A 576716-nucleotide genomic window follows, 5' to 3' on the forward strand; every position below is an offset into this window, starting at 1 on the left:
AAAGCGGCATCTAGGCTGAAACAGGCAGCCTTGCTAATCAGCTATTTCAGAGGAAGCAGCCTGTGCAAAATCCAAGAGGCGAGAGGGAGAGCATGAAGCAGTCCTGGAACTAAAAGTAGTTCTGTGCAACAGAAGTAAAAAGTCCCAGTGAAAGAGGGAACCAGGATAAAGGTAGAGAGGCCAAGAGGAATAGATCACAAAGGACCGAAGGAAGTTGGACTTTATTTTATCCCAAGGACAATACGTGATCATTGAAAGGTTTTATGCAAGGGAGTGAGTGAAATGATCTGGCTGCATTTTGGAAAGATCACTTTGGCTTCTGCGTAGAGAAGGGGATGTGCAGGAGTGAGAATGGAGGCCGTGAGAGGCGGCCTTGGCTCTGGACACTGGTGGCCCGAACCAAGGGAATGAAAGGAGGGAGGCAGAATTTGATAGATATTTAGGAGGTAAAAACCAGTAAGCCTTAGCGATTGATAGGATGTAAGGGGACAGGGATGAGGAGAATTGATGTGGATAACTGGGTGAATGGTGGTACCAGCCTTTCACAAACATACAGAAAACTGCAGGTGGAACAGTTTGGAGGTGATTGTGAGAACATTAAGCCTGGTGTGGCCATGCTGCAGCTGATGTCCCTTGGCAGTGTCTAAGCGGGGATGTCGTGTAGTCAGTTGGATTTGTATATAACCAGGATCTGCTAAGCTATATTGCCTTTGAAGTTTAAATGGAAATGACTGAAATCTCATCCCACAGGTAGCGAGAGCTTCACTTCCTTCCCAAATTCTTCACAGATTCTTGAGGGAGAGATTAATGTTTTCCCTCTTTGCCTGTAAACGTCAATTCTGGCGTCTGTTGAAGTAGCTGAGTTGATGGAGCATCTCCTCGTTCTCGTTTTTGCCACATCACCCCAGCTGTTGAATTCAGTTTCTTTCCCTTAATTTTCACAAAAGCCAAGCCAAAAACACAGTCACACAAGGCTATTGTGTATGCAGCAGGGTTGACTCATAATGGGTGGACATGAAAGACGTTTGAGTGGCAGCAATGAAGTACAATTTATAAATGAGCAACCATCATACCTGTTCTTGAGGAGCCATTTCTGCCAGCCTAGGCTCCGGCCTCCTCCTGAATTGCTTTGCTCTCTTTCCTTGACTGTTCCCCTCCTAGCAACAGGAACAAAACAAAACAAAGCAAAGCAAAGCAAAACCTCCCACTGTATGATGCAATTAATTTCTTTATAGTTCCTTAGTTCCTTTGCTCAAACCGTCTTTGCATATCAAAAGATTCATTAATGCACTCTGATAGCAATGGCATATTTCTTGTGGGTAGAGATATATAGATTCTGGGAGGAGTATAGACAGTTATTTTGCCAGTGATGTGAACGATGCCTCCTAGAAAGGAAATGGCCGCAGCTAGTTTTGATTTTAAGTATCCATTTGTTTCCCTTCATTGCATATGAGTTTGGCCCTTGAGAAAGGACTAGAGATAGAGGTTTGGCAGTCAGCAGCAGAAAGTTTTTACTTGAAGCAGTATGAATGTATGTGATCACCTAAAGACAATGTATAAAGTGAGAAGAGAAGGCAGCCTACGATGGAAACCTGGTGTCCACTGTTATTTAAGATTTAAATTTTAAGGAAACCACAGAAGTAAAGGAGTCCTCAAAGGGGATTGAGAAGGAGGAAAGAGAAGCAGGAGAAAAAGCAGGAGAGTGTGTTGTCATGTAGGAAGGCACTTGTTAGAAAGGAGGGGGAATTTGGACTGTGTATCTTTGTAACCTAGTGTCTGCCAGAATGCCTGGAGCATAAGTGCTCAATGAATCCTAGTTAATTAAAATGGGCTACTTTACCAACCTTTCTACTCTCTTAGAGTTGACTCAGCAGCTATTCTAGTTCTTTTCTGTATATTTCAAGTTTCCAGTGCACCCCTGTGGTCCCTGCTCTCATCACATGACTTAGCTTGAGGTCCTCTAACTAGTGTTCCCTCAAGTTCTTTTCCCTCCTGCTTATGGCTTACATTTGTCTCTACAAGCGCCCTCTCTACTTCAAAATTTCTTTGTCTCTCTCTTCATTTGCTTGTGTCTTGGAGAAAAACATGTTTTTCTTTTGGCAAGGCTCATTATACTGTATACTGATCCTTTTCTTCAAGGGAGCTCTAATCTGTAATTTTGAGAAGCTCTAATGGGCAGCTCACCCTGATTAAGAAAAGTTATGAACTCCATTATTAATAAAGAGTGTTCATTTTTTTGTTTCGTTTTTTGAGATGGAGTCTCACTCTGTCGCCCAGGCTGGAGTGCAATGGCACGATCTCGGATCACTGCAACCTCCACCTCCCAGGTTCACACGATTCTCCTGCCTCAGCCTTCCAAGTAGCTGGGACTACAGGTGTGTGCCACCAAGCCCAGCTTATTTTTGTATTTTTAGTAGAGACGGGAGGTTTCACCATGTTGGCCAGGATGGTCTCGAACTCCTGACCTCATGATTTGTCCGCCTCGGCCTCCCAAAGTGCTGGGATTACAGGCGTGAGCCATCACACCTGGCCTAACAGTGTCTTTTAAAACATTGCCTCCAGGGTAGTGGTGCTGGGGTGGGGAGAGAAAAATGAAAAGGGCTCATGGTGGTGAAAAAGTTGAGAACTTCTATTCCATCTAAGGTCTTCACTCTCTTTCAACTTGAAACTTCTGGACAGGAGACTATACTTGGAGTTCCAATTCTTCATAACTCTCTTGTACTAAACCCCTTATAATGTAACTTCCTCTGTTAGTAAAACTGCTCCCCATTGGATGTGACTTGCCAAGTCAAGGCATTTTTCCGCAGACCAAATCTGATTTGCAGTGTTTAGTACTCTCAGCCACTTCCTCCCTTCCTTTGATTCACTGATACTCAATTCACAGGTTTCTCATCCTTTTTCTGCTGTGGAAACCAGTCATTCTCTCATGTCCTTTCTAGCTACTGTTAACTGTTTTTTGAACTCCAGTCCTGTGTTTACACCTGCCTGCTGAACATCTAAATCTGAACAGCTATTTTAAAGTCCATATCTCAACATAAAATCATACTTGATTGGATCCATGTTTTAAAAATGGCTATAGAAGACATTATTGAATACATTTGAATGTGGATTAAATATGATATTAGGGGATAATTGTTAATTTTTAGGTGTGATAATGGTATTATAGCTTTGTAAGAAAACACCCTTACTCTTAGAAGACAGGCTGAATTATTGAGGATTAAAGTGTCATGATGTGTGCAACTTACTTTTAAATAGATTAGAAAAATACACACACACACACACACACACAAACATATTGGGACCTAATGCAAATATAACAAAACATTAAAAATTATTGAATCTAGATGGCTCCTGTAAAGCGTTGTTTATTGTCTCATTATGGACTTCTTTTATATGTCTGAAAAATTTAGTCATAAATAGTTGGCCTGGGCAAAATGTTTATCATCTCCCCATCAATCTCAAACCAGCTCCTCCTGCTGATTTCCCTATATCTGGGAACGGCACCATGGTCCGCAGTATACTGAACACCTATGTAGTACACTGGACACCTAAAGGCTCCTTTTCTGGGACCCACCTCTTTCCTAGCCCACCACATGGCTTGCAATGACATCCTGTGTTGAGTGGCCAGAAGCACATGCCTAATCTTTACCAATGCATCCACTCTCTTAGATTTTTACATTTGAAACTCAGAAGATCACCTAATGGCTGAAGGTATGAGATACAAAACTTAGGAACACTGGTTGCCAGGATTTTCGTTATATGAAGAAAGAGAGTTTGTAGCAAAAGAAGACTGAAGCAGAGGAGCTGAGAAGGCCAGAGAGGGAATGAAGAGAGGGGTCTACTGACATCTTTAATGGTGTCCTTTCTGTGGGCTGCAAAAATAGTTTTAGGTGAGAAAATACAATTTCCATAGGTGCTGAGGTTTCTGGTCAGTTCAGAGAAACTTCTGCTAAATAAAGGATAATCTCAATTCTTATTTTTTCATATTTAATTTTGTAAATATTTTAGGCCAAATTTTTGGTATTCAAATTAGCTTCTTGCTGAAAATGTAGTTGACTTATGTAACTGTGTATATATAAAATATTTGTACATCTGAACAAGTACAGCTTCTATTTCAGCGAGAGACATCCAACTTCTTTATGTGCATATGAACTGTGTGTGCACCACAAATAAATCAAAGTTCATTTTTGCTTCCTTGGTTTCTTCTTAAATTAGTAAAAACAATATTTTTACAGTAATACTGTGCTCCACCTATATTCTGTATTTGTATTGCTACTTCTAAAGCAAATATTTTATCTTCAATGTTGAAATAAGTGTTGAAATTAATTGAATTTGTCATAAAATTCACAATAAAGTCAGATGTTTTTCCATCATTAACTTCCAAAGCTTTACATTGACTCCACGATTTGGATGAAAGAAATCAAATAATTTTTAGTTATGCTGTTTGAAACATCTAACGACCCAGATTCATCTAGCATCTTTTAATTCTTTGAGAAGTTCTCCTGCTAATGGAACCAACACATTAACAGCTGTACCTTTACTTTCCTCAAAGCACTAGAAAATTAGGAACGAAAAATAAGTTACAATTGAGAACACTCTAATGATCTAAATGAAAATCGTGCTTTAAAGACCGATATGTAAACTTACTTTCTGCAGCTACATGTCTTCTTTGAGCAGAGCCTTCTTAAAATACCCACTAACTTTTGAGGTAGATAGTAATGCATCTCAGCTGATTTGTGTCTTCTGGTTGTCAGGTGGGCATTGATGTCACTTTGTCTCCCATGGTGGAGTGTAAATGTCAGTAAGCATTTTGCTGCATATTTCCCACTGATCCTCAATTTTCTGGAAAATGAAAATTTGGTACTTAATTTTTCATCAAATATAAAAATTCTATTTTTTTTAGTGTATTATTTCCCCAAGGGGTTATTGTGAAATAAAAAGAAACACTGTCAAATAATAAAATAAATAATTGTGCATTTACATCACCTAGTACAGGACAGATCCACCATATCAAGAGTGATCAGATAACTTTCCGTATGTTCTATGGCAAGGCTGCTGTCTCTGCTTCCCACACATATTTTATGTACACCTGCCATATGCTGCTTTGAGCAACTTACAGGTCAAGACTTGGACCACAGCACAACCGGGTTGCTACATACAATGGCCACCTAGATATACAGAAATAAATAGTTCCACTATACCACTTGAAACTGGCGGCAGTAGCTGTCTTTAGCACCTCATGTCAGAGAGCACTTCGTTTTAGCAGTAAGTGTGCTGCAGGATTTCCTTGAAAGGGAAGTATTAGTCATGGATCAGCAGAGATGATCATCTTTTAGATTTAACAATGTGTTAAAGTGAGAATGCTGTGCTCTGCACACATATTCCTCTCACAGACTACCAGAGGAAAACACAGCAGAAGCTGGTTCATAGAGGGTACCAAACGCATCCTAATTTATTTTAATGCAACTATTAATAATAACATGTATTTATTATTATTATATTTGTTCACTAAAAGAAATCACCAAGACAAAGGCTAAACTCTAGGACAATAGATATATACCAGTATTATCCTGGGCAACTGGCATGTATAATTACTGTATGTTTAGCTCGACTTAGGAAAACTCACATATTACTTGCATCCTGCTTTGCCATGTTTCTAATTCAGTTTTCTTCCTCCACAACTTCACAAGACTGAGATCCTTGAGAGAATCGATTGTATTTTGTTCCTGTTTGGGGTTCCCACAGCCTCTGATATCGAGGTCTTAGTAAACAAGACTGTCTAGTCTTCTCTTTGGAAAAGTCAGCAGAGCTTGGGCTTACCTCTACTACTTTCTAGATGTGTGATCTTGGCAATTTACTCAGTTTTCTCATCTGAAAATATGGATCAAGATGCTTATAAGTGAGTTGGATTGTAGTCTACCAAGCATCATCCCCAACCTTCTCTAAAATTTCTCTGTCTCACACAGGAGAAATCTGGAGGAACATTTCACAGAATCTTTTTCCAGCGTGACTCTGTGTTAAATCTTCCAGTGGGTGGGACTTGTCTGAGTTTTGCAAGGCAAAGGAGAAAAGAAAGTTGGTTCATCTGCAGCATCTTTCCTTGGCTTGACCCCAAAAGTTCCTCTGGAAACTACCCCACTGAAGTGCTTCAGGAGCTGAGATCATCACAGTGACCTTCCTGGGATCTCCGTCTTTTGAATTTATGAAAAGCAGCCTTCCTAACTTTCATTCCCCTAGCATTTACAAAGGTTGAGAAGCTTCTGATTCTCTGTATTCAAACTTTCCATTTGAAATAAAGAGTGGCTCTGTTTTCCTGACAAGCTATATCCGATCCCTGGGGTTATTGTAAGGGTAATAAAGTTACATGCTACTTGTAAAGCACTAACCACAGAACCTCACAGGTGCCCAGTAGATGCTCAATCAACAGTAGCTCACCTTGTTATTATAATCAGTAAAATGTATTAATTTATGTATCTTTGTACCTTAGACTATTTTCTCCGCTCAGAAACCTCTGAAGCGTGGTCATAGGTGGGAGGACTGCATATATTCTGTCCATGTTTCCACCTGCCCCATCACTGACAATTGTTGGTTCATACCTCTCTTTCTTGACTTCTGAACCAAGCATAGTAGGAACTTTATAAGGATTAGACCTGAACTTTAATTTAGAAGAGAAAAGCAGGGGGATGAGGAGAGGAAAGTCTAGGGTATTCTCCCTGGTGAAGAACTGATATAGAGAGTCAGCCAGCTAGGAAAAAATGACTGTACCTTCTCCTGATGCTAACATCTACCTAATTCTTAAATACTGCTTCAGACCAATTTGTGATGATGCCTCCCTGTTATCAAAGGAGAGTTGGTGGCACTTCCTCTCCTTAGTCTTATATGCACATGCTATGATTTGAGTGTTTGTCTTTTCCAAAAGTCATGTTGAAAGTTAATCCGCAATGTGGCAGTATTGAGAATTGGGGTCTTTAATAGGTGATTGGGTCATGAGGGCTCTGCTCTCATAAATGGATTAATTCATTCATAGAGTGATGGGTAAATAGATTAATGGGTTATCATGGGAGGGGAACTGGTGACTTTATAAGAAGAGGAAGAGAGACTTGAGCTGGGACACTCAGGCCCCTCACCATGTGATGCCCTCCACCACCTTGGGACTCTGCAGAGAGTCCCCACCAGCGAGAAGGCCCTCACCAAATGCAGCCCCTTGAATTGGACTTATTCCCCTCCATAACTGAAAGAAACAAATTCATTTTCTTTATAAATTACTCAGTTTTATGTATTCTGTTGTAAGCAACAGAAATCAAACTAAGACAACACAATTTGCAACTGAAACATTCTGATCTCCCCCACCAATATGGATGTTGATAAAATAAAGAGAAAACAGAATTGTATTTGCTCTAAATTCTCATATCCTCCCTACTCTCTCTCCCATTCCCAAATCTCCTCTTGGAACTACAGAGAGCCCCCAACTTAAAATCAACTTAAGATTTGTCTACTTCATGATGATGTGAAAGTGATACACATTTAGTAGAAACTGTACTTAGAAGTTGAAATTTTTCTTGGGCTAGTGGCATACTGTGTGATGCTCTCTGATAATGCTGGAAGCAGCAGCAAGCCACAGCTTCCAGTCAGCTATGTAATCATGAAGATGAACAACTGATACTCTACAGTGGACTGTGTTGCCAGATGCTTTTGCCCAACTATAGGATAATGTAAGTGTTCTGAGTTCCTTAAGGTAGGCTAGGCTAAGCTATCATGTTTGGTATATTAGGCATATTAAATGCATTTTCCACTGATAATATTTTCAACTTATGTTTATGGAGACATAGTCTGAAAGTCAAGGAAGATCTGTATAACTCTTCTCTTCATCTTTTGAGTATACACTAAGGGAACTGTAAAGATTCAGAGATTTGGCCTCTTTTGGCTTGCTTTTCTGTTAGACAAATCATTCAAGACAGTTTCTCTTGCAAGATACCCCAGGTATATGCCAGTATCTATTAGGTGGTGGCACATAATAGTGGAAATAGCACTGATATAGGAAAGAAGAGATCTGAGTTCGCAACCTAGCTATGATATCACACTGAGTAGGATAAATATAAACTCTAAATATCCTAATGTCAGATCCTAAGGTCAGATTTTTGCCTTTCAGTGGAAGGGACATTTGATCTGAGTTATGAAAGACAAGATGGAGCCTGCTATGTGAAGATCAGAGGGCAGAGACGTTGAGGCAGAGGGTCAAGCCAGGGCACTGTTGGTGAGGTGGGAATGGACTTGGCATATGTGAAATACAGGAAAGGTGAATGTGGCTGAAGGGGAGGAGGTAAGGAATAAAGTTATACAAAAGAGTTAGGAGGAAATTAGGACTCAGGTCACAGAGGGCCCTGCTGGCTGAGGGAAGTTGGAATTGTGTTCTAAGTATAGTAGGAAGATTTGTGAAGGATTGAAGCAGCGGAGTGACATAAATGGAATTCACATTGAGAAAGTTCCTGCTGGCTGCTTTGTAGAAAATGGAGATGAACAGGGGAGACAGAGAAGAGGCCTGGGAGATGGGGGGAGATCCAGGACTGTAGCCGAGGAAGCCACAAAAGGGGTTTCAAAAACAAAGGTGTTACTAACTATGTTGAAAAATGGTGAAAGGTAGAATAAAATGAGAATCAGAAACTGGCATTGGACTTGGCAATGTGGGATCACTTATTGCCCTGAAAGTGGTCTCAGTGGAGAGGTGGGGGCAGAAACATGATTGGAGTGGGCTGAGGAAAGAAGATTCTGCTACTAAAGGAAGCAGAGAAATGGGGTCGTGGTTTTTGAGGAGCGATTTGGGATGCGGAGATGGTGGGTGTGTGCCATAATGTGGATGCAGGGCTAGGGTTAGGTTTGGATGAGGGTTAGAAAGCTAACCCAAGTCAGAAAGAGGATCCTGTGGGGAAGCTGTACGACCTGAACCTGACATCACAAAATGGGACTAGCCGTAGTTGATAGATTTCAGCCCCAACTGATGCTGCTAGGATTGCCAATCATATTTCCTATTAGCTCGGAAAGTGTGCTTAGGCTTTCTCCTGCAAATGTACGCAAAATAATTATAATTAGAAACATCTGGGAAAATGTCAATGTCTGAATGCAAATGCTTCCAAGCTCATCATTCCTGCGAGGTTACCTCTTCCCGTGGCCAGTTTTTATCTGAGGTAATGTACGTGTTACTTAAGAATTCCTGAGCTTATCTTAAACCTGGATGGTTTTCTATTTGGCTCATGGTTTTGAAGCTTATCCCTATGAAATTGGAATTACCTGGCACGTCTCAAAATGAAAGTGAGCTTACTAGAAAGCTGCATAATTCTTTCTATAGGAAATATAAAGTATCAAAGGCATTCTGGTTTGCTTGGGTACAGTGTAAAAAGGGCAGTTCCATTTTTTAGCCAATTGTTTGTCTAGCATTTCATAAACATTTGCTGAGTGCATGCCACATGCAGGACCCTGGAGACTGTGCCAGTGAATTGGGCTGCTGGATATTTTCTTTCAAGGATTTTTTTTTTTTTGGTTTATTTGGAGAGATTACTCATTATTATTATTGTTATTTCTATGCTAGGCATTCTGCTGAATATTTATGTGATCTCATTGGATCTTTATCAGCAAAGTGGATTCTCTTAGTATCTCACTTCGCAGATGAGAAAACTAAGGCTCAGAGAGCTAAAATAACTTGCCCCCAAACACACAATTAGGGAGTAGCTGGGTCAGGATTTGACAATCTAAAGCAGCAGCATCTGACTGAACTTTCTGTAACGATGGAAATGTTTTATATCTGAACTTTCCAATATAGTAGTCATCAGCCACATGTGACTATTGAATAGTAGAAATGTTGCTAGTGAGACAGAGGAACTGAATTGTAAATGTTAATTACATTAATTTAGATTCAAATAACTCCATGTGGCTAGTGGCTATCATTATAGACATTGCAGCTCCAGAGTCTGAGTGCTTTCCACTATACCATGAAGGGTCACTATAAGAATTATATGATGAGGATGGCTATCCCTTCTTTGTTCCCCAGCTTTGGGTGAACTAGCATGCTCTAGTCCACCCATATGATGTTGAATGTAAGCTCCAGACCTCAGCACACATAGCAACCAAGGGAAATGATGAACAGCATTGCCTAACAAAGTATACAACTCAGCTAAGAAGGCTGAGACTCTTGTTGTTCTGGGGACTTCTTTTATTGTTTTTTTGGTCTTGACCTGATAACTTTGAATTAGCTCTAGTCAGGAAAACTAATTTACTCTAGGTGTCTCGAGTAACAAAAGTTTAATACAGGGAATTGATTTCACAGATGTTGGAGTTCCCAAAGAAGTAGGATGCTAGAGCCAAAGCTATTGTATACTGCTGAAGCCATTTCAACAGTAACCTCAAATAGTAGTGAAATCTGTTCTTTCCTCCTCTTACCTTCTCATCTCCTACCAGTTCCTCTTACGAACAGAACCAACAGGGAAGCAGCTGGCATGTGAGTCTGGAAAATGCGGCGTGTGGAGTCCCAGCCCCAGATTCACAGAACAGAGTGTAGAAAGTGGGCTTGAGGCTGAGAGAAAATGGGTAAGTAACCAGTATAGTTATAAAACAGCTTGACAGGTCAGAATAATCCTTCATAATTATTCTTTAATATCTACTGAAAGCAGGAAGACCTTCAGTTCTCTGTAATTAGCAGGATAAGACAAGTATCATTTGGGGTCTGTGGCTTATCATGCACTGGGAATCTGTATGTCCAACACATTTTGCTGAGGTCTTTGAAACTGACATTTGTCAAGGGACAGCTTCAAGCATGGGTTTCCCAGATGGCCCGGTATCTTAAGAGGGTAAACTCCTTTAAAGTCCAGTAGGAACGTTAATGCCATTTGAATAAGCCAATGCCTCAAGACTTTTTTTTTGTTCCCACTTACTCCCCCACCCCTTGTGGCATAGTTAGCATACAGAAACTGCATATAGTTAATGTATACAACGGTGAGTTTGGATATATGAATGCACTCATGGTTAAAAGAGTGAATGAGTAATTCCTGTTCATTCTTTGAACCACTTAAAAGTGCTAGAAGCCTGTCTCATAACTTGAGGCATTATTTCAACTGACATACTCTCAGAACATATGAAGGCAGTTTTTTTTCTTTGTTCTCAGTTGCCAAAAACATTTGAGAAGAAGCAGTAAAAGACATTTAAACTCAGGGTGCAGTGTATATGTGGGTATGCCTGTTCAGGGTAAGGTATTCTATACGTGTCTGTACCTTGTGTGATATGGGCTACATATGAGCTACAAGATTCTCTATGTGTTCTCAAACAATGGAAATAGGGATTGAACAGGACCATCTAAGCTAGAAGTAACATTTTCTCTCTCCATGAATTGGACCTCAGTTGAACTTACAGTGAAAAGCTTAAAATGGACCAATAAGACCCTCCACCCTTTACTAAAAGGTCTGGAAAAGTGGACAATAGAACTTTTAAAAATACATGTATCTTTAAAAAATATGTATATTTAAATCATACTACAAGATGATGTTTGGATATTGGACAATGGAAATTAATTGTCTGCAAGAAAGCTTGGAGCTTTGAAAAATCATAGAATCATTTTATATTTCAGTGGTGATTTGTCTTTCCAAACCCGAGAGTTTTCTGAACCTCTTCTATTAGGAGAGGTAGAGATAAAAAGCAGAGCACTGTACTGAACTAGCTACCATTTATGGAGACACAACCATGTGCCGAGCACTGTGTGAAGTCCTAAATATAGACCATGTATAATTAACAACTCCGCAAGATAAAAACATTAACCGTTTGTAAAGATGAGGAACTTTCCTTGGGGACTTTCCTCAGACACAGGGGAGTACTCACTGAATAACCCAGCAGTTCAGAGTTCTGGACCCTTGCTACCTAAAGGATGGTCCCTGATCAGCAGCATCGGTCTCACCTGAGAGCTTGTCATTTACAGACTCTCTAGTCCCGCCCTCCACCTACTGAATCAGAATCTGCATTTTAACAAGATCCCCGAGTGATTCATAAGCACATGAAACTTTGAGAACATGGCTCTAGAGCAGGGGTCAGCAATCTTTTTTTCTGTAAAGGGCCAGATAACAAGTATTTAAGGCTTTGCAGGCCATATAGTCTCTGTCAGAACTACTTAGCTCTGCCCTTGCAGCAGGAAAGCAGCCACAGACAATGTGTAAATGAATGAGTGCAGCTGTGTTCCAATAAAACTTTATTACAAAAACAGGTGGTGTTGGGCTGTGTATTGCCTGTGGGCTGTGGTTGGCAGCACTCTGTACTACGTGGTCCACATTCTATCTTTTCCTTCCATATTAGATTGGGACTGTTCTCTTCAGCACAGTCTTTGACACATGAGTGTCTTGCTGGTAGATTGCTTTGCAGTGCGAATCAGAAGCCCTATTCATTGAAAATTCAAACAAAAGAAAGAATATGTGTGCTGGAGCAAGGCTGATCTTTTAACACAGAAGGCCGCACAGTGTCTGGCTTCCATTCAGGGCCATCTGTCACTTGTGCAAGCATAGAAACATGCTTAGTTAGGCCACTGAGAGTGGATTCAGTTCTCAGAGCTGGATTCGCAGTGAGTGACCAAATTCATATGTGTAAAATGTTTTAATACATTTCATTGATGTGTAAAAACCAGAATGAGTAGTTATTAATGTCCACAGAAATAATTTTTACAGGGATGAGAATATACACTGGGGTGACCAACATGTCACTTGTGCCTATTGCGTTGGGTGGGGGGGACGTTTATAGATGAAGTAGACTGCTAAAGAGGTCCATGAATGATGCAAAGAAAGTTAAAAAGCACTGTCATAGATATGCTGACATGAAAATCCAAATAGTAATTTAAATCCAATTTATCACTTTAAAATGAGAACTGTTAATGTTGTGCAAAACAACATTTTTCCTCTGAGAAAATATATAGAACCTCAGAAGTTATAATCAAATAACCTCTGCTTATTTCCATGGCATTGTAAACAAGCCCTCTCCTATTCATTTTGTCAGTTAATGCAGCACATTTTTTGCCTCTGGGGAAAGATGACAGACTAAAATTGTAAGGTTTGTTCTTGCCAAGTTTAAAAGGAAGAAACTGAGGCTAACACAAGAAGATCCAATATGAAGGGTTTATTCAGGCTCCCGGGCGAGGTTCCACAGTCCGACAGGAGGGGCCAAAGAAGTCGCACGGACTCTTCGCGGACATGTGGTTTTATAAGGAGTGAAGGAGCTCGATTGGTTGTGGGAGAGCAGGAGTACTATTGGATAAGGTTACAAGCCTTTGTTTGCATACAGGACTTGGCTGCTATTGGTTAGAATTACTCAGCTGCTATTGGCTAGAAAGACTCGGCTGCTATTGGCTAGAAAGACTTGGCTGCTATTGGCTAGAAAGACTTGGCTACTATTGGCTAGAATCACAAGACCCAGCTTGCATACTGGGTTCTTTAAGGGAAAGCCAGGCTGTGTGAGAAAGGGAGAAGGGAACATGCCCGAGCATGTCCGAGCTTTCAGACAAAGAGGGGTGGGGTGTGCGTCTGATCTCCCGGTGAGGCAACCAGCCTTACAAGAATGAAGAAGTCAATTCTTTGCTTTTGACTTTCAAAAGCCTTGCCCTCGGAAAGGTGATGAGTGGGAAGGAAGAAGCAGAGCAATAATCGTGAATTTTAAATTTGGCTCTGATGAGAGCACAATCTTTTTGTTTCAACTAAGGGCTATTTAGACTAAGGGAAAGGAAGTCTGTGGGAAGTCAGAGAGCTTACATTTTGGTGGGGCCCTTGAGTAAGTGACCTTGCCTTTGCTTCCTTAGGTCGAGCCCCAGAGATCGAGGAGCACAATGATAATTTTAAACAGTTTTAGAAATTTGGGAGGAGAGGGGGCCTGTGCTTCCTCCTTTCTTTTCCCTAATAGAGTCTAGTGAAGCAGTGGGACCCCAAGATAGAAATGTTTGAATGGTGAGGTTAGTGGGTGGGCTCAATAAAGCCTCATAGAATATCCTGAATTGCAAAGGAGTGGAGGAGCAGAATATTCCTTGTGTACCTGAGAGCTACACAGACATAGCATAGATAAATGGTAAACTTGAAGAGACGCTGTGGTCAGGACAAGTGTGATGTGGCAGTGACCTGTGTAGACTGAGGACCACTCAGTGGATGTGAATAAGGAGAATTGAGACCCAGAACAAGACTCTGAACCTATCACACTAATGTCTTCTCACTAAGCAACTCAGGAGAAAGGGAGGAGATCAAGGTTGAATTCCTCCCACCTGGGACTCAAAATAGAAATTAAAGCCACGGAAAAACAAAGGGAACTATTTTTATGTTACTTCTGAGTTTGTGAACAGGAATTCACACTTGCCACCTTGTCATCAGACTCAGTGTACCCTAAGTCTGTAGAACCACGTATTATCTTCCAATAAGCCGATGATTCATAACCCTGGCTACACATTTGATTCACCTGGGGAGCTTTTACATTGCTGATGCCCAGGTCATTTCTCAAATCAATTAAGTCAGAATCTTTATGGTCAGGCATCTGTAGTTTTTCAAGTTTCTCAGGTGATTCCAATGTACATTCAAAGGTGAGGATGGCAGATACAGGCTGGTTTCCTTGAAAAGCAAAACCATAATCAGAAGGTTACATAACCTGGCGAATGCATTATATGAATGGAATGTATGATACTTTAAATATAAACTGGTTTAATCCATTCATTTTCATTACAAGGATGGCCTTGAAGATGGAGTTAGAAACCCTTATCCTATGATAGGTTTAGAATGATGCTACCAACATCTGCCTCTGCTACTATTAAACATCTTCTTCTTCTCTAGGTAATCAAACCCCCTGCTGGTGGACACATTTTTTTCTTTAGTCACATTAATGGGTTCCATCTGGTTATTGTCCAGTCTTACAAGCTTGGGAGACACTCTGTGTTTTAAAGGTGATTGTATACCCCTGCTCTGATTCATTATATCTTGATTTTAAAGCTTAATTCACAGAGGCTAACCTTATTTTTCCCACTTCCAAATTCACCTGGGATGTTTATTACAGCCCCACCCCATTTCAGTCCTGACTACAGTGACATCACAAACCACCTCTTCAGAAAAGCCATAATAATAGTATCACCAAAAGGACATCTATCACTGTTTTAAAAGGAGATTTCCAACAATAACTTCTTTCAAAACAGTGTTCAAAGATTATGGCACACATTCTCTTGCTGTGTAGGACAGCAAAGATGGAAAAATAGCTTGCGAGCATGACCGTGTAATCTTATGTCAAATCACATGGAGCAATGCTCTTAAATACCAAGCTCATGAATTTGCTAAGAAAGCATTATTGAACATCTATTGTCTTTCAAAGATTGCACTAGTAAAAGCAAAATAAGAAAACCAGTCCCTGGCTGACGAATGACTGGATCTCACCTATGACTTGTCTGGATGCTATCATTATTTCAATATGTGCATCTCCTGGCAAAATGCCTGCATTTTGGAAGAGATAATGATGGCTTTTGATGATAATATAAGGTTCCTCACACCGATGCATGCACACACAGTAATACACATATTACCATTCTTTTTGGCCAAGTCTGGCTTATGACAACACTGATAAAGCCTTAGGTGATGCTTCATTACTTGGCAAACAGATAACTGAGTTAGACAATTTTTGCTTGCTATCCATTCATGGGAGGGTAGAAATGTGTATTTTTCCCTTTCAGAATATTAGTCCTCAAATATACTGTGATTTTTTTCTTGCCCTTAATCCACACAATAGGCAGTGTGATTTTAAAGTCATTGTCTTTCTTCTATTTGAAAGTTTTAATGCCTTCTCACTGCCCTTAGAATAAAATCTAAGTTTTAAAACATGACTTGTAACTCCCCTCACCCAACCCTTGCAGAAAGCTTTCTTTAATTTTCTACCCCACTCCTACATTCACTGGGTTAGATATTCTTTCTGGGTTATCCATTTATAGCACATACCACATTTTAATACAGTTGCTTATTAAATTGGCCATCTTCCCAGTAGACCATAGGATCAAGTTGAGATATTGACAATCTTATCCAAGGAACCTATCCCATACTTGCACATAGTAGATGCTCAATAAATGTTTGTTGAATACATGAATGAATGCCTATTTTCTCCTGTTTGTCTTCTCCACTAGACTATAAGTTCCTGGAGGATAGGGGTTGTATCTTTTTCATCTTCAGATGTTTGATGTCTATCACAGTGTCTAGTACAAAACAGGAGTTCAGTATCTGTTAAATAGGTAAACACGTACTGTTCTTACCTTGTAGAATGCTTTTCTGTTCCCATGATCCTCTTTCTTTCTCTGTCTATAGAATGTCTGCTCCTCAAGCCCCTGCTCAATTATCATATCTGCTGTGTAACTTACCCTGACACCCACAGGCAAAGCCAAGTCAGTTACTGTCACTTCCTGTCTGCACAATTATAGCGCTCCAGCCAGGGTGTGTGACCTGCACAGTTACCCAGGGCCCTGTGCTTTGAAGAGCCTCTCACTTTGTTTACTGCTCTGCTGCCACAGTCTTAGAAAATTCACAAGGGTTTTTGGATAAGGGACCTCGCATTTTCATTTTGCCCTGGGCTCTGCAAATTATGTAGCCAATCCTGGTTCTAGCACAGTGCATGGCAAATGATTGTTAAATTGTCCACAGTTTTTCCCCATCCAGAAAAGGAACCATAACAATGTTTCTGTTGAGAGTCCTTTACATGATTTCAACGCATTTATCAAAGTCTTACTACATTCCTAGATCTTTCTTGATTCAGACTTTACATTCCATTCACTGAAACCACAAAGGAAATGTTCTCATTCTTGAAGAACAAACCCTTCTCCAATTTGCATTCATTTAATGATCGTATGGAAAATAGAAATATGGCGGGTGCAGTGGCTCACGCCTGTAATCCCAGCACTTTGGGAGGTCGAGGTGAGCAGATCACGATGTCAGCAGTTCGAGACCAGCCTGGCCAACATGGTGAAACCCCATCACAAAAATTAGCACCTGTAATCCCAGCTATTCAGGAGGCTGAGGCAGGAGAATCATTTGAACCCAGCAGCTGGAGGTTGCAGTGAGCTGAGATTGTGCATTGCACTCCAACCTGGGTGACAGGGCGAGACTCCGTCTCAAAAACAAAGAAAACCAGAAAGTACTTCATAGTTTATCTTCAAGAGAGCAGCTTTCATTTGCTGAGATACTCATGTGAGAAACGAAGGCCAGATGATCTAATAGCATATTGCAAGAAAGTGTATTTTACCATACTCTATTCTTCACACACTCAGTAGAAGTGTAGGACTTGGCTTCCAGGAATGACAGAAAAGTATTCACTTTGATAACGTCTCTAAACAGGGGGTTGTCAAGACAGTGCTTCTCACCTGAAATAGAAAAGCATGTTGTGAAACAAATTAATGCCCTCTCAACCTGATTTCATATAGAGATATGATTTAATACTTCTGCTCGATAATTCTATTCATTGGTTGTGACTTGTGCTGAATTTTGTTTCTAGCAATATGTAGAACTCCTCAAGGTTGGTTGCAAGAGTCAAGCAGCTCCCATTCTCAGAACTGGATGAAGTTGACAGAGTATATAGTCCAACGTTTGATTAGGAACAGCTTGAGTTTAATATATCACAGTATTTCCATTGACTTGTTTAAAGTAGTATTGGTTCAATGGCTGTATTTTTTCATTTGTTCTCAAAGACTTAGCAAGGAATGGATGGGCATTGCAATAGGAAAGCTGAAGTTTTGCAATGAGCTATGGTCATATAGCTAACTAGTATCACAGATATCAGGACCATGTTATCATCATCATCATGATTGTATGAATCACATACATTGTTTGGGGTTTAACCGTTTCCAAAGTGCTTTAGAATGCACTGCCTGTCTCTGTTATTGCTGAGAGAGTATTAGCTTTCTAGAGATGATGTGTTATTTTCTTCTCACATCCACTTACCGGAGATGTTTCTTTGCAAAATTAAAAGGTAACCTGAAAGAGTTAGAAAAACTTGGAACCTGGGATTGTAAATTAGTTCAACCACTGGGGAAAGCAGTATGGCAGTTCCTCAAAGAGCTAAAAAAACCCTACTATTGGGATTCAGCAATCCCATGACTGAGTATATACCCAAAGGAATATAAATCATTCTACCATTAAGACACATGCACACAAACGTTCATTGCAGCACTATCCACAATAGCAAAGACATGGAATCAACATAAATGCCCATCAGTGACAGACTGGATAAAGAAAATGTGGTATATATACACCATGGACTACTATGCAGCCATAAAAAAGAAGATCATGTATTTCACAAAACATGAATGGAGCTGGAGGTTGTTATCTTTAGCAAACTAAGGAGGGAGCAGAAAACCAGATACTGCATGTTCTCGCATAAGTGGGCACTAAATTATAAGAACTTATGAACACAAAGAAGAAAACAACAGACACTGGGGTCTACTTGAGGCAGGAGGATGGAAGGAAGGGAGGAGGGAGAGGTGCAGAAAAGATAACTATGGGATACTGGGCTTAATACCTAGGCTGATGTGATAATCTGTACAACAAACCTTCATGACACGTGTTTACCCATGAAACAAACCTCCATGACACGTGTTTACCTATGAAACCTTCACACGTACCCCTAAACCTAAAATAAAAGTGAAAAAAAGAAAAAGGAAAAATTTGGAAACTCAGACTATGAACACTGTAAGAAATAGTAGCAAATCACTTTAGAAGGAACGCTCAAGAAAGTCATTTGCGCTTTACGCCTAGGGACAAGCGGGAGTTGCCACAGGTGTCCTCCAGGAATTTTCCCCATCACCCACAAGCACTGATAGGTGGCTCTTGTGGGTTCTAGATCTCTCGGGGCTGTCTGAAGGAATGGCCAGCTTAACTCGCTGAACTGCTCTTTATGCAGACTCCCTGAGAAAACAGTAAAAACGTGTCTGTGTTGGGGGTTGGGGGGGTGAAAGCCTTGCTAATTGCTGGTTGCAAACAAATGTGCTGTAAGTTGTCTAAGGACTGTGTGAAGCAGCCCGCTAACAAAATGATTTCTTTCATTACAAAAAGGATGACAGGTTATTTAAACTAGTGACCTGTCAAGTATTTGTTTATAGTCCATTAAGTATTCAACTGAGTGAGTAAGTAAAAGCTGCTGAGGAAATGCCAGTCAGAAATTAAGACAAAGCAAACCTAAAATCATCCTGGTACATCGACTTTAGATGTTAGGTTTCACATTTTCCATTTTACAGGAAAGCAAGCTAAAATACCAGTGTTCAATACCAGACCCCTAGCAATCCTTGAGAGCAAGCAAATGAAAAATCTTAGAACATTTCAATGAAACCTCTAATTCAACTAGAATTAATGTTGATAAGGATAGCATTTTTTTTTTTTATCCCTGTTAGATTCCAAGTTCTGCGGAGGCAGGGACTGTGTCTTGCTCATCTTGAAACACAAGGCCTGACAGAAAATAGAAATGTAGGCAATGCTTCCTGACTGAATATACCATTTAGAGGGAGACTGGAGTGGTGGGAGCAGCATGCTTGGTGTGATGAGTCAGAGAGTAGTTAAGTCTTGACCAGAGCCTGACAACTTGAGACAGTTAGAAAAGTTGCTTAGCCTCTCAACATGACATCTGTTGCCCTGAGAAACATTGTCACCTGTGTTGTGAAGCACGTTTTCTGCTGGGGAAGGGCACTGCTAAGGTATTGTATTCTCCCGTGTATTCTCTCTCCCAAGTCATAGCATGCAATTTGATGGATATACTTAGGCAGGGACTACTGGATAGACCCCGCTTTTTGCTTTAGGGTCCTGCAGAAAGAGGAAAAGTTTTTTTTCTGTATTCCATTCCCACCACCCTCCACTACTAGAACCGAGCCACTAAGCCCAGATCTATGAAGAAGACCTGCTGCTACTTCATTTGCCACCACGTGGGACTGATGCAGGAGTAGACCCTAATGTTCAGGAGTTCCTACTCAATAATTAGTTCTTGAATCACTGCTAATTGGAAGGCTAGAAGTATCTGGACTACAAGTTGATAGAGAAGATATTTTTCATCAATTGAGTGGTTATTAGCTTGTTAATTATTCTACTTCCTGAAAGTATCTCAGCTCCATCCCACATCCCAACCTTCTTTCAACCTTCTAGTCAAAGCCATCATCCTCTTATGCCTGGATACTGTAATAGCTTCTGCAGTGAGCCCTCTGTTTCTCCATTTGCTCCTCTTCTGTATGTCATCCATCCAGTAGCCAAGGGACCCTTTAACAACTTGTCATGTTACTTCCCTTCTCAAAACTCTGCAATGGCTCCTGGTCTTCCTTAGTGTTCCTAAAAGCTGAAATTTCTCAAAAACTCTGTCTCAGGGGTGTCCAATCTTTTGGCTTCCCTGGGCCACATTGGAAGAAGAAGAATTGTCTTGGGCCACACATAAAATACACTAACACTAATGGTAGCTGATGAGCTAAAAAAAAATCTCATAATGTTTTAAGAAAGCTTACAAATTTGTGTTGGGCCACATTCAAAGCTGTCCTGGAGCACGTATGGCTCACTGGACAAACTTGATCGACATAGTTAGCCTGCAGTCACTTTTTCTACTATTCTGCTTCATCTCAATGGGCTGATTCTCAGTTCTTTCTTCATGACAACCTCTGTCCTGCTTCAAGGGTTTTGTGGGTTACATCTTTTGGAGAAGCTCATTTCCCATTGGTTTTTACTTATCTTTCAGGCCAGTTTACTTGTCCATACCTTGATCCATGCAATTTCTCTTTCATAGCATTCTGTTGGCTTTCTTCATGACACGTACTACAGTTGGTCATTCTGTATCGTGATTTACGTGTTGTTGAACTCCCTCACCATAATATAAGCCCCACAGTGGCAGATATAATGCATGTTCTTGCTTATTATTGTATCCTTAGAACCTTATAAAATGTCTGGTGCATAGTATGTGCTCAGTAAATATAACCAATTACCTTCTACTCAATGCGAAGCACAAATAATGTACTTCTGAAGTCCCTATGCCATTTACAGTCAATGTGAATATTCCATGTAGTGTTTTTTTTATTTTCTATGAACCATTATTAAACGTACTATTGTACATTTCAATCAGTGGTGTCCTTGAAGAAAAAAGGAACTGTGGCATGCAAAGCCACCTTAAAGTGATTGAATGATTCATAGGTCAGCAGAACTTGAGTGCAGCCTGATAGTAGCAAATCAAAAGAAAAAATATAGTCTGCTAGAAACACATCGAAGGAAAGAATGTATTCTTATAGGGACTGTTGGGGTTGTTAGCTCTAGAAGCTTAGCAAAGATGTCCTAGTGATAGCCATAGTTATTACTCATTGTAAATTAATACAATGGATTCTGGTTTAGTAGCTGTGGTTTTGCTTAATGTGGATTTGGCCTTGAGAAATGAATCCATTCCATTTCAGGTGGGCTTATGAAACGTGAAATCAGATTTCAGAGTCTACAAAATTGAAGCCCAGACATTTCATTACTCCAGCAATTCATCAAGATATTGTTACTCTGATAGGATTTTTCATAGAGTACTCATTCTAGAACTTTGAAATTTCAATGTATGGAATACCTTCAATCCTTCGACTTTAACTGAGGCTCCTACTGAGTTTCAAATTTATGGCAAACAATCAGTAGGGTACAGAGAAATGCTAAACGAGACTTACAAGAGTTTCAAGAAAAAAAAATCTCCCTCAAAATGGAAAATAATTAGTGGAAATTATTCCACATTGCAGTGCAAAATATATGATTATACTCAGTTCATATTACTACAAATCAGGTTACTCTATGATAAATAAAATATACTAATTTTCCTTCATTCACTCTCCCATATTGAGCTGCATGTTATGCTATTAAATATCTTTGATCTTCTTGACTTAATAGGCAGTTCTTTTCTTGTATCATTTTCTTACTTACTTTTGTTCATCATGAAATTTGTTTAGCAACTCAAAAGATCTCTCCTTCCCTCCTCCCTTTTTCTCCCTTCTTTTCCTGTTTTCTCTTCTTCCTTTCTTTATCCTGAGCTGAGCTTACAAGTAAACAGTCTAAACAGGCACTTATAATGTGTTAGAAAAATGTCAGCAGGTCCCCTCTACTCCCAAAGGAAATATCTGACCCTTCAAAGCAGAACAATGTGATGTGGCCATTGGATGCTCTAGAAATTTGGTACCTTGTATTATATTTCTCCTTTACTATACAAGAATAAAAGGTTTTATTTTCAACTCAAGAAAAATACAGTTTTCTGACCTTTGTCAGGAAAAACTGTTAAAGTAAAAGAAGGCGATTTGTTTGGAAACTTTGGCAAAGATGGCTAGCTGTGAGTTTCAGTTATCTATTGCTGCATGTCAAGCTACCACAAAATGTGGCAGCTTAGCACAACAACCATTTTATATTTTGTCATGACTGTATTGATTGAGCTGAATGTGGGGATTCTCCTGTTGGACTTGCTTGGGATCCCTCACACAGCTGCAGTCAGAAGATGACTGAGGCTAAAACATACAAGATGTCTTCACTTACATAGTCTAGCCCCTTAGTTGGAAAGGCTGGGGTTGACTGGGGTGATGGGACAACACACATCCCATCTCCATGTGACCCTTTTACATGGTCACATCATTGGTGTTGCTGGACTTCTCACATGGTGGGACGGCATATTCAAGAGCACAAAAGCAGAAACCTTTATTCCAGAACAGACCTTGGGTCACTTCTGCTGAATTTCATTGATTAAAGTCAGTTAGAAAGAAACTCAGATTTAATGTGGGAGGGGGATACCCAAAGGCATGCATACTATGAGGCATGGCTCATTTAGAGCCAACTCTGGAGACCAACCGTCACACATGGCAACACAATTTGTATCTTGTTAGGTGTTGTTAGCCAGTCAGAAACTATGCTTTCCAGACTCCATCACTTCTAGTTGAGGCCATTCACTAATCTTTGCAATGGAATTGGAGTGAAAATTATGTATATCACTTTGATGCCAAGGCTTTTATGAAATGGTTGTACCTATTCTTTTTTAAAGCTTTTGAGGTATAATTGATACATAAAAAGTACATATATTTAATATATGCATTTTGACGAGTTTGCAAATGTCTATACACCAGTGATACCATTACCACAATTAATGGCATTAAATATAACCGTTATCACCAAAAATTCCTTGTGTTATTATTTTTGTGGTAGCAACACTTAACATGAGACCTATCACCTTTACATATGAGCCAGTCATAGAAGGACAAATACTGCACGATTCCACTTACATGAAGTATCTAAAATAGTCAAAATCATAGCAATGAAGAATAGAATGGTGGTTGCTCAGACCTGGGGGTGGGGAAGGAGAAAATGGAAAAGAGTTGCTCATAGGTATATAAGTTTCCATTACGCTAGAGGAATAAGTTCAAGACATCTGTTATATAACACAGGACTTATAGTGAATAATATGGTATCATGCAGTTTAAAATGTTAAGTAGGTGCATCATTTTTATTCTCCTTACATTTTCATTGGCTGGATACAAATGGTAAGGTTCTTGAAGATGACAAACCCCAAGCTGGAAGGAGCCAAGGTACTTGCATCATTGCGTGGATGAAAGCTGCCTATAGAAAACATACACCCCTTTGCACAGAAAGACACAGACTTAAGTTTTATTAAGCTCCTGAAATTTTGGAGTACACATGCTACCACAGCCTAGTAATTTTTTGACCTAATATAGAAATGTGGTATTTGATAAAAGGCTAATTGGTTCTGATTGTTACGCTTAAGTATATTAGATATCAAAATTCTCATGCCTACTTTGTGGTGACTCTAAAATACATATCATAAAAGTTTAACTATTTAAGTCATAGAGGGAATGCCACAGATGCCTCTGTTGGCTAAATAAATTTCTCATTCATAGTCATAACCAACTATTATTTCCCTTTTATTTGGAGTAAATGTTTGTACTAAACTTGCTGTCAGTACACTGCGAACTCATATGAAAAGCACTAAAAAGTTGTATAAAGGATGTTAGACACTGTAGGTATACTCTATGATAGAGCTTTTTATTGGAGTAAATTATTATCACAAACATGAAAGTTTATGGGAAATTAATCATTGATCAAAATTTGAGCATAAACGTTTCATCGCAGAATTATTTTGCATATATAAAAAGTTGAGAAGAAATGATGATGGGCATATGAACATGGCAATAGGAAAACACAGTAGCAATCAAAATAGCTAGTGTCAAAACAGCCACAGCACAATAGCAGAGTCAAATCATCACGTACCTACCATAGTGCCTGGTATTCCTAGTATCAAAGTCTCAGCTTTGGGAGGGGTCCAAAATGTCATGTAGTTAACATTAGGTTTTTTTGTTGTTCTTGTTAAAACCATAACAAATTAGATTGGGAAAAACGTAATTCAAGATCCAATAGAGTGAACGATGAGCTGGCTCACATGTGACACCTGGGAGTAAAGTTTCTGCAGATGTGTTAAACTCTCTTGATTTTGAGGAACAAAAAAGTACTCGAGATCCTTCAAGTAACTGGTATGCGACGTAAGAATATACAATAGGAGTAATCTCAGTGAAACCACAGACAGTTGTCACTCAGTATCCGGGGAAGTGGCTCCAAGGACTGGGTTTTCTTGTCACACTCCCTTAGCTGAAACTGTTCACAGATCTTCACTTCAGAACTCTGTCATTAACTGGACTCTGATACTTTGCTTCTTTTTTCGTAAACCAGAAGAGAGTGACCAGTCGCACACCCCAAACTCTGTCTCTGCCTATACATTCAGCCTTCTCTTCTGGTGCTATGGATGACTTAACTAAAGCCCAATCCTTCGCTTTTTCAGTCAACCTCATCCCTTCTTGCCTACTCAGAAACGGCATCCCAGCAATTTTCCCTTTCTTCCACCATCAACTTTTTCCCTGTTAACTGGATCATTCCTGTGTGCATAGAAACATGATGCCATTTCCTCATTCTTAAAAACAAACGAAACCAAACAAACAAAAAAACCCACCCTGGCCCCACATCCACTTCCAGCTGCTGTCCCATTTCTTTCTTTGCTTTCTTTTGTAAGAAAACTCCTTGAAAAAGTTGCCCATGTCAACTGTCTTCATTTTCTCTCTTCACATGTCCTCTTGAACCCACTCAAATCAGTGTTTCATCCTCACCGCTCTACTAATACAGTTATTGTCAAGGTCAATGAACTCATTGTTGAATTCAATGGTCAATTATCATTATTTACTATACTTGACCTATGTGTAGTATTTGATACAGTTGATCATTCCTTCCTTTTTGAAATATCTCAACCTGAATTTCAGAACCTGTCCTCTCCTGATTTTCCTTCTACCTTACTGACTCCTCCTTCATTTTCTCTGCTGATTCCTCTACGTCTACTACTTTTAAATATTTGTCTACCCCTGGACTTAGTCCTCAGATCTTATCCCTGTCTATATTTATTCATTCTCGACTCACACAGTTCCATGGTTTAGAATACCATCTATACGTTGATGTTTTTCAAATTTGTATCTCTAGCCCAGACTTCTTCTCTAACACCCGACTCATAACTAGTGGCATTCTTAGCATCTCCACATAAATAGCTAACAGACACCTTGAACTTAATACATTTGAAACAAATATATCTCTCCCTCAAATGTGACCAATCTGTAGCATTCTCTAAGTCAGAAAGCGGCAAGTCCATTATTCTAGTTACAGAGGCAAGAGTTTTTCTCTATCCTTTTTTCTCTCACATCCCACTTTCAGTACGTCAGCAAATCCTGCTGGCTGTACTGCCAATTATAACCAAAACTCAACCACTTCTTTCTACTTCTGCTATTCCCACCCTGGTCCAAGCTCCCACTACCTTCTTTCAGGATTAGTATAATAGGCGCCTAACTTGTTTCTCTTTTTCTATCCTTAACCTCTGCAATCTAATCTCAATATAGTATCCACAGTAATCCTTTTGAATGTTAAGTCACATCATGTCAATCTCCTTCAATCAGCAGGTGGCAAAGCCAGCCAGGCCCCGATGTCCTTTCCTTCAGGGCAATGAGTTTTTGTAGGCCCTGAGTGGGCCCTAAGGTGCCATCTTGGAGTTAGGGACTAGAGTAAAATACCTAGAAGTCTACCTGCTATTCTATTGTACTGTGGCTGACCTGGCACTCAAACCACAAAACCGAGTCCTTCCCATTCTTCCTTCCCTTTTCCAAAGGCAGAGAATCCTCACCCCATAGCCACCATCACCACAAGCCTCGGGGAGTACTGCCAGTCTACCTCTAATGTTCACTTGAAGCCCAACCTATCTTAAGTCAGCTTGTGGTGAATGCTGTCTGGCCTCAGACTAACCTTTCAGATTAGGTGGGCTCCCCTCCGGCCCAGGGCAGGTTCAGAAATGCTATCCAAGAATCATGTCCTAGAATCAGGGGTCCAAAGATCCTGCTTGGTGCTCTACTCCCCAGCTTCTCTGCTGGTACCTGAAGTCAGCCAGTCTCAGAGGCTGACACAAGGCCCTCAATGTCGTATCTAAAAATCACTGCCAATTATTCAGGGTCCAAGGACTCTTTAGTTAGCAGGTGATGAATGCTGCCGAGACTGGGTCCTTTCCTTCAAGGCAGTGGGTTCCCTCCTGGCCTAGGGTCATCTGGGTCATCTGGCACTTGTCAGAGTCGCCAGGTCCCCATTCCAGGCCCTAGCAATGTCATCTGGGAGCTAGGGCCTGGAATGGGGACTTGGCGACTCTGACAAGTACCATATCCTGTTGCGACGCAGCTGTTATCCATGATGAAAGACAAATTCCTCCCAACTTTCCCTAGCCTCTCCTCAAGAAGAAGGAAAGGGCTTCTTTTAGAGCCCCATGGCAGCATGGGGACAGAGGAGGGCTGATGCCAGCACTCTCTTAGCCATTCTGACTGGTGTCCCAGGAGGTCACATGATCCCCTAGTCCACTGTCTCTGGACCCAGTTTAGCATTAGGACCCACCTAAGCATTGCAGTCATTGTGGTCTAGATGGCCTTTCAACTTTACTTAGAGACACAAAGCACTTTAGCACTTGGTGGCGTTTTGTGGGAACTCAGTGTCAGACTGCTGGGACCAGCAATTCCTCTCTGGCTAGGGCTGGTTTAAATGCTCCCTCCATGGGTGGGCATCAACTGAGTTTGGCCCTGTTCTCTTTTCTGCTCTAAAAGGACAACACTGACTTCAATGCCTCACAATTGCTATGCTCTCCCTTCCCCAGTGCCTGGAGATGCTCTCAGCACCAAGTGGCTACTGCCACAGGGTTGGGGAGGGGTGGCATGGGTGATTGAAGACTGTTTATTTATTTCTATCTCTTCAGTGCCTCCTTCCGTGATACATGGTTAAAACCAGGTAGTATAAGGGCTTACTTGATTTTTGGTTCTTATGAAGGTGCTTTTCTGTGTAGTTGGTAAATCGGTGTCTTGGTGGGGAAGACGGTGCATTGAATAGTGGAGGCTTCTATTCTGCTATCTTGCTGTGCTTCTCCTCTTAAGTTTTTCTTTCATAGGGATCTTGTCCATGTGAAGACTAAAGTAAGCTGTGACTATGTGCAGGAGAGCAGACAGCATGAGAAAATGTATTATTCTATTGATTTAAAGAGAACTATCCTTGACATTTTAGTGGGCAAGTACATCAAAACATAAATATAATTATTTTGAAAGCACATATTGTTATCAGTGTTGGGACATCTAAACTTTCTGCTATTGTAGTGTGTCCTTGTAGGTTTTTCTCAACTATGAACACTTTATAACCATGAGTCATGGCTGGAACAGAAAGTGCCTTTTTAGTCTCAAGATGGAGCTGAACTTAAAATGGTGTCACCCTGGTTCTGCTAAGCTCCTGTTTCCCTAACAGATATTTTACTGAGGATGTCTAAGTAGCATGTTAATCAATTCCATATCACATCATGGCAGACACTGTTGGTTGCCTTTCCAAGGGTTATTTTCTCTATGTACTTTTTTCTTCACTGACTACACCCAATGCATCAAGGGGCTTTTATCTCCCAAGCATTGAGGACACAGAGCAATTAAAATCACTCCATATTCCGAGAACCCAGGCATGGCCTGAGGTGTTCCGTGACCTCTGCCCTGCAAGGCTTTTCTCCTCCTTGCCAGCTCCCATCTGCAAAGACCCTCCCGGATCTTATGAGCAGAGGTCACCTCCCTCCTTAGAGATCTTTGCATAAGCCCTCTTTACAAGACCCTTGTGCAGTCTCCATGTTGAGAAGGCATTCGTGGGACCAGAGCAGTATTGCCTGCTTTGCAACCACCCTGCGGTGTTCCCCGGTGTTTACTGCGCTCCCGGATGGTCTTTACCTTAGGCCTCCTGTTGCTGCTTGATTTCTAATTAACTGCACCAATAATAAAGTTTAGTTTGGTGCATAAACTTCAGTGTACTCTGAGCCAAGCAAGCTTATAATTATTTAGCTAGAACGAACATAGGTTTCCCCCTGGCCATCTTGACCCACACATAGGCCATAGGCTGGGGCACAGATTTCATGATGAAAATGTCAAAAGCAATTGCAACAAAAGCAAAAAATTCACAAATCGGATCTAATTGAACTACAGAGTTTCTGAACAGCAAAAGAAACTATCATCAGAGTAAACAGACAAGCTACAAAATATGAGAAAATTTTTGCAATCTGTCCATCTAACAAAGGTCTAATATTGAGTCTACAAGGAACTTAAATTTACAAACAAAAGCCAACACCCCATTAAAAATGGGCAAAGGGCATGAACAGATACTTCTCAAAAGAAGACATACATGCAGCCACCAAATATGAAAAAAAAGCTCAACATCAGTGATCATTAGATAAATGCAAATCAAAACCACAATGAGATACCACTCACACCAGTTGCAATGGATATTTTTTAAAAGTCAAAAAACAACAGATGCTGGCATGGTTGTGGAGATAAAGAAACACTTTTACACTGTTGGTGGGAGTGTAAATTAGTTCACCTATTGTGGAAGACAGTGCAGTGATTCCTCAAAGACCTAGAGACACAAATACCATTTGACCCAGCAATAAATAATTCTTTTATAAAGATACATGCAAACATATATTCATTGCAGCACTATTTACAATAACAAAGACATGGAATCAACCTAAATGTCCATCAATGGTAGACTGAATAAAGAAAATGTGGTACATATACATCATGGAATACTATGCAGCCATAAAAAGGAATGAGATCACGTCCTTTGCAGGGACATGGGTTGAGTTGGAAGACATTATCCTATGCAAACTAACACAGGAACAGAAAATCAGACACCACATGTCCTCACTTACTTATAAGTGGGAGCTAAATGATGAGAACACGTGAACACTTGGGGAAAAACAACACACACTGGGGCCTGTTGGAGGGGGGCAGTGGAGTGAGGAAGAGCATCAGGAAGAATAGCTAATGTATGCTGGGCTTAATACCTAGGTGATGGGTTGATAGGTGCAGCAAACCACCATGGCACACATTTACCTATGGAACAAACCTGCATACCCTGCACATGTACTCCTGAACTTAAAAGTTGAAGAAAAAAAATAATAAATTAGTAAAAAAAGGAAAAATTTTGGACAGATTTCCAGATAGCTCTGTTAAATGATAATTGCAAGCTGTAGATGAGTATTTTTGATGTAATATTATCTTTATAAAACAATCATCAAAAGAAAAATGCCTGTATATGAGATGTATACATAGGTATATGCCTGTACAGAAATTATGAATTTATGGAAAAATATAAATGATTGAATCCCAGGCGAACAAAGAGGCTTATCTTCATGTAAGGACAGGTGGGGCTGGGAATTGTATGGCATGAGTGGGGAAAAAGGGGAAGTAGAGAGCCAAGTTATCTAAAAATTGTCATAATAATGGAAATACATTTTATCTGCATTCTACCTGTCTGGAAGGTATCAGATTTGGAATTCTCAAATTTTAATTTCCATTTTGCCCTAGCAACAGCCAACTAATAATAGGACCTTACAGACTGCGTTAACATTGGATGATAACTCAAAATATAGCCTTCTGATTGGAAGACATTGACCATATATTGGGTTCTTACTCCCATAACAAAGGGCTATAAATAGAAACTAGGACTATAGTTAAGCATATTAGAGAAAAGTATGTGGTGTGTGTAAATTATGTTCTTTAAATATACTGGAAATTTTATAAATCAAAATTACTTATTCAGCAGACTAGATAACTAATGAACAATAGTTTTCTACAGGTTCTGAAATTTTACTTTACTAGGATTCATCTCTTTGACTAGCTCTGCATGTTAAATATTAAGGAATGAAAGAAAAAATAACATTTAATAGCTTGTGCCAAGTCTTTTCTAGTAGCAGTTCCCAGGAGTAGCTTAGGGCATCAGTCTTCATAAGCCACCCCTCAAAATGACCACATATATAAATATATGATCCAAGTCAGTATATTGTTTTTTACTACGCAAATAGAGCCTTCAGACATGTCCCTAACCCACTTTCCAAATGCTACCCCTATGCTCCTCGCAGAGATTCCAGAGCCTGTCAACAGTACTTTGAGTTACTATTTAATTTATTCATCACATCGGCTTTATAAACCTGGGTAGCAGTCCCATTTTACAGATAAAAGAAGTAGAAACTCAGAGAGGTCACATAGGACTCAAATTCAGGTCCCTTCCTGCAAAGTCAGAGTTTTCTCCAACTACTGTTTATTAGTAACGCTTGGCATTATTACTCGCAAACAATAGAGGCCACTTCTGGATGATTTATGTAGAAGAAGGTTTTAATATAAGAGAGTTAGCTAGCTTACAGAATCGCCAGGAATACTGGAAGAATCAGTCCCAGGACCATGCGACCTTAAGCATTGCTCAAATCAGACCAAAGAGTGGACTAAATAGGGACACTGCTTTACTGAATGCCATAGTTTGGATCAGTGATAATGGATCACTGGATGTCAGATCCTCTCACTAGCACTGCTGTCTCTGCTATCCCCAAAACTGGATCATGCTGCAGTTACCACTGGTTCCTACTCACATTAGTTCTCCCCTTGAATCACTCCTACATCAAAGTCACAGCACCTGTCTGGTAAAGTCTTGGCTTAAACTAGGCGTTTTAAAGCTTCACTATGCAATGGAATCACTTGTGAACACTCCCCGCCCCGCCATACACGAGATCCACCCCAGAGACTATTCTGTCTCAATTGGTCTAAACTGGGTGGCGGGGCGGGGGGGTGTCAAGGAATACTAGTTTTTAAGAGCTCCACAGGTGACTCTAATGTACACGCAAGGTAAAGAACCGTGGGTCCTAAGGCCAGTGTTTGGTTGCCAGGCTTCTTTGATTATGAAAATCACCTGGGTACTTACCAAGGTAAATGTTTCCGAGCCCAATTTTATAGCCACTAAGTCAGAATCTCCATGAGGTGGACCTGTGTAGCTATTAACAAGAGCCTCAGGTGATTCTTATCATTAGGGAATTTAGGAACGTACTTACGTACTTACGTACATACGTACTTACGTAGGACGTACGCCCTCACTCAGTAGAAATGGAGGCCGGCAAAGCGAGCGTCTGGCGTTTTCAAGCTTCCTAGAGAAGAGGTAGCCCCTGCTTCCCCACAAGACTCATGAGGTAGGATTTTCCTGTACATTGGAAAAGGGTTTATGTTCTGGGATGCTAGAAACAATGACCAAAGCATATAACTTTCTTACATAGTTTGCTATGGACCACATTTCTTTACATAAATTGTGGACTTTTTTCCCGAAAGCTTTATGACTAAAACGTTAACTTTCCGTGTGATAGGTTAGCATACATTCTTTCTAGGAAAACCATATTAATGCTGCTGCTTTAATCATTGTCTCTTCACATGTAAGAAAAAGGAGAGGGTGCTCCGACCTGAACTGATGATTTGAGAGACGATGGATGAGCTCTTTGATGCTCGCCATTTGAATCTGTTTCCACAGCTCTAAAATAGCATTACTTGTCTCTACCTAATTTACATACCTACTGAGAAAATTAAAACAGTACATGACTAAAATAATAGTAATTATTACCCTTTGTAACTTACTAAGTTATAGATACTAGGTTATTTACATTCATCTGGTTCTGATCCCATTTTGGTAGAAATTGAACCAGAATGTAGCCCTTAAGGAAGATAACATAGCTGTGATAAAGGCTTGAATATTGCTAGGGTAATGAGCATAAAATAGACTCTGGTTGCTTCCTCATTATTGCGGTGTTTGGATTACAAGTGATATTTAAGAATTAAAATACCTCAGAGTATGGCATTCTTTCAAGATATTTTCTTTGAGGATCTGATACCTTTCTTTTCTCGGAGTTTATTTTTCTTACACTTTCAGAAATAGCTTTTCTACAGATTTGTCTGTATCTCCCCAACAGAGTGTATTAATTCCTTACATAAAGTGTAAGCCAATGTAAAACATCCCAATTTCTACATTTAAGTATCAATGACCATTCACCCCATTGCCAATTAACTTTATTTTATGCTGACATACAGGAATAAAGACCCGCTCCCATACAATCCTTGTACAATCACTGCATAAACCTTAGAGTGATGAAGATAGCCCTAAGCACATCATGATCACAAGAATTACTCAAACTAAAAGTTTTGTAACAGTGATAAGATACGCTACTCAACTTTATCACCAGGGAAGAAAACAGTGATTCATATCACAACGTCAAATGCTCAAAGCTGTATATTCAAAGTCAGTGAGTTTATCATAATGACATTCATTTTAAAAGTGTTCTCACTTAGTAACTTTTATAGCAGATCACTCATCATAAGATGTTGTCTGGGGACCCTGATAAAGTTGCCAGACAAAAAGATTTGATTGATAATACACTTCATTCATACCATCTGTGTAAAAGGAAGGGCCAACTCTCGTATACACTAATTAACAAAAACTCTTCTTTGAGGGGAAGAGTGTGGTCTTTTGGGGTTCAAAATGTTGTTTAATGGAATTGTGATGTCTTGACCTCCAGATGGAACAGAACCCTGTCTCATAATCAAATATTTCTGCACACCTACGACTAAGCACCCGGAGTCATTAGGACAACTGATGGTACCATTAGCTGGTTGATTAGTCAGCTGAGGGTACAGTCGCACATTTGGCCGCTCAGGTGCCAGGGATGAAGCAAATGGGGATGACTATTACTATTGCTACTAAATTGAAGTGATGGGAAGAGAGGAGGCATGATGTGGTTTTTAGTCTGAATGTTTGCCTGGGAATGTTGATGGCATTGATGCCTAGGGTCAAAGGGCTCTTGCAATCACTTGGTAGTAGACGCCTTAAGAAGTGCATGGTAGATTTTCTTCTAGGGATCTGCTGTTGCCCGCCCACCTGGCTTCATTGACCACTGTCCAGAAGAGATGCTATCACGCTTCTGTTCAGCTTTTTGAAAATGACTGAATTTAGATGACAGTCTGTTTCCAGCACTTCATTTTTATTGGTAATTTACAAAATGATTATGTATAGATAGAGAATTAGCTTAATGCCATTAAAATACCTTTGAGCTAGAGCAGGGTCAACACTTTTTCTATCTGGAGAAAAAAACTTTCTAGCTGTGTGTCCTTTGACAGTTTAGCACATGGTTTGAACCTGTTTCCACGTCTGTAAAATGGCAACACCTGCCTTTACCTATTTTACATATCTACTGAGAAAATAAGAGAAAACATGAGTAAAATAATAGTAATGACTATTTATTGAGCACTTAGTTATAGATTTTAGGTTATTTACACTCATCTAGTTGCAGCCTCATCCTGTAAGAAAGGTTCCATTTGATATATCTATTGCCAGTACTAATCAAATTTATAAATCTTTCTTGAATACTTGCTATGCACCAGTGTTGTGCTAATTGTTTCATATGAATTATCTCACTTAATCCTCAACTTCATCTTACAAATATTGGGGTCAGAGAATATCACTATTTAGATGAAGCATATGCCTTCAGGAAGTAGATGCAGCATGGATTAAGACTACTAGGCAAATCTAGATATTTTAATTTTTGATTTCTTATTCAAAAAGGGCATTTTCTCTTGAAGTTTACTTACAATAGAAGTGTGCTTTTACCTCCGTCTCCAGCATTGAGCATGCCCCAATCTCTTTCTCACCTCATTATATTCATTGGCTTGCTGATTCTAATTTCTTGGAAATTTCCTAGAACATAGACCGTCTTCAGGTGTGCCTGAAAAATCTGGCCGCTAGGGATTTGAGGCACCAATGCACTAGTAATGTTAATACTTTCAAGCTCTGACTGAACAGTTGGCAAGTCAGGACTTGAGGCAAAGGCAGGACCTGTGGACTGGAGTCAATTCTTGGTTTGAGTACAGTTACTAGACACGCTGTTAAGTTTTCTGTCTCTCCAGTGCATCCAGCATTTTCTCAGTCTCGGTCTGTGTATGAGGGCTAGTCTCAGGGGTAAAGATCAAAATGATTTAAACTAGGAATGCAGCACCGCTTCCTCTGCCCCTTTTCCTTCAGCATCTCTTCAGGGTACCATATGCCTCTAAATTCACTCATTGATTGATGTAGTAAACATTTATTGAACACCTCTAATGGAATGAGCCAGATACTGAGCTATACCTGTAGGATATAGTGATGAAGAAATTGAGAGATGCTGACCTGAAAGTGCCATAGTTCAGTGGAAGTGACAGAGAAAAAATGAGTGAAATAACTATGAATTGTCAAAAGTGCTATAGGAGTTAACAAGCAGCTTAGCTCCACAAGGAAGATTGGAGGGGCTGGATGAATTAGAGTTATTATGGAAAGCCTCTCTACAGAGGCAACATTTATCCTGAGAGTCCCAGGACAGAAGGAGTTAGCCAGACTAAGAAAAGTGGAATACTCTTCCAAGCATCAGGAATAGTATAAAGATTTTGAGGCAAGAAAGATACTGGAATTTTTGTGGAATAGCAACAATGCTAAGTGTAACTGGAATACAGTGGACAAAGGAAAGACTGGTAGGAGATGTGACTGGGCAGATAGAAGGGGGTCATGGATTTTCCTCTCATCATAATGGGGAGCCTTTGGCAACCATGGAACAGAGTAGTGACTGATCTGATTCGATTTAAAAATAATCACTCTGGATGCTAAACTTAAGAATGAAGAGTAGGGGCTAGGATGGGGTCAGAGAGACATAGGATGTAATTTAGGTGAGGATGGTGGTGAATTGGGCTAGAGGAGTGGAGGGAAGGAGAGGCAAGTAGAATCGACATTTTTTGGAAACCAAAATGACATTTAATGCCATTAAAATATCTTTGAGCTAGAGCAGGGTCAACACTTTTTCTATCTGGAGAAAAAAAACTTTCTAGCTGTGTGTCCTTTGACAATTTAGCACATGGTTTGAACCTGTTTCCACGTCTGTAAAATGGCAACACCTGCCTTTATGTGTTGAATTTAGTGTTGAATTTGGTGGTGAGAGCAAGAGAGCAGGAAGGAATATGGAGTTTGAAGAGACATCTCAACCTCTAGAAATCTCTGCAGGAAGAGAGCCAGTGAAGGTGAAAGCAAAGCGGTAACTGAGATAAAAGGAAAATCAGGAGTGTGCTTCACTATGTCAAGTATATCTGAGAGGCAGCACATGAGACTAGCGCAGCGAAGTATCCACTGGGTTAATCCCTACGGATGTCATCAGTGATCATTGGTAGCCTGCATGTCATTAGTGTGCACAAAAGACAGATTGGAGTGGATTCAATCAAGAATGGGAGAATAATTGGCGACAGTATAGACAAATATGTTGGTGAGTTTAGCTGTAAAAGGGAGATGAGAAATAAATTGTAATATAGGAGAAAAATGTGTAATCATGAGAGTATTTTTCCTTAAATTGAGGGATGCTAATGCCAAAAAGAGACACAATTAGGGAAGAAGTGAAGGCCTTGAAGCCCATGAGTTGTATCGGACCCAGAACTCCAGGGGAAGATTGTCTTAGGGAAGAGTAGGAGCAGGTCCCTCACAGTAATTACAGATAAACAAATGAAAAACATGTAAATGTAGGTAGGTTTGCAGGCTTGACTGCAGGGACATGGAGTTCAAAGCCAGTTCTACCTGCTTAGCTCATTCCCTCAACATACTTTTGAGTACCAAACTATACGCAAGGTATTATCCTAGGCTCTGGCAATACAGTGGGGTGAGGAAAACAGACCAAGAATCCCTGTCCCTGTGGAACTGAACTTCTAGTTAGTCTACTTTTCATTCTTCATTTCTGTATATGAAATGTTGAGATGCATATGACTTTTATAATTATAAAAGAAAAAGATTTTTACAAATACTGCCTCCTGACCAGAAATGTTATAGGAAATAGACTGTAGTGTGTATCACAATGATATATAATCAATTGGTTTTCTTCTGGTATTTTCCCTCCTTGCCCTTCCCCTCATTTGAATAACTAGACCTGCACTGTCCTATAAGGTAGCCACAAGCCATAGATGATGATTGAGCGTTTGAAATGTGGCTAGTTCAAATTGAGATGTGCCGCAAGTGTAAAAATACCACTAGAAATCAAAGCCTTAGTAGTAAAAAAGTTAAATAGCTTCTTAATTTTTATACTGCTTATATATGGAAATATTTGGAATATATCTGAATGAAGTTATTTAAGTTAATTTCACTTTTTTCCTTTTTAAAATGTGACTGTAAGAAAGTTGATAATTTTCATAGTAGCTTGCATTAGGTTTCTGTAAGACCATACTATGCTGATTGCCTCTTCCATCTGGCCCACTGATGACCTAATCTGCTATTCTTGCACACTCAGTTCTAACAGCAGTGGCCTCTTTGCTGTTCCTGTCTTATGGGCTTTGAATTTACTGTTCACTGGGCCTGGAATGCACTTCCCACAGATAGTCACACAGAACACTCTCTCCTTTCCTTCTGGTTTTTCTTGAAATGCTAGTTTCATAGTGAAGCCTTCCAGCTAATTCAAAATTAAAAAATTGCAACCTTCTTTTCCATTCTCTCCCGTTTGATTTTTTTTGTATAATATCCATCTGCAACTGAAACTCTAGGTATTTTGTGTAGCTGGGTGCATATTATCTCTTTGTTCCCATGAGATGAAAGGATTCTTTCTGTCTTAGTCATTGCTGGAATGAACTGCTTGGGATGTAGTAATCTCTTAACAAATACTGAATTAAGTAATCAGTTGCCTCAGATGAGTGATTTCACATGGTGTGGACCTCATAAACAAGGAGGCTCACTAGTTCGGGTTTCCAGAAGTCTCAGGGGAACTAAAGATTGCTGGTGCAAACAGAATGGGAGAGATGCCTATAAAGCTAGCAGGAGCTTCCATTATGACAAAGGGAAATGGAAGTCCCTACGGAACTTAGATATTACAGAGGTGAATGGTAGATCTATGAGTTAACTGAGATTCAACTTCTATCAACTGGGAAGAAGGAAGTTTCAAAGTAGAAATCAACTTGAATTACGGAAAAGTTAAGTGATATTTCTCTTAAATCAGAGGTGTGGCTGAGATTTACATGCCAAGGAAAATGTTAGACATGTAATTTTCAGGTTTCCTGTGCCATTCAAAGCAGAGAATAAGAGATCATGTTGTGGTTCAATTAGCTTTCCTTATTGCTTCAGTCTTCACCCAAGACCAATGTTTTACATATGATCTGTAATAAAATTTGCATATTCAGGAAGATTTTCCAATACTCAATTTGTAAGACAACCAGACTGTATTTTTTTGACTGTCTCTACACCTACCTCTGTATTCATATTTTTATTTAGAAAGTAACTTCATGTGACTGATGTAACTTCAAAGATGAAATCTTAGAATGTGAGATGCAGACCATTCAAAAAACAATTGTATTCTGAGAAAGTGCTAAAATGATGAATGTCAGTGTATTCAGTGAATGAATATGATAATTACATGACTTCTAGTTTTATGCAGGTTACCTACTAGGTGCCTAACCTCCACTCCATTTCTACTCACATTACCTCACCCCATCTCTGAGACTGAAGCCTTCCTGCATTCATTCCTCATCCTCCATTCACACCTGGGATGGAAGGAGGCCAGAAGGAGAAGCAAGGTGATAAGGTGAAAATAGGTTTCACACTTAGTAATTCTTTAAGCTGAAAGTTTATTGGTTTGTCCTAGGCATCAAAATAGATATATTAAAGCAGAAGACCAAAAAAAAAATCTGGTTCAAAACAACTACATCCACATACCATGTGCCTTTTCCATAGTTTGCTCAAACTGCTGCCTACGTGGTCTTGACAGTGCAAGCCATGTCTCTTAAGTTCAGTTGTTACAATTTTATAGCAAACGTCACTGTTTTCCCCCTGACTTAGAAGATTAAAAAAATAAAAATTTTAATAAGCATTGTGTAGGTCCAAGATTTCTTGTTTTTCTAGTTTTAGAATTGAAACAGATTATTTTTCTGGAAACTGATAAATGTTGGATTGTGCTGTTGGTCTATTTACATGTGCACCCAGAAACGATATAGAAGAGAGTCTGGGAAGATTATTTTACTTAGTGTTAAAGAATTCATTTCTTTTTCAGTGTAAGTAGACAAACAACAGGAGTGGCTTTGATGGCTTTCCAGTTGGTCTAAGATTAGACAGATGTTCAATATTCAGTTCAGATTCGCATGTTTTAAGGTCAAATATTGGCTGCTAAAAGATTTAGACATGAAAAAAGTGTTTACCAAAAACTCACTTCATTTTCAAGAAATTAGGTGAGAAATGAACTTAACACAATAGTGGCACCTTGATCTAATCTGCGTGTTTTTTGTTACTATGGAATATAAATTGCTGCTCTTCAATTAAGTCAGTTACACAGAAAGCAAAAACACTTTCGTAACTCAGATGTATTACAAATATTTCGGGATATATACATTATCTGAAAATGGGATAAACTTTGAAGGAAGGTATCTACTAAAATGACACATTGAGCCTTTCAATGAAAGTGTCTTAGTTGATTTAGTCTTAGATCTGATTAGAAGGTAGCTAAAGTAGGAAAGTAAGTTACTCATGTAAAAATGAAAATGATTCAGTTCTTTGACTTGATATACCTTTACATATTGCATCTTAATTTGTATAAAATAGCCCTGGCAATCTTGAATAGCAGTATTGAATAGCAATTTCCATTGACTTTCCTGGTGAGGTGGGTGAGAGCTGTTGCCTCTTGGTATAAACTCTGAATATTTGTGTCATGGTCTGTTTTTATGTCACAAATCATCCTCACTAGTGATTTTTAAAATGCATCCCTTTAAAAATGTGATACCCCGCAGGTATTTATATTCCCCAAACAACAATATCTTTAAAAGAGAATGCATAACATTTACAGCCAGCCAACTGATCCTCTGTATGCTATACAAAGCTAACAATTTCTTTTAAATTTATAAGCTCATGGGAATACCCTGGTTGCTATATAAAACTGACTAGAAACACTTGTTTAAGCTTAAGACACGATGCTAATTGACATGAGTGTGCATAGTACACTGCGTAGAGGTTTCTCATGCAAAGCACTTGCATCCTCTGTCAGGAAAACTGGCTTTCCCCTCCTACTTTGGCTAGCAAATTCCTATTTATTCTTTATAACTCTATATGTAACTTCTGAGAAGCCCGCCATTGGAAAAACGTTGAAAAAATTTGAAGACATAAATAAGTGGAGAGAGATACCATGTTTATGGATTGAAAGAGTTAATACTGTCAAAATGTTCATGCTTCCCAAAACAATCAACAAATTCAACGAAATACTAACAAAATTCCAATGAGATTTTTCACAGAAATAGACAAAAAGCCTAAAATTCATATGAGACCACAAAAGACTCTAAATACCCCAACAATCTTGAGCAAAAAGAACAAAGCTGGAGGCACCACACTACCTGATCTCAGAATTTATTACAAAGCTATAGAAATCAATAAAGCATAGTACTGGCACAGAAGCAGACATATAGACCAATGGAATGGACCAGAGAAGCCAGAAATTCATGTACTAATGGTCAACTGATATTTGACAAAGTGCCAAAAACACAGTGGGGAATGACAATCTTTTGCGTAAACGGTGCTAGGAAAGGTAGAGTTTGACCTGAAGCATGAAATTGGGCTGGGGGTGGCAGCTCACACCTGTAATCCCAACACTTTAGGAAGCTGAGACGGACAGATCATCTGAGGTCAGGAGTTCGAGACCAGCCTGGGCAACATGGTGAAATGTTGTCTTTACTAAAAATATAAAAATTAGCCAGGCATGGTGGTACACACCTGTAATCCCAGCTACTTGGGAGGCTGAGGTAGTAGCATCGCTTGAACCTGGGAGGTGAAGGTTGCAGTGATCCAAGATGGCACCACTGCACACCAGCCAGGGTGACAGAGTGAGACTCCATTTCTGGAAAAAAAAAAAAAATGAAATTGGACCCTTACCTCATACCATGTGTTTAAAAAAAAAAAAAAAAAAAAAATTCAAAGTGAAAGACTGAAACATAAGCCTGGAAATGGTAAAGTGAAGAGACAAAACCATAGGTGAAAAATAACATAATATTGGTCTCAGCAAAGATATTTTTAATATGACCCCAAAAGCACAGACAACAAAAGCAAAAATAAAGGGGATTCCATCAAACTAAAAAGCTATGCACAGCAAAGGAAACAGTCAACAGAGTAAAGAGGCTACCTATGGGATAGAAGAAAATATTTGAAAACCATGTATCTGATAAAGGGTTAATATCCTTTAGTATATAAGGGACTCTATTCAATTGCATTGAAAGCAAATAATCTAAAAAGTGAGCAAAGGCCCTGAATAGGCATTTCTCAAAAGAAGACATACAAATTGCCAACATGTATATAAAAATTTTTTCAATATTAGGGAAATGTTCATAAAACCATAATGACACCTGTTAGGGTGGTTATCAGAAAACAAGAGATAACAGGTGTTGTTGAGGATATGGAGAAAGGAAACACTTGCATACTGTTGATGGGTACGTAAGTTAGTGTAGGCATTATGAAAATAAGCAGAAATATTGTTTCAAAAACAATAACTAGAACTTCCATACTATTCAGCAATCCTATTCCTGGATATACATCTAAAGAACATAAAATTAATGTTGAAGAAATATCTATACTCCTATGTTTATTACAACGTTATAGTAGTTACAGAAGCAACCTAAGTGTCCATCAATGATGGAATGAATAAAGAAAATGTGATGTATACACACACAATAGGATAGTATTCAGCCTTAAAAAAAAAGAAATCCTGCTGTTTTCGACAAGATGGATGAACCTGGAGGGCATTATATTAAGTGAAATAAGCTAGGTACTGTAAAACAAAAATCACATGACCTCGCTTATGTGGAATCTGAAACAGTTACAGAAGCAAAGAGTATAATGGTGGTTATCAGGGAATGGAGGGAGAAAAAGGAATGGAAAGATGTTAGTCAAGGGGTACAAAATTTCAGTTAGATATAATAAGTTCAGGAGATCTATTGTGTAACGTGACTGGTTAATGTATTACATAATTGAAAATTGTCAAGAGTAGATTTTAAGCGTTCTTGCTATGAATATGATAAATAGGTGAGGTAATAGACATGTTAATTAGATTAGTGTAACCATTCCACAATGTAAATACATGTCAAAATGTTATATAACATAAATATATATAATCTTTGTCAATTTAATAAAAAACAAAAGACTTGCTTTTATGTATTGTATCTTCTAGTTATTAGCTGTATGAAATTGGGGAAATAACTTGAGTTTATTCATTTATAAAATGTTATTAGTTAACCATTTTTATTACAGGTTTCATAGAAAACTGAAATCTAGAAATCAAAGGAATCTTTTAAATGTTATATAGTCAGATAGATGAAAAGAGGTACAGTCAGGTCTCAAGGCCAATGTGCCTTATTCTACCTTTTGTTCCATTTCCAGCACTTCAGTAATTCTCAGTAGTTTCGAGTTGTGAAGACAACAAAGAAGAAAGTATATCTTCATAAAAATTTACAACTCTGATAAATAAGGCTATTTTTGTGAATCCTGTCTGCTCATCGGTAGAAATGCTGAGAGCATCACACTTAGCGTTTTAGATAGTGATTTCGTTTTGTGCCCTGTACAGTCAGAAGATGAAGTTTGGTGTCCTTGCTGTGACTTTGTTAGGTTTTTGAGATAATGGGAAAGTTTCTCTGGGTTTGGTTTTTCTTCTTTTCTTGCCTTTAAAATGAAGATGATAATATTTCTCCCAGTAGATTATAGTGAGAATGAAAGAATTTATGTAAGTTGTAAATTGCTGGGCGTATATAAGATAGTGATATCGTAACTATTAACAGATGTCAAGTCAATCAGCAAACTGTCACATATGATTTTAAGGGAGTAGCACCACTCAAAATCAACAGAATAAAAGATACTGTATTTTAGTTTTCGCAATTGTTTATATAGCTAAAATAGTTTACTAGGTTGTACTTTAAATATTTTGAATAAAGTAATTCTCACAAGTATCTGAAAGATAAAGGTATCTTGTTTCCCAACTCTCAACCCATGATGTAACCACAGTCAACTGAGTAGCCTTCGTAGTTAACAGACACAGCAGGAAGTAAGGATTTATGTTTTGGGCAGACCATAGGCATAAGAATCTGAGGCCCACACACTGATCTTTTCTGAGAGTGGCTGCAAGTGGTAGTGAAAAGTTAGCCTTCAAGCCAAGAGTGTCAAAAGGATGTAGTGAGAGTGAACTAAGCATCACTTTGCTGGTTTCCTATAGTTGTTATAACAAATTACTACAAATTTGTGGGCTTAAAACACAATTTATTATATTTCTGGAGGCCAGAAGTCCAAGGTGAGTTTCACTGGGTTAAAAACAAGGTGTCTACAGGGCCACACTCCAACTGATAACTATGCGATAATCTGTTTTCTTTATTTTTTTTAAGTTCTGGAAGTTGCCTGCAGTTTTTGGCCCATGCCTTGCATCACACTAACAGCTTGCTTCTGTAGTCATATCTCCTACTACCTCTTCTGTGGTCAAATTTCCCCTCTGCCTCTCTCTTGTAAGGACATTTCTGACTACATTTAGGGTCTACTTGAATAATTCGGGATAATGTCACCACCGCAAGGTTAATAATTACATATGCAATGTCTCTTTGTCATATAAGGTCACATTTACAGATTCAGGGATCTGGATGTGGATGGCTTTGGAGGCCATTATTCACCCTTCCACAATCTCTAACCCTATCTGCAGTTTCCCTCTCCAATAGAGATTCATCTGGTCAAACCTAGTTATCCTTCTCTAATCTGCTGCTTATCGAAATCTAAAGATCAATTCTTGCCTCATCAGGTTCTGAGCACATCCATGAAGATTACTCACTTACCTCGCTACTTATAGGCCTTTAAATTTAATATGGAATCCTAGGGTTAGCTTTAGCCATTTTTAAAGTTTCTTCTAGTTAAGTTTTCAGTTACCATTGTTTGGTTCTGGACTTCTCTTAGTGGTTAAGAGAAAAGTTGAGTGGGAGTGAATTAGACTTCCGGCTTCTGATTTAGGAGATCTAAGGAAACCTAGTGAGGAGTCACGTGAAATATGGAGTCTAAGTCTTCTACCATGAGTTCTGAGTTTTCTTCATCAACTACATTTCACAACATCAAGGGTAGGAAAGTCTCACTGTTCAATACAGTCAAAAGGAAAATAATTTTTACAGGATCTGAGGTTCGTGGAGGTATAATCATACTATATAGTACTTTTATAGCCCATAGTGCTCTCATAGGTATGTATTTCATTCAATCCTTGAATGATTCTGTGAGGGTGATGGAATTACCATACTCTTTTTATAAGTTCAGACTTGATAAGCTCTGAATATCTACTAAGTGGCAGACCTTGAACTTGAACTAGATTTCTGGTTCCTGATCCACTGTGCTGTTGTACTACTTTAGAGCTATCTGAGACCTTGGGGGTTAGTCCTACTCCTACCTGAGTATTTGAATCTTTTCTCTGGCATTGTTTAAATCTGTGAAAGCAGATTTAAAATACCTTTTACTCTGTTTTGCTTATATTCTCTCATGAAATATCTCGGTAATTAGAGCAAGAGATGTGAGTGTGTATGTATGTGTACGAGGTAACTTGAATTATCTAGATAACTTTATCCATTGTGTGTGGTAAGAAATAAAACTTCTATAAGACCTGTTGATTGACTGGTGTTAATAATTTGAGAAGCTACAGATGGAAAAAATGAATGTGGTTCTTATTTTTGACCATTTATTAACCCTAGTTTGTTCTTCCCAAATTTGTGATAAAGATCTGTTAGTGACTTTGGGGGAAAATGAGAAATGATTAAAGGAGAAATATTCACTGTAATACTTACATATGTTCTAGGGAGAAACCACAAACTGGAAACTTGAATGTAAAGATAGAGAATACTTTCTTGTAGCAGTGTCCCACTTTAAAAATTGATATTTGTAGAATCATAAATTATATAGCTGAAGGAGCCTTTATAATAATCTAGTCCCTACTTCTTATTTAATTCAAGAGGAATCTATGGTTAGGATGTCCACATGGTAGTTAATGGTAAAAGTGGGATAAGAAAACAGATGCAAAAATAAAAGAATTATTTTAAGTGTAATTTACAATACAGGAGGATTGCCAATTTATAACTTGAAAATCATTTTAAGAGAATGTATTTTCAAGAGGCCATTAATCAGATGTTCAAGTTCTAATTCATCAAGAGAACTGTTGCTCATGAATTTGAGAGAAAAATATCAGATTTTCTGATTCTTTATAATAAGAACAGTTAGTAGGGACAGAGATGCAGTCAATAAGCAGTCTTCATAATTGAGTCTTAGGCTTCTTAATTTGTCAACAACAATAAAGAGTGCAATTAGAAAGTAACTCGGGGAATAATAATAGTTGTGCCTTTAATGAAGACTGAGACCCCTTTATAAACACTCTAATTAGTTTTGTGTTATCTTTTCTGAGCCCCAGAAGATTATCGGCTATATTATATCTGAACATTATTGATGGCTCTCTCATATATAGAGCAATTGGGAAAGATTGCTAAAAAAAAAAAATAAAGACTGGCAAGATAAAAATAGAGTTAATTGAGAACAGAAGAATCATTGTCATTGTCTAAAAGAGTGATAGTGGAATCTAGCATGTAATCTACTATTTTTCATCATGTCATTTTGTGATCTCATACCAGATTAGTCAATGGAAGATTTCATCCCCCATAATGGGTTTAATGTTCTTCATGACCAGAATCACTGCAGAAGGTTAGATTAAGGCAAATAAGTTTCTAAAAGATTCAAATATTATTGAACAAATTAATGATGTATATTTCATATCATGCATTTGGCCCGTTATTCTGCTTCAGTTTTATATAAACAACTACATCATTACTACAATGCATTTTACAGAAAAGGGAAAGCTGTGATTTAATTAACAAGGTCACTTGATGAAGATTCAGAAATTCAGAGGTGAGGCAAATTGCCCAAGGGAAGTTGAAGGTCCACGTCTTCCCATGCGATATATTTTAGTTTTCTTTAGTTGCTGAATGTCACTTCAAACCAAATACATACTTTTGGCTTCAAATTGAATTATAAATTCTATTAAATATCAAATACTTTGCTCCTAAACACAGATTCACAATGAAATTTATATTACAATGTGCAATATAGCTGCAAATTTCTGAATTTAAATAAGGATCCACAGTCATGGTACATTAGATACCTAGGGATATTGTGCTTTATAACATTTGTGCTTGAAGGATGCCATATTATTAAGGAGCAATCTTCATGGCTTTCAGAAGGTTATTTTTCAGATTTATGAATCAAATAAAAAAGGACTGACAAAACCTTTTCCTTCAATTGAATGCCAATCTAAAAGAAAATATTTTTAGTGAATTGACATGTAGAGTTTTAATGGAAGTAGATTTTCCCAACACCAATCACTCCCTTGGGGTTGCAATGTTAAAAACAATTCAACGATTCAAGCGAATCAATACTGAGGTCCAAAGTGTTGGTTGTTGAAGATATGAATTACCAGAGTCAGGGAGTACTATTTGAATAAATTACCAGAGTCAGGGAATACTATTTGAATAACTTTAGCCCCAGAGCAAAAATGCACAACCAAAATAAACTGCATCTGATCATTTGGAAATCTTTCACTTAGCTACAAACTAAGGGCAATTTTTTGGCAGGTAGACTGTGGACTGAGAAAAGGAAGCAGGGATGGAGGTACATATATATATCTCCTTGTCTTTGAGGGTTCCTAGATTCCATGGGAGAAAATTTCTCAAAACTCCTTAGAGGTTTTTCTTAAAATGTCACCTTGCTCTATAAATTAAATCTGCTCAATGTATCCTTACACTGCAGAACACACTACTTAACAGTTCTCCTGATGGGGGTGAAAATCAGTCAGTTTTAATTGCTTGAGAGGGATATTGGACCCAAGTCAGAGAGCCTAGGTGTTTTGGAAGCGAATTTTTGGTTTTTTTCAAAACAGATTATTCAGAAGTTTTCTTTAGGTTTTAAATATTTATATTCAATTTGTTAAAGTTATAAATTCTCAAACCTAGTTTTCCCTTTGCTTTTGAGTTCTGCATACAAATATTATTATTCTGTTTAAAAATCTAATAGATTTTAACAATCCTTCAATGACTTTTAAATAATGTATGGTCCCATTTGCCAACTTAAACACCTTCAAATATCTTAAACTGCATTTATATATTTAATATATGGTCCTCATTTTTCTTTCTTGAGTCTTTTAATTATCTAATAAACAAAGCCTCCAGAGTATTAAATAATTATTAAAATAAATTGAATTTAGATACATAGTGAACCAAAAATTCTCTTAGATATTCTAAGTGTTAAAGAATGTGGTAAAATTCCACTTAATACAATCAGTTATTTCGTTCCTCATTTTAAATTGGAGTTACGAGGATGTCACTCTGAAAGGCCAAATTCTCTTAAAATTGCAAATATATAGATACCAAACAAGTACAAAAATATAATTATAGATCAAGTCTCTGAAGCCTATATTTTATTTTTAATAATGTCAATGTTTATTTTAGAATCAGGTTACATGTGCCAGTTTGTTACATGGCTGCATTGCATGATGCTGAAGTTCAAGGTATGATGCATCCCATTACACAGGTAGGAAGCATAGTGCCTTAGTAGTTTCTAAACCTTTGACCATCTCCCTTCCCTATCTTGTAGTCCTCAGTTTCTCTTGTAGCCATCTTCATGTCCATTAGTAGCCAATGTTTAGTTGTCACTTATAAGTGAGAGCATGCAGTAGGTTTCTATTCCTCAGTTAATTTGCTTAGGATAATGACCTCCAGCTGCATCCATGTTGCTGCAAAGGACATAATTTCATTCTTTTTTTTATGGCTGTGTAGCATTCCATGGTGTTCTTAATTCTAAATCTTCCCATACTTAAAAAATCTCTACTCACTAAAGAAAATAGTCATCATTCCAAATTCCTGTGGTTACTTACAGCAGAGATGTTGGCTAGGTTTGAGACCTGGAGCTTGAGGTCTCATTTTGTGCCCTTTTTGTACAGTCACTGTATCTCAGATGACTATGTTAAAAGGGAATGAGTTTCCTATCAAATTATCAAATTTGCTTCTCAGGGAGGTTCACCAATGCTCTTCCAAGTTGACCACTTATAATTCTATGTTTAAGATGTGCTGCACTGTTTACAATAGCAAAGACCTGGAACCAACCCAAATGCCCATCGATGATAGACTGGACAGGGAAAATGTGGCACATATAAATACTATGCAGCCATAAAAAACGATGAGTTCATGTCCTTTGTAGGGACATGGATGAACCTGGAAACCATCATTCTCAGCAAACTGACACAAGAACAGAAAATCAAACACCACATGTTCTCACTCATAGGCGGGTGTTGAACAATGAGAACACATGGACACAGGGAGGGGAGTACTACACACTGAGGTCTGTTGGGGGGAAATAGGGGAGGGGACAGCGGGGGGTGGGGAGTTGGGGAGGGATAGCATGGGGAGAAATGCCAGATATAGGTGATGGAGAGGAAGGCAGCAAATCACACTGCCATGTGTGTACCTATGCAACAATCTTGCATGTTCTTCACATGTACCCGAAAACCTAAAATGCAAAAAAAACAAAAAAAAAAAACAAAAAACGATGTGCTGCAGTGCTTAGTGCCCCAGAATGGACTATGGAGCCAGATTGCCTAGGTTCAAATCTTGGCTCTATCACTTATTAGTTGTGTGACCTTGGAAAAGGAGCTTAAATTCTCTGTGCTTCAATTTTCTAATCTGTAAAATGTGGATAATACCAGAAACTACATCATAAGTTTTTAATGAGAATTAAATGCATTAATATAAGTAAAACCCTTTGAATAGTTTGTGCTATATAGATGTTAACTTGCTATCATGTATTTTCCTTTAAACTCTAAAGATCTTCGGGCCGGGCGCGGTGGCTCACGCCTGTAATCCCAGCACTTTGGGAGGCCGAGGCGGGTGGATCACGAGGTCAAAACATCGAGACCATCCCGGTCAACATGGTGAAACCCCGTCTCTACTAAAAATACAAAAAATTAGCTGGGCACGGTGGCGCGTGCCTGTAATCCCAGCTACTCAGGAGGCTGAGGCAGGAGAATTGTCTGAACCCAGGAGGCGGAGGTTGCGGTGAGCCGAGATCGCGCCATTGCGCTCCAGCCTGGGTAACAAGAGCGAAACTCCGTTTAAAAAAAAAAAAAAAATCTTCAATTAGTGTACGTAAATATCTTTTTAATTTAGAAATCTTTGAACTTAATGGACTTTTGTAGTCATTCATATTTATACAGCATACAATTTCCTTAAATGTTAAAATTTTATCTAATTTCATGTATATATATGCCTTTGAATTTGGCCCTGATATCACAGCTTGTCATTCTACTGACTTGTTTTAGATTCAACTTGGTTCAATTAAAAAATAACTTGAGTTACTTAATCTCTCTGTCTTAATTTCCCTATCAGAAAAATGGCTATAATAATCCCTAACATACTCTGTCTCATTCAATAAATATTGAATATTTATTGAGTACTCACTATGTCCTAGGCACTATTCTAAGTTCTTTGAATACATTATTGAACAAAGCAGACAAATGTCCTTGCCTTCTTGTAGTTTATATTCTAGCAAGGATGGGGGTGGCAGGGAACAAGTGGTGGGGAGAGAATACATAATGAGTCAGCTATACATTAGGAAATGATGAGTGCTAATGAAAAAACACAGCTGGTTAAGGGGAGTCAAATTTGCAGGTAGGGTTTTGGATGCCGTTGTAATACTGCCCAGGGTGATTGGTGTAGGCCTTTGGGGAATGTAAGATTTGAGGAAAGACTTGAAGGAGGTGAGAGAGTAAGCCCAGGGATATCTTGTGAAGAGGATTTCAGAGAGAGAGTCAGCTTCTGCTTCAACAACAGCTCTGATGAACACAAATACTTGTTATGTGTTTATATTACATGGCTAATAGCCACTCCCACAATTTTTTTCAGAGGCTTCCTCTCTTTGGATTTAATTATAAGTATTTAATGATTTGCAATTAATTGTAAGTATTTAAACTTATCAGAGGCTGGTAAATATATTCCATTATCGTACGGCAAGATTAGGGAGTGTGAAGAAAGAATGAACGTAACAGGTCTGATTGTTCACTCCTTGGATGTCTCCAGTATCCTTTATTTTTGAAGAATCCTCGGAAGTGTAATCCTCAGAATGTTCTTTATATCTTTGATGCATTGATTATTTTGTTGTATATACCTGGAGAAATAAACCATACCAGAGCAGCTTGTCATGATTGTTTTGCACAAGTATCAAGGTTGATGCTGTGCACCTGGTTTCATTGTTGAACTGAGTTTCAGTTGCCGTGGCCGATTGCTGGCAAGATGTCTTTATGTGACCAAACCTCTGTAAGAGCCTCAGGCCCTGAGGCTCAGATGGGTTTCCCTTGGCAAAGTCATTCCACATTTGTCTCTGTAGTGTTCTGCCAGAGGAAAAGCCTGTCTTGTGTGGCCTTGGATAAGGAAGGACATCAGAAGGCTGTGCTGGACTTCTCTGGACTCCTTCAATGTGTATCTTTTGCTGCTTTTACTCCATATCTTTTGCTGTAATCTTAGCCATGAGTATAACCTGCTATTAAGTTGTGATTTCTTCTAGTGAATCAGTGAGCTTCAGGAGGTTTAAAACATCTGATGTAAGAAGATAATTCATAACTGTTGCCACAAACAGCTAGAAAAAAAGGCTTAAAAGCAGGAACGTACATTACACAATCAAGGATTGGCAAGGAAGCCACTGTTTATGGAGTAAAGAGCATGAGAGAGAGAGGAATAGAAGATGAGGTCAAGGCCTAATGGCAGTACAGATCAAGGAGGGTTTCATGGGTGAGACAGGGAGCCATTGGAGGGTTTCGAGCAAGGGAGTGACATATTATCACTTAAGTTTTAAGAGGATCACTGGGAGTGCTGTGTTGAGAATGGGCAGCAGGAGGGCAAGAGTAGAGGCAGTGAAACCTACTCAGAGGCTACTGCAGTAATCCAGTGGGGAGATGGTCGTGATCTGAGCCAGGCAGCAGCAGTGGAGGGGGTAAGAAGTCATCACAGTTTGAATATTTTGAAGATGATTTTTGTGAATCATGTGGAAAAAGGTACATGTGAAAATTTGTCAGGTGTAAGGCACCATATATAGGTTCATTATTAATTAAATTTAGAATATTGTTTTGGCTAGAGGGATGAATAGGGCCTCAGAATCCTGAGGAAAAAGGGAAGCTCCTATTACCCAGGCTGCAGAAGGGGCTTCTCAGCCATTGAAGAAGTGACACAAAAATCTTTTTTGATGAAAACCCCAAGAAACGTGGTTGGATAGTGCCGGTGCCTCTGATAGTCTCTGAGGTCAGGCCTAGTCTCCAGCCCAGGCATACCATCATGGAGTAAAAGTCCTTTCTATTACCACTTTCAAAGCGTACCTGGTATGATTTTTTACATTTTCCTAAGACTATGTCTGTGTACAGGGATAGTATTTTTTCTGCCTTTACTCACTGGCAGGCATGTGGCCAGTATGGTCTCAGAGTATGGATGTTCTCTATCAGCTCATATCACTAAAAACACATACAGGTATCAAATGTATTCTGAAACCTGCTTCTGGGTTGAAGTCATCAGTAAAGGTTTTGCCTATGTCCCAGTTTCTGGCTTCCTGGTGCCGCTCTTGTGTCCCTTTTCTCTTTCCCCAGTTTCCCAAACCGACTGTCTACCACCACACATAGCAATGCTTGGGAAGATGTGATTTCCTTTTGTGCCCAGAGATTATACTGCTAACTCAAAAGCAAAGAAATTTGGACTGAATTATCTCTGTTGCTTCTGTTCTAAAAATGTCACTTCCTCTTTGCCTAATGTGTGTAGGAAATAGGTAGCTTTATTTCTATGTAACAGATGCAAGAGCAACTCAGGCAAAGCAGTCAACCCCAGGTGAGAATGCATTTTGAGGTACTTAGAATTGCCACAATTAGAAAGCTAAATCCCTGATGGAAGACCCAGAGCTAATTATACCACAAAGTTAGGAAATTGATTTAACAAAGAGAATTTGTGATATTATCCCTGTTGACAATTGGATTAAAGGATTTTCCCAGTTCTGTGGTTTACAGGGCGTTTTTCTACAAATCATTAGCAAAAGGTGTCAGACAAACTCTTTTGTTTTACACCTTGAAAGTAAGCCACAGATTCTTTAGAGGATCTGAGTGAAGTGCACCAGAGCGAGCAAATGTATTTTGAAAGCTGCATGGCTGACAAGTTGCTTTGCTATCTGACCCATGAGACAGTGGCTGACTAGCTGGATAAGCCAGGTTGCATAATGATATGCTGCTACTCATGCTGCTCCAAAGGTAGTGTATATTTCTCTGAAAAATGTCATTTACTACACTTAGGAAGCTTCTCATTTTGAACTACAAAAATGAACATTTTTGTTTGATGCAGAGTAGCATTACCAAAGCCTTTATGATATAAAGGGGCCTGTTAAGGAAGGAAGAAGCCTTTGAGATCTATCACCTGTCAAATGTAAAGTATGACAGAGGGAGGAGGGAGAGGAAAGGAGGGAATAAAATAATTTTCAATTATTTATTTAGGACTATAGTGTCAAAGTGAACTAGACTTGGATTCTAACCATAGCAGTGCTACTGAGAACAAGCCATGTGACTTTAAGAAAAGCACTGAACTTGGTATTTCACTTCATTAAAGTATTGATTTTTTGTTTTTTAGATTTTTTAATTTTCCCATAGGTTATTGAGGTTCAGGCAGTGTTTGGTTATATGAGTAAGTTATTTAGTGGTGATTTGTGAGATTTTGGTGCACCCATCACCGGAGCAGTATATATTGCAACCTATTTATAGTCTGTTATTCTTCATCCCCCTCCCACACTTCCCCCTAAGTCCCCAAACTCCATTGTATCATTCTTACATGTTTGGATCCTCATAGCTTAGCTCCCACATAATGGTGAGAACATATGATGTTTGGTTTTCCATTACTGAGTTACATCACTTGGAATAATAGATGCCAATCTCATCCAGGTCGCTGCAAATGCTGTTAATTCATGCCTTTTTAATGGCTGTGTAGTATTCCATCATATATACCACAGTTTCTTTATCCACTCATTGATTGATGGGCATTTGGGTTGGTTTCATGATTTTGCAATTGTGAATTGTGCTGCTATTAATATGCACATGCAAGTATCTTTTTTGTATAATGCCTTCTTTTCCTCTGGGTACTCAGTAGTGGGATTGCTGGACAAATGATAGTTGTACTTTTAGTTCTTTAAGAAATCTCCACACTGTTTTCCATAGTGACTTTACTAGTTTACATTCCCATCAGCAGTGTAGAAGTGTTCCCTGATCACCGTATCCACGCTAACATCTACTGTTTTATGATTTTTTTAATTATGGCCATTCTTGCAGGAGTAAAGTGGTATTGCATTGTGGTTTTGATTTGCATTTCCCTCATCATTAGTGATGTTGGGCATTTTTTCATGTTTGTTGGCCATTTGTGTTTCTTCTGAGAATTGTCAATTAGCCCACTTTTTGATGGGATTGTTTTGTTTTGTTTTGTTTTGTTTTGCTAGTTTGAGTTCCTTGTAGATACTTGGTATTAGTCATTTGTCAGACGTATAGACTGTGAAGATTTTCTCCTTTTCTATGGATTGTCTGTTTACTCTGCTGACTTTTCCTCTCGCTGTGCAAAGCTCTTTAGTTTAAGTCCCAGCTATTTATCTTTGTTTTTGTTGCATTTGTTTTTGGGTTCTTGGTCATGAAATCCTTGCCTAAGTCAATGTCTAGAAGAGTTTTCCAATGTTATCTTCTAGAACTTTTATAGTTTCAGTCTTAGATTTAAGTTCTTAATCCATCTTGAGTTGATTTTTGTATAAGGTGAGAGATGAGGATCCAGTTTTATTCTCTTACATGTGGCTAGCCAATTATCCCAGCACCACTTGTTGAAAAGACCGTCCTTTCCCCATTTTATGTATTTGTTTACTTTGTCGAAGATCAGTTGGCTGTAAGTATTTGGGTTTATTTCTTGATTCTCTGTTCTGTTCCATTAGTCTATGTGCCTATTTTTATACCAGTACCATGCTGTTTTGGTTAATATGGCCTTAAAATATAATTTGAAATCAGGTAGTGTGATGCCTCGAGATTTGTTCTTTTTGCTTAGCCTTGCTTTGGTTGTGTGGGCTCTTTTTTGGTTCCATGTGAATTTTATATATTTTTTTCTAATTGTGTGAAGAATGATGGTGGTATTTTGATGGGGATTGCGTTGAATTTGTAGACTGCTTTTGGCAGTATGGTCATTTTCACAATATTGATTCTACCCATCCATGAGTGTGGGATGTGTTTCCATTTGTTTGTGTTATCTGTGATTTCTTTCAGCAGTGTTTGTAGTTTTCCTTGTAGAGGTCATTCACTTCCTTCGTTAGGTATATTGCTAAGTATTTTATTTTGTTGTAGCTATTGTAAAAGGGGTTGAGTTCTTGATTTGATTCTCCACTTGGTCACTATCTGTGTATACAGGAGCTACTGATGTGTGTACATTAATCTTGTATCTGGAAACTTTGCTGAATTCTTATATCAGTTATGGGAGCTGTCTGGAGAAGTCCTTACATTTAAGGTAAACTATTGTATCGTCAACAAACAGTGACAGTTTGACTTCCTCTTTATCAGTTTGGATGCCATTTATTTCTTTCTCTTGTCTGATTGCTCTGGCTGGAACTTCCAGTACTGTGTTGAACAGGAGTGGTGAGAGTGGGCATCCTTGTCTTGTTCCAGTTCTCAGAGGAAATGTTTTCAACTTTTCCGCATTCAGTATTATGTTGACTGTGGGTTTGTCATAGATGGCTTTTACTACATTAAGGTATGCCCCTTGTATGTTGATTTTGCTGAGACTTTTAATAATATAGGGACGCTGGATTTTGTCAAATGTCTTCTCTGCATCTATTGAAATGATCATGTGATTTTTGTTTTTAATTCTGTTTATGTGGTGTATCACTTTTATTGACTTGTGTATGTTAAACCATTCCTGCATCTCTGGTATGAAACCCACTTGATCATGGTGGATTATCTTTTTGATATGTTGTTCGATTCGGTTAGCTAGTATTTTGTTAAGGACTTTAGCATCTATTTTCTAGAGGGATATTGGTCCATAATCTTCCTTTTTGGTTATGTCCTTTTCTGGTTTTGATACTAGGGTGATGCTGGCTTCACAGAATGAATAGGGGAGGGTTCCCTCTTTGTCTTATGGAATAGTGTCAATAGGAAGGGTACCAATTCTTTGAATGTTTGGTGGAATTCTGCTGTGAATCTGTCTGGTCGTGGACATTTTTTTTGGTAATTTTTAAATCACCATTTCAATCTGGCTACTTGTTTTTGGTCTGTTCAGGGTATCTACTTCTTTCTGATTTAAACTAGGATGGTTATATTTTTCCAGGAATTTATCCATGTCTTCTAGGTTTTCTAGTTTAAGTTCATGAAGGTGTTCATAGTAGCCTTGAATGATATTTTGTATTTCTGTGGTGTCAGTTGTAATATCTCCTATTTCATTTCTTATTGAGGTTATTTGGATTTTTTAATCTTCTCTTGGTTAATCTTGCTAATGGTTTATCAATTATTTATCTTTTCAAAGAACCAGCTTTTTGTTTCATTTGCCTTTTGTATTTTTTGTTTCAATTTCATTTAATTCTGCTCTGATCTTGGTTAGTTCCTTTCTTCTGCTGGGTTTCGGTTTGGTTTGTTCCTGTTTCTCTAGTTCCTTGATGTGTGACCTTAGAATGTCAGTTTGTGCTCTTTCAGTCTTTTTGATGTAGGCATTTAGGACTATGAACTTTCCTCTTAGCATCGCCTTTTCTGTATCCCAGAGGTTTTGAAAGGTTGTGTCACTTTCAGGCATGGCCTGAAAGCTGCAGTTCCTGTTTCAATGGGGAAAGTATATTGCCTGGGGTGGTTTTGAGAACAGTCTGGAACTTAGCTTGCTGTTCCTAGCAGAAAACTGTGTGTGAGATCTTCCTTGCCATGTGTGTGGGAGCTGGGTGAGATTTACTGTTGCCTGTTATTCCTGATGCCATGCTTGAACCCTTTTGTTCAGCAGAGGCAGTTATAATCTTCTCTGGAGCATTACCCCAGTGGCCAGAGAACTGCCCCCCAACTCCCACAGGGGCCACTGCTTGCCCCACACATGGAGAGTCAGAGCACAGACCTGCCTGACCCAGCACCCCCCGTCCCAACTTTGCCCCTCCACCTGCCCACCCTCGTAGCTTAACACAAAGAACAGAAGCTTTTTGGAGCCTTATGGCCCTGCCCATAGCCTGAGAAACCAGAGTGCTACCTCTGTTTAACACAGGGCAAGCACACATCCCACTGCTACTACTGCAGTTGATGCACTTTTGTAACTGTCACCACCTGGCTGGAGGCTAAATAACACAGTACATTACAGCATCTCTAAGTAGAATAACACTATACCCCGGGAGGAGAAAACTTACGCGTGATCTTAGCTATCGCCATTGCCTGTACTACCCTGGCTAAAAAGGAGGTCCCGAGTCTGTCCATGTGACCAGTTTCCTACTATACTATAACCAGCATTACAGAGAGCCAACACACTAAGGTTATTTATAACCAAGTATTCTCACAGTTTACATCACTCTCCTGCCACCCCCATCAGAGCTGGTGTGGGTACCTGCTGTTAGAATAGTTGAGGACAGGTCACATCTTTGGATCCCTTGCAGACATACTCGAGCATCAGCACTGCCTGGAGTGTGGCAGCTTCAGTGAGCAACTAGACCCAGGGGAACAGCAGCATTCACAGTAGTCTGGCTCTCAGGGACCTCCTACTCCTAGAGTAAGTGGGAGTATATGACATCAAAGTAACACCCTGTGGGACAAAAGAACCTGGATGGCAGGCTGTGAGTCTCAGATATTTCCACTAGGGGGCAGTTTCTTTCAGCAGAGGCACAGTTTCAGTGCTGGGATCGGCAGGGAAAATTTGCAACTTTACCCCAACAGTCAGGCAGCCCTGGTGCCCATGCAGGTTCCAGGAGGAAGAGATTTCTTTTCCCTCTTAGCTATCACTGCAGACACAGCTGGTGCTTTTTCCATGAGAGTTCAACATGGGTGGACCTATAGAAAGCCTGTCTGGAACATTTCATGGTGACTGCATCCCCATAGGAAGAGTACCCTTCAGGTGCAGGCCTGCATGTGGGGTAGTCACAATTGCTGCCTACTTTGAACATCAACATTTCTGCAGATGAAAAATGTACCTGTCTGATCTGAATAACCAGACCACTAGGTCAGGAGATTGTCTAGGAGGTGGATCACTTTCTTGCTGACCTGGCAGAGGAGCTGGGGTGGTTCCTACCCTTTCCCTTGATAAGACCTCAGTGTGTTTCACTGCGAGCTCCCACAGCCACCCTATCAAGACTGGGACCTCTGCCCATCACTGGGCACTGCATTTACCCACCTGTTTTAGCTACAGCTGGTTTTTACCTGTGGACACCTCCCCTGTTGGACTGAAGCCTGAACTACTCAACCCAGTAAATAAAATACTGGGGAAAAAATAAATAAGTACATACCACAGGGGAATGAGAGAAGCTTCAAGAGACCAAGAGACCCCTGCTATTCCAACACTATAGGGAATAGTGAACTTGCTCACACACTGAGCACATGTTTCTACAAGCAGCATCCGAGAAAGCATATAAAGACTCTCTATAGCCAAGGAACTTATACAGAGTCTTTGCCCCTGAAAGCATCAAGCGCCGAATTAGGCTATGATAAGCTATAAACATTAAAGACACATCGGTAAGGGAGGAAAATAAATTTAAAAAACATTCTCAAATCAAAAAGAAATTCAAGAATAATTAGAAGAATGAGATAATTAGATTAACAATTAGATATTGTTATTAGATAATATATAATTAGATAATTAAAATAATTATTCAAATGAGAAGGAACCAGAAAAATAACTAATATGGCAAAGCAGGGTTCTGTAACACTAGAGATCACACTAGCCCTCCAGCAATGAGTCCAGATCAAGATAAAACCCTTGGAATAACAGATAAAGAATTCAAAGGGTATACTAGAGAAAGATAAAAATCAATATAAAGAAAATTAAAAAGGAACAATTCAGTATATGAGCAAAAAATTTCTAAAGAGATGGCTATCTTAAACAATCAGAACTTCTAAAAATAAAAGACACAGTTGGGGAATTACAAAATGCAGTGAAAAGTTTCAACAATAGACTAGAACAAATAGAAGAAATTTCAGAATTCAAAGACAAGACTTTGTGTAAACTTTCTTGAGATTCTTTTTTTCACTTTTAAGTTCAGGGGTACATGTGCTGGTTTGTTACACAGGTAGACTTGTGTGATGGGTGTTTTTAGAGATTATTTCTTCATCCAGGTATTAAGCCTAGTATTCATTAGCTATGTTTACTGACCACCTCCTTCGTCCCACCTTCTTCCCTCTGATAGGCCCCAGTGTGTGTTCTCCTGTGTCCATGTGTTCTCTTACTTTAGCGCTAAGTTACAAGTGAGACCATATAGTATTTGGTCTTCTGTTACTACATGAGTTCGCTAAGGATAATGGACTCCAGCTCCATTCATGTTCCTGCAAAGGGCATAATCTCATTCGTTTTTATAGCTGCATAGTATTCTCTGGTGTATATGTATCACATTTTCATTATCAGGTCTATCATTGATGGGCATTTGGGTTGATTCTATGTTTTTGCTATTGTGACTAGTGATACAACAAACATACATGTGTATGTGTCTTCATCATATAACAACTTATATTCCTTTGGGTGTAAACACAGTAATGGGATTGCTGGTTTAAATGGTATTTCTGTCTTTAGGTCTTTGAGGAATAGTCACATTGTCTTCTACAATGATTGAACTAATTTACACTCCTACAAACAGTGTATTAGCATTCCTTACTCTCCACAACCTCACCAGCATCTGTTATTTTTTGACTTTTAAAAAATAGCCATTCTGATTGGTGTGAGATGGTATCTCATTGTGGTTTTGATTTGCATTTCTCCAATGATCAGTGATGTTGACCTTTTCTTCATACGATTGTTGCCCACATGTATGAAAGACAAGAGTTCTGAATTAACTGAATCAGATGAAAATAAGAAAGAATCAAAAGAAATAAGAAAAGTCATCAAGAAATATGAGATTATGTAAAATGGGCAAACTTAAGAGTAGTTGGTGTTCCTGAGGAAGAAGAGAAAGCAAAAAGTTTGGAAAACTTATTTGAGGAAATAATTGAGAAAAACTTCCCTGGCCTTGCTAGAGATTTAGATGTCCAAATAAAAGAAAATCAAAGAAACTCACCGCAAAAACGTCAACACCAAGTCATATAGTCAGCAGACTATCTAAAGTTTACATGAAGAAAAGAATTCTAAGAGCAGTGAGACAAAAACTTCAGGCAGCTGCTAAAGGAAAACATATCATGCTAACAGCAACTTTTCAGCAGAAACCTTACAAGCCAGAAAGGTTAGGGGTCCTATCTTTAGCTTCCTTCAACAGAATAACTCTCAGCCAAGAATTTGGAACCTGAGAAAACTAAGTTTCATAAGTGAAGGAGAAAAAGTCATTTTCAGACAAAAAAAAAAGCTAAAGGAATTAGTTACTATCAGAATCCTTTCCTTACACCTTATAAAAAAATCAACTCCACATGGATTAAAGATTTAAACGTAAGACCTAACACCATAAAAACCCTAGAAGAAAACCTAGGCAAAACCATTCAGGACATAGGCATGGGCAAGGACTTCGTGACTAAAACACCAAAAGCAATGGCAACAAAAGCCAAAATAGACAAATGAGATCTAATTAAGCTAAGGAGCTTCTGCACAGCAAAAGAAACTGTCATTAGTGTGAAGCAATGAATGGGAAAAAACAGAAACCAACAGAAAGGGAAAAAATTTTTGCAATCTACCCATCTGACAAAGGGCTGATATCCAGAATCTAGAAAAACTTAAATTTATAGGCAAAAAACAACCCCATAAAAAAGTGGGCAAAGGATATGAACAGACACTTTTCAAAAGAAGACATTTGTATGACCAAAAAACATATGAAAAAAGCTCATTATTACTGGTCATTAGAGAAATGCAAATCAAAACCACATTGAGATACCATCTCAGGCCAGTTAGAATGGCGATTGTTAAAAAATCTGGAGACAACAGATGCTGGAGAGGATGTGGAGAAATAGGCACGCTTTTACACTGTTGGTGGGAGTGTAAATTAGTTCAACCATTGTGGAAGACTGTGTGGTGATTCCTCAAGGATCTAGAAATAGAAATACCATTTGAACCAGCAATCCCATTACTGTATATATAGCCAAAGGATTATAAATCATTCTATTATAAAGACATATGTGCATGTTTGTTTATTGTGGCACTGTTGACAATAGAAAAGACTTGGAACCAACCCAAATGCCATCAGTGTTAGACTGAATAAAGAAAATGTGTTACATATACACCATGGAATACTATGCAGCCATAAAAAGGATGAGTTCATGTCCTTTGCAGGAACATGGATGAAGCTGGAAACCATCATTCTCAGTAAACTGACACAAGAACAGAAAACCAAACACCACATGTTCTCACTCATAAGTAGGTGTTGAACAATGAGAACACATGGACACTGGGAGGGGAACATCGCACACTAGGGCCTGTTGCGGGCTGAGGGGCTAGGGAAGGAATAGCATTAGGAGAAATACCTAATGTAGATGATGGGGCGATGGATGCAGCAAACCACCATGGCGTGTGTATACCTATGTAACAAACTTGTGCATTCTGCACATGTACCCCAGAACTTAAAGTATAATAAAAAAATTAAAGAAATGCTAAAAAAAAGTTCTAAATCCTGAAATAAAAGTCTGATATGCACCAAAATAAAACCTCTTGAAAGAAAGAAACTCACAGGCCTACAAACAATGACTCAATGAGTAAAGTAATATATCTAGGTAACAACATGATTAATGGAAGAATACCTCACATTTCATTATTAACATTGAATGTTACTGGCCTAAATGCTCCACTTAAAAGATTCAGATGGGAAGAGTAGACATCATAAACAAAATATCTGTTATATTCTTACATATACACCTAGCATGTAAGAATCCATATAAACTCATGGTGAAGGGGTAGAAAAAGATATCCACACAAATGCAAATCAAATACAAGCAGGAGTAGCTATTCTTAGATTAAACAGATTTTAAACGACAGTAAAAAAAAGACAAAGAAGGTCATTATGTAATGATGAAGGATAAATCCAATGTGAAGATTCTACAATCATAAGTGTCTGCACATGTAACACTAGAACTGCTGAATTCATAAAACAATTGCTACTTGACCTAAGAAATGAGATAGACATCAACACAGTGATGGTGGGGGACTTCAATACTGACAGCACTAGAGAGATCATTGAGACAGAAAGTCAACAAAAAACAATGGACTTAAACTACACTCTAGAACAAATGGACCTAATAGACATTTATAGAACATTCTACCCAAGAGCTACAGAATATACATTGTTCTTATCAGTACATGGAACGTTCTCCAGAATAGACCATATGCCTGGGGCCAAAGTGTAGAGCTCACACTCCTGAAGGAAGGGACGCAGGACTAGCAGCTTTCACCCCAAACTGACTGAAGAGTCCTTGTATCGTAAGTAAACACAGATGGTAGCCAGGCAGAACTTGCCAAGAGCAAGGAGCAGTGGTGGCCATGGGATGAGACTCCTCTGCTTGAGGAAACGGGACAGTAGAGTTTGAAGGGCTTTGTCTTGTGGCTTGGATGCCAGCTTAGCTGCAGTACAATAGAGCACCAGGTAAATTCCTAAGGTTCCTAACTCCAGGCTGTGGTTCCCAGGACACAAGTCTGGCTGGATTTGCCACCTGCTGATTGTAGAGCCATTGGGCCTTAAACAAACAAACATAGGCAGTAGGCAGGCAGTGGTCACTGTGGGCCTTGGGCAAGAGCCAGTGCCCTGGGGTTTGGGTCTTACTCAGTGCAGTCACAGTAGTAGTGGCCACAAGGGTGGTTGTGCCACTGCTCCCCCAGCATCAGGCTGCTCAGCTTGCACGCGCGCGCGCGCGCGCACACACACACACACACACACACACACACAGACTCTGTTTGTTAGGGGAAAAGTAAAGGAGGAGAAAAGAGTGTTTGACTAGTAATCCAGATAATTCTCCCTGATCTTACCTAAGACGACAAAAGCACTACCTCTGTGCATCTGCAAGAGCCGAAGTGTTACTAAGCTCGAGGTGCCCCGTGATGTGCATGTGGTTACAGTCACCGAAGACTTAGATCTCAACACCCGACAGCACGAATAGCGGCAGTGACCAAAGTCTTAGATGGCAACATTCAAGTCCCTTTGAATATCTGAAAAACTTTCCCAAGAAGAATGAATACAGAGAAACCCACACTATTCTATAGGTTTATAAGTCTAGGAAATCTCAACTAAGTATTCTGCTCAGGGTATTACAAGGGTAAAATTAAGGTGGTGACTGGCCTGAACCACTTTGACCATCTTTAGCTTCTCATGTGAGGAAAATCAACTTCTAAGCTTTTTCGGGTTGTCTGAAGAATTCAGTTCTTGCTTGTGGTTTCCATGTGATTCCCTTCATATTCCAGAGAGCAACAATGGGTTAAGTCCTTCTCAGGCCTTAAATCTTTTTCTACATTCCTTTTCTGCTGCATCTTTCTACCTCATATTCTGCTTTTAATGGCTTATGATATTACATTTGGCCCACATGGATAATTCAGGAAAATCTCCCTATCTTGTGTTCATGTGCAAAGTTCCTTTAGCCATGTAATGCAACATATCTGAAGGCATGACACCAGAGGATGAATTCATGGGGGCCAGATTTCAGCTTATCATATATAAAGAGGAACCTGTGAATTGGATAATTTACCAGCCATTCTAGCCTCTTGATAACTTTCCTTATACTGCAGAGGCTGGAACCTCTCTTGCAGCTGCGGCTCTGGATGTGATTTATATTATGCTGATCAGATGTACTCACAGACTTGAACTTGGAACTTAGGTAAAAAGGAGGAAGGCAGCATGTGAAGCATCCACTTTGGCTGGTGAGAATTGAAGCTGATGCTGGCACAGTTCTGGGACCAACAGCTATAGTAGTGACTTCTTCATTTAGCAGGCAGCTGTAATAGAAACGAATTGACACACCAGACTGTCCTTGATTGCTTTTCAGATACAGAAAATATCTACTAAATGTCTTTATAAGGACATCATAATTTTTAAAAGTCACCGTATGTAATGGAGATAGTACTATTCCCATTTTGACAACTGAAGAAATGGAGATCAGTTGTTAAGGGGACTTGCCCATGGTCATATTCAAGTTTAAAGATCTCGCCATTGTATGACAGCCCCCTCCTCTTCTCCCTTTCCTCCTCCTCTTCTTCTACACAAATTAGAATCATTGTTTCTACACTTATAGCTTATTTCCATATTATGAATTCTGACCTTGACATTATATGTAATACAGCTGTTTTCAAACAACTTTCTCATCCAGCTTTATTTGATGTCAGGAGACTTTACTGGGGACTCATGGGGATTAAGGATTAGGGAGAAGGGAGATGAGAATACCCTCAAGGAAATGCCCAGTGATGCACTGAACTTGCAATTTCTAGTTTCAATGTGTACTGGAGAGAGTCTCACCTTTTAACTCCTTGCCTACACAGAGTGGAGCGACCTCCCAGTCACCATGTTAGTTCAGAAAGACTGTTCCAGAAGCACAAAAAGAACCTGGGTTCCATAGACATGGCTGCACCTGCTGCCACAGAGATAAACAAGATGGTCTGGCAGGTCAGCCAGAAGAGACAAAAAGCTGGGCTGTCACATTTGTACTATGACAGATGTCTGCATTCATATAATGTGAGAGTGAATATTTGGGCCTGGAAGGGGCAGAGAAATGCCACATTTTAAATTTTTTGATGCAAAGGATATTGCAATATTGTCAAGTAAAAGTTGTCATTTGTGAAAATACAGAATTGCTTCTTTTGGGAAAATAAAACGTGAGTAAGGAAAGGAGCTGTGAGTCTAATCCTGGGAAAGGTAAAAGCAGCCTCAGGAGGAATCCACCTGATTAAATTGGGATGGGGCTTGGGGCCTGGGTGCAGGAGAAGTAAGGAGGAGGCTTGGTCCTAGACCTAGAATGGAAATTCTTGGAAGCAGAGCCAATGTCTTTCTTATTCACAACTACGTTCATAAGGATTAGAAAAGTGCCTGCCATGTTGTAGGCACTTAATATGTATTTGTAAATTGCTACTATAAATAGTTACTGGAACCAGACTGTATAAAGCAAGTGTTGGCAAACTATAACCATTTGCCAAATCTGGCCCATACCTATTTTGGTAAATAAAATTTTACTGACACACAGTCATGCTTCTTTGTCTCTATATTGTCTTCGGCTGTTGTTGCCCTGAAATGGCAGAGCTGAGTAGTTGTGGCAGAGACTTTATGGTTCCAAAGTTGAAAATATTTTTTATCTGGCTCTTTAAAGGATAAGTTTTCTTCCATTTTTTTAAATAGATACAGGGTGTAAAAGTGCAGTTTTGTTACATGGATATATTGCAGAGTGGTAAAGTCTGGGCTTTTGATGTAACATAACCCAAATAGTATACATTCTACTCATCCCTTACCCCTCCACTTTCCCACCTTTTAGACTCTCCAATGTCCATTATTCAACTCTTATATCCACATGTATACATTTAGCTCTCACTTACAAGTGAGAACATGCAGCATTTAACTTTGTTTCTGAGTTATTTCACTTATGATAATGGCCTACAGTTCCATCTATATTACTGCAAAAGAAAAAAACACGACTTCATTCTGTTTTATGGCTGAGTATTCTATAGTGTATATATATCACATATTTTTTCAGGCCTTTGTTAATGGACACTTAGGTTGATTACATTACTTTGCTATTGTGAATAGTACAGCAATGGGCATATCAGTGCAGGTATCTTTTTTATAGAATTATTATTTTTTTCTTCTGGTAGATACTCAGTAATGGGATTGCTGTATTGAATGGTAGTGCTCTTTTTAGTTCTCTGACAAATCTCCATACTGTTTTCCATAGAGGTTGTACTAATTTACATTCCCACCAACACCGTATAAGCATTCCCTTTTCTCTTTATCCTTGCCAATATCTGTTGATTTTTGACTTTTTAGTATTAGCCGTACTGACTTATGTAAGATAGCATCTCATTGTGGTTTTAATTTGCATTTCTCTGATGATTAATGATGTTGAGCATTTTTTATTTATATGTTTGTTTGCCAATTGTATATCTTCTTTCGAAAAATGTCTGTTTATGTCTTTTGCCCACTTTCTAATGAGGTTGTCATTTTCTTGTTGAGTTGCTTGAATTCCTTATAGATTCTGAATATTAGTCTTTTGTCAGATCCATATTAATAGTTTGCAAATACTTCTTCCTATTCTGTATGTTCTTTGTTGATGCTGTTGATAGTTTCTTTTGCTGTGCAGAAGCTTTTTAGTTTAATTCCCATTTGTCTAATTTTGTTTTTGTTGTTTGTGGTTTTGAGGTCTTAATCATAAATTCTTTGCCTAGGCCAATGTCCAGAATAATTTTTCCTAGGTTTTGTTTTAGGATTTTTATAATTTTAGGTCTTATATTTAAGTCTTTAATCTATCTTGAGTTAATTTATGTATATGGTGAGAAAAAGGGATCTAGTTTCATTGTTTGCATATGGCTACTCAATTTTTCAGCATCATTTTCCAAATAGGATGTTCTCTCTCAAGTGTTTATTTTTGTCCACCTTTTCAAAGATCATTTCGTTGTGGATAGCTGGCTTTATTTCTGGGTTCTTCACTCTGTTCCATTGATCTATGTGTCTATTTTTATACCAGTACTATGCTTTTTTTTTTGTTGTTACTATAGTCTTATAGTATAATTTGAAATCAAGTAATGCCTCCAGCTTTGTTCAGGTGATGCCTCCAGCTTTGTTCTCTTTGCTTAGGAATGCTTTGACTTTTAGGTTCTTTTTTGTTGCATATAAACATCAAAATTGTTTTTTCTAATTCTTTTAAAAAGGATGTTTGTAGTTTCAAAAATATTACATTGTTTTCATGCTTAGAACTTCCTTGAGCATTTCTCGTAGGGGCCGTTTAGTGGTGAAAAAATCCCTTAGCATTTCCTTATCTGGGAAAGACTATTTCTTCATTTATGAAGCTTAGTTTAACAGGATACAAAATTTGTTGTTGGCAGGTTTTTTCTTTAAGAAATTTAAAAATGGAATCCAAAAAATCTTATTATTTGTAAGGTTTCTGGTGAGCAGTCCATGGTTTGTCTGCTGGGACTCCTTCTATAGTTGATTTGATGCTTTCCTCTTGCTAATTTTAGCATTTTTTTTCCCTTCATGTTGACTTTAGATAATAACTATATGTCTTGGTGAAGTTTGTCTTGCAATATATCCTGTTGGAGTTTTCTATTCCTCTCATATCTAGATGCTCGGGATATTCGGATGAGATGAACACTGTTGTCTATCTCTGGGCTGCAGTGTAGCTGAGTGCCAGGAACAACAACTGTCCCACGGCTTACTGCCGAAATATCTTCTGCACAGAATCTCCTCCCTTAGTCCAAAACACACAGTTCTTCTACTCTTCACCTCAGGTACAATGCTGCTCTGTGCAGAGGAGGAGGAAGCCCACCTTTTGTGTAAACCCAGGCCTTGCTGGAACACTCCTATTGGGGAAGCAGCTGCCCCTAATATCCCTAGAATGGCCATCCTTCAGTGTGCCTGTCAGACTCCCCTGGGTGCTGCTATGGCTGTTCTCACAGCAGTAGGTAGGTGACGAGGAGAAATTCCACTCTCCGCAGTCATGCCCAAGCATCAAGGCCAACACACTACCAGTATCTCCACTGGAGGCAGTGTAGTCACCCTCAGCCCACGTGTGGGGAGCTCTTGTATATAGGAAATCATGCACTCTGTTTTCTTTTGTCTCAAGGGACACAAAACTAAGTGGAGCTCTCTTGGGGTGCTGCACTCTCTCATTCCCTAGGAGCAGCACTCTGAGGGCTAGTCCACTAGGAACCCTGCAGCTCCACTGGGTCCAGCCAGCCCTGTGTGACTGCTGCAATCTGAGCAGGTGCCAAGGAATGTCTGTAGGGGCTCCAGTGATGTGGAGACACAAGGGCAAGATTCCCTTTGCAAGACACAGTCCTCCAGTGGGTACACTTCTAGTAGGGTACCCGCTACTACCACTTGGTATATGAGTGAGAGCAAGTAACCTAGTACAAGCTGGTAGTTTGGTGTATTGGCCTCAAGAAGTTCCCAAATTGCTGCACATATGAGCGTTTGGGTTCACAAGATCAGAGAAGCTGTCTCACAGTTGAGATACCAGCAGCCTTCTGCAGGTGCAGGGGCAGTAAAAAAACACTCTCAGCTAGCCTTTTGAGCTACTACCATGTCCCTCTCTGACTGAGTTCTGACAGCCCCTTGGTTCCTTCTTTTTCTGTGCCCTGACTACTTCCCAAGAGTTTTCTACTAGGCTCAAGCGCTCTCCACTTGAGTCCATTTGAGTTACGATTATTCACCTGCAAATTTGATTCTTATTTCTGAGAACAACTGCTATCTGACATCTCTAGTCAGCTATTTTCTATGCATGCTCTGTTACAGGAAACGTTTCCTGTCCCTTTACACCAGGGTGTAAAGCATTATTCAAAGAAGCTACCTCAAAGCAGATGGAGAAAGACTCCTTTTCTCTGACTCCACATCACCCTTCAGCTATCAGTATGTTCCTTTGCTCCCATTTAAAGAAAAATTTTTGAAAAAGTTTTCTATACTGTGTCCAATTCCTTTCCTCACATTTTCTTTTGAATTTAATCCACTTAAATTTTTACCTTCATTGAAATTGCTCTTACCAACATAACAGTGTTGTGAATTTAAGGTAAAATTTTCAGGCCTCATATTACTCGATTTAGCAGCAGTGTCTGACAAGATGGGGCACACTTGAAATATTCTTTTGGTTTTGGCTTCTACATCGCCACATTTCTTCTTGCTTTGCTGGTGGCTTCTGCTCAGCATCCTTTGCTGATCTCTTTTCTTATCTTCCTGGCCTCTTAATACTGGGTGCTCCAGGTTCAGATCTGGTCCTCTTATCTACCTAAATTTCCTTGGTGATTCCATCTAGTTTCACAACATTAATTAACATCTATATATTCATAACTTCCAAATTTCTGTCTCTAGCCTGGATCTCTCCTCTGATTCATACAACCAGTTTGGCATCTTTATTTGGACATCTCCAAACAGAACCTGTTCAAACAGAAAACCTGATAATCCCTCCTCAAACCTGCTACCCCCAAAGTCTTCTGCATTTCTGTTCATGTAAGCTCCATTTTTCCAGGTGCTCAGGCCAAAACCCTTTGAATGATTTTGACTCCTCTTGTTCACACTTCACATTCAATGCATATGCAAATTCTGTTGACTCTACTTTATCTAAACACCACCCACTTCTTAACATCTCTTTTGCTAAAGTGGTAGTCCAAGTGATGTGGTTTGAATGTGTCTCCCAAAGTTTATGTGTTGGAAATTTAATCCCTAATGCAAAAATATTGAGAGGTGGGACCTTTAAGAGTTAAGTCATGAGAGTTTTGTTTTAATGAATGGGTTAATGCCATTATATCAGGAGTGAACGGGTTATTGTCAGAGTGGGTTTGTTATAAAAGTAAGTTTGGTTCCCTCTTGTTCCCCTTCACTCTTTCTTGCCCGTAAGATGCCTTTCACCATGTGAGAATGTGGCAAGTAGACCCTCATCAGATGTGAGCCGCTTAATCTTGGACTTCCTAGCCTCCAGAACTGTGAACCAAATAAATTTCTTTTCTTTATAAATTACCTAGTCTGGGGTATTCTAACAGTATTCAACAAACTAAGATCCCAAGCCATTGCCATCTCCTGCTTGAATTAATAAAATAGCTTTTGATTCATCTGAGCTTTTCGCCTTCATCTCCCTTATCTATTCACAAGAATTAGAATATTCCTGTTTGTATGTAATTTAGATCACATAACTCCCCTATCTGCAACTTTTCAATGGTCCCATCTAACAGAATAAAAGCAAAATTCCTTTAAATGGCCTACATGAACCTATGTGCTCTGGCCCTATTATCTCTCTGTCCTTATATGCCACCACTTTGTCAGGCATGAAAATGTGCTCTTAAGATCTCTTGCTGCAGAGAGAAGCATTGACTGACAGCTTCCGCTGCTGTGGTCAGAAATATATCACTAAATTCATGACAAGGCCATGCTTCCCATGGGCTTCTCTCAGTCAATGACTAAGCATGGCCAGGATACTTAATATAGGACAATTCATAGAATACTCAGGATTCCTCTGATGGAAGGCTTTAGCTCATGGAGTCCCCATTATCCTGTTCAGAACTTTTCTAGCACTGTGCTGCAATCTGAGACTCTTCATATGCAAACCTCTTTCAGAGGAATCAGACATGGATTATGGTCTGAGACTTTACCTCTTCTGAATCCCCTTTCTTTGCCCTCACAAGTCTTTTTCCCATTAAATAAGCTATAAGCATCTTTCAAAACTTTGTAAAGTTATGACGTATTTTTTCATGTTCTTGAAGACATTGACTCTAATTAGATATTTAACAGCTATTTCTCATAATGTGGGCAGTGAGTCCCAGAATTTGTTTTTTACACTGCAGCACATTAGCTATACTAAGTCAAAGTTATAAAGAGTTCATATTAGGGCAAGAAATACCCCTACCATTTGACAGGTAACTCCATTAGATGAATGTTTCTAAAATACAAAATGGTTGCTTTAGCTTGTATATTTTTGTGAAACCTCTAATGAGCAGAACCTCAATTTAGCAATATAAGGTTGAAGAATTACTGTGTTTATAACTGCAAGTGAAATGTCAGTGTTGAAACAGATGTCAAATTTTATTCAATTTTCTAAATTAAAATACATAAATTTGACTCTTTTGAAACTTTAAAGAATTGTTTAATTAAAAACAACCACTGAGGAATACGAAATTTTATCAAATGACGTCATTAAACATCTAAGACTATTTGAAGATGTTTGAAAAAAATGTTTTCTATTGAGAAATAAAGATTATTAACGGACTGAGGACCCACTTGTTGACTTTCTCCTGGGAAAACATTTTGTTATTAAAGACTTTGAATGATTGTTACATGTTATTAGTGAGTCAAGGCACTGATAGGTTTGGTGTCTGGTAAGGGCCTGCTCTCTGGCTCTATATGGTGTCCTTTCCCTGTGTGTTCACATGGTAGAAGGGACAAGGGAGTTCTCTGAGGTTTTCTTTCATAAGGGCATTAATCCCGTTCATGACGACTCTAGTCTCAGGATCTAATCACCTTCCAAATATCACAACTCCTAATAATATCACTTTGAGGTTAGAATTTCGACACACGAAATTTGGGAGACACAGATACCTATACCGTCATGCCAGTCTTGCTTCTAAAGCAGGTTATTGTGAAGACAGACATTGGAAAAGGTAACTGCAATCATGTCAATTGGCTATTTGACATTTTCTAGGAATATTAACCATGCTGAAGAATTCAGACTTGTTACATTTTGCAGAATAAGCTTTGGAGGAATACGTATGAGCAAACATGGGGACTAAAATACATTCCTTGCTATCCCTTCCTCCATACTCTCTCCTCAGCAGTGGCTCGTGGCCTAAACGTGAAGTGTTCATTATATTTGTTCATAGTACATTACTTTCAGCTCTCCTATTTTTCACCTGTAACTATCCACTATGTATTCTCGTCACTTCTATTAAAAAGTACCAAAGTGAAGGTGTCAAAAACGCTACAATGCCCTTAAAGTAACTGGACTTTTTGCTCTGAATTGGGAACATAAGAGACATATTAAATGGAACATGCCAAAATGCTAAGGCAGCATGAGGGAGACCATCTGTCTCAATATTTTTCTAGTTAATTTTAAGTGAGCAAAAGATTAAAAATATGTTTTCCTAGTCCTGGCATCTTCACAGAGGAAATCTATTAAAGCAGGAGCTTTGCCATTTGCCATTCCCTTATCTGTCTCCCTGAGTTACCAGAATTTAAATGAAGTGATGAGGCATCTAGGAAGGGGGGTTGGTTTGGAGGAGGGAGAGTGCTAAAAAGTGATATGGTTCTTTGCTGACTGTATTAGTTTCCTATTGCTGCTGTAACAAATTACCACAAACACAGTGGCTTAACCAACACAAATTTATACTACAATTCTGTAGGGTAGAAATATAAAATGGGTCTTACTGGGCTAAATTTAAGGTATCCACAGTGCTATCTATTTTTTAAAGGATCTAGTCTTTAAGTTCTCTGGCAGATTAAAAAATAATTGTTTCCTTACCTTTTGCAGCTTCTAAAAATACCCCCACATTCTTCAGCTTGTGGTTTCTTCCTCCATCTTCAAAGCCATCAATGTTGCATCTGTCTGACAGAAAGGACATTAAGTCCTGTTACATAATGGGTAACAAGTAAAACCAGAATACAATTTGTTAGATGAAATTTAACTATAGTGCTAATCTCTTACAATTTATTAAGCTTAGCACAACTTAAATTTCACAGTCCCATTTCAAAAGTGAATGGCTGGTTCAGTATTCATTTTTTTAGCTTATTTTTTATTTTAGTATTTTTTGGGAAACGAGTGGTTTTTGGTTACATGGAGAAGTTCTTTAGTGGTAATTTCTGAGATTTTGATGCATGTATCACCTGAGCAGTGTACACTGTACCTAAAGTATATTTTATCCCTCACCCCCATCCTACCCTTCCTCATGAGTCCTCAAAGTTCATTATATCATTCTTGTGCCTTTGCATCTTCATAGCTTAGCACCCACTTATATGTGAGAACATATGATATTTGATTTTCCATTCCTGAGTTACTTCACTTAGAGTAATGGTCTCCAGCTCCATCCAGGTTGCTGCTAATGCCATTATTTTGTTCCTTTTTATGGCTGAGTAGTATTCCATGGTGTATACATACCATATTTTCTTTATCCACTCGTTGGTTCATGGGCATTTAGACTGGTTTCATATTTTTGCAATTGTGAATTATACTATGATAAACATATGTCTGCAAGTGTCTTTTTCATATAATGACTTCTTTACTCTGGGTAGATACCAAGTGGGATTGCTAGATCAAATGGTAGATCTACTTTTTGTTCTTTAAGAAATCTCTACACTGTTTTCCATAGTGGTTGTGCTGGTTTACATTCCCACCAGCAGTGTTAGAGTGCTACCTTTTCAACAAATCCACATCAGTATCTACTGTTTTCTTATTTTTTAATTATGGCCATTCTTGCCATAAAATAATGGCATCAGCAGTAACCTGGATGGAGTTGTAGACCATTGGGTTAATTCAAAACCTTGTTTTTGAGCTCTTAAGTTCTTTCTTCTCTTTATTCTAGTCTATTCTTGAAACTTTCCACTGCATTTTGTATTTCTCTAAGTGTTTCTTTCATTTCCAGAAGTTGTGATTGTTTCTCTCTATAATAGCGATTTTTCTAAGAATTTTCAATCCATATTTGGTATTGTTTTTTAAACTTATTTAACTTGTTTTTTTTTAAAAAACCTTTCTCTGGTATCTCCTTGAATAGCTTAATAATCAACCTTCTGATTTCTTCATTTGGCTATTCAGGGGTTTCTTCTTGTTGTGGATCCAGTGTTGGGTGGCTGGTGTGATCTTTGGGGGATGTTATAGAACCCTGTTTTGTCATATTAGAATTAGTTTTCTAGCTCCTTCTCATCAGAGCAGACTATTTCAGTGTAGAGGTCTGAAACTCAAGGCTTTCTGTTCAGATTCTCTTATCCCACAGGGTGATCCCTTGATGTGCTGCTCTCCTCCTTTTCCTAGAGATGGGGCTTCCTGAGAGCCAGACTGCAGTGATCGTTATTGTTCTTCTGGGTCTGGCCACCCAACGGAGCTACCAGGCTCTGGGCTTGTGCTGGGAAATGTCTGCAAAGAGTCCTGTGATCTGATCCATCTTTAGGTCTTCTAGCCCTGGATACCAGCACCTGCTTTGGTGGAGGCAGCAGGGAAGTGAAGTAGAACTATGTGAGAGACCTTAGTTGTAGATATGTTTAGTGTGCTGGCTTTCTTGAATGCTGGTTACACTAGCAGTGAAGTTGTCGTGTGGACATACTGAGGACCTCTGGTTAGCCAGGATGTTGTAGGCAGTGGAATTAGCTGTTGTCTCTCCTTCTTGGAATCAGGAATATTTTGTCATGAGATGGTGTAATGGACTGAGTTTGTTCGCAGCAGAAGGTGGCACTTTCAAGAGAGCACCAGCTGTAGTAGTAGTAGGGGTTCTATGCTTGTCCTAAGTTGGCCAGAGTAAGTATTCTGGTTTCTCAGGCAATGGGTGGGACCATAAAGCTCTCCCAAGAGTTTCTATCTTTTGTCATTGGCTACCAGGGTGGGTAGAAAAATACCATCATGTAGGAGCAGGGTTAGGCAGGTCTGGGCTCAACCTCTCCTTGACGGGGCTTGCTGTGTGGTCTCTGTGAGGGTTGGGGGTGGTTCTCAGACCAGTGGGGTTATGTTCCAGAGGGGACCTCTGCTGTGTCATATAGTTTGCCAGGGAAGTGGGGGCTAGCTGAGAGTCCTCATCCAGCTCCCAGGCAGTTGACAAGGCCCTCCCACAGTGCTCCCCTACCCTCAGTTTGCATCAGGCCATGAGCTGCCCACTGAGAAAGCAAGCATAACTTCACTCCTCCCTGTCTGCCCACTCCTTGGGCTGTGGCTCCTGTCCTCCTGTACTGGAATCTGCAGCAGTTCCCACTCATCCCTGGGACTCCACTCAAGAATTCATGCCCAGTCCAAAACACTACCAACTTCAGTTGGAAACTTCCTTCACCCTGCTACCCCTCGCCAGTTTTGCTGGGTACCCTCCCTGAGGGCCCCTGTGAGATACAGTCAGGGATGGCTTTCATAAGCTAGAGCTGGACACTGGGAGTGTCTGCAAGGCACCTTCCACTGCTACTTCTACTTTTATGTTTTGCACCACTCCCTCAGTCCATTTCAGCTCTTGGTAAGGTTAAATCCTCTTGTGATCTGGATTTTCAGATTCCTCAGTGAGGGTGTATGTTCAGAGGCAAGTTTTCCTTCTCTCACACTTTGGGAAATTATAATTTTTAGCCTGTCCTGCAGAATTTGCAGCAGCATGCTGCTTCTTTCAAAGGATATGTGAATTTTTTCGGTATTCCTGGTGTGTTCCTGTGATGGATTTTGGAGCAAAAGATCACAGTGTGAGTCTCCACATGCTGTTTTGTCTGTCCAAGTGGGAGCTGCACGTTAGCCCTGTTTCCTATCCGCCATCTGCATTTATTTTTAAGAAGAACATTTTCCCCCTCAACTTGTTTACCTCTATAAGATTGATGGTTACTTATGTGTTAAGTCAAATATGCAATTGGTGAGTAGGCAAAACTTCTTTGTTATGACACAAGGAACATATGTTTATTACATAAATTTTCGGAAAATATAAGCAAAAGGAAAATAATAAAAGTCATCTGCAATCTCACAATGGAAAGTGAATCACTGGTAACATTTTGGTACCTGTTCTTCCAGCATTTTCTCTATGCAAATATACAGAAAATAGAATATATATAGTATTTTAAAACGTGTTCAAATCTCTTAAACACCTGGAGATTGTTTCACGTCATGCCATTATATATTTCTTGCATTTTAAACTAATGACTAGGTAGTATTCCATTATTTGAATGTGCTAAAATGTAACTATTTTCTCAGTGACAGGCATTTACATTTCTTTGCATTTTTCCCTATTAAAAACAATTCTGTGTTGTGCAAATATCTTATTATTTTCATAAAGGTAAACTTCTAAAAGAGGAAGCCCCAAGGTGAAAGATCATAAATGGTTTAAAGACTGTTAATGCATCTTGCCAACCTTTTGTGGTGTAACACCTAAAATTAGGGACTGATAAAATATGGTGCCTTGACATCTGGTAAAATCGGGAGGGCTTCAGGTGGCCTAACTGAAAATTCCCTTCCCTGCTCTCCTTCTCCAGATAAGGTTCCCCCCAAACAATTCCTCTTATTACCAGGAACAAGTGCAGTTCCTGCTTATCCCTGAATAAGTAGTTCCAGTTCTTTTCCAGCCTACAGCTGGCAAACAAGACAATCACACACTCCCACAAGAACCAGGCACATTTCACTCTTTAGATACTATAAATCCTGCCTCCCACATTGACTACATGTTCACTGTCTTCAGAAGTGCAACCCCTGTTTGGCCCCGCATGGTGTGTAGTATCTTCCTCCACTGGATTGTGACTGACAAATTGCTATTGATGTCACCTGTGCAGTATCAGGTATCACATGTTTGGCCATCTCCATAACCCTAGGGTATGGATCCCTCCCTCATCAATGAGGTGAAGAACAGGCAATTAAAACACTTACCTTCAGAAAAATTAAAACCACTTTATGGTGGTTGTTCTAAAGCATTTGGAATCATGAATCCTACACAAATCTTATGAAAATTCAGAATTCTAATTCCAAAAAAATGAGCTGGTGTTCAAACATACACATTTTGCATGCAATTTCAGATTATTTAAGGGATCCTCTGAAGCACCCAGAATGACTGATGAATTTGTGAATTTTTGTTAAAAAAATATTTTTACTGGCTCAATTTTAAAATGCATCATTTTGGTTCCCTTGCTATGTAAAATGTGCTTCCAGTACCTTACATTTCAAGACATTTTTATAACAATGTTACTACATATATTACCATATAGATGGATTCAATGTTAAATATGTGAGCAGAACAAATGTCTTGCAGATTCTGTTATACACTAAAATAAAAAAAAAGAGTGGTTTGTTTGTTTTGTTTTGGTTTTTTTTTTCGGAAAACAGCACTGGGAAAAAGAGGGCTAAATGTGCTACAATTTCTTATGTCTGCTTCACATCGGGCCCCATGCAAGGCACTGTATGAGTAATGGCTCCTTTAATCTTGCAAGGTTATGAGAATGATGAATGTAGACTGCTGCCACACAGTAGGTGTTCCATTAATTGAGAAGCAATGAGGTACAGTAGAATTTGGATTTTGACAATAGAATGACCTGAACTTGAGTCTCAATTAATCTACAGCATAATCTTAGTTTACTTAACCTCTCTGTAAAAATTAAAAACAATAATACTTACCTTGTATGATTTATGGGTATTAATAGTGAATGCTGATATATATGTATATATTCATATTTATTTATTTTACCTTTAGTATCTAGCACTGCTATACATCACTAAATATTTAATATTACCACTTCTATTTGCAGAAGTGGAAACAAGTCTAGAGAGAGAATTTTCCAGAATGTCACACAGACAGTAATTTATCATGGTCATAGACTTGATATCAGGGTCTGAGTCAAGAGAAAGATAATCGTAAACAGATTATAATTAGATTAATTTTCAGAATGTGTATGGTTTTCTGAAATTTCTATCAGCATACAAACATCTGTCAAAAAATAAAAGCTCAGGGCTAGGGAATAAGAATACATTTTCAAATTTTTTAATGTTTATGTATGTTTAAAGGGTACAAGTGCAGATTGCTTACACAAATATATTGCATAGTGGTAAAGTCTGGGGCTTTAGTGTAGCCATCACCTAAATGGTGAACATACCTAATAGGTGATTTTTCAACCCTTACTCCCTCCGTTTTAAGTATCTAATGTCTATTATTCCATTCTGTATATTCATGTATACCCATTGTTTAGCTCTTACTTATAAGTGAGAACATGTGATATTTGACTTTCTGAGTTACCTCACTTAAGATAATGGCCTCCAGTTCCATCCATTTTGCTGCAAAAGACGTGATTTCATTGTTTCATAACTGAATAGTGTTCCATTGTGTATATACCATATTTTCTTTCTTTAATCCTCCATTGATAAGTTTTTTTCCATGAATTTTCCATTGTGAATAGTGCTATGATAAACATCAGAGTGCAGGTATCTTTTTGGTATAATAATTCCTTTTCTTTGGGTTAGATACTCAGTAGTGGGATTCCTGGATCAAATGGTAGTGCTGTTTTTAGTTCTTTCAGAAATCTCCATACTGTTCTCAATAGAGGTTATAGTAATTTACATTCCTGCCAACAGTCTATAAGTGTTCCCATTTCTCCACATACTCACCAACATCTGTTGTTTTTTGACTTTTTAATAATAGCCCTACTGATGTTGTAGGATGATACCTCATTTTGGTTTTAATTTGAATTTCTCTGATGATTTGTGATATTGAGCATGTTTTCATACATGTGTTGGCTATTTGCATGCCTTATTTTGAAAAAATGTTATTTTCATCCTTTGCCCACTTTTTAATGGGACTGTTTGCTTTTTTGATACTGTTGAATTGTTTGAATTTATTGTAGATTCTGGATATTAGCCATTTGTCAGATGCAATATTTGCAAACATTTGTAGGTTCTGTATTAGCTGTGATTTTTTCATTGTTGTTGTTCTTCTTGCTGTGCAGAAGCTTTTTAGTAAATAAATAAATCCCATTTGTCTATTTTTGGTTTCATTATTTTTGTTTTTGATGACTTGGTTATTTATTCTTTTCCTAAGCCAATGTCTGGAAGAATTTTTCCTAAATTTTCTTCTAGTATTTTTCTAGTTTGAGATTTTACATTTAGGTCTTCATCTTGAGTTAATTCTCATACATGGTGAGAGGTATGGATCCAGTTTCATTTTTTACATTTTATTGCACAATTTATTAAATAAGATACACTTCCTCAGCATATATTTTTGTTTACTTTGTTGAAGATCACTTGGTTGTGTGTACGTGGCTTTATTTCTGGGTTCTCTATTCTGTTCCATTGATGTATGTGTCTATTTTTATACCAGTACCATGTTGTTTTGGTTACTATAGATAGAATTGTATGATAATTTGAAGTCAGGTAATGTTATGTCTCTAGCTTTGTTCTTTCTGCTTAGGACTGCTTTGCTATTAAGTCTCTGTTTTGGTTTCATAAGACCTTTAGGATGGTTTTTTTCTAATTCTGTAAAAAATGACATTGGTTATTTGATAAGAATTTCACTGAATCTGTGGATTTTCTTGGTCAGTGTGGTCATGTTAATGATGTTAATTCTTCCCTTCCAAGTGCATAGGATGTTTTCCCATTTGTACATGTAATCTATGATTGCTTTTTATCAGTGTTTCATAGTTCTCTCTATGCAGAAAGCGTATTAGGCCATACTTGCATTGCTATAAAGAAGTACTGACACTGGGTAATTTATAAAGAAAAGAGGTTTGACTCACGGTTCTGCAGGTTTTATAGGAAGCATGGTGCTGGCATCTGCTTATCTTCTAGGGAAGCCTCAGGAAGCTTACAATCATGGTGGAAGTCAAAGGGGGAGCAGAAACAAGAGAGTGGAAGGGAGGTGCCACACATTTTTAAATCTCACAAAAACTCACTATTATGAAGACAGAACCAAACCATGAGGGGTTTGCCCCATGACCCAAACACCTCCCACCAGTTCCCACCTCCTGCATTAGGAAGTACAATTCAACATGAGATTTGGGAGGGGACAAATGTCCAAACTCTATCATTCTGCACTTGGCCCATCCCAAATCTCACGTCCTTCTCACATTGCAAAATGCAATTATACCTTCTTAACAGTCCCCCAAAATCTTAACTCATTCCACCATTACCTCAAAAGTCCAAAGTCTGATCTCAGACAAGGCAAATCCCTTACACCTATGAAACTAAAAAAAAAAAAAAAAAATTATTTTCAAGACACAGTGGGTGAATAGGCATCGGATAAACATTGCTGTTCCAAAGTGGAAAACTGGCCAAAAGAAAGGGGCTGCAGGCCTCATGCACATTTGAAATGAAGCAGGGAAGTTATTAAATCTTAAAGTTCAAAAATAATCTACTTTGACTCCATGTCCCACATCCAGGGCACACTGGTGCAAGGGGTGGACTCCCAGGACCTTGGGCAACTCTGCCCTTGTTGCTTTGCAGGTTTCAGCCCCTGAGGCAGCTTTCAAGGCCTGGAGTTGACTGACTGTGGCTTTTCCATGCTGAGGGTGCAAGTTGACAGGGTGCATACAATTCTGGAATATGGAAGGCAGTGGATCCCTTCTCATAGCTCTACTCGGCAGTGCCCCATTGGGGACTCTGGGTGGGAGCGCCAACCCCACATTTCCCATTGGCACTGACATAGTAAGAATTCTCTGTGGGGGCTCTACCACCAGGCTTCTGCTTGAGCATCCAGAATTTTCCATAGTTTCTGAAATCTAGGCAGAGGCTGCCAAGTGTTCAGTCTGACATTCTGTGCACCTAAAGGCTTAACACCATGTGGAAGCTGCCAAGACTTATGCTTGCTTTCTCGAAAGTAGCAACCTGAGCTTTATCTGGGCCCCTCCGTGCCGCAGTTGGGATGCTGGGAGCACTTTCTCAAGGCTATTTAGAGCACCAGGGCCTTGGGCCTGTGATGGAAGGGGCTTCCAGGAGGGACTCTAAAAAGCCTTCAAAGCCTTTTCTCCATTGTCTTTGATATTAGCAGTTAGCTCTGTTTCATGTATGCAAATATCTCCAGAAAGCGGTGGCTCTACGGCTTGCTTGAATTCCTCTCCCAAATAGCTTTTCTTTCTTTGCTATGTGGCCAGGCTGCAAATTTTCCAAATTTTTACACTCTGCTTCCTGTTTAAGTATAAGTTCCAACTTTAATTCCTTTGCTCCTGCATCTGAACACAGGCTGTTAGAAGTAAAATCTTGAACACTTTGCTGCTCAGATATTTCTTCTGCCAGATACCCTACGGGTCAACACTCTCAAGCTCAAACTTCCACAGCCCGCTAAGGCATGAACAGAATGTAGCCAAACTCTTTGCTAAAGCATAACATACCTGACCTGTACTCCAGTTCCCACTAAGTTTCTTATTTCGATCTGAGATCTCAGCAGCCTGGACTGCACTGTCCATATCACTATCAGCGTTTTGGTCACATCCATTTAACCAGTCTATAAGAAGTTTCAAACTTTCCCTTATCTTCCTGTCTTCTGAGCCCCTCAAACTCTTACAACCTTTGCTTGTTACCCAGTTCCAAAGCTGCCTCCACATTTTCAGTTACCTTTATCGCAATGCCACAGTCCTCACTACCAATTTTCTGTGTTAGACCATTCTTGTGTTGCTATAAAGAAATACCTAAATCTAGGTAATTTAGAAAGAAAAGAGGTTTAATTGGCTCATGGTTCTGCAGGCTTTAAAGGATGCATGATGCTGGTATCTCATTGGCTTCAAGGAGGCCTCTAGTCATGGCGGAATGTGAAGGGGAAGTAGGCTTGTCACATGCTGAAAGCAGGAGAAGGATGGGGGAGGTACCACACAGTTTTAAAAGATTATGTCTTAAGAGAACTGGCTCACTATTAAGACAAGCACCAACCATAAGGAATTTTCCCCATGACTCAAATACCTTCCACCAGGCCCCGCCTCCAGTACTGGGGATTACAATTCAGCATTGAGATTTGGGCTGGGAAAAATATCCAAACTATATCAGAAGGGATATCACGTTTGACAAAAAATAGAGGATCCGCTATAGCTGTAACAGTTTAAGAATGCTCAGGGAGCAGAGGCTCACTGGGAAATCATTTAGAAAATCTAAGTTGATGATTCATTCTCTGAGCTTCTGCCATGGTATTATCCCTTAGTGGGTTCCTCTGGAGTGATACAACTGCATGCTTAAGGGTATCTGCTATATTTCAGACCCTGAGATTTTGCATACATTTTCTAATTTAAGCCCTACATCTAAAGAGGTGTACTTATGTCCATTTCATATGTTGAAATTGAAAGTCTGAGAGGTTACAGTCACTTACTAGGAAGTAGCAGAGGCTGGAATGCAATCAACGACTGGCTGACTACTCTTACCTAAATTAGCTGAGGAATGAAATTACTACAATTATATATTAATAACTATTACAGTGACCAAGTATTGAGTGTTTACTGTGTGCCAGGCACTCTGCCTAAGATATTTCATTTAATCCCCACCAGACAGAAGACATAGATAATGCTGTTACCCCTATAATGAAGCAGGAACAGAGGTTCAAAAGAGGCAAAGTGACTTAGGACCACACAGGGAGTTGAGCTAGTTTTCATGCTTTCATTTCTTATACCAATAATTAAGTATGGATTTGAGCTCGAATTATTTGAGCTCGAATAGGAAGAAAATTTATCACACAATAATATCAAAAATAGTTTTCTATTGTACCAGTGATCTTATTTAAAGCAATGTAACTTTCATATCCTACCTGAGGTAAATGTATGTAATAAATAAAATTAAGGACAATTTACTATCTTAATCATTTTTGCTAGAAAGTGTTATAGAAATAACTGGCTATAAACATTTTGGTTAATTTTTATCTTTTAGAATGTATATTTTATGTTACATGTAAAATAAGATATGTATTTCCTATATGATTTATTGACACACAAAAAATATGGGATAGAATGATTTAAATTTTCCAAGAATTTCTTCTAATGGGAGTACAAATCACAGATTGTCAGAGATGAAGAGATGAGTAAACTTAGGCTCATGGAGTGATGTTTACTCTAATCCTTTTTTGTAGATACAACTCACTTTTTTTTCTCTGCACAAGGTAAGGTATTACCTAGATATGGCTTCTCCAGCTTTTTTCTTTCTTCCACAAATAATGAGCTTGTAGGCATCAGGGCAGAAGATTCCGGGTGAGAAAGATTCAAGAGTTCTAGCATTGGTGAGTGAATCCACCCTGTTTGTGGAGCTTGCATGATGCTCAGTTTGGAAAGTTAAAATTGGAATGCTTTTTACTGCAAACAAGAGTTATAAATATTGTTTCAAATAATAGGTTGTAAGATTTACAATAAAGACCTCTAACAGTTATAAATTGAAAATACTTTGTGCAATCTGAAATATCTCTTCTCCAAAAGAATCAAATGTTATATGGCAAATCAAGTAGTTTGTCACTTTTGCTGCCCTGCATAAATTCAGCTGGTGAGTTCTATGATACCTTTTTGGTCTCTTGGATGAATGAATCATGAAGATGGTGAATTCATGGGTAACGAATGCTGAGTCTCTTTCTGATGCATGCTTACATAAAATTAGCCCACCTCTTTTGAATTTGAGACTTTTTGGCTGAGGTTGAACAGAACTGGGTAATTTATGGTAAAGTTGGACATTTGCCCTCACTTTTGGTAAACCAGTCTTTTTGCAACAGTCACATACCAAGAGATGTCCCTGACATCTTCAGCAGCAGAAAGCCTGAAAAACAAGGTAACTATTTATTGATGAGTGGAAAATGAGGCTGGGTATTTATATAGCTAAATAGTTTGTGAGCATTTACAAAGCAACCTATAGATTCAGTGCAATCAAAATACCACTGTCATTTTCCAGAGTTAGAAAAAGCAATTCTAAAATTTATACAGTACCAAAAAAGAGCCTGAATAGGCAAAACAACCCTAAGCAAAAAGAACAAAGCTGGAAACCTCACGTTACGTGACCTCAAGTTATACTACGAGGCTGCAGTCATGAAAATATCATCCTACTGGTTCTAAAACTATTGGTTCTAAACATGGTACTAAAAATAGATACATAGATCAATGTGATAGAATAGAGAGTCCAGAAACAAAGCTACATATCTATAGCCAACTGATCTTTGACAAAACCAACAAAAACATACACTGGGAAAAGAATCCCCTTTTCAATAAGTGGTGCTGAGAATATTGGATAGCTATAATACAGAAGAATGAAACTGGATCCTTCTTTCTCACTGTATACAAAAATCAACTGATGATGGGTCAAAGACTTAAATGTAAGACCTGAAACTATAAAAAATACTAGGGGAAAACCTAGGGAAAAACTCTTCCGGAATTGATCTAGGCAAATAATTTATGACTGAGACTTCAAAAACAAACACAATGAAAACAAAAATAGACAAGTGGGACTAACTTAAACTAAAAAGCTTCTGCACATCAAAAGAAATAATCAACAGACTGAACAGACAGCCAGCAATATGGGAGAACATATTTTCAATCTGACAGGGGACTGATATCCAGAATGTACAAGAAACCCAGACTCAACAACAACAACAAATAACCCCATTAAAAAGTGGGCAAAGGACATGAACCAGACATTTTTCAAAACAAGACATGTAAATGGCCAACAAGCATACGAAAAAAAGATTCAACATCACTAATTGTCAAGGAAGCGTAAATTAAAAAAGCAATGAGATATCATCTAACACCAGTCATAATGTCTCTTATTAAAAAGACAACATGTAATACATGTTGGCAATAATTCAGAGAAAAGAGAATGCTTATATACTGTTGGTGGACATGTAAATTAGTACAGCCTTTATGGGAAACAGTATGGAGATTTCTCAAATAACAAAAAAATAGCACTGCCATTTGATCCAGCAATATCACCCAAGGGAAAAGAATTCATAATATCAAAAAGAAGATACCTGCACTTGTGTGTTTATCACAGTAGTATTCACAATAGCAAGACATGGAATCAATGTAAGTGCTCATAGAAAGATGACTGGGTAAACAAAATGTGACATATATATATGCAGTGAAATAATTGCCATAAAACAGAATGAAATTCTGTCTTTTTCAGCAACAGAGGACTGGATAAAGAATATGTGATATATACACACCACAGAATAATATTCACCATAAAACAGAATGAAGTCATGTCTTGTGCAGCAACATGAATGGAACTGGAGGCCATTATCTTAAGTGAAATAACTCAAAAAGTCAAATATCACATGTTCTCTTTTATGCATCTGAGCTAAATAATGTGTACACATGGATATACCGTGTGGAATAATAGACGATGAAGACTTGGAAGGGTGGGAGGGTGGAAAGGGAGTGAGGGATGAGATATCACTTAACAGATAAAATGTTTAGTATTTGGCTGATGGTTACACTAAAAACCCAGACTTCACCACCATGTTACGTGGATATGTTTCCAAGTAACAAAATTGCACTTGTATCCAATAAATGTATAAAAGAAAAAAAAATACATAATATGTGAGCATTTAAAACACTTTATCTTGAGCAATGAAGTAGGAAACTATTCAAGCTTGTGCATTGCACCCATCAGTCATCTGCCCCAGGTCTAGTCTCCTTTGCTTATTAAGTTCCTGACCCAACAGGTAGCCAGTAAAAAAGCCTCAGCCAAGATAAAAGGTTAGTTAAGCTAGTTTTACTTTCATATTGAAACTTGACCCTATATTGTATTCTTTTCTAGACTATTCTTTGAGCTGCCATGTAAATATAACTAAGATATTCCCCAAACATATGGCTCCTGCTCAAGAGTTTCATTGCTAATGATTTCCTTATTACCTAGCTATGGTTTGTAACAATTTGAACAAATTAGAAGGCAATTTTTTTTCAAAATAAATAAATTTTAAATTAAAATGAATATATGCTTATTATCAAAACTTTGGAAATACAAATATATACAAATGACATAGATAATAGATAATTTTATAACCTTGAAAAACTGTTACGATGCTGGTGCATTTTCATGCAGTCTTTTACGTGTGTGTGTGTGTGTGTGTGTGTGTGTGTGTACATTCTTCACACATTTGGGATAATAATCCATATACAGTATTATCACTCTTTTTCACCTAACTTTGTAACATATGTATTTCATTGTGTCATAAATGAGCACACTATAATTATTTCCCTGTTACTGAACATTTATGTTGTTTCTAATCTTTCATTATTAATATATATGTTGCATAGAAATTATAATTATCGATTTGTCTAATCATTGTTCTGTCTCTGATTGCTTTGAGATAGAGTCCTAGAGTTGTAATTATTGAATCAAAAGGTACAGTGATTTTTAAAATAAGTGCTTTGGATAAATATCACTGAAATATCAGCCAGAAATCCTGCTGTTGTGATTTGTACACCCACCAGCAGTATATGAATGTAATTATTTCTTTGCCCCCCTAATTACCATATAGCAGCACTATCTACTTGAAATATAATGGAAGCGACATCTATAATGTAAAATGACATTAACCATAAATAAAAAAGTCAAAAGAAATAGATGAATTAATTTTATGTAGTATTGGTTTTAACGCAATATATGTAAAATGTTATCCTTTCAACATTTAATCTATATAAAATTATTAATGAGCTATTTTATTTTCTTTACTAAGTTTGGAGATTCTGGTGTATATTTTATACTTTACAACGCATCTGAGTGTGGACTAGCTACATTTTAAGTGGCTAGTAATTTTTGATAGCACAGCCGTAAAGTATTTCATTAAAAAATTATTACAAACTTGATAAGTGGAAAAATGGCATTTCTACTTGATTTAAATTGCAGTTCCAATTACTAACAAAGCTGAATATTTCCTCACATGTTGTATCTTGGAGAATGTAAATGAATCTCATTTTGCATGAGCTATCAGTCTTTAGGATGTTAACACTTTTATGTATAGTCCTAGAAAACATTCTTCTTTTCTGATAGTTTTCCCAGTTTTTAATACTAAATTTTAAAGTTTCTATGTAACTGAATTCATGTTATGTTTCTTTGTGATGGCTTCATTGCTCATATGTTTAGGAAGCCCTTTCCCATTTAAAGACAGCTAAATATTTACTTTTAATATTTTTAGGTTTTTTTCAAGCTTAACTCTTTTACCCATCCAGATTTTATTTTGGCTTATGTCGTAAGGATAAAAATGTTTTGTTTGTTCCAAAATAGCTAATTTCCACAGTACTATTTATTAATTCATCTCTTCCTCTTTTATTTGAGATAATTCCTTCACAATGTGTTAAGATTATGCATATATTCATGCCCATTCCAGGTTTTTTCAATATTTTCCCTTGAATTTTAAATTTCTATTATTAATCTGCTATTTTAATGACTATAGCTTTACATAGAGGACTATTGAATAGGAAAGTGAAGAGTCAATATTTGTTGGTTTCAATGAAGTCAAGCAATTGTTATGGTGGGGATTTTTGAGCAAATTGAAAAGTTAACTTCTCTACATTAGCAATACACAAAAGCAATACATTTTAAAAAGTTATGCTATTAGGCTTTAAATCAAGGATAAATGACTCTTAAATATACATATTTACTGTATACATTTTCTACCTCTGAACTCTGTGAAAATGTCCTAAGTTTCAGCACATATTCCCATTAAACCTTTTCTGATTAGAAGTTTCCCAATATTCCTTTGGCCTGCACCTCTGCCTGTACATCCCCTTCCTTGAGCTCCTGAGTTTGCAGTTTCTCTGGAACCGCTGATGTCTTTTCATTTCACTGACTATGTCCTTTATTTATTCGAAGGCGGTTTTTTCCTGCTACAGCAGTCATCAGCGCTTCCTGGGCCTTCTCAAAACCTGAATCAATTTAACTCAATTCGAAAGGGATAATGTGGCAGTGGTATATATCCACCCACCCTGTATTTCTCTGCTCAGCAAATGGGCCTGATCAGATGATAGAAAATTATGGCTGCTGGTCTACATTTAGCTTATCAAATCCATCCTGTCTCTGCTCCTTGGCTACTCTCTGCCCCTTTGCTTCTCCCTTTCTTCTCTGCTCCCCCTCACGACCTCTGCCTGAGCTCCTGAACAATTCTGTCACCACAAGATGGGATTACCAAATCCTTTGGCTTCTGTTAAGGCAATCAAGCAATCTACTGCTGACAATTTTTTTTTTCATAAGTATAAAGTCTTTTTAAATTTAAATGATTTTGAACAGTTATACAGCAATCTTTTTTACAGTGGCCTTGTTGAATTCTACTTTTTCTCAGCTCTGGGACTCATATGTGACAGTTGGTTCCACTCACTGAGTAGTTTATCTTGGAAAAATGTACCCTATGCCAACTTGGTACAAGAGGTAGTGAATTCAAAAAGTCACATTAATTGAAAATAATCCACGTGAATATACATAGAAACATATTATACAATAGCTTCTTGCTAGGTTTGCATTGACATTTTGTGAGAAAACTGTTTTATAAAAGAAGCATGATTTTGTTGCATATTTATTGTAATTCCTTACATAGGTTTAGCATTTTCTTGACCATCTATTCTATTGAACAAGGATCTATAATGGTCTAGGAGTTTAATTGGGCAGTGGGAGATACATTATTTTGGAAAAGGTGTGTAATCTGGGAGATTTTATCACTGCCATCCAAAAGTATTATCTCTGCTTGAGTGTGAATACACATGTCTACAAGCCCGCAAAGAATCCAAATCTAAAACTAAGGGTGAGGTGATATTTTGGCATATTTGTAACAAAACACTAACACTTTCTTCACTTTTTAAAAATTACTCTGTTAATTTGCTAAATACTAAAATTGGTGCGACATAGTACACATTTGATTTAAAACAACTAGTCTTGACCTTTCCAACCCGAATGGTACCTGTGGAAGACAGTGTGGCGATTCCTCAAGGACCTAGAAATAGAAATTCCATTTGACCCAGCAATCCCATTACTGGGTATATATCCAAAGGATTATAAATCGTTCTACTATAAGGACACATGCACACGAATGTTCATTGCAGCACAGTTTACAATAGCAAAGACCTGGAACCAACCCAAATGCCCATCAATGATAGGCTGGACAGGGAAAATGTGGCACATATACACCATGGAATATTATGCAGCCATCAAAAACAATGAGTTCGCGTCCTTTGTAGGGACATGGATGAACCTGGAAACCATCATTCTCAGCAAACTGACACAAGAACACAAAATCAAACACCACATGTTCTCACTCATAGGCAGGTGTTGAACACTGAGAACACATGGACACAGAGAGGGGAGCACTACACACTGGGGTCTGTTGGGGGGAAATAGGGGAGGGGACAGTGAGGGGTGGGGAGTGGGGGAGAGAGATCATGGGGAGAAATGCCAGATATAGATAGGTGAAGGGGGGGAAGGCAGCAAATCACACTGCTACGTATGCACCTATGCAACAGTCTCGCACGTTCTTCACATGTACCCCAAAACCTAAATGCAATAAAAAAATAAATTAAAAAATAAAACTTAAACCAGTGATTGGTTGCAAGGTTGGCATATCTATGCTTTTTACACCAAGTTCCTAGCATCAGACTCCCTTAGGTCTTTAGTAGAACTGGATGTTAAATACTGCATCAAGGCAACTTGAGAATAAGAAAATACCTTTTACTGTAGCCCACAGTACAGGCAGGAAATAAATTACAGCATCCTCTATATTCTCCATGCAAAGGAAACATCATTTTTCATTTTATACATCATTTACACCATGATGTAGTGATTCCACTAGCCTATAAAAATAACAAATGAGATAGAACTACTCCTTTGCTAGTTCTAAATGTTCTGTGGTGTTTTCAACAGTGTGTAAAGGTAGATATGTTGCTGTACATTTTATTTCCTCTATCCTATATTTAAAGCAAAGTCACACTTGTAAGAAGAATATGTTAGAAACACACTTTTTGTTGTAAATAAAGGTCCTTGCATTGGGAGAACTGAAGAAATACTTTAAATGTGGAAAAGTTACATATCGTATGAGGGAGAGTTCAGGGACTTCCTTCAAACTATATTAGTAAAAGTATGGATGATTAATTAAATTGGTACATTTCAAACTATTTAGTTTGATTAACCCTCAAAAATTAGGAGTATGTGTCAGTAATTTTAGCCAGAGCCAGTAATTTATATTATTAAATTTTGCTTAAAAATAATTGGTATTATCTAAGATACTTTAGTGAAATTTTCTAAGTCATAATTACGCTGTGGCATTAAACTTGATTATTCAGGGCCATGTGAGCTTCCACTTGCTTAAACAATCTCATTCATCATTTTCCCCATTGTTTTTTAGTATGTAAGACACTCTCATGTCTCTCTCTCTCTCTCACATGCGCACACTCTCTCTATATATAGAGATATATATATTTAGATATAATATATAGATATATATTTAGATATATATATTTAGATATAATATATAAATATATTTAGAAATATATATATAAATATAGATATATATTTCTCTATACATATATATAGAGAGAAGAGAAATATATAAATATATATATGAAGAATATTACTTGGAGGTTATTCCAATTTTTGTGCATATAGAGCTATCTATATGAGCTACCTATAGTATCTTAGTCTGCTTTTTGAACCAGTTCCCCTATTGATGAACATTTAGGTTATTTTGAGTCTTTGTTATTACTATATTTATTGAATAGCCATATACAATCTCTTTGTATATGTATGTGACTATATCTGTGGGAAAAGTGCCAAGCAGTGGAACTGATGGGTCATATGGTTGGTGGCATTTTTAATATTTATAAATATTGCCAAATTCCTCCTGTAAAAGCTCTAGCAATTTGCATTCATACCAACAATTTTTGAGACTCTTTCCCTCACTCTGTACAACATTGACAGAACTGAGGATACACCTCAAATATGGATAAATTCCATGTTGTATGAGAGAATTCAGGGCATTCATTCAAATTATATTAGTAAAAATATGAATGATTAATTAAGTTGGTAAATTTCAAAGTATTTAAGCTTTCGATCTTTGCTAATTCAATAGGAAAACATAGTATTTAGTAGTTATTATTTTACCTGTCTTTCATAATGTATGAGGCTCAATATTTTTCTTCTATATGTTTAAAATCTTTTAGTATTTCCTAGTCTATGAATTGTCTGTTTGTGTTAGGCCATTCTTGAATTGCTATAAAGAAATACCTGAAACTGAATAATTCATGAAGAAAATGGCTCAAAATTTTGCAGGCTTTATAGGAAGCATGATGTCAACATCTCCTTGGCTTCTGGAAAGGCCTCAGGGAGCTTACAATTATGGTGGAAGGCTAAGAGGGAGCAGAAACATGAAACAGAAAAAAGTAGGAGCGAGAGAGAGAGAATGACAGGGTATGTGTCACATACTTTTAAATGACCAGATCTCACAAGAACATAACTATCATGAAGGCAGCACCAAGCCATGACGGATCCAACCCCATGATCTAAACACCTCCTGCCAGGCCCCACCTCCAGCAACGGGGATTGCAATTCAACATGAAATCTGAGTGGGACAAATATACAAACTGTTTCACTCAGCCCTTGGCTCCTTCCAAATCTCATGCCATTCTCACATTTCAAAATACATTGATGCCTAACAGTCCCTCAAAGTCTTAGCTTATTCCAGCATTAACTCAAAAGTCCAAAGTCTCATCTGAGACAAGGCAAATCTATTCAACCTATGAGCTTGTGTAATCAAAAACAAGTTAGTTGCTTCAAAGAGACAATGGGGGTATAGACACTGGCTAAACATTCCCATTTCGAAAGGAAAAAATTGGCCTAAAGTAAGGGTCTATGGCCCCATGCAAGTTCAAAACCCAGCATGGCAGTCATTAAATCTTAAAGCTCCAAAATCATTTCCTTTGACTCCATGTCCCACATCCAGGGTACACTGGTCTAAGGGGTGGGCTCAGAAGGCCTTGTACTCCATCTATATGACTTTGCAGGGTTCAACCCCCAAGGTTGCTGTCACTGATACTGAGTCCCTGTGGCTTTTCCATGCACAGGGTGTGACTGCCAGTGGATCTACCGTTCTCAAGTCTGGAAGGCAGTGGCCTCCTTCTCAGAGCTTCAATAGGCAGGTGCCCCAGTGGGTAATCTGTGGGTGCTCCAACCTCACATTTCTTTTTATTAGTGTGCTAGTAGAGGTTTCCTGGTGGGGGGTCCCCCCCACAGCAGGCTTATGCCTGGGAACCCAGGCTTTTTCATCTTCTGAAATCTAGGTAGAAGGTGCCAAGCCTCATTCACTCTTGTGCTCTGTACACCTGAAGCCTTAATACCGTGTGGAAGCTGCTAACGCTTATGGTGGCTCATGCGCTCTGGAGCAGTTGCATGAGCAATATCTGTGGCCCTTTGAGTCAAGGCTGGAACAGCTGGGAGCTGGAAAGCAGTGTCCCAAGGCTGCACAGGGCAGTGGGGCCCTGGATCTGTCCCACAAAACTACTATTCCCTCCCAGGCCTCTGGGCCTCCTACCAGGCCCCACCTCCAGCACTGGGGACTACAATTCAACATGAGATTTGAGTGGAGACACATATCCAAATTCTATCACTGTTTACATCCTATACTCATTTTTGTATTAAAATCGTTTTTATTCATAGGGATACTTTATGTAATAAAATAGTTAGAACTCTTGTCATCTCTGTTAAAACTTTTAAAACATGTTTGCCATTTGAGTTTTACTGAGTTCATTTTATAATTTTTATGTAGCTATTGTAAAATTTCATATAGTCAAAGTATATCTTAGAGCTTCTGAATTTTGTGTCATGCTTAGAGTTAACTACAGGATTACAAAATAAGTGTTCCTCCACCTTTTCTTCTAATCCTTTCATGGTTTTATTTTATTTAAATTTGTGGTCCATCTGAATTTTTAAAATGCGAGTTGTTAGGCCTTCATTTATTGATTCAACAAACTTTTACTGAGTCTGTACCCAAGTATTGAAAACTGTCATATTCTAAAGAGTAATATCTGGTCACTCATGAACACGTTACAAGGTAGCCAAAACTGATCCTTTGGCAGTTAGCAATTTATCCACTTCCACCTACCTTTCATGTAAGAGATCTGTCAAAGTTTCACCCACTGAGGATTAACTCCTCCCTGTTTCCATGGACCAGCAGCATCAACATCACCTGGGAGCTTGTTGGAAATGCAGACTGTCAGGTCCCACCTCAGACATACTGAGTCTGCATTTTAATAAGATCCCCAGGTAATACTTAAGTACATTAAAATCTGGGTAGCATTGAGCTAGACATGAAGAAAGCATCTTTTGTCTTCTAGCCCCTTCCTATAAATTAAAATATATAGGGTCAATGAAAGGAAAAGGTGAGAACACCTCCTGGTTATTAGGTGGATAGAGTATTTTCAAGATCAGTGATTTTTCTGTTCCTTTGTTCAGTTTTCCCAAAGTATGACTTCCGTCCTAGACAGTTTTCAATCAGTTCAAATTATTGCTATCATTTTAAAATTACTTCTATTTATTAAGCAATTTTCATATGGATTCTAATTATGTCATACAACAATTTTTTTTGAAGCAGATACTATTATTTCCACTTTATAGAAAAGGAAACCTGAAATTAAGAGAGTTTAGGCAACTTTCCTAAGGCCACACAGCCTAAGTGGTAGACTATCCAGATTTCCATCTGGGACTGTGTGAGAGTCCATTCCTCAACCAGAAAAATCACAAAACGCTGGTTACTGTAGGTGGAATTTGGGAAAGGAAAGGGTGGGATTAAAATCGTAGAGCAGGAATGGGAACTTTTGACTGAACAGAGAAGTTTACTTGGGTATCCAATGGTTAAGATAAGTAGACAGGCAGTTACTAAATATTGTGGTTAGCAACCCATTGTGCTTGTGTTTTTTTAACCATTAAAGATACTTTACAGTTGTTTATGACAGTGTTATGTACAGAATTGGATTTTGTTTTCAAAGCTTTCCTTTTGCTCCTCTGTATGAGGTCAGAAACTGTTTTAATGTCAATTAGGCTTTGTTTTATACAAGTGAGCATGATGATTAACACATTCCCATCCTGAAACAATTTCCCCTGTTAAGAGAAAGGTAGGGAACATGATTTGAACCAACCAACATAGTTTCTATACCGGGATTATCTGGTTTTGTGTGACATTTAGAGACTCACATGGTATCAATGAGGGAAGATATCTTAGAGGTAGAAATTTTAACCTTACATTTTACTGATGAGGCTCTGAGGCCCAGAAGTGAGTAGGACTACGTCATGGTAACACAGACATCTAGCTCTTCCTGTTTGAATTGCAGTTAAGCGTATAGCTGTCTTACTCCTTGATAGACTGTGAGCATTGAGAATAAGGAGTAAGTTCTACTCATCTTTATATTCTTGTGACACCTTGTGTATGGGCTAGCATGCAGTAGGCACTCAATAAATATTTGTTGAATACATATAGTTAAATACATGCTTGGTAGAGATGAATTTTATAGGTCACTAAAATCTGATGTTAAAGTAGTGTAATAATTTTTGTTTAAGTCAATTTAATCTCTATTTGAATACCCTCTCAGCTTCTAAAGAAAAGAAAAACCATAATCTTGCCCTTCAAAGTCAATTTTGTAACCTCACGATTTTACAGCTGATTTGGAATGAATATGCAGTCAATTTAGCATTCTTCTCTCCACCTTCTCTACAGAATAGCACTTAGGTCTGTTGTGCTCACTTAAGTGTATCTGACACCTCTTATGCATCCCTTCAGATCCTATTGCTATTTCAGCTACTACTGAGGTGAACCATTTGGCACTTGCTTCACAGGTACAGCCCAATAGCATTTCTTGCCTTATTGATGCTGAAGTGTGGGACGTCTGAGAAATTACTCAGTCCATGCATACACAGCAGGGAAATGGGGATGAATTAATGCCCAATGGGACAGAACTTTGACTCATGGGGCATGAAGGATAGTTGTTAAGTGCTTCCCCTTTCTTTTCCTCTGGAAGGTGCATTTCATGTTTTTAATTGTACCTCTGTACTATTTATTTTATTTTTCCGTAAGTTATTGGGGCACAGGTGGTATTTGGTTACATAGCTAAGTTTTTTAGTGGTGATTTGTGAGATTTTGGTACACCCATCACCTGTGTATGCACTGCACCATATTTGTACTCTTATCTCTTCCCCCACTCCCACTCTTCCCCCCAAGTTCCCAAAGTCCATTGTATCATTCATAACGTCTTTGCATCCTCATAGCTTATTTCCCACATATCAGTGAGAAAATAAGATGTTTGGTTTTCCATTCCTGAGATACATCACTTAGAATAATAGACTCCAATCTCATCCAGATCACTGCAAATACTGTTAATTCATTCCTTTTTATGGCTGTGTAGTATTCCATTGTATGTATATATGTGTGTGTGTGTGTGTGTGTGTGTGTATATCTATCTATCTATCTATCTATCTCACAGTTCTTTATCCACTCATTGATTGATGGTTGGTTCTACGATTTTGCAATTGCAAATTGTGCTGCTATAAACATGTGTATGAAAGTATCTTTCTTGAATAATGACTTCTTTTCCTCTGGGTAGATAACCAGTAGTGGGATTACTGGATCAAACAGTAGTTCTACTTTTAGTTCTTTAGGTAATCTGCACGCTGTTTTCCATAGTGGCTGTACTAGGTTACATTTCCACCAGCAGTATAGAAGTGTTCCTTATTCACTGCATCTACATCAGCATCTACAGTTCTGTGATTTTGTGATTATGGCCATTCTTGCAGGAGGAAGGTGGTATCGCATTGTGATTTTGATTTGCATTTCCCTGATAATTAGTGATGTTGGGCATTTTTTCATATGTTTGTTGGGCATTTATATACCTTCTTTTGAGAGTTGACCTTCTTTTGAGAGTTGACGATTCATGTCCTTAGCCTACTTTTTGATGGGATTTTTTTTTCTTACTGATTTGAGTTCATCGTAGATGCTGGATACTAGTCCTTTGTCAGATGTATAGATTGTAAAGATTTTCTCCCACTCTGTGGGTTGTCTGTTTACTCTGTGGACTGTTGCTTTTTGCCATGCAGAAGCTCTTTAGTTTAATTAAGTCCTGTTTATGTTTGTTTTTATTGCATTTGTTTTGGGTTCTTGGTCATGAAATTCTTGCCTAAGCCAACGTCTAGAAGGGTTTTTCTGATGTTATTTTCTAGAATTTTTATAGTTTCAGGTCTTAGGTAGTCCTTAATCCATCTTGAGTTGATTTTTGTATAAGATAAGAGATGAGAATCCAGTTTCATTCTCTTACATGTGACTAGCCAATTATCCTAGCACCATTTGTTGAAAGGGTATCCTTTCCCCACTATATGTTTTCATTTGCTTTGTCGAAGATCGGTTGGCTGTAAGTATTTGGGTTTATTTATTGGTTCTCTATTCTGTTCCATTTGCCTGTGTGCCTATATTTATACTAGTACCACACTATTTTGGTGACTGTGGCCTTAAAGTACAGTTTGAAGTCACAGGTAGTGTGATTTGTTCTTTGTGCTTAGTCTTGCTTTGACTATATGGACTCTTTGTTGGTTCTATATGAATTTTAGAATTCTTTTTTCTAATTCTGTGAAGAATGATGGTGGTATTCTGGTAGGGATTGAGTTGAATTTGTAGATTGCTTTTGACAGTATGGTTATTTTCACAACATTGGTTCTACGCATCCATGAGCGTGGGATGTGATTCCACTTGTTTGTGTCATCTATGATTTATTTCAGCAGTGTTTTGTAGTTTTCCTTGTAGTGGTCTTTCACTTCCTTTGTTAGGTATATTCCCAAGCATTTTATTTTTACAGCTATTGTAAAAGGGGTTGAGTTCTTGATTTGATTTTCTGCTTGGTCACTGTTGGTGTAAAGAGCTACTGATTTGTGTACATTAATCTTGTATCTGGGAAACTTTGCTGAATTCTTTTATCAATTATGGGAGCTTTCTGGAGAAGTCCTTACATTTAAGGTGAACTATCATATCGTCAACAAACAGTGACAGTTTGACATCCTCTTTACCATTTTGGATGCCGTTTATTTCTTTCTCTTATCTGATTGCTCTGGCTGGGACTTCCAGTGCTATGTTGAAGAGGAGTGGTGAGAGTGGGCATCTTACCTTGTTCCAGTTCTCAGAGGAAATGCTTTCAACTTTTCCTCATTCAGTATTATGTTGGCTGTGGGTTTGTCCTAGATGGCTTTTATTACATTAAGATATGCCCCTTGTATGTTGATTTTGCTGAGAGTTTTAATCATATAGGGTTGCTGGATTTTGTCAGTTGTCTTCTCAGCATCTATTGAGATAATCATGTGATTTTGTTTATGTGGTGTATCACAATTACTGTGTTTGTTAAACCATTCCTTTATCCCTGGTATGAAACCACTTGATCATGGTGGATTATCTTTTTGATATGTTACTGGATTCGGTTGGCTGGTGTTTTTTTGAGGATTTTGGCATTTATGTTCATCAAGAATATTGGTATGTAGTTTTCTTTTTTGGTTATGTCCTTTTCCTAGTTTTGGTAGTAGGGTGATGATGACTTCATAGAATGAATAAAGAGGATTCCCTCTTTCTGTGTCTTGTGGAATACTGTCAAAAGGATTGGTACCAATTCTTCTTTGAATGTCTGGTAGAATTCTGCTGTGAATCCATCTGGTCCTGGACATTTTTTGTTAGTAATTTTAAAATTACCATTTCAATCTCATTGCTTGTTTTTGGTCTGTTCAGGATATCTAATTATTCCTGATTTAAGCTAGGTGGGTTGTATTTTTCCAGGAATTTATCTGTCTCTTCTAGGATTTCTAGTTTATATGTTAAAGGTGTTCATAATAGCCTTGAATGATCTTTTGTATTTCAGCGGTATCAGTTGTAGTATCTCCTGTTTTGTTTCTCAGTGAGGTTATTTGTATTTTCTCTTTTCTTGGTTAATCTTGCCAATTGTCTATAAATTTTATTTATCTTTTCAAAGAACCAGCTTTTTGTTTCACTTATCTTTTGTTATTTTTTTGTTTCAATTTCATTTATTTCTGCTCTGATCTTGGTTATTTCCTTTCTTTTGTTGGGTTTGGGTTTGGTTTGTTCTTGTTTCTCTAGTTCTTTGAGGTGTGACCTTGAACTGTCTGTTTGTGCTCTTTCAGACATTTTGATGTAAGTGTTTAGGGCTATGATCTTTTCTCCAAGCACCACTTTTGCTGTATCCCAGAGGTTTTGATAGGCTGTGTCATTATTGTCATTCAGTTCAAAGAATTTTTAAATTTCCATCTTGATTTTGTTTTTGACCCAATGCTCATCTAGGAGCAAGTTATTTAATTTACAAGTATTTGTATGATTTTGAAGGCTCCTTTTGGAGTTGATTTCCAGTGTTACTCCAATGTGGTCTCAGACAGTGCTTGATAGAATTTCAATTTTCTGAAATGCATTGAGGCTCATTTTATATCCTAACATATGGTCCATCTTGGAGAAAGTTCCATGTGCTATTGAATAGAATGTGTATTCTGCAGTTGTTGGATGAAATGTTTTGTACATCTGTTAAGTCCATTAGTTCCAAGGTATAGTTTAAATCCACTGTTTCTTTGTTGACTTTCAGTCTTGATGACCTGTCTAGTGCTGACAGTGGAGCATTGAAGTCCCCCACTACTATTTTGTTGGTATCTATCTCATTTCCTAGGTCTATTAGCAATTGTTTTATAAATTTGGAGCTCCAGTATTAGGTGCATATATGTTTAGGATTGTGATATTTTCCTGTTTGACAAGGTATTTTACCATTATATACTGTCTCCCCTTGTCTCCTTTAATGTTGCTTTAAAGTTTGGTTTGTCTGATACAAGACTAGCTACCCCTGTTCCCTTTTGGTGTACATTTGCATGAAATGTCTTTTTCTACCCCTTTACTCTAAGTTTTTGTGGGTCTTTATGCATTAGGTGGTCTCCTGAAGGCAGCAGTTGGTTGGCGAGTTCTTACCCATTCTGTGGTTCCGGGTCTTTTAAATGGAGTATTTAGGCCATCATTGCTTTCATCATGCTCTTTGTTGTTGCCTGGGTACTTTCATTTTTTTTTTAACTTGTATTTTTGTTTTATAGGTCCTGTGTGATTTATGCTTTAAAGAGGTTCTGTTTTGATGTGTTTCCAGGATTTGTTTCAAGATTTAGAGTTCCTTTTAGCAGTTCTTGTAGTGGTGGTTTGGGAATGGCAAATTCTCTCAGCATTTGTTTGTCAGGAAATGACTATATTTCTCCTTCATATATGATGCTTAGTTTCTCTGATACAAAATTCTTGGCTGATAATTGTTTTGCTTAAGGAGGCTGAAGATTGGTCCACAATCCCTTCTAGCTTGTAGGGTTTCTGCTGAGAAATCTGCTGTTAATCTGATAGGTTTTCCTTTATAGATTACCTGGTGCTTCTGTCTCAAAGCTCTTAAGATTCTTTCTTTTGTCTTACCTTTGGATAACCTGATGACAGTGTGCCTAGGTGATGATCTTTTTGTGATGAATTTTCCAGGTGTTCTTTGTGCTTCTTGTATTTGGCTCTCTAGTCTCTTGCAAGGCTGGGGAAGTTTTTCTCAGTTATTCCTCCAAATATATTTTCCTGGCTTTTAGAATTCTCCTCTTCCTCAAGTACACTGATTATTCTTAGGTTTGGTCATTTAACATAATCCCAGACTTTTTGGAGGCTTTGTTCATATTTTCTTATTCTTTTCTCTTTGTCTTTGTTGGATTGTGTTAATTAGAAAACCTTGTCTTTGAGCTCTGAATTTCTTTCTTCTACTTGTTCAATTCTATTGCTGAGACTTTACAGAGCATTTTGCATTTCTAAAAGTGTGTCCAAAGGTTCTTGATTTTTTCATTGTTTTTTTCTTTAAGCTATTTATTTCCATAAATATTTCTCCCTTCACTTATTGTATCTTTTTTTAAAAATTTTCTTGAATTGGGCTTCACCTTTCTCTGGTTCCTCTCTGATTAGCTTAATAACTAACCTCCTGAATTCTTTTTCAGGTAAATCAGGAATTTCTTCTTGGTTTGGATCTACTTGGTTTGGATATTTTTGGGGGTGAAGAGCCTTGTTTTGTCATATTAGCAGGGTGGGTTTTCCGGTTCCTTCTCATTTGGGTAGGCTCTGTCAGAGGGAAGGTCTAGGGCTGAAGGCTGTTATTCAGATTCTTCTGTCCCACAGGGTGTTCCCTTGCTGTAGTACTCTCCCCATTTTCCTATGAATGTGGCTTCCCCTGAGCTGAACTGCACTGATAGTTGTCTCTCTTCTGGATCAAGCCACCCAGTGAGTCTACCTGGCTCCGGGCTGGCACTGGGAATTGTCTGTACAGAGTCCTGTGATATGAACTGTTTATGGGTCTCTTAGGTGTTGATATCAGCACCTGTTCCTGTGGAGATGGCAGAGTGCATTAGCTTTGGTGGTTTACTGCTCTATTTTTGTGCTGATTGGCCTCCTGCTAGTAGGTGACACTTTCCAGAAAGGATCAGCTATAGTAGGGCAGAGAGGTACCAGCAGTGGGCAGGGCCATAGAACTCCCAAGATTATGAGCCCTTTGTCTTCCATTACCAGGGTGGATAGGGAAAGACCATCAGGAGGCTATGGCTGAGTATTTGGGATGTCTTCTGGGTCCTGTAGGAGCATTCTTCCTTCAGAGGGTCTGTGGGTCCTCTCAGGATTGCTCTGGAAGGTGCATTTCATGTAGCCTCTCAGACACTCCATGAAAGTAAGCAGCTACTTGCCTTCTGTAGTGGCCAAGTCAATAATATATTCTTATTTTGGCTCTGCTCCTTTCCCTGCTTCATTCCCCTGTCCCTCATCATTGATCCCTGGGATATCACCTCCCTGGAAAAACTTTACATTGGGCTTTTCCTCCAGGGAGCATGGGTTAAGACTAATAGTGGGGTGAATATCAGGCTCTGAGATGGTATCTGCCTATGCTGCTCTGTCCTTAAATGTCCTTATTCTTGTCTTGTTTTTAGTCATCACCTCTCTATGTTGCTACCTGCTGAAATATTTCATTGCCATCTAGCCCCAACCTTCATGTTCCAGAGGTACCTGCTGAAAATGGCCTTTAATCTAAGTTCTGAGACCATTTCTAATCCATGACTCTGGGCTGCAGGGGAGGTATTGAACTGTTTCCCACACACCATGGGGATCCATGGTGATTCTGTGAGGCCCATCTGCCTGGGGGACCCATGAATACATCTTGCTTATCCTTTCCAAAGCCATGATGGCTTAGCGTATCTCTCTGAGGCTTTCTGTCTCCCAGAGCTACAGCTAGAGGAGGTGGGATATGGGGTCTTTTTAATGTTGATTCCAAAATCTATCTGGACGTTCCATCATCTTCTGCTTTGGAATTGTTCTATAAGACCTCTCCAGTGTACATCTTGCATTTTTCATGGCCTGTGTTATATAAAAATAATAGCATCCTTGAAAGCACACTGGTTGTTTGTTTTTTAACAAGGGCATTGACTTACAGTTTTGTCAACTGGCCTGTGAGCTGAACTACCAGTTCAATTTTTGTTGTAGATTATCCCATTACGAGGGAAGATGATCGATTAACCAGACCTTGTTGCACCCAAGGATAGAGCACTTACTTTACTAGATGCAGAAACCCTCCACAACCAGATATTGTGAGAACTCATTCTCTATCATGAGAGTAGCAAAAGGGAAATCTGCTCCCTTGATCCAATCACCTCCCACCAGGCCCCTCCCCTGACAGGTGGAGATTACAATTCAACATGAAATTTAGGTGGGGACACAGAGCCAAATCATGTCATTCTGCCCCTGGACGCTTCCAAATCTCATGTCCTTCTTAAATTTCAAAACACAATCATGCCTTCCCAACAGCCCCCAAAGTTTTAACTCATTCCAGCATTAACTCAAGATTCCAAGTCCAAAGTTTCATCTAAGATATGGCAAGTGTCTTCCACCAGTGAGACTGTAAAATCAAAAACAAAATAGTTACTTCCAAGATACAATGCGGGTGTATAGGCTTTTGGTAAATATACCCATTCTGAAAGGGATAAATCAACCAAAACAAAGAGGCTACAGGCTCCATGCAAGTCTGAAACCCAGCAGGGCATTCATTAAATCTTAAAACTAAAAAATAATCTCCTTTGACTCCATGTCTCCCATCCAGGTTACACTGATACAAAGGGTAGGCTCCCAAGGCCTTGGGCAGCTCTGCCCCTGTGGCTCTGCAGGGCTCAGCTCCTGTGACTGCTATCAAGGGCTGTTGTTGAGTGCCCACAGCTTTTCCAGGTACACAGTGCAAGCCATCGGTGGATCTACCATTCTGGTGTCTTGGAAGATGGTGGCCTTCTTCTCACAGCTCCACTAGACAGTGCCCCAGTGGAGACTCTGTGTGGGGGCTCCAACCCCACATTTCCCCTCTGCACTGCCCTGCCCTAGTACAGGTTCTCTGTAAGAACTATGCCCTTGCAGAAAATTTCTGCCTGGGCATGTAGACATTTCCATACATCCTCTGAAATTTAGACAGAGGTTCCCAAACCTCAGTTCTTCTTTGCACCCACAGGCTTAACACCACGTGGAAGCCACCAAGGCTTACAGTTTGCGTTCTCTGAAGTCATGGTCTGAGCTGTACCTTGGCCCCTTTTAGCCCCTGCTGAAGCTGGAGCAGTGTGATGAAGGGTACAATGTCCTGAGGCAGCACAGAGCAGCAGGGCCCTAGGCCTGGCCCAGAAAACCATTCTTTCCTCTTAGCCCTCTAGGCTTGTTATGGGAGGGGCTGCCAAGAAGGTCTCTGAAATGTCTTTAAGGCATTTCCCCACTGCCTGGGCTTTCAATATTTGACTTCTCTTTATTTATGCAAATTTCTGCGGTCTATTTGAATTCCTCCCAAGAGAATGGGTTTTTATTTTCTACCACATAGTCAGGCTGCAAATTTTCTAAACTTTTCCTTTTAAATATGTTCTAGTTTCACATAATCTCTTTGCTCATGCATATGAGCATACACTGTTAAAAGAAGCCAGGCCACATGTTGAATGCTTTGCTGCTTAGAAATTTCTTCTGCCACTTATTTTAAATCATCTCTTTCAAGTTCAAACTTTCACAGATGTCTTCTTAACTCTTCGGCGCTACAAGATACCTCCAACCTCTTCGTTAATGCATAACGAAAGTAAGCTTCATTCCAGTTTCCAGTAAGTTCCTCATCTCCATCTGAGACCACTTCAGCTTGGACTTAATTGTCCATATCAGTATCAGCATTTTGGTCACAACAACTTAACAGATCTCTAGGAAGTTCCAAACTTTCCTACATCTTCCTGTCTTCTTCAGAGCCCTCCAACTTTTGACAATTGACAAACCATTTTCCAAAGAGGCTGGATAATTTTGCATTCTCACCAGCAATGTATGAGGGTACCAGTTTCCCCACATCCTTAACAAGGTACCATCCTTACGTTTCATACTATTTCAAGTTACTATAAAGAGCTCACACTGAAGGATTTAAATGTTATATTCTAAAACATTGAGAATGGAGTATCTACATAAATTATTTGGTATTCTTCTGTATGGGAGATTTTTCTCTTTGCCCTAATGATTTACTTATTCAGTCTTTCATGTGCATCAGTATAAGTACATTACTATTTATACTTTGCGTTATAATAGAATGTTATTTTATATATTTTTGCTCAAAATTTTCCAGCTTTGGCAACTGGGAGCTGTTTCAATGATCTCTTGTGTACCTCTGAATTACTCCTATTAATGTGGGTATTTTTTAAAGTGAGCACTTCTTTACTTCTTGACACTACAAGATGCTTCCAGCTCATCCTAGCATGCTCTTGCCCCATCCTAAAATTCATTATCATACAGAATATCTCCAAGGAACCTAGTTCCTTTTTATCAGAGAATGGTATTAGAAATGAAGATCTGTGTGCTAGGTGTGTTCATTGCTACTGAGGTGTCATTGCTTTTGGGTCCTCTCAGCTTACAAAGCAAGGAAATACATGTGTATATACTACTCATGTATATACATATCTATGAATATTTCTGTATGTAACCATCTGTATCTATGTAAAGCTAAACATGAGTTCTCATAGTAATACATCCAACTTTAATCCATGACACATGCATCATTCCAGGCTACCCCTTTTGCTTATTTTATAAACTCCCACCCCAATGGTAAGAAATCTGGCCCCCACTATCCACCATCCATTTACTTAATTGTTCAATTCCCATATACATGTAGAATAGTACCAGAATTGTTACTCCATGCCCCTGTACTCATGTGGGAAACATTTTTATCAGTTAGAATACATGTGTAGTTCCTTTGGCCTTTAGTATTACTCATTTTCAAACTCATTTAGGTCAGTACTTTTTCCCTATCCCATTCATCAAAGTTGTTTCATACATTTGCAATACAATTAGATTATCTTGTTATAGTCCATATTTTCTGGGATCCCCCTATGTTCTAAATCATTTTTAAAATTCCATTAGTTAAGGTTCACTCTGTGCTGTAAAGGTCTGTGGGTTTTGGCAAATGTCTACTGTCATGTATCCACCATTACAGTATCACAAATAATTTCACTGCTCTAGAAAATTCCTTGTGCTCCATCTATCTCATTCTCCTCCCTCCCCCAACCCATACCACTTCTGGAAACTCCTGATTTTTCTTGCTGTCTTTATAGTTTTGCTTTGCCCATAATGTTATATATTGCAATTATGCAGTATGTAGCCTTTTCAGATGGACTATTTCACTAACCGGATACATTTAAAGTTCATGCATGCCTTTTTGTGGCTTGTCAGCTCATTTTTAATTGCTGAATAACATTCTTTTGGATGTATGTAATAGTTTATCCATTTATCTATTCTTATTTTCAATTTCATTTATTTGTACTATAATTTTTATTTTCTTCCACTTCCTTAAACTTGTTCTTATTTTACCATTCCTGTTGATTCTGCTTGCTTATCCCCCCTTCCTGTTTATTGTTTTCTTAAACATTTTAACAATTTTTACATATACAGTACTGTAGTATTAACAATATGTAACTTGTATAATACATCTCTAGAACTTTTACATCTTGCAAAACAAATTCTATAATGGAGACTCTAATGGAAGCTCTTTCAATTGAATTCTTTTCCACTTTCCCTTAGTCCCTGGAAACCACCATTTTACTACCTGTTCTAAGAGTTTGACTACTGTAAATACCTGTAACTGAAATTATGTAGTCTTTATTTTTTGTGACTGTATAATGCATTATACTGTATTAGTATAATGCATTTAGTATAATTATACTAAATGCATTATACTATGCATTATGCAATGAGTATAATGCATTATAATGCATTTGTGAATGTATAATGCATTATACTAATTGCATTTAGTATAATGTCCTCAAGGTTCACCAATTTTGTTATGTATAACAGTATTTCCTTCTTTTTTAAGTATGAATAATATTCCATTGTATGCATGTGCCACATTTTCTGTATGCATTCATATATGAGTGGATACTTGGGTTGCTTCTGCCTCTTGGCTATTGTGAATATGAATATAATAAGTATAATGAATATGGGTGGGCAAATATCTCCTTAAGATCCTGTTTTCAATTATTTTGGGTGTATTTCCAGATGTGAGATTTATAGATCATATGGATGTACGTTAAAAATATTTTTTAAGGAATCTTCATAGTATTTTCCATAGGGGCTCTACTATTTTACATTCCCACCAACAGTGTACAAGGGTTCCAATTTCTTCACATCGTGTTGAACACTTGCTATTTTTTTCAGTCAAAAGATGAATGATTTAATTATAGTATCTCCAAAAGGAGCAAAAATCATTATGTTAATCTATATGAACAACTATGGAATAGTTTGTGACCCATATATACAGATTGTCTCTTTGTCATGACTAGACATTGCTTTTCTCATTAAAGAGACTGAGTCTTGATTGCTTTAGTAAAATATATTGTCAACCTAAAGAGACAGTTTTGACTAGGAAATCTTACAGGGTAAACACAGTCCCTCTTTGTGACTAGTAGATATTTTCTCTTTATCCATATCAGCTTCTACTTTCTGCCTTCTTTTTACTGAGCTCAGTGTGGGGGTTGGTTAGGATGTTCTATTTTAATTTTTTTTTATTATACTTTACGTTCTGGGGTACATGTGCAGCTCATGCAGGATTGTCCAAAGTAGCACAAAAATGAGATTGAAAGGACGAAACAGTACAGGTTTTTAATGAAATGCAGTATCTCCCTCCCTCAAACGTCTCTATTTTGAGACATAATTTCTAGAAATAACCATTTTTAACCATTATGCTTTTAAATTCTGGGTATTACCTACTTCTATACTTCTAGGAATTTTACAGTTTTAAGTCTTAAATTTAGGTCTTTAAGCTATTTTGTGTTAATTTTTGTATAGAGTATAAGCTAAGGGTCCAAATTCATTCTTTTGCATGTATATAGCCAATTTTCCTAACATAATTTGTTGAAAAGACCATCCTTTCCTCACTGTGTGCCCTTGGCATCCCTATCAATTATCATGTGACCGTACATAGAAGAATTTCTTTTTGGGCTGTCTTCTATTTTTTTGGACTATATGTCTGTTTTATACCAGTACCATACCGGTTTTATTACTATAGAATTTTAATATATTTTTTAATCATCCTGCTTCCTGTTTATTCTTAAGAACCAAATTTCCCCAAGTAATATTTATAATCGAGACATTTGTTTCAGTTTTGTTCTGTTACCTACAGTGCCACTGTTGCTTGGAGTAAGATAAATGGCATGTTACCGGCAGTAATCCTATCTTTTGGGCAATGTTATTTTGAAAAACAGTGAGATGAGGTTGATGTTATCAGTTGACAGATTTTTAATTCATGCCCAGATTTGTAACAAAATGTCTTCACATCTACTCGTAATTTTTCATAATCTACTCCTGGTTCTTTGAAGCCACGAGGATATTTTGTGCTTTAAATAAAAAGTCTTGTCACTTATGGTATGCATCAAAATCGTTCTGAGGCTCAGGAGCATACTTATGCTTCCTTATGGATAATACTTTGAAAGAGTTCCTGTTTGTTAGTGGGGGTTCTCTACTGTTCTCATGCAAACAGAAGTTTTACCAAAGAGTTTATTTGCATATGGAAATTTTTCTGTGTCTTGATTATCCTCAAAGGCATTCTGCACAGGAGTCATCTTTGCCCTCTCACAGTCAGTTCTTTGAATTGATGCAGCTGAAATTGTGGATAAATTTAGAAAATTTCCATGGTCCTAACAATCACATGCAAGCTTTTTATTGTGATTTAAACAAAGGCAAAATATCATGTGCAAAAACAAACAAAATATAGCTAGTCAGGCATTGTTGTTTCTAAACATGTGCTTCAACCTCCAAAACTAAAAATACTTATTTGATTTATAAACCTATGGTGAAACATCATTGCTGATTTTAAAGAATTGAAGCCTAGGTTGCTGAATTATGTATGTTTTACATTAGCGTTTGAATTAAGATTTCTAAAACAAATCCAAACTGAATCATAAATTAGTTTCTTATTATGTATAATGTGCACGGTTTGGGATACAAAACTGCTTGACATTAAAGCTGTGTGTAAGAGTGATTTTCATTTCTTAATTTTCCAGTTTAATAGAGATGTGTTGAAAATATTAATCTATCATGTCTCCTCCTTCTCTGTGTCAAAATCATGTTACCAGTAACCACTATTACCATTATAGCACCTGAGAAAGGTGGAGGGGAACTGTTCCTCCAGCTATTAGTCTGTTTTCACCCCACTAATCAAGACATACCCGAGACTGGGTAATTTTTAAAGGAAAGAAGTTTTATTGACTCAAGTTGAGCATGACTGGGGAGGCCTCACAATCATGGTGAAAAGTGAAGGAAGAGCAAAGTCATGTCTTAAATGACTGCAGGCAAGAGAACATGTGCAGGGGAACTGCCCTTTATAAAACCATCAACTCTTGTGAGAAGTATTCACTATCAAGACAATAGCATAGGAAAACCTGGCCCCATGATTCAGTTGCCTCCTACCATGTCCCTACCACAATACGGGGGGATTATGGGAGCTACAATTCAAGATGAGATTTGGGTGGGGACACAGCCAAACCATATAATTCTTCCCCCGGCCCCTCCTAAATCTCATGTCTTCACATTTCACAGCCAATCATGCATTCCAACAGTCTCCCAAAGTCTTAACTCATTTCAGCATTAACTCAAAAGTCCACAGTCCAAAATCTCATCTGAGACAAGGCAAGTCCCTTCCACCTATGAGCCTGTAAAATCAAAAGCAAGTTAATCACTTCCTAGATACAATGAGAGTACAGGCATTGGGTAAATACACCCATTCTAAACAGGAGAAATTGGCCAAAATGGAAGGGCTGCAGGCCCCATGCAAGTCTAAAATCCAATGGAGCAGTCAAATCTTGAAGCTCGAAAATGATCTCCTTTGACTCTGTGTCTCACATCCAGGTCACACTGATGCAAGAGGTGAGTTCACATCATCTTGGGCAGCTCTGCCCCTGTGGCTTTGCAGGGTACAGCCCCTCTTCCTGGCTGCTTTCATGGGCTGGTATTGTCTGCAGCATTTTCAGGCTCACCGTACAAGCTCTTGGTGGATCTGTCATTCTAGCATCTGGAGGATGGTGGCCCTTTTTTCACACCTCCGCTAGGCAGTGCCCCAGTGGGGACACTGTGTGGGTGCTCCCACCCCACCTTTCCCTTCTGCACTGCCCTAGGAGAGGTTCTGCATGAGAGCACTGTCCCTAAAGCGCACCTCTACCTGGACATACAGGTGTTTCCATACACGCTCTGAAATCTAGGTGGAGGTTCCCAAACCTTAATTCTTGACTTCTTTGCATCCATAGTCTCAACACCACATGGAAGCTGCCAAGACTTAGGGCTGTACACTGAGCTGTACACTGGCCCCTTCACAACTGGAGCAGCCGGGATGCAGGGCACCAAGTCCCAAGGCTGCACACAGCAAGGAGGGCCCTGGGTCCAGCCCATGAAACCACTTTTTCTTCCTATCCCTCTGGGCCTGTGATGGGAGGGGCTGCTTTCATGACCTCTGACATGCTCTGGAGACATTTTCTCCATTGTCTTTGTGCTTAATATTTGGCTCCTCATTACTTATTTGGATTTCTGCAGCTGGCTTGAATTTCTTCCCAGAAAATGGGTTTTTCCTTTCTATCACATTGTCAGGCTGCAAATTTTCCAAAAGTTTATGCTCTGCTTCCTCTTTAACACTTCGCCACTTAGAAATTTTTCCCTCAGATATCCTAAATAATCTCTCTCAAGTTCAAAGTTCCACAGATTTCTAGGGCAAGTGCAAAAGCCACCAGTCTTTTTACATAGCAGGAGTGATCGTTATTCTAGTTCCCAAAAAGTTCATCTCCATCTGAGACCACATCTGCCTGGACCTTATTGTATATATCACTACAATCATTTTGGTCAAAGTCATTCAACAAGTCTCTATGAAGTTCCAAACTTTCCCACATTTTTCTATCTTTTGAGCCCTCCAAACTGTTTCAACCTCTGCCTGTTACCCAGTTCCAAAGTCGCTTCCACATTTTTGGGTATCTTTACAGCAGCAGCCCACTTTACCAGTAGCAATTTATTGTATTAGTCCATTCTCATGCTGCTAATAAAAACATGCCCGAGACTGAGGAATTTATAAGGGAAAGAGGTTTAATCGATTCACAGTTGAGCATGGCTGGGGAGGCCTCACAATCATGGAGGAAGGCAAAGGAAGAACAAAGGCACGTCTTACATAGTGACAGGCAAGAGAGCATGTACAGGGGGAATGTGCTTTTTAAAACCATCAGATCTCATGATATGTATTCACAAACATGAGAAAAGCAATGAAAATACATGGCCCTATGATTCAATTACCTCCCACCAGGTCCCTCCAACCTATGGGGATTATGGGAGCTAGAATTCAAGATGAGATTTGGGTGGGGACACAGCCAAACCATATCACCCCATTATATCACCTAGCCATTACACCACTTACAAAGGAAAATGGTTAGCAAGGTAGAAAAATTAGAAAGTCCACAGTGTAATGGAACGTTGTCATGTTTTTTGCAGCCCAGCATCTAAATCCTTTTCCTGTGTTTGGAGCAGTGCTTACTGTATGAGTTTTCTTTTCACTAGAGAATCTTGAAAATGCCAGATACTTGCTTCCCCAGCCTATTTTGCGGTTAAGTCTATCTAGTCAGAAACCCCTATCCCAGGCCTTACATGGAAAATGAATGATACAAAGAAAAGACTGTGAAAAATCCATTCTGGCAAGCATAGAATTGGTGTGCTAGCAGCCACATCTGTTGTCCGGCACCAGTGATGTCTAGATCCAGAAGTGGTGGCAGTAATGTCTTACAGTACTTCTGTGGTGTAGCTATGATGCCTCTCTGCATGGTTCTTGAGCTCTTCTGGAATCTGCGAGCTAACCAGTTTTCAGCAATACGTTTATTTTATGTTTAAATTAGGTAAAACTGGTTCCTGTTGCTTCTAGTTCAGACCCCTAAGAGACACACTTACCCCTCCCACTCTCTTGTGAATTGTGAAAAACACAAGCGATCAGAGGTATGGGAATCAGATGGGGAGACACCTGGGGGTTTCATATTCGTGTCTTCAGCCTGGGGTTGAGAAAAACTAAACAAAAAAATGGTTTGCTCTGCTTCTCAAATGTTGGTGGACTTACAAGTTACTCTGCTAGCCACATGGAGCTGCCACATCAGCATAAAATGAGTAGCATAGCGTGGTTAGGCAGAGAGAGGGCCTAAGATGAGGTCTTAAGTGTTTCCCAGTCTTCCATGTCACAGAGAAAGCATGCAGAGGTCCTCACATGTCCTGAGTAAGAATGTGAACTATAACTGATAGTACTTGATGGTCAACTTATGAGGGGGAACATATTGTTACTGACAACAAGTTCTTTTTTTTTTTTTTTTTTTTATTGCATTTTAGGTTTTGGGGTACATGTGAATAACATGCAAGGTTGTTGCACAGGTGCACACGTGGCAGTATGATTTGCTGCCTCCCTCCCCTTCACCTATATCTGGCATTTCTCCCCATGCTATCCCTCCCCAACTCCCCACCCCCCCCACTATCCCCCCTCCCCCCCAACAGACCCCCGTGTATAGTGCTCCCCTCCCTGTGTCCATGTGTTCTCCTTGTTCAACACCCGCCTATGAGTGAGAACATGTGGTGTTTGATTTTGTGTTCTTGTGTCAGTTTGCTGAGAATGATGGTTTCCAGGTTCATCCATGTCCCTACGAAGGATGTGAACTCCTCCTTTTTAATGGCTGCATAATATTCCATGGTGTATATGTGCCACATTTTTCCTGTCCAGTCTATCATCGATGGGCATTTGGGCTGGTTCCAGGTCTTTGCTATTGTAAACTGTGCTGCAATGAACATTCGTGTGCATGTGTCCTTATAGTAGAACGATTTATAATCCTTTGGATATATGCCCAGTAATGGGATTGCTGGGTCAAATGGAATTTCTATTTCTAGGTCCTTGAGGAATCGCCACACTGTTTTCCACAGTGGTTGAACTAATTTACACTCCCACCAACAGTGTAAAAGTGTTCCTATTTCTCCACATCCTCTCCAGCATCTGTTTTCTCCAGATTTTTTAATGATCGCCATTCTAACTGGCGTGAGATGGTATCTCAATGTAGTTTTGATTTGCATTTCTCTGATGACCAGTGATGAGCATTTTTTCATATGTTTGTTGGCCTCATGTATGTCTTCTTTTGTAAAGTATCTGTTCATATCCTTCGCCCATTTTTGAATGGGCTTGTTTGTTTTTTTCTTGTAAATCTTTTTTAGTTCATTGTAAATTCTGGATATCAGCCCTTTGTCAGACGGGTAGGCTGCAAAAATTTTTTCCCATTCTGTTGGTTGCCGATTCACTCTATTGACTGTTTCTTTTGCCGTGCAAAAGCTGTGGAGTTTGATTAGGTCCCATTTGTCTATTTTGGCTTTTGTTGCCGATGCTTTTGGTGTTTTGGTCATAAAGTCCTTGCCTACGCCTATGTCCTGAATGGTTTTGCCTAGGTTTCCTTCTAGTGTTTTTATGGTGTTACGTCTTATGTTTAAGTCTTTAATCCATCTGGAGTCAATTTTAGTGTAAGGTGTCAGGAAGGGGTCCAGTTTCTGCTTTTTGCATATGGCTAGCCAGTTTTCCCAACACCACTTATTGAACATGGAATCCTTTCCCCATTGATTGTTTTTTTCAGGTTTGTCAAAGATCAGGTGGTTGTAGATATGTTGTGTCGCCTCCGACGCCTCTGTTCTGTTCCATTGGTCTATATCTCTATTTTGGTACCAGTACCATGCTGTTTTGATTACTGTAGCCTTGTAGTAGAGTTTGATGTCTGGTAGTGTGATGCCTCCCGCTTTGTTCTTTTTGCTTAGAATTGACTTGGCTATGCGGGCTCTCTTTTGGTTCCATATGAAGTTTAAGGTGGTTTTTTCCAGTTCTGTGAGGAAGGTCATTGGTAGCTTGATGGGGATAGCGTTGAATCTGTAAATTACTTTGGGCAGTATGGCCATTTTCACGATATTAATTCTTCCTAACCATGAACATGGAATGTTTCTCCATCTGTTTGTGTCCTCTCTTATTTCGTTGAGCAGTGATTTGTAGTTCTCCTTGAAGAGGTCCTTTACGTTCCTTGTTAGTTGTATTCCTAGGTATTTTATTCTCTTTGTAGCAATTGTGAATGGCAGTTCGTTCTTGATTTGGCTCTCTTTAAGTCTGTTATTGGTGTATAGGAATGCTTGTGATTTTTGCACATTGATTTTGTATCCTGAGACTTTGCTGAAGTTGCTTATCAGTTTCAGGAGATTTTGGGCTGAGGCGATAGGGTCTTCTAGATATACAATCATGTCGTCTGCAAATAGAGACAATTTGACTTCCTCCTTTCCTAATCGAATACCCTTTATTTCTTTTTCTTGCCTGATTGCTCTGGCTAGAACTTCCAGTACTATATTGAATAGGAGTGGTGAGAGAGGGCATCCTTGTCTAGTGCCAGATTTCAAAGGGAATGCTTCCAGTTTTTGCCCATTCAGTATGATATTGGCTGTCAGTTTGTCATAAATAGCTTTTATTATTTTGAGATACGTTCCGTCGATACCTAGTTTATTGAGGGTTTTTAGCATAAAGGGCTGTTGAATTTTGTCGAAGGCCTTCTCTGCATCAATTGAGATAATCATGTGGTTTTTGTTTTTGGTTCTGTTTATGTGGTGAATTACATTTATAGACTTGCGTATATTGAACCAGCCTTGCATCCCCGGGATGAATCCTACTTGATCATGGTGGATAAGCTTTTTGATGTGCTGTTGTAGTCGGCTTGCCAGTATTTTATTGAAGATTTTTGCATCTATGTTCATCATGGATATTGGCCTGTAGTTTTCTTTTCTTGTTGAGTCTCTGCCGGGTTTTGGTATTAGGATGATGTTGGTCTCATAAAATGATTTGGGAAGGATTCCCTCTTTTTGGATTATTTGGAATAATTTCAGTAGGAATGGTACCAGTTCCTCTTTGTATGTCTGGTAGAATTCGGCTGTGAAACCATCTGGGCCTGGGCTTTTTTTGGGTGGTAGGCTCTTAATTGCTGCCTCGACTTCAGACCTTGTTATTGGTCTATTCAGGGTTTCGACTTCTTCCTGGTTTAGGCATGGGAGGAGACTACTGTCCAAGAATTTATCCATTTCTTCCAGGTTTTCTAATTTATGTGCATAGAGTTGTTTGTAATAATCTCTGATGATGGTTTGAATTTCTGTGGCATCTGTGGTGATATCCCCTTTATCATTTTTTATTGCATCTATTTGGTTATTCTCTCTTTTCTTTTTTATTAGTTTGGCTAGTGGTCTGTCTATTTTGTTGATCTTTTCAAAAAACCAGCTCCTGGATTTATTGATTTTTTGTAGGGTTTTTCGTGTCTCTATCTCCTTCATTTCTGCTTTGATCTTAGTTATTTCTTGTCTTCTGCTAGGTTTTGAGTTTTTTTGATCTTGCTCCTCTAGCTCTTTCAATTTTGATGATAGGGTGTCAATTTTAGTTCTCTCATTTCTTCTCATGTGGGCACTTATTGCTATATATTTTCCTCTAGAGACTGCTTTAAATGCTGACAACAAGTTCTTAAGCTCTCATGTAATAAAAATTGACACAAGGTTGAGCAGATTTCCCAGACAAGGCTTTTATTAGGGGCTCATGTTTGAACACAAGGGTGGCAGCACAACAGAGTTTTCTGGCAGATTCCAAGAAGAGAGTCAGGAGGGTAATTTTAAAGGGGCTAAAGTGGGTAAGGAGTGACATTTAAGCACGTAGAAGTAGGGAACTTCTGGCACCTGTGCAGTTCGATAACATGCTTCTTCATTTGTTGCATGTCTTATTAGCATATTAAATATTAAATGTCCACCTCTGCATGTGACTGTTTAGTATTACAATGAAACTATGGTGGAAGTTCAGTTGTTCTTCTGGTCTTGTGCACAAGTGGGAGTTAGGGTTAAACCCCCTTGAATAAGATTTATGGTGGGAGCTGCTTATATTAGTTTCCTCAAGGTCCTGCAATCAGTGGTAGGCATCTTGATTAAGATTTACAGTACAAGGTCTAGATGGTCTCTTTGGGGTCCCTGCTGGCCATGCTCACCACCAACTTGCAATAGAGGTCCTTGGTGGGATGCAGGGGTCAAGTCCCATCCCTGATCTGTCTCCACAACAATAGAATAAAGTGATCTTACAGTTGAGGACTGCAGGACAGACTGAATGGGCATGGGATGCAGTAAGAGATGCAGCTAAATCTCAGGGTAGCAAGCTATACTGATGAGAACTAACGTGAGCCCAAGTTCACAGGGAGGACCATTTGGCCTGTCTGAGCCGAGAGATGACAGGTCATCAGTTCCTAGCTGTAGACCAGATATATGAATGATGACAAGGACAAGGGACAATTACCACTCCCACCAAATTTGCCAATGAAAAGTCAGGGATATATAGTCATTATGGCATGGAAAATAATATTGTCTCTCTTTTTTTTTTAGTATGGAATAGATATTCCTTCTATGGTGTTGGGGGAAAACCTAGAACTCTGATTATTTTTGTCAAGCTCATTTTGGATAGGATAAAATGGGTACATTGGTTATTTTGAGTCCCCCGATGGTTCATTTGTCACATGAACTTCCTGTGCGCTGAAATGCGGTTTACAGGTACTGAGATGTGCGCTGAAATGCGGTTTGCAGGTACTGAGATGTGCGCTGAAATGCGGTTTGCAGGTACTGAGATGTGCGCTGAAATGCGGTTTGCAGGTACTGAGATGTGCGCTGAAATGCGGTTTGCAGGTACTGAGATGTGCGCTGAAATGCGGTTTGCAGGTACTGAGATGTGCGCTGAAATGCGGTTTGCAGGTACTGAGATGTGCGCTGAAATGCGGTTTACAGGTACTGAGATACTTTTCCAAAGAACTTGTTTTTCTTCTGCCTCTGCATTACATGAAGGTTTCTTAGAAATATAATGTGTCATTAGTCTGTGTTTACATTTTTTATTCTTATAAATTGTTGAACTTGTTAAATATATTAAAATTTACTGCGTTTAAACATAGAACCAAAAAGTAAATTGCCTAGCGTCTACATGATACTCTCAGTTACCAGTGTTCAATACAAGAAATGAGCACTTTTCCTTCTCACTGTGACCAGACCACATGGCCTGTTTCTAGTATTGAAATCCTATGTGGCATCTAGATCCTCTGGCCACATTGACTAAGCAACCAAAACATGAACCATCCATATTCAGAGTAACAATCAAAATTACTTGTTCATCACATTTTGGTGGACATGATATATCTATTGAGAATGCTCACTAACTCATACTGTCTAGTTTTCTTGAGACATCACCAATTTCCGTAGGCATTTAGAGACATGGTTAATTCTTACAACTAAAGTAGCTGAGGCAGACAGGGATGCAAAGGAATTTGCCTGAAGTAGTGGTGGAGTTAGAATTTATTAATAATTCAGTTGCTTGCTCTTAGTGAATCTGTTTTTTATGAAGATAGTATCCATCATCACTTTAATTCATGCCCGTGGGATTAAGTAGTCTACCTATGTAATTAGTGGGGCTATTATCATGCTGCAGTTCAGAAATGACATTTTATCACCAAGGACCTGGCATAAGGTATTTGGTTCAGTTGATTATATATTTTGAAAGCCCCTTTGCTGTACCATCATCTATTTGAAATGAGATTCTGCACTTTTCCCAGAGGACCAAAATATATCAATGTGTGTATTCATGTCATATATATTGTTTCAGTTACCATTGTCCAGGAACAAAGCTATTTAGTCAACTTGATAGCTCTCAGGTAGTAATAAAAATGAATTTTTCATAGATTAACATTTTAAACACTCACTATTAAGAAAAACATAATCAAACTGACTGGATTCTTCTACACGAATAAACATGAATTTTCTGTAAGATGAAGGTGCATGAAAGAGTGACATCATCTTGACAAATGAATTGGTACTGTCAGCCATAATTAAAACTTTGTCAGAAGTTGTACAAGAACAATCTAGAATTAGCATCACCTTAGTTTTTGAAGTATGGTTAATTTCAATATTATAGGGCATTGTATTCTTCTTTTTATACCTTTGTTATAGTTATGAGAAAATGAAAATTCATAATGCTTTAAGTTCCATTTTACAATAGTTAAATTTATATAGTACATCACTTTTTAATTTTTTCATATTTGTAATGACTCATATTCAACAGGAATTGTGCTAAGTATTGCAAATATGACCTTGGATGCATTCAAAGTACATACCTACACAGATGACTAAATGCTATCGCTGCAAAGTTGATTTGTCTGCTACCTCAGGTTGTCATCATTTGTAAGACACAGGCAAAAGACACCTTTGAAAATAATCTGTGGAAAAAAATGGAATGTAACTCAAAAAAGGCAGAAAATGCAGATGAGGCTATGAATGAAGAAGAACTCATGGTGTAATACATAAAGTAAAATCTCACACACTTTATTTCCTTCATGAAAATTTTTTATGAAGTAAAACAATCATATTCAGTCATTCTTGTGGGCTCAATAGTGTCCCCTTCCCAACTTCTTTTCTCTTGAAAGTCAGGGTCTTACTCTGCTGCTCAGGCTGGAGTGCAACAGTGTGATACTGTGTCACCACAACCTGAGCCTCCTGGGCTCAGGTGGTCCTCCCACCTCAGCCTCCCAAGTAGCTGTGATTACAGGTGCACACCACCACAACCAGCTAATTTATTTTTTGTATTTTTACTAGAGATGGGTTCTGCCATGTTATCCAGGCTGATCTTGAAGTCCTAGGCTCAAGAGGTCTGCCTGCCTTGGCCTCCCAAAGTGCTGGGATTACAGATGTGAGCCACTATGCCTAGCCCCCTCCCCAAATTCATACATTGAAGTCCTAACCCCCGGCAACTCAGAATGTGACTGAATTTGGAGATAGCATCTTTAAACAGGTGATTAAGGTAAAGTTAGGTCATTAGAGTGTGCCCCAATCCAAAGTGACTGTTAATTCATATAAAACAAGGAGCATGACCATGTGAATACACAAGGAGAATGTAACCATCTGTAAGACAGAGATAGAGAGGCCTTGAAAAAAACCAATACTGCCAACACCCTGGTCTGGGCCTTCTAGAATTGTGAGAAAATAAATTCAGTTTGGGCCAAATAATCTGTGCTACTTGCTATGACAGGCCTAGCAAACTATTGTAATCACATATACAAAGAGTTGTCATTTATGTATGCCTGACTGCATTGAATCACATTACTAATGGTGTACGGCATGGCAGCTGCTAAATTTGGTACAAAATTTAAAAGAGAGCTTGGTGTTTCTAAGAATTCTTGAATAATGTATCATAGATCCTTGGTATGCGTTATTTTGCTGTTCCGGAGTATGAAAGGGCAGAAGCAAGGAAAAAGCTAGTTGTTCTCTCAACTGTGCTTCTCTAGTACCTGTGTGGACAAAGTCATCAGCGTCTGCTGTGTGGCCTGGGGAGATGGGCTGTGCTAAGTTAGGCCACATCTGTTCTTGTTCCATGTAACTTGTTTGCTTTTATCAATTTTCATATTTCTGATAAAGTCAGTGGTGGAATTAATAGTGCATGTGCCTGTGTGTGTTTCATATCAGTAGTTTCCAACCTAAATTCTATATTAAGTAAATCATCCATTAGCTATTTGGTAAAATATAAATGTTTCAGAAATTCTTGGTCGCTAAAGCTTTTACCTCACACATAACCTTTCTCAACTGAAACTTTTCTTAACTATTAGAGGCTGTTCTCCATGAAAGGAGAGAAAAAAATCGAGAAGAAAATATGAAATAGAGAAAACAGGGGACACTAGCAAGGGGTAAAGAAAATCCTAGAAGGATGGTGAACAGATCCTCACAATTACAACTGTGTTCTAGATATAACCAGTCCAGATTATAGTAATGTGACTCATGATATGATGCCACCATTGTACCTTCTTTAACCTGAGGATAGAGTGCCCGGGTGAGCCCAGCCCAAATTCTTATCTGTCCTTGGCTTGTTTATTGTCTGGTGAACTTCCTATTCTACTCTCTAGATCCTTCTGCCTGTTCAGCCTATGACCCAATTTCATCTCATGGAGGTGTTCTTTCTCTCCAGGAGAAACTTAGAAACAAAAACTATAGAACAACCTACTTCGCTGATTGCAGCCCTGCCAGACGTCCCAAGTATAGTGAGCCTTTTGTTTTCCAGGTCTCATAACCTTGCTCCTTGTTTGAAAGGGCGCTTGTTAACTCTCAATGAAGTCAAAGTTACATTTTATGGAGCTTACCTTTTCTTGAATTTCTTCATCTAACAACGGCAGCATTGCCTACACTTGGTTTTTCAAAACAACGTATGAGTGGAGGTAGGAAGATACGATAGAAGAGGAGCTAACAGATCTTTTAAAGTATTGGTAGGGGCCTGTTTTCTTCATCTGGGTGTGGGTGCTTGAGAGTTTATTTTATTAGTGTTATTAGTTCGAGTACATTTTATTAGTATTCTTTAAACTGGGAGTCAGCAAACTTTTGGTAAAGGGTCAGATAGCAAATACTAGCAGCTTTGCAGTCTATAAGGGCCCTGTCACAACTAAACCCTACCACGTGGCACAAAAGCAGCTATAAGTACTGTGGACTACTTTTTGGGATTGTTTTCAAATAAAACTTTATTTAAAAGACTAGGCTAAAATCAGGCTAGATTTGGCCCATGAGTTGCAATTTGCAGGCCCTTCCAAATTGCACATACTTGTTTTTTATATATTCTTATAAATGTGTGATCCATTTTAAAAACTATGTAAACCAGCAAAGAACCTCTGCCAGAAAGACCAAGATGCCAATATTCATTGCACAGTAAATTATAAAATGCTTTTTTGGCCCCGTTCTTTTTCTACATGCTTCTGTCCTCTCTTTCCTTCCTTTCTATCTTCATGATTTCAGACCTATGCCCTATTATAGGATGGACATTGAATTGGAAATCAGAAAAACCAGATTCTACGCCACATCTCTACCACTGACTAGTAAATAGTTAAGTGAAAATGCCTTTCCTTCTTCAGGCCTCAGTTTCTCCCCAGGTAAAATGAGTTAGGCCAAGTGGTTTCAGAGGCCATTTATAACCCAAATAGTCTGTTATTTCAAATGTCTTACTATGATTCACTTTCAGATATTGACTCACACACTTCTTTCTTGACTTCCCCCAAAAAAGAGAGTAGTTCAAGTTACACATGAACACTGTCTTGGAATATTTCCATCTAAGTTTTCTAGCTTAGAGGATTCATATGCCAATCAGCATTTTAGTATTATTAGTTTGAGTACATTTGATCATTCAAACAAGTAATAATACTGTAAAACATGTAAAAACCTGAAACTTTACTTACTTTTTTGTCATTCGAAACCTGAGTAATTATTATTTATATATAATTAACATTAACTGTTATTAACAAGTAAGAATACTGTAAAACATGTAGAAATGTACTGAAACATCTCAATACTCTGGTTTGTCATGAAGCCAGTACTTTTTAATTGCACAAATGAACACTTGAGTAAATAATAGTTAGTAATTGTACTGTCTTCAGTGAAGAATTATAAAAGCTATCGAGTCTGTCATAATACTGTAAAGGTTTTGGTTGCAGGATAAATGAAAGGCTTTTCAAGTAATCTATTATGGAAATAAAATTTTTAGGTGTTCATATATCTTGTGGTGCATATATTTTCACAAAGGTTGTTAACTGTCAAATACAATTTTATTTTGATAGGCTTGGGTTTACAGATGAGTTTTAGAAATGAGAAAATAAAGCCTATAGTTCATTGGTAGAGAGCTGGACCTAACCCAGGGAAGAGTGAGTGGTCCTTGATAATGACTCATCTCTAAAGATGAAGACATGCTGACCAGGCTATGTGGGCGATGGCATGGAGGCTACACATTTAAAATAAAATGTAGAACACTCTTATTTAAGGGAGCAATGATAATTAAGTTTTTCTTCTAATAAATGAAAATCAAAATATATCAAATGAGAAGATCAACTGTAATCTGGTTTCTATGCTTTTTACCCTGAGTGATTATCTCCATAAGGAAAATCCTGATGTATTCATTTCCTTGCATATGCTTCAATTGACTTCCCTTTCTCGGTTCCAACAAATATACAGAAAATGTTGATTCACATTACACTTTAAGTAGTACTTATGGGAGCAACACTAGGAAAGTTAAGGTATTTTCAGAAAAGAAAAGCAGTTCATCCCAGTGAGCTGGATTTTCTTTATGAGTTGCCTAGGGAGATTGCACATATTATGCCCTTTTACTTCCTGTTTGCTCACTGTCCCTCTATGGTCTTCCAACAAGCCTGGAAAAGAACCTTGCACATGATAGGTGCTAGATGAAGATTCACTGACCTGAATCTTCATAAGATAGGCCTTCTTTCTTCAGAGAAGCATCGCCTCAACTCGACTGACAGTCATGAAACAAGTTAAAAAAGTGCATGCCTTCCTAGGTCAGGATTTAATTCTAACCTCTATTCGAGCCTGGCTATTCAATTTTATTCGAATGATTATAAAGCTCCAACTCTATGTCAGGAATGAGGAGAAAGTAAGTGAAGCCCCAGGTTTTGAAGTTGTAAGAGAAGTATTTCCATTCTATTTTATTCTATTCCAATATTCCAAGTATTCTCCCAGATACTGCATTCTCTTCTCCAGAAGCAGACACAGTCAACAATTTCTTGTGTATCTTCCAAGAGAATTATTTGTTCATATATCCTTTTACCTATTTTGCTATTGAATCACTGATATTTTCCTACAGATTTAAAGTTTATATTCATATATTAGACTTACTGAATTATCGAATGTATAATGTAAGACATTGTGGTAGGTACTGATTGTTGATTATTCTTCAAAATGACATCAAAAAATGATGCTTTCTTTTCTCTTTATTTATGAATTTTGTGAATCTCAGAATTGGTACAAGCCTTACCAAGGTGATCCTACAAATAGTAATAGGACAGGGGTGAAATATAAGTCTTTTGCTCCAAACTCAATATTTTTCTATCATACCACACTGCTGTAAAAACCCCTATTGCTAGATGTAATTTAAAAGCAGCCCTTATATTTGGCTATTCACCTACTCTCAGACTTGGGAATTCTCTGCAAATATTTACCAGTATTAACCCTCCTCATTTCTCAGCCATTCCTGTTTAAATAGCAAGAAGACCTATACTCTCTGTCCCTCAATCAGACCTGAGACTCGCGATCCAGAGGACGAGGTAGGCAATAGGCTTTTCTTACTTTGGAACGAGTTACTTATTTTCTCTAAGTTTTGGTTTTTTAAAAAATTTCTATAATCTGTTTAACAAAATCACCACTATCACATGGGTACTGTGTATGTTGACACTCCTAGTTTCTATATATAAATCTGGTTTGACTGCTGACTCTACCTAAATGTAGGCCTCACCTCTCCTCATTTGTTTATTGATTGATTCATTCACTGAACATTTATTAAGCATTTACTTTATGTCAGGCAGTGGTGTGAAGGATTCAGCTGTGAACGAGACCGACACAGCTTTTGCCGTTACAGACGTACAGCCTACAGAGGTAGATAGGCGTGAATCAAGCAATTTCAATGACATATGACAGCTGTTGTGATAGGGCAGGAGATGATGCTTGGGACTAGTCTGGGGGTCCAGAAAGACTACTTAGAAGAAGTGATCTGTAAGTTAGTGGAGAAGTTGAGGACGAATGGAAGTTACTAGACAAAAGGGGTAGAAAGTGGCGTCAGGTTAAACATGGTACTTGATATATATGTAGAACTGTGAATGGTGACAAATAACTGCCATCTTCAGCTCTTTCTTCCCCACTTCTTTAGCCCCAAATTTAGCAAAGCACAGCAGCCAAACATTCTTTTCAGCCATGGAACCTTAAGTCATTCAAGCCTATCAATCCCTGATATTGTACTTGACCACAGGATAAAGTGTGAAGATCAGTGACTGCAGGAAGGAGGTCCTTCCCTTACTGAGAAAGGCTAACCTTTATCTACATCCATTTAGAGTTTTACACAACTTATATTCACTATATTCTTGTATATTGTTAAAGCCCTCCACATCTCTTGGATGTTTAAAGGCTTTGCAACCAGTTTGAAGACAATCGTAGACAGGCTGGAGATGTGGGCTAACAGTTGAACCATCTGCTAAAAATGGTACCTTTCTCCTGAAATATTTGATGTGTGTGAATGTGGATAGTGTAGATAAGATGTTAATAACTCTTTTGATCTCTCTTCTTTGAGTCAGCATTCATTTATTGTAACCTTCATACTTCTGTTTGCTTTTCCTTTCTTTTATTTCCTACTCAAATTTTATCTATGCCCCTAGAAGCAAAAGAGACTAATGATGACTACAAGGGTAGCCTAGTCAGCAACCAGTATCTTGTCTTGTTAGTGATTTTCCAGAAGCTTAAAACAGCACTCTATGTGTTCTGGGAGCTGACAATGGGTTTTTTTTAAAAAAAATAATAAATTGTTTCTGAAATTTTTAAGTAGTCTTGAAAAACATCTTTGTTGGTTAAACTGTTAGCTAGGCTTCCTAGATAATTGGTGTGTGTTTTTTCCTTCCGTTGTTTTGTCAGTTGAGTACTTTTCATCTGTAGCTTAGTGAGCCTGTGGTGCCTTCATTATGTAGGTCACCCTTCGCACAAAAAGGAATTCATGATTCTCTGTCCCCTTTGGCTTTATTCTCAGTAGTTGTGCATTCGTTCTCTTATTCAGTTGTTCATCAAATATTTTTTGGCTCTGTGGAGGTACTGGGAGGATCCAAGAAGACAAAGACATAGTCCTGTGCCTAAAGGAGTCAAAGGAAAAGACACACAGAAACTTAGAACTCATGAGGCAGTGTGATAAATGTGATTATACACAACAGTGATGCGTATAAATTGCTGTGCAAGTACAGTTGAGGGATAGTCTTTCAAGAAAGTCCCTACAGGGGATGAGAGGGTTTGACTCACATTCATTAAGTCACATTGTCTAAGATTTTAAAATAATTCGTGACTGACGGTTGCAGCTCATCTAGAAAGAATATGACCTTTGAGAATTGAAATTATACTTTTATGGATCCTGTACCCTAAATTCATAGTCATAAGAAATGTTACAAAACAGTGATTTTCGACTCAGATCCACCAGCAAAATCTCAGTAACTGAGGCACCCTCTCCCTACCTCCTTACTTTCCTTCTCATTCATGAAGTGCCTGAGTGTAACCTGCATCCACAGCTTCTCTACTGTTTTGGATAGATTTAGCATCATTTGAGTAATTTCGGGTTTTATCTTTGTTATTTACTTTCTCCTAACTTTTTGGTTCATTTTGTTTTTCTACTTTGTTAACTGAATACTTAGTTCATTTTTATATATAGTACTTCTTTAATAATAAAATGTTTTACCTCTGTACATTTTCCTGAATACAGCTTTAGTTAGAATCCTGTATGTTTTCATATGAGGTATTTTAATTTGTGTTAAATTATAGAAAATACATAACTTCAGTTTTTTTCCTTAAATTTGGTGTTTATCAGAGTGCTCCTTAATTTCTAAGTGGTGAAGTTATGGGGCAATCTTTGAGCTGTTAACTTCTATTTTATTTTTATTGGACTGTTGTCAGACATGTGAAACACATTATATTTAAATGTATCATGTGAAGTACATATTTACATATGTAAATTTATTATGTGTTTTTTTTTAATTTAAGAGTCTAATTAGGTTTCTTGTGGCCAGATATATGATCAATTTTTATTAATATTCCAATAAAATATGTTGGCATTTGTAGGGTACAAAGGTGTGTCTCTGAGTGTGTGTGTGTCTGTATGTGTGTGTATTTGTTATATTGAGTGTGTAAATTATACTATTCAAATACTCTGTGGGTTTTGTGGCATGACCTATTAATCCACCAATGATCCAACATTTCTTTTTGTTTTCTGTGTCTTTATAGAAGGTTTTGCTTAATGTATTCATGTAATGTTATACTGTTTGTTTCATAATGATTTAGACTTGTTTCATTAATCTTTGTAGGTTGCAGCTTTTACCATCACAAAATTTCTCTGTCCCTTTTAATATTTTATTTTTAAATTAATATGTATATTATTTTTCATTTGCATTTGCCTGATACAACTTAATACATCCTTTTATTTATTTTATTTCTCTTTCAAATATTAAGTTTTTGAGGTAATTGGAAGAGAGTTTGGCTAGATACTCACCTAACCTGGCTTCTCTTTCTTGGGTCAGCAGCTAAATAACATTTTCCAGTACTCTTGCATCAAGATGGGGCCATGGGACTGATTTAATCAATAAAATGTTGAATAGAAGTGATGTGTATCACTTAAGTCTTATCCCTAAAAGGTCCCCCATGATCTTCTGTGTTCCCTTTCTCTGTCTTTGCTCATGGGCTGACTAAACTAAGGCAGACTTAAGGCTGAAGAGAGCATAAGGCTTGTATGGAAAGCTTCTAGCAGAACAGTCAATTGGATTGTGGCATGAATGAATTCTTTTGTTATAGTTCTTAATGTACCTTAATATGGGAAAAGTATTCAATGTTCCAAATTCAAAAGACACACAAATATATACAATGAAGTATAATTTAGCCTTCCCCTCTGGTCTCCCAGATACTGCGTTCCCTTCAGCAGAGGCAGACACGGTCAACAATTTCATGTGTATCTTCCAAGAGAATTGCCTGTTCATATCGATGTTTCTATTTTGTTATTGAAACACTGACAGTTTCCTATTGATTTGAAGTTTGTACTTACGTATTAATGATACTAGGGCTTTGGTGGTATAGGTACCTAATATTTTTCTGTTTATTTGTCTTTAAGTGATTTTCTTAAATGCAGAAAGTTTTGATTTATATCTAGTTGAATTTGTCAATCTTTTTTAAATTGAAGCTCACTTTTTATAATAGCTTGCTTATTTGTATCTATATTTATCTATTGTATCAATTTTAAATAGAATAGGCTCCCTCTTCCCCAAGTCATTTACTTTTCCACTTCCTCATTTCCATCAATACCTTTAAAAACTCATTTACTTTCCCATTCCTGAACACCCTACAGCTCCCCACACTTTTACCCTGTATCTCCTGGGTTTTTCTGAGATGGTTTGGAATTTGAGTTTCAGATGCTATATATTTTCAATTAGAAAATGTCTGTTCTGTTTTAAGAATCCTTACAAAACCCTTTTATTAGTTTCCAGTGTTGTTATCCTAATTGGTTTATATATAATTATAAATATGGTACAATTCACTGTTCAGTGCTGTTTCTTGTACTTGATTCAGGAGAGTTTTGTTTCGATTTTTTATTTGACTGAAGTACTTCTTTGAGTGAGCTCTTAAGAAACTGCTTTTGAGTACTTACAAGTCTTAAAATACCTTTTGTTTGTTATTTCCTGTAAGTGAGACCTTGGGCAATACAGGAGTCTAAGATCACAATTCATGTTTCCCAGTAAATTGTAGATGTTGCCGCACTTTATTCTAGCTTCTAATATTGCTCGGAGGATACTTGACGTTAGTTATCTTCTCCTAACAACAACAACAACAAAAAGTCTTTATTGCCGCTTTCAAGAGTATTTTTCTTCTTTGGAGTTCAAAAATTGTATCACGATAGATCCAACTACAGTCAGCCCTCTGCATGCGTGGGTTCCACACTGGCAGGTTTAACCAACCTTGGATCAAAAACACTTAAAAAAATAACCAATACAAATAACACTATAATGATAAAAATAATATAAATTTAAAAATAGTATAACAAGTATTTATATAGGATTTATATTGTATGAGGTATTGTAAAAAATCTAGTGATGACTTATATAGGATGGCTGGGTGTGATGGCTTAGGCCTCTAATCCCAGCACTTTGGAAAGCTGAGGTGGGTGGATCACTTGAGGTCAGGAATTCAAGACCAGCCTGGCCAACGTGGTCTATTAAAAATACAGAAAAATAGCCAGGTGTGGTGGTGCATGCCTGTAAATCCCAGCCGCTCAAAAGGCTGAGGCAGGAGAATCTCTTGAACTTGGGAGGCGGAGGTTGAAATGAGATGAGAATTGCACCACTGCACTCCAGCCTGGATGACAGAGCAAGACTCTGTCTCAAAAACAAAAAGAAACAAATAAAAATAAAATATACGGGAGGAGGTGCATAGGCAATATGCAAATACTATGCCATTTTATATAAAGAATTTGAGCATCCTCAGATTTGGTATTCATGTGATGGTCCTAGAACTAATCCCCAGGATGTTAAGGGATGATTATATGTCATTATTTTATTAAATCTGCCTATGCCTTAGCAAACTCTTAGCATCTCAACATTGAAGTCATTCTTTAGCTCAAGAAAGTTGTTGCTACTATATCATTGATAATTTACTTCTATTTCTTCCTTTTTTTTTTTTCATGAAGCTCCTACTAATCATATCTCAGGTTCTTTGGATCTTTCCTCAGTGTCTTGTTTTACTCATTAGACTTTTTTTGCTGTGTGCTGTTAGATTTTTCATCTTTTTATCTTCCAAAAAACCAATATAATCTTTCTGAAATGTCAGGTTTTATTGTACAAGACAAAAGTTCAATAGCTTTATTGAGGCATAATTAATATGCAAAAAGTTGTACATATTTACTGTATGCACTCTCATAAGTTGGGACACATCCATATGCCCATGACACCATCACCACAGTCAAAGAGTGAAGTGATGTATATATATACCCATCACCACTCGATGTTTCCTTATGCCCTCCTTTTTTGTGATAAAAACACTTAACATGTGATCTACCCTCAATGAAATTTTTAAGTGCACAATGCAGTGTTGCTAAAGATACATACTATGTTTTATACCAGATATCTAGAACGTACTCACCTTGTATAACCAAACCTTTATACCCATATTAAAAATAACTCCCCACTTTCCCCTCTCCCTAGCCCCTGGCAACTGCCAATCTATCGACTGTGTTTCTATGAGTTTGACTATTTTAGATACTCTACATAAGTGAGATTATATAGTATTTTTCCTTGTGTGCCTGACTTATTTCTCTTAGCATAATGTCCCGCAGGTTCATTCATATCGTTACAAATAGCAAGATTCTCTTATTTTTTAAGGTTAAACAAATTTCCATTGTATGTTTATACCACATTTCCTTATCTGTTTGTCCACTGATGAATATTTAGGGTTGTTTCCATGTCTTGGGTATAACAAGTAATGCTGCAATTAACATGGGAGTGCAGTTAGCTCTTTGACATTCTGTTTTCAAGTATTTTCAGTAATAGCCCAGGAGGGGTATTGCTGGATCATCTGGTAGTTCTATTTTTAATCTTTTTGGGAATCTCCATACTTTGTTCCACAGAGGCTCTACCATTTCATTTTCTTACAGTGTACAGGAATTTCAATTTCTCCACATCCTCTCCAACACTTGTTATCTTTTGGTTTTTTGATAATAGCCATTCTAACAAGTATAGGGTGATATCTCATTGTGGTTTTGATTTGCATCTCTCTGATGACTGATGATATTGAGTACCTTTTCATATAACCATTTGCCATTTGTATGTCTTCTTTATAGAAATTGCTTTTTAAATCATCTGCCCGGTTTTTTAGTTACTTGCTGTTTTTGCTATTGAGTTTAAGAGTTTCTTATATATCTTAGATATTAACCTCTTATCAAGTATATGGTTTGCAAATATTTTCTCCTATCACCTAGGTTGCCTTTATATTTTGTGATCATTTCCTTTGCTGTACAGAAGCTTTTCAGTTTGATGTTGTCTCACCTGTCTATGTTTTGTTTTTGTTGATGTACTTGTGGTGATCATATCCAGGAAATCATCTCCTAGACCAAACTCATTAAGCTTTTCTGCTATGTGGTGTTCTAGACACTTTACAGTTTCAGGTCTTATACTTAAATTTTTAATTCATTTCAAGTTGATTTTTGTGTGTGGTATAAGGTAATGTATTAGGGTTTTCTAAAGGAACAGTACTAGTAGGACACATGTATATATGAAGGGGAGTTTATTAGGAGTATTGACTCACATGATCACAAGTTAAAGTCCCACAATAGGCCATCTGCAAGTGAGAGGGGTAAGGAAGCCTGTCCAAGTCCCAAAACCTCAAAAGTAGGAAAGCCCACAGTGCAGCCTTCAGTCTGTGGCTGAAGGCCCAAGAGCACCTGGCAAATCACTGGTGTAAGTACAAAAATCCAAAAGCTGAAGAACTTGGAGTCTCTTGTTCGAGGGCAGGAAGCATCCAACAGAGGAGAAAGATGAAGGCTGGAAGACTCAGCAAGTCTCCTCATTGCACTTTCTTCTGCCTGCTTTATTCTAGCCATGCTGGCAGCTGATGGGATGGTGCCCACCCAGATTGAGGGTGGGTCTGCCTCTTTCAGTTCACTGACTTAAATGTTAATCTCCTTTGGCAACACCTCACAGACACACCCAGAAACAACACTTTGCATCCTTCAACCCAATCAAGTTGACACTTAATATTAACCGTCACAGATAAAGATCAAATTGCATTATTTTGCATGTTGACGTCTAGTTCTGTCAGCACATTTTTTTGAAGAAACTATCCCATTGTAAATTCTTGGCAACCTGTTGAAGATAATTTAATCATACATTCATGGGTTTACTTATGGGCTCTCTAGTCTGTTTCATTGGTCTACATGTCTGTCTTTATGCTAGTACTATACTGTTTTAATTACTGCAGCTTTTTAATATATTTTGAAATCAGGAAGCATGATGCCTCCAGCTTTGTTCTTTTTGGTCAAGATCATTTTGGCTATTCGGGGTTTATTATGCTTCTACATGAATTGTAGAACTGTTTTCTATTTCCATAAAAAAGAATCCCAGTAGGATTTTGCTAGAAATTGTATTCAGCCTGCTGTTATTGACAGGAATAGGTGGCCTCTCCTAGAACTGCACACAGATGATCCCTTCCCTGCAGTAAGTAAATCCACTAGGTGAATTAAACTTCACCCTACCTTCATTGCTCAATCTCCTGGGCAACTGTATTTTGTGTCCCATACTCCACTGGAGAGACATGCCTGTTAATCAAGTTTTATGTTCTAGTCAACTAACCTCACAGCTATAAAGCCAATAAAGTTCTACTGCTAATGCTTTTTTTCTAACAGGCTTGATATCTCAGATATTATCATGGATATTTTCTTGGCATCAACATGTATGTTAGGGTTACTTTTAGTTATTGAGTTGGTCCTATGAAGAGCCACCAGGAAGAGAGTATCAAGAACCTGAACTCAGGATGCCCTCTTCCCCAAATATCTCTCTTCTGTACTTTCATTTTCAACAGCCATCTGTCTGAAAGAGGGAGGAAAGAGAGTAAGGTTGTAGATCCAATGCTCTGCAGTGTCTGTCCCCTCGTCAGTCCACAGGCACTGCTGCCTTATGCTCTCATGGTCTCAGTTCTTATGTTATTATGAGTGACATTTTTTGGAATTATTTTTTATTGCAATCCACCATCCCAAGAGGCTTGGCACAATATCCCAGGAGTCCTCAGTGACCCAACACCTTGTGGTACTCAAAATCATCTCTTTTCTCTGATTTCCACTAACCTCCCAATAGTGTGCTTGTTCTAGCTTGGGACCTCATTCTCTGATACACACATTGTTACTTGGAAGAATGAGGGGGATGTTCTTATTCTTGGAATGCTTGGGAGACAACTCTTTGCCCTTAATCTAGTCAATCAAGATCTCTTTAATGTGCCTATGTGTCTATCAGGTTTAAAGAAATTATGATTGGCATATCCTTCTGGACCTCTGGATGTACCCAAATTCAGAGTGAATACTTTGCTTAGGTCCTTGCTTTGGGGGGATTTGCAGGGTTTGTTTGTGCCTTTTGATTTTTTCATGCAAGGCATTATACCAGTTACAAGTGCTGTACTACCACCTTGCAGCCACACTGCCCTTTGCCTACTTCAAAGCTGTATGAGTTTTGTCTTTTGATACTAACACTTCGAGTAAACCTGCCCCTTTTCTGTATATATTCTTGCATCTTTTTTTTAGTTAGCTAAATGCAAATTTGAAGGATATGTTTTTGGAATTTTGCACATATCTTCATGGTGACTACTGTTTTATTATACATTTCTTAAGAGCACAAAACTTACTGTGTCTTTTACACCTCCTCAAAACTTAGTATACTACAATGAATTGTTCGAGAAAGGGAACGAAAGCAATTTAAATAACAGCACCATGCTCTCTTCCCACTACCAAAAGCTAAGTCACTTTTTTTCCTAGAAAGATTTACCAGGGGATACATATATAAAAATATTTCACCTTCTATTCATTTATCTATACATATATAAAAAAACTACGTATGCCCTCAGATACACCTTTAGGAATTAGAATTAGTTATATATGTGGGTGGTGAAGAAAAAGACAGTGTAGACACAGACACACACACACACACACACACGGAGAGGGAGAGAGGGAGAAAGAGATAATAGCAAATTTGGGCCTAGATTTTGGGAATCACTTTTAATATCCCAAAGTTGTGTTTCTCAAGAGGCTTTTTGAAATGAAGTCTAGGGTAGTCAACAGAAGACAAGCTGAAAGAAGCCCTAGATTTAATGCTTTGCTCACGGGATTGGTATTTGAATGCTCAGTCTCATCCCTCCTTCATTCATTCTGTTTAACTTGAAATCATTGTGAACATAGAGATTGCTCAAAGATTTGGTAGTAAGAATTCATTACCTGAATTTCAACATTCTATTTTATGGGAAACATTTTAGTCCTGAGAACTCATGACTTTTTTGTGGCACATAGGGTAAAAGCAAATACTGAGGATCTTGAGCAAAAATGTAACACTTTGAATGATGTCATACTGATTTGAACCTGCCTTCTGATGGGAGCCACAATTACCATATAACTAGGAAACTATTAATTATAAATTGTATTTAAAATTATATGGGCTGAAATAGTCTTAGAAGCAAAATAATTTATCTTAATGAGGGGTGCCATGGGAGTAGCCCTACAACCATCTGACTGTAGCATAGCTTGACTATACTATCTGATAACGTTCTGCCACGTAAGAAAATGAAACCTCAATACCACCACCACCAAACCCTTTCATCTGTAAGAATGAAAAATCATGTTACGGTAGAAAGCTTCTCAGTCCGGAGTTACTGTTTTTCTCTAAATGATTTTGGGGAAATACCATCTGGAAATTAAATTTAGAAACCATTCGATTACTATGGTATTTACGAAAATTTGAAATAATAAAAAATCCAATTATTTGAAAACATTTCGTTTAAGCTAACAAGCTATTTTTTGCACAGGACTCACTGTCTGGAAATAGTTCTCCTTTGGGTATCTATTTCATAATTAAAGTATAAGGAGGCCTTTTTTGGAATGTTTGTTATGGAGATTGGCAGACAACAAACTAGCTGTTCAAACATTTTTTTGAAGAATCAAATCTCAGTTTTGTAAATGTGTTTTGAGGTTGCTTGTATCTGGTTCACTCACTTGGAGACATGCACAATTATTTTAACAAATTAAGCATTAAAGTCATTTTATGAGTGCTGTAGTAATTGCTCACAATCAGTGTTTCTCAAAACATACTTCATAATAATGATTTGAGTCTTACCTTTGAAACCATAAAAATGTAACATGTTCCTTCTTGGGAGTAGAAGCAAAGATGAATAATTCATTGATATGCTTTTATTTTAAAATCTTTTTTTCCCCTGCATTGTGTTGTAATGGTTATAGTGTAGAAGTCAAGAATCCCTTTCCTTGAGAAGAAGTAATACGTTCAGCAGTGTTTGTGGCTCATGAAAGCTGAATTGGCACAAATATTCCTGCCCTATTAAAGAAAAAGGCTCATGATACTTTCCTTTCCAATTCAAGTTTCCAGATGAACGCTTTTGGAGAGCACAGACCCCCTTGTTTCTCTGCTGCCTTCATTTCATTGACTTGCACATGCCAGGTGTGCCATAAATATTTGTTGAATGAGTGTTAACTCCACTACTAGTCTTTGGCTGTCCACTTTGTGCCAGGCACAGCACTAAATATTTTACTTGCATTATCTTATTTACTGTTTGTATTTGTATCACTCTCCTTTCACAGATGAGCAAATTGAGACATGGTTAAGTGACTTGCCTGATGCCACAAAGCTAGGAGGTAGATGAGAGTCAAACCAATGTCTTGCTGACCCCATAGTCTGTGATCACTAAGGTATACTGCTTTCCCAAATGAATGTATGAATGAATCAATGGATTCATTTATCACTGCATTATTTTGAAGCTTCTTGATTACCACTGCCTGGAACATTTAGCCACATATTCAAGTCTCTCTGAACGGATACCAGGATGAAAAAACTGGACAGTTAGAGTTTTGTATTCTGACAAACTACCTTAGAATGCAGTCTTCATTTGAATGCTTTGCATTTTATTGTGGAGTTGGCCTTGAGGAGACTTTCTGAGGAGATACAGGCCTGCAAGGGTGAGAGCAGCAGTGTTTGAAGAACCAGTATTCAAAAGCTTTACCCTCTCAGATGTTGTTCAGGAACTGGCAAGTTTTAGAGATTTGCCCTCATCTACTTAGCTGCTTTTCTGTATGAAAAGACAACATACTTCAGCTGCTGTGAAAATCATTTGGATTATATTGAAGGTCTTAGTTCCTGTTAAAGTATTTTCTGATACTTCTCTGGAAAGTAGCTGTTGGCTGAATCTATTGATTTACTGAGCTCTGAAGCCGATGCCCAGTTCCTGGACTTAGAAATGTCAGAAGACATTGACCCCAGGAATATCCACTTTAACAGATGTAATTATGTTTAGGATTTATTCATGGGCTGCCCTGAATATTTCAAGTAACCTGCTCTGCTGATGCATCAGCCTGACCAGTTGATCAGGTAAACATATTGCTTATTTAACATCACAAAAATTCAGGCTGTAATAAATAAATGTCCCATGGTGAAAAAAAAAATCATGGAAACGTTCATAAGCCCTCTCATCATTTTCTTGTAGACTCGAAATTTGTGCTGCTTTCTCTGTTTTGATGTCAGTTAATAGTCATCCCATTCTTCTAGGTGCCCTAGTGCTAAGCTGAGATGTTTTATTGTTTCTCATGCCCACTTGTCCTCTGGATCAAAGCTCCAAGGTCAGATTGATTTTGCATGCACGGTATCACTAACATTTATTACTTTCCACCTTCACTGGTCTAGACCACCATAATTGCTCCTCTGGACTACTACAAAAGCCTTCTAATGGGACTCTTGTTAAGCTTGTAGCTATTTTTAAAGCCTATTATTCATAGTGAGGCATGATCTGATCTTTCTAAAATAAAAATTGGATATTGTTGCTGCTCCACTTAAAGGACTTCAGTGCCTTCCTATTGTACAGAGGATGGAGTGAAAACGAATACTGTGACATTTCAAGTATCCATAGTCTGGCTCTAATTCACCTGTGGGGTTTTGTTTCCTGATTCTGTTTCTCCCACACTCTGCACTCAAGCAGTAGGTGAGGTGGGCAGTGCAACAATTTTGGAGTTATAAAACCTGCCTGATTTTGAACCTGAGCTATTTATCATTATTACCATTTATCAAGCCTATGATTTTTAGTGAGTTACCTAATGTTCCTTAGCCTCTCTGTTCTCATCTGTTAACAGTGGATAAAGAGTATACTGCAAAGTTTTTTGGGATGATTCAGTGAGATAGTGTATGCATATAAAGATAGTAATATCTCATGTATACAGTTGACCCTTGAGCTATGTGAAGGTTAGGAGTGCTGACTTCATGCACAATTGAAAATCTATTTATAACTTTTGACACCCCCACAACTTAGCTGTTAATAGCATTCTGTTGACTGGAAGCCTTACCAATGACATATCAGTCCAGTAATACTTATTTATGTGTTATATGTATTATATACTGTATTCTTATAAAGTAAACTAGAGAAAAAATGTTAAGAAAACTATGAGAAGAAAAAACCATATTTACTACTCATTAAGTGAAACTGGACCACCATAAAATTCTTAATCCTTATCATCTTCACATTGAATAGATGAAGAAGGAGGAGGAGTTGGTCTTGCTGTCTCAGGGATAGTAAAGGTAGAAGAAAATCCATATGTAAGTGGATTTGTGCAGTTCAAACACACATTGTTCAAGGGCCAACTGTATTTCAGTGTGATCCTATTCTGCCTCATGTAGTAAGTATTGTAATTTTTATTTTCTCCATGTTGTAAGTGCTATAGCAGCCATGGTTATGTCCTGTATATTTCATATAACATTTAATGATCTCTGACACACGACTGTTATTTAAAAGTGTGAAATGAAGTTGATTTGAAATAAACTGACAGCTTAGTAATTTAATATCTGTTATTGACTTTCTGAATAACAAAGTATGAGTTATTCAGTGGAATGTTTATGTGTATATATAAATGCCAAATGTTTTGCTCATTAACCAAAATATAATAAATAGACAATTTCTCCACTCTCCCTGATATCAAGCACCCATAATTCTGGCCATGATTTTGAGATCTAGTGGCTTACTGTTTGAAAAATTAGTCCATTCTGAGAATACAATAATAACAAATACCACCATTTCTCTCCCAGTGCAAATTAATTACTCTCTGCAGGTGTACCTCCATTTATGCAATAAACTAATTTCAGCATAGTCTGCAAATATTTATAGAATGGTTCATAATTTAAATGCTGAGGGCCTGCTGGAAATATTTTTTGTAAAGTTAATACAGTTTTGTAAAACTAATTTATATATTTTGAGTGGGGGATTTGGAGTCATTTATACCATGTTTGTTTCTCTTAAAGCAGGGCATCATTTCTATGTGTCTAAAGCACTTAGCTTTGTGTCTTGGGTGTTCTCACCCACACTGATAAGAGATAAGAAAGAATTAGTGATTATATTAGACCTGGGAAAATAGGTCAAAGAGAGAGCACCTGAGCTTGCTACTTAGCCATGTGCAAAGCCCACATTAACTCTTGTCTGATGAATACTCTGGGACTGGGTGTCTCATTGAAAAGTGATGACTGAATTCTACCACATGTTGAAGCTTGCATTTAGAAATCTGCCCATCATGTACCTTTATTTAATGGTGGCAAGTGGAAACAATTAAATCCTGTCTCTGGTCATTATTTAATATTTAACATTCAGAAGAGCAACATCCTTTTCCAGTGCCACTTCAGGAAAAGTACAGAAGTTAATCAGGTCTAACAAAATGAACCACACAGTAACTCCTAAGTGATTAAATATAAGCAGTATTTAGCTCATGAAATCAATTAATTTTCAGAGCCCATAGTATTTTGGCCTTATAGTATATTTTATATAACAAGTGGGCCTTATAAACAAATCAATGAAAAAAAAGTCACTTGCGGGAGGATCTAAGATGGCTGAATAGGAACAGCTCTGTAGTGCAGTTGCCAGCGAGAACAGCACAGAGGGTGAGTGAACACCACATTTCCAAACAAGTTTTCACTGCCCACAGACGAGGAGATTCGGCCCCGAAAAGGGCCACTAGTTTTTAGTGCCGCAGTTTCAGCTGGTGCCGGGTCGATGCACAGAAACTCACACAAGTCTGGGTGGCTGTTTCAACTGGCGCCTGGAACACCTGGGAGACAGAGCTGCCCATTCAACTGAAAGGGAGGGGGCAGAGACAGGGAGCTAGGCAATCTGGCTCGGTGGGTACCACCCCCACAAAACAAGCAATCTGAAACGCTCTGGATTGAGAGTTTCGCAGCAAGCACAGCTGGACGCAGAACGGTCCATCTCAGTGAGGGGATGGGTGACCAGCACTACCGAGGCAGTCTGCCACTACCGAAGCTGTTCACACGGCAGCTGGGCAGAGCCTGTGGCAGCTCAGCAACGCCTCTACTGGCAGACTGTGACTAGACTACTCCGTGCTAGGTAGGGCATCTTTGAAAAAAGGCAGCAACATGACAGGAACTTATAAATAAATCTGACCTTCCTAGGACAGAGCACTTGGGAAAAGAGGTGGTTATGAGTTCAGCTGCAGCAGACTTAAACGTACCTACCCAGCAGTTCTGCATGGAACAACAGAGCTCCGAGCACAGCACCTGAGCTCCTATAAGGGACAGACTGTCTCCTCAAGCAACTCCATGACCCCCGTATACCCTAAGAGATGCCTCATAAAGGAGAGCTCAGGCCGACATCTGGTGGGTACCCTTCTGGGACAAGGATAGCAGAGGAAGAAACCAGCAGCAACCCTTACTGTTCTGCAGCCCCCACGGGCGATCCCCAGGTAAGTGAAGTCTGGAGTGGATTTCCAGCAGTCCCGCAGCAGAGGGGTCTGACTGGTAGAAGGAAAACTAAGAAATAGAAATAAATAGCTTCAACATCAACATAAAGGACATCCACTCAGAGACCCCATCCGAAAGTCACCAACTACAAAGAACACAGAAAAAGAAAGCTACTAAGATGGTAAGAAACCAGTGCAGAAAGGATGAAAACACCAAAAATCAGAACACCTCTCCACCTCCAAGGGATCACAACTCTTCACCAACTAGGGATCAAAGATGGATGGAGAATGAATCAGATGAATTGACAGAAACAGACTTCAGAAGGTGGGTAATAACAAACTTCTCAGAGATAAAAGAACATGTGCTAAACCAATGCAAAGAAACTAAGAACCTAGAAAAAAGTTTAGATGAGATGCTAACTAGAATAAACAGCTTGGAGAAGAATATAAACGACTTGATGGAGCTGAAAAACACAGCGTGAGAACTTTGTGAAGCATGCACAAGTTTCAGTAGCCGAATCGACCAAGCAGAAGAAAGGATATCAAGGATTGAAGATCAACTCAATGAAATAAAACAAGAAGGCAAGAATAGAGAAAAAAGAGTGAAAAGAAATGAACAAAGCGTCCGAGAAATACGGGATTATGTGAAAAGACCTAATCTACGTTTGATAGGTATACCTGAATGTGACAGAGAGAATGAATCCAAGCTGGAAAACACTCTTCAGGATGTTATCCAGGAGAATTTCCCCAACCTAGCAAGGCAGGCCAACATTCAAGTCCAGGAAATACAGAGAACACCACAAAGATACTCCTCAAGAAGAGCAAGCCCAAGGCACATAATCGTCAGATTCACCAGGGTTGAAATGAAGGAAAAATGCGAAGGGCAGCCAGAGGGAAAGGTCGGGTTACCCACAAAGGGAAGCACATCAAACTCACAGTATATCTCTCAGCAGAAAACCTACAAGCCAGAAGAGAGCGGGGCCAATATTCAACATCCTTAAAGAAAAGAACTTTCAACCTAGAAATTCATATCCAGCCAAACTATGCTTCATGAGCAAAGGAGAAAGAAAATCCTTATGGACAAGCAATTGCTGAGAGATTTTGTCACCACCAGGCCTGCCTTACAAGAGAATCACTAAACAAGGAAAGGAACAACCAGTACCAGACAATCCAAAAACGTACCAAATGTTAAAGACCATTGACACAATGAAGAAAATGTGTCAACTGATGGGCAAAACAACCAGCTAGCATCAAAATAGCAGGACCAAATTAACACATAACAATATTAACCTTAAATGTAAATGGGCTAAATGCCCCAATAAAAAGACACACACTGGCAAATTGGATAAAAAGTCAAGACCCATTGGTGTGCTGTACTCAGGAAAGCCATCTCACATGCAGGGACACAGATAGGCTCAAAATAAAGGGATGGAGGAAGATTTATCAAGCAAATGGAGAACAAAAAGAACAAGAGTTGCAATCCTAGTCTGATAAAATGGACTTTAAAACAATAAAGATCAAAAGAGACAAAGAAGGGCATTACATAATGGTAAAAGGACCAATGCATCAAGAAGAGCTAATGATCCTAAATATATACATACCCAATACAGGAGTACCCAGGTACATAAAGCAAGTTCTTCACGACCTACAAAAAGGATTAGACTCCCACACAGTAATAGTGGGAGACCTTAACACTTCAGTTAATATTAGACAGATCAATGAGACAGAAAATTAACAAGGATATCCAGGACTTGAACTCAGATCTGGACCAAGTGGACCTAATAGACACCTACCCACCTAATAGAACTCTCCACCCCAAATCCACAGAATATACATTCTTCTCAGCACCACAATGCACCTACTCTAAAATTGACCACATAATTGGCAGTAAATCACTCCTCAGCAAAGGCAAAAGAACGGAAATCATAACAGTCTCTCAGACCACAGTACAATCAAATTAGAACTCAGAATTAAGAAACTAACTCAGAACCACACAACTTTATGGAAACTGAACAACTGGCTCCTGAATGTCAACTGGATAAACAATGGAATGAAGGCAGAAATAATGATGTTCTTTGAAACCAATGAGAATGAAGACACAATGTACCAGAATCTCTGGGACACACTTAAAGCAGTGTGTAGAGGGGAATTTATAGCAATAAATGTCCACGTGAGAAGCAAGGAAAGATCTAAAATCAACACCCTATCGTCAAAATTGAATGAGCTGGAGGAGCAACATCAAAAAAAAACTCAAAAGCTAGCAAGAGACGAGAAATAACTAAGATCAGAGCAGAACTGAAAGAGATAGAGACACAAAAAATCCTTCAAAAAATCAATCCAGGAGGTAGTTTTTTGAAAAGATCAACAAAATAGACTGCTAGCCAGATTAATAAAAAAGAAAAGGGAGAAGAATCAAAGAGATGCAATAAAAAACGGTAAAGGGGATATCACCACTGACTCCACAGAAATACAAACTACCATCAGATTACTACAAACAACCCTGTGCACATAAACCAGTAAACCTGGAAGAAATGGATAAATTCCTGGGTACTTGCACCCTCCCCAAGCCAAAACCAGGAAGAAGTTGAAACCTTAAACAGGCCAATAACAAGGTCTGAAGTTGAGGCAGCAATTAATAGCCTACCAACCAAAAAAAGTCCAGGTCCAGACAGGTTCACAGCTGAATTCTACCAGACGTACAAAGAGGAGCTGGTACCATTCCTTCTGAAACTATTCCAAACAACACAAAAAGAGGGAATCCTTCCCAAATCATTTTATGAGACCAACATCATTCTGATACCAAAACCCAGCAGAGACTCAACAAAAAAAAAGAAAACTTCAGGCCAATATCCATGATGAACATAGATGCAAAAATGTTCAATAAAATACCGGCAAATGGATTGCAACAGCACATCAAAAAGCTTATCCATCACGATCAAGTAGGCTTCATCCCAGGGATGCAAGGCTGGTTCAACATACGCACGTCTATAAACGTAATCCACCACATAAACAGAACCAAAGACAAAACCACATGATTATCTCAATAGATGCAGAGAAGGCCTTCAACAAAATTTAGCAGCCCTTTATGCTAAAAAATTCTCAATAAACTAGGTATCGATGGAACGTATCTCAAAATAATAAAAGCTATTTATGACAAATCTACAGCCAGTATCATACTGAACAAGCAAAAACTGTAAGCATTCCCTTTGAAATCCAGCACTAGACAAGGATTCCCTCTCTCATCCCTCCTATTCAATATAGGATTGGAAGTTCCAGCCAGAGAAATCAGGCAAGAAAAAAAAAAATAAATAAAGGGTATTCAATTAGGAAAAGAGGAAGTCAAATTGTCTCTATTTGCAGATGACATGATTGTATATTTAGAAGACCCTATCATCTCAGCCCCAAATCTCCTTAAACTGATAAGCAACTTCAGCAAAGTCTTAGATACAAAATCAATGTACAGAAATGACAAGCATTTCTATACAGCAATAACAGACTAACAGAGAGCCAAATCATGAGCACACTCCCATTCTCAATTGCTATAAAGAGAATAAAATACCTAGGAATACAACTAACAAAGGATGTAAAGGACCTCTTCAAGGAGAACTACAAACCACCGCTCAACAAAATAAGACAGGACACAAACAGATGGAGAAACATTCCCTGCTCCTGGTTAGGAAGATTCAACATTGTGAAAATGGCCATACTGCCCAAAGGAATTTATAGATTCAATGCTATCCCTATCAAGCTACCTATGACCCTCTTCTCAGAACTGGAAAAAAACACCTTGAACTTCACATGGAACCAAAAGAGAGCCCACATAGCCAAGACAATCCTAAGCAAAAAGAACAAAGCTGGAGACATCACACTACCTGATTTCAAACCATACTACAAAGCTACAGTAATCAAAACAGCATGGTACTGATACCAAAACAGAGATATAGACCAATGGAACAGAACAGAGGCCCTGGAGGCAGCGCCACATATCTACAACCATCTGATCTTTGAGAAACCTGACAAAAACAAGCAATGGGGAAAGGATTCCCTGTTTAATAAATGGTGTTGGGAAAACTGGCGAGCAGTGTGCAGAAAGCAGAAATTGGACACCTTCCTGACACCTTACACTAAAATTAACTCCAGATGGATTAAAGACTTAAACATAAGACCTAACACCATATAAACCCTAGAAGAAAACCTAAGCAAAACCATTCAGGACATAGACATAGGCAAGGACTCATGACTAAAACACCAAAAGCATTGGCAACAAAAGCCAAAATAGACAAATGGGACCTAATTAAACTCCAGAGCTTCTGTACAGCAAAAGAAACAATCATTAGAGTGAACCAGCCACCAACAGAATGGGGAAAAAAAAATTTTGCAATCTAGCCATGTGACAAAGGGCTAATATCCAGAATCTACTAAGAACTAAAACAGATTTACAAGAATAAAACAAACCCATCCAAAGTAGAAGGATATGAACAGACGCTTTTCAAAAGAAGATATATATGAGACCAAGAAACATATGAAAAAATGCTCATCATCACTGATTATTAGAGAAATGCAAATCAAAACCATATTGAGATAACACGTCATGCCAGTTAGAATGGCAATAATTAAAAAATCTGGAGACAACAAATGCTGGAGAGGATGCGGAGAAATAGGAACACTTTTACACTGTTGATAGGAGTGTAAACTAGTTCAACCATTGTGGAAGACAGTGTGACACTTCACGTATCTAGAAACAGAAATACCATTTGACCCAGCAATCCCATTACTGGGTATATACCCAAAGGATTATAAATCATTCTGTTATAAAGACACATGCACAGATATATTCATAGCAGCACTGTTTACAATAGCAAAGACCTGGAACCAATCCCAATGCCCATCGACGATAGACTGGACAAGGAAAGTGTGGCACATATACACCATGGAATGCTATGCAGCCAAAAAAACGATGAGTTTGTGTCCTTTGTAGGGACATGGATGATGTGGAAACCATCATTCTCAGCAAACTGACACAAGAACAGAAAATCGAACACCGCATGTTCTCACTTACAGGTGAGTGTTGAACAATGAGAACACATGGACACAGGGGAGCATCACACACTGGGGTCTGTTGAGGGGGGCCAAGAGAGGGACAGCAGGGGGAGGTGGTGAGGTTGGGGAGGGAAAACGTGGGGAGAAACACCAGATGTAGGTGACGGTGGGGATGAAGGCAGAAAACCACATTGCCATGTATGTACCTATGCAACAATCCTGCATGATCAGCACATGTATCCCAGAACCTAAAGTACAATTTTAAAAAGTACAAATATTTGGAAAGAAAATTAACAATACAACAATAAAAATACAAATTTTTAAAACCAGAGGAAAAAAAGACACTTGGTGAATTTTACCCATTATGGGAAACAAAAATGGAAGTGATAGATTTGCTACCTTTTAAATCACATAGATAATTTAAAATGTCAGTATTAGATACTTGTAGCTATTTTCATCATAGCTGCCAGTGACAAAGCATAGTATTTGGTTTAATGCCAACATTTCTGTCTCATCATGTGATTCAATTTGCTCTGTAGGTACAACCTTATCTCTGCCATTTCCCCACCCTGTATTTTATGCTCTAAAAATAGGCTTTTTTGGTGTTTAAGTTTTATGCCCTGCTTTCTTCTCTGTCTGGAAGTTCCTTCCAAACTCATTCACTTGGGTAACTTACTTTTAAATGTTAACATCACTGTCTCTCTGGAGCCTTCCAAGGATGCTCCTCCATGGTGTCCCATATTACCCTGTACTTAATATCTCTCACTCTAGTTACTACATTATATTATAATTCTTTGCTTATATATGTAGCAGTGGACATTTCAGATTTATTCACTCTGAGTTATATTTTGAGCCTCCCTTTCCTATGAATGACAGCAATAATTTTAGTCACTTCATATGCAGTACTCTTTCTCCAATTCTTGAAGATTGTTCTTGAGTTCTTGGGCATTATTATCATTATGGGAGGATTGAAGCTAGTTCTTGATCATCACTTAGCTCTGTAGTATCTGCTAGGTGATACTGTGTCCACACTGGTTTGCAAGCTGTGGGTCCATGCAGGGCATTGCTTTCTCTGACTTTGTTCCCAAATGAAACACTCTGCTGGGCCTACTCAAGCTCTGGCACTTGTATGTCCCTCTCAAGCTTCAAAAAAGCCCATTTTTCTCATTGGAGAACTGTAGCAGTTCCTTAAAACCATCTTCTACTTACTGTGATTAAATTGGTCATCTAGGAAATTACTATATTGCTCTTCACACTAGATTGGACAGGGAGGCCCTAGCGACTCTTGCTGCTTTTCAAGGTCGTTCCCAGGAAAGGGGCAAAGTTTCCTTCTGCTCTTAAAGCCACATATTAAGCTCTCACTGAGCTATTATTTTATCCTTTACTCCACTTCCTTTAAGACACAATGAGGATTTATCTTTTCAAAATCTCAGCCAAAACAGTAATTAGACTGTGAAGGTGGTAGAAGTTGGGACTGACTTTTTCTATAGTTTTTCTATTGAAATTCTGAGTCCAAGTTGTGGTTTCTTTGTCTTTTTTGTGATCTCTTCCCTGAGACAGTGAGTGTTACATGTCTAATGGCACTGATATTTATGGTAGTAAAGTGGTAAGAAATGCCAAAACAATTGTTAATATCTGTAAATGTGATCCTATCACATATGTTTGCCTCCCTCACTAATTTGTGATTTCCTCAAAGGGAAGAAATGTATTGCTAGCACCTAGCATTATGTTGACCACATGTTAGGTACATGGTATATGAATAGACTGATACATTTAAGGAAAAATATATAATTCTGTCCATTCACTTGTTTACTTGAGTGTAACAAATATTTTTGAAAATCTCTTATATGCTAGACCCTATACTATACACTACAGATAAGTGGGTTAATCAGTATAGAGGCATAGGAAATTATCTTTCCTTCCCCGTCTAAAGGGAATTTATAGAGTCAAATTTGATAATTTGACTCTATAAAACAAACTACCTATTCAGGCCTTTTGCCCATTTTTAAATATGATTATTTGATTTTTGTGCTATTGAGTTGTTTGAATTATTTACATATTCTGGATATCAACTCTTTGCCAGATACATAGTTTGCAAATACTTTCTCCCATTCCATAAGGTGTATCTTCACTTTATGGATTGTTTCTTTTGCTGGGAAGAATTTTTTAAATTTAATATGATCCTGTTTGTTTTTTGCTGTGACGCCTGTGTTTCTCAGGTCTTTTTCTAAAAATTCTTGCCTAGTCCTATTTCATAAAGTGTTTCCCCTATTTTTTCTTCTAGTAGTTTCATAGTTTCAGGTCTTACATTTAAGTATTTAGTCCATTTAGAGTTGATTTTTGTGTGTGGTGAGAGATAGGCGTCTAGTTTGATTCTTCTGCATATGTCTAGCCAGTTATTCCAGCACCATTTATTGAAGAGAATGTCCTTTCCTCAGCATATGTTCTTGGCACCTTTGTCAAAAGTCAGTTGGTTTCACATTAATGAATTTATTTCTGGGTTCTTCATTAAGTTCCATTGATCTATCTGTATGTCTGTTCTTAAGCCAGCACTATGCTGTTTTGGTTGCTATAGCTTTGTAGTCTTTTTCCACTTTGTTCTTTTCGCTGAAGATCATTTTAGAATCAGGGTCATTTGCCTTTCAAAAGAATTTTAGGATTGTTTTTTCTATTTTCATTAAGACTTTCATTGGTATTTTGATAGAGATTTCATCCTGTCATTTGTGACAATATGAATGAGCCTAGAGGACATTATGTTAAGAGGATAACAATGTACTGTATATTTCAATATAGTTATATGAGAAAATTTTGAATATTGTCACCACAAAGAAATATATAAATTGGTAGATACGGTAATTACCGTATTTGATCATTATACAATGTATACGTGCACTGAGACATCACAGTGCATGCCATAAATCTGTACAATTCTGCATCAGTTATAAATAAAACACTGACAATAGATCAACATAAAAAAGCACACAGATTTATTTATATGTACATAGACACAGAAGTCTTACAAATTTGAGACTCAAAGGCCAGATGACTGAATTTTTATATTATCCTGAGGTTGTAGAAAGAATAGAGACTTGGGGTTTCTTGGGAGGAGGGAAGGGACATTCTTGTAGGAGAATGAGAGGAGGAAAAGATGGTAAGAAAAGACCATCTTGTTATATAGATTAAAATCTCTCAGATAATCTCAAAGCTCAGGAAGAATATATAGTAGGATGTGATGAGAGTTCTTTGTAAGATGTTGAAAAGGGTCAGACTTTCAGCCTCTTTTTCTGTTAGCTAATAATTCTCATATGAGGCAGATAAGGGGGTCTCAGAAAGGCTGTTTGTATCTGCTATTTACCTCACTAACGTTGCTTTTCTCCAGAGATGAAAATTTCCCCCACAAAAGGACACCTTTTCAAAGCTTTTTGTGACTTGTTATGTCCTCTGAATGGCCATCTCAAAATAAGCCAAAGTATATTTTGGGGTGGCATATTTGGTTTTCATCTTAAGTCGGGCACAGTCCCTGGCCTCAGGGAACACACAAGCAAGTAAGTTTCAGATTATTTAAGGTCAAAACATGTCAAAGATGTATAATACTAATGAAGTAATTAAAGAATATTTATAAGCTTAGAAGTGAGAGAGAAATTCTTAAGCGTTAAAAGTGAAACTTCTGCCAGATTAAATTTAACAGAGTTTAATTGAGCAAAGAACGATTTGTAAATCAGGCAGCCTCCCAAGCCAGAGTAGGCTTAGACGCTCCAGGGCAGCCACATGGTGGAAGATGATTTATGGACAGAAGAAGGAAAGCAAGTACAATAAATGGAAGTGAGGTACAGAAGAAGGTGGATTGGTTATAGCTCAGCATTTGCCTTATTTGAACACAGTTTGAACATTTGGCCACATTTGATTGGCCAGAACTCAGTGACTGACACAAGAATAGCCTACAGTCTGTTTACACTTCCATTTAGGTTATAGTTCATGATGTACAGACATTTAGGCTGGACTTAAGGAGGCAGCTTTAGACTAATCTTGATTTAACATAAGACTGAAAATCTAGAAACCATGAAGAAAAAATATAAATATATTTGATTACATAAATATTTAAAACTATTTGTGCTTAAGTAATAAAAAAAATCCTATAGACAAAGAGATAAAGGATCCAGTAAAAAAAAAAAAAAAAAAAAAAAATGGGTCCCAAATGTGAAATGTCAATTCAGGGAAGAGAGAATATATATTGACAACAAATAGATTAAACGATTTTCAAATAATCAGTGCAATGCTGTTTCATAAAACAATGAAAAAACATTTTTTCCTCACATAACAAAATAGAGTGACAGCATCAATCCTGAGAAGGCTGTGAGGCGTAGGCACTACTCATACATTGCTGGTGCGAGGGTGAATTGCTATCTTTAGTAGAAAAATAACCTGGCAATGTCTATTAAAATTTAAGATATGCATATCCTTTGTTTTTTTCTGGGAATATAATCTACAAAAATGAAAGTTCCGGCATGTGCAAGGATGTATATTGCAATTGAAAACAAAAACAAAAACTTCCCAAGCAGGTGAATAGTTGAATAAATTGCAGTACATCCTTGCTAGGGTACAATGGAGCTATTACAACAATGCGTTGTTTATATAGAGCTGGGGGTGGGGGAGGTGGGGAAGCTCATTTATTTTTCCCAGTACTTCTCTATGCTGTTTGACTTGTTGTAATGAGCACTTATTTTTTGTAATTAAAAATCCAATAAAGTGAAAAACAATTTTTAAAATTCAGCAATTATATCACAACATATTACATGTTATGAAAGCAGTCAATTGGATGCTGCAAGAAATCCTAGGAGGAGACGCCTAACCCAATTGTAATGCATTGAGATTTTTGGGGGTATATTACTTCTGTGTTTACTCCAGAAGTTTGAGTGGTAGCCAGCTAGAAGGATGAAGCACAGGAAACATGTATAGGGGCTGAGAAGAGACAGAGCTAGCCATCAAGTGTTTATAATGCATAGTAGTGAGAACTTGATGACTGATTAGATATGGAAAACTAAAGAGAAGGGGAAGATTCCATGATGATGTCTGAGTTTCTGGCTTGAGCAGTTGGATGACATGAACTGAAAGAAAGTGATTTTGGGGCAGTGTGTTCAGTTTTGGGCAATGCTTGCAGGGACCAGTTGGGATGACACTTGGATTTCCAGAGGTTTACTTGCTTGAACTGAGAACATGGCGTCTAACAATGTTATGACCCTTGGGCCTGCCTCTTGCTGACTAGGTACCTATGTGGGTCAGCCATGAAATCTGGCTTGCCCAATACTTCCTGTTCAAGCAACAGCAGATGAGCTCTGGAACCCAAGGTCCCTTGGCTACCCGGGGGCTGGACTCAGAGCCAGATCCAGGTTTTGTGGGAATCTTACACAATTTTGAAGTCTCTTCTTAGTAATAAGATGACAAAATGAGAAATGGCCATGTGTACTGATATGGAATGAGAGGATAAATCATACAAAATTGTGTATTTAAAAAAGAGATAAATTAAAAATAAAACAAAATATTTTTATTATAGAACTACCTAATTTTTAATTTTAATCAATTAACCTCTAGAAAACACTTCCCTAATTTTTTGGCTGAACACGATTTCACTGATTTTATAATATGATCATCCATAGAGAGAATAAATCTAGATGACCTTAGGTTTAGCACTGAGTTTTTAGATACAACACCAAGAACACTATTAAAGTAAAAAAAAAAAAAACAAAGTGAGACTTTATTAAAATAAAAACTTTTGTTCTGCAAAATACACTGGTAATAGAATATACTTACAGACTGGAGAAATATTTGCAGAACACATATTAGATAAAGGACTTGTATGCAAAACATACATGAAACTCTTAAAATAACAGAAAATAAAACAACTGAATTTAAAAGTGGGTAAGAGATATAAACAGGAACCTCACCAAGGAAGACATACAGATGGCAAGTAAGCATATATAAGAAGATGCTCAAGTTCGTGTGTCACTGGGGAATTGCACATTAAAATCAAATGATACTACTACATCTATTAAAATGACGGAAATTTAAAATACTGACAATACCAAATGCTGGAAAGTATGTAGAGGAATAGAAACTTTCATTCATTGATGGCAGGAATGCAACAAAGGTACAGTCACTTTGGAAGACAGCTTGGCAGAGAATGGAATATTATTCAGTGATAAAAACAAATGTGCTATCACGCAACAAAGCAACATAGAGGAAATTTCAAATCCTTATTGTTCAGTAAAAGAAGCCAATTTGAAAAGCTTACAATGCCGGCTGTGTAATACTCTGGTAAAAGTGAAACCCATGGAGAGAGTAAAACTATTAATCGTTGCCAGGGGTTAGGACTCCAACAGAAGAGGAACCAACAGGTGAAGCACAAGAGGTTTTTAGAGCACTAAACCTGTTCTATATGATACTATAATGATGGAGACATGAAATTATGGATTCGTCAAAACTCATAGAATACATAAAACAGAGGGAACCATAAATCTAAACTACGGGCTTTAGTTGATAGTAATGTATCAGTATTGGCTCAGCAATTGTAACAAGTGTACCGTACCAATGCAAGATGTCAATTCATAGGGAAACTGAAGGCGGGCGGGGGGTAAAGAGAGAATATGAGAACTCCTCGTACTATTTGTTCAACTTTTATGTAAACCTAAAACTGCTCTAAAAATAGTATTATTTAAAAATAAGTCTGTCTTTTCTTTTTTTTCTTTTTTTTTTTTTTTTGAGACGGAGTGTTGCTCTTGTTACCCAGGCTGGAGTGCAATGGCGCGATCTCGGCTCACCGTGACCTCTGCCTCCTGGGTTCAGGCAATTCTCCTGCCTCAGCCTCCTGAGTAGCTGGGATTACAGGCACGTACCACCATGCCCAGCTAATTTTTTGTATTTTTAGTAGAAACGGGGTTTCACCATGTTGACCAGGATGGTCTCGATCTCTTGACCTCGTGATCCACCCGCCTCGGCCTCCCAAAGTGCTGGCATTACAAGGCGTGAGCCACCGCGCCCGGCCCCAAGTCTGTCTTTTCTCTATCATGGTTGATGCTATTGATAATTGGATGTATACAACACGAATCTTCACAGACACCGCAGTTTGTAGTCCTGCCATGAAGTACTTCTGATAAATCCATAACATCAACATGAAAAAGGAATTTTTGGCACATTTACCATTGAATTATCCCAAGAAGAGACATCTTCTGTGTTGACAGGGCAAATACAAGAAGCACGGCCTTCCCTTATAAGTGTATTCTAGATACAATTTTTACTTAATTCCTTTCTGAAGACAAGCAATGTCTAAGCAGATATTTGTAACAGAAATCCATCTGTGATCTCCCATTAGCTTTATCTTCTGAGTGGTAGGATAGCATCCACCTGCCAAAAAATCAGGGTCAAGGCCTGGGGATAAACTGTAGCATGAAAAAAAAGGTGACACAGACCATTGCCAATGGGCTGTCGGTGAGGGATGAACAACTGACCAGAGCTGAAGAGTAGAGACCAAAACAGAAGTATAGCTTATAAAGTTGTCAATTTGGGAATGAAGTGTATGTGGAACAGAGAAAAATTACTCAATATGTCTATCTGAGAGATCAGAGGTTCTCCCTGGGAAAGGCCCTGGGACCAAAGCTTTCATGTCAATAGCAGACACTTGAAAACTCAGGCATTGGCTTATGTGAAGGTCTTGTATGTTAGTCTGATGAGCAGCAAACACTTTGCACCTCAGACTTCATTCACTTTCTCACTACATCTCTCAGTCTTTGTTTAACTTCTCTGCATCTCTGTACCTCCCACATTTCAGCTGTATCCAGCTCTGGCATCTCTAGTTCAAAATTGTTATTTTCCCTTGTCAGAAATCTCATAGACTCTAAGGATTGGAAAGTTTGCCATTAGGTCATTAACTTCTCCAGAAGCCTTGAACAGTGTCTGAAATATTCTCCATACCTATCTTTCCTGGAAAATCTTTGGTAAAAGGAGTTGACGATATACCACATGGCAGCTCTTACCACAAGGGGACAGTTTTGTTTGTTCTTTTCAGTTTTTTTAATTTGCATAAATGCATAGGGTACATACAAGTGTAATTTTGTTACGTGGATAGATTGTATAGTGGCAAAGTCCAGGGTTTTAGGATATCCATCACTCAAACAACATAGTCACTAAGTAATTTATCATCATCCACCCTACTCCCTCCTTTGCACTCTTCCTAGTCTCCATTGTCATTCCACGTTCTATGTCCATTTATATACACTGTTTAGCTCCCACTTTTAAATAAGAACATGTGGCATTTGTTTTTCTGTGTCTGAGTTATTCAAGATAATGGTCTCCAGCTCCATCCATGTTGCTGCAAAATATATGATTTCATTCTTTTTTATGGCTGAGTAGTATTCCATTGTGTACATATACCACAGTTTCTTTATCCAATTATCCATTGATGGACTTTTATGTTGATTCCACATCTTGACTGTTGTGAATAGTGCAGTGATATCCATACAAGTGCAGGTGTCCTGTTGATGTAATGATCTCCTTTGCTTTGGGTAGATACTTAGTAGTGGAATTGCTGCATCAAATGGTAGTTCTGGTTTTACTTCTTTGAGAAATCTCCATACTGTTAGCAAACGGTTTTGTTTTTTTTTTTTTTTGAGACAGAGTCTCACTCCATCACCAGGCACCAGGCTGGAGTGCAGTAGCATGACCTCGGCTCACTGCAACCTCCGCCTCCCGGGTTCAAGCAATTCTCCTGCCTCAGCCTCCTGAGTAGCTGAGACTACAGGTGTGCGCCACCATGCCCAGCTAATTTTTTTTTGTATTTTTAGTAGAGACAGGGTTTCACCATGTTGGCCAGGATGGTCTCGATCTCTTGACCTCATGATCCGCCCACCTCGGCCTCCCAAAAGGAAACAGTTTTAAGTGGGCTAAGACTTCCTTGTTCAAGACTGAGTCTATCTCCTGGGGACTTTTTGAAGTCTTCAGTATTTGTTGAATGAAGCCATTCAGAATAACGTGCAGACTAAGTTTGTTCCTTCTCTCACATGACAGCCCTTCAGATCTGAAGACAGTGATCATTTCCCTCTGAGTCTGCTCACTTTCAGGTCTAAACACTCAAAGGCTTTTAAACTGCTTTTTATATGTCTGTCATCCCTTCACCCCCTGAGTGACTGACTGCTCTCTAGGCAAGTCTCCTTAAAGAGTTCTGCTCAGAAGTGAGCCCACTTCTTAGTTGTACAGAGTAGGGTGGAGCTATCCATCTCTAGTTCTGAGCACTGTACATTTATTAATGCAGTCCAAGTTCAAATTAGTCCTTTTGGCATTCACACAGCATCCTTCACTCCTACTGAATGTGCAGATGACTAAAATTCACCACTTTGTAAGTGCTGTAGCTAAGTTGCATCACCATCTCCCATCCTTATGTATTTGATATTTTACACTTTATGCTTCACGATTAAAACATGGACTCTATATAACTGCTTGGTGAGACCTTTGGGAACCCTGACTCTATCATTTGCTGTCATTCCTTAATACCATCTCTGAGTATGATGTGCAGGCCATTTATGTCTTTTTTTTTTTGAAAAAGTATGAAATAGGTAGTGCATAGGGCAGAGCTGCTATGACTGCAATCTTTGAGCATTACACTTTTAGTACAGCTCTTTAGCCAGGTAGAGCACCATCTGACCAAACCAATAAGGCAATATTTATGGAATGTCTACCAGGTATCTGCTAAGAACAAGTCTTTTATTAGTCAATTCTTGCCACAGCCTTATAAACTAGGTTTTATTTATTTTTAATTTTGATTTTTATTTTTTTGAGACAGAATCTCACTCTGTCACCCAGGCTGCAGTGTGGTGTGTCGATCTTGGCTCACTGCAACCTCTGCCTTCCTAGTTCAAGCAATTCTCCTGCCTCAGCTTCCTGAGTAGCTGGGACTACAGGTGTGTGCCACCACGCCCAGCTGAAAGCAGGTGTTATTATCATCTTTTTCAGATGAGAAAACTGAGTATTAAAAAGAGAAAATATCTGTTCAAAGACACACAGCTAGTGAGTGGTGGATCCAAGATTCAGCTAAGGTGTGTCTGACACCAATGCCCATGCTCTCAACCACCGTACTGTGCCATCCTCATCTCCTGAAAAGCCAGGCTCCCCAAATACAAATTTAAATCACGTATGATATATTCAGTGCAGGAAAAAAATCAACACGTCTAAGACAGGAGAATGTCTGATGTGTTTGAGATAACACAAGAAGACCAGCGTAGCTAGAACTGAGTTGAAGGATAGTGGGTAGAAGATGTATGTAGAGTGGGAATTGAGGGCCAGATTATGTCAGGATTTTGACTTGTACTCTGAAAGTAGGAGCTATGGGAAGGTTTTGAGGAGAGGAATAACATGACCTGGCTTATGTATTTTTATATATATGTATATATTTATGTATCTATATATACACATACATATATGGCTTATGTGTATCTACACATGCACACATATATATACACACATACACGTGTATATATACAGATATATGTGTACGTCAACACAATAAGAAACATAGTTTCTGTTTTGAGAAACACCAACATCTCTACACAATAACACTGTATATACATATATGTGTGTGCGTGTGTGTATGTGTGTATGTACGTTAAACTTGGTTGCTGTGCTGCAAGTAGAGTGTGTAAGGCAAGGACAAAGTGCTGGGGGAGCTCTATGGAAAAGGTTCAGGGGATGGGAACTGAAGGGAGGGTCACAGAACAAGTTAAATCCAAAGGGAATATATTATAATATAATTAGAAACATGGCTTAATTTGTATCTATGGGAGATTGCAATTAAGCCTATTTTATCATCACCTGATTAGCTTTAGTTTACAAAGGATTTCAGCTTGTTTTCCTGGTCCTAGAGCATTTTTTCCCTTTGTCACTAGATGGCACTTGTACATACCTATCATTTCAAGAACATTTACAAGAGCATTTACACTAGATGGTGCTCAGGCAACTCCCCTTTAAGGCTGACTTGCTCCAGTATTTGTTGACACAGAAGACTAGCTACCTCTTATGCACAAAAATCTCTGAGAAATTCATCAGTACCCAGTGCTGGTAAAGCAATCAGTTTTATTATGACTACTTTTCTGTGAAGTGTTGAATCATACATGCCCAATGTAATGATTCTGTGCCAAATTCATAATTCAACTTAGATCCAAAAGGGGCTCTAGTTTATCTTATTCTGATGCTTGCTGGCTGGTTGAGGAGGAACACCCACCCTTGGTCTGCCTTTTGCCTTTGAGGTTGGAGATCCATGTATAATCTGCAGTGCAAGGTAGCTTGTTTTGCCTTAGACTAGTTGTGTGATCTTAGGTCAGTTATTTGTTTCTATATAGTTAAAAGTGTCCTTGATGAAATGTCTTTTAAATCCAGGAAACTGTACCATGATCTTCTTGCTTCAACTAACATTCATCTTTGTTTCAAGAGATCATCATTCCTTTAAAAAAAAAAAAAAAAAAAAAAAGGCCTCTGGCATTCTCTTTTTCATGCTCAGTTCTAACTTCATTAGCTTTCTCTAGATGAGATATATAACCTTAACTATTCCTAGAGATAGGAATGTATTTTCTTTTCACAGTTTATTTTCCAAAGTTAAACCTACCACAAGATTTTATACCCGGTCTAGAAGGCTATATATATATTTTATTCTTTTAGCACTCGAGTCTTACCCATATTCGCTCTGGAGTTTTTATTTATTGTTATTTAAAAATATTTAATTGACTAATAAAGATTGTATATATTCAAAGTGTACAAAGTGATAATTTGATAAATGTGTAAACTGTGCCTCCTTGGACTTGAAATATTTGAGCCTCACTATCCTCATCTATAAAAGTGAAAGAATACTTATAAATTACTGGCAGCTGCAGTCTGCTAATTGCCATCCAGTCAGAGTATGTGCTAATGACAGGTTCCTTCCCTCCCCTTCAGACCTGGCTATAAAACAACAGTTGCTCCAGAAGCACTTAATCTTTTGTGGCCAAGAAACTTAGTATCAGTTTTGAGTAACACCAACATCTCTAACCACACATCAGCACTGTAGAAATACACACCCCTCTTCTTAGAGGAGAGCTATGCAATTTTAATCTTACACTTAAAGAGTTTCCAAAGCATATTCATTTCTCTTATCTCATTTGATTCTCTCCCAGATTCAGAGCAGAATGAGGCATACAGCTGTTACAATTTGTATTGTGCAGGTGAAGTATGTGAGGTTTGTAAAGGTTAAAGGCCTAGCTCATCGTCATAAAGTTACCAAGTAGTAGAGCAGGTGTGTAAGCCCAGGTCTGTGAGTACAGTGCCACTGGGGACCAACTTGGCTAATGATGGCTATTTGAATTAACTGGGTAAGTTGTCACTCTGAAGCTATTAAATCTTAAAACAACATGAAACTTTAAGTGTCAAGGTCCATACTTAGAATGAATGCAGCACTTGACAGTACCAATAACTAAGGTATTTGTGGTTAAAAAAATGGGGTTTTGTTTATTTTTAATTTTTGTACAGTATCCCTCACCTGTTAGATAGTCTCAGCATGGGGAAAAAACATTTGTGGGTATTGTCATCATAGATGCCCATGCTGTATAGGAAACACACAAAAATGATTGGCTGTATGTGAACCACATCTGTTTGTACCCTGGGGACCTATGGAAGAGCACAGAGATGCCCAGGATTCCACATTATAATGCAAATATGCATCAAAAAATACAACAGTAAGTTGGTGGCAAAATATTCTGGGTAAATCACTTCACCTCTGGTTTAGCTCTGAATCCAGCATTTGGGCAAGGACTATCTTTCACTACCAATAGGCATTGTTCTTCTTGAACATAGATTTTGGGGATAACCCCTGTTGTGAGGGGCAGTATATGTGTTTTGGATAGCTGCTACCAGGTCATGCTCAGGTTTAGAGCCAGCTTACTGGTACTCTTCCTGGCATGACCTACCCATGACTTGGTTTTTCATTTACTGGGATCCAGTTGTGTATTCTGACACATGCCCTTTAAAATGTGTATATAATCAGCGAAATTGAGAATCACAACAAAAACACAACCTCAGTTAAAGCCATCACAGATCTGGATGGCGCTCTGCCTTCATGTTTACTTGTCTCGTCCTGAGAAAAAAATTTTAATGTCAGCTACAGGGTCCTGTGGACCTGGGCCCCTACCATTTAACTATGACCCACCGTCTTAGTCTGCTACAACTGCCATAATAAAGTACCACAGACTGGATGACCTAAACAAAGGAAATCTACTTTTTACAGTTCTGAAGTGTGGGTAGTCCAAGATTAGGGTGCCGACCTATTTGATTCCTGGTGAGGGTTCTTTTCCTGGCTTGTGGATGGCCCCCTTCTTTCAGTGTCCTCACATGGCAGAGAGAGGGAGGGAAGAAGGAAGGGATGGAGAACAGGGAAGAGAGTGAACACTCTGGTGTCTCTTATTATAAGGGCACTAATCCCATCATAAGGCACCCCTCAGCCTCATGATCTCATCCAAACCCAATTACTTCCCAAAGACCCCACTTCCAAATAACATCTCACTGGAGATTAGAGCTTCAACATATTAACTTGGGGGTGGGCACAATTAAGTTCATAGCACTGATATACCTCTTTTTTCTCACTCTGTCTGCTCTAGCCACACTGAAATTATTTTAATTCCTCAAACAGTAGTGCTTTTTCATGACCTCAGGCTTCAGGGCCTTTACACATGCTAACCTCTTTGCCTGAAATCTAACTCAATCTTTCCCTCCCTGCTGCAAATTTTCACCCATCTAATTTCTGTTTATTGTTTAGATCTCAACTCAAGTTCATCTCCTCAAAGAAGCTTTCCTTAAACCTGAGATTAGGTGACAGTGCTTGTTATATATTCCCAAATCCCCCTGTATGCCCCATCACATAAAACTCATGACAATTGAGATTGTTTGTTCAATGTCTATCTCCTAGGCTAGACATTGAGTTCAGTGATGTCAGGAATCTCTCTGGTTTACCATGGCATTTCCAATGCGTAACTCAAGGTGGGCATTTCAATGTTGATCGAGTGAATAAATGAATGAATTACAGGAAGCTTTGGTGATAGAAAATCAAGGTTGCTTTGTTTGGGCTCAAAAATCTTCTTTAAGATAAGCCCCCTCTGGAGCTGGCAGTGTCCATTTTTAATGTGCCACTGGGCGCCTCATGAACTAGCATAAGGAATGCAGCTGATTTTTAACACACGAATCAAAATGCACACATACAACTCTCTGCTATTTCCTCTATATAGTCTCTTTGAGAAGATGCCTTTAGATGTGGGGGTACATTATTGTCTTTTCAGTGAATGTTTTATTTGAAAATTGTTAAAAGGTACATAGGAACATTCAATTCATTCATTGATTCATTCAACAAATTTATTTTTTTTCTCAGATAAGGGGTGACTAGAAAACAATGGGGCTGACTTTCTCGTGTGACTCATAAACTGACTCACAAAGCAATTCCCAAAGTTACATCTTGAATGAGTATTATGAAAATATTATTTTGCTTGTTTTCAAAATTACTGTACAACCTAGGCTTTTTAACTTACTTTTGTGAAAGAGCCAAAGATCTATGGAAATATTATGTCTATCACTCAAGTATCTCATTCTTTGGGTTTTGTTTTTCACAAAAGATGTGCCAGATCCTAGAACCATACCTGACCATAGGCAGGAGATAGCTAAGGAGCAAATAAGACCTCAGCAATAAGGCTTGTTTGCTGTCATCCGGTCCTGACCTGTGGCATTGATTGTCTGTTTTTATTCACTTTAAGGACCACGCCATGCCTCAGTTCCTAGGATTTCTTCCTGGTATCTGCAGGTGGGTAAATCATGGTGTATGTTTCACCCTATCTAGACCCCATTAGTGTGTCCCATTTGTTTAAATCTGTTTAATTCATGTTTGTTGAGCCAATGACAAGTTTTTTTGCTGAACACTGAGATAAAGGAGATTAAGAATATATAGAAAAACAACAGGGAAGTTACAGCTAATAGGAAAGCTAGATAGTCTCTTTAAAAATTAGCATAAACTATTGTGCATGGTGCAATGACCTATGTATGTACAAGATTCAAAGGAGGGAGGATACAGAAAACATTTATTTCCCCTAAGGACTTCATACCACAATGCATGCATGTGCTATAAAACAATGTGACAGGGATCAGTGGTAGGCAGAATGCCACATCGTTCTGAACTGGAGAGAAAAATTTCCTGAGGCCTGCCATAACAACTTAGGGTGACAGCTTTCTCTCTATAGTTCATGATGGTGTTCAGGGACTGTATTAGTTTTCTATTGCTGCAGTAAAAAATTACCACAAAATTAGTGCCTTAAGACAATCCAAGTTTATCTTACAGTTTTGGAGGTTAGAAGTCTAAAATCAAGGTATCGGTCGGTAGAGCTGCATTCCTTCTGAATGCCTCAGGAGGGAGTTGATTTCCTTGCTCCTTTCAGCTTCTGGAGTTCTCTTGCATTCCATGGCTCATGATCCCTTCCTCACATCACTCCTACCTCTTCCTTTGTCATCACATCTTCTAGTACTATGACCTTTCTGCCTCCCTTTTATAAGAACTCTTGTGATTATGTTAGGTGTCCACAGAAAATCTAGGATAATCTCTTCATCTCATGGTCCTTAACTTAATTACATCTGGAAAGTCCCTCTTGTCTCCTAAGGTAATATCCAGGTTCTGGGGATTACAATGTGGATGTCTTTGGGGTCCATTATTCTGCCCACCTCATGGACCAAGGCGATGGGACAACTATGGGCACATATAGGAACAATTAAAAAGAATTTGGTGGTATGCCAGTCTTGGTTCAACTCAACCAAGTGAATCAAAATCATTGGCAATGACTCTCCTAAATGTTTTCTCTTATTTTTGATTTGACTTCAAAATTTTCTCCTCCTTTGAAACGTATGTAGTAAGACCATACATCCACTTGTTGGTATCATCTACCCACACCCTAATCACCACCATCCCTACTCCCATTAACTTAAGACTGTAGTACTTGGTTTGCTCCATTTCTCCTATTTCCGTTATCATTTTTTGCTGACATGACCTGTTCAACAGTTTGGCCTTCATTTTGGGTGACCTTCTTATTGTCACTGATCATTTTTCTCTAACTTAAATAAGCCATGCTGTTCTTTGTTTACAGTTCTGAAATCCCAGTTTTATGCATTTCGCCTTCCAATCACTCCCTCTTACCCATTTTGCTCACTTACTACAGTACTTGGAGTGTTGCATTCAATTTACCCTTTCTGTTTATTCAACTTCTCCATTCTAACCACAAGCTTATCATTGTCCGTCACATTTTATAATCCATCTTTATATTCATTCATTCATTTAAAAATATTAGTTGAATAGCTGCTATTTGTTAGTCTGAGATATAGTGATGAGGAAGATAAAGGTCTTGAAAATGAAGGGCATTTTAGTTAAACTACAATCATTTTTATATAATTGCCCTTAGTTCCCTGGTATAACCGCTGAAATTTAGATTTCAAACACCCTTTTCTTATTGAGGCCTTCAGTCTATTAAGTCCACCACTTTCTCACTATTGCTACCCTGTTTTCTTCAAGTTCATCTCTTTGCTCCTTAAACCTCCCATTTCAACTACTCTTAACTGATGACAATACCTCTTACTTCATTGGAAAAAAGAGAAGCAATAAAAAAGTCTCCATCTTTCTGCTACCATGTTTCCAAATCTTCCTGCATCTCTGCCTATAGTTACTTTATATTCAGTACAGGGAAGTAACTGTTCTGATTCTTACTCAAAAGTGAATTCTTTTTCTTATGCCCTGGATCTACTCTTTGTCTGTCTACTAAGAACATCCCTATATCAGTTTTTCCTTTCCTATTAACTTGTATCATAACTTTCTCTTTATTGCAATATCAGCATACAAACATACTCCAGAATTTTCTGTCTGAAACAAAAACCCGCCCAGATATGATTACATATCCCCTTATAGCTACTGCTTCATTTTGAGGCTCTACTTCACATCACAATGTCTTAATGTAGCCTTCTGAATCAAACTAAAAAGTTTCTTCACAGAAAAAGAAACAATCAACCAAATGAAAAGGCAACTGACAAAATGAAAGAAAGTATGTGCAAACATAGATCTGATACAGGGTTAATATCCAAAATACAGATGGTCTCCAATTTATAATGGTTCCAATTAAGATTATTGTGACTTTATGCTGGATTTATAAAGGCATTAAATTCATTTTGACTTAAGATTTTTTATTTATGATTGGTTTATCCAGATATAATCCTATTATAAGTCGAGGACCATCTATATATAAGGAGCTCCTACTCCTCAACAGACAAAAAAAATTAAGCAAATTAAGAAATAGGCAAAATAATTGAATAGACATTTCTGCAAAGACATGCAAATGGCAAAGCATATGAAAAGGAGCTCTATGTCATTAATCATCAGAGAAATGCAAAATAAAAACAATGAGATGTTACTGCACACCTGTTGGGATGAAAGAGAAGGTAAGTGTTAGGGTGTGATGAGAAGAAAACCATGTGCACAATTGGAGGAAGTGTAAATTGGTGCAGCCACTCGAGAAAACAGTGTGGAGGTTCCTTAAAAATTAAAAATAGAACTACTATATAATCAAGCATTCTACTTCTTTCACGATTCCTTTATCTGAGGTATGTATCTAAAATATGTTCACATATCTATAGATACATAATTCTTTAAATGAAGCAATGCCACATTAGTATTGTTTAGTATACTTTGATGAAATAAGTTACCCTGTTTCCATTCTTTAAAAAGAATTTCTTTGTATATCTTATTTGCTTGTATATCACCATATTTTATTTAACATCATAGAACCTAGGAAAATTTTACAACTTTTCAAGTATTTGGCTGTTAAACGTATAACAATCTGTCTTTAAGTAGAGATCACTTACTCTAAAATGAATTCTAAGTAGTTTTAATAGCATATGTCTTGTAATTTAAATGAGCCTCTTAAAGAAATGCATGTGTGGTAAATAGCCATACTTGGACTTGACATATCTTGGGACATCAAATCTCATGCTTGCAGAATCTTAGATTCTGAGAGCAGCATAAGGGATGGGCTAGTCCAATTTTCTTATTTTATACTCACAGGAAAAGATAATTAGATAGAATACAGGGGTAGAGGCCCTATACATCCAATTAGTGCCAGCGTCAGAATAAAAAGTCAGGCTCTCCTGGCTGAAGTGGAGTTTGGAGTCACGGGAAGCTCTTAACCTTTGAATTTAGATAGGCATGTATTACCAGTTTTATGATCTTGAGTAAACCCCTCAACCTATTTGAGCATCATTTTTCTCAGCTCTGAATAGGAGATTAATTAATTAATTCTAGTATTTTAATGTCCCAGGCATAGCAAGAACAGAAGAGTGGCTTTAAGATCTAAAACTGTGGGGGTTTCTGGTGTTTTTTATTGATATATCATAGTGGTACATATGTGGGGAAGCATGTAATGTCCTTATACATGTATATAATATATAATGATCAAATAATGGGAATTTGATATCCATCAACTAAAATATTCATATTTTCTTTGTGTTGGGAACATGATAATTTTTTCTAGATATACAATAAATTATGAACTGCAATTTCCCTGCTGTGTTATTGAATAATAGAACTTATTTCTTCTAGCATAGTTTATTTTTATACTCATTAAATAAGTCCCCTTCATACTCCCTTTCTTTGCCCTTCCTAGCCTGTGGTAACCACGATTCTACTCTCTCCCTCCACAAGACCCGCATTTTCCACCCCCACATCTGAATGAGAACATGTGATATTTGTCTCTCTGTTCTTGCTTTATTTCACCTAACATAATGACCTCCAGTCCATCCATGTTGTTTCAAATGGCAGGATTTAATTCTTTTTTATGGCCACATAGTATTCCATTGTGTATACACATCATGTTTTCTTTATCCATTTATCCACTGGTGGACACTCGGCTTGCTTCCAGTTCTTGGTTATTGTGAGTACTGTTGCAACAGACATGAGAGTGCCAATATCTCTTCAATATACTGATTTCATTTCCTTTGGATATATGGCCAGTAGTGAGATTGCTGGATTATATGGTAGTTCTATTTTTAGTTTTTTGAGGCATCCCCATAGTGCTTTCCATAGTGGCTGTACTAATTTACATTCCCACCCACAGTGTACGAACATTTCCTTTTCTCTGCATCCTCACTAGCATTTTCTATTTCATATCTTTTTGATAATGGTCATTCTATCTGGAGTGAAATGATATCATATTGTGGTTGTAATTTGCATTTCCCTGATTAGTTATGTTAAGCCTGTTTTCATACATCTGTTGGCCATTTGTATGTCTTCTTTTGAGAAATGTCTATTCAAATCTTTTGTCCCATTTTAAAATAAGATTATTATTATTTTGTATTTTTTACTATTGAGATGTTTTTCTTTTTCTTCCTTTTTTTTTTTTTTTTAGTCAGGGTCTCACTCTGTCACCCATGTTGGAGTGTAATAGTGTGATCATGGCTCATTGCAGCCTCGACCTGGGTTCAAGTAATTCTCCCACCTCAGCCTCCCACGTAGCTGGGATTACAGGCACAAGCTTCAATGCCACGTTTTTAGTTTTTTTTTTTGTTTTTTTTGTTGTTGTTGTTTTTAAATAGAAATGAGGTCTCACTATGTTGCCCAGGCTGGTCTCAAACTCATGGCATCCAGCAGTCCTCCTGACTGGGACTCGCAAAGTGCTGGGATTACAGGTGTGAGCCACCACGCCTGGTCTGAGTTTCGTATATACTCTTGTTATTAATCCCTTATTGGACGGATAGTTTCCAATATCTTCTTCCATTGTGTGAGCTGTCTCTTCACTTGGTTAATTGTTTCCTTTGATGTGCAAAAGCTTTTTATCTTAATGTAATCCCTTTCGTTGGTTTTTGCTTTGGTTGCCTATGCTTTTGAGGTCTGACCCAAAAAAGCTTTGCCCAGACCAATATCCTATCACATTTTCCTAATGTTTATCTTCTAGTAGTTTTATAGTTTTGGGTCTTACATTTAAGTCTTTATTTCATTTTGATTATTGTATATAGTGAAAGATGAGGCTCTAATTACATTCTTTTGCATATGGATACCTAGTTTTCCCAGCATCATTTTTTAAATGCCATGTATCCTTGGCACCTGTGTTGAAAATGACTTAGCTGTAAGTGCATGGATTTATTTCTGAGTTCCTTATTCTGTTTCATAGTTCTGTGTGTCTGTTTTTATGGCAGTACCACACTTCTGGTTACTATAACTTTGTAGTAGAATTTGAAGTCAGGTAATGTGATGCCATCTGCCTTGTTGCTTTTCCTTAGGATTGCTTTAGCTATTTGGAGTCTTCTGGTTCTATATGGTTCTCTATGGTTCTGTATGGTTTTGTTTATTTTTAAGAAGACTGTCATTGGTATTTTGATAGGGATTGCATTGAATCTGTAAGTTGCTTTGGGTTAGCATTGTCATTTTAATAATAATTTTTTTCAGTGCATGAGCATGAGATAACTTTCCATTACTTAATGTCCTCTTCAGTAACTTTCATCGGTGTTTTCTAGTTTTCCTTGTAGAGACAGTTTGCTCCTTAGGTTAAATTTCTTCCTAGCTAATTTTTGTAGCTGTTGTAAATGTGACTGCTTCTTTGATTTCTTTTTTCAGACTGATCATTGTTAGTATACAGAGACAATACTGACTTTTTACGTTGGTTTTGTATCATTTACTAAATATGCTCAACAGTTCTAAGAAATTTTTTGGTGGGAGTCTTTAGTTAAATATAAGATCATATTGGCTGTGAGCAAGGATCAGTTGCCTTTTTTTTTTTTTTTTGTCAATTTGGATGCCCTTTCTTTCTCTCACCTGATTGCTATGGCTGAACAAGTGACAAGTGTGTCTCTATGAGCTGTAAAATCTCTTACCATGAATGTTCTTCTTTTCTTCCGCATAAGATAGTGAAGACAGTTTCATATAATCACAATCTACCTGAGAAAAATAGGATGAGGTATGTATTATCATTATATTAGAGTCAGAAAATTCATCAGTGATCAGAAAACTCAACTATAATCAAGGCAAATGAGTATTAGAAACCAATGAAGTAGATGGCCTTTTTCTGTGATTCTTATCCACGACTGGGGAATTTTTTCCTTCTTTCTTTTTTCTTTCTCTTCCTAACCATGAGCATGGAATGTTTTTCAATCTGTTTGTGTACTCCCTTATTTCCTTGAGCAGTGGTTTGTAGTTCTCCTTGAAGAGGTCCTTTACATCCTTTGTTAGTTGTATTCCTAGGTATTTTATTCTCTTTGTAGCAATTGTGAATGGGAGTTTGCTCTTGATTTGGCTCTCTGTTAGTGTGTTATTGGTGTATAGGAGTGTTTGTGATTTCTGTACATTAATTTTTTATCCTGGGACTTTGCTGAAGTTGCTTATCAGTTTAAGGAGATTTGGGGCTGAGATGATGGAGTCTTCTAAATATACAATCACGTTGTCTGCAAATAGAGAAAATTTGACTTTCTCCTTTCTTAATTGAATACCCTTTATTTCTTTTTCTTGCCTGATTGCTCTGGCTAGAACTTCCAATACTATATTGAATAGGAGTGGTGAGAGAGGGCATCCTTGTCTAGTGCCAGATTTCAAAGCGAGTGCTTCCAGTTTTTGCCCATTCAGTATGATATTGGTGTTGGTTTGTCATAAATAGCTTTTATTATTTTGAGATACGTTGTATCGATACCTAGTTTATTGAGAGTTTTTAGCATAAAGGGCTGTTGAATTTTGTCGAAGGCCTTTTCTGCATCTATTGAGATAATCATGTGGTTTTTGTCTTTGGTTCTGTTTATGTGATGGATTAGGTTTATAGACTGGTGTATGTTGAACCAGCCTTGCATCCCTGGGATGAAGCCTACTTGATCATGAAGGATTAGCTTTTCAATGTGGTGTTGTAATTGGTTTGCCAGTATTTTATTGCACATTTTTGCATCGATGTTCATCATGGATATTGCCCTGAAGTTTTTTTTTTTTCAGTTGTGTTTCTGCCGGGTTTTGGTATCAGGATGATGTTTGTCACATAAAATGAGTTAGGGAGGATTCCTTCTTTTTGTATTATTTGGAATAGTTTCAGAAGGAATGGTACCAGGTCCTCTTTGCACGTCTGGTAGAATTTGACTGTGAACCCATCTGGACCTGGACATTTTTTGGGTGGTAGGCTATTAATTGCTGCCTCAACTTCAGACCTTGTTATTGGTCTATTCAGGGTTTCAACTTCTTCCTGGTTTAGGCTTGGGAGGGTGCAAGTGTCCAGGAATTTATCCATTTCTTCCAGATATACTGGTGTATGTGCATAGAGCTGTTTGTAGTAATCTTTGATAGTAGTTTGTATTTCTGTGGAATCAGTGATGATATCCCCTTTATCTTTTTTTATTGCATCTATTTGATTCTTCTCTCTTTTCTTTTTTATTAATCTGGCTAGTGGTCCATTTTGTTGATCTTTTCAAAAAACCAGCTCCTGGATTTATTGATTTTTTTGAAGGATTTTTTGTGTCTTCATCTCCTTCAGTTCTGCTCTGATCTTAGTTATTTCTTGTCTCTTTCTAGCTTTTGTGTGTGTGTGTTTTTTTTATCTTGTGCCTTTAGCTCTTTCAATTTTGACAATGGGGTGTCAATATTAGATCTTTCCTCGCTTCTCGTGTGGGCATTTATTGCTATAAATTTCCTCTAGACCCTGCCTTAAATTTCTCTCAGAAACTCTGGTACGTTTTGTCTTCGTTCTCATTGTTTTCGAAGAACATCTTTATTTCTGCCTTCATTTCATTGTTTATCCACTTGATATTCAGGAGCCAGTTGTTCAGTTTCCATGAAGTTGTGCGGTTATGAGTTAGTTTCTTAACCCTGAGTTCTAATTTGATTGTACTGTGGTCTCAGAGACTGTTTGTTATGATTTCCGTTCTTTTGCATTTGCTGAGGATTTACTTCCAATTATATGGTCAATTTTAGAGTAAGTGCATTGTGGTGCTGAGAAGAATGTATATTCTGTGGATTTGGGGTGAAGAGTTCTGTAGATGTCTATTAGGTCTGCTTGGTCTAGATCTGAGTTCAAGTCCTGGATATCCTTTTTAATTTTCTGTCTTGTTAATCTGTCTGATATTGACAGGGGTGTGTTAAAGTCTCCCACTATCATTTTGTGGGAATCTAAGTCTCTTTGTAGGTCATTAAGAACTTGTTTTATGTATCTGGGTGCTCCTGTATTGGGTGCATATATATATTTAGGATCATTAGCTCTTCTTGTTGCACTGATCCTTTTACCATTATGTAATGCCCTTCTTTGTCTCTTTTGATCTTTGTTGGTTTAAAGTCCATTTTATCAGACACTAGGATTGCAACACCTGCTTTTTTTTGCTCTCCATTTGCTTGGTAAATCTTCCTCCATCCCTTTATTTTGAGCCTATGTGTGTCTTTGCATGTGAGATGGGTTTCCTGAATACAACACACCAATTGATCTTGACGTTTTATCCAATTTGCCAGTCTGTGTCTTTTGACTGGGGCATTTAGCCCATACACATTTAAAGTTAATATTGTTATGTGTGAATCTGATCCTGCCATTTTGATGCTAGCTGGTTGTTTTGCACATTAGTTGATGCAGTTTCTTCATTGTGTCAATGGTCTTTACCGTTTGGTACATTTTTGGAGTGGCTTGTACTGGTTGTTCCTTTCTATGTTTAGTGCTTCTTTCAGGAGTTCTTGTAAGGCAGGCCTGGTGGTGATGAAATTCCTCAGCAGTTGCTTGTCCATAAAGGATTTTATTTCTCCTTTGCTTATGAAGCTTAGTTTGACTGGATATGAAATTCTGGGTTCAACATTCTGTTCTTTAAGGATGTTGAATATTGGCCCCCACTCTCTTCTGGCTTGTAGGGTTTCTGCCGAGAGATCCGCTGTGAGTCTGATGGGCTTCCCTTTGTGGGTAACCCAGCCTTTCTCTCTGGGTCCCCTTAGCATTTTTCCTTCATTTCAACCCTGGTGAATCTGACGATTATGTGCCTTGGGGTTGCTCTTCTTGAGGAGTATCTTTGTGGTGTTCTCTGTATTCCCTGGACTTGAATGTTGGCCTGCCTTGCTAGGTTGGGGAAGTTCTCCTGGATAATATCCTGAAGAGTGTTTTCCAGTTTGGATTCATTCTCCCCATTACATTCAGGTACACCTATTAAACGTAGATTAGGTCTTTTCACATAGTCCCATATTTTATGGAGACTTTGTTCATTTCTTTTCACTCTTTTTTTCTCTATTCTTGCCTTGTCATTTTATTTCATTGAGTTGATCTTCAATCTCTGATATCCTTTCTTCTGCTTGGTCGATTCAGCTACTGAAACTTGTGTATGCTTTGCAAAGTTCTCGTGTTGTGTTTTTTGGCTCCATCAAGTTGTTTATGTTCTTCTCTAAGCTGTTTATTCTAGATAGCATTTTGTCTAACCTTTTTTCAAGGTTCTTAGTTTCTTTACATTTGTCTCTAAGCTGTTTATTCTAGATAATATTTAGTTTAACCGTTTTTCAAGGTTTTTAGTTTCTTTGCATTGGGTTAGCACATGTTCTTTTAGCTCAGAGAAGTTTACTACCTACCTTCTGAAGCCTGTTTCTGTCAACTCATCAGACTCATTCTCCATCCAGCCTTGTTCCCTTGCTGGTGAGGAGTTATGATCCCTTGGAGGAGGAGAGGCATTCTGGTTTTGGGTGTTTCCATCCTTTTTGCACTGGTTTCTTCCCATCTTAGTGACTTTATCTACCTGTGGTCTTTGTAGTTGGTGACTTTCGGATGGGGTCTCTGAGTGGATGTCCTTTTTGTTGATGTTGAAGCTATTTCTTTCTGTTTTTTAGTTTTCCTTCTAACAGTCAGGCCACTCTGCGGCAGGACTGCTCGAGGGCCACTCCAGGCCCTGCTTACCTGGGAATCAGCCACAGAGGCTGCAGAACAGTAAGGGTTGCTGCCAGTTTCTTCTTCTGTTATCTTCGTCCCCAAAGGGTACCTGCCAGATGTCAGCTAGAGCTCTACTTTATGAGGTGCCAATTTGGATATATAGGGGTCAGGAAGCTGCTTGAGGACACAGTCTGTCCCTTATCAGAGCTCAAGTGCTGTGCTGGGAGCTCTGTTGTTCCATTCAAGCTGCTGGGCAAGTACATTTAAGTCTTCTGCAGCAGAACTCATAATCGCCTTTTTTTCCAGGTGCTCTCTCCTGGGAAGATGGGGTTTTATTTGTAAGTTCCTGACATGCTGCTGCCTTTTTTCAGAGGTGCTCTGCCCAGCAACGAGGTAGTCTGGTCACAGTCTGCCAGCAGAAGCATTGCTGAGCTGCCACGGGCTCTCCCCAGTTGCTGTCTAAACTTCCTTGCGGTTTTGTTTACAGAGGTACAGTTAGAACTGCCTCAGTAATGGCAGACTGCATCAGTAGTGGTGGACTGTCTCAGTAATGGTGGATACCCTTCCCCCCAGAGAGCTGGACCATCTCAGGTCCAGCTGCCCTTGCTGCGAAACTCTCAATCCAGAGCGTTTCAGATTGCTGGGTTTTGTGAGGGTGGGACCCACCAAGCCAGATCACCTGGCTCTGTGCTTTCAGCCCCCTCTTTTTCAGTTGAATGGGCAGCTCTGTCTCTCAGGCGTTCCAGGCACCAGTTGAAAAGGCCACCCAGATTTGTATGAGTTTTTGAGTGGAAACCTGCAGTGCCAGCTGAAACAGCTGTGCTAGAAACTCATGGCACTTTTTGGACTGGGAATCTTCTGGTCTGTGGGAATTAAAAGCTGCAGGAGAAGCACAGTGTCTGAACCAGAGTGCTGGAGTGGATGGAAAAGCCCCAATGGCCCTTGTTGGGTAGAGAGGGGCATCCTCTGGGGATTTCACTTCCCCAGGTGAGGGAGTGCCCCACCATGCTTTGACTTGCCATTCTTGGGCTACCCCCACTGTGCAACAAGTCCCATTGAGATACACCTGGTACCTCGTTTGGAAGTGTGGTGATCACTCACTCTCTGCATTGCTCTTGCTGGGAACTGCACTCCAGAGTTGTTCCTATTTAGCCATCTTGTGTATTCTTTTTTTTTTTGATGGAGTGTCACACTGTCACCCGGCTGCAGTGCAGTGGTGCAGTCTTGGCTCACTTCAACCTCTTCCTCCCAGGTTCAAGCAATTCTCCTGCCTCAGCCTCCTGAGTAGCTGGGACTACAGGCACGCACTACCACACTCAGCTAGTATTTGTATTTTTAGTAGAGAAGAGATTTCACCATGTTGGCCAAGATAGTCTTGATCTCTTGACCTCATGATCCACCCACCTTGGCCTCCCAAAATGCTGGGATTACAGGCATGAGCCACTGTGCCTGGCCAAGGAGTGTTTTATCAGGACACTTTATTATACTTGTAAAGTGTCAGTGTGCCAATGCTTCCTTTGTATTCACCAGTTCCCACACCACCATCAGTGCAACACACACACAGATAATGCACACATGCACACACACACACTGACTTTCTCAGTACCACTAAACCCATCAGAGTTCCTAATAAACTCTGACAAGAAAGGAGTTTATACATCTCGAGAGACTATATCTTCTCATCTTATCCATCTATAAAGTCTCAGAATAAAGGTGGCTTCCCAAAACTAGGGTTAGGGATTCAGTCAGCAGTATATTCTAGCTCTCTCTCTCAACTTCCTATATTTGCCTTTGCAGTCAAACATATTTGGGTCAGGGAATGCTCTGAATTAAGCACCCCACCTTTCATGACTTGGAATGGAATCTGTCTTCCTCACACTTGCCTTCTAGCTGTAATACTGCTGTGCGTAGATAGGTCTCTAGATAATACTGCCTCTGCACTGTAGGATGTCTGAGCATAGAGTGTTTCATCATGCCTTCACTTTTGTCCACATTCTCTGCTGCAGAATGGGGTAGTGCCTGCATTATGACTGGGCCTGATGTAATCCATCAGATACAGGAGCCAGCCCCTGGCTGCTTTGTGTCTCACTCATCTGTCTCTGCCTGTTGTCTGTCTTTGCTCACTCTGTAAGCTGTGTTGGTGCCATTGAGCCTGAGTCTTTCTGCGGTACCTGTATGATGCTGGGGAAAGACTAGGTGGCCTAGCTGACTTGGGATAACTAGTTAGCCTGCACTCATAAGCTTACCACATCTTGAACATGCTACACTCACTTGGCTCACTGGAAGCCTTGTGTTATCATGTTTGAACATTATAGACCTTTGCTTTTCTATTGGGTTTGGATCCGCTGAATTAACTTTTAGTCCTAGGAAAAGCTCTCTTTTCCTAATCTCCCTACTACCTGCAGGACTGGACACTGAAGTGGTAGTGTATCACATTACAGAACAAAATGGAAACTATTTTATTTCTAGCAACTACAAATCATCACCAAATCAGTCTGTTTTTTCCTGGGTCTGGAATTTGGATGACATTATACATGAGCATATATAAATCTCTCCTCAGTTATTTTTCCCGTTGATCCATGTGGTTATTTATTCTTAAACTGTGTTTTCCTCATAAAACCCATAGGTTATAATATGTTTTTTATGTACACTCATATTTTAGCAAAATACTAAAAATGCCTTTGGCTGGTAGATGCCATATAAGGAAACATGCAGTGTTATGACGACTTCATTTTCCTCCCGTTCTGGCTAAAGCTGTTTTTCCTTTAGAAACTCACAGCAACAGTGGGCAGGTAGGGAAGGAGGATATCTGCTGCTAATAGAGAATATTCCCAAGATCTTTCTGATACTATTTATTTTATTCAAAATAAATCTGCAAATCAGTTCCACTTACACATAAGTGGCTACAGGATGACAATTTCATGTTTGAACTGTCTGCTGAACGCTGAGCCTGTTCTTTTCTTCTGTCCCTGTGAACAGTTGGAAGTGATCCTTAGATGACAGCTGAAGAAGGGGGCACTTGATTAGAGAGGTTAGTATGTAGGGAAGTTACTGCAAATGCATTCAGTTTATTTTTGAACGATGATCATTTTCTGTCCTCCACTCCCTAATAAAAAGGAGAAAAAAAGGAAAGTGAGGTGAACTATTATTTGTCATCTTCAGAAGAAAGGGTTGGGGTAGTGATAGCCAATGTAATTTTCTGTGATAATAGAAACACTATATATGTGCTGTGCAACATGGTAGCCACTAGATGTTCGTGCCTACTAAATGCTTGAAATATACCTAGTGTAATTAAGTGAGTACATTTTTAAATTTTATTTTATTTTTAATTTTAGTTTATATAGCCATTTGTTGCTAGTTATTGTGGTACCGGACAGAAGAATTTCAGGACTCGATTCCAGAGTGGGTGGCTTTTTCATTGCTTTGTTGAACATTTCACAGTCTTTTTGCACGTACATACTTCATGAGGCTGGGGAGCTTCAGCATAATAAGCCCCCCTCATTGCTAGTGCTTCTGAGTTTATTAATTTATTTCTTTTGTTTATCAATGCTTGCTTTTTGTATTTGTTCAACAAATCTGTTATGCATAGGGTGTTGTGACATGTGCTATTTTGGAAGATATGCAACTTTTATTTGGAATGATATTTACATAGATTTTATTAAACATATTTAATTTCCTTCTAGGTAACTCATTTGGTGTGAACAAGTAATTCTCACGGCACCGAGAATGCAGACTTGGGGAAGAGTTATAAACAGAGGGGAGGAGGTATTTTTAATTTATCAAATTATAACTACCAGTATTTAAATTACTACATTTGGGAAAAAAAAAACCATTAGTCTGTAATCCCAGCACTTTGGGAGGCCCAGGCTAGTGGATCACCTAAGGTCAGGAGTTCAAGACCAGCCTGGGCAACATGATGAAACCCCATCTCTACTAAAAATACAAAAATTAGCCTGGCGTGATGGTGGGTGCCTATAATCCCAGCTACTCAGGAAGTTGAGATGAGATTTGCTTGAACCCAGGAGATGGAGGCTGCAGTGAGCTGAGGTCACACCATTGCACTCTAGCCTAGGCAACAGAGCAAGACTCCATCTCCAAAAACAAAACAAATAGCCCTCAACAGATGAGATGAACCAGCAAATCAGAGTCCTGCAGTGGATCATGGAAGCATCTAGTACAATCTCCAATCAAATGCTGCTTTTTTTCTTGCCACCCTTCCTCCTCACTTCTTTCTCCACAGTTGACTACCCGCTTCCAGGAGTTTCAGTGACGGGAACTTCTCTTTACTTCCTGGGGCTGCCCATTCCATTGTTGGGTGACTTACATCCTTAGAAAGTGCCTCCTTCTGGCATGACAAAAATGTTTCCAGCATGGTTTCTACCTCTGGGATAACACGGCACATGTAACTTTATTTTCCTATAGCAGTCCACTAAATGCTTAAAGATACAACTCTCTTTTACATTGGGTTTTCTGGGCTGATTTACAGTTAATTTATTAATGGCAGACTTTAAAGTCTCCTCACCATCTTGTCCTGGTCATCTTGATCTGGGCATATGGTAGTTTGTCAGTGATCCACTTAACGTGGTGCTCAACACTGAAACATGTACTCCAGGTGATATTTGATCAGTAGCAGCTTTGACTAGAGTGCTCATTTCCTGAGTTCTTAATGCTACACTTTTACTGATGGTAAGATTATTTTAGCTTTGTTTTCCTTTTTTAAAAAAGCAGAGCCACACCAATACTTTGATCTTATAGTCTGCTGTAGGCCCGTAGTCTTTTTCACAGGTGTTAAGTTATGTCTCCTGTGTTGGTACAGTTGTACTTGGGTGACTAGGTATGGTACTTCATATGAACCCATGTTAAAATTTATCTTGATAACTTTGGTGCATGTGGTGGACGCTTAACGCATTGCCAGACCTCTCTTCAGCAATGAAGAACTTATTTCTTCAGCTGCTGAGAATGCTGTTGACAAAAACCTTCAGCTGTCAGCAGTCTTTGGAAATTCCCTTCCCTGCAGAAAACAACACTGCCAAGCTCACACATTTAGGTGCAGCCTCCATGTACAGGTTGATCAATTCAAGAGATATAAAGCTCCCTGTCCCTTGCCCAACCCCACTTTGGGACCACATTTCAGGGTCATCTCAGGTCCAGCACTCTCTGTGGGGACTGACTTGAGCCTTTGTTAGGACTGCATCACATGTCAATCTCTCCCTCTACTTAGTCCTTGTTCCTTCCCTTCCATTTCACAGATGTTGATCCCAAGGGCCCTCCCTAACAAACCTCCTGCATGCTAATTTCCATCTCAGAGTCCACTTGACAAAGAACCCTATTTGCAAATTACAAATTACTCCACTCTGAGTAGCAAATTCATTTTGGACCCTGTATCTGTTGTCAACTGTATCAGCTATTCTAATTTTTGGATACTATTTCTTGAAGACCATAGCCTACTTCAGCTTTTTATGGGATATTTCTACCTCAGCGTATCATAGGCATCTCTAATTCAACACATCCACAAATGAAATGCACTCATGATTTCTACCATTTTCCTCTCACTATCTATTCTTCTTGACTGTATCAACTCAGTCACCCTCACTAGAAATCTGGTAGTCATATCCCTCTACCTAAACATTCAGATCTTCCTTCTTTCCTTTCTCACAGTCGTTTACCTAATTCAAGCCCTTACCCACCATTTATACTACTCCAGTAGCCTCCTCCCATGATTCTACACAACCAGTCTTTCCCTTTCTACGTTTCATCACATGATCACCAAAGAATATTTCCAAAACAAGTCTAATCATAGTATCCTGTGCCTTAAAAACTTTAATGTTCTTTCCCCACCCTCTTGCTTAAAGGAGCAACTTAATACTTAATAGGTTGACTTTAAGGCCTTTTACCCAACCTTTCCCTTTTTCCTGTTTTGTCTACTGCTGGTACCTTCATACGTAGTCTACACTCTAGCCACACTAGTCTCCACACACAAACATTCTCTTAAATCTTTTATAGACTTTAACGATGCTTTTCCCTTCTCCACTTCATGCCTGTTGAATAGTTCTTGTCTCCCAGTAGATTATTAGCTTTTTGGAGGAATGGAGTATGTGTTTTCAGGCTTGCTCTCTAATACACAATGCAGTGCCTGACACATCGTGGTTTCATGAGTCCCCAGCAAGGCATACAGATACGGGGTGTATGTCTCTTCCATAAGATTGAACATGGGATTGAAAACTAGAAGCTAAAAAGGGAAAGAAAGCTACTGAAAATTTATGATGAACAGGTAGCCCACAAGTATGAATTTAAAGGCCTGTTTTAAGTATATCTATTACAGCTTGATGTTATGCTACTTTCCTTACTACTAGTGAATCTGAGAAGTTTGAACATTTCATATCTTCTTAAGGATTAAACTGGTATGCCCAGATTAAGATGTCGTGGTACATTAGAAGTGCATTTCTGTAGAGAATATTGTTTTAGGATTTTTAGCATCGCTGAGAAGAGGAAAGAAAAAAATAAATTGAACAGGTAGTTTTATGATATGTTAAACATATTTTTCTCTTACAAGAGACATGTATAACCATATTCTCCTCTGAGAAGGTAAATGTCAGATTTAACAGTACTTCGCAGTGTTGGTCTTATCGTGAGGTAAGAGTTAAAACCTAACACTAGTCTAATAGTTAGGAAACTACCGGAATGTGTTGAGTAGAAATTTAGAGGCTTCAACCTGGTAAACAAATGAAAAAACCCAAAATACTTCAGTATGACCCAAATGGGAATGTTGGGCTGAAATCAGCAACAGGAAACTTAAGAAATAATTGTTTAACCCTGAATTTAATTTTAAAGATATCACAAGATAGAGAAGGCCTGACTTAGAAGTGGCTTATATAAAAAGAGAATAGTACTTTTTGTAAGTCAACGATTTCATGTGGCTGGTAAAAACAGGATACAATCTTCCTACTACCAGAACTACAATGTCTACATCAAAGAATAAATAGTCTAATCAATGTTATATTGATTCAGACATGTCAGGAATATTGTATTCAAATCGAAAGGAAGCAATGCCAAATTAGTATACCTCCAAAGGAGAGTAAACTAGATGGGAACAACTCTGCTTTCAGCTAGAAAAGGTTGAAACAGAATGAGTAATAAACTGGAGAACAGATGACTGTCAGTTAAGGGGAACCTATCAGAAGAGTGATCACTTAGAAGCACCAAGTATTAGGTTATATCAATTGGCAAAAATCAAAGAGTACAATTTACTTATTTTTTAATAATTTTAACTTTTATTTTAGATTCTGGGGTACATGTGCAGATTTGCTACCTGGGTATATTGCATTATGCTAAAGTTTGAGGTACGATTGACCCCATCACCTAGATACTGAGCATAGTACCCAACAGTTACATTTTCAGACCTTGGCTTCCTCCCTCCCCCCATAGTTGTCCCAGTGTCTAGGTTCTCATCTTTATGTCCATAAGTACTACTGTTCAATTCGCACTTATTAGTGCCAATATGTGCATTAATTCAAATAGGATAATGGTCTCCAGCTGCATCCATATTGCTACAAAGGTCATGATTTGATTCTTTTTTATGATGGCTATTATTATTTTGAGGTATGTTCCCTTGATTTATTGTTTCCTGAGGGATTTTATCATAAAGGGATATTGGGTTTTATCAAAAGTTTGTCTGCATCTTTTGGGATGATCTTAGGATGTTTGTTTTTAATTCTGTTTGTGGTGAATCACATTTATTAGTTTGCATATTTTGAACCAACAGCATCCCAGGAATGAAGCCTATTTAATCTTGGTGAATTAACTTTTTGATGTGGTATTGGATTTGATTTGCTAATATTTCATTGAGAATTTTTGCAACTAGGTTCATCAGGGATATTGGCCTGTTATTTTATTTTTTCGTTGTGCCTTTGACAGGTTTTGGGTGATGCTGGCTTTATAGAATGAGTTTAAATAGGAGACCCTCTTCCTTGATTTTTGGATATAGTTTTAGTAGGATAGCTACCAGTTCCTCTTTTTATATTTGGTATAATTTGGCTGTGAATTCATGTGGTCCGTGGCACTTTTTGGTAGTACATTTTAGTTAGTGGTTCAGTTTTGGAACTCAATATTGGTCAGTTTAGGGTTTCTATTTCTTCTTCATTCAATCTTGGGTGATTGTGTGTTTCAGGAATTTATGCATTTCCTTTAGATTTTTCTAGTTTTTGAGCATACAAATATTCATAGTAGTTTCTGAGGATCTTTTGTATTCTGTTGGATTGGTTGTAATGTCACCTTTGTTTTTGATTGTGCTTATTTGAATCTATTTTCTTTGTTTTTAATTTTTTTAAATTGCTGTGGGTATATAGTAGCTGTATATATTTATTTACAAGAGATGTTTTATACAGGCATGCAGTGAGTAATAATCATATCATGGAAGATGGGGCATCTATCCCATCAAGCATCTTTCCTTTTTGTTACAAACAATCCAACTATACTTTTTAGTGATTTTTAAATGTACAATTAAATTATTGACTATTTACTCTGTTTTGCTATCAAATATTAGGGCTTATTCATTCATTCTCACTATTTTTATATGCATTAACCACCCCCATTCCCTCCCCAATCCCCTACTATCCAGTCAAGCCTTTAGCAACTATCCATCTATACTCTTTCTCTCTATGCATTCAATTGTTTTGATTTTTGATCACAGAAATAAGTGTAAACATTAGATGCTTGTCTTTCTGTGCCTGGCTTATTTTACTTAACATAGTGACCTCCAGTTACATCCAAGTTGTTGCAGATGACAGGATCTCATTCTTTTTATGATTCAATAGTAAGTACTTCATTGTGTGTATGTATCATATTTTCTTTATCCATTCTTCTGTTGATGGAGACTTAGATTGCTTCCAAATTTTGGCTAATGTGAACAGAGCTGCCACAAACATGGGAGTGCAGATATCTCTTCATTATATTGATTTCTTTTCTTTTAGGTATATACTCAACAGTGAGATTGCTGAGTCATGTGGTAGTGCTATTTTTAGTTCTTTGAGGAACTTCCAGAAAGTTCTTCATATTGATTGCATTAATTTAAATTCCCACCAACAGTGTACAAGAGTTCTCTTTTTTTTTTTTTTTTTGAGACAGAGTCTCACTCTGTCACCAGGCTGGAGTGCAGTGGCACGATCTCGGTTCACTGCAACCTCCAGCTCCTGGATTCAAGCAGTTCTCCTGCCTCAGCCTCCCAAGTAGCTGTGACTACAGGCACATGCCACCACGCCCGGCTTTTGTATTTTTGGTAGAGATGGGGTTTCACCATGTTGGCCAGATGGTCTCAATCTCTTGACTTTGTGATCCACCCACCTTGGCCTCCCAGATCGCTGGGATTACAGGCATGAGCCACCACTCCCGGCCAAGAGTCCTCTTTCTCCACATCCTCACCAGCATTTGTTACTGTCTATCTTTTAGATTTAATCCATTTTAACTGGGGTGAGATGACATCTCAATATAGTTTTGATTGGCATTTCTCTGATGATCAGTGATATTGAGTAGCTTTTCATATGCTTGTTTGTTTGCCATTCCTATGTCTTCTTTTGAGAAATATCTGTGCAAATCTTTGGCCCATTTAAAAACCTGATTATTAGACTTTTTTTTCCTATGGAGTTGATTGAGCTCCTTTTATACTATGGATATTAATCCTTTGTCCGATGGGTAGTTTGCAAATATTTTCTCTCATTCTCTGGGTTGTCTCTTCACATTGTTAATTGTTTCATTTGCTGTGCAGAAGCTTTTTAAAGTTGATATGATCCCATTTGTCCATTTTTGCTTTGGTTGCCTGTGCTTGTGGCATAGGCAAGAAATCCTTGACCAGACTGATGGTCAAGAAATCCTTGACCAGACTGATGTTCTGAAGAGTTTCCCCAAGATTTTCTTGGAGTAGTTTTATAGTTTGAGGTCTTAAATTTTAAATATGTAATCTATTTTGATTTGATTTTTGTATATAGCAAGAGATAGGGGTTTAGTTTCATTCTTCTGCATATGGATATTTAGTTTTCCCAGAACCATTTATTGAAGAGACTGTTTTTTCCCCAGCATATGTTCTTGACACCTTTGTTAACAATGAGTTCTCTGTAAGTGTGTGGATTTTTTTCTGGGTTCTCTATTCTGTTGGTCCATGTGTCTGTTTTATGCCAGTACCATACCTTTTTGGTTACCACAGCTCCATAGTATAATTTGAAGTCAGGTAATGTGATTTCCCCAGTTTTGTTCTTTTTGCTTAGGATAACTTTGGCTATTTGGGGATTTTTGTGGCTCCATGTACACTTGGTGATTTTTTTTTTTTTTTTTTTTTTTTGTATTTCTGTGAAGAATGTCATTGGTATCTTTATAGAGGTTGCATCGAATCTCTAGATTGCTTTAAGTAGTATGGACATTTTAATGCTATTGATTCTTCTAATCCATGAACATAAAATATCTTTCCATTTTTTGGTATCCTCTTCAGTTTATTTCATCAGTGTTTTATAGTTTTTTAATTGAGATCTTTCACTTCTTTGCTTAAGTTAATTCCTACGTATTTATCTGTGACTATTGGAAGTGGGATTACTTTTCAAATTTCTATCTCACATTGTTCACGTTGACATATAGAAATGCTACTGATAGTTATATATTTATTTTGTATTCTATAATTTTGCTGAATTTGTTTATCAGTTCTAATTTTGTTTCTGGAGTCTTTAAGGTTTTCCAAATGTGAAATCATATAATCTCCAAGCAAGGATAATTTGATTTCTTCCTTTGCAATTTGGATGCCATTTATTTTTTATTTTGTCTGATTGCTCTTGCTAAGACTTCCAGTACTATATTGAATAACAGTGGTAAAAGTGAGCATCCTTGTTATGTTCCAGATCTTAGAGGAATGCCTTTCAAATTTTCCATATTCAGTATACTAGCTGTGGGTCTATACTATATAGCTTTTAATAGGTTGAAGTATGTTGTTTTTTTACCTTGCTTTTTCAGAGTTTTGTCATTAAGGGATGGTGAATTTTTATCAAATGCTTCATCAGCATCAACTGAAATGATCACATTATTTTTGTCTTTCATTCTGTTGATGTGATGTATAACATTGATTGTTTTGTGTATGATGAACCATTCTTGCATCTCAGTGATAAATCCCACTTGGTCATGATGCATGACATTTTAAACATATTATTGAATTGTTTGCTGCTATTTTTGTTGAGGAAATTTATATCAGTATTTAACAGGGATATCAGCCTGTAGTTTGTTGTGGTTGTTGTTGTTGTTTTAATGTGCCTTTGTCTGGTTTTTGTATTGGATAACACTGGCCTCATAGAGTAAGCTTGGAAGTATTCCTTCTTCCTTTATTTTACAGACTTAGTTTGAGTAGGATTGGTATTAGCTCTCCATTAAATGCTTGATAGAATTCAGCAGTGAAGATGTCAAGTCCCAGGCTTCTTTTCACTGAGAAATTTTTTATTAATATTGCTTTGATCTCATTACTTGTTATTGGCCTGTTCAGGTTTTGGATTTCTTCATGATTTAATCTTAGTAGGTTGTATGTATCTAGGAATTTGTCAGTTTCTTCTAGATTTTCCAATTTGTTGCCATTAGTGGCTCATTGTAGCCACTAGTCTTTTGAGATTCTGCTGTATCAGTTGTAATATCTCCTTTTTCATCTTTGATTTTATTTATTCGGATCTTCTTTCTTAGTCTCAGTAGAAGTTTGTCAATTATATTTAACTTTTCATTTCACTGATCTTTTGTATCGTTTCCTTCATTTCAATTTCATTTATTTCTCTTCTGATCATAATTCTTTTCTTCTACTAATTTTGGGTTTGGTTTGCTCTCATTTTTCTAGTTTTTAAAGATACATTGTTAGGTTGTTTGAAGTTTTTCTTATTTTTTATGTAGGCACTTATAGCTATAATCTTCCCTCTTAGTACTACTTTTGTTGTATCCCATAGGTTTCGGTACGTTATGTTTCCATTAATGTTTGTTTCAGTTTTTTAAAAATTTTATTTTTAATTTCTTCATTGATTCACTGGTCATTTAGTAGCATATTATTTAATTGTATGTGTTTGTATGGTTTCCAAAATTCCTCTTTTTATGGATTTCTAGTTTTATTCCATTGTGGTCTGAGAAGATAATTGATACTATGTTAAATTTTTTGTCTAATGACCAGTGATGATGAGCATTTTTTCATACGTTTGTTGGCCTCATATATGTCTTCTTTTGAAAAGTGTCTGTTCATATCCTTTGTCCACTTTTGAATTGGGTTGTTTGTATTTTTTCTTGTATATCTGTTCTCACTCATAGGTGGGTGTTGAACAATGAGAACACGTGGACTCGGAGAGAAGCATCACACACTGGGGGCAGTTGGGGGGGTTAGGGGAGAGACTGCAGGGGGTGGGGTGGGAGGGGAGAGTGGGGAGGGATAACATGGGGAGAAATGCCAGAGATAGTATGCACCTAAAGTTAAATTAATAATTTAAAAACAATTTTTTTGAATGTTTTAAGACTCGTTTTGTTATCTAACATACAGTCTGTATTTGGGAATGATCCATGTGCTTAGGATAAGAATGTGTATCTTGCAGCCATTGGATAAAATGCACTGTAAATATCCATTAGGTCCATTTCATCTATAATGCAGATTATGTCTGATATTTCTTTGTTGATTTTCTGTCAGGAAGATCTGTGCAATGTTGAAAGTGGGGTGTTCAAGTCTTCAGCTATTATGTCAGAGTCTGTCTCATTCTTTAGCTCTACTAATATTTGCTTTATATATCTGGGTGCTCCAGTGTTGGATGCATATATATTTAAAATTATTATATATTCTTACTGAGTTGACCCCTTTATATAGTGACATACTTTGTCTCTTCTCATAGGTTTTATCTTAAAATATACTTTGTCTGATACAAATATAGCTACTCCTGCTCTTTTTTGGTTTCCATTGGCATAGAGTATCTTTTTTCATCCCTTTGTCTCTAGTCTATGTGTTTTTTTATAGGTGAAATATATTTCTTATAGGCAACACATCAGTAGGTCTTGGTTTATCATCCATTTAGCCAGTCTATATCTTTTGATGGGAGACGTTAATCCATTTACATTTGATATTATAATTGGTACGTAAGGACATATTCTTGCTATTTTGTCATTTGTTTTCTGTTTCTTTTGGGGGATCTTTTCTCTTTTTTCTTTCCTTCTTGTCTTCCTCTAGTGAAGGTGATTTTCTTTGGTGATATGTTTAGTTTCTTGATTTTTATTTTTTGTGTGTACATTGTATGTTTCTTGGATTGAGGTTACCATGAGGTTTGAAAATACTATCTTATGATCCATTATTTTTTTTTTTTTTTTTTTTTTTTTGAGACGGAGTTTCGCTCTTGATACCCAGGCTGGAGTGCAATGGCGCGATCTCGGCTCACCGCAACCTCCGCCTCCTGGGTTCAGGCAATTCTCCTGCCTCAGCCTCCTGAGTAGCTGGGATTACAGGCACGCGCCACCGTGCCCAGCTAATTTTTTTTTGTATTAGTAGAGACGGGGTTTCACCATGTTGACCAGGATGGTCTCGATATCTTGACCTCGTGATCCACCCGCCTCGGCCTCCCAAAGTGCTGGGATTACAGGCTTGAGCCACCGTGCCCGGCCTGATCCATTATTTTAAGTTGATAACAACTTAACTGTGTGGCATAAACTAACAAACAAGCAAAAACTAATAAAGATTCTATACCTTAACATCATCCCCCTACTTTTTAACTTTTATTATTACTATTTATCTTACTGTACTGTCTATGTTTTGAAAAGTTGTCGTAGTTACTGCTTTTGATTGGTTCATCATTTAATCTTCCTAACTGAAATAAGAGAAGTTTACACACCAGAGTTACAGTGTTGTAATATTCTGTGTTTTCCTGTGTACTTACTTTTATCAGTGAGTTTTGTAACTTCAGGTGATTACTTATTGCTCATTAATGTCCTTTTCTTTCTGACTGAGGGACTTCTCCCTTTAGCATGTCTTGTAGCACAGGTCTGGTATTGATGAAATCCCTCAGCATTTGTTTGCCTGGGAAACTATTTCTCATTTATGTTTGAAGGATAATTTCACCAGATACACTATTCTAGTCTAAAAGATTTTTTCCTTCAGCACTTAAAAAATATCATGCCACTCTCTCCTAGTATGTACTCTTTCCACTGAAAAGTTTGTTAGCAGATTTATTGGAGCTCCATGGTGTGTTGTTTCTTTTATCTTGCTGCTTTTTAGATCCTTTGTTCTTGACCTTTGGGAGTATGATTATTAAATGATATTGGGAGTATAAGATTGTCTTTTTTGGGTTAAATCTGCTTGGTGTTCTATAGTCTCCTTTTACTTGGATATTGATATCTTTCTCTAGGTTTGAAAAGTTTGCTGTTATTATCCCTTCAAATAAACATTCTACCCCTGTCTTTTTTCTTATCTCCTCTTTAAGGCCAGTAATTCTTAGATTTGCCCTTTTGAGGTTATTTTCTAGAACCTGTACATATGCTTCACTGTTTTTTACTGTTTTCTCTTTTGTCTCCTCTGACTGTGTATTTTCAAATAGCCTGTTTTCAAGCTCACTAGTTCTTTCTTCTGCTTGACCAATTCTGCTATTAAAACACTCAGATGCATTCTTCAGTATGTGAATTGCATTTTTCATCTTAAGAATTTCTGCTTCATCCTAAGGTGCAAGAAAAATTTCTCTTTACTTTTTCCTCTATTTTTCCATAGTGAATTGGGCCCCACTTCCCAAAACAGGAGTCTTGCCTCTCACCCTGTAGCCACCACAGGTGGGAATGTGTCTTACCTGAGGCTGGCAATTCTCAATGTCTCACACAAAGCCCTTGATGTATTACCTGAGTATTGATGCTGTTTATTCAGGGCTTGTCAGCTTGCAGATGATAAATTCTTCCAGAACTGGGTTATTCCCTTCAATGAAACAGGTTCTCTCCTGGGTCACGGTGTCTACATATATTCAGAGAATGGGACCTGGAAAGGGCCCTCATTACTCTGACTGGTGCACTATCCTACTGCAGCTGAGCTGGTATCCAAGATGCAAAACAAAGTCCTTTCCACTCTCCTGTCTCCTCTCCTCAAGTTTAAGAAAGGGGTCTCTTTTGGAGCTCTGAGCTGTGCAGACTGGTGTTAGGGAAAGTTTGAGGCCAGCACTCCCTTAGCCACCCTGACTGGTGTCTTATGTGCCCACATAGTCCACTGTCTCTGTGCCCCGTTCTGCCCTAGGATTCGCCTAGGTGTTACAGTCTTTGTGGCCTACACTGCCTTTTAAGTTTACTTGGGGCCCCAGAGCACTCTAGCCTGCAGTGGCAAGGCTTGTAGGAACTCAAGTTCCAACTGCTAGGATTAGCGATTCCTCTGTGGCTAGAGCTGGTTTAAATGCACCCTCTGTGGGCAGGCATCAGCTGAATTTGGTTTGGTTTTCCTTTCTGCTGTAACAAGGGCAACATTGAGTTCAATGCCTTGCAATTGATGGCTTTCCCTCTCCCCAGGGCAAGGAAATGCTCTCTGCCTCACTCTACTGCTGCCAGGGGATTGGGGAAGGGTTGCATTAGTGACTCAAGACTGACTTTTCTATTTTTTTTCTGTTCCTCTCTCAAAGATATGAAATTAAAACCAGGTGCTGTGAACGCTCATCTGAGTTTTAGTTCTTACAGAGGTGCATGCGTGTGTGTGTGTAGGTAGCTATTAAATTGTTCTTGTGGGGTTTGGGAGATAATCTGTGGAGACTTCTACCCTGCCATCTTGTTCCGCCCTTTCTATTTTCTTTGTTAATCTATCAGTCTATCAAGCTTGTTTACCCTTTTCAAATAACCTATTTTTGGCTTTGTTGATTCTGTGTATGGATTTCTGGGTCTCAATTTCTTTCAGTCTGCCTCTAATTGTAATTTTTTTTTCTTCTGCTATCATTGGGTTTAATTTGTTCTTGTTTTTCTAGTTCCTCACTGCTTTTGCTTCATTTCAAAGATTTTTTTATGTTGTATTTCTATTTTTGACTGTTTAAATTTTTTTAAATTTTTTTCTTAATTTTGTTGTCTCCCCAAAAGTCATTCAGGAGCAAACGATTTTAACTTCCATGTAATTGTATGGCTTTAAGAGACCTTCTTGCTATTGATTTCTATTTTTATTCCACTGTGGTCCAAAAGTATGGTTGGTATTTTTTTTTCAAATTTATTTAGACTTGCTTTATGGCTGAGCATGTGCTTGATCTTTCAGTATGTTCCATATGCAGATGAGAGGAATGTATGTTTTTTGGTTGATGGGTGGAATATTCTGTAGGTTCCTATTGATCAAGTGTTGGATTTAAGTCGAGTTTCTTTGTTAGCATTACATCAAGGCAGAAAGCTATCAATTGGGTATTGAAGCCTCCAACTACTATTGTGTGGCTAAGTCTTTTTGTAGTTCTAGAAGTACTTGTTTTATGTATCTCAGTGTGCTAATGTTTGGTGTGTATATATTTAGGATAGTTAAGTTTTCCTGATGAATTGAACCCTTTATCATTATGTAATGCCCTTCTTTGTCCTTTTATACTGTTGTTGGTTTAAAGTCTATTTTTTATGATATAAAAATAGTGATGCCTACTCTTTTTTGTGTTTCATCTGCATGATAAATCTTTCTCCAACCCTTCTCTTTGAGCCTGTGGGTATCATTACATGTGAGATGGGTCTTTTTTTGACAGCACATGGATGGGTCCTACTTTTATAGCCAACTTGCCCTCTGTGCCTTTTGAGTGGGGTGTGTAGACAAGTAACATTCATAGTTAATATTGATTTGTGAGGTTCTGATCCTAGTGTGTAGTCGTTAGCTTATTGCTTTGTAGTCTCTTTTGCATGGTTGCTCTATAGTCTGTGTGCTCTGTACTTAAGTGTGTTTTGGTGGTAGCAGATATAGTTCTTCCATTTCCATATTTAGAACTTCCTTAAGGGTCTCCTGTAAGATTGTTCTAGTGATAATAAATTTCCTTGGGGTCTGCTTGTCTGGAAAAGATTTATTTTTCTTTGTCTTATGAAGCCTAGTTTGGTAGGATATGAAATTCTTGGTTGGATTTTTTTTGTCTTTTAAAATGCTGATAATAGGCCCTCAGTATATTCTGGCTTGTAAGATTTCTGCCGTGAATTCAGCTGTTAGTCTGATAGATAGATCTGGTAGATGATAGGACATCTGATAGATAATCCCTTTGTATGTTATCTCACCTATTTCTCGAGCTGTCTTTAAGATTTTTTTGTTTAGTATTGACCTTAGATAGTCTGGTGACTATATGCCTTGGTGATGTGTGTTTTGCATAGTATTGCACAGGCGTTCACTGGATTTCTTCTATCTGGATGCCTACTTCTCTAGTGAGATTAGGGAAATTTTCTTGAATTATTTTATTAAATATGTTTTCAAGGTTTCTCTCAGGAATGGCAGTAATTCATAGGTTTGGTTGCTTTACATAGTCCCATATTTCTCACAGACTTCATTCGTTGTTTAAAAATTGTTTTGTCTATTTTTGTCTGGGTTAGTTTGAAAGATTTTCAGCTCTGAAATTAGTCCTTCTGCTTGGTCTAGTCTTTTGATAAAGCTTTTGATTGCATTCTGAAATTTCTTAAGTGAGTTTTTCAATTCCTGAAGCTCTTATTGATTTTTTTTTAAGATGTCTATCACTTGCTTCACTTTTCAGGATAGCTTTAGAAGTTTTTTGTGTTGATTTTCAACCTTGTTTTAGATTTCATTGAACTTCTTTGCAGTCCCTGCTTTGAATTTTTATCTATCATTTCCTGAATTTTCATTTTTGTTAGGGACCATTGCTGGAGAGCTAGTGTGATTCTTGGTGGTGTCTCTCTATTAAGATTTTTCATGGTGCTGAATTCTTCTGCTGGTTTCTTCTTGTCTGGAGACACTGGCACTTCTAAACTTTGTAATTATTTTTTGTAGGTGTAATTTTTTTCTTTTTCTCTGCTTTCTTACAGTATTGTTGTTTTTTACCTTCTTTCCTCTTTTTCCTTCCTCCCATCCGTAGGGGGTACAACTGTAGAAACTGCTGGGTGAGGTCTTTTGGCTTTTCTTCTATAGCCTTCTGCATTTCTGTCAGCAGGTTTTATTTTGGGCTGTGCAATTTGACCTACAAACCAGTAGATGGCACTTACAGGTAAGACCTCTATGTGGTCAATGCTGCTGAGTAGTTTACGTGGTGAGCTTTCTGTTTCTTCCAGGGGCTAATTTGTGGGGTGCACAGTCCTCTTAGCTCTATACTCAGCCCCAGAGTGGCAGGGAGCAAGATAGTAAGGGCTGGACCAGGCAGGTCCTCAGTACAATTTAAAAGCAGAACAATTTAGGCTCCAAATAATGATTTACAGTGTAATGCATCTAAGGATGTTCAAAAGTAAAATTTTCTTCCTTGTGAGCTAATTAATTTCATGTCAGTAAGGGGCAGGCAAGTTAAGGCTATATGGCATTAAGAAGGCTATTGAAAATATCTGATGGGAGGGTGGGTAAGAGCAGATGGCTACCAAGGGTCCTTTGAGGTTTCAATTTAAGATGGCATAATCTTAATGTCAGAATGCATCACTATATACCAAGGTGGTGTTTGTGCAAACACAAATACACAGGCCATTTTGGATTTTCAGCTAATTTTTCACTAAGGTGCTATTACATTGCCTCATGTTATACCTCTTTTCTTTTTTATACATTAGAATTATGTTTTAAATAAGGTACACATGGAAAAGCAGATTATGAATAACATATTGTAGAAGTTAAGAGAAGAATGTTTGGTCCTGTTCTGACTCCACCACTTGCTTGATATGTGACATTTTGCTACTCTGAATATTAGCTGTTTTTTTCTTCATTGTTAAATAAGACTGCTAATAGCACCTAAACTATAGGTGGTTGTGAGGATAAAATGAAATATGTAAAGCCCTCAGGTCAGTGCCTAACCAAGTAATAAGTACTCAGTAAATGGTTACTCTTATATTGGTGGTGTTATCATTACTTGTTTTCCTTTAATAATTGGATGTTAAACCAAAAATGTTTCCTCTCGGTTAAAATAATGCATACATTTTCCTCCTTGCTTATAGCATAATAAGGTTCCCTTTGTGCTTGCATTTTGTAATTATTTGATAACTTATCCACATTAGGCCTATGGGCAGTTTCAAACTTTAATTCTTTTACCTTTATTTGCAACATAAAAAATAACAGAATTCATGAAGCAACAGATGAAAAATGTTATCACTTTTTGAATAATACATTTAGTTGAAAATTACATGATTTAAAATATAATTGCTTCTGGTAGTGATTTTATGAGCAGTGGAAGGATTTATTGGGAGAATGAAAAATAAAGCACTTGCTCAAAGTACAATTTGATTTCCTGCTTTGGCTTTATGTGAGAGTCATTTACTGCCCTGTTTTGCAGAGTGTGGTCATTTTGATATTGGTAAACAGCAATGTTGTATTCTCCAGTTACATATTTTAAAGTGTGGTTACTGAATGTTTATGTTTGTAGAAATAGAACTCTGCGTTAAACATTTTTCTAAAATGAAAACACAATCTGACTCTGATCTTAATGTGATCCTGTTAATAGTAAAAATTTTCTGATCTGTAAAGTAACAATTCTTTCTTCATAGGGTTATAGTGATATTAAAGAAAGTTTATATGACATAAAATGCTTTGTAAACAACGGAGAATCTTTAAATTAAATACTTTTAAACATACTTCTTTACTTTAGGAGTACTTGAATCCTTAATACAATAATGTTCATTGGGAAATCCCACAAGAGGAATATAGCATTGAGGATTTTCTGGATCTCTTGATCATGGTGCCGTTTTCTTTTCCTGGATTTTCTTGAGCTATTCTGTGCAGGGGGAACTAGACTTCCTCATGATCACATGGCAATTTAGTGGTAGTACTAGAACTAGAACTTGGAACTCAGATATTTCCTATTCATAGTCGAGTGCTTGTTCATCTCTAAAATGCTGGATCCTAGAATCTACAAGGAACTTAAACAAATTAACAAGCAAAACCCAAATAATCCAAGTTAAAAATAGGCAAAGGACATGAATGGACGCTTCTCAAAAGAAGACATACAAGTGGCCAACAAGCATGAAAAAATGTTCAACATAAGTAATCATTAGAGAAATGCAAATCAAAAACAAAATGACTTATATCACACTAGTCAGAATGATGATTATTATAAAGGCAAAAAATAACAGATGCTGGCTGGGCACGGTGGCTCACACCTGTAATCCCAGTACTTTGGGAGGCCAAAGTGGGTGGGTCACTTGAGGTCAGGAGTTCGAGACCAGCCTGGCCAACATGGCAAAGCCCCGTCTCTACTAAAAATACAAAAATTATCTGGGCGTGGTGGTGGGTGTCTATAATCCTAGCTACTCAGAAGACTGAGGCAGGAAGAACTGCTGGAACCCGGGAGGCAGAGGTTGCAGTAAGCCGAGATTGCGTCACTGCACTCCAGCCTGGGTGACAAAGTGAGACTGTCTCAAAAAATAAATAAGTAAATAAATAACAGATACTGGCAAGGCTGCAGAGTAAAGGGAACATGTATACACTGTTGGTTGGAATGCAAATTAGTTCAGCCACTATGGAAAGCAGCTTGGAGATTTCTCAAAGAACTTGAACTACCATTTGACCCAGCAATCTCATTACTGGCTATATATCCTCAGGAAAATAAATTTTTCCATCATAAAGACACATGTACTTGAATGTTCACTGCAGCAATATTCGTAATAGCAAAGACAGAGAATCAACCCAAGTGCCCATCAGTGGTGAACTAAATCAAGAAAATGTGGTACATGAAATAATATGCAACCATTAAAAAGAATGACGTCATGTTCTTTGCAGCAACATGGATACAGCTGGAGGCTATTAACCTAAGCAAATTAATACAGAAACAAAACCAAATACCTCGTACTCTCACTTACAAGGGGGGGATAAATATTGAATACACATGGACATAAAGATAGGAACAATAGATACTGGGGACTACTAGAGAGGAGAGGGAGGAGAACATGTGTTGAAAACTACCTGTTGGGTACTATGATCACTACTTGGGTGATGGGACCATCTGTACTCCAAACCTCAGCATTGTGTAATATACCCATGTAACAAACATATACATGTATCCACTGAATCAAAAATGTTTAAAAAGAATCTAAATATAAACTACTGGACGTTCTACTATAAGGACACATGCACACGAATGTTCATTGCAGCACTGTTTACAATAGCAAAGACCTGGAACCAACCTAAATGTCCATCGATGATAGACTGGACAGGGAAAATGTGGCACATATACACCATGGACTATTATGCAGCCGTCAAAAACGATGAGTTCGTGTCCTTTGTAGGGACATGGATGAACCTGGAAACCATCATTCTCAGCAAACTGACACAAGAACACAAAATCAAACACCACATGTTCTCACTCATAGGCGGGTGTTGAATAATGAGAACACATGGACACAGGGAGGGGAGCACTACACACTGGGGTCTGTTGGGGGGAAATGGGGAGGGGACAGCGGGGGGTGGGGAGGTGGGAAGAGATATCATGGGGAGAAATGCCAGATATAGGTGAAGGGGAGGAAGGCAGCAAATCACGCTGCCATGTGTGTACCTATGCAACAATTTTGCATGTTCTCCACATGTACCCCAAAACCTAAAATACAATTAAAAAAAATTGTAACCTAAGTGTTTTCCAATATTTTTATAAACTCTTTGTTAAGCTTTACTTAATGAATCTATTGTATACTGCATATTATAAAATGAATCTGCAATAATTTCAATAAACAATTTTCTTATTGTTGGGAAAAAAAAAAACAAAACTACCGGATCCTTGATTTGATGGTTTTATTGGAAGTGCCAGTTAATTCCTCTTTATTTCAGCCGAAGAAGGAAATGAGTTTTACTATATATCATGATCTTAATCTGTAAAATTGGGGCAGTGGCTAAGGGCTCTGTTCTAAAGTATTAGTGACTAAAAATTGGGGGGTTGAAATAGCTCCTTGGTGAAGATTTTCCTTTCTTGTGCATTTTCTTCAGGTGTCCTTTTGGCCTTTCATTTTGACATACTTATTAATAACTATGATGATGTATATTGATCTATGCATTTATATAGCTAGTTAGAGGTATAATTTTACAAATTGGTATCATAATGGCTGTTTTTCATATTAAGCATTAAATTCAGTTCTACTTAATTTAATAGAAGCAAAAAAGAAACAGTATAAATGAAGTAATCTTTAAAATTTAAATAAGCATTTTTTCTCCAAATTAAATGTTAGATCCTGCAACATCTATTGTCTATAAGAAAAATGTTATAAAAAACAACAAGACAAGAGTTGGAATTCTTACTATTTAAATTATGTTTCTGGTAGACAGACTCTAAAATAGCCCCAATGACATATGTTTATATTATCAAAGTTTGTATCGTTTTAATTCTGTTCTGTAACTATATTTCCCTCAGATGTCTGATGTCAGAAGAATGTTTCTACTGTCCCTTAATTGTGAGTCCCTTTCGTGATGGTTCTTGTGAACTGATGCTCGCTTTGTCATTCCAGAGGGTACTGTAAAAGTATACATCTCAAAAACAAAAGATATGTGGATTTGCTTTCAGGGATAAAAAGAAACTGTAACGGGAAGAACCTGCTCTGTTCTTTATCTTGTCTTAGAGAATAGAAACCCACAGAACCACGTATATGATAGCAAATCTGAATTGGAAAGCAGAGCAGGTAGGCTCTGGCACAGCACAGCAAGTAGAAGGGCACAGAGGGAAGTGGCATATTGATGGATTGCAGAATGAGTGTATGGTAGACTTGGGATTAGAATCAAGGTGGTTTACTCTTCAGTGTAAGTCTGCGTGTTTAACCACCATTCTATACTGCCTGGAGAGAAAATGAGAATGCAATAAAGGGTGGTCAGCATTATGACCAGTACTGAGGCCCTCCAATACAAGATGGGATTTGCCTTGGCTGAGCATGAAGGCGTGATAGCTAGGGAAGTGTATGGCCATTCCTTTCCATTCCAGTAAGTGTTGAAAGTGTAGCTTGATAACTAAGAATTTACTTGTTACAGAGTTACAATTGCTGGAAGATAAATAACCCACTTGCTAAGAGTAAATCTACCAAGAGTTATCATTGTAAAGAAGCCACCCTTTTCATTGGTTCCTTTTCCGCTCACACTTTCAGCTACTACTTTGTCTTACCGTGGATGCTAAAGATTGTATGATTCTAGACACTTCAGAGGCTCCCAGGGTGGCTGATACCCATTTTCTTTCTTTCTTTTTCTTTCTGGACTTTGGTGCCCTTGATTTCTCACTCTCATCCAGTATAAACGTCACCTTGCATAAGCTAGATATAATTCATAGGAGTAACCACCTACTTATCTGTGCTGCACTTAACTCCTGGGATCAAGTTTGACTCCTGAGTGCTGAGGGTAGATTTACCCACCTGCTGCATCTTTCACAGCGTTTCAGGCTGCCACTGCTGGGCAAAGCCCTCCCAGTTCTGACTGTCTTGTGGGCTTACTGATTACAAGTAGGTGTCTAGCTTTAAATCAAATGTAATTAATATCAATAAGTCTGGTTGGAATTTTTGTAATTTAGGAAAATAAAGCTATCTTGAACTCAATTGAAATTTGACCCATTTAAGATGAAAACAAAGAAACAGGCAACGTATTGAGGTTTTTAGTCCACGTGAAAGTTAAAGACTGGTCATTATATGCCATGTGTAAGGTGGCAACATACAGTAATTTAAACGGGATGTTTCTGATCAAAATGGAAGTATATCACAATTTTTAAAATTGTGACATAGAACCTTTGTCTAATGCAAATTTCTAAATTTAAAAAAAATTACTCATTTTTTAAATCTTAGAGAAGATTTTTGTATATATTTGAATGTTGCTTTCTGATTGCTTTTTTCTGAGTCATTAATGACTCATTGAACATGAATCATAATAATCTTCTTTTCTATTTATGGTATCATTTAGTGTTTGTTTCTTATTCTCAATGTTACTTTTGAAATTGGTGGAATACAATTCATTAAAAATGAGCTGGATGTTTTTGAGAGTTTTTTTACAATAATGGATAGTAGTCACTTACATTTGTATAAAGCTGTAAGGAACATTCATGTGTGCTGTCTCCTTTGATAACTGCAAAATTTTGAAGCAAGTACATCAAATATTCTTATTCTCGTAGATGACAAAATTCAGACTCTAAGAGATCACACAGTTCAGAAAACTTTTAGTTGCATATCCAGTACACACTTGCATCTGCTATAATTAAATGTATCGGCCTAGGTATCTGGGAAAGATGGGCAGAGCTACATGCTTCAGGATCTAGTGGATCCAGGGTCTTCCATGGTAATTGGACTATTTTACTCCTGATGCTTTGCTTGTTTTGTTCCCTGGGTCCTATTGCAACTTCTATCTGCATGTTGACATTTGTCCTTCAGATGTCTTCCCTTAGCTGGGGACATGGTCACTGGCAGGCATGGTGGTCACATTCTTGCTTTTTTCAAATTCAGTAGAGAAGAGAAAGCATCTCCCTGTCCTGTTTAATACCAACTCGGGATAGCAGATTCCGAGTGGCCTGGCTTGAATTACGTGCCATATCTTGGATCAAAACCTGCACCTAAAGGAGATACAGCATTATGATTGTCCTGGCTAAGGTCAGATAGGCCCCTATGTGGTCAGGGGAGCAGAGTTTCTAATTGGAAGAAGGAAAGAAGCTGAACTACAAAGACAAAACTATGGAAATCACACAGGTTAAATAGTGGTTCGAGGTATTCTAATTCTTGGTCCAGGCATTTTTTTCCATCATGCTGTGATGTTATATACTGTTTTTGTTCTCTAGAATGTTTTCTCTTGGAAATAATTCTGTTCAGAAGTACACAAAAGTCCCTTTTTTAAAGTTTAATTTTGAAATGTTTATAGGTTTTCAGGAAATTGCAAAAATAGTACATTGAAGTCCCGTTATTTTTACTCAGTCTCAATGTTAACATCGTATATAACTATAGTACAATATCAAAACCAAGACAGTGCCATTGGTATAGTCCAAATAGCGTATTCAGGTTTCACCAGTTATGGGGGTATAGCCCAGGGGCAGAACATTTGTCTGCACACTTCATCAGTTTTATATGCACTCATTTGTGAGTGGGTGTGTGTGTGTGTGTGTAGTTTTTTGCAATTTTATCATACATAGATTCATGTAATCACTGCAGTCAAGATACAGAACTGTTCCATCAACACAAAGATTTCCCTTGTTGAGTTCACCATTTATTTTCACATCCACACTACTCTCCCACATCACTAACTCTTGGAAACCACTAATATCTCACCATCTCTAGACTTCTGTCCTTTAAAGAATAGTATGTAAATAGAAATATATATTATTTGCCCCTTTGAAATTGGCTATTTGCACTCAGCACATCTTTGGGGCCCATCCAAGTTGGTAAGTGTATCAGTAGTCTGTTCTATTTTTATGGCTCAGCAGTATTCCATGGTACGGATGCACCACATTTTGTTTAACCATTCACTTGCTAAAAGACATCTGGCCTTTGTTTCCAGTTTCTCTGTGTTACAAATCTGCTAAACACTTTCTGTACTTATTTTTATGTAGGCATGAGATTCCATTTCTCAGGGTAAGTGACCAAGAGTGTAATTACTGGATCATATGGTAAACACTTCTTTAGTTTTGTGAGACTGCTAAACTCTTTTCCAGAGTGGCGGTACCTTTGTATATCCTCAACAGCCATGTATAAGTGATCTAGTTTCTTCACAATATCACCAGCATTGGTGTTGTCACTATTTTTTTTATTTTAGCCATTCTAAAGGTGTACAGCGATATCTCATTGTGGTTTTGATTTAATTTCCCTAAAAATTTTGAATGTCTTTTTATGTACTTATTTGCCATCTGTATATCCCCTACAGTGAAATGTCTGTTCCAGCCTTTAGCCATCTTCTACATGGAATTTTTTCTGTTGAGTTTTCAGAGGTCTTTATATATACTAGGATATTTATATACTTATGCCAGGATACTTATATCTTTATATCCTTATATACTTATATATATGTAAGGATACTTATATACCTATATATATGGATACTTACATATGTAAGTATATATAAGGATACTTATGTAAATATCCATATATGAGAATACTTATATACTTATATATCAGTATATATGTGTCCTAGTATATATAATGTATATATAATATACTTTATAATATATAAATGTACTTTATTATATATAATTTAATATGTGTAAGTATATATGATATATATACTTATATATGTATATATATACTTATGTATAATGCTTATATATATGTTAAGATATGCTGTTGGTAAACTTTTTCCCCAGTCTATAGCTTGTATTTTCATCCATTTAATAGGGTTCTTTTAGGTCAACTGTTTTTAATTTTGATGAAGTCTGATTTAACTATTTTTTCCTTATATGGATCATACTTTTAGTGGCATATTTAAGAAATTTTCATGTAGCTCAAGGTTCTGAAGATCTTCTGTTTTGCATTTTATATTAGGTCTGTGATCCATTTTCAATTAATTTTGTATCAGGTGTGAGATTTGAGTAGAGATTCTTTTTTCTCTGTGGATTTATGTTAACTTTAAATTCAAAGGGACTATATTCAAAATGTTTATATATTTATATTCTTAGTTTCTTAGAAATAATTTATGCAAACATAGTTCTTGATGATTTAAGTATCTTGGTGTTCATAAAAATGCTGGGCTTATGGCTTTAGGAGCTTAGCAAACAGTTGGTTATGGGAGCATAAACTCTCCTGGGTTCTAATTCCTCACTCACCTGGAGGACTTCAGGCAAGTCACTTAGACTCGGCTTCCTCATACAACAAATTGGATAACAATGCCTGCTTTGTCTGTCTCACAGAAGATCAAACAAAATAATGAATATGAAAGTAGCTTTAAACAATTAAATACTTTGTAAATTATAAAGAACTTAAACATCTCTGGGAAAAGAATACATTTTATTAGTAAACATAGGAGAATGGTGTTGTAACCCAAATGTTTGTGGTTGCCTCACTTTTTTCCTTGATCTTCAGAGAGGCAGTTTTTCCTGGCCTACAGGAGCAATCAGGTTTACTCTTGCTTTTCTTCCAAATGTTCCTTCTATCTTTTGCATCTTTCTTTTTATTTATTATTATACTTTAAGTTCTGGGGTACATGTGCATAATGTGCAGGTTCGTTATATAGGTATACACATGCCATGGTGGTTTGCTGCATCCATCCCCCCATCATCTACATAAGTATTTCTCCTAATGCTATCTTTTGCATCTTTCTGACGTGGCTCATTGACACCACCTGTGATGGTTAATATTGAGTGTCAAGTTGATTGGATTGAAGGGTGCAAAGTATTGTTCCTGGGTGTGTCTCTAAGGGTGTTGTCAAAAGAGATTAACATTTGAGTCAGTGAACTGCGAAAGGCAGACCCACCCTAAATCTGGATGGGCATCATCTAATCAGCTGCTGGTGCAGCCAGAGTAAAAGTGGGGAGAACAAGAAAAAGACTAGACTGGCTGACCCTCCCAGCCTACATCTTTCTCCTGTGTTAGATGCTTCCTTCCCTCAAACATCACCCTCCAAGGTCTTCAGCTTTGGGACTTGGACTGATGTCCTTGCTCCTCAGCTTGCAGACAGCCTCTTGTGGGACCTCACTTTGTGATCCTATGAGTCAATACTCCTTAATAGACTCCTCTGTATGTATACATCTATCCTATTAGTTCTGTCCCTCTAGAGAACTCTGACTAATACACCATCTGAAACTGCTTGTGTGTTCACTCAATAAGCTGAGGTCTGCCCCACTGGAACCTGGAAGAAGATGGAATGCGACAGTCACATTTTCTATTTTGCACAGTGCTTTTCTTCAATCTAACTCTAAGACTAACATGTGACTGTACAGATCTGGAAGTTTGGAATACTAACACAGAAATTTCACTAGCTCAACTAGCTCACTTGTTAATTGAGGTACTCTTTCATAATGTCCAGCAAAGTACAAATACCCTCTTTCATCTTCCATGCAGAGTCAATCTTACGTGAGCATTTGGAAATTTCCTCCCTTCTCCCTTCCCCCATGATCCCTTGACCTGTTTAATAGCCCTTTCCCTTTCCCCAAGGGTCTTGGGGATTTGGGAGGCACTAAATCTTTGAAGTTGTGTAAGAACTTCTACTGTCAAATAGAACCTCCTTAGAAAGCTGTGACCAAATTTTTCAAGCAGCGTTCTGATAATTTCTATCCTCTTACCCTGTTTTATTTTTCTCAAAACAGATAACTATCTGATGAAATATACATATTTATTGTCTGTTCCCTACCAGTACATCAATTTCATGAAAGGGAAGGATTTGGTGTGTTTTGTTCACAGCCACATACCCAGAAAGTTGAACAGAAAATATGCTAAATATTTTTCAAACGCATAAACTCATTTTTCAGAGTGGATCCTCCACAAGACAAATCAGTATTTGACCCCATTTTATGCCATAACCACATCTCATAGTTTAACTAGTTTAACTTACATGATAAAGTTTCTGTGTCCTTTAGCTACTCAAGGTCTGTCTTTCACTACAGGGTATGTGAAGAAAAGAAAGGGGTGAGGGGGAAGGAAAATCCTGCCCTGCCAAAAGACCCTTTTGGAGGAAATTGGTTGGAAGGCAGGGGAACTGTAATCAGGAGACTCAGGTATAATAATGAGATAATAGATTTCTATTCTTGCTAGGCAAGACAGCTGTGAGCATAATAAACACATATAAAACTGTGCAGCAGAAAATGGTTATAAGTAATTAGTGGTGAATGGTCTATTAGGGGAAAAGACAAATGAAAGAGAAGCTTGAGAGTATTGTCTGGGAAGCACAAATACCAAATCTGTAGCCTTCGTGGTCAGGTCTTAGAACCTGCCATACCAGGAGGGTAGGGTTTATGAAAGGGAAATCTAGCTCCCTTCACAAAGATGCAATTTCCCATAAATGCCTTCTGATGCCACCACTTACAATAATGATTGCAAAGGTGATGCTGACTGAGGATTTGCTACTTACCAAGCACTATGCTAAGAGTAACACATGTACTATTTGGTTTGGTCTTCATTACCACTCTATGAGAGAGGAAGCATTGCAATTTCTCTTAAAATTTAGGAAACACAGGCAAAGTAATTTTCCAGAGGTAATAAGTCTCCTTCATTCTAATTTGTTTTGTTGAAAAGATGGGATGAATTTTATATTTAGAAGGATGTGGTTATGACTTTAATGCATCAAATAAAGTCATTCAAATCACCAAAAACTCTGGATGTTCCAGATTTCCTTGGGAACAAAAAGGTCCCTCCTAGTGAGATAGGTATACCTAGAGAGGTATCAGCATTTTAAAGTCATTACAAAATTTACTAGACTATAAGAAATTTTTGTACTTGACTCTTCGTTTTGTGGATACCTTGCCATTTCCAACATACCCCGTCTTTGTTTCAAGGTGGGGTCACTAACAAAGTGTACAGTGATTGGGAGTTCAAGCTTTGCAGTCAGACCTTTGAGTTCTTCATTCATGCAACACATATTTATTGAGCACTTTGTTAGGGACTCTTCTAAGTGCTGGGGATACAATGATGATCCAGAATGATGAGGCCTCACCTCTCATGGAGGTTAGGTTTTAGTGGACAAAAATGGACAATAGGCTCTCTTTAGGAAAAGAGTAAGTAATGACTTTTCAGAGTCAATGATATTTCAGCTGATTGCTCAAGAAAGAGAGAGGAAAAGAATGGAAGGCTCCTGGAAGATGAATGATCTCATACTACTGGTTTAAACACTGTGATGGTGTCAAACCCAAAGAAAAAAGTCTAAATTCCTTAGTATGGGATGCTGATGGATGTCTTCACAATCAGACTGTTTGTCTATGTGTCCAGTCTTGTCTCCAGTTAATTTCCCCTGCTGCATGATGTTTCACACCTCCTTGACATTGCACAAGTTGTGCTCAGGGCGCTTAATTCCTTTCCCCAATTTGTTTGAATTGCTGTTGATTCTTTGAAAGTTAGATCAAGGTGACGCTTCTCTTCCTAAAGTAGAACTTACCCATCCTTTTTTGTGATTCTACTATATTTGGTAGGTAGAGCTACTTTAGCACATAATACACTCTGCTGTATTTATCTATTGTTATATCAGGCTTATGTTTAAAACCTGATTTTACCACTTGACTTTTGTCATCATCAGCCTCCTCAACAGTAAAGTCAAGTGGAATGGTATCTTGATAAATGGTAGTCACTATGATTATAACTAATAGTTTTATTCTTTTATAGTCTCCAAGCTCTGCTTCATACATCCATAGAATGTTGGAATTGATGGTGGTTTAGATTGCTTCTATCATAAGCCAGAATGGAAGGGACATTGTTAATGGTTTTTAAAATGTGCGTACAGAAGCTTTAGAAGTCTCTCAGAGGAGCTTCTGGAGCTAAATTGGCAAGTATTTGGGCTACCACATTTTTCCATCCAGAGCACCTGTTTATATGCTTATAATCTTGTCTATTAAGCAAAGTTTCATAAGGTTCCATTTGCATTTTAAAAATTTTAACTGTTTTTTCACTGTTTTTTGGAAGTCATTCATATTCAGTATGTCATTGTCATTGTACAGAATTCCAGCTTTCTTAAGGGAGCAGAGCTAGCTAGTGGCAGTACTAAAATCTAGGTCCATTGGCTCTTCATAAAGTCCTCAAGATAAGAGTAAAGTCCCCGTTTTTCAGATTTCAGGTCTTTCTTTATTTTAAATACACAGGTCAAGTGTAGGTCTAGAATCCACCAGAACACTGAGACTCAAGGATTGTGTTTTGTCCTCAGAACTTGCAATTTCAGATGTATACTAACAAATTTCCTAGCTTGCTTGGTACGTTTATTTTCATGAGTAAAGATACTTACACCACAGAAAAGGCCATTGTACCAGGAGGTGCATGCTGACTCATGGGTGTGCTCTGATAAGAATATAAAGAAAGTTGCCCCCAGCACACAAATCTGGTAGATGCTCTTACAGAGGGAAAGGGATTCTTCCTCCTATACTGCTCACTATATTGGGTGACATTTTGTGTGAGCTGGGTTTGAATGTGAAAGCATCACTTAATGTTGCTCACATTTGTAACCTTTCACCTTCCTCTTACCTTTTCTCAAGCTAGAGGTTATATTTATTTCCAAGGGTGTTAGAGACCATGATTTTCTCAGTGTCAAGTTTTACAGAGTCGGTGTTTTAATTTCGGACTTCAATGCTTAACCTCTAGTACCTTTTACCTTAAAGTCCATACATTTGCTCCAAATAGCATGCAGTGATTTCTTAAGTCATCAAGACAACTGTTGCCTTATTAGGGATTCAAGAAAGCTAAATGGAATGCTAGAATTGAAAACTAACCACATTGCTTTAGCTTTCACTGCACATGTGCATATATGTTTTCCAAGCAAATGATTGTGTAGTGCAAATTTGCAAATGGTATGCGACTGGAAGAGACTGCTAATGTTTTAGAGATAATTAATGCATGAGGATACAAAAAGATTTTGATAGCCTGTAAAGAATGGCCAATTCAAACAAAATAATAAAGGGAAATGTCCTCTATGCCCCTGGCTTCACCAACAAACTTGACAAGAGGGATAGACTTTGAAATGAGAATTTTAATTGATCATAAATTTAATAAGAGTTCGTCTTAGCTACAGTAACAGAAGTATGCAATCAAAAACAGAAGTGAAAATACTAGTATCTTCTGTGCAGATGGGATCTCCCCCTTCAGTCCTGTATGCAACCAGGTCCAGTGGTGGCCTTGTGTTATCCACTTATTTTTTTCCCCCTATAATATTTATCACCTTCAGCATCCCCCTTTACCCATATTTTCCCTATAATTTGTATTTTCATGATACGGTATTTTCTCAATCTTCCATAAAGTGCTATGCAAATATGGTATCTCTGACTGGAGTCTTTCTTTTCAACCAGATCTCCCCCAAATAGCTCCATGTATACAAATTCTGGAACAACATATTGGGGGAATGTAGCCAAATCTGTGCACATTCAAAGGAGGCTGTTCAAATCCTTGTCCAGTGAGAATTTTTGAGACTCTCGTAATGTTTAATTAGAGGAGAAATGGTGTGTAGTAGGGACCTTAGAAATAAATTTGGAGAGCCTCACTTAGGTAGAGCTGGCCCTGTTTGGGCACTGAGTTTGTGTGCCTTTGTTGCCTGACTAACCCCAAGAGGACCCAGGACAGAGACTGCTTTAGCCAGCAGGTGCATCCAATTCCAGCGTAAGAGTAGAGGATAATGATTTTATCTCAGGATTGTATATATCCTGCAATGGAAGGTAAAAGGTTTAGAAGTAACTACAAGAAAATACTTCTAATGGGAATTAATCTGACTCTGAGGAGGATAGCACATCTTTCACAAACAGAATAATGTGGATTCCAGGCACTCTCACACGGCTTAAGGAGTTTACTTCAAATAAAATTATTCTACTGATATATATATATATATATATATATATATATATATATATATATATGCATGTGTGTATATATATGTATATGTATGTATCAGTATATACACATATATATGTATATACATGCACGTGTGTGTGTGTATAAAATTGAAAAGAACACATAGTGGGGAAAAATGTCCATATACTGGGGCATTTAGGAGAGTGGAGGATGAGAGGAGGGACAAAATCAGGAAAAATAACTCGTGGGTACTAAGCTTAATACCTGGGTGATGAAATAATCTGTACAACAAACCCCCGTGACACAAGTTTGCCCTGTGTAATGCACTTGCACTTGTACTGTGAACCTAAGGACTGGTAAGTGTAAGACACACCTAGCATACTTGTTGCCATGTGATACATGCTAAACAAGTTGGAGTCATCATCGTTGTTATTAAGAGCCAACTTGTGTGTAAGGCATCATGAGCAACTTCAGTTTTGATCTCTGTGTCTGGAGGTGCCCAGTCAGCTTCCTGGCCTGGATTCTATTCCTTTATGGCCTCGTCTCTGACTTATAGCATCTGTGTCTGCATCCTACCCAGGTCCAGCCAGGCAGGATAGTATCATTGTTGACATGTTCTCAGTCTCTCTGTTTGCATTTTAACAAAGCTCTGTCCTTAAAGTATGTAAGTCTCCTGCCTTCATTTCACAGTTTGGCAATTGCCTTTCTCGTGCTCTCTTCTTGCTGCATTTTATTCTTAAATTGCAAGTGCACACATCCATGAAATGCTTCCCTGCTGTGTTAACTCCCTTATAAGGCTCTGGAATGCCTTCTGTGAATGTGCTAGAGTCTCTACTGGTCTTGTGCTAGGTAAAGTTTTCTGGTCAGAACATCGTGATTTTAGGCAAGAAAAAAGAATTTCCCCTGTGCTGAAGACTTCCTGGAACATATTTACTCTTTGCTCACTCTTTTCTCTGAGTACTTCCTGGCTATTGGGCCAAATATCCCTATAGCAGATAGAACATCCAAGTAACCGTCTGGCCCAGTATTTAACTCTGTTATTTGTAAGTAATCTAAATTGTGTGGCATCATTACAGTTTTAAAGAAATTCGATGCTTGTTTTTTGCCCTAACCTAGAAATATCCAAGGGCAAGTACTATCTATCTAAAAGCCAACAGCAGATTTTGTTAGAATGAACCAGGTCATAGAAACAAATGACCCTGTTATGTATGTTTCAGTAGGAACTGCTTAACATTCACTTGGACAAATCAAATCATTGAAGTCCTCAATTTTTCAAAGTTTCGTGTCTATTTGTTCAGTTTCACTGCTGCATTTTGTTGCTATTTTATCCTACGGAGGGAGTCAGAAGGCATTTTTTTTTGCAACTAGGTTACCCTACAAGAATGTCATGGATTTTTTTCTCTTAATAATGTTGTCTTTTAAAATCTTATTTCTATAAAAGATATTAATGTTCAGAAAAATTTTATAACTTTATGATTTATTAGTTTAATATTCTATTGTGAATATTTTTCCATGTCATTAATATAATTCTGTAATGACATAATTTTAAATGGTTGGATAATATTATATGTACATTTTTGTATAACAGTTATTTAACTCCCTTGTAATAGTAGGACATGAAGATTGTTTCTAATTTGTTACCCTTATAAGTAGTGCTATGAAGGAAATCCTGGTAAATTGTACAGACGGACCTTCTATTTATTTAGCATAGATTCCCAGAAATGCAGTTATTATGTGAAATGGCATGACCACCAGGCTCTTCACATATATTCATTCAGCACACATATACTGAGAATCTATTACAGGCTCTCTTGTGGGTGTTAGATACATAGCAGTGGACAAAACAAACAGTCCCTGTCCTGTACTCATGGAGCTGACACTTTTCTGAGGGAAAATGGACAATTAAAAAACATGTATATGACATGTCAGATGCTGATGTGTATTATGGAGAAAAATAATGCAGAGTAACGAGATGAGGAGTGACTATTTATGTAAGGTGGTCCGTGAAGCCTTCCCTACTCAGGTGATACTTGAAGGAAAACATAAAGGAGGGGATGAAAGGAGCATCCCAGGCGTAAGGAATTGCAAATACATATGAGCCAAGCGCATGTATAGGATATTTGAGGAACCAAAAGGAAGTCAGTGTGACTGGAGTGGAGTGAGTTGGGGAGAACGATAGCCTGTGTGGCCAGAACCGTGGTGACTGAGCAGGGTGAGGGGATGATAGACATGTAGAATCCGTAGGCCTTTCTGAACTTTGGTTTTGACTCTGGGAAGGTCTTAGGAAAGTTTTGGGCAGAAGAGAGATAAAATCTGATTTGTATATTAAAATATGGAAAATTTGACTTTCAAAATAAGTGTTCTGATTTTTATCCCCCACTAGCAGTATATGACAGGACTTTAGACAGTCTTGGCTAACTCCAGATATTGTCATAAAAATGAAATCAAAACAGAATAGGAGAAAACTACATTCGTTTATTCATTCATTCAACAAAAATCAGTTGAGTGCCTACCTTGTGCCAGGCACCATGCTAAGAACTGGATGTATGCAGTATTGGTAAATAAATCGTATTCTTTGCCTTTGTGGAAGCTGTAGACTAGTGGAGCAGACAGACAACAAACAAATGTAGGTGTTCTTCAGAAGGACACTGCATTGCCATCATGAAGAACAAATGTGCCTGTTGGAGGTATGTGTGGCTGCTTCAGTAAGGCAGCCAGGGAAGTCCTCTCTGAAGAGGTGAGACGTTCAAGCAGGGAGCTTAAAAATAAGAGGGATTCCCTTATGCAAATAACAATAGGAAAATAATTTTTTTAAAAAAGGTATGGACAAAGGTGTTTTGTTTTCTTGGTAATTTGTAAGGTTGAACACAGTGTTGTATATTTATTGGCCGTTTACGTTTCATTTTTGGTGAAATTTTGATTTTTATCCTTTATTATTTCTCTTTGGGCAATGTTTGCCCTCTTCTGAATGATTTGAGAAACAGTGGTAATGTCATTAACAGTCACATTATGTGATGTATTTGTGGCAAATATTTGTCCACGTTTGTTTATTTAAGTTGGTCTTGGGATTGGTGAAGTTTTTGCTATTTTCTCCGTCATGTATGGTTAAGTTTGGTTGCCAAATCTGGAAATCCTAAACTCAGAGATTCATTTTAGGGTCCTACCTCCTGTTGTAGTGGTCTGCTAGTACTTTAACAAATAGCCATCAAAATATACTTGCGTTTGGGAGGGCAGTTCTGGAATCAGCATTCCTCTTTCCAAAATTTTCTGAAATTACTCTCCAATAATCTTCATATGTATTTTAGCCTTTTGTTAAAACATTAGTTCAATTTTATTGAGAGATTAACCTATGATTCTGTTCAACCTATGAATAATTAAGGGAAGAATGGAAATTTCTGCTGTATTCTTCCCACCTCAGGATATGGCGTATCTTTCCATTTATTCAAATCCTGTATGCTGACAGCAAAATTTAATATTCTCTTTATATAGATGCCGTGTTTTAATTTGGGCTACTGTGAGTGGAGTCTTTCATTTTTATCAAATGCAAATCTGATCATATTACTTCCGGCGTTATCACTGATAATATTCTGATGTATCTTGCTTATCATTTTCCAGTGTTTTCTTTAGAACTATGTATTTGTGTAGGTTTGGTTATTATCAGTTTACCATTATTATGAATAATACTGTGAATAATGCTGTGATCTAATGCTAAGAAATGTGTTTTCCTTGTGTTTTTAACAGTTTAATACTAGTTTTTGTGATTGTTCTTTTCTTCAGTGAAATATGACTCTCCTTTCCCAGTTTAATGCCTTTTGCTTTGAATTCTCTTTGTATGAATTTCATATTGTCAAGCCTACTTTAAATTTACTTGAATTTACTTGATGAATCTTTGTCCCTTCTTTTATTTTAACCTTTATCAAAATTTCCACATATAAATGGTAGCTTTTGGAATATAATTTAAAAATAGACTGAAAAAGGTAGACTATTTAAAAACAACTATAATTTGCAAGTACTTAGTATGAATTAGGACATGTCTTCATACTATGAAATCAGAACAAAATTGAAAAATAAATTGGATATTGAGGAAATATGAGAGGTTATTTAAAACCTTGATTTTGAATTATGTAAATCAAAACACCATTTATAATGTGATTAATAAATACTTAAAGCTTTGCTTCTAAAAATAAACAAGTTATAATAACTACTACTTTTATCTGGTTTATATATCAAAGTGCCATGTAATAATAGGTTTGAAACAGGCTCCGCTGTTTAAGTTTGAAAACCACTGTGTTTAGGGCCTATTCCTTGTTTTTAATCCAGGCGGATGCTTAGTTTCAAACTAGCCCTGCAGATGGCGCCCCATCCTTCACCCAGAGCAAAATCCCGTGTCCCCCTGCCAAAGCCCTGAGGAGTAAGATGGTTTTTGCCTTCATGAACTTGTATGATTGAAATAGGCTGAAGCGTCCTGAATTAAATCTCAGTAAAAGACCCAAGAAACACTCTAGAATTTTAGATCCCGTTTCCTTGTAAAACCATACCATAATCTTCCTAGGCTGTAAAAGAGAAGAATGTCTTTTTTAGCAGAGGAAGAGAGCAAGCTAAAGAAGCAATGGTATTATTTGAAATTAAAAAATCAAATTATTGCCATAAAAGTCAATAAAAGGCTAAAGGACTACCTAATTAGCAAAATTTTCTGCATCCAGACTCTTGGTTCACGGTCTTTTAGGCCTTCACTGCTCCTTTCAGCCTGGGATCATGAGTCTTCCCCCTTAGGGGCTATAACTTAGAGAATCGAGGTCTTCTGCCTTATAATACTCCATTTCTCAGAAACTTCTCAGAAACTCTGCTCCTTGGCATCCAATGCTCTTCCCCACATAATCTCTACCTACTTTTCAAATCTCATCTTCTGTGATTTCCCTTCAAATTTCCTCTTCTGATTACAAGCTGCTCGTCATTTCCCCAAACACTGGGCACCCCGCTCTTTGTCAGGACCTGTACTCATGAAGTTCTCAGCCCCCACTTTGCCCTACTTGCCTAGAAATAAAAATGCTATCATTCTTTTAATGCCCAACCGAAATAAAAATAGCTCTACTACAAAGTAGTCCTAGGAATAACTAATCACCTTCTTCAGTCTTTTAACCAATATTATGAAAGCACTCATTCTGCATGAGACAGTGCAGCGTAGTGATGAATTAAAAACAGTCGAGAACCAGACTGCCTGGGTTCAAATCCTGATTCAGTCTCTTGCTAGCCCTGTGATCTTGGGCATACTGCTTAGTCTATTTGTTTCTCTGTTACCTCTTTTTCTTTAAAAATGGAAAACGTAAAGGTAGTTAATTTATATTTGTCTTTGCAAAATATATTACCTATCTTAGTTGCAGTGTATCTATCAAAATTGAAGAATATCTAATCTAGAGACGTTATCAAATTTGTTCAATTATGTACAGCTACCAGTACATTGTACAAGACTGGGTACACAGTTGTCTTTCACTAAACACTAGTTATTTTCAGAGTCTTTTGTATGTCAAATATGAGTCAGCAAAGTAGTACTGGTTTGGAAAAAAAAAATAGCACATTTCTGAGGAGTATTTAAATGTGCATATCATGCAAAACTTGTAAATAACTTTTTAGTAGTTCTCTAGAAATAAAGAGCAATATATTGGAAATTCACTATTTTATTGTGGCAGAAACTCATAAAATGTGGTTACTAAAAATCCGAAAGCACCGAGTTCAGAGGCAGACTGAAGGAAACAAATGAGCAGCCTGTTCAAGGTATGGAGGGGATGGACTATTTGTGGGAAGGTCAGGAAGGCCTTCCCAGGGAGGGGACACTGAATCTGAGGTCAGAAGACAGGGGGCCATCCCCATGGAAAGATATAACAGCTATAATTTTGATATAATTTTAAAGAACTTGGAATCAGATCTTGGTTCTAGTCCTAGATTCTCCTCTCATTAGCTGTGTGACCTTGAGCTAGTTACTCCCTTTCTCTGTTTTTTGTTTACTTAGCTGTAAAATTCAGGGTTGGACTTGGTGATCTAATGGTATTTACAGACAAAATCCCTGATTCTGGGAAAGATGAAATACAGTTACACACTACTTTCCACTATAGACACCAATATACAGACTGTATTCATATTTAGCAATATTCAGAAATGATCAATAAGCTTGAAATCGTTTCACTTTTTGCTTCTTTTCACTCAAAGCTAAATTAATTACCTCAACTCAAATATTCTTTCTTCTATGAATTCTTTATCTCAGTAAATGATACCATCTGTTCACCTATGTCTGAAAACTGGGAGTTACTTCTGACTCTGACCTGATCCACATCCTCTATATTCAATTAATCACTGTACCTTGTTAATTCTATCTTTTTTATGTTTTTCATTTTAGAGATGAGGTCTTGCTCATTGCTCACTGCAGCCTTGCCCTCCTGGGCTCAAGTGATCCTCCTGCCTCAGCCTCCCAATTAGCTAGGGCTACAGGAGAACATCACCATGTCTAGATAATTCTATCATTTTAATATATCGTGTGGATTATTTTCTTATTCAGCCTCATCAACAACACCACAGTTTAGGCACTCATTTGAGAATGATGTAGCCAATATCTATGTGACCACCCATTGTAGCTTTATCAAATTTTTAGTACTTTGCCTCTTTTTACTTGAGATTTACTATTATTATTTTAGAAAGAAACATTACAAGACATCTAATTCTACTCTACTCCAGAAACAAACATTTTTCAGGATTTGATGTTTTTCTTTCTTCTACATGTCTTTCTTTTAAAATCATATGCACAAATTACAAATAATATATCTTATGGTTATAAACATTTTTGCATATCTATTCAAGTAATATACTCTACATATTTTTTTAACCTGTTACATTCACTTAATATTATGTTCTTGAGATTTTCCTAGGTTGATATATAGCTCTTATTTATTAATTTTCATTATATGTAATTCTGTGCTACGATGTATTCTGCTTTTGAAATACAAAGTGTTCTTTGCTAATTTTTTATGATATTATGGTCTGTGTTGACAAACATTGTCTAGAAAAATATTCATGTTTATATTTTTGTACTCACATATTAGAGATTTGCTTCTGGACAATGTACTTAGAAGTTAACTTGCTGAATTGTAGTGTACAAATCTTTACTAGATGTTTGCTAATTTGTTTTTTAAAGTGGTTTCATCAGTTTATACTCCTATCAGAAAATAGGAGAATTTCAGTTGCTCTGCTTTCTTGCCAACACTAGAAATTGACATAACAGATATTTTTCTCAAATGGTATCTTATTGTAGTTTTAATTTTCATTATCTCGTTACTCATGGTGTTAAGCACCTTTTCATGTGTTTATTGATCATTTTCCCTCTTATTCTCAGTGTTTGCTTATGTTCTCATTTTTGTAAACATTTTGGTTGCTTGCTGTATTTCTTATTTAGAGCAGACGGTATCTATTCTAAATGCCAAACCTTTGTTGGTATTCAGCTGGATGTATTGTAGACATTCTTGCTTATTCTGTGCCTTTTTATACTCTTTTAAATTATATCTTTTGTTACAGGCTTTTTATTGTCACGTTAATAATCTTTTTAAAATTATGTGTACATTCTGTGTCTTGTTCAGAAAATCTTTTCATACACTAAGGTTATAAATATTTTTTTGGTAATTACTTATAGATGTTTTAAAACTTTGCCTTTCTTATTTAAATTTCTAACTCACCTGGAATTGAATGTTACATGTGGTATGAGGCGGGAACCCAATTTCTTTTTTTATTTTATTTCTGAATGCATAACCAATTTTCTAGGACCATTTTTCCATTGGTCCAACCTTTCCCCATTCATTCATCATTTTCCATTTAGCGCAACAAACATTTATTGCACGTTGCTGTAAGTTAGACACCATGTTAAATGTGGTGGAATAAAGTTCATTCCTGCCCTAGTGAAGCTTGCATTCTAATGAAGGTATTATGCCTCTAAAATGAGAAAATAATTCTCTCATGGTTCTTCATCACCTAAGAGATAATATCTTTAACATTACAAATGAGTTACTAGCTTCATCCCATGGCACTTAACGCTTCAGCCACAGGGTCTGACTGTAGATTCCCTCCTCCTTTGGTTCGCAGGATAGTTTAAGGCAGTGGTTCTCAGATCCTCTTTTTCCTAGGAATCACATAAGACACTTTTAGACATTCAGATTCTTGAATTCTGTCTTCAGAGATTCTGGTACAGAAAGCAGTTCTGATAAAAGTGGCCTGAGGATCACACTTAGAAAATTACATTTTAGGCCTTCTGGAAGAGGATACCTCTATCTTACCAAAATTGTTCAGTTAATTATTTATCACTAGTCTGCATATTAAAAACTTAACTCTTTCTCTGGACTTTAATGTTTACTTTATAAATTGAAAACAAACAAACAAATCCAGAGGCAATAATGATTTGAGAACTCTAGCAATGAAATGATTGAAAATAACATTTTAAATCTATGTCAGTCCTGAGAATGGCAATCGACAAAGTCTACCAGGGTTTCTGGAATTGATGTGTTTGCATAATTGGAAACTTGACAATTTCTATTTATAGAGAACATTACACATGTAAGCCAAAACTTTAGGACAGATTGTCCTCAAACAGAAGATGCATTTGATGAAAAGGTACATTAGATTAATCTGATTGAAGTGGCAAAGCGTAGATTTATGATATTGCTGAGAGGAAAGTATTGTTGATAGTTTAAAAATCCAAATGATATTATATGAAATGCCCAGAATTCACTTCTTTATAATTGGTAGGCCATTGTAAGGGAAGCCAATGGAGGATTCAAAGCAGGATTCAAACCTTGATGTGAACTCCAGTGAGATCTGGGTACTATAGTAGCCGAGGTCACTTCCTTCTTATTTCCCTTCTTCCCAGGTCAGATGAGAGCAGACTACTAACTAGGCCGCTTGTATCTTTCTGCTTTTTCCTCAGGATTCCCTGCAGCCTACTGCCACTGTAGAGACTACACAGTTAGGATGCCTGTTATCTTTTATTTCCATGCAGTCTAAGGATTACTTCCCTTTTTTGCTTCCTTGTACAGTTTTTCTTCTACCCTTCAAGTTGTTCGTTCTCCATCCACATCCCTTTTCATCTTTCTGATCTCTAAACTTTGAAGTACTCAGGGGTATCCTCCTCTCTCTACTCTCTTTAGATGATCTCAGCTATACCCATGACTTCTTACAAACTAACATGTAGGTGATTTACATGAGAGGAAAATAAAAGAGTAGAGAGGAAGAGAAGGGAAGAGAGTAGTTAAACAACATTTGAATAATACCTGGTAATAATGATTGTTGAACAGTCACATTGTGGCAGGTACAGTGTAAGAACCTTCACCATGTCATCTGATTAAATCATCACAGTCTTCCTATACTGTGCCATACTAAACTATACTATCTTGTACTATACTTGGCCTTCTTTTTCGTTGCTCTTCCATTGAGATTAGATCCTAACCCCTCTACAAGACATTGTATAAGCAATTCACAACCATTATATAACCAATTTTGATCCAATGGATCATTTCTAATACAAACTTTCTGTGATTTTGTCAGTGGTAAGAACCAACTCTTTCTCTACGCATTATTTCACTACAGCCTCACTTGTTTGCTCTCTTTCAGCAAACCTCTAAAAAAGAGTAAAACTCTTTTTTGCGATTTCTAATTCCTCACCTCCCTTTCTTTCCTGAACCCACTCCAATCAGGCTTTCATCCTGCTATTTTGCTAAAGTTGTTCTTTTCAACGTCAGCAAGGAAATTTACATTGCTAAATGCAATGAACAGTTATACGCCTTCATATGACTTGACTATAAGTCGTAATTGATAAAGCTGATCACTCGTTCTTTGTTGTAACAGTTCCTTGACTTGGATTTCAGTATTTCTCTGGTTTTTGTCCCATCTCCCTGACTGCTCCCTCTCAATCTCCTTCGCTTATACTCCTCTTCTTCATGAACTCTAAAGGTTACAGTGCTCCAGGGTTCAGTTTAGTTCTTGGTCATCTTTTTCCATCCATGCTCATTCATTTGGTTGATGTATTAGTTTGTTATTGTAACAAAGTACTACAGTTCTGGAGGCTGAAAATCTGTGATCAAAGTTTTGACAGGGTTGGTTTCTTCTCAGGGCTGTGAGGGAAGATCTCTCTCTCTGGCTTATACAGGGTATCTTCATGTTGACATGGTGTGTGTGTGTGTGTCCAAATTTCTCCTATCCATAAGGTCACTGGTTATACTAGAATAGGGCCAACCTAATACCTAATTTTAATTCTACCTGTGTAAAGACTCTTTCTTTAAATAAGGTCACATTTTGAGATAGTAGAAATTAAGACTTCAACATATAAATGTTGAAGAGAGCACAATTCAACTCACAACATTAGATTTATTAAATATCTTTGCTTTAAATGGCATCCATATGCTGATGAGTACCCTAATTGTCTCCGGCCTGGGCCCCTGCCTTAAATTCAGCTGCCCATTCTATGACTTCTCTCAGATATCTACTAGGCAGCTTAGATTTAATGTGTCCGTACCAGACTCCTGATCTCTGCACCTCACCCTCCAAACACATTCTTGCTCCTTTCAAGCCTTCCTCATTTTAGTAAATGGAAACTTCATGCTTCCAGTTTCTTAGGCCAAAAATATTTGGGTCATCCTTAATGCTTCTCTTTTTTCTCATACTCAACATCTAATGTGTTAGCAAACACTGTCTATTCCACATTCAAAGTTTATCCAGAATTTTACCACTTCCCACTATATCCTCTGCTACCAACCTAATCTGAGTTACCATTCTCTTTCATCTAGATTATTAAAGATGGTCTCTTGATAGGTCACCCTGCTTCATCCCTCACCCCCATGGCATATTCTAATCACGGAAACCAGAGTCAGATCACATCAATTTCCTGCTTTGAATCTTCCATTGGCTTCCCTTACAATGGCCTGCAAATTCCTTCATGATATTGGACCTAAGTTAGTTTTCTAACCCTATGTCCTACCACACTGCCACCTCCTCACTCTCTTATCTGCTCTAGTTACATAGGCTTTCTTGCTGTTTTTCAAACAGGCAGGTTCTGACATGAAGGCATTTGAGTGAGTCCTTGCCTCTGCTTGGAATGCTCTTCTCCTGAGTGACAGTATAGCTTATTAGCTTAATCTGTTACCATCTTCAAATGTTTGCTCAAATATCACTTTTCCAATAATGCCTTGCCTGATCTCTCTGCTTGGAATTCCAAACCCACTTTGGCCTCCCAAGCACTCTCTGTACCCTTGCACTGCTTTTGTTCCCACAGCATTTATCACCATTTGTGAAACTATGTAGTTCATTTTTTGTTGTTTCTATCCACAACATAACATGTCTCTTAGTTTAGAGATGTATATGTAAAAAGTCCAGACTTGGTTTGAAGAAACATTAGTCCACTCCTTGACTTTTTCTTCAACCATCAGTGATTGCATACCTTCTTTTCTGAGCCAGACCTTGTGCTGAACAGTAGAGACACAAAGACGAGTGCATTGAGATCTTTGTCCTTGCCCTTGAGGAAATCACAGTTAAATCAAGGAGAAAGACAGAAGTCCCAGTTTTCCCAGAGGGGGAGTGACACATGGCCCTGTGAGTGAAACACACCTTTGATCTAAAGGGACTGTGCATAACAAACCAAGAAATAACCACTTACCAAGTCAAACTCAAATGTGCCGTTCCCCAAGGCTACTCTGACTTTGCAACTTTTCTGTATTTATAAAAATAACAAATGCTCATCTTCACAGCCTCTCCAATTTATGTGCTTATGAAGTCATGACTGTGATTATGTATGCAAATGAAATTAATTTCAAACTTGATGAGACTCTTTAGCGTTTGGGGGACTAGGACTCTGCACTACTACTGGGGCCCCTCATTTTCCATAGGAGTAAGGTCTAATTTCAAATGCAGGAGGAGAGCTGCTATTTAAGGAACGCTGCTGTGAGTTCTTTTTTAAAGCAGCCTTTTTATTTCAAAGTGAATAATCTCCCCCAATTTATCTTCTTTGTATGATTTGAAAAAAGTCTGATGCATGCACTTCTAATACATGGGAATTTGAGTTTGTGCATGATACAGTTGAAAGAGCCTTGGATTGAGTCTTTGACTTTAGACAAAGCTTTTTTTTTCTTTTAACTTTTCTGGTATCTCAGATTCCCCTTTTATTAAGCAAAGGACTGTACTTCCTGTTCCCTAAAGTTACTTTGCCATTCACAGGACCTGCGATTCTATTAGTCTCTAGTGTCCTTGCTTCTTCCAACTACTTGATTGGCCTCTTCATACAGCCTTGGTTAACAGTGAACTCTCTTGGAACCCTGTGAGTACTGAATCTAATTTCTGCCCTATGAGAGATACACACCTATTATTCAAGTAGAGCCATATTCTACTTTCATTCTATTTAGTTACCTATGCTATCTGGATTTTAGAACCTGTTCATTTGAATGGGGCTTTGTTTTTCTTAAAGAATATCAGGAATATTCTTTTTAAAGACTAGTAGGAATATTTTTAACTATTTAAAATAATATTTTTAAACACAATTAGGAATATAATGAATGGTAATATATAGTTAGACACCCTTAATGCATTTATATCTCCCCTCATAAAACCCATGGGAAGTAGATAGCTTCCACTTTTACAAAATACTATCTAGTTCCCATGAGTTTTACATATTTACTCAACAGACACTTATAAAGCACTTCCTATGCTCTAAGCACAAGTATTTACAAATATTAACTTACTTAATACTCATTTTGCCCCATGAGGACACAATGGCAGGAGGATTGAAGCAGTTTGCTCAAGATTATAGATCTCTTAATTGGCAAAGCTGGGACTTAGATGTAGGGAAGCTAGCTGAAGATCTCTCACTCCACTAAGCAAAGGGCCTTGTGAATTCACACAGCAGCTCCACTGGGAGCCTGAATTTCTATATTTCCTTCATGAAGAGCTCTGTCACCATGCATATCTAAGTGAATCAATGTCCATATCATGTTCCTAGACTGAGGACATTATACATGTGATTTTCTGTGTTGCCAAATGGCATGGTCTCTCTGCCTTTGGCAGTTCCTAATGGGAAGTTAAATTCTGCTTCTTAGTGATAGCCTTGTAAATTAATATTGTCTTGGTTGATGTTTTGTTAGATACTGCTAGTTCTGATGGGGTATCTTAGATAGTTCTTGATTTTCTCATCTATAAAATAGTAGGGCTGAGAAAAATCAGTTGGTAAAGTTCATATAAACTGTGAACATCTTTAGATACCTTTTAAGTTTCGAGATAATTCTGCTTTATAGATTAATAGCTATCCATCATTGGGAAAATGGGCAAATACATGTTAGATGTATACCATGGAATACTATCCAATTGCCACAAGTAATGAACTAGAGGTACATATGGCAACATGCATGGATTTTGAAAAAAGTACAGTATTAAATGGAAAATAGTAATTTGTGATCTATAGAGTAATATCATTTATGTAGATAGCACAAAAAATGTCAGAATGTACTTTCACAAATATACATATATAGTCAAGAATATACATAAAATACGAAGTGGACTTCTATGTTGAGAGTAAGGGTAGGCAGCGAAGGGCAAAACTAGAAATAAAGTAGCACAAAGGAGATGACTTTGCAGGAACTCTTGACAGTGAGCCAGGTGGTATGTTGTTATGGTGGGAAGAACACCAGCTTTGAATCCAAGTCTTGTACCCATTGATTTTATGTCTTGGGCAGGATTATTAAGGTCACCAAGTCTTAGTCTCTCTATAATGTAAAGTCCTTCTTACAAAAATTAAATAAGATAGATATATACACAGGTAGAGATACAGAGGTACTGATGGAAAGCACCTGTCCAGTCCCAGTTCGTCATCTTGGAAATTAATTCTCAGCTTCTCTTCAATGTTTTATTTGCTATAACCCGTGGCTACTTGTCCTATGGGAGCCGTGGCTCTGATGCTCTCTGTATGTTATTGATACCAGTAACTAACCAGTAACAAGCCACATGCACATCTGACAAGCTGCTTGCCTTAACTCATTGCTAACAATTCTGCATATTTATAGACTATTCCTTTAAAGTTTTAATTTCATTATGAATGGCAATTTTTTTCAGGGAGGTATTTTAAAACAAGCATTTATGTAGCAATTTGTGCTTTATAAAGCATTTTCACATCTATTGTTTCACTGAATCCGTATATTAATCTTCAAATTAGTTGCCAGTATTCTCATTTTAGTGATGAAAAGACTGACACTCATAGAGACTCAGTAGCAAAAATAACAATACGCGGTTTGTAAGTGGCAGGCCCAGAATGGAAATCCTTGTCCTCCTACTTTCAATCCCGGGCTTTTCCCGTAACAGCATGCTACATCTCTTTTAAAGACCTTTCCTGTTTATTAACCCAGAATATAGTCCCTTTGATTTCACCAGTCACAATTAGATCGTGCTGGGACAATAAGCTAATATGATTAATTTTGCTAATGAGTCAAGATGCATGATTATGAAATTCAAGTCATTTCTTTGGGGTCCTATACAAACCTCATCATTTAAAATATTAGCAGAGCTGCTCTGCTTAAAGATACGTTAGTATTGACAACCCATGTGGCTTCTCTGAATCTTCTGCTTTCTGACCTGCAGAATGAGGAAGGAGGGACTAGATGATCTCTAAGGAAATTTTTAACTCTATTCTTTGGTTACTCAGATCCAGAAATGTTACAAAAGGGAATGTAAAATAAATTCAGGAGTTGGGAGCTGAAGCTGTTACTTTGCTATATTCTAAGGAAGTGATTATATGTAAGTGGGTACTTGTTGTGGAATAATTGATATTGGAAGCACACTTAGAGTTAGTATAATCCTGTTAAAAGCTATTAATGGAATTATTGTTCTGACAATAAGCTGTTATTAGATTCTTAGTATATTAATATTCATTGCAGCATAAGATTAACGTCGCACTAAAATTTAAGCTCTGACTCTAAAGGCCATTTCACTACGGTAAGAATGCTATGATTAAGAAGTGTGTGTCAAGAAAAGGTTTTTGTTTGTTTGTTTTTTAGAATGGAGGAAAGCATGCTTGTGTGTGATTTTTAAAACTGAGGAAAAAAAACTGTTCTCTGTTTTGATCAAAAACTTTTAATCAGCAATCTAAATTCACTCAGCGAAATCTGAACTCAGTGAACCAGGATCTGGGCTTTTGTAACAGGTTACTTGATTAAACCAATTGAAGTATAATTATTTCTACAACTTGTTTGTTTTTTGTGGTCTTCTTTCTTCACCACTGTTTCACCATTTTCAGCCTAAGTACCAATTTGTAAATGTGATGTTCTTTTATTAAAACTTAATATCCTATTTTAATGCCTCAAATGTTTGCTGGCACATCTCAAATATCCTTTCACTGTTGGACATTGCTGCCTTGGCTATTCTTGGCAACCCTACTCTGTCACACACGACTTCTGTTGAAGCACTGTGTCATTGGATGTGGCATTCATTGAAAGCTTGGTATTCAGGGTGGTTTGGTGATAGTAGCGGGAGGTGAAGATTTGTGTTTTACAGGTCACACCATTGCTTTATCACATGTTGGATTAGGATGGAAAAATTTCATTTATTTCTGTACCTTAACGATTATTTATTAAGAGTTATAAATACCATTGTGCTTTAAAAATTTTTTATAATACCATTTAACTGTGAGATGCTTTATATTTGATAGAGGAGTTTAATATTCTTTATCTCATTGGATTTTCATGAGAGCCCCACAAAATAAAAAGGGGATATGTTACTTGCTCAATTTTACAGATGTAGAAACTAAGGCTCAGAACCAAGGCCACGCTGCTAGAAAATGACGGAGTCTCAGTGTGCTTTCTTCAAGACCCATGCTCTTTCCACTGGACTACATTGCCTCTCCATAAGCAGAGGGCAATTTTGAGTTTGGGGAATGATCGTTCATTAATCTATTTCTTATCAATATTGAAATCACTGACTCAAAGGTTTTCCAAATAGGTTTACTCTTTAAAAATGCTCACATGGATAGCATTAGGAGAAATACCTAATGTAGGTGATGGGGGGATGGATGCAGCACACCACCATGGCATGTGTATACCTATGTAACAATCCTGCACAATATGCACATGTACCCCAGAACTTAAAGTATGATAATAATTTTTAAATGCTCACAAGATTATTTAACTTTTTTATTGTTTAATTTTTTTTGAGATGGAGTCTTGCTCTTATCACCCAGGCTGGAGTGCAATGGTGCGATCTCAGCTGACTGCAACCTCCACCTCCCGGGTTCAAGCACTTCTCCTGCCATAACCTCCCGAGTAGTTGGGATTGCAGGTGCCCACCCACACCCAGCTAATTTTTGTAGTTTTGGTAAAGACTGGGTTTCACCATGTTGGCCAGGTTGGTCTTGGACTCCTGACCTCAGGTGATCTGCCTGCCTTGGCCTCCCAAAGTGCTGGGGTTATAGGCATGAGCCACTGTGCCCAGCCTAACTTTTTAATTTTGCATGGCATTTTAGCTTTATAAGAATGGCCTCAATCTCCTTTAAAAGCCTCCTAAGCCAGTTCATAGACAAATTACTAGCCATGGATGTTCTCTCTGAGCTGAGTCTTCCCAGGATGATGAATGTTCATCTCTATTAGGTTGAATGGATTCTCAATGAAGTGATTAATTTAAAAAAATCAATTAGTGAGAAGGACAAATATTCTACTCACAACAACCTCCTGTTTAGAGTACTCTCCTTCATATAGAGGTGGTTATGTGGCAAAGTGAGCAGGGAAGTACTTAAGTTGGGAAAACAATCCTTGAAGCATACTCACTGTTCTTTGCCCAGGAGTGGGAGGGAATTTTCTCTGAGCCAACATCTTTTCTTTCCCTGGCCCGCTGAGTAATGAATGCCCTTGACTTTTTCCTTCAGTGTGCTCATGTTCTGATTCTGAGATGAAACATGTATTACATTGAGTACTTCCCGTCTTGTTCTCCTTTTCTAAGTCAGAGGATCAGAAAGTAATATATCATCAACAGAAACACACTTATCTCTACACTGAGACTTGTTCAAGTTTCTGAATTTAAGCTCTATCAGTCTCAGGACATTTTAGAAATGAACACAATGTCAAAGTCAATGACTTGGAGGTAATTAACTTCGCCTTGTTTTCTTCCGACCTTAACTCATATTTTTACAAGCTAATTGATAGCGATAGTTAAATTAGCCAAATAGGTCTAGTGGAACTAGTGAATCTTGCATGAACTGATAGCAGTTAATAGCAGTATCTTGGTTGATAGCAGTGGGATATACCCTTGCCCTCCGTTGCTAGGGAGACCACAGGTCCTGGTTTACTCTATACAGTCCTATTTTGATGTTTGCTGCGAATCCCGTCTATGTACTAACAATGTCCCTTTTATCTTCAAAATTACCCTGGTTTAGGTGGTAAATTATATAGTTACCCAGTTACCCAATTTATTACTTCTGTTTTATGTGGATATAACTTGAAATAGACAGGGGTATTCTTATTTCCTAAAGAGGCTGTAATTATTTTTTATATTTCCTATCTTCTGATATGCTGACCAAAAAGAGATGTATATATGCATTCAGCTTTATTGTAAGTAAATATCGTAGTACTTTGCTAGAGATGCCTAACGAAATACCACAAAATAATACAGACTGGGTAGCTTAAATAATAGAAATGTATTGTGTCATAGGTTTGGAGGGTACACATTTCAAACAGTGTGTGGAAGCAGGCCTGGTCAATTTTGAGAGCTATAAGGAAAGGGTCGGTTTCAGGCCTTTGTCCTTGGCTCCTAGATGGCTGTCTTCTGTCTGTGTGTTTACATGGCATTCTTCCTGAGTATGTTCTCCCTGTTTCCAAATTCCTTCTTTTTATAAGGAAACAAATCATATTGTACTAGGAGCACCCTGATAACTTCATTTTAAATCGATTATGTCTATAAAGACCAAAACATACCCTGTAAATAGATACACCCACAAGGTACCCACAATTTTTTTTAAAAGACCAAATAAGGTCTCTACATCTCCAAGTAAGGTTACTTTCTGAATTAGCAAGGATTAGGAATGAATCTGAGGGGGAGTCCATTCAAACCATAACAGTGATTAGTTATTTATAAAACATACACCATGCACCAGAAAAATGTTTTACAAGAACCATACCATTTACATTTAGGAATACACATCAGTAGGTGCTATTACATCCTCAGTTTACAGATGAGGGAACTACAGCTCATTGAAGGTCATTCACCCCAAAATATGCAGCTACCCAAGTTGGGGCACCTGCCACACACAGAGGTAGAAGACGCAGGCTGCTGTGCAGTGGTGTAGTTCTGGGCTTGGGTAAGGAATTTTAAAATCTCAAATATTTCTTTTATCTGGGATTATACTTTTAATATTTATATAATTATTGTATTTACTTAGACAAAGTCTTCCACCTCCCCAGTGAAGAGGAGCCAGCATTTAAGTTACACATTAATTTAAATGTGCACTAATGTTTAAGGGGGAAACTGGAATCTTTGAAGTTCGGGGTGGGTTAGTAAGAGGAAGTAATCTCCTAAATGTGAAAACAACACAGAACGAGGGCTGCATATGCTGCTTATTTCAAAAGTGTTTCTAGGGCCTATTCTTTACCATTGCTGCTTACACTGTTCCATAGTGTGAGCACATTGTTACAGGTTGAGTGGACAGTGGGGACCTCAAGTCTTACTTCTTGGCGTATGGGCTGAAAGTAATGGTGCAGAGGACAGGATCAGACTACTACAGCTCTTCAGCGGTGTGGGCAGTTGGCCAGTGATCAAACCTGTCACTTTAATTCCTATGTGGGCTGTAGAAATACATGTAAATTGAAATCGTTTTCTCTTGTGGTTTAGGATAGTTTTGTTGCTGTTGTCAGGGTACTCTGAGGATGCTATTTCCTGCCATGTTTATTTTCTTCATAGTGTCCTCTCTTTCCTGTGGAAACGAATCCCTTCTCTAGCACTGAGAGACATTGTTCAGTGGTGAAAAGTCTTTATTTGGGCCGGCAGACTTTAGCAATACAGTGAAGAAAGAGAAATGTAAAACATGGAAATTGTTATGGTTTTGTACTGACAAGAGCACCTGAGGAAGATCACAAGATTCTGACCGAGAGACAGATGATCTGACATCTGCTCCCATGTCTCTGCAGTGCTTTTCTGACTTACGTGGTTCTGGTTCTCCTCTGCTTTTCCAGTTGCCACCAACATTTCATAAATTGGAGAAATATGTATAAATTAGGAAAGTGAGCATCGCTACGGTGACCTTTTCAAAACTCTGCCTTTTGATCATCCAGGTTGTTGTTCTCCTTGATGGAGAGGCAGAGCATGCAGACAACTTTCAGTGGAGTTCGAGAAAACACGTTTATACAGTCTTTCATAAAACTATGGTGCCGATCTTGAGGGGAGGCGGAAAAGGGAGCAAGTGAATCTTTTCTTGAAAGATAGAAGAGGGAAGTCTAAAAACAAAAAGTGACGAAATTCACAATCCTCCAAGCATACAGCTTCTCTTTGAAGGAACTGGAGAGGAGCATGATTTTAACAACTGTATGTAAACCTTGAGATGAAGTACTAACATTTGACTACATCGTTACAATTTTCAAAGCATTTTCCTATATATTGTTTCGTTTGATGCGTTTAAAAGCCTTGTAGGGTAGGAAGACCAGATGCTGTCATTACTTGACTGCTTTGGGGATAAGGCATGTTCAAATTTTAGCAACACTGAGTGGCCAGGAAGTAGAGGAAGTCAGTATGAATTGGAATACAGTCTAGCATGGTATTGGATGTAACTAATCCATACAGTGCTGTCCCCAACAGTACTGATGCTTGTCATGGGAACCCTATCTGGTCAACAGGCCATAGTGGTAGATGTTTTAGGTGTCAGGCAGAATCCAGAGTCAATACAGTCCTGAGTTATCAGCAAGGATGCTTGGAGAAATATGGGAAAGAGGGTTAGTTTGGGAGGGAATATGGACAGGGCCATAGCATAGTGGGCTGATTCATAATGCCAACATCATCACAGTAGGTTGCTTGACAGATAAAATGAGACAGAAGCCTGCTCATAAACACTGAGTCACACAGTGCTTAAAGTTCATCTCTGGCTCACTGGGCCCTGAATGAATACAGGGGCTACTTTCCAAGTTCCACCAGTAGACAGGTCTGAGGCTATCCACGCACATGGGCTTGGCCTACATTAGGCCAGGAATTGATGTGGTTTTAAGCTCATATGTAGGGTTCAACTACAACTCTACCTAAAGGGGGCTGTGGAAAGAAAATTCAGGAAAAATGAGGTAGTACGTGGCAGCCATTATTCTCCCTATTTTAGAAACAGAGACATATAATAATTACGATCACAGAAAAAGAGGACGAGCTGGACTAAGAACAAATTTGTGGTGACTCCCAATGAGTGCTCCTTCTTCTGCATGCTGTGGAAGGGCCCAAGGCAAAGCAGAAATGTTTTATTGCTATTTTACACGTTAAGTAGCAGGAACAGTTTCAGCATTAGAACGTCAGGCTCAATGTTGAAGTAGAAGATTGAAACTGAAAGAAAACTGAAATAAAGTGTGCCACAGAAATAGGACAGCCAGTGGGATGCTAAGAGCTCAGAAGCTTTGTGTGTAGTGAAAACCTTTGTCCCAGTTCGTCGTTTCAATGAAATGACGTGACATAGGCACCCGGTTCAGATTTTCCAGTCGTTTTCCTTGTCTTAGCACACTGCTACTAAGATTGATGACATACATGATATTTTTGTTCTCTATGTAGACTTTTTCCTTGTGTATATTAGATCACTGTCAGATTTCTTGCATACATATAAATTATTTGTACAAAGTAGAGAAGATCTAATATACCCTTCTCAAGAACTGGAAATCTTAATAGTTATTAAAGAGTGTTGATGGAATAGGGCATCGGTGACTTAGGACTAAATTCTGAGAATGTGCCTAATGTGTTGTGGGCAGAGATGTGATGGGCAGATGTGCACTCAGTGTCATTATGATCATTTTATATTGGATTCTCATGCATTTTTAGATGAAGAATATCATGAGACAATTAAGAATATCATGAGACAATTACAAGTATTTAAAATCAACAACAAATTCTATGTGCTCAAGAATAGGTAACACGATAGATTCCAAGGCATGCAGTGTCTTCGGGTGATCGGAATGCCTGTGCTCCCGTAGCTTTTGTTTGCTTCATGCCTTATGTTTGTTCTTTATGTGTCTGCTTCCTTCACTGGAGGAAAAGCTTATCAAAGGTAGGGACGATTGGGTCTCATTTTTTCCCTATTATATAAAGCACACAGCACAGTATTCTGAACATGATGGAGGCCAAACAGATGTGTGTATTTGGAATTAAGGTAAGCTGGAGAAATGGAAATAGCTACTATAGTCCTTTAATTTCACAGATGGTTGTATTTTAATCTTAAAAGAGACCAGTATTCAAAATCAGATGCTCAGAAAGAAGGAATATAATTGAGTATGTGGTAGAGAAAAAAGATGACTAAATTAGTGGTCAGAACACTACAGATCTTGTTCTAACTCTGCTGACAACTTAGTATATGATTCTGGGTGAAAGCCTCCATTATGAGCCTCTCTTATCCTTGTCTTGAAAACGAGCCCATTTAGTTCATGGTCCCTTTGGATCTATCCTACTCAGCATTTTGAATCCAAAACAGAAAGCAAGGTAAAAATGGCACCAAGATGTTGAGATTCTGTGAGTTCTATTGGGCGTGTATGGGAGCAGGCAGAAAGACAGGTTGCGAGTTTAGAATTATTTTCTGATTACTAAGCAATATAAATTCATTTCAGTGAATAAAGTATAACATAGAGAATATAAAATTCCGTAATAATCCTACTATCCAGGGGTAACCACAATGGGCATCTGAAGGTATTTCCCTGTAGTTATTGCTCTATGTGGTGGTGGGCAGGGGCAGGGGGAGGGGAGGGGCGGACAGTGGGCGGTGTAGAGGAAGGAAGAGAGGATGGGAAGAGAGAAGAAGAAAGATTTACATTTATGGTATTGTGCTCCATAAACTTCTTGGAATCATGCATTAGCTCCTTGGTATTAAATTTTGAACATTTTATGTCATTAAATATAATAGGAAAAATGATTTTAGTAGCTGAATTACATTTCATTGGTATGCATCATAAATTATTTCACCAATCTCCTGTTGTTATAATGTGATGCACATCTTTTAACACAGATTCTTACAAGTCTTGGCCTGTATTTTAAGATAAATTTGTAGCACGTGTACATTTTAAAGACTTGGTATTTATTGCCAAGTTGCTCTGTAAGAAGTGGTACAATTTATGCTGCCACCAGTAGCACATGAGAAGATCCATCTCAATATACTGCCTGCCTGGTGGTTATCTTTATTTTTTTCATAACTTTGAAAATTTGGTAAGTACAAATGTTTTATTATTTTAATTTAATTATTTTCCTGAATTATTGCTGAGATATATTATTTTCTACTATGTTTATGATCACTTTGCCTGTTTGAGGGGAGTTAATTTTTTTCTTGGTGATTTGTATAATTAAAGATATTAATTCTTTGTATGTCATATATTGCAAATGTTTTTCCATTTTGTCATTTGCCTGCTGTTTTTAATGCTTTCTTTTTGTCATGCAGAAGCTTTACGTTTTCAGGTAGCAGTATCTAGTAATCTTTTTCTTTAAGTTTTCTACTTTGGTTTCTGCTTAGACATGTCTTTCTCACTCCAAGATTATACAGAAATGAAGCCGTTGTCTTCTCCTTTGGTGCAGGGGGTGTGGGAGAAAGAGATTAGATAGCCATACTTACTTTGTTACTGCAGAAGTCTTTATGTAAAAACATGTTTTATTGTGCTTAATCAAGTAATCATTTTCTTTATTGTCCTTGTTTTATAGACACAGTTGCAAGATGGAACATTTTAAAAGTGTTTTAATAAAAAATGTGTAAGCCTATTTTATTCCAGTTCAGTGTAATCCCTCAGGCATTTTATTTTTTTCCTAACACTTTTAACTATTTTATCTTCTTTTCCATAAAACGTTTAAATGTGGGACTTAGGTTAAATTTCTTTAAATTCACTTTTTTCTTATATAAAATTTTAAATACAGATAACTTCTCTTTTCTCTTGCATTCCAGACCCCAAATTTTAAATGACTCCTGAGCCTCTCTACTTCGATACCTTGTAGGCATCTTAGAATCAAAATGTTGAAAAGTGAATTAATGATCCTCGTCCTCTATAAAAAGGAAACAATTACCTTCCATTTTCTATGTTTTCTGAATTGGTTAATAGCTTCATCATTGGCATAGCAGTATAAGACCACAATTTTAGCTCCAGCTCTAAAGCCTCCCTCTTTTTCTGCCATCATATTAAATGATTTACTGAGTCCTATTGAGTTTTTTTCCTTATGAGACTTCAAAATAATATATCACCTGTCTATTCCACTTCTGACATAATTTTAGACTTTTTCTCTTCTATTGGAAGATGGCCACCACTACCTAACGGGTCTCCTCCGCTTCCAGTGTCTCACCTTTGTAATCAATCTTCCAGTATCATTTCTCTCAAAGTGAATTCTGATCGTGGCCCAAAGTTATTGCTGGCTGGGGCTTGTCTGTGGTGGGAGTTATGGAGTTCTATAATGGGGGGAGGACGATTCCTTCTTTCAGGAGATTCTCCTAAAGTGGTATTTTTGATAGCTAGTTGATGGGGTATAAGGAAAAGATTTGAGATACGACAGTGGAAAGCCAGATGATAGGACACATGGAGAAGATAGACAAAGGCTATGTGCTGGTTTCCTCATCCACTAATGACATATCCTCCTTCATGTACTGTTCAAACCCCTTCACGATTGTAGAAATACAAATTTTAAAAAACTTGGTGAAACCCCAACTCTACTAAAAATACAAAACTTAGCCGGGTGTGTTTGCAAGTGCCTGTAATCCCAGCTACCCGGGAGGCTGAGGCAGGAGAATTGCTTCAACCCAGGAGGCGGAGGTTGCGGTGAGCCGAGATCACGCCACTGCACTCAGCCTGGGTGATAGAGTGAGAGTCCGTCTCAAAAAAAACAAGACAAAATAAAACACCTAGATTCTACTCCTTACTTGTATTGCCAAAGACAGAATAACAATAATAAAAATATAATATGTGATGAAATATATGAAGAGAGAGGCATGCCATTAAAGTATCAAAGATAAGATTGGTACATACCTTTCCTTGGCGACTGTGACTTGGTAATACCTATCAAAATAAAAAGAGATTCACCCATTCTTTGATCTGACAGCATTTCTTCTAGGGATTTATATTATAGATATATTTGCATACATATGTAAATAACTTTGTTGAGATGTTTAGTGCGCATGATTTTTAGCGTAATAAAAAGGAAATTTTGTTTCCTCATAATAAGAGGTCAGGCAAATGGATTATGACATATCCACACACTGGAATATTATACAGTTGATAAAATATACACAGGTACATATATATATAAGTAGGAAATAGTGTCTAAGATATGCTGTTAAAGGAATTGAAGAAAAAATATACACACACACATATATATGCTTCTGTTTGTATGAAAGGCATACATACATGTATGTCTGTATCAGTCAAAATAAATTATCTATTAACTTCTTTTTCCTTACTTTTACCTTGTCACCCTTTCTCTCATTCAGCCAAAAGCTAAGGCATTTTACATTTCTTACCTAAAGAAATGAATAGTGCAGGAGACAAAAATAATCCGTTTCCTGGCCATTGTGTTTCAGAAGCCTAGGTCCTCATAGAGAAACAGGGCAAATATAGGTGTACGAACAAATCAGTAGCATTGTGTAATGTCAGATGATCTAAGAGTGGGGCTTCTAATCGACTCAAGGCACTGTTTCCTGGACTAGGTGGGCGGGAAGGAGGGTAGAAGGAGAAACTCAGAAAAAAAAAGATCGTGCAAGTTCCTTGTGCGATTCTGTAATATGGTTAATGGGAGTTAAAAACTGATAGAGGATGTGCATATTGTTTCTAAATTAGAACTTATAGAAGATGCAAAAAGAGTAGAATAGAAGAAATGATGAGTTATGTTTATGACAGAAGTTAAAAACTTAAATTCCTACAGGTAGCAGGCTAGGAATGTAAATGAATGCAATAGGCCTTTGAGGGACAATCCAGTTGCAAAACTCACGCAGTGGTTACCCACATCAGTCAATTTTTGCCAAGTGAGAATATAGACCCAGTGTTGCCAGATCTGATTTCGTAAGAGAAGCTAGAAATCTAGACTTCATGTGAAACTTCCTGATGTTCACATGTTGCCAACTAATTTACATTTAAAGTAAACAAACAAGAACATTTTAGGTAGCTACCTGAAATACATTTGCAGGTCACCTCTCTGTAATTCTGGCATAGGCTGTTGGACCTGAGCTGGCATCATGGTCTTTTCCCTGAACTGTAGGAAATATGATTCATTGTTCCTCACAGCAGTACAGAGTGGCAAAAATCCTGAGCCTCTGAATTTCCTGATGGCTTAGCAAGGTTCAGGAGCATCTGCCTTCTGATTCTTCCATCTAGAGGAGAGTGAGAGAGAGTGTGTGTGAGTGTGAGAGTGTGTGTGTATGTGTGTGTGTGTGTGTGTGTTAGAGAGAGAGAGAGATTGAGAGAGAATATCTGGGATCAGAAGTAAACAACAGCAAACCAGGCTCCAGCAGGAGCAGGAAGAAAGGACTGAAGATGAGATGGCCTTGAAGAATTTTTGGTGACTACAGGAGTTGACAGTAACACAGACCAAATCCCCTTATTGTCCTCTTTCTTGAAGACTTGAGACCAAGTAAATTTAAATCCCAGGAACTTGAATGCTGTATTAGTCCATTCTCACACTGCTAAGAAAGACATACCCAAGACAGGTTAACTTATAAAGGAAAGAGGTTTAATTGACTCACAGATCTGCATGGCTGGAAGGGCCTCAGAAAACTTACAATCATGGCAGAATGGGGAGCAAACTCATCCTTCTTCACATGGCAGCAGGAGAGAAAAGTGCAGAGTGAAGAGGGGAAAGTCCCCTTATAAGATCATCAGATCTCATGAGCACTTACTATCATGAGGACAGCATGCGGGAACGGCTTCCATGATCTAATCACCTCCCATGAGATCCCTCCCCCAACACGTGGGGATTACAATGAGGTTGGGATGGGGACACAGAGCCAGACCGTATCAGATGCTATCTAGAAAGACTCTCTGTGTGTGTGTGTGTGTGTGTGTGTGTGTGTGTGTCTATATGTATGTTAGGAAATTGTTTAGGTGAGACAAGATTGCCTCTCCCTGATGGAGTACAGGCTAACATGAAAATTAAGTACAGTTATGGAAGAACTACAATTTGGTATTTTGAAGAACTGTCTGTAGACTGAGATTTGAATCCACTGAGTATGTACCTACATAAAATAGCCATAGAAACAATGTGCCAGAAACTATCAACAGTGATTTGGAGATGAGAAATTAGGAACTGATCGCTTTTATTTAATGGAGATTTAAATCATGTGATTTTTTTCCACCATATAAACCTAATATTTAAAATAATAAATAAATGAACCTATTTCTTTTAGACCAGTGTTTTCTAGCTATGTAAACCCACCCTGTGATTTAGCCTTATGAAATTACTCCCTTTTTTTCTCCCTGTCTCATTTTCTTCTTGACATGCCTTTGCTTTTGCAACCTCTACGTCTCACATTTTAAAGGTCATTCTACCCTTAACCTGGCAACTCTGACTTATCTTCCAGAGACCAGCTCAGCAATCACCTTCTTTTTGGATTTTCCCTAACTTCTCTCAGTATCCAGACAAAATACTTGCTCTCTAAAATGTATACCATTTTGTTCATACTGTAAATTATATATGTACCAAATCGCCATATGGTTACTGGAATACATGCCTGTCTCTTTCACTTGTCTATGAATTTTCTGAGCATTAAGACATTACTACACCTTTAATTCCATAAGAGAGGTGATAAAGATCTTGGTTCTAGGGTTTACTGTGGTATTCTAGGCCAGTGTTTCCTAAACAGCCACCCATTATTGTCCTCTAGGCGGCTTTAAGAAATTCTGATGTCCAGGCTGTTACCCAGGGCAGTCAAGTTAGAATCAATAGAAGTTGAAACCAGTCATTAGTATTTTTCGGACAACTCCACAGTGATTCTAATCTGCAGGCAAGTTTGAAAGTCAGTATTCCAAAGATTTTAAAGTCTGATTGGACACCACAAAGCGTTTTGGAGAACACGCCTTGATTTCTGTTGCTTTTGTGCAGTTTCTTTTCATTTATTTGCCTTTGAGGCTCTTTGGAGTCTTGAACTAGCTGACAACTCTGAGCCCAGTTGCTATCTAAAAACTGGAGCTAATACTTGTTTTGCTTCTTTTACAGGAATGTCCTGAGTATTCAATGAGATGACACAGGAAAAAATGCTTTGTGACCTCTAAAGTACCGTGAAAGTATTTGTTCTTACTCTTACCAGGCCCGTATTTTCTTTCAGTGCATACTTTATTTCTCTCTTGTAAATGACTTCACTTCCAAACACTGTAAAATTTATTTCCAGGATTCCTTAAGACTGTCCTGCTTTTCAATTGACTTTGTTTTGTTGTTCTTCCTCTTGAACAGCTGTAGCTACTGCTTCTACCTTCTGTCTTACTGAATGAGCTTTGCATTGATCCAAAACATAGGCTGTTTAAAACTCTTTTTTACACATTGTGAGAAAAATCTTTCCTAGGTATTAAGATCATTCATAAAACCTCAAAAAACTTGCAGGGTGTGTGTGTGTGTGTGTGTGTGTGTGTGTGTGTGTGTGTGTGTGTGCAACACATTTTTTCTTTACCTTTGAAAAATTGCTGCGATGTCTGATGAGATACCATCTTTGCTAAGTTCCCCATCAATTTGCATGACAGATACTTCATAGAATAATTTCAGTCCAGTGCTGATCACTGAGTCATTGTCACTTTGATTTGGTATCTTTCTTTTGACATATATACACTAGAGTGACATTTCAAATGGAATAAACGCTATTCTGGGCAAGGGAACCAAGTAATAAATTTCTCATGCCTTTGCAACTTTGAGCTTTCTCAAGGTAGCATACCCTCACATTCAAACATAAGAGCAGTATAATTTTATATTCTCTAACAATGTATTGTTTACACTCACATCTTTAAATTTTTTTTTGGACTTCAGAGGAAATATAAGTATAGTTGAGGGCTCTCTAGTCCTCCAGGCCATATATACAGTAAATATTTGTAGTCACTGTCTTGAGCCAATTTTTTTTTTTTTTTTTTTTTTTTTTTTTTTGTGACAGAGTCTTGCTCCATCGCCAGGCGCCAGGCTGGAGTGCAGTGGTGCAATCTCGGCTCACTGCAACCTCCGCCTCCCGGGTTCAAGCAATTCTCCTGCCTCAGCCTCCTGAGTAGCTGGGACTACAGGCGTGCGCCAGCATGCCCAGCTAGTTTTTGTATTTTTAGTAGAGACGGGGTTTCACCATGTTGGCCAGGATGGTCTCGATCTCTTGACCTTGTGGTCTGACCGCCTCGGCCTCCCAAAGTGCTGTGATTACAGACGTGAGCCACCGCGCCCAGCCGAGCCGATTTTTTAAAGCTAAAACCGATTAGATGTAAATTGCCATCAGAGTACAATGTCCTTTATAAAATAAGCGTGGTAGCTCCAGAAGGTGCATTGTAACACTGTGATGCTTGCAGCAAGGCTCCCAGAGGTAGGAGACCAGGGATAGAACACAAATTCAGCCATGCTTGCTTCACAGGTTGGATCAAGTTAAAACTTTCTGTGCCTCAGTTTTTTCATCTGTAAAGGGGTATTACTACCAGATGTCCAAATCACACTGAACGGTTTTATGAAGAAAACTCTGGAAATGACATTATAATGTAGTAATACATGATTGAATAGAACTTTTCAGGCTATGGACGGAGTCCTTACAGACAGCTTTATATCTTGACTTACTATGGTTTAGTGAGTCAGGGATGGTACCAATATGAGCAAACTAAAGGTCAGAAAGGTCATATGGCTAGTCATTGACAGAGCCAGAATTTGAGCCTCTTCCTAACCAAGACCCTTGTACTTTATACTATACCATGTTGCAAGAAAGTATGTGTGCGTGTGTGTGTGCATGTATGCACATGTAAGCATGTGAGCATGTCTCTGTGAGTGTACATAGCCGTATGTGTATGTGTTAGTGTGCATGTGCACATGTCTTTACATGGGCACTACATGTCTTTGAGTGTGCATGTGGAATGTGTGTACATGGTCACCTACATGCTTGTATGTAATATTTGCATGTTTATGTGAGTATACTCACATATGTTTGCTTCTGTGTGTGTGTGTGTCTTTGGTCGAAGTAGGAGGGAGAAAATAAATGATTCCAAGTTAGTACAACTCTTTGATACATTTTTCTATGTATCTTATGATCTGAAGATTAAAATGGTATCAATGGGCAAAAGTTACTGAAATGTTTCATAGACTCAGTGGGTGACTTATTTGGCACTAGGTGCTCCATTTTAAAAAAAAAATAACCTATTTAGAAGTTATAAGGTCAAATATCATGCTTGGGCAGCACAGCAAGACCCCATCTTTACAAAAACTTTTAAAAAAAATTAGCCAGGTATAGTGTCATGCAACTGTGGTTCTAGCTACCTGGAGGCTGAAGTGGGAAGATCGCCTGAGCCCAGGAGTTCAAGGCTGCAGTGAGTTATGATAGTGTCACTGCGCCCCAGCCTGGTTAACAAAGTAAAACCCTGTCTCAAAATAAAAATAAAGTTGAATACCAGATCTGGAAGAAAAATTGGAGATCTTGTTGACAAGTATGCCAGAATTGCATGAGAATCTTATTAAAACTAAAATACCTGGGATTCTCTCCAGCCTGACTAAATAGTAATCTCTGGGAGTGGGATTCACAAGTATGTATTTTGGGAAAGCTCCAGAGAAGAAAGTGATGTACACTCATGTCAGATCTTTTATGGAGAATATTTGTCATGAACTAGATAATGTCCTTTGCAGGGACATGGATAAAGCAGGAGGCTGTTATCATCAGCAAATTAATTCAGAAGCATAAAACCAAATACCACATTTTCTCATCAGGGAGAGGAGCATCACAGACAGGGGACAGTTGGGGGTGGTAGAGGAGAGACAATGGGGGGTGGGGAGGGAGGGGAAGGTGGGGAGGGATAACAGGGGGAGAAATGCCAGATATAGTATGCATCTAAAGTAAAATTAAAAAAAAATGAAATCTTAATGGATCAAAGTCCTGAGTATAAGAGCTTAAACTATAAATCTCCCAGTTGAATCATAGACCTAAATATTTATGACTTGGATTAGCCATTGTTTTCTTAGATGACACACCAAAAGCACAAGCAACAAAATAAAAATAGTTAATTACACTTAATTTTAATAATGAATTGGCAATCCTAAAATTCGTATGAAACCATAAAAACCCCCGAGTACCTAAGGCAATCTTTATCAAATGGAACAAAGCTGTATGCATCACACCAATTGATTTCAAACTATATTTAAAAGTACAGTAATATGAACAAAATGGCACTGGCACTAAAGTAGATACATCAACCAATGGAACAGAATAGGGAACCCGGAAACACATCCATTTATTTAGAGCCATCTGATCTTTGATGAGGTGTCAAGAGAACATGATGGGGAAAAGACAGTCTCAATAAAAGATGTTGTGAGAACTGGTTATAGACATGTCTAATAATGAATTTAGAATCTTATCTCACACTATACATGAAAATCCTTAACGGATTAAAGACTTAACCATGAGACCTAAAAGTGTGAAATTAACTAGCAGAAATCATAGGACAAAAGCTATGCAACGTTGCTCTCGGCAATAAGCTTTTTGATTAGACCACAAAAGCTTAGGCAAAAAAGGTATTCTTCAGTTTGATATAAACCCACAAAGCAAGATTCCACAGAGCAAACAAACCATTTAACAGAGTGAAGAGCTAACCTACAGAATGGAAGAAAATGTATTGTCAGCCGTACATCTGATAAGTGGTGAGTATCCAAAACATCTAAGAACTCAATGCAATAGCGAGGAAACAAACAACGCGATTAACAAATAGGCAAAGACCTGAAAACACATTTCCGAAAGATATGAAATGGAATCGTATTCCGACATGAAAAGGACTGATGCAACAACTTGAATGAGTCCTGATAACATGCTAAGTGAGAGAACTCAGTTACAAAGCATCACCTGTTATACAATTCAACCTTAATAACATTTTCACAAAAAGCAAATCTGTAGGGATAAAGTAAAAAGTATACTTGTGTGTGCCAGGATCTGAGGGAGCTTGGAATGGAGAATGACTACTAATGAGTATTGGCTATATTTTGGGGGTGACGAAAATGATCTCAAATTAGATAGTGGTGATATTTGCACCACTGTATGAATGTGCTAAAAAATGCTCAATTATGTACTTTGAGTGAATTTTATGGAATGTAAATTATATCTCCATAGAAATAAAGCACATGAAGATATCATTGGCAGGTAGAGCAGTATATAAACATGTGAAATGGTACTAAGTTCTATGCAGAATAAAAATGTGAATAAAAGAATCATTTCTACCTATCAGAATAGAACAATACAAAAAAGCTCAACATTTCACTGTATTGTTGGAGGTGTAGGGAAAATGACATTATTATTTCCTCCTCGTGAAATATATATTGATGCAACCATTTTGGAGGGCTATTTGTCAGTATCTCTCACAATTTTACTGCATATAAATTTCCTTATATATACAAAGCAGTATTCAATGTTACTCACTGAAATAGTTAACAAGGAAAGAGAAAGTAGTGGAATACCTTGTTGGTAGGAAATTTGACAGTAATAAATGGACTAAATGTTAGTCTGCTTTTATTAGCATCACACGCATCTAATTCTAAATTAAGCCAGTCGGTGTTAAAATACCACCTGTCAAGGTTTCCTCATTCTTCCCACTGTCCCATCTTATGTTTGGTATGCTACTGCACTGTAGCATTGTTTATAATAGCAAAAGAGCAGAAGCAACTTAATTGTCCACAGAGTACATTAAAAGGAGACATGTCAAATTACAGTATATCCATATGATGTAATATTATGCAGCTATTAATATGAGTCCAATGATTTATAATATGAAGATATATTTTAAGTGAGAAAATTCAAGGTGAAAAATATGTGTATAGCGGGCTTCAGTATATGATTAATTTGCATAGAAAATTCCAGGAAGGTGCAGAAGAAACTTACTAGTTGCCCCTGTGGAGTTGAATTAGGAGAGTTACAGTCTGGAGGGTGGGAAGAAGACTGAGCTTTTACTGTACACCCTTTACAAATTATTTGGATTGTGTATCATGTTCAAATATTAAGCAGCCTTTAAAAATCATATACTTATTTTTTTTTTTAATTAAAATGTGTATGTTTAGGAAAAACCCTTGTCCTGGATGATGTATTTATATTACTAAAGTGATTGTATTTGGCTGAATATAGGAAACTGCCCCCCACCCACAAAACAAAAATCATAGCACTTAATGGCTTTAGTTTTTCTTCATATAATAAAGAATATGGAGGTAGGCACTCCAGGCTTAGCGAAGCTTTTTTGGAGACCGTGTTACTTCTGTCTTTGTTCTCTGCTGTCTCTAGCAAATGAATATAGGAATGGTTCAAAAAGGAAAAGATTCTTGGATTTTAGAAAATATAAGGTGATTACATAGCTTACCATCCGAAGTGATTGGTGGATAGCATAAGGATTTCTTATTAATCTTCCTACTAGGAGAAATATAGTAAGCATTTTCAAATGAATGAGTAATATACATTTTATAGTAATCTATAATCTAAGTATTTATAAATAAATACAAGTTATAACTTATAATTTATAATAATTATATTTATGAATCTTTCATAAAGTTTCAACCGTCATTTTACAGAGATTTAAATTTCACAAATGAAACCAATATTCCAGTGAAGGCTTTCATGTGTCAGTTTTCTGTTTGATCTTCAATTATGACCAGAAGAAGAGGAACCCTGGGCCTTCTTTTTCATGGTAGCCACCTTTTCAGGCTGGATAGTAAGAGTATATGGCAAACTTGCTAGTTTGAAATGGTCCTGAAGAAGCCTCAGGGTTGCAGGTGCATCACCAGAGATAGTCCTGACAAGTCACCACCACAGTCCTTTCTGGAGATCACAATAGCAAGTTCCATAAGTCAAAGGATATGAAACAATAAATAGACACACTTTTCTTTTTCTTACCTGGGTTGAGCATTTTCCGTTTTCTATATGCTCAACATTGTACCTAACCAGTACGTAGACACACTTCATTTAGCAACACATACTGTATTTGAAACATCTCTCTAAAGAGAAGTGTATATTAAAATAATCATCACTGATTTTAATTGAAAAAGTAACCTCCATACTGAAAATGCCTAATCTTTATTTGATGATAACAAGTTGGCTAAGTGTTGAGAATCAGTCTGCAAAGCTCTTTTAAACAGATTTGCTGTTACTATAAGGAAGAGTGGATATACAGCGAGTATTGAAAACAAACAGTGGCAACGCATACGTCTCTCCTTTACAATTTAACAAGGTAACACATATTTATAATCTGTACCTTGATAGAAATTTTTCAAAATAAAAATATATATACAAATGAAATCATGGGAATATAAATTTAACAGGTTATTTATTTGGTTAAAAGCTCTATGATGCCAGAAATGAATCTATTTTTTAATACTCTATCCTTGCCATCTGGCCTAGTGGCTGGCATATGGCAGTCAGGGTTCAATAAATATATATTAGTTGAACAAATAAATAACCCAAACTTGGTAGGTGAAAACATCAGATCTTACTAACATAGTATATATGTTGACTTCCATATAAAGAGTAAATCATGTTTATCATCAATAAACAACTGATTGCTTCTTAGTTCTTGGTTCATTTATCTGTCTTGGCAGAGGATCACTCTTTATTGTACCTCAGACATTCTGCAAGACAATCCATGACATTTTTCAATTTCTTTTAATTGATGCATAATCATTGTACATATTTGTGGATCACAGTGTGACATTTCCATACCTGTATACAATGGGTAATGATCAAATCAGGATAATTAGCATATCCATCACCTCAAACAATTAGTGTTTACTTCTTCCTGTTGAGAACATTCAAAATTCTCTCTTCTAGCTATTTGAAAATACAGAGTAAATTACTGTTAACTGTAATCACCCTACAGGGCTATAGAATCCCAGAAATTATTCCTCCTATTTACCTATAATTTTGTAGCTATTAACCAACTTCTCCTTTCCCTTTCCTTCCTTCTACCCTTCCCAGCCTGGAGTAACCACTATTCTACTATCTACCTCTATGTGATCAACTTTTTAGCTTCTACAAATGAGCGGGACCTCACCATGTTATATTTCTGTGCCTGACTTATTTCACTTAGCATAATAGCCTCCAGGCTCATCCACGTTGCTGCAAATGACAGAATGTTATTCTTTTTGTGGCAAAATATTATTCTGTTGTGCATATACACCATGTTTTATTTATGCACGTGTCCATTGATGGACACTTATGTTAATTCCATTTCTTGACTATTCTGAATAGTGCTGCAATAAACATGGGGGTGCAGTTATCCTTTCAGTTACTGATTTCCTTTCTTTTGAATAAATACCCAGTAGTGAGATTGCAGGATTGTATAGTTGATTTATTCCTAGTGATTTTGAGAAACCTCTACATTGTTTTCCATAACGGCTGTTTCTTTTCTTCATTTTCTATATTTTAAAAATCACTGAGTCTTCTAATTGCAGTTTAGAAAAGTCTTTATTGTATAACACCTTCTGTCCATCCTGTTTGCCACTGCCTTAGTCCAGACCATTATAATTTTACACTTAAATATATATTTGAAAATGTAAATAAATGAATAAACAGCATTCTAGACAGTCTCTCTGCCTACAGCATCTCTCTTATTTTATTTGATTTTATTTTTTTGAGATGGAGTCTCACTCTGTCACCAGGCTGGAGTGCAGTGGCACGATCTTGGCTGACTGCAACCTCCGCCACCCAGGTTCAAGGAATTCTCCTGCCTCAGCATCCTGAGTAGCTGGGACTACAGGCACGTGCCACCATACCTCGCTAATGTTGATATTTTCAGTAGAGCTGGGGTTTCACCAGATTGGCCAGGATGGTCTCGATCTCTTGACCTCATGATACGTCCACCTCGGCCTCTGAGAGTGCTGGGAATACAGATGTGAGCCACTGAGCCTGGCCCAGGCTCTCTTTATTCTAATTTATAATCAATGAAGCAGATATTATGTTGATGTTTGAAGAAATTATTTTCAATAGATGCAGATTTTTCCCAAATAAAATTCTAATGTGTTATCATTAGTAATCATTTTCCAATAGTCTACCTCTGAATTTCCTTTCTAATGACAGTTCTCGTTCATTCTTTCTAGTCTTCTTATCTTTGAATATGTCATCAATATGACATATCATCAACTTTCTAGTCTTCTTGTCTTTGAATTGTCTCTGAATAGCATGTGTCAGGACTCTTTGCTGTCTAGAGTCCTGACACATGCTATTTCATTTTTTTATTTTTTTGAGATGGAGTCTTGTTCTTTCACCCATGCTTAAGGACAGTAGTGGGATCTCAGCTCACTGCAACTTCCGCCTTCTGGGTTCAAGCCTTTCTTCTGTCTCAGCCTCCCAATTAGCTGGGATTACAGGTACCTGCCACCATGTCCAGCCAATTTTTGCATTTCGGGTAGAGACAAGGTTTCCCCATGTTGGCCAGACTGGTCTTGAACTCCAGATCTCAGATGTCAGGTGATCCACTTGTCTTGGTATTTCATCTTCTTTATTCATTCTTCTCCTCCATCCTTCACCTAGCTATTACTTACTATTAAGGCCTCAGCTTTAAAAAACAATTATTCTGTTAAGTCTTCTTTTAAGCCTCCCAGACTAGATTAGGCCATCCTGCTATGTAATCACATAATTCCCTGTACTTCTCCTTCTTAATACTAATAACCATTTTAATTACTTATTTAGTGTCTGTCTTGTTTGATGAATTATAAGGGCTGAGGCTACATCTGTCTTGTACATCTCGTTGCCCCATACAAAATGCAATTGTTACATAGTAGGGACTCAAAAATACTTGTTGAATGAAAGGCTATTAACTGATACATTAATACATCATGCACTGCCGTGATTTGATACCTTGTTATAAGTTATCCATTCCGCCTCAAATGTCATTGCCCAATTTTCCACTGAAATTTGTAATCCTAAGAGGAGTCATTGTACCCTATAGTGGGCCAGTAACTGTGCTATATTTTGGGGATATAAAGACATGCAAGATACAGATTCTCACATGAAGAAAGCACAAGGTCTAATTAAGAGATACAGGCAGATAAAGAAATAATATAATACTTTGTTATTACTGTATTGACAGAATTTTCTAATTTTCTGTAAAACATAATGGGAGCACAAAAGAAGGATTATGTAATTCTGAACTGCACTGGCTGGGGTGGAGTGAAGGAGAAAATTCAAGGAAAGGGTAACAGAAGAAGTGATGCTGGTTTTGATTCTTATGGGATCATTAGGTATTTACCAGGAGGATAGGTCAAAGAAAGAGCAGGCTGTCTCAAAGAAATAGTCAGTATGATGGTGTCACAGGTTGGATTTTCTTGGAAGCAGACTCTGAGTCGGAGTTCAGTGTGCAGGTTACTTACTAAGGAGTTCCATACTTGGGTTCAGTATTTATGGAAGGAAGGAGAAAGAAGAAGACCTAGCCAGAGGAAGAAACCTGGTTGTGATACACATCTAGGAGGATAGGCAAGGAGCTCTGAAGTTGGAATGGCCTTGCAGAGTTGTAAGTTGACACTCTTGGGCCAAAGTGTCCAGATCTTTATGTGTCTACATCGATCATTAGATGTGAGTTTCATCTAGGAAGGGATGTGACCTTGAATGAAGCAGCTCTCTGCAGCTGAGGCAGTCCTTGAAGGGGCTGCCAGTTGAGGATTGTCCACTCATAGAATTCCTGGCAGCTGGGGCAACAAGTCCTTCCTTTAGCAGGATCTGGGTGGTGCATCATAGATGGCAAGGAAGAATAAAATAGCTTTCCAAGGCTGGGTGCTATGGCTCACGCCTGTAATCCCAGCACTTTGGGAGGCTGAGGCGGGCAGATCATCTGAGGTCAGGAGTTCAAGATCAGCCTGGCCAACAAGGCAAAATCCTGGCTCTACTAAAAATACAAAAATTAGCTGGCCTGATGGTAGGTACCTGTAATCCCAGTTACGCGGTAGAGTGAGGTGGAAGAAACCCTTGAACCCGGGAGGCGGAGTTTGCAGTGAGCTGAGATTGTGACATTGCACTCCAGCCTGGGTGACAGAGTGAGACTCCATCTCAAAAAAAATAGCTTTCCAAGTTTAGAAACCAGCATATTACATATATATATATATGTACATATGCACACATATGTATGTATATATATGTATGTATATACACATGTGTATTCACATGTATATAGTTTGGAGCATAAGGTGCTGGTATTAGGCTGAAGGCAAGAGATAATGCTAGTGAGACAAGTAGAAAAACAGACACTAGTGATATCCTTTGCATTTTGGACAAGTAGAGAGAAAAGCAAGTGTAAATCTGCAAAATAGGATTGAGTTTCTCATTTGTTAGGGCAAGTAAGGAAATTTTAGAAAAAGATGATGGCATTAGACTAGTGGCAATGGGGATGGAGGAGGAGAAGGAATGGAATAGAGACATTGTATATGGGTAGAAATGAAGGAATATGGTGAATAATTGAAAATGTGTGTATTGGGGGCTTGATAATGAGAAAGGAATGAATGAGCATGATGCGCGGTTTATAAATAGGAATATTAGGTAGATGGTAGAAAAAAGAACAAATCCCAGTAGGGAGCAAAGGAGACGATGAGCTTAGTTTTGAACAGGTGGACATGGAGGTACCTGTGGAACATCCAGGGAAATCATTAAGTAGGCAGATGAATATGAGGCCTAGAAATGTAGAAGATTCGAAGAAACAAATTTGGAATCCTTAGTACATAGAATGATAACTGATGCTGTGGTACCATAGGAGAAAGAAGATTTTAGAGTTGAGGACTTTTAAGAGAAGAATTCGACTTCCCAGACGATGGCAGGACTAAACCTGTTATGTGCTTGCCTTGACCTACTTAGTTGCCTATGTAACTAGACACAGAAACAACTTACTATCAAGAGACCGATAAGCCTTGCTGGTTGGCATCGTCAGCAAGAACTTACAGGGATGCTCCGGGCCCGTGGAGGAGTGCCTCTTTCGAAAAGAATGTGATTTCATTTGACGCTCACAAACACAAGCAGGTAGTCAGAATATGAATTTATGTCCCACTTTACAAAATAGGAAATTGCTCTTTATAAAGAAAACCTTTTTCTTCTCTAGCATATGAAATAAAAGCCCAACGCTGACATCTTGTTCTTCTGACTTTTGTACATGATTTTATTGGTACTTAAGAAGATAAACATAATTCACGATTAGAGATTCAATACCATATCCAAGTTTGAAGCAGTCTGAAGTATGTCAGATCTAAATGGCAATGATCATGCAGGATTTTTCTATAGTTTGAAATTCATTCCAGTGGAATTTCCCAGCAAATGATGCTCCCAAGGCTGCTTTAAAATCCTGTGAGTGCAATGCCCAAGGTCGACAAGCGGTGAAACAAAAACGTTGTACTCTGCTAACTTGTATATACTTGCCCTCCCAATTTCTCAGCATTTTCACTGCTGTGATTTCCAGTAATTGTAGAAAGAAACACCACATAGTTTCACTCTGAATGCAATTAATGATTTAATGAAACTTGGATTCATTAACTTTTGTAGAGTTTTACAAAATCACCTTGCTGAAGCCTGCAGAGTGTGCCCTAATGACCCATGAACAAGCCACACATAGTCTTAAAATTCTACAATGAGCTTTTAAAACAAACTCTGTAGTAAATGCAGTGTCTAAGCTAAAGTATGTCATCTTGCTCATCTTGCTCTCTTTTAAAAGCCTTTTAATTTTTTAATGGAAAGTACAATTTAGTTGACAGTCACCTCTTTGCTGTTGCACTGCAATAAAGTAAATTTAAAGGCATAGGGTAGAATGAACGATGAAAAGCATGTCTTTATGCAGAAAAGTGTAAATTATAAAATGTAAGGAGCACACAGTACTGATAATTTGATTCTGAATACTGGTGAAGATGTTTCATTATTGACATTTTTTCATTATCATTACAAGATGTTGGTAGCAAAGAAAAAGGCATTAAGTAGGAAAAGCAGCTCAGGGAAAATGGAAATATCTTAATGGAAAAAGACATCAAAAAGAGATCTATAAAGGCCAAATAAGGTCACACAAACTTTTCTATGTTGGAATTGATACCTGATTGGTATTAGAAAAATGGGTAAGAACAGCAGCTAAATTATGTAAGCCAATTGATCTACTGATGCAGACTAAAGGAAATACCAAAACAGCCTATCGCAAAAGTTTTGGAAAGTAGGCTGAATGTCGGAGGAGTCAGTCATTAGAACGCATGAAGGCGAGCGTCAGTATCAAGCTGGTGCTACCAGGGGTAGGTGGTACTGGGGTGTGGTCACAAAAAGATGCAAACTCATTATAAAAGCCAGCATACAAGGCTGTCATTAATTATAAGAGCCAGCATACAAGGGGGTAATTATTAATATTAAGGTTTATTTGATATTTAGCTGGTAAGTGATATCTAATACTTGATATTTAGCTGGTAGCTTATATACCCTAAGTAGGAATGGGTTGAGGGTGGAGAACAAATGTTTCTCTATCTGGGAAGTGGAAGAACTTAGCCAGAGCTGATAATCATATTCCGAGTCATTTTCTAACATGGCCTCACAGGAGCGTTTGCAACTGCGGACCATTACTTTATTCTTGAAACGTCCCCTTTATTGATTTTTATTACATCATACTTTCTTGTTTGTCCCCTTACCATTGTACCTGCTCCTTCTCGCTTCCACTGTTTGAGTTCTGAATGCTAACAGCCCTCAAGGTTCATAATAGGCTTTTTCTTTTCTGTACTTATACTCAGTGCTAGCCTCATGGCTTTAATGTCATCAACAAATATTTGATTTCCAATGATCTCTATCATTATCAGTGTATCTTCAATTTAAATCTGTCTTGAACTTCAATCTTCGGGCATTTGGTTTGCTAAGTTGAGTAATGTATCAATTCCTTTTAGGGGAAAAAAATTCACATAGATGCCCAAGTGCTATAACTTTAATTTGTCTATTTATTTTATTTGTCTATTTAAAATATTTTACAATATTTTAAAGATATAAATCCTATGTGTGTGCATATTTATGTGCTTTTTGTAATTAATACAAAAAATTCCAATTAAATATAATGAAAACTACAGTCACAGGATAATGCAACAGATAATTAAAAAAAAAAAAAAAACTCAGTTTCTTCACTGTGGATATGGGGCTGACTGCTAAAGGCCAGATTCTTTTGAATTCATCAGGCCTACACTGTGTGCCCTATGATGACTCAATTCTGCTACATTTCTCTGTTTAAATCATGATGAAACTTTTTTATATATACATAATGAACTGCTACAACATCACTTGGCTTTCACTTGGCTTGAATGTATCATTTATCATGTAATTGCTTTCACTAAATGATCTCAAAAATGGTGATTTATTTTTATAGTTTGCCATCACAGTAAAAACAGAGAATTGATAGAATTAAAGATTTCTGCAAATGTCTGTGGATGCCATTTTGCGATACAGTACTTCACTTTGATGTCCTATGGTCAACTAAAACTGGGAAGGTCTAAACTAAACTTATCACTTTCTTCAACCTCAATGATCTGCTTTTTCTGTGTTGTGTATCTGAGCAGTTACTACCATCTGATCTATCTGATTATGCAAGTAAGAAAACTGGGATTCATCCTTGAGCTCTTCCTTGTCTCTGTGATCTTATTTTTTAATTATTAATTATTATTTTGAGACAGAATCTTGCTCTGTCACCAAGGCTGGAGTGCCGTGGCGTGATCTTGGCTTGCTACAACCTCCGCCTCCTGGGTTCAAGTGATTCTCCTGCCTCAGCCTCCTGAGTAGCTGGGACTACAGGCATATGCCACCATGCCAGGCTAATTTTTGTATGTTTGTAGAGATGGGGTTTTGCCATGTTGGCCAGGCCGGTCTTGAACTCCTGACCTCAAGTGATCAGCCCTCCTAGGCCTCCCACAGTGCTGGGGTTACAGGTGTGAGTTGCTGCACCCAGCACTATGTAATCTATAATCAATAAAATATCAAGTTTGGCTGAGTTTGCATTCCAAATATCTCTTAAAAATTACCTGACTGCTTCTGCTGTATTTCATGCCTTCAATATCTCTAACCTTACAATAACTACCTTCTGCCTGGTTTCCTTGTTTATAGAAAAACTATGGTGGGAAATTTGGATCTTGAACCCAGATCTTCATCAAAATTGATAGACTAGTTGGGGAACTTAGTTTTAAAACATATTTTTAGTTGACATAATAGTTGCACATATTTATAGGGTACAAATTGATATTCCCATACATGTAAACAATGTATAATGATCAAATCAGTGTAATTAGCATATTCATCACCTCAAACATTTATTTCTTCATGCTGAGAACATTCAAAATCCTCTCTTCTAGCTATTAAAAATATGCAATTAATTATTATTAACTATGGTTACCCTCTATTGCTATAGAACACTGGAACTTTTTCTATCTATCTGTAATTTTTTATATCTATTATATTAGTCTGTTTTCATGCTGCTGATAAAGACATCAGAGGCTGGGCAATTTACAAAAGAAGAGGTTTAATGGATTTACAGTTCCACATGGCTAGGAGGCCTCATGATCATGGGAGAAGGCAAGAAGGAGCAAGCCACATTTTACATGGATGGCACCAGGCAAAGAGAGAGAGCTTGTGCAGGGGAACTCCTTTTTATAAAACCATCAGATCTTGTGAGATTTATTATTGTGAGAATAGCACAGGAAAGATTTGCCACCATGATTCAGTTACCTCCCACCAGGTCCCTCCCACAACACATGGGAATTCAAGATGAGATTTGGGTGGGGACACAGCAAGACTTTATCACCTGCCTCCTTCCTACCTTTCCCATTCTCTAGCATCTATTATTTTATTCTCTACAGGTATGCCTCAGAGATACTGGAGGTTTTGTTCCAGACCACTAAGTCACTAAAACTTTTTGGTTTTCCAGTAAATATGAAAGTTATATTTCTACTATACTGTAGTCTATCAAGTGTGCAATATCATTATATCTAAAAACTGTATGAACCTTCATTTTAAAATACTTTATTGCTGCAAAAGGATAACAACTATCTAAGCCTTCAGTGAGTTGTAATCTCTTTTGGCTGGTGAAGGGTTTTGCCTTGATAATGGCGGCTAATGATTGACTGATTGGTATAGCAGTTGATGAAGGTTGGGGTGGCTGTGGCAATTACTTAAAATAAGACAACAATGAAGTTTGTCACATGGATGGATTCTTTCTTTCATAAAATATTTCTCCATAGAATGCAAGGGAGTTTGATAGCATTTTGCCCATAGTAGATAATTTTTTCAAAATTAGAATCAGTCCTCTAAAACCCTGCCACTGTTTTATCAACTAAGTTAATGAAATATTCTAAATCCTTTTTTGTCATTAAAACAATCATTACAGAATCCTCAACAGGAACAGATTTCATTTCAAGAAACCAATTTATTTGCTCATCTGTAGAAGCAACACATCATCCCTTCAAGTTTTATCACGAAACTATAGCAATTCACTCACATCTGCAGGCTCCACTTCTAATTCTAGTTCTCTTGCTATTTCCACCACATCTGCAGTACTTCCTCCATGAAGTCCTGACTCTCCCAAAGTCATTCCTAGGGATTACAATCACTTCTTCCAAACTCTGGTCAATGTTGATATTTTGACCTCTTTCCATGAATCACAAATGTTCTTAAAGGCATTGAGAATTGTGAATATTTTCCAGAAGATTTTCAATTTGCTTAGCTCAGATCCATTAAAGGAATCACTATCTATGTCAGCTTTTGAAACACATTTCCTAAAGATGAACTGAAAGTTGTAATTGCTTCTTGATCCATGGGCTGCAGAATAAATGTTATGTTAGCAGATATGAAAACAACATTCATCTCCATCAGAACTCTTGAGTGACTAGATTCCTTGTCAATGAGCAGTAATATTTTGAAAGGAATCTTTTTTTCTGGGGAGTAGGTCTTGACCATGGGCTTAAAATATTCAGTAAACCATGCTATAAACAGATGTGCTGTCATCCAAGCTTTGCTATTTCATTTATAGAGCATAGTCAGGGTGTATTTAGCATAATTCTCAAGGACTCCAGGATTTTCAGAATGGTAAATGAGCATTGACTTCAACTTAAAATCACAAATGCATTATCACCTAACAAGAGAGTAAGTCTATCTTTTGAAACATTAATGCCAGGCATTGACTTCTCTTTAGCTATGAAAATCCCAGATGGAATCTTATTCCAATAGAAGGCTATTTTGTATACATTGAACATCTGTTGTATAACATAGCCACCTTCATCAATTGCCTTAACTATATCTTCTGCATAACTTGCTGCATTTTCTACATCAGCACATGCTGCTTCACATTGAACTTTTGTATTACAAAGACAGCTTCTTTGTTTTAGCCTCAAGAAACAACCTTTACTAATTTTAAACTTCTGCAACTTTCTCATCTCTCTCATTCTTCATAGAATTGAAGAGAATTTAGGGTCTTGCTCTGAAATAGGCTTCAGCTTAAGGGAATGTTATATCTGGTTTTATCTTCTATCCAGATCACTAAAACTTTCTCTACAGCAGCAATACGGCTGTCTTACTTATCATTCTTGTGTTCACTGGAGTAGCACTTTGAATTTTCTTCAAGAACTTTTCTTTTGCATTCACAACTTGGCTGTTTGGTGCAAGTAGCCTAGCTTTCAGCCTACCCTGGCTTTTGACATACTTTCCTCACTAAACTTAATTATTTCTGCCTTTTGATTAAAAATGACAGACATGCAACTCTTTCTTTCAGTTGAATAGTTAGGCCATTGTAGGGTTATAAATTGGCCTAACTGCAATGTTGCTGAATCTCAGAAAATAGGAGGACTTGAGCAGAGAGAGAGAGAGATGGAGGACCACCTGGTCAGTGGAGCAGTCAGAACACATATTTATTAAGTTCACTACCTTATATGGGCACAATTCATGGTGCCCCCAAACAATTACAATAGTAACATTAAAGATTCCTGATTATAGATCACCATAACAGATATAATAATACAAATGTTTGAAATACTGTGAAAATTACCAAAATGTTGCACAGAAACATGGAGTGAGTACATGCTGATGGAAAAATGGTGCTGATAGACTTGTTCTATACAGGGTTGCCACAAACCTTCAGTTTGTTTAAAAAGAAAACATAATATCTGCAAAGTGCAATAAAGCAAAGATCAATAAAACAAAATATTACCGTATGTCTATGAGGTCAACTTGTTTGGCTTCCACATATGAGTGAGAAAGCGTATGGTATTTATCTTTCTGTGCCTGGCTTATTTAGCTTAACGTAATGTCCTCTGGGCTCATCCACATGGCCACAAACTAAGGAATCTCATTCTTTTTAATTGTTGCATAGTATTCCATCGCATATATGCACCACATTTTTTTTTTTATCCATTCATCCATTGATGGGTACTTAGATTGATTTTTGGTTATTGTGAATAGTGTCGCAATAAACATGGGGGTATGGATATCTCTTTGAAATTCTGATTTTCTTCAGATAATATCCTTAATAGTGGGATTGCTGGAACATATGGTAGTATTGTTTTTAGTTTCTGAGGAATCTTCATACCATTTTTCATGACTGTATAAATTTACATTCCCACAAAGAGTATATAAGAGTACCCTTTTCTTCACATTCTTGTCAGCATTTGTTATTTTTTGTCCCTTTGATAATAGTCATTCTAACTGCGGTGAAATGATATCTTATTGTGGTTTTGATTTGCATTTTCCTGATACTTAGATCTCTTGAGCATTTTCATGTATTGTTTGGCCATTTATGTATTTTCTTTAGAGAAATATCTACTCAGGTCATTCACCCATTCTTAAATTGAATTATTACTGATTATTATAATTATTTTGGTGTTGAGATGTTTGAGTTCCTTGTATATTCTAGATATGAATCCCCTTTTGAACTAATGCATTGCAAATATTTTCTCCCATTCTGCAGTTGTCCTTTCACTCCATTGATTGTCTCCTTTGTTGTGCAGATGCTTTTTATTTTGATGTAATCCTGTTCGTCTGTTTCTGCTTTTGTTCTCTGTGCTTCTGAGGTAATATCTAAAAATGTCATTGCCCAAAACAATGTCATGGAGCTTTTTTCCTGTTTTCTTCTGGGAGTTTCATAGTTTCATGTTTTAGATTTAAGTCTTTAATCCATTTGAAGTTGATTTTTGTATGTGTTGAGAGATGAGTATAGTTTTATTTTTCTTCATATGAATATTCAGTTTCCCCACCATAAATTACTGAAGAGGGTGTCATTTCCATAATGTATGTTCTTGGCACCTTTGTTGAAAATCAGATGGCTGTAAGTATGGGGATTTGTCTCTGTATTCTGTGTTCTTTTCGATTGTTCCATTGGTGCATGTATCTTTTCTTTTTAAAACCAGTGTCATGCTGTTTTAGCTGTTATACATTTGTAGTGTATTTTGAAGTGAGATAGTGTGATGCCACCAGGTTTGTTCTTTTTACTTATGATTGAACTGGCTATTAAAGATTTTTTGTGATTCCATAGAAATTTTAGGATTTTTTTTTCTATTTCTGTGAAGAATGTCATTGGTATTTTGATAAGAATTGCACTGAATGGGTAGATTGCTTTGTGATCTGATCATTTTAACAATATTCTTCTAATCTGTGAACATGGAGGGTCTTTCCATTTTTGTGTCTTCTTCAATTTATTTCATCAGTGGTTTGTAATTTAACTGTTCCTGCTTACTTATGACATAATCTTTTTTTTTTATTGTACTTTAGGTTCAAGGGTACATGTGCAGATCATGCAGGATTGTTTCATAGGTACATACCTGGCTAGGTGGTTTGCTGCCTCCATCCCCGTGTCACCTATATCTGGCATTTCTCTCCATGTTATCCCTCCCTTAGCCATCTCCCAACAGACCCCAGTGTGTGATGCTCCCCTCCTTGGGCTCATGTGTTCTCATTGTTCAACACCCGCCTATGAGCGAGAACATGTGGTATTCGGTTTTCTGTTCTTGTGTCAGTTTGCTGAGAATGATGGTTTCCAGATTCATCCATGTCTCTACAAAGAACATGAGCTCATCCTTTTTTATGGCTGCGTAGAATTCCATGGTGTATATGTGCCACATTTTCTTTGTCTAGTCTATCATCGATGGGTGTTTGGATTGGTTCCAGGTCTTTGCTATTGTAAATAGTACCACAATGAACGTATGTGTGCATGTGTCTTTATAATAGATTGATTTATAATCCTTTGGGTATATACCCAGTAATGGGATTGCTGAGTCAAATGGAATTTCTATTTCTAAGTCCTCGAGGAATTGCCACACTGTCTTCCACAATGGTTGAACTAATTTACACTCCCACCAACAGTGTAAAAGCATTCCCATATCTCCACATCCTCTCTAGCATCTATTGTCTCCAGATTTTTTAATGATCGCCATTCTAACTGGCATCAGATGGTATCTCAATGTGGTTTTGATTTGCATTTCTCTGATTGACCAGTGATGATGAACATTTTTCTCATATGTTCGTTGGCTTTGTAAAATGACATAATCTTATATATACAAAAACCTAAAGCCTCCACCTAAGAACTTTTAGAACTGATAAATTCAACAAAGTGGCAGGAGAAGAAAGTCACACAAAAATCAGTAACGTTTCCATACAATAATAGCCAACAAGTTGAAAAGAAATCAAGAAAATAATCTCATTTGTAATAGATACAAAAGAATAAAAATTTCTAGGAATAAATTAAGCCAAGGAGATGAATGTTTTCAACAATTGACATTTACTTTTTAGCCTAGCATTTTATTTTCTAAATAGGTCAAGTAATGTACATTGAATAGTCTTTGTAAGCCAATGAATTTCTTGAGTGATTTGTGATTGCTTTTTAGTGTAAGTGAAATTGGCTTCACTCTAATAAACAAAATAACGAGGAAACTACCATAGATTATCTGATAGTAATATTTAGATTACTTGTTTCATTGTTGAGAATCTTTAGGCAAATGAACTTTTTAAGTAGTAGTGATTACTCCTATAATGGAAATAATATAATACACTAATTTACTAGGTTCTACAATACATAAAGGTTATAATATTTTTCTTATACATATTTAGATGTAATCTCTTGGTTTGAAGAAGTTGGGGATTGGTAAAGGGAGAATAGAAGAAGGCTTGAGAGAATGGCTTAGGGAATCAACTGGACTGGATCTTGGAGTTTTCATGCCATTTTCATGCTGTTTGTCCTTTCACGTGACGTAGTACCTAGAATACAGAGACACTTAACATTTGTTGAGTAAATGAGCTTGCCATCTATATGATTGCCTATTCATGACTTCACTGATCTGGTAAATAACAAAATCATAAAGTCATAGAATATTGAAGATTGCAGAGGCTTTCTTACACTGTGGTCTGTTGATTTTGCGAGGAGGCTGACCAGGTAGGGATCTGGGCCCTCAGGCCTTCACTTCAAACAGAGCAGAAATTCCCCAGTTTATGTTATATTACTTGGGTCTCTAGGTAGATTTGGAAGGAACACCTCATGTGTTCTCACTCCTAAGTGGGAGTTGAGCAATGAAATCATATAGACACAAGAAGAGAAACAACACACACCAGGGCCTGTTGGGGGTGGGGGACAAGGGGAGGGAGAGCACTGGGACAAATACCTAATGCATGCAGGGCTTAAAATCTAGATGACAGGTTGATTGGTGCAGCAAACCACCATGGCACATGTATACCTATGTAACAAACCTGCACGTTCTGCACATGTATCCAGAAACTTAAGAAAAGAGAATTTGTTCTGATTTTCACAAATCAGAGCAAATTAAAAGTAAACCGCAGCATGAATCAAGATATTTCTGAGAAGATGGCATTTGAAATTTGACTTCAAGGATGAAAAGGAGTCCATGTGATTATTTCCATTTGAAGTAGAAAGAATAGCAAGAATGTGTCTGGCTATCTTCTAGTTGAGAGTGTGCATGGTGTATTTGAGGAATAAGAAACAGACTACTGTGGCTAGAATAGAATACACGAAGTGGAGAGGAAGAAGAGGAGATGAAGGTAGTGAAGTAATCAGGGCCAGAGTGGTGAAACATTCCAAGCCAATATAAATATTTTGGCTTTTCCTTTGAGTTGGATAAGATGTTATTGGAGTGTTATCATTGCTTCTCTGATTGAAATAGCTACCACCAGTGGCATGCTGCTAAATGTTTAACAACTCACTATCTGGTTGCAGATTTCTGTGATGTAAATACTCCCATCATGGGCAATTTTACATTACTGAACGTGCAGTTGAGAACAGATGTTAACAATTGGCATTAGGTACTGTGAGCAAATTGCAGCAACTCATTTTGCAGATACAAAACCTGCAGAGATCAATAATGGTCAGATCAAGGAGGACCCAGGTTACTAAGCTAACAAGTATAGTCTTCATCTTGTATGCATCTGGAAGCCATTGGTGGATTTTAAGCAGAAATAGCATGGTTAAATTTGTGTTTTACAAAGTGTTTGATATAAATTGAATGTAGTAAATGTGTTATATTCATTTTATAAATAAGGAAATGAGCATAGGTCTGTTAAATATCTTATTCTAGCAAGGGAACCTGAAGAGAAAAATTGGCAAAACCAAAACACACGAGTTAGTGGCAAAACTAAAATTTGAGCTCAGGGTATTCAAATATCCCATTTGATAAAAGATCACTAAAAGGAAAATAGCTGAGGTAGACTTACTTCATCTGAGATTTTTAATAGAATAACAGTAAAAGAGCGTATGGAAGGACTGCACTGGTGACCAAAAAGAATGTCTTGTCAGCAGTCCAGTGAAAATGTCACTGTTGAAAACGGGTAACTCTAAAAAGCTGAAGCATCTCCAAGAATTTTGGAACAGTAGAAAAGCTGGAACTAAAACAGAATTAGTAATCACACCTCTTTGCCTCCTTCCTAAAGGATAAACAAATGGCCGAGGTTTCCTATTCATAATACAGATCCATTAATAAATTATTTAACTTCAACACTAAAATGATCCTTAATTGTGTAAGCTTTAAGTGTATAATCAACCTGACAGAGAAAATAGAGGTAGACTTTAGTAATAAACTAATTATTTGAAATAAATCAAGGATTAAAGTCAGACTCGAGTCAACTTACTGAAATATTAGTATACTATTTCCAAATTATTTTACTACTTCTATATTTCACGATGTTAACAATGGAATACCAGGGTTCCAAGTTGTGTGTGGCTAACTGATGTCAATCACTAGAAGAATGCTTGCATAAAATGTTAGTTTCTTCTCTTGGGGAAAAATATATGAGTTTAAAATTATATATGGTTTTTTCGGTTGACTGAAACCAGTATCAAGAGGCATCTTAAGCAAAGTGAAATTTGTCATTTCTCTTGGAATACAACCAAGGAGAACTAATTAGCATGAAAAGTTTTCCCCTGCAGGCTGCAAAATTAGTCTTGAGGTCAAAATAAATGATAATGAGAAAGTTGGGCTATTAAGTCTAAGCACAGTTTCCAAAGGATAAATATAAAAGGTCATCGAACAGAATATTATCATAGAGAAGCTTTCAAGCTTGCAGATTGAGATTTAGTTAATACAAGTTGCTGAATTTTTAACAAATTTGCATCACATACATTTCCTTCATCGCTACTGAATCATTAAATTAGAAAATATAAGCTCCCAAGACATTTTAATGTGAGCGTTGAATTCACGATGTTCTGGTGTCTTAATTTTTCAATAGCAGAGTGGGCTTAATTGTCAAGAAACCACATCCTGATTTAAACAGAATTGGAACACTCCCTATAATTTTTAACAGCAAGTAGGAAATTCATAATTCTTTTTACCTTCTACTTGTCTTTCATTCATATATTACACATTGATTGAACATTGTTTCAGTCCATTTTCTGTTGCTCTAACAAAATGCCAGGGACTGGGTAATTTATAAAGAAAGGAAAGTTTTTTCCTTCTGTTCTGGAGACAGGGAAGTCCAAGATTGAGAGGCCAGCATCTGGTGAAGGCCTTTTTGCTGCAGCATAACAGGGTAGAAGGCATCGAATTGTGAGAAAGGAAGAGTATGTGTCAGCTCAGGTCTCTCTCTTCTTATAAACCAACCAGTGCCATCCTGGAGTCCTCACCCTGATAACCTTAACCAATCCTAATTACATTCTAAGGTCCTCATCTCCAAACAAAATCAATATATGAATTTAGGGATTAAGTTTCTGAAACTTGGGGTACATATTTAAACATGAAATTTGGGGAACATATTTAAACCACAGAAACATCTATTTTGTGCAGGGGATTGTGATAGGTGCTGTGTTCAATGCGGCAGTGAATTCATTAAGGATCCTAAATTCATTAAGGGTGTACTTTAGTAGGGAAATATAACACATTTTTCAATTTGCATAACACAATAACAAGTATCATATGAGAAGTACAAATAAAACATTCTAGAGGGGCTGAGGAGGAAGATGTCACTTCTACTGGGGACAAAAGACAAGGCTATTAGGTAAAGACAAGAAAACATGGAAAGGAGTGGTGGGAGGGCATTCCAGGTGGAAGAAGTAAGTTTGAACAAAGGCTTGACGCTGGAAAGGTATAGAATGTATATGAGGAGAATGTAATTCAATGAGGCTAAACTCTGGAATGTGTATCAAGAAGAGTAATGGTGAATGGGATAGAAATGTAGGTTTGTTAACTAATCCATTAATCAACAACTATATAGAGGGTGCCACCTATGTGCCAGGGACTGGTCTAGATAGTGGGGATGGAATAATTGACGAGACAATCTTAAATCTCATGTAATGTTGAGAAACATTTTAGATGCTAAATACAGAGTTTTGATAATCTATAGACAGGAGAATCATCAAAAACAGTGACAGCTACATGATCATCACTATTCAGAACAACATGTTATTAGTAGTAGAAACTTGAATTACTAGAAAACCTGTACTATTCCCAGTTAACCTGTGTAGAAATCAAAATAACTGGCATAATAAAATAAATAACATCTGCGTATAATTTCACATTGTAAAGAGTTAATTTCACATCTATTTTCTCATTTGTTCCGTCAACTCCATGAGGACAAGTATTATAATTTCTACCTTACATATGAGTCTTAGAGACTAAGTGACTTGCTGATGGGCACGCAGCTTTAAATAGCTGAGCCAGGATTTCGTCCCAACTTTGTTGTCACTTCAAATCCCCTAGTATTTTTCTACAGTTTTTAGCCTCGACAGAATCAAAGACTCAGAAAACAATCTCCCTGTGCATGCTTTTTCTTATTTGATTATTACAACACTAGATTGAATGCAACACTAAAGAGATTATTGTGGGTATAGATTTCTGAAGGTCTTTTCAATTGTAAATTTATATTTAAAATAAAAACATTATGGAAATTATATGAACATATCACAAGGTTGCATCTCAAATGTATCATAAATGCTAATTCTTTGACTTCTTGGGGGTTATCTGTATAATCAACATTTATGGATTGGTCTGTGCGAGTCTAGCAAAATCCATTGTTGGTATTCTTTTTTTTTTTTTTAATCCCAATGCCCATCCCCACATACTGATTTAGTAGGTCTTTCATAAAGGTATTTTCTTTCAATGGCTACAGCAGCATTTGTCTTTCATGGACTGCAAGAGCAGCATTTCCCTCGAGAGGAGCACTACTGATTATTTATTATAGTTTTATTCCAGTGATGCTGAGGTAGTAAGAGACTACAAAGGGAGAATGAGGTTTTAGATACCCATTTGGAAGGTTTAGAAGATAGCAGTAATGTACTCATGAATTCTTCTAGCTGATGCAACAGCTGCATTAAATAGCATTGAGGCATCTAGGCAATTGCATGCCAATTTCATCAAAAGAGGTCTTTCAGCAACATACAGAGTAAACCATCTATAACAAATATTATCCATTTAGTTCCCACTGCAACTATGGGGAGCCACTCCACACCACTCAGACACGTGATCTTGTTGAATTCTCATAACCATTTTACACACCCTCTGCTTTTGTAGGAGGTGATTTCTGTATGTCTGGAAATAACCCTACTCTGTGAAGCTTTCCCTTGTTACACTCTTTCCACTCATTTTTTGCACAACATGAAGGATGAGCATTGTACTGGCCCTGTGCTAGGCATTTGGGATATAACAGAACAATGAAGAAGGCAGACAAGGGTTGTGCCCTAACAGATGTTTTTCTAGTGAGGAGATAACAACAATAAATAAAACAAAAATACAATAATTTTCAATTGTTCTATGTGCCATGGAGAAAAGAAAACAGGGTTCTGTGATAGGGAATATGAAGCGGGTGGTGAGTGTATGATCAGGGAGGTCTCCCCCATGCTTCCACCCCTCTACCTTTCACTTGCATTGTTCCATTCACTGCACTCTACTGGACCTGTTGGTTTCCTTGCCTTCTCTTCCTAATAGTCTGTAGACTTCTTGGCCAAATACATCCTGTTTTCTTTTCCTGAATCCACTGGTGCAGAGAATGCACTTCAAAAATGTTTGTTCAACTAACTTGAGAAAATTTAGCTCTGGACAATTAAGTGACTGCCTAAAGTCATACCTCTAGAAAAGGTATAGATTAGGATTTAAACCTGGACTTTCTGATACCAGGTGTATATTCTTTCCCCTATATTACAACTTCCTTTCAATGTCCTTTTCATGACCCCCTAGGGCCTACATAATATGCACCACTACCACCCTCATTCCCCAACCTCTAACTTCCTCTCCTACTCTCCATACCTCAGCTCCAGCTCACTGGCTTCCTTGCTGTTCCTTGAGCAGGCCAGGCATGCTTCCCACTCAGGACCTGGCTCTACCTGTTTTCTCTGCCAGGAATGCCCTTTCCCCAGTGCACTCTCCCACATAGCTCCTTGGTCAACTCCCTTGTCTGCTTCATGTCCTCACTAATACATATATCATCTTCTCAGTGAGAGCTACCCTGTCCTTTTTCCTTAAAGCTCTAACCTTCCCCCTCATTACTCCTGATTCCCCTTAACCAGTCTGAATACCCTCCTCCCTGGCACTTATCTTCTTTATTATTAAGTAGCTGCTTTATTCCTTATATTTATTGTTTATTGTTTCTTTCCCAAGCTAAATGATAGGTTCCAGAAGGGCATAATCTTGTTCCATTTTATTTATCATTATATCTTAAGGTCCAAAACAGGGCCTGGGTCATAGTAGTCACCCCATAACTATTTGCTGAATAAAATTTATGTTTAATCAGACATGCCTCATATATGATTGAAAAGCAGTCTCTTCACATCAAAATTGAATGCAGGTAGCAAGGAAAGGTCATTCTATATTACCACTGGATGGTTGGATGCTGTTCTTTTGATGCCAAGTATAGCATAGTGCTGGGACTTGAATGGATAACAGAAAACATGACACATCCTTCAGGGTAAAACACTACATCATTTATTATTTGTTGGATGTCTTTCTACTTGATCATCAGGGCTGGGGTCACATGTCTTAGCCCACATCTATCTACTCTGCTCCTAGCACTTTTCTAGGCACAATAGAAAGAGGTTTTCAGGAATGTTTGGTGAATGGTCTTATACATATAAGCAATTGGCCACTCGTTGTGTTCTCTTAATATCTCCCAAGGTGTTCCGTCTAAAAGTGCTCCAACCGGCTCATGGATTTGATGTGGGCTACTTTGCATGAGACATGGGAAGATAATGAGAATGATGGAATCTTTGTAAAATGACTCTTTCTATGCCTATTAATTTTTCTTTTCTATTCATCTGTGGAAGTCCTACATCTAATAGCAAAGCAGCTACCAAGATAGACTCCCTAAAACTTGGCAAGCATAGCCATCTTCCTCAGCCAAATTGTATTTAGACAAATAGATCCTGACTTCTTAGCTGTTGGCTCATCATACTTCATTTGTTTTGCAGGGTGTTTTTAGAGGGCATCAAAATTTTGTTTAAATGCTGCTGCAGCATAAACATTACTACAAAATAACATTTTGAAACAGGCATTTTTTGGTATGAGCTTTTGGTGGATATATTCTATCATCTTCATTTACTTTTGAGAATTTGTCCTAGAACAAAGGGTTTTAAGGACATGGTCACTGAATTCAAATTAGGTACAACAGAATCTCATTGCTATAAAAGTTTAGAATCTGAAGCCCCATCTGCTCATTGCTATCACCCTGCCTAGTTTCACCTCTCCTCACCTGCCATTTCCACACAGCTACTTCATGGCATCATAGCTAACCATCTCACATAATTCCACAGAAGTGTAGTTCCCTTGCGCAAGACTCATATCCATATAGAAGGCCCCGTAAGTAAACAGCCATACTAAATCTCATTTCCTCAGATATGTAACTATACATGAGACTTCTTAGACACATGGCTATGCTACAGTTTGATGCACATGTGAGTATAATAAACACCCCCTCACACCCACATATTCATGCCCACACATACTGCAGCCCAGCCCAGGTTTCCTCACACTAAAACAAATACACAAACTCACTAGTACTTGAATCTTTTTTCTTTCCTTTATAAGAGTCTTATCTGTGGTAAAAGGTGCAAGCCACTTTTCAGATCAACAGTGTAGGAAATGAGGGCATAAGAAAAATGAGGTGAGCATTTTAGAGAAATACTAAAATAATATGAGAATAAATTATGTGTTTACTAGACTAATATCTACAGCATATAATAATTACATTAAAATACTCAGAATCTGAGCAGTTAAGTAAGCATTTACCTTGTTTACTACATGTATTTATGAGATAATAGTATTTGGTCTTAAAAAAGGAATTTGTTATCAAGTAGTAATCAAAACTCTCTTCAGCAGCAAGTGTCTTTAAGGTATATGCCACATTTACACAGCAGTAAAGAAATAACAGTAACAATTATTCTTAGATCTACACAGATAACTCTGGAGTTCTGTGGAGAGTCTTCCTTGAGTATTCAATATAGTACTCATAAGCACTTGCGTGTGAAATTACCTGAGTCCAGGAAAAGAACCAGCCAATGGCATGAGGTATAATAGTTCCTGAGTCTCATGTGGGCTGTTAATAGTGCCCGTTCTCGCCATCCAGACAGGAAAATCTTAAGATTCACAGGCCATTGGGCAGCATACTCAGAAGGGTTTTGCCTGAATAATGGGAAATAATGAGCTACAAACACTTCTCTTTTACCAAATATTTAAAAGAAAGACCTGAGAAGATGAAACTGTTTCCAAGTAAATTAATCACATCTGAGAAGAATCTCAAAAATATTTATAAGAATACAAACATGTCTAAAACCAAACAAGGTACAATTCGCAATGACTGGCAACCAATAAAAACTTTTCAGGCATACAAAAAAGAAGGAAAATATAACCCGGAATAAAAGGATCTGATGTTAGGATTAACAGAAAAGGATATTAAAAGGGTTATTATAACTGTATTGAATATGTGAACAAATAGTGACATGAAAAATATAAAATGGGCCAAAATTGAACTAATAAAGATGAAAACTAAAATGTCTGCAATAGAAAAATAGACTGGATGGGATTAACAGAAAATAGCACAGAAGGAAAGATCAATTAACTTGAAAATAGCAATAATATCTATCTACAGTGGAAAATAGAAGCAGCAGCACTTAAAAAAATAAAAGGGCATGTAGTGAACTATAGGACAACTTCAAGCAGCCTAATATACATACAATTGAGGTCCCTGGTTGGGGGTGCAATCAGGAGAATATTTGAAGTAGTAATAGCCAGATATTTTCTAAATTTGATAAAACTTAGAAACTCATGGATCCAAGATTCTTAATGAACCCTAAGCATAAGAAACAAGAAAATGAACTCAAGGCAGATTACAACTAAATTGCTCAAAACCAGTGATAAAGAAAATCTTAAAATCAGCTGGATGAAGGATCACACATTACATATAGTAGAACATAGATAATAATGACAACAGGTTTCACACTGGAAACAATGGAGCTTATAGAAATCAATATCCAACAAAAGTACTTTTAAAAGATGAAGTCCAAATAAAGACTTTTCCAGGTATATAAAACGTGAAAATATTTAGCATCAACATACTTGCACTACATGAAATTTTAAAGGAAGTTTTTCAGAAAGAAGAAAAATGACACCAGGTAGAAATATGGACCTACTCAAAGGTAGTAAGAGCGATAAAAAAATGGTAACTACATGGAACTCTGCCTTCTGATGCTTGTCTAAGCCTCTGCTATAGACCATAGACTAGAAGTTGTCTCAACAAGGAAACTCAAGACTCAGACAGTAGTAGAAAGAAACGTACCCGGTACTTTATACCATTGATATTTCCAAGAATAGATCCTTGGCTTCTGAGCTAACATCTCTTAGACACATTTCAGCTTGTATAAGTGAACTGAGTAGGAATTTCTAGGACACTTTGTAGTCCCCAAGCAGACATACTTTATTAAAGCATGCTGTTGACCTAAGATCTAGAGAATTACATGGGAAGAAGTGAATAAAGTCAGAAGGGCTGTTTATTTGTGGTTATTTGTTTGGAATATAGTTGGCATTATCTTTAATGCTATTTTATGAGTATATAAGGAAGCTTTTTTTTTCTTAGACTCCTTCTAACCACAATTTAGTGGATAATGTTTTATAAACTGACATGAATCATTTTTCAACAGCTGATTGTTACTGACCTCTCAGAATTCAGAAACAATTACATTTCTTGAGTCTTTACATTTCATGGCAATATCATTATTTGCATTGGTTCATTAAGAATATGTTCTCCTTTTACCAGGTTATAATTGGCCCACTTAATTGTGCAACCAAGGCCCTTAGGGTTTTCCAGAAAAACAGATCGAATAGGTTTTATATACATATGTATTCCTCCATATATATATATATGTATATGTATATATGCATATATGTGTGTGTGTGTGTGTGTGTTTGTATTCATTCCTCAACAGATTGGTTAATGTCTACTCATATTGGTGAAGGTGATCTTATTTACTCTATTGATTCAAATGCTGACCTCTTCTTAAAACACTCTTAAGGACACACCCAGAAATAATGTTTTGACAGCTATCTATCTAGGCATCCCTTAGCCCAGTCAGATTAATGCATAAAAGTAACCATTATATCTGGAGTAATATATTTGAGAATGATCATTTTTTAATCAGATGTGAAAAACTCTGTATTAAGAAACATATATGGGTTTAATGCCTACAAAGTCTTTCTAGGAAACTGCTCTTGTACCTGCCTATAGGATGTCAGCCTCACAGGTAATAACGATGGTCACTTCCTGACGGGACAGGGACATTATCAGTATTGGAAGACTTCAACAAGAGAGTATTTCACCTACGTTTATAGGTGCTGCGCATGAAATCTGCTGGAGCATGTATCTTGGGCTTGGTTTCTTAGTCCTGGCTAGGAGAACAACAATAAGCATTATAAGTCCAATTTAAGATTTCTTACATAAATTTGTGGACAGAAGTTAATTTGGGCCTTACTAGTTGCTCAGTATTGTATAGTATTACACTTGCAGACAAAACTCAAGAAGGCCTATGTGAATAATTAACACTCTTATTGCGCTTGTAGAAATAAACAGGCCAAAGCTGATGAGGTAAACGTTTTAAAAATAGACTTTGGAGATTGATTATGATAACAAGAGTGGGTACTTTTAGAAAAAAAAATTGAGACTTGGAAGTAAGACACAGCTTTTCAATATCAGATGGGAACAAAGAACACTCAGTGATTCTCTCATTAATTATTGGATTAAGTAATGTCTTTTTCAGATGTTAAAAAGAAAGAAAACAAAAGTAAGGAAAAGAAAAAAAAGTGAAAAGAAGAGGATAAACCAGGTGACTGCTACAATCCCTTCTAGCTCTTACCCGTTTGGAATTCTATATCCTGAGTGTACTATGAGAGTCTATGATTTACTTTGTGGAATCTCAGAAGAAATTGAAAGATGAAGGCAGACACAGGCTTTTCTATTTGCTGCCTCCCAGGAAACCAGTTCCTATTACCCTCGGTTTGGTGTGCGGTATATACAGAGAACAGAGAAGCCTTCATTAACATTACAGAGTCTTAAACTTGGACACTAAAGAATAGTGTGAAAATTACTTGGATATATAAGTTGCCATGTTTCGGACAAATATGCTAATTCATTCTGCTCTTTAAAATTTATTTTTAGAATGCTTTGGAAAAAAATATTTTGGTGAGTGTGTTTATGTATTCCTGAGAAAGCAACAGAAAAGGGCTGGTTGTAGAGGAAGATGGTAATGATTATTTAAAAGGTGGTGTTTAAATTAAGAAGTACATTCTTATGTTGGACGTATGTCTTACATAACTGCTAAGAGAATGATTAGGCAGCTACAGGTGTCCCAAGTCACCGCTCTGGAGAGCAGTTTAAAGTAAATTCTAAACAGAAAATAAATACTCGGAGAAATTTGCTTTACCTGGTCGTGTTTCTTACTTCTTGGTGAAAATCGCCATTAGTTTTTCACTGTCTGAATCAAGTATCCCAAGGTGGGTAGGAGGGAAAAAAAGCATACGCACCAGAGAAGTAGTGAGTTAGATGCATGAGTAAAAGGGTCTTGTTTTGCCTTTTGCTTCCACTGGTTAGTGAGAAGTGGCTACATAGTTTTCACTTGGTCAGTATTTTAATCGTATGAGTTCTACCCAACCCATACTGCTCCCAGCTTGTTAACCTGATTGATGAGCTCAAAGCCTTCTATTGATAAGTCTAGGTTATTTCCAATAAATGAAAATGACATGGAATATGAGGGTTTGAAATTTTTAGGAGAAACATTTTTTCTGAAAACACACAGTGTGTTGAGAATAATTGAATGAGAAGGGCCAATATATGAATATGCAATATGTGCATCTCAAAAACATACAAGGCAACATACATAGAAGTATGGATTTTCTAAGAAAAAAATACTTTAATGTTGGATAAAATACACCAAGCGGCAGAGGGAATAGAATATATTATAGTAAGAAACTCTTCCTGAGGACAGCTCTCATGAAACTCAGATTTAAGCTTCTTAGAATCTATAGCAAACAGTGAAACATTCATCATGATGTTATGCTTGTTTTAGTTTGAGTGAGTATATAAATTCATTAGGTTAAAAAACACATTTTCTTTTCCACAACTTGAAGATAAATTTGTTAAGAGGAGCTCTAAGAGGAATGTTAGCAGTGATATCCTTGAAGACATTCTACATAGACAATAACAGACATGGTGCTTAGAAAATTCAAGGGCAAAGGTGTTTTGTACTTCCTACAATGGTGACTTTTTTGGTACCAGAGGGATGTAACCCAGGTATAGAGGTTTCTTGTCACTTGCCTAAATAGGCAAACAAAATATATGCATTTCTCAAGAATTATGGGCTTCTAAGGGGTTGTATCTTTTTTATAGTGTAGCAGTCAATGAACAAACAATTTTATCAAACAGTATGCTAAACAGCACTGAGATTAGGGAATCATTAGCTGCTATAACAAATATACACTCAAATGGAGAAGAGCTAAAATGGTTCACAAGATGCAGCCTGAAAGAGCTGCTCACACTGAGAGATACCTTCAAGACTGGCATACTCTGAGAAAATCTTCAGAAGAAAGGAATTGGGAGTGGATGAAGGAAGTACACAAAGCCTGGGCTAAAGGAGGAAGAAGCTGGGAACCCTGCATGGGGTTGCTGAGCTCTAAGACTTACTCCTGGCCCCAAGTGGTTCCTGAGGAAGGTATGAGTAAAATAGGCATGGAGTAGCTCAAGCTCATCACAGATCTCCAGCATCCTGGCTGCAGGAGCCCCTATGAGCCGCATGGACATTTAAGGTGGCAGGGACAGGACTCCTGACTGCATGGAGCACAGAGGGTTTGGCATGGGAATGGCTACAGTGGAGCACAACCAAGGATACCCATTGCTCAAGAATTTCCATGCTCCTGTTGGTGACTGTGGCTTTTGCTAACTGTTGGACCTGGACAGAGCAGAGCTCTCTTGCTTGTGGGATGGGGCAGTCTATTCTGAGCACCCCTCATCTGCTCTCTTTTTCCAGGATCCCTGCCTGGCAGCACCCACTTGAAATGCAGCCTCAGGTACCCAACTTGGGCACTTAAAATTGGCTACCACCATAGCTCCTTTGCAGGCAGCACCTGCCTGTCAGAGAGCTTCTGCAGATGGGCATTTGCCAGTATGCACCCACTTGCAGCATTCAACCACAGCTTTGCTGGTGTGCAGTCAGTTGCAGCCTCTCTCCCCTGCTTTGTTGATACATGAGTGTGGATATTGCAAACCCTTCACTTTCACTGGTGCACATGTGGAGACCCCACTGTCCTGCTGCCATCAGCACTACATGCATGAATACAGACCCCACAGGCACTACCCCAGTGAAGCCCTTTTGCCAGCACCCCCCCCATCAGAGTGTTGTTGCCAGTGGACTGGTAACATCTTGGGCCCCCCAGCATATCAGGTGCTTAACCACAGGGGCTACAGAACAAAGCCATGGACCTGGTCCCAGACCCCTAGCTAGAGCTATGATACCAAGGAGTGCTAAGCTGAGCATTGCCCCCCTGAAATCATCCAGAAATTAAGCTAATTAACTGAATACATAATATACCACAGTCAAAGCCTCAAGGACATCAAAGAATATAAAAGCAAAAAGCCCCATCCAAAGGACAGCAACTTCAAGCATTAAAGGACTGTCAGCCCACACAGATGAGAAAGAGCCAGTGCAATAAATCTGACATATCTAAAAGCCCTGTTGTCTTTTTACCTCAAAATGATTGCACTAGCTTCCCAGCAAGGGTTCTTAACCAGGCTGAAATGGCTGAAATGACAGAAATAAAATTCAGAATCTGGATGGCAATGGCTTCAGAGAGTTTCAGAAGAAAGTTAGAACCACATCCAAGGAATCTAATGAATCAAGGCAAACCATATAAGAGCTAAAAGACAAAACTGCCATTTTAAGAGAGAACCAAACTGATCTGATATTTATGTAATACTCACTACAAGTATTTCATAATATAAATGAAAGGATGAATAGCAGCAAAGAGCAAGCTGAAAAAAGAATCTCAGCATTCAAGATGATTCTTTGAATTACCTGTCTGAAAAGAATTTTAAAAAGGAAAACAATAGTGAACAAAATCTCTGAGAAATATGGGATTATGTAAAGAGACCAAATCTATTACTCATTGGCATCCCTGAAAGAGAGGGAGAGAGAACAAGCAAATTGGAAAACATATTTGAGGATATTGTCTACGAAAATTCCCGCAACCTCACTGGAGGGGTTGACATTCATTCAAATCCAGGAAATTCAGAGAACCTCTGTATGAGATGTTATATAAGATGATCACCCCCAAGACACATAATCATCAGATTCTCCAAGATTAATGTGAAGTAAAACATATTCAAGGCAGCTAGAGAGAACAAGTCACCTACAAAGGGAACTCCATCAGGCTAACAGCGGGTCTGTCAGCAGAAACCCTATGAGCTGGAAGAGATTGGGGGCCTATATTAAACATTTTTAAAGAAAAGAAATTTCAATCAAGAATTTCATATCCAGCCAAACTAAGCTCATAAGCAAAAAAGAAATACAATCATTTTCAAACAAGAAAATGCCAAGGGAATTTTGTTACACCCAACCTACCTTACAAGGGGTCCTTAAGGGAGTGCGAAACATGGAAACGAAAGATTGTTACTGGCCCTCAACACACCAAGTACATAGACCATTGGCACAATAAAGCAAGTATATAATGAAGTCTACAAAACAACAAGTTAGCAACATGATGACAGGATCAAATACTCAAATATTAATATTAAACTTGAGTGCAAATGTCCCAGTTACAAGGCACAAAGGGGCAAGTTTGATAAAGTAGCAAAACCCAACAGTTTGCTGTCTTTAAGAGATACATTTCACATGGAATGACACCCATAGGCTCAAAGTAATGGAATGGAGAAAAATTTATCAACCAAATGGACAACAAAACATTGCAGGGGTTGCTCTCTTAATTTTAGCCAAAGCAGACTTTAAGCCAACAACAATTAAAAGGATAAAGAAAGGCTTTACATAATAATAAAGGTTTCAATTCAGCAAGATATATATGCACTCAACACTGGAGCAACAAGATTCATGAAACAAGTTCTTAGAGACCTACAAAGATAATTAGATAACTACACAATAATAGTGTAGGTGACTTCAACACCCCACTGAAAGTATTTGACAGATTATCCATGCAGGAAACTAAGATATTTGAGATCTAAAGTCAGCACTTGACCAAATAGACCTAACTTATATCTAACAGAACACTCCACCCGAAAACAACAGAATATATATTCTTCAAATTTTCATGTTACATACTCAAAAATTGACCATAAGCCCAGCCATAAAGGAATTCTCAACAAATAAAAAAAAATCATAGCAAACACACACTTGGACCACAGCACAATAAGAATGTAAATCACTACCAAGAGATGTGTTAAAACCATTAAACAGTCTGCTTTCAGATGACCTTTGGGTAAACAATGCAATTAAGGCAGAAATCAAGAAATTCTTTGAAAATAATGAAAACAAAGAAAAAACATACCAGAATCTCTGGGACACAGGTAAAGCAGTATTAAGAGGAAAGCTTACAGCACTAAAGGCCCACATCAAATAAAATGACCTGACATTAACAACCTAACAACATACCTAGAGGAATTAGGAAAACAAAAGCAAACCAACTGCAAAGCTAACAGAAGAAAAGAAATAACCAAAGCAGGGCTGAACTGAAAGAAATTGAGATGTGAAAAATCATACAAATGATTAACAAAAAGTTTTTCAATATCGCTTCATGTTAAAAACCCTCAATATTTGGCATTAAAGGAACAAACATAAAACATAAAAAGCCATCTATGACAAACCCACCATCAATATCATACTGAATAGGAAAAAGCTAGAAACATTCCCCTTGAGAACAGAACAACATAAAGATGCCTGATCTTGCCATTCCTTTTCAACATAGTACCCAGAGCAATCAGGCAAGAGAAAAAAATAAAAGGCATCCAAATAGTAAGAGAGGAAGTCAAACAATCCCTCTTTACAGATTATATGATTTTATACCTAGAAAACCCCATAGTCTCTGCTCAAAGGCTCCTAGATTTAATAAACGACTTCAGCAAAGTTTCAGAAAACAAGATCAGTGTACAAAATCAAGTTAGCATTACTGTACACCAAAAATGTCCAAGCTGAGAGCCAAATCAAAAATGCAATCCCATTCACAATTGCCACAAAAAGAATAAAATACCTAGGAATCCAGTTAACCAGGAAGTTACATTTCATGCTCCTTGATAGGTAAAAGCAGTATTTTTTAAATGGCCATACTACCCAAAGCAATTTGAACAGTATTCTTATCAAACTACCAACAGTATGTTTTCCGGAATTAGAAAAAAACTATTCTAAAATTCATATGGAACCTAAAAAGAACCTGAATGTCCAAAGCTATCCTTAGTAAAAAGAACAAAGCCCGAGTTACTACCTAACTTCAAACTAATACAAGGCTACATTAACCAAAACAGCATGGTACTGGCACAAAAACACACATAGGCCAATGGAACAGGCTAGACAACCCCAAAATAAACCACACACCTAAAACCATCTAACCTTTGACAAAATAGACAATAACAAGCAATAGGAAAAGACTACTTATTCAATAAATGGTGCTTGAATAACTGGCTAGCCATATGCAGAATAATGAAACTGGACCCCTTTCTTTCATCATACACAAAAATCAACTCAAGATGGATTACTTAAATGTAACACCTAAAACTATGAAAACTTAGGAAACAAATAATTTATGATCAAGTCCTCAAAAGCAATGGTAAGAATAACAAAAGTTGATGCCTGACACCTTATTAAAGAGTTTCTGCACAGCAAAAGAAACTATCAACAGAGTAAGCAGACAACCTACAGAATAGGAGCAAATAATCACAAACTGTGTATATGACAAATGTGTAACTTCAGAATCCATAAAGAACTTAAACAACTTAAATAACCACATTAAAAAATGGGCAACTGACATGCACAGATACTGCTCAAAAGAAGATATACAGGTGTCAAAAAGACATATTAAAAAATGCTCGACATCACTAATCATTAGAGAAATGCAAATCAAAAACATGAGATACCATCTTACACCAGTCAGAATGGCTATTATTAGAAAGTCAAAAAATAACACATACTGATGAGTTTGTGAAGAAAAGGGAGTACTTAGGCATTGCTGGTGTGAATGTAAACTAGTTCAGCCATTGTGGAAAGCAGTTTGGTGATTTCTCAAAAAACTTAAAATTACCATTCAACCCAGCAATCCCATTAAAGGGTATATACCTGAAGGAATATAAATTGTTCTACCATGAAGACACATGAACATGTACGTTTATCAGAATGCTATTCACAGTAGTAATCCATCGCTTGATGCCCATCAGCAGTGGACTGGATAAAGAAAATGTGGTACATATACATGATGGAATACTACACAGCAAAAAAAGGCTGAAATCATGTCCTGCAGCAATATGGATGCAGCTGGAGGCCATCACCCTAAGTGAATTAATGCAGGAACAGAAAACCAAATATTGCATGTTGTTACTTACCAGTGGAAGCAAATCACTGAGTACTCATGAATGCAAAAAAGGAACAACAGACACCTGGGCCTACTTGAGGGTGGAGAGTGGGAAGAGTGTAAAGATGCAAAAACTACCTATCAGGTGCTATGTTTATTGTTTGACAACATGATCTGTACACTAAACCCTCGTGACACACTATTTACACATGCCACAAACCTGCACATGTGCCCTTGAATGTATAATAAAATTTGGAAGAAAATAACAAAAATACCAAAATATACACTCAAATGAATAATGGCTTGGTCAGAATATAGATTTATTTCTTGTTCATTTAAAAGTGAAAGATGGATGTTTCTGGTCATGGAGGTTGGTTCTCCTCCACACAGTCATTCAGTGGCCCGGGCTGCCAAAGATTTGCCGTCTTTATACTTGACCTCCTTGGTCTCTCCATAGTAATTTCCATCCAAATAAGCTAGAAAGGGGAAAGAACATAAATATACTGAAGAGATTCTAATGGATCTGAGGTGTATTTGACACACATCATTTCTTCTCACATTTTGTTGGCTAGATCTTATCCTTATAACCACACAATGCAGGCGAGGCTGGGAAATGCAGTCTACCATTATGCAAATTGTTAGTAGTTTCTGTCACATGTTCCCTTCTGGCTGAAATATTATTTCATTTCCTTCTCATATGTAACACATATTTGACATCTCTTTAAATGAGATATCCCAAAATCTCATGCAGTCATTGAATCCAGCTCAATCAGATCTTGGTATGGTTTTTTAGGTTTTGGCTACTCATGACCTCAAATGACAAGCTGAATTATCAGTACCTCCTTTCCAGCATAGCCAATGTACAATGATGGAGTAGGGCAGGTTGATCACATTCAAAAAAAGAAATCCCATTCACAAAGGAAGACCTAGGATACACGTAGCCGTCACTGATCCAGAGCAATGATGGAATTCTGCTGGACAGGCATTGTGAGATTTCTTTGCCACGGCAGTGAGAAAAGCTGTATGATTAGCTCCTGATCCTTCTGATTTGGAGGAAGTCCTTTGTTCATTATTCAGTGGCCCCTGGCTACACATTCTGGGATGTTCTTCACTGTTCATTATCTTCATTGCCACATCTGAAGCGGGTGAGAAAGAAACAGCCCTAACAGCTGACAGCTGGTAGCAAGCCTGGTAACTAAATTTAGGCCTAGTGTTTACTTGCTAAATAGCTAGTCCATGGTGTTCCCTGCTGAAATAAACAATTCCACACAATATCAACAAGATTTGAAAAGAGATCACTCCATGACCTTGATGAAACAAGACAAAAACAAGACCACTGAGTAATCATGACTAAATGCAGACACAAAACAAGGACGCCATGCACAAAAATATAACTAAATATCTTCCATTCCTGGTAAACTGATTACTTCACCAATGGTAACTCTAGCCCCACTTCATTTATTTTACCACCTAAATAAAACTTAAAATACTAAATCACATAAGGACCCCTCTTTTCTGACGGAATTCAATCTAGAACAGAAGCCCACTTCTTTAAAGGTGTGTACTCAAACATTTCCATCAGTTATGGAATGAGTACTTGTCTCATCTCAAGTTCATTTGTTGTAGTAATCCCTAGTACCTAGTCCTAATCCATAGCACCTCAGAATGTAACTGTATTTGGATATAAAGTCTTTATAAGAGTGATTAGTAAAAATGAAGTGTTTTTGTTTTTGTAGGCCCTGATCAATATGACTGGTGTCCTTATAAAAAGAGATTAGGACACGTAGACATCAGACACACTTGGACACAGAAGAAAGTCCATGTAAGGACACAGAAAGAAGGCATCTATCTGCAAGCCAAGGAGAGAGAGCACAGAAGAAACCAGCCCTGCTGACACCTTGATCTTTGACTTCTAGTCTCCAGAATAGTGAGTAAATACATTTCTGTTGTTTAAATCACGCAGTCTGTGGTATTTGTTATTGCAGCATGAAAAGACTACTATGCTGACTTCCTCTTCCTGAGACACCCTATGGTTCTTCACGATGTGCAGTCTTCCTTGTTGCAGCAAATTTAAAACCTAATTTATTGTAGGAGTTTCTCTGGTGATCTTTGGTACTTGGCTTTATCATGGATGTCGGGGGAACATTCTCTTTCGTGGGAGATGCCCAGGTTTTGAAATATGCTTTTTGCTGGTGCCAATTTAGGACCCAATACTATTTCATAGATAAATAAATATTTAACTTTTGGGAAATTTGCAATTCTTTTCTGAGATCCTAGTTTTTTTGTAATGCTGAGCTAAACATATCAAGTTACTATCACCTTCCCAAGCATAAGAAGCAGCCATGAATACACACTAATGCTTTTAAAACCATTTTTCTCCAAAAGCTACCAGTTTAATAGTTACATGTTGTGTCTTACAAGTTATGATAGGCAATAGTTTTGCTCAATGTTTTGTTCTGGAATGATACACCACTCCAGTTTGTTTAGTTTCCTCTATCTATTTCCTTATCACCTGCTACCTGTTATTCATCCACTAAACCAATGTCAAATATCTTAAGATTTTGTTACGGAATGACCCTACTTCAAAGTGCTAAATTTTCTATTAGGGTTACAGTAGTTACTGTAACAGCAGGTAAAGTTTGTGGGAAATAACGGTTTAACAAACCAAATTGATTCTTCCAATTCTTGTGTGGTTTAAGAAAGTAACTATAAAATCTTAGGTTCAGAACTGATCTCAGTAACTCTTACCCTGACCTGTTGTTTATCTAGTATTACCTATCTCAGTAAATGAATCTATCTACCTAGTTCCCAAATCCAGAAACCTCGCTCTCTCACTTCTACACCATACACAAAGCCCTAAGTAACTTGCTGATCTAGCCCTCCTCATCAGCTATACTTTCACTAGCCTGGATCATGCACAAACATCTAAGAGATCTTTCATTCTCTTACTCTTAGAATTAATTCTACACACAGAACTTCAGTACTAGTCTTAAAACATGAATAATATGCCACTTTCTGCTATAGTCTCAATATTTATCTCTGCCCAACTCATATGTTGAAATCCTATCCTCCAAGATGATGGCATTAGGAGGTGGGCCCTTTGGGAGCCATGATCAGGTCATGAAGGTGGAGCTCTCATGAATCGGATTAATATCCTTATAAAAGAGGCCCAAGAAGGAGCTCTTTTTCTCCCTTCACCATGCAAGGACATAGCAAAAACGTGCCATCTATGAACCAGAATGTGGAACCTCACCAGATGTTAAACATTTTTTAACGTTAATGCACTGCTGCTACCTGGAAGATGTCTAATTTCATTTTCTACAACGCTTACATGATTTTGCCATTGTCATTAAGATGCATTGATTTTGGCCGGGCGCGGTGGCTCATGCCTGTAATCCCAGCACTTTGGGAGGCCAAGGCGGGTGGATCACGAGGTCATGAGATCGAGACCATCCTGGTCAACATGGTGAAACCCCACCTCTACTAAAAATACAAAAAATTAGCTCGGCACGGTGGCACGTGCCTGTAATCCCAGCTACTCAGGAGGCTGAGGCAGGAGAATTGCCTGAACCCAGGAGGCGGAGGTTGCGGTGAGCCGAGATCACGCCATTGCACTCCAGCCTGGGTAACAAGAGCAAAACTCCGTCTCAAAAAAAAAAAAAAAAAAGATGCATTGATTTTATTTATGAGGTGTATGATTTTAAATATCGAAATGCTCTATTAAGTGACTCGTTTAAAAAAAAAAAAAAAAAGCACCTTGATCTTGGACTGCTCTGCCTCCAGAACTGTGAGAAATAAATTTCTCTTGTTTAAAAGCCACCTAGTTTATGATATTTGTTATAGAAGACTCTGAATGAACTTAGACGCTTTCTTCTCCACAACCCAATGGCTTCCTATCACCATTACACTACGACTCAAACTCTTTACTATGGACTACAAGGATTTAATCATCTAGCCCCTGCCCACCCCTCTGATTTTGTGTTATCTAACTCTTCCCATGACCTTCCCATGAGCCACAAAGACTTGTTCATTTCTCAAAATGGAGGCCATGCCCACTGTCATGTGACAGCCTTTGCACATGATGACTTTTCCACTTAGAATTTCCCTTTCCTTTAACCTCTTTCATTTTCTGGACTACCAGTCATCTTTTGGGCCTTACTTTAACTCTTTTTCTCTTAATCTCTTGCCCTCATAAAAAATTCTGAGTTAGATCTCCCTGTTATGTGCTCCCATATTACTTGAATTCTACCATTTTAGCACATATTAGCCCTCCAGAATATTTGTAAAGCTATAATAATGAGTGATGATAAAAATAACAACAGTAATAGTAATACTAGCTGACATTTATTGCTTATACCATATGAGGTACTGTACTATATCCTCAGAATATAATTGTGAGCAAAATAGATATGACCTTTGTCTTAAGGACAAAGGAAAATAAAAACAAGTAAACACATGCATAAGAGTATATTTAGTTAAAAATATATTAGGGTGAATCGTGAAATTACTGGCGTTTGACCATTTTTGATGTATAAAAATGTCAATTTCACATAGTTGGCCTAATATTTACAAATTTTGATAACTGCTAAGTCGCAAAAGAACACAAGAAAAAGGAAAGCACAGGAGGGATGTAGTTGACTTATTCTGTGGTAGATGATCAAAGAAAATCTCTTAAGCAATTAATATGTGAGGTGAAAATAATGAAGTAGACCCAGCTGTGTTAAGGTTGAGGGATAAAAAATTTTCTAGACATAGGAGATGTAGTTCTCTTTGAAGAGGTCCTTCACTTCCCTTGTTAGGTGTATTCCCTGATATTTTATTCTCTTTGTATCAGTTGTGAAGAGGAGTTCACTCATGATTTGACTCTCTGATTGTCTGTTATTGGTGTATAGGAATGCTTGTGATTTTTGTACATTGATTTTGTATTCTGAGACTCTGCTGAAGTTGCTTATCGGCTAAAGCAATTTGGGGCTGAGACAATGGGGTCTTCTAAATAAAATATACAATCATGTCATCTGCAAATAGAGACAATTTGACTTCGTCTTTTCCTAATTGAATACCCTTTATTTCTTTTTCTTGCCCGATTGCCCTGGACAGAACTTCCAATACTATGTTGAATAGGAGTGGTGAGAGAGGACATCCTTGTCTTGTGCCAGTTTTCCAAGGGAATGCTTCCAGTTTTAGCCCATTCAGTATGATATTGACTGTGGGTTTGTCATAAATAGCTCTTATTATTTTGAGGTATGTTCCATTGATACCTAGTTTGTTGAGAGTTTTTAGCATGAAGAGCTGTTGAATTTTGTCGAAGGCCTTCTCTGCATCTATTGAGATAATCATGTGGTTTTTGTCTTTGGTTCTGTTTATGTGATGGATTACATTTACAGATTTGCATCTGTTGAACCAGCCTTGCATCCTGGGGATGAAGTTGACTTGATCATGATGGATAAGCTTTTTGATGTGCTGTTGGATTCGGTTTGCCAGTATTTTATTGAGGGTTTTCGCATCCATGTTAATCAGGGATATTGGCTTGAAATTTTCTTTTTTAGTTGTGCTGTTTGATAAATACATGTTATAATTATTTCCACTAAATTGTAAGCATTGTAATGCCGGGGGATGAAACTATTTGATTCCTTTTTGTGAAATAGGAGATATGCAATTACAAGTTTATTTAATGAATAAAGGGATGCAGGAAAAAATGAATTAATGGATCTGGACTCCTAGCACATCTCCAATATTGTAGCCCATCTTTCTTTTCTTTGTCAAGCTATATCATCTTGTGGTTCTAAAATGCTTTTTGCCCTGTAATCAAAGTATTCATTTCTACTTTTCTACTTTTTCCCGCTGAAACTCCTTTTGCCTGGAAAGCGCTCACTTACCTGGCTTATTTTTACTCACCCTTCAGTAGTCATATTTTGTGTCTCTTCCTTTAGGAAAATTTCTCAAACCACTTTACTTTCACCAAATCCATCATAAAACTTCACAAAACCCAAGGGACTTCTCTCTGTTCTCTCTAGCATCTCTCCCATTATCATGGCAAGTACCACATTTACAAAAAATGAATCAACATACACATTTCTCCTCCCTACAAGATTGTAAAATATTCTGGAGCAGGGCCCATTTTTTTTTTCATTCTTTTTACACGTAGTAAGTGCTCAAAAATATTGTTGATTGTTGCACTGAGAGTGCCATATTAACAGTATATAGAGAACTGAATGTATACTCTATAATGCATTTATTTTCAGTAACAACTGACAAACTTTTTGTATATAGAAATGAACCTGGGGAAAACCTGCTCAGATATTATGGTTTTTGAAGTACGACCCGCCATGATGGCTCATGCCTGCAATCCCAGCAACTTTGGGAGGCCAAGGTGGGTGGATTGCTTGACTTCAGGAGCTTAAGACCAGCCTGGCCAACACGTCAGGCCAACATGTCAAAACCCTGTCTCTGTGTGTGTGTGTGTGTGTGTGTGTGTGTGTGTGTGTGTGTGTGTGTCTCTCTCTCTCTCTCTCTCTCTCTCTCTATATATATATATATATATAAATTTAAAAAAGAAAAAATTAATGTCAGGCTAAATTCAAGTAAGTCATAATATTTCAGTATTTCAGAGCCACTTTATTTCATTTATCTGCCTTAACTCTAGAAAAATACATATATTCTGAATATAATCACGATAACCTTGAATGAACAATTATGAGTTGGAGAGTGACGAAGACAGCTAATGTAAATAATTTGGAAATTCCAACTTTATTATTTTGAACATGACTAGCCAGCATTTACATTGGAGAAAGTTTCAGACTGAATTGATACTGGGGATTTTCATGTGCCCATTCAAGCAGATGAGAACCCAAAGCAAAGCTGCAGTTCACATGCGGGCATGTGATGGCATATAAATATATAAATAGCACCGAGAGAGTACATAGGAACCAGTTAATTCTTATACCATTATTACTGCATCTTGCTCCAAAGAGAACATTTGAAGGCCTTCATCTGGTTTCTGGGTCTTGCCCTTGTGTTTGTTAAGATTACAAGACCCTGAGCTAACCCTGGGTTAGCGCCAGATAGTTTGGACTGTACTCACAAGAAATTTGGTGTTTATGTTGGTCTCATTCTGTCATTGAAGTGATGGCAAGGATGAACACTGCTATCCTATTATCCTGGTCTTTTGTATATTGTTCTTGAATGTATTCCCCATTAGAACTGACATCGATCATCGATTTCTTTAGATCCGGTCAGGCACTTTTTTTCTTTTTTAAAGTCTGTTCGTATTTTGCTTTTAAATTAGCTATCATGGCCTTCACCATTCTGCTCTTTTACGTGATTCTTTTTTAGATAATTACGGTAATAATAGCCACATATTTTTGAGGACTTACTGCATTCCAAGTTCTCTGTAAGATATTTATGTATAAGATATTATTAAATCTTTGAAAGGCAAGCATGAATGCTGGTTAGGAACACAAGCTCTAGAGTCAAACTGCTTGGGTCAGCATCCTGGATCCATCACTTACAAGCTTTGTGGACTCTGTGCCTCAGTTTCCAAACACTGTAGAGGCACTGGGATTAACAAGATGCATAAAACATAATCATTGACCTTATGGTGTTCACAGACTCGTAGAAGTACTCAGTCTAGTACAGGGATTGGCAGACTATGGGCACGGAGGCCAAGTCTCACCTATCACCTGCTTTTTTGTAAGTACGTTTTTATTGGCACATGGCCATATACATTCATTTATATATTGTTCATGTTTGTTTTCAAGCAACAGGGAGAGAGTTGAGTAATTGTCAGACAATTGTGTGGCCTGAAAGGCCCAAAACATTTATTATATGACCCTTTATAGAAAATGCCAACACCGGCTCTAGTGCAGTGGCTTCAGGTAATTAAAACCCAATGCATGCTGGTGAAGAGTGTGGTCTTTAGTGTCAGATTTGGGTTCAAACACTAGCTCAGCAACTTACTGACCTGTGTGATCTTGAACTAGTTAGTCCCTGTACTTCAGTTTCCTCATCTACAAAATGAGGAGGACGGTAATGCCTGTCTCATTGGTGAGTGTAAGTATGTGAGGATTAAATGAGGTAGTCCTTATAAGGAGTTCAGTACAATGTCAGACACCTAGTAAGTGCTCATTTATTTTATCTGTTATTTTGTTGTTGTTTTGGTGGTGCTAAGCTCCTTATTGAAACCTCACTGGTTTTACCAAAGCAGAAACTTGTATAAGGGGTATAATAGAGGATAGGGATGAAAAAGAAGGGGTCATGGAATCCTGAGTGTGGGACAGATAACAGAAACCACTGACAGACTAAAAGGTTGCTTTTAAACATACGGAGAATAGGGAGGCGTCAAAGGCTGATAAATAGGGGAAAGGAGAAAATAGCATGATGAAAATGTTACTGAGGAAAGATCATATGCGTTCTCCTCTTCTTTTTTTCTTTACAGCACTTATAACACAGTATGATTTATTATTTATTATGTATATCTTTATTATCTATCTCCTACTCTTAGTATATCAGTTCCATGGAGTCAGGAATCTTTGTTTTGATCCCAAGAACAAAGGATGCATGCAAGTTGCTCAATGTCTACTAAATGTTTTTGGCCAGAAATGTACATGATAGACTGCATGCAGGAAAACTACTTTGGAGATCACTGTACTCACCAAGATGTGTAAGGGTGTGGGTGCTGGTTTAGGGTGAAGGCAATGCTTATGGAAAGATAAAGAAAATAATGTTGCTTTGGTTTGTTTCAAAATAATTTTCAGGATTTAGTAACTAGTGAACAAGAAAAGTCAAGGAAGAGATTGTCAAAGTAAAGTGTTTTTCTTTTTGAAAAATTATACACATAAGTATTATACTTGGTTGGATCCTTAGACCAATTAACAGACGTAATTTGGCAGTGAGAAAATGCATTCATGAGAGGAAATATTTTTGTGGCAAATAACTCCTCCTGTTTTTGACAAAATGAACCACTTGGCGTGTTGTCCTACCAATATTTAGAGATGAACTATTTCTAGCCTCTTGCCTCCACAATAAATGCTGGGATTTATGTTACAACCTGGACAGTTTTAATATTTCAATGTAATTTCACATGTGTGTTGCAGTCTTGATGCCTTGCCTTGTTTTAATACGACTCTCATTCTCTTTTTTTGAAGTCTAGACACCTCAATATTCATAAATATACATTAAATTGCTAATATAGAAAACTGCTAAAAGTGCATTTAATTGCTTAAAATTTGCTGATGGAGATGTTCATTTTGAAAGAGATTCTTATTTCAGATCCTAGGGCAAATGAATGTGCTGTCTCGAATGGCCAATTTCTGCATCAGTAATTGCTTTATGTCTTCTGTAACTGTAGTTCAGTGGTAGATCAACAAGCCTGTCTGCTTCTTGTTACAAACGTGAAATAGACTGTCCCTTAAGCTCATATTTAGTGACCCCTTTTAATCTTATGTCCCTGAGGAAAACAGTTGCATTCAATTCAGCACACCACAGGTTCCTGAATGAATACATTCCTGTCATTTTGAAAATACCCTGGTCATTTTAAAGCATCTCTCTGTTTCCTTTACCTTGCTATAGGACAAAGAACAAAAGTGATTTTGGTGTAAAATGTAATACCTTGTTTTCAGAACCTCAATTGAGAACCAAGGGGAAATTAGGAAAAAAACAATACAAAGAGGCAGAATAGTCAGAAGTCCTGTAGTCAGGAGAAAAAACACCACAAGACACATTATTGAAAAAAAAAATGGAAGGTATTTGTTGATCTTTGGACAAATTTTCGACTAGTAGCACCAGGTACTCACTAAGCTTAGATTTACCCTGATTCTGAGGAGTTAGTCCACTGACGTTCTCTTCACCAATCTGGTACCTAATTCACCTAGCATTACTTTCAAAGTGATATATGGAAGAGTGGTTAAGCGTTTGGGCTCTAGAATCAGACACTCTTGGATTCAAATCTCAGCTCTGTTATGAACTAGTAAAGTGACCCTGAGAAAGTCCCTACACTTCTCCAAACCTCAGTTGTTTTTTTTTTTTAATTTTACTTTGAGTTCTGGGATACATGTGCACAACATGTAGGTTTGTTACATAGGTATATATGTGTCATGGTGCAAACCTCAGCTTTTATAAGTTGAATATAATATAAATTTCTCAAAGTTGTGAAGATCAGAATAGATAACCCATGTAAATGACCTTGCATCTAATAAATTTATACATTTTAGTTATCATTAATGTTACACAAATTTTCTGCTCCTCCCTAAATCAGAAAGCTAATTTTTTTTCTGGCCACATGTAAGTGGCTTTTAAGGAGGGTTTCTGTTACTGGCCACATAGTTTCCTATGCTTGGTGGACTTGTGACCATTTTTACCATTGAAGACCTATATTTTAGATCCAGTTAAATCTACACCCAATGAATTCCTTGATCTTAGTCTTTAAGAATTATAATTGCCTTCATCTGTTACCAGAAATTAATCTTTGATTATAGTATTTGTCCAGTCCTTACCTGACAGCATCTGGCACCATAAGTGACTAACTTACAATGTTTTCCTAGAACACTAACTATTAATAAAATGAAGGCTCTTGAAGGTGGGGACCACATATTTCATTTTTGCAGCCCAGATTTCTAGCATGGCACAAATCTGTTCAGATGTTCTATAATGTTTTTAGATGGTAGTAATTATGATATTAAAATGGCAAAGTCTAACTTTAGTAGTCTCACAAATCTGACATTAGCCTATACATTCACAGTATTTCAGGGTAACAAGCATGTTATCAGCAGACCTCAATTGAATTCAGGATCCTCTGCTTCCTAGCTGTATAATTTCTGACATTTCACCTTTCTACGTCTCAGTAAGGGTACTGAGCAAAATACCCAAAACATAGAAAAGAAAAAGCAACTGATAAAAAGATAGCAATGCCTCACTATCAGTAAGCTAAAAAATGTTACTTATTTTCCTTAACTTCCTCCTTCCCTTCTATTCCTACTATTATTATTAACTTTTCATTTGTATTTTTACAGCACCTACTCTGACAGCTTCTTGCTTCTTTCAGGTCCTCTGAGTCTGATCTTTGACTTCACCAAGGGGCACTGGTACTTAATTTTTCTCATGGTCTACTCCACATTTCTTACGTTTTCCTCCCTACTGAGCCTGAACCCCAAAGTCAATCAATTAACCTACTTTTTCCTTATTCTGACATTCCTCCGTTCCTATCCTGCCCACCCTCAACCCTGGGCCAAGCTCATAATATGGCTTCATTTATTTCCACAGCTCTCAAATAGGGCTGGAAACAATCACACCAGTACACTAATCGCGATCAGCACAAAGACAGTGGCAGCTTCCCACTGTGGATACCATTTGATGTTGTCTCAGTTGAATTTTTAATACCTCTGGAGAAGGTTTTTCTTGATTATTCTCCTGTTCACGGAATCTGAATTTATCCAAACCTTTCCCGGTCTCTCAAAACTATTTCTCATATCCTGTCCCCTTTACGGGAAGCCAGTGATTCTAAAACTTGTGTTCGTATCAGAATCATTTGTCTGGATTGTGAAACAGATTGCTGGGCCTCAGCCTCGTAGTTTTTGATTCAGCTCTTGAAAATTTGCATTTCCAACAAGTTTTCATGTGACGCTGTGCTGCTATATATATTTGACATTAAGTTCCTCCACAAAATAGCTTGCATCCACTCTCTGTACCTTCCTGCTACCATCAACTCCTTACCTACTATGTTGTTTCCAAATCCATTAGTTCACAGAAATAGCTATCTACAAGGGCAGGGATAATGCCCATGTTACCACATCCAATAAATATATTTGGATCTTTGTCTTATTTGATAATATTCAGCATTTATTATTTCATTCTTAAAATTATCTGCCATGGTTTCAGTGACACCATATTTACTTAAATGCCCTCTTCCCAGTTGAATTATTTAGTGTTAATCTCACTTGCTCATTTCTTCTGCTTGCTTGTTTCTTCTGTGTACCCGGCAACCTTAGTAATCAGCCAGGTATTCATTTTTGTCACTTTGCTCTTCTCTATGTATTGTCTTGGGATGGTTTCGTCTACTAATAGCATTACTTATGCATTGATGATTCTCAAATTGATATTTCTGCCCAGCTGTTGATTCAGCTTCCTTCTGCTAGGTATCTCACCAGCTGCAGAAATTCAACATGAAAACAAATCCCATTTAATGTTTAAACCTGTTATTTTTCTTGGTTGATAAGACATTGTAAATTTGATTATATCTAGATAAACTTGGAAAACTAATAATCATCCCTCCCTAATAGGATAATTACCAGTAAATGAGAACAAGGTCTTGGTCTTAAACTGCAGTGTGTGTGTGTGTAATAGTCATGCTGCCTAGACCATTAGTTAATTTGTTCATTTGTCCATTCAGCAAATATTTATTGAATACTTTCCCTGTGGAAGGCACTGGGCTAAGTTTTAGGGGTGTATTGCTTAGCAAAACAGAATGATACTTTCTTGTAGAATTTAAAGTTTAATGCAGGAAACAAATATAAAAATTTCCTTAATATACAATTATAATAAATACTATAAAGGATATGGACAGTATTCAGTGTGAGAGAATGATCTAAATTAGATTCAGGGATTGGTTTTGGGAGGACCCCTTAGAGAAAGTAATGTTTAAACTGAATCTGGAAGAAGGAATAGAAGTTTTCCAGGTGAACAGTAAGATAAGAGTGTTCTAAACAAAGAGAACAACATCGACAACTGCATTGAGAAGGAAAGAGTTTGCTGTGCAAAATAATAGAAAAGCCTCTATGTTTGGAACAGAGGATAAAGGTTACCTGAAACTGTGGATGTCAGGATCCACATCATATACGACTTTGTAGGCCATGTAAGAAGGTTGTATTTTATTCTAAATTAAGTAGAAAGCCATGTTAATGACATAATACAATTTATATTTATAGAGATCACTCTGGCTATATTGTGGAGAGTAAATTTTAGGGGGAAGATTGCAAGAAGACCAGTTACGAGGCTGTTGAAATAGTCCAACAGAGGTGTGGTGTTATCTTAGACTAGGGTGGTGGCAGTGGAGACAGAAAATGCAGGTGGATTTGGATGTGCTTTAGAGGAAAAATCAACAGTAGTTTTGTGGATTGCATGAGTAGATTTCTGGCTTGGTCAGTTAGTTGGATGGTAATCTATCCTTGCAGAGATAGAGAACTTGGAACAGGAATGTATTTCAGAGCAAACATTAGTGATCAGTTTTGGATCCTCCATTTCTATGAGTTAAAAACCAAACTCTTTGGCATGATATTTAATAATCTGGTCTACCCCCTTTCCTTCTTCTCCCTTCTAATGTCTTATTTCCTCATATCTTATATATATATATTTTACCTTTACTCCTTAATCATTCACAAGATCTTAGAGGTTTGCAAACGTATAGTTCTGTTGCACAATTATTTGGCTAACATCTATAAATTTGGCTCTGTGAAGCTTTTTCTGACAGCCCAAGAAAGAATTGATGACTTCTTTGTCTTTGTACCTTCAATATATTGTGAATTTCACTTCCATTATAATAAAACAACCCAGTATCAATAACTTGAGAGAAGAACTACCTTTATCATCATTATATGACTGACAAAGGGGAGGTTGAGATAATCACTCAATACAACTAGTATACAAAAAACCCAGTTTGTTCTGTATGACTCCAAAACACATTCTTTTAACCACTAGGGTTACAACCTGCCATGTATTGTACTGGCTTTGTTATTTGGCGTTTATCATAAGTTGGTCTTCTATAATAACTATGTATTCCTTAAAGACAGGGCTTGCATCTTGTTTATCTCTGACAGTGACATACATAAAGCAGGTAATAAAAATTATTTGTTAATTAACATTAAAATAATAGTAGTGTTAGGGACTGTTAGATTTGAAAGTAATCTAAAGTTATCACGTACTGAAGGCACATTATAAAAGCCTACATGTGATAGTTATTTGTAATTGAGAACAAACCTCCATTACTGTAATCCCCCTGTGACACAGCTGCTGGAACTCATGCGGTATCCCAGTGTGAGAAATACCTAATCTTTTGGTACCTTAACCTCTTCTTGGGATTCTTGGGTTCCTGTAAAGAAGCCAGCAACTATTTATCAAATATTATTTTTAAGATATTTTTTCTCCTGTAGGTCTTCCCATTTGGCCTTAGAATGAGACAAAGTTCCAGTCTAAGATTGACTCTGTTATCAAATCTTTCAAAAAGACCTTACAAATCAAATTTCCCAGGTCTTCTCCTAATTGCAGTGGCAGGTCATGTAACAAAATTGTAGCAGGAAAAAAGCAATTTGGCAATATTTCTGAAAAATAAAAATGTCTATTTTCTATGACCTTGAAATTCTAGTTCTAGGAATCTATCATAAAGGAATCTGGTTGTTTTTCCCCCATATGGTGGGTTAGAGGCTTTCAGTGTGCCTCAACCACTTTGAAATAGAAATATAGTTTATAAAGATCAACTTTGTGAGCTTTAATTCAAGAAGGAAAATGGGAATCCACCAGAAGTATGAAGGACACTTCAGATCCCAGGGAGGGGAATGCTGACAAACAGCCTCTGTGACAGCATCTGGCTGATAAAAGTGAGTGAAGCTCAAGTATGTGAGAGAAATGGAGAGCTTCCCTTTGTGACTCACCTTTCCACTGAATATCTGAGCAACCCAGGCTAAGGGAGAACACTTTGTTCCTCCCAAGCCATGGAGCTAATTCGAGGAGGGGTTTGGAGACATTGCAAGGGAGAGACAAAAGGAAAAGTTCCAGTCATTTTTTTTCAGAGCCAAGACTTAGAGAAAGACAATATTTTAATCCAAGTGCAAATACAAAGTCAGCCATCCTTTGGTACCTGGAAACATGGCCATCCAGGCATTTTGGTCTCAGACCAGAAATTGGAACACCTGCTCTGGACCAGGGAGGGAGTCTCCACAGCCAGAACTTTGGAAAGCTCCTCAGCAGTAGGCACCAGAATTGTGCTCTTCCCCATTGCAATCCTGGAGCAGGAGAAAAGCTGCTATAGCTGTGATCACACCTGGGCAATCACACATGGAACCAGCACCAGCTTGTTGCTGGTGACCTAGAATTGGTCTGTGTGTCATGACTGAGTGCCCCCCCAGCCAGTTTTCCTGAGCTCGTGGTGCAGTAGAGTCTTCTCCACTTCACACTCAGGCAGAAATCCAGGCATTCAGAGCACCTATTTGCATGGACCATCAGCCTGAGTCACCCTATTGTTCATGGACATAGTTTGTGGTATAGTTGGGCCCTTTCTGCTCTATAGTCAGGCTGATCCCTAGGTAGTTGGAGGAGCCCCTCACCTGGATCAGCAGCTTGAGCTGTCCTACCCTTCCTGTGCATAGATCATGGTGCAGCAGGGCCTTTTCCATTCCACATGTAGGCATATATCCAGGCATTTGATATACATGCTTGCATGGACTAGCAGCCTGAGTTTCCCCATTCTTCCTATGCTGAGATACTGGTGCAGGGAATCCCTCTCCAACTCATATCCAGGCATTTGGAGCTCCTGTTCACCTGGTTCAGCAGCCTGAGCCACCCCACGCAATACAGGCAATGAAGGAAGAGATAAATATCTTATAAAGAAATCAATAATAGCTTCTGGAATTGAAAAACTCAAGAAATTTCAAAATACAATTGAAAGCTTTATCAATAGACTGAACTAAGTTGAAGAAATAATTTCACAGCTCAAAGACCAGTCTTTGGAAATAACCCAATCAGATTCAAAATCTAGAATAAAATATTTATAAAAATGAACAGTCTTTAAGAAATACAAGATTATGTAAAGTGACCAAACCTAAGAATTATTGGTGTTCCTGAGAGAGGGGGAAAAAGTAAACAATCTGAAACACATGTTTGATGGAATAATTCAAGATAATTTCCCCAATCTTGCTGGAGAAGTAGACATCAAAATAAAAGAAATCTAAAGAACTTTATGAAATACTATGCAAAATGACCATCATCAAGGTATGCAGTCACCAGATTGTTGAAGGTCAATGCTAAAGAAAAATCTTAAAGACAGAGAAAAGGGCCAGATCACGTACAAAGTAATCCCCATCGAGCTAAGAATGGACTTCCAGACAGAGACCTTACAAACCAGGAGAGATTGGGGGCCTATTATTAGCATTCATAAAGACAAGGAATTCCATTTAAGAATATCATATCCCAACAAACTAACTTTCATAAGCAAAGAAGAAATAAAATATTATTCAGTCTAGGAGGTGCTAAGGGACTTTGTCACCCTGGATCAGCCTTACATGGATTCTTAAGGGAGTTTTAAACATGGAAACAAAAGAATGATATCTGCTATCACAAAATCACACTTAAATACATAGTCTGTAGTTCCTAAAAAGCAACCAAATGATAGAAACTACAAAGCAACCAGCTAACAACTTCACAACCATGATAGGATCAAAACCTTATGTACAAATATTATCCTTGAATGTGTATATGGTCTAAATGCCGCACTTAAAAGGCTCAGAGTGAGTAGTTGTATAAAAAACAACACCCATCTGTCTACTGTCTTTAAGAGACTCATCTCACATGTAATGACACACATAGGCACAAAGTAAAGGGCTGAATAAATTTCTACCACTCAAACAGCACACACAAAAAAATAAAAGAGCACAGGTCATGATTCTTATAAGAGATTCTAAACCAAAAACAGAAAAAAAAAAAAAGACAAGAGCATTACATAATAATAAAAGGTTTAATTTAACAGGAAAACTTAACCTAAATATACCCACACCCAATATTGTAGCACCTAGATTCATAAAACAAGTATGTTTAGACCTAATAAAAGACTTGATAATAGTGGGGAATTTCAAAACTCTACTGAAAACATTAGATCATTGAGGCAAAAAAACTCTCAAATTCTTGCTGTAAATTTGACATTTGACCAATTGGACCTATTAGACATCTACAGAATACTCCAACATCAACCACAGAATATACATTGTTTTAATCTGCTCACAGAATGTACTCCAAGATCAACCACATGCTCAGCCATAAAAATGTCTGAATAAATTTTAAAAAGTCAAAATTATACCAACCATAGTCTTGAACCACATCGAAATATCCATAGAAATCAATACCTAGATGTTGTCTCCAAATCATACAATTACATGAAAATTAAACAACTTTCTTCTGAATGACCTCTGGGTAAACAATGAAGTTAATGACAATATCAAAAAATTCTTTGCAATAAATGAAAACAGAAACAAAACATACCAAATTTCTGAGATAAAAATCACTGTAAAGATGAAAGTGTATACTGCTAAATGGTCTACCACAAAATTTTAGAAAGATGCCAAATGAGTGATCTAAAATCATATCTAGAGGAACTAGAAAAATAATAAAAAATGCTAACCCTAATACTAGTAGAAGAAAAGAAACAACTACAATCTGAGCATAACAACATAATTGAGAGCCACAAAACCATACAGAAACATCACCAAAATAAAAGTTGTCTCTTTGAAAGGACAAAAAAAAAAAAATCAATAGACTACTAGCTGGAGTAAGAAGGAAAAAAAGAGAGCCAGTAAGCACAATGAGAAGCATCAGCAGTGACATTATAATCATCCCCACAAAAATACAATAGATCCTCAGAGACTATTATGTACACATCTGTGCACATAAACTAGAAAATCTAGAGATAACTGATAAATTCCTGCAAACATTCTATGAAACACTGAAAAGACCAATATCAAGTTTTGAAATTGTGTCAGTAGTAAAAAAGCTTCCAACCAAAAAAGCCCTGGACCGTATGGATTCACAGCTGAATTCCACCAGATAGTCATTCAAAGAAGAGCTGTACCAGTCCTATTGAAAAGACTTCAGAAACTCAAGGAGGAGTGAATCCTCCTTAACTCATTCTACAAAGCTAGCATCATCCTGATACCCAAACCTGGCAATGACAAAACATAAAGAAAACCACAGGCCAGTATCCATGTTGAACACAGATGCAAATATCCCCAACAAAATACTAGCATACTGAATCTAGCAGCACATCCAAAATGATAAAGTAGGCTTCATTCATGGGATGCAAGGATGGTTCAACATCCATGCATTTACAGCCGACTGACTTTCAACAAAGGTGCCAAAGACATATACTGAGGAAAATAAAATCTCTTCAGTAAATGGGGCTGGGAAAACTAAATGTCCACATACAGAAGGACAGAACTAAATCTGTATCTCTTCCCACATATCAATATCAACTCAAACTATGTTGAAGACTTGGTTATAAGACTCAAAACTATGAAACTACTAAGAAAAAACATAGGAGAAACACTTCATGACATTGGTTTGAGCAAGCTATTGTGCCTTTAAAATCTAGAATACCCACAGATTCTTTTTTATAGTTTTTTTCCTCTGTTGTGAGTCCTAATTGTTAACTTACAGTTAGCACTTTACCCTCTAGATATTTTTTCAACATGTTTTTCTTCAGTTCTTAAACATATTCATGATGACTGTTTCAAAGTTACTGCTAAATTAAATAGGTACAGTTAATCAATATTGACTCTTTTTTTCTCCTGAATGAGTTACACTTTCCTTTTTGTTTGCATGTTTAGCAATTTTTGGTTGAAGACAGGTTATTTTACATAATACAGGGCAACTTTTCTGGTGTCTGTTGTATATTTTTCCATTTTTAAAACAATTTGTTTTTAATTTTTGTCTTAGTAACTTGTTTCAACTATTGTAGAGTCTCTTTTGTGGGTCTGTGTAGCTCCTCATGTCTCAGGTAAATTTTTTTTTCTTTTTTGAAGATATTATATAAATTTTTAGTCTTAATTCCTAGAGATTGCACCTGTGTCTGCATAGTCAACTTCTGAATTGGAAACAGTTTGTGGTCATATACCTTGAGGCCATTAGGCCTCCACCCTTTTGCAGATTGAGATGTGTCATTTTAGGAACAAAGTTCCATCCAGTTCTCATCTCTTTTTGCTTTTGTTTTTTATAATTGTGTATATTTAAAGTATAGGACAGAATGTTTTCATATACATATAGGTAATAAAATGGTTACTACAGTTAAGCCAGTTAAATTGATCATCTTATATAGTTACCTTTTTTTGTGGTAAGAGCACTTAAAATATATACTTTTAGAAAACTTCCAGTATACAGTACAATATTATTAACTGTAGTCTTCATGTTATACTTTAGATCTCTACATTTTTTTGATGGACACTTCTGTGGCTCTCCAGTGCACATATGGGTTAGCAGTCATCCAGGGTTGTATGAGTTGGTCCCAGCCCTTCCATGGCTCTCTAATTTTCAGGATTACCCTCTTAATTTGTGTCTTGTCTCAGATTTACCCTGAATAATTTCAACATGGCTGGGCTAACAAGGCCTTGGATATTTCCTTTCTGCTCTGAAATAAGTCTGCCACTTTTAAGCCAGCAGACTTCAGTTTTCTGCATATATCCTCCAATGCCATTAGAGTTCAGAACCATTGGCTGCAAAGGTGCTGTTTTTGGTGTCAGTCTCAAATCACTAAAGCTACAGCTCTGACAGCTGAGTGGAGGGTGTTTGGATGGCAGCAACCCAAGAAAAGAAGTTTATAGATTCACAAGAGTTTCTTGGTGCCATTCCCATCCAATGTTGTTAAGAGTTTTTGAAAAGAAATGATTAATTATTCTCAATGTGTCTTCGCCTTTTATTTTTTGTGCCCTGAAATAGTTTGAAAGGATTTTTCTTAAGTTTTATATTTGTTTTCTGCAAGGGAGCATCATTTTACCTCTTCGCATTGATATTACCATAAGCCCTATTGCCTGTGGTTGATTTTTACTTTTAACTTTACTTTATAAATATTAAGATTATGTATTCTTTATTAAGTGGACTTCAACAGTATTATACTTATCTTTCATAGACTTTGTTCATTTCATCTAGGTTGTCAAAATTACTGACATGAAGTTGTTTATAATGTCCTCATCTTTTTTTGAGTAACCATATTTATTCATTTTAAACAGCCTCATTGAGCTATAATTAACATAAAATAAACAACTACATGTTTAAATGCACAATATATCCATCCTCATCAAGGTTTTTCTTGTGCCCCTTCGTAATCCCTCCCTGCTGCTGCCCTTAGGTTGTACCATTTGCAGACGACTAATAGGCTTTCCATGAGTATAGATTAATTAAATTTTCTAGAATTGTACATAAATTAAATCATCTATACTGTTTTATCTCTGGCTTCTTTTAGAGAACATAGTTATCTTTAGATGTATCCATGTTATTACCCATATCAGTAGTTAATTCCTCTTACATTCTGAGTAGTATTGTATAGATACAGAACAGTGTGATTATCCAATCATTTGTTGATGGACACTTGGGTTGTTTTTCTATTTTTTTACATTACAAATAAGGCTGCTGTGAATATTTGTGTACAAGGTCATTAAATGGACATATACTTTCATTTCTGTTTGGTAAATATAAACAGACATACACTTTCATTTTCTGTTTGGTACATAGGAGTGTATTGGCTAGATCTTATGGTAAATATATAAAGTTTCTTAACCTTTTAAGAAACTGTCATCCTGTTTTCAAAAATGTTTGTATCTTGTTATATTCTTACCAACTGTGTAAAAGAATTTCAGTTCCTCCATATCCTTGCCCAAACTTGGTGTGGCCAGTCTTCTTTAATGTAGCCATTGTAATAATTTTGTATCAGTATTTTACTGTGGTTTTAACTTGCATGTCCTTAATGACTAATGATGGTGAACTTGTTTTTATTTGCTTATTTCCTATCCCTATATCCTCTCTGCTGACATATCTATTCAAATACTTTGCCCATTTTTTTTTTCCCCATTGAGCTGCTGGTTTTCTTACTGATAAGTTTTGGGGATTCCTTATATATTTCAAATATAAGTTCTTTATTAGATATATGTTTTGCAAATATTTTCCTCTTAGCCTATTGTTTATCTTTGAATTCACTCAATATATTTTGAAGTACATAAGTTTTTAGTTTAGAAAACATTCAATTGACAAATTTTAAAATAAATTTTGCTTTTGATGTCATAACTAAAAAATACTTGCCGATCCAAGATGGCTGATGATTAGCAGCTCGGGCACGTACCTCCCAGTGAAAGCGCAAAGAACGAGAGGACGCCACACTTTCAGACGAATATTAGTTGCTCACGGACCACGAGATTCCCAGTGGAGGAGCTCCACGGGTCGCCAGGGCGACTCTTGTGGCCGGCGTGGCGGTTTTGCTGGTGCCTTAGCACGCCAGTTCTTGGTGCAGAGTCCGGAGATTCCCGGGCAGAAAAGCACCATCAATCTTAACACCGCTGTTTTGGCCGGCTCAGTGGATTGCTCAGATTTCGGCGCAGGGAATCAACAAGTTGGACGTCAGAGACCCAGTTAGAAAGTCGGTAATTATAAAGACGACAGACGGACAAATATATAATGAAGGGAAGAAACCAGCGTAAAAAGGTAGAGAATACTCAAAATCAGAATGCCTCTCCCTCTACAGGGGATTGCAATTCCTCATCAGTAACGGAACAAGGCTTAATAGATTACACGGGTGTTCCAATAACAGAAGCAGGTTTCCAAACGTGGGTGATAAGAAACTTCTGTGAATTAAAAGAACTTATTCTAACCCAATGCAAAGAAACTAAGAACCTTGAAAAAAGGTTTGACGAAATGTTAATGAGAATGGACAATTTAGAGAAGAATATAAGTGAACTGATGGAGCTGAAAAACACAACACGAGAACTTCGCGAAGCATGCACAAGTTTAAACAGTCGAATTGATCAAGCAGAAGGAAGGATATCAGAAGTCGAGGACCAGCTCAGTGAAATGAAACGAGAAGACAAGAATGCAGAAAAAAGGATGAAAAGGAATGAGCAAAGTCTCCAGGAAATATGGGACTATGTGAAAAGACCTAATTTACGTTTGATAGGTGTACCTGAATGTGATGAAGAGAATGAATCCAAGTTGGAAAATACTCTTCAGGATATCATTCAGGAAAATTTTCCCAACCTGGCAAGGCAGGGTAATATTCAACTCCAGGTAATACAGAGAACACCACAAAGATATTCTTCAAGAAGACCAACCCCAAGGCACATAATCGCCAGATTTATTAGGGTTGAAATGAAGGAGAAAATACTAAGGGCAGCCAGAGAGAAAGGTCAGGTTACCCATAAAGGGAAACCTATCAGACTTACAGCAGATCTCTCAGCAGAAACCCTACAAGCCAGAAAAGAGTGGGGACCAATATTTAACATCCTTAAAGAAAAGAACTTTCAACCCAGAATTTCCTATCCAGCCAAACTAAGCTTTATGTGCGAAGGAAAAATTAAATCTTTTGCGAACAAACAAGTACTTAGAGAGTTCACCACCACCAGGCCTGCTTTACAAGAGCTTCTGAAAGAAGCACTATACATATAAAGGAACAACCAATATCAGCCTTTCCAAAAATATATCAAAAAGCAAAGAACTTTAACACAATAAAAAATTCACATCAACTAATGGGCAAAACAGCCAGCTAGCATCAAATGCTGGTATTAAACTTATATATATTTTAATTGGATAAAAAGCCAAAACCCATCGGTATGCTGCATCCGGGCCCATCTTACATGCAACAATACACAAAGACTCAGAGAGAAGGAGGAAGATTTACCAATTGAACAGAGAGTAAAAATAAACTAATAAACAAAAAGCAGGAGATGCAATTCTCACCTCTGATAAAGTAGACTTTAAAGCAACAAAGATCAAAAGAGGCAAGGAATGACATTACATAATGGCAAAAGGATCAATGCAACAAGAAGAGCTAACGATTCTATAGATCAACGAGATAGAAAATTAACAAGGATATTCAGAACTTGAACTCAGACCCGGAACAAGTAAACTTAATAAATATTTATAGTACTCTCCACTTCAAATACACAAAACATACATTACCACCTCACACCTATTCCAAAAGTGACTATATAATTGGAAGTAAATCACTCCTCAGTAATCGCATAGCATTTCATAGGTTTAAATTAAATATTGGTTGGCTGTTTGTTTGTTATCTTCTTCCCTTATTCCTTCCTGACTACATCATTAAGTATAATTACCAGTATAAAAGAGGTTTTCAATACCCATTACTAAATTGCATTCTAGCCTGGGCAAGAAAGCAATACTCCCATTTTCTCTCCCTCTTTCTTTTCCTTCTCCCTCCTCCCCATTCTCTCTCTCTCTTTCTCTTCCTTTTTTCTCCTTCCTATTCTCTCTCTCTTTCTCTATAAAAAAAAAAAAAAAAAAAAAAAAAAAAAAAAAAACTTGCCTAAGCCAAGGCCATACTTATTTTCTCCTATATTTTCTTCTAGATATTCTATAGTTTTAAGTTTTGCATTTAGGTCTATAATTCATTTTGAGTTAAATTTTATGTAGGATGTGTAATATAAATCTAAAACATTGCTTTTGTTTTTATGTATATCCACTTATTTGAGCACCATTTGCTTAATAAACTATCTTTTCTCTACTGCATTGTCTTTGTGCCTCTGTTGAAAATCATTTGGTCATCTATGCATAGGTCTATTTTTGAATTTTCTCTTCTGGTTCATTGTGATACTAGTCTACCTTTATACCTGTAACATACTGTGTTGATTACTGTAGCTTAAGAATAAACCTTGAGATAAAGTGGTATAAGTCCTAAAACTTCATTCTTTTTCAGAATCATTTTGGTTATTTGAGTTCCTTTGCATTTCCATACACATTTTAGATATGTTTATCAATTTTCACCAAACAAATTCCTGCTGGAATTTTGATTGAGTTTATATTGAATCTATAGATCAATCTGAAGAAAATTGACAGCTAAGCAATATTGAGTTCTCTGACACGTAAACATAATATATGTCTCATTTAGATATTTAGTTTCTCTGAACAAATTTAATACTTTTCAGTGTATAGATATTGTACATATTTCATTAAATTTAAGTATTTGATTTTTGTATATCATAAATGGCATTTAAACATTTCAGTTTTGATTGTTGCTCATATATGAAAATACAGTTTAGTATATTGATTTGTATCTTACAGGCATATTAACCTCAAGTTTTAGTTCTAGTAGCATTTCTGTAGACTTCATCAGTTTATACACAGATAATCATGTTGCCTGTGAATAAAGACTACTTCACTTCTTTGTTTTTAATAATAATTTCCTTTCCTTATTTTTCTTATGTTAATGTACTAAGTAGCACCACCGATTCAGAGTTGAATAGTGATAGTGAAAACAATTATCCTGTCATATCCTGGATATACAGGAAGTCATTCAGTCCTTGGCTAAATAATATGATAGCTGTACGTTTTTTAGAAAACCATAATTCTCAGCAAACTAACACAAGAACAGAAATCCAAACACCACATGTTCTCACTCATAAGTGGGAATTGAACAATGAGAACCACATGAACACAGGGAGGGGAACATCACCGGGGTTTGTTGGGGGGTGGGGCGCTAGGGGAGGGATAGCATTAGGAGAAATATCTAATGCGGATGATGGGTTGATGGATGCAGCCAACCACCATGGCACGTGCATACCTATGTAATAAACCTGCATGTTCTGCACATGTACCTCAGAACTTAAAGTATAATTTTAAAAAAGGAAGTTCCCTTCCGTTATTATTTTGCTGAGATTTTTCTTTAACCAAAAAATATGTTGAAATTTTTTTAAATGTGGCTGTGTCTACTAAGATGTTTATGTGTTTTTCTTTGTGGATTTGTTAATATAAACCCTTCTTGGTCATGATATATTATGCTTTTATATAATGTGGAATTCTATTTGCTAACATGTTGCTTAAATTTTCATTAAGTCCAAGTACATTTGTCTGTATCTTTTTTCTTGTAATGTATTTGCTTTGAGTATCAAGATAGTGTAGGTCTTATAATTAGTTCGGAACTAGTTTCTTCTTTTCAGTTTTCTGCAAGAGTCTGTGTAGAATTGGTATGGATTCTTACTTGTTTGTTAACATTTACCAATGTGCTATCTGGGCCAGAAGTTTTCATTGCAAGAATTATTTTGACTAAAATAATTTATTTAGTAGATATGGAACTATTCAGATGATCTATTCTTAGGTAATTTTTGTTAATTTGTCTCTTTCACATAACTTGATAACTTTTCTTATGTTGTCAGATTTCTTGTCATTAATTTGTTCGTAATATTCCCTTTTGTATTTCTTACTATCTGTGGAATCTGTAGTTATATCTACTCTCTCGTTTATGATAAATGGTAATTTGGGTTTTTTTCCTGTATCAATTTGGCTAAGGTATATTAATTTTATTGATTTTTTTTTTTTAAAGCTAGTTTTTGATTTCATTGTTTATCAGATTTTCTGTTTTATTTTATTTCCACTGCTGTCTTTATTATTTCCTTTCTTCTGGTTATTTTATTTTTAATTTACTCTTCTTTTTCTTTCTGTTTTCTCAGGTGAAAGTTGAAGTCCTCCATGTGAAACCTTTCTTTTTTTTTTTTTTTTAACTAATTTTAAGGCAGCAATAAGTGTAACTTGCCATAAGAGGTGTTATTAATAATGCATATATACATATAATGTTTATATATATAATTTCAACTTTTATTTTAAATTCAGAAGGTACATCTGCAAATTTGTTACATGGGAATATTGTGTGATGCTGAGGTTTGGGATACAGACGATCCTGTCACTCAGAGAGTGAACCTAGTACCCAATAGGTAGTTTTTCAGCCCTTACCCCTCTCTCTGTCTCCCCTCTCTAGCAGTACCCAAGGTTTATTTTTCTCATATTTATGTTCCTGTGTACTCTACGTTTCACTCCTATTTGTTAGAACATGCAGTATTTGGTTTTCTGTTCCTGCATTAATCCACTTAGAATAATGGCCTCCAGGTAAATCAACATTCCTACAAAAAAAATCATGGTTTTCTTCTTTTTTATGGCTATGTAGTATTCCATGATATATATGTACCACATTTTCTTTCTTCAGTCTGCTGTTGATGGGCATCTAGGTTGACTCCATATCTTTGCTATTGTGAATAGTGCTGCAATAAACATACAAGTGCATGTATCTTTTTGTTAGAACAATGTATTTTCCTTTGGGTATATATTCACTAATGGGATTGTTGGGTTGAATGATAGTTCTGTTTTCAGTGCTTTGAGAAATCTCCAAACTGGTTTCCATAGTGACTGAATTTATTTTCATTCCCCGCAAAACTGCATAAGCATTCCCTTTTTCCTGCAGCTTTGCCAGCATTTTTTTTTTACTTTCCCGTAATAGCCATTTTGACTGGTGTGAGATGGCATCTCACTGTGGTTATGATTTGCATTTGTCTAATGATTAGTGATGTGGAGCATTTTATGAAAGAACATTCAATTGTTAGGATCCTAATATAATTTATCAATGAATCGATAGTCTCATATTTAAAAAGAAAATAATGAAAAAAATGAAACTGTATCACTGGAGGAAATGAAACGCACTTTGCCTATTCATACAATAGGAACAGTCTTGAGGGATGGTAAGCAAAGAAGACAGGGCTCATTATAAGAGTAGCCCGTTTCTCCTCATATGTTTTTATGTCTTTGGCTCGTCTATTTTCTTTCTTTCTTTTTCTTTCTTTCTTTTCCTTTCCTTTCTTTTTTCTTTTCTTTCTCTTTTTTCTCTTCTTTCTTTTTTCTTTTCTTTCTCTTCTCTTTCTTTTCTTTCTTTGTTTTGAGATGGAGTCTGCTCTGTCGCCCAGGCTGGAGTACAGTCGCACCATCTGAGCTCACTGCAACCTCCACCTCCCAGATTCAAGAGATTCTCCTGCCTCAGCTTTAGACACGGGCCACCACGCCTGGCTAATTTTGGCATTTTTACTAGAGACAGATTTCACTATGTTGGCCAGGCTTGTCTCCAACTCCTGACCTCAAGTTATCCACCCACCTCAGCCTCCCAATGTGCTGGTATTACAGGTGTGAGCCACTGGGCCCAGCTGCTTTTCTTTCTGAAAAATTAAACTATTTGCCATGGTTAAAGAAAAGTATAGTGCAAGATTCCATATTATTATGATGTCATAAACAGAAAATCCTAGAATAATATGTTCAGTAACATAAAACAAATTATATCACAGTGGAGACTAGGACAAAGCATCCACTATGTGTATATATTTGATTACCAGGCTATTGTGCAATTGTTTTCAAAATGATGTTATAATTGCAGCTTTAAGTAAATTCATTTGCAACAGAGTTACTTTGCCTCTTCTTGCATCAACGGTTTTAATTAAACTTGTTGTTATTAAGGGTAATTAAAGCTAATACATCTTCACTTTAACTTACAAATACAAGTTTCAAATGATGGTAAGTGAGGGAAGACACAGAGAAATGGAATGTATGCTTTCTTCATGAAATACTAGAGCTAATTTAGTATCCTGAATTTCTCCAGCAGGCAATAAAATCCTACTCTTAGCTTTGCCCCAGAGCAAAAATTGCATCATTAATCAGAAATTATTGCATCACTTATGGTTCTCTGGTGTGTATTTCCGATACTATTGTTTGCATTTCTGAAGTTGTATCATAATAATAGTTTTTCTCTGTCAAGTAAGACCTTATTAAAAAATAATGTAATTTTTTTATTGACGAGAAATGTATATTTAGACCATGCTTCAAAAACAGTGATAATACATTTAGGATGAGGAGAAAATAAACTGTTCCAGTAAGGATCTTCTAGACTTTAGTTATATTATTTTATAATTATTTATTTCATGATAACTTATTTTGGTTTATTGTGTGAGTCAGGGTCATAATCTTATTTTTCAATTTTATTTAATCAATTTTCCAAGAACTATTTTGTTGAATAAATAATCTTTCCCTATGGATATGGAATGCTTAATTTATCATACCATAAGTGTTTGTATTTATTTTAGTGTGACTCTGTGTTTTATATTCTGTTGACCTTTTTTTTTTGATATCAAACTGTTCAATTGAGTTTTGAGTTCTATAATGAGTTTTATTCAATGTTTTTGTGACAACCTACTTTTTAAAATTTTCGTATTCATATTTATTTTATTTTCAACTTATACTTGAGCTTTTAGTTTGCTGAATTAAAATAGGTGATTTACTTTTAAAATCTAATTTATATTTATCTTACTACTAAAATGTATGTTTTCTCGTATTTTATTGTGCACTTAGAATTTAATGATTGTGAATAGCCTATATTCATGCCTTAATGTTTTATCTATTGGACTTATGTCCTTTTTTCTTTCTTTGTCTTTTTTTGGGTAGTTAATTTAATTGAGGTATACCTTATTGTATTAAGGTTCTCCAGATGGACACAACCAATATGATACATTTACATATGAAAGTGAGTTTATCAGGGAGAATTGGCAAACAAGATTACAAAGCGAAGTACCAGGATAGGCCTCTTGCAAGCTGGAGAAGAGAGAAGCTGGGAGAAGTCTGAGTCTGAAAGCCTTAAAACCAGGGAAGCTGAGAGAGTGCAGCCTTCAGTCTGTGGCTGAAGGCCCAAGAGCCCCCAGCAAGCCACTGGTACAAGTTTGAGTCCAAAGGCCAAAGATGTCCAAGGGCAGGAGAAGCAGAAGCATCCAGTATGGGAAAAAGAAGGAAGAAGACCCAGCAAACAAGGTTATCCTGCCTTATTCCTTCTGCTTTGTCCTAGTAAGTTGGCAGCCGATTGCATGGTGCTCACCCACTTGGAGGGTGGGTCTTCCTCTCCCAGTCCACTGACTCAAATGTTTATCTTCTCTGGTGACACCCTCACACACATACCCAGAAACAATACTTTACCAGCCATCTAACATACTTCAGTCAAGTTAACACCTAATATTAACCATCAGACTTATGTTCACCGAAAGTTGGCCTCTTTGTGAACAGTACTATTTGTTTTGACAAATGCATGCAATCATGAAACTACTACAAAAACCAAGATATAGAACCGTTATGTCACTCTCCAAATTTCCTTTTGTACCCACTTTATAGTTTAATTTCCCCCCACCCCCATCCCAGCCATCGTTAATCACTGAGCTGTTCTCTATATCTACATTTTTGTTGTTTTGAGATGTTCTGTTATGAAATGTTACAGTGATCTTTTCAATATGGCTTCCTTATCGCAGCATAATTTGAGATTTATTTATGTTGTTACATGTATTTTTAAATCTTCAGCAATACTTGTTGTTAGCTTTCTTTACGTTATACCAACCCCAGTAGGATAACATCTCGTCTTGATTTGCATTTCCCTAATGTAATAATGTTGAGTATCTTTTCATAAGCTTTTTGGCCATTTGTGTATCTTTTCTTAGAGAAATGTCTATTTAAAGCCTTTGCTTATTTTTAAAATTCTTTTTCTTGGCCCAGTGTAGCATCACAAATATTTATTTCTGTTTCTTCTGGGAGTTTTTCTAGATTGTGCTCTTTAATTTAGGTGCATGATCCATATTGAGTTAATTTCTGTGTAAGATGTATGTTTTGAGTTCAAATTAGTCATTTCGCATATGGATAGCCAATTGTCCCAGCACCACTTTTTTTGAAAAGACTACCCTTTTTCCATTTAAATCCATTGGTGCCTTTGCATTACCATTTGAATTTTAGAATCAGCTTTGTTATAAATTTCAGCAAAAAAAAAAATGGAGTCAACATTTTTAATAGAGATATCATTAAATATGTAGATCAGTTTGGGTAATATTATAGTAACATTAAGCCATTTTTCTTCAGTGGGAAAAATTTACTTTTTAGCATGTCTTATAGTTCAGCTTTGATGGAATAAATTTTATTTTTTTTTGTTAAAAGCAATTCGTTGTACTTTTTTTCTTGAAGGACATTTTTGAGCTGTCTTCTTTCAGCACTTTAAAGATGTTTTTCACTCTCTTGTGGCCTCCAGGGTTTTTGACTTGAAGGGAACTATTAACTGGATCACTTGTTCTGCTCTAAGGAATGTGTCATTTTTCTGATGCTGCTTTCAGAATTTCACCTTTTCTTTGACTTTTAATAGTTTGAACATGATATGACTAAGCATGGTTTTCTTGTGAATTTAATTTGCTTGGTGTGCACTGAACATCTTTTAGTACATAATTTTCTGCCTTTCATCAGTATAGTTTGGAAGTTTTTCACCACTATTTCTTCATTTTGTTTCTGATTCATTCTGTTTCTCCTCTCTTACAGGGATTCCAATTACAAGTATGTTAGGCTGTTTTATATTATCTAACAGATCCTTCGTAATCTGTTCTATTAGAGAGAGAGAGTGTGTGTGTGTGTGTGTGTGTGTGTGTGTGTGGTTATTAATCAATGGTATGAGAAACAAAATTACTATTTAATTTTTAATTTCAGTGATTCACTTTCAAAACACATGTCTGTATGTGCAAGTTGCTAGTACTTAATAGAAATTGCCCATTTATAATTTCCTGGTGCAAGATGTTTTAATATCTAAATAATTATGGGTTAGACATCTAATAAATATAAAATTCTTAACTTAGTGCCTGAAAAAATAGCAAATATTCCATAGATAATATTAGGGCCATGACCACAACAATGCTACCTCAGTTAAAATTTTCAACAAGCCTAAGGTAAATTTTAACCCTATTTTATAGAAATAAGTTTCAAAGCTCAGAGATGTTATTGAATGTTACGGAATTATTTAGTCGGTTGCAGTCCTGGATTTTGAAACTAGGTTGTTTTTACCATAATTCTGTCCTTTTGGTGTGGTACAGTTGGTTTTATTACACCTCATTATTATGACTCCCGTGCCTTGGTATATGAGCTAGGTTCTATCATGGGAAACCAAGAAGGTGACAAAATTTCAGGCTTTGGATTTTATAGGCCATAGAGTAGGTAAACACATTCACAAATTTCTAAACCACAAGTGAGAATACAGTAAGAACTGTGAGAGTCCTAGAGAAAGTGGTGTGGATTTCAGAGAAGCAACAGAGTACTCCCCATAGCCAGAATCAAGAAAGACCTCATAAAGGAGGAGTATTTGAGTCAGGACCTAAAGGTTACTTTAAATTTAGATATTGAAAGAAGGGATGCAGGTAAAATTTCATGCAAATAAACAAAATGAACAATAGAACAGTGGCAGAAAAGGAGCTTGTGTCAAGAACAGTGAGTTTTGTGCCTCTATTTTGCCGGATGCACAAACTGAAATAAGAAAGGAGAAGGCTTGGAAGAGATATTTAAAAATAAAATGCTAAAATACCTTATGTAACAGATAAATGAGTTTTGGTTTTATTTAGTAGAAAATGTGGAGACAGTTGTAGGTTTTGATCACAAAAGTGACATGATGTCATTTATCTTTTTGTGTTGTATTGGTGTTATATTTTATATTGATTTATAAGATCTGCTTGATTACAAATGTGTTAATATTTAATTTGTATTGCAAACATTTCCACAAATGTTCCTATGTTCGTTTGACATTATTTGCTTTTTAATAATTCTTAGATGACTTCTAGTTTAATATTGTATTACATAAAAACCAATACTGGCACACCTCAGGAATGTTGAGGATTTGGTTCCAGATCACTGCAATAGGAGTGAATATCACAATAAAGAAAGACAAATTTCTGTGATTCACAGTGCATATAAAAGTCATGTTTACACTATACTGTAGTCTAAGTGTGCAAATAGGTGATATATAAGAAAAATACATACCTTAATTTAAAAATATTGCTAAAAAAATGCTAATGATCATTTGAGCCCTCAGCAAGTTACAGCATTTTTGCTGGTGGAAAGTTTTCCCTCAGTGTTGATGGCTGCTGACTGATCAGAGTGGTGGCTGCTGAAGGTTGGGATGACTGTGGAAATTTCTTAAACTATGACAACAATGAAGATTGCCACATCAATTGACTGTTTTTTCAAACAAAGAATTTCTATTGATGTTGATATTTTAACCTCTTCCCATGTATCCTGAATGTTCCTAATGTCATCTAAAATACTGAATTTTTTTGAGAAAATTTTTAATTGTTTTTGCTGAGATCCATCAGAGGAATCACTGTCTGTGGCAGCTATAGCCTTACAAAATATATTTCTTAAATAAGACAACTCGAAAGTTGAAATTGCCCTTTAATCTATGGGCTGCAGAATGAATGTTGAGGTAGGAGGCATAAAAGCAACATTCATCTCCGTCAGAGCTCTTGGGTGCATTGTCAGTGGGCAGTAATATTTTAAAAGAAGTGCTTTTTTAAATTCTGAAATTGAAATTAAAAATATATAAAAATCAATGAAAGAAAGAAAAATGGTGTTTGAAAATACTAACAAAATGGACTAAAGTTTTGTCCGATTAAGAATAAAAGAGAGAAGACCAAAATAAAATCAAAAATGAAAAAGGAGACATTAGAACTGACACTATAGAAAGTCAAAAAATCATTAGAGATTACTATGAGCAACTCTATGCCAGTGCATTGGAAAACCTAGAAGAAACTGATAAATTCCTAGACACATAAAACCTGCCAAGATTGAGCCAAGAAGAAATTCAAAATCTGAATACACCAATAACAAGTAGTGAGATTGAAACTGTAATAAGTCTCTGAGCAAAGAAAAGCCAAAAACCTAGTGACTTCACTGCTGAATTCTACCAAACAGTTAAAGAAAAAATAGTACCAATCCTACTCAAACTATTCTGAAAAGTAGAGGAGGAGGGAATAGTTCCAAATTCATTCTATGAGGCTAGTATTATTCAGATACCAAACCAGACAAAGACACATTAAAAAAAAAAAAACAAAAAACTACAGGCCAGTATCCCTGATAAATATTTATGCAAAAATTCTCAACAAAACACTAGCAAACCAAATTGAACAATACATTAAAAACATCATTCATCATGATCAAGTGGGATTTATCCCAGGAACACGAAGATAGTCAACATACACAAACCAATCAATGTGATACGTCTTTTCAACAGAATAAAGGACAAGAGCCAAATGATCATTTCAATTGATGCTGAAAAAGAATTTGATCAAGTTTAACATATCTTCGTGATAAAACATCCTCAAAAAAAACAAGGTGTAGAAGGAACATACCTCAACACAGTAAAAGCTATATATGACAGACCCACAGCTAGTATCATACTAAATTTAGAAAAACTGAAAGCCTTTCCTCTAATATCTGGAACATAACAAGAATGCCTACTTTAAGGACTGTTATTCAACATTGTATTGGAAGTCCTAGCTAGAGCAATCAGAAAAGGGAAATAATTAATGTCATCGACATTGGAAAGGAAAAAGCCAAACTATCCTTGTTTGTACATTATATGATCTTATATTAGGAAAAACCTAAAGACTCCATCAAAAGACTATTAGAAATGATAAGTTCAGTAAAATCCAAGAATATAAATTCAACATGCAAAGATCACCAGCATTTCTATATGCCAACAGCAAGCATTCTGAAAAAGAAATCAAGTAATGACATTTACAAAAGCTGTAATAAAGTAAGGTACCTAGGAATAAACTTAACCAAAAAAGTAAGAAGTGTCTACAATGAAAACTACAAAACATTGACACATACAAAATTGAAGAGGATGCAACCAAAAAAAAACATTATTCTATGCTTGAATTGGAAGAATCAGTATTGTTAAAATGTCCATGCTACCTAAAGCAGTGTACAAATTCAATACAATTTCTGTCAATCAACCATGGTATTTCTCACAGCAATAGAAATCCTAAAATGTATATGGAACCACAGAAAACCCAGAATAGGCAAAGCCACCCTAAGCAAAAAGAACAAAACTAGGCTCATGCCTGTAATCGCAGCAATTTGGGAGACCAAGGCAGGCAGATCACCTGAGGTCAGGAGTTTGAGACCAGCCTGGCTAACAATGAAACCCTGCCTCTACTAAAAATACAAAAATTAGCTGGGTGTGGTGACATGCCCCTGTAATCCCAGATACTTGGGAGGCTGAGACAGGAGAATCGTTGGAACCTGGGAGGCAGAGTTTGCAGTGAACCAAGATCACGCCACTGCACTCCAGCCTGTGCAACAGAGTGAGACTCTCTCAAAAAAAAAAAAACTGGAGGAGTCACATTATCTGACTTCATATTGTACTACAGAGCTACAGTAACCAAACAGCACTGCACAAGCATAAAAACAGTCACATAGTGACAGAAAAGAGAACCCAGAACCATATCCACACACATATATAGTGAACTCATTCTCAACAAAGATGACAAGAACATACATTGGCAAAAAGACCCTCTCTTCAATAAATGATGCTGGGAAAACTGGATATCCATATTCAATAGAATGAAGCTTATAAAGCAAATTTATTAGAGAAGTAAAGAAAGAATAGCTACTCCTTCGGCAGAGCAGCAGTATGGGCTGCTTGACTGAGTATACTTACAGTTATTTCTTGGTCATACACTAAACAAGGGGTGGATTATTCATGAGTTTGCTCGGAAACAGGCAATTCCCAAAACTGAGGGTTCCTCCCCCTTTTAGACCATACTGAATAACTTCCTGGTGTTTCCATGGCATTTGTAAACTCTCCTGGTGCTGAAGGGAGTGTCCTTTAGCTTGGAAATGCATTATAATTAACATATAATGAGCAGTGAGAATGACCAGAGGTCATTTTCATTACTATCTGGGATTTGGTGGGTTTTGACTGGCTTCTTGACTACATCCTGTGTTATCAGCAGGGTCTTTTTGACATGTATCTCGGTCTCATCCTGTGTCTAAGAACGCCTGACCTCCTGGGGATGTGGCCCAGAAGGTCTTAGTCTTATTTTACCCAGCCCCTTTCAAGATGTAGTCATTATGCTTCAAATGTCTCTGACACTGTGGGTGTCAAAATAAAATCTTTAGACAAATTAAATAACAATTGAATTGCACAAAGAATGATTAATGAATCAGGCAGCCCTTAAACAAGAATAGATTCAGAGAGTCTCAAGAGCTGCCACGTGGCCAGAGACGATTTATAGAGAGGAAAAGAAAAGCGAAGTACAGAAAATGGAAGCTAAGTACAGAAACAGCTGGATTGGTTACAGCGTGGTGTTTGCCTTATTTGAACAGGGTTTGAGTAGTTGGCCACCTTTGATTGTCTTCAACTCAGTGATTAGCACAACAGTAGGTTACAGTCTATATAGCCAGTTAGGTTACAGTTCACTTTGTACAGAGAAACCTTTGGGCTGAACTTAAAATATGTAAAAAGGCAGCTTTTCTATACCATCCTGTCATTAGCCTAGGGCTACATGTAAGGAATGTAAATTCCCAGGTACTGCTTGCTCTTCCTGGGTGTGGTCAGGGATTCCAGAAGCCTGAGAGTTTTCCTCCTACAAAGTACACCGACAGTAGTGCTGGCTTTTGGAAGTTGAAACACACCAGGAGCCTGTGTGCCTGAGAACGGTAAAGGGATCCAAAGGAAGATGGGCAGAAGACTGACAGAGTCTAGGATAGGACTCCAAATACTAAGTTTATTTCCTGAATTAATTTTTAGCTTGAGATGAGATAATCATAGGTGAAGTTGTTACTGATGAAATATATCCGCGTTACTCGTGGAGAGTCTGCAGCAACCTCAATTCTTGCCTCCTTATATCCCTCAAATGAGGAGCGTAAGGAAGAAAAAGAGACTGAAGCAAGTTGCAGAGCAGGAGGGGAAGTTTATTTAAAAAGGTTTTAGAACTGGAAAGAAGGCTTAGAAGAGACCGACGTAGGCACCTGAAGGTAAGTGCGGTGTTTAACCTCGATCCTAGGACTTTATGGACTCCTCTCCCATGATTCTTTCCTTAGGGTGGGCTGGCTGCATGTGCAGTAACCCTGTTATCCTTGTGAAGTGAGTACATGCAGTGTGTTTAGGAAGTTGTATCCGTGCCCATCTGAATCTTTCTTCCCTTTTCTGGTAGTGTGTTCCTAGAAGGGCCTACTCCACCATATTGTCTCTTAATGCACATGTCCAGGAATTTGTATCTCCCTGGCACCGGTATTCCATTAACACTTTAGTGCAACAGGTGTGATCATCAGGAAATGGCCTTTCCCTGGCAATGGCTGCCAATGTATCACTTGTAGAGCTGCAATGTGATAGTTGCGGAACCATCACTCAACATTCGTTGTGAGTGGGGGAAGGGCCCTCTCCTGCCCTGCTCGCGCCTGTGGAACTACCTGTAACAAAGTCATTATCTCTGAATCAAAATATTTTATTATGTTAACAAATGCTTTGTTGGGATTCACTCAGGGTGGTTGGCAAAAAGTGGTTTTTTTTTTTTTTTTTTTTGAATAAAATGGTTTAATGAATAAAAGCTTTGGTTCTGGGGACAGAACAAATACTATTAACGGGTAATCCCCCTTTGACCTAACAAAGGAAATATTAAGGAAAGCTGTAAAATACAGTCTCAAACCTTTTGGAAGGCTCAAAGGTTTTCATTAACTTGAAATAATGGAACCTCCTTTTCTCAAGAGTGATTAACCCTAGGTAATAGAAAAAGCGAGCAGCAGTCTCCCTAGCTTCTACACTGGCTTGTGGTAGCTCCCAGCTGTGAGTCAGCCTCAACTCCCAATCACAGGTCTTGGTAGTGGAGCTCATGAGCACCAGTGCACAGCTGTCTTTTCTCTCAGCAGCAATTCTCACCTATTTAAGGATGTCACTCCTGCTGTTATATCCTTTTTCTTCTGATACATCAGTGTAACAATTTGTACTGGATCATTTCCATCACGCCCACTTGAGGGCTTTTGAATTTATTATTCCTTCTGCTTGTTATACTCTTCCCATGTTGTGTGTGTGTGTGTGTGTGTGTGTGTACACACACACACATATATTGTGACCTGTATCTTGTCCAGACCTCCTATCTTGTTCAGTGACTAAGAATGCCTAACTTCCTGGGAATGCAGCCTGGTGGGTCTCAGGCTTATTTTACCTAGCCCTTATTCAAAATGAAGTCATTCTGGTTCAAATGCCTCTGACGATGGTAGAGCACACCAGGTTGTGGAATAAAAATACCTGCATTTGAATCCTATCTCTACCTCCTAACTTTGTCAGGTTGCTTAATTTCTTGGTGCCTCAATTTCCTCATATATAATATATGGCTAATGATAACACTTCGTAGGGATGTTATAAGATTAAGTTACTGCATGCGAAGTGCTTAAAAATATGCCTAACACTAGTAGGTACTCAAACAATGTTAGGTATAATTAACTCAGATATCATCTGCATAACCCTGGTACTCTCCTTAAATTACCATCCAATCATTCTAAATCACACTATCCTGCATATTTCTTTCTTTTTTTTTTTTTTTAATAGAGACAGGGTTTCTCCATGTTGGTCAGGCTGGTCTCAAACTCCCGACCTCAGATGATCTGCCTGCCTCGGCATCCCAAACTGCTGGGATTACAGGCGTGAGCCACCGCGCCCGGCCTATCCTGAATATTTCAATCAAAGTATTATGTATCATAATTTATAATTGACTTGCTTGTCAGTCTCTTCACCATCACATGCCCTCTAAAAACATATACACAAAAATGACCTGCAAGAGCACAAGTACCTTGTCTACTTTAATCAGTGCTGTATCCCCCAGGTTTAGAACAGCACCTGGCACATAGCAGGTGTTAAACATTTGCTCAGCCAGTAAATGTTATTAAATAAATCATTGGTGTTTTTTAAAGATAGCTGGGGCTAGGCATGGTAGCTCAGGCCTGTAATCCCAACACTTTGGGAGGCCAAGATGGGTGTTATCACCTGAGGTCAGGAGTCCAAGACCAGCCTGACCAATATAATGAAACCCGGTCTCTACTAATAAAGTACAAAAATTAGCCGGGCGTGGTGGCACATGCTTGTAACCCCAGTTACTCAGGAGGCTGAGACAGGAGAATTGCTTGAACCAAGGAGGCGGAAGTTGCAGTGAGCTGAGATCGCACCACTGCACTCTAGCCTGGGTGACAGAGCAAGACTCCGTCTCAAAAAAAAAAAAAAAAAAAAAAAAAGCTGAGCCCTCTAGTGGTGGCAACAATGATGATGCACAGACCTTACATTAAACAAGTTTTATTGCATATATTTAAGGTATGTATACAGCATGATATAAGACACATATATATAGTAAAATGGTTCCTATGGTGGAACAAATTAACATACCCATCATTTCACATAATTATCCATTTTTCCCACAGTGATAAGAGCAGGTAAATTCAAGATGTAAACATCTTAAATACAATATACCATTACTAACTGTAGTCCTCATGTTGTACATTAGATTGCTGGACTTGCTCATCCTACATAGTTGCTACTTTGTATCCTTTTACCTACATCCATTTCCTCTCCTCACTCCTGACTCTGATAATCACTGTTTTATACTTTACATATGTAATCTTTTTAATTTTGTATATAAGTGAGATAATTTTTTTTGGTCTGCCTTATTCCACGTAGCATAATACTTTTTAGGTCCATCCATGTTGTGGCAAATGGCAGGATTTCCTCCTTTTTTAAGGCTGAACAATATTCCATTGTATATATGTGTGTGTGTGTGTATACATATATCTACGTCTATAGAGGCAACACAGTTGCTTTATTCATCCATTGATGAACACCTACATTGTTTTCTATATTTTGGCTATCGTGGATAATGCTGCAATGAACATGGGAGGATGCACAGCCCTTCTGAAATATAGCTTCTTCAGTAAACTTAATTTCTGTGGTTGAACCTGGGAGATGGAGGTTGTAGTAAGTTGGTTGTGTTTACCTACTTTCCAAAAGAATTTGGCCTTACAGAGAAAAACTCAGCTACATTTAAAATGGGGGAAAAATAAAGAATCAAAACAAACACAAATCACATAAAATTGAGGGCTACATTTATCTGTTAATGCACAAAAGTGGTGGTGACAGGAAAGAAGGGCACCATATAGGTGCTTTGGAAATGTTACACCATGTTATTGCCACAATAAACCTGTTAAATAGATTATTATCCCCACTTTATACTGCGGATATTGACAGCTAGACAAAGTATTTTATAGCCGTAAGTGATTAAAATGGACCATGCCAATTGGTTATGGAAGGTGAATTTTCACTGGTTTCTGTAAGAGACATTGGAGAAAAGAATACTTGTATAGAAGGCAGTGAACAGCAGTTGGGTAGTGTTTTCCATCACAGTTTTACAGGACATTCTGAGATGTTCTTCAAATGATTGTTTCTGATATACTGGCCATTGATTTAAAAAAATTAGGGCAAAACAGTTATAAATAATATAATGAATATGTTTCTAAAAGAAAGTAAAATACAATAATCAAGACATAGAGCTCTTGATTACATGATTTTATTTAAGAATAGAGCTTGCTGCACTTCATGACTAAAACACCAAAAGCGCTGACAGCAAAAGCCCAAATAGACAAATGGGACCTAATTAAACATCAGAGCTTCTGTACAGCAAAAGAAACAATCATTAGAGTGAACCAGCAACCAACAGAATGGGAAAAAATTTTTGCAATCTACACATCTGACAAAGGGCTAATATCCAGAATCTACAAAGAACTAAAACAGATTTACAAGAAGAAAAAGCCACCCAAAAGTGGGCAAAGGATATGAACAGACACTTTTCAAAAGACATATATGAGGCCAAGAAACATATGAAAAAATGCTCATCGTCACTGATTATTAGAGAAATGCAAATCTAAATCACATTGAGATACCACCTCACGCCAGTTAGAATGGCAATAATTAAAAAATCTGGAGACAACAGATGCTGGAGAGGATGTGGAGAAATAGGAACACTTTTACACTGTGGGTGGAGTGTAAATTAGTTCAACCGTTGTGGAAGACAGTGTGGCAATTCCTCAAAGACCTAGTAATAGAAATTCCATTTGACCCAGCAATCCCATTACTGGGCATATACCCAAAGGATTATAAATCATTCTATTATAAAGACACATGCAATGTATGTTCATAGCAGCACTGTTTACAATAGCAAAGACCTGGAACCACCCAAATGCCCATCGATGATAGACTGGACAAGGAAAATGTGGCACATATACACTGTAGAATACTATGCAGCCATAAAAGACGATGAGTTTGTGTCCTTTGTAGGGACATGGATGAATCGGGAAACCATCATTCTCAGCAAACTGACACAAGAACAGAAAATCAAACACTGCATGTTCTCACTCATAGGTGGGTGTTGAACAATGAGAACACATGGACATCGGGAGGGGAGCATCACACACTGGGGTCTGTTGAGGGGGGCCAAGGGAGGGACATGGGGAGAAATGCCAGATGTAGGTGACGGGGGGATGTAGGCAGCAAACCACATTGCCATGTGTGTACCTGTAGCAACAATCGTGCATGATCTGCACATGTACCCCAGAACCTAAAGTACAATTAAAAAGAACAACAAAAAAAGAATAGAGCTTGCTGAATCTCAACACATGGAAGATTAGCTTATTTCTTAGATTGATTTCCTCAAATATCAATCATCTCAGCTTTTTTCTCTTATGCAAAAGTAATACAACTCACAGTAAAGCATTGGGATATATAGAGAAATTTTAATAAAAAAACATGTCATGCATATTTCTGCTTCCTATAAATTGTGATTCTTAACATTTAATATATCTTTCCAGACTTTTTTTTTTTTTTTTGAGATGGAGTTTCACTCTTGTTACCCAGGCTGGAGTGCAGTGGCGCAATCTCGGCTCACTGCAACCTCCGCCTCCTGGGTTCAAGCCAGTCCCCTGCCTCAGTCTCCCGAGTAGCTGGGACTGCAGGCTCGCGCCACCATGTCCAGCTAATTTTTGTATTTTTAGTAGAGATGGGGTTTCACCACGTTGACCAGGATGGTCTCGATCTCTTGACCTGGTGATCCACCTGCCTCGGCCTCCCAAAGTGCTAGGATTATAGGCGTGAGCCACCATGCCTGGCCCTCTTTCCAGACTTTTTAAAATTGCATTTCTCTTTATGTGTATGTTTGCATGTTTATACACATTAAAAGATGGCAATAAGGATCTCTATTTATAGCAGAGTAGGAAACTAGGTACCCTGAGCTATCCTCCCATGTAAAACAACTAAAAATGCTTGACAAACTATTTTTAAAAACATTTTAAATTACATCATTGAACTCACTAGAAAACTAAGGGACATGTTTAGAAGATAGAAAGGGAGTGAAACTGGGAATCCGGAAACATAAATGAACATTAAAACTGATTTTTACCTGAGGGCATGTTTCAGACTCTGATTTTGTGCTTCTCTTTGATAGCTACTTGAGACAGGGGTGGGATGACCAATGCATCCCAGTTTGCCTGGCGTACCTGTCCTTTATTCATATTGTCACTGCATAATTATTAATAGCGCTCTTTTTCATTCAAAAGTATCCTCATTTGGCCAGTAATTTATGTCATCACCCAAGGCATGAACAGCTTGATATCATTGAGATAGAAGCCTAAAGAACTATTTTAATTTAACCATTCTAAGTGTGTTTGGGGTCATTTATTTTGAGTGTGTGAATTCCCTCCATTTTGTTCCTGATTTTTTATTAGATCGTGGATATATTTTGTCTTAAGTTATTGGGAGCATTTTTTAAATTAAATATATTGACATAATTACCGTTTGAGGAAGTTTGGTTTGTTTTGTTTTTACCAGTTTGTTATTTCTTTAAAACTTTTTTTGGCATACAAAAGTATTACATGTTTAGGTAATCAAATCTTTCTTTTCCTTTGCAAATTCTTTTATTACTTTTATGTTTTAAAAGTTGTTTTTTACCAAGAGATTAATAATTCATCTATATATTCATTTTTATGTTTGGGTTTTTTTTTTGTTTGATTATCTAGAATGTGTTTGGGTATATAGTTTGAATATCTATCTTGAGTCTTTTGCCATGTGGACGATTATCTCAAAATTATTTGAATTGTTCCTCCATTTTTTTTTTTCTCGCTACATTATGCTGCTTTCTTAACCACCCACTCAATTTTTATTTAGACTTAATTCTGTGTCTGTGAAATGTATGCAGTTCTATCAATGTCTGTCAATTCTTCTGCCAATACCACTTAGTTGGGATTTTGGCAGGAACTAGACAGCAGTCAAGTCAAGCCTGGGTTCCTTGAGTTTAGATATTCAATGTAAATCAGTGAAAAATTGGATCATATGTTCTAGTCATCAAATGTCAGCATGAAAAAGGTATTACTTGTTAAGAAAAGGCAGAGACCTGATTTATGGTTTGTTATATAGGAGGCTCTGATTATACTTCTAAAGAGGGTCTGCTCATGGCATTCTGTACCTTAAATTAGGTATCCAGGATGCTTTGCAGTAATCCCCAGTTCTTTCTCAGACTCACTCCAAATAGCCCATGGTCATGAGGGAAGGTGTGCTCTTTCCGGGTCCACAAGGGGGCATAGTTTTAAGGCAAAAACTTCCCAGCGCCATGTCCCCCTCCCATGCCTCTCCATCCGGGAGACTTAACAGTTTCTGTTTTAATTTTCGCGGGCGCGGGAAACAGTCAAAAGTCAATCACTCCAGCGGAAGTTTAAAGGAACTCTTTTCATTAGCCAGGGAACTTGGAGAAGGTGGGAATTCCCCCAGGTTAAAAGTTCCTGTTTCCCTCATCCGGGCGAATTTCCCCTCTGGGGCCCCCTTCCACACAGTCTGTCTGGTGGAAGCTTTCTCTCTTCCTCTCCTTTTTCTCTTTCTCTATCTGAATAAATCACTTTCTGCCAACACTATTTGGGGTCCGGTATTTTACAAGGGCACCTGCCATTGTTCCCTCTCTCATTCTTAAGAGAGCGAGAAACCAAGAACCTGGAGCCCACTGGGGAGAGAGCTAAGTGTACCCCTGAACCCCAAAACCCCATTTGGTGAGCCAGCCAGGAGAAGACGACTTCAAACCGTAAGTAAAACTGGCCCCATTCTGTCCTGTCTCTTTAAGAACACCGGATCAGCGGCACCAAGCCGCAGAGGGATGGCCCAGCCCATCTTAAGTGGCATGGGCAAGCCAGAATTAAAAGTGCAGTTTTGGCCGGGCACGGTGGCTCAAGCCTGTAATCCCAGCACTTTGGGAGGCTGAGTCGGGCAAATCACGAGGTCAAGAGATTGAGACCATCCTGGCCAACATGGTGAAACCCCATCTCTACTAAAAATACAAAAAAATTAGCTGGGCGTGGTGGCGCGCGCCTGTAGTCCCAACTACTCGGGAGGCTGAGGCAGGAGAATTGCTTGAACCTGGGAGGCAGAGGTTGTAGTGAGCCGAGGTCGCGCCACTGCACTCCAGCCTGGCGCCTGGTGATGGAATGAGACTCTGTCTCTTAAAAAAAAAAAAAAAAAAAGTGCAGTTTTTTTTCCTCCAAGCTCTCTATTTGCTTTCCCTCCCTTTCTCTATCCTTCGGCTATTATCTCTGGGACAAAAACCTGCAGAAGCCTGTGGAGCAGATTGGGCAAGCACTCCCCCTGGGCCTTTCGCTCCTTGCTGGCTGGGAACTGGGACTGGCCGCAGCCCAGCCCTGGGAGTGGGGGGTGGGCCCAGGCATGTGCAGCAAGCTGCAGTTGGGCTGGAGAAAAACAACAGGGAAGGGGCGGGGTATAGCCCGAGCCTGTGTAAAACTGGAGCCTGCATGGGACGGGGAAGCACTGCGGCCTGGCGCCTGGTTCTGGTAGGCCTCTTTGGCATCTCCGGTCATAGGCAGGACTGTAGAAAGGCTCCCCAGGGTGTTTGCCTGCGGGCCCCAGTTCCCTTTGTGGGCTCAAAGAGTGGCCCAAGTGCGCACATGGTTCTGGCGGTGTCTACCTGGCGGAACAAAAGCCGTGGGGGCGGGGCACAGTTCCTGGAACTCATAGCCAGCCCAACAGCAGCTGCAAATGCGGTTTTAAACTCACAGCAGCAAGTGGTTTTTTTCTCTCAGGGCAACGGCTGGGAAAGGACAGGCTGCTGCTGGATCAGCCCCGCCTATCTTTCAGGCCGCCACACCACCTCAGGGTGCAGCATTCTCATTCAGATATGGCTTAAGAAAGCTTTCTGCGTTGCCTTAACACAAGTGGCCTATTAGCACAGTTGGTCAGCGTGTAGGCCCTGCAACAGCAAGGTTGCTGGTTCAGATCCTAAGAAAGCTTTCTGCATTGCCTTAACACGTGGCCTATTAGTACAGTTGGTTAAGGTATAGGGCCTGCAACTGCAAAGTTGCTGGTTCAAATCCCTAGTGGAGCCAGTCTTAAATTGGGGAAACCTTTTAGAAAATTCAGAAGCTAAAGGCTATGGGACTTTGTGTTTGATGTATAATTTGTCTAGCTTAGGATTGGCTCTTTCTCTATGGCAGAATTTTCCCATGTACAAGATCATAGTTAAACCTGTTCCAGGACCCAAATGGTCAATGGCAGGCCTCACATCCCTAAGGGCATTTTCCTACAATGGAAAACAGGTTGAAAAAGGAGGCTGGGTCCTAAGTATATTGTTCCAGCCTCAGCCATATGACCTGCCTTCTTTAAATGGTGTGCTGTAATGGTCCCTCCCTAGAAGTTTACCCTTCTGGGGCAATTTTAGAATTTGACCATGTTAATTGGACTTTTGCTGGGAAATATTGGTACCCATCTCCTAAGCCTCACTGGCCTTGTCAAGGACTCACTGGTACAAACCACTCAACCCAGCAGCCCTTCATGCCTCTATAGTGGTTACTGAAGGCATGCAAACAGCAAGCGATAGTGTCCTGTGATGCTGGTAGGCGTAATTCAAATCCAGTACATGGGAGGCCCCCCGAAAAAAATGATCACACATCTTGGGCACCAAAATTTCAAGATACTAACTGGAAAATGCTCCATTACCAGTATCTTACCTGAGGAATGCCTCAGGTCGAGTGGCTGTAGTTATTAACCGGGAATGCTGGCATTCCTTGTGTTCAATTTCAGATGGGTGCCAATCTTCCCAAGATCAAGTCCCCATTAAAGTGTATACTGGAAAATTGGGACCAATTTAACCCATGACCTTTAAAAAAGAAGCGGCTCATCTTCCGCTGCCGAACAGTGTGGCCAAATTACCCACTACCAAGTGGAAAAACCTGGTCTCCAAAGGGAAGTATAAATTATGACACCATTCTACAATTAGACCTGTACTGTAAAAGTAAGGGTAAATGGTTTAAGGTCCCCTATGTGAAATTTTTCTTTTCCCTAAGGAATAAGCCTCAGCTCTGTCAGGCTTGTACCCTATGCCCTCCTCAGCCCTCCTCAGGACTACGTCCATATGTGGAACTCGCTGTGGCAACTACCTCCACCAGTGCCAACCAGGGCTCCTCAGCTCCTGTACCCCAGCAGGAGCCAGAAAGGGCCAAAACGGCCAGGGCATCTCAGGCTACCAAAATGCCCAACTCTGCCCCCTACAGGTAGTAGAAGGAGAAGTGGGCCTGACCAAAGTAACTCTCAAACTCTGATTATCCTTTTCATAGTGGGAAGGGAACCTGTCTTTTTCTAGGAAAAATGCTGCTATTTCGTAAAGTAGTTAAGTGTTATTTTAAACAAAGTTAAAGAACTCAGGAATCAATCAAACACAGGGCTAAAGACCTTCAAGAAACAGTACTGTGAAGCTTGTTTTACAGCTAACTGTCCTGGCTCTATTCTCTCCTAGGCTCACTTATAGCCATTCTATATTTGTTGGCCCCTGGGCCTCTCTAACCACCTTGTCACATTCATTTCTTCTAAAACCATAAGGTCACAAATAATCCTGCGGCTGGAGCCCCGGATGTCCTTGGCTTGTGGGCTCTGTCATGGACCTCAGGATCAACCTGCACCCCTGAAAGGCTCCCCTCTGGGGGAAACCTCAGCTGCAGGGCCCCTTCTACACCCCATTTCAGCAGGAAGTAGTTAAAAAGCAATCAACGCCCGTGTTCCAACAGAAGTTAAACTTTCCTGTTCAGAGGGGAGAATGAGGGAAGGTATTCTCTTTCCGGGTCCACAAGGGGGCATAGTTTTAAGGGCAAAAGCTTCCCAGTGCCATGCCCCCCTCCCATGCCTCTCCATCCGGGAGATTTAACAGTTTCTGTTTTAATTTTCGCGGGCACGGGAAAGGGTCAAAAGTCAATCACTCCAGTGGAAGTTTAAGGGAACGCTTTTCATTAGCCAGGGAACTTGGAGAAGGTGGGAATTTCCCCCAGGCTAAAAGTCCCTGTTTCCCTCATCTGGGCGAATTTCCCCTCTGGGGTCCCCTTCTACCCAGTGTGGAAGCTTACTGTCTCCTGGATTTCCCCTCTGGGGTCCCCTTCTACCCAGTGTGGAAGCTTTCTCTCTCCTGGATTTCCCCTCGGGTCCCCTTCTACCCAGTGTGGAAGCTTACTCTCTCCTGGATTTCCCCTCTGGGGTCCCCTTCTACCCAGTGTGGAAGCTTACTCTCTCCTGGATTTCCCCTCTGGGGTCCCCTTCTAACCAGTGTGGAAGCTTTCTCTCTCCTGGATTTCCCCTCTGGGGTCCCCTTCTACCCAGTGTGGAAGCTTTCTCTCTCCTGGATTTCCCCTCTGGGGTCCCCTTCTACCCAGTGTGGAAGCTTTCTCTCTCCTGGATTTCCCCTCTGGGGTCCCCTTCTACCCAGTGTGGAAGCTTTCTCTCTCCTGAATTTCCCCTCTGGGGTCCCCTTCCACACACTCTCTCTCTGATGGAAGCTTTCTCTCTCCCTCTCCTTTTTCTTTCTCTACCTAAATAAATCACTTTCTGCAAACGCTGTTTGGGGTCTGGTATTTTACTTTACAAGGGTACCTGCCATGGTCCCCTCTCTCATTCTTAAGAGGGTGAGAAACCAAGAGCCTGGAGCCCACTGGGGAGCAAGCTAAGCGTTCCCCTGAACCGTAAAACCCCAACAGTCATACATGCCTCTTAGAACAGGATTGTGTTTAGTAATTCTTCTCAATAGATCTCTATCTTCATTACTGATCCAAATTTATACTTCCACAGTGTTGTAACATTTTGTACAGGAGTCTTTTAAGGAAGCCAGTGATGTGAATGGAGTACATTCAGGTCCAGAGAACACTCGGGTTCAAAGAATATTCAGGTCCATTTCTATAAGAAATGAAATCTGTCTTAGGCTTCTAAAATTGCATTCTGGGAAGCAGTTATGATCTGTCACTAACCAACGGTTGAAGGAATAACTCGCCCAAGGGCAGAAGAAAGGACTTCAGTTTATTCAGGTGCTGTAATAAGATTTCAGAGACTATCCCATGGATTTGCAAGTGCTTATGAAAACTCTTTATTAATTTATTTTAGAAGAAATAGTGTCTTCTTTTAGAAGAAACTATAGATGTGTCACTCAGAAAAGAAATACTCACCTAAGTACCAGTTTCAATTTCATTTCACAATTACCAGTGTATAAATGAGAATGTTTTTAGTTGGATACGACTCCTAACCTGACCCAAAATTGTTAAATTGCAAAGGTAATTTATAGACTTTTATAACTGAATAATCCAGAGATACTGTGAATTTTACATAGTCTGGTTCAGTGACCAAATAGGATCACTAAGGACCTAGTTTATTGTTGTCTTTCATATCTGTTTCTGATGGTGTTGACGTCATCCTAGTGCCAGTTACTCCTGAGGTCACAGATGGCTGTGAACAACTCCCTATGAATGTGTGTCCTTGTTCAGGAGACAAGGGGATGTGCCTTACCATTCCCAGTAATGATAACGTGTTTAGGTTTTTGGAAAGTGTTGCGAATCATCTAATAGAGAAAGTTTAGGATTCTGTTGCCCTAAGGGAGAAAAAAATGGTTGCTGAGCAGCAAACCAAAGCTGTCTGCTATACTCATTATTCAGCACTTTAGAGACACTTTAGAGACAGTTCCTAAAAGAGCCTCTGAAGGATGGTTTGTATTAAAACAGCTGGCTGTTCCAGTTGAGCCCTGTAGAGACTCTAAATACTCCTGAATCGCAATCAACAACTACATATTTATTGACTCTCTACTATATGCTGAGCAATTTCCTGTCATTGAACATATCCTAGGAAGAGTAAAAGGGAGATGTTTCTCATCAGAGAATACTGGGTTCATCAGAAGTAAAATTTGCAAAACTTGTGAAAAATCTACTCTGTGTATACAAAGCCTTTGTTGGATAGCTTGGCATTTGACCAGCACGAAGGCAGCTGAGCTGCTTTTACTGCTCTTTCCTCTTGAGCCACCATTGTTTTCTCAGTGTAGCTGCTTCCGTGTTCCTGTCCACAGTCTGAATCTGTACCGTATTCAGATGTACACTGGTCATGGTTGAGGTTTTGGATAAATAGGCAGTGTGTCTAGAGGTAGAGTCACTTCATTTCAGCGTATGTGTAGTTGGCATAAGTTTTAGGGCTGTGGAAACAGCTGATATCAGTGGCCATAACGCATGAGGGTGGGATGGGCTCATGCTTCATATGTCACCCAATTTGGCACACTAAGCCTATAGACGTGAGGAGGAGAGCATTGCTTTTGAACAAAGGAGACAGTTTCCTTGTGTTTTGTGTGATGATGGCAAGTCAAATAAATACCATCCATGTATTTCTATTATAACACTCATCTCATCGGTTTGCTATTATTTATTTTCCTGATTGTCACCCCAGCTAATCTGTAAACTTTCAAGGTCAGATATATTAACTGATTAGTTTTCACTTTGAAGTTCCAAACACAAAACTTGCATATAATAGGTGCTTAATATATTTGCTCAGTGAATGAATGTGTAAATGAATAAATGTTTACTATGAGGTTGGTGCAAAAGTAATTGCAATTACAACATAATAGTTTGCCTAGATGCATATGTATTGAGTATTTTTTTTCTTTGTTTTATTATACTTTAAGTTCTGGGGTACATGTGAAGATCTTGCAGGACTGTTACATAGGTATTCACATGCCATGGTGGTTTGCTGCCTCCATCCCCCCATCACCTCCATTAGGTATTTCTCCCAATGTTATCTCTCCCCAATCTCCCCACCACCACCCTGCTATCCCTCCCCTAGCCGCCCACCCCCCAACAGACCCCCATGTGTGATGTTCCCCACTCCCTGTGTCCATGTGTTCTCATTGTTCAACACCCACCTCTGAGTGAGAACATGCGGTGTTTGGTTTTCTGTTCTTGTGTCAGTTTGCCGAGAATGATGGTTTCCAGATTAATCCATGTCCCTGCAAAGGACATGAACTCGTGATGAGTATTTTAAGTATGTATGAGGCCTTTGTAGGTACTACAAGGAATGCTTGATTAGACACAGACATTGCATCATATCTGAAGTGTTGTGTATACTGTTGATATTCAGTCTAATAAAATTGAATACTCCTAAATTGAAATGTAGAAGTGTAGTATGCAAAAAGAGATAGAGTCTGGTAACAAATTTTTCAAACCTGTTCTGGGTGAATTGGGGCAAATTCATTTTCTCTCTAGGTTTCAACATTAGCGTCTTTAATAAGCCTTAAAAAACAATATATTTTCTGAAGCTCTCCTCAAGTAATCTGTGGGAACTCCAAACACCTCAAATTTATCCTATGATGTTTTATACTAATGGAGGAAGGGGGCTTGTGTATACTTATTGATTACTTCATTCAAATTCTATGTGGCATTTGTTGTCTTCCTCCAGTCCTCTGATGCGGAAGAGATATTGGCAGCCTCACCAGTATCTGTGTGTGTGTTCGTTTAGTTTTGTTTTTTGTTTTTTTTACTTTTTAGCAATAACCATTCTGACTGATTTGCGATGGTATTGCATTGTGGTTTTGCTTTGCATTTCTCTACTGATTAGTGCTGTTGAGCAGAACACTGTGTGCCATGTTCCAAAGGGCTCCTGATGGGGTTTGGATTTGTGCCCCCACCCAAGCATCCTGTCGAATTGTGATACTCCATGTTGGAGGAGGGTCTTAGTGGGATGGGAGCAGATTATCCCCTTGCTGTTCTCATGACAGTGAATGAGTTCTCAAGTGATCCGGTTGTTTAAAAGTGTGTAGCCTGGCCAGGCACGGTGCCTCACGCTTGTCATACCAGCACTTTGGGAGGCTGAGGCGGGAGAATCACGAGGTCAGAAGTTTGAGACCAGCCTGACCAACATGGTGAAACCCCATCTCTACTAGAAATACAAAAATTAGCCGGATCTGGTGGTGCACGCCTGTAATCCCAGCTACTCAGGAGACTGAGGCAGGAGAATGGCTTGAACCCAGGAGGCGGAGGTTGCAGTGAGCCAAAACTGCGGCACTGTACTCCAGCCTGGGTGACAGAATGAGACTCTGTCGCAAAAAAAGAGTGTGTTGCACCCCACCCCTTCACTCTCTTCCTACTGCTCCAGCCATGTAGGACGTGCCTGCTTCCCCTTCACTTTTATCATGATTATAAGTTTCCTGAGGCCTCCCAAGCCATGCTTCCTGTACAGCCTGTGGAACTGTAAGTCAGTGAAACCTCTTTATAAATCACCCAGTTTCAGATAGTTCTTTATAGAAATACAAGAATGGACTAATACAGCTCTTTGCCACCTGTTACCTAAGCTAATAATGATAAAAGAAACATCTACCGTTTATTGAGTTTATGCTAGTGTAGCAGTTTATACGAAGCTCTTTAAATGGATTATCTCATTTATTCATGACTATCTTATGAGAAAGATACTAATCATAGCCATGTTTTATAGATGAGGAAAGTGAGGCATAGAGAGATTATATATATAACTTGCCCAAGTTCACATGGCTTGGAAGTGACAGAGCAAGAATATGTATCCATATCTGTCTATCTCCAGAGCTCAAAATCAACCCATAATAGGTACTATTGTAAAATAGTACTAACTTATGTTACCACTATCATATGGGACCTGAGGGGCATAGTGCTTAGTCTTGTTCCTTCAGTGACTGGACCACTGCCTTTCAGCTGGATGTATGTCTCCTGCCCCGTCTTCCCCCATAGTGTATTCTTTTTTAAGAAGTATCCCTTTCCTTCATTTAAAAAAAGCTCATTCTCCAGACAGGTTTGATCCTAAGCTGGTTTTTGTATATTTTTATATTTTGTGGTTTTGTCAGATTTTTATAAGCGATTTTATTTTACCAGTTACTCTCTTTAGTATATCCTTTTTGCTAATGGTACATTTTACCTAACTGGCTTGTCATTTAACGTTCTAGGTTCTATTGATTATTTTCTATATTGTAGTGTTTGCAGAATGCTTTATCATTTTTATTCAAGTGTTTAATTATCTTGGTTAATTTCTCTCCTTTTTTGTGTTTTTTTTTCTCTTCTTTACATTAATACATTGGTAGACCCTATAAGAATATGGTAAGTTTAAAACCATTATTTCCACTTAGTGCTTCATGTTTGAGTATTGGTTTTAGATCATTTTGCTACTTTTAGATTTTATCTTATTTCCTTTGTTGTTTTATTTTATAAAAGCCTGTTTTGTCTCATTTATAGTACAGTCTCTCTTTTATGCTTCAGGGAATGGGGGAGAGACTGGAGATTGACGGGGGTGAGAGTAAGTACAGAGATCTATGCGTGTGTTGTGCCCAACACATTCTGTTCCCCAAGGAGGAGAGCTAGAACCTCTTAGTGAATCTGCTTTGTATGCTGGCCTTCTCAGGGTTCTCCCTTCAGAAAAGGACTGTTGGGCTCAAGATGGGTGCTAATGGTCCAGTAGTAGTACTAATAGTAATAGTAGCAGCAACTACCATTTGATAGATCAAGCATGGAACTAGGTGTTTATAGCATATCTTTATTGTATCTTCTCAATATCCTACAAGTAGGCATTGGTAGTTTCACTTTATTCACGAGGTTTACAAGGAGGTTGGAACTCTGTGAGATTAAATCATTTGTTAAGTCTGGATTTGAATCCAGATCTGTCTCAGTTGTAAAACTCTTGTGTTTTTATATTTATGTTTTATGCAGAGGACTCCCGAACACACATACCTATGGAAAAACATTATTCCCTTAAGGAAAGAGGAGAGATTTTCCAAGGATTCTCCCCTTCAACCTGAATTCATCTACTTCTTATCGTAAAGGGAACCCTCCCTACTCCAACCAGGCATCCGGATCCATTGACTGTGCAGAACCAGAGTTTTTTGTCAGCTTAGCTGATACAAAGATCCAGTGTTCATGGGGGTGTAACAGCCTCAGTATGAAATTTTGCACCTTGGCTCACTTTCCTACTTCCAACTTGGCTCAAATAAGCTGCTTTTGGTTTACCCCATAAGCAGGCTTGCATCCCAGCTGTTTTATCAAGGCAATGTATCACTTTTGCCTCTCTGTTAATGAGCAGTAGAAGTAGCTTTCCTCAGCAAAATCTGTGTCTTTTTGTAAACAGACCTGCTGATGCACTGAATATTTTCCTCTTTCCTCCTATTTTTTTTTCTCTTGGTTATTTAAACAGTTAAAAACCCACCCAAGAAGAACATGATGGCAAGCATCCAACACCACCACCTATTCGCCAACTAAGATCAAGTTTACTTTTGTAACCATAGTTAACTACTGCTACCTGCTATATAACTTACTCTTGAAGTTCATTGTATATTGAAAATGATTTACATGAAACCACTTAAGACTACCTGTTAAGTGGCCAGCAAGCCTAATCTGCCACCAAGTTTCTCTTTGCAGAAGTTTTATTTTTTTCTTTCTAAAGTTTATGTATTTATGTATTTCTTTTGAAATGGAATCTGGCTCTGTCACCCAGGCTGGAGTGTAGTGGCATGATCTCAGTTCACTGCAATCTGCATCTCCCAGGTTCAAGTGATTCTTCTGCCTCAGCCTCCGGAGTAGCTGGGATTACAGGTGCCCACCACCAAGCCTGGCTAATTTTTGCATTTTTAGTAGAGACAGGGTTTCACCATGTTGGCCAGGCTGATCTCTAACTTCTGACCTCAGATGATCCTCCTGCCTCAGCCTCCCAAAGTGCTGGGATTACAAGCGTAAGCCACCACACCCAGCCCCTTCTGAAGTTTAAAAGCACATTTGGATGTAACATCATAATTTTTCCTTTTCCTGTTGGAAAGTTCCCAGAAAGATGTATAAGAGTGTTTTGTACCTCCTTGTTTGTAAAAGTTCAATTTATTGTCCTAAGAAGGTAACTGAAAGAACTACTAAATATTGATAAGGAGAATAAACCTATCATGTGCTAGTTTTATAATATTTACATACTAGGGGATCTCTGGAAAGACCACAGTGCTGAGGATCAGGAAAGTCTGCTGTACTAACAATCAACCATAAGATACTGGACAAGTCACTTTACCTAAATCTCAGTTTTCCTTATATTTAAATGTGTGCGGGAGGGAAAAAGAGTGAGATCAGATGGTCCTTGTATCTCCAATAGAATCTTTGGTATATATGTCATCTGTTAGGGGACAACCCCATCTCCAGCTCTCACATGAGAAAGAACAGTATAGAATTATGGATTTGGAACTGAGAGAACATAGCTTCAGGCAGTAATTCTCAATTTATTTTCTCTCGTCTCTGACTCCACACTTGGCCCTCCTTTGTCATACTGAATCGGGACTGTGAGATGTTTCGCCTTTGCCAGCTGGCTTGTTGTTAGGCTTTGTCAATAGAGGACACTGGGGGGACATTGCAAGGCAAGACAAGGAAGAAGCTTCCCTTATTTCTGTGTTTTGTCCTCCAGTTGGATCAGTGTCCTGAGTTACAGTCGCTTTTAGCTTAGTAGCTTTCTCTGGCATGATTTTTTCCCACCACAGAAGTCGTCTTCAGCAAGTTTCTCAGCTACGCAGTGACAGATTGCTTCTGAGGTTCAGCCGTAGCTTTAAACTTGACAAGTCTCTCCCCGACTGGCATGCTGTGTGTTTCCCTGGTAGTCATATCGCTTCACTCAGAGGACTGAATCTCAGCCTTGGGGAGGGCTTCTTCAAAGTTTCTATGTACCTGCTTTGTTGCATCTGCCTCAACCCTAGAATCCTCCTTTACCCCTTTTAGCAGTTGACTAGTTAACTACGTAACAATTATTACACCTTTTAGTATTCAAAGTACAAATGGGGTTTCTGTATGTCTCCCGAATAGCTCCAGACTGATACATTTAATAATTGTATGTGTATATATATATGTGTGTGTGTGTGTGTGTATGTATGCATGTATATATATGTGTGTGTGTGTATTTTTAATGACGTGTAATAGAGGTCTAAATGAACTAACCACAAGTAAGATTTTTGAAGGTAAGATTAGAAAAGAACATTTAAATGTCTGAAAAATAGATGAGCAATGTTCATCCTCACATGTAGATTCTGCTCCATTTATATTTGGGCCAGCTCTGTTAGCAAAGGGGGCCTGAGTGTGGAGAAAAGTTTAGGAAAATGAAAATAATAAAAACATTTAATTATTGAGTTCCAAAACACTGACTTCAGAACAATTAAATTAGTAAAGTAGCTTTACTATTTTTTTGAACTCAATGAAAGTCTTTAAAAATTAAATTGTTTTTAACTCATGATTTGTTACCTCAATAAATGTGTTTGCAATTTAACTGCTTTTGGAGTTGCTGTTTTTGAATGTAATAAAAGTTTTTAATTTTTTTCCTCTTATTACCTTCCTTGTTTTAAAGGCTCTCAATCAAGCTTTTCTCTCTACTTACACAGCCCCAAGGACCAATTTACAGAGTATCAGTGCCCTGCAGGGAAGCAGGTAGACACTGCCTATAAGTTAGCTGACGCTGTGGTGAAATAGATGTGAGGACAGTAAATTCCATATATAGACAAGTATTTCAAGCTTCCAGGCACTCTTCTTTACTCCTCAAATCTCACCTATACGATTCCCCTCCGAACCCCAACTCTTGGCTGATGCTTTTGTGTGAAACTGAAATCATCAGAGGCATTGCTCATTTTTCTACCAGCAACCCTACAAAAATATAATCTGTAGTCACTTCCTTTTTCCTCCACATCTAATTAGTACAGAAAGAAATGAGTTTCTCTTATCAAAAGCCAACTCCTCTGCTTGTACTCTGGATCCCATCGTCTCCTGCTTTCACAAGGCTAATTAAGTCCGTTATCAACACTTCCTCTTAAAATTTATTATTTTCATTAACATAAAAGTGAACTATAATATTTTCTTTTTTTGTCTCGTACTTTTTTTCTTTTACTTCTGAGGCATGTGCAGAACATGCAGGTTTGTTGTATAGGTATACATGTGCCATGGTGGTTTGCTGCACCTATCCAACCTGTCATCTAAGTATTAAGCCCTGCATGCATTAGGTATTTGTCCTAATGCTCTCCCTCCCCTTGTCCCCCTCCCACCCTGATGGGCCCCAGTGTGTGATGTTCTTCTCCCTGTGTATGTGTTCTCAATGTTCAACTCCTACTTATGAGTAAGAACATATAGTGTTTGATTTTCTGTTCCTGTGTTAGTTTGCTGAGAATGACGGTTTCCATCTTCATCCATGTCCCTGAAAAGGACATGAACTCATTATTTTTATGGCTGCATAGTATTCTATGGTGTATATGTGCCACATTTTCTTTATCTAGTCTATCGTTGATGGACATTTGGGTTGGTTCCAGGTCTTTGCTATTGTAAATAGTGCTGCAATGAACATGTGTGCCTATGTCAGGATATGAACAGACACTTCGCAAAAGAAGACATTTATGCAGCCAACAAACATATGAAAAAAAGCTCATCATCACTGGTCATTAGAGAAATGCAAATCAAAACCACAAGGAGACACCATCTCACGCCAGTTAGAATGGCAATTATAAAAGTCAGGAAACAGCAGATACTGGTGAGGCTGTGAAGAAATCGGAATACTTTTACACTGTTGGTGGGAGTGTAAATTAGTTCAACCATTGTGGAAGACAGTGTGGCGATTCCTTGAGGATCTAGAACCAGAAATACCATTTAACTGAGCTCTAATATTTTTAAACCTCTTGTCTCCATTTTCATCTCACGTTTTCTCTTGAACCCAATGCAGTCATCCTCTTGCCCACACCACTCCATTGGAGCAGGTTTAGCCAAAATCACAAACTCCTTCCTTGTAATCAAACTTAAAGCAAATGTCCCAATCCTCATTTTACTCAATCTTTCTGCGAGTGTTGACCAATCCCTACTTGAAACAGTTCCCTCTTTTAGCTTCTTTAACACTATAGTCCCTTGATTGTCTTACTGGATATTTAATTTTAGTTGCCTTGATGGCAGATTGTCTTCTAAATATTGGGGTTCTTCAAGAATACATTCATCTCTTTTTTTCTTCTTTGCATTCTTTCCTCAAGGGATTTTCTCATTTCCAATGGATGTAACGACTGTTGGTATGGCCTGAATTGTGACCTCAATAACAAGGGTGCTACCAGTCTGAAGTTAGGCAGTTGTTGAGCAGATGTTCTCACAGAAGTATTTGTATCTGTGTGTAAGGTTGTAATGGCCAGATTCTTTTCTTTCTGTCAGAAATTTACATTATCTGTATTTACTTACAAAATCATTCCCCATCTAATTAATCTATACTTTTTGTTACATGATCTACTTAGAGGTTAGCATGAGAATTGACAGGGTCAAAGAATGCTTGTTTTACCTTTTTGCCAATTTGCTATCTCAGAAATATTTACTGGTTCATTAATGATCTAAGTCTTTCTAATGTAAATAACTAAGATTCAGTATCTAATTTGTCTATTACATAAATGTTTCTTGAATACCAATCATACATCAGATATTGGGGATAGAACAGTGAACACTGACAAGAACAACACTATTCCTGCCCTCAAATAATCTAGAGACCTGAGAGGCATAGGTAGGTACAACCACGCAGTGGGTAAATTAACAAAAAATAAAAATGACACTCGCAAATTCCCATAGTAGTGCTATAATAAATCAAATATACACAACTAACTGGCAGTTTGGAAATTATTACAATTTTCCCAGTTTGCAAGTTAGTAATATGGGACTTAAAGAGAATAGATAATTATAGATATACTTTAACCCAGGAATCCCATTTTTGGAAACATAAGAAAGTGACTAAAAAGGAAAAGAAAAGCCTCTTTTGTACAATGATATTTATATCTGCACGATCTATAATAACAATTTGAAAATAACAGAAATTCATATGTTTGGGGAATTGTTAAAATATTGATAGTATAATGTCTTAGGTTCAGTTTTCACAGGAAATAGATCCAGAGGCTAGGATTCGAGTAAAATTAGTTTATTTGGGAGGGAAGCGATCATCAGTAGGATTGTATGGACATGAAACAGGGAAGGCAAAAGATGCATTCTGGTGTGTGAATAGCCTAATTGCTAGGAGTCATAGGTTGAGATCTTTTCCATGAGGTTGCACCTTCTTCAGCACTTGCTACTAGCCATGGGCATAGCAGAAACAGCTTTTAGTGGTTGAAGATGGGGGGCAAACATCTCTTATTCACAGATACCAAAACTGACAGTTTTAAGTAGTCTGGAGCATATTGAAAGGTCAGCTAATGTAACAGTGCAATGATATATTTCCGTTAAATGTAAAAGATTAGTAAACCATGTAGATATTTGTAAACAAGTAGAAGAAAAATTTTCCAAACAAGTAAAGAGCGCAATACTATCCATAGAGTGTGTATAAGCATGGAAAAAGTAGTTATGTCATTAGAACACATAGAATCTTATTTAAAAAAAATGTTGAACGTATACCTTTTTAATATTATAAAGGTATCTAATAAATGAAAATGTTCCAGCGATGTTAATTGAAAGACTCTTCAATTAGTCATCAATAAACCGATCCCTTTTAAATGCTAACAGTGATGATATTACAGAGGTAGAATCAGTGAAAGTTAGTGAAATCTTGGGTTTGGTAGAGGAAGAAGTAAAAGTCATCAGGATGCGCTGAATGTTGTGACTACTCAAATGGGTGGATGGCAACGTCTTTCACAGTGCTAGAGAAGTCAGAAAGATGATCTTATATTAAGGCAGCAAATGATTAGGTAAAGATGAAGGACTCTGATGTTGTTAGGAGTGTTTTTAAATGTGACATTAAGGCCTTGAGCTGTTCACCTAGGATACCAATCTCTGAAATGTAGAGAAATGAATACTGGAGAAAGTTTAGGAATAAAGGTGAAAATAATGTCACGCATGTAGGTTACCACCCCAAAGTGCTGAAAAGGTACTTAAGAAGGAAAAATGATTCCTTTTAAAGGGAATGGTTTTCTTCTTAATTATTCTAATAATTTTTCTTAACTTTCATCTTTCCAATAGAGATTAGGAAGACGATCTTTGCTAATTAATTTCCACAATGCAAGTTTTAATGAAAAGGAGATAAAACACTTGAGGAGGCAAAATAATTAGTAGATACTGTTATTTATACATTTTATTCTTATCAGAACACGGACATTTGTTGCCTGGCACCTTCGCTGGCATTAATCTCACCTTGTATCACTGGACTGTTGCCATTGCTTGGTTTCAACAGAGTCAAGGTACCCGCTTGTTTTACTCCTAGATTGTCTCTGTTAAAAGGATGAAAGCAGTTAAAATTATACAAGAAACTACTTTGTCGCTACTCTCATGGTTTTACTTAAGATGCTCTAGACATTGACATAAGTAGGCCACAGTGTTTTATTAACGTCAATTAACAAGAAAGCAACATTTCTTTTATTTGTGCCATTAATATGGGCAAGGGATAAAGAAAGTGCAATAAATTTCTAATTTAAATTTGGAACTCAGTTAAGGGAGAAAGTTTGAGTTGTGCATGTTTGCAGTTCTGAGTCATGGCCAATTTTTTTTTAACATAAGCCATCTACCAGTATAATACTTTTAAGGATACATTTACTTGAAATTCTTTTCACATGCTCCCCTGAGTTCCTGGACTCAAACAGATCAAAGAGAATATTTGGCTTAGGCATTTGGGGCTTCTGTGATCTACTGTCTCCATTGATTTTACTTGACAATAACTTTGATCATTCAGCGTGTCTTCTCAGGGGCGAATATGCCATTTATCTTGTCTTTATTCCTGAAGATCTTTGATATGGTTTAACAGCAGTACACAAGCTTTATAAGCTGATGTGTTTGGATTTTGCTGAAAAGTTGTGTTTCTCGGGAGCTAATATGTGGCTATCTGATGTTTGAAATCTTATCAACATTAATTTTGGTCGGGGGGGGCAGTCTAAATAGAGTCAAAACTTGATTTTCACAGAAGGATTTTCAGAGCTTCACCGATTAGGCTATTTAAAGGAGTGACCTAGTGATTTCCTTTTATTCTTACTTTTATTTATTTGTCTTTCTGGATCTATTACTCTTGATTACTTTTAGAATCAGAACATCTACAGTATGTTTCACTTCTTATTAGTTCGTTACATTTTTACTGTTTATTGATAAATCTCACTTTCTCTCCAATATTTGCAGAACTATTTTATACCAATTTTTTTTTTTTTAGTTTTCAGTGTATTCAATACTTAACATAAGACTTACTCATTACTTATTTCCAAAATCCTTTCAGAGTTTCAGAAGACTGTTTCAATACAGTGTATTTATTTGTTGAACACATAGTCACTAAGGACTTACTCTTCACTAGGTTCAACAGGAGGCACTGGAGATACGGAGATCACTGAGGCCCACCTTATTCTCATGAGAGCAGCATAATATACTGGGAAAGGGTGGAGATTTCTGAGTCAAACCTGGATTTGAGTCCCAAGTGTGATGGAGAACTTTATGTGTCAACTTGACTAGGCTTTGGTGCTCAGTTGTTTGGTCAAACGCCAGCCTACATTTTGCTGTGAAGGTATTTTTTTAGATGCAATTAACGTTTAAATCAGTTGACTTTAGACCCTAAGAGCAAAGACTGAAGTTTCCCAAAGAGGAATAAATTCAGCCTCAATAATATAACATAGAAGTCCTGCCTGAGTTTCCAGCCTGATTCCTTGTGGAATTCAGACTCAAAACTGCAACATAAACTCTTACCTGAATTTCCAGCTTCTGGTTTGCCATTTGGAATTTTAACTTGCCAACATCTCCCTCTTTCTCTTTTCTCTCTGTCGTGTATATACATTTATATGTAATTAGATATAGATATGTAGCTATAGATATATAGATATGTAGCTATAGGAATATATATAACGACATAGCTGTCTATATCTAATTACATATATACTGTATATATAGACATAGCTACATATCTACATGCGTATATTATATGTGTGTACACATAGAGATAGCTATATAAATATATATGTATATAAATATATATTTATGCATATATACATAGAGATATCTATAAAAATCTCTATACCTATATCTACATTATAGACTATTGATTATATTTCTCTAAAGAACCCTGACTACCAGCTCTCTTACACATCAGTTAGACTGATTAATTTGCCTGTCTGAGCCTCAATTTCTTCTTTGGTAAATGGATCTTACTGAGGATTAAATGAATCTATGTATGTGAAAGAATGAACACTATACCTGGCACACACATTAAGTACTCAACAAATAGTAACTCTAGCTTCATAAGTTATTTAGTGACTAAAGGGTTAGATGATATAGGCAGTAATAGAGATAGAAATTGCTAGGACGGAACAGAAGAGAGGAATTATCTAAGTCTTGGGATGGGGCAATCAGGAAAGACTTTCTGGAGAAATGGATACTAAAACCAAGTCTTAAAAATTGAGTAGAAAGATTCATTCATATAACTGAATTTGCTCACAAAAGGTGTTGTGCACTTACTCTATGCTGGACCCTCTGATGTGCATTGGGACAATAAAAGTAAATAATATATAGACAATTTATTAGATCTAGAATGATGAAAAAGAGGAAGCTCAGAGAAAATGGATATTTAAGCACCCAAGTAGAACCATGGCTTGTGGAGACTAATTCAGATGTTGAAGCTTATGAGTGAGAACGTGTGGTGTTTGGCTTTCTGTTCCTGTGTTAGTTTGCTGAGGATGATGGCTTCCAACTTGATCCATGTTTTAGTAGCATCCCTGTCTCAGTTGTGCCTGAGTCACAGGACCCGACTGGAAAGGAATGATTTAATTCTAATCCCAGAAAAAGGCAGGGGTGATGGAGGCTTGGATTCAGTTTCTGCCCACACTCCTGCCCCACTATTAAGGCAATTCTAACCGAAGCAGAGTAGTTGAGAGAAAACTCGATTGAGAGGTTTTCACCCAGATATAATAGGTCTTCTAGAATGAAGTAAAAGAAAAAATAATGCTTAAAAATATTTAAAGATGTAATAGCTAAAATAAATTCACGACTAAAAGATTTGAGTCTATTACTGAACCACAACAATATTGTGCAGAATAAATATATTAATGTGTATACATATAATTATATATATGTGTATATGTGTGTGTGTATACACAGAATATATTAATGTGTATATATAATTATATGTGTATATGTGTGTGTGTGTGTATAGACACACACACACAAACACACAATTGTATTGAGCAGGATCTACTTATGGAATTAAATAACAAAATAACTTGACTTTTTTTGCCCCTTACTGATTTTTTAAATTTAATGGGTGAGTTATTTCTCTTCAACTGGGGAAGAACTCTAGATAGTTCCACTACTTTTCTGATTATACTTAAGTAAATGAAGGCTGATTATCACTTTCATCATCAAGCACTATATAAATTCAGAAATTATAATGTTAATTTTCATATAATAATTGACATTTCAGTGTTCAAATTTAGAACTTTCTTGTCTCCTTTTTCTAGGACTTTGTAGTGGGGACCCTAAAGTCAATCATAGAGAGTGGATATAGTAGGCTTCATTTCTCGTTCTTTTCCACATCCTCTTCAAGCTTGGAATACAATGAGGAGAGCATTAAGAAGAGAAAACATGTTGTTACGTGACAGGCTGCATAGATCACTGGCCTGGAAATGTTTCAGAGCTAACTGTGTTTTCCATGGCACACATGGTACTTCAGACCTTGCTCCAGCTCACCCCCATCATTAAGAATGTATCATCTGACATCTCTTGGTACAACTAAACGAATTTCTATTTCTGTTGGTCACTTATTCCTAGGAATCCGAAGGTCTATCCCCAATGTTTTCCTACTGAGGTTAATGTCAATTATAGTAAAATATAATTTATTTTATTATACACTGTATTTTCAAATATTTTTACTTTTGGAAAAATGTTTACCTAGAAAAAATATGTGGGCATGTGAATGCTCTGGATTATTGTTTAATGATATGCTAACATTGTTGTATATAAATGGCTTTTGAGTCAAATAAGATTGAGAAATCTTGGACAAAATAGAGCAGGCTTATTTTCTCTACAGCTTCCCAGAGCTTTTAATGCACTTTGCTGAACATTTGCTATGTGACTTTAGGAAAATCACTTAATCTCTCTGTGCTGTTTTATTATTTGAAATAGAGATGAGAAAATACTTACCTGATAGGATTGCTGCACAAATTAGATTACATGATGTATATCAAGTACTCAGCATAATGCCTGACCGATAGTAAGTCCTTAAAATTGGTAGTTATTGATATTTGTTATGATCATGGTTCCTGCTGCTGCCGCTAAAATATTCCAGAGACTTGGTCATAGAAACCTTCCCTCAGAGAATGTCCCTGGACTCGTTCTGCAGAACATACTTTGGGAAATATTGCACTCTCTCTCTTTACTTTTTTTCAACTCTGCTGTCTGTGCTTTGCATCTTCAAAAACTGAAATAGCACACAGAAAACTTCTTCTTTAACCTGAAAATTGGGTGTTTTCAGTTATTTCCATTTAGCTGTTATTTGATGAAATATAGGATTATTGAAAATTACTTTTACCTATCTACAATATTATATTGAGCCTCTCCATAATCTTCACACAGCAACTGGCTATACCCATTATGAATTCTAGAGTAGTTTCTGAAAAAGTTTACTTGTTGATGGCCACTTCGGAGCTTCTAAGGCACTTCCACAAAGTGCAGTTGGTTTGCAAAGCACAGCAGCTTGTGTATATTCCACTCACCCTGGGAATTACAAGATATTTTTCATAAATTGTCTCTTCAGGTCAGGAAATGTTTAAGAATTAACAATCCTTTTCAGGTAAAGGTAACCTAGTTTTGCACCCCTCAGGAGTCACCCCCGCTTTCCTAGACCCTTTTCTCTAGCTAAAGTTATCATTGGTGTAAGATGAGCATTGCTTTCCCAGTCTTTGACAATTTTGAAGCCTACTTGGGGAAAATCAATGAAAAGTTAAGAAAGATCTTCAAGAGTTTTGAAAGAAAGGAGCAACATTAGAAGCTGCTGCACAACTGAAAGCATCTTGCACCTAACTCTTCCCTTGATGGTGGCTGTGGTTATGTTGAGGAGGAGAAAGAAAAAAAAATGGGGCTGTGTTCTTTGTATCTATTTACTGATTAAAAACTCTGGCATCTAGGAAGCCAAGATGTGATATAACAGGCATGCAGAGATCAGGAGATCTGGGTTTGAGGCGTGGCTCAATTCTGTCATTGAGTATCTTGTGACTTCCTCTACGTTTATAAAGGAAGATTATTATGACTTGAATTTCATGTATTTTAGCCACTGTATCATCAAGGTGAATTGCTTTTGAGATGTAAGCAATATTTTAAAGTTAGCTTTCTTCTGTAAAATATACACACTAAAATTTTGCACAGGAGAAAAAGGCAAATTAAACTAAACAGTAAAAATATATATTTGGTGTCCTTGGAGTTGTAAGTTTGATAGTGACAAAGTAGCCATAATTTATCCTGAAAATTCTGTTATTATTGGAGGAAATTGGTCCTTTGTACCTGACGTTTATGCAAGTGCAATTCTCTTCTGCCCACCAGATTCCTTATCTAGAAAATGTTAAAGAGATATACTAAGATACTTTCCAACTCTAATATTCTTTAAATCTTGACGTTTTCAAACCATTGTATGAATACTGTATCCAGGATTTTTTTCTGACCAATGAAAAACTGTATAGATACAAAAATTAAGTGATTATCTCTATCACACCCCAATTTAACTACCTCTGTATTACCTCAATTAATAGCATTTCCTTCCTCCACATAAGCCAGTAGCATATAGTCATTCATGCTCTTCCCTCTTACCCTAAATTCCAGTAGTTATCAAGTTCAGTAAAATTAACCACAGTAACGTTTGTCTAAACTCTCATCTCCCTAATATTTTCTATATTTAATAAATTTTCAAAAATATTTATTTGATCATTCCTTTCCTTTGCTTAAAATCCATTACTAAGTCCTCCTTGTTTGTTACTCAAACTTTATATACAAGAATAAATTAGCAATGTGATCTCTAATGAAGACTGTCGAATAGATAATTTCAGCAGCATAGTTTTGTTCTTAAATCCTAGAGCTAGCTATGGAATTAAAAGTGTTTATCTGAAGATAGCTTCAGCCACATAAATACACATAATCATCTATTTTTTAAAAAAATCCATACCTATGGCAAGTTGGATAACATTAAGGGAACTTTCATCATCTTGATTTTATCCAGAAGTGTTAAATCATCTGACATTTCATTCTTGGCTTTTAAAGGACTTGAAATATGGTGACCAGCAGAGTCCACTGCAATTTACATTTTAACTTTGGATATGTGCTATTATATCTGAAAAGAATCAATAAAAGGATACTTTTTGAAAACTAAAAACTAAAATTACTAATTTAAATTGATTAGAATTTTAAATTCTAATTAAATGATTAGATTCTAATTAATTATAATCTAAATTGATTAGAATTTTAGAGAGCTGTCCTACTAAAATGCATATATTATCATTTTAGTAGGACCGCTCTCTAAGATTCTAGTCAATCAACATTTAAATTGTGACCTCCTGTAAAGCACATTTTAGACCTCTTTGCACCTTCAGCAAAGTGTGAAAATTCAGTAAATGTATGCTGTGTTCTGAATCTTTTCCGTAAGTATAGCATTACGCTAGCTGCTCTCTATCCTACCTAGTCGGAACATCCAATGATACCTATTTTTAAGAAGCACACAGCATAGTTGTGGATAAAATAGGCTTTAGGCTTTACTTTATCAAATACCTAATATGCCCTAGTCATACTCTCGTGATGATAAGCACGTGTGAAATACGGGGTGGATAATAGGACAAGAATAGACTAGAACATATCCACAGATGTTTGAATTAATGAAAAGTGAACACAAATTTGTGTCACATAAAATTATTTTGTGTCAAAATATATATATATAGCACATTGGTAGTTGGCCTTATAAGCGTTAAGCATTTTTTATTTAACTATTCAACTTAATTTTACTGTCAAGTATATTTTGATGTTTGGAATATGCCATTTTAATACAGAAAAAAGTGATACATGATATATAGAATTCCATTTTTGGAATATTTGAATATCTGAAATACTAAATATTCCAAATATTCAAATAGTCAGTTTCATGTAGACACAGTCATAAAATTTTCAAAATGTATTTCATTTAATTTTTATTCATTTATTCAATAAATATTTATTGATAGCCTTTCCATAAATTTTGTTTTGTTTTAGTATATTAACTGTCAGCAACAGTGATTTTATTTTATTTTGTTTTACTTTAAGTCCAGGATATATATACTTAACGTGCTGGTTTGTTACATAGGGATACATGTGCCATGGTGGTTTGCTGCAGCTATCAACCCATCATCTAGGTTAAGCCCCACATGCAGTAGGTATTTGTCCCAATGCTTACCCTCCCTTTGCCCCCCATCCCCTGACAGGCCCCAGTGTGTGTTGTTCCCCTTTCTGTGTCCATGTGTTCTCATTGTTTAACTCCCACTTATGAGTGAGAACGTGTGGTGTTTGGCTTTCTGTTCCTGTGTTAGTTTGCTGAGGATGATGGCTTCCAACTTGATCCATGTCTCTGCAAAGGACATGATCTTATTCTTTTTTATGGCTGCATAGTATTCCATAGTGTATATGTTCCACATTTTCTTTATCCAGTCATTGATGGGCATTTGGGTTGGTTCCATGTCTTTGCTATTGTAAATAGTGCTGCAGTAAACATATGTGTGCATGTGTCTTTATAGTGGAATGATTTATTCCTTTGGATAATTACCCATTAATGGGATTGCTGGATCAAATGGTATTTTTGGTTCTAGATCCTTGATGAATTGCCACACTGTCTTCCGTAATGGTTGAACTAATTTACATTCCCACCAATGATGTAAAAGCATTCTTATTTCTCCACAGCCTCTCCAGCATCTATTGTTTCTGACTTTTTAATAATCGTCCTTTTGACTGGCATGAGATGGCATCTCATTGTGGTTTTGATTTGCATTTTTCTAATGACCAGTGATGATGAACTTTTTTTATGTGTTTCTTGGCAACATAAATGTTTCTTTTGAGAAGTGTCTGTTCATATCCTTTGCCCAGTTTTTGATGGGGTTGATTTTTTCTTGTAAATTTGTTTAAGTTCCTTGTAGATTCTGGATAAAACACCTTTGTCAGATGGGGAGATTGCAAAAATTTTCTCCCATTCTGTAGGTTGCCTGTTCACATTGAGGCTAGTTTCTTTTGCTATGCAGAGGCTCTTTAGTTTAATTAGATCCCATTTGTCAATTTTGGCTTTTGTTGCTATTGCTTTTGGTGTTTTCGTCATGAAGTCCTTGCCCGTGCCTATGTCCTGAATGGTACTGCCTAGGTTTTCTTCTAGGGTTTTTATGGTTTGGGGTTTTACATTTAAGTCTAATCCATCTTGAGTTAATTTTTGTAAAAGGTGTAGGAAAGGGGTTCAGTTTCAGTTTTCTGCATATGGCTAGCCAGTTTTCCCAGCACCATATATTAGATAGAGAATCCTTTCCTTATTGCTTGTTTTTGGCAGGTTTGTCAAAGATCAAATGGTTATAAATGTGTGGCATTATTTCTGAGACCTCTGTTCTGTTCCATTGGTTTGTATGGTCTGTTTGTGTACCAGTAACATGCTGTTTTGGTTACTGTAGCCCTGTAGTATAGTTTGAAGTCAGGTAGCATGATGCCTCCAACTTTGTTCTTTATGCTTAAGGTTGTCTTGACTATACGGGCTCATTTTTGGTTTCATATAAAATTTAAAGAAGTTTTTTTCTAATTATGTGAAGACTGTCAATGGTAGTTTGATGGAAATAGCATTGAATCTATAAATTACTTTGGGCAGTATGGCCATTTTCACGATGTTGATTCTTCCTGTCTATGAGGATAGAATGTTTCTCCATTTGTTTGTGTCCTCTCTTATTTCCTCAAGCAATGGTTTGTAGTTCTCCTTGAAGAGATTGTAAGCTATATTCCTAGATATTTTATTCTCTTTGTAGCAGTTGTGAATGGGAGTTCATTTATGATTTGGCTATCTGCTTGTTTATTGTTGGTGTGTAGGAATGCTTGTGATGTTTGCACATTGATTTTGTATCCTGAGACTTTGCTGAAGTTGCTTATCAGCTTAATGAGTTTGTGGGCTGAGACGATAGGGTTTTCTAAATACACAATCATGTCACCTGCAAACAGAGACAATTTGACTTCCTCTCTTCCTATTTGAATATCCTTTATTTCTTTCTCTTGCCTAATTGCCCTGGCCAAAACTTCCAATACTATGTTGAATAGGAGTGTGAGAGAGGGCATCCTTGTCTTGTGGCAGTTTTCAAAAGGAATACATCCAGCTTTTGCCCATTCAGTATGATACTGGCTATGGGTTTGTCATAAATATTATTTTGAGATCTGTTCCATCAATACTTAGTTTATTGAGAGTTTTAACTTGAAGGATGTTGAATTTTATCAAAGGCCTTTTATGCATCTGTTGAGATAATAATCATGTGGTTTTTGTCATTGGTTCTGTTTATATGATGGATTACATTTATTGATTTGTGTGTGTTGAACCAGCCTTGCATCCCAGGGATGAAGACAACTTGATTGTGGTGGATGAGCTTTTTGATGTGTTGCTGGATTTGGTTTGCTAGTATTTTATTGAAGATTTTTATATTGATGTTTATCAGGGATATTGGCCTGAAGTTTTATCTTTTTGTTGTTTCTCTGACAGGTTTTGCTATCAGGATGATGCTGGCCTCATAAAATGAGTCAGGGAGGAGTCCCTCCTTGTCAATTGTTCGGAATAGTTTTAGAAGCAGTGGTACCAGCTCCTCTTTGTGCCTCTGGTAGAATTCAGCTGTGAATCCGTCTGGTCCTGGGCCTTTTTTGGTTGGTAGGCTATTAATTACTGCCTTAATTTCAGAACTTGTTGGTGGTCTATTCAGGGATTCGACTTCTTTCTGGTTTAGTCTTGGAAGGGTGTATGTGTCCAGGAATTTATCCACTTCTAGATTTTCTAGTTTACTTGTATAGAGGTGTTTATAGTATTCTCTGATGATAGTTTGTATTTCTGTGGGATCAGTGGTGATATTCCCTTTGTAACTTTTTATTGTGTCTATTTGATTCTTCTCTCTTTGCTTCTTTATTAGTCTAGCTACTGATCTATCTAATTTGTTAATGTTTTCAAATTACCAGCTCCTGGATTTAGGATGTTTGGAAGGTGTTTTGGGTCTCTATCTGCTTCATTTCTGCTCTGATCTTAGTTATTTTTTGTCTTCTGTTAGCTTTTGGTTCGAATATGCTCCATTAGCTCAGTAAAATTTGTTATTACCCCCTTCTGAAGCCTACTTCTGTCAATTCATCCATCTCATTCTCCATCCAGTTTTGTGCCCTTGCTGGAGATAGTGCAATCAGTTGAAGGAGAAGAGACATTCTCAAGTTTGGAATTTTCAGCGTTTTGTGCTGGTTTTTCCTCATCTTCGTGCATTTATCTACTTTTGATCTTTGAGGCTGATGATCTTTAGATGGGGTTTTTGTGGGGAGGGGTCTTTTTTGTTGATGTTGTTGTCGTTGTTGCTATTTGTTAGTTTTTCTTCTAACAGTCAGCCCTCTTCTGCAGGTCTGCTGTAGTTTGCTAGAGGTTCACTCCAGACCCTGTTCACCTGGGTGTCACCAGTGGAGGCTGCAGAATATCAAAGATTGCTGCCTGCTCCTTTCTCTGGAAGCTTCGTTCCAGAGGGTACTGGCCTGATTGGCCAGAGCTCTCCTGTGTGAGTGTCTGTTGACTCCTGTTAAGTCTCTTCCAGTCAGGAGGCACGGGGGTCAGAGACCTGCTTGAGGCTGCAGTCTGTCCTTTAGCAGAACTATTGCTCTGTGCTGAGATGACCCCCCTTGTCAGGATCAGTGCTCTCTTCTGAGCCAGCAGGCAGGAAAGATTAAGTCCGCTCAGTCTGGGACCTTGCAGCACTCCCTAAGTCCAGGTGCTCTGTTCCAGGGAGATGAGAGTTTTGTCCATAAGCCCCTGATTGGAGCTTCTGGATTTCCTGCAGCGATGCCCTGCACAGTGAGGAGGAATCTGGAGAAGCAGTCTGGCCACAGCCACTTTGGTGAGCTGTGGTGAATTCCTCCCAGTCTACTTAGCTCTGTCAGGGGAAAACCAACTACTAAAGCCACAGTAATGGTGGTCACCCCTCCCCCCACCAAACTCGACTGTCCCAGGCTGACTCCAGACTGTAGTACTGGCAGTGAGAATTTCAAGCCAGTGGTTCTTAGCTTGCTGGGTTCCCTGGGAATGGGACTTGCTGAATGAGACTGTTAGCTCCTGGCTTCAGCCTCCTTTACAGGGGAGTACACGGTTCTCCTGTCTCAGTGGAGTCCAGGTGCCACTGGAGTGTGAAAAAACTCCTGTAGCTTAGTGCCTGACCAAACGGCAGCCCAGTTTTGTACTTGAAACCCAGGGTCCTGATGGTGTAGGCTCATGAGGGAATCTCCTGATCCCCGGATTGCAAAAATCCATGGGAAACGTATAGTTACCTGGGCGGGTAGCGCAGTCCCTCACCACTTCCCTTGGCTGGGAGAGGTACATCCCCTGGCTCTGTGCGTTTCCTAGGTGAAGCCATGCCCTACCCTGCTTCTGCTCATTCTCCATGGGTCGCATCCACTGCCTAACCGGTCCCAATGAGATGAACTGGGTACCTCTCAGGTGGAAATGCGAAAATCACCCACCTTCTGCATTGGTCTCGCTGGGAACTGCAGACCAGAGCTGTTTCTATTTGGCCACCTCGACCCCGCCTATCAGCAACAGCTATTTAATAGGTACATTATTAAATCTACTCATTAATGTAGAAAATATTAAAACATCAGTATATACAATACCAATGAACTGATTTGATTTACTGGTAGGAGAATAGAATGTGATGGCAGAAAGTAACCTTAGAAACTATCTAGTCTAAACTTCTTCCATATTCCAGTTTTACAGATGAGAAACCTGAGGGCTGGAGAGAAGTAACTTAGCCAAAATTATGCAAGAAACTAGTGTCAGAGTCAGAGTTAGATCCCTGATTTCCTGACTTCCGAATCGTCGTGTTTTTAACTGTGTTGAGCTGCCTTCATATATATATGTTTTTCTCCATTGCCTGAATTAACCTTTTTTTGTTTTGATATTATATATATATACCCAAGAAAAGGAGCTAAAATGAAAGTGTGCTGTTTTGAGACTGAACATTTGAACTCTCTTTGGATACCATAGTGGATGGGTGGAAGGGAGTGTTTGGAAGAAATTACCCATGAATATCTCACTTCTGCATAATTCAAGTCCTTTGAACATTCGCAGTCACGTTAAGAATGTTTGTATAAGGAGAAATTCTAGGATAGTAAAGCGTAGAGACATCTCCCTCTCTGGAGGCAGTTGAGGGTAGTAAAGATGAAGACCTCATCTTCTCCACATAAATATTTGCTTACCCAGAGAAAAGATAAAGTTTCTCTCTTTCTAGAACCATATAAGACCAGACTTGCCTAAGTTTGGGGTTTATTTCCTATGATGTAACCTATTGCATATGCAGGTGACATTTGACTGTCAGTGTCACCCCATGAAGATTGGGAATCAAGAATTTAGTGCTAAGATACCGCTATGACTACTATTTCTGCTACAAGTAAAAAGTGGTGTTTGTCTCTGATCCAGTGGTCTAGTATCAAATATATAGGCAACTTATTAGTTTTCAGGTAAAATCTTTGCTCTTTTAGCTTCTAACTTAGGCAGATGAAGCTGAATTGTTGCCATAAGATTCAAATTAGCTCCTACTAATAATGAAATACACCATAAATACCCAGGAGAATGCAAATGTCTCTAAGTTACAGAACCGTTACTTCTTTCCCAATCAGTCACTTACAGAAATATTTTCAATTACATTGCATAGTTGTCTGTATCTAATCGTACAGCTCAGATGGCCAAAGTGTTCTTTGGGGATAAATGAAACAAAGTGATATTCTTTGAATTTATGCCCCTGACATTAAATAACTGCAATCATTTATACCAGTGGTGAAACTGCTTTCTATAAAAATGAACCTTAGAGATCACTAGCCCAACCTATTTTGTAATTTATAGTTGGTGAAAGTCTAAATTTTCCAACTTTTGTAAGGACCAAATGGTTGGAATGAAAGTAAAATTTAGAGTCAGGTTGATCTACAAACACATTAAAAATATTTAAAGTGCTTCTGGAGACACTGTTGAGTTTGAGTTAGTGCTTACACACAATTGCATTGGCATGACGCTGCCAAAGTCCAGGGAAGAGATAATCTATACACGTCCAGATGTATAGAGTGTAGAATCTCCAACAAGGAAAGTGATCTTCCTGTTTCCCCCCGCCCCACCCCCGCCGCTGGCCAAATTGCATCTGGAGTGTTTAGCTCAGTTCCGGCATGACATCTTAAAAACCACATTGATACAGGAAGTGTGCCTACAGCATGAATAGCAAACAGTCAGCCAGGATGAACCACTATTAATTCTCAAAACCACCCTGTGATATAAGTGACATTCTTACCATTTAGCAAATGAGAAAATCAGGACTCAGAGTACTTACCAAAAAAGTTAGTGAATGAAAAAGCCTGATTGAAGCTCAAGTGTTATGGGTCTAAGTCATCATAGGTTGCTTCTATTATTTTTGGTCTGAACACTGTCTTTTGTCATAAATACTAAAGAAAAAATTAACCTATATAGGAATTACGATATAATGGTAATGATTATTATTTACAGTCTGAATGCTTGTTTTTGAGTTTCGGTTTTTCTGCACATACATATATATTTTTAATTTGTGGAAGTTATTTGAAAAACGTGGCGTTTAAAGAGTTTGCCGCAGTGGTAGTAAGTGACAGCAATGAGAACGGAGTCCAGGTCCTGACTCTTAGTCCACGCTTCTTGCTACTACACCATGCTGATTCTGTGTAAACTATTTTAGTCATGGTATATGCTGTTTTACATCTTCAAACTCCATGTGCTTATATTTTCATGAATGCACAAAGTAGAAGAAAAATTCCAACCCAGGAATGAAATTCTTCTAATAGGGTTGATAAAACACCTAAAATTTTAGTCAAAAAGGCCCGAAGTTTATTACTTGCAGATACAAGTGATTTTTTAAGAATGATGTATGCACGTGGGAACTTATCATTTGGCTTGGGGAGTACTGACTGAATTATATTACATATCCATAATTGGCTAATATTTCAAATTTATTCATAATTGTTTTTTATGCCTTTTTGTAGATCATTTAATTTGCAGATAATTTCTTTCCTGAGATAGTTTCCAATAGCTTAATTTAAATATAATTGTTTTTCATTAAGGACAAATGCACTTTGATCTCAGGAGAAGAGGATATCGTTTTCATATAATTTGTTCCATTTGAATTTGAGATGCAACCGTCGTTAAAATAATAAATATTCAGATATGAGTTGTAAAACATTTCTTATTTAAAACTCCACATAGAATATAGTCATGCATAGGATGTTTAGTTCCTTTCCATGGAGATTTGTATTGCAAACAATAATAATAGATTTTCTATACATAAGACACAGTTCTGGGTAGGTACAAATAGGTGGTTTAGGAACAAAGGGAATTTAGATACAACTGGAAATAAGATCCATTTGTTGTCCTGACAAATATGACAGATAGTCAGGGACACAGGCCTGTAAACAATTCAAATGCAAAATTTAAAATAGAAAGAGCCTTGAATGGCAAGCCAAAGAGCAATGCAACATTTACAAACAGCAGAATAATGTGAACACAGTTTATTTTTGAAAAAACAAAAACACCTGGTGGCTGATTATGACGTAGAGAGAGATCAGAAAATTGCATTAGCATGACACTTCCAAAGTCCAGGTAAGAGATAACCGATACCCGTGTGGATACACCAGAGTGTAGAATCTCCAGTAAGTCAGGCGATCTTCCTGCCTTTTTTTTTTTTTGCTGGCCAAATTACATCTAAAGTTTTTAGCTCAGTTCTGGCATGACATATTAAAAATGACGCTGATACAGGAAGTGTACCTACAGCGTGGGTAGCCAACTCATATGCTTTCAGGAGCCAAGCGAGTAACAGATGAGAGGAGCATTTCAGGTATAAAGGGACATGTGCACACTCGGGGAGTTGGGGATTGATGGACTGGGGTCACAGAGATGTGGGCTTAATTGTCTACCTTTTTATACTAAAATGACAAGTTCAATTTTTGTGTGTGTTCGACTGATTTTTAAATGCTGGGTCACTTTTCTTTTTAACACAGTACAGGTAAAACAATTTTTTCTGTGGGCCACAATTTGCGACATCTGCTTTAAAGATTCTGGAACCTGTCATCAAAAATGTTTAGAAGAAAGAAAACTTAAACAATATGGACAAGAAACCTGATTTGAGACAGTGCTAAAAGGGTGGCAGGATTTGAGATCTACCTTCTAACACCCAAGGGTTATCACGGGTGAAAGAGTGATAGGTTCTGTGTGGCTTTTTAAGGCACAAGGGTGGCTATTTTCAGGAAGACAGATTTCAACTACGTATAGAAAATGCTTTTGAATGTCCAGAGTTCTGTAAAATTGAAAACAGTCTGCCTTGGAAAGTAGTAAGCTCACTGTTACTGGAGGTGCTTAAGCAGAGAAAAGATGACCATTTGATGAATATTCCATTGATAGAGTTTATTCTATAAGGATTTATTTCTATTTCTGTGGTAACTTTAAACTCGGAATGTTTATGATTTGTTGGTAAATTTCTAGCTCAACATGAAGAAGATGGGTCAAAAAGACCATAAAAAAGATTAGAGGAAATGTGGACTCCATTAATAGAAATCAGTACCCAAAACAATGTGAGCGAGGCAGTGGGGCGTTACTCAGCATAACCCTGAAGTAGGAAATAGGAGACCTGGGAATGGCCCACGGTTCTGCTGCTTGCTTGTTGTGTAACCTTAGGTAAGTCACTGACATTTTCTATATCTTAAGTTTCTTATTAGGAGAATGGATGATTTACACTAGGCAGTTCTCATATTTTAGTGTACCTAAGAATCACATGAGGTGTTTGTTGAAAATGCAGACTCATTGACCCCAATCCCAGAGATTTTTATTTAGTGAAGTTAGAGAAAACTATCAAAGCTCTATGGATTTATGAACTTCATTGCATTTAGATGGCTGCATTTTTTTAAATTACTTTGATTCTTCAATAATTAGATGTTTTAACTTCCAACAATATTGCTCTTCGTCTGTATACACTGTTTTAAATGAGCTATTTCTAGCTTCTCATCTTTTCTCTTTTGTTCTTTTACTTCATCTTGGAAATGATGGAATGAGAAGACTTTTAGAGTTAAACTAAAAGGAAAAATACAGTTTTCTTACAGGCTCTGCCTTTCCCCAATGCAGAATTTTAGAAAATTAAACTGTGAGAAGAGCTTTCTCATCCAAATTATTCACCTGGATTGGTCTACTCTCCATAAATTCAATTTTTGACGTAGATCTTATCACCCAAATAAAGAAAAGCCAATAAGCTTACTCATTAATGCCAAGAGCAAAGCAGTGAGGATCAGAGCAACAGAAAGTTTTTGGGTCTTCCAGGAGCTGCCTACAAACTTGTTTACTTAGTAGCAAGAAATCATCTGTGTGTTCAAAGCATGAAGTCTTGGTCACTGGTAATCCAATTCAAGTTAAGGGACTAATACGTTTTGGTGTAGATAATTATGTCGATTTAGTCATGGTTGTATTAACACAAGTATCAGAAGCTTTATTTTCTACTCACCTTTATGATATAATAAAAGCACATGAAAATAAAATATTCAGATAATTCCATCAACAATTATTGCTATATAATATATAAAATCTTTCTGGCTCCTTATGCATCATTTTATCGAGCTAAAATGTTCTGTGTTTCTATTATCAAGCGCTGTCCATTAGAAATATGATCTCAACTAACATGCAAACTGCACATCTAATTTTAAATTTTCCTGTAGCCACATTAAACAAGTAAAAATAAATGGCCAAAATTCATTTAAAAAATAATATTGTATTTACCATGGTATACTGAAAACATTTTATGTGCTCAGTAGCCACGTATGGTGGACAGCTGCAGTATTGGACAGCACAATTTGAATCAGTTACTTACCAGCTTTTAATAATTTTCTGAATTCACTGAAAGCTTGGCAGCAGCCAAGAGTCCCTAGTTTAATCATAGTCCTAGATTGCTTCATTGTTCATATGCCCCTTGGTCTATCTCTTCATCCTGAATAATCTGTTGTCCTTCCCCTCCATCTTAATCTCCCATGCCTATTGCCTCACCCTGATCTTTTTCCGCCTATAACTTATCAACCTCTGATATAAATTCTGTCATTCCATTCTCTGACTAAAACGTCATATTCTTCCATCTCTCTCGCTTGTCCACTTACGATACTTGCCCTCTGTCTTCATTGGAGCATGTAATAAAATTGTAACTGTTTACAGCCCACTGGGTGATCTCTATTCAACCCAAATTATATGAAAAGTCTGTGGACTTTCAGTTCAACTACTTTCTCACCAGGATCGTCATATCCTTTCCACAGCTTCATCCATTTCTTCAATTATTTTTAAATTCTGTTTGTATCAAACTTTGTTTAGTTCCGTAAATGCGCCAGGTCCTCTGGCCTCACAGTGTTTGTACACATATTTTCCTATACCTAGAGTGCTTCTGTAACTCTTCTCCAACTGGTTATGGTTAAACATCATTGTGAGATTTCCTGCCTAATCTCCAACTTTTCTTAGTTAAGTTTCTGCTATACTCTGCCAAGAGCATTTTATCCATCTCCTATCATAGCACTTACGACAAGGTATTATAACTGCTTCTTAAATGTATGTATTCTCTGCTAGACCATTATCTCCATGAAGGAAAGAACTGTCTATAATACTATCTATTATGTCCTTGTAATTTTACTTTATATTATCAACACTTGCTAGTATTATACATTTTTCTGAGTTTACTCATTTGGAGTCTGTTTCTTTAGTTCTTTTAACAGATTTTACGTTCTTAAAGGCAGGAACCAGGTCTATTTGTTCACTGCTGCATTTCCAATGCTCAGGATACCTGGTACATAATAGATGCCCTGTGTATATCTTTTAAAAGGATCGATAAGTGGATGGATGGATGGATGGTTGGATAGATGGATGGACTGATGGATGGATGGATGGACAGACAATATAGATAACCCAATAGGGTGATTATAGTTAATAAAAATTGTACATTTTGAAATAACTTAGAGTGTAATTGGATTATTTGTAACTCAAAGGATAAATGCTTGAGGGGATGGATACCCAATTCTCTATGCATGCAGAAAAATAAATACATAAAAACAAAAAAAGTAAAATGCGGATAAAAAAGAAAGCAGTCTGCTTTCATTCATTTGCAGATGTACTGCCATATCCGTGAAATACATTTTTGCCAGTTAATATAGGGAATTTAGACTAAGGGTCTGAATGCTTACTTTATGTGGAATTACAACATATGAAGACCAAAAGGATTAACTGTAGCATTTCTTTTTCTAGTAGTCATCATATGTCTAACATTACTAGGCTCTTTTATTCTTTTTGTGGCTACTATGAATGGGATTGCATTATTGATTTGACTTTCAGCTTGAATGTTGTTGGTGTGTAGGAATGCTGCTAATTTTTTGTACATTTATTTTGTATCCTGAAACATTGCTGAAGTTGTTTATGATATCAAGAAGCTTTGGGGCAGAGACTATCAGGTTTTATAGGTATAGAATTATATCACCTGCAAACATGAATTGTTTTACTTACAGTCTTCCTATTTAGATGCCTTTTCTGTCTCTCTCTTGCCTTATTGCTCTGGCTAAGACTTCCATTACTAGGTTGAATAACAATGATGAGAGAGGGCATTCTTATGCCAGGTTTCAAGGGGAATGCTTCCAGCATTAAATCTGCCCATTCAATATTCTGTTGACTGTGTGTTTGTCACAGATGGCTCTTATTAGTTTGAAGTACGGTCCTTCAGTGCTTAGTTTGTTGCGGAACTTTAACATGAAGGAAGGCTGAATTTTATTTGAAAGCCTTTTCTCCATTGAGATAATCATGTGGTTTAAATTTTTAATTTGGTTTATGTGATAAATTATATTTACTGATTTCTGTATGTTGAACCAACCTTGCATCACAGGAATAAAGCCTACTTGATCATGATAGATTAGGTTTTTTATGTGCTGCTGGATTCAGTTTTCTGGTATTTTGTAGATGATTTTTGCATTGATGTTCATCAAGGATATTGGCCTTAAGATTTCTTTTTTATGGTGTCTCTGCCAAGTTTTGGTATCACGATGATGCTGGCGTCATAAAATCAGTTAGGGAGGAGTACCTCCTCCTCAGTTTTTTGAAATAGTTTTATTTCTTCCTGATACATCTCATAGAATTTGGCTGTGAGGCCAGACATGGCAGCTCACACCTGTAAACTCAGCACTTTGGGAGGCGGAGACTGGTGGATCACTTGAGGATAGGAGTTCAACACCCGCCTGACCAACAGAGTGAAACTCTGTCTCTACTGAAAATACAATAAATTAGCTGGGCTTGGTGACATATACCTATAATCCCAGCTACTCAGAAGGCTGACTCATGAGAATTTTTAAACCCAAAAGGTAGAAGTTGCAGTGAGCTGAGATCACACCACTGCACTCCAACCTGTGTAACAGAATGAGAGTCTGTTTCAAAAAGGAAGAAAAAAGAATTTGACTGTGAATCCATCTGGCCTGGGCTTTTTCTGGTTGGTATGTTTTTCATTACCGATTCAATTTCAAAACAAATTATGGCTCTGTTCAGCAATTCGATTTCTTTCTGGTTGAATCTTGGGAGGTGGTATATCTCCAGGAATTTATCCATTTCTTCTAGATTTTATAGCTTGTGTGCGTAGAGGTGTTCATGGTAGTCTCTGATGGTTATTTGTATTTCTGTGGGGTCAGTGATAACATCTTCTTTGTCATTTCTGATTGTGTTTATTTGGGTCTTCTATTTCTTTCTTGATTTAGCTAACAGTCTATCTTATTACTTTTATCAGAAAGCTAACTCCTAAATTTTTTCTGGTTTTCTCCATCTCAATTCCCTTCAGTTCAGATTTAATTTTGGTTATATTTTGTCTTCTGCTTCCTTTGGGATCGATTTGCCTTTGTTTCTCTAGTTCTTCTAGTTGTGATGTTAAATTGTTACTTTGAGATCTTTCTAACTTTTTGATGTGGGCATTTAGTGCTATACATTTCTCTCTTAACACTGCCTTAGCTGTGTCCCAGAGATTCTAGTATGTTGTATTTTTTCTCATTAGTTTCAACAAATTTCTTGATTTTTGCCATAATTTCATTACTTATCCAGAAATCATTCAGAAGCATTTATTTCCATGTAATGCTATCATTTTGAATTATTTTCTTAGTATTTATTTGTTTTTATTATGTTGTGGTCCAAGAATGTGGTTGGTATTATTATTTTTTCACATTTGCTGAGGATTGCTTTCTGTCCAGTTGTGTTGTTAATTTTAGAATATGTACCATGTGGCTATGAGGAGAATGTACATTCTGTTGTTTTTAGGGTGGAGTGTTCTTTCCATGTCTATTAGGTCCATTTAGTTAAGTTTCCAGTTCAGATCCTGAATATCCTTGTTAGTTTTCTGTTTTGATAATCTTTCTAATGCTGTTAGTGGGATGTTGAAATCTTCCACTATTACTGTGTGATTATTTAAATTATTTTGTAGGTGTCTAAGAACTTACTTTATAAATCTGGGTGTCCCTGTGTTGGGTGTGTATATATTTAGGCTATATATGTCTTCTTGTTGAATTGAACCCTTTACTATTATATGATACTCTTTGCCTTTTTTAAAATCTTTTTTTGTTTATAGTCTGTTTTGTCAGAAACTATGATTGCAACCCCTGCTTTTTTCTGTTTTCCATTTGCTTGGTAGATTTTTCTCCATCCCTTTGCTTTGAGCCTATGTGTGTCACTGCATGTAAGATAGGTCTCTTGAAGTGGCATAAATTGGGTCTTGCTTCTTTATCCAACTTGCCACTGTGTACCTTCTAATTGTTGCATGTAGGCCATTTACATTCAAGGTTAGGTTTAATATGTGCAGATTTGTTCATGTCATCATATTAGCTTGTTATCATGTAGACTTGATTGTGTGGTTGCTTTATAGTGTCACTGGTCTATGTACTTATTCGGGCTTTTGTAGTGGCCAGTAATGATCTTTCTTTCCACGTTTAGCCTTCCCTTTAGGACCTCTTATAAGGCAGGTCTGATAATGAATTCCCTCAGCATTTGCTTTTCTGAAAACAATCTTATTTCTCATTTGCTTATGAAGGTTAGTTTGGCTTGATATGAAATTCTTGACTGGAAATTCTTTTCTTTAAAAATGCTAAATATTGACCCTCATTCTTTTCTTGCTTGTAGGGCTTCTGTTGAAAAGTCTACTGTTATCCTGATAAGGTTCCCTTTGTAGGTGACCTTTCACTTTTCTCTAGTTGCGTTTAACATTTTTTCTTTCATTTTTACCTTGAAGTATCTGATGATTATGTGTCTTGGGTATGGTCTTGTTGTGTAGCGTTTTGCAGGATGTCTCTGAATTTCTTGAACTTGAATGTTGTACTCTCTACTGAGGTTTGGAAAATTTTCATGGATGATATCCTGAAATATATTTTCCAAGTTGCTTGCTTTCTCTCTCAATCTTTCAGGGACACCAATGAGTTAGAGATGTTGTGTTTTTACATAATCCTATATTTCTCAGAGGTGTTGATCATTCTTTTCTGTTTGTTTTTCTTCATTTTTGTCTGACGGAGTTATTTTGAAAAGCTGGTCTTCGAGCTCTGAGATTTGTTCCTTGGCTCGGTTGATTCTGGTATTAATACTTGTAAATGTATTCTGAAATTATGGAAGGGGGTTTTTCAGCTCTATTAGCTCAGTTTGTTTTTTTTTTTTTCAAAATGGCCATTTTACATTTCATCTCCTTTATCATTTTATTATATTCCTTAGAATCTTTGGATTGGCTTTCAACTTTCTCCTGAATGTTGATTATCTTTATTCCTATCCATATTTTGAATTTTATTTCTGTCATTTCAACCATTTCAGCCTGGTTAAGAAACATTGCTGGGGAACTAGTGTGGTAGTTTAGAGGATAGAAGACACTCTGGGTTTTTAGTTGCCAGAGTTCTTGCACTGTTTTTTTCTCATCTGTGTGGACTGAAGTTCTTTCAGTCATTGAAGTGGCTTTCTTTTTGTTTGTTGCTTTTAATCTCTTCTTTCATGTCCTTGATAGGTTGACTGGTATAAGATGGGGTCAGTTGATTGGCTTCATTTCTATTAGATTTCTGGGGGGCCAAGGCTCAGATCAACACTCCTGGGCTCTGTGCTCTAACATTAGGGGACTGGTATTGGCCCTGGCTTTGTTCTCTGGCCTCTTGAGGATGGGAGCCTGTTGTGCTGGAAGGGACAATGTGTTCCTAGACTACTGGCCACAACACTCTGAAGAGTGGTACTAAGTGCTTCATTGGGCAGTGGCAGCAGGATCTGTGCCCATTCACATGTGCCAGCAGCAACACCAGCATCACAGCAGGGTGCACACTTGTCAGCTGGGGCAAGGGGCTGGCAAGCTTGGGGCTACTTGCCTCCATTTGGGCATTGGAAACAGTAGACTCAGTGCCAGGCTGGGAGGAAGATGGGGCACAAGTCCACTTGTATTCATGTGTCCTTCCACACCCACAGCAGTGTTGGGATGGGGGCAAAGTACTGGTTGTTCCTTTCCATGTTTAGTGCTTCTTTCAGGAACTCTTGTAAGGCAGGACTGGTAGTGATGAAATGTCTCAGCAGTTGCTTGTCCATAAAGGATTTTATTTCTCCTTCACTTATAAAGCTTAGTTTCGCTGGATATGAAATTCTGGCTTGAAAGTCCTTTTCTTTAAGGATGTTGAATATTGGCACCCACTCTCTTCTGACTTGTAGGGTTTCTGCAAGAGATCCATTGTGAGTCTGATGGGCTTCCCTTTGTGGGTAACCTGACCTTTCTCTCTGGCTGCCCTTAGCATTTTTTCCTTCATTTCAACCCTGGTGAATCTGACGATTATGTGCCTTGGGGTTGCTCTTCTTGAGGAATATCTTTGTATTCTTCTCTGTGTTTCCTGAATTTCAATGTAGTCCTGCCTTGCTAGGTTGGGAAAGTTCTCCTGGATAATATCCTGAAGAGTGTTGTCCAGCTTGCATTCATTCTCCACGTCACATTCAGGTACACCAATCAAACGTACATTAGGTCTTTTCACATAATCCCATATTTCTTGGAGGCTTTGTTCATTTATTTTCACTCTTTTTTCTCTTGCCATCTCATTTTATTTCATTGAGTTGATCTTCAATCTCTGATATCCTTTCTTCTGCTTGATTGATTCGGCTATTAAAAAAAAAAGCATATTGTGTATGCTTTGTGAAGTTCTCATGCTGTGTTTTTTAGCTCCATCAAGTCATTTATGTTCTCTAAGCTGGTTATGCTAGTTAGCATTTTGTCTAACCTTTTTTCAAGGTTCTTAGTTTCTTTGCATTGGGTTAGAACATGTTCCTTTAGCTCAGGGAAGTTTGTGATAATCTACCTTCTGAAGCCTGCTTCTGTCAATTTGTCAAACTCATTCTCCATCCAGCCTTGTTCCCTTGCTGGTGAGGAGTTGTGGTCCCTTGGAGGAGGTGAGACGTTGTAGTTTTTGGTGTTTTCATCCTTTTTGCACTGGTTGCTTCCCATCTTCGTGGATTTATCTACCTTTGGTCTTTGAAGTTGGTCACTTTCTGATGGGTTCTCTGAGTGGACGTCCTTTTTGTTGATGTTGAGGCTATTTCTTTCTGCTTTTTAGTTTTCCTTCTAACAGTCAGGCCTCTCTGCTGCAGGACTGCTGGAGGTTCATTCCAGACCCTGCTTGTCTGGGAATCACCCACGGGGGCTTTGGAACAGCGAGGATTGCTGCCTGTTCCTTCTTCTGGTAGCTTTGTCCCAGAAGGGTACCCGCCAGATGTCAGTCAGAGCTCTCCTGTATGAGGTGCCTCTTTGGATATACAGGGGTCAGGGAGCCACTGAGGAGGTAGTCTGTCCCTTGTCAGAGCTCACGTGCTGTGCTGGGAGCTCCGTTGCTCCCTTCAGAGCTGCTGGGCAGGGACGTTTAAGTGTGCTGCAGCGAAACTCACAACCGCTCCTTTTCCCAGGTGCTCTGTCCCAGGAAGGTGTAGCTTTATTTATAAGTCCTTGACGTGCTTCTGCTTTTTTCAGAGATGCCGTGCCCAGCAAGGAGGGAGTCTAGTCACAGTCTGCCTGCAGAGGCGCAGCTGAGCTGCTATGGGCTCCCCTAAGATACTGTGTAAACTTCTTTGTGCATTTGTTTACATAGGTAAGGTTAGAACTGCCTTGGTAATGGTGGACGTCCCTCCTCTCATGGAGCTCGACTATCCAGGGTCAGCTCAAACTGCTGTGCTGGCTACGAAAATCCCAAGCTAGTGGGATTCAGTTTGCTGGTCTCCGTGGGGGTGGGACTCGCAGAGCCAGATCTCCTGGCTCCCCGCCTTCAGCCCCCTTTCTCTCAGGGGTATGGGCGACTCTGTCTTGCAGGCTCTCTTGTTGCCAGTCAAAATGGCTGCTCAGATTTGCTGGGAACTCAGGGCGCCGGCTGAATCAGCAGCCCAGATTTGCCCTGGAAACCTGCGGCACCTGTCGGCAGGCGGGGATCTCCTGGTCTGTGGGCTACAAAGATGGAGGAGAAGCACAGCATCCAAACCGGAGCTCCGGAGTGGCTGGAAAAGTTCCCAATGGCCTCGGTTGGGTAGGAGGGAGGGCCCTCCAGCCTGTCGCACTTCCCAGGTGAGGCAGCACCCCACCCTGCCTCAGTTTGCCCTCCTTGGGCTATACCCACTGTCCAGCCAGTCCCACTGAGATGAACCTGATACCTAGGTTGGAAATGCAGAGATCACTTGCCTTCTGCATCATTCTCTCAGATAAGTGCGCTCTGGAGCTGTTGCTATTCGGTCATCCTGAGGGAAGTCAAAGTACTCATCTTTATAAATTAAATTTATGTTTAATTGTAGGTTTTGATTTTTTTTTAAAAGAAAAAAAGTCACAGATTTTACAGACGTTACTTGTTACTGGAAGTTTTTAGTTTCTCTGTGTCAAATTTGCTTTCATAGGTCATATCAGTGCTGTCCTAATGTATAATAGTCTTGCTTCAGAGAAAATGAGCTCTTCATCTCTGAGATATTTAGACTTATATTTTATTGACCACTTGGTAAAAATTTTACAGAGCACCCAAGGCTGAGGCCCAAGACTTAGGATCAGTAAATTATGATCCATGGACCAAATATGACTGACCACGTGCTTTCGTAAATAAAATTATATTAGAATACAACCATGCGCATTTGTTTAGGTATTATTTATGGCTACTTTCATGCTACAATGGTAAGTAGTAGCAGAAAGACTAAAATGTATACTATTTAGCCCTCTATATAAAGAGTTTACTGACCTTTGGTTCAGCGTGTAATATCTAGATATTCTTTAAAGCCTGTCAGAACCTAGACATTTTATAATTGTTGGTAATGTCATTTTTCTCATGTTGTTTATATAAAGTAAGTGATTGATGTAAGACAATGTCCTGTGAAGTTAAGCCCCTTAACATAAACCTTCATTAATCATAGAAAATGTCCGTTCTATGAAGTGCTTTGGTATATGGTCTAAAGCAGTTGTTCTTAATTGAAGGTATAGTTGGCCTTCAGTATCTATTGATTCCACTTCTGCTGATTCAACCAACTGCAGATAGAAAATATTCTTTAAAAAAATAAAATAACAATGCAAAATAATACAAATAAAAATACAGTATAACAACTATATAATATTTACATTGTATTAAGCATTGTAAGTAATGTAGAAATAATTTAAAGTATGCAAGAGAATATGCATAGGTTGTATGCAAATACTCTGCCATTTTATATCAGGGACTAGAGCATCCACAGATTTTGGCATCTATGAACCAGTCCCCCATGGAATCAGAGTATGATTGTATGCTAATCTCTTAAAATTATTTTCTTTGTATATGTATATATGCATTTTGGGGAAGAAGTTCTACAGTTATCAAATTCTGCATGCAATCTGTGTATGACTAAAAAAAATGATGCTCTATATGTTTTGTTGACAATGGCAAAACCAAAAACTCTAAGTACAATTTCAGTAAAACCAGTGTTGATTTTTTTTCATTTGGTTCCTATAACTTCTGGCTTGTTTATCCTAAATGCTTCATTCGACCAGATTATCTAACAGCCAAGTGAAAATCTACATACAGCATGGCATTGTCAATTTCTAAAGGGAAAAATTAATATTGTTAATATGTCTGTACTATCTAAACCATCTACAGAGTCAAGACAATCCCTATCAAAATTCCAATGGGATTTTATACAGAAATAGAAAGAAAAAAAACTATCCTAAAATTCATATGGAGCAATGAAAGACCCCAAATAGCCAAAGAAATCTTAAGAAGAACAAAGCTAGAAGCATCACACTTTCCAATGTAAAAATCTATCACACAACTACAGTAATTAAAACGGTATACAATATTGGTATACAAACAATATTATAGACCCGTGGAACAAAATAGAGAGCCCAGAACTAAAGCTACATACATACAGTCAAATTATTTTTGACAAAGATGCAAATAATACATGGGGAAAGGACAATCTCTTCAGCAAATAATACTGATAATACTGAATATACATATACAAAAGCATGAAATTGGACCTTTACACCATACACAAAACAAGTCAAAATGCATTAAAAATGTACATGTAAGACCTGAAACTGTCAAATTTTTAAAAGAAAACATAAAAGCTTATTGGTATTGAGCTTGGCACCGATTTCTTAGATATGACACCAAAAGCACAAGCAATAGAAGCAAAATTAGACCAGTGGGGCTACATCAAACTAATAAGCTTATGTGCAGCAAAGAAAACAGTCTACAGAATGCGAGAAAATATGTGCAAACCATGTATCTGATAAGGGGTTAATGTCCAAAATATGTAAGGAACTCCTATAACTCAATATTTAAAGACCCACATAATCTGATTACAATTTTTTCAAAGAGTTTACATAGATAGTTATCCAAAGAAGACATATGAATGAACAACAATTGTATGAAAAGATGTTAATTAGCACTAATCATGGAAATGCAAATGAAAAACACAATGTGATTTCACTTCACACCTATTCAGATGACTATTGTCAAAAAGACAATAAAAAGCAGGTGTTTGAGATGATGGCGATTAATTGAAACCCTTGTACATTATTGATAAAAAGGTAAAGGACTGCACCTGCTATGGAAAACAGCATAAAAGTTCCTCAAAGTTAAACATAGAACTACCATCTGATCCAGCAAACCCATCTCTTGATAGATACCCAAAAGAATTGAAATTGCTAACTGTACTATCATATTCATTGCAGCATAATTCACCATAGCCAAGAGGTAGAAACCACCCATATGTCTATGGACAGATGAATTAATAAAGAAAATGTGATATTTACATATGATGGAATATTATTCAGACTTGAAAGAGAAGAAACTCTTGCCATGTGTGACAACATAGACGAACCTGGAGGATATTATGCTAAGTGAAACAAGTCAGGCACAGAAGAATATATAAGTGAATCTACTTATATATATGAGGTATGCATATAATAGTCAAACTCATAGAAGCAGAGAATAGAACGGTAGTTACCAAATGCTGGGGGGAGCAGAAAATGGCAAGTTGTTGTTCAGTTGACATAAAATTTTGGTTATACAAAACTGCATGGTATACTTCCTGCAGTCAATAAACACTGCATTCAGTAGAAAAACTTGGTTATACAAGATAGGTAGTAACCAGAGATGCACAATATAGCACCTATAGTTAGTACCACATTGTGCACTTAAAAACTCGTGAATAGAGTAGACTTCATACTAAGTGTTATCACCACACAGAGACAAAGGGGACACAAGGAGATTTGGAGGTGACAGATGTGTCTATTACCTGGATTGTGGTGATGATCTCACAGATGTACACATTTGTTCAAACTCGTCAAAAGTCGTACATTAAATATGTGCAATTTTTTACACCAGTTATATCTTAATGAAGCTGTTAAAACAATGAAATGTATCACTTGAAAGTATAGACTAGTTAAAATTAGGGTGGCTACATCTCACCATTTTTATTCTGTGGTAGTGCTTAACTTTTCTATTATTAAGTGAATGTATTTCTTTTGTGACAAAACAATGATATATGATGCTGGCAAGAATAGAAATAGGCACTTTTATACATAATTCTTTTTTGAGACTATTAAATGTTGGCATGTTTCTATAATAAAAGAGTAAATTTTATGTTGTTAGAATACCCAGAAGAGTTCAGTAAACATTTTATTTTAGTGTCTGATAATCTGCCCCCAAAGCAAAGCAGCTGCTAGATTAGTAAGGGAAAATAATATGTGTTTATCAAACGCTGTTTCCTTTTCCTTGTGGGCCCACAGCTAGACTATATTTCCCATCATTCCCACAGTCAGTGGGAGGCATTTGGTTGAATAGCGGAAAACGAATTGTGGAGTCAAGTGATGGACCTAACCTTCAGGCCCAGCACTGAAAACGTCTCATGTGATTTTCTACACATTTTTCTATTTAGAAACTGTTTGATAAAGTGGATTTTAGGACTTAATGGACACTTGAGTCGTTCAGTAGAAAAAGTCCCGATTATTTATTGAGTGCATGAAGCGTACCATAGTATTTTATGAAGTTGCTCTTATTTCAAAATTGTTTATTACAACAGCCAAACTATATTGACTACTCCAGGGATGGACCAATATACCAATCAAACTGTGCTGCATTGTGTCATCGCAATAGAAAAAAAAAAAGATTAGGGGGCCTTGAAGGGCCTAGTAAGGCACTCACCCGTTAAAAGTACTGAATCACTTTTTTCTAATCATTTGATGCTGGAATTGCCAGAATTTAAAATGGTCTTTACAAATACAGTTATTAATGTCTATATTTTTTAAAGCCAGATACTATCTTTTCTTTAGGATCTGTTGAGCTTGTCCTGTTTACTCTGGTTAACATCCTGGTCATGTAAAGACATAAATTTTGTTTGTAAACAGGTGAGGGTAAATCCACACCCATGAAAATACACACTTATGAGTCTTTCTAGGCCAATGTAAATAACAAAATAAAAATAAATTTAAAAATAAAAATAGAAACCACTACCCCTCAGCTGGTAGTCCTGTAGACACACCTGAGTTCATTTTCTCCAAGGAAGAATTCTTGTTGACCATGCCTAACTATGTGAGAGCAGATGTAAACATTTTCCTTATTACATAATTATGGCAACTCCTTCACTAGGCTGAAAGAGAAGTATGCAAAGTCCGATTCGAGATCTCTTATGCATGTGGCAATCTTTTCATTTTTCTTTAGAGGAGAAAATAAACTAGAAATGTCAGGGTCAGTTTCGGTGTGCCCTTCTTTTCCGAAGGACATGTGTGTGCATGCCCACTCACACCTGTGAGCGTGCAGGTGCATTTTGTGTCTAAATGTGTAAAATACAGACTTGTGTTTTGTGTTTAAATCCTAAACAGAAAAAAAAAAATTCTAAAGAGTTTGCAGCTAACGATTCCAAGACTTTACCTTGCTATCCTGAATGGATGGATGATTATATAAACTGCAAATATAACAAGCCTGCTTTCAGCCTGCAAAATAGTAACTTACGTCAACTGCCATAGAGCTTTTCCTTATCTCTAAGTGCTCTCTTCTATGCAGTGCAGGCTGCTGCTGATTCTCTGTTCATCTAAGTAGTAAATGCTGAGGTGTCACCTTGGAGTTGGCAGTGTGATCAATCACAGCCTCACCTTGGAGAGGGTCTTTCCCTGCTTGGTGACAGGACACATATCTTTGAATGCATATTATTTTGAAAACCTTAGAGGATGACCTCTAGGATGCGATAAACATGATAATGGTGATTCTTACATTTTGCTCTAATTTCTTTCACTTCTCCTTCCCCAAAGAAAACACAGGGAGTTCACAAAGCAAATGGAGCCTTAATACTCAGTTTTGAAGGCAGGAAAAAAAATCATGACTGACTTTGTAGTCAAGTTATAGACAGCACAGTTTCTTTATCTCAAGAAATGTTCATTGCATTGTGTACCTTTCCCAAATTTTTAGGCTTACCTTCAAGTATTAGGCTTTTGGCGATTAAATCTCACTTAATTGTTTTAGATTCCTTGAACAAAAGAAATACTTTTACATTTGGTGTGTGCTCTGCCTGAAGTGTACCCACCCTACCCCCATTCCTTCAGTATTCCGTTATCCTCTAGTTGTTGAACAAACATTCTTTCTTCAAGTCAGTGTTCAAATGTCACTTTGCTGTCTGAGGTCCTTCTCCAGCCACCAAGCACAGTTAGTCGTTTTCGTGTTGTTTTTTCCACAGTACATACCCTATTCCTATTACGGTTAGCTCACATTATAGTCATTAGTTAATATATTAGTCTCTTGCATAGGATCTTGAACTCAAGGGCACAGAACAAATACTATCAGTTTCTGTAACACTCAGTCCAGTGCCTGGTATGTAATAGTAGTCAACAAATACATACTGAGGAAATTTGGATATTCCCCATTTCTTCAATTAATCAACCTGGCATAGTAGTTTAGAGAATGGGCTCAGATTTTGACTGTCCTGGATTCAAGTCCTAGCCCTTCCAATGAACAGCCTTGTATTCCTGGGCAAGTTACCTCTGTATTACTGCCTACTCATCTGAAAAACATGAATAACCTGCCTAATGGAATTGTTAAGAGGATCTAATGGGAAAATAGATGTAAGCTGTACCATAAAGTACCTGAGATACACTAAATGTTCATCAAATGCCTCTTTTCTTTTTTTCTGTCCACCCGTTACCAACTCTCTCTTAACAGACCTGATCTGCTAGGTAAACGTTATTGGTAGGGAGGGTTTTTTTTCGTCAAGCTAAAAGCCCCACTGGAAAATTGGAAACAAATTTATATTGAATGAGGATTCAATGGTACATATATTCTTATATTCTTCTTCATCAATGAAAAGATGTAGTATTACATTTATGTTCAAGTACAAATAAAACTGAAGTTCATCAGATTTGCCCTTTCTCTGTAATTACAGAGCAAAGGGAGGTGTGAGTTACATTTTAAAACTTCACATAAAATCTTTAACTCTTTTTCTTGGTCAATTTCAAGATAAATTGCTACACATTATGCATGGGAGTATTTCGTTTTCAATAATTCTTTTGCAGTATTTTTCTTTAGATATGCATATACTCATGGACAATTGCAGGTTAACAGCTTGTATTGGAGAGCACTGTGAATCAAAAAGCCAAGTAAAATCCTGTTGTTACTTTCAGAAATTATTTGAAAACTAACTTGCCTTGCTGATAAAACTATAATTACATTTTACATTCTTCACAATATTACTCAGCAAATTGTATTTTTTTGTATAAACTCTTTGTCCTTGAAAATAGGTTATTACAGCAAAGCAGCTTTCCAAGACTGTTAACTTTCCTGAGATAAACCTTTAGATCTTCACAAGCTGTCTTTGTTCTGTTCTTGTCTATACTTTTCAAAGAGTTAGAAATATCTGCAGTGTATTTGACACAGCTACAGCTGCCTTTAAAAAATGTTGCCTATCTGGTTGATGTCAAACAATATTACAAAACCTTGGATGGGCTCTAGGTAGGGATCAGACTGTATACTTAAGAATCCCCAGAATATTTATCTATTAATGTAGTTTAATATATACTTCATTCTTTCTATCATAATGCAAACCATAATTTAAATCAATAGAAGTTCAACTTAAAATTCATATATATATATTTAAAGTTCAACTTAACCAAGGCTGTAATATAATTTGAATGAACTTGAATAGTGCTTCTACAAATAAATATTATAATTTTATTTTTATGTATGTACTTATTTATTTTCTTTCAATCATTTTGTTTTAAAAGATTTTATAACATTTTGGGATAAATTTTGGTTTCATTTATTATTCTTACTAATAATTCAATATTAAGATTCATACACATACATAAACCTCTTACAAGCTTGCCAAACCAAAGAAATCATTTGAAGTCATTTGCTTTCTCTGGAAAGCAGAAATAAAATAATGTGGTAAATCACGAACTCTAATATGATTTGTAGGAGAGCAGGGACCTTGTCCACTTTTTCGCAGCTATATACTTCAGGCCTAGGACAGTGCTTGCCACATAGTAGGAGTCCAATGAACATTTATTGAATGAATGAATAAACACTTATTTAGGAGCCTTACAGGATCATTGCATAAAATTTGGAAAATGTAGAAATTGTATTGAAGAAGATAAAAATCACCCATAATTCAACAACTCAAGAGGGCTAACATATTTCTTTTTTTCCTTTGCTTTAGTTATATTTTTTGATTTCAAGAAAAATAAACTCATCTAGCACCTATAAAGTAAAAGTTTTGAAAGAATTTTCCCCTGATATATCTGGGTGGGGTTTTGGAGTCTTTTATTTATTCCTTTTTTTCATTCTCTTGATTCTTTCTGTGGACTCATTTTCTGTGCTTCTTCATCATCATTTTTATTGCCAGAATACTCCCTACCCCTGGTTCAGATACTTTAAGCTGCTGCCTTCATTTGACGCCCTTCCCAGTGTCTCACAGAAGAGACACTGGGAGACTTGTCAGAGAGTAACTTTGTTACTTGGTCACTTACGTCCCTTTGAGTCAGAGAAACATATATTCTTTCTGACTCATATCAACTGGAGGATTGTGGGTATTTTGTGGTGTTGTGGGATACCTAGTCTTACCTATTCAGAACAGGTTACAGGGCTGTTTTAATGGGACACCTCCCATAAATACAGTAAGATCTGTGCCATTAAGAACCATGTCTTTTACCATTTGTGAAACATAGTAGGTACTCGATATATGAGTGAAGGACGAACAAGCCAAATAAAGGGCATATAGATGGGAATCTTTGAAAACCATGTTTTGCAATACGAACAAATTTGATGCTTCTGTGTATGTATGTGTTGGGGAGGTGAGGGAGTGTGGTACAGATATATGCGTCTAAGTATTTGTGTGCATATATGAAAATGTTACTTTTGTTGGGCTGATTTTTCTACATGAAGGGTGATAGGTCAGTACCTAGCGCAGCTGAGGGTGCATGCGGCCTGGCACTAATGGAATGCTGGCAGGAATTTGGTGCTCTCTCTTAAAGCTGCAATAACCATAGTTCAAAGAACTGCAGGTGGCATCCAAACAGACTGCTAGATTTTTTTTTATTGCATTTTAGGTTTTGGGGTACATGTGAAAAACATGCAAGATTGTTGCATAGGTGCACACGTGGCAGTGTGATTTGCTGCCTTCCTCCCCTTCACCTATATGTGGCATTTCTCCCCATGCTATATCTCCCCAAATCCCCACCCCCCGCTGTCCCCCCTACTCGCCCCCAACAGACCCCAGTGTATAGTGCTCCCCTCCCTGTGTCCATGTGTTCCCATTGCTCAACACCCGTCTATGAGTGAGAACATGCGATGTTTGATTTTGTGTTCTTGTGTCAGTTTGCTGAGAATGATGGTTTCCAGGTTCATCCATGTCCCTACAAAGAACGCGAACTCGTCGTTTTTGATGGCTGCATAATATTCCATGGTGTATATGTGCCACACTTTTCCTATCCAGTCTATCATCGATGGGCATTTGGGTTGGTTCCAGGTCTTTGCTATTGTAAACTGTACTGCAATGAACATTTGTGTGCATGTGTCTTTATAGTAGAACGATTTATAATCCTTTGGATATATACCCAGTAATGGGATTGCTGGGTCAAATGGAATTTCTATTTCTAGCTCCTTGAGGAATCGCCACACTGTCTTCCACAATGGTTGAACTAATTTACACTCCCACCAACAGTGTAAAAGTGTTCCTATTTCTCCACATCCTCTCCAGCATCTGTTGTCTCCAGATTTTTTAATGATTGCCGTTCTAACTGGCGTGAGATGGTATCTCAATGTAGTTTTGATTTGCATTTCTCTAATGACCAGTGATGATGAGCATTTTTTCATATGCTTGTTGGCTTCATGTATGTCTTCCTTTGTAAAGTATCTGTTCATATCCTTCGCCCATTTTTGAATGGGCTTGTTTTTTTCTTGTAAATCTGTTTTAGTTCTTTGTAAATTCTGGATATCAGCCCTTTGTCAGATGCGTAAGCTGCAAAAATTTTTTCCCATTCTGTTGGTTGCTGATTCACTCTATTGACTGTTTCTTTCGCCGTGCAGAAGCTGTGGAGTTTGATTAGGTCCCATTTGTCTATTTTGGCTTTTGTTGCCAATGCTTTTGGTGTTTTGGTCATGAAGTCCTTGCCTACGCCTATGTACTGAATGGTTTTGCCTAGGTTTTCTTCTCGGGTTTTTATGGTATTAGGTCTTATGTTTAAGTGTTTAATCCATCTGGAGTTAATTTTAGTGTGAGGTGTCAGGAAGGGGTGCAGTTTCTGCTTTCTGCATATGGCTAGCCAGTTTTCCCAACACCACTTATTAAACAGGGAATCCTTTCCCCATTGCTTGTTTTTATCAGGTTTGTCAAAGATCGGATGGTTGTAGATATGTTGTGTTTCCTCCGACGCCTCTGTTCTGTTCCATTGGTCTTTATCTCTGTTTTGGTACCAGTACCATGCTGTTTTGATTACTGTAGCCTTGTAGTATAGTTTGATGTCCCGTAGTGTGATGCCTCCCGCTTTGTTCTTTTTGCTTAGAATTGACTTGGCTATGCGGGCTCTGTTTTGGTTCCATATGAAGTTTAAGGTGGTTTTTTCCAGTTCTGTGAAGAAGGTCATTGGTAGCTTGATGGGGATAGCGTTGAATCTGTAAATTACTTTGGGCAGTATGGCCGTTTTCATGATATTGATTCTTCCTAACCATGAACATGGAATGTTTCTCCATCTGTTTGTGTCCTCTCTTATTTCGTTGAGCAGTGGTTTCAAGACTGCTAGATTTTTTAAGTGGGAAAGAATGGGTCAGGAATTTGTTTTGTTTAGTTTAATAACTTTGTTTTCAATTAAAATAAAGGACTTGAGAGAACTCAAGGGGCACAGAAGGGACCTTCAGTATAATTGTTCTACTTCTGTCGCTATTAAATATTAGATGACATTCTATTTTCTACTACTTTGTGAAGTTTGAATGAAAGTGGACTTAATGATATGTAGGGCCTTGCCTAATTCTGGTACTTGGTGACTATTAGATAATTAGATCTGTAATTCATTTAATCATTAACATTATCAATATTACAAATATTGACCCCATTCAGACACATATACACACAAAATTAATGGGTTGAATTATCCAGATTACACTCTTACCTCATCCTGGAAATGTGGAAATAATTTTTGTATTGCAAATGGGTAAACAAGATCTTAGATATTGTATTTTGAGTGACTATAATGGGCAGTACAGAGTAGGAATTAAGACTCTCAAAATGACATTTACTACATATTGAAAATTGTTTGTACACAATTTTTCAGTCATTTTCTGTCAGCATTTTGAAATCAGTTTTCTCTGTAATAATCTAGATAGCATTTTAAAAATAAATCCTTTTCTGTGACTTTGCAGTAGATAATTCCCTTTTATTTTCTCCATAAACAGTGTCAGTTCACGAAAAGGCCACTCTTCACTTAGGCTTTATAATAGTAAAGGTTGAAATATTAGTTATATATATTGAAATATAAAGTTGAAATAGAAAGGTTGAAATATTAGTTAACTGCTCCTCTATCATTTCTAACTCTATATAGTTTTCAATGTGTGTGTGAATGATTAAAATTCTCCGTTCAGTATCCACTGTTTATCTTTCTTAAATCCTATTTTGAGGGATCCTTTATATAGGCAAAACTACTTTATTCCATGGGTAAAGTTAACCAGTTAAAATTTTCATTGACATGACATTTTCCCCAATTTAGATTTTGCTCAGATATCACAGAGAGGAAACTCTTTCTAATTTTGAAATAATCTACTCTTACGGTGCTTCTTTAATACAAAGCTTTAATAACTGCTGTTTTTTTTTTGCATTTTCAGACTAGTGAATCTTTCAAATCATGTAAAATATTTGAGCTGCATATTTAAACTAATTTTGTTGGAGGGGGCATGTTCAATTAAGTATATGTCACAGAAGTTTTACAACTAGACTTTTCATATAGAAAACAGAAAAGGAAAAAGTTCATACAGTTTTCAAATAAGTTATGGAACTTTAAGAGTTATCTATGTACAAATACCTTTATAATGCAGAATGCATGCTCACACACAATGAGTGCAAATATTAGAATATTTTCATCTATTTGAAAACCTGTCCTTTCTACAAATGATCATGTGATAGTAAAAGTAGAGTGATAAAATGTGAGAAGTAATCAGCGAGGTAAATGTTACTTTTTCTCTAAAGTGTTAGACATTGGATTAGGTAGAGAACTATGTGGATGACTAATAACATTTTAAAAACTTGTATTTACATGTTTTGATAATGTAGGCATTATTTCAGTACATGCCCTACTTTTAAAGTAGGCAACATTCCCACTTTAAAATCAATAAGAAACTTAAAGTCTATTATTCAAATAAAAGGTTGAGGTTTCAGTATATGAACTGAACAAATTTTCCACACTTAGCAGGAGACAGTGATATAAAAATGAAATAAACAAGAACTAAAAAAAATTTTCAAAAATGTTTATGCCTTTTATTGTTCACTGTCAACTTAAGATCATCTTAAAACTTTCAGTTAAGAAAGTTGCTTGGAATACACTGAATCACTAGGAAGAGTAACATGGAAAATGCCAGCTTCAGATGTTTTCTTGGGTTGATTTTAGGCCTCTTCCATTAACATGGAGACACACTAAATTGCTGAAATTCACTTTAATTGCATGCTTAGTTATTGACTAATACAACTACAGTGTTAAAAGGACCTGTTTATGTTTCTACAAAACGTTGATAATATTGTTTCAATTTGTTAAATAAAGTATTTGTTAAGTTTGGTGTAGTCAGATACAACACAGTAAGGGAAACGCATACCAGAAAGGCAAAAGGAGTAAGTTGATCACTCACAAACTCCAAAGAGAAGAGGGCAGCATGCCTTGTAGGGCCAGTGGGAATGAGTATGGGGCATTTAGGACATGTACTCAGCCAGCAGGTAGAGAGTAAGAGCGAGAGGGAGGGACCCGTGGGCCCACGCCTCTTTTGAGGTCTGGGTCCTTGTCTCTGTAGATTTTTTGTGACACGTATTGGTTAATTTGAAAGGAGCAAAGGACTGAGCATGGGAAATTGGGCTTACATTGTCAATTTCAGCAGGCTTACAAGCAGAAATAAAATGGTCAGGCACTTCAGTGTATGGAGCCTTATCTATCTAGAACACAAAAACAGGAACTAAAAGGACTGTCTCAAAATATGTAGGTCAAGGGTGACAAACTAGGGACAAGACAGTAACATAGATGCCAAGGCAGCATTCATATTAATGAGATTTTTGACGATCACTATTTGTCATCAAATGCATAGTATCACACTAACGAATTGGTTCATTTTGTTTTTATTTTCTATTTGAAATTTGTTTTTATATTATAATGTCTTGATTTTTGTCTTTGATTGATAACATATATTCGAATCAAATATTCTGTTGTTACCTAGCTTTAGGAACATAAAGGAAAATTTTATGTTCAGGAAAAAAATTCTTAACTTAAAAAAAAATTCTTACTAATGATAAAAGAACTTGATATTTAATGAAATATTTAATTTTTAGAAACTCACATACGAGGCAGGTTCAAGATGACTGACTAGAATCAGTTAGTGTACACCACTCTCACAGAGGAGACAGACTGGTTAATATACACTAGCTCCTAAAGTGGATTGTTCAAGAGACCACACTGGGATTCGTTACGGAATCAGTGACAACCCATAGAGAGTAGAGAAGAGTAAGGCACCCAGGATTGGCATGGAGCCAGGAGAGGCTTCCTATCCCTATAAAATGGTGAGTGAGTGACAGTCCCTGGGGACTTACACTTCTACTATGGACCTTTGCAACCTGAGCATGGGAGAGCCCATCTGACCACTGTGGGCCTCCAGAGTGACACAGAAAGCTGCCTGGAGTCTGAGCAGAGCCAGCACTGAGTCCACATTGAGCCCTACGGGCCTTGGATCCCTGAGCACCTTGGCACCAGCTTCTGTAGCCCTGCTAACAAGGGAAGCCTGACTCTTTCACATGCCCCTAAGATAGGGGCTGCATCCACAGTGCTAAGGAGTGGACAGACTTTAGGCCCCACATCTGCTGCACATTGCCAGGCAAGGGACACTGGCCTGGGACCCCAGCATAGCCACCCTACCACAGCTGAGGCCTCCAGCTGGTCACAACTCTCCATTTCTCTGACCTAGAACTCCCACTGTGATTGCCACTGTCAAGGTCCTTGCCTCTGATTATCTTGGGCTGGGGAGGGAGCAGACAGCCTGAAAACTGTCACAAGGCCTCCAGCACACTGCAGCTACTGTATTGAAAGGAAGCCAGACTTATTTTCCATGTGGGTCCTTGTCCCTGCTGTTCCTCACTGTGCAGGGCCTCCCAGCCTGGGACCCCAGCACAGATACCCCTGCCCCCACCTAATCACTGTAGTCGGTGGCCCTGCTTTCTCTTGGGTAGAGCTCCCAAAGACTACTGACACAGGCCTTAACAGATACCTGTCCTTGCTGCCCTGGGGCTAAGGAGGAAACAAATAGGCTCATTTCTTTGCTCACACCTCTAGCATGGCACAGCTGCCCTATGGAGAGGTGGCCAGACTGTTTTCTCTGTTTGATCCCCACCGCTGCTCTTCCTCCAACCAGAGTCCTCTGACTTGGGCCTGTAGCACAGCCACCCCACCCCTGTCCGATCATCCTAATTGTCAGTGGTTCTGTGTTTCTCTTGGAACATCTAACAAAAGAAATGCAGGCATAGTGCCAGCGATCAGAAGGTGCTTGCCCAAAGCCCAGGAGTGGACCTGATGAGGGAGTCACCTCCCTCCCCACCACACCACAGAGCATGGCTGCAAATGTGAGGAAATACAAAGGAGCCACACAGCTGAGTAAAAGCCTACCTACTGGTCATTACTCTTAAGCACAGTCTACTGTATTGCAGCCCAAACTACAACACTAAAAATGCTTTGGAAGTTTATACCCCTCTGAGAGCAAGGGCAATAATTCAGCCACAAATAAAGACCCTTCACAGAGCTTTGGCCCTCTGAAAACATTCACAAATGAAGCCAACTGACTATAATGAACTTACATCATAATTACAGGAACACCAACGTTCCCAGATAAGAAAGAATCAACACAAGAACTCTGGCAATTAAAAAACCCAGAGTGTTCCCATACCTCCAAATGAGTCCATTAGCTCACCAAAAATGGTTCTTGTCAAATCAGAAATGACTGAAATGACAGGCAGAATTCAGATTCTGGATGGCAAGGAAGCTCATTGAAATTTAGGAGAAAGTGAATCTTAGTCAAAGAAATCCAGTAAAATAATTCAAGAGCTGAAAGACAAAATGGCCATTTTAATTAAGAACCAAAATAAACTTCTAGAGCTAAAAAATTAACTACAATAATTTCATAATAAAAATAGAAGTATTAACAGCAGAATAGACCAAGCTGAGGAAAGAAACTCTGAGCTCAAAAATGTGTTATTTGAATCAGTTACATCAGATAGAAATAAAGATAAAAGATTTTTTAGAAACAAAACCTCTGAAAAATATGGAATTATTTAAAGAGACCTAATCTGTGACCCATTGGCATTCTTAGCGAAAAAGAGGGAGAATGAACAACTTGGAAAACGTATTTGAGTACATAGACCATGACAATTTTCATAAACTTGCTATAGAGGTTGACATGCAGAACCGAGAAATACAGAGACACTGACTATATACTATACAAGACAACTAGCCCCAATGCACACAGTCATTAGATTCACCCAGGTCAATGTAAAAAAAAAATCTTAATGGCAGCTAGAGAGAAGTGACAGGTCACATACAGAAGGATCCCGATCAGGCTAGCAGCAGAACTTCCTGCAGAAACCTTACAAGCCAGAAGCGATTGAAGGCCTATTTTCAGCATTTTTAAAGAAAAAACACTTAATATGTTTTTCATATTTTTAGGATTTTACATACTGCCAAACTCAACTTCCTAAGTGAAAGAGAAATAAAAATCTTTCTCAAAAAAGCAAGTGTTGAGGGAATTTATTTCAACTAGAACAACCTTACAAGAGGTCCTCAATGGAGTGCTAGACATAGAATGAAAAGAATGACACTGCTACTAGAAAAAACACACTTAAGCACATTGCCCACAGGCACAATAAAGAAAATCAAACAATCAAGTCTGCATAACAGCCAGCTAGCAACATGATGACGGGATCAAAATCTCGCATATTAACACTAACCCTGAATGTAAATTAGCTAAACCTCCACTTAAAAGGCATAGAGTGGCAAGCTGGATAAAAAGCCAAGACTCGATCATCTGTCTTCAAGTGACCCATCTCACATGCAATGGCACACACAAACTAAAGGGATAGGGTAAGATCTACAATGCAAATGGAAAACACAAATGAGCAGGAGTTGCTATTCTTGTATCAGATAAAATGAATTTTAAGCCAATAGTAATTGAGAAGGAAAAAGAAGGGCATTACATAAAGATAAAGGGTACAATAGAAAAAGAAGATGTAATTATCCTAAATGTATTTGCACACAACATTAGAGCACCCAGATTCATAAAACAAGTTCTTCTTGGCCAATGAAAAGACTTAGACAACCACAGAATAATAGTGAGTAGGAGACTTCAACACCCCACTGACAGTATTAGATCATCAGAGAAGAAAACTAACAAGGAAACTCTGGTCTTAAACTTGATGCTTGACCAATTTGACCTAATGCTCTACAAAGCATTTAACAACCACAGAAATACAGTCTTTTCATGTGCACATGGAACATAGTCTAAGATCTACCCCATTCTCAGTCAAAACAAGTCTGGATAAATTTTAAAAAACCTGAAGCTATACTAAGCATACTTTTGGACAACAGTATAATCAGAATAGAAATTAACATAAACACAACTGCTTAAAACTATACAAATACGTGGACATTAAACAACTTGCTCCTAAATAAATCCTGGATGAACATCAAAATTAAGGCAAAAATGTTTTAAAACCTCTTTTAAATTGATGACAATAGGAATACACCTTACCAAAATCTCTGGGAGGCAGCTAAAGTAATGTTAACAGGAAACTTTATAGTCCTAAATACCTTCATAGAGAATGTAGAAAAACTTCAAATTAATAATTTAGCTTTGAACCTACAGGAACTAGAAAATAAATAACAAACCAATTCCAAAGCTAGCAGAGGAAAATAAATAATTAAGTTAGAGAATAACTGAATGAAAGTGAGATGGAAAAATCCAGAAAAAGATAAATGAAACCAAACGTTGGTTCTTTGAAAAAATAAACAAGATCCATAGACCAGTAAGTAAAAATTGTCAAGATATAAATAAGTATAATAAAAAATGACAAGGACGACATTACAGTTGATCTCTCAGAAATACAAATGATCCTCAGAGAATACTAAGACGAACTTTATGCATATGAATTAGAAAATCTAGAGGCACTGTATAAATTCCTGGAAAGACACAATCTCCCAGGGTTGAATTATGAAGAGATTGAAATCCTGAGTAGATTAATATTGAGCTCTGAAATTGAATCAGTAATAAAAATCCTACCAACCAGAGAAAAAAAAGCATAGACCAGATGGATTCACAGCTAAATTCTGTCCGACATACAAATAAGATCTGGTAGCAATCCTATGGAAATGATTCCAAAAACTTGAATAGGAGAGGGCGCTCCCTAATTTACACTATGAATCCAGCATCAGCCTAATATCAAAATCTGGCACAGACACAAGGAAAAAAGAAAACTTTAGGCCAATATCCCTGATGAATATAGACACAAAAAATCCTCAACAAAGTCCTAGCAAACCAAGTGCTGCACTACATGAAAAATTAATACAGCACAATCAAGTAGGCTATATTCCTGGAATTCAAGGTTGGTTCAAAGTAGGTAAATTTGTAAATTGAGTTCATCCCATAAACAGAATTCAAAGCAAAAACCATATGGTCATCTCAATAGATGTAGCAAAAGCTTTTGATAAAATCCAACAATCTTTCATGATAATAACCCTCAATAGACTAGGCATCAAAAGAACATATCTCAAAATAATAAGAGCCATCTATTAAAAAAATCCACAGCCAACATGATACTGAATGGCAAAAAGCTGGAACCTTTTTCATTGCAAAGCCTAGGATGCCATCTCTTACCACTCCTATTCAACATAATACTGAAAGACCTAGCAGGAACAAAATCAGGCAAGAGAAAGAAAGAAAAGGCATCCAAATAGGAAATGAAGAAGCCAAACTATCTCTCTTCACTGATTATACAATTCTATACCTAGAAAATGCCAGACTCTGCCAAAGGGATCCTAGAGCTGATAAACTATTTTAGTAAGGTTTCAGGATACAAAAATGTACAAAAATCAGTAGCATTTCTATACACCAGTAATATCCAGGCTGATAGTCAAATCAAGAACATAATCCCATTTATAACAGTGACAAAGCAAATGAAATTCTGGAATTATATTTCACCCAGGAGGTGAAAGATGTCTACAAGGAGAACTACAAAGCACTGCTAAAGGAAATCAGAGATTGCATAAACAAATGGAAAACACTCCTTGCTCGTGGAATAAGTATATAAGAATAAATATCATTTAAGTGGCCATACTGCCCAAAGCAATCTATGGATTCAAATCTATTCCTGTCAAACTACGAGCATCTATTTACACATAATTAGGAAAAAGAAAACTGTTTAAAAATTTATATGGAATCAATAAAGAGCCCAAATAGCCAAAGCAACCCTAAGCAAAAAGAAAAAAAGCTGGAGGCATCACACTACTCGATTTCAAACTATACCATAAGATTATAGTTACCCAAATAGCATGGGACTGTGTGCAGAGACAGACACGTACACCACTGGAACAAAATAGCTCGGACATAAACCCACACATCTTTAACCATCTGATCTTTGAAAAGGCCAGCAAAAACATTTCCCCAGCAATGCGGAAATGACACCCTATTCAATAAATGGTGCTGGGATAACTGGCTAGCCATATTCAGAAAAATAAAACTAGACCCTTGCCTTTGGCCATATACAAAAATGAACTCAAAGTGAATCAAAAGTTTCAATACAAGACCTCAAAGTACAACAATCCTAGAAAAAAACCTAGGAAATACCCTTCTAGACGTTGGCCTTGGCAAAGAATTTTTGGCTGAGTCCCTAAAAGCAATTGTAACCAAAACTAAAATTGACAAGTGGTACCTAATTAAACTAGAGAGGTTCTGCACAGCAAAATAATATATCAACAGAGTAAACAAACAACCCAAAGAATGTGAGAACATTTTTGCAAACTCTGTATCTGACAAAGGGCTAATATCCAGAATCTATAAGAAAATTAAACAAATTAAGAAGCAAAAACTAAAAACCCATTAAAAAGGCAAAAGACATGAACATCTCAACAGAAGACACATGTGTCCAACAAACATGAAAAAATGGTTCATGTCAATATTCATTAGAGAAATGCAAATCAAAGCCCACATCAATATTCATTAGAGAAATGCAAATCGAAACCACAATGAGATACCATCTCACACCAGTCAGAATGGCTATGATTAAAAAGTTAAAAAGCAACAGATCCTAACATGAGTGTGGAAAAAAAGGAATGCTTATATACTTTAGGTGGGAATGTAAATGAGTTTGGTGATTGCAGAAAGCAGTTTGGGTATTTCTCAAAGAACTTAAATCAGAGCTACCATTTAACCCAGTCCCATTACTGATTATATACCCAAAGGAAAATAGATCATTATACCAAAAGGGCACATGCACGTGTATGTTCATCACCGCACTATTCACAATGGAAAACATGAAGCCTACCTAGGTGCCCATAATGGTAGATTGGATAAAGAAAATGTGGCACATATACTCCAGGGAATACTACACAGGCATAAAAAATGAAATCATGTCTTTTGCTGCAGCATAGATGGGTCCGAAGGCCATAATTCTAAATGAATTAATGCATGAACAGAAAACCAAATACTATATGTTCTCACTTACAAGTGGGAGATAAACATTGAGCACACATAGATATAAACATAGGAACAATAGACATTGCAGACTAATAAAGGAGGGAGGGAAATGGGGAGATGGGTTAAAAAACTACCTGCTGGGTACTATGCTTGTTATCTGGGTGTGATATACCCATTTAACAAATCTGCACGTATAGCCTCTGTATATAAAATAAAAGTTGAAATTAAAATGTATAAAAATTTTAAGAGCACAAAAACAACCTCACATATAATTTCTTTTCGGTTCAGTTCCACATTTGTTAATGTCTTTTTCTTTCAGTGCCTCTTGAATTCATCCCACGCCCTGTAGTTCAGTAGCTCCCAGTCCACTGCCTTTCTATGCAGATAATTTGACCTCGAAAGTATTACTTTTGTTCTGCTCTTCTCTGGATATAGTTTTCACTATCTTCTGTTACTTAAAAAATGTGGACAATGTCTTTCTTTTCTTGTTGCTTTATACTTTGAATCTTTTTTACGGAACTAAGTTTCACAGAATTGATTACATCATAATAGTTTGTCATTCCTGATGCACCGTTATTTTTCTATAAGTGTGTCTATTTTCTTCTATTCAATATTTTATTATTTTATTCATTTATATATTTATTTAAAAATTCGGTTACTCTGTGTCTTCTATGTGTCAATCTGTTAAGGTCATTATTAACAAGGACTAATAGTGCATCTTTAAGGTTAATAGTTCCTGAGCCTCGGATGTTAGGTCAGTAACTCCCATTGAGAGAAACCTGGTTGGGGGTGGGGGAGAAGTATAGTGAGTAAAGGAAAGGGAGTCAGGAAAGGAGGCATGACATGTACATAGAAAATGGGTAGTTTGTTTTGACTAAAACATAAAATGGGTGAAGGGAAGTGGGAAGAGGTCAGATTGTTAATGGCTTTGAATTCCAACCCAAGGAGTTTGTCGTTTATTACATGGGCAGAATTTTAGTGCAAATAAATAACTTTTGTCACTTTTGAAATTTAGAAAAGTCTCATATCTGAGGCCACACTATGGTAGATATATGTGACAGAGAAAAAAGTAGGAGTGGAGAGCCTGGAGGTGATAAGATCTTCGCTGTTCAGAATTTTAGACACACATCTTTTTATGTTAGCTTCTGTTAAGGTTTATGCCATTGCCTATAGAGTACTTTTTATTATCACAGTTATCCTAACACTTTCTTTTTTGATCTTTGTAAGTTCATAGATATTTACTTAGGTAAGAATAAACTTATTCCCCAGTGTATGCTGATTATAAACATGTATCAGGAAGGGCAAGGACATGCTGCATCTACATAAATCTGCTGCAGCATCAGCAAGCTATTGGTATTCAGAACACTCACTTTGTTAGAACATTTAAAATGAAGTTAAAATTATTTGTCTGTTGCTGCATTTAAATGCTCGAATTGTCTTAAAATGCTTAATAGTCTGAATATGAAAATGCCTGGAGGGCACTGGCAAGGATTGGTAAATAAAACATATCCCTACTATGATATATGGGAGTCAGGGCAAGTTTTTTGTTTGTTTATGTATTATCAGAAAAACTGGATGTTATCCAAAAATGGATGCTATCAAGTAGCATCTGAAGACTATTATTTTGGTAAATCTAGCATGGAAAGGTAGTTATCAATCTTTTCATTAATAAAATTCTTTTTTGTAAAACAAACATATATATATATATATAGGAACATCACATTGTACACAAAAATATATACAATTATTATTTGTCCATTAAAAATAAATACCTGAATACTTGATTGAAAGTTTAATGTTGGATGTTGGCAACTTAAAAAGCTTTCATATTTCTCACACTCTTAAATGTTCAATTCTTTATTGTATTCTCTTCAGTACTTAGAGAATATAATTCAGTTAATTAAACAAGGAAGAAGAATGTTATATTAGTCATGATGGGTTAGGTCCTGTGGTAAGAAACAACTTAAAGATCTCAGTGGGAGATCCTTGAAGTAGAGTTGGAGTAGAGTTACAGGTGGTAAATGAGAATTGAAGTAGAGTAGATGAGAGTTACAGGTGGTAAATGAGTGAGGATGATGGGAAGCTGAACACACAATAAAGTCAAGATATCTGTGTGTTCAGCTTCCCATCATCCTCACTTGGGAATCCTAGTTGATGGACTCTTTCTTCTTTGAAACATCACTTCTTCTTCTGGCCAGCAAGAAGGGAACATGGCAATCTGTTCATATCTTTAAGCAGGTGTTAGCACCTATGGCCTGTGGACCAAATCAAGTTCATCATCTGCTCTATTAAAACACAGCCACACTCATTCACTTATGTCTTGTCTGTGGCAATATTTTAACTAGAAGAGCAGAATGGAATTTTTGTGACAGACTGTATGTGGCTCAGAATGCCTTAAATACTTAGTCTGGCCCGTCACAGAAAAATGTTTGCTAATTCCTTTCTTAAATGGTTCTTTCTAGAAGTAAACACACCATATGTAATCACATTCCCATATTCCACTGACCAGATTAAGCCATGTGGCCAGGTCTCACTTCAATGAGGAAAGGAAGAACAATCATATTATGTGCCCTGCAAAATGTAGACAGAACTTCTGGCTGCTATAGGTACTTGCTTTCCATATTTCATGCTCTCATTTTCTACCCTTCACACACTCTCTCACCTTATTTAACTGGCCATTAATTCTTGTGTTCCCCTACTTTAGAATTTATTATGCAGCATTACAATGATCTGTTTGCTTTCCTGTATTCCTTCACTGTATCACGCTATAAACTCCATGAAAGCAAGACTCCTGTTTGTTTCCTTTACCACCTGCCTTATTTCTCAGCACCTATAGAAGAGCATTGCATTAGGCCCTCTATCAGAGCACCATATTCGATTTCTTCACTTTTCCTACAATTATTATCAATGAAATACTTTTGTGTTTAGTATGTGAGAGAAAAATAAATTTCAAGACCCCCAAATCACTAAGTCAAAGAGAAAGTCAAGCTGGGAACTGGCTCAGGCAAACCTGCCTCCCACCTTATTCCTAAATAAGATTGCTACAAAGATTGAAAAAAAAAAGCTGCATACCTTCCTCACAATTTGCCCACAAGGAAATTCCTTGTGGTACTCAAGATCTTTACACTAAAACAATTCTATTTAACTTTACATTGGCCATGTAAATTAATAGCTTATCTTCACAGGTGTGGGATGAAAGACAGAACTTAAAACCATCCTTCTCCTCACCTGAAACATGCATATCTGAACACTTCCTCTGCCCTACTGTTGATGTAAAAATGCAGATTCATTGAGCTGGACTAAGGCATAAGTGACTGACTATTCCTCTGTCTCTGACTCATATGCAAATTGTGTATTTAGTGAAAAGCTGATAAGGACCCAAAAGAATGCCGCTCTTGGCATATACAAGTATTAATCATTTTCTCTTTCAGGTCTTTTCTTGGTAAAATAGAGATAATACGAGTATCTTTTTCTGAAGATTAATTTATATAATGTTTTTGTGGAGGAATGGTTCCACCATGGCATGCTAGTGACCTTGCATTCTTCTATGTAGCCCACGTAGGCAAAGCCACCTGCAGTTTAACCTGAATCTTGGCAGAACACTCTGTAATCCTCCCAAGAACATGGAGAGATGGGCAGTCTTGTGAATGCTGTCCTAAGTGCATTTCTCATCCTCCTCCATTCTCGTGGGAGGCTGCAATAAGATAGCTTGTCATCCATCTTTGATTCCAAGGAGGCATGGGACTTTCCACCTTGCCCCATCCTCTTAGGGCACAGCTGCAGACTTCTGTGCAAAGTTAGAGAATTGTTTGCTTCCTTGATGATAGAGTAAACCACCCTTTCAGACATCTGTCATCTGGCCCTTCAGATTCAGTGTCATCTCATGGGTACAGAATGACAGTGGCCTCATGCTGATTTTGCTTTTGCTCTTTATGTAAGTAATGCACTGAATCTATTTAGGCTTGTTGTCTTCTTACTGTTCAGATCTATGGAAGGTGGCAAGCCAGCTAGCAGCAGCCATTTTGCTACTGTTTATGGATGCTTGCCTGGCACAGAGTAAGAACTCAATAAGGGTTGGCTCAGTTTTAGAGCAGTACTAATAGTATTATTATAGCTATGTTACTGAACCTGTTTCTCATCTGTAAATGAGGATTACCTGGAAAGTGTTCTAAGCTCTTAAGAGCCATCTGCATATGAAAGAGTAATATTTAACTAACTCTTTTCTTAGGTCACTGGAGGCATAGTTTTTATTCAGTTTGATTTGTGACTTAAGGAAATGCTATATAATTTAAATATGAAACTCTATCTGATTTTATCACAGAAGAGGACTTCATACCATTCCATAGAGCCCCACATCATGTGCCTTAGGATTGTCATCACATTGAAAGCTTTTATCATAACTATTGACCTTTCTTCTGACATCAGCAATATGTGGGTATTCTGGTTTGTTGAAATTGACTCAAGTTAAAAAACAAAACTATATGAGAAAGCAGTTGATCCTTCTAACATGCATTTCTAGTTCTAACATTGAATCCAAGTTTCAGGAAAAAAAGTATTGTATACTGTCTGCACCAAGGCTATGTACAGAGCAGAAATTTTAAAATTCTTTCAAAGTAAATGATTATTATGACAAAACTACTGGGGAACATCTTTTAGATGAAAGTTCAGCATCCTTCGAAAGAAAACTTTGGTTTGAAAGATGATATTACCTACAAGAATATTGGGTTAAAAGCATTTACTTTTTTCTTATTTGAATGGAGAATCTATAATTCTACTTAAAAGGAAATATCTATTTTTTTCTGATATTGGATGATACCTAATGATACTTAGGATAAACCTAAGAGACTTTGCATATTTATAATTTTATGTAACGTGGAAAGCGAACCTTCTAGGCAAAAATTAAGAGAGCAATGGATAAAAATAGAATAACAGGTGGCTACTTTTCTGTACACCGCTCTGTGTTTTCTGGGAAATTTGTGATAATCAGTTATTTCAACAATGTGGTATCTTTATCAAATGTATTTTACTTGGAGACAAATGTTTATATCTTTAAGGATGTTTCTTTTCCTTGATTAAAAATCCATTTCAGTCCAATAATGAAAAAAAATACTTTTATCACTAGGAATTTGATGTTCTGCAAAGAATACAGTTTTGTCAGCAATAAAGTGGTGCATTTCATATAAGTGTGTGCTTTTGCAGCTCACAAAGCAAGCACAGTGGTTTTGTCAGTGAGACCCAAGGTGAGTTCTGTTCATAAATTTTTAATTCACGAATTCATTAACTATTATTTTTACACCACTAAGTGACTAACATTAGCAATTACTCCAAATTTAATATTAATGGTGGGGCCAGATGTGAATATGGACAATAAAGACCGTCTATGAAGGTAGAATCATATCTTTTTATTTTTTGATTACTATTTGAGTTTTCTCTATTTATTCATTAATGTGGAGTTTAATATTAATGATTTTCATATGTTACAACTATCCTTGTACTCTCCAGATATGTACAGCGTGTGTGTGTGTATGTGTGTATAATTTAGTTTAGAATTTTAATTTTAAAAGTTCATTTTCATTTAATATATTTAACAAGTTATGTTTAGGTAAGAATTTTGCTTCTATGTTTGAAAGATTGACCTGGGATCCTGTGATTTTTCTTCTGCTGTCTTGTCAGGTTTTGGTATTAAGTTTATTTTACCCTCATTAAATTGTTCCCTGTTTTTGAATTCTCTGTAAAAGTCATATGGGAACCAAATGTCCTTTGAATATATGTAATTTATGCCTGTATAACTACCCAAGTCTTTATGTGAGTGCGTATGTGAAAGAGACAGAAAAAACGAAAGAATATAAATTTTCAGGACTGATTCTATTTAATGCTTATAGGAATATTTAAGTTTCTGTCTTTTCTTGTCAGTGTTGCATTATATTGTTCAAGGAAATGGCCTATTTATATAAAGTTTTGACAGTTACAGGCCCACAGTTGATTATAATATCTGATCATTTTTTTTTAATAACTGCTCTATTTGTAGTCTTGTCTCCTTTCCATGTTTAATACTGTTTTGTTCTTCACGGCAGAGATTTTTCTAGTTCATTAGTCTTTCCAAATAATTACTTGTTGCTTTTGTTGATCCTATTTTATCACTTTTTTCTATTTCATTATTTCTGTCCATTTTGTTTCATTCCACTCTTTGGGGGTTGATTTGATTGATATTTAGTATATCTTAAGTAAGATAAAAGGCTTGTGAGTCTTCAGCTTTTCTTTCCTTTCACATAATTAGTGAAATTAATATTTTCTCCTGGATATTGCTTTAGCTTCATTGCATTCCACAAATTTTGAAATGTGGTATTTTCATTTGATTGTGTAGTATTTTCATTCAGCTCTAATAATTTTCTGATTTCCATTTTGATTTTTTCACACAGGAGGCATTTAGCAGCATATTTAAAAATTACCTAATGTCTTGAGTGTTTTATTAAGGCTTTTTTATTGGGACTTAGTTATTCCCTCTTGCCTGGTCAATTATTATATATGCTCTGTATGTACAAGAGAACAATGTGTTTTGTCTATATAATTGGGGCCCAGTTTTATGTATGTTCTTTAGTTTAACCTTTTAAACTTTTATTTCAAATCTGCACTCTTAGTAAATATCAGACAATATCTAGTGTTAGTGCAAATTTGTGCTGATGGGGATTCTCATAGCCCATGTGATTATATAAACTGGTAAATTCATCTTCAAAAACACTTTATATATTATTCAGTCAAGTTGAAAAGATACATATAAAGTTTAGAAATTTTAGTCTAGATAAATTTCACTCTACATAAATATGTAATGCATGTATTTATGGATGTATGTGAGTTTTGTTAAATGCATAGAATGTGTAATGATCAAGCCAGGGTATTTAGGGTGTCTGTCACCTTCAGTATTTAGCATTTTTATGTGTTGGTGTCATTTCAAGTCCTTCCTTCTAGTTACTTTGAAATCTACATGATACTGTGGCTCAGATAGGGCACGGTATGCAGTGTGAGCTCTCTCCCTGGAGCAATGCCTTTTTGTGGTCTCCAGACAGCTTCTTATGTTAGTCTGAGAACCCCTATGGGTCTAGAACCTTTCCTGTGGCTAGAATGCAGGAGTCTGCAGTGGGAATGTAGACCACTGAAAGTCACTCACTTACCTTTTTCTCACCATGAGGAGCCTCTCCAGGCTCCCAGCTGATTCTAGCTAAGAAGGCAGTCAGGCAGTCTCACTTCCCCACTTCCCTTTTCTTTCTTGTTTAAGTGCTCCCTGTCATTTCTCTGTTGAATTCCAGTGTTCTCTCTTAGATGATCTATTTAAAATGTGATTATCTACTCACTGTTTTGATTTTTCTTTGTGGAGGAGGCAAGTACCGGATGCCTCTATTCAGCCATCCTGCAGCCCCTCCAATTTGGATACTTCTTAAAAAACAATATTGAAAGAGAGAAACCAGATATAATACAAACATAGAATGTGATTAGGTTTATCAAAGATAGTATATGCAAAACTAAACTATTGTTTATAGAAATATATTTATGTTAAAAAGCTAAATAAAGGCAATAAATAGGTTTATATAAGCATTAACATAGTTGTTAGGGAAGAGAAATTTGGAGAAATTTGAAAGGACTGTGATTTTTAAGGAATAGATGAGTCTTCTCGGATACTGATAAGATTCTATGTATTGATTTGGGTGGTGATGACATTGATGTTTATACCATTTGCTTAATATTACATAGCATCATTAGTATTTTGTTACATGTCACAGTAAAATAAAGTTAAATATATGAGACAGAGAATGAGATATATGACAAAATTAAAGCAGTATGTGATTTTGTGGTTATTAATATAACCACAGTCTTAGTAATCATTCCACTGTTTTGCCATAGCTTAAGAAATAACTGTTTTTCATCTTAGAGGTCAAGACAAAGAGGGTATCCATTTGTCTTTCCCTCCTAAGAGGCAACATTTTATAGCAAGGTAAATGTTTTTGCCTTTGAGACAATCAGAAATTTCATCAATAACTTCAAATGGGCTTGTGTCTAATGGTAAGATGATAAATAAAATCATTGTTTTGTTGAACAGAATATGCTGGTATTAAGCATTATGCAATGAAGCAGTTTTAAATGTATCAGTAGCTACATTCTTCTCTTCCTTTCCTAAAGGTATCTGAGTTTCTTAAGACCAACTTCCTACATGATATTGTTTTCTGTGGAAATGGAAAGTTACCAAAAGAAGTCCACTCTTTCTGATATAAAGAATACATATTGATTTAATTGATTTAAATAGATTAAACAAATTCTGTGTATTATATATCAAACACTAAGTACCTAGGTTTGCGCTTAATAGACTCAACTGTCTAAGAAAGATTATTGATTTGTTCTTTTAAAACTAATTATATTTGGTAACAATGACAGAGGATATAAACACTATACATTATAAGGCAAATTTCTATCTAGGGCTAAACAATTTTCCCTGTATTGTTATCTACAGGGATGTTCTAGTGGTAAACCATTTTTGCATACCCAAGAGCCATGTAGTTATCAACATGCTGGGTCTGAAATGTAGTATAAAGACACTATATGATAAAGCCTGTGACTTTCCAACACTGAAAGTATATTAATATATATTTTACTCATTCATTTATTTGTTTGTAAACTATTGCATGCCTGCCGACTCTATGCTCTTTTTTGTTAGTTTCTGAGGACGCAATGGTGAGCTAAAGCAGGCATGGTCCCGGCCTTCATGTAACTTACTATTTAGTGTTAGAAACAGACTTTAAGGAAGTAATGAAACAAATACATCTGAAATTACAATGAGCAATATACAAGACTGAAGAGTGTATTATATTATAAGGGATTAACATTTACATGAAGGTCAGTGAACCGCTTCCTAAGGAAGGCACATGTTGTCTGAAGTTTGAAGGACACATAAGAAATAGCTATGTTAAGACATGAATAAAAGCATTTCTAAGCAGAGAGAACAATATTGACAAATATAATTGTTGAAATGGAATAGACAAAAGGATAACAAAAATCTTTGGAGATTTGGAGAACAAATTTTACAACTACATTGTGTATGCAAATGTATCATATATTCGATGAGTAAAATTTATAGCCATGTAAAACCATGGTATAACTAGCATTATATATTTCTCTGGCTTTGCAGTAAAAATGAAAGTATCCCATACATTTAGTACAACATTTAGCACAACATGCCTAGAAATTGAGTGCAGTTGTTAAAACTCTGGACCAAACAAATATGAACCAAAAACAAATTCTAATGAAGAGTTAAATAAAGAACCACAGTTTATAAAATCAAAATTGAGTGTAAGTTGACATATCTAGACTTAATGACTCACTTAACCAATATTTATTTTGATTTTTTTTTCAGTATTGTACTGATACATATAGTATTTGTACATGCTTCTGTGGTACATATGATATTCTGATACATATGTAGATTGTGTAATTATCAAGTCAGAGTATTTGTCACTTCCATGTATTTTAGAAATTTTCTATCCAGTATAGAAAAAGTCCTTTATTTTTTCTTTAAATACAACATTAACTGTTGCTTGCAATTCTTGAGTTTTTCTTTCCCTCCTGTTTTTGGAAGGTTATATGGCAACAGCAAATCATGTTACATGAAATTCTAAGGAGTATGTGTTTAGGCAATAGAATAGATAATAGATAAGTGAAACTATCTATTTAACTGTCTTTTTGCTGTTCTCAATCTATAATTTACTTTAACATGGCTATTCATCATGATGATATCTATACAGTAGATATAATAGGCAAGGCTAACTGACGCTTGCTTGGAGAGTGGATTTCAGTTATCTTTCTTCTGCTCATGTGCATATTCAAAACTGTATATTCAGCTGGTAAGTGTACTGTCCCATACAGGTGGAGTTTGTGTATGCATGTAAGTGCATGGGTGTGTGCGCTTGAACACAGATGTGGGTATTCCTTCATAGTAATGACATTAATTTATATTGGAATAGTATTTGTATAGCTATCATAAATACTTTTATTTAGTACTCATCATGTGACTAATTACAGATCAGGCAACTGAGGATAGCATTACAGACAGATTTCAAAGGAAATCGCTAGTCAAAATTATCGCATGCACTGAGTTTCCTTTGGTTTATTAGGTGTGGTATGGTTGTGATTTTAAACAAACATTGTCTTTCATTTTGTGATTGTTTTATTGGAAGTTAAAAAAGTTTTCTGTTTTAGGCGACTTTTCTTTAAAATCAAGGAATTAGGGGAATACTTAAGTAATGTTTGGTAAATTCATACAATGTAAAATTTAATAGCTATTGTAAAGAATTTCTATGGCATGGCAAAATTAAGGAAGAAGCAGAATACAAAGTGGTATCTGCATGTTGATCTGAACCTGCATGTGTGTGTGTGTGTGTGTGTGTGTGTGTGTGTGTGTGTGTGTGTGTGTGTATAGTGTTGTATTAGTCCATTTTTATGTAGCTGATGAAGACATACCCGAGACTGGGAAGAAAAAGAGGTTTAATTGAACTTACAGTTCCACATGGCTGGAGAGGCCTCAGAATCATGGCAGGAGGTGAAAGGCAATTTTTTACATGGCAGCAGCAAGAGAAAATGAGTAAGAAGCTAAAGCAGAAACCCCCGATAAAGCCATCAGATCTCATGGGACTCATTCATTATCAGGAGAATAGCATGGGAAAGATGGGCACCTATGATTCAATTACCTCCTCCTGGGCCCCTCCTACAACACATGGGAATTCTGGAGATACAATCGAAGTTGAAATTTTGATGAGGACACAGCCAAACCATATTAGTCTGCCCCTGGCCCCTTCAAATCTTATGTCCTCAAATTCGAAACCAATCATACCTTCCCAACAGTGCACCAAAGTCTTAACTAATTTCAGCATTAACCTAAAAGTCCACAGTCGAAAGTCTCATCTGAGACAAGAGAAGTCCCTTCTACCTATGAGCCTATAAAATCAAAAGCAAGCTAGTTCCTGCATAGATAAAATAGGGGTACAGGTACTGGGTAAATCCAGTTGTTCCACATGTGAGAAATTGGCCAAAACAAAGGGGTTACAGGGCCCAGGCAAGTCTGAAATCCAGTGGGTCAAATTTTAAAGCTCCAAAATGATCTCCTTTGACTCCAGGTCTCGCACATCCAGGTCACACTGATGCAAGAGGTGGGCTCCCATGGTCTTGGGAAGCTCCAGACCTATGTATTTGCAGGGTACAGCCTCCCTCTTGGCTGCTTTCTTGGGCTGCCATTGAGTATCTGCAGCTTTTCCAGGCACACAGTGCAAGCTGCCAGTGGATCTACCATTCTAGGTTCTGGAGGACAGTTGCCCACTTCTCACAGCTCCACTAGCCAGTGTCCCAGTAGGGACTCTGTATGGGGGTCCAGCCCCACATTTCCCTTCTGCATTACCTTAGCAGAGGTTCTCCATGAGGGCACCGCCCCTGCAGCAAACTTTTATGTGGGCATCTAGGCATTTCCATACATGGTCTGAAATCTAGGCTGAGGTTCGCAAACTTCAGTTCTTGACTTCTGTGTACCCACAGGCTCAACACCATGTGGAAGCTGCCACGGCATGGGGCTTCCACCCTGTGAAGCCACAGCCCATGCTGTACGTTGGCCCCTTTTAGTCATGGCTGGAGCATCTGGGACACAGGACACCATGTCCCTAGGCTGCACACCACACAGGGACTCGGGGCCCGGCCCACGAAACCACTTTTTCCTCCTAGGCCTCTGGGCCTGTGATGGGAGGGGCTGCCATGAAGATCTCTGACATGGCCTGACGATATTTTCCGCGTGGTCTTGGGGATTCGCATTAGGCTCCTTGTTACTTATGCAAATTTCTGCAGCCATCTTGAATTTCTCCCCAGAAAATGGGTTTTTCTTTTCTATCGCATAGTCAGGCTGCAAATTATCCAAACTTTTATGCTCTGCTTCCCTTATAGAACTGAATGCCTTTAACAGAACCCAAGTTATGTCTTGAATGCTTTGCTGCTTAGAAATTTCTTCTGCCAGATACCCTAAATCATCTTTCTCAAGTTCATAGTTCCACAAATCTCTATGGCAGGGGCAAGACACCACTAATCCCTTTGCTTAAACATAACAAGAGTCACTTTACTCCACTTCCAAACAAGTTCCTCATCTCCATCTGAGACCACCTCAGCCTGGACCTTATCATCCATATCGCTATCAGCATTTTGGGCAAAGCCATTCAACAAGTCTCTAGGAAGTTCCAAACTTTCCTACGTTTTCTTTCCCGTCTTCTTCTGAACCTTCCAAACTGTTCCAACCTCTGCCTATTACCCAGTTCCAAAGTGACTTCCATATTTTTGGGCATCTTTTCAGCAATGCCCCACTCTACTGGTACCAATTTACTGTATTAGTCTGTTTTCACACAGGAAAGAAAAAGAAGTTTAATTGGACTTACAGTTCCACATAGCTGGGGAGGTATCAGAATCGTGGCAGGAGATTAAAAACGGCACTTCTTATATGGAGGCAGCAAGAGAAAATGAGGAAGAAGCAAAAGGAGAAACCCCTGATAAACCCATCATAGAAATAGATGGACACTTTCTAACATGCTGAATTGTGCATTGTGAAATACTAGAAACATTCTCATTAAAATCAGAAATTAGACAATGATGACAACTATCATGTTTTTGAAATAGCAAATAGAGGAGAGAATAAAATAAGTAAACTTATTTGAACAGAGAGCAGAAAATAGTCATCATATATAGATGATAGAAATATATACCATGTAGGCTGGGCACAGTGGCTTATGGCTATAATCCCAGTATTTTGGGAGGCTGAGGCAGGTGGATCACCTGAGGTCAGGAGTTTGAGATCAGCCTGACAAACATGGAGAAACCCTGTCTCTACTAAAAATACAAAATGAGCCAGAGGTGGTAGGACATGCCTGTAATCCCAGCTATTCAGGAGGCTGAGAAAGGAGAATTGCTTGAACCTGGGAGGCAGAGGTTGCGGTGAGCCGAGATCAATCCATTGCACTCCAGCCTGGGCCACAAGAGTGAAAACTCCATCTCAAAAAAAAAAAAGAAAAGAAAAGGAAATATATACCGTGTATACATATAAATCCAAAATAGAAACCAACTGGAAAACTGCTTGTACATTCATTGATTACAAAGTTAATATATAAAAATCTGGCTTTCCTACATATAAATGGTAACGATTTAGAAAATACAATGGATTGAAAGATGCTCTTTCCCATAGCAGCAAAATGATAAAATCAAAAGGAATAAGCTCTGAAATAAACACAAAGTACACAGAACATATAGAGAAAATGCAAGTGGCAATGTATTTTCTAATAAGAAATCAGCAAAAATTAATATCATTTGGAAATTTTCAAATGCTTTTTATGTAATTCCTGGAATAAAGTAGTAATGCAAACTTTACTCTTTGATTTCATATCACAAGAATTAATTACACTGCAGTTTAAAACAAACTGTTTGATATATTCTGTAGTTAGAGAAAAATCAATAGCTTTAAATGTTCATATTTTAGTACAAGGAGACTTGAAAATAAATTAAACATCCAATTCAGGAAGCTAAACGAAAAATTAAGGGTAGCAGGAAGCAAGATTTGAAAAAAGGTACCAGAGCAATACATTAAATGGAATAAGCAATAGAATAAAACTGTGGGATCAGTAAATGTTAGGAATTGAGTTTTGAAAAGAGCAATAAAAACAAGTTAATAAATAAGTTTAAATAAACACTAACAGGCCAGGAATGGTGGCTCACGCCTGTAATCCCAGCACTTTGGGAGGCCGAGGTGGGTGGATCATGAGGTCAAGAGATCGAGACCATCCTGGCCAACGTGGTGGAACCCCGTCTCTACTAAAAATACAAAAAAATTAGCTGGGCGTGGCGGCGCATGCCTGTAGTCCCAGTTACTCAGGAGGCTAAGGCAAGAGAATTGCTTGAACCCAGGAGGCAGAGGTTGCAGTGAGCAGAGGTCGTACCACTGCACTTCAGCCTGGTGCCTGGTGACTGAGTGAGACTCTGTCTCAAAAAAAAAAAAACCAAACCAAAAAAAAAACACTAACAGTGAAAGAACAGAGATGTATAAGATTATGTATTTTTAAGTTTGATTCTGTAGCCATAAATAAAATACAATACTAATTATACATAAGTTATTCATCCCTTTTTAAAGTGACACAATGGAAGTTGGACATATAAACAGTTTAATAGAAGGTTACTGGTGTTTGCTTACATTAAAATATCTTGATTTAAGAATAGAGAAAAAGTAAAACGTTTGCCTTTCTGTAATTGGCTTATTTCACATCATGTAATAAGTATGTATATATGTATATATATGTATGTGTATATATATGTGTGTGTGTGTATAATATATCTCTCAATTTCTTTATTCATGTAGGCTGTTAACATATTTTGGCTATTTTGAAAAATGCTGCAATGAAGACAAGAGAGCAGACATCTCTTTAAGATTCTGATTTCAAATATTTTGGGTATATACTGATAAATGAAATTGCTATATCGTATGTGATATGGTTTGGCCATGTCCCCATCCACATCTCATCTTGAATTCCCATGTGTTGTGGGAGGGACCCTGTGGGAGGTAATTGAATCACGGGGGCAGGTATTTCCTGTGCTGTTCTCATGATAGTGAATAAATCTCACAAGATCTGATGGTTTTAAAAATGAGAAATCCCTACACAAGCTCTCTTCTCTTGTCCACCAGCATGTGAGACGTGCCTCTCACCTTCCATCATGATTATGAGGCCTCCCCAGCCACGTGGAACTGTAAGTCCATTAAATCTCTTTCTTTTATAAATTGCCCAGTCTCGGGTATGTCTTTTTCAGCAGCATAAATATGGACTAATACAATGTGGCAATTGTATTTTTAATTTTTTGAGGAAGCTCCACACTGTTTTCTATAGAGGACTAGTAATTCGTTATGCTCTGACTTACTCCTTCTTTCTTTTCTCAAACTCCCCCTCTTCCCCTCCACAGAGACATAAAGACCATTTGTGGTCTTAATAAAGGAAAGAATTGGACTGTTGGTTGTTACAGTCATCCATACCATATTGACATATCCATTCAAATATATAGATAATCTTACTTTAAATAATGTCTCATTTGTTGGAAAAATTCATAAACATATAATACAGAGACTATGTGGTAGCCAGAATAATGGCTTCCCAAAGATGTCCACACCGTAATACATAGAAGCTATAAATATGTTAATCTATATAGCATATTTAGGGACTTTAGAGATGTAATTAAGTTTACAAACATTAAAATAGAAAGGTTAGATAATCCTGTTGGGTCTGCTCTACTGAAAGAGCCCTTAAAAGTAGAGAACTTTCTCCCACTGGTGGCGGAAGAGATGAGGCTAAAGAAGTCAGAGAGATTCTAAGCATAGTAGGACTTGGATCTACTTTAAAGATGGTGGAAGAGGGTCACAGCCAAGATGTATGGTTGACCTTTTGAAGCTGAAAGCCACTCCCAGCAAAGAGATAGCATTGAATTGGGGATTCAGTCCTATAAGCACAAATAACTAAGTTCTTTCAACAGCCTTAAGGAAGTTGGAAGCAGAATTTTCTCCCTAGCCTCAAGTAGTGAACAGGGTTCTGTTGACAGCTTAATTGTTTTTTTCTTTTGAGACAGAGTCTCTCTCTGTCCCCCAGGCTGGAGTGCCGTGGTGCCATCCCAGCTTACGGCAACCTCTGCCTCCTGAGTTCAGGCAATTCTCATGCCTCAGCCTCCTCAGTAGCTTGGATTACAGTTGTGTGTCACCACACTCGGCTAATTTTTTGTATTTTGAGTAGAAATGGTGATTTACCATGTTAGCCAGGCTGATCTCGAACTCCTGGCCTCAAGTGATCTGCCCACCTCGCCCTCCGAAAGCACTGAGATTACAGGTGTGAGCTTCTGCACTTGGTGGACATTTTGATTTTAGCACAGTGAGATTCCTGTCAAACTTCTGTCCTACAGAATTGTGATTTAATAGCTGGACGTTATTTCAAGCTAATTTGTTACAGCAATAGAAAACTAATCTACGCTGCATCCTATTACAATTCTATGAATAACAACCACAAAAAAACCCATATTGAACCTATTTCTGCACTAAATACGAATTCAGAACTTTTCTCTTTCTTCTTTTCCCAGAGTAATTAGTGATGTTCACATGCTAGCAATTGCACGAGTAGGAAAGCCAGGAAGTGGGAGCAGGCTCTTGGCACAAGGGTAGAGGTGGGAGAGGCGGTTTAGAGTTTACTAACAGCTCATTTATAAAATGTACTCAGAATAATAGTGTATCTAGTGATGTTCTTGCCCCTGAGCCAGAAAATATTTAGAATATCTAATGTTCTTGTAATTAAGATGCCCTTATCTTGAGTTGCTGGATTAATTGACAATTTGCTACAATTTACAATTAGTAACAGGTTTATGTTTGAGATCTTTTGGTTCTCATAATAACTTTGGGAGATAGGTCAGACATACAGCAAACTTCTTTTAGAGATAAAGTAACAGGCAGATAGTTTAAATGTTTTTTCTTTAATTTTTATCCTGTTTATTTTTATTTTTTATGAACATTGATGGGGTACATGTGTTTTTTGATATATGCATGCAATCTGTAATGTTTTATAGCTGGTCACATAAATAGTGTCAGAGCCAGGATTTAAACTGCCTTCTAACTCTATTCAGTGGCATTTATTTCCCTTAGAAAAGATTTGACAAGCACTAAAAAAGGCTGCTTGAATTTCTCAGTAATCTAGCTTGAAGCTGTCCTCTTTTTCCCTCCTTTTCATTTTTGTACTTTATCCATTATTATTTTATCAATCCATGTAATGGCAAGTTTAATCCCTTCCCAAATGCATAACTTCACATTTTCTGAAGGAGAAACAATTGAAGTTCCAAAGGAATTAAAGTCTTATTTTCCAAATTTTCTAAAAATAGAAATAAAAGTGTATTAAATGTCTTGTCACTTGGGCTGGGCATTGTGGCTCATGCCTGTAATCCCAGCATTTTGGGAGGCCAAGGTGGGCAGATCACTTGAAGTCAAGCGTTCAAGACCAGCCTGACTAACATGGTGAAACCTCATCTCTACTAAAAATACAAAAATTAGCAGGGCATGGGGGCACACTCCTGTAATCCCAGCTACTTGGGAGGCTAAGGCCAGACAATCACTTGAACACAGGAGGCAGAGGCCACAGTGAGCCGAGATCACACCAGTGCACTCCAGCCTAGGCAATAGAGCAAGACTCCGTCTCAAAAATTATTTTTTTTTGTCACTGAAAAGGTTCTCTAGTGAAAAGTGCTCCTCTTCAAACACTACCATAAATATTTTTGGTGTCCTAATGTTTGTAAGTATTGTTTACTATCAGATACATGTGCTTTCTAGGTGAAAACATTAGACAGTATATCAATATTGCGGGTCCTAATTTATATTGGCAGGCCAGGGAAAGTCCTTTGAGGAAGTGACCATTAGGGTGAGATATGAAACATGAATAGGGGCTAGCTTAATGAGGAACAAAAGAAAAGAGTCAGTGGTCTTCAACATAATAACTGAAAGGCAATGGAATTTGAGAGAAAGGTTGTCATTAAAACATCTAGGATCTTACTGGCCCTCCTAAGGACTTTTGATTTTATCCTGAGCATAATGGAATCTCATTGAAGTGTTGTAAGCCAAAGAATGATAGAATTTTTTGTTTCAAAAAGCTTACCCTGGCTACTATGTGTATAAGGGTTTGAAAGATAACTTCAGCAATCAGTGATGTCACCTAGGTTTTAGGACTGGACCAGTAGGGAAATCAAGGAAGGCACTAGATTTTGGCTTGAGCAGCTAGAGGATAGAGGTATCAATGGGAAGAGGAACAGGATGGACAGAAATCAAGAGTTTAGTTTTGAATGTGAAAAGTTTGAGATAACTTCGAGATTTCTATGGAGAAATGCTAAGTAAACACTTGCAAATAAGTAAACAGTTGAGAGTAGAATTCTAGGCAAGAGATGATAACTTAGGCTCATTTGTGTGGAAGTTGTGCTCAACAATTTGGGCATGGATGAGAGGGACCAGGTAGAAAAGAGGAAGTGAGGAGAGAAAGCTTAAGGCAGAATGATGGCGTACTGAGAGAGTAATTCCACAAAAAGGAAGACAGGTTGACAATCCCTAACTGGCAATGCTGAAATTACCCAAACCATCACAATATGATTTTAAAATAGAGTTGTCCGTAGAACTTGACCTAATCCTAGCTTATTTGGTAGCAAAATCTAACGGATATTTAGGTGAGGCTTTTTGTGGTCTATTTGTCTAACATGTCAAATATAAATTTGGTTATAGTTTTAAATCTACTTACTGTGTTTGATTAAAGATTGCTGCTCCAGAGTCAAGTAGGATGTTAGAAAATATGTAGTGTATGTTTTAAGTTACTTTCTAAAATCTAATAGTCAGATTTGTGCACCACATCTAGTTTCGAGTGTTGTAAGTATGGCACCTGTAACATGGGCTGATTAAAGCACAGATTGACAAGTGAACATGGCAGGTATCTGGGTTGAAATGTGAAGTGGTGATAGATGAGGCTGACAAGATAGGAAGAGCAAAGGCTATGCAGGTCTTTGTGAGTCATATTAAGGAATGCAGTGTTTAGATTAAATTCAGTGAACTACTGACTTCATATTTGCAGGTGTATTGGTCCGTTCTCACACTGCTGTAAAGATACTACCTGAGACTGCGTAATTTTAAAGGAAAGACGTCTAATGGACTCACAGTTCCACATGGTTGGGGAGGTCTCAGGACACTTAGAGTCATGGCAGAAGACAAAGCAGGCACCTTCTTCACAGGTGACCAGAGGGTGTGAGGACAAGCAGGGGAAATTCCAAATGCTTATAAAACCATCAGATCTCACGAGAGTTCACTCACTATTATGAGAGAACAGCATGGGGAAAGTCACCTTTATGATCCAAGTATCTCCACCTGGTCCCTCTGTTGACATTTAGGGACTATGGGGATTACAATTCAAGATGAGCTGTAAGTGGAGAAACAGACCAACCATATCATTCTGCCCTTGGGCCCTCCCAGATCTCATGTTCTCACATGTCAAAACACAATCAGGCCTTCCCAACAGTCCCCCAAAGTCTTAACTCATTCCAGCATTAACCCAAAAGTCCAAGTCCAAAGTCTCATCTGAGACAAGGCAAGTCCCTTCCACCTACTAGCCTGTAAAATCAAAAGCAAGTTAGTTCCAAGATGCAATGGCAGTACAGGCATTAAATAAATGCTCCCATTCCCAAAGGGAGAAATTGGCAAAAACAAAGAGGCTACAGGCCCCATGCAAGTTCAAAATCCAACAGGGCAGTCATTAAATCGTAAAGCTCCAAAATGATCTCCTTTGACTCTATGCCTCACATCCAGGTCACACTGATGCAAGAGGTAGGCTCCCACGGCTTCACTCCTGTGCCTTTGCAACATACAGCCCCCCTCCCAGATGCTTTCATGGGCTGACGTTGAGTGTCTCTGGCTTTTCCAGGTACACGGTACAAGCTGTCAGTGGATCTACCATTCTGGAATCTGGAGGACAGTGGCCCTCTTCTCATAGCTCCACTAGGTATTGCTGCAGTGCAGACTCTGTGGGGCCTCTGACCCTACATTTCCCTTCTGCATGGCCTTAGCAGAGTTTCTTCATGAGGAAAAACCCCTGGACATCCAGGCATTTCCATACGCCCTGTGAAATCTAGGTGGAGGTTGCCAAACCTCAATTCTTGATGTGTGTACACCCAGTCCTGAGACTGCACAAAGCAACAAGGCCCTGGGCCTGGCCCATAAGCCAATTTTTTCCTTCTAGGCCTCCAGGCCTGTGATGGGAGGAGCTGCAGTGAAGACCTCTGCCATGCCCTGCAGTTACTTTCCCATTGGTCTTAGTGAATAACATTTGATTCTTCATTAATTATGTAAATTTCTGCAACCTGCTTGAATTTCTCCTCAGAAAATGGGTTTTGCTTTTCTAGTGTATTGTCAGGCTGCAAATTTTCCAAACTTTTGTGCTGTACTTCCCTTTTATACAAAAGTTCCAATTCTAAACTATCTTTTTGTGAATGCTTAAAACTGAGTGCCTGCCCCACCCCTCCCTCCCCCCTTGCCCCGTCCTCCTCCCCCTTGTCCCATATGGAATCTATCTCTTTTACCCAGGCTGGAGTGCATCTCTGCTCACGGCAATCTCCGCCTCCCAGATTCACTTGATTCTCCTGCCTCAGCCTCCCAAGTAGCTGGAATTACAGGAGCCTGCCAAAGGGGATTTCACTGTGTTGGCCAGGCTGGTCTCGAATTACTGACCTGTGATCTGCCTGCCTCAGTCTCCCAAAATGCTGGGATTACAAGCATGAGCCACCATACCTGGTCAAAACTGAATGCTTTTAAGAGTGCCCAAGTCACCTCATGAATGCTTTACTGCTTAAAAATTTCTTCTGCTAGATACCCTAAATCACCTCTCTCAAGATCAAAGTTCTATAGCTCTCTAGGGTAGGGGCAAAATGTTGTTAGTCCCATTACTAAAGCATAGCAAGAGTGACATTTATCCCAGTTCCCAACAAGTTCCTCAACTCCATCTGAGACCACCTCAGCCTGGGCTTCATTGTTCGTATCACTATCAGCATTTTGGTCAAAGCCATTTAACAAGTCTCTAGGAAGTTCCAAATTGTCCCTCATCTTCCTGTCTTCTTCTGAGCCCTCCGAAATGTTCCAACATCTGCCTGTTACCCAGTTCCAAAGTGACTTTCACGTTTTCGGCTATCTTTACTGCAGTAGAGATTTGATTTCTATCACTGTAGATTAGCTTGTACATTCTACAATATTTTGTAAATATAATAATAAAATACATACACCCTTTTGGTGTGATTTCCATCCACCAGTATATTAATTCTGAGATTCATTCACGTTTTTGTGTTTATTAGTAAGTTATTTCTTTTTATGGTAGAGTAATATTTCACTGTCTGAATATACCACACTTTATCTAATCAACTGCTGATGGACTTTGTCGGTTTTCTTTGCCTGTTTATGGCCCTAAAGAATTCCGCTGCTGTGAATACTCATGTATAGTCTTTGTATGGTCATGCATTTTCAATTTTTTTATTACATACCTTGAATTGGAATAGCTAGATTGCATGGTAGGTATATGTTTAACTCTCTGAAACACTCTTTATTACTTTTGCAAAGTGATTTCTATCAGGAATGTGTGAGAGTTCCTATTTCTCCACTTTCAGCAAAACTTGCTATTGTCAGTTTTTTCAATTGTAGCCATTGTGAAGTGGTATATTACTGCGGTTTACTTTGTATTTCCCTGAAAACAAATAATGTTTAGCATCTTTTCATGTGTTTATTGGCCATTTGGATATCTTTTGTGAAGCATCTGTTCAGATTTTTTGCCTGTTTTTACTCACTTGCTTGTTTTTCCTTTATTGAGTTGTAAAAATCTGTATTATATTTCTGATGTTTGCTTTAGGATTTAGGCTGAGACTTTTATGGGTGGTTCAGGTATAATTTCAGTTCTCTTTGCTTTTGCTTCATTGCTTTGGATTTATATTACACATACATAATTGAGGGTTAATCATGACACTTGTGTGATTTCATGCTCACAATAAGGATTTCCATTATTCTGGTGCTCTCTCCCATATGTCTCCTTTATGGCCCCACTTTGTTGGCGCTCCTGCTCCTGATTTCTCTAAAAAGTTAGTTTATTTTGCAGTTATAGTTACCAGCCCTGAATTACCCCTTGAATGAGGCCTACATTTGACACAGTTTCCAGATAGAGAGAGATGTAAATAATACTTAGAAAACAAAATCAAACATCGAATGCCTGTTTCTAAAGTCATATATCTAACTGGTAAATTTTACTGAAATAGAAAACACTGGATGATTTCCAGTTCTAAGAGGGGGGTAGATCAAGAGTTCTATTTTCAGTATTTTTTTTAAATTTATTTTAATTAATTTTTTTTTGAGGTGTAGTCTCCCTCTGTCGCCAGGCTGGAGTGCAGTGGTGCAATCTCGGCTCACTGCAACCTCTGCCTCCAGAGTTCAAACTATTCTTCTGCCTCAGCCACCCAATTAGCTGGGTCTACAGGTGGGCACCACCATGCCTAGCTAATTTTTGTATTTTTGGTAGAGACGGGTTTTCACCACGTTGGCCAGGGTGATCTCGAACTTCTGACCTCAAGTGATCCACCTGCCTTGGCCTCCCAAAGTGCTGGGATTACAGGTGTGAGCCATCACGCCTGGCCCAGTATTTTAAATATAGAATGTGTATGACACATTTGGCTGGGTGCGGTGGCTCATCCCAGTACTTTGGGAGGCCAAGGTAGGTGGATCACTTGAGGTCAGAAGTTCGAGATCACCCTGGCCAACGTGGTGAAAACCCGTCTCTACTAAAAATGCAAAAAATTAGCCAGATGTGGTAGTGCGCACCTGTAGTCCCAGCTACTCAGGAGGCCGAGGCAGGAGAATCACTTGAACCTAGGAGGAGGAGGTTGCAGGGAACTGAGATCACACCACTGCACAATGTACTGGACAATGTGCGAAGTGCTGACTGTCTCAAAAACAAAGAATGTTTATGAGACATTTATGGTGGAAAAATGTTTTGAAGCATAACCACAAGTTTTCTTTTTTTAACTTTTATTTTAAGTTCAGGGGTATATACGCAGGTTTGTTACATAGATAAACTTGTGTCATGAGAGATCTCCTGCCCCAAGGGTTGAAAAGATCCATGGGAGAAGCGTCGGTTCCCAGAGTTGCACATTCATTAACCGCTTCCCTGGATGGAGGAAGTTTCTTGGCTCCATGTGATTCCCAAGCGTGCCATCCTCCTGCCTTGCTTTTCTCTGTTCTCTGGGGCTCAAGTTGTTTTTTTGATTAGTCCCAATGCGAGTACCCGGATGTTTCAGTTGAAGGTGCTGTATTGAATTGCCCCTTCTGTTCCTCTCTTTGGGCCAGACACTAGCTGCTGTCTTGGCCATGTCCCTCCACAAGTTTTCTTCATATGTACTTCCTTTACCTGTTGCCCACCTACAACCCAGTAACCTCATAATTCTGGTTTCCTGCACTCAGAATATGGGTGGAGCTGAAGAAATAACGTTTTATTATGTGCACACTAAAGTCTGAGTGGTAAGATTATGTTTTGTTATGAAAATAAATGAGCTTGGATTGTATTTTTATATTGCATGAGATCTACCCTAGATTTTTACAATATTGAGCAAGACTTTTACTTTACCAATTACCTTGTAGACTTGTTGTGTGGCAAGTTGTGAATTATGAGACTGCTCAGGATATTAGACCCACCTGCCAGTTATGTGAAGCAGTGGTTTATTCAGTGATTTGCCTATCTGTTTGGATACTGATGTATTTTAATGTGTAAGACTATACCAGCTGGTTCTGATTAAGAATTGTCACATCAAATACTTTGTGGATAAATGTCACTATATTAATGAATTTTAGTTGTGTTTATTAGCATTTCATATTTTGCATGTGAATATGTTTTGTAGGATCACTGATACCTCAAACCCTTCAAATATAAATTGAATGCCTTATTAATTTAAAATATGACACTTCGAATAGGGGAAATTTGCTTCTTTTTTTCTCTGAGGAGTGAGGCAAATAGTGACTTTTATCTTGATCTATTAATCATTCATTCCATGAAATTTTATTAAGCAAATATGAGAGTCATGTGGATTAAAAAATAGAACAAATATAGATTATTTCCTCAAGGAAAATAATGTCCATCCCTCACCACACACCAGCTTTTAAGCTCCAGGAGGGCAGGAACTGTGTTGTGTTCACCATCTCCAGCACTTGGCACATAGCCAGGTACATTGTGTATGACAAATAAATGTTGCATAAATGTATGAACAGTAGTGAAAATAATATGTAGGTATGTAGACTAGTGATTATTTCTTGAATAATGTGTATTTCCTGAATAATGTGGTCCGTGACTTAACATAGGCACAAATAATTACCAATGAAGGTTTAGAGAGGCTCAAAATTATTTCAGAGTAGTGGGGTCAAAACATAGAGATAGCATATAACCTTACACTTGAAGGAAAAGGGACATCTCATCCATTTATTCCCTTTCCCTTAAGGAAGATAGATAACTTATTCATGAGTTTTAGAATAAGAACAGGGTATGTATAGATTTTTCCCTCTCTTCTTGCTCTTTTTTGGAGTCAGGCTGATTATAGAGAAGGTAATTTGTCCCATTTTCTTCCATGATATATTTTTTACATTGTACCTCTTATAGGAAGAAGCCTCCAGTTGTCAGTGCTACCTAGGACTAGTTAAGTAAGTCTGCCTAATTCTACAGTAAAGTATTAGAAAGCTCATTGTTGTCAAATATTTCAGCCACATTCTTCAATATTAGTATTATCAGTAATAAGGCGTTTTTTGATGCACATCTTTTGACTCCTTAGTTTCTTTCAATTATTGGTTGAGTAGTTGCATGTGAAAAGAAGTAGTGCATATCCTGGCACCCTATGACGCCAACCATTACAATTTATTAGACATCTATTATATGTGAGATACTGTGCTATGTGATTAATGTATAGTCTTGCTAAGTCTTCACACCAATACTAGAGAGGGGTACCAATAACAATTTTCATTCTACACGTGAAGATGTCAAAGCCAGGCATGGTGTCTTATGCCTATAATCCCAGCAGTTTGAGAGGCCAAAGCAGGAAGATTGCATGAGGTCTCAGGTTCACGACCATTCTGAGCAACATAGTGAGACTCTGTCTTTAGAAAAAATAAAAGAAAATTTTTAAAAATTAACCAGGCATCACAGCTTGAGTCTGTAGTCCCAGCTACTTGGGGGGTTGAGACGAGAGAATTGCATTAGCCCACAAGGTCAAGGCTTCAGTGAGCCATGATTGCACCACTGCACGCCAGCCTGGGCAACAGAGTGAGACCATGTCTCAAAAAGAAAATAAAATGGGCCGGGTGCAGTGGCTCACGCCTGTAATTCCAACACTTTGGGAGATCAAGGTGGGCAGATCACAAGGTCAAGGAGTCCAAGACCAGCTTGGCCAACATAATGAAACCCCATCTCTACTGAAAATACAAAATTTAGCTGGGCACAGTAGCACGTGCCTGTAATCCCAGCTACTCGGGAAGCTGAGGAAGGAGAATTTCTTGAACTTGGACCAGAATTGCTTGAACTAGTCGTAGTGAGCCAGGAATGCGCCACTGTATTCCAGCCTGGGCTACAGAGTGAGACTCCATCTTAAAAGAAAATGAAAAGAAAAGCAGAGAGAGAAAGGGAGGGAGGAAGGAAGGAAGGCCAAAAGGAAAGGAGGAAGGGAGGGAGGGAACAGGAAAGGAAAGGAAGGAAGAAGAAAAAAGAAAAGAAAGAGGGGGAGGGAGGTAGGAAGGGAAGGAGGGAGAGAGGGAGGGAGGAAAGAAGGAAGGAAGAAAGGAAGGAAAAGAAAGGAAGAAAGAGTATTAGAGTTTACAGGAGAAAGGCCACTTGTTCAAGGTTACACATCTGTATAAGTGATAAAGCTGGGTCTCAAACCTAAATCTGTTCAGCTCTATTATATTATTCAGAACAGGAGTAAAGGTAAATGGCATAGGTGTTAGTCACAAAGAGTCAGAAAAATGGACAGGGGATAGAATACACGGTAAGTCCTTCAATTTTATTGGTGGGCAGTATCTGAAAAGGTAGTCTGTGGACACATGGTTGAGTTCTCAATGTAACGTGCATATGTAGTTGACCATAAAAGGATCAAATTACAAAAAAATGAAAATGATTGGTGCTATACGTCGAACAGTTTGAGAGCGAGTTACTACTATTTGGTGAGGGGTGGCTTGAATGTCATAGGGAGTAATCATAATGTAAGTTATTTCATGATAGAGACTAATTATTCAATTTATCATTACAATTAGAAAATGTTAAATGGTATCTTTGCTGATAAAGAAACAGAGGTCTGTGAAATCTCTTCCACTATAGCATTAGCAAAGAGAAGGTGATTTATAGTAAGGCAAGTCCGGATAGTTAGAGGTAGCTTCTGCAAACTTTTTTACAGAATTAGAAAATAATTCATTTGTACATTGGGATGATGGTGAGGAATTTCCTATAATTTTGAAATAAATTTTCTTCTAGAAGTTAAATTAGTCAAATTTTATGTGATAAGAAAATGAAAATTGTTTCTTGGATTACTCAGTAAGAGTGACATATTAGAATACAATATACTTAAATATGATGAAATGCAGAGGAATTAAACCAGAATGAGCAAGGAAACATTTCCTGTGACTGTTCTGGCGAAGGATTTTGTCCACACTGGGGAATGTGGAGCTTGGTGTTGAAAAACACAAATTATACCTTCATCCTGATCATGTTTATTCTCATGATTGAGTGTGGATTCAATTATGTTCAATTAATCTTTGATGTCTTAATGAATGCAACAATAGAAAACAAATAACAACAAGAACAATAAACTGCTAATACTAAAGGAAAAACTGAATTAAATGAGTCTAGAAAACACTCGGAATTAGTATCTTGCTACCCAAGTATGGACGGAGTGGCAACATAATAGGACTTCTTCATGTCAACTTAGCACAAAATGTCTTCTAACATTTTCAGTTTTACAGAAAATAATCATCATTATAATGATAAGTTATCAAGTAAAACTTCAGTATTTTTAAAGCATCATGTGCATTATCTCATTTTATAATGAAGATTGCTTGTTCTTAAATATTTTAATATGGTAAATAACATGGACAATAATGCAATTTGTACATAACAGTTTCAATTTTAACATAATAATTCTTGAGTTTAGTGAAGCTTCAGGCTATTTCCACTGTAAAAGTGGGTCAAGAAGAGACATTGTGCCCTTTTAGAGGAGTGTGAACAAATTCAATCTTCATTTTGTTAATTACTTCATTCGTTGAATAAAATAAATACAAAATACGTCCAATTACAGTACAATGAGATTAAATCCAGAAAGTTGCTATGGTGCAGGATTTTAAATATCAATCCTTTTAACTTTCAGTTTTCAAAACCATAATCCATATTACCTAAAAGAATTGTATGCAATATTATGTGGTCAAATATGAAGGGATTCAATTTTTATGAGTGTATTATAAGATTCTTATATTTAAATCCAGTACCAAAAAAAATCTCAATCTTAAGGAAAAACATATTTATTAAAAAAATAACTGGAACTGTGAAATGACAAATGAAAATGCAGTTGGGAGGTCGAGACCCTATTACATTTCTACAGTTTCTGTTGACTTTAACATGGAGGAAACCAGTGAATTTAGCAAGAGCCATTTTAATGGAGTAATTGGGCAGAAACCATACTGAGTGGGTTTAGGAACAAAGAAAAAGTCAAGAAGCAGCAGCAGCCTTTGTAGATGGATCTTGAAAAGTAGTCAGCAAAGGAGAAGAGAGAGATAGGATACTAGCTAGACACGCCAAGTCAATAAGAGAGGTTTATCTAAATTTTTATTTTTAATTTATTACAGACTGAACTATGTTTCAATGTATATGAGAAGATGATGGTAAAGAGAGAAGGGATGGTTTTGTAAGGGTGTTTTTTAAGGAGGCATTGAATGCGGTACAGAGAACAGGTATGGGGATGAATCTTGGACAAGAAAAGAGACAGTATGGGTGCAGTCAGTTAGTACATGGAGTGGCAAAAGTTGAGAATGCTTTATTTGATGACTTCCGTTTTTTCAGGTAGGATGGGAGATTTAAAGATATGTCAAAGTTCTAATATTCAGAAGAATTGAAAAAGAGAGATCAAGAGCTTAGTTAAGGTACCATAAGGAACATTAGTAGAGATCACTGAAGGTCAATTTTTTGATAGAGAACATGTATTTGTAGCAGGAACAATTTGTGAGGTTGTGTGATTTTCTTTAGCCTTGGCACAGAAAATGTTGGCAGTTGAATTAATAAAAGGCTGTAATATTACTATAAGGGTGAAAAAAAGAATAGGACAAAGGAGTTAAAGGTTAATATGAAAAGTGTGTGTTATGAGACTTTGGTTGATAAATTTTACATTTAGACTGCAATTTTAGTATAAAATTCTTGAGTCACATTTTCATTCCCTAGAACTTTGTAGCTATTGCTTCATTGTTTTCTGTCACTGTGTGATGTTCTGGAAAATTCTGGAAACTGCATGCTTTCTTGTTGAGATTCACTCGAGGTTCCTGGCAAAATATTAGGGAAAGTTATAGATTGTAGTCTAAAACCTTTTGGAAGGCCGAAAGGTTTTATTGGGACAGGCTAAAGGCAGCCAGTTCATTAAATTAGCATAGGGAAAAGATAGGGACAATAAAAGGCTTTCCAGTTAGGTCTGTTTACCCCACATTCCTTTGTCTCTACTCTAACTTGTTTGATCATGTAAACTGTGTGCTGATGGTCCTTTCAGGGGAAGGTCAAGGGGGAATTACCCATTAATGGTGTTTACTCTGGGCCCCAGAACCTAAAGCATTTATCATTTGTAAAACCACTCTTTTAACCATGTTAATTATTCACAAGCATGTTGACTTAGAACTTCTGTTATTAAATCTATCCTGAATAAATGCGAGCAGTGAGAGGGAGTTATGGTCATTTGGCTGCAATCACCCTCTAAAAGCAGCCGACGACCATCCCTAGCCCACTTGAATCACTGTAATGGGTGTGAGAGTGCATTCATTCATCCATCATTGAGTCGGGGTCTGCAGGACAGACCTCTGCAGGTGGTGATCAGTGTCTCAGGCGGTGACCCCGACGTAATGGAGGTCACACTTTCTTTGTTTTGTAACTTCTTAGTGGTTGCTATAAGATTTTAAAATATGCATCTTTACAGACTACCTTGAATAATATACCATTTCACATATAATGTAAGAACCTTACAATTCTATGCTCTTACGTTGTGATTCTGTTTCTGTACTAGTGTTTTTAATCTGGTTTACTTCAGTATGTTTTATAAACCTCATTATAAGCTTTTTTAATTTATACTGTGAATTATTATTTTTTGCTTGTGATCAGGTTTATGAAGGTAAAATTTGGATTCAGTAAAATTCATCTTTTTAAAGTATATAGCTCAATAAAATTTCAAAATGTATATAGTGATTTAAGCATCACCAAAATAAAAATAACAGGACATTTCCATTACACCAAAACCTTTCCATTTTTCCTTTACAGAGAATCCCCCTCTTTCCATGCCCAGCCGCAAATCTGATTTCCATCCCTATCAATATTCATTATCCAGAATGTCATATAAATGGAATAATAGTGTCTTGTATCTGCCTTCTTTAGCAATATTCCATTATAAAGATAAATTACAATGTGTTTTTCCATTCACCACTTGATAAACATTTTTTGCAATTTGCGGTGATTACAAATAACTGTAATAACATGCACATACATGACTTTATGTGAACATGTTTTAATTTCAGTTGCGTAAATACCTATAATTAAAATTGGGAGATCATGTGGTGAATGTGTTCACATCTGTTGTTTACTTCAATTTATTGCTTATAAAAATAACTGCCTTATTGAGATGTAATTTACATAACAAAAAAGCAACAAGCTTAAAGTTGGTTGTTAATATGTTCACATAGGTAAACAAGCAACACCACTAATTTCAAAACATTTTCATCACCTCAAAAGGAAATCCTCCAAAAAGAAACTTTATGCCCATTATTAATCACTCCGCATTCTAACCTGCTCCCAGCCTCCATTATTTACTTATCTACTTCCTGTCTATGTAGATTTTTCTATCTTGAATATATCATATAAATAAATTTTTTAAAATTGTTTTTTTGTGACTGGTTTCTTTCACTTGGCATGATGCTTTCAGGGTTCATTCATGTTGTGATGTGAATCTGTAGTTCATTCCTTTTTGTGGCTGCATAATATTCTGTTGTATGAGTAGACCACATTTTACTAATATATTCATAGGTTGATGAAAATGTGAATTGTTTACACTTTTTGGCTAATCTTGTTAGTACTTTCATTAACATTCAAATAAAACTTTTTGTTCAGACACATTTTCAAATATCTTGGTTAAATGCTTAGGAATACAATTGCTTGGTGTGTAGTATAAGGTTGGTGCAAAAGTTATTGTGGTTTTCACCGTTAAAAGTGATGGCAAACATGGTTGTTAATATGTTCACAAATGTATACAACCTTTAAACATTTTTGCCATTGAAAGTAATAGCAAAAACTACAGTGATTTTTCCACTAGCTAATACTTCTATATATAACATTTTGAAGAACTGCAAAACTGCATTCCATACTGATCATGGCTCGATCTTGGCTCACTGCAAGCTCCGCCTCCCAGGTTCAAGTGGTTCTTGTGCCTCAGCCTCCAGAGTAGCTGGGATTACAGGTACATGCCACCAGGCTGAGTGAATTTTTGTATTTTTTTGTGGAGACAGGGTTTCACCATGTTGGCCAGGCTGGTCTTAAACTCCTGGCCTCAAGTGATCCAGCCACTCTGGCCTCCCAAAGTGCTGGGATTACAGGAGTGAGCCACTGCACCTGGCCTGTTGCTGGTTTATATCAGTTTGACTGGGATGTGTCAAGTTGTGAATTTCTTTGAGTTTATTTTACTTAGACATATTTTAGTTTCTTTAATGTACAGATGCTTCATATATTCTTGACTAATTTTCTCTCTTTCTCTTCTCCTGACACTCTCAGTACACATATATGTGTATGATTGCTGGTGTCTCAGGGCTCTCTGAGACAATGTTATGTTTTCTCCAGATTGTTTTCTGTCTCTTAGACTGGCTAATTGCAGTTGATCCGTCTTCAAGGTCACTGATGTATTATTTTGCCAGTTGAAATTTGCTGTTGTGCCCATTTAGTATATTTTTATCTTAGTTATTGTATTTATCAAGCCCATAATTTCTATCTTTTTAGAAATAAATCCTATCTTTTTATAGTCTCTTTATGGTGACACATTGATTGTATACTTCGATTATTTATTCCTGGTTTTATTTAGTTATATTATCATATAATAGGTGATTTTAAGTCTGTCTAGTAGGTGTAATGTCTTGGCTTTCTCTGGGAAATTTTCTATTCACTGATTTCATTTTCATATATATGGGCCGTATTTTCTTTTTCTTTGGGAATCTCATAATTTTTGGTTAAAACAGATATTTAAATATTATAATATGTCAAACCTTCAAATCATATTTTCCCTCTTTGGTTTCTGTTTGTTGCTGCTGTTTATTTAGTGAGTGTCCTTGTCTGATTTTATAAAATCAGTATTCTTTGTCATATTCAGGCACTGAAATCTCAGCTTGAATTGTTAGTGGTCAACTAATGATTGTGCAAAAATTTTATTTTTTATTTATTTTGAGACAGGATCTCCCTCTGTTGCCCAGGCTGGAGTACAATGGTGTGATCTTGGCTCACTGCAACCTCTGCCTCTGGGGCTCAAGTGATCCTCCCACCTCAGCCTCCCAAGTACCTGGGACTACATGCACAAGCCACCATGCCCAGCTAATTTTTTTTTTTTTTCGTAGAAATGGGGTTTTGCCATGCTGCCCATCCTGATCTAGAAGTCTTTGTGGGGATTACAGGCATGAACCAATGATTGGGCAAAAATTTTAAATGATGTGAACCAATAAGTCTCACTGCCCCTTCCTTGGGGATCACTATGGGTACTGGAGCATGTGTTCAGTGCTCTGATTTTTACAGTTCTCCCTATGCAAAACCTCAGTGTCAGCCACAGGTAAAAGACTAAGCCTTTCTCTTGTCTTTACTGAGCATTTACATGTCTCTGCACCTGTACACAGCCTTCAAAATTCCCAGTAATATACTGGAGCTTTTCAGTGACCCCATATGGAACCTCATTCTGCAGTTTTTACTTTTATTTGTTTTTGTCAGTCTTTTGTTAGCCCTAACTTGTATAGACATCCCAGCCCCTTGCAATGCCAAGCAATTACTATAGATCTTTTTTTAACACCTAAGGGTTACTAGTATTTACACTGAATGAGTTCTAAAACAGGCCAAATAAGAATATACCCTGAAAATTGAGTTATTCAAGGAGCTGACAGACATGTCAAATAGTAAAAATTATCTGAGAACAGGGCTTTCTTACAGCTCCAAGTTCATTCGGTTTCCTCTGCTGGCCTCTAGACTGCTGGTTCTCACAAAGACTGCTTGTTCTCATAGATATTTTCAAGGCTACCACATAGTTGGGATAAACGCTGTGGGAATACAACAAGTAGAAATGCTAAAGATTGCTTATCTTACCAATATTATACTATGTTTTTTGAAGAATTCTCCTCAGTTTTTCAAGCCTTTGGTTAATTTCCAGACTTATTCCCAGTTGAATTTGTCCACTTTTTTGGCCAGTGTCTGTATTGCCTTGAAGTAGTAGTTTTACAGAGTTTCAGAAACGTTTCTGGAATAAATGCTCCTCAGATTGCTGCAAGCCTTTTATTAGTTTCCAGAGTTTGGAAAATGTTGATACTGACATGATTGTTTTGCTATTTTTCTTATTCATTTTATGGAGAAGAACATTTTGCTAGGTTCTAATTCTACTATTTTTTGCTGGCATCCTAGCCTTGACTTCTTTAAATACATTTTCTGCCTCTAATCCTTCTCGATCTACAATTATGCATGTGAGAAATACATATTTTTCTATACATTCTTGATATTTTCAGAGTATTAATATTTTTGCAATCTGTAGTTTAGGATTTAATAATTTTTTATTGCCACTATATTGTTAATTTTTTCTACAGTGTGTTGTTCTTAAGAACTTATATGAGATTTTCATTTGAAGAATTGTAGTTATTGGGCTCTAGAAATCTAATTTTGTTTGTATTAATATAATTCTTCATTTGTTATATTTGTGCTTTTCCCTAAATACTTAGAGCTTCTTGTAAGTGTTTTCATCAATTTTTCTGGTGTTTTCATTATGTTTTTCATTTCTGTGTGAATTGTCTTTTTTTTATTCTGGTCATGGGTATGTATTTTTGCTTCTTAGCATGTACAGAAAGTTATTCTTGTATACTAGACTTTGCCATTTTCCATTGTTGTGTGTCTGGGTTTTAATGTCTTCCTAAAGGATTGTTGATGTTAATGTGTTTAAGACAGTAATTTATACTTGAAAACTTGCTCAATGTGTCAGAGATTGCTGTTTAGGCTTTCTTACATGATATTTAGAGTTAACTTTAGAGCTATTCTACACCTATTCAAAGCACAATCCTTCTGGGGTTGCTACTTAATGCTGTGAGTGTTTATCACAGTCTCTCCACTCTGGCAGGTTGGAATTCAAAAGTGTCCGTGTCTTCTGTAAACTCTAGAAGTTGTTAACCTTATCAGTCTCCTGAATTTGTTATTTATCTATTATCTTAAAGTTTCATGCAACACAGGTACAGTGTAATATTCAACCAAAAACCCAAGGTGATCCCCATGAGGAAATCTGCAGGTCTTGTTCTGCACATCTCCTGTCTCTGTAGTTGTCTGCTCTGTTATTTCTAGATGCTTCCTCTTTCCCAAACTCTGATGTTTGCTTTCTTAACTCAGCAAGACCACTACACAAGTTTCTTTTCTCCCTCCCTGTTCTGTGGTCCAGAAATGCCTCAGGTGTACTGCAGTGGTCTTTAGTGCTCCACTTAATTTTGTTTTTTTTGTGGATCACAGTACTGAACTGTTTGTTGCCCATTGTCTGAAACAATTATTTCTTATATTTTTTGCAGTTTTCTAGTTTTTGTTTCTATTTTGTTTTGTTTTTGCAACAGGAGACGAAACCTGGTATCAGTGAATCTGTTCTGGCAAGTAGAGAATAGAACCCTCTTTGTAAATGACTTGTTCTTTCTTCCTGACTCCCCACACGTATCTTTATTTATCCTTGAAATTCAGCAACTTTTTCCAGATAGGTCCTCATGCTGAATGTTCTGTACCATCTTTTTTTCTAAGATACAATATATCTTTTTGTCCCTTTATTAAAGACTTAACCTTCATGTATTTTGCTTCATTCTTCAGGAACAGCAGTTCTGTGTGAGCTGAACATCCTTTGTCTTGGTTTCAGGTATTGCTTTTAATATTTTAATGTCTTTTTCTTCTTTTGCTTTTATTTTGTGTAATTTCTTCATGCCTTTCCATCAGGCCTTACTGTTTTCAGTAATGCTTATGTATGATTTTGTTCTAATATGATCTTATATCTCTACTGTTCAGTTTTCTCTTTTCTACTATTTTCTGAATTCTGTTAGTTTTTTACTCCCTCTATCACCAGGTAATCTAAGGTTTGAACCTCTGTTTTATTCCAGCTGTTTTCCATGTCATCCAACTCATGCCATTTGTAATTTTTTGGGACTGTGGAGAAATAATTACCTGCTTTTTATCTTCTTGGACAATTCTTGTGATATGTGCTGTTAATTGACCTTTTGCTTTTATAAGTTTTTTAATCAAAAATAATGTTTTAAATTCATATAATTTAATATTTACTGTTCTAATTATTCATATTTTAATGAGGTCAGCCATATTTCCCGGTTGGGAAGAGATAACGATATGAGGATGTCAATATCTTTAATTTGCATTTATTTCCTGGGGCAACTTCTCAAAAAAAATGTCTGTCCTTTTCACCTAGTACACATCTTCTCTCAGTTATTGGCACTCAAGTTCTTGATCTTTCCAAGTGAATCCTTTAAGCTCCAGGGTCTCTGTTTTATAATGTAATAATTAGTGTTTTCCCCTCTGTCATTTATTACATTTCACCTCTGGCAGTTCCAGCTGGATAGGAGGTTAGCTAATAGATAAACATGTTATATTGGTATGGTTTCTTCTTCAGTGCTGTCTCGCAGACCACTCTGTAGTGCCAATCTGGGTTTCTGCACAGGCATTCTCTCCTCTGGTTGTCTGCCTATTCCTCTGAATCTAGTTACTCAAAATGATTGTTGAATTCAACACTAAACATTGTAATAGTGATTTTGAAGAATCTGAATACCACTTGAGGTATAAAGTGTGTGCTTTGTCTCCGAGTCTTCTGCCTTCATAGTGAGGGACTACGTTAACCTCTCTTCCTGGGTCCACAAGGGGCGTGGTTTCAAAGGCAAGAACTTCCCAGCGCCATACCTCTATCCACCCCCCCACCCCCATCCGGGAGCCTAGAGTTCTTTGTCTAACTTTCGTGCGCAGGCTAGGTAGACTGTCCAGGTGAGCTTCCTTTGTTTAGAAAGCCCACCAAAAGCCTTGGAAGGAGGGGATCTATTGCGAGCCAGGCAACCAATCCAATATCAGAGTCGAAGATCAATCACTCCAGAGGAAGTTTGGAAAAGCTCCTCTCACTGGACAAGAACTTGAATGGGGCAGGAGTAACTATGGGGTTAAATTCCCCTTACTCCCTTGTCTATATGGATTTTTGTCTCTGGGATCCCCTCCAAAGGCAGCATGGGAGCCTTTCTTTCTCTCTCTCTCTCTATGTCTCTCTCTTTTCCCCTCCCTCTCCCTCTCTTTCTCTCTCCCTCTCTCTCTCTCTCTCCCTCTCCCTCCCTCCCTGTGCAAGCTCCATCTCTGGATCCCCTCCAACGACAGCGTGGGAGCTCAGTCTCTCTCTCTTTCTTTCTCTCTCTCTGCCTAATGAATTGCTTTTCTGCAAAGCTCTTTGGAACAACATTATCGTGCCGCCTGGGTCTCCTCCCCATTCTTGGGGGAGTGCGAGCCCAAGGACGTGAAAAAAACACATCTGATCAGGGAACAGTGAGCATCTTTGGAACGCCTCCACAGCCCTGCTCCTGTCGCCTGGTTATAATAGTGTTTTGTAGACATGTCTCAAAAATTTTTTATTGTGCTTATGGTCATTTTATTGTGGGTTTGAAGACATATCCACTTCCCACCCCCACAACAAAGTGCACCACATACTCTACTTTGCTTGTTCTATGATATTAATGAGTTTTCAGAATGAACATAGTATAAAATACTTAATTTTAGTAGAATAATTAGGTTATTACTTAGGGAGAATAAATTGTTGCCTATTTTGTTCAAGAAATAGAATATGCTTTGGTACTATTCTACTCCTAAAGCAATGACCACAAATTATTTATGTAGAGGTTTTTTTCTTACTAGCAATAACTAAGAAATTTTAACAGTTAAAAAAAAAAAAAAAAAAGCACCACCCCTGCCCCAAGACGGCCTTGCTCAGCTGAAGGAAATTAATTAGATGTCCTATAGCTCTTGCTACTCACGTGATACTCAGGCCAGCATCGATGTTACTGGGGACAGTATAAAAAACAAATAATCTTAGGTCCCAATCTATGTTTATTGAATCAGGAATTTCATTTCAATGGATCCTCTGGTTGTTTTTATCCACATTAAAGTGTGAGAAGCACTACCATTAGCAAAAGTGTTCCTAGATTTTAAAGAAAGCTTTGCCTATTGTCTCAATCCCAATAAGGATGTATATCTCCATATTTCTTCTTCCTATAGCCATAATGTAAGAAACTATGGTCAAGAACTAATGATATGCTGATGACTCTTTGGCCTCTGGAAATAAAAATCGTGATTCCTGTAATTTTCCAATTTCCTTGGTGTGAATACTTCACCATGAATAATTTCAAGCTAACTGTATGAGGTCACTGGATGTGGAATTGGGAAAAGATTTGCATAGTCTGTTCTCACGTGACTATGCAATCTGGCCTCCTGCACATCGCTGCTCAGAATCTACCTGTTGTTGTTGCCATGGTACAAACATGATTTCCATGATACTCTGGGGCTTTCTGGATGTGACTATTTTTTTTTTATTAACAAGGACCTTTGTAAAATGAAATAAAATGCAATATGAAGATAAACTTGAAGCTTATAAAACTCTTCTTTATCTCTTATCCTTTTAACATATACTAGTTATAATTTCTTAAAATTTTATAAACCAAACTCTCCATATATCTAGATTTTTACATCAGTTACATAATATATCTCATTTTGGTCTTCAAAATAAACTTTTCTCACAACAATTTTATTCTTTTATTGTCTTACATAATAATTTGAGTACACTTGTGGTACAGGGTGGTCATTTTATAAAGAAAGTAGTTGACTTGGACAAGGTCACAAAACAAATCCAGAGATAAAACTTAATGAGACACCAGGTTTCCTGCATCCCAGTCTCAGTGTTTGTGTCTAAGGTGTTTTATGGGGAGAATGGAATAAGGGGATTCCCAGTCCCAGAAACTGTATTTGACCTTCTCCTGGGTCTAAAATTTCTAGGCAGTTTGAAAGAGATTGAATGGCAAGTCAGGCTGTGCAAACATGATTGAAAAGATTTGGATGACCAAGCTTATCACTGACTTATCTGCTTTTATTGATAGACTAATTGATTCATGAAGATGACTTTGGTTATTTTCTCTTTTACAGTCATCAGCAACTTCATTCATTATGCAGCTGGTGAAAGAGACATTCAAAGAGGTGAAACAATTTGCTCATGTATATACAACCAGCAAATTGCAGAGCCAGGTAAAATCTAGTTCCATGTGAATTTCCAAAGCCTCATTTTTCTTTATTCCATTACACTTGATATATTTAATTTTTCTTTGTTTCTTGTGTTATATTGAGTCCGAATTTGTTACTCTAGTAATATGATAGTATTAATATCCACATTCAGTTGAAAGTGTTGGGCGAATAGCAACAATGGGTAATTAGTATTCAGAGCTGTATCAATAAGTCTGTTTCAATCTTTATTTGTAAATTCTCAGATAACTAAGATTGCAAAAATGTTTCATACATAGAATAGACACACTCATAAAAGTAAAGGCGATTAGAAGTTATCAGAGGCTGGAGGAAGGGAAAAATGTTAAGTTATTGCTTCATTATTACATAGTTTGTTTAGGGTGATGAAAAAGTTTTGAAAAATAATGGTAGTGGTTGCATATCATTGTGCATATCGTTAAAATGTCACTCAATTGTACACTAAAAATTGTTAAAATGGAAAATGTTAAGTTCTACTTATTTTACCAAAATATACTAAAAACAGTCATGAGGCCTCAAAAAAACAAAAATTCACATGATGGCCATAGGTTTTTCATTTGTAGAAAGTAATATTTTTGGGAAAAGCTCCAAATGACTTGTTCATAGCCTAGAGATTCTAAGAGAAAGTTTTTCACAAACACAGCCAATCATAATTAAAATTTCTATATTTGAATGGACTGTTTTAACCATAGAAAAATTATATTAATTTACAATGGGAATTTTAACCAGATAGGCAGCCTTCTGACTAACATCAGCCAATGTATTCTTTTTCTGAGAAGCTAGAATGACTGTTATCAAAAACACAAAAAGTAACAGATGCTGGCAAGGATGCAGAGAAAAGGGAACATTTATACACTGTTGGTGGGAATGTAAATTAGCACAACCTCTATGGAGAAGAGAATGGAGATTTCTCAAAAAACTTAAAATAGGACTACCATATGATCTAGCAATCTCACTACTGCGTATATATCAAAAAGAAAGGCAATCAGTATGTCAAATAGATATCGGTACTTGCATGCTTACTGCCAAGATATGAAATCCACCTAAGTGTTCATTACTGAATGAATGAATAAAAAAAGCGTGGTGTATATACACAGTAGAATATTATACAGCACCAAGCCTAGAACTAAGCACACAGTTGACACAATAAACATATTGTGTCTGTTTGTCTAGTTAGGATTATTTTTAGAAGAAAATGTGGATGTAAGTCTTAAATAAAAGGGAATAACATAATATAGAAAGTCCATTTGGATAATGATGGGGTGTGTGTGTATGTGTGTGTGTGTATTTTATATATTTTTTTTTCTAAATGCCATTCTATATACATAGACTAATAATAATTCCTATTTAAGTTTAAAGTGAACTACAGCACACGGTCAAAGAAATAGTTCTCTAGTGAGAAAATTTACTATATACACCTTCCCAAAATAGTGCTTTAAAAGTGTTAAAATATAGATATCAACATCATATTGCATTTTCTAAAGACTGAGGGCTCGTGAAGTTATTGGAGCAACAACTGGATACTCCTCTATTAGTCAATAAAATATTCTGGATATATGTGTGTGCAGTAACTAATGTTTTTTATTTTATTGCTTTACATGTTCAGAGCCAATATGTTTTGCTCAAAATATTGATTTTTGATTATGTGTATATTGCAAAAGGTTTACTTCTGACCTTGAGGTTTTCTACTTAAAGCATTCATCCATATGTCTGAGAGCTAAATAATACTTCAGAGTTTTTCCTGTAAGTTGCAATAAATGCACTTACTAAATGGAATCTTTTGTCTCCATGGAGTAGAGATTAAGTTTCAGAAAGCAGAGACACAGCTGTAGTGTGCTGAGCTCCGAGCTCATTTTTCTAAGTCTTTGTCTTATAAATTTGGTCTGTTAAAATGTTTGATCTGAATAAACTGAAAATGAAAAAATAAGGTATATAAATGCATTTAGAGATTCGTTTTTCTGTAACAATCCCCTGCAGTTTCTAAGAAAGATACATCATCTTAGAATCCTTAAAAGTTTAATATAATATGAATGCGAACAGAATAATTCTCTCTGAGGTGCTGTAAATGGAAGATCAACACAATGAAATGATAAATGTTTGAAGTGATGAATACCCGGTTACCCAGATTTGATCATTACATATTTATGCTTATATCAAAATATCACATATACCCCAGAAATATGCACAACAATTTTGTATTCATTAAAATGTTTTCATAAGATGTTCAAATATACCCATAATAGTATTTAGAGCTTAAAAAATTCACAGAGCTCAATTTGTAAAACCTTTCAGCATACACAGAAGGGCAAGTAATTGGATAAAACCACAGTGAGGGAACCAGCAGAGTCAGTCCTTGAGTCCATTAAACCTGATCTCCTCTATAGGCTCTCCCATTAAAAACTCACATATAGGAAAAGTCCTCATTATAGTTGTTCTATTTGAAATGGTAATATGTAATATAGGTCTGGGTAAAACATTTACAATTAGGTAGTATGCTTTCAGCAAATAGAATCCATAGCTGAGGTCCCAAGGTCATTTTAATCTTGAATATTTTTTCTTTCATTATCTATTCTTTGATTATTAAAATGTTCAAAAATAATGATAAGAACAAACATGCGTACTTACTTTATCACACGTTGAATACATGTTATTATGGGTTTTTAAAAACTTAAAAATATTTTCACATGCTATAGACAATAGGTTGCCCATGTTTCCATGGTATTTTAGGTTTACAAAGTGCTTTCATGTTCATCATGTCTGTGCTCTCTGCAAGACAGATAACTTCTATCTCCTTTTAGACATGATCGACTTGAAATTCCATAAGGGTGTGATTTGTGTAAATTACTCACCTTGGCGATGACAGAGTCAGGATTAAAACCTTTGTTCTCAAATTTTAATGTATATCAGAATCCCCTTTTTAAAGCACACTCTTCTGGGTCAGAATTTCTGATCCAGTATGTCTAGGTGAACACCTAAGAATTTGCATTTCTAACAAGTTCTCCTGTGATACTGACTTTGTCAATCCAAAGACCCTCTTCTGGGTCAGAATTTCTGATCCAGTATGTCTAGGTGAACACCTAAGAATTTGCATTTCTAACAAGTTCTCCTGTGATACTGACTTTGTCAATCCAAAGACCCAAACACTGATGTAGATAATCCTAGGGCAGCGTATCTGTATTCTCATGTAGTCTCTCTTATAGAATTGGAAACATTTAAAAAACAAGTGGTTTGCCTAACCTCTTCTTTCAAATGTATTAGTAAGTCCTCTTTATATTTAGCAAGTTATTAAAGGAATATCTTATGTTTTTGGCTTGCCCATATCAATGACATTTTAAAATAAGAAATATATTCCAACATACATCTATCAAATACATTGAAAGAATGTGTGAATCTATTACTAATTTTTTGTGGTTACAGTTATTCTTAATACTTGAAATTTTTTTGTATTAGGGTTATCGATAATTTGCATACCACTATTGTAACGTTACATTGTTCTGTATTATTTGACAATATATTTACCTTTGCCTGTGAGATTTATATTTAGTTATGCTTTCATATTGCTCTTTAGTGTGTTTTTGAATGTGGAACCTTTGTGTCCTAAATTAGAAGCTTTGTGCTCAATGTGATTATAAAATCATTAGACATTTAATTTAAAATACAAGTCCGTAAATAAAATTCTTATTTTTATTATAGACTGCAGGATGAATATTAAAAGATAACATCTAAGAATATAAAAAAGAAGAAAAGATAACATCTAATCAGTATTATAACCATTAGTTAGGTTTATTATTATTTTTACCTTTTTCCTTTTTATTTTAAAGACTTTTACATGGGCAACAGTTTCAACTTGCAGGATAAAATATAATATGTCCAGTTACATTTGAATTTCAAATAAACAATAGCTGGTTTTGTTTGAGTTTTCATTTTTTTTTTTAGTATAAATATGCCCGAAATATTTCACAGAGCATATTTATACTACTAATAATTATTTGTTGTTCATTTAAAATTAATATATAATTGATAGTCTTTTCTTTTTCTTTTGCTGCTGAATCTGACAATTCTAGACTAATGTCAAAAGTAGAAGATCACTGACTACTGGGTGAAAATATAAGGTAAGTGTGATCACCCCTACTTAATACTTAGCAGCATGAAAAGTAAAATTTAGAGTTTCAGAATAAATGCATTATGTTAACATCATATACTTATAACTCATTAATATCTACCAATACATATTGTATACATGATACATAAAAACATATGTGTGTTTGTAATATATGATATTTTATCAGTCATGATTTCAGGATAGTATATTTAATTATATATTAAACTTACAGCACCCTCAATATGGTAAGATCTTCAAATACAATCATGCATTAAATACTTTTTGAGCATGCCGTGTGAGTCAGAATTCATTGTGTTCAGTGGAAAATGAGTTAAATAGGTTAACAGATAGTTGTTCTCTATTCTCCTCTGATCTTAAGTGCAAAGAAAATGGCATGTAAAGGCACTAAAGCCAAAACAGTGATTCTCAACCTGGGCTTCCCATCAGAATTACCTAGAGCGCGTTAAATTCTTTGCTTGGGTCCCACCCGCATATATTTTTAATTAATTGGTTTGAAATCTGTCTTGGGCATTGAGGGGTTCTAAAAGCTTTCTCAATTATTTCTAATTTACAGCCAAGATTTCTTAAATTAATGGTTCTCAAACTTGTTTGCATATTTTAATGACACAGGGGACTTTTACATAAATATGTGCATGACCAGACCGTGTCCCAGATAAAAGGGGTCAGGTGTGGGGGTGAGGTTCAGACTCAGTCTTAAAGCTTCCCAACTGTTAACAGAAAGGGGTCCCAATCCAGATCCTAAGAGAGAGGGTTCTTGGACCTCACAAAGAAAGAATTCATGGTGAGTCCATAGAGTAAAATGAAAACAAATTTATTAAGAACATAAAGGAATAAGGAATGGCTACTCCATAGACAGACCTGCAGCATGGGCTGTTTGACTGAGTATACTTATAGTTATTTCTTGATTATATGCTAAACAGGGGGTGAATTACTCATGAGTTTTCTGGGAAAGGGACAGGCAATTCCTTGAACTGAGGGTTCCTCCCCTTTTAGACCATATAGGGTAACTTCTGAAAGTTGCCATGGCATTTGAAAACTATCATGGTGTTGGTGGAAGTGCCTTTTAACATGCTAATGCATTATAATTAACGTATAATGAGCAGTGAGGACAACCAGAAGTCACTTGCGTCACCATCTTGATTTTGCTGGGTTTTGGCTAACTTCTTTACTGAATCCTGTTTTATTGGCAGGGTCTTTGTGACCTGTATTTTGTGCCAACCTCCTATCTTGTCCCATGACTAAGAATGTGTAGGGCTGGGTGCTCACGCCTGTAATCCCAGCACTTTGGGAGGCTGCGAGGCAGGTGTATCACCTGAGGTTAGGAGTTCAGGATCAGCCTGGCCAACATAGTGAAGCCCCATCTCTACTAAAAATACAAAAAATTAGCTAGGCGTGGTGGTGGACGCCTATAATCCCAGCTACTCAGGAGGCTGAGGCAGGAGAATTGCTTGAACCCAGGAGGCAGAGGTTGCAGTGAGCAGAGATCGTGCCACTGCACTCTCCAGCCTGGGCAACAAGAGCAAAACTCCATCTCAACAACAACAACAACAACAACAAAAAGAATGTATAACTTACTGGGAATGCAGCCCATCAGGTCTCATCCTTATTTCACCCACCGCTACTCAAGATGGAGTTGCTCTGGTTAAAATGCCTCTGATAAAACTTATTTCAATATGCAGGTAAGTTAGAAAATCATTATTCTGCAGAATTTGTATGCTCTTTACCCAGTTCTCCATTCAGATATGAACTAGACTTTGAGGATTTATTTGCCTTATTAGAACTTAAGAGAAATTAAAGGAAAAAAAAGAGCTTTGGGAAGGTATTGACAATATTGGTTCTTCTAAGGTGTGAGAAGGTATCTTTCATGAGATCATATAAATATCACATGTACTCCATAAGTATGTATAATTATATATTCATAATTAAAATTTTTAAAGAAAAACTTAAAAAATAATAAAGACAATGACAATAAATCAAGCATGTACTTGCGAATTTCCTGTAGAACACTCCACCATAGCTTGAAATCCATATGGCTTTTTAGTTTCTTTTTTTAATGCACGAGGATAACTAAAAATTCCAAACTGAGCAAACAACAACCAAAAAAGTTTTGGCAGCACAAATATAACAACTTTTTACTATGCCAAGTACTGAAAATCCTGCTGTTAGTTGTTTTTATTTCTGCATGCGTGGATGAACTTGCCATATGAACAAGTCAGGTATGCTTAATGAATCATGGACAAGCATGGATGCCCTCCAGTGGAGCTTCGCAATCTTCAAGATGCAGCAATTAGAATGGATGGATTTGTTTTACCTTTAGCCATTATATCAGATGTTATCAATTTCTTGATCCAATTAGTTCTCATTTATACATAGTAATGCCTATTGACTTCTTAATTCGCTTCTACCAGTGTGAGCAGATAACAACTTCCTTTTCTCCCCTTCCTTCTGGTGGTTGGCTGTGATCAGGGTATCAGGGTTTGGGTTGAGAACGTGTGTAGCAGGGAATGAGCCCTGGATAAGGATTCAAGAAAAGGTATTTAGTTCTTGTTCAGCCCCATATTGCCTATGTCACTTAATTTCCAGAGTTATAGCTTCTTTATTGTTTCAATCAGCATAGTGTTAACACCTGCCTGAAGGTCTCACAATATGGCTGTGAGGAACAAAATTAGTTTTCATATGTGAGGCAGCTGAAAATGAAAGATACATGGTACTAGTAGGGGCAAATGAAGATCTCTGGAAATTAGACACGCCTGTGGAGATGGTATAAGTGCTGTGGGTATTGACCTAGGCTAAGGAACATTTTTTCCATGAAGTGGAAGAAGAGATTATCCCCTTGCAAGAGTTAGGGGCCAGGGGTTGCAGATGGAAAGTGGAAATATTTGGTCATTTCTAGGAATGTAAGTTTCTTGGATAGATTTACCAGATAAATCACTGGATATAGGGTTAAATTTGAATTCGAGGTAAACCATGAATAGAATGTTCACTATATGTATTTCCCAACTATTGCATGGAAAATACACTAAAAATTATTCGTTGTCCATCTGAAATTCGTGTTTGTGCATTCTATATTTCGATTTGCTGAATCTGCCAACACTAATCTTGGGAGAGTTGGGGTTGGCCATTTTGCTCCTTTCAGTTATTTTTGTGGAGGAGAAAGTTTCAGGTCTTAACTAACTTGCTATGTGCCTTGATACATTGTTGATTGACACATGATACTTAAATATTGATAGCATTTTATGGTTTCTGAAGCAGATTTTTATATATATATATTGTTTATGAAGTGCATTTATAGATATTATTTGCAAAAATCTTATAAGTTAGGCATTATCATTCCCACTTTATAGATAAGAAAACTGAAAATCAGAGTTTTCAGGTTACGATGCTTGTTCAAGTTTCTGTGGCTGTTTAATGAAATATTTAGCAATTAGAAACAGTTCTTTGATTATATGTGCAATGTTATTTCAATTATGCCCAAGCTGTCTCTTAAACTGATTAGATCTCAGCATTTTATATTTTACCAGAAGCAGATTTTCTTTTTGTTTTCCATTATCTAAAACTAGTCCCAGCAGGCGTTTCTTCTAATCCAGTTGTTTTGCTTGTATGATTCCATTGAAGATTTAGTATTAATGAGATCGCTGTGAGTAAAATATACAGCACATTGAATTTGTCACTGTAGCTTCTCTTAACAAACGAATTGAACAAATGTAGTGTTACAAGAATTTACATTTTCTGCCCAGTTGGAAACCCAACGATTTATTTGCTCCACAATTTTAAATAGTGACTTTTTATAAACAGTGTCCCAAATTGACTTCAAATAACATGATTATAGTACAATATGTTCTTCTAAAACCTTCTCTAGATTTGTATGAATGGTCATTGCATAGCAAATTGTAACTAAATTTCTCCGGTGCAGCACATTTTCAAAGAGAACATCAGCAAGAAGTGTTTAATAGCAATAATACACATGTAGTGACACTAGAGTAGTGATTCTCAGAGTGTAGTCTTCTCAACTAGCAGCACCAACATCCCCTGGGGACTTGTTACTGAGATAGAAATCCCTAGATCTCAACCTAGACCAGAACCAGAAACTCTGAGGCAGGGTTCAGCAGTTTGTGTTTAACAAGCCCTTCAGGAGATTCTGATGCATGCAAATGTGTGAGAACCATTACAGGACTAGCATCCTGCTGTACCTCCTGAGGGTGAAGAGTGAATCCTGGCTTTGAAAAGCTAATTGAGACACAGTTCTCTTCCAAGAATACTTCTGTGGACATCATTGGTAAGTCTACCCCTTGGTTACCTAAAATCTTTACATGTCACAACTTTCTCAGCAGGTGGGGGAGTGGACACAGTCAAAATAATGGAGAAATAGTTAATGAAATTCAGTGAACTGAATTAATTGTTAAATGCAAGTGTAAGCATTCATCCATTGTTAGGGGAAAACATACATTTACAAACTCTTGTTTTATATATAAGGTACTATCATCAGCATTTTGCACACATGTCTCATTTATTTCTCATAACCATCCTACCGTAGAGCCATTATTATGGCCACTTAATAGATGACAGAAATGTTAAGTACCTTGCTCAACGTTACACTGCTGGCGAGTGACCTTTGTTTGGTTTATAATTTAATTATAGTTTATCTCTTTAATGAGCGTCCCTGGCCTCTCCACAGTATGAGACATCTCCTATTGCCACCTGCCTTGAAATTGGCTCTCATCATCTTACAGTTCAGTTTCCTATTAATTTGACAAATATCTTGAAACCAGAGGGTGAATATCAAAAGACGAATCTAGAGGAGTATATGGAAGCATTTCAGTTGCTCACTCTTGGCCCACACAGACAAACCTTTTAAGAACTCCCTATAATAAAGCACATCAATATGTTAATGTCACAGTTTTATACTTACATAGCAAATTCATCAATAACACATATAAGGAAATTTAATGTGTATCAGAGTTAGTATTAGAGATTAGTAGGGAAAAAAATGACTATTTAACATGTGGTGTTTTTGGACAATTGGTTACCAGAGAAGTAAGAAGTAAAAAACAAAACCCTAAATTAAATCCCTACTTTACAGCCACCATATATTTTTTTTAAAAATCTCAAGTGCATTAAAATCTACGTGTGAACTACAAAAGATTAAATTTGTTTAGAATATCTATATATATGAAAAAGTTATGATCTTGTGGGTTAAGAGTTTATTTTAAAAGATTTCTTTTAAAAAATACTGACTGCATCACAATTTAAAACATTCTTATGACAAAAAGAAAATACCATGAGAAAGTTAAAAAGACATATGACAGATTAGAAGATATTTCCAACAAATGCAATGAAGAAAGGGCTAGAAACCAAAATAGATGAAAACATTCTACAAATGAATAAGAAGAGTATGAACAATTCAGGAGAAAAATAGACATTAAATACAAATAGGTAATTTACATTAGAGTAAACTGAATGCAGAATAAATATATGAAAAGATGCTATAGCTGTATATTAATCAGGGAAATGAAAATATAAACAGTGAAATACCATTTTATAGTTTTCATGTTGGCAAAACTATGAAATCTGTCAATAATCAGTATATACTTCATATATTGGGCCAATCATTTTGCAGAGGACAATTTGGAAATAGCTAGAAAATCTAAATATGTACAAACACTAAAATCCAGCAATTCTACTTCTAGATATGATTTCTATGGAAGTTTTCCTATTTGAGTGCAAAGAGGTATACATCATAAGTTCACTGCAGTGCAGTATGTAATAGTTAAAGATTGGATATAATTTAAATATCCATCAATAGGAAAATGGACAGAGAGAGTTTGGTATATTTATGAGGTATGATGTTATATAGCAGTTAAAAATAATGAAATAGGTCTATGCAATCAACAATGATAGATTGCTAAAATCTAATTTTGACAAAAATAGCTAATTTGTAGGAAGATATACATAGTATGGATATCATTTGTGTAATTTAAAAAAATATATAATATTAATATAGATCTATATTTGTGTGTGTGTATATATATGTATGGATTGGTATAAAAAACATAAAATTCAGTGGTTCCCTCCAGGGAGAAGCTAAGGTAGGAGAATGGGATATGAGGAGGGAATTCTAGAGACAAATTTTATAATGGAAGTATGGAAGTATGGAAAAATATTAACCTAAATCTTTGCTGTTATAGTCTCTGCATTTTTTTGTATTATTAATCTTTTCTTTTCTAAAAGAGAAAAAAATGCCCTGAAGCTCAGAGAGGTATGTAAATTGCATGAGACAGCCAAAGTAAAGAAATACATCACTGTGTAAAGGCCAATTCAAATGCAATAGAAAGACTGGTTACATCAGCAGAAAAGTGAAATATTTCAAATGGGTTCAGAGATTTTCAAGTCTTTTTTAGTAAAACATTACTGACTAATCCCTGCCCTGTTGGGAAACGTTTCAGTAGACACAATTGTTTTCACGAACTTTGTTATTTTTCTTATTTTTTTCCTTTTTTGTTTGTTTGTTATTGGGTTTTTTTTTTTGTTTTTTTTTTTTTTTTTGCGACAGAGTCTTGCTCTGTCACTTAGGCTGCAGCGTAGTGGCACAAACTCAGCTCACTGCAGCCTCCGCCTCCCGGGTTCAAGTGGTTCTCCTGCCTCAGCCTCCCCAGTAGCTGGGATTACAGGTGCACACCACCATGCCTGGCTAATTTTTCCATTTTTAGTAGAGACGGAGTTTCACCATGTTGGCCAGGCTCGTCTCGAACTCCTGACCTCAAGTGATCCACCCATTTCGGCCTCCCAAAGTGCTGGGATTACAGGCGTGAGCCACCGTGCCAGGCCAACTTTGTTATTTTTTATGTTGCAGTTAGAAAATCTATGTTGGAGCACTACCCCCTTGGTGTCTATAGGTTGATAACTGTGTTAGAGCTGACATGAACACCTACTTTCATGGTCTTCGCAGTATCACCAGTTGACACTCCCTGCTCAAAAAAAGATGTAATGTGGTTAATTAATGTTTCTCTTCTTACTTTTAGAATTGCTTATTGTAATCCACTGCACCCTGATCTTCTGACTGTCTGGTCCTATGAGATTTCAGATGATCTAGTAAGTATCCTTCTACTTGACTTCTTAAGGAGGGCTTTTTATGAGAGCCCTCTCTAGATTTAAATGAGCGGTGTTAAAAGTAGACGTAATCACTAATATTGACTAAAGATTTCTATAGTTTTGGATATATCAACTTGTTAATATAATTTAAAACTTCTTTGGGTGGAAAGCTGGTTGATTGAATACTGAAGATTAGTGAGGAACAATAGCGTGAGATAAGGGTTAAGGTGACATGAGTACTAACACTAGAGCTGCCTTTATCTAGCTCTGAGACGTTGAAACAATTTCTTGCACTGTCTGGGATTCAGCTTCTCCATCTGTACCTTGGTGAGATGGACTAGTACATTTTATTTGATGTCGGTATCAGTAGCATTTGTCATAGGTGGTGATTACTTCCTTGTTCTGGAACCATTTTCTTCCATTAACTTCTAAGGCATTTCTAAGGCATCTCTTAATTCTCCCTTGTTTCACTAACCCTCCTTCTTAGTTTTTTTATTTGGAGTGACTCAAGCTTACTCCTTAAATCTCTTACCTATTTACTTAATACACATTCCTTTTATCCTCTGGGCGATTTCATCTAGCATCATGATTTTAAAGCCATACATTTATTTACATTGCCCAAATATAGGTATATCTTCAGCTTTGATATTGTCTCTGAATTTCATAACAATTTTTAACTTGATAGCTCCACTTTTATGTCTAATGTATTGCTCGGAATTAACATGCCTAAATTTTCACTTTCAATTCCTGACCCTCCTCTGCTCTAAATTGCTCTAAATTCATCTCCCTCACACTCATTAAAGGAAACAGTCTTTCCACTGCTCGGGACAAATCCATTGGCATCATAATTAATCCTCTCTTTCTTTTATATCCCATACCTAATGATTAGCAAGTTTTGAAAAACAGTTCCCAAATGATAGTGTTTTATTTTTAAATGTAATCTGTTTTTCCATTTTGCTCAAATAATTATTTCTGTATATTCCTACAATTCTAATTGAAGATTTCTGTTAATTATTAGCAAATCTTGCTGGATATAACTTAGAAATACTCCCTAATGTATAAATCAGTCCAAAACCCTACATTGAAGAGCAATCCCTGGGAATAGTATCCCAATTCAGAAAAGCAGGGACACCAGAGACAGAGGGAACAGGTAGTTAATATAGCAGTGACAGAAGAGAGCCAGGAGATCACAGTAAGTATGTGGTCATTTTTTGGAATACATTGCAAAAATCAAAGAAAGCGAACTTTATAGCCATGAAGTAAAAAAAACAAAAAAAATCTAATCTACACCACCTTCCTAGAAGTTTAAGAGAATGAATTTCACACAAAAACAGCAGATTATCATGAGAAAGCATTATACAAATATACTATTTAAAAATAGAGGCCGGGCACAATGGCTCATGCCTGTAATCCTAGCACTTTGGGAAGCTGAGGTGGGTGGATCACCTGAGGTCAGGAGTTTGAGACCAGCCTGGCCAACACAGCAAAATCCCATCTCTACTAAGAATACTAAAATTAGCTGGGCATGCTAGCACATGCCTATAATCCCATCTACTTGGGAGGCTCAGGCAGGAGAATTGCTTGAACCCAGGAGGTGGAGATTGCAGTGAACCAAGATGGCACCACTGCACTCCAGCCTAGGTGACAGAGTGAGACCCCATCTCAAAAAAAAAAAAAAATTTATGTAACACATAAACAGAATAATATCAGTACAGGCAATGAAAGCTTTCATAGAAAGGTACATCCATAAAACAAATGAAATATGTTACCTAAGATTTCAAAACAAGCTGAAAGGAATTAACAAAATAATAGAAGATATATAATAATAATGTAAATGTGAATTGCACAGATTTCAGATAATGTGATTATACACAAAAAATAATTATAAAGTAATTGTAGAAATAAAGATTATATTAAAAGGATTACAAGATTAATTAAACATGACATAATACTTCTAAAGGAAAATAAAATTTGAAAAGAATAAACTTTTAAAAGAAGTGAAGAAAAAGATAAAGATTCAGAAGAAAGTTCAGCTGGTTAGTTTTGAGAGTTCATAGGACCTTGACTGCTTTATTCATTTCTGACCTTAAAACAAGCTGCTTGAACTTACCCACAAAGTGGATTGTGTAGAAATCCCTTCTGGTTTCAGCTGCTGTTTGCAAATAGACTCTGCATATTTCCCAAGCAACTTCAGGATTTGCCTTTTCTTAGGTATTAGGAAATATTCTTAGGAAAGAGCCCCTCATGTTCCTCTGTTTCCTTTGACTCGATATAAAATTCTTGATTCATATTTCTTGAGTTTTTAAAATTAGTGGCTCCATTGTCTTCTGACGTAAAATTTTGCTACTGAAAATATACATACAATAAAATCCCAGAGGAAAAATTAATAAGATTAAATTGTAGACTGGGCACGTGGCTCATGCCTGTAATCCCAGCACTTTGGGAGGCTGACACAGGCAGATCACCTAAGGTCAGGAGTTTGAGACCACTTACACTTAGTAACATAAAAGACTTAAGCGATGTTACCAATAAAGTAGAAATTTATTTATATATAGCGCTTAGAGCTCCATTAACAGAGAGTTCACTTTATTTTCAACTCATGTAGACATTGTCCACACCTGACTATATCTGAAACCAAAAAGAAACCCCAATAAATTAAAAAATATATATTAATTATATAACATAATTCTCTCACCACAATGCAATAGAATTAGATATTGATAACAAACCAGATAATAATATAATCCATCTGGAAATTTTGAAACAGATTTCTAAATTAGCAAGTATCAAAAACACTGTTAAAGAGTAGTGTAGATGGTGGGCCTCTCATCTTGGACAAACATATATATGTACATTATGTGAGTATGCGTGTGTGTGTGTGTATACACATACACACATATATATACATACATATACATATATGCATGTCTGTGTATGTATGTATACACATAGGTATCTGATATATATGAAAATATATAGGTTAATGTCTAAGTTTCCCTTCTATCTTATCTTTTTTATTGCAATCCCATCCATTGCTCTTTTACTGACAGTTTTCAGAATGAATGGGTATTTGTATCAAAACCATTCATGTATCTATGGTGATTATATAATCGTATTCATTAGCTCTTTTAAAATGTCATATCATCTTAATGTATTTTCTAATACTGAATTACTAATGTATTTGCATACCTACAATAAAACCCATTTGGAAATGTTGTATTTTTTCATGCACAGTACTAGTGAATTCTTTGTTGTGTTATTTGCCTGGCTGATGTAAAAACACATCAGAAAACAAATTTGGAAGCTTTTCTTCTTTTCTAAACTTTGGAATATTTTTAATAATGTTGGAACAATCTAATCATTAAACCTTTGACAGAATTCCCCTGTAAAAACATCTTGTTTCCATGCCAGAGAAACCCTTTTGATGCTTTCTCCATTTCCTCTGTGGCAGTTGGTTTGTTTAGATTTTCTGTTCCTACTGAGACCAATTTTTAAAACTTTTATTTTCCTAGAAACATACCCACATAATCTAGTTTTTCAAATTACTTGCAGAGGGTTTTTCAAAGTAGCCTCTTAGGATCTTTAAAATGTCCTTCATTTTAACCCCCTTGTAATTGTTCTCAGATGGAAAGTTGATGTGAATTAGTCAGCCATTTCCAGATCCACAGCCAGTAGATGCTAGTTTCTAAAGGACAGTGTAAAGGATGTAAATCCATACAACCCTTTTGAAAATTTCTACATTTCCTTCCAAAAGGGTTGTATCAACTTAAATAATTATAGTTATGTAATGTATAACTATAATTATGCATGTAACTTAAAGTTATGTAAATTAACATGTATAACTATGAATTTTATTTTTATTATAGAAAACTTTAAACATACACAAAAGAGAATAACATAATAAACTCACATGCAACCATAACCCACCTTCAACAAATAATAATACGTGACCAATATTGTTTAATCTGTAATCCCACCTATTTCTCTGCCCCACATATTATTTTAAAGAAAATTCTGTAAATTCTGTAATGTTACCCATAGGTGTCTCAATGTATGCCTTTATAGAGATAAACCCTCCGTGTCTTAGTAAACTTTTTTATTTTGCAATAATTTTTGATTTACATAAAAGATGACAAATAGTGCATAGATTTTCTGAATACTCACCCCGTTTCTTACATTGTTAACATTTTACATTACCATAATGCAGTTGTCAAAACTGAGAAGCTAACATTAATACATTACTCTTAAACTCGAGACTTTGGATTCCATTCGATTTTTATTTTTGTGTTCCACGATACCACATCACATTTAGTTAACATTTTTATAAACATACTTTAATAATTCCTTAATATCAGTAAATATCCACTTAGGATCCAAATTTAAACTTTTCTCACAAATGGCATGTTTTTGAAGTGTTTATTTCAATCATGATCTAGAGAAGATCAATAACTGTGGTTGGCCAATAATCTCTCTTATGTGTGCTTTAATGTAGGTTTCATTTCCATCTTATTTTTATTGCAATGTATTTATTTTAAAAATTGAGTCATTTGTCCTCCAGAGTTTTCTAAAATTTGAGTATTGCTGATGGATTCTCCATGGAGACATTTACAAGATCTCTCTGTCATACATGTTTATATATAGAAGTCCCACGATTAAAAATAACCACACATTTGAGGGCAAAATTTTGAAAAAAAATTGTTAAAAATCAAGAGAAAACAAAAGCCATTAGATTATTGGAGAATCCAGAGAAAAGCACAAAGATGCTCCTCAGAGTTGTCTGGCCATGTTTTCTTAGAGCATCTGTGCTGTGCTAGGGCTCCATGTCAGCCCCTAGTTGCCTCGGAAACCCTGAAGCCAGAAGGCTGTTTTGGCGAAGTCATGCAAACAGCAAAGGTGGCAGCCCACCCCTCCCTGTGGGAGCTCCGTTCCAGGGAGTCCTGAAATGTTTATCAGCTGGAGAACACTGGTGGGGTTAGCTGGAGACCCCATTTGGGATGCTCTGCCCAGTGATGAAGATCAGGGACCTGCTTCAAAAAGCAGCCTGGCTACATTTCATAGGGCAGCTTTGCTGTGCTGGGGTGCCACTTCTGCCCCCAGTCTGCTTGGACTTTCCAGAGCCCAAAGGCTAGAACACCTAAGTCACCCAAACAGCAGAGATGGCAGCCCACCATCTGTTAGACTTCTGAGCTCTGTTCCAAGGAGTTTTCAAATACCTGTCGGGTGGAGAACACTGGTAGGGTAGCTGGAGGCTCTGTTTGGGAGGGTTCTGCGTGGTAAGGAGGGACGGGATCAGGAACCCACTTAAAAAAGTAGTCTGGCCACGTTTTTGGCAAGTAGCTGTGCTATGCTGGGGGATCCGTTTCACCCCTGGTTGGTTCGGACTCTCCCAAACAGCAGAGATGGTGGCCTAGCCCTTTCCCCAGCAGCTTTTTCCCAGATAGGTGCAACACTGCTACTGGTTGCTGGCTGGAATTCCAAGCCAGTGGTTCTTATCTTGTGAGATGTCGTGAAAGTGGGGCCCACGGATCATCACTGCTCAGCCCTCTGGATTCAGCCTTTCTCCTAGGGGTATGGACAGGGATCTATCCTCCTGCTTTTCCAGAGTTGCAGTTACTCTTGCTAGGACTCCCAGAAAGCCCGAGTATCTAGAGCTCCTGGATCTCTGTGCATGCCTGAGTGGCTGTTCTGCCAAGACTCCATGTAGCTGTGTATGTCAGAATGAAGGCCCTCGTGGAGCGGGTTCATGAGGGAATCTCCTGACCCAAGGGTTGCGAAGATCTATTGGGAAAGCATGGTATCCTGGAGTCACAGGTTCTCGCACAGGTTATCTGGGTGGGGCAGCTTTCCTTGGCTCCGTGTCACTCTTGGGTGGGCTGTCATCCTGCCTTGTTTTTCTTTTCTCCATGGGTCATGTTGTTTCCTTGATTAGTCCAAATGTGAGTACCTGGATGTTTTAATTGAAGATGCTTTATTTACTCACTCCTTCAATTCCTCCTTGTAAGAGCCAGGCATATTAGCTGCTTCTAGTCAGCCATCTTGGCCACTCTTCCACATGCTTGGTTTTAAAATAAATTGCCAAATTGTTTTTCAGAGTGGCTGTAACATTTTGTATTTCCAGAAGCTATGTATGAGTGACTCAGTTTTTACACATCCTCACTAGCATTTGGTAATTTCTCTATTTTTATAGCCATTCTGAAAAATGTGTTATGATATATCATTGTAGTTTAATCTGAAATTCCCTGACAGCTAAAGACGTTGATCATCTTTTCTTGTGTTTTTTGCCATCTCTATATATCTTCTTAGGTGAAATGTTTGATGTATGTGGCACAGTTTCTAATACTTTTTTCTGCTGAATTATTTTTAATTTTTAATTATTGTGGGTACATAGTAGGTGCATATATGGGGTACATGAAATAATTTGGTAGTGGCATGCAAAGCATAAAAATCACATCATGGAAAATTGGGTATCCATTCCTTCAAGCATTTATCCTTCATGTTGCAAACAACCCAATCTGGTTACTTGTTACTGGTCTGTTCATGTTTTGGATTTGTTCCTGGTTCTATCTCGGTAGGTTGCATGTGTCTAGGAATTTATCTATTTCTTGGATCTTTTTCAATTTATTGGCATACTGTTGCTCATAGTAGCCACTAATGATCTTTTCCATTTCTTCAATATCAATTGTGATATCTCTTTTTCAATGTCTGATTTTATTTATGCGAGTCTTCTCTTTTTCTTTTTTTCTTAGTCTGGCTAAAGGTTTGTCAGTTTTGTTTATCTTTTAAAAAGCCAACTTTTATTTCATTAATCTTTTATATTGTTTTATTCATTTCAAATTTATTTATTTCTGCTCTGATCCTTACTATTTATTTTCTTCTGTTAATGTTGGGTTCAGTTTGCTCTTTTCTATTTCTTTAAGATGCATCATTAGGTCATTTATTGGAGGTTTTTCTTCTTTTATAATACAGACAATAATAGCTATATATTTCCTTCTTAGTACTGCTTTCACTGTTTCCCGCAAGTTTATACACGTTGTATTTTCATTATCACTTGTTTCAAGTTGGTTTTCAATTTCCTTCTTGATTTCCTCATTGACCCTCTACCTTTTGGTATTCTTTTCTGGGTTAAATGTGCTTGAGGTTCTGTAATCTCCTTGTACTTGAATGTTGATGCTTAGGATGTTTTCTGGTATCTGGGCATTGAAGAGTTAAGGATTTATTACAGTTTTCACAGCCTGGGCTTGTTTGTGTCGGTCCTTCTCGAGAAGGCTTTCCAGGTTTATGGAGGGAGTTGAGCCTCAAGCCCAATATCTGTGGATTTTGTGGACTCACAGATATACCATCTTGGTGATCTTGAATTAGATCCAGAAGAATTCTTTGAATTATCAGGCATATACGCCTGTTCTTTTAATTTCTCTCTCTCTTTTTCTTTTTTTATTTTGAGAGGGCATCTCACACCATTGCCCAGGCTGGAGTGCAGAGACATGATCTTGGCTCAACCTCCGCCTCCTGGGTTCAAGCAGTTCTCCTGCCTCAGCCTCCCGAGTAGCTGGGACTACAGGTTGTGCCACCATGACCAGCTAATTTTTTATATTTTTAGTAGAGATGGGGTTTCACCGTGTTTGCCAGGATGGTCTCGATCTCCTGACCTCGTGATCTACCCGCCTCCACCTCCCAAAGTGCTGGGATTACAGGCATAAGCCACCATTCCCGGCCTTCTCTTACTTTCTCTTAAACGAATGAAGTGTCTCTCTCTGTGCTGAGCCACCTGGAGTTGGAAGTGTGTCGACTCAAGCAACATGTGGCCACCACAACTGGGACTGTACTGGGTCAGACCTGAACCCAGCAGAACACTAGACCTTGCCCAAGGCCCTTCCCTTCAGGATGTCAACTTCTCTCAGTCCCCAGGCATGTCCAGGGATGCTGTCTGGGAGCCAGTGATTGGAGTAAAAAACACAGCAGTTTACCTGATAATCTATTCTACTGTGGCTAAGCCAACACTCACACCACAATACAAAGTCCTTCCTGCTTTTCCCTCCACATACCACAGGCAGAAGAATGTCTCTCTGTGGCAACTACCACCACCAGTCCACAGGTTTTCTGTCAGGCCACTTCTGATGTTCACTTAAAGTCCAAGAGTTCTTCTGTCAGCTCGTGGTAAATGCTGCCGGGTGTAGGACTTACCCTTCAGGGCAGTGTGCTGCCCTCTGGCCCAGGGCAGGTGCAGAAATGCAATCCGAGGGCCTAGGCCTGGACTCATGGACCCTAACTAAGGGCCTGCTTGTTGCTCTACCCTACTGCGGTTGAGCTGTGATATAGTTTGGATATTTGTCCCCAGCCAAGTATCATACTGAATTGTAACCTCCAGTGTTGGAAGTGGAGCCTGATTGGATGCGTTTGAGTCACGGGGCAGATCTCTCATGGCTTGGTACTGTCTTAGTGATACCAATTCTCATGATGTTACGGGAACCCACCACTTACCCATAGGTAGCCATTGCGTCAGGGTTTTCGCACTAGAGTCCCTTCTGTTGTTTGTTGTTCGCCAGAGGTATGTTACAGGAAAGGGGTCCCAATCCAGACCCCAAGGGAGCATTCTTGGATTTCATGCAAGAAAATTCAGGGAGAGTCTGCAGTGCAAAGTAAAAGCAAGTTTATTAAGAGAGTAAAGCAGTGAAAGAACACCTGCTCCATACACAGAGTAGGATGTTCTGAAAAGTAAGAGGAGGAACACGTCCACCCTAGGTACAAAGCTTGTATATATGGGGAGATGTGCTCTGTTACAAGGGTTGTGATAAAGGATTAATTTTCTTAATTACTATATTTTGCAATAATTCATATTATTATCTTTAAAGCAAAATTAGGAATGCCTTTGTTCTCCAGGTATCAGAATATCTGGGCACTCCCAAGTCTGGGTCTGTTTAGTAAACATTTTTAAGTTGTTTCCTTAACCATAAACATCTAGAGGCTAAGAATGTCTAACTCTCTGAGAATGCAGTCCGGAAGTCCCACCCTCATTTTCCTAGCCCCCACTCAAAATGGAGTCGCTCTGGTTCAAACACCTCTGACAATGAGATTTGGTTGTCTCAAAGTGTGTGGCACTGCGCCCTCACCCAACTCTTTTTCTCACTTGCTCCTGCTTTCTTGCTTTCACCATGTAACATGCTTGTGCCCTCTCTGCCTTGCCACATGATTGAAAGCTCACTGAGGTTTCACCAGAAATCAGGCAGATGCCAGCCACATGGCTTCCTATAAAGCCTGAAGATCTGTGAGCCAATTAAACCACCTAATTTTATAAATTACCCAGTCTTAGGTATTTCTTTATAACAATGCAAAAATGGCCTAATATAAAATTTGGTGCCAGTAGTGGAGTATTGCTATAAAGATACCTCAAAATGAGGAGGCGACTTTGGAACCACGTAATGAGCAGAGTTTGGAAGTTTGGAGGGCTCAGAAGCAGACATGAAGATAAAGGAAACTTTAGATCTTCTTCAAGACTGCTGAAATGGTTGTGCCCAAAATGCTGTTACTGATATAGACAGTGAAGTACAGGCTGAAGAGATCTCAGATGGAAATAAGGGACACATTGGGAACTGTAGCAAAGGTCACGTGTGTTATGCCAAGACAAAGAGCTTGGCTGGATTCTGTTCATGCCCTAGGGGGCTGTGGAAGTATGAACTTTATAATGTTAATTTAAGGTATCTGATAGAAGAAATTTCTAGGCAGCCAAGCATTGAAGATGTGGTCTGGCAACTTCTTTTTTTTTTTTTTTTTTTTTTTTTAAATTGCATTTTAGGTTTTGGGGTACATGTGGAAAACATGCAAAGTTGTTGCATAGGTGCATTCATGGCAGTGTGATTTGCTGCCTCCCTCCCCCTCACCCATATCTGGCATTTCTCCCCATGCTATCCCTCCCCAACTCCCCCCACCCCGCTGTCCCCCCCTGCACTCAGATGTGGGAGCAGAGGAAGGACTTAAAGTTAGAGCTTGTAATTAAAAGAGAAGCAGAGCATAAAAGTTTGAAAAATTTGCAGCCTAGCCATGTGGCAGAGAAAGGAAAATCTTTTTTGGGAGAGGAATTCAAGCAAGCTATGGAGCGACCAGTTGCTAGATAAATTTGAATAACTAAAAAAGAGCTAAGTGCTAATATCTAAGACAATAGGGAAAAAGCCTCCTAGGCATTTCAGAGACCTTCACAGTACCCACTCCCATCACAGACCTGGAGGCCTATGAGTGAAAAATGGTTTCATGGCCCAGGCCCAGGTTCTCACTGTTTTGCACAGCCTTGGAAGACTGTTCCCCCGACATCCCATCAACTCTGGCTGCAGCCTCAGCTCAGTCCCCCAGATACTGCTCATGCCACCACAATGCAGGTTGCAAGCTGTAAGCCTTGGCAGCTTCCACATGGTGTTAAGCCCGTAGGTACACGGTAGAAAAGAATGAATGAGGCCTGGAAGCCAATGGCTAAATTTCAGAGGATGTATGAGATGGCCTGAGTTCCCAAGCAGAAGGAAATTCTCTTGCTTGTTTCTGCTTTCACTATGTGACGTGCCTGTTCTCTTCACTTTCTGCCATGACTGAAAGCTCCTTGATGCTTACCCAGGGAAGACTGTGAAGAGGAGATTTGTGGGTTTGGAGCCCCCATATAGCCCCCGATTTGGGACAGTTCCTAGTGGAGCTGTGAGAAGGGGGATACCATTCTCCAGACCCCAGAATGGTAGATACACCAGACTTGCAACCTCAGTGTGGAAAAGCCACAGAGTCTCAACCTGCAAGAGCAGCCATGGAACCTGAACCCCAAAAACTCAAAAGAGTGGAGCTGCCCAGTGCCCTGGGAGCCCAGCCCTTGCACCAGCGTGTCCTAGATGAGGGACATGGAAACAGAAGTGATTATAATATGCAATGACCGCCCTGCTAAGATTCAGACATGCATAGGGCCTGTATCTCCTTTTTTTTTTTAAATCCAATTTCTTCCTTTCAGAATGGGAATGCTTACCCAGTGCCAATATCCCCATTGCAATATGGAAGTAAATAACTTGTTTTGATTTTACAGCTCATAGGTAAAAATAACTCATTTCCAGATAAGACTTCAGATTTGGAACTTGGAACTTTTCAGTTAATGTTGGAATGAGTTAAGACTTGAAAGGCTATTGAGAAGGCATGATTGTATTTTTTAAATGTGAGAAGGACATGAGATTTAGGAGCATCCAGGGCAGAATGAAAGTGTGAGGCACCTCCCCCTTCAACTCTCTCTTGCTTGTTTCTGCTTTCACTATGTGACATGCCTGTTCTCTCTTCACATTCTGCCATGACTGAAAGTTCCCTGAGGCTTCCCCAGAAGCCAAGCAGATGCCAGCCCCATGCTTCCTGTAAAGCCTGCAGAACTGTGAGCCAATTAAACTGGTTTTTCTTTGTAAATTACCTAATCTTACCCATTTTTTTTTATAGCAATGCAAGAACGGCCTAATACAAGCTGTAACTAAGGTGCAAGACAAATCCTCTTTACTTTTCCCTGTGCTTTTCTCAATCAGATGGAGTCTTGGACCATAGCTTCCTCAGCTGGGAATGTGCTTGGTTAAAGCCACCGTGCTTCAGAGCCTGAGGTCCACAGCATACTGCTTGGGTATCACTCCTGGTTATTAGGGTCTAAGGGCTCTTCAGTTAGCAGGTGACAAATGCTGGGAGGACTGGGTCCTTTCCTTGAAAGTAGTAGGTTCTCTTCTGGCCCAGGGAGCATCTAGAAATGTCATCTTGGTGGTAGGGCCTGGAATGGGGTCCTTACAACTCTGCCCAGTGCCCTATCCTACTGTGGCTGAGCTGGTATCCAAGATGCAAGACAAAGTCCCCTTACTCTTCCCTCCCCTCTCTTCAAGCAGAAGGAAAGGGTAACTTTTTTGCTGTGAGCTTCACTGCCTGGAGTTGGGGACGGGATGGTACAAGAACTCCCTCAGCTGCCTATCTGGTATCTCCCTAGGTCAAATGCCACCCTGGCTCTTAGCCCAGCTCAGCACTAGGATTTTCCTAGGAGTTGCAGTCCTTGTGTCCTAGGCTATCTTTCCAGTTTACCTATAACCCAAGAGCACTTCAGCCCACTGTGGCAAGGCTTCCTCAGAAAGTCGAGTTCTGACTGATGGAATGGGTTAGTCTCCTTTGGCTACATCTGACCCAAATGCTTCCTTTGTACATGGGTCCTGGCTGCATCCAGCATGGCTTTATTCTCGGCTGTGACAGGGAAGCACTGAGTTCACTGTAAAGTCCCCCAGTCACTGCACTGCCCTTCCCCAAAGTGCACAGCTGATGCTGGGGGATGGGGAGGAGTGGCACCAGTAATTCAAGACCGTCTCTCCTGCCCTCCTTAATGCCTCTTACTGTGATACGGATTTAAAACTAGGTACTGTGATTGCTTCTCTGATTTTTGGTTCTTGTACTGGTGTTTTTCTACATGCAGATGGTTGTTAAAATGTTTGGCAGGGAGGATAAACAGTGTCAGCTTCTATTCCACTGTCTTGCTCCACCTCCTTCGGTTGATTTTTGATAATTCTTTATATATTCTATACACAAGTACGTGTTGAATGTATAGTTTACAAGTATTTTCTCCCAGTTTATAGCTTGTTTTTTCATCTGCTTCAAATAAACCTTCAGAGAGAAAAATAGGCTTTCAAAATATTTTTGTAAGTTCCAATTTATTTATTTACTTTGCCTTTTATGAGTTGTACTTTTGATATCAAACCTATTAACTATTTGCCTTCTCTTAAATCTCAAAGAGTTTCTCCTAAGTTATGTGTATATACACTCACACACACACATATATATATATACACACACGTATATGTATGCATGTATATATATATATATTTAAATACAGTTTTGCCTGGTATATTGAAGGCTGTGATGTATTGGAGGTTAAATATGTGAGGTACTGCTTAGTTAATTCTTGGGTTTATGGGTGTCCAGTTACTCCAGCATCATTTGTTGAAAAGGTTTCCTCAGTTGAATTGCCCTTGCAACTTCTTCCAAAATTTGTTGGGTATGTTTGGGTGAGCCCACTTCTGGGTTCTCTACTCTGCTCTATCGATCTATGTGTCTATCCCTCTGCCAGTACCACACTGTCTTGGTTGATGTATGTATAAAATAATCTCTAATATGATAGACTAATTCTCAGTTTATGCTTCTTTATTAGGATAGCAATAGCTATTGGAGGGCCTACGTCTTCTCATGTTAATTTTTGAATATGCTTATATATATATTTACAGCAGGAGGTGTCCAATTTTTTGGCTTCCCTAGGCCACATTGGAAGAATTCTCTTAGGCCACACATAAAATACACTAACAATAGCTGATGAGCTAAAAAAACAACACCAGTCATGAAAATTATCTCATAATGTTTTTTAAAAGTTTATGAATTTGTATTGGGCACATTCAAAGCTGTCCTGGGCTGCCTGTGGCCTGTGGGCTGGACAAGCTTGATCTACAACAAACCTTGCTTTGATTTGGATAGAAATTTCATTAAGCCTTTAAGTAAATGTGGAGAAAGGTCATGTCCTTACTATGTTGTCTTCCAATGAATAACCACCGTGTACCTCTCTACTTGTTCATGTCTTCTTTGATTCTTTCATTAACATATGTAATTTTTAGCATTAAGATGTGCATGTTTGCTAAATGTCATTGTAAAAGACACCATATTTCACCTTTCAGTTTCTAAATATGCTTTGTTAGTATATAGAAATATGATTGATTTTTAGGTGTTGTTCTTGTATCCTGCAACACTAATGAACTAATTTTTTACATTTAGGATTTTTAAATGTTCTTTTCTTTTGTTTTTGTTTTGTTTGGTAGATTCCTTGGGATTTTCTACCTTGTCAATCATGTTATCTGTGAATAGAGATTATTTCATTTATTCCTTCCCAATTTGTACGCCTTTTGTTTATTTTTCTTGACTTTCTTGCAGTGGCAAAATCTTTTAGAACTATTTTTGAGTACGAGTTGTAAGAGGTGACATTTTTGCCTTGTTCCCAATTTGAAAGAGAAACTATTTACTTTCTCACCATTAAGTATGAAGTTAGGTAGAAGTTTTTTGAAGATGCTTTTGTATTAAGTTGAGGTAATTCCTCTTTATCCCTAACTTGATGAGAGTCTTTATCATGAATGTGTGTTGGATTTTTTTCAAAAATTGTTTTTCCGTATAAATTGATCTGATTATACGATTTTTCTTCTTTTACTTGTTAATGCAGTAGATTACATTAATTTTAAAATATCTGAAATGAAACTACTTAGTCATGGTCATAGTGTATAATTATTTTTGTGTATTGATAGGTTTTATTTGGTAAAATTAGGTTAAGGGTTTTCAAATCCAAGTTCATGAGATTTATTGGTCTGTAGTCTTGTCTCCTTTTGAGCACTGTATTGGTCTGGATTAGATATCAAAGTAACACTGATCTCATAAAATGAGTTGGGAAGAAAGTTGTGGGTTTTTTTTTAAAGATGAGAAATAGCATAATCTGATCTTTGAAGTAACAATTCTGAAAGTTGAGTGGAGATTGGAACAAAAAGGCTAGATGGTGTTAAGGAATCCAAATGGAAACTATTAGATAGAAGCAGTAAATGATGGCATTACATAAATAGCAGCCACCAAAATTAGGAAGAGAGAATTAGATCTGTGAGGTGTGTAAATTTGGAAGATGTTTATTTAAAGAAAAGGTGAAGAAAGGTAGAGCCAATGAAAAATCCTAAAATGGGAGAGTTGGTGCATTAATTATTTATTATTAAGCAACAGTGTTGCCACAAACTTAGTGGCTAAAATAGCATACTTTTGTAATGTTGGGATGGCAGGTGGCAGAGTAGATGTATAAGTGCCCAAGGCAAAGCCTTGCACACAGTAGGTGCTCAGTAATTATTTGACACAGAAATGGATGAAAATGAATAAGCAAATGAATAAAATTATAAAAGTCTAGAGTTCAGCCAAGACGCAGGACTGGTTGTCATCAGTATATATGTATGAGAATCAAGCCTATGACATAGGAAAATATTTTTTATCTTCACAAGAGAATGTTTTCTTCTGAGAGAAAACTAGTCAAAGGATCAAATCTTCTTTAAAAAAAAATCAACTCTATATCTAGTTGGAAAAATCTTCTGAAAGTAGGAATTGCGTATCCATGGGGTTGTTAATAATTTCTCATTAATTAGAGGTAATACATTGTAATTTCTTGCATAATTCCAAGAAATGAGATGAGTATTTCCTATTTCCAAGTACAAGTTTATTCTTAGCTATAATCCAAACTCTTCTAATGTGCTGAGATCTGATAGGTGTTGACTTAAAGCCATTTTGTTATTGTTAATGTAAGTTTATTACCATATTTAGAGTTTGTGTCAAAAAAAGAACTCGCAGGTAATATTCCTGCTACGTTTGTATCTTGAAGTGCAGAAAAAACAAAACAAAACACCATCATTATTTTTGTGACTTTTCTCGGTGGCTTAAATATATACTACATAATGGGCGTATGTGCCATATCATTGGTTAGGTTAAATAAACTTTCATTTAATCAAATCAACAAATATTTAGTGAGAGTCTGCCATGTGTAATGCACTGTAACAGCTTTGTGTAAATTTTTCTTCAATTTTCTAATACTCTCCTCTCTTCTAAATGGTATTCTAGTTTGTTTTGGGGAAACTTGGCAGGACAAATAAGGCTTTATGTAAAACTTTGAGTTAATTTGCATGTATCTACAACACTGTTCCCATGATGTACCTCAAAAAGGATTTATAATCTCTTAAAAAAATTGGAAAAAATAAATTTCACCACATGGTATATAATGAAAACCAGATATCTAAATATAATGTATATTGCTGTTACAAGTCTGCATAAAGTATGCAACCAAAGAAAAACAATTGCAGATGAAAATAACATAAATAAAAGGGTAATTTTAGAATAGGGTTATTTAGAGAATAATCCCTCAATTCAAATTGTTAGCATATTATATTTTCTTGTCTGCATATATGCACTGGCACTAACTATGTGTCCATGTTCATCAGTGAATTATATAACAAAATGAATTTCAGGTAATAAAATCATAAACATCTGGGTTTTGCCGCACATAGTGTGCTGAGTTTGAATATGAAATGATCTTAATTTGATTTCCAGTAATAAAAGGAAGCAGGATAGAATGAGATAATTTATGGTATTGTACTGCTGAGAAATAGTCTCATTTACACAATTGTTTACAGTCTTCTTTATGGTCACATACTGTTCCATGTCTGCAGTGCCCTTGAGAACTGAGTTATATCAGTTTCTATAGGACAGTGCTTCACACACAATAGGCAGTCAATAATATTTTATGAATGAATGAATAAATTGCACTGTGTAGCATTTCAGCATCAAATTTGAGAACCCACCTCAGGCAGATAATGAGAATTTATCAACATTATCTTAATATCATTTTAATAGTCACAGACTTGTAAAATCAGTAAAGTGACAAAACTGCTAACAATAGTTGCCCTCACCCACAGACAGATACCAGACCAGCCAAAGATAAAAACATACTAAATGTTTACGATTCTAGTTCCGGTGACTGAGAGTGCGGGTGGGTGAGAAGGCCCAGACCATGAACGTATAGCCTAGCTCTAGTTCATACAGCTGTGAAAGTACTGGAATAGTGGATGGCAGGATAAGAGAGATAGTATTCTTCCTCTTCCAAAGCTGCCAGCGATATCAATAAATAATTTCAAGAACCCTTCTTCTGCATATAATTTGTATGCCCTCACTGTATCACCAGTGCTTTACATGCTGTAGGCACTCAATAAAAATTTGCCAAGAAATAAATAAATCAGAGGAGTTTGACAGAGTTATGAAGGCCAAGAACAGCAATGACAGGAATCCTAGATTTCAAGGATGACCAAAATAGTGTGACAAAATTGATATGCAAAAACAGGTTCAAAGTTTGTTGAAGGACAGAAGGACATGGGAAGTGGATTTCTGGCAAACGAAGGGGAAAGTTTCAGAGAGGACCAAAATTGCTCCAATTACTGGAGCTCCCAGTGAGGTGAGGAGAGAATTAGGTTTGAATTGCAAAGGAATATTTAGTCCCAAATTTTGTTAGTGCATGGTGATTTGCTCATAGATATCTACTAGGAATTCCATGTCTGTTTGCTGTCTACATGCTTAAGGCTGAATTGGTATCTTATATTATGTTAATTAAAATTATAAAAATAACATCATAATAAGAGTTTTTCCTGCTTTACATATTGCTAGAAGTTTAAGAAATGGAAACATAACTCCTTAATGCAATTTACCTAAGAAAATTCATGAAAATATGCACAAGGGGATATATAACATGTACACATTTCTATTTTTTCTTTCTTCCATCTTAATCCAAACAGTTATTTTCTGTCTGTACAGAAAATCTTTTGGGATATTTCACTTTAATTAGTAGTAACTCTATATAAGTACATCTAAGAAAATGTTTGATACTGGTCAAACCAATAGATTTTTGACCATACAAAGTTTTAAATCTTTCATGTGCCATTTACTTTAGAAAAACGGTCCCCTGCTCTCAAGAAGCTTAAAAGCTGGTGGGGAGAAGACGTAAAGTGTACGATACATAACATCATCCACATAATGATATAATAAGAGTTATACTGAGTTATTGGTAAATGAGATGCTTTGAATAAAGATGGTCAAGGGAAGTTTCCCTAAGGAGTAAATATTTGAGTTGAGATTTGAATGGCCTGAAAGGGACATCCATGCTAAAGTCTGAGTAGCGCACTCCTAGTAGAGGGAAAGATAGTGCAATTGCCTTGAAACAGAAATCGTCTGTCGTGTTTTAGGAACAATAAAAAAAAGGGGACCAGTGTGGTTAGAACAGAGTGAACAACGGGTATAGTACAGGATGACATGGGGAAAAAACACTGACAGGAAAAAAAAAAAGAAAAAACTCATGGAGCCATTGTAGGCCAGAGTTAGTGCTTTCAATTTTGTTCTACGTGTAGAAAAAAGTCATTGAGGAGTGAGATGTTTTGATTTTTGTTTATAAAAGATTACTCTGTTTATTCTGTAGATATCACTAGAAAAAGGAAACGTGGTAAAAAAAGAAATACCTTGTTTGGAGGGTGTTGTAGAAGTGCAAGTAAAAGACAACATCTACTTGAATGAGAACGGCAGTGCTGGAGATGGGGAGACGTGGATACGTTGAGCTTTAATTTGGAAATAGAGATAAAATAACTTGCAGATGGATTGAATACGTCTGTTAGTCAAGGTGACACAAACGAAAGATTGCAGAATGACTTCTAATTTTTCTGACGTCAATAACAATAATGTTGATGCCATTTACTGCAACTGGGAAAGTGGGTAGGAAACATGTTAGTAGATTGTGAGGTAGGAGAGAGAGAATAAAAGTCTTCTTTGGAAATAACTCCCACGGCAGACGTGATGGCGATCTGTGAAAGGAGCAAGAAAATAAAAAAAAAATAAGGAAGACAGCATATGCTATTTAAGAGGATTTGTAAAACATGTTAAAACATGCTAATAACTCCAAAAATGGTCGGAGGTTTCTTTTGTATGTGAAAAGCTGTAGTCTCATAATAGTGGGTAATAGACATACCCCTCTTTCCCCATTTCTGGTCCCCCCAAAAATTGTTACTGAGATTGTGAATTACTTTTTACACCTAAGCTAGTAGATCATGTGTTGTGTAAATTATATATATAGTTTTTGAAACAGTGTCTCACTCTGTCACCCAGGCCGAAGTGCGGTGGTACAATCATGGCTCACTGCAGCCTCAACTTCCCTGGGTTCCGGTGATTCTCCCACCTCAGCCTCCCAAGTAGCTGGGAATACAGTCATGTGTTGCCACACCTGCCTAATATTTTGCATTTTTTTATGTGTGTGTGTATAGAGGGGTTTCACAATGTTGTCCAAGCTGGCCTCGAATTCCTGATCCCAAGTGATCCTCCTGTGTCAACCTCTCAAAGTCCTGGGATTACAAGTATGAGCCACCACACCCAGCAGAATTAATATTTGAAATCGTAGTAGCAGACAAATGAAGTAAAAAAAATTTTACACAGGTATATACATGGAGACAATAAAAAGTAGGACAGGTTTAACGAATATAGACAATATGTATTCTGTGTCCTTTACAGGCATAACTAATCAAAAAAGTACCTTTTTGAAGTCATTATATGAAAAAGGCACTTGCACATGTATGTTTATAGCAGCACAATTCACAATTGCTCAGATGTGGAACCAACATAAGTGTCCATCAACTAATGAGTAAAGAAAATGCGATGTATATATATCACGGAATACTACTTATCCTTTAAAAGAAAAAGAAATGATGTATTTTTGCAACAACTTGGATGGAGCTGAAGGCCATTATTTTAAGAGAAGTAATACAGGAGTGTAAAAGCAAAGCTGTATTTTCTCCCTTAAAAGTGGGATTTAAGCTATGAGTATGCTGAGGCATACAGAATGATACACTGGACTTTAGAGACTCAGAGGGGACGGTAGGAGGGTCTCTGGATAAAAAGACAACACATTATATACAATGTGTACTACTCAGGTGACAGGTGCACTGAAATCTCAGAATTCCCCACTATAGAATTCATTTATAACAAAAATCCACGTGTACCCCAAATGCTATTGAAATAAGAATTTTAAAAATAAAAACAAAAAATACCTTTTTTTCTTCTAAGTTTGAAAACATTATCAGATATTTTTAACTGAACATCGCAGAGAAGCATTTTTAAATCATTGGGGGACTTTGGAGTAAATAGTCGTAGTGGAATTGTGTGGCAATAAACCTGATTGACGTCAGTAGTTATGAATGAAATGGAGAAAGCAAATATAGACAATGTTTTCAAGAAGTTTGGCTGTCACGGCTGGAAGAAATACAGACATATACTGGAGGATGACTTGGGTTGTTTTTTTTCTAATTTGGTATTAAGGTCTCTCTCTGCAAAGGAAGTATAAATTCTATCCCTTCCTTGCCAGGGCTCCAGAGGATTTGATCATAGATGCTTACACTGGGACTTCCATGGCATAATTCTTTATCCTGTTATATCGTCTAATGCTTGTGTCTAACATGTTTTCCTCTTAAAGGCAACTTGTTTACACTGGCAGATGCTCTTGTGCCTCTTGTCTGACACATGTCCAGGTTAATCCTGACAAGATAGGCACCTTCTAGGACATCCTGGCCTGGGAGAAAAGTTAGGTCTGGGCGTGTCAGTTGGGTAAGTCACAAACCAGACAATACAACAAAAACACAGGAAATACCAGAAACACTTTATTACTCATAGATCCAAAACAGGCGGGTACCGATGAGGGTTGATATGAGGGTTGCAGGGGCTATGTGCTTAACCCACAGGTGGGGAGCCAGAGAAAGGGATGGTCCTGTGAGCTCAGGCTTTGATTGGGGTCCAGGACGTTACCCAAACAGATTTCCCATGGGGAGTTCTAACTGATGGGGTTAGAGGAAGCAGGTATGACTTCTGTGGGATCACTCCGTGACTGAGAGGTGGTCTCTGCGGCATATCTCTGCCGTACCTGCACCATCCGTGCAGGATGAGGGGGTCACTGGGGTGTGTCAAGTAGGTTGTATCTATATGTTCCAAAGAGATCTCGTCATCTGAATGCAGTTTTATAAGGCAGATATCTGGATTGACCACGTTGAGAAGCTGGGAGGAGATGGAGAACTGGAAACTGGGGCAATGGTGACTAAACCTTGCTTCTGATATTGGAAAGTTGAACTTATATTCAAAAAGAATGCTGAGACAGCATAAAATTATAAAAATCACTACATTAGACCAGAAAATTTTTTTATATAGGAAATTAGAACATACAAGTTTTCAGAAATGAGTCATTAAAACATGTAGCAATTATTGAATGTTCACTCAGTGATTAACACTGACCTTTGTGGTTTATATATATGTGCTACTAGTTCAACTCCTAATAAGGGTATGAGCATCTTACTTCAGATGAGAAAAATAAGGAAGTTGGAACAGGATTAGAGGGCTATAGAATTTGTCCAAAATTATTCGGCTGGTAAATAGCTGAATGTGTGCAAATTTGTGAGTCCATCCTCTCAATCCCTGCACTGTCATACTGCTTCTTACCAAGCATTGAGCTCAAGGGTGAAAATAGTGGAAAGAGAAAAGGGCATGTATAGCATGCAGTTGCTGGGAACCGAGGAGAATTCTGAATGATCTCTGATCATGACAGCTTTAGAGCATGGGAGAAAAAGTGGTTTCCACTGTAAAAGATACAGGGGTAAGATAATCCTTGGAGGAAAGCCAGGTGTCAGTTATTGTGGGAATAAGAGGCAGCATTTGGTAAAATGGAACAAGATCTAGAGATTTTTACTGCTAACAGAGAAGTTACAGAGGGCACACGCAGTTTAGGAGAGAGATGATAATCATTGGTTCGATACACGAAAGGAATTATAGATAATTGTACTAATAAAAATGTGCAAAAGGAAAGATAACCAATGTAATGTACTTGGACCTGGGTGTTAGAAGATGTGGCTTTGAGGCATGGTTAGGTTACTGAGTGGTAAGTTGGTGGGGACTTACTTCTTAAATTAAGACACCAGCCATAAGACTGGGAGGTGGTACAAAGAAGTAGGTTTCAAGGTGGTGTAAATAATGCCCAAAACGTCTCCCAGAAGCTAGTTGCGGGAGAATTTCCTCATTCTGTATTTGTTTTGATTCTGATTCTCTGTTTTCTTTACCTTACCTGTATCTCTATAGTGACCATAATTTATTGAGTCCATATTAGGTATCAACTCTATACCAGGCACTTTACATCTTATTAATCCTGTATATTCTTTCTTAAAATAATTATTTCCTGTATATTATGAGGTATATTATTTTCTTTTTCAGGAAGGGTCTGTTTCTTTTATTTTTATTGCAATAGAAATACAAATTATTCCATAAATTCTACCATGCTATATTATTTTGTTTCATATTAATATAATGTAAATGGTCGTGATTTAAAGAGCTACAATTATTCCCTCCTTCTTGACAAGTACTTTCCCTTTTCATTTGAATTAGAAATCTCTAGCTTTATCGAAAGTCATCAGAGTTAAACACAAAGAAAGCTGTCATTCGCTGGCTTCTTTGATTTTTACTGTTTGGCAGACATTGTGATAGGATCTAGAAACACAGCAGTGAACAAAATCAAGTCACTGCCCTCATGAGATTTACATTGTGCACACTATGAAATATTTCAGTAGAAAGCAGCTCATCCACTCAAATCTTGGTGGCAAAGACTTTGATGAAACATGCAAAAGGGTCCTATTGTATACATAATTCTTTTCAGAAGACTGTGTTCTAATATTTTGTTTTAATTACTTTCCCATTAGTGTATTAATAATTATTCAAGGACCTTAACTCAGTTTACTCAGATAGGTAAAACAATCATATAAAATATAGCTCTGGTAAACAAATGATTTCATAAACCTTTGAAATGATAGCATTACATATAATTTTACGTAAAAGTCATTGAAGAAGCATTTGAATTTCCATTTTTCTTGAGTGTATGAGTTCAAAATCAGGTAAACACCATGCTTAGCTTTTAACCCCACTAAGTCTATACATATTGATAAATGCCAGTAATTTTCATTTAATTGAATTGTACTGAAGGTCAAAAACATACTTCTTCTGACTAAAGGTTAGTGAAAGACTTAGAAAGTAAAAAGTGTGTGTAAGGCAATGTCTCTAAGGCATGTTTATAAGGCATGAGGTTAACAATAAGTTTATATTTTCATCAAATGGATGTGGTGGCATGTGCCTGTAATCCCAGCTGCTCAGGAGGCTGAGGCAGGAGAATTGCTTGAACCCAGGAGGCAGAGGTTGCAGTGAGCCGAGATCGTAACACTGCACTCCAGCCTGGGTGACAAGTGATACTCCATTTCAAAAATAAATAAATACATACATAAAAAATAAATATGATCAGTGAGTGCAGATATCCTTACTTTCTCTCGAGTACTAAGGAAGAGAACATTTTTTTCTACCAGAGATTATGATATTTGTATTGTTTTGTTGTGGCTGTTATTTTTGTTTTTTGCTGTTCTCTATCAGGAAGAAGTTACCTTTTATTCATAGCTTACTAAGGAATTTATCATTCATAGGGGCTGATTTTTTCCAGTACTTTTCAGTATCATTCAAGATGATTATCTGGCTTTTCTCATTTTTTAAATGAGTTACATTGCATCAGTATTTGGATGTTATACCTGCCCTACATTCCTGGAACAAACCTCACTGGGCTATAATGCATTATCCTTTTTTATATTGCCTGATTGGTTTGCTAAAAGTTGTTTTTCAAAAATACGTGTGCTGATGTTTATGGAAAATACCAATTTGTGGTTCACTTTTCTTCTGAATCACTTGTCTAGTTTCAGAACCAAGATAATAGCAGCTTTAAAAATGAGTTGGAAATGTTTTCTCTTTATTTTCTATAAGAAATTGAATAGATTTGATATTATTGCTTTAATGTACGGTAGGATATGCTGGTGGAGCTGTATGGGTCCTGCAGGGCATATATAATAATAGAACTGTTTCAGGGAATATAAGTAGGATGTGTGAGTGCGTGTGTGTGTGAAGATATTTATTGCAAAGAATTGACTTAAGTGATTGTTGGTGATAACTAGACAAGTCTGAAATTCATAGGCCAAGTCATCAGGAAAGGCTTGCTGTAACCCTTGAACTCAAGCTGAAGCTAATATCCACAGGTAGAATTTCTTCTTCTTCATGCAATCATCAGCTCTTCTGTTAAAAAATTCTATTGATGAATCAAGTTCATCCAGATTACCTAGGATAATCTCCCTTACCTAAAGTCAACTCATATAATCTTCAGTCACATCTACAAAATATTTTCAAACCAACACCTAGATAGCATATGAATATCTGAAAACTGTAACCTAGCCAAGTTTATACATCAAAAAGACCATCATAGGCAAAAAATTTGTTTCGTTGGAAGGGTGCCTGGAGCTATTCAGATTACCCTTTTTTCCTGATCTTTGGTAGTTTTTGTATTTCAAAGAATTTATATATTTTATGCAAGATGTCAAATTTATTGGCATCAAATATTCATAAAATCATTGTATTATCTTTTTAAATAAAAATATGCTAACCCATGTACATACAGGTATCTATATGTTGTTTACAATAGATCTTTTACTTTTCTTATGAAGTTTCAAATCAGTTTGGTGATATATACAAAATAATTGCTATATGTAATTATCTCTTTCCATGTTAAGCTAAACACAAGTTTATAGTGATATCTCCAACTCTGGATATATGGAGAATGGATACCAACACTGAGATGAATCACATGTTGACCTAGGGTTAATGGCTACTATGTATAATTTTACATAATGTTATATCCGCTATTATATATCTGGTATTACTTTATTTTTTAAAAATTTATCTTTACTTTGTAAAGACTAGACAGTCTTTGTTACTTGAATCTCCATGCTCAGTTAATCATTAGATCAGATATTTCCTAGTCAAATGACTGTGTTGTTTTTCTCCTTTTTCCTATTAAAGAAGGACAATTTTAAGACTTTATTTTGTTTATGCTACCTCTAGTGTTTTGTACTTCCTACGTATAATGAAAAATGTTTTTCATCAAATTTAGATGTTTACAGCCATTGTTTTAAAATACTTTTTTGCTCCTTTCTATCTTTCACTTCTGCTACACTATTGTGCATATTTTGGTGTGCATGCTAGTGTTTTGCCTTTCTCTGAGGCACTGTTCAATTTCTTTACTCATTTTATTCTTTTATTTTTATAGAATAATTATTATCAAGCTGTCTTAAAGTTCACTGCTTCTTTTTTCTCCTACTTGGTTTTTACTCTTGAGCCCCTCTAGTGAATTTTTCACTTCAATTATTTTCCTTTTGTACTCCATAAATTCCTTTTCCTTGAATACTTCTACCTCTTTACTGAGAGACCCTTTTGATGAGCCATTGGCAACATAGCCGTCTTTACTCTTAAGCACCATTTGTTAACTGTTTTGAAAATACTTATAGTGGATGCATTAAAGTTGTTGTTTATTAAGTATAACATTAGGCCCTGTTCCAAGCATTTTCTGTAATCTGTTTGTCCTGTGTGTTATATTTTTATTTTTGCTGTATGTCTCAGAATGTCCAGTTGAGAACTGGATATTTTCTTAATATAGAAATTTTGGATGTAGATCTTACTTTTGGGGATTGTGGTTGTTGTCTGATTTTTTTTTATTTGTTGATTCAGTTGGTTGTGCTGTTTTAGTAAAATCTACTTTTTATTGTGAAAGCCTAATATTGTTCCTTGCAGAGCATAGCTTTGGATATGTACACAGTCACTCTAAACTGTCAGTGGTTTTAGTAGAGTTCCTTGTTCTTTTGCTGATGTTTCTGTCAAGCTGACTGACTCTGCGGTATCACACATAGGTAATAAGAGTCAGTGTTTGCAGGTCGATTATTTTATAGCTTTTGAGAATACCATGGGCAAAAATTGCTCCAGAGTCTGATCCAAAGACTTTGCACAGATGGGTTTTGGGGCAGGTCTCTAAAGAGTGTTCTCCTACCAGAAGGGCTCTCATTAGCTGTCTATTTCCTGATTCCAGTTCCATCCTAATTACTTGGCACCACAGTCTACATTGTTTGTAAGATGTTTTCCATCTTCCATTACAACTAAGTCATTTTTTGAGAGGGAAAGCTTTAATGCTTTTTCTCTTAGGGCTAGCCTCTCCCAATGGACAAATCCCTGAGCAATTGCGCCAAACTGAGAATAAGGCAGTACCCTGCTTCTTGTACATTGACACCCTTGGCTTTACAACCAGGTTGACGAGTGATAGCAGTGGATTCTGGTATTCTGGTTGGTCTCTCCCAATGTGGAAGCTCCCCCTGGTTGGGCTGGGATGAGGAGTATTACCTACTCAATACTCTCAACCAGCTGCACCTGGTATAGAGACTAAACCCTATGATGAGGAATGGCTATAGTAGCAGGACCCCTGACCTCTAGCCTCACATGCCTAGTATATAGCCTCTGAAACACTAAACTGGGTTTGTGGAGTGGATGAGAAATTCTGGAGGCTTCTTACACTCACAGGTATATTATTACTCTTGATTAGGAGATGGGGGACAGGTAATTTTGTTTTTTTGTTTTTTTGTTTTTTTTGAGACAGAGTCTCGCTCAGTCGCCAGGTGCCAGGCTGGAGTGCAGTGGCACGATCTCAGCTCACTGCAACCTCTGCCTCCCGGATTCAAGCAATTCTCCTGCCTCAGCCTCCCAAGTAGCTGGGACTACAGGCACGCGCCACCACACGCAGCTAATTTTTGTATTTTTAGTAGAGACGGGGTTTCACCATGTTGGCCAGGATGGTCTTGATCTCTTGACCTCATGATCCGCGCGCCTCGGCCTCCCAAAGTGCTGAGATTACCGGCGTGAGCCACTGCGCCCAGCCCGACAGGTAATTTTGTAAGCCACAGTCACCTTAAATGTTCAGTTCTGAGTCTCTGAAATCCAGTCACCAAAATTGTGTCCATATTTTTTGGTGTGCTGATTTTAGTTTTGCAAGGAAACAGTCACCTAGTAGCATGTGTCTCAGATTGGAAAAAATGCAAACACATGCTAAAAAGAACCTGGCTCCAAGAAAAGACTCAGAAAACCCAGAATCTGAAAAATCTCTAGGAGTGTCTGGGTGCCTAGCACAATTTCTGTTTTGTATATCACTCCTGGTAAGGAAAATGGGATTTTTTTTTTTCCACTTCAAAGTTTGATGAGGATAAAAGAAATTCTACTCTCTCCATCTTATCACCCACTGATAATTCTCTCTTACTTACTTCCAGGATCCTGTGTGATGTCCTTGCTTATTCTGTAGTCAGGAGTCGTAGTAAGGAACTCAGGTAAAAGAACTCAGATCTTTGAATGATAAGCACAGATTGGTGAGATAGAGTGTAATGTCTGGGTAGCTACTGAATCTGGGGAATGCAATCTACTTGTTAATGCTTTGTAGAAAACAATGGGAAAAGAAATAGAATAAGGCATCCAATGATATTTTTCCCATTAGCAGGAGAGCCTAGCAGGAAGGTTCTTAGTTCTGAAAACTGCTATGTGAAAACTCCAAACCATGAGTGAACAACACTCAAGGAAGAATGAGTGAATAAAAAATGGTATAGGTTCTTCAGGGATTGTTAAACGAAATGCCAGTGGCCACTCATGGAGTGAAAACATTTAAGGGGTTGTTCAAAAAGTGTATGATTGAATATTTAGGCTGTGCTCCCATTCTCAGGCATGCTATATGTGTGTGGTGCCCTACTCCGGAGAGTAGCAATCACGTATAATTAAGGGTGATTGAAACCTCTGAGAGTAGAGTAACACATGACGTGTACTACATATGCAATGACACTGCAGGTATTTAGTTGCATGCAGAGAAATGCTTTCCATAGAGCATTGAGAGTCCATCTGGGACCCTCCCCAGTACTGAACTAGCCTAGGGGCTTCTAGATTAACTTCCAAAGACAAGACATAGGAAATAAAGGTCTTGGAAAAAAGCATTTCATTGAGTTCTTATGGCCTTCCTATCCTTGTTTACAAAGGATAGGAAGCCCATAAGAACTCAATGGTGTTCCTATCTGCCTGTGAATTTTTTTTTTTTATAACCCTTAGCTTACCCCAAACTCCAAATGTGATAAAATGTTCTCACATAATAGCTCCTTTCACCATTTTTGAGGCTTCCTCGTTAGGCCTTCTCAAATACTCTTCCTGAATCGCTTACCATAATGAATTTCAAATGTTTTACTCTCATTTATTGAAGGCCTTTCTTTTATTCATTGGCCTAGAAGCATTCATTCTTTAGGAAAATAGTTTTCTCATTCTGCAGTTGTGTTTCCACTCTGTTGATTGTTTCCTTCGCAGTGCAGAAACTTATTTTGATTTAATCTTATTCGTCTATTTCTACTTTCCCTGCCTGGGCTTTTGAGCTGATATCTAAAAATATTTTTGCCCAAAACAATGTAATGGAGCTTTCCCTCTATGCTTTCTTCTAGTAGTTTCATAGTTGGCGGGGTGACCTTTAAGCCTTTAATCCATTTAGAGTTGATTTTTGAATATGGCATGAGGTAAGGGTCCATTTCATTCTTCTGCATGTAGGTAGTTTTCCTACTACAATTGAAGAGTCTGTCTTTAACCCATTGTGTCTTCTTGACACCTTTGTCAGAAATTAGTTGGGTATAGATATGTGGATTTATTTCTGGTCTCTCTATTCTGTTTCACTAGTCTATATTTCTGTTTTTATTCCAGTACCATGCTATTTTAATTCCTATTGCTTTGTAGTGTATTTTGTAATGAGGTAGTGCTATGCCTCCAGCTTCCTTCTCTTTACTCAGGTTTTCTCTGTGGGGTCATTTGTATTTCCATAAGAATTTAAAGATTGTTTCTTCAATTTCCTTTTGTTTTAGAATGAGGCAGGGTCTCACTCTGTCATCCAGGATGGAGTGCAGTGGTGCAATCACGGTTCACTGAAGCCTTGACCTCCTGGGCTCAAGTGATCCTCCTACCTCTGCCTCACGAATAGCTGGGGCTACAGGTATGAGCCATCATGGCTGGCTAATTTTCTGATTATTATTATTATTATTATTATTATAAAGCAGAAGTCTCCTAATGTTGCCCAGGCTAGTCTCAAACTTCTGGGCTCAAACAATCCTCCAGCCTCTGCCTCCCAAAGTGCTAGGATTACAAGTGTGATCCACCTGTTTTTTTCTATTTATATGAAGAATGTCATTGGTGTTTTGATAAGGATTGCATGGAACCTGTAAATTGCTTTGAGAAGCATGGAAATGTTAAATATATATTTATTGAGACAGGGTCTGGTTCTGATGCCCAAGCTGTAATATACAGTGGGGCAATCTTGGCTTACTGCAACCTCTGCCTGCCAGGCCCAAGCCATGCTCCCACTTCAGCCTCATGAGTAGCTGGGACTACAGGTGCACACCACCACATGCAGCTAATTTTTGTATTAATATTTTTTGTAGTGATGGGGTCTCACTTTGTTGCCCAGGATGGTCTCATACTTGTGAGTGCAAGCAATTAACCCACCTCACCCTTCCAAAGGGCTGGGATCACAGGCATGAGCCACCCCACCCAAAAACGAGGTAGTTTTATAAATTCATGAATATGGGATGTCTTTGCATTTATTTCTGTCTTTTCAATTTCTTTCATCAGTGTTTCATGGTCTCACTCATATGTGGAATCTAAAAATGTTGATCTCATAAAAATAGAGAGTAGAATGGGGGTTACCAGAGGCTAGGTGTTGAGTGTGAATGAAAGGATAAGGAAATGTTAGTCAAATAATATATAATTAGAGATAGACAGTAAGTTCAAGAGATCTATTGCACAGCATGGTGATTATAACTAATGATGATATATTGTGTTCTTGAAAAATCCAAAGATGGTGAATGTTTAGTGTTCTCACTACAAAAAATAATGATAACTATATGAGGTAACGCATTTGGTAATTAGCTAGATTTAATTATTGCACTATGGATATATTCTTCAAAGCATCATATCATACATGATAAGTACATACCATTTTATCTATTAGTTTTAAGAGACAAATAAGTACAAAGGAAAGGAAAAAAGACATTTATAAAAACTGTTTTCCAGAATGGCTTTAATATTTTATGATGCTGTGAACAATATAGCAGAGTTCCAGTTAACCAAATCCCTACCAGCACTTGGTATGAGCAGTTTTGTAGCTTATTTTTTATTAGACGTTTTAGTACATGTCATTGTGGTTTTAGTTTGCATCTCCTCATTGTCTGAAAATGTTGGAAATTCCCTCATATACTTATTTGCCATTCACATATCTTCTCCGGCAAACTGTGGACGTGTGGATACTTTTTCCATTTTTATTGAGTTCTTTGATTTACTGTTATTGAGTTTAAGAGTTTTTATTATATTCATACTTTTAATTTTTTTTTACAGAAATGTCATTTCCATATATTTTCAGTCTGTCTTTTTCACTCTTATTACCATTGTGCTATACAGAACAAAGGTTATTATATTTATTTTGATATATTGTAATTGGTAATTATTTTTTATTTCTGAATTGTGCTTTTAATCCCCCACCTAAGAGCTTTTAGTCTTAGATATAAGAATCTTGGTTAACATGTTATTTTTTCAGCACTTTGAATATGTCATCCCACTGTCTTATGGCCTATATGGTTTCTGATGAAACGTTCACTGTTAATCTTAGTGAGGATTTATTTTATGCAATGAACTTTTTCTGTTATAGCTTTCTAAATCCCCTTTTTGTCATCACCAACGGATTAAATATAATATAATATCTGTCTATTTGCATCTCCTTGTGTTAGTTCTACTTTGTTGCATATCTTTGATATGCAGGTTACTGTTTTTTATTACATTTGGGACATTTTTAACCATTATTTTGAAGATTTTTCACTGCTCTTTTTCCTTTTCTCTCTCCTTCTGTTACTCCTACTATGTATTTTATTGTGTCTTCTCCTGTTCCACTTTTATCTGAGGCTCTGCTTTTTACTCTCATTCATTTTAATGTATATTCTTTGTAAAGGATTATCATTATCAATCTGTTTTCTAGTCTTTCTTCTGCTAGTTCAAATCTACTGTCGAACACCTTTGTTGATTTTTTCATATCAGATATTGTGCTTTTAAATTCTGGAATATTCTTTTTAAAACATTTTCTACCTCTTTTTGATATATGTGTCTGATAAGACATTGTCACAATAACTTCCTTTACTTCTCAAAAAATGGTTTATTTCTTTGTAAATATTTATATTTGGTTTAAAGGATTTATCCATTACTGTGATATTGGGATCTTTTCACAGGAATGCTTTGGATTCTGTTGTCTGCTTTTCTCCTGTGTATCAGATACATTTTTCCTTTTATTTTCATGTCTTAGAATTTTTACTAAAAGCTAGACATTTTAGACGATTTACTCTAGCAATTCCAGATAGTGTTCTCCCCTCCTAGAGATTGCTTTGTTTTTGTCTTTTGTTTATTGAATTTAAAATACCATACTAGTAAAGATTTGTCTGTAGTATGAAGCCTCTTACATTGCTTTTTGTAGAGCATAGCCTTCAATATGCACTTAGTCATTCTAAGAAGACAGCAGGATTTTTTGTTGTTGTCATTTGCTTTTTGTGTGTGTGTTTTTATTTTGTATAGATGGGGCCTCACTGGGTTGCCCAGGCTGGTCTTGAATGCCTAGCCTTAAGCAATCCTCCCACTTCAGCCTCTCAGTATGCTGGGATTATAGGTGAGAGCAGCCATCATGCCCAGCAGTATTATTGGTGTTCTCTTTGACTGCTTTTGTTCCTGCTCTCTTTGTCAAGCTGTCTGGCTAAGGGTGTATTATACATAGCCTGTAGGCTCCCTAATTTTAGGTAATTATTATATATTTCTTAAATGCCATGGAGAAAAATTGTTCCAGAGTTTTATTCAAATAACTTTGATGCTTTTCCACAGGTAGCTTTTGAGGAATGTTTTTAAGGTTTGTGCAGATACCAAGAGGGCTTTCATTATTTACCTCTTTCCCTGGTTCGTTCTGGTTTCTTGCTCTCAGGGAGCATCATCTTACTTACTAATCACCAAAATCTACATTGATTTTGAGAAGGCCTTAGGATTGATCTTTCCCATACTCTGTTACAAATAAAGTCAGATTCTTTAGGGCAGTGGTTCCCAACCTTTTTGGCATCAGGAACTGGTTTCATGGAAGACAATTTTTCCACAGACCAGGTTAGAGGGGATGGTTTTGGGATGAAACTGTTCTATCTCAGATCATCAGGCATTAGATTCTCATAAGGAACATGCAACCTAGATCTTTTACATGAGCAGTTCACAATAGGGTGCTTGCTTCTATGAGAATCTAATGCTACCGCTGATCTAAGAGTAGGTAGAGCTCAGGCAGTAATGCTTGCTTGCTTGCATACCAGTCACCTCCTGCTATGTGGCCTGGTTCATAACAGGTCACAGACCTGTAGTGGTCCACAGCCTGGGGGTTGGGGACCCCTGCTGTAAGGAGAGCTTTAATATTCTATGTTAGTCAGGCCTGCATCTCACACTAGGCAAAATCTTAGAATCACTGATCTGGAGCTGGCATTAAGGGAAGTAGCTTGCTTCCCTCACAGTGACACTCTGCTTTATGAGTATGTTGCTTATCAGTGGTGTTAGACCATGTTTTCATAAGCTGCATCTGCGGTATACTCTATAGTAGTGGTCTGAGCATTGGAACAGTGCCCCTAACTTCTTACCACATAGACATGCTGTTTTTTTCTCCAAACCATTAAGCTGGGTGTGTGGGATGGTTGAGAAAGGCTGAAGGCCTGTAACTTCAATGAATATACCATAGCACTTATTGGATGCTAGAGAGGAAATTCCTTTTGTAGGCCATGGTCACCTAAAATTCTCAATCCTCATCCTCTGGCATTTATTCACCATATTCGTATACCTATAGCTTGATGGACCAGGTTCAGTTTTTCCAGGGAGTTGCATACACCATATAGTATGTCTCAGAATGGAAAAATACAATAGCATGCTCAAAACAAACTTGTTCCAAGAAAAGACCCTGAAAACCTAGAAAACCTAGGAAAGAATTTGAGGGCATCCTTAGGCAACAGGTACAGTTTTAATCTTGTAGATTACTCCTGATAAGTAAAATGGAATTTTTACATACTAGTGGCTGAGGAAGAAAGGACATTTCTGCTCTCTTTATCTCATCATTCACTGATTATTCTTCTGTTCTTTAATTACAGGATTATGTATGTTTTTCTCATTTATTCTGTGTCTCAGGACTTGAGGTGTATAACTCAAGACTTAGGGGGACTCATATCTTCAGGTGACAAGTATAGTGTATTAGTCAGTTTTCACGCTGCTGATAAAGATGTACCCAAGACTAGGCAATTTACAAAGGAAAGAGGTTTAATGGAAAACTCACAGTTCCATGTGGCTGGGGAAACTTCACAATAATGGCAGAAGGCAAGGAGGAGCAAGTACCATCTTAACATGGATAGCAGCAGGCCAAGGGAGAGAGCTTGCACCAGAAAGCTCCCATTTTTTAAAATCATGGGAGCTACAGGATGAGATTTGGATGGGGACACAGAGCCACACCATATTATTCTACCCCAGCCCCTCCCAAACCTCATGTTCTCATATTTTGAAACACAGTCATGCCTTCACAACACTCTCCCAAAGTCTTCACTTATTTCAGCGTTAACTAAAGAGTCCACAGTCCAAAGTCTTATCTGAGACAAGGCAAGTCCCTTCCACCTATGAGCCTGTAAAATCAAAAACAGGTTAGTTACTTCCTAGATACAGTGGGGGTAAAGCCATTGGGTAAATACAGTCAACCCAAATGGGATAAATTCACCAGAACAAAGGGGCTACAGTCCACATGCAAGTCCAAAATCCAGCAGGGCAGTCAAATCTTAAAGCTCCAAAATGATCTCCTTTGACTGAATGTCTCATATCCAGGTCACACTGACACAAAGGGTGGGTTCCCATGGTCTTGGGCAACTCTGCCTCTGTGGCTTTGCAGGATACAGCCTCCTTCCTGGCTGCTTTCGTGCTCCAATGTTGAGTGTCTGTGGCTCTGATCCCACATTTCCCTTCTGCACTGCCCTAACAGAGGTTCTCCATGAGAGCCCTGCCTCTGCTGCAAACTTTTGCCTGGACATCTAGGCATTTTCTACACATCCTCTAAAATCTAGGTGGAGGTTCTCAAACCTCAGTTATTGACTTCTCTGCACCCACGTTCTCAACACCTTATGGAAGCTGCCAGGGCTTGTGGCTTGCACCCTCTAAAGCCACAGCCTAAGCTGTACCTTGACCCCTTTTAGCCACGGTTGGAGTGGATGGGATGCAGGGCACTAAGTCCCTAGACTGCACACAGCATGGGGTCTCGGCCTGGCCCACAAAACTACTTTTCCCTCTTAGGCCTGCAGGCCTGTGATGGGAGGGGCTTCCATGAAGACCTCTTACATGCCCTGGAGATACTTTCCCTGTTGTCTTGGGTATTAAATATCATTACTTATGCAAATTTCTGTAGCCAACTTGGATTTCTCCTCGGAAAATGAGTTTTTCCTTTCTATTGCATTGTCAGGCTGCAAATTTTCCAAATTTTTATGCTCTGCCTCCTTTATAAAATGGAATTCCTTTAACAGCACCCAAGTTACCTCTTGAATGCTTTGCTGCTTAGAAATGTCTTCCACCAGACACCCTAAATCATCTCCCTCAACTTCAAAGTTCCACAGATCTCTAGGGCAGGGCCAAGATGCCACCAGTCTCTTTGCTAAAACATAACAATAGTCACATTTGCTCTTGTTTCCAACAATTTCCTCATCTCCATCTGAGACCACCTCAACCTGGATTTCATTGTCCATATCATTATCAGCATTTTGGGGAAAGCCATTTCACAAGTCTCTAGTGAGTTCCAAACTTGCCCACATTATCCTGTCTTCTTCTGAGCTCTCCAAAGTGTTCTAACCCCTGCCTGTTATCCAGTTCCAAAGTCACTTCCACATTTTCAGGTATCTTTTCAGCAGCACCCCACTCCACTGGTACCAATTTACTGTATTAGTCCATTTTCATGTTGCTGATAAAGACATACCCAAGACTGGTATTTTCAGTTTACAAAGGAAAGAGGTTTAATGCAAGTTTTCAATTTATGGGTTATGCTTTTACAAAGGAAAGAGGTTTACTTTACAGAGGAAAGAGCCACAGTTTCTTGTGGCTGGGGAAGCCTCACAATCATGGTAGAAGGTGAGGAGGAGCATGTCACAACTTATATGGATGGTGGAAGGCAAAAAGAGAGAGCTTGTGCAGGAAAACTCCCATATTTAAAACCAACAGATCTCATGAGACTTAGTCACTATTACCAGAACAACACAGGACAGACCTGCCCCCATGATTCAGTCATCTGCCACTGGGTCCCTCCCATAACACATGGGAATCATGGAAGCTACATGATGAAATTTGGGTGGGGCCGCAGAGCTAAACCATGTCATATGAGATTGATGACATGGAGGATTATTTACTACTGAATTAATGGATCTGGAGAATGCAAACTGGTTGTTAATGCTTCGCATGTAGCAATGTGAAAAGGAATAGGATAAGACACACAAGGATATTTCTTCTATGAGTAACAGAACCTAACAGAAATGTTTAGTATTTCTCTGAAAACTGTCACGTGAAATCTGCAACATGTGAGTGGACAGCACTCAGACAGGGAAATATAAGGAAAGATAGTGGATTGTATTTTATAGAAATCCTTTGTCCAAATTCCAGTGGCCACTCACAGCTTGTAAATACTGAATGGTTGTTTCAAAGGTGAATGGGTGGGTGTTAATGCAAAGTTGCCATCCTCAGACATGCTGTGTGTGGTACCCTGCTGTAGGAGTGGCAGTCGTTTATAATTAAAAATGATTGACACATCTGCAGGTAGAGTAATGCATGACACATGCAACATACATGATGACACTGTGTGTGTTGGAGGCATTTAGTTGCCTGCAGTGGGATGCTTTTTTTATAGGTAGGTATTTTCCCCTCACAAACCCTCCACTTCCATGCTGGACTACTTCAGCGAACTACCTTAGGTGCCTGATCAGAGGCACAATCTAGGAATATAAGGTCCTAGAGAAAAGCCTCCCATTGAGTTCTTCTGAGATTAATAGTCGTTCCTATAATGTTGTCTCATTAAAACAAGGTTTATTTTGCCATTATACAGTTCTTTTTGCCTTAAGAGTATTATTTGTATTGAAATTTGTATTATTTGATTTTTTTTTTGCATTTACCCCAAAACATTTTTCTATCTCTGGTTTTTCATTTACTTCCTTCATGGTGTTTCTTTCTCATTCAGTGATGAGGGAGGGTGGGTGGAAGTGGGAAAGGGGAAGACGGAGGAGAAGAGAGTGTGAATGAGAGCAAGATCAAGAGGAAGAATAATCTGGTATTTTTTTTTATTAACAAATAGGGTACAAGTCACAGGTGGACATCTAGGTTTTATTCCAGTTATTCATGGCTATAAGTAAAGCTGCTTTGTATATTTGCATACAGATGTATATGGGAACAGAAGTTTCATTTTCCTATTATAAATTGCTACTAGTAGAATGCTGTGTGTGGTACCCTGCTGCAGGAGTGGCAATCGTTTATAATTTAAAATGATCGACACACCTGCAGGTAGAGTAATGCATGACACATGCAACATACATGATGACACTGTGTGTGTTGGAGGCATTTAGTTGCCTGCAGTGGGATGCTTTTTTTATAGTGCAGGTATTTTACCCTCACAAACTTAAATTTAAACTTAAAGTTTAAATTTAAAAGTAATTAAAACATAATTTCCAGTATGGTTGTACAATTTTGTGCTGCCATAAGTAATGTATTTGTGATCCAGTTACCCAAATCCTCATCAGCACTTTGTATTGAAAGGTTTTTGTTTTGTTCTCATTAGCAATTCTAATATGTATATAGTTCCCTGTCAGTTGTGGTTTTAATTTGCATCACCTTATTGACTGAAAATGTTGAGCACCTGTGCATGTACTTACTTGTCAATCATGTATCTTCTTTGGTGAAGTGCCTTTGGGATTTTTCTCACTTTTATTGAGTTGTTCATTTATTATTGTTGAGGTTTGAGATAACACATATAGATAGAGATATATAGGTATACTGCATACAATTCCTTGGCCAGAAATATGATTTGCAAATGCTGTCTGTCAGTCCGTTTTGTTTTTTTCATTTTTCAATGGTGTTTTATGCAGAGCAAATGTTTTCGATTTTAGTAAAGTACAACTTACTTGTTTTTCAATTCATGGGTTATGCTTTCAATGCTATTTCTAACAACTTTTAGCCTCAGATGTGAGATTCATGGTTAACTTTTTCTTTTTCAGCATTTTCAGTATGTTCTCCAACTGATTCTAGCTTCCAAGGTTTCTCATGAAAAGTCATTGTTAATCTTGTAAGAATCCCTTATATGAAATATGCTCCCTTTCTTTTGTAGTTATAAAGGTATTCTTTCTTGTACACATTCTCTCTCTCTTTCTCCTCTTTCTCTCCATTAACAGATTGAATACAATGTCTTTAACTCTGGATTAACTCTGGATATCTTCATGTGTATCTCACTTTGAGTTTGTCTTATTTTTGATGTATAAATTAATGTTTTTTATAAAATTTGAAATTTTTACCGTTATTTCTTTCAACACTATTTTTTCTGGTTTTCTCTCTCCTGTCCTAATGGTTTTTCCATTAGGCATATTTTGGTATGACTCTGGTGTTTCACTTTTCTGAGGCCCTGCTTATGCTATGTTACTCAATGGAAAAGTGTAAAAAAAAAAGCTTTAAACTATTTTGTTCTGGGAAAATGCTCAGAAAACTCAGGAACAAAAAGTATGTAAGAACATCCCCCAAGATGCCAAGACCATTTTATGTCTTGTTGATCACTCCTGGTAAGTAAAATGGGCTTTTTCCATTCCAGGGTCTGGAAAGAAAAATGAGTTTCTACTCTTTCCATTTCACTACCTACTGATTATCTTGTCATTTACTTAGTTGATCTGGTCTTTATCTGCTTATTCTGTGATTCAGAAATTGAGGAACATATCTCAGAGGGACTCAGATCTTTGGGTGACAAGGCAAGGGTGGTGAGGTGGAGTGTATTTACTGCTTAAGTATTGGATCTAAAGAAGATAAATGATTTGTTAATGGTTTATATATAATAATGGGAAAAAAAGGACAAGGAACTCAGGGATACCTCTTATATATGCAAGAGAACATTAATGATCCCAGCACTTTGTGAAGCCGAGGCAGGCAGATCACTTGAGGTCAGGAGTTCAAGACCAGCCTGGCCAACATAGTGAAACCCCGTCTCTACTAAAAATACAAAAATTAGCTGGGTATGGTGGCAGGCACCTTTAATCCCAACTTCTCAGGAGGCTGAGGCTGGAGGATCACTTGAACCTGGGAGGCAGAGGTTGCAGTGAGCCGAGATTGTGCCACTACACTCCAGCCTGGGCGACAGAGTGATACTCTGTCTCAAAAAAAAAAAAAAAAAAAGAGAGAAGGTTTAATGGACAACACTTCAGGGAAGAAGGGATGAGAGAAAAAACAGTGGAGTATTCACTGTAGAGGTATTTTGAACCAATGCTGATAGCCACTCACAGCCTGAAAACATTGAGTGGCTTTTTAAAAGGTGCATGAATGGGTGTTTAAGCAGGGCTTCCATCCTTAGACGTGATGTCTGCGGTACGTTACTCAAGAGAGTAGCAATCACATATGGTAATCACATATGATTGAAACCTCTGTGAGTAGCATAACACATGACATATACAGCATATGCAGTACAACTATGGGTGCACTTGAGGGAAGGTTAGTTGCATGCAGAGAGCTGTTTTCCATCGAGTACATCTATGCTGTTCACACACCTCCCCCACCTTGCTGCACTATGTCATGGAATCATCTTACGTAAATTTGCAGAGGCAAGTCCTAGGAACTGAAGGTCCTAGAAAAAAGCCTTTTCTTGTTTTTATTTTTTCCTGGGATTTGTATCTGTTTTTACAAAGTTGCCTGACAAAAATGAAAACCAGGTTTTCAGTGTGGCTACGTTTTTATTCTCTGCTGCAGAGTGTTAAGCTTTTACAGATCTTTCCTGATGCTCAAATCAGTTGACAAGTTCTTACATACTACTTCCCCTCTTCACTTTCAAGCCTTCTTTTTAGGCCTTTCCAAATCCCCTCCTACTACTCAGATCCCAACTTGCTGACAACATATTTTCTGTCTCAAATATAAAAGCTCATTGTTTGCTTCATTAGCTGAAGAGGTAATCATTCTTTGAAAAGCATTTGAATCCTTTATCAGCCACCAATTTATAAGAGGTTGTACATAGCACACAGAAACTTGTACTTTTTATTTCATTTCGTTTTGCTATTACTATTTATTTTAACTTACATATCTTTAGTTTTCCTTTCATTTTTCACATGATGCCATTTCCTAACACTGTGATGAGAGTGAGGGTGAGAGCAGAAAAAGACAGAGAGAGGGGGAGAAACAGAGGCAGGGAGAGGGAATGCGAGAAAAGGTGACAAGACTCAATTGCTTCCGTGTTTTTATTAATGAGTTGGGTACAAGTCAGGCGATGGGCTATCTTGTTTTTGTTCAAGTTGTTGGACATTACAAATTATTGTACTGTGCACAGTTACATACAGATATGTGTATAAACATGTTTTATTTTACTTGTGGAACTAGTTAGCAGTGTAACTTGTGCATTTTATGGCAAATGTAAATTTAAATTTAAAAGCAATAGAAAAAAATTATTCCATAACTGTTTTAAAATTTTTTGCTGCCATGAAAAACGTCTAACATCTCTACTCATATTCTTACCAGTGTATTTTATTGGCAATTTTTGTGTTGTTTTGTTTTTATTAGCCATTGTAAAATTTGTATAGATTTTTTTCATTGTAGTTTTAATTTGCACATTCATATTGACAACAAGTATTGAATGTCTCTTAATATTTTATTTGCTATGTACACATTTTCCTAATGAAGTATCCACTGAGGAATTTTTACAAATTTTACTGCACTGAGTTATTATTAATGATATTTAAGAGTTCTTATATGTTCTGAATACAACTCCTTTAAAAATGTGATTTGCATGTATATCTCAACAATCTATTTTTTCATTCTCTTAACTGTGTTTCATACAAAACAAGTGTTTTTAATTTTAATAAAGAACAATTTATTGTTTTTTTAATAAGTTGTGCTTTTAGTGCCATAGTGAACAGCTGTTAGCCTTAAATATATTATTCTTACTTGACTATATTTTTGTTTTAGCTCATTGAATATACCCTCCCACTGCTTTCTGGCCTCTATACTTTCTTATGAAAAGTCAGCTGTTAACCTTACCAAAATCCGTTGTATGCAGTGAGTTGCTTTTCTCTTGCGTCTGTTGATATTAACTGTTTTTCACAGGTATCAACAGATTGCATATAATGTCTGTTAATCTGAGTTTCTTGTATTTATCCTACTTGAAGTTTGTTTTACTTCTTGGATGTGTAACATTTTTCATCAAATTTAGGAAGTGTTCATTCCTCTGGTTTCTTGTTTCCTTTTCTCTCTCTTCTTATTCTGGTAATTCCATAATGCAGATCGTTTGCCCTTTCTGGTGTTTCACTTCCTTGATGTTCTGTTCATTTTCCTCATTCATTTTACTTTGAGTTCTTCATAAGGCATTAGTACTATTAATGTAGGATTTATTATATTATTTATTCTGATAGTTGAAATCTGTTGAGACACTCTTGATTTTTTTATATAAGTTATACTTTTAAAATTTGTATTTTCCTTTTTAATAAGCACATTGGTAGACCAAGGCAGGCAGATCACCTGAGGTCAGGAGTTCAAGACAAGCCTGGCCAACGTGGTAAAACCCTGTCTCTGCAAAATACAAAAATTAGCTGGGCATAATGGCAGGTGCCTGTAATCCCAGCTACTTGGGAGGCTGAGGTGGGAGAATCACTTGAACCCGGGAGGTGAAGGTTGCAGTGAGCCAAGATTGTGCCATTGCACTCCAGCCTGGGTGACAGAAGAAACTCTGTCTCAAAAACAAAAAAGTGTTTTCTACCTTTTTATTATTATAAACATAAGATGAGATACTGCCATCATAACTTCCTTTGTGTCTAAAATTTTTTTTATTTCTTTGAAGTCTTTAATTGTTGTGGTAAAGTCTTTATCTGTTAGTATGACTTCTGTGCCCTCTCGTGGGCATTTTCTGTCATATACTTTTGTTATCTGTAATGACTACATTATCTTTTCTTTGCACATATTACGATTTTCTGTAAAACAGGTCATTTAAGATCAAGTATTGTATTCTGGATAATAACCACTTCCTTTGAGGAATTATATTGTTGTTGTTGTCTGTTTTTTATTTGCTTATTGAATTGGCTAGAGTTTATTTATTTGCTGTGCATTTTCTTATACAGTTCTTTAGCGAGCACAGCCTATGTATGCACATAGTAACTCTAAGATGACAGTGGTTTTAGTAGCAGTCTTTTTGTTTCTTTTCCTAACCTCTCTATCCAGCTAGCAGTCTCTGTGTATCACACGGACATGTTCAGTTTTCTCATTGAATGCTGATTTTCTCTATAGTTTTTTTTTTTAATTTCAAGGGAAAAATACATCAGAGTTTGATCAAAATAATTTGAGCTACTTTGAACATGTTTTTAAGGCAAGTCTTTCTGGTTTGTTCTGATACAAGGAAGGCTCTTATTAGCTGTCAGTTTATCGGATACTCTCTGGTAAATAAGCTGGCCTGTGGTTAAGCATGTTGCTCTCATATAGCTACCAAATCCATCTTATTTACTTACCTCCAAACTCTGTGTTGTTATGTGGAGCGCCATTAAGCGTGAGCTTTCCCTGACTCTGTTATAAATAAAGTCGTATTTTTTTAGGAGAGCTATAATGCCATCTTTTATTCAAATTCACTTCTCACACTGGGGAAAAAAATCTCTGATTCACTGCTCTGAAGCTTTGGGTAGGTGCAGTGACCTGCTTCTCTGACAACGCTCCTGCTTTATGTATAGGGTGAAGATTGGTAGTCATAGATTCTGGTCTTCTCAGCCTGCTTGTTCCAGTGTTTAAATTCTGTTGTATAATCATTCTGGGGTGAGGATGATCAGAGATCCCATATTCTCAACCTACCAAAACCAGAGGAAGGCCTGCATCCTACCAAAGTGAGTTGAGTGTAGGAACAGTGCCCCTGACATACGCACCTGTGGGTTAGCCACAGCAACACAAAATTAGGGGTAGAGTACATGACAAATGCTGGGAACTTGCTTCTTCCATTAGGATATCGTAATTTTGATGGCTAGCAACCTCACATTTTAGGCTACTTAAAATCGCCTCTTTCTTCAGTCCCAATTCGCTGACATCCATTTACCGTATTTGTGTTCTGATATTTTGGTGTCCCAGATTTAGTTTGTACAGGAAAATGAAGACATATAGTTGCGTGTATCCAAATGGAGAAAAATGCAAACAAAAATGCTTGAAAAGACCATGCTCAAGGGAAAGACTCAGATATCTCACAAACTGGAAGCAGTATAATGGCATCCATAGGTGCCAAGAATATTTTGTTTTGCAGTTCATTCCTGGTAAGCAACGTGTTCTTTTTTTTTTTTTTCCTCCAGGATTTAAGGAAAAACATATTTCTACTCTCCATCACACTAATCAGTGATTACCATCCTAGCCTAGAATCTTGTGTGTTTTCTTTGCTTATTCAGTTGTTCAGGAGTTGAGTGATATAACTCAGGTAGGGCGACTCATCTTCAGGTGACAAGCATGGATGACATAGAGGATAATTTCCTGTTAACTATTATATCTGAGGAATGCAAACTGCTAACACTTTATAACAATGGAAAAATAAACAGGGTAAGACATGCAAGGATTTTTCTTCCATGCACAAGAGAATCTAGCAGCAAAGCTTAATGCTTCATAGTTTTGAAAACTGCCATGTCATAACTCCATAACTGTTTTATGATTGGACAATACAGGAAAGGATGAATGAAGAAAAGCAGTGGAGTGCCTGCTACAGAGCCCTTTGTATGAACAGCAGTCACCATTCACATTAAAAACATTAACATGTTTTTGAAAGATGCGTGTTGGTCAGAGTACAAACTTTGAGTTATGTTATAAATAAGCTCTGGCTATCTAATGTATAGCATGGTGATTATATGTGATAATGTTGTATTATTTACCGGAAATTTAATAAGAGCAGATTTTAAGGGTCCTCACCACGCCTCCAAACACACACACAAATGGTAACTAAGGGTGGTGCATGATATGTTAATTAATTTTACTATGGTAATCAGTGCACATTGTGTGTGTGTGTGTGTGTGTGTGCGCATGTATATATATGTGTGTGTATATATATATGCACACACACACACATACACACATATACCAAATCATCACATTGCACACCTTGAATATATACAAATTTTATTTGTCAATTACATATTTTAAAATATAAAAAGAAAGGTGCATGAGTTGATGATTAGGCTGGGCTGCTATCCTTGAATGTTCTATTCTTCGTGTGGTACTCTACTCAGGAGGGGGCAATCATGTGTAATTAGTTATGATTGACACCTCTGTGAGTGGAGTAACACATGATATATACATCATATGACATGGCATGGTGGATACATGGGGGTGTTAGGTTGCAAGCAGTATAATACTTTCCCTAGAGTGCAGACATTTCTACTGACACCCTCCCTGGACTGGACTAGCTCAGGTAATTCTCTAAATTATCAGATGTGAGTCTTAGAAACTGAAAGTCTAACTCCCCATTGAGTTTCTTCTGAGATTCAGATTCCTTTTGCCAAAGTTGCTTGATCAAAATGGTAGCAGGCCTTTCAAGAGTCTTCATGGTGTTCCTGCCACCTATGAAATATTTTTCCTTTTGTAAGAACCTATTCATAACCATAACCTGCAAATCTCTTATCACTTATTGACATTCCTCTTCATTTTCAAGATTTTACCCTTCCAGTTCCCTCCCTCCTCAGTTCCCTCCCTTCATTCATTCATTCATCATATTCATTCATTCATCAGTTTCCTCCCTTCTTGCCCTACTGAAGACCAAAGTATTTTTTTCTCCCAGGTATTAAAGCTCCTTTTTTTTGTCATTATTTCTAGTCTTTTTTTTCTTTTTTTTTTTTTTTTTGACTTTTATTTTCAGTTGTGGATGTGCAGGTTTGTTACATAGGTAAACATGTGTCATGTGGGTTTGTTGTACGGACTAGTTCATCATCCAGGTATCAAGCCTAGTATCCATTAGTAATTTTGCTGAATCCTACCCTTCTTCCACCTTCCACCCTTCGATAGGCCCTAGGATGTGTTGTTCCCTTCCATGGGTCCATGTGTTCTCATCATTTAGTGCCCACTTATGAATGAGACCATGCCATATTTGGTTTTCTGTTCCTGTGCTAGTTTGCTGAGGATAATGGTCTCCAGCTCCATCTATGTCTCTCTAAAGGACATGATCTCATTCTTTTTTATGGCTGCATAGTATTTCATGATACATATATACATTTTCTTTATCCAGTCTATAATTTGTGGACATTTAGGTGAATTCCATGTCTTTGCCATTGTGACTAGTGTTGCAGTGAACATACTCGTGCATTGTTCTTTATAACAGAACAATTTATATTTCTTTGGGTATATACCCAGTAATGGGATGGCTTGCTTGAATGGTATTTCTGTCTTTAGGTCTTTGAGGAATCACCACACTGTCTCCCACAATGGTTGAACTAAAATTTATACTCCCACCAACAGTGTATAAGCATTCATGTCGTTTTTGTTTTTATTCTGTTTATGGGATGAATTCTAATCTCTTAATGCACAGGAATTCAGTGAATCTTTACAAGAACCTTATGAAGTAGGATTTATTATATCCACTCTTATTTTACTAATGAGAAAAGAGAAGAAAAATAATTTTAATAAATGCCTTAGGATCACACAGCTGTCAAGAAACAGAGCTTGTATTTGAACCCAAGAAGTCACTCTCCAGTGTCCCTTCTTTACATCACCTCACTGCCCTACCTTAGTTTCTTCCAAATCCAGTACTAGAATGTATTACACATTTGAGTCAGCTCACAGGTCACAGTTCCTTATGTAGGGCTTTGATAATGGCCCTGCTCACAAAACGAAGGGGCTCTGAGAAAACTCACAGAAGTACTCACATCAGAAGGGTGAAAGGGATCTGGATTGGAATGGACTGCACTTGCATCCAGTATCTTCAGCCCTCATCAGAGGACACCAGGATGTCTGGTTATGTTTGTCTACTAATGTCTCATTGAGGTTGAGCCATTGGGTATGATAAAGTTAGATAGCAGGTTGAATTTTTGAACAAACATATAGATACTTAAATTATTTTTGTTTATTGGACCACATCCAGGCTTCAGGCTAAAGTATATCCCAACTTTTACATGGTTATGTTATTATGAGGGTTAAAACCAGAATAACGTTCTAGTTGTTGGTTGACATTAAGACAGGAGCAGTCCTTGCCTCAAAACATAGGAAAAACTCACCTTTCTCTGTCTTGTTAGAGAGGGAGGCCTGCCTTCAACCCTGCCTTCTTTCCTGTTACAGTGAGTGATGAAAGCTATAAATAGGTATTAGTTATTGAAACTACCATCATCTCATTACTTACTATTTAATGATGGATAAAGATAAATCCACAGTTTTTGCTTTATCTTTTTTAATGTAAATGTCCATTCCTGTTCCTAATGAATTAGATGAATAAACTACACTTAAATGTAGAATGTAAAGAAGAGTTGAGTGGGGATGGGTGGGAGAAGCTGATATCAAATTCTCTACCTACCAGCCCTTTCAGATCTGAAGTGTCGTTAGATACTAGAGAAATTTCTTTTCTACTCCTTTTTGTTGTTGGATAGGGGACTATGACTACAAATGGGAGTCAATTTGAGGACCAAAGATGATTTGGTGAATGTAAATATTTTGAGTCTTCTCTGTTTCTGGATGATGTGAGACTTCTTACAGTTCTGTGAGATGCAGACTTGACTCATATTCTAGGTTATGAAAGGCAAGATAGGACCCTGAATTCTGGAGAACTTCGGGAAGTCCACTTTCGTGCCACTGACCTCTTAAACGTTCTTCACAGTGAGTAACTTGGAGAGGTATATATTTTTCCAGATTTCCCAACTTCTCAATTCACAAAATTTTTCATGATCTAGTTTTTGTGCTCTTAAACAAAAAATGTTTTTTAGTCTTGGAATCAATTTACCTTCTTCCTTCCATGTTATCTGGGGGCACTTGAGAAGGCCAGAAAAATACAAACACATGAAGGCCTGTGGCTCAGACTGGAAAGTTGGATAGATTCTCTCTACAACCAGACCTCTAAAGAAAGACTAAAAATTTCAGGGTGAGAGGAGAAACAGGAGATCTCTAGGCTGTGAGCCTATTTTTTCTTTTGAAGATCAATTCAAGTAAGCTTTATATTTTGTTTCCTTTCTAGAGAAGGAAGAGGTAAAGGGGTCTCTGCCTTTGACCTGTTGGCAACTCTTGACTACTTCTTCTCTCCCTTGAGATTCCTGCATGTTTTCTATGCTTCTTCGCAGTTTGTTTATTCGTTAAGGTATGGAACTCCAAACAAGGGTGTATTAATTTTCAATATATGCATAACAAATTACTCCAAATTTAAGCAGCTTAAAAGAGTCCACATTTATCATACCACAGTCGTTATGAGTCAGGAGTCTGCACATAGTTTAGCAGGGTCCTTGGCTTAGGGTCTTAAAAAACTGAAATCAAGATTTCAACTAGGGTTGTGATCTCATCTGGGGCTCGAGGACTTCTTTCAAAATTGGCACAAAGGTATTTCCTTGCAACTGTAAGACTGAGGCGCTCAGCTCCAAGATGCCACTTGCCATTCCTTACCATGTCACACTTCTTTCTTGTCTGTGGTCTCTTTATGCTCTTTTAAACAGCTTATTTGATTAGTTCAGGGCCACTCAAGATACTCTGTCTTTGATTAAATCAAATTCAGCAGATCAGTGACCTTAATTACATCTGTAACATTCCACTGGTTATACAACATAACATAATCATGGGAGTGATATTCTGTGAAAGTCAAAGCTCCTGCTCTCACTAAATGGGAGATTTTATAGGGCATATACATGGGAGCTCATTTTCAGGACTATCTTAGAACTCTGCCTTTCACAAAACGGCTTGGAAATTTCAGGTGGAAGTGTGGACTAGAGAAGGATGAGGTAGGTATGTTGATGAGTCCTTTCAACTTTGGAGGAAAGTAAATAATACATAAATATCTCTTAAAATGAAATTCAACAGATTAACACAGATGAGAATATACCTGATGTGAGTGAGAAAAGAAAAAGTAATTACTCTCTCTCAACATGAAAATCTGCAAATCATGCATGCAGCAGGTGAAGAGATACTGATGCAGGAAGGGATGAGAGAGTGAGGGTAATAGGAGCGTGTGTTTCATAGGTCTTTTATATAATCTGAAGGGCCACATATGCGCTGGGAGAATAAAGCAACTGCATGGTAATATGATTGGGGAGCATTTGGGCAGGGCTGCTACATTTCATCCTGCTTTGTGCAGTACTTGACTCCAAAAGGCGTCATTCAGGTATGCTAAAATATGTTTGGAACTTCTTTGAATGTGGTAATTCACATCATGTACAACTACATGTGGTGGCCCTGTGGGGAGGCAGTGTGGCTGTCTACACATAGTGATTTGTCCAAAATGAGAACATCTATCCTTGAAGAGGACTCCTAAGTGCTTCTAGAGAGTCTAGACCTAGGATCTGAGGGCTCCTCTAATCCCTCGAGGTATTCGAGGATTCACAGGTTTTTTTTGTCCAAAAGGATCTGCATACCTTGGATCAAGATATGGGTTGCATCTCCCTGTCTTTTGACTTTTCCCTCACATGCACTAATGCCACTTCTTTTTATAGGAACCAAGGAGGAATTTCTTCTTTAATGTCTTATCTGATATCATTCCATCAGCAGCAATTCATATGGTTTCCCAAAATTTTAATTCATTTAATCTCTTTAGACATTTAATCTTAACTTTTAAAAAACAATCTAGGTAAAATGCAACCTTTATTTTCACTAGTATGAGTATTACTTATTTTTCTTCAACTTCTATTTTAAATTCCAGGGTACATGTGCAGGTTACGTAGGTGAATGTGTGCCATGGAGGTTTGCTGCACAGATCACCCCGTCACAAAGGTATTAAGCCCAGCATCCATTAGCTGTTCTTCCTGATGATCTACCTCCTCTGTCCTCCGACATGCCCCAGTATGTTATTCCCTCCATGCGTCCATGTTGTTCTTATCATTCAGCTCCTACTTATAAGTGAGAACATGCAGTGTTTGGTTTTCTTTTTCTTTTCCTTTGTTAGTTTGCTGAGGATACTGGCTTCCAGCTCCATCCATGTCCCTGAAAAGGACATAATCTCATTCCTTTGTATGGCTACATAGTATTCCATGATGTATATGTACCATATTTTCTTTATCCAGTTTATCATTGATAGGCATTTAGGTTGATTCCATGTCTTTGCTATTGTGAATAGTGCTGGAGTGAACATACAAGTGCATGTGTCTTTATAATAGAATGAGTTATATAATTATATTCCTTTGGTATATACCCAGTAATGGGATTGCTGGGTCAAATGGTATTTCTGCTTCTAGATCTTTGAGGAATCACCACACCGTCTTCCACAGTGGTTGAACTAATTTACACTCCCACCAACAGTGTAGAAGCATTCCTTTTTCTCCACAACCTTGCCAGCCTTTGTTATTTTTGACTTTTTAATAATAGCCTTTCTGACTGGTGTGAAACGGTATCTCATTGTGGTTTGCATTTGCATTTCTTGAATGGTCAGTGATGTGAAGCTTTTTTTCATGTCTGTTTGCCACATGTATGTCCTCTTTTGGGAAGTGTCTGTTCATGTCTTTTGCCCACTTCTTAATGGGGCTGTTTTTTTCCCAGTGAATTTGTCTAAGTTCATTGTAGACTCTGGATATTAGACCTTTGTCAGATGTATAGATTGCAAAAGCTTTCTTCTATTCTGTAGCCTATCTGTTCACTCTGGTGATAGTTTCTTTTGCTGTGCCAAATCTCTTCCATTTAATTAGATCCCATTTGTTAATTTTTGCTTTTGTTGCAATTGCTTTTGGCATCTTCATCATGAAATCTTTGCCTGTGCCTATGTCCTGAATGGTATTGCCTAAATTTTCTTCTAGGGTTTTTAGTTTTGGAGTATACATTTAAGGTTTTAATCTATCTTAATTTTTGTATATGGTGTAAAGTAGGGGTCCAGCTTCAGTTTTCTGCATATGGCTAGCTAATTCTCCCAGCACCATTTATTGAATAGAGAATTCTTTCCCCATTGCTGTTTTTGTCAGGTTTGTCAAAGATTAGATGGTTGTAGGTGTGTAGACTTATTTTTGAGTTCTCTATTGTGTTAACTTTTTTGAGGACATTTTGTGTCAAACATAATTTGTTGAAGTGATGAGAGATTTTATTTCTCACACCTTTGGAACTGTATAAATATTTAATCAAGTATTATTTCTCTTCTTAAGGTATCCTATCTTAACTCAGCTTCCTCAAAGAGACTAGCAAAGAGAGGAAAACAAAGAAACATAACAGACAGCAAACATTTTGCAGTCCTGGACACCATTGCAGGATTGCAGAAGTTAGTGGGAAGTACTTTGTATATTGTGCATTCATATACTGGGAAATTAGGTATACCCTGATGTACCCAGTCTTTAAATCACAAAAGAGCATTAAGTTGGCAACTGATGTTGGTCACTTTTGCTTTATATTCTCAGCCACTTGTCTCACTTTCTTTTGTGTGTTCAGCTTTTGTCTCACTTTCTTTTGTGCATTCAGCTTTTGTTGGTTTGCTGTTTTGTTTTCATTGCTGTAGGGTTTTGTATTGTTTAGAATTTTCAATACTTTATTTCTTGTTGTCATTATAATTGTTTAGCTTTACTGTGTGTGTGTGAGAGAGAGAGAGAGAGAGACAGAGATAATCTGAGTCATTTGTTTTTGTATTTTTTGTTTTTGAAATTTTCTTTGTTGTGGGGATTCTTTTGCTTGAGTTTGCTTTTATTCTTTTTATTTTTTATTTTTATTGTTGTTTGCTTGTTTGTGAGTATTTTCTTTACGGCTTTGCTCAGCAGTGATCTTGGAAATCTATAAAGCTGTTGAAATGAATACTTTGAGGTAACTGAAAGAAAGATGGAGGAAGAGAAGAAGGAAGGCTATTTGAGCTTACAATGGTTAAAGCAGAATTTTGCATTTTTTTTGCCATTATTTTCCTGTGAAGAGTTTTTTTTTAACAGCTTTTTGGAAGTACAACTTACAGATGACAAAGTTCATCATAATCGTACAATTTAATGGGATTTTACAAACGTATTTAATAATGTAGCTTATACTTCAATATTTCTGCCAACCCCCCCAAATTCCTTCATGTCCATTTGCATTCAGTTGTCTTCCCTCACCTTTAGACCTTAAAAACCACTGATCTGCATTCTGCCAATATAGTTACATTTTCTTCAATAATTTCAGATAAGTGAAATATTATAGAATGTGGTTTTTTTTATATTTGGCTACTTTCACATAGCATAATGCACTTGATATTCATGAAGTTGTTGTGTGTGCTCCTTTTTATTACTATATAGTATTCCATTATATGGATGTATCACAAGTGGTGTTTATTCACCAGTTGAAGGATGCTTGCATTGCTTCCAGTTTGGGGCAATCAAAAATATAACTGTTATAAACATTTGAGTACAGTTTTTTGTGTAAACACATTTTTATTTCTCTACGGTAAATACCTAGGAGTGGAATTGCTAAGCCTTACACAGATATATGTTTAACTTTATTAGAAGCTGTCAAACATTCAAAGCGGCTGTACTATTTTGCACAATGGAAATATGTGATATCTCTAGTTAATCCACAACCTGCATTTTCAGTACATTTTTGTGGGTGTATATCTGGACTCCTTATTCTGTTCCATTAATCAATCTCTCTCTCTCTCTCCTCTCTCTCCTTTTGCTAATACCACATTGTCTTGGTTACTATAGCTAAGTCTTGAAATCAAAATATTGGTCCAACTTTCTGTCTATTTCTTAAATGGATTAGGCTATTCTTATTCTTTTGTCTTTCCATAAACATTTTAGAGTGTTCTTACCACAAAAAGCCAATTATGTGAGATAGATCTTATAAATTGTTTACATGTGGTAATCATTTCACTTTATTATATATATACCAAAACATCTTAATTATATCTCAAACTTACATAATAAAAATAAATAAATTTTAGAATAAAGTTGTTGATATTTACAAACATTTCTAGTTAGATTTTGGTTAACATTGTGCTGAATCTCTGGATCCCGGGAAGATTTGATACATTACAACACTGTTTCCTCTAATCCATAAGCACAGTATATTTCTCCATTTATTTATAGCTAAGTATGTAATTTTTGTTCCAGACTAAATGGTATTATTTAAAAATTGTGATTACAATTATTCATTGCTAATATGTACAAATAATATTTATAGTTTATTTTCCACCTCTCAGAAATTACTTTACTGCCTGATTTATGGTTAAGTCTTATAAACTGTCGTTTCCTATATTGTGTCAGTTTTTTAATAGGTTCAGGTGTGAGGATAATTAGTTTCCTATAACCCCATCTTGGCTGTAAATGCATAACAAATACACATGGATGGTAGCACTGAGATTGGGTGATGTTTATTAGCATGTGGAGAGCTGCTTGCTTTTGAGCCTAGGCATCTTTCTTCCACTTCACTATTGGGCTATCTCAGGAAACTTTCTTAAGTGCCTTCTAAGGTGCAAAACATCGAGACTAAGATCCCATAGGAGAAGCCTTCCATGTAGGTGATTTAGCGATTTATATTTATTTCTTCAAAAATGGCCTGACCAAGTAGAAATAAGACTTGTTAAGAGGGCTAGACATGATGGCTTATGCCTGTAATCCCAGAGCTTTGGGAAGCTGAGGCTAGAGGATGTCTTGAGGCCAGGAGTTTGCAACTAGCATGGGCAACACAGTGAGACCCCCATCTCTACAAAAAAAAAAAAGAAAGAAAGAAATTAGCCCGTCATGGCACCCGTGTCTGTAGTCCCAGCTACTTGGGAGGCTAAGATGAGAGGATCACTTGAGCCCGGGAGTTTCAGTGTGCAGTGAGCTATGATTGTGCCACTCACTCCATCCTGGGTGACAGAGCAAGAATCTGCCCTTTAAAAAAGAAAGAAAAAAAAACTTTCAAGGAAAACATAGCTCTCCTCTGTTTTGTCACTGTTTTTCTTCTCTGTAGAATTCATTTTTCTCTTTCCTCTCAAATTCTTAACCATTTTTCACCTGAAAATTCCTTTCACTCTTTTCAAAACTTGCCTTTCTCTCTAAATTCTTTCTAGCTGCTCAGCCTTCTCCACATCGACACCAAAACTCTGAATTATCTAATGTAGCGTAATATCCTCCAGATTCATTCATGTAGTTGCAAATGGTAGTACTGACGTGTTTACTAAGGCTGAATAATATTTAATTGTATGTATGAACATTTTCTTTATCTGCTCATCTGTTAATAGAAATTTAGGTTGTTTTTACGTCTTCCCTGTTGTTAATGATGTTGTAATAAATATGAGAATGCAAACATCTCCTCAAGATTCTGATTTTAATTATTTTGGAAATATACCTAGAAGTTGTATTTCTGGTTGTTATGGTAGTGCTGTTTTTAATTTTTTGAAGAGCTTCCATAGTGTTTTTTATAGTGATTGTACTAATTTACATTACCACCAACAGTGTACAAATGAGATGATTAGGCTTTGTGTTCCCACTCAAATATTATCTTGAATTATAATCCCCACAATCCCCATGCATCAAGGGAGAGAACAAGAAAAGGTAATTTAGTCATGGGTGTGGTTTCCCCCATGATGTTCTCGTGATAGTGAGTTCTCACGAGATCTGATGGTTTTATATGTGTTTGGTAGTTCCTTGTGCATTCATTCTCCTTCTTGCTGCCTTGTGAAGAAGGTGCTTTGCTTCCCCTTCCCCTTCCACCATAAATGTGGAAGGCAAAATGAAAATAGCCTCTCCAACCATGTCTCTTCAGCCATTCAGACCTGTTAGTCAATTAAACCCTTTTTCCTCTATACGTTATCTAGTCTGGGGAAGTTCTGTGTAGCAGTATGAAAATGGACTAATACAACTAGGATTACTTTTTTTCCATATCCTCACCAACATTTATCTGTTTTGAATTACAGGCATTCTAACAGGTGCACGGAGATGTCTCATTATGGTTTTGATTTGCATTCTCTAATGATTACTAATATTGAGTATGTTTTCATATACCTGTTGGACATTTGTGTGTCTTCTTTGTAGAAATTCCTATTCAATTACCTTGTCCATTTTTGAATCAAGTTATTAAGCCAGTCATAGATGGACAAGTACTGTATGATTCCACTTAGATGAGGCATCTAAAGTAAACACAGAAATAGAGAATAGAATGATGGTTATCAGATGCTGGGAGAAGAGGGAAATGGGTAATTGTTGTTCAGTGGATATACAGTTTTGGTTATGCAAGATAAAAGTTATACAAATCTGTATAACATAGGCCCTATAATTAATGATATTATATTGTGTACTTAAAATTTTGTTCAGGTGTAGATCTCATGTTACATTCTTACCACAGAAAAATTCAAATAAAATCAAAGGGACAGAAGGAAACTTTTGGAGATGATGAATATGTCTATTACCTTGATTGTAGTGATGGTTTCATTGGTGTGTCCAAAAGTATCAATTGTATATATTTAATACAATTGATAATTTTCAATGATTTCAATGTATCAATGATAACTGCAATTTATTTATTGCAACTTAAATGTGTGAGTGTATCATTGATACATTGTACAATTGAAACATTTAAGTTGTAAATATATACAACTATATATTTAATATACAGTTTTCAATGTATCAGTGATACTGCAATAAAGTTGTTCTTTTAAAAATTCTATTGAATCTCTGGGTTGAAGCCACTTCTTTCTTCATGGACCTACAAGTACTCAATTCCTTTGGATATACTTTGGATTTTATATGACATTACCAAATAATTCAATTTTCCTAAAACTTTTATGCTTTTCTGACACTTGTACTTTTATTTTCTCCCTCAAGTATATATGTGAAGAGAGTAATGTCAAGGTAGGATCAGTCCTTAGAGAGCCTTATAATGATGAAGTGCTAAGTTAGTTTTTGTATCATATTTTCTGTTTGATGTCTCTTCTTAACCTCGTGGAGGGGAGAGACAGGGGAAGAGTGAGAGGCAGAGAGGATGCAGAGCACAAAAGAGAGCTATGAGCTTCAAGTGTAAGAGGCCTGGTGACCATAAGCAAGATAGGAACCTTGTCTGGGAATCAGGGTATATATTTCACCTTCCTGTGTCGGGAAATGGGGCTTCCTAATGCATCGCTTCTTGTAATCTATACGAGGGGGTTTACTTGATAACTTTTTTTTTAAAGGAAATTTGTTGTCTACCTTAAACGAGAATTTGGGTAAATATCAAGAAGAGGAAATGTCTTCTATTTTATTTACTAGTGTTGCTAATACTGGACAACATGTATCTACTTAGAGTGGTTTTATTTTGCTTTATGGTTGTATTTTATTATTATTATTATTTTTGCTTTGTTGCTGATTGTTTTAGTTTTGGTATCTATTTTGCAGCTGGGTGCTTATATTTGCAGAGGTATTTGGAGGTGAATTTTATTTTATTTTAAAATGTATATAACATAAAATTTACCATGTAATCATTTTTAAAACGTACAATTCAGTGGAATTAAGTAAATTCACAGTGGTATGAAATGATCACCACAATCCATCTCCAGAAATGATTCATTAGCCCAAATTAAAACTCTGTAACCATTAAACACTGACTCCCCCATCCCCAGCTTTTGGTAACCTCTATTCTACTTTCTGTCTCTACTAGTTTACCTATTCCAGGTACCAAATAGAAGTAAAATCATACAGTATTTGTCCTTTTGTGACTGGTTTATTTTACTCAGCATAATGTCTTCAAGGTTAATCCATGTTATAGCATGTGTCAGAATTTTGTTTTTAAGTTGGACGTGGAGACACATGCCTGTAGCCCCAGCTACTCAGGAGGCTGAGGCGGGAGGATTGCTTGAGTCCAGGAGTTAGATTCTAGCCTGAACAACATAAGACCGAGTTTAAAAGAAAATTATTTCCTTTTGTAGGTCAAATAATATTTCCTTTTATGCATATATGACAATTTGCGTATCACTTTATCTATTGATGAACACTTGTATTGCTTCCACCTTTTGTCTATTATAAATAATGCTGTGTTGAACATGGGGGCACATATGTGCCTTTGAAATACTGATTTCAGTTCTTTTTGGTATATACCCAGAATTGCAATTGCTGAAATATGGTAATTCTATCTTTAATTTTTTGAAGAACCATCATACTCTTTCCTCGAGTGACTGCACCATTTTACTTTCCTACCAGCATGGGATTACGATTTCTCCACTTGTCAACACTTGTTTTCTGTTTATTTGTTGATGATAATGATTCGAATGAGTGTGACATGGTATCACGTTGTGGTTTTGATTGCATTTCTCTAATGATTAGTGATATTGAGCCTTGTTTTGTGTACTTATGAGGTTGAACTGATTTTAAAATATTTTTGTTTATTTAAGTTTTGATTTATTGCTGTTTAGATGTAGACTTGGGTCCTTTTGGACTATTGACACTGGTGGAGGTTCCTGAATGCTGGGAGACTTGGACACGTCCAGATTAAATGTCCCACACCATATTCTCCCTTTCTCTTGCTCCATGGTAAGTAATTTAGCTAATCCTTTAATTATTCAGTACACCTCCATCTCTCTTTACAGATGTTTGTTTAACTTGGCTTTCTAGCACTTCAAACAACTGGTTGCTTCCACCTTTCTTCAGCCTCAGTATTTTAAAAAAAAAAAAAAAGATTCCTGGAAGACCTGTGTCTCCAAATGAAAATTTTGAAAGAGACTCTCTTGACAAGAACTCTGGGAAATGTTGAGAAATCCCAGGGCTGAGAAGAAAGAATAAGATATATCTAGGTTCTAAAGCCAATTGCTGTCTTGGAAATGATTCTAGGCAAGGTAAACGATCTGTATAATCTCCAAGAATGGTGGAAAAAATGAGATTTTTGCCTGTGAATCCTGGCACTACCTAAATGATCTACCTCTTTTGCTTGAGTTCTCTGCATGTTTACCTTGCTCGCTCTGTTCTTTTGGTGTTAGGTTTTATAACTCTGAACCAAGGGACTAGGAAGTTTGGGGCACAGAGGATGGGGAGACCTTTAACACTGGTGAAAAGCAAATCATTTTTTAATATGCTATTCCTAATGACTTGAAAATAAACAGGAAAATGGTGAGATTATTTGTTACCAACCGAAGAGAAAAAGACCTCAACATCAGCACATTAAATATGCAGCAAGGAAGAGTACAGTCACTCAAGCATGGTTAGAGAATGGCAGTGGAGTGGCAAACATATACTAGAAATTGTTCATTGTATCTAAACTTCATGTGTGTATTTGAGCAGAGCCACCACCTTCATCTGAGTGTAGTGCTCCTACTCAAAAGGGTGTCAAACCGATAAACTAAAACACGATTGTCACCTTTTTGAGTAGGGTAATACACATCACATACGACATATTTGGCGGCCATGGCTGTGAGTGTGTATAGCTGCATGCACAGAGCTGCCCTCCCTTGTGTCCAAGCACCTCCCCCTTCTTGTTGGGCTACCTCAATTGACTCCCATAGGCAGGTCTTGAAAGGCAAATCCCAGGGATTGAGGGCTCCCAGGAAGAATCGCCTATGTAGGCTTTCGAGAGATTCATATACCCTTGTAAAAAGGAGGCATGCCCACACAGGTAAGAAAATTTGTAGTGAGGATGTGGCTTTTCCTCTTTGTATATTCAGAGCTTCCACTGCTACAGAACCCAACTATTCATATTGCCTCAAAAACTCTCCAACTGATTTTTTCCTCACAACATTTCTTTTAGTTTCCAAGACTTCATTTCCCAATGGGCTCTTCAAGAAGTTCCCTCTTGCCTCAAAAGCATCCCTCTGCATCACAAAGCTCTTGCTCTTTCAGGATTGAAGACAAGTGTTTCCTTGAGTTTGTATGTTCTTCCTTCCTTGGTAAAAAGCATTATTTCCAAAATTATTTGTATGTTAAAAATATAAATATATACATATATTTTAAATATTTAGTGAAAAATATGTGTCTATAAATCCTTTCTAAATTCGCCATAACCATAATGGTTAAGAAGATGCCTAGAATATTTGTTTTGTTAGTTTTCTGTTAATTCTTTTTCACGTTTCATTTTAAAAATTATGTGAAGGAGTTAAAAGAAATGAAGGTATTCATCTCAGATTATTGAGAATGATAACATGTATATTTGTGTTTTCCTTTCCACTTTCCTTGAGTCGCTCCTTCTTAACCTAAGGTCTTCACAAAGAAAACTTGAGAATCACAGACAAAAGATGGCCAGCACTGGATCCCTGGAGACCATCGTCAGGACTGCACCAGTGACTAGGAAGCAGGTTGTATACACTATAGTGCTGGAAAATGGCGGTAGAGTGGGGTTGGAGGGTAATCATCCTGGTAAACCCTTCGGATTAACTCCTGCAAACCACCTTGAGTGGGCGAGCTGAAGTTTATGGAATTGTCATCTCAAATCAGTGACATGTCTCACTCCATTCCAGATCTTGGCTAAAATTTAGATTGTAATCAAGAGGAAGGGTATTCTTCTCTTATATCACCGCTATATTATCACCTGTGTACAGCCGGTGTCTACTGCTCATGGTGTCTGCTCCCCTATTGCATGAGCTCCGAGTTCCTGGGCAGAAAGTCTCACCACTGTAGATGTGTGTCTGGAGCACTGACGGTGGCATCATTGCAAATTGTTCTCAAATTCGTGTGCTTATTTTTGCGAAGGTGTGAGAGTTTCCGTGTGAGTATGTGTGTGTTGGTCTTTATAAGTTAATTTAGTTGGTTGACTGGTTCATGTGCATATTGTGTTTTGGGTTTGGTGGGACCTTTCAAATTGTTTTTGCTTAGTGATATTGCTTATCTCGACATTGGTACCATATTTTGGTTATTATTTTTTGTGATACTATTTTGTTTATAATTGTGCTTTCATTTCCAAAGGCTGTGTGCATTTATTGTTTAAATTTGGTTTTTGCTTTTTTAGGTTTATTTTGTGTTTCAGTGAATGTTTTATTCCTGTTTTGGGGGGCTGTCATGATTGAATTATTAGTTGTTTTTGGTTCACATCTGAGTTTTCTTCTTTGGTTTTGATTTGGTTTTAATTGATGTGTTTGGTTTGATTTGTACTGAGAGGTGCTTAGGAGTTTTAGTTGTAGTTTCATTCGTGTGTTTAGACATGTTTGTTTGTTTTTTTCCTGCTGTTTTGCCCTATTTTTGTTGTTTTCGCTAGTATATGTTTTTCAGCTTGCCTTTTTTGTGTGTGTATATGTGAGTGGGTGGGTGGGTGGATGGATGTGGGTGTGTATGCATGTATTTCTGTGAGTGTTTTACTTTTGAGTGATGTTGACATTTTTAAAAGTATTTTGTTATTTTCCATGTATTTTTGGTTTCAGTTTGTGTTGATTCTTTTGTGTATGTTTCTTCATTTTCCTTGTGTTTGGGATATTTACATTTGTACTTTGGTTACTTTTTCCCCTTTAATATTTGTGTGGGGCCCATAAAGTTTTGTTTAGCATATCTACGTGCATTTCATTGGGGATATGGCTTTTTTGTAAGTAAGTTGTGCAAGTTTGCTTGGATTTTATGTTTTGCCTCAGTATCTGTGTGTATGCTTACATAGTTAGGTATTTGCAGCACGCTTTCTTATTGATATGTTCCTTTATTTTAATCCTGTTTGTTGAGTGTTTGTTTCTAATTTGGGATGATTGTTGATGATAGGGAATTATAAAATATACATTATTGGTTTACTTAGTTTTTATTTATTTGTGCCCTGTTGTTCTGGATTCACTTGTTAAAAAATCATTTCTGGAAGTTTTGGTACATACAGCTAAAATTTCTTTTGTTAGGGATGATTTGCATCATTTGTTGATTTGTTTTTAGCTTATATGGTATCTTTTTTTGAATTGTGTATATGAATATGTGTTTGTTGGTTATTTTGAGAGGTTTCCACTGCTGTAAGGTTGACCAAAGGAACGGAGCGACAGACATAAGGTTAGGTTTAGCAAGTTTATTCAGCCTGCCAGGCTGCTTCACCACAGGCAGTGAAGGCAGCAGCCTGGGTTACAGACTATGGGGGTTATATAGAGGTCTGCAGGTGGCCCAGGTGCATTTCTAAGAAAAACCATATTCTGGTTCTTAGGGCTGACATCATGTTCATTTGGGTCAACATCCTGGGTTCAAGAGCCAGAGGCAACCACCTCCTGGACCCTAGGTGCTCTGTTTACAAGGCCTGAGGCTGTTTCTGTTATGAGCTTGGTTTAACAGGGGAGAATGGTGGGGTAGAGGGGGTCTATGGGTCCATCATGTTGTTGTGACCCTAACAATTGTGATGGCTTTGGTTCTTAAAAAGCATTGTTGAGATATGACTGACATAATTTAAAGTCTGCACTTTGACATAATTTGGCAAGTTTATACACCCATGAAATCATCACCTAAATCAAGATAGATAGATAGATAGATAGGGAATATTATACGTCATCCCTGAAAGATTCCTCATGCCCCTTCCTGATCCTCTTTCTTGCTTTTCTGCATATAACCACAGAGCCATGCAGCCACTAATCTGCTTTTATTCACTATGGATTAGGTTTTATTTTCCAGATTCCTTTTTGTTTTTTGAAATGAAGTCTTGCCCATCGCCCAGGCTGGAGTGCAGTAGTGCAATATTGGCTCACTGAAAACTTTGCGTCCTAGGTTCAAGCAATTCTCCTATCTCAGCCTCCCGAGTACCTGGGACTATAGGCATGCACAACCACACTGAGCTAATTTTTGTATTTTTAGTAGAGACAAGATTTCACTATGTTGTTGGCCAGGCTGATCTCAAACTCCTGACCTCAAGTGATCCTCCCACCTCAGCCTCCCAAAGTGCTGGGATTGCAGGGGTGAGCCATGGTGCCCAGCCAAGATTTTTATTAAAATGGAATCATACTGTATATCCTCTTTGTTTTGGCCTAGCTTATTTCTCCCAGCATAATAATTTTGAAATTCATCTACATTGTTATTTGCATCAAGCGTTCATTTGTTTCTGTGGCTGAGTAGTAGTCCATTGACAGCTATTCCACAGTTTTTCAAATGCATTCACCTGTTAATGGCCATTTGTCTCCTGTTTGTATCTATTTTGGCTTTGACTACTAGAAATAAAGTAGCTACGAACCTTGATATAAAAATATATGTATGGAAGGGAAGAGGGACGGGGAGAGGGTGGAAGAGAGAAATTGAGAGGAAAAGGGGAGAGAGAGAGAGAGAGAGACAGGGAGGGAGAGGGAGAAGAAAGTAGATGGGTAGGGAGAACCAATTCCTAGGGCCCATAGGAAGCAAGGTATAAATGTTACATGTCCATATCAGTGCATGGGATAGAATTTGATAATCTGCTGCTTCATTATCTCCCAGGAAAGCTCTTTTAAATCATGTCTTTGTGTTTAGTTGGCAACTGATGTGTGTGGATTTTGTTTTCCAAGTGGCCAAATACCTCATCTCACCCAAAGCCATGCTTTGGGTGAGGTGAGGTGAGTTTGAGAGAAGCCTGGCCAGCATGGTGAAACCCCACCTCTACTGAATATACAAAAAATTAGCTGGGTGTGGTGGCATGTGCCTGTAATCCAAGCTACTTGGGAGGCTGAAGCAGGAGAATCACTTGAACCCGGGAGGCAGAGGTTGCAGTGAGCTGAGATTGTGCCACTGCATTCCAGCCTGGGTGAAAGAGCAAGACTCCGTCTAAAAAAAAAAAATTGTTACTCCTTTTTATATATTTTTTTAATTAACACGTAATTGTAAATATTGATAGATATAGTGGATATAGTGAGATATGTTGATACATATATGCATGATGTAATAATCAAATCAGAGATTTAGCATTTTCATTACCTCAAACATCCATCATTTCTTTGGGGGGAGAACATTCAAAATCCTCTCTTCTAGTGATTCTGAAATATACCATAAAATATTGTTAACTATTATCACTGTTCTGTGCAATAACACATCAGAGCTTATCCCTCCTAATTAACTGTGACCCTCTACACATAAAGCAATTCTTCCCCAAGCCCCCTTTCCCTTCCCTTCCTCAGACTCTGGTAACCATCATTCTACTCTCTACTCTTATGAGATCAATTTTCCTAGACTCTGCCTATGAGTAAGATTATGCAGTATTTGTCTTTGTGTTTGCATTTCACTATTTTGTGCACATTAGTTATCGGGTTGTTTCATTGTTTTTACATATGTATTTGCATGTGGTGCATATATTTCTTGGTGTAAACATTTATTTGCAAGTGCATGACTGTGGTGACTTCTGCTGCTGCAGGCCTTCATCTCTGAACAGAGGATGCCAAGCCAAGGCCCACGGGATATAAAGAAGTTTCAAATTGGAAAGAAGATAACTCTCTCCAGCACTGTTTCAACTGAGCTCTATCTGGCCTGCAAATAGATAGATAAAAAAGACCACTCAAGTTACTCATCATATCTATCTAAGGAATAACCTTTGAGGCATACAAAGTAGTTGTTCGTGTGCCAACTATATTAAATTGAAAATTAGCAGAACAATTCAGTCAATTATGCTAAGTCTAAGAGGAGGAGGGAAAAAGGACAATGGTTATTCTCTGTGTCCTGAAATCTGTCTCATTAAATGTGCAGCAGGTAAAGTGATTAACATTCAGGGAAAGACATAGGAGGCAGAAGGGAGAGGGAAGAGGGTTGTTTTTTTTTAATCTATTGAGTGTATATTTTGCTTATTCCTAATGGACTGAGAGCGTTGGGATTCTGACTGCAATGGCATAGTGAAGGGGAGTGATGGATATTTTCAGCTGTGCTGTATGTAGTGCTTCACTTCAATAAGTGCCATTCATGTGGCTAGAAATTTGTTTGGCACTTTTTAGAGTGAAATAATAGACAACAGGTACAACCTCAGTGCTGGCCCTGGGGACAGGAACATGGCTACCTGTACACAGGTGCCATTTCCTAAGTGTCACAACTACCCACTCAGTGATGGGTCAACTCCTAAAACTCTTTTAAGAGCATCCTGTGGGGTAAAACCTGGAGGAGGAGATTCTCTGGGAATAGCCTCAGGCTGTAGCTTCCAGGTGGTCAGGGCCACCAGCATCAGCCATGCTCTGTCTAGTGCCTTATTCAGGAAGGTGTTACTCATACAGATCGATATTTGAATGGCACCCTTCTGAGTAGAGTAATGTGCAACGAGGACCACATTTGTGGCGGCAGTGGCAACGATGAGTGGAATTTCAGCCACAAAACCTCACTGCCTTGTGCCTTGGTACCCAGCCTTTAGTGATGAGCCATTTCCAGTTACTCTCCGAAGTGCCTCTGGAGCGATCTGATCCAGAACTGAGGGTGCCTGGGCAAAGTCTCTCATGAGATTTTTCACTTCTTTATTGCTTTTTCTCCACAAAATGACAGACTGCACAGGAGACAAGATTTGAGGGAGGAACATGATACTTTTTCTCTTGTACCTCTTCGTCTTTCTATACAGCAAAAATACACTTCTTGCCTTAAAAACCCCTGAAACGTTTACACTGATCTTCTTTCCTCACAATATTTAAGCCTTCATTTTAGGTAGCGCAAATAACCTCCTGCTCTTCCCTGCTGAACTCCAAACTACATAAACCGTCTTACCAAGTGATCTCCTCGAGGCTTAGATATCTCAAATTCCCTCTAATATTCCTGTGTATCCATGATGATATTATCATATCAGTAGAGTTTGATATGATACCCCAAATTTGCTTTCATTTGAACTATTTACATTTTTTAGCTGGTCTTTTTGTTAAGTATTATGTGAATGGATGAAGTGATGATATATAGATATGTATGAACGTGTGTATATGTAATTATGGAAACTTTACATATACAAAGTTTATATGTATATATGCGTGTACATGTATGCATATGTATATATGCGTGTACATGTATGCATATGTATATATGCGTGTACATATATGCATATGTATATATACACACATGTTCATAGTCTCATCACTTCATCTGTTCACATAATACTTAAAAAGACCAACTGAAAAATATAAATAGTATCTATATGTATATTATATATATGACATTCACAGAAAAAGGAAAAGGACCATGTTCCTATCACAAATCTTGTTCCTAGTGTAGTAGTTCTTTTGTGGAGAAAAAGCAAGAAATGCTCAAAAAACCTACATGAGATACTTTTCACAGGCACCCCAGGCACCCTCAGATTCTGGATTGAGTCTTGGAAGACCTTCAAAGAAACACCCAGAATAATGATTGATGAAATATGGAAGTCTATGTAAAACATAAATCTCTTAAGATATTTATTATAAGGATACTGTAAGGAATTACCTTAGGCAGTTATGGAGGCTGGCGAGTTCCAGGATCTGCAGGGGATGAATCAGCAAGCTGGGGACCCAGGAGAGCTTATGGTATCATTGCATTTCAAGTCCAGACATCAAAGAATCAGGAGAACCATTTTGTAGATCAAGTCCAAAGGCCAGCAGGCTTGAGACCAAGGAAGAGCCAAGGTTTTAATTTGAGTACAATGACCAAAAAAAAAGGAGATGCCCCAGTTTGAAGGCAGTCAGGGAGGAGGAATTCTCTCTAACTCAGGGGAGAGTCAGCCCTTTTGTTCCATTTAGACCTTCATCTGATTGGTGCAGGCCCACTCACGTTAGGGAGTGTAATCTGCTTTACTCTTTTGATTTAAATGCTAATCTCATTCAAAAAGACCTTCATGGAAACACCCAGAATAATGACTGACTAAATGTCTGGGCACTCCATGACCCAGTCAGGTTGAAACATAGAATTAATCATCACAAGTTTACCCCGTGTCATACTGACACTTCTACACATCTCCTTAAATTATATTTAATCATTGCACAATAAAAATACCAAGGTCATAATTTCATTTAATATGATAAAATTACCATTTGTACAACCCAGAATTCACTAACCACTTCACCAGAAGAGGACATAAAGTCCTGGAGTGATGTTTACTCTTCTCTGTGACATTCCATAACATAAATACTGTGATTTAAAGTTAACAATGTTTAATAACTATGATATAGTATCAGTACATCTTATGTTACATGATAAGGAGATAAGAGAGACAAGAAAACAAATAGAGAAATATATTAATCAAAATATTAGTAGAAAATGCTCACGAGAACTCCAGTTCTCATTTATGTAACTGTCATCTGGTGGTAGCTGGTATTTACAACTCCTTTTCTTCACTACCCATTTTGTATTCCTTTTGTCTTCAGCGTGTATCTCAGCCATGATTTTTTACCTGGTGGAGTAACCTAAACTTTCCTTTCTGAAGGGTTTGGGCCATTAGTAGTCCTGCCAGGATTGGGTTGTTGTCATTTTCTATTGACTTTAATCACAAGGCATAGTAATGCTGAGAGACATCTGATGTATTTCAGACATACTCTCCCTTACCTCCACTGTAGAGAACTACTCCGATTTTCCCTTGGTAGTCAGGATCACCTGCCCCAGGCCACACGGTAACTCCCTTCTCAGACCTCTTAAAAATTTGGAAATTTTGTATTGACTTTTCTCTTGCCATGTTTTCAGGGTATCTTTTCTTAACCTACAGCTGTTACGAGAGAAAGAGACAGACAGGACTGGAGCAGTAACTCTTTTACACTTCTGTGCTGTACACTTCTGTGCTGAAAAATGAGAGACAGCCTGATGCCTCCTTTCAGGTAAACTATATTAAATTACATATTAAATTACAATCAAGTGTTGGCAAATGTGGATTGTGAAATTTTAATTTGTTTCCCATCTCAAAACAACCATATGCCCCCCTCCCTAACTCAAGAACTTGATGGGAAATGCCGGTTATAATGAAATAGAAGAAAACGACTGTTTCTTTCCTAATAGTATTACCATTCAACTACATGTGGCTACTGTTCATTGTATGTATTTCTGTCCTTCTTGCACTCATAGGATTTCCTTGGTCACTGAGTCCCAGATACTCCCAATATATTTGTTGGCCACTGACTTTTTAAAATTTGTCCTAGCACATTTGTTGGTGCTTATATGGTGACGGGGGGAGTAATATATGTATTCGTGTGTGCCTTGGTATATGTGCCCATACATTTTTGTGTGCATGTAGCGTGGGGATTTTGTTGTTTTTATTGTTTGAGGTTTGATCTCTGTTTTTGTTTTGCTTTTGCTGTTCTTAATAGTTTGTTTCGTGTGTATGGTTTTGCTTTGTTTGATTTTGGTTCCTTTGGGATTATATGTATTTGAATTTGTTTTCAGATTTGGCGTGCACTTTGTTATTGGTGTTTTGATTGGTATTTCTTTATGTACATTGCTTGGAATTCTGAATTTTCTTTTTGTTATTTGTATTTCACTGTGTCATTTCTGTTTGTTATACTTTTATTTGCGCATATGTTGTTGGAACTTTGCATTATATGTTGCTAGAGTTCTTTAGGTGGCTTAATTTTGTTTATGGTTAGTTTTTATTTTTATTTTTGTATTTTAGTTCCTTTTAATCTTGTTTACTTCGGTCTGTATGTGTCTATGTGTGTGGTTTCATGGGGCAGTGGGTCTTAGACTCTCTTGCTATGTGCCAGGTTGCTGCAAAGACTCCTTTGAAGCTACTGAGGAATGGGTGATGCAAAGGAACAGAAGTAGTACTTGTACTGGTGTTTCAGGGGTAGAGTATTGTTTTCAGCCTATTTTTTTTCCCTTGAGAACTTTGGGGAGCTAGATCGAGGGCCCAAATATTTAAGAGAAAAGATAAGTGGGCAAAAGGAAAATTGATATGTGTAAATATTTCTATAGAATCTAACTTTGGTTGCTTTTCTTGGATTTCAAACAATTCAGTAAAAGGGTTGAGATATTTAGAATCATTTTGTTCACTGAACAAAAGAAACACTTGAGACAGAATATTCATTATTATCCATTACAAACTCAAAAGAAGTAGATGGCTACTGTGCAAGATGGCTGTGATAATTTACTCTTACTAAACTAAATGCAGAGTGATTAAGCCCAGGACCACATGGTAGCATACATCTGGAAGAAGGAATTTCTAACTCTCTGCCAACACAGCTTCATTATATCTATAGTGTCTATACTGGATGGAGTTCTTCTCCACTTTGTCAATTTTTTTATTTTAGAAACTCTGTGAAAAAGAGGACACAAGTCCTGTGCATAGAATTGGGACTGGGAAGAAAAATGACAGAGCTTAGGTGGCCAGTTTGTCTTGGAGATTTCTCTTGAGAGCACATCTTTAGGGGCACAGGTTATCATAAGTCTTCCTGTAATGCACAGAAATATTAAGGAATGTGTGATGTTCTTTGCATTTAAGGGAGAGGACAACTTCCTTATGGACAGTTGCAAGCAAGGGAACATGAGCTGAAGTCTCAGATATCCAAATCTCAGATAACTGGCAAAATTGTTATCTTCAAATTAGATTGCTGGGCGTGGTGGCTCACACCTGTAATCCCAGCACTTTGGGAGGTGAAGGCAGGTGGATACCTTGAGATCAAGAGTTCAAGACCAGCCTGGGGCAACATGGTGAAACCTTGTCTCTACTAAAAATACAAAAAATTAGCCAGGCGTGGTGGCAGGAGAATCGCTTGAACAAGGTGGTGGAGGATGCAGTGAGCCAAGTTCACACCACTGCACTCCAGCCTGGGCAAAAGAGCCAGTCTCCATCTCAAAAAAAAAAAAAACTCGATTAATTACCTCAGATTTGTAGTAAACGAGATTGTGAGATGGGAGTCAAAAGAGGTAACGACATAGCAATGTGGGACATCAGGGATTGCTGGTGAGTAATCCTGAAGGACTAAAATTTATCATTTGTGCATTGTGAAAGGAACCTACCTTGTTCTCATCAATCACTTTTGCTCATAGTATTTAAGTATCCTTCAAGAGAATTGCTCAGATTCTGTTCCTACACAAATACCTTTCCATGTGAACCCCAAATACCTTTACCCTTTCACTCATTTACTATTAGTTTGCCAGTGCTCAGGAAATCCTCTCTCATGTCAACATGTAATTAGAAGTGAAGATGATAGTGCTGAAAACTTTCCCTTCAGTTGGTCTCCTTACCTTTTTAATGTGAACATTTTTACATTATATGTGAATGAATGATGTGACAAAAAATCACTTCAGAATGAATAAATATTGCAAGCCTTTTGAGTAGGACTAAATACTGCGTTTGCTTTTTTCCCTAATGTTTCTTGGGTTCTTACTAACATACGACTAAATGAGAGAGAAGATGTCAAGAGCCACTCTCTCTTGGACTTAATCATAGCACTGGACCAGTGCCTGGGGAGTAGATTGTAAATTTTACATTCTTCTGTTGAGAAAATAATGTAGAAACTGGTGTCATTTCTGATAGAAGCTCCTTTAAATCATTTTAGGAGTTGTTGAGTTGACAACTTGTATTTGTGAATTTCTCTGCCTAAAGCTAGTAACTGTATATCATATGTCAACCTAAATTTAGGTTGCAATATAAATTAGAGACATTGCTGTTCTTTGTCACCTAACATAGTAGTTAGAATGGTACGGCGTGCCGGTTGGTACCATTATCTTCCCCATTCCTTCCTGTACTCTAGCATTTCCCATAGACTTGTCTATGACAGTAACTACTCTGAGTTTTTCTTCACTTTTGCGTGTTTATATGGTAGTGGTCAGAGTAATCTATGTGTACGTTTGGTGTGGAATTATAGTTTTATGTGAGTGTGCTTATGTTGTATGGTTATTACTATTGTTTCTTAGTTTTAATATTTAGTTGAAATGTTCTTTAGCCTCTTGTATTATTGTTGCATATATAAATTTGGTTTTAATATGTTATTGGATTCAGTTTGCTAGTATTTTGTGGAGGTTTAGTTTAGAACGCTTGCTAAAGAGATTTTACATGGGCTTAATTTACTTTTATATTTTCCTTTCAAAGACCCCACAAAGACTGAAAAGTTGTTATATGTTTTATATACCTATATTAGAAAGTATAATATTTCCTGTTGCCTGCTAACCCCATCTCCACCAGGTGATTATTCTTAATCTACATAATATGTTTGCCTTGGATACTGCTAATTGTTATGCTTTTGTTTTCAGAAGATAAGGTATGTACTCTTTTGGCTAGCTTCTTTCATCATATTTTTTATGGTTGTGTATTATTTCATTATATACCATGAATTGTTCATCTGTATACTTGTTGATGACATTTCAGTTGTCTCAAATTTTTGGCTACTGTGTATAATGCTGCTGTGAACACTGATGTAGAAGGTATTGTTTTGACATTTTCCTTGGAATGGCAAGATCATATGGTGGATTTGTGATTAACTTTAAAAAAAACAACAAAAATCTGCTTTCCAAAGTTTTACAGTTCCAGATTTCCCCTCATCTTTAGCAGCACTTAGTATATTTAACCTTTCAAATTTTGGCTCCTAGTGGGAGTAAAGTGTTACCTGATTATGGTTTTAATATGTACTTCCATAATAACTAATGATGCTAAGCATTGTTATGTGCTTAATTTCCATTCATATATGTTCTTTAGATAACTTTATTTGGAAGGCAAAAACACTATAAACAACTCAAATTTCCTTCAATGGATATGGTACATCCATTCACTGGAATACTATTTCATAACAATTTGATTCATCTCAAAGACATTTTGCTGAGTGCAAGAACCCAGTCTGAAAAGGTGCCATGTTGCATGATTCCATTTATATGAAATCCCTTAAATGATGACTTATATTAACGGAAAATAGTTTACTCATTGTCAGGGCTTAAGGGTAGCTTCACTACAAAGTGGCAGCAGAAGGAAACTATTTACCATGATGTAACTGTTCTCTATTTATACATGTGTTAAAATTCATAGGAGTATATGCATGCAAAAAATTTTAATTAATTTTACTGTGCATGTTTAAAGCATATTCTATGACTACTAATAATTTCTGTTGCAAATCCTTTCACCACATTTCAGTCTTAGCCAAGGTAAATAGCTTCTGGAATGTAAAGATGGCAAAGTATTATTTAAATATTATACATCAGATATTAGCTTTTATACTTCCTTGTCTAATAAAAGAAACCTAGAATTGTTAGAAATATTGCTGATTCTAGGTCTAGAGCAGGAGAATTACAAACTTGAGCAATCTGAAGTACCAGAAAATGAGAGTATTCTAAAAATAAAGATAAGGGCATGACAAATAAATGCAGCCTAAAAGAGCTTCCAGTTTTGCCAAAGCTGAACAATTTGATCAGGAAATTAGTAACAATAGTATTTGATTAAAACCCAAATAATAAAATTAATTAATACTTAGGAGTACATACTGTATAAACTATTGAATAATTGCATGTGGGAGAAGGTAGTGTTATATACTGTTTATATCCTTCCCAATGTGAATGATATTAAGAGGTGGTACTTTGGGAGGTGATTAGGTCATGAGGGTGGTGCTTTCACCATTGGGATTGGTGCCCTTACAAAAAAGGCTCCCAGAGTGTTCTGTCACCTCTTTTCTGCTATGTGAGGACATAAGAAGTCTGCAGTAGTTTCTGAAACCCAGAAGAGGACCCTAACCAAATCTTGACCCAGTTGGCACCCTAATCTCAGACTTCTTCCAGAAACCAGAACTGTGAAAAATAAATTTTTGTTATTTATATGCCAACAAATTTATGGCAATTTGTTAGAGTAACCTGAATTGACTAAGTTACAAAACTACCTTACAAAATAATTCTGAATCATATGTGCAGATACTCTCCTTATTTCCCAAGAGGTGGAATTTATTGCCTCTCTACTTGAATGTAGGCTGGGCTCAGTGACTCATTTCCAAAGAATTGTGTGAGTAAAGGGAAAAAAGTAGTGATGTTACAGTACAGAAACTGGAAAACATACCACCTTAACCAAGTATTTAAAGGTTACCACCACTGGTGTTGTCATGTTGAGTTACTGTCTTATATGATACAATGAGAAGGCCACTTTATCTTCATGGTATTCCACCCCAAAAATCTCAGAACCCTAATCAATCAAATCAAAAGAAAACATCAGAAAAAAACTCAATCTGAGGGGCATTCTAGAATATGGCTGAACGGACGGATTTGACGCTTCCAAACTGTCAAAGAAAAACTGGTATATTTCACTAATTAAGGAAACAATAAAATCACATTTGTGGGGAAAAAAGTGCGGAAATGTAAATGTCTATAGTTGTTAATGTTATCGTACCACTCTTAATTTGAGTTTTCACAGATGATGTATCATTGTTATGTAAGATAATAACCTTAGGGGAAGATGGGTGATGGATATATGGGAATGCTCGGTACTGTGTTTACAACTTTTCCATGAACCTAAAATTATTCCAGAATAAACAGAAGAGGAGCAAAGAATGAAAGGAAAGAAACATCCAATTCCTCTTCTGCCTAGCGTATATGAAAGAGGAAGGAATGTGAGTTTCAACTTAACACAAATACATATTGCATGTATGAAAAATTCAGATGAACACCAAATTCATGATTTTTCTTCAACAACTCAGTACTACAGGTTAAAGATCTATTAATCAGCTTGATCTTAAGGAAGAACATGCCCTGCCAATGAGAAATGGCATACAAAGACTGGCTCATCTATGACAAAGAAAGTAAGGTAATTTGCAGTGGCCTAGGAAGCCCTAAGGAATAAGCAAGGAAAGTCTACCTCTGGAGAAAGAGATGCAACATGGAGACAGATTCCTATATGGTTTACATGTGCACAGATGCCAAAGATCAATGCGTAAGCCTGGAAGACGGAGAAAATGTCTCTGGAACCTAAGTATCACCCTATGCACAAAGCAATGCTAGAGGAATTTGAAGACTATTATTACTCTTAAGGTAATCAACAGAACAAGAAAACCCAATACCAAGTTAATAACTGACAAGATTGATTCAAATGCCGCTATCACATAATCAGAGCCTGAGGGGGAAAACAAGACATGTTTCTTTCCAGGTGAAGTTATTTACTTTCTTTACTATTATATAAACAATGATGTTCAGCCTCAAACAGAAATTTCAAAATGCATTTACAAAGAAACATGAGAAAACTTACTGTCAAGAGACAAAGAAATAAAATCAGACCGAGAGATGATCCAGTTGTCAGGAAGAGAGACTTTACCATAGCTATAATTAATATATTTAATTATTTAGTTGTATTAGTCTGTTTTCCACTGCTACAAAGAAATAACTGAGATGGGGTCATTTATTAAAATAAGAGGTATGACTGGCTCAAGGTTTCACAGGCTGTATAGGAAGAGGAGGGAAAACTCATAAAGCTTATAATCATGGCAGAAGGCAGAGGGGAGTGAGCACCTCACATGGCCGGAAAAGAGAGATGGGGGAGGTAACTACACACTTTTAAACAGACAACTGTGAGAACTCACTATCATGAGAACACCACCAAAGGGACGGGGTTAGACCATTCATGAGAATTTCACCCCGATGATCCAATCACCTCCCACCAGGACCCACGTCCAACATTGGGGATTACAATTCAACCTGAGATTTAGGTGGGGACACACATCCAAGCCATAAAATTCTGCCGTGCCCCCTCCCAAATCTCATGTCCTTCTCTCATTAAAAATACAATCATGTCTTCCCTATAGTCCCTACAGCTTAACCAGTGGCTCAAGCTGTATTGGGGCCATTTAGGCCGAGGCTGGTATTTGAGCAGCTGAGATAGCATGAGCAGTGTCCAGATACTTCACAGGGCAGTGGGGACCCTGGGTATAGCCCCGGAAAAAGCATTCTCCCCTCCTAGGCTTCTTGCCCTGTGATGGGAGAAGGGATTACTGCAGAGGTCTCTGAAATGCCTTTGAGGCCTCCCCATTGTCTTGGTTATTAACATTCAGCTCCGTTTTACTTATGCAGATTTCTGCAGCCGGTCTGAATTCTTCCCCAGAAAATGGGTTTTTCTTTTCTACCATGTGGCCAGGCTTCACATTTTCAAAACCTTTATACTCTGCTTTCCTTCTTTTAAACATAAGATCCAGTTTTACATCATTTTTTCGTTGGTGCATATGAGCATAAGCTATTAGAAACGACCTGGATCCATATTGAATGCTATGCCGCTTAGGATTTTCCTCTACTAGAAACCCTAAATCATCGCTCTCAAGTTCAAAAGTTCCACAGATTCCTAGGGCAGGGCCACAGTGCCACCAGCTTCTTGGCTAATCCATAACAAAGGTGACCTTTATCCCACTTCCCAATAAGTTCCTCATTTCCATCTGAGACCTCCTCAACTTTGCCTTAAGTGTCCATATCACTATCAGCAATGTAGTGACAACCATTTAACAAGACTTCAGGAAATTTGAACTTTACCTCATCTTCCAGTCTTCCTCTGAGTCCTCCAAAATATTTTAACCTCTGCCTGTTACCCGATGCAAAAGCTGTTTCCACATTTTTAGATATCTTTTTTTGGCTCATAGTTCTGTAGACTGTATAGGACACATGGCTGGGAGGCCCCAGGAAACTTTCATCTGTGGCAAAGGAGGAGCTAGCACCTCACATGGCTGGAAAAGAAGGAAGAGAGAGATTGGGGAGATGCTACACACTTTAACAACCAGATCTTGTGACAACTCACTACTCACTATATTGAGAACAGCATCAAAGGGATGGGGCTAGCCAATTCATGAGAATTTCACCCCCATGTTACAAACACCTTCCACCAGGCCCCACCTCCAACATTAGTGATTATAGTTCAGTCGCAGATTTGGGTAGGAGCACAGATCCAAACCACATGAGTAGTGGAAAAAGTAGACATCATGGATGAGCAAATGAGGAGTTTTAGCACAGGGATAGGAAGAGTAGATGGCTTAGAAATTTACAGTTAGAAAAAAGCAAACTATTTTGAGAGAGAAATATTTCTTTTGATGGGCTCACAATTATCTCTGTAATAAACACAAAAATGACAATTTTTTTCGAAGAACATTTAGGTTATTCACTACAGTAGAAATGCATTATAAGATATGTTAACACATTTTTGTCAGGCAGAAAAAATAGGCAGAAATGTGAATCTGCACAAATTAAAAACTGAGAAAGTAATAAAGATGAAGATATGGTTGGTTGTAAAAGGGAAATATCTCGGCCCCAAAATCACTAAGTTAAAGGGAAAATTCAAGCCGGGAAGTGCTTAGGGCAAACCTGCCTCCCATTCAATTCATAGTCATCCCTCTGCTCCCTGAGATAAATGCTTATCTGACTGCCTCCTTTGCAAAGGTTAATCAGTAACTCAAAAAAATCCAACCTTTTGTCTGTCACCTACCTGTGACCTTAAAGTCTCCTCCCCACTTTGAGGTGTCCCACTTTTGCTTAGGGTTGTCCCTCCTTTCAGGACCAGACTTAACAAATGTTCATCTTACATAAGTTGACTATGTCTCATGTCTCCCTAAAATGTATAAAACCAAGCTGTGCTCTGACCACCTTGGGCACCTGTCACCAGGACCTCCTGAGGCTGTGTCATGGGTGCACATCCTCACCCTTGGCAAAGTTCACTTTCTAAATTACCTGAGACCTGTCTTAAATTTTTGGGGTTCACACAGAGGACATTTTATTTTATTAATCAGTCAACAAAATGAACAAAAATATGACAAAGGATGGAGTGAATTGTAAGCATACTATCATAAGGTTTTTAAACTATACATAAACTAGTCAAATATTCTTTCAAGATAGACTGTGATGAATTAAATATGAACATTGTAAACCCTAGAGCAACTGCTATTTTTTTAGAGGGACCTAACTAATAAGCCAAGAGTGGAGAAAATATAACTGAAGGATATAAATACTAAGAAAAAAACTAGAAAGCCAGCTGGTTTAAATGCATGTATATAATCATACTAATATAAATGATCTAAATGCTTCCATTAAGACAGCAATTATCAAATTATATAGAAATAAGAAACAACTATATACTTTCTAAAACAAACATTTTAAATATAAAGACCTATGTGAAAGTTAGGTAAAAGAAAAAGCATGGAAAATATATTAATGCAAACAGTAAGTCTTAGAGCTCAAAAGCTTAGAGCTATATTTAACTGTTAATAACACACATACACAGAGAGAGCCCCCCCAAATAAATGAACTATAAAGATGCACGGAGCTATGAGAAATAAAATAGCATTTCTTATCTTCCAGCCCATTATCTGTCTTGTCTATCTCTTGTATTAATTTTTACTGGTTCTTTACACTCCATACCCTGAAGAATAAATGAAATGTCTGCTCTCTCCAACCTGGTACCCTCTGACTCTTCTCCACTTCTATGCATCCAGGTTGTTGTATTCTGTGGTTTTTCTGTTGGAAACTGGGTCTGTGCAGCACAGCTGGAGTTTTAGGACAACAGAAACTTTGGTGGCTGGTTGGTCCTGTATACTTAACCAGCAATTTTAAGGGTTTTTTTCTGATTTTGTTTTTTTGAGACAGGGTCCCACTTTGAAATTCAGGCTGGAGTACAGTGGCACAATCTCTGCTCACTGAAACATTGGCCTCCCAGATTCAAGGGAGTCTCCTGCATCAAACTCCTGAGTAGCTGGGATTACAGGCAAAAGCCACCATACCTGGCTGATTTCGTACTTTTAGTAGAGGCAGGGTTTTTACCATGTTGGCCAGGCTGATTTCGAACTCCTGACCTCACTTGATCTGCCTGCCTTGGCCTCCCAAAGTGCTGGGAATACAGGCATAAGCCACCGCCCCTGGCCTATGAGGATGTTTAATGAGACAAGCAAAATAATGTGAAAACCAATGGGGTAATCCAGACAAGGATTACTCTCCTCTAAGGAAAAGAAGTGAAAAGCTCTATTCTTGCTAACACTAAATATGTGCATGTTAATTATCTGTTCATGGTGTTGTGTGCCTTTAATCCCAGCTACTTGGGAGGCTGAGGCAGTAGAATCGCTTCAACGTGGGAGATGGAACTTGCAGTGAGCCGAGATCGCAACAATGCACGCCAGTCTAGGTGACAGAGCCAGACTCTGTCTCAAAACAATAACAAAAACGAAAAACAAACATCTGCATGTTCACATCTCACTGAGGGCAGGATGTAAAGGTGAGTGCTGGGGGCTAGAATTTGCAAAGTTTCTTGGCACAAGTCTTGGTGGCCATGCAAAGCCGTAATACACCTATAGGGACTTGAATAAAAACTGCATGAATTGGGAGCATTTGGTCTGGGATGACACATTCAGCCATCCAGCGTGCAGTGCTTTTCTCAAGAAGGTGTCATTCGTGTGGACTAATATATGAATGCCGCCTTCTTGAGAAGAGTAATGTACAGCATGTACTGCGCACGTGGTGTCCCTGGGGATGGGGCTGTAGCTGCAAGCACAGTGATGCCTGTTTTGGATCCTGTGCACCCACTCTTCAGTGCGGGGCTACTTCAAGGAACTTTTTGGGCCATCTAGGAGACTATACCTAGGAACACTGCACTCCTGAGAAAACATATCCACTCAGGTTTTTCAAGAATTTCTCTCTTTTTCCCAAATGAGTCTTGGTTCAAGCAATAGAGACATTCTATTGAGGCCACAGCCATTGTTCGTCAGCTGAGAGGTTTTACTCCAGATTCCCAAATTCTCTCAACTTTCCTCACCTATCAACTAGTCATCATTTGCAAGGCTCCTCCTTCAGAGCTCCCAACAGACTCTCCTGCTCTCAGGTCCCTTCATTGCTGATCCCACAGTGTCCATTTTTTCACAAAAACTAAAACATTTTCTGACTGACTTTTAAAATACCTTTCAGATTGTATGTCACCAATTTATGAAGAGGTAAGCATAGTCCACTCAAGAGTATTTCACTCTTTTTCTTTTTTTCCCATGTTTTAAGGATATATTTGAAGAATGGAAGGGTATGATAGAATTGATACTCAAGAGATAGCTCCTAGGCTCTCTCCCCATTTGCTTGTGGTGACATTTCTTAACTCTTAACCTAATAGAGAGACAGAGGGAAACACACACACACAAACAGAGAGAGCAAGAGAAAGACAAGCAGCAGACTGTGAGGCCATCTGCAGCATAAAACTAGAATGCGTGTTTGGGAAGTAGGTTATAAATAAGCTACTTATATTGTGAAAATGTGTAAAAAAAATTATAAATAGTAAGTGATTAATACAATTTTTATTCCAACTGAAATACAGGCTACAGCATAAAAACCAAAAGGGAAAAACTAGAAAAAAAACAATTACTATATAGTTACAGGCAGGATTTTTATTTTTTAGATTCAGAATGTATGGATATGTATAAGACCATTAATGTCGGAAACTAAAGAAAAAATCAGTTGAAGTATCTTTTCTATAATGAAAACAATTGTACTAATACAATACATAGAATCTTTTGGGGGGGGCGGCGGCAGCATTCAACTGTCAAAAAATTCTTTCAGTTGGAACTGCTATATGTACACAGAATTTTTCCAATTTTTAGTATATAATTTCTAAAACTGTATTATAGTGAATGCATGTTTACTTATATAGCTTTAAGTGATATCCTGAAATAAAAGAAAAGAGACTTTGGTTGTTATCGTATCTCTGAATTCTCAAAAAGAGCAGTATATTCAGTGGTATTTATGGTTTTTCTAACAGTGAAACACTTTTTTGTATTCAGCATTTTTTCTTCCAACCTATTAAGGTTTACGTGTTATAAATATTGTATCTATTTAAGGTGTACAACATGATGGTTTGATATATGTATACATAATACAATGATTAAATCAAGCTAATTAAAACATAAAATAACCTAAACATAAAATGCTTAGGTAAAACTCTACAGAAAAATTACAAGATCTCTGTGGTAGGCAGAATGATAGCACCCCCCGACCCTGCCAAACGATGTTTACAGAGTACCCCTGAATTCAAAAACATCACATTTTATGATAGAAAGAAACTGGCAGATAAGATTAAATTAAATATTTTGAGATTGGAATTATCCTAGATTATCTAGGTGAGCCCAACATAATCACAAGGACTGTTATAAATAGGAGGAAGCTGGACAGAATGACAGAAACATTGGAAAATGCTATAGTATTGACTGGAGGTGGAGGTAAAGTCCATGACAAAAAGAATGGAGAAAGGAACTAGAATCTGAAAAAGGCAATCAATCAACTAGATTCTCCTACAGAGCCAAGAGAAGGAACAACGCCCTGCCAATGCCTTAATTTTAGCCAAGATAGACCTATTTTAGATTTCTGATCTTTAGACTCTAGTTTAATAAAGTTGTGTTGTAAACAACCAAATTTATGGCACTTTGTTACAGTATCAATAGGAAACCAAAAACATCTGTATGATAAGAGTGTAAATACACAAAGAAAATCATCACTAGTTAACTGGAGTATCATATTTATGGATTGAATGTTTCAAATCTATAGATTTACAGAGTTCTGTTGATCTATAGAGTTAATGCAATTCCAACCAATATGCCAAAAAAAAAAAAAAAATTGCAGATGTTAGCATGATGATTCTAAAATTGATATAAAGGCAAATACAATAGAATATCCAAAACAACCTGAAAGAGAATCACGAAGTTGGAGAATTTACAGTTGTAATTTCTAGAATTACTGTCAAACTAGATTAGCCAATATAGCGCAGTACTGAAAAAGGATGGACAAGTGGAACAGAAGGACCAGGAATATCTGTACATGTCACCAATTGATTTTGACTAAGCTGTAAAGTCAATCTAATGAAGTAATAATAGTATTTACACAATAAGATGCAGGCAAATGTTATATATATATATATATATATATATATATATATATATATATATATGAACCTTGGTCCATATTTCAAACCACATACAGAAATTAATACAATCTTAGACCGAAATGTCAAACTATCAAATTTCATAGAACAGAAAATATGTTTGACCATTATTATATGATACCAAAGTATAAAAATAAAATTAAGTCAATAAAATAGACTTTGAAAAAATTAAAATTTGTCTTCAAATAAGACCACTGAGGCAATAAAAAGGCAAACTACAGAATGCTTAAAAATATGTAATTTCATAATGTGATAAATATTTCCAGCATAAATAACTACATATAATTTAGCACTTCCGTGTATACTAAAAATTTTACTAGTTACTGTATTGTAGTCCTAGCACATGAAAAAAACTGGTTTAATTGTTACGTACTCATTCTAGACCTTCCTTCCTATAGTATAATTTTGTCCCATTATTAATGTGAATGTATTAATTTATCCTCAATAATTTATAGTAAGTTAACAATTATAAGGGTTAGGAGTCAGGAACATGGAAAGGCAAGAACTCTAACTGTACAGAGCTCAAAAGAGGAAAAATAACTGCCAAAACAAATTTTACACTTTTCCTAGTTATTCTTATATCAGAATTCTGTCAAAGAAAAATACATTTTTGTTGATTTTTTTTTTCTTACCATGAGCGTAATTCCTATGTATTCCAGAACAACATGGAAGACACATATAAGGTATGAACCATATGAACTATAGTAATGAAATGTTATCATAACACTAACATCATAATGTGGATACAATATTTGATAAAATTTAGATATGGAACTTTTCACACACTTATCTGTGTTTATACTTAGATTTTAGAGTTGGGTCAACAATTTTGTGCCATTCTCCTATAAACGATTTCAAATAATGCATCATGAATATTTTATAAAAACATTGAGTAGCCTGGTAAATGATTCTGAAACATGATTTGATGTCCCATCTTTCATTTTATCATACAATTGTTTTGATTTTTCACTTGCTTTTATAGCATTTTCAGTATTTTAAATATTTTCTAAGTCTTTTCTAGTTTCTCTCAAGTTTACTAAAATATTCCATTTTAAATAATGGTTTATTTCCACTATTTAATGCCACCAGAATTCTACCCTGATGATCCAGTCACCTCCCACCAGGCCCCCACCACCAACATTGGGGATTAAAAGGCAACCTGAGATTTGGGTGGGGACACAGATCCCACCCTTACAATTCTACCCTGGCCCCTCTCAAATCTCATGTCCTTCTCACTTTGCAAAATACAATCCCATCAGTCCCCTAAAGTTTTACCTCACTAAAGCATTAACTCAAAAGTCCACAATCCAAAGTCTCATCTGATTCAATTCTAATCCCTTCTGCCTATCAGCCTATAAAATAAAAAACAAGTTAATTACTTCTAAGATACAATGGAGGTAGAAGCATTGACTAAATACTCATGAGAAATCAGCCAATAGAAAGAGGCTACAGGTCCTGTACACATCTGAAACCCAGCAGGGAAGTCTTTAACTCTTAAATCGCCAAAATGATCTCCTTCGATTCCATGTACCACATCCAGGGCACACTGGGGAAGGGTTGGGCTCCCAAAGCCTTGGGGAGCTCCAACCCTGTGGCTTTGTAGGGTCCAGTTCACAATGGGCTGGCACTGAATACATATGCCTTTTCCAGGCTCAAATTACAAGCTGTCAGTAGATCTACCATTCTAGGGTCTAGAGGATAGTGGCCCACTTCTCACACCTGCACCAGGCAGTGCTCCAGTGTAGACTCTGTGTGGGAGCTCCAACCCCACATTTCCACTCTGCACTGCCCTAGTAAAGGTTCTCCAAGAGGACTTCATCCTTAAGCAGGCTTCCACCTGGATATCCATGCTTCTCCATACATCCTCAGAAATCTAGGTGAAACTCCGAAGCCCCAACTCTGTGTGCACCCATAGGCTTAACACGAACTGGAAGCCACCAAAGATCACGGTTTGCACCAACTGAACCAGCGGCTAAAGCTGTATGGGAGACACTTTCGGCCGAGGCTGGCGCTGGAGCAGCCAGGATATCAAGAGCAGTGTTCAGACACAGTACAAGGCAGTGGGTCCCTGGGTGTAGCACACGAAAACACTGTCCCCTCCAAGGCTTCTTGGCTTGTGATGGGAGGAGGGGCTACTGCAGAGGTCTCAAATGCCTTTGAGGCCTCCCCATTGTCTTGGCTGTTACCATTCAGCTCCTTGTTACTTAACACATTTTCGCAGCTAGCTGGAATTCCTCCCCAGAAAATGGGTTGTTCTTTTCAACCATGTGGCCAGGCTGCAAATTTCAAAACCTTTACACTCTGCTTTCCTTTTAAATATAAGTGCCAGTTTTACATCATTTTTGTTGACACACATGAGCATGGGCTATTAGAAGCAACCAGGCCCCATGTTGAACGCTATGCTGCTTAAGAATTTCTTCTACCAGAAACCCTAAATCAACACTGCCAGGTTGAAAAGTTCCACAGATCCCGAGGGCAGGAGCACAATGCCCCAGTTTTTTGCTAATCCATAACAAAGGTGACATTTACTCCACTTCCCAATAAGTTCATAATTTCCATTTGAGACCTCCTCAGTCTGGTCTTCAGTGTCCATTTCACTATCAGCCATCTAGTCACAACCCATTAAACAAGTCTTTAGGAAATTTCAACGTTTCCTTCATCTTTCTGTCTTCCTCTGAGCCGTCTAAACTCTTTCAATCTCTGTCTGTAACCCAATGCAAAAGCTGCTTCCACATTTTTGGTATCTGTAATTGGCTCATGGTTCTGTAGCCTGTACAGGAAGCCTGGCTGGGAGGCCTCAGGGAACTTTCAGATATCCAAGAGGCAAGGGAGGACCTAGCTACTCACAAGGCCAGAACAGGATGAAGAGAAGGGGGAGGTGCTACACACTTTTTAACAGCCATATCTCATGAGAACTCACTCTCATGAGAACAGCACCACACGATGGTGCTAGAACATTCATGAGAATTCCGCCCCCATGATCCAACCAACTCCCCCCAGGCCCCGCCTCCCACACTGGGGGTCACTACTCAGCATGAGATGTGGGTGGGCACACAGACCCAAACCACAGCAGTGTGGGAAAAAGTGGACTCCATGGTGAGCAGATGCGGAGCTTCAGTACAGAGACAGGAACTGGGAGAAACGGCTGTGTTAGAAAAAGCAAACCAACTATTTTGAGACAATTTTTTTTGATGGGCTCATAGTTATCTCTATAATAACCACAAAAATGACATAATTTTTTCAGATGAAGAACATTTTGATTATTCACCCCAGTAGAAAGGCATTACAAGACATGTTAACACATGCCCTCAGGCAGATAACATACCAGGTAGAAATGTGAATCTACACAAATAAAAACCCAGAAAATAATCAAGATGAAGATTTGGAAGTAAAAGGGAAATATCTCAGACCCCAAAATGACTAAGTTAAAGGGAAAAGTCAAGCCGGGAAGTGCTTAGGGCAAACCTGCCTCCCATTCTACTCACAGTCATCCCTCTGCTCCCAGAGATAAATGCTTATCTGACTGCCTCCTTTGGAAAGGTTAATCAGTAACTCAGAAGAGTACGACCTTCTGTCTGTCACCTACCTGTGACCTGAAAGCCTCCCCACCACACTGCGGTGTTCCACTTTTGCTTTGAATTGTCCCTCCTTTCAGGACCAGAGTGAACAAATGTTCATCTTACATGTGTTGATCGATGTCTCATGTCTGCCTAAAATGTATTAAACCAAGCTGTGCTGGCCAGAAGTGGTGGCTCATGCCTGTAATCCCAACACCCTGGGAGGCCAATGCAGGCGGATCACCTGAAGACAGGATTTTGAGACCAGCCTGGCCAATATGCCGAAACCCCATCTCTACTAAAATCAGAAAAATTAGTCTGGCGTGGTGGTGGATGCCTGTAATCCCAGCTACTTGGGAAATAGAGGTGGGAGAATCACTTGAACCTTGAAGGCAGACGTTGCCGTGAGCCCAGATCATGCTGCTGCACTCCAACCTGTGTGACAGAGCAAGACTCCACCAAAAACATCTAGAAAGCCAGTAGATTTAAATCCATGTACATAAAAAATAATATTAATATAATGATCAAAATGCTTCAATTAAGACAGAAATTGTCAAATTACATAAAAATAAAAAACAACAGTATACTTTCTAAAACAAATCCATTTTAAATTTGAAGACCTTTGTGAAAGTTGGGTAAAAAGATAGAAAATACACTAATACAATCACTAAATCTTATAGCCACAACATCTTAGAGCTATTATTACTTGTTAATAACATATACACACACACACATACACACAGAAAAAGAGACCAAATAAATGAAGTATAAAATAAGTACAAAATCTTATAGCTATTACTTGTTAATAACACACACAGAGACACACACACACATACACACACACAGAGAGAGAGAGAGAGAGAGAGAGCGATCAAATAAATGAAGTATAAAGAACAATGGATGTAAGAGAAATAAAATAGCATTTCATGTCTTCCAGCCAATTATCTGTCTTGATTTTTCTTAATTTCTATGGGTTTTTGGAACTCCGTAGCCTGAAAAATAAATGAAATTTCGACTCCCTCCAACCTGGTACCCTCTGACTCTTCGCCATGTCTTTGCATCCAGGTCATTGTATTATGTAGTTTTTCCGTTGGAATTTAGGTCTGTGCATAACAGCTGGAGATTTAGGACAACAGAAAGCTTTGCTGTGTGGTTGGTCCTTTCTACTTAATTAGTAATTTAAATTTTTTTTTTTCTGTTTGATTTGGTTTTTTCTTGAGAGAGGGTCCCACTTTGAAATTCAGGCTGGAGTACAGTGGCGCAATCCCCACTCACTGAAACACCAGCCTCTCAGATTCAAGGGAGTCCCCTGCATCAGCCTCCTGAGTGGCCAGGATTACAACAAAACAAAACCAAAATCTGCATGTTCACATCTCACTGAGGGCAGGATGTAAAGGTGAGTGCTGAGGAGGTGCCATTCATGTGTACTAACCATGAATGCCGCCTTCTTGAGAACAGTAATGTACAGCATGTACTGTGCATTCAGCGTGCAGTGCCTTTCTCAAGAAGGTGTCATTCATGTGAACTAAACTATGATATCACCTTTTTGAGAAGAGTAATGTGCAGCATGTACTGCGCACGTGGTGTCCCTGGGGATGGGGCTGTAGCTGCAAGCACAGTGATGCCTGTTTTGGGTCCTGTGCACCCACTCTTCAGTGCGGGGCTACTTCAAGGAACTAGTCATCATTTGCAAGGCTCCTCCTTTAGAATCTTTTAGGAAAAAGACTCTCCTGCCTGTAAGGTCCCTTCATTGCTGATCCACAGTGTCCATTTTCTCTCAAAGACAAAAGCATTTTCTGATTGACTTTTAAAATGCCTTTCTAAGCTTTATGTCACCAATTCATGAAGGGGTAAGCATAGTCCACCCAAGAATATTTCCCTCTTTTTAATTACCTTTGTGTCCCCATTTTTAAAGAATATATTTAAAGAATGGAAGGGTATGAGAATTAATATTCAAGAGATAGCTCCTAGGCTTCTCTCTCCATTTGCTTCTGGTGACACTTAACTCTTAACCTAATGGAGCTAGATAGAGAGAAATACACACCCACACCCCCCCATACTCACACCACGAGAGAGAGAGAGACAGAGAAAGAGAGAGAGAGTGAGAGAGAATGAAAAAGCACAGAAGAGAAAGAGAAGCACCAGACTGTGTGAGGCCATATCCAGCATGAAACTAGTACACATGTTTGGGAAGTAGGTTATAAATAAGCTATTTATATTGTAGAAATGTGTAAAGAATGTTATACATAGTACGTGATTAATACAATTTTGATTCCAACTGAAATAGAGGCTACAGCACATACACCAAAAGGAAGAAACTATTAAAAACATTTGCAGCATGGTTACAAGTAGGATTTTAGTTTATGTTTTTTTAGATTCAGAATGTACGAATATCTATGAGACCATTAGCACGCCTGTGTATACTAAGAACTTTACTAGTTACTTTTTAAAAATTATGTGTTTTTCAATAAAATGTCAGTTCTACGAGCATGTTTTGAGTCTGTTCTGATCCCTGTTGTAGTCCTAGCACAGGAAAAATCCTGGCTTAATGGTTACGTATTCATTCTGCACCTTCCTTACCATAGTATAATTTTGTCACATCGTTAATATGAATGTATTAGTTTATCCTCATAATTTATAATAAATTAACATTTATCATGGTTAGGAGTCAGGAACATGGAAAGGCAAGAACTCTAACTGAACAGGTTGACTGTATATAGATCTAAAAACCTCAGAAGAGGAAAAATAACTGTCAAAAACGAATTTTACACTTTTCCAAGTTATTCTTATATCAGAATTCTGTCAATAAAAAATATATTTTTGTTGATACCTTTTTTTTTTTTTGGACCATGAGGGTAATTCTTATTTATTGCAGAACAATTTGGAAAAAGGTATGAAAAACATGAATAGCATTAATGAAATAATACAGTGATACCAGCAATATCATAATGTAAATACAGTGATTGATAAAATTTAGATGCGGATCTTTGCACACATTTATCTGCATTTATTCTTAGGTGTTAGGTTGGGGTGAACAATTTTCTACCATTCTGTTATAAATGATTTCAAATAAGGAATCACGAATATTTTATGAAAACACTGAGTAGCCTAGTAAATAATTTTGAAACATAATGTTATGTGCCGTCTTTCATTCTATCATACAGTTTTTGGTTGATTGATTTTTGACCTGGTTTTATAGCATTTTCAGTATTTTAATTGTTTTCTAAGGGTTTTCTTATTTCTCTCAGATGTACTAAAATATTCCATTTTAAGTAGTGGCTTATTTCCACTATTTAATTCCACCAGAATTCCACCCCCATGATCCAGTCACCTCCCCACAGGCCCCACCTCCAACATTAGGGATTACTACTCAACATGAGATGTGGGTGGGCACACAGATGCAAACACTATCACTACTGGAAAAAGTAGACATCACGGATGAGCAAATGAGGAGTTTCAGCACAGAGACAGGAACTGTAACAAATGGTTACGTTAGAAAAAAGCAAACTCTTTTGAGAGATAAATATTTCTTTCGATGGGCTTACAGTTCTCTCTGTAACACAAAAATAACATGATAATTTTTTCAGACAAACAATATTTCCATTATTCACCCCAGTAGAAATGCATTACCAGACACATTAGCACATTTCCTAAGGCAGAGAAAATATCAGGCAGAAACCCAGAATGGTAAAGATGAAGATATGAACGTGAAAGGGAAATATCTCAGGCCTCCAAATCACTAAGTTAATGGGAAAGTCAAGCTGGGAACTGCTTAGGGCAAACAGGTCTCCCAATCTATTCATAGTCATCCTTCTGCTCACTGTAATTAATACATATCTGATTGCCTCCTTTTGAAAGATTAATCGTAACTCAAAGGAATGCAATCGTTTCTCTGTCACCTGCCTGTGACCTGGAAGCCTCCTCCCCACTTTCAGATGTACCACTTTTGCTTCAAGTTGTCCCTGCTTTCCAGGGACCAGACTGAACAAATGTTGATCTTACATAAGTTGATCTATGTCTCATGTCTCCCAAAATGTATAAAACCAAGCTGTGCTCTGACCACCTTGGGCACCTGTCACCAGGACCTCCTGAGGCTGTGTCACGGGCGCGCATCCTCACCCTTGGCAAAATTCACTTTCTAAATTACCTGAGACCTGTCTCAAATATTGAAGGTTCACACAGAGGACAATTTATTATGTTATTAATCAGTCTGTAATAATTCATAGTGTAAACAAATATGTGAGTGGGGACTAGAGCTTTAATAAAATTTTAAAAAATATGACAAAGGATGGGTAAATTGTACGCATACTTTGTTTTCACTGTACATAAACTAGGATAATGTTGGTTCAAGATACAGTGTGATTAATTAAATAAGAACTTTGTAAACTCTAGAGAAACCGCAGTTTTTTTAAAGTGACCTAGCTAATAAGCCAAGACTAGAGAAAATATAACTGAATGATAAAATTACTAAATCCACCATCAGGCCGAAAAACAGGAAAATTAGGAATCAGAAAAGGATGAAACATGGAAAACAACTAGAAAGCCAGTTGACTTAAATGCATGTATATAAAATTATTTTCATATAAATGATCTAAATGCTTCAATTAAAACAGAAATTGTCAAGTCACATAAAAATAAGAAACAACAGTGTACTTTCTAAAACAAACCCATTTTAAATATGAAGACCTACACGAAAGTTGGGTAAAAGTATGGAAAATATATTAACGTAATCACTAAATCTTACAGCTACAAAATCTTAGAGCTATTATTAATTGTTAATAACACAGAGACAGAGAGAGAGACAGAGAGAGTGCAAGTGAGTAAATGATGTATAAAGAACCATGGAGGTAAGAGAAATAAAATGGCACTTCTTGTCTTCCAGCCCACTATCTGTCCTGATTTTCTCTTGTATTAATTTCTATGGGTTCTTATAACTCCATAGCGTGAGAAATAGATGAAATTTCTGCTCTCTCCAACCTGGTACCCTCTGAATCTTCTCCACTTCTTTACATCCAGGTCATTGTATTCTGTGATTTTTCCATTGGAATTCAGGTCTGTGCATCACAGCTGGACTTTCAGGACAACAGAAAGCTTTGCTGAGTGGTTGGTCCTTTCTACTTAACTAGTAATTTAAATTTTTTTTTTCTGTTTGATATTGTTTTTACTTTTGTTTCTTTAAGAGAGGGTATCACTATGAAATTCAGGCTGGAATACAGTGGTGCAACCTCTGCTCACTGAAACATCGGCCTCCCAGATTCAAGGGAGTCTCCTGCATCAGCCTCCTGAGTGGCCAGGATTACAAGAAAACAAAACAAAACCAAAATCTGCATGTTCACATCTCACTGAGGGCAGGATGTAAAGGTGAGTGCTGGGGGCTAGAAGCTGCATAGATTCTTGGCATACATTTTGGTGGCCATGCAAAGGCATACACCTGTAGGGACTTGAATGAAAACTCCACGAATGGGGAGCATTTGGTCTGGGATGCCACATCCAGCCATCCAGCGTGCAGTGCCCTTACAAGAAGGTGGCATTCATGTGAACTAATATATGAATGTCGCCTTCTTGAGAAGAGTAATGTACAGCATGTACTGCGCACGTGGTGTCCCTGGGGATGGGGCTGTAGCTGCAAGCACAGTGATGCCTGTTTTGGGTCCTGTGCACCCACTCTTCAGTGCGGGGCTACTTCAAGGAACTTTTTGTGCCTTCTAGGAGACTATACATAGAAACACTGCCCTGCTGAGAAAACACGTCCACTCAGGTTCTTCAAGAATTTATCTACTTTTGCCAAACACGGCGTGGCTCAAATGAGAAATTCACTGTATAGAGGCCACAGCCATTGTTCGTCAGCTGAGAGGTTTTACTCCAGATTCCCAAATTCTCTAAACTTTTCTCACCTATCAACTAGTCGTCATTTGCAAGGCTCCTCCTTCAGAGCTCCCGAAAACTCTCCTGCTCTCAGGTCCCTTCATTGCTGATCCACAGTATCTATTTTCTCTCAAAGACTGAAACATTCTTTTAAAATACCTTTCAAAGCTTTATATTACCAATTAATAAAGGGTTAAGCATAGTCCTCCCAAGAATATTTCACTCTTTTTCATTACCTGTTTTCCTCATTTTGAAAAGAATATATTTGAAGATTAGAAGGGTATGACATAATTGATACTCAAGAGATAACACCTAGAATTAACTCTTAACCTAATAGGGACAGATATAGGGAAATACACACACACACACACACACACACACACACAGAGACAGAGTGTGTGCAACAGAAAGACAAGCACCACACTGTGTGAGGCCATCCGCAGCATGAAACTAGTGTGCATGTTTGGGAAGCAGGTTATAAATAAGCTACTTATATTGTGGAAATGTGTAAAAAATGTTATAAATAGTAAGTGACTAATACACCGATAGGGAAAAACTATAAAAAACAATTTCTGTATAGTTACAGGCAAGATTTGAGTTTATGTTTTTTTTTTAGTTTCAGGATATCTGAATATCTATAAGACCATTAATGTCTGAAAGTAAAACCAAAATGAGTTGAAGTATTTTTTCCATAATGAAAACAATTGTACTAATAGCATACATAGAATCTTTGTTTTTTAAGGTGGGGTATGGCACTCTGAACAGTAAAAATATTCTGTCATTGGATATACTGTATGTACATAGAATTATACGTATATAATTTCTAAAACTGTATTATAGTGAATGCATGTTTACTTATATAAACGTAAGTGATATCCTAAAATGAAAGAAAGAAAAGTAAGAGAGTGTAGTTGATATAGCTCTTTTATGATTTCTCAAAAAGAATAGTATATTTATGGTGTTTTTGGTTTTCCTTTAAGTGAAATAGGGTTTTGTATTACCCAATTTTCTTCCAGTTTATTAAGGCTTACCTGATGTAAAAATTGTATATATTTAAGATATACAACATGATGTTTTGATATAATTATATATCATTCAATGATTAAGCTAATTGAAGCATAAAATAATATAAACAGGAAATATTTAGGTGAAACTCTATGGAAAAATTACAAGATCTCTGTGGTATGCAGAATAATAGCCCCCCTCCAAAAGATGTTACAGAATAACTCCTGAACTCAAAAACATCACATTTTATGATAGAAAGAAATTAGCAGATATGATTAAATTAAATATTTTTAGATTGAGATTATCCTAGATTATCTGGGTGAGCCCAACAGAATCAGAAGGCTGGTTTAAGTAAGAGGGGTGTGGTTAGAATAAGAGAAACATTGGAAAATGCTATAGTGTTGACTGCAGGTGGAGGTAAAGGCCATGAGCCAAAGAATGGAGAAAGCAACTGGAATCTAATAAAGACAAGTAGATTTCCATCTAGAGCCAGCAGAAGGATCAAAGCCCTGACAAGGCTTTAATTCTAGCTGAGATACACGTAGTTTAGATCTCTGACATTTACACTCCAATGTAATAAATTTGTGTTGTTGTAAACAACTAAATCTGTGGCAATTTGTTACAGTATCATTAGAAAACAAAAACATCTGTAAGCTCAAAGTGTAAATACACTAAGAAAATCAAATAATTACTAAGTAAGTGGAGAAGAGTATCATCTTTATGGATTTAAGGATTCAAATCTATAGATTTATAGAGTTCTGTTGATCTATAGAGCTAATGCAATTCCAACCAATGTCTCAGGAGAACATTTGTAGATATTAGCATGATGATTCAAAAACTGATATAAAAGGCAAATAAACTAGAATATGTAAAACTATCTGAAAGAGAATCATAAAGCTGGAGAATTTACACTTGTTTTTTCTGAATTTACTGTGTATCTAGATTAGCCAATGTAATGTGGTTCTGAAGAAAGGATAGATGAATAGAATTGAAGGAACAGAAATAATCATATGTGTCCCCAATTCTTTTTGACTAAGCTGTAAGTCTAATGAAGAAATAATAGTATTTAAACAATAAGATGTTGTAAAATGTGACATACATATGAAAAACATGATCCTGATCTATATTTCAAACCATATATAGAAATTAACACAATCTTGGGCCAAAACATACTATCGTAAGATATTTAAACTATACTTAAAGTAGTATAATAGTCTTTGTAGACTGTGATGAGTAAAACATGAACTTTGTAAACCCTAGAGCAACGCTAGTTTCTTTCAAGTGACATCATTAATAAGCCAAGAGTGGAGAAAATATCACTGAATGATAAAAATACTAAATACCACCATCAGGTAGAAAAACAGGAAATTTAGGAATAAGAAAAGGATGAAACATAGAAAACAACTAGAAAGCCAATAGATTTAAATGCATGTATATAATTATATTAATATAAAGTAAATACTTCAATTAAGACATTATCAAATTACATAAAAATAAACTGTATACATTCTAAAACAAACACTTTAAATATGAAGACCTATGTGAAAGTTGGGTAAAAGGATGGAAAATATATTAATGCTAACACTAAATCTTAGAGTTAAACAATCTTAGCAGTATTATTAATTGTTAATCACACACACACACACACACACACACACACACACACACACAGCCTAAATAAATGAACTACAAAGGGACATGGAGCTAAGAGAAACTAAATAGCATTTCTCATCTTCCAGTCCATTATCTGTCTTGTCTGCCTCTCCCATTAATTTCTATGGGTCCTTTCCATTCCATTGCCTGAAGAAATAATGAAATTTCTGCTCTCTCCAGCCTGATACCCTCTGACTCTTCACTTCTTTATATCCAGGTTGTTGTATTCTTTGTTTTTTTTCTGTTGGAATTTAGGTTTCTGCAGCACAGCTGGAGTTTCAGGACAACAGAACGCTTTGGTGAGTGGTTGGTTTCTTCTACTTAACCAGTAATTTTAAGTTGTTTTCTGTTTGATTTTGTTTGTTTTTTTGAGACAGGGTCTCACATTGTAATTGAGGCTGGAGTGCAGTGGCATGACCTATGCGGAATGAAACCTCCTCCTCCCAGGTTCAAGGGCTTCTCCTGCCTCAGCCTCCTCGGTAGCTGGGATTACAACAAAACAAAACTAAAATCTACGTGTTCAAATCTCACCCAGGGCTGGATGAAAAGGTGAGCACTCGGGGCTGTAAGTTACGTAGTTCCTTGGCATAAATCTTGGCAGCAATGTGAAGGCAAACACTTATAAGGACTTAAATAAAAACTGCATGAATAAGGAGCATTTGGTCTGGGATGCCATATTCAGCCATTCAGCGTGCAGTGCCTTTCTCAAGAAGGTGTCATTCATGTGAACTAAACTATGATATCACCTTCTTGAGAAGAGTAATGTACAGCATGTACTGCGCACGTGGTGTCCCTGGGGATGGGGCTGTAGCTGCAAGCACAGTGATGCCTGTTTTGGATCCTGTGCACCCACTCTTCAGTGCGGGGCTACTTCAAGGAACTTTTTGTGCCTTCTGGGACACTATACATAGGAACAGTGGACTCCTGAGAAAACACATCCACTCAGGTTCTTCAAGAATTTATCTACTTTTGCCAAATGAGGCTTGGCTCAAATAAGCTGTTGTTTCTCAGCTGAGAGGTTTTACTCCAGATTCCCAAATTCTCTAAACTTTTCTCACCTATCAACTAGTCATCATTTGCAAGGCTCCTCCTTTAGAGCTCCCAACAGACTCTCCTGCTCTCAGGTCCCTTCATTGCTGATCCACAGTGTCCATTTTCTCTCAAAGACAAAAGCGTTTTCTGATTGACTTTTAAAATACCTTTCAAAGCTTTATGTCACCAATTAAAGAAGAGTTAAGCATAGTGCACCTAAGAGTATTCCTCCTCGGCTTCTCTCCCAATTTTCATGTGGCGACACTTCTTAACTCTTAACCTAATGGAGAGAGATGTAGGGAAATACACACACACACACACACACACACACACACACACACATACACACACACACACAGAGAAAGAGAGAGAGAGAGAGAGAGAGAGAGAAAGACAAGCACCTGGCTGGGTGAGGTCATCTGCAGCATGAAACTAGTTATGTGTGTTTGGAAAGTAGGTTTTAAATAAGCTACTTATATTGTGGAAATGTGCAAAAAAATGTTATAAATAGTAAGTGATTAATACAATTTTGATTCCAACTGAAATAGAAGCTGCTGCAGATACACCGAAAGGGAGAAACTATAAAAAACAATTACTGTTTGGTTGCAGGCAGGATTTTAGTCAATTTTTTTTAGATTCAGAATGTATGAATATCTATAAGACCATTAATGTCTGTAAGTAAAAAAAAAAAAAAAAATCAGTTTAAGTATCTTTTCCATTATGAAAACAATTGTACTAATAGAATACACAGATCTTTTTCTGGGGGATGGGGGGTAGGTGTAGGCATTCTGAACAGTAAAAAATTTCTGTCAGTTGGAAATGCTGTATATACATAGAATTTTCCAAAGTGATAACTCTTTTTAGTATATTATTTCAAACACTGTATTATAGTGAATGCATGTTTACTTATATACCTTTAAGTGATATCCTATAATGAAAGAAAAGAGAATTTAATTGTTAATCATATCCCTTTTATGATTTCTCCAAAAGAGTAGTATATTCACTGGCATTTATGATTTTTCTTTCAGGGAAATCCTGTTTTGTATTATTCAGGCTTTGCTCTTCCCATTTATTAAGGTGTACAATATGATGTTTTGTATATGTATTTATATGCAATGATTAAATTAAGCTAATTGAAACATAATATAAAAAATATTTAAGTGAAACTCTATGGAAAAATTACAAGATCTCTGTGGTAGGTAGAATACACCTACCCCGCCCCCCACAAACGGTGTTTACAGAGTAACCCTTCAACTTGTAAATATCACATTTTATCATAGAAAGAAATTAGCAGGCATGATTAAATTATATATTTTTAGATTGGAATTATCCTGGATTATCTATGTGATAGCCCAACATAATCACAAGGAAACTTAATAAGTAGTAGCAAGGTGGTTAGAATAAGAGAAACATTGGAAAATGCTATAGTGTTGACTAGACGTGGGGATAAAGTCCATGAGCCAAAGAATGGAGAAAGCAACTAGAATCTAAAATACACAATCAAGTAGACTCTCCTCTAGATCCACAGGAAAGAACAAAGCCCTGCAAATGCCTTAATTTTAGTCAAGATAAACCTAATTTACGTTTCTGACCTTTGGACTCCAACATAGCAAATTTGTGTTGTTGTAAACAACTAATTTTGTGGCAATACGTTATAGTATCATTAGAAAATCAAAAACATCTGTATGCTAAGAGTGTAAATACACTAAGAAAATCAAATAATTACTAATTAAATGGAGAGGAGTATTATATTTATGTATTTAAGGATTCAAATCTATAGATTTATAAAGTTCTATTGATCTATAGAGATCATACAATTCCAACCAGTGTCTCAGAAAAATATTTGCAGATATTAGCATGATGATTCTAAAGCTGATATAAAAGGCAAATAAGCTAGAATAAGCAAAACCATCTGAAAGATAATCACAAAGTTGGAGAATTTACACTTCTATTTTCTGTATTTACTACATAACTAGAATAGTCAACATACTGTGCTTCTGAAGAAAGGATGGACCAATAGAATAGAAGGACCAGAAATATCCATACATGTCCTCAATTCACTTTGGCTAAGCTGTAATGAAGACATCATAGTATATGAACAACAAGATGCTGGGAAATCTGATATTAGTATGAAAAATATGAACCTTGATCCATATTTCAAACCATATACTGAAATTAACACAATCTTAGGTCAAAATGTCAAACTACCAAATTTTATGCGAAGAAAGGAGAGAAAATATTTTGGGCCATTAAATTATTATATATGGTATCAAAATATAAAATAAAATTAAATATAAGTTAAGATAGATATTGAAAAAATTAAAATTTATCATCAAATAAGACCACTGAGATAATAAAAAGGCAAACTACAGAATGCTAAAAATATAAGTCATTTAATAATGTGCTAAATAACATATATCCAGTATAAATAACTACATATAATTTAGCACTCCCATGTACACTAAGTATTTTACTAGTTACTTTTAAAAAATAATCTGTGTTTCTTAACAAAATGTCAGTTATATGAACATGTCTTGAGTCTGTTTCGATCTATGTTGTGGTCCTAGCACATGGATAAACCTAGTTTAATGGCTGTATATTCATTCTGAACCTTCCGTGCTGTGGTATAATTTTTTCACATTGTTAACGTGAATATATTAGTTTATTCTCATAATTTATAATAAATTAAAATTTATTAGGATTAGAAGTCAGGAACATGGAAAGGAAAGAACTCTAACTGAACAAGCTGACTATATATAGATTTAGGGAGCTCAAAGGAAGAAAATTAACTGCCAAAAACAAATTTTAAACTTTCCCAAGTTATTCTTATATCAGAATTCTGTTAAAGAAAAATACATTTTGTTGATAACTTTGTTACTCTGACCATGAGCGTAATTCCTATTTATTATAGAACAACTTGGAAAACACATAAAAGGTATGAAACACATGAACAGCAGTAATGAAATAATACCATAATACCAGTAAGATCACAATGTGGACACAGCATTTGATAAGATTTAAATGCAGATCTTTCCACACATTTATCTGTATTTCTACTTAGGTTTTAGGTTGGGGGTCAACAATTTTGTGCCATTCTCTCATAAATGATTTCAAATAATGCATCATGAACATTTTATAAAAATTGAGTAGCCTAGTAAATAATTTTGAAACATGCTTTTGGTGCCATCTTTCATTCTATCATGTAATTTTTTTCTGATTGATATTTGACTTGCTTTTATAGCATTTTAAATATTTTAAATGTTTTCTAAGACTTTTGTACTTCCTCTCAGATTTACTAAAATATATGATTTTAAATAGTGGTTTTCCCCAGTATTTAATTCCACCAGAATCCCACCCCTATGATCCAATAACTTCCCACTAGGCCCTACCTCCAACACTGAGGATGACAGTGCAACCTGAGTTTTGGGTAGGGACATAGATCCAAACCTTGTAATTCTGCCCTTGCCCCTCCCAAATCTCACGTCCTTCTCACTTTGCAAAATGCAACCCAACAGTCCCCCAAAGTTGCAACTCATTGACGCATTAACGCAAAAGTCCCAAATCATGGTCTCATCTGAGAGAAGGCTAATCCCTTCTGCCTATCAGCCTATTAAATAAAAAACAAGTTAATTACTTCTAAGATACAATGGAGGTAGAAGCACTGGGTATATTCTCTGGAGAAATCAGCCAATAGAAAGGGGCTAAAGGTCCTGTGTAAGTTTGAAACCCAGAAGGAAAGTCATTGAATCTTAAAGCTCCAAAATGACCTACTTCAATTCAGTGTTTCCCATCCAGGGCACACTGGTGCAAGGGGTGGGCTCACAAAGCCTCGGGCAGCTCTAACCCTGTGACTTTGCAGGGTTCAGTCCCCAGTTGGCTGGCATTGAGTACCTATGCCTTTTCCAGGCACAATTAAAAGCTGACAGTGGATCTCCCATTCTGGGTTCTGGAGGATGGTGGCCCTCTTCTCAAAACTCCACTGGCAAGTTCTCCAGTGTGGACTCTGTGTTGGTGCTCTAACCCCACATTTCCCCTCTGCACTGCCCTAGACAAGATTCTCCATTAGGACTCCCCCTCTGTAGCAGGATTCTGCTTGGACATCCATGCTTCTCTATACATTCTCAGAAATCTAGGCTGAGGCTCCCAAGCCTCAGCTCTTTCCCTGTGTACCCACAGGCTTAACACAAAGTGGAAGCCACCAAGGATCATGGTTTGTACCTTATGAACCAGCAGCTGAAGCTGTATTGGAGACACTTTGGAATGAGGCTGTTGCTAGAGCAACCAGGATATCGAGAGCAGTGTCTAAACACTGCACAGGGCAATGGGGACCTGGGTATGGCCCAAGAAAACATTCTCCCCTCCTAGACTTCTTGGCCTGTGATGGGAGGAAGGGCTACTGCAGAGGTCTCTGAAATGCCTTTCAAGCCTCCACATTGTGTTGGCTATTAACATTCAGCACCTTATACTTAAGCAGATTTCTGTAGCTGGCTTGAATTCCTCCCCAGAAAGTGGGGTTTTCTTTTCTACCATGTGGCCAGGCAGCAACTTTTCATAACATTTACAGTCTGCTTTCCTTTTAAATATAAGTGCCAGTTTTACATCATTTTTTTATTGACACACATGAGCATGGGCCATTAGAAGCAACCAGGCTCCGTCTTGAATGCTATACTGCTTTGGAATTTCTTCTACCAGAAACACTAAACCATCACTGTCAGGTTCAAAATTTCCCTGAATCCCTAGGGCAGGGGCATAATGCCATCAGTTTTTTGCTAATCCATAACAAAGGTGACTTTTACTCCACTTTCCAATAAGTTCATCATTTATATCTAAGACCTCCTCAGGCTGCTGTTCAGTGTCCATATTGCTATCAGCCACCTAGTGGCAACCCATTTAACAAGTATATAGGAAATTTCAACATTTCCTTCATCTTTCTGTCTTCCTCTGTGCCCTCCAAATTCTTTCAACCTCTGCCTACTACCCAATGCAAAAGCTGGTTCCACATTTTTAGGCATCTGTAAATGGCTCATAGTTCTGTAGGCTGTACAGGAAGCCTGGCTGGGAGGGCCTCAGGGAACTTTTAAATATCCAAGAGGAAAGGGAGGACCTAGCTCCTCACATGGCCAGAAAAGGAGGAAGGGATGGGGGAGGTGCTACACACTTTTTAACAGCCATATCTCATGAGAACTCACTCTCATGAGAACAGCACCACAGGGATAGTGCTAGACCATTCATGGGAATTCCGCCCCCATGATCCAGTTAACTCCCCCCAGGCCCCGCCTCCCACACTGGGGGTACTACTCAGCATGAGATGTGGGTGGGCACACAGACCCAAACCACAGCAGTGTGGGAAAAAGTGGACACCACGGTGAGCAGATGCGGAGCTTCAGCACAGAGACAGGAACTGGGAGAAACGGCTGCGTTAGAAAAAGCAAACCAACTATTTTGAGACAATTTTTTTTTTTGATGGGCTCCACAATTATCTCTATAATAACCACAAAAATGACATAATTTTTTTATATGAAGAACATTTCGATTATTCACCCCAGTAGAAAGGCATTACAAGACATGTCAACACATGCCCTCAGGCAGATAACATACCAGGTAGAAATGTGAATCTACACAAATAAAAACCCAGAAAATAATCAAGATGAAGATTTGGATGTGAAGGGGAAATATCTCAGACCCCAAAATGACTAAGTTAAAGGGAAAAGTCAAGCCGGGAAGTGCTTAGGGCAAACCTGCCTCCCATTCTACTCACAGTCATCCCTCTGCTCTCTGAGATAAATGCTTATCTGACTGCCTCCTTTGCAAAGGTTAATCAGTAACTCAGAAGAATGTGACCTTTTGTCTGTCACCTACCTGTGACCTGAAAGCCTCCCCACCACACTGCGGTGTTCCACTTTTGCTCTGAGTTGTCCCTCCTTTCAGGACCAGACTGAACAAATATTCATCTTACATGTGTTGATCGATGTCTCATGTCTGCCTAAAATGTATAAAACCAAGCTGTGCTGGCCATGCATGGTGGCTCACACCTGAAATCCCTTCCCTTTGTGAGGCTGATGGATGCAGATCCCTTGAGGTCAGGATTTTGAGACCAGCCTGGCCAACATGGCGAAACTCTGTCTCTATTAAAAACAGAAAACTTAGCCTGGCGTGGTAGTGAGCACCTATAATCCCAGCTCCTGGGAAACAGGTGGCAGACTTGCTTGAACCTAGAAGGCTGAGGTTGCAGTGAGCCCAGATCACACCCCTAGCACTCCAGCCTGTGCACAGAACGAGACTCCACCACCACCACCAACAAAAAAACCCAAACCACGCTGTGCTCTGAGCACCTTGGGCACATGTCACCGGGACTTCCTGAGGCTGTGTCATGCTTACATATCCTCACCCTTGGCAAAATTAACTTTCTAAATTAAGTGAGACCTGTCTCAAATTTTGGGGGTTCCCACAAAGGACATTTTATTACTATTTTATTAATCAGTCAATAATTAACAGTGTAAACAAGCAATGTATGTGTGGATTAGAACTTTCATAAAATTAATTAACAACAATATGACAAAGTATAGGGTGAATTGTAAGCATACTATCGTAAGATTTTTTAAACCTATATATAAACTAGTATAATATTCTTTGAAGACAGACTGTGATGAATTAAATATGAATTGTGTAAACCGTGGAGAAACCACTATATTTTTAAAGTGACGTAACTAATAAGTCAAGAGTGGAGAAAATATAGCTGAATGATAAAAACACTAAATCCACTATAAGGTAGAAAAACAGAAAAATTAGGAATAAGAAAAAGATGAAACATAGAAAACAACTTGTAAGCCAGTAGATGTAAATGCATGTAAATAAATCACTATACTAATATAAATGATCTAAGTGCTTCAATTAACATAGAATTTGTCAAATTCCATAATAATAATAAACAACCATATACTTTCTAAAAGAAACCCACGTGAAATATGAAGACCAATGTGAAAGTTGGGTAAAAGCAAAAAAGGATGGAAAATAAACTAATGCAATCACTAAATCTTAGAGTTAAAAAAATATTAGGGCCATTATTAACATACACATAAACACACACACACGCACACAGAGGGAGAGACAGAGAGAGAAAGAGAGAGAGACAGAAAGAGCGCCCAATTAAATTAGCTATAAAGAAGCATGGAGCTAAGAGAAATTAAATAGCATTTCTTATTTTCCAGCCCATCCTCTGTCTTGTGGGTCTCTTGTATTAATTTCCATGGGTTCTTCCCCATGAATAGCCTAAAGAAGAAATGAAATGTCTGCTCTCTCCAACCTGGTATCCTCTGAGTCTTCTCCACTTACTGCATCTAGGTTATTGTATTCTGTGGTTTTTCCATTGGAATTTAGGTTTCTGCAGCACAGCTAGAGCTTTCGGACAACAGAAGGATTTGCTGAGTGGTTGGTTCTATTTAACCAGTAATTTTAAGGTTTTTTCTATTTGATTTTGTTTTTGTTTTTTTGAGACAAGTCTCACTTTGTAATTCAGGCTGCAGTACAGTGGCAGGGTCTCCGCTGACCAAACCTCTGCCTCCCAGGTTCAAGGGATTCTCCTGCCTCAGCCTCCTGATTATTTGAGATTACAACAAAGCATAACAAAAATCTACATGTTAAAATCTCACTCCAGGCAGGATGAAAAGGGGAGTGCTGGGGGCTAGAAACTGCAGAGTTCCTTGGCATAAATCTTTGTGGTCACGCAAAGGCATAATTCTCCTATAAGGACTTGAATAAAAGTCCTTATAACTGCATGAATAGGGAGCATTTGGTCTGAGATGCCACATTCAGCCATCCAGCGTGCAGTGCCTTTCTCAAGAAGGTGTCATTCATGTGCACTAAAATATGAATGTCGCCTTCTTGAGAAGAGTAATGTACAGCATGTACTGTGCACGTGGTGTCCCTGGGTATGGGGCCGTAGCTGCAAGCACAGTGATGCCTGTTTTGGGTCCTGTGCACCCACTCTTCAGTGTGGGGCTACTTCAAGGAACTTTTTGGGCCTTCTAGGAGACTATACATAGGAACAGTGGACTCCTGAGAAAACACGTCCACTCAGGTTCTTCAAGAATTTATCTATTTTTGCCAAATGAGGCGTGGCTCAAATGAGTAAAACACTGTATAGAGGCCACAGCCGTTGTTCATCAGCTGAGAGGTTTTACTCCAGATTCCCAAATTCTCTAAACTTTCCTCACCTATCAACTAGTCATCATTTGCAAGGCTCCTCCTTTAGAGCTCCCAACAGATTCTCCTGCTTCTTCGATCCTTTCATTGCTGATCCACAGTGTTCGTTTTCTCTCAAATACTAAAAGATTTTCTGGTTAACCTTTAAAATACGTTTCTAAGCTTTATGTCACCAATTCATGAAGGCGTAAGCATAGTCCACCCAAGAATATTTCCCTCTTTTTAATTATCTTTTTGTTCTCATTTTTTAAGAATATATTTGAAGAATGGAAGGGTATGATAGAATTGATACTCAAGAGATAGCTCCCAGGCTTCTCTCCCCATTTGCTTATGGTGAAGCTTCTTAACCTCGTGGGGAGAGATAGAGAGACATGCACACATGCACACACACCCATACAGAGAGAGAGGGGGAGAGAGAGAGACAGCATGTGCAAGAGAAAGACAAGTGCCAGACTGGGTGAGACCCTCTGCAGCATGAAACTAGTACACATGTTTGGGAAGTAATAAATAAGCTACTTATATTATGGAAATCTGTAAAAAATGTTATAAACAGTAAGTGATTACTACAATTTTGATTCCAATTGAATTAGAGGCTACAGCAGATACACCAAAGGTAGGAAACTATTAAAAAAATTTCTGTATGGTTACAGGCAGGATTTTAGTTTATGTTTATTTTAGATTCAGAATACATGAATGTGTACAAGACCATTAATATCTTAACATAAAAAAAAATCTGTTGAAATATCTTTTCCATAATGAAAACAATTGTAGTAATAGAATACGTAGAATCTTTGCTTTTTGGGGTGTGGGGCGGCATTCTAAACAGTAAAAAAATTTGTCAGTTGGGAATACTGTATGTACATAGAATGTTTGAAAGTAATAACTTTTTAGTATATCATTTCTAAAAATGTATTACAGTTAATACATGTTTACTTATATAACTTGAAGTGATAGCCTAAAATCAAAGAAAAGTAAGAGCTGATAGAGCTCATTTATGATTTCTCAAAAGGAATAGTATATTCACTGGTATTTACGGTTTTTCTTTGAGAGACTTTTTTTGTATTACTCAGGCAATTTTCTTCCTATTTCTTAATGTTTACCTGATGTAACAATTGTATATTTTTAAGGTGTACAACATGATGTTTTGATATATGTATATGTTATATGCAATGATTAAGTCAGCTAATTGAAACATAAAATAATATAAACATAAACTATTTAAGTATAACTCTATAGAAAAATTACCAGATCTCTGTGGTAGGCAGAATAATAACCCCCCTCCAAAAGACGTTTATCAAGTAAACCCTGAACTCAAAAACATCACATTTTACATTGGGGAAAATATTGGCAGATATGATTAAATTAAAGATTTTTAGATTGGGATTATCCTACTTTCTCTAAGTGCGCCCAACATAATCACAAGGGCAATTATAAGTTGGAAGAAAGGGGTTAGAATAACAGAAACACTGGTAAATGCTACAGTTTTGACTAGAGGTGGAGGTAAAGGCCATGAGCCAAGAATGGCGAAAGGAACTAGAATCTAAAAAACACAATCAAGTAGATTCTCCTCTAGAGCCAACAGGAGGAACAAAGCCCTGCCAATGCCTTAATTTCAGGCAAGATAAATCTATTTTAGATGTCTGACGTTTAGACTCTAATACAATAAATTTGGGTTGTTGTAAATAACTAAATTCTTGGCAATTTGTTACAGTATCAATAGAAAACGCAAAACATCTGTATACTAAAAGTGTAAATGCACTAAGGAAATCAAGTGATTACTAATTAAGTGGAGAGGAGTATCACATTCCTGGATTGAAGGACTCAAATCTATAGAATTAAAGAGTTCTATTGATCTACAGAGTTAATGCAATTCCAACCAATGTCTCAGAAAAATATTTGTGTATATTAGCGTGATGATTCTAAAGCTGATATAAAGGCAAATAAACTGGAATACGCAAAACCACCAGAAAGAGCATCACAAAGTTGGAAAATTTACACTTGTATTTCCTAAATTTACTGTGTAACTAGATTAGCCAATGTACTGTGGTTCTGAGGAAAGGATGAACGAATACTATAGAAGGACCAGAAATATTCATACCTGTCCCCAATTCATTTTGACTAGGCCTTAAAGTCAATGTAATGAAGTCATAATAGTATTTAAACAGTAAGATGTGCAAAATGTGACATCAATATGAAAAATATGAACCCTGATCCATATTTCCAATCATATACAGAAATTAGGCCTATCTTAGGCCAAAAGTCAAACTATAAAATTTTATGAAAAAAATTATGGAAAATATTCTTGACCATTAAAATATAAAAATAAAATTAAAAGTAAGTTGATAAAAGAGACTTTGAAATAATTAAAATTTGTCTTCAAATAAGACCATTGAGATCATAAAAGGCAAACTATAGAATACTTAAAATCTATGTAATTTAATATTGTGATACATAACATATATCCATCATAAATAACTACATATAATTTAGTACTCCTGTGTATACTAAGAATTTTACTAGTTATTTTTTAAAACCTACGTGTTTTTCAATAAAATGTCAGTTCTACGAGCATGTTTTGAGTCTGTTCTGATCCCTGTTGTAGTCCTAGCACAGGAAAAATCCTGGCTTAATGGTTACATATTCATTCTGCACCTTCCTTACCATAGTATAATTTTGTCACATCGTTAATATGAATGTATTAGTTTATCCTCATAATTTATAATAAATTAACATTTATCATGGTTAGGAGTCAGGAACATGGAAAGGCAAGAACTCTAACTGAACAGGTTGACTGTATATAGATCTAAAAACCTCAGAAGAGGAAAAATAACTGTCAAAAACGAATTTTACACTTTTCCAAGTTATTCTTATATCAGAATTCTGTCAATAAAAAATATATTTTTGTTGATACCTTTTTTTTTTTGGACCATGAGGGTAATTCTTATTTATTGCAGAACAATTTGGAAAAAGGTATGAAAAACATGAATAGCATTAATGAAATAATACAGTGATACCAGCAATATCATAATGTAAATACAGTGATTGATAAAATTTAGATGCGGATCTTTGCACACATTTATCTGCATTTATTCTTAGGTGTTAGGTTGGGGTGAACAATTTTCTACCATTCTGTTATAAATGATTTCAAATAAGGAATCACGAATATTTTATGAAAACACTGAGTAGCCTAGTAAATAATTTTGAAACATAATGTTATGTGCCGTCTTTCATTCTATCATACAGTTTTTGGTTGATTGATTTTTGACCTGGTTTTATAGCATTTTCAGTATTTTAATTGTTTTCTAAGGGTTTTCTTATTTCTCTCAGATGTACTAAAATATTCCATTTTAAGTAGTGGCTTATTTCCACTATTTAATTCCACCAGAATTCCACCCCCATGATCCAGTCACCTCCCCACAGGCCCCACCTCCAACATTAGGGATTACTACTCAACATGAGATGTGGGTGGGCACACAGATGCAAACACTATCACTACTGGAAAAAGTAGACATCATGGATGACCAAATGAGGAGTTTCAGCACAGAGACTGGAACTGTAACAAATGGTTACGTTAGAAAAAAGCAAACTCTTTTGAGAGATAAATATTTCTTTCGATGGGCTTACAGTTATCTCTGTAATAAACACAAAAATAGCATGATATTTTTTCAAAGAATGTTTGTATTATTCACTCCAGTAGAAATGCATTACCAGACATATTAGCACATTTTCTCAGGCAGAGAAAATACCAGGCAGAAAGGTGAATCTACACAAACGAATTAAAAACCCAGAAAATGATAAAGATGAGGATATGAATGTGAAAGGGAAGTATCTGGGGCCCCCACATCACTAAGTTAATAGGAAATTCAAGCTGGGAACTGCTTAGGGCAAACAGGTCTCCAATCCATTCATACTCATCCCTCTGCTCACTGAGATAAATGCATATCTGATTACCTCCTTTTAAAAGGTTAATCGGTAACTCAAAGGAATGCAATTGTTTCTCTGTCGCCTGCCTGTGACCTGGAAGCCTCCTCCCCACTTTCAGATGTACCACTTTTGCTTCAAGTTGTCCCTGCTTTCCAGGGACCAGACTGAACAAATGTTGATCTTACATAAGTTGATCTATGTCTCATGTCTCCCAAAATGTATAAAACCAAGCTGTGCTCTGACCACCTTGGGCACCTGTCACCAGGACCTCCTGAGGCTGTGTCATGGGTGTGCATCCTCACCCTTGGCAAAATTCACTTTCTGATTTGCTCCAGACCTGTCTCAAATACTGGGGGTTCATACAGAGGACACAATTTATTATTTTATTAATCACTCCGTATAGTTCGTAGTGTAAACAAATATGTGTGTGAGGATTAGAGCTTTAATAAAATTTAAAAAATATGACAAAGTATGGGTAAATTGTACACCCACTATGTTTTCACCGTACATAAACTAGGATAATATTCTTTGAAGAGAGACTGTGATGAATTAAATAAGAACTCTGTAAACCCTAGAACAACCATTATTTTTTTTAAAGTGACCTAACTAATAAGCCAAGAGTTGAGAAAATATAACTGAATGATAAAAATACTAAATCCACCGTCAGGCAGAAAAACAGGAAAATTAGGAATAAGAAAAGGATGAAACACAGAAAACAAGTAGAAAGCCAGTACATTTAATGCATGTAAAAAAAAATTATATTAATATATATGATCTAAATGCCTCAATTAAGACACAAATTGTCAAATTACATAAAAATAAGAAACAACAGTGTACTTTCTAAAACAAACCCATTTTAAATATGAAAACCTGTGTGAAAGTTGGGTAAAAGTATGGAAAATATATTAATATAATCACTAAATCTTACAGCTACAAAATCTTAGAGCTATTAATTGTTAATAACATACAGAGCCAGAGAGAGAGAGAGAGAGCATGCACAATTCAATGAAGTATGAAGAACCATAGAAGTAAGAGAAATAAAATGGCCCTTCTTGTCTTCCAGCCCATTATCTGTCTTAATTTTCTCTTGTATTAATGTCTATGGGTCTTGTAACTCCATAGCCTGAGAAATAAATGAAATTTCTGCTGTCTCCAACCTGGTACCCTCTGACTCTTCTCCACTTCTTTACATCCAGGTTGTTTGTATTCTGTGTTTTTTCTGTTGGAATTAGGTTTCTGCATCACAGCTGGAGTTTTAGGATAACAGAAAGCTTTGTTGACTGGTCCTTTCCACTTAACCAGTAATTTAATTTTTTTTTCTCTTTGATTTTGTTTTTATTTTTGGTTCTTTGAGACAGGGTCGCACTGTGAAATTCAGGCGGGAATACAGTGGTGCAATCTCCGCTCACTGAAACATCGGCCTCCCAGATTCAAGGGAGTCTCCGGCATCAGCCTCCTGAGTGTCCAGGATTACAACAAAACAAAACCAAAATCTGCATGTTCACATCTCACTGAGGGCAGGATGTAAAGGTGAGTGCTGGGGGCTAGAAGCTGCATAGATTCTTGGCATACATTTTGGTGGCCATGCAAAGGCATACACCTACAGGGACTTGAATGAAAACTCCATGAATGGGGAGCATTTGGTCTGGGATGCCACATCCAGCCATCCAGCGTGCAGTGCCCTTACAAGAAGGTGGCATTCATGTGAACTAATAAATGAATGCCGCCTTCTTGAGAAGAGTAATGTACAGCATGTACTGCGCACGTGGTGTCCCTGGGGATGGGGCTGTAGCTGCAAGCACAGTGATGCCTGTTTTGGGTCCTGTGCACCCACTCTTCAGTGCGGGGCTACTTCAAGGAACGTTTTGTGCCTTCTAGGAGACTATACATAGGAACAGTGAACTCCTGAGAAAACACATCCACTCAGATTCTTCAAGAATTTATCTATTTTTGCCAAATGATGCTTGGCTCAAATGAGAAAGACAGTGTATAGTGGCCCCAGCCATTGTTCATCAGCTGAGAGGTTTTACTCCAGATTCCCAGATTCTCTAAACTTTTCTCACTTATCAACTAGTCATCATTTGCAAGCCTCCTCCTTTAGAGCTCCCAAAAACTCTCCAACCTCGTGGGTACTTTCATGGCTGATTCACAGTGTCCATTTTCTCTCAAAGACTTAAAGATTATCTGATTGACTTTTAAAATCCTTTCAAAGTTGTACATCACCAATTATTAAAGGGTTAAGCATAGTCCACCCAGGAATATTTCACTCTTTTTCATTACCTGTTTTTCTCCTTTATAAAAGAATGTATTTTAAGATTGGAAAGGTATGATAGAGTTGATACTCAAGAGATATCTCCTAGAATTCTCTCCCCATTTGCTTGTGGGGACACTTCTTAACTCTTAACCTAATTGAGCGACATAAAGGGAAATACACACACACACACACACACACACACACACACACACACACACAGAGAGAGAGAGAGAGAGAGAGAGAAGGCATAATTGAGAGAGAGAGAGCATGCGCAAGGAAGAGAGAGACAAGGACCAGACTGTGTGAGGCCATCTGCATCATGAAACTAGTATTCATGTTTGGGATGTAGGTTATAACCAATCTACTTCTATTGTGGAAATGTGTAAAAAAGCTATAAATAGTAAGTTATTAATACAATTTCAATTCCAGCTGAAATAGAGGCTACTGCAGATACACCAAAAGGGAGAAACTATAAAAAACAATTACTGTTTGGTTGCAGGCAGGATTTTAGTCCATGTTTTCTTTTAGATTCATAATGTATGAATATGTATAAGACAATTAATGTCTGTAAGTAAAAAAAACAATCAGTTGAAGCATCTTTCCCATGGTGAAAACAGCTGTACTACTAGATTACATGGAATATTGTTTTTTGGTGGGGAGGGCAGCATTCTGAAGAGCAAAAAAATTCTGTCAGTTGGAAATACTGTACATACATAGAATTTTCCAAAGTGATAACTCTTTTTAGTATATAATTTCTGAAACTGCATTGTAGTGAATGCATGTTTATTGATATGCCTTTAAGTGATATCCTAAAATGAAAAAAAAGTAAGAGAATTTAGTTGTTATCATATCTCTTTTATGATTGCTCCAAAAGAGTAGCATATTCCCCGGCATTTATGGTTTTTCCTTTAGTGAAATAGTGCTTTATATTATTCAGCCTTTTTTCTTCCCATTTATTAAGGTTTACATGATATAAAAATTGTATATATTTAAGGTGTACACCACAAGGTTTTGTATATATATACATTATGCAATGATTCAATTAAGCTAAGTGAAACATAACATAATTTAACCATAAAATATTTAGGTGAAACTCTATGGAAAAATTACAAGATCTGTGTGGTAGGCAGAATAAAACCCCACCCCCACCACAAACAGTGTTTACAGAGTAATCCCTCAACTCGTAAATATAGCATTTTATCATAGAAGGAAATTAGTAGGTATGATTAAATTATATATTTTTAGATTTGGATTACACTGATTATCTAGCTGAGCCCAGCGTAATCACAAGGGCACCTACAAGTAGTAGCAAGGTGGTTAGAATAAGAGAAACATTGGAAAATGCTATAGTGTTGACTAGACGTGGGGATAAAGTCCATGAGCCAAAGAATGGAGAAAGCAACTAGAATCTAAAATACACAATCAAGTAGACTCTCCTCTAGATCCACAGGAAAGAGAACAAAGCCCTGCAAATGCCTTAATTTTAGTCAAGATAAACCTAATTTACGTTTCTGACCTTTGGCCTCTAATATCATAAATTCCTGTTGTTGTAAACAACTAAATTTGTGGCAATACGTTATGATATCATTATAAAATCAAAAACATCTGTATGCTAAGAGTATAAATAGACTAAGAAAATCAAATAGGTACTAATTAAGTGGAGAAGAGTACTATATTTATGTATTTAAGGATTCAAATCTATAGATTTATAAAGTTCTATTGATCTACAGAGATCATACAATTCCAACCAATGTCTCAGAAAAATATTTGCAGATATTAGCCTGATGATTCTAAAGCTGATATAAAAGGCAAATAAGCTAGAATAAGCAAAACCACCTAAAAGAGAATCACAAAGTTGGAGAATTCACACTTCCATTTTCTATATTTACTGCATAACTAGATTAGCCAATGTACTGTGCTTCTAAAGAAAGGATGGACCAATAGAATAGAAGGACCAGAAATATCCATACATGTCCTCAATTCATTTTAGCTAAGCTGTAAGTCAATCTAATGAAGATAATAGTATTTAAACAACAAGATGCTGGGAAATGTGATATTCATATGAAAATACGAACCTTGCTCCAAATTTCAAACCGTATACAGAAATTAACACAACCTTAGGCCAAAATGTCTAACTATCAAATTTTATGCAAAAAAAGAGAAAATATTTTTGTCCATTAAATTATTATATATGGTATCAAAATATAAAATAAAATTGATTAAATATAAGTTGATAAGATAGACTTTGAAAAAATTTGTCTTCAAAAAAGACCACTGATATAAAAACGCAAACAAAATACTAAAAAGACATGTAATTTAATAATATGATAAATAACATGTATCGAGAAGTAACTATATATAATTTAGTACTCCTTTGTACACTAAGATGTTTACTGGTCACTTTTTAAAGTCATCTGTATTTTTTAATAAGATGTAAGTTCTGTCAGCATATTTTGAATCTGTTTTGATCTGTGTTGTAGTCCTAGCAGATGGAAAAATCTAATTTAATGGTTTTGAATTCATTCTGGACCTTCCTTGCTATAGTATAATTTTGTCACATAGTTAATCTGAATGTCTTAGTTTATCCTCATAATTTAAAACAAATTAACATTTATTATGGTTAGGAGTCAGGAACATGGAAAGGCAAGAACTCTAACTGCACAGGCTGAGTATATATAGATATAAGGAGCTCAAAGAAGGAAAAATAACTGCTGAAAACAAATTCTACACTTTTCCAAGTTATTCTAATATCAGAATTCTGTCAAAGAAACATACATTGTTGTTTAACTCTTTTATTCTGAACAAGAGTCTAATTCCTATTTATTATAGAATAACATGGAATATACATAAAAGGTGTGAAACATATGGATAGCAGTAATGAAATAATACCATAATACCAGTAAGATCACAATGTGGACACAACATTTGATAAGATGTAGATGTAAATCTTTCCACACATTTATCTGTATTTCTACTTAGGTTTCAGGTTGTGGTCAAAAATTTTGTACCATTCTTTTATAAACGGTTTCAAATAATGCATCATGGTTATTTTATAAAAACACTGAATAGCCTAGTAAATAATTCGGAAACATAATTTTCAGTGCCATCTTTCATTCTATTTACTGATTGATATTTAGCTTACTTTTATAGCATTTTAAATATTTTAAATGTTTTTTAAGACTTTTATACTTTCTCTAATATTGACTAAAATATATGATTTTAAATAGTGGTTTTTCCTAGTATTTAATTCCACCAGAATTCCACCCCTGTGATCCAATAGCTTCCCACCAGGCCCTACCTCCAACACTGAGGATTACAATGCAACCTGAGATTTGGGTAGGGACACAGATCCAAACCTTGTAATTCTGCCCTTGCCCCTCCCAAATCTCATGTCCTTCTCACTTTGCAAAATGCAACCCAACAGTCCCCCAAAGTTGCAACTCATTGACGCATTAACGCAAAAGTCCCAAATCATGGTCTCATCTGAGAGAAGGCTAATCCCTTCTGCCTATCAGCCTATTAAATAAAAAACAAGTTAATTACTTCTAAGATACAATGGAGGTAGAAGCACTGGGTATATTCTCTGGAGAAATCAGCCAATAGAAAGGGGCTAAAGGTCCTGTGTAAGTTTGAAACCCAGAAGGAAAGTCATTGAATCTTAAAGCTCCAAAATGACCTACTTCAATTCAGTGTTTCCCATCCAGGGCACACTGGTGCAAGGGGTGGGCTCACAAAGCCTCGGGCAGCTCTAACCCTGTGACTTTGCAGGGTTCAGTCCCCAGTTGGCTGGCATTGAGTACCTATGCCTTTTCCAGGCACAATTAAAAGCTGTCAGCGGATCTCCCATTCTGGGTTCTGGAGGATGGTGGCCCTTTTCTCACAACCCCACTGGGATGTTCTCCAGTGTGGACTCTCTGCTGGTGCTCTGAACCCGTATTTCCCTGGTGCACTGCAGTAGTCAAGATTCTCCATTAGGATTCCACCCCTGTAGCAGGATTCTGCTTGGACATCCATGCTTCTCCATACATCCTCAGAAATCTAGGCTGAGGCTCCCAAGCCTCAACTCTCTCTGTATACCTACAGGCTTAACACAAAGTAGAAGCAACGAAGGATCATGGTTTGTACCTTTTGAACCAGTAGCTGAAGCAGTATTGGAGGTGCTGCAGTGGCCAGGATATCAGGAGCAGTATCCAGATACTGCACAGGGCACTGGGGCCCTGGGTGTGACCCATGAAAACATTCTCCCCTCCTCGGCTTCATGTCCTGTGATAGAAGGAGGGGCTACTGCAGAGGTCTCTGAAATGCCTTTGAGGCCTCCCCATTGTCTTGGCTATCAACATTCAGCTCCTCCTTACTTAAGCAGATTTCCGCAGCTGGCTTGAATACCTCCCCAGAAAACAGGATTTTGTTTTCTGTTTTCTGTGGCCAGGCTGCAAATTTTCAGAACCTTTACACGCTGCTTTCCTTTTAAATATAACTGCCAGTTTTCTTCATTTGTTGTTGTTGTTGTTGTTGACACACATGAGCATGGGCTATTAGAAGCAACCAGGCTCTGTCTTGAATGCTGTGCTGCTTAGGAATTTCTTCTACCAGAAACACGAAACCATCACTCTCAAGTTCAGAAGGTCCCAAATCCCTAGGGCAGGGCCACAATGCCACCAGAGTTTTGCTAATCTATAACAAAGGTGACCTTACTCCACTTCCCAGGAAGTTCCTCAATTCCATCTGAGACCTCCTGAGCCTGGTGTTCAGTGTTCATATCAGTATCAGCCACCTAGTGACAACCCATTAAACAAGTATTTAGGAAGTTTCAACTTTTCCTTCATATTTCTGTCTTCCTCTGAGCCCTCCAAACTCTTTCAACATCTGCCTACTACCAAATGCAAAAGCAGCTTCCATATTTTTAGCTATCTGTAAATGGTTGAGGTTGTGTAGGCTGTACAGGATGCATGGCAAGGAGGGTCTCATTTAACTTTCAAATATTCAAGACGCAAGGGAGGACCTAGCTCCTCACATGGCCAGAACAGGATGAAGAGATGGGGGAGGTGCTACACACTGTTTAACAACCACTTTTCCTGAGAACTCACTATCATGAGAATAGCACCACAGGGATGGTGCTAGACAACTCCTGTGAATTCTACTCCCATGATCCAATCACCTCCCACCACGCTCCACCTCCAACACTGGGGATTACAATTCAACCTGAGATGTGGGTGGGAACACAGATGCAAACAGCATCACTATTGGACAAAGTAGACATCACGGATGAGCAAATAAGGAATTTCAGCACTGAGACAGGAACTGTAACAAATGGTTGTGTTAGAAAATAGAAAACTATTTTGAGAGAGAAATATTTCTATCGGTGGGCTTACAATTATCACTATAATAAACACAAAATGACATAATTTTTTCAGATAAATACATTTCGATTATTCACCCTAGTAGAAATGCATTACCAGGCATGTTAACGCATTTTCTCAGGCAGAAAAAACAACAGGCAGAAACGTGAATCTACACAAACGAATTACAAACCCAGAAAATGATGAAGATGTAGATACGGATGTGAAAGGGAAATATCTCAGCCCCCAAATCACTAAGTTAAGGGAAAATTCAGGGTGGGAACTGCTTAGGGTAAACCAGGCTCCCAGGCTATCATTGTCATTCCTCTGCTCACTGAGATAAATGCGTATCTGAATGGCTCCTTTGGAAGGGTTAATCAGTAAGTCAGAAGAATACAATTGTTTGTCTGTCACCAACCTGTGACCAGAAAACCTCCTATCCACTTTGAGATGTTCCACTTTTGCTTCGAGTTGACCCTCCTTTCCAGACCAGACTGAAGAAATGTTCATCTTACATATGTTGCTCCATGTCTGGTGTGTCCCAAATTATAAAAACCGAGCTGTGCTCAGACCACCTTGGGCGCATGTCACCAGTACCTCCTGAGGCCATGTCATGGGTGCGCATCCTCACCCTTGGCTAAAGTAACTTTCTAAATTGCCTGAGACCTGTATCCAATTTTGGGGGTCCACACAGAGGACATGTTATTATTATTGTATTGATCAGTCACTAATAATTCATAGTGTAAACAAATACGTGTGTGGATTACAACTTTAATAAAAGTAATAATATGATAAAGAATGTAGTGAAGTGTAAGCATACGATCATAAGATGTTTTACCTGTACATAAACTGCTATAATATTATTTGAGGATAGAGTGTGATGAATTAAATATGAACTGTGTAAACCCTAGAGCAACCACTATTTTTTTTAAAGTGACCTAACTAATAAGCTAAGAGTAGAGAAAATATAACTGAATGATAAAAATACTAAATCCACCACCAGGCAGAAAAACAGGAAAATTAGGAATAAGAAAAGGATGAAACATGGAAAACAACTAGAAAGCCAGTTGACTTAAATGCATGTATATAAAAATTATTTTCATATACATGATCTAAATGCTTCAATTAAGACAGAAATTGTCAAATTACATAAAAATACCAAACAACATTATACATTGTAAAACAATCCCATTTTAAAAATGAAGACCTTTGTGAAAGTTGGGTAAAAGTTAATGGATGGAAAATATATTAATGCATCACTAAATCTTACAGCTACAAAATCTTAGAGCTATTATTAACAGTTAATAACACATACAAACAGAGAGGGAGGGAGGGAGGGAGGGGGAGGGGGGAGGGGGGAAGGGGGAGGGGGAGAGAGAGAGAGAGAGAGAGAGAGAGAGAGAGAGAGAGAGAGAGAGAGACACCAACCAAATAAATGAAATATAAACAATCATGGAGGTAAGAGAAATAAAATGACATTTCTTGTCTTCCAGCCAGTAATCTATCTTGATTTTCTCTCGTATTAATTTCTATGGGTTCTTGTAACTCCATAGCCTGAGAAACAAATGAAATTTCTGCTCTCTCCAACCTGGTACCCTCTGACTCTTCTCCACTTGTTTGCATCCAGGGTGTTTTATTCCGTGATTTTTCCGTTGGAATTTAGGTCTGTGATTCATAGCTGGAGATTTAGGATAACAGAAAGTTTTGCTTAGTGGTTGGTCCTTTCTACTTAACCACCAATTAAAATGGTTTTTTTCTCATTGATTTTGTTTTTACTTTTGTTTCTTTGAGACAGGGTCTCAGTTTGAAATTCAGGCTGGAATACAGTGGCGCAATCTCCGTTCACTGAAACATGGACCTCCCAGATTTAAGGGAGTCTCCTGCATCAGCCTCCTGAGTGGCCAGGATTACAACAAAAGAAAACCAAAATCTGCATGTTCACATCTCACTGAGGGCAGGATGTAAAGGTGAGTGCTGGGGGCTAGAAGCTGCATAGATTCTTGGCATACATTTTGGTGGCCATGCAAAGCCGTAATACACCTATAGGGACTTGAATGAAAACTCCACGAATGGGGAGCATTTGGTCTGGGATGCCACATCCAGCCATCCAGCGTGCAGTGCCCTTACAAGAAGGTGGCATTCATGTGAACTAATATATGAATGCCGCCTTCTTGAGAAGAGTAATGTACAGCATGTACTGCGCACGTGGTGTCCCTGGGGATGGGGCTGTAGCTGCAAGCACAGTGATGCCTGTTTTGGGTCCTGTGCACCCACTCTTCAGCGCGGGGCTACTTCAAGGAACTTTTTGTGCCTTTTATGAGACTATACTTAGGAACAGTGGACTCCTGAGAAAACACGTCCACTTAGGTTTTTCAAGAATGTATCTATTTTTGCCAAATGAGCTGTGGCTCAAATGAGTAAAACACTGTATAGAGACCACAGCCGTTGTTCGTCAGCTGAGAGGTTTTACTCCAGATTCCCAAATTCTCTAAACTTTCGTCACCTATCAACTAGTCATCATTTGCAAGGCTCCTCCTTCAGAGCTCCCAACAGACTCTCCTGCTTCTTCGATCCTTTCATTGCTGATCCACAGTGTTCGTTTTCTCTCAAATACTAAAAGATTTTCTGGTTAACCTTTAAAATACGTTTCTAAGCTTTATGTCACCAATTCATGAAGGTGTAAGCATAGTCCACCCAAGAATATTTCCCTCTTTTTAATTATCTATTTGTCATTTTTTAAGAATATATTTGAAGAATGGAAGGGTATGACAGAATTGATACTCAAGAGATAGCTCCTAGGCTTCTCTCCCCATTTGCTTGTGGTGACACTTCTTAACCTTATGGGGAGAGACAGAGAGACATGCAGACATGCACACACACACCCACAAACACACACACACACACACACACACACCCCAATCATGCGCACGAGAAAGACAAGTGCCAGACTGGGTGAGACCCTTTGCATCATGAAACTAGTATGCATGATGTTTGGGAAGTAAATAATAAATAAGCAACTTATATTGTGGAAATGTGTAAAAAATGTTATAAATAGTAAGTGATTACTACAATTTTGATTCTAACTGAATTAGAGGCTACAGCAGATACACCAAAAGTAAGAAACTATAAAAAGCAAATTCTATATGGTTACAGGCAGGATTTTAGTTTATGTCTTTTTTTTAAGATTCAGAATGAATATGTATAGGACCATTTATAACTTAACATAAAAAAAAATCTGTTGAAATATCTTTTCCATAATGAAAACAATTGTAGTAACAGAATATATAAAATCTTTGCTTTTTGGGGTGTGGGGCGGCATTCTAAATAGTAAAAAACATTCTCTCATTTGGAAATACTCTATGTACATAGAATTTTTGAAAGTGAAAACTTCTTAGTATATAATTTCTAAAAATCTATTACAGTTAATACATGTTTACTTATACAACTTGAAGTGATAGCCTAAAATCAAAGAAAAGTAAGAGTTGATAGAGCTCGTTTATGATTTCTCAAAAGGAATAGTATATTCACTGGTATTTATGGCTTTTGAGTGAAAGACTTTTTTTGTATTCCTCAGCCAATTTTCTTCCTATTTCTTAAGGTTTGCCTGATGTAACAATTGTATATTTTTAAGGTGTACAACATGATGTTTTGATGTATGTATACATTATGCAATGATTAAATCAGCTAATAGAATCGCAAAATAAGATAAACTATTTAAGTGTAACTCTATAGAAAAATTACCAGACCTCTGTGGTAGGCAGAATAATAACCTCCCTCCAAAAGATGTTTACAGAGTAAACCCAGAACTCAAAAATATCACATTTTACTGCCTAGTATCCACGCAAAAGCTGCTTCCACATTTTTACGTATCTGTAAATGGCTCAGGTTGTGTAGGCTGTACAGGATGCATGGCAAGGAGGGCCTCAGTTAACTTTCAGATATCCAAGAGGAAAGGGAGGACCTAGCTCCTCACAAGGCCAGAACAGGATGAAGAGAAGGGGGAGGTGCTACACACTTTTTAACAATGGCATCTCATGAGAACTCACTATCATATGAACAGCACCAAAGAGATTGTGCTAGAACATTCATGGGAATTCCGCCCCCATGATCCAGTTAACTCCCCCCAGGCCCCGCCTCCCACACTGGGGGTACTACTCAGCATGAGATGTGGGTGGGCACACAGACCCAAACCACAGCAGTGTGGGAAAAAGTGGACTCCACGGTGAGCAGATGCGGAGCTTCAGCACAGAGACAGGAACTGGGAGAAACGGCTGCGTTAGAAAAAGCAAACCAACTATTTTGAGACAATTTTTTTGATGGGCTCACAATTATCTCTATAATAACCACAGAAATGACATAATTTTTTCATATGAAGAACATTTTGATTATTCACCCCAGTAGAAAGGCATTACAAGACATGTTAACACATGCCCTCAGGCAGATAACATACCAGGTAGAAATGTGAATCTACACAAATAAAAACCCAGAAAATAATCAAGATGAAGATTTGGATGTGAAGGGGAAATATCTCAGACCCCAAAATGACTATGTTAAAGGGAAAAGTCAAGCCGGGAAGTGCTTAGGGCAAACCTGCCTCCCATTCTACTCACAGTCATCCCTCTGCTCTCTGAGATAAATGCTTATCTGACTGCCTCCTTTGGAAAGGTTAATCAGTAACTCAGAAGAATGTGACCTTCTGTCTGTCACCTACCTGTGACCTGAAAGCCTCCCCACCACACTAAGTGTTCCACTTTTGCTCTGAGTTGTCCCTCCTTTCAGGACCAGACTGAACAAATATTCATCTTACATGTGTTGATCGATGTCTCATGTCTGCCTAAAATGTATAAAACCAAGCTGTGCTGGCCATGCATGGTGGCTCACACCTGAAATCCCTTCCCTTTGGGAGGCTGATGGATGCAGATCACTTGAGGTCAGGATTTTGAGACCAGCCTGGCCATCATGGTGATACCCCATCTCTACTAAAAACAGAAACCTTAGCCTGGCATGGTGGTGGGTGCCTATAACCCCAGCTATTTGGGAACCTGAGGTGGGAGAATTGCTTGAATCTGGAAGCCAGAGGTTGCAGTGAGCCCAGATCGTGCCCCTGGCACTCCAGCCTGTGCACAGAACAAGACTCTAAAACCATCACCAACAAAAAAACCCAAACCACGCTGTGCTCTGAGCACCTTGGGCACATGTCACCAGGACCCCCTGAGGCTGTGTCATGTTTACATACCCTCACCATTGGCAAAATTAACTTTCTAAATTAAGTGAGACCTGTCTCAAATTTTGGGGGTTCCCACAAAGGACATTTTATTACTATTTTATTAATCAGTCAATAATTAACAGTGTAAACAAGCAATGTTTGTGTGGATTAGAACTTTCATAAAATTAATTAACAACAATATGACAAAGGATGGGGTGAATTGTAAGCATACTATCATTTCTAACCTGTACATAAACTAGTATAATATTCTTTGAAGATAGACTGTGATGAATTAAATATGAACTTTGTAAAACCTAGATAAACCACTATATTTTTAAAGTGACCTAACTAATAAGCCAAGAGTGGAGAAAATATAACTGAAGCATATAAATACTAAATCCACTATAAGGCCAAAAAACAGGAAAAATAGGAATAAGAAAAAGATGAAACATAGAAAACAACTTGTAAGCCAGTAGATTTAAATGCATGTATATAAAGCAATATGCTAATATAAATGATCTAAATGCTTCAATTAACGTAGAGTTTGTCAAATTCCATAATAATAAGGAACAACCATATACTTTCTAAAAAAAACCCATGTGAAATATGAAGACCAATGTGAAAGTTGGGTAAAAGCAAAAAAGGATGGAAAAACTATTAATGCAAACACTAAATCTTAGAGTTAAAAAATCATAGAGCTATTATTGTTAACACATACAAACACACACAGAGAGAGACATAGAGAGGAAGAGAGAGAGAGATAGAGAGACCAAATAAATGAACTATAAAGAAACATGGAGCTAAGAGAAATTAAACAGCATTTCTTGTCTTCCAGCCCATCATCGGTCTTGTGGTCTCTCATATTAATTTCTATGGGTTCTTCCCCCTGAATAGCCTGAAGACGAAATGAAATGTCTGCTCTCTCCAACCTGGTATCCTCTGACTCTTCACTTATTGGCATCTAGGTTATTGTATTCTGTGCTTCTTGCATTGGAATTTAGGTTTCTGCAGCACAGCTGGAGTTTTAGGACTCAGGAAGATTTGCTGAGTGGATGGTTCTTTCTACTTAACCAGTACTTTTAAGGTTTTTTCTGTTTGATTTTGTTTGTTTTTGTTTTGAGACAGAGTCTCACTCTGTAATTCAGACTGGAGTACAGTGGCAGGATCTCCGCTCTCCAAACCTCTGCCTTCCAGGTTCAAGGGATTCTCCTGCCTCAGCCTACTCAGTAGCTGAGATTAAAACAAACCAAAACAAAAATCTTCATGTTAAAATCTCACTCCAGGCAGGATGAAAAGGGGAGCACTAGGGGCTAGGAGTTCCCTAGTTCCTTGACATAAATCTTGGTGGTCATGCAAATGCATAATACTCCTATAAGGACATCAATAAAAACTGCATGAATAGGGAGCATTTGGTCTGGGATGCCACATCCAGCCATCCAGCGTGCAGTGCCCTTACAAGAAGGTGGCATTCATGTGAACTAATATATGAATGCCGCCTTCTTGAGAAGAGTAATGTACAGCATGTACTGTGCACGTGGTGTCCCTGGGGATGGGGCTGTAGCTGCAAGCACAGTGATGCCTGTTTTGGGTCCTGTGCACCCACTCTTCAGTGCGGGGCTACTTCAAGGAACTTTTTGGGCCGTCTAGGAGGCTATCCATAGGAACAGTGGACTCCTGAGAAAACACGTCCACTCAGGTTCTTCAAGAATGTATCTATTTTTGCCAAATGAAGCGTGGCTCAAACGAGAAAGACACTGTATAGAGACCACAGCCGTTGTTCGTCAGCTGAGAGGTTTTACTCCAGATTCCCAAATTCTCTAAACTTTCCTCACCTATCAACTAGTCATCATTTGCAAGGCTCCTCCTTCAGAGCTCCCAACAGACTCTCCTGCTTCTTAGATCCCTTCATTGCTGATCTACAGTGTTCATTCTCTATCAAATTTGAAAAGATTTTCTGATTTACATGTATAATACGTTTCTAAGCTTTTATTTTACCAATCATAAAGGGATAAGCATAGTCTGCCCAAGAATATTTCCCTACTTTTAATTATCTTTTTGTCCCCATTTTTTAAGAATATATTTGAAGAATGGAAGGGTATGATAGAATTGATACTCAAGAGATAGCTCCTAGGCTTCTCTCCCCATTTGCTTGTGGTGACACTTCTTAACTCTTAACCTCCTGGGGAGAGATAGAGGGAAATGCACACACAGACAGACAGACAGACACACACACACACACACACACACACACACACACACACACAGAAAGAGAGAGAGGGAGATAGAGGCAGAGAAAGAGAGATAGAGGGAAATGCACACATAGACACACACACACAAAGAGAGAGGGGGAGATAGACAGAGAGAGAGAGACAGAGACAGAGCGACAGAGAAAGACAAGTGCCACACTGTGATGCAATCTGCAGAATGAAACTAGTATGCATGTTCGGGAAGCAAGTTATAAACAAGCTACTTATATTGTGGAAATATGTAAAAAAAGTTATACATAGTAAGTGATTAATACAATTTTGATTCCAACTGAAATAGAGACTACAGCATATACACCAAAAGACAGAAAGTATAAAATCCAATTGCTATAAGGTTACAGGCAGGATTTTTGTTGTTTTAGATTCAAAATGTATGAGTATGTATAAAACCATTAATGGCTTCACATTAAAAAAAATCAGTTGAAGTATTCTTTCCATAATGAAAACAATTCTACTAATAGACTACATAGAATCTTTATTTTTGGAGGGGTGGCATTCTGAAAAGTAAAACAGTTCTGCCAGTTGGAAGTATTGCATGTACATAAAATTTTCCAAAGTGATAACTCTATTATAGTGAATGTATGTTTACTTATATAACTTTAACTGATATCCAGAAATGAAAGGAAAGAGAATTTAGTTGTTATCATATCTCTTTCATGATTTCTCCAGAAGAGTAGTATATTCACTGCTATTTATGTTTTTTCCTTCAGTGAAACACTGTTTTGTACTATTCAGCCTTTATCTTCCAAATTATTAAGGTTTATGTGATATACCAACTGTACATATTTAAGGGGTACAACATGTTTTGAAATATGTGTACATTATGAAATGATTAAATCAAGCTAATTGAAACATAAACTAATACACACATAAAATATTTAGGTGAAACTCTATAGAAAAACGACAAGATCTCTGTGGTAGGCAGAATAATAGTTCCCCTCCAGAAGAGGTTTACAGAGAAACCTTTGAACTCAAACACATCACATTTTATGGTAGAAAGAAATTAGCAGGTGTGCTTAAATATTTTGAGACTAGAATTATCCTAGATTATCCGGGTGAGCCCAATAGAATCACAAGGGCCCTTATAAGTAGGAAGAAGGTGGACAGAATAAGAGAAACATTGGAAAATGCTATAATATTGACTAGAGGTGAAGGTAAAGGCCATGAGCCAAAGAATAGAGAAAGGAACTAGAATCCAAAAAACACAATCAAGTAGATTCTCCTCTAGAGCCAACAGGAGGAACAAAGCCCTGCCAATGCCTTAATTTTAGTGGAGATAAACCCAATTTAGATGTTCTGAACTTTAGACGCTATTATAATAAATGTGTGTTGTTGTAAACAACTAAATTTGTGGCAATTTGTTACAGTATCAATAGGAAATCATTTATAAAACATTTATATGATAAAAGTGTAAAGACACTAAGATAATCAAATAATTACTAAGTGTGGAGGAGTATATTTACGGATTGAAGGATTCAAATCTATAGATTTTTAGAGGCCTACTGATCTACAGAGTTAATGCAATTCCAACCAATGTCCCAGAAAAATATTTGCAGATGTTAGCAGGATGATACTAAAACTGATATAAAGGCAAATAAACTAGAATATTCAAAACCGTATGAAAGAGAATCACAAAATTGGAGAATTTACACGTGTAATGTCCAGAGTTAGTGCCTAAGTAGATTAGCCAGTGTAGTGTGTTACTGAAAAAGGACGGAAAAGTAGAACAGCAGGACCAGAAATATCCGTACCTGTCACTAACTCATTTTGCATAAGCTGTAAAGTCAATCTAATGAGGAAATAGTAGTATTTCAACAAGAAGATGCTGGGAAATGTCACATACATAGAAAAAATATGAACCTTGCTCCCTATTTCATACCACATACAGAAATATACACAATCTTAGGCCAAAATGTCAAACTATCAAATTTCATAACAAAGAAAATATGTTTGACCATTATTATATGATATCAAAATATAAAGTTAAAATTTATTAAAAATAAGTTGATAAAACAGACTTTGAAAAAATTAAAATTTGTCTTCAAATAAGACCAGAGATAATAAAAAAGCAAACCACAGAATACTAAAAATGTATGTAATTTAATAATGTTATAACAAAAATATATCCAGCATAAATAACTACATACAATTTAGCACTCCTGTGTATACTAAGAATTTTACTACCTTTAAAAAATCATCTGTGTTTTTTAATAAAATGTTAGCTCTATGAGCATATTTTGAATCTGTTTTGATCTGTGTTGTAGTCCTAGCACATGAAAAACCTGGTGAAATGGCTACATAGACATTCTGGGCGTTCCTCACTATAGAATAATTTTGTCACTTCATTAATGTGAATATATTAGTTTATACTCCATCATTTATAATAAGTTAACATTTATTAGGCTTAGGAGTCAGGAACATGAAACGCAAGAACTCTCACTGAACAGGCTGAGTATATATAAATTTAGGGATTTCCAAAGAGGAAAAATAACTGTCAAAAACAAATCTTACACTTTTTAAATTATTCTTATATCAGAATTTCGTCAAAGAAAAATATATTTTTGTTGATATCTTTTTTTTTCTGACCATGAGCATAATTCCTGTTTATTTCAGAACAACGTGGAAAACACATAAAAGGTATGAAACCTGTGAACAGGAATAATGAAAGAATACCATCATACCAGTAACATCACTATGTGGATACAATATTTGAAAAAATTTAGATGTGGATCTTTCCATGCATTTATCTGTATTTAGACTTAGATTTTAGGTTGGGGTCAAAAATTTGTGCAATTCTCTTATAAATGATTTCAAATAATGCATCACGAATATTTTTTAAAAACATTGAGTAGCCTAGATGATTTTGAAACGTGATTTTATGTGTTATCTTTTGTTCTATCATATAATGTTCTTCTTATTGATTTTTTACTTGATTTTATAGCATTTTAAATATTTTTAATGTTTTCTAAGCCTTTTCTTCTTTCTCTCAGATTTACTAAAATATTCCATTTTAAGTAGTAGTTTATTTCCACTGTTTAATTCCACCATTATTCCACCCCCATGATTCAGTCACCTCCCGAGAGGCCCCACCTCCAACACTGGGGATTACAGTTCAACATGAGATTTGGGTGGGGACAGTGATCCAAACTTTATAATTCTGCCCTGGCCCCTCCCAAACCTCATGTCCTTGTCACTTTGTAAAATACAATCCCAACAATTGCCCAAAGTATTAAATCATTGAAGAATTAACTCAAAAGTCCCCGATCCAAAGTCTCATCTGAGACAAGGCTATTGCCTTCTGCCTATCAGTCTATAAAATAAAAGCAAGTTAACTACTTCTAAGGTACAATGGAGGCATAAGCATTGGGTAAATACTTGTGAGAAATCAGCCAATAGAAAGGGGCTGCAGGACCTGTGCAAGTCTGAAACCCAGTGGGGAAGTCATTAAATCTTAAATCTCCAAAATGATCTCCTTTGATTTCATGTCCAGGGCACACTGGTGCAAGGGCTGGGCTCCCAAAGCCATGGGTAGCTCTAACCCTATGGCTTTGCAGGGTCCAGCCCCCAGTGGGCTGGCATTGAGTACATATGCCTTTTCCAGGCTCAGCTACAAGATGTTAATGGAACTAGCATTCTAGGGTCTGAAGGATGTTGGCCCTCCTCTCACGGCTCCAATAGGCAGTGCTCCAGTGTGGACTCTGTGTGGCGGCTCTACCACCACATTTCCCCTTTGCATTGCCCTAGTAAAGGTTCTCCATGAGGACTAAACCCCTGGACATCCATGGTTTTCCACACATCTTCTGAAATCTAGGCTGAGGCTCCCAAGCCTCAACTGTTGCTCTGTGCACTCACAGGATTAACACCTAGTGGAAACCACCAAGTGTCACGGCTTGCACCATCTGAACCTGCGGCTGAAGCTGTACTGGGGACACTTTGGGCTGAGTCAGGCACTGGAGCAGCCAGGATATCAGGAGCAGTGTCCAGGGCAGTGGGGCCCTGGTTATGGCCCATGAAAGCATTCTCCCCTCCAAGGCTTCTCAGCCAGTGATAGGAGGAGGGGCTACTGCAGAGGTCTCTAAAATGCCTTCGCCGCCTCCCCATTGTCTTGGCTATTAACATTCAGCTCCTTGTTCCTTAAGCAGATTTTTGCAGCTAGCTTGAATTCCTCCCCAGAAAACAGGATGTTCTTTTCTACCATGTGGCCAGGCTGCAAATTTTTAAAAACCTTTACACCCTGCTCTCCTTTTAAATATAAATGCCAGTTTTACATCAGTTTTTTGTTGACACACGTGAGCATAGGCTGTGAGAAGTAACCAGGCCCCATCTTGAATGCTATGCTGCTTAGAAATTTCTTCTACCAGAAAACCTAAATCACCACTCTCAAGTTCAAAAGTTCCACAGATCCCTAGGGCAGGGGCACAGTGACACCAGTTTAAGGCTAATCCATAAGAATACTGGAACTTCCATGTAAGTTCCTCGTTTCCATCTGAGACCTCCTCAGCCTGGTCTTCAGTGTCCATATGACTATCAGCCACCTAGGGACAACCCATTAAACAAATCTTTAGGAAATTTCAACTTTTGCTTCATTTTTCTGTCTTCTTGTGAGCCCTCCATACTGTTTCAGCGTCTGCCTGATACCCATTGCAGAAGCTGCTTCCACATTTTTAGGTATCTGTAATTGACTCATGGTTCTGTAGGCTGTACAGGAAGCATGGCTGGGAGGCCCCAGGGAACTTTCAATCATCAAGGAGGCAAGGGAGGAGCTTGCCCCTCACATGGCCAGAAAAGGAGGAAGAGAGATGGAGGAGGTGCTACACACTATTTAACAACCTCTTTTCATGAGAACTCACTATCATGAGAACGGCACCACAGGGATGGTGCCTGACCATTCCTGAGAATTTCACCCCCATGATCCAATCACCTCCCACCAGGCGCCACCTCCAACGTTGGGGATTACAATTCAACCTGAGATGTGGGTGGGAACACAGATGCAAACAGCATCACTATTGGACAAAGTAGACATCACAGATGAGCAAATAAGGAATTTCAGCACTGAGACAGGAACTGTAACAAATGGTTATGTTAGAAAACAGAAAAATATTTTGAGAGAGAAATATTTCTATCGGTGGGCTTACAATTATCACTATAATAAACACAAAATGACATGATAATTTTTTCAGATAAATAACATTTCGATTATTCACCCCAGTAGAAATGCATTACCAGGCATGTTAACGCATTTTCTCAGGCAGAAAAAATAACAGGAAGAAACATGAATCTACACAAACGAATTACAAACCCAGAAAATGGTAAAGATGTAGATACGGATGTGAAAGGGAAATATCTCAGCCCCCAAATCACTAAGTTAAGGGAAAATTCAGGGTGGGAACTGCTTAGGGTAAACCAGGCTCCCAATCTATTCATTGTCCTTCCTCTGCTGACTGAGATAAATGCATATCTGACTGCCTCCTTTGGAAGGGTTAATCAGTAAGTCAAAAAAATACAATTTTTGGTCTGTTACCTACCTGTGACCTGGAAACCTCCAATCTAATGTGAGATGTTCCACTTTTGCTTCGAGTTGTCCCTCTTTTCCAGACCAGACTGAAGAAATGTTCATCTTACATATGATGCTCCATGTCTGGTGTCTCCCAAAATATAAAAACCAAGCTGTGCTCAGACCACCTTGGACACATGTCACCAGTACCTCCTGAGGCCATGTCATGGGTGTGCATCCTCACCCTTGGCTAAAGTAACTTTCCAAATTGCCTGAGACCTGTATCCAATTTTGGGGGTCCACACAGAGGACATGTTATTATTATTGTATTGATCAGTCACTAATAATTCATAGTGTAAACAAAGATGTGTGTGGGGATTAGAAGTTTAATAAAATAATAACAATATGATAAAGAATGGGTGAAGTGTAAGCATACTATCATACGATGTTTTACCTGTACATGAACTACTATAATATTCTTTGAGGATAGAGTGTGATGAATTAAATATGAACTTTGTAAACCACTTTTTTTTTTTTCCTTTAAAAGTAATTTATTTGACTCTGATCACAAAACCCAGGTGAGGAGCACGGGCACTGCCTGTAACCCGAGCTGCCCATCTTCCCAGTCTATGCTTCTATAAATACCCTTTGTACAACAGCAAGCTCATGCTGTTCCTGAGCACGTGCACATTCTAACAGCTGCAGAGTATAGTGCATGACCAGGTGAACTTAGACGCCCCACTCACAACTAAGGCCCCTCCAATTAGTCTTCCGGATCCTTTTGCTAATAGTAACTGGTTGCTATTCCTATTGGTCATAGATAAATGACACCTGCACAATTCTGAGTGCTTTCAAGTAACCTCGGCAGGCAGTGACTAGACCCTTTCCTTGCTCCAAGCTTCCTATGTCCCAGGTTGCCTGTGGCACCCGGACTGCTGCTGCCCCTGGGTCCCGCACATTCCAGGGCGACGATGGAGGAAGGCAGGCCAGGCCAAGCATGAGGAATTAACAGTCTTTATTGGGCTCAGACCAGGAGTCCATGGGTCTTGAGGACCTCTGTGTATTTGTCAATTTTCTTTAACACGTTCTTCTCGGCTTGTTTCCGTAGCCTCATGAGCTGTTTCTTCTTCCGGTAGTGGGTCTTGGCTTCCTCCTTCCTCTTCTCCTCCAGGGTGGCTGTCACTGCCTGGTACTTCCAGCGAACCTCATGAGCCAGGCGCCCCAGATAGGCAAACTTCCTTGTAGGCTTCAGACGCACGACCTTGAGGGCCGCAGGAACCACCATCCGCTTTTTCTTGTCATAGGGCGGTGGGATGCCGTCAAACACCTTGAGGCGGTCCAAGGCGGCCTGGCCTCGCTTGGTTTTGTGGGACAGCATGCCTCGTACGCTCCGCCAGAAGATGCGGCTGGGGGCCCGGAAGTGGTGGGGGCCCGGAAGTGGTAGGGGCCTCGGGAAGGGTTGGTGTTCATCCGCTTGCGGAGGAAAGCCAGGTACTTCAACTTGTTTCTGTAGAAATTGCCAGAAATGTTGATGCCCTCGCAGCGAACGACCACCACCTTCCGGCCCAGCAGTACCTGCTTAGCCACAATGGCTGCCAGGCGGCCCAGGAGATGGCCTCGACCATCTAGCACCAGGACCTGCACCTCCGCCATCTTCGGGAGCAGCCCGGGACCACTTTTTTTTTAAAGGTTAACCAGAAAATCTTTTTTATTAAAGATTTTTTTTTTTTTAAAGTGACCTAACTGATAAGCCAAGAGTAGAGAAAATATAACTGAATGATAAAAATACTAAATCCACCATCAGGCAGAAAAACAGGAAAATTAGTAAGAAGAAAAGATGAAACATGGAAAACAACTAGAAAGCCAGTTGGCTTAAATGCATGTATATGAAAACTATTTTCATATACATGATCTAAATGCTTCAATTAAGACAGAAATTGTCAAATTACATAAAAATACAAAACAACATTATACTTTGTACAATTCCATTTTAAAAATGAAGACGTCTGTGAAAGTTGGGTAAAAGTTAAAGGATGGAAAATATATTAATGCATCACTAAATCTTACAGCTAAAAAATCTTAGTTATTGTTAATGACACACACAAACAGAGAGAGAGAGACAGAGAGACACACAGAGACAGAGAGAGACCAACCAAATAAATGAAGTATAAAGAATCATGGAGGTAAGAGAAATAAAATAGCATTTCTTGTCTTCCAGCCTGTTATCTGCCTTGATTTTCTCTCTATCAATTTCTATGGGTTCTTGTAACTCCATAGCCTGAGAAATAAATGCAATTTCTGCTCTCTCCGACCTGGTACCCTCTGACTCTTCTCCACCTCTTTGCATCCAGGTTGCTGTATTCTGTGAGTTTTCCATTGGAATTTATGTCTGTGCATAATAGTTGGAGATTTAGGACAACAGAAAGCTTTGCTGAGTGGATGGTCTCTCTACTTAACTACCAATTTAATTTTTTTTTTTTTCTGTTTGATTTTGTTTTTACTTTTGTTTCTTTGAGACAGGGTCTCAGTTTGAAATTCAGGTGGGAAAACAGTGGCACAATCTACGCTCCCGGAAACACCGGCCTCCTAGATGGAATGGAGTCTCCTGCATTAGCCTCCTGAGTGGTCAGGATTATAACAAAACCAAACCAAAATCTGCATGTTAACATCTCACTGAGGCAGGATGTAAAGGTGAGTGCTGGGGGCTAGAAGCTGCATAGATTCTTGGCATACATTTTGGTGGCCATGCAAAGGCATACACCTGTAGGGACTTGAATGAAAACTCCACGAATGGGGAGCATTTGTTCTGGGATGCCACATCCAGCCATCCAGCGTGCAGTGCCCTTACAAGAAGGTGGCATTCATGTGAACTAATATATGAATGCCGCCTTCTTGAGAAGAGTAATGTACAGCATGTACTGCGCACGTGGTGTCCCTGGGGATGGGGCTGTAGCTGCAAGCACAGTGATGCCTGTTTTGGATCCTGTGCACCCACTCTTCAGTGCGGGGCTACTTCAAGGAACTTTTTGTGCCTTTTATGAGACTATACTTAGGAACAGTGGACTCCTGAGAAAACACGTCCACTTAGGTTTTTCAAGAATTTATTTTTTTTGCCAAATGAGGCGTGGGTTAAATGAGAAAGACATTGTATAGAGACCACAGCCATTGTTCGTCAGCTGAGAGGTTTTACTCCAGATTCCCAAATTCTCTAAACTTTTCTCACCTATCAACTAGTCATCATTTGCAAGGCTCCTCCTTTAGAGCTCCCAACAGACTCTCCTGCTCTCAGGTCCCTTCATTGCTGATCCACAGCATCCATTTTCTCTCAAAGACTAAAACATTTTCTCATTAACCTTTAAAATATGTTTCTAAGCTTTATGTCACCAATTCATGAAGGGGTAAGCATAGTCCACCCAAGATTATTTCTGTCTTTTTAACTATCTTTTTGTCCCCATTTTAAAAGAATATATTTGAAGAATGGAAGGGTATGACAGAATTGATACTTGAGATAGCGCCTGGGCTTCTCTCCCCATTTGCTTGTGGTGACACATCTTAACTAGTATCCTCATGGAGAGACATAGAGGGACATGCACACACACACACACACACACACACACACACACACACACACACACACACACACAGAGAGAGAGAGAGAGAGAGAGAGACCACGCGTTAGATGCGGTGAGAACCTCTATAACATGAAACTAGTATGCACGTTTGGGAAGTAGGTAATAAATAAGCTACTTATATTGTGGAAAAGTGTATAAAATGTTATAAATAGTAAGTGATTACTACAATTTTGATTCCAACTGAATTAGCAAATATACCAAAAGTAAGAAACTATTAAAAAAATTTCTGTATGGTTACAGGCAGGATTTTATGATTTTTTTTTAGATTCTGAATGTATGAATATGTATAAGATCATTAGTATCTTAACATCAAAAAAATCTCTTGAAATATATTTTCCATTATGAAAACAATTGTAGTAATAGAATACGTAGAATCTTTGCTTTTTGGGGTGTGGGGCGGCATTCTAAACAGTAAAAAAATTTGTCAGTTGGGAATACTGTATGTACATAGAATGTTTGAAAGTAATAACTTTTTAGTATATCATTTCTAAAAATGTATTACAGTTAATACATGTTTACTTATATAACTTGAAGTGATAGCCTAAAATCAAAGAAAAGTAAGAGCTGATAGAGCTCATTTATGATTTCTCAAAAGGAATAGTATATTCACTGGTATTTACGGTTTTTCTTTGAGAGACTTTTTTTGTATTACTCAGGCAATTTTCTTCCTATTTCTTAATGTTTACCTGATGTAACAATTGTATATTTTTAAGGTGTACAACATGATGTTTTGATATATGTATATGTTATATGCAATGATTAAGTCAGCTAATTGAAACATAAAATAATATAAACATAAACTATTTAAGTATAACTCTATAGAAAAATTACCAGATCTCTGTGGTAGGCAGAATAATAACCCCCCTCCAAAAGACGTTTATCAAGTAAACCCTGAACTCAAAAACATCACATTTTACATTGGGGAAAATATTGGCAGATATGATTAAATTAAAGATTTTTAGATTGGGATTATCCTACTTTCTCTAAGTGCGCCCAACATAATCACAAGGGCAATTATAAGTTGGAAGAAAGGGGTTAGAATAACAGAAACACTGGTAAATGCTACAGTTTTGACTAGAGGTGGAGGTAAAGGCCATGAGCCAAGAATGGCGAAAGGAACTAGAATCTAAAAAACACAATCAAGTAGATTCTCCTCTAGAGCCAACAGGAGGAACAAAGCCCTGCCAATGCCTTAATTTCAGGCAAGATAAATCTATTTTAGATGTCTGACGTTTAGACTCTAATACAATAAATTTGGGTTGTTGTAAATAACTAAATTCTTGGCAATTTGTTACAGTATCAATAGAAAACGCAAAACATCTGTATACTAAAAGTGTAAATGCACTAAGGAAATCAAGTGATTACTAATTAAGTGGAGAGGAGTATCACATTCCTGGATTGAAGGACTCAAATCTATAGAATTAAAGAGTTCTATTGATCTACAGAGTTAATGCAATTCCAACCAATGTCTCAGAAAAATATTTGTGTATATTAGCGTGATGATTCTAAAGCTGATATAAAGGCAAATAAACTGGAATACGCAAAACCACCAGAAAGAGCATCACAAAGTTGGAAAATTTACACTTGTATTTCCTAAATTTACTGTGTAACTAGATTAGCCAATGTACTGTGGTTCTGAGGAAAGGATGAACAAATACTATAGAAGGACCAGAAATATTCATACCTGTCCCCAATTCATTTTGACTAGGCCTTAAAGTCAATGTAATGAAGTCATAATAGTATTTAAACAGTAAGATGTGCAAAATGTGACATCAATATGAAAAATATGAACCCTGATCCATATTTCCAATCATATACAGAAATTAGGCCTATCTTAGGCCAAAAGTCAAACTATAAAATTTTATGAAAAAAATTATGGAAAATATTCTTGACCATTAAAATATAAAAATAAAATTAAAAGTAAGTTGATAAAAGAGACTTTGAAATAATTAAAATTTGTCTTCAAATAAGACCATTGAGATCATAAAAGGCAAACTATAGAATACTTAAAATCTATGTAATTTAATATTGTGATACATAACATATATCCATCATAAATAACTACATATAATTTAGTACTCCTGTGTATACTAAGAATTTTACTAGTTATTTTTTAAAACCTACGTGTTTTTCAATAAAATGTCAGTTCTACGAGCATGTTTTGAGTCTGTTCTGATCCCTGTTGTAGTCCTAGCACAGGAAAAATCCTGGCTTAATGGTTACATATTCATTCTGCACCTTCCTTACCATAGTATAATTTTGTCACATCGTTAATATGAATGTATTAGTTTATCCTCATAATTTATAATAAATTAACATTTATCATGGTTAGGAGTCAGGAACATGGAAAGGCAAGAACTCTAACTGAACAGGTTGACTGTATATAGATCTAAAAACCTCAGAAGAGGAAAAATAACTGTCAAAAACGAATTTTACACTTTTCCAAGTTATTCTTATATCAGAATTCTGTCAATAAAAAATATATTTTTGTTGATACCTTTTTTTTTTTGGACCATGAGGGTAATTCTTATTTATTGCAGAACAATTTGGAAAAAGGTATGAAAAACATGAATAGCATTAATGAAATAATACAGTGATACCAGCAATATCATAATGTAAATACAGTGATTGATAAAATTTAGATGCGGATCTTTGCACACATTTATCTGCATTTATTCTTAGGTGTTAGGTTGGGGTGAACAATTTTCTACCATTCTGTTATAAATGATTTCAAATAAGGAATCACGAATATTTTATGAAAACACTGAGTAGCCTAGTAAATAATTTTGAAACATAATGTTATGTGCCGTCTTTCATTCTATCATACAGTTTTTGGTTGATTGATTTTTGACCTGGTTTTATAGCATTTTCAGTATTTTAATTGTTTTCTAAGGGTTTTCTTATTTCTCTCAGATGTACTAAAATATTCCATTTTAAGTAGTGGCTTATTTCCACTATTTAATTCCACCAGAATTCCACCCCCATGATCCAGTCACCTCCCCACAGGCCCCACCTCCAACATTAGGGATTACTACTCAACATGAGATGTGGGTGGGCACACAGATGCAAACACTATCACTACTGGAAAAAGTAGACATCATGGATGACCAAATGAGGAGTTTCAGCACAGAGACTGGAACTGTAACAAATGGTTACGTTAGAAAAAAGCAAACTCTTTTGAGAGATAAATATTTCTTTCGATGGGCTTACAGTTATCTCTGTAATAAACACAAAAATAGCATGATATTTTTTCAAAGAATGTTTGTATTATTCACTCCAGTAGAAATGCATTACCAGACATATTAGCACATTTTCTCAGGCAGAGAAAATACCAGGCAGAAAGGTGAATCTACACAAACGAATTAAAAACCCAGAAAATGATAAAGATGAGGATATGAATGTGAAAGGGAAGTATCTGGGGCCCCCACATCACTAAGTTAATAGGAAATTCAAGCTGGGAACTGCTTAGGGCAAACAGGTCTCCAATCCATTCATACTCATCCCTCTGCTCACTGAGATAAATGCATATCTGATTACCTCCTTTTAAAAGGTTAATCGGTAACTCAAAGGAATGCAATTGTTTCTCTGTCGCCTGCCTGTGACCTGGAAGCCTCCTCCCCACTTTCAGATGTACCACTTTTGCTTCAAGTTGTCCCTGCTTTCCAGGGACCAGACTGAACAAATGTTGATCTTACATAAGTTGATCTATGTCTCATGTCTCCCAAAATGTATAAAACCAAGCTGTGCTCTGACCACCTTGGGCACCTGTCACCAGGACCTCCTGAGGCTGTGTCATGGGTGTGCATCCTCACCCTTGGCAAAATTCACTTTCTGATTTGCTCCAGACCTGTCTCAAATACTGGGGGTTCATACAGAGGACACAATTTATTATTTTATTAATCACTCCGTATAGTTCGTAGTGTAAACAAATATGTGTGTGAGGATTAGAGCTTTAATAAAATTTAAAAAATATGACAAAGTATGGGTAAATTGTACACCCACTATGTTTTCACCGTACATAAACTAGGATAATATTCTTTGAAGAGAGACTGTGATGAATTAAATAAGAACTCTGTAAACCCTAGAACAACCATTATTTTTTTTAAAGTGACCTAACTAATAAGCCAAGAGTTGAGAAAATATAACTGAATGATAAAAATACTAAATCCACCGTCAGGCAGAAAAACAGGAAAATTAGGAATAAGAAAAGGATGAAACACAGAAAACAAGTAGAAAGCCAGTACATTTAATGCATGTAAAAAAAAATTATATTAATATATATGATCTAAATGCCTCAATTAAGACACAAATTGTCAAATTACATAAAAATAAGAAACAACAGTGTACTTTCTAAAACAAACCCATTTTAAATATGAAAACCTGTGTGAAAGTTGGGTAAAAGTATGGAAAATATATTAATATAATCACTAAATCTTACAGCTACAAAATCTTAGAGCTATTAATTGTTAATAACATACAGAGCCAGAGAGAGAGAGAGAGAGCATGCACAATTCAATGAAGTATGAAGAACCATAGAAGTAAGAGAAATAAAATGGCCCTTCTTGTCTTCCAGCCCATTATCTGTCTTAATTTTCTCTTGTATTAATGTCTATGGGTCTTGTAACTCCATAGCCTGAGAAATAAATGAAATTTCTGCTGTCTCCAACCTGGTACCCTCTGACTCTTCTCCACTTCTTTACATCCAGGTTGTTTGTATTCTGTGTTTTTTCTGTTGGAATTAGGTTTCTGCATCACAGCTGGAGTTTTAGGATAACAGAAAGCTTTGTTGACTGGTCCTTTCCACTTAACCAGTAATTTAATTTTTTTTTCTCTTTGATTTTGTTTTTATTTTTGGTTCTTTGAGACAGGGTCGCACTGTGAAATTCAGGCGGGAATACAGTGGTGCAATCTCCGCTCACTGAAACATCGGCCTCCCAGATTCAAGGGAGTCTCCGGCATCAGCCTCCTGAGTGTCCAGGATTACAACAAAACAAAACCAAAATCTGCATGTTCACATCTCACTGAGGGCAGGATGTAAAGGTGAGTGCTGGGGGCTAGAAGCTGCATAGATTCTTGGCATACATTTTGGTGGCCATGCAAAGGCATACACCTACAGGGACTTGAATGAAAACTCCATGAATGGGGAGCATTTGGTCTGGGATGCCACATCCAGCCATCCAGCGTGCAGTGCCCTTACAAGAAGGTGGCATTCATGTGAACTAATAAATGAATGCCGCCTTCTTGAGAAGAGTAATGTACAGCATGTACTGCGCACGTGGTGTCCCTGGGGATGGGGCTGTAGCTGCAAGCACAGTGATGCCTGTTTTGGGTCCTGTGCACCCACTCTTCAGTGCGGGGCTACTTCAAGGAACGTTTTGTGCCTTCTAGGAGACTATACATAGGAACAGTGAACTCCTGAGAAAACACATCCACTCAGATTCTTCAAGAATTTATCTATTTTTGCCAAATGATGCTTGGCTCAAATGAGAAAGACAGTGTATAGTGGCCCCAGCCATTGTTCATCAGCTGAGAGGTTTTACTCCAGATTCCCAGATTCTCTAAACTTTTCTCACTTATCAACTAGTCATCATTTGCAAGCCTCCTCCTTTAGAGCTCCCAAAAACTCTCCAACCTCGTGGGTACTTTCATGGCTGATTCACAGTGTCCATTTTCTCTCAAAGACTTAAAGATTATCTGATTGACTTTTAAAATCCTTTCAAAGTTGTACATCACCAATTATTAAAGGGTTAAGCATAGTCCACCCAGGAATATTTCACTCTTTTTCATTACCTGTTTTTCTCCTTTATAAAAGAATGTATTTTAAGATTGGAAAGGTATGATAGAGTTGATACTCAAGAGATATCTCCTAGAATTCTCTCCCCATTTGCTTGTGGGGACACTTCTTAACTCTTAACCTAATTGAGCGACATAAAGGGAAATACACACACACACACACACACACACACACACACACACACACACACAGAGAGAGAGAGAGAGAGAGAGAGAAGGCATAATTGAGAGAGAGAGAGCATGCGCAAGGAAGAGAGAGACAAGGACCAGACTGTGTGAGGCCATCTGCATCATGAAACTAGTATTCATGTTTGGGATGTAGGTTATAACCAATCTACTTCTATTGTGGAAATGTGTAAAAAAGCTATAAATAGTAAGTTATTAATACAATTTCAATTCCAGCTGAAATAGAGGCTACTGCAGATACACCAAAAGGGAGAAACTATAAAAAACAATTACTGTTTGGTTGCAGGCAGGATTTTAGTCCATGTTTTCTTTTAGATTCATAATGTATGAATATGTATAAGACAATTAATGTCTGTAAGTAAAAAAAACAATCAGTTGAAGCATCTTTCCCATGGTGAAAACAGCTGTACTACTAGATTACATGGAATATTGTTTTTTGGTGGGGAGGGCAGCATTCTGAAGAGCAAAAAAATTCTGTCAGTTGGAAATACTGTACATACATAGAATTTTCCAAAGTGATAACTCTTTTTAGTATATAATTTCTGAAACTGCATTGTAGTGAATGCATGTTTATTGATATGCCTTTAAGTGATATCCTAAAATGAAAAAAAAGTAAGAGAATTTAGTTGTTATCATATCTCTTTTATGATTGCTCCAAAAGAGTAGCATATTCCCCGGCATTTATGGTTTTTCCTTTAGTGAAATAGTGCTTTATATTATTCAGCCTTTTTTCTTCCCATTTATTAAGGTTTACATGATATAAAAATTGTATATATTTAAGGTGTACACCACAAGGTTTTGTATATATATACATTATGCAATGATTCAATTAAGCTAAGTGAAACATAACATAATTTAACCATAAAATATTTAGGTGAAACTCTATGGAAAAATTACAAGATCTGTGTGGTAGGCAGAATAAAACCCCACCCCCACCACAAACAGTGTTTACAGAGTAATCCCTCAACTCGTAAATATAGCATTTTATCATAGAAGGAAATTAGTAGGTATGATTAAATTATATATTTTTAGATTTGGATTACACTGATTATCTAGCTGAGCCCAGCGTAATCACAAGGGCACCTACAAGTAGTAGCAAGGTGGTTAGAATAAGAGAAACATTGGAAAATGCTATAGTGTTGACTAGACGTGGGGATAAAGTCCATGAGCCAAAGAATGGAGAAAGCAACTAGAATCTAAAATACACAATCAAGTAGACTCTCCTCTAGATCCACAGGAAAGAGAACAAAGCCCTGCAAATGCCTTAATTTTAGTCAAGATAAACCTAATTTACGTTTCTGACCTTTGGCCTCTAATATCATAAATTCCTGTTGTTGTAAACAACTAAATTTGTGGCAATACGTTATGATATCATTATAAAATCAAAAACATCTGTATGCTAAGAGTATAAATAGACTAAGAAAATCAAATAGGTACTAATTAAGTGGAGAAGAGTACTATATTTATGTATTTAAGGATTCAAATCTATAGATTTATAAAGTTCTATTGATCTACAGAGATCATACAATTCCAACCAATGTCTCAGAAAAATATTTGCAGATATTAGCCTGATGATTCTAAAGCTGATATAAAAGGCAAATAAGCTAGAATAAGCAAAACCACCTAAAAGAGAATCACAAAGTTGGAGAATTCACACTTCCATTTTCTATATTTACTGCATAACTAGATTAGCCAATGTACTGTGCTTCTAAAGAAAGGATGGACCAATAGAATAGAAGGACCAGAAATATCCATACATGTCCTCAATTCATTTTAGCTAAGCTGTAAGTCAATCTAATGAAGATAATAGTATTTAAACAACAAGATGCTGGGAAATGTGATATTCATATGAAAATACGAACCTTGCTCCAAATTTCAAACCGTATACAGAAATTAACACAACCTTAGGCCAAAATGTCTAACTATCAAATTTTATGCAAAAAAAGAGAAAATATTTTTGTCCATTAAATTATTATATATGGTATCAAAATATAAAATAAAATTGATTAAATATAAGTTGATAAGATAGACTTTGAAAAAATTTGTCTTCAAAAAAGACCACTGATATAAAAACGCAAACAAAATACTAAAAAGACATGTAATTTAATAATATGATAAATAACATGTATCGAGAAGTAACTATATATAATTTAGTACTCCTTTGTACACTAAGATGTTTACTGGTCACTTTTTAAAGTCATCTGTATTTTTTAATAAGATGTAAGTTCTGTCAGCATATTTTGAATCTGTTTTGATCTGTGTTGTAGTCCTAGCAGATGGAAAAATCTAATTTAATGGTTTTGAATTCATTCTGGACCTTCCTTGCTATAGTATAATTTTGTCACATAGTTAATCTGAATGTCTTAGTTTATCCTCATAATTTAAAACAAATTAACATTTATTATGGTTAGGAGTCAGGAACATGGAAAGGCAAGAACTCTAACTGCACAGGCTGAGTATATATAGATATAAGGAGCTCAAAGAAGGAAAAATAACTGCTGAAAACAAATTCTACACTTTTCCAAGTTATTCTAATATCAGAATTCTGTCAAAGAAACATACATTGTTGTTTAACTCTTTTATTCTGAACAAGAGTCTAATTCCTATTTATTATAGAATAACATGGAATATACATAAAAGGTGTGAAACATATGGATAGCAGTAATGAAATAATACCATAATACCAGTAAGATCACAATGTGGACACAACATTTGATAAGATGTAGATGTAAATCTTTCCACACATTTATCTGTATTTCTACTTAGGTTTCAGGTTGTGGTCAAAAATTTTGTACCATTCTTTTATAAACGGTTTCAAATAATGCATCATGGTTATTTTATAAAAACACTGAATAGCCTAGTAAATAATTCGGAAACATAATTTTCAGTGCCATCTTTCATTCTATTTACTGATTGATATTTAGCTTACTTTTATAGCATTTTAAATATTTTAAATGTTTTTTAAGACTTTTATACTTTCTCTAATATTGACTAAAATATATGATTTTAAATAGTGGTTTTTCCTAGTATTTAATTCCACCAGAATTCCACCCCTGTGATCCAATAGCTTCCCACCAGGCCCTACCTCCAACACTGAGGATTACAATGCAACCTGAGATTTGGGTAGGGACACAGATCCAAACCTTGTAATTCTGCCCTTGCCCCTCCCAAATCTCATGTCCTTCTCACTTTGCAAAATGCAACCCAACAGTCCCCCAAAGTTGCAACTCATTGACGCATTAACGCAAAAGTCCCAAATCATGGTCTCATCTGAGAGAAGGCTAATCCCTTCTGCCTATCAGCCTATTAAATAAAAAACAAGTTAATTACTTCTAAGATACAATGGAGGTAGAAGCACTGGGTATATTCTCTGGAGAAATCAGCCAATAGAAAGGGGCTAAAGGTCCTGTGTAAGTTTGAAACCCAGAAGGAAAGTCATTGAATCTTAAAGCTCCAAAATGACCTACTTCAATTCAGTGTTTCCCATCCAGGGCACACTGGTGCAAGGGGTGGGCTCACAAAGCCTCGGGCAGCTCTAACCCTGTGACTTTGCAGGGTTCAGTCCCCAGTTGGCTGGCATTGAGTACCTATGCCTTTTCCAGGCACAATTAAAAGCTGTCAGCGGATCTCCCATTCTGGGTTCTGGAGGATGGTGGCCCTTTTCTCACAACCCCACTGGGATGTTCTCCAGTGTGGACTCTCTGCTGGTGCTCTGAACCCGTATTTCCCTGGTGCACTGCAGTAGTCAAGATTCTCCATTAGGATTCCACCCCTGTAGCAGGATTCTGCTTGGACATCCATGCTTCTCCATACATCCTCAGAAATCTAGGCTGAGGCTCCCAAGCCTCAACTCTCTCTGTATACCTACAGGCTTAACACAAAGTAGAAGCAACGAAGGATCATGGTTTGTACCTTTTGAACCAGTAGCTGAAGCAGTATTGGAGGTGCTGCAGTGGCCAGGATATCAGGAGCAGTATCCAGATACTGCACAGGGCACTGGGGCCCTGGGTGTGACCCATGAAAACATTCTCCCCTCCTCGGCTTCATGTCCTGTGATAGAAGGAGGGGCTACTGCAGAGGTCTCTGAAATGCCTTTGAGGCCTCCCCATTGTCTTGGCTATCAACATTCAGCTCCTCCTTACTTAAGCAGATTTCCGCAGCTGGCTTGAATACCTCCCCAGAAAACAGGATTTTGTTTTCTGTTTTCTGTGGCCAGGCTGCAAATTTTCAGAACCTTTACACGCTGCTTTCCTTTTAAATATAACTGCCAGTTTTCTTCATTTGTTGTTGTTGTTGTTGTTGACACACATGAGCATGGGCTATTAGAAGCAACCAGGCTCTGTCTTGAATGCTGTGCTGCTTAGGAATTTCTTCTACCAGAAACACGAAACCATCACTCTCAAGTTCAGAAGGTCCCAAATCCCTAGGGCAGGGCCACAATGCCACCAGAGTTTTGCTAATCTATAACAAAGGTGACCTTACTCCACTTCCCAGGAAGTTCCTCAATTCCATCTGAGACCTCCTGAGCCTGGTGTTCAGTGTTCATATCAGTATCAGCCACCTAGTGACAACCCATTAAACAAGTATTTAGGAAGTTTCAACTTTTCCTTCATATTTCTGTCTTCCTCTGAGCCCTCCAAACTCTTTCAACATCTGCCTACTACCAAATGCAAAAGCAGCTTCCATATTTTTAGCTATCTGTAAATGGTTGAGGTTGTGTAGGCTGTACAGGATGCATGGCAAGGAGGGTCTCATTTAACTTTCAAATATTCAAGACGCAAGGGAGGACCTAGCTCCTCACATGGCCAGAACAGGATGAAGAGATGGGGGAGGTGCTACACACTGTTTAACAACCACTTTTCCTGAGAACTCACTATCATGAGAATAGCACCACAGGGATGGTGCTAGACAACTCCTGTGAATTCTACTCCCATGATCCAATCACCTCCCACCACGCTCCACCTCCAACACTGGGGATTACAATTCAACCTGAGATGTGGGTGGGAACACAGATGCAAACAGCATCACTATTGGACAAAGTAGACATCACGGATGAGCAAATAAGGAATTTCAGCACTGAGACAGGAACTGTAACAAATGGTTGTGTTAGAAAATAGAAAACTATTTTGAGAGAGAAATATTTCTATCGGTGGGCTTACAATTATCACTATAATAAACACAAAATGACATAATTTTTTCAGATAAATACATTTCGATTATTCACCCTAGTAGAAATGCATTACCAGGCATGTTAACGCATTTTCTCAGGCAGAAAAAACAACAGGCAGAAACGTGAATCTACACAAACGAATTACAAACCCAGAAAATGATGAAGATGTAGATACGGATGTGAAAGGGAAATATCTCAGCCCCCAAATCACTAAGTTAAGGGAAAATTCAGGGTGGGAACTGCTTAGGGTAAACCAGGCTCCCAGGCTATCATTGTCATTCCTCTGCTCACTGAGATAAATGCGTATCTGAATGGCTCCTTTGGAAGGGTTAATCAGTAAGTCAGAAGAATACAATTGTTTGTCTGTCACCAACCTGTGACCAGAAAACCTCCTATCCACTTTGAGATGTTCCACTTTTGCTTCGAGTTGACCCTCCTTTCCAGACCAGACTGAAGAAATGTTCATCTTACATATGTTGCTCCATGTCTGGTGTGTCCCAAATTATAAAAACCGAGCTGTGCTCAGACCACCTTGGGCGCATGTCACCAGTACCTCCTGAGGCCATGTCATGGGTGCGCATCCTCACCCTTGGCTAAAGTAACTTTCTAAATTGCCTGAGACCTGTATCCAATTTTGGGGGTCCACACAGAGGACATGTTATTATTATTGTATTGATCAGTCACTAATAATTCATAGTGTAAACAAATACGTGTGTGGATTACAACTTTAATAAAAGTAATAATATGATAAAGAATGTAGTGAAGTGTAAGCATACGATCATAAGATGTTTTACCTGTACATAAACTGCTATAATATTATTTGAGGATAGAGTGTGATGAATTAAATATGAACTGTGTAAACCCTAGAGCAACCACTATTTTTTTTAAAGTGACCTAACTAATAAGCTAAGAGTAGAGAAAATATAACTGAATGATAAAAATACTAAATCCACCACCAGGCAGAAAAACAGGAAAATTAGGAATAAGAAAAGGATGAAACATGGAAAACAACTAGAAAGCCAGTTGACTTAAATGCATGTATATAAAAATTATTTTCATATACATGATCTAAATGCTTCAATTAAGACAGAAATTGTCAAATTACATAAAAATACCAAACAACATTATACATTGTAAAACAATCCCATTTTAAAAATGAAGACCTTTGTGAAAGTTGGGTAAAAGTTAATGGATGGAAAATATATTAATGCATCACTAAATCTTACAGCTACAAAATCTTAGAGCTATTATTAACAGTTAATAACACATACAAACAGAGAGGGAGGGAGGGAGGGAGGGGGAGGGGGGAGGGGGGAAGGGGGAGGGAGAGAGAGAGAGAGAGAGAGAGAGAGAGAGAGAGAGAGAGAGAGAGAGAGACACCAACCAAATAAATGAAATATAAACAATCATGGAGGTAAGAGAAATAAAATGACATTTCTTGTCTTCCAGCCAGTAATCTATCTTGATTTTCTCTCGTATTAATTTCTATGGGTTCTTGTAACTCCATAGCCTGAGAAACAAATGAAATTTCTGCTCTCTCCAACCTGGTACCCTCTGACTCTTCTCCACTTGTTTGCATCCAGGGTGTTTTATTCCGTGATTTTTCCGTTGGAATTTAGGTCTGTGATTCATAGCTGGAGATTTAGGATAACAGAAAGTTTTGCTTAGTGGTTGGTCCTTTCTACTTAACCACCAATTAAAATGGTTTTTTTCTCATTGATTTTGTTTTTACTTTTGTTTCTTTGAGACAGGGTCTCAGTTTGAAATTCAGGCTGGAATACAGTGGCGCAATCTCCGTTCACTGAAACATGGACCTCCCAGATTTAAGGGAGTCTCCTGCATCAGCCTCCTGAGTGGCCAGGATTACAACAAAAGAAAACCAAAATCTGCATGTTCACATCTCACTGAGGGCAGGATGTAAAGGTGAGTGCTGGGGGCTAGAAGCTGCATAGATTCTTGGCATACATTTTGGTGGCCATGCAAAGCCGTAATACACCTATAGGGACTTGAATGAAAACTCCACGAATGGGGAGCATTTGGTCTGGGATGCCACATCCAGCCATCCAGCGTGCAGTGCCCTTACAAGAAGGTGGCATTCATGTGAACTAATATATGAATGCCGCCTTCTTGAGAAGAGTAATGTACAGCATGTACTGCGCACGTGGTGTCCCTGGGGATGGGGCTGTAGCTGCAAGCACAGTGATGCCTGTTTTGGGTCCTGTGCACCCACTCTTCAGCGCGGGGCTACTTCAAGGAACTTTTTGTGCCTTTTATGAGACTATACTTAGGAACAGTGGACTCCTGAGAAAACACGTCCACTTAGGTTTTTCAAGAATGTATCTATTTTTGCCAAATGAGCTGTGGCTCAAATGAGTAAAACACTGTATAGAGACCACAGCCGTTGTTCGTCAGCTGAGAGGTTTTACTCCAGATTCCCAAATTCTCTAAACTTTCGTCACCTATCAACTAGTCATCATTTGCAAGGCTCCTCCTTCAGAGCTCCCAACAGACTCTCCTGCTTCTTCGATCCTTTCATTGCTGATCCACAGTGTTCGTTTTCTCTCAAATACTAAAAGATTTTCTGGTTAACCTTTAAAATACGTTTCTAAGCTTTATGTCACCAATTCATGAAGGTGTAAGCATAGTCCACCCAAGAATATTTCCCTCTTTTTAATTATCTATTTGTCATTTTTTAAGAATATATTTGAAGAATGGAAGGGTATGACAGAATTGATACTCAAGAGATAGCTCCTAGGCTTCTCTCCCCATTTGCTTGTGGTGACACTTCTTAACCTTATGGGGAGAGACAGAGAGACATGCAGACATGCACACACACACCCACAAACACACACACACACACACACACACACCCCAATCATGCGCACGAGAAAGACAAGTGCCAGACTGGGTGAGACCCTTTGCATCATGAAACTAGTATGCATGATGTTTGGGAAGTAAATAATAAATAAGCAACTTATATTGTGGAAATGTGTAAAAAATGTTATAAATAGTAAGTGATTACTACAATTTTGATTCTAACTGAATTAGAGGCTACAGCAGATACACCAAAAGTAAGAAACTATAAAAAGCAAATTCTATATGGTTACAGGCAGGATTTTAGTTTATGTCTTTTTTTTAAGATTCAGAATGAATATGTATAGGACCATTTATAACTTAACATAAAAAAAAATCTGTTGAAATATCTTTTCCATAATGAAAACAATTGTAGTAACAGAATATATAAAATCTTTGCTTTTTGGGGTGTGGGGCGGCATTCTAAATAGTAAAAAACATTCTCTCATTTGGAAATACTCTATGTACATAGAATTTTTGAAAGTGAAAACTTCTTAGTATATAATTTCTAAAAATCTATTACAGTTAATACATGTTTACTTATACAACTTGAAGTGATAGCCTAAAATCAAAGAAAAGTAAGAGTTGATAGAGCTCGTTTATGATTTCTCAAAAGGAATAGTATATTCACTGGTATTTATGGCTTTTGAGTGAAAGACTTTTTTTGTATTCCTCAGCCAATTTTCTTCCTATTTCTTAAGGTTTGCCTGATGTAACAATTGTATATTTTTAAGGTGTACAACATGATGTTTTGATGTATGTATACATTATGCAATGATTAAATCAGCTAATAGAATCGCAAAATAAGATAAACTATTTAAGTGTAACTCTATAGAAAAATTACCAGACCTCTGTGGTAGGCAGAATAATAACCTCCCTCCAAAAGATGTTTACAGAGTAAACCCAGAACTCAAAAATATCACATTTTACTGCCTAGTATCCACGCAAAAGCTGCTTCCACATTTTTACGTATCTGTAAATGGCTCAGGTTGTGTAGGCTGTACAGGATGCATGGCAAGGAGGGCCTCAGTTAACTTTCAGATATCCAAGAGGAAAGGGAGGACCTAGCTCCTCACAAGGCCAGAACAGGATGAAGAGAAGGGGGAGGTGCTACACACTTTTTAACAATGGCATCTCATGAGAACTCACTATCATATGAACAGCACCAAAGAGATTGTGCTAGAACATTCATGGGAATTCCGCCCCCATGATCCAGTTAACTCCCCCCAGGCCCCGCCTCCCACACTGGGGGTACTACTCAGCATGAGATGTGGGTGGGCACACAGACCCAAACCACAGCAGTGTGGGAAAAAGTGGACTCCACGGTGAGCAGATGCGGAGCTTCAGCACAGAGACAGGAACTGGGAGAAACGGCTGCGTTAGAAAAAGCAAACCAACTATTTTGAGACAATTTTTTTGATGGGCTCACAATTATCTCTATAATAACCACAGAAATGACATAATTTTTTCATATGAAGAACATTTTGATTATTCACCCCAGTAGAAAGGCATTACAAGACATGTTAACACATGCCCTCAGGCAGATAACATACCAGGTAGAAATGTGAATCTACACAAATAAAAACCCAGAAAATAATCAAGATGAAGATTTGGATGTGAAGGGGAAATATCTCAGACCCCAAAATGACTATGTTAAAGGGAAAAGTCAAGCCGGGAAGTGCTTAGGGCAAACCTGCCTCCCATTCTACTCACAGTCATCCCTCTGCTCTCTGAGATAAATGCTTATCTGACTGCCTCCTTTGGAAAGGTTAATCAGTAACTCAGAAGAATGTGACCTTCTGTCTGTCACCTACCTGTGACCTGAAAGCCTCCCCACCACACTAAGTGTTCCACTTTTGCTCTGAGTTGTCCCTCCTTTCAGGACCAGACTGAACAAATATTCATCTTACATGTGTTGATCGATGTCTCATGTCTGCCTAAAATGTATAAAACCAAGCTGTGCTGGCCATGCATGGTGGCTCACACCTGAAATCCCTTCCCTTTGGGAGGCTGATGGATGCAGATCACTTGAGGTCAGGATTTTGAGACCAGCCTGGCCATCATGGTGATACCCCATCTCTACTAAAAACAGAAACCTTAGCCTGGCATGGTGGTGGGTGCCTATAACCCCAGCTATTTGGGAACCTGAGGTGGGAGAATTGCTTGAATCTGGAAGCCAGAGGTTGCAGTGAGCCCAGATCGTGCCCCTGGCACTCCAGCCTGTGCACAGAACAAGACTCTAAAACCATCACCAACAAAAAAACCCAAACCACGCTGTGCTCTGAGCACCTTGGGCACATGTCACCAGGACCCCCTGAGGCTGTGTCATGTTTACATACCCTCACCATTGGCAAAATTAACTTTCTAAATTAAGTGAGACCTGTCTCAAATTTTGGGGGTTCCCACAAAGGACATTTTATTACTATTTTATTAATCAGTCAATAATTAACAGTGTAAACAAGCAATGTTTGTGTGGATTAGAACTTTCATAAAATTAATTAACAACAATATGACAAAGGATGGGGTGAATTGTAAGCATACTATCATTTCTAACCTGTACATAAACTAGTATAATATTCTTTGAAGATAGACTGTGATGAATTAAATATGAACTTTGTAAAACCTAGATAAACCACTATATTTTTAAAGTGACCTAACTAATAAGCCAAGAGTGGAGAAAATATAACTGAAGCATATAAATACTAAATCCACTATAAGGCCAAAAAACAGGAAAAATAGGAATAAGAAAAAGATGAAACATAGAAAACAACTTGTAAGCCAGTAGATTTAAATGCATGTATATAAAGCAATATGCTAATATAAATGATCTAAATGCTTCAATTAACGTAGAGTTTGTCAAATTCCATAATAATAAGGAACAACCATATACTTTCTAAAAGAAACCCATGTGAAATATGAAGACCAATGTGAAAGTTGGGTAAAAGCAAAAAAGGATGGAAAAACTATTAATGCAAACACTAAATCTTAGAGTTAAAAAATCATAGAGCTATTATTGTTAACACATACAAACACACACAGAGAGAGACATAGAGAGGAAGAGAGAGAGAGATAGAGAGACCAAATAAATGAACTATAAAGAAACATGGAGCTAAGAGAAATTAAACAGCATTTCTTGTCTTCCAGCCCATCATCGGTCTTGTGGTCTCTCATATTAATTTCTATGGGTTCTTCCCCCTGAATAGCCTGAAGACGAAATGAAATGTCTGCTCTCTCCAACCTGGTATCCTCTGACTCTTCACTTATTGGCATCTAGGTTATTGTATTCTGTGCTTCTTGCATTGGAATTTAGGTTTCTGCAGCACAGCTGGAGTTTTAGGACTCAGGAAGATTTGCTGAGTGGATGGTTCTTTCTACTTAACCAGTACTTTTAAGGTTTTTTCTGTTTGATTTTGTTTGTTTTTGTTTTGAGACAGAGTCTCACTCTGTAATTCAGACTGGAGTACAGTGGCAGGATCTCCGCTCTCCAAACCTCTGCCTTCCAGGTTCAAGGGATTCTCCTGCCTCAGCCTACTCAGTAGCTGAGATTAAAACAAACCAAAACAAAAATCTTCATGTTAAAATCTCACTCCAGGCAGGATGAAAAGGGGAGCACTAGGGGCTAGGAGTTCCCTAGTTCCTTGACATAAATCTTGGTGGTCATGCAAATGCATAATACTCCTATAAGGACATCAATAAAAACTGCATGAATAGGGAGCATTTGGTCTGGGATGCCACATCCAGCCATCCAGCGTGCAGTGCCCTTACAAGAAGGTGGCATTCATGTGAACTAATATATGAATGCCGCCTTCTTGAGAAGAGTAATGTACAGCATGTACTGTGCACGTGGTGTCCCTGGGGATGGGGCTGTAGCTGCAAGCACAGTGATGCCTGTTTTGGGTCCTGTGCACCCACTCTTCAGTGCGGGGCTACTTCAAGGAACTTTTTGGGCCGTCTAGGAGGCTATCCATAGGAACAGTGGACTCCTGAGAAAACACGTCCACTCAGGTTCTTCAAGAATGTATCTATTTTTGCCAAATGAAGCGTGGCTCAAACGAGAAAGACACTGTATAGAGACCACAGCCGTTGTTCGTCAGCTGAGAGGTTTTACTCCAGATTCCCAAATTCTCTAAACTTTCCTCACCTATCAACTAGTCATCATTTGCAAGGCTCCTCCTTCAGAGCTCCCAACAGACTCTCCTGCTTCTTAGATCCCTTCATTGCTGATCTACAGTGTTCATTCTCTATCAAATTTGAAAAGATTTTCTGATTTACATGTATAATACGTTTCTAAGCTTTTATTTTACCAATCATAAAGGGATAAGCATAGTCTGCCCAAGAATATTTCCCTACTTTTAATTATCTTTTTGTCCCCATTTTTTAAGAATATATTTGAAGAATGGAAGGGTATGATAGAATTGATACTCAAGAGATAGCTCCTAGGCTTCTCTCCCCATTTGCTTGTGGTGACACTTCTTAACTCTTAACCTCCTGGGGAGAGATAGAGGGAAATGCACACACAGACAGACAGACAGACACACACACACACACACACACACACACACACACACACACACAGAAAGAGAGAGAGGGAGATAGAGGCAGAGAAAGAGAGATAGAGGGAAATGCACACATAGACACACACACACAAAGAGAGAGGGGGAGATAGACAGAGAGAGAGAGACAGAGACAGAGCGACAGAGAAAGACAAGTGCCACACTGTGATGCAATCTGCAGAATGAAACTAGTATGCATGTTCGGGAAGCAAGTTATAAACAAGCTACTTATATTGTGGAAATATGTAAAAAAAGTTATACATAGTAAGTGATTAATACAATTTTGATTCCAACTGAAATAGAGACTACAGCATATACACCAAAAGACAGAAAGTATAAAATCCAATTGCTATAAGGTTACAGGCAGGATTTTTGTTGTTTTAGATTCAAAATGTATGAGTATGTATAAAACCATTAATGGCTTCACATTAAAAAAAATCAGTTGAAGTATTCTTTCCATAATGAAAACAATTCTACTAATAGACTACATAGAATCTTTATTTTTGGAGGGGTGGCATTCTGAAAAGTAAAACAGTTCTGCCAGTTGGAAGTATTGCATGTACATAAAATTTTCCAAAGTGATAACTCTATTATAGTGAATGTATGTTTACTTATATAACTTTAACTGATATCCAGAAATGAAAGGAAAGAGAATTTAGTTGTTATCATATCTCTTTCATGATTTCTCCAGAAGAGTAGTATATTCACTGCTATTTATGTTTTTTCCTTCAGTGAAACACTGTTTTGTACTATTCAGCCTTTATCTTCCAAATTATTAAGGTTTATGTGATATACCAACTGTACATATTTAAGGGGTACAACATGTTTTGAAATATGTGTACATTATGAAATGATTAAATCAAGCTAATTGAAACATAAACTAATACACACATAAAATATTTAGGTGAAACTCTATAGAAAAACGACAAGATCTCTGTGGTAGGCAGAATAATAGTTCCCCTCCAGAAGAGGTTTACAGAGAAACCTTTGAACTCAAACACATCACATTTTATGGTAGAAAGAAATTAGCAGGTGTGCTTAAATATTTTGAGACTAGAATTATCCTAGATTATCCGGGTGAGCCCAATAGAATCACAAGGGCCCTTATAAGTAGGAAGAAGGTGGACAGAATAAGAGAAACATTGGAAAATGCTATAATATTGACTAGAGGTGAAGGTAAAGGCCATGAGCCAAAGAATAGAGAAAGGAACTAGAATCCAAAAAACACAATCAAGTAGATTCTCCTCTAGAGCCAACAGGAGGAACAAAGCCCTGCCAATGCCTTAATTTTAGTGGAGATAAACCCAATTTAGATGTTCTGAACTTTAGACGCTATTATAATAAATGTGTGTTGTTGTAAACAACTAAATTTGTGGCAATTTGTTACAGTATCAATAGGAAATCATTTATAAAACATTTATATGATAAAAGTGTAAAGACACTAAGATAATCAAATAATTACTAAGTGTGGAGGAGTATATTTACGGATTGAAGGATTCAAATCTATAGATTTTTAGAGGCCTACTGATCTACAGAGTTAATGCAATTCCAACCAATGTCCCAGAAAAATATTTGCAGATGTTAGCAGGATGATACTAAAACTGATATAAAGGCAAATAAACTAGAATATTCAAAACCGTATGAAAGAGAATCACAAAATTGGAGAATTTACACGTGTAATGTCCAGAGTTAGTGCCTAAGTAGATTAGCCAGTGTAGTGTGTTACTGAAAAAGGACGGAAAAGTAGAACAGCAGGACCAGAAATATCCGTACCTGTCACTAACTCATTTTGCATAAGCTGTAAAGTCAATCTAATGAGGAAATAGTAGTATTTCAACAAGAAGATGCTGGGAAATGTCACATACATAGAAAAAATATGAACCTTGCTCCCTATTTCATACCACATACAGAAATATACACAATCTTAGGCCAAAATGTCAAACTATCAAATTTCATAACAAAGAAAATATGTTTGACCATTATTATATGATATCAAAATATAAAGTTAAAATTTATTAAAAATAAGTTGATAAAACAGACTTTGAAAAAATTAAAATTTGTCTTCAAATAAGACCAGAGATAATAAAAAAGCAAACCACAGAATACTAAAAATGTATGTAATTTAATAATGTTATAACAAAAATATATCCAGCATAAATAACTACATACAATTTAGCACTCCTGTGTATACTAAGAATTTTACTACCTTTAAAAAATCATCTGTGTTTTTTAATAAAATGTTAGCTCTATGAGCATATTTTGAATCTGTTTTGATCTGTGTTGTAGTCCTAGCACATGAAAAACCTGGTGAAATGGCTACATAGACATTCTGGGCGTTCCTCACTATAGAATAATTTTGTCACTTCATTAATGTGAATATATTAGTTTATACTCCATCATTTATAATAAGTTAACATTTATTAGGCTTAGGAGTCAGGAACATGAAACGCAAGAACTCTCACTGAACAGGCTGAGTATATATAAATTTAGGGATTTCCAAAGAGGAAAAATAACTGTCAAAAACAAATCTTACACTTTTTAAATTATTCTTATATCAGAATTTCGTCAAAGAAAAATATATTTTTGTTGATATCTTTTTTTTTCTGACCATGAGCATAATTCCTGTTTATTTCAGAACAACGTGGAAAACACATAAAAGGTATGAAACCTGTGAACAGGAATAATGAAAGAATACCATCATACCAGTAACATCACTATGTGGATACAATATTTGAAAAAATTTAGATGTGGATCTTTCCATGCATTTATCTGTATTTAGACTTAGATTTTAGGTTGGGGTCAAAAATTTGTGCAATTCTCTTATAAATGATTTCAAATAATGCATCACGAATATTTTTTAAAAACATTGAGTAGCCTAGATGATTTTGAAACGTGATTTTATGTGTTATCTTTTGTTCTATCATATAATGTTCTTCTTATTGATTTTTTACTTGATTTTATAGCATTTTAAATATTTTTAATGTTTTCTAAGCCTTTTCTTCTTTCTCTCAGATTTACTAAAATATTCCATTTTAAGTAGTAGTTTATTTCCACTGTTTAATTCCACCATTATTCCACCCCCATGATTCAGTCACCTCCCGAGAGGCCCCACCTCCAACACTGGGGATTACAGTTCAACATGAGATTTGGGTGGGGACAGTGATCCAAACTTTATAATTCTGCCCTGGCCCCTCCCAAACCTCATGTCCTTGTCACTTTGTAAAATACAATCCCAACAATTGCCCAAAGTATTAAATCATTGAAGAATTAACTCAAAAGTCCCCGATCCAAAGTCTCATCTGAGACAAGGCTATTGCCTTCTGCCTATCAGTCTATAAAATAAAAGCAAGTTAACTACTTCTAAGGTACAATGGAGGCATAAGCATTGGGTAAATACTTGTGAGAAATCAGCCAATAGAAAGGGGCTGCAGGACCTGTGCAAGTCTGAAACCCAGTGGGGAAGTCATTAAATCTTAAATCTCCAAAATGATCTCCTTTGATTTCATGTCCAGGGCACACTGGTGCAAGGGCTGGGCTCCCAAAGCCATGGGTAGCTCTAACCCTATGGCTTTGCAGGGTCCAGCCCCCAGTGGGCTGGCATTGAGTACATATGCCTTTTCCAGGCTCAGCTACAAGATGTTAATGGAACTAGCATTCTAGGGTCTGAAGGATGTTGGCCCTCCTCTCACGGCTCCAATAGGCAGTGCTCCAGTGTGGACTCTGTGTGGCGGCTCTACCACCACATTTCCCCTTTGCATTGCCCTAGTAAAGGTTCTCCATGAGGACTAAACCCCTGGACATCCATGGTTTTCCACACATCTTCTGAAATCTAGGCTGAGGCTCCCAAGCCTCAACTGTTGCTCTGTGCACTCACAGGATTAACACCTAGTGGAAACCACCAAGTGTCACGGCTTGCACCATCTGAACCTGCGGCTGAAGCTGTACTGGGGACACTTTGGGCTGAGTCAGGCACTGGAGCAGCCAGGATATCAGGAGCAGTGTCCAGGGCAGTGGGGCCCTGGTTATGGCCCATGAAAGCATTCTCCCCTCCAAGGCTTCTCAGCCAGTGATAGGAGGAGGGGCTACTGCAGAGGTCTCTAAAATGCCTTCGCCGCCTCCCCATTGTCTTGGCTATTAACATTCAGCTCCTTGTTCCTTAAGCAGATTTTTGCAGCTAGCTTGAATTCCTCCCCAGAAAACAGGATGTTCTTTTCTACCATGTGGCCAGGCTGCAAATTTTTAAAAACCTTTACACCCTGCTCTCCTTTTAAATATAAATGCCAGTTTTACATCAGTTTTTTGTTGACACACGTGAGCATAGGCTGTGAGAAGTAACCAGGCCCCATCTTGAATGCTATGCTGCTTAGAAATTTCTTCTACCAGAAAACCTAAATCACCACTCTCAAGTTCAAAAGTTCCACAGATCCCTAGGGCAGGGGCACAGTGACACCAGTTTAAGGCTAATCCATAAGAATACTGGAACTTCCATGTAAGTTCCTCGTTTCCATCTGAGACCTCCTCAGCCTGGTCTTCAGTGTCCATATGACTATCAGCCACCTAGGGACAACCCATTAAACAAATCTTTAGGAAATTTCAACTTTTGCTTCATTTTTCTGTCTTCTTGTGAGCCCTCCATACTGTTTCAGCGTCTGCCTGATACCCATTGCAGAAGCTGCTTCCACATTTTTAGGTATCTGTAATTGACTCATGGTTCTGTAGGCTGTACAGGAAGCATGGCTGGGAGGCCCCAGGGAACTTTCAATCATCAAGGAGGCAAGGGAGGAGCTTGCCCCTCACATGGCCAGAAAAGGAGGAAGAGAGATGGAGGAGGTGCTACACACTATTTAACAACCTCTTTTCATGAGAACTCACTATCATGAGAACGGCACCACAGGGATGGTGCCTGACCATTCCTGAGAATTTCACCCCCATGATCCAATCACCTCCCACCAGGCGCCACCTCCAACGTTGGGGATTACAATTCAACCTGAGATGTGGGTGGGAACACAGATGCAAACAGCATCACTATTGGACAAAGTAGACATCACAGATGAGCAAATAAGGAATTTCAGCACTGAGACAGGAACTGTAACAAATGGTTATGTTAGAAAACAGAAAAATATTTTGAGAGAGAAATATTTCTATCGGTGGGCTTACAATTATCACTATAATAAACACAAAATGACATGATAATTTTTTCAGATAAATAACATTTCGATTATTCACCCCAGTAGAAATGCATTACCAGGCATGTTAACGCATTTTCTCAGGCAGAAAAAATAACAGGAAGAAACATGAATCTACACAAACGAATTACAAACCCAGAAAATGGTAAAGATGTAGATACGGATGTGAAAGGGAAATATCTCAGCCCCCAAATCACTAAGTTAAGGGAAAATTCAGGGTGGGAACTGCTTAGGGTAAACCAGGCTCCCAATCTATTCATTGTCCTTCCTCTGCTGACTGAGATAAATGCATATCTGACTGCCTCCTTTGGAAGGGTTAATCAGTAAGTCAAAAAAATACAATTTTTGGTCTGTTACCTACCTGTGACCTGGAAACCTCCAATCTAATGTGAGATGTTCCACTTTTGCTTCGAGTTGTCCCTCTTTTCCAGACCAGACTGAAGAAATGTTCATCTTACATATGATGCTCCATGTCTGGTGTCTCCCAAAATATAAAAACCAAGCTGTGCTCAGACCACCTTGGACACATGTCACCAGTACCTCCTGAGGCCATGTCATGGGTGTGCATCCTCACCCTTGGCTAAAGTAACTTTCCAAATTGCCTGAGACCTGTATCCAATTTTGGGGGTCCACACAGAGGACATGTTATTATTATTGTATTGATCAGTCACTAATAATTCATAGTGTAAACAAAGATGTGTGTGGGGATTAGAAGTTTAATAAAATAATAACAATATGATAAAGAATGGGTGAAGTGTAAGCATACTATCATACGATGTTTTACCTGTACATGAACTACTATAATATTCTTTGAGGATAGAGTGTGATGAATTAAATATGAACTTTGTAAACCACTTTTTTTTTTTTCCTTTAAAAGTAATTTATTTGACTCTGATCACAAAACCCAGGTGAGGAGCACGGGCACTGCCTGTAACCCGAGCTGCCCATCTTCCCAGTCTATGCTTCTATAAATACCCTTTGTACAACAGCAAGCTCATGCTGTTCCTGAGCACGTGCACATTCTAACAGCTGCAGAGTATAGTGCATGACCAGGTGAACTTAGACGCCCCACTCACAACTAAGGCCCCTCCAATTAGTCTTCCGGATCCTTTTGCTAATAGTAACTGGTTGCTATTCCTATTGGTCATAGATAAATGACACCTGCACAATTCTGAGTGCTTTCAAGTAACCTCGGCAGGCAGTGACTAGACCCTTTCCTTGCTCCAAGCTTCCTATGTCCCAGGTTGCCTGTGGCACCCGGACTGCTGCTGCCCCTGGGTCCCGCACATTCCAGGGCGACGATGGAGGAAGGCAGGCCAGGCCAAGCATGAGGAATTAACAGTCTTTATTGGGCTCAGACCAGGAGTCCATGGGTCTTGAGGACCTCTGTGTATTTGTCAATTTTCTTTAACACGTTCTTCTCGGCTTGTTTCCGTAGCCTCATGAGCTGTTTCTTCTTCCGGTAGTGGGTCTTGGCTTCCTCCTTCCTCTTCTCCTCCAGGGTGGCTGTCACTGCCTGGTACTTCCAGCGAACCTCATGAGCCAGGCGCCCCAGATAGGCAAACTTCCTTGTAGGCTTCAGACGCACGACCTTGAGGGCCGCAGGAACCACCATCCGCTTTTTCTTGTCATAGGGCGGTGGGATGCCGTCAAACACCTTGAGGCGGTCCAAGGCGGCCTGGCCTCGCTTGGTTTTGTGGGACAGCATGCCTCGTACGCTCCGCCAGAAGATGCGGCTGGGGGCCCGGAAGTGGTGGGGGCCCGGAAGTGGTAGGGGCCTCGGGAAGGGTTGGTGTTCATCCGCTTGCGGAGGAAAGCCAGGTACTTCAACTTGTTTCTGTAGAAATTGCCAGAAATGTTGATGCCCTCGCAGCGAACGACCACCACCTTCCGGCCCAGCAGTACCTGCTTAGCCACAATGGCTGCCAGGCGGCCCAGGAGATGGCCTCGACCATCTAGCACCAGGACCTGCACCTCCGCCATCTTCGGGAGCAGCCCGGGACCACTTTTTTTTTAAAGGTTAACCAGAAAATCTTTTTTATTAAAGATTTTTTTTTTTTTAAAGTGACCTAACTGATAAGCCAAGAGTAGAGAAAATATAACTGAATGATAAAAATACTAAATCCACCATCAGGCAGAAAAACAGGAAAATTAGGAATAAGAAAAGGATGAAACATGGAAAACAACTAGAAAGCCAGTTGGCTTAAATGCATGTATATGAAAACTATTTTCATATACATGATCTAAATGCTTCAATTAAGACAGAAATTGTCAAATTACATAAAAATACAAAACAACATTATACTTTGTACAATTCCATTTTAAAAATGAAGACGTCTGTGAAAGTTGGGTAAAAGTTAAAGGATGGAAAATATATTAATGCATCACTAAATCTTACAGCTAAAAAATCTTAGTTATTGTTAATGACACACACAAACAGAGAGAGAGAGACAGAGAGACACACAGAGACAGAGAGAGACCAACCAAATAAATGAAGTATAAAGAATCATGGAGGTAAGAGAAATAAAATAGCATTTCTTGTCTTCCAGCCTGTTATCTGCCTTGATTTTCTCTCTATCAATTTCTATGGGTTCTTGTAACTCCATAGCCTGAGAAATAAATGCAATTTCTGCTCTCTCCGACCTGGTACCCTCTGACTCTTCTCCACCTCTTTGCATCCAGGTTGCTGTATTCTGTGAGTTTTCCATTGGAATTTATGTCTGTGCATAATAGTTGGAGATTTAGGACAACAGAAAGCTTTGCTGAGTGGATGGTCTCTCTACTTAACTACCAATTTAATTTTTTTTTTTTTCTGTTTGATTTTGTTTTTACTTTTGTTTCTTTGAGACAGGGTCTCAGTTTGAAATTCAGGTGGGAAAACAGTGGCACAATCTACGCTCCCGGAAACACCGGCCTCCTAGATGGAATGGAGTCTCCTGCATTAGCCTCCTGAGTGGTCAGGATTATAACAAAACCAAACCAAAATCTGCATGTTAACATCTCACTGAGGCAGGATGTAAAGGTGAGTGCTGGGGGCTAGAAGCTGCATAGATTCTTGGCATACATTTTGGTGGCCATGCAAAGGCATACACCTGTAGGGACTTGAATGAAAACTCCACGAATGGGGAGCATTTGTTCTGGGATGCCACATCCAGCCATCCAGCGTGCAGTGCCCTTACAAGAAGGTGGCATTCATGTGAACTAATATATGAATGCCGCCTTCTTGAGAAGAGTAATGTACAGCATGTACTGCGCACGTGGTGTCCCTGGGGATGGGGCTGTAGCTGCAAGCACAGTGATGCCTGTTTTGGATCCTGTGCACCCACTCTTCAGTGCGGGGCTACTTCAAGGAACTTTTTGTGCCTTTTATGAGACTATACTTAGGAACAGTGGACTCCTGAGAAAACACGTCCACTTAGGTTTTTCAAGAATTTATTTTTTTTGCCAAATGAGGCGTGGGTTAAATGAGAAAGACATTGTATAGAGACCACAGCCATTGTTCGTCAGCTGAGAGGTTTTACTCCAGATTCCCAAATTCTCTAAACTTTTCTCACCTATCAACTAGTCATCATTTGCAAGGCTCCTCCTTTAGAGCTCCCAACAGACTCTCCTGCTCTCAGGTCCCTTCATTGCTGATCCACAGCATCCATTTTCTCTCAAAGACTAAAACATTTTCTCATTAACCTTTAAAATATGTTTCTAAGCTTTATGTCACCAATTCATGAAGGGGTAAGCATAGTCCACCCAAGATTATTTCTGTCTTTTTAACTATCTTTTTGTCCCCATTTTAAAAGAATATATTTGAAGAATGGAAGGGTATGACAGAATTGATACTTGAGATAGCGCCTGGGCTTCTCTCCCCATTTGCTTGTGGTGACACATCTTAACTAGTATCCTCATGGAGAGACATAGAGGGACATGCACACACACACACACACACACACACACACACACACACACACACACACACACAGAGAGAGAGAGAGAGAGAGAGAGAGACCACGCGTTAGATGCGGTGAGAACCTCTATAACATGAAACTAGTATGCACGTTTGGGAAGTAGGTAATAAATAAGCTACTTATATTGTGGAAAAGTGTATAAAATGTTATAAATAGTAAGTGATTACTACAATTTTGATTCCAACTGAATTAGCAAATATACCAAAAGTAAGAAACTATTAAAAAAATTTCTGTATGGTTACAGGCAGGATTTTATGATTTTTTTTTAGATTCTGAATGTATGAATATGTATAAGATCATTAGTATCTTAACATCAAAAAAATCTCTTGAAATATATTTTCCATTATGAAAACAATTGTAGTAATAGAATACGTAGAATCTTTGCTTTTTGGGGTGTGGGGCGGCATTCTAAACAGTAAAAAAATTTGTCAGTTGGGAATACTGTATGTACATAGAATGTTTGAAAGTAATAACTTTTTAGTATATCATTTCTAAAAATGTATTACAGTTAATACATGTTTACTTATATAACTTGAAGTGATAGCCTAAAATCAAAGAAAAGTAAGAGCTGATAGAGCTCATTTATGATTTCTCAAAAGGAATAGTATATTCACTGGTATTTACGGTTTTTCTTTGAGAGACTTTTTTTGTATTACTCAGGCAATTTTCTTCCTATTTCTTAATGTTTACCTGATGTAACAATTGTATATTTTTAAGGTGTACAACATGATGTTTTGATATATGTATATGTTATAAGCAATGATTAAGTCAGCTAATTGAAACATAAAATAATATAAACATAAACTATTTAAGTATAACTCTATAGAAAAATTACCAGATCTCTGTGGTAGGCAGAATAATAACCCCCCTCCAAAAGACGTTTATCAAGTAAACCCTGAACTCAAAAACATCACATTTTACATTGGGGAAAATATTGGCAGATATGATTAAATTAAAGATTTTTAGATTGGGATTATCCTACTTTCTCTAAGTGCGCCCAACATAATCACAAGGGCAATTATAAGTTGGAAGAAAGGGGTTAGAATAACAGAAACACTGGTAAATGCTACAGTTTTGACTAGAGGTGGAGGTAAAGGCCATGAGCCAAGAATGGCGAAAGGAACTAGAATCTAAAAAACACAATCAAGTAGATTCTCCTCTAGAGCCAACAGGAGGAACAAAGCCCTGCCAATGCCTTAATTTCAGGCAAGATAAATCTATTTTAGATGTCTGACGTTTAGACTCTAATACAATAAATTTGGGTTGTTGTAAATAACTAAATTCGTGGCAATTTGTTACAGTATCAATAGAAAACGCAAAACATCTGTATACTAAAAGTGTAAATGCACTAAGGAAATCAAGTGATTACTAATTAAGTGGAGAGGAGTATCACATTCCTGGATTGAAGGACTCAAATCTATAGAATTAAAGAGTTCTATTGATCTACAGAGTTAATGCAATTCCAACCAATGTCTCAGAAAAATATTTGTGTATATTAGCGTGATGATTCTAAAGCTGATATAAAGGCAAATAAACTGGAATACGCAAAACCACCAGAAAGAGCATCACAAAGTTGGAAAATTTACACTTGTATTTCCTAAATTTACTGTGTAACTAGATTAGCCAATGTACTGTGGTTCTGAGGAAAGGATGAACAAATACTATAGAAGGACCAGAAATATTCATACCTGTCCCCAATTCATTTTGACTAGGCCTTAAAGTCAATGTAATGAAGTCATAATAGTATTTAAACAGTAAGATGTGCAAAATGTGACATCAATATGAAAAATATGAACCCTGATCCATATTTCCAATCATATACAGAAATTAGGCCTATCTTAGGCCAAAAGTCAAACTATAAAATTTTATGAAAAAAATTATGGAAAATATTCTTGACCATTAAAATATAAAAATAAAATTAAAAGTAAGTTGATAAAAGAGACTTTGAAATAATTAAAATTTGTCTTCAAATAAGACCATTGAGATCATAAAAGGCAAACTATAGAATACTTAAAATCTATGTAATTTAATATTGTGATACATAACATATATCCATCATAAATAACTACATATAATTTAGTACTCCTGTGTATACTAAGAATTTTACTAGTTATTTTTTAAAACCTACGTGTTTTTCAATAAAATGTCAGTTCTACGAGCATGTTTTGAGTCTGTTCTGATCCCTGTTGTAGTCCTAGCACAGGAAAAATCCTGGCTTAATGGTTACATATTCATTCTGCACCTTCCTTACCATAGTATAATTTTGTCACATCGTTAATATGAATGTATTAGTTTATCCTCATAATTTATAATAAATTAACATTTATCATGGTTAGGAGTCAGGAACATGGAAAGGCAAGAACTCTAACTGAACAGGTTGACTGTATATAGATCTAAAAACCTCAGAAGAGGAAAAATAACTGTCAAAAACGAATTTTACACTTTTCCAAGTTATTCTTATATCAGAATTCTGTCAATAAAAAATATATTTTTGTTGATACCTTTTTTTTTTTGGACCATGAGGGTAATTCTTATTTATTGCAGAACAATTTGGAAAAAGGTATGAAAAACATGAATAGCATTAATGAAATAATACAGTGATACCAGCAATATCATAATGTAAATACAGTGATTGATAAAATTTAGATGCGGATCTTTGCACACATTTATCTGCATTTATTCTTAGGTGTTAGGTTGGGGTGAACAATTTTCTACCATTCTGTTATAAATGATTTCAAATAAGGAATCACGAATATTTTATGAAAACACTGAGTAGCCTAGTAAATAATTTTGAAACATAATGTTATGTGCCGTCTTTCATTCTATCATACAGTTTTTGGTTGATTGATTTTTGACCTGGTTTTATAGCATTTTCAGTATTTTAATTGTTTTCTAAGGGTTTTCTTATTTCTCTCAGATGTACTAAAATATTCCATTTTAAGTAGTGGCTTATTTCCACTATTTAATTCCACCAGAATTCCACCCCCATGATCCAGTCACCTCCCCACAGGCCCCACCTCCAACATTAGGGATTACTACTCAACATGAGATGTGGGTGGGCACACAGATGCAAACACTATCACTACTGGAAAAAGTAGACATCATGGATGACCAAATGAGGAGTTTCAGCACAGAGACTGGAACTGTAACAAATGGTTACGTTAGAAAAAAGCAAACTCTTTTGAGAGATAAATATTTCTTTCGATGGGCTTACAGTTATCTCTGTAATAAACACAAAAATAGCATGATATTTTTTCAAAGAATGTTTGTATTATTCACTCCAGTAGAAATGCATTACCAGACATATTAGCACATTTTCTCAGGCAGAGAAAATACCAGGCAGAAAGGTGAATCTACACAAACGAATTAAAAACCCAGAAAATGATAAAGATGAGGATATGAATGTGAAAGGGAAGTATCTGGGGCCCCCACATCACTAAGTTAATAGGAAATTCAAGCTGGGAACTGCTTAGGGCAAACAGGTCTCCAATCCATTCATACTCATCCCTCTGCTCACTGAGATAAATGCATATCTGATTACCTCCTTTTAAAAGGTTAATCGGTAACTCAAAGGAATGCAATTGTTTCTCTGTCGCCTGCCTGTGACCTGGAAGCCTCCTCCCCACTTTCAGATGTACCACTTTTGCTTCAAGTTGTCCCTGCTTTCCAGGGACCAGACTGAACAAATGTTGATCTTACATAAGTTGATCTATGTCTCATGTCTCCCAAAATGTATAAAACCAAGCTGTGCTCTGACCACCTTGGGCACCTGTCACCAGGACCTCCTGAGGCTGTGTCATGGGTGTGCATCCTCACCCTTGGCAAAATTCACTTTCTGATTTGCTCCAGACCTGTCTCAAATACTGGGGGTTCATACAGAGGACACAATTTATTATTTTATTAATCACTCCGTATAGTTCGTAGTGTAAACAAATATGTGTGTGAGGATTAGAGCTTTAATAAAATTTAAAAAATATGACAAAGTATGGGTAAATTGTACACCCACTATGTTTTCACCGTACATAAACTAGGATAATATTCTTTGAAGAGAGACTGTGATGAATTAAATAAGAACTCTGTAAACCCTAGAACAACCATTATTTTTTTTAAAGTGACCTAACTAATAAGCCAAGAGTTGAGAAAATATAACTGAATGATAAAAATACTAAATCCACCGTCAGGCAGAAAAACAGGAAAATTAGGAATAAGAAAAGGATGAAACACAGAAAACAAGTAGAAAGCCAGTACATTTAATGCATGTAAAAAAAAATTATATTAATATATATGATCTAAATGCCTCAATTAAGACACAAATTGTCAAATTACATAAAAATAAGAAACAACAGTGTACTTTCTAAAACAAACCCATTTTAAATATGAAAACCTGTGTGAAAGTTGGGTAAAAGTATGGAAAATATATTAATATAATCACTAAATCTTACAGCTACAAAATCTTAGAACTATTATTAATTGTTAATAACATACAGAGGCAGAGAGAGAGAGAGAGAGAGAGAGAGAGAGAGAGTGAGAGAGAGAGAGAGAGAGAGAGAGAGAGAGAGAGAGAGAGAGAGAGAGCAAGAGCCCGTGCACAATTCAATGAAGTATAAAGAACCATGGAGGTAAGAGAAATGAAATGGGAGTTCTTTTCTTCCAGCCCATTATCTGTCTTAATTTTCTCTTGTATTAATGTCTATGGGTCTTGTAACTCCATAGCCTGAGAAATAAATGAAATGTCTGCTCTCTCCAACCTGGTACCCTTGGACTCTTCTCCACTTCTTTACATCCAGGTTGTTGTATTCTGTGTTTTTTCTGTTGGAATTAGGTCTCTGCATCACAGCTGGAGTTTTAGGATAACAGAAAGCTTTGTTGACTAGTCCTTTCCACTTAACCAGTAATTTAATATTTTTTTTCTGTTTGGTTTTGTTTTTATTTTTGGTTCTTTGAGACAGGGTCCCACTGTGAAATTCAAGCGGGAATACAGTGGTGCAATCTCCACTCACTGAAACATCGGCCTCCCAGATTCAAGGGAGTCTCCGGCATCAGCCTCCTGAGTGTCCAGGATTACAACAAAACAAAACCAAAATCTTCATGTTCACATCTCACTGAGGGCAGGATGTAAAGGTGAGTGCTGGGGGCTAGAAGCTGCATAAATTCTTGGCATACATTTTGGTGGCCATGCAAAGGCATACACCTGTAGGGACTTGAATGAAAACTCCATGAATGGGGAGCATTTGTTCTGGGATGCCACATCCAGCCATCCAGCGTGCAGTGCCCTTACAAGAAGGTGGCATTCATGTGAACTAATAAATGAATGCCGCCTTCTTGAGAAGAGTAATGTACAGCATGTACTGTGCACGTGGTGTCCCTGGGGATGGGGCTGTAGCTGCAAGCACAGTGATGCCCGTTTTGGGTCCTGTGCACCCACTCTTCAGTGCGGGGCTACTTCAAGGAACTTTTTGGGCCTTCTGGGACACTATACATAGGAACAGTGGACTCCTGAGAAAACACATCCACTCAGGTTCTTCAAGAATTTATCTACTTTTGCCAAATGAGGCTTGGCTCAAATAAGCTGTTGTTTCTCAGCTGAGAGGTTTTACTCCAGATTCCCAAATTCTCTAAACTTTTCTCACCTATCAACTAGTCATCATTTGCAAGGCTCCTCCTTCAGAGCTCCCGAAAACTCTCCTGCTCTCAGGTCCCTTCATTGCTGATCCACAGTATCTATTTTCTCTCAAAGACTGAAAGATTTTGATTGACTTTTAAAATCCTTTCAAAGTTGTACATCACCAATTATTAAAGGGTTAAGCATAGTCCACCCAGGAATATTTCACTCTTTTTCATTACCTGTTCTTCTCCTTTTTAAAAGAATGTATTTTAAAATTGGAAATGTATGGTAGAGTTGATACTCTAGAGATATCTCCTAGAATTCTCTCCCCATTTGCTTGTGGGGACACTTCTTAACTCTTAACCTAATTGAGCGACATATAGAGAAATACACACACACACACACATACAGAAACACACACAATCACAGAGAGAAAGAGAGAGAGAGAAGGCATGGTTGAGAGAGAGAGAAGGCATGTTTGAGAGAGAGAGAGCATGCGCAATCATGAGAAACACAAGCGCCACACTGTGTGAGTCCATCTGCAGCATGAAACTAGTATGCATGTTGGGGAAATAGGTTATAAACAAGCTACTTACATTTTGGAAATGTGTAAAAAAGCTATAAATAGTAAGTTATTAATACAATTTCAATTCCAGTGGAAATAGAGGCTACTGCAGATACACCAAAAGGGAGAAAGTATAAAAAACAATTACTGTTTGGTTGCAGGCAGGATTTTAGTCCATGTTTTCTTTTAGATTCATAATGTATGAATATGTATAAAACAATTAATGTCTGTAAGTAAAAAAAACAATCAGTTGAAGCATCTTTCCCATGGTGAAAACAGCTGTACTACTAGATTACATGGAATATTGTTTTTTGGTGGGGAGGGCAGCATTCTGAAGAGCATTCTGTCAGTTGGAAATACTGTACATACATGGAATTTTCCAAAGTGATAACTCTTTTTAGTATATAATTTCTGAAACTGTATTGTAGTGAATGCATGTTTGCTTATATACCTTTAAATGATATCCTAAAATGAAAAAAAAGTAAGAGAATTTAGTTGTTATCATATCTCTTTTATGATTTCTCCAAAAGAGTAGCATATTCATTGGCATTTATGTTTTTCCTTCACTGAAATACTGCTTTATGATATTGAGCTTTTTTCTTCCCATTTATTAAGGTTTACATGATATAAAATTGTATCTATTTAAGGTGTACAACAAGAGGTTTTGTATATGTATATATTATGCAATGATTAAGCTAAGTGAAATACAAAATAATATAAGCATAAAATATTTAGGTGAAACTCTATGGAAAAATTACAAGATCTGTGTGGTAGGCAGAATAAAACCCCCCCCCCGCCACAAACAGTGTTTACAGAGTAACCCCTCAACTCATAAATATAGCATTTTAACGTAGAAGGAAACTAGCAGGTATGATTAAATTATATATTTTAGATTTGGATTATCCTGATTATCTAGGTGAGCCCAACATAATCACAAGGGCCCCTATAAGCAGGAGCAAGGTGGTTAGAATAAGAGAAACATTGGAAAATGCTATAGTGTTGACTAGACGTGGGGATAAAGTCCATGAGCCAAAGAATGGAGAAAGCAACTAGAATCTAAAATACACAATCAAGTAGACTCTCCTCTAGATCCACAGGAAAGAGAACAAAGTCCTGCAAATGCCTTAATTTTAGTCAAGATAAACCTTATTTACGTTTCTGACCTTTGGCCTCTAATATCATAAATTCCTGTTGTTGTAAACAACTAAATTTGTGGCAATACGTTATGATATCATTATAAAATCAAAAACATCTGTATGCTAAGAGTATAAATAGACTAAGAAAATCAAATAGGTACTAATTAAGTGGAGAAGAGTACTATATTTATGTATTTAAGGATTCAAATCTATAGATTTATAAAGTTCTGTTGATCTATAGAGATCATACAATTCCAACCAATGTCTCAGAAAAATATTTGCAGATATTAGCCTGATGATTCTAAAGCTGATATAAAAGGCAAATAAGCTAGAATAAGCAAAACCACCTGAAAGAGAATCACAAAGTTGGAGAATTCACACTTCTGTTTTCTATATTTACTTCATAACTAGATTAGCCAATGTATTGTGCTTCTGAAGAAAGGATAGACCAATAGAATAGAAGGACCAGAAATATCCATACATGTCCTCAATTCAGTTTAGCTAAGCTGTAAGTCAATCTAATGAAGAAAATAGTATTTAAACAAGATGCTGGGAAATGTGAAATTCATATGAAAAATATGAACGGTGATCCATATTTGAAACCATATACAGAAAGTAACACAACCTTAGGCTAAAATGTCAAATTACCAAATTTTGCACAAAAAAAAGAGAAAATATTTTTGACCTTTAAATTGTTATATATGGTATCAAAATATAAAATTGTTTAAATATAAGTTGATAAGATAGACTTTGAAAAAATTAAAATGTGCCTTTGAATAAGACCACTGACACAAAAAGGCAAACTACAGAATACTAAAAAGATATGTAATTTAATAATGTGATAAATAACATATATCCAGTGTAAGTAACTACATATAATTTAGTACTCCTGTGTACACTAAGATGTTTACTGGTCACTTTTTAAAGTCATCTGTGTTTTTTAATAAAATGTCAGTTCTGTCAGCATGTTTTGAGTCTGTTTTGATCTGTCTTGTGGTCCTAGCACATGGATAAACCTAGTTTAATGGTTATGTATTCATTCTGGACCTTCCTTGCTATAGTATAATTTTGTCACATAGTTAACGTGAATGTATTAGTTTATCCTCATAATTGAAAACAAATTAACATTTATTATGATTAGGAGTCAGGAACATAGAAAGGCAAGAACTCTAACTGCACAGGCTGACTATATATAGATAGGGAGCTCAAAGGAGGAAACATAACTGCTGAAAATAAATTCTACACTTTTCCAAGTTATTCTAATATCAGAATTCTGTGAAACAAAAATACATTTCTGTTGATATCTCTTTTATTCTGACCAAGAGCCTAATTCCTATATATTATAGAACAACTTGTAAAACACATAAAATGTACGAAATCTATGAATAGCAGTAATGAAGTAATACCATAATACCAGTAAGATCACAATGTGGACACAACATTTGATAAGATTTAATGTAGATCGTTTCACACATTTATCTGTATTTCTACTTTGGTTTCAGGTTCGGGTCAACAATTTTGTACGATTCCGTTATAAACGATTTCAAATAATACATCATGAATATTTTAACACTGAGTAGCGTAGTAAATAATTTTGAAACATGATTTTCAGTGCCATCTTTTATTCTATCATACAGTTTGTTACTGACTGATACTTAACTTGCTTTTATAGCATTTTAAATATTTTAAATGTTCTCTAAGTCTTCGTACTTTCTCTCAGATTTACTAAAATATATGATTTTAAATAGTGCTTTTCCCTAGTATTTAATTCCACTAGAATCCCACCCCTATGATCCAATAACTTCCCACTAGGCCCTACGTCCAACATTGAGGATTACAGTGCAACCTGAGTTTTGGGTAGGGACACAGATCCAAACCTTGTAATTCTGCCCTGGCCCCTCCCAAATCTCACGTCCTTCTCACTTTGCAAAATGCAAGCCAACAGTTCCAAAAGTCACAACTCATCGAAGCATTAACTCAAAAGTCCCCAATCCAAGGTCTCATCTGAACAAGGCTAATCCCTTCTGCCTATCAGCCTATTAAATAAAAAACAAGTTAATTACTTCTAAAACACAGTAGAGGTAGAAGCACTGGGTATATTCTCCAGAGAAATCAGCCAATAGAAAGGGGCTAAAGGTCCTGTGCAAGTTTGAAACCCAGAAGGAAAGTCATTGAATC

General features: G+C 37.5%; 2 pseudogenes; both read right to left on the reverse strand.

The window, feature by feature from the left end:
* Positions 1-536431: 536431 nt before the first annotated feature.
* On the reverse strand, positions 536432-537566 carry LOC105732621 (large ribosomal subunit protein uL13-like; annotated as a pseudogene).
* Positions 537567-564134: 26568 nt separating this feature from the next.
* Positions 564135-565269, reverse strand: LOC105727291 (large ribosomal subunit protein uL13-like; annotated as a pseudogene).
* Positions 565270-576716: the final 11447 nt, after the last annotated feature.

This window comes from Aotus nancymaae, unplaced genomic scaffold, assembly GCF_030222135.1.
Source record: "Aotus nancymaae isolate 86718 unplaced genomic scaffold, 86718_ANA_hifiasm-v0.15.2.pri h1tg000004l, whole genome shotgun sequence".
Taxonomy (NCBI): domain Eukaryota; kingdom Metazoa; phylum Chordata; class Mammalia; order Primates; family Aotidae; genus Aotus; species Aotus nancymaae.